Source organism: Melozone crissalis, unplaced genomic scaffold (genome assembly GCF_028551555.1).
Source record: "Melozone crissalis strain CALT ecotype California unplaced genomic scaffold, PUWL_Pcris_2 ptg000029l_1, whole genome shotgun sequence".
NCBI lineage: Eukaryota > Metazoa > Chordata > Aves > Passeriformes > Passerellidae > Melozone > Melozone crissalis.
The window spans coordinates 1,723,604-2,264,652 of NW_026535807.1; the positions used below are offsets into that span (position 1 = coordinate 1,723,604).

The following is a 541,049-nucleotide window of genomic DNA, read 5'->3' on the forward strand; positions in this document are numbered from 1 at the left end:
TTCTGATTTGATTCTTTACTGCCTTCCCCATTTCGCATCAGATGAAACCGGCTGTGAAATGGCAGCAAATGCAAGTGGCACATTTGTGTGCCGAGTGCCTGCAGCAAGCTGGGGATGAGGAATTGGCCTTTAATTGCCCCTCATTAGTCATTTGCTGTGTACAATATAGCTGGCAATTGCAGTGGGCAAGGGGGCTGAGAAATGCAGCCCCTGTCCTCATCCCAGGCTGGCTGAGGGGCTGGCAGTGGCTCTGACTGAGGCCCCAGAGTGCCCAGTTCCTTCCAGGTGTGAGGCCCTGCAAGCTCTGCCCCTTGGCTGGGCTCAGGGAGGGTGGGTGAGCATGACCACAGAGTCCCAGAATTGTCTGAGTTGAGAGGGAACTCAAAGCCCACCCAGTGCCGCCCCTGCCATGGCAGGGACACCTTCACTGTCCCAGGTTATGCCCAGCCTGGCCTTGGGCACGGCCAGGGATCCAGGGGCAGCCACAGCTGCTCTGGGCACCTGTGCCAGAGCTGCCCACCCTGCCAGAGAACAATTCCTCATTGCCAATTTCCCGTCCAGCCCTGCCCTCTGGCAGGGGGAGCCATTCCCTGGGTCCTGTCCCTCCATCCCTTGTCCCCACTCCCTCTGCAGCTCTCCTGGAGCCCCTTCAGGCCCTGGAAGGAACTCTAAGGTTTCTCTGGATCCTTCTCCAAGCTGAGATCCTTCTCTGATCCTTCTCCAACCTTGTTCTTGTGTTCTCTGTTCACATCCATGTGGAATCTGGTCTCTGTCCTGCTGGGCAGCTGATCCTGAGCAAAGCGCTCAGCCCAGACCATCTCCTTGCAAAACCACGGAATCAGGGAATGCTTTAGGTTGGAAAAGATCTTTAAGACCATCGAGTCCCACCATGAACCAGCACTGTTCCCACTGTGCTGCCACCCAGGGATGATCCCAGTGACCCTGCCATGATCCTCTCCAAGTGCCACTCAACAGGGGAGCCTGCCTTTCAAAGGAACAAGACTTTTAATCTGTGGATTTATCAAATTTAACCCTCTCCTTGCTGTGTCCCACCTGCATTCCTCGGCAGCGAGCAGCTCTGATCCCAGCTCTTCCCACCACTGCTCTCCCTGACCAGCCCTTTGGAAGGAGGGTGGAGATTTCTGTGCCTTAGCAGATGGCAGCAAATCTTGATACCTGCATTTCACAGCCTGGCCCGTGGGGCTGGAGTGATGTATTTACTCCAGCACCCAAAGTCAATGAATTACATCCAAGCCTGCAAATGGTCATAAATATGATATCTGTGTGAGCTGAGGTAATTGCCTGCTTTATATATGTGTTTATCTTCCCTGCATTGCATACACAATGTGCATTATGTCAGGGAGATGACAAAGAGCAGCCATAATGCTCCTCAACTGCATATTTCTTCTTAGTTTATGGCAGAGGCTCGGAGTTATCTTATGCAGAGTTGGCTGCAGTGGTTTAATATAAATTAACATACTTAGAAAATGTCAAGGAGCATTAATTGACAATTTCAGAAGCCTACCTTGCTAAATACCAGTTCAGTTCTGAAGCTTGTCTCTGCAAGCTTAATATATGGAAAATAATGCTTATTCATGAATGGCTTATGTAACTTGGCATTAATTATGTGGCTGTCACAGATGGTCTCTCTACAAAACCAGGTGCCAAAAATAAAGTTTCAAGCCCCACAAGGGAACTTCTGAGCTGGGTACTCAGCACTTTGGAAAAGCAGGGCACATCATCCTGTGTGGAAATACTGACTTACTAACCTAATTCTGGACCCACTTTTGGCAGAGGATTGGCCTATATAAAAATATTTCACATCAGCACCTTCTCCTGCACCTCAAACGAGGGGATCCATGGCAGGCGCCCCCAGCCCAGCACTCCCCTAGCACTCCCCACCTGGAAAACGGAGATGACACTGAATAATCCTCTTGATAAAAAGAGAAACAAGCTGAGATTTTTATCTGAACAATAAGGACAGTGTTGGTGGTTTCTCTGCGTGCCCTCCAGCCTGAGCTGTGGCACAGCTGGGAGCAGCTGGTTGGTGTGGAGGTGCTCAGCTGAATGCTAATTGCTGATTACTATAGCCCTGGGTTATAAAACCCCAGTTTCTCTCTTTAGGGTTTTTTCCCATGCACCAGGAAGGTGCTGCTGTCTCTCCAAGGTTTCCTGCTCCTCATTTCAGCTGGGAGCATAGCCAGCTCCTGGGAACTTCCCTGCCTCCCTAAACAAAGTTAAGCAAGGCTGAGAGATGAGATTTGAAGGCATTTATTGATTTTGCTTTAATATTCTGTTATTTCTTTCCCATCAATACCCTATTTGCTTTATGCAGTGCACTGTGCTGTAGGTATATTCCCAGAAAATGATGCACATAATGCTATCTCAAATGGGAGCATGTGGATATCAAATGAAAGCTGGGCTGTAAATCACTGAAAATCAGGAGTGGCAGCCCCATCCAGGCAGCTGCACTCTGAGCCATCCCTGCTCTGTTCCTGAGCTGGAGTGGGAAGGGCAGCCCTTCCTGAGGGCTGGCTTTGCTTGGCACCACTGGATGCTGCCGTGTTTGGGCCCCAGAGCTCTGCAGTGATGGGTTTCCATGGCAACTGGCTGGTAAACCAGGGGTGGGGGGACCTGCCCTGTGTCCCCAGCTTTACCTAGCTGGGTTGTTGGGTTATTTTGCCAAAGGGACCCTTCTTTCATGATTTCTCTCTTTCTTTGCGTTGTTGCTGTTGAAATACTTTCTGTGGTGCCTAAGTCCTCCCCTGAGCTCAGGGCAAAACTGAGCCTAGAAATGTTCTCCTGGCCTACAAGTGTTTATTGCCCTGACCCACCCCCGCCCTCCTCTTCCTGCTGCTTTTCCATCCCATTCTCCTCCCATCCTGGGGACCTGTGGGGATACAACCTCTCTCTCCAAACCCCAGACTGGTTTGGGTAGGAATGGACCCCAAATCCCACCCAGTGCCACCCCTGCCATGGCAGGGACACCTCCCACTGTCCCAGGCTGCTCCAGCCCCAATGTCCAGCTCTGCCAGGATCTGAGGCAGCCCCAGCTTCCCTGGACAGCCCATTCCAATTCCTGACCACCCTCGTGGGGATCTCCCAAGCCAGCCCAACAGGGACCGCTCTGAAATACAATCCTGGGGATCATTTCATCTTCTCTTGCTTAAAACCTAGAAAAGAGATTAAAAGTTGCTTAAACCCATCTGCAAAACGACTGCTTCAAATTAAACTCTAAACCCCAAGGAAGTGTCATTGAGAAGAGAACTGGAGGAGCTCGCCCTGGGAACAGGGAGATGAGGAATTCCCTGGGATGGTGCTGCCATTGTTCCTGTGTCACCTGTCATAGTTCCTGGGGCAGTTGTTGCTGTTCTTGTGAACCTTTCAAATGTGTCATTCCCCTTCTGGGTGAGACCCTTCCTCCAGATCTCACCCATGGCCATGGCAGAATTCAGCTGGGCCCTCAGGAATTGAGGAAATCTGTCCTGACCTGTGTTCCCAGAGGGGCTGCTCAGGGGAGCTGTCCCTGCTGGAGACACTCTGGACATTGCAGAGAGCACAGCCTGGCTCTGGTGGGCTGCTTGACCATGAAATTGCCCACGAAATGGGAATCTATTGTTCATCATGCTAATTAGTAACCCCACAAGTTTATTTAAAGGTCACTGGAAAGCCATGGGAAATGTCTTAGATGGGAAAAGTAGAAAAATCAAGAAGCCATAGGGGGTTTGGCTTATTTAGTCGAATGTTATTGCTGATATTTAAGATACTTTCTGAGATGTGCATTAAATTAATAAGGGAGATGAAGGAGTGTTTTAATATAACTTAGTGTGAAAGTAGCCCTCAGAATTTATTTTATTCATAGATTTTTGCATCAAAGGTCCTATAATGATTAATTTTCAAACTTACAGGTTTAAACAGCAAAATAAGAAATAATAGCTCCGAAGTTGCTTTGAAATACTTAATAAAATGGTGTTCTTTAAAGCACTAAATGGCTTCCTAATGCCACCAGCACTTCAAAGAACAGTGTTCTTTGCAATATTTCTATTCAGTTTTCTGCACTCTGCAAAGCTGACTCGCTTATAGGGACAGAAATATTTTCAAATGGGCAAAGTCAAGGCATTGTTACATCCCCACAAAAGCCTGGCCTGAAAACCTGCCCTGAGTGCTGGGGAGGGCAGGAGTTAATCTGGTGGTGCAGAAGGTTCCTCTGTCTGCCAGACTGCAGGACCAACTCAAAATCCAAGAGCTGGAAAGGATGGTGCTGTTCTGAGGGATGCCTGATGTGGGGCTGCTGCAGAGGCACAGAGGGACTGACACAGCCCCAAACACAAATTTTGTAGGAAATCCATGTCTTTTTGTAGGAAATCCATGTCTTTCCATGGACAAAAAACATCTTCATGTCAAACCCAAGGGGTGGAAAATCAGAGGTTGCAGTTCAGAGAGTGCCCAAGTGTCCCCTTAATGGGTATTGGAGGGAGAGAAATTCCTGTTGGGATGCTCCAGAGAAAAGAGAGAAATTCCTCCTTAAATCCCCTAAAATAAGAGCAGGATTTGGCCCCTTGCAGCTCCTGGGGAGGCAGAGGGCAGCTGGGATCTAGGCTTGAATCCTGTTCCAGGAGGGCTCCTAATTGTAAATTCAAGCATGCAGAGGATTAATTGCCAGCAGGTGTCAAAGATAAGAAATTCCTCTCTGATCTGGGCAGGGGGTAACTCTGAGTATTTCCCTGTATTGTTCTGTTCTTGCCATTGTTCAGGGGGACAGAAAATGAAAATACATGTGAGGAAATGGGAAAAACAATTTTGCTGCTGTCAGAAAAGGAGAAAACGCAGTGCAAGGCTTCAAAGGGGAGAAATTGTTAATTAGGAAATTACTGCTTGGAAAAAATATAAATGGGAAGGTCAGAGAGTTGTGAAAGGCCAGCCTGCAGATTCATGACCTGCCCTGAGCCAGGGGTTACACACAGCCCGCCCCAGCAATTTACTCGGGTTCCTTGCTCCATGTGCTGTGGGAAAATGAGTGAATGTGGCAATTAGTGGAGCTGCTGATTGACTCCTGGCCATGGCAGCTCCTGGCTCCCTGCAGCACAGGGCTCAGCCTGGGAGGTCCTGCCACCACCTCTGCTCCTCAGGAGGGTGCAGAGCCTCCCCGAGCCTTTAATGAGGGGCTGCTCCCTGTGGAGAGCACAAAACAGAAGGAGGACCTTCAAATGGTGATTTCCTGCAGCCCCCAAGGGCCAGGTTGTCTGGTTTTGTTGTCTTTGCAGGCGGCAGGGAAGGAGATTCCTGTTGAAAGGAGCAGGGCATGAACCTGAGGGAAGGACCTTGCTGTCCATGAGGTGTGCTGGGAGCATCCATGAAGGGAACTCCTGCTGAGGAGCAGCACTCTGCAAAGGCAGGCTTTGGTTTGCTCTCCATCCACACAAACAAAGGTCACTGATGAGTTAGCCCCTGGCACGGAGCTGGGATCAGGAGAAGGTCACGGAAAAGGAGGTGCTGGCAGTGCCCAGGCTCCCCAGGGAATGGGAACATTCCCAAGGCTGCCAGAGCTCCAGGATTGTTTGGACAGCACTGCCAGGGATGCCCAGGGTGGGATTTGGGGTGTCTGTGCAGGAGCTGGACCCTGATCCTTGTGGGTCCTCCCGGCTCTGATATTCCCTGACCCTCTGAAGGAACTCACCTGACCAGGCTGATACTGGGGTGGAGCATTGAACCAGCATCACAGCAAAACAGCCAGGCTAAAGGAAGGGATTAAAATCATGCAATGGTTTGGGGTAGAAGGGACCTTACAAATGATTACTGATCATTCCAGCCCCCTGCCATGGCTCCTGCAGATCCTTAGGATACACAAAACACATAATTTCAATCATCACATTTCATATGTGACAGAAAAGCCATGGCACCCCTGTAATGAGGCAAAGCAGGGCATGGAATAAATAACTGCAGCCAGAAATAATGAATTATAATGTATAATAATGAATTATAAGTGCCACAGCTGGCTGATGGGGCTGTTCCAGAGCCTTGGGATGTCTGAGGCAATGGTGCTGCCCTGAGATCTGGGCTGGTACATAAGTCACAAACCAACGTGGCTTTAGGAATTTTGCCATCACCCTAAGCTGGTCTGAGGCACAATCATTATTTGGGGTCCTCTCTGCAGTATTTACATGGATGGAAATGGCCAGTGGGCCTTTGGGGTTTATTTGAAAAGGAGAAAAGTGTTGCTGCAGCCTCGTGTGCCTCTGCCTGCACAAGGCTCCCAGCCCACACAGCCCAAGAAAAGCCAAGGCTGGGGTTTAAATTAGCACCCAGCTCTTTGGCACAGCAATCAGGAGCAGCAAAGCAGGCAGAGTGAGAGTTTGGGAGTGCCTGAGGGGCTGGCAGCAAGCAGGGAAGGACAGGACAGGAGCAGGAGACACAGCCCTGAATACCCAGGCAGGAAAGGAGAGACCCCTGTGCTTCCTGCACTCCTCCTGGGGGGATTTACAGCACACAAACAGCTCTGAAATGCCATTCATGGCATTCTCCAACCTCCCCTCTTCCTGGAAATATCATTGTCAGCTCAGGAAAAGTCATTAGCAATGAGGTATTGAGTCCCAAGATATGAAGAACAGTTTTTAATTCCTTTCATTGGACTAAACCAATTTCTTAGGGATATTGTGGAAATCTTTGCATTTGGATTTCAACCCTAAAGTAATTAAGGAAATATTCCAGATGGAGCAATGAGGTTTTTCTTTACTTCTCTAGAAGAAGGATGCTCTGAGGAGCCACTCTCTTGAACAAGTGGGATGAGTAATTCCTTTGCTCAATCTCTACATCCATTTTGGACCATGATGGTGAAATAAAAGCAGTGGGATTAAGTCTAGAGGAAGCTCCAATGGGCATTTTGGATTTGACAGCTGTCCTTGACATCATAGTGGGCACGGGGATGGCTTTAAACTGCCAGAGGGCAGGGTTTGATGGGATTTGGGAAGGAATTGTTCCCTGTGAGGGTGAGCAGACCCTGGCACAGGGTGCCAGGCTGGACAGGACTTGGAGCACCCTGGGATAATGGAAGGTGCCCCTTGGCAGGGGGTGGAACAAAATGAGCTTTAACAAAATGAACTTTAACAAAGTGAGCTTTAACAAAATGATCTTCTTCTTTTCCAGCCCAAACCATTCTGGGATTTTTATGATCATGCTTGCCCATCTTCCCTGAGCCCAACCAGGTAATTCTTGTAGTGCAAAGCTTGCAGAGTTCATTCTCCTCAGCAGCTTCCTACCTGGATAGGTTTCCTTTCCTGTCTTGCTGTAAGGGGAACGTGCACTCCAGCAGAATTTGAAGTCACTGGCACAGAATAAGGCAGTGAGAGCACACGAGGAAACTGGAGGGATGTGCAGGTGTGAGGAGTGGATGGAATTGTAATGAGGGAGCTCGAGAAAAGACTGGGAATATGTAACACTGAAGAGTAAAAGATAAGCAAAGCAGAGTGTCCAGGGCTGACAGTATCCCAGCAACAATAAATTCTGTGTGTGATAGGGCTGGATGAGAGAGCTGGGGACTGACAGCTCTCTAATTTCCTGCCAGAGTGCCTGGTCACCAGTTCCCTGCTCAATGTCAGCTGCAAGGTGTGAAGCACACACAGGTACACGGGGTTTGTGCAGCAGCTGCTCCAGGAACATCATTCCCAGGATGGAGGTGACACCCAGACCAGCATCAGGACTGAGAATTACCTTCACTCCCAGCTCAGGTGGAAGTGCTGACACTGCTGCTGGGCACCTTGGGGTTGTGTTTTCTGCCCTGAGGTGATGGTGGCCTCAGCACATCTGCTCCCAAGGAAAAGGAAGGGCTGCCTGCCACAGGGATCAGTTTATCAATGTAACAGGGCCTCTGTGGAGCCAAATAAATGAGAATTTCCTGTGGGTGAGCATCTGAGTGGCAGTAAATGGTATCAAAGAGAAGATCTGCACATTTTTTTGAGGAAGAGGAGACAGGAGGCTCACGCAGGTGGACTTAGGCAAGCAGCCAGTGCTGGGAGAGAAAGTGATAAATTGATGTCTTGGAAAAGCCTGAATGGAGGAATAATAACCATCAACAGCAGAAGGCAGTGAATGAGATGGATTCTCACCTCTAGAAGCTTCCTGTGTTTATTATTGATGGCACTGCAGGTTTTATTTCTCTGCTTTTTGTAGTTTTCAGTACAATCTGGTTAGGAATTCAACATGCCAAGGCAGGTGATGGAAGGATTCTGGAAGGAAAGTGAAAAATGACATAAATGAGCTGCAACAACAGCCCTGCTCTGGCAAGGAGTACAACTGGAGGTAGTCCTAAGTGACAAAGGCTTTGTTTTCCTAATTATCACTAAAACATTGTGGAAGAAGTCTGAGGACAGGATAAATGTCTGTTTCCGTGGGATTTCTGGTTAACTGACCCTTTTTTTCCCTTCTCTAATATCCTAGACCTGATTTTAAAGGTAACTGAACACCAAGAGGTTTGGATTAGCACATAAAAAATTCACCGCTGCCCTCTTCAAACTCTTCACTCTCTTCAAACTCTTTGTAAACTCTTGAACATCTTTTAAATGGGGAAATTCTGTCCTGTGTCCTCTGCTGAGGGCTGCTGAAGTGGGTGCAGTGGGATCTCACACGGAGAGGGAGGCAGTGTGCTGCTGAGTAATGGCGAATTTCTCAGGAAATGAATAATTTTGGGACTTTCTAAAGGTCACTTGAAGCTCCCCTGAACTTCTACAGTTGGTTATATAAAATGAAAAGAGAGAACTCTTAGTCCAGATAACTGTCAGTCGGGTGAGATAACCTCAGAAAGGCTCTGGCAGGTCAAGGCACTTCAGTGACAGTTTTTGGGAAGAGACCAGTCAGCAGAGCTGCCTCCCCTGACAGGTGTCTGAAATGGAAATTCCAGCTCTCCCTCTTGCAGCAGATTGCAGTGGAAGTTTCGCTGCCCCGGTGGGCACCTGGATTTCATAGCTGACCTCTGAGAAGTACCTGAGCCAACCTTTTGTCTGCACTGCTAAAAATTAAAGCCCAGACAGGGACAGGGGCAGGTGAGCTGAGGGCAGGAGCGGGAAAGACAGACTGACAGCTGCCCCTGCTTTTCCAGGATCTCCTTAGGGGTGTTAGGAAAATTAATCCGTAAACACCAGAGGTTTATGTCCAAAAAGGAGACAGAGGAGTCCTTTACTTTATTGGAATAAAGGGAAAGGCCATGGGGCATTCCCCTGAGATGTCTCAAATTTTTGGAGGACTCAGCCTCCTTTTTATCCCAATTTCCCACATTTCCCTTCTCTCTTTCCCCATTTCTGAGGTACTTGAGAGGTTCAGACTCCCCAATATGCCTGATACCAGAGATTCCCCTCTAATGTACAACCCTCCCTTTTCATTTTTAATTCATATGGAATTTAGGGTTTTTTTCTCCTTCATTGTTTCTTTAAACTTTCAATGTCTGATTTCATTTATCAGCAAACCTAAAGTTTATTTGTAAAAGCAAATCTCTTTTTCCATTCTCCAGGGCAGCTCTGGGTGACTCTGAAGTGGTTCAGGGGTTCAGTGGGGGGTGTTTGCTCAGGTTTAGCTTTTCTATTTTTCACATTCTGTGCTGCTTTAGTGTGTGGGTCTGGGATTCATATCAGGCATGGTGAGCTCTGTGCACAGAGCAGGGGGACAAAACAATTCCTGCTCCAGCTGGGCACCAAGGACAAATGATCCAAATCTCAGCCCAGGAGCACAAACACCGTGGGCTGGAGAGAGAAAAACAAGCAGGGTGGGACTGCCTGGGCTAAAGCTGGAATGGGACAATGAACTGCAAGGTGCAAATGGAGCAGAACTGATCCCAGGGACAGACCCCGTGCCCGGCCGTGCATTTTGAGGCCATTTGGGTTCATCTGGGGCTCATTTTGTGACCATTTGGGTCAATCTTGTGTTCATTTTTTGACCATTTTGGTTCATCTTGGGTGCAGCCCTGGCTGGGCTCTTGTGCTGCCCAAGGTGGATCCATGGAGGAGATCCTTTGTATAAATCCCTGCTTTGTTCTGTGACTCTGCCTCTACTCTAGGGCAGCCTGCACAGGGCATCACTGGCGGTGCCAGTCCAGGCTGGCAGAGCCCAATTCCTGCAGAGACCACAGACACTGCAGAGGGAACGTTGCACAAAGCATTCAATGGAAAACCATGGACACCTGGGGTCCTACACTCTCAAAGACTGGAATTCAAAGCAGCAGAATGATGTTTCCCTTTGTTACAATAATTCCAATTCCAGGTATGTAGATTTTTTAAATTTTCTTTTTTTTCTAATTCTGCTTCAAATTGGCACTCGGTGATTGCCAGGAATGAGGAATGGATTGGGTTTTCCACGGTGCTGTGCTCCAGGTCAGCCTGGAAACACGGGAAATGGCAGGTTAATGGCAGTTTAACACCAATTAACAGGCCACTTTATAATAGATTAGCATTCGGAGCCTGTTCAATGGGTAATTACAATAATTAACTCTCGGAGCTTGCCTGCACTTGTGAACAGAAATTTGGTGCCTCTGTTTACTGTGGAGAAGGCAGTGCAGGAGCAGACATGGATCATTTGGAGTGCTGGAGCCAGGCCGCATGGCAAGGGCACTAAATCTGGGCTTGCACTTGAAAAGTGCTCACAGGTGACATCCCCAGGTGGAGGGGACTCTGTCAGGGACTGTTCCAGCCCTGGCTGAGCACAGCTGAGATTTAATGTGGTGCACCTGTGCTGCAGAGCAGCCTCTGCCCCCCTGGCCTCACACTGATGGATTTCCCACCTCCTCGGGCCGGTTCTTCTCAGCATTCAGCACAATAAATCCCCTCCTGTTGGGAGCACTGATGGGGAGGAGTGTTTGAGCATCCATCCCGGTGCTCCAAAGAGCTCAGCATGCAGCAGGATGGTGTTCCAAAATCCTGGGGAAAGCTGAGAATCCTTCAGGAAATGCAGTGGTTGCCTGTGGGGCTGGAATGAAGGCAGGGATGGACCTGCTGGCTCTGGGAACAGGACTCTGCTCACCTTGTGCTGCTGGGTTAAAAGTTCTAAAATATTTGTAATTCTTGAGTTCCTGTTGAGTTGACGCATCTCATTTAATTTCACTGACCTTATCTCTTAAATACTGTGAAATCTGCTGAGAAATGCTATAGTGAGCTCCAGTTGTGGTTATTTTTTAAATATTCAGGCAGTGGACAGAGCTAACACAGCAAATGTAGCCTGTGTATGTGTACGGCTTCACTCCTGCATTGATTAAATAAATTCATAAAACCACTGGATCATGAGACACCTGTATTAATTAAATAAATTAATAAAACCACTGGATTGTGAGGCACCAACCCTGGGGAGCCACAGCCCAAATCCCAGTTTCCTCTGGGGGATGGATTCCAGTGTCATCCAGGAACCAGGATCTGTTCTGGCAATGGGGAAAAAGAGGTTCAAAATCAAAACTGGGATTTTTAGTAGGATTGTAGTGCTCAGATTGTGGGGCTGGATTTTTGTCATCCAGGTGCAGCAATGGGCCCGGCCAAAAGCCATGTGGGGAAAAAGAATTTGGCAGAGAAATGAGAATAATTGGTGAAGCTGAAGAGGGGCTCAGAACTCCTCAGTCCAGGGGGTGAGAAACCTCAGCCTTGTTCAGAAAATTGGAAATGTAGCTTCCTTCACCATTAATAAGAATGTTTTTTCCTTTTCCTGCCTGTTCAAGGGCCTTCCCTTGCTGCTCAGCAGAAGGGGAACCCTCTGCAGAGCCTCTTCAATCACAAACAGGTCCTGCAGGCACTCTGGGGGTGTGCAGCAGCTGTTGGGGAGCTCAGCTGCCTCCTTGTCACTCACTCCTGGCTCTTCAGAGCCAATCTCTCCCCGTGGGTGTGTCAGAGCACATCTCCCATCCCGAGGTGCCCTGGGTGAGCTGGAGATGTGTCCTGGCCTGGCATCACTGGTGCTGGGGAGGAGCTGCTGCTCTGGGGCTGGAAAAGGAGCCAATTTCAGCTGTTCTCAGCATGGATCTCTGGCGCTGGGGTGATAAAGCAGTTCATGAAACAGGGAGATCTTTGTGAGGCATCAGCACTTCCCAAAGGAGCAGGGCAGCTCCTGGATGCAGGTGAGCAAAGGCTGCAGAGGTGGCGCAGGTTATTAACCCTTAATAACCAATATTTTATATTCCATAGATCAAACATTGCAGTGGGTTTGGAGTGCTGTCCAGGGAGTGTAACACCTCAGACCTCTGAGCCCTTGCTGTGATGAAAAGCTGCAGACAAAACTCCCCAACAAATGTCTTCATAATACTTAACATTCAAGGGAGCAAAAGGAGAATAATGAGCACTGCAGCCATCCCAGGTCAGTAATTACCGCCGTCATTATTAATTTTCCAGAGCAATCTCGTCAAATGAGTCATTATTATCTCAATTCCTTAGCCAGGACTGATTGATTCTTTCTCCCTGTTGTGACTAATTCCATATAATGTCTGAGTACAATATAGAACTATAGAGGCAGTGTAATTCTGAGGCAGGATAATTCTAAATAACCAAATCCCTTGCCTTCAGCTCTGTTTAGATCCAATGCTTTATACTACTTAATTGAAATAAATACCCCAATCCTGTCACTCCCTGCTCTCCACAGGAATTCCACTGGAGACAGGGATCCCTGTCAGGCTGGGCTGTTCCCTGTGTGCTCCAGAGCTGGGTCTGTGCTGGCACCAGGCAGGAGCTTCCCAAGAGCAGCAGGTGTGGTCTGAAGGAAGTGCTGCTCATCCTCAGCTATTCCTGGTGGTGACTTTGACCATTTTTAAGGAAGGTTTTGTTGTGGTGTGTCTGTCTGTGAAGGGGTTTTTTTTGGAGGAGAGGCTATAAGTGATGGTTTTTTAGCTCTGTCCATTATTCTGTCTGCAGCTGAGTGTCAGCAGCCCTGAGCATGAAGTTCAGTGCAGGACAAGGGGAGGTTGGCTGTGGGGTGGGAATGTGGCTCCTGCCTCTCTGGAAAGGGTGAGCACAACAATTACCTTTCCTTCAGAGGAACTGGAAGCTCAGTCCTTGCATTCCCTTGAGCTGCAGGGAAGGGAAGGAGGAGGAGACCGCAGCTATTTTACAACTCTGACCTTTCTGTCTCCCAGACTTCAAACACGACCAGACTGGAGAGGGAAGGGAGGAGGCTGCAGAGCCAGGAGGAGCAGCTCAGGGGCTGTCAGGGTTACCCTCAGCACTGGAACTTTTATTAAAAAAAAACAAAACCCAGTGTTTTTCAGAAAAAGAACCAGAAGAAGTGATGGTTTCATCCTGAACCACGGGCAGGGGTGAGACACTCCCTGTCCCTGCCCTCAGCCTTGGCTTTGCTTCCCCAAAACCAGCCCTGCCCCAGCCTCCTCCTCCTGCCTGCAGGGCTTGTGCCTCTGCTGACATTTGGGGATATTGGTGTGGGTTGCTCTGGACTGCACTGGGAGAATTGAAGATATTGAATTGGACAGTAAATAAAGGAGGAGAGGTCACTGCCACCCAGCACTCCTTTATTTCTGGTTATTTATTGAGGCAGTTCCATATTGAGTCCATTAGTGCTGAGTTCAAAATTCACTTCTGAGCCCCTGGGAGCAGAACTTGGCTGTGCCCTGAGCCTCTGCCCTGGTGGGTGTCAGGATGGAAATCCAGCAGGGTTCTGGCTGCACCAGGGATTGATGCTGGCATTCAGGCAGGTCCAGCCAGCCCTGGGTCACCCTGTCCCCAATGGGAGTGTCCTGTCCTTTCCTCAAGGTGTTAAAACGTCATGATTTCCAGATTTTAACAGGAACACCCCATAATATTGTGCCACCTTCGTGGAGGTGTGTCTCTGCCATAAATTCCTGCTTTTTCTGATGTTCCTCCCTGCATTCAGCCAGCAAGAACAAATGGAGATGATAATTTTACGTATTATTTCTCTTATTTGAAGTAAAAACAACACCCTGTTTATCATTATTAATTAGATATTTCCTGGGCTTGAGATGCTGAAATTAAAGCAAACCTTGAGCTGATGGGAGGGTCCTTTTGGGCTCGTGGAGCCCCGTGCTGGATCAGAGGTGGCCCCTTCTGTGAGCCCCAGATGGGCCAGAGCTGGTGACACTCCTGGTGCCCCAGAGCAGGAGCTGACTGTGCCCAAACCCCTCCTGCACCCAGGCCTGAGCAGCTCAGCTGGAACCAATGGAAAACTGCCTGCTCAAGGATGGATTTGTAGGAAAAACAAGCTGAGGTTTGGCTTGGTACAACCTCCCCCCACCCCAGTTCTGGTATTATAATTTGAATATCAGTTAAAGTAAATGTAACTTCCTGCACCCAGCCAAGCTGGGAGATAAATCTCTGTGTTTTTATAATAAATGTACTTTATAGCAATCACCATATGCTACCTCTGGTCCTGTTTGGAGTGTAAATCATAACAAATGCGGATCCTAAAATGCTTTATTGTCTTTTTATGGCCACATACGGCTGCTGCTCCTTCCATTTGTGATTAATTTTTTTAATGGTTCCCCTTAGAACCTAAAAAATAATTAAAGCTAATGAATACTCTGTGGTGACAGTAAAGGAAGGAGCATATTGCATCTCTCCTCACTCCCCAGATCTGATCAAAAGCGGGCTGGAGCTGTGAAGTTGTGACACTGACATTTTGTACTGAGCTGCCGACCACCTCCTGAGACCAAATGATGACTTTGGGGAAGAGCAGGAATTAGAGTTTGCATTGTTTCACAGCAATAGTGCTGAGAGGGTGGAATCAAAAGCAGTTGAAGTCACAATGTTTATTTCTTAGCCAATCCTCTTTAAAGAATCAATCTAAGATGTAAAGGACTTTAAGACAGATTTTTTTTTCCCTTTGTCCTTGCCCCTGGCTGCATGAAATGAGATATTTTATGCACTGTGACTGGCCAAAATACTGATTTCAACCCGGAGCAGAGCCCCCTTTCCTTCGCAAGGCTGCAAGGCACAGGTCTGTGTGTCCTTCCAGGCTGGGCTCCCTGGCTCAGGGAGCTGCAGAGAACCAGAGGAAATGCCCAGGAAAGCCCTGGCAGAGCCTCCCCAGTGCCATTCATGCCCCACCTCACTGCAGACCCAGAGCTGGGGCTCTGCTGCCTCCCAGGCAGGGCTTATCTGCCCTCCAGAAACTCTGGAGTTTGATTCCCTTGAGTTTGAGTTTGATTCCCTTGTTTTTCCCCTCCAGTGCACTTGGGTTTTAAACTTCTGCATGTTCTGCATGGGAGCGCAGCCAGTGTTGAGCACTGCTCAAAAACCTTTAAAAAATTCACTTCTCAAAACTAATATTTATCTGCAAAGGCTGTAATTAGAGTGTGGGGGAGTGTTGCTGTGCATGTCCCTCTCTCTGGGCTTCCTGCAGCTCCCAGCAGCTTTGACCTGAAACTTGAGGGGAATAATTGACAGCCGAGTGCTGGCCTGGGGTTGAAGTGTCAGTGCTGCAGGAGGAACCTCAAAGGTCCCATCCCGTGGGGGAATGGCCAGGGCTGCAGCTGTGGGGACAGATGGAAAACAAACTCCCCAGGTGGCTCCTGGCATGGTGTCCCCTGCTCCCTCACTGCTGGGTGTGAGCACATGGGGCTTGGAACTCACTGGGAATTTTCCATCGCTGCTTTTCAGGCCCTGAGTGACACTGGCTCCCTTCTCCTCCCTTCTCCTCCCTTCTCCTTCCTTCCCCTTCCCCTTCCCCTTCCCCTTCCCCTTCCCCTTCCCCTTCCCCTTCCTTCCCCTTCCTTCCCCTTCCTTCCCCTTCCCCTTCCCCTTCCCCTTCCTTCTCCTTCCTTCCCCTTCCTTCTCCATTGCAGCTTCAGCCTTTCTGCCCTACCAAATTCATGGCCACTTCCCAATTACATCAATTAATAATTTTCTTCTAGAACAGCTTCAATTACAAAACCAAGCAAATAAAGAATAATTAGGAATTACCATTATCTGCAAAACTGGTGGGAGAAGGAGGTGGTTTGCAGTTAAGTCACTGGTAGAGCCCTAAAATTGAATCCCACCTTATGAATTCCAATTTGACATCTTAAGCTGGATATTCCTGCTTCCTTTTAATGCTTTATGTTGATTCATTTCTGCTTATATGAGTTTTAATTGATTAAGTCAATTTGTTTTGCAAGATAAAACCAGAGCTTCAAGAAAGAACTTTTTGATTTGCAAATGTTCATTCCAAAGGGAGAACCATTTATAGTTAAAACCTGAAATGTATAAGGAAAAGGGTCATTGAAGTCAATGTCAAAGTGGTCAAACTTTACTGTCCTGGCTGCCTTTTAAAAAAAACAACTTTGAGGACCATAAAGTTGCCATTTTGTGTAGTAGGTTCCCTGTGAGCTTCTCTTTACAGTTGTACAGTATCATGAGTTAAAGTGAACCAAATTAAACTGTTGTGGCATATAAAAACAGCCAACAAAGGCAGGCAGCTTTTTTTCCTGAACCCCCTGAGATTTATTCTGACAGTTTGCAACTCGATGAAATGGATAATGGAAGTCCCTTGTCACAATAACTCAGCTTTAAATGTATTGTTGGATTAATAGACTCAGTTATCCACTCTTCCAAGGAGAAAAATGACTTGTGGTTTCAAATCAGGCCCTCACTCGTGGCATCCCATCAAATTAGCCAAACAGGCCAAATTTACACTCCTGGCAGAAGCCAGGCACTCTATGAGTTGTGTCATAAAAATGGGTTTATTTATTTTTAATGATTTCCAGTTGCCATGGGAACAGCTGTGGGTGACACGGGGTGGTGGCCGTGCATCCCCAGAGTCAGGAGGGGCACCTGGTGATGGATGTCCCTGTCCCCTGCTGCCACCCCCTCTGCAGCAGCCCATTGAGGGAGGGAGCTCACTGGGGATGGGGCACACCTGGGAAGGGCTCAGGGCTGATGTCCTCTGCTGGAAACAGCTCTCTGCCTTTCCCTGCGGCCTGTGGAGCATTCCTGGGATTTGCTCTCACACACCTGGGAAGGCTCTCCAGGCAGAAACCACCTTGGCCATGTCACTCCTCCCTCTCTTGTCCTTGCCCTAAATAACCTCTCGAGAGGATTTCACTCTTTGCAAGGTCTTGGCTCAGCCCTACAGAGCCAGACACAAACCCCTCACTGGCACAGGGTGCCCACAGCAGCTGGGGCTGTCCCCAGGTCCCTCAAGTGTCCCAGGCCAGGTTGGACATTGGGGACACCTGGGATGGTGGGAGGTGTCCCTGCCCATGGTCTGCCTAGGTCTGGAAGGGATCTCCATGTGGCTGTGTGGAAATTGGTGATGGGAGCATTCAGAGGACCCTCCTAGGAGCAGCAAAACTGCTGAGCTCAGCACATCCCTGAAGTGCAGGGAAGGGCTTTTATTTTAAACGGTGGCCATGAAACAGGAAAAAGCTTCTGCCTTTTGATTTTTGCCTTTAACATGTTAAAGCAGAAGCACCTGCTGCCTGCTGGGCTCATTAAATATGTCTCTTTATTTTCATAAATCACCAGGGTAGAATGTGAATTATTTACTCGGTAAACTCGAGGCTACATTCATTTACATTCTCCAAGGTTTTTGTGCGTTAGCTTTGGAACCTTTTTCTTGCCACCTTTTGTTCAGTGCCCACCTCAGCTCCCCAGGCAGGATCCCTCCCCTTGGTGACTGCAGGGGTTTCGTGAACTTCAAAAGCAGAAATGTCAGGCACACGCAGCCGTTGTGCCGCCGCTGAATTATGGATCAGAATACAGCACATCAAACATTCAGGATTATTCACTTGTGGGTCTTTGCTTGGTAAAGCAATAAAAATCCCTGCATTTCTCCTTTGCTAAGATGTGGGGTGGTTGTTTTACATGCTCCAGAGTAATGTTAGCAGGGGTGTGTGGGGGGATGTGGAATATTTTTTTTTTTAAGCGAGGCACTTCAATCAAAGCTTCACTCTACTGTAAACCCAATTAGCTCCAGTCTGCCAAGTCAGCTAGAATGTGTGTGAGGCTATGAATAATTGCTAAACTCGGGCTTCATTCTATCTAGGAAGTGCCACGAGGCTTTTGTTAGCCCCAGATAAACGCCCTGCACTTGGCTCTGAGGTTCCAGTTGAAAACACACGTTCAGAGCCCATAAATGTGTTTGAGCACATCTCTGTGTGTGGAGAGGCTCTGCTGCCTTTGCTCTGGAGCAGATCCTGGGCTCTCCAAACACTCAGGGATGGTGCCAGGAGCTGAAGTGGGGACAGAGGGAGAGGCTCCATGGCTCTGCTCAGGTGGCTGCAGACCAAGCCCATTTCTGCAGGAAAAGTCGCTGTGCCCTTCAGGAGGAAGGGCTGGAAAATGAAATTATCCAACAAAACGTGTGGGAAATGGGTCACCTGCTTTGGGAGAGGGAGTGCACAGGGTGTTCAGGTGAATTTTTGGTGCCACGTGCTGCTTTGTGTCAGTCTGGATGTGGTTCCACAGCTGGGATGGGAATTCAGGCCCTGGCGTGGGGCAGTCAGGGCTCTGGGCTCTTGGAGAAAATCCTGGGCAAAGAGGATCTTTCAGAAAATATCACAGTGACAGGGGTGGCTCTGAGGAGCAGCTGACACCTGAGAACAGAACAGCATCCACAGGGACAGGGTTCTCTTTAAATAGAAGAAATGTCTGGAGAGCTGTGAGACTCCCAGACGCCGAAATCCAGAGGGAGATTTTAATCTTAGCTCGTGCTGTGGGATAACCTAAAAAACACATGCACGGCCCAGTTCCTGTGGAAAATGTATTACACTGTCACTGCTGCTCCTAAACCTGGCTGTGAGCAGCCCCACAGAGCCCAGGCAGGGTGGGTGGGTGGCTCTGGGGGCTCCTCCAGCACCACACAGTGTGGGAATGCAGGGCAGCCCCCAGAAACACCAGGAGCTTCCAGAAGTACTGCTATTAATAATTAAGGGCAGGAGAAGTTTTATTTTCATTTATTTGAATTGCTGGCTGATTCTGGAGTCTGTGTGTGTGTGAGCTCCACAGGTCTCAAATGGGATGTTCAGGACACATCCAGGGGAGCCCATCCAGGGCTGCCTGTTCAGAGCTGTGCAGGAGGTCCTGCTCCTCTGCAGAGCTCCTGCAGCAGCTTCCTGGAGCTGTTTATATATTTATACATTTATATATAAAAATATATTTATATATATTTATATATTTATATACTTATATATCTATATATTTATATATTTAATATATTTATAAATATATATTTATGTCTTTATATATTTACAGATATATTTATATATAGATATTTTAAATATATTTATATACTTTATATATAAATATATATTTTTCTATTTTTACATTTATAGATTTTAATGTAAATTTTATCTATTTACATATATTTATATGCTATATAAATATATGTTTATATATTTTCTGTTTATATGGCACTGCTCAGGGTGAGTTTTTACAATGCTTTGAAATTGAAAGGACACGCAGAGCCCAACTCAGATTGGGTTTTGTGGTGGGGACTGGATTGAATGCTCTTAGCTCGGTGCTCTCTGGCTGAAGACAACTCTGGGATGGGAGAACATATGCAAGCTATTTCAGAAGATTTACATGTACACAAATATGGGGTGCTTTAGGTGCAACTACAGGGATTCAGCTCCAGTTCTGCATTGGGCATTGCAGGGTGGAATGATCCTGGAATTCCAGCTGGAAGTGATCCTGCTGCAAGGGGGGTCAGTGGAGAAACCCCTGCCCTGTCCCTGTCCTGGAGCATCCCTGGAGCAGACAGGCTCCTGCCAGGAATCCCAGAGATGGATTTTGCAGCATTTTGTTGGATTGTAGCATTTAGGATCAGTGCATGGATCCAGCCCAGTTTGCTGGGCTGGAAGGAGCAGGGCGGGCAGGCACAGGCAGCCCTGGGTCTGTGCACAGAATTCCTGCACTGGGCTGGCACTGGTGGCCAGGTAAAGAGTGGATGGCACTTTATGTGCCTGCTGAGGCAGAGCTGAGGTTTTGGGGTCCCTCAGGAGCCATGGGGGGGTCCCTGCAGGGTGCAGAAGCTCCAGGCTCTGGGGCAGCATCCCTGCCCCTTTTGGGAGGCAGAGCTGCTCTGGGGCAGCATTAAGGGGACAAGGTGGAACCTGGGGAGGTGGCAGTGGTGGCAGTGGTGCCAGGGCTCTGCAGGAGCCAAACCCTGAGTGCTCCAGCCTGGCCCTGCTGTCCCAGGGGAAGGACACGCTGTGGCCACTCGTCACCTTTAGTGGCTCCACACCACTGCAGCTCACAGCCAATTAATTTTATGAATCCTATTTGTAGCTCCTGCTCCTCTTTATGTAATCCTCATTTGTTTCAAATGAGCAGAGAGTGTGCCCCTGAGATTCTAAACATACCTCTTTATTAGTTCAAACAGAAACTGTTACCTACAGAAGCTAAACTTGGCACTAATGTACGAAATGAGATGAAGAGTTCCTTTGAAATCCCCTCCCAGGTGTTAGATAACAGGGACTGTGCTGGGAGGGGAGCAGGGGACTGCAGAGGGCTGGGAACAGCACTTCAGTGATCTCTTGGATTTATTTCTCCAATAAGAAACAGATTAAACCCCAAAATGCAGCACTGTGGGGGTGTGTGCATGGCAATCAGTCCTGCTCCCCGAAATGTCTCACTCACCAAGGCTGGCCTCCCTCTGCCCTCGGGATCTCAGGAACAGTTTTACAGCTGATAACCCCATTGGAATGGTCTTTATTTCTATATATATTAATGTTTATATATTTTCTGTTTATATGGCACTGCTCAGGGTGAGTTTTTGCAATGCTTTGCAATTGAAAGGACACTCAGAGCCCAACTCAGGTTGGGTTTTGTGGTGAGGACTGGATTGAATGCTCTTAGCTCGGTGCTCTCTGGCTGAAGACAACTCTGGGATGGGAGAACATGTGGAAGCTATTCCAGAAGATTTACACGTACAGAAATATGGGGTGCTTTAGGTCACACCAGTGTCTCACACTGCTGAGCTTGCTGGGTGCCCTGGCTGGGTTATGGGTCTCCCATCTCCAAAATTCCCTTCCCAGCCTGGGGGTTCCTCTCCCAAGGACATTCCTGTACAACCCAAAGTGTGAGAGAACCCACATTGTTGGAGGTATTGAAGATTTTAACGAGCCAAGCTGGAAAATGTTCATCTTTCCTAAAAGCAGAGTTAGAGAGCACAAGGAGGAGGGAGAGGGAGTAGCAATGGCACAGCCCAGGGAATTCTGGCTGGGCTGAGCTGTGGCTGGGGCACCTCCAAAATCCACATCCACAACTCCTGCACAGGGTGGGTGACACATTGCTTGGACGTCCCAGGAGGATTTTTCTCCAGACTGCAGCTCCTGGAGGGCCTGGGTTCAGCCCCCCCTGGGCTCATTTTCTGTGCCATAGCCAGAAATGAGGAAGAGCAGAGGTGATCTCTGGGATTTCTGCACTGGGAGAAGTGGGGCTGGGAAAACTGGGGGTGAGGGAGAGCTGGGACTGCCTCAGGTTTGGAGGAAGGGGCTTCTTTAGAGATTTTTGGGGATGTTTTAGCAAGATGGCTTTTGCCTACCTCCAGCCCAGCTTACAGCTGGCTCTGTGTGTGTGTCAAAGGCAAATTCCTGACTTCCCCAAGCAGCTCCTCCTCCAAAAGCTGCTACTTGAATTAAGTTGCAGGAGTGTAGATGAAAAAAGAATTGCTTTTCCTCTAAGGAATATGAGGATGTTTGTCAATTCCTCTCCATTAGGAGCCCGGTGCACTCGGAGGCAGAGATGAAAAGTGAGGATCAGATGAAAGGATGGCAGTGATCACTCAGGTAGCTCAGGGATGTGACACACGCTGTCACCATGGAGACCCCAGCACTGGGGGCACATTTGGCATCTCACTGCTCTGGGAATGCTAAACCTGCCTGTGCAGAGGTGCCCACCAGGCCTGGAATGGTTCTGGATCACTGGCAGCCATAAATTGGTCAGATGGATATTATGGTGTTGAATTCAGGGATTATCCCAGGTGTTTCCACGTGCAGGGGGTGGAGTTCAGGTGTTCTGGGGTGTGTGGCTGCTCAGGAAACGCGCTTTGATTGCTGCACAAAGCAGGATAACGTTTGCTGTGGCTTACCCTACATTCCTTGTATTTTCAGGTGTCTGTACACTCATTTTCCTGGATTTCTCACTTGGAAAGCCTCTCTGTGCGGCAGTACCTGCTCCCAAGGTGGGTGGGCCCAGCCTTAACAAAGCTTTAAGCCAAGGAATACAATCAGATGTAGCTTTTTAGCTTGTCTTTACAACCCCCCAAGTGTCTGGATATGGCTGGAATTTTGAAGGAGTTGGATGGATCCAATCTCTGATGGATTCAGGTGCATCTCCTCCTTCAGGGCTGGCAGCAGAAAGGTGGCTGTGGCTTTAAATGACATTAAAACGTGGCTCCCATCCTCCTGTGTCCCTAAAACAATTTAGTGCCACTGTAATTATTAGCATTCTCATTAAGAAGAGTTTAGCTGAAAACCAAGACACAAAGATGCAGTGACTTCATCAGAGCGAGCAAATCCAGATAAAGCAGGTTCCTAATTCACTTCCATGCTTTCAAATAAATCCTCAGAGCATCAATTACTGTATCTCTTGTAAAGCAATTACTATCAGCCCCCATTGCTCCCCTTTACACATTTTAATTTCATCATTATTTTTGCTTTAAAATACAGGGTAAGGAATTTCACAGCTCCTCAGGAAGAACTAAAGCAGACAACAACAACAGAAACCCTGTAAAAGCAGAAATGACTTTCTTTTGTAATCAGGTTGATTAGACTCGTGTATAATCATACACAGCAGGTGGGAAGATTAACATTTCACTAATTCCTAGTGGTCATTACTGCAAGGAAATTTAATCTGCAGAGTTCACAAGGATTGCAGTTGCATGCTGGTAAAGCTCATTTAAAAGACAGAGGAAAAACAACACAACTTTGTGTTCTGGAATCCAGTTTTGCTCTGAACTCTTTTGGCCTGCAGGCAATACACATACACCAGGATCTTCTACTTAATTGAGAAATAGATTTGTATTGATCAGGCCCACTTAACAAGCACATTCAGAGCTGTTCCTGCTCTCAGTTACTGGGGTGGGGAATGCAGGCAGACCCCAGAGGCTCGAGCTACCTGATAAAATTGATATTTTTACAGCAATTGCATTTTTCTCTGTGGGGGCTGCGCTATACACAACACTGTACACAACACTGAGAGTCACTTCTCATATTTGGATCAATTCAGAGTAGTTCTGCTGAAGTCGAACAACTTATTAATTTCTTCCTATGGAAACAAAAAGTGACATAATTATTAGGATCAGGTTCTGCTTCACTAACCTGGACGTGGGTTACTCCAAAATGAAATGCCCAGCTGCTCACAGTGAGCAGGCTCTGGTCATCTGCCATCCCCGTCCCTCTGATCTTTGCCCTCCTTATTCCCAGCAGGAGCCTCCCCAGCCCCTCAGTGCTGCGGCCCGGGGTGGTCTGGCACTGAGCTGGCAATGCTTGGAGGGAGATTGGATGGGCAAATCGGGGTGACTGCTCCGCTTTCCCCTCGTGTGGGGTCTCTGGAATGAGCTGGGAGATGAAAGGGCAGAGGGAAGGCAGAGCTGAGCCCGAACTGGGCAGGGTTTCTGGGTGGGAGGTGGATGCAGACCCCAGGGAAGCAGGAATTGGGAATTGCAGGGGCTTATGGAATTCAGGGCAACCCCAATGTCTGGGAATGATTGTGTGATAGATGAGTAATGTGATGATTGACTCTCACAATTAACACACAAATATCATGGATATAGGTTAAGTTTATAGATTTATAGAGAAGTGTATAGATTTATAGTGATGTTTTACCCCCTTGTGTGGTTATCAAGGGACATCTGGGAGGGTTGGCTTGTCACTATGGAACATCTGACCTTTAATCAGGATTTGAGGAAGAGATCTCCACCACTGGACAGTGAAGAAGGGCTTGATGGACAGACCTTTGGGGGGGGGGGTTAAAGGGTTAAAAAGGGTAAAACCTCCATTGTGAGGGGGCTGAGCACATGGCAGGGAAAACCTTTTGCTCCCAGTGCCGTAACCTTTTTTCTTTATTCAGTCTTCTGTTGTATTTTTGATAAGGTTTAATAAACTTTCCTAAACTATGACAAGTGAGTAGCAATTTCTCACAATTGGCATCTGACTCCATTATTCAGAAGGCTGAACAACTGCTTTATTAAAACTATACTATGTCACATTAATACTATGTCATAACTCTACTAAAGAGAACTATAATATACAAACGATACTAAAGAATACTAAAGAAAAACCTGTGACTATCTGAGACAGCCAGGACTCAGCTTTGAGCCACTGGGCCAAGGGAACAAAACAACCTCAGCAGAATCCAACTGACAAATCCCTTCAGGTAAAAACAATCTCCATAACACATTCCACACGTGCAAAAATGACAGGAGCAGAGAACAGAGATAAGAATGGTTTTCTCTTCTTCTCTCTGTGCTTCTCCAGGAGCAATTCCTGAGAGAGAATTGTCTCTCTCTCTGTTCAGGAAATGTGAATGCCACAGGGCCTGATTCCTTGTGCTGCCCCTCCTGCAGATCCCAAGGCATGAACCCATCAGGAAGCTGGAGAGGGATGGGGAGGAGGAATTCAAACTGGATTTGTTGGATTTGGCTGGAATTGAGTGCTATTCCCACAGGTAACAACATCTCCCTCCAAACAGAGCCAGAGGCCACTGAGCTTGGTTTGACTGAACATCACTGAATTTCCTTCCCACAGAAAAGCAGGGAGTGGGAACGAGGGGGCCCTGAAGCTGGGAATGTTCCACCTTTGGGTTAAAGAGATGCCCAGGAGCCTCGTGGGGAGCCCAGAGCCAACAGGATAATGTCAAGGAGCTGACACTAACGAGGATAACACAGTTAATGAGCAAACAATGAGGCAAGTTAGGCCATCAAATGCACAGTTTAACAGCCCCCCTGAATCACCAGGATGTGCTGCTCTAACGATGCTGTTGTGGAAGAGATGGCCCTGAGCTATTTCAGACCACGTACACTGAATTTTGGCTGACGCTTATCAGTTTATATGCAAGGAAATTTATGGCACGGAACTGAAATGAAACAGTGCTTTGGACAGGGAAAAATGGATTGCAGGTGCAAACAAGCATGAAATGAAAATCTACTAATGAGTTTCCATTAGCAGCTAAATACATAATCGAATAATTTTTAGCCAACATAGAGCAATGAGAAAATCAATTTATTCCTCCTAAGTACTTCTCTATGGATTGATGCTCTAGCACAGCTCAGGCTGGTTTTGTTAAGTGAGAGCAGAGCTTGGGATTCAAAGCAGAGAATAGGTTTGCTTCTGCTGAGTATCAATGGAATGTATTTTCCTTGGAAACCCTAAATAATATACGGTAAGAAGTATATAATGATATATCTTAGTAAAAATAGAGCATTTCTATCTGAAAGCTTCAGAATAAAACATTCCAGGAAAATGGACCAGCACTGGCATGTAATTGAGTCAGAAATGTCCATTAGTGCAGCAAGGCTTGTTCTCCACTGCTCTTGAAGCAACAGGGTCCTCAATTTCCTTCCTTTCTGCCTTGAACAGCCTCTGACCTGGGTTCTCTTTGCCTGGTGTTTCATTCCTGATTCAATGATGGGAAATATTTTCCTTGAGGCCCTGGCACAGGTGCCCAGAGCAGCTGTGGCTGCCCCTGGATCCCTGGCAGTGCCCAAGGCCAGGCTGGACACTGGGGCTGGAGCACCTGGGACAGTGGGAGGTGTCCCTGCCGTGGCAGGGGTGGGATGGGAAGAGTTTTAAAATCTCTTCCAATCCAAAGCATTCTGGGGTTCTGGGATCTGTGTACAAATTCAGTAGAAAGCACATCCCAAAATACTTTGTTTTCCTAAGAACCTGTTTCTATCTGGGAACTAGAAACCAAAATGAGCTGTAAATTGTCTGGGTATGGCTGGAATTTCAAAAGCTCGTTTAACTCATTTTGTCTAAGAAAATGCCCACATTTTGGACCCATCTAAAGGCAGTTTCTCGTTTCCAGCTGGCTTTGTATCAGACCTTAGCGTGCTGCACAGCAGGCAAATGAGAAAATCAGTATTTCCACATCTTTCTGCAGAGCTGGGAGTGCTGGAGGAGCCTGGAGGTGCCCAGGAGCTGTCCCTGAGTGCACCCACCTGGATGCCCTGTGCAGGTGAGCGGTGACAGGTGAGAATCCAGGACACAAGAAAGCCAAATATTCATTAGGATACACCCTCTCCACAGCCTCTTCAGCTGAAGGAGTTTATCTTCCTTCCCATCTCCCTCTAAAACTCTAAATGAGAAACAAATAAAAATTTTATCCCCTTCCATAGCCCCTGCCATAACCCATGTGTCAGGCAGCATCCTTTATCTGCCGCTGCCTGGAAAATCTCACATTTTCATTGCCTGGATCACCAGATGCATTCATCAGGCCTGACAAATGCCTCCAAAGCACTAAATCACACCACTCCATCTCAATGGGCTACATAATCATTGTCAGGCTCACCATAAATCTGGGAATATCTCTGTTCCACACTCCAGTATCTCCAGCTTCTAACAGGGCTGAGAAACTGCCACAGGAAAACTGGATCCTAAGTTAAGCTTAGGAGTTTGTCAGTCCCTTAAAAATTTGATAAACTCATGAATTTCTGTCAGGCTGGTTTATTTTTATTAATTTTTTTCCTACCCACAGGAATAACTCATGGACTAAGAGATTTTTTTTTTTTTCCCAGAGTAAGGTAATGTCTTAATAAATACAAAAATATAGAGGGGGGAAACTATTCCCTACTCTCCTGGGGAGCTGCCAGCTCTGTGGCCTGGCATTCCAGAGGAATCACAGCTGCCCGAGGGTGGCACTGGATGGCAATATCCAGCTATTCTATGTAGCCAATAGAATATAAATTATATATCTTATCGTTTAGACAAATGATTTTAAACAAAATTTAGGGTAATTTATATTAAACCACACTTAAACTTGGAATGAATGAACTCTGATGGCAAGGAATAATAAACTCAATTTGAACAGAATATCAAAGTGATAAAATGTAACTTAAAGGTACTTAGACCTAAACGTAGTGAAACTTAACTTTGTTTGATGTTATCATCACTCAACTTATTGAAGGTTATTATCTATAAATGTTTTAACTTATTTCAATATTATTAACACAAAAGGTATTGAAAATTTGAACAACCTATGCTTAAAATGAAACCAGAGTGATTTTGCTGGAGGAATTCCAAGTGGGGTTTGATAAAGCCATAAGGTTTGATGATTTTATGAGCTATAGATGTGGTGCAGGAATGCAGCAGAGCATCCCCCTCTGGCTCTGGCTGCAGGACCTGCACACCAGGGCAGTGCCAGGACAAAGCTGAGGCCACAACAGGTCAGGCTTTGGGATTGCTTAAGAAAAGGAGAAGCTGGGCTCTGGACACATGAGGAGAATGCCCTGAGGATGCCATAAATCAGCTGAGCTGGGAGAGCTCCTGTCCTGTGCACTGAAAGCCATGCAAGGGGACTTGGTAACCTTAATTAACTAACGAGCTCCTCGTTCTGTCTGCAGAGCTGGGGAGGGGCTGCTGCCTCAGATAACCTGGGTTTATCCAGGGGCACACAGATCCTGCCCACTGTGCCATGGACTGCTTTCACTTCCATGGTCAGGGTTTAAACAGACATTTAAATCACAGAATCATGGAATGGTTTGGGTAGGAAGGGACCCTAAATCCCACCCAGTGCCACCCCTGCCATGGCAGGGACCCCTCCCACTGCCCCAGGTGCTCCAGCCCCAGTGTCCAGCCTGGCCTTGGGCACTGCCAGGGATCCAGGGGCAGCCCCAGCTGCTCTGGGCACCTGTGCCAGGGAACAATTCCTAATTCCCAATATCCCATCTCCTGCTGCACTCTGGCAGTTTAAACCCATTCTCCTTTTCCTGTCTCTCTATCCCTTGGAAAAACACCCTCTCCACCCTTCTTGTTTCATTTTAAAACAAGTTTCACAGAAGAAACAGGAATGTAAACATTTCCTATTCAATGCTTCTAACCCAAATCCAGAAGCCTCGTGTCTGTGTGTGGGATTGCTGTGTGGGCATGTAGGAAGTCTTTGTTTTCAGTTCATACATGAATCTTGATGTTTTAGAAGTGTATTTATATGCACCTATTTTCCTACACATTGTGCACAAAGCAAGGATCCCACTCACTGCTCTTGCAGCATTTCCTCAGCTCTCTTCTGAGTGCTATTTATTACATTTTTTAATTTTGGGTCTGGTCACAAAGGAGACTTGCCTGGGATTTTCACTGGGGTTTTGCCACCCAGTTCCCCCTGAAGCTGAGTGTGCGATTTTGCTGTAAAAAAAAAAAAACCCAAAGGAGATGCTGATTTTGCAGAAATGCAAAAGCTGTGCTGCTATCAGTGGGAGCTGTGTCTCTGGAGTGATTAAAGACCAAAGGCACAGGTATGGAACCATCCTGGGCTCTGGGCTGAGCTCCCAGAGAGATTCCCTGGTATTTTGGGAAGAAGGCTCTCTCAAACTGCCATGCCTGTGGATAACTTCCACTCCTCTTTTTCCCCACCATCACTGATTTACTCCAGTGATAAATCCAACGTGCTGCATAAACATTTATTTCTTTGACAACCCCGTTTGCTGTTAGAAAAATGCTCAAAGCTGGGACCTGTTGTGGGAAGTGGCTGCTCCAGACCTGCTCCAGACCTGCTGGAACACAAACTCCTCGCTGCTGCTTCCTCAGCACTTTCCACATAAAGAGCATTTTGGAAGGAGCAGAAAAATGCTTTGTGCAATTAAAAATCCCCAAAAGGACTTGGGCTGGTAGGATGGAAATAAGGAAATGCCCAAATCAGCTTTGTCTCCTTGGAAGAGAAGCAGAACACAGATGCTGGTGGGTGTTTTGTGCTTTGGGTGGCTCTGTCCTGTCCTTCCTCTGCTCCTCGGCCCTCCTGCTCTGCCCTGACTGCAGTGCCACGCTTGATTTACCCAAATAATGGCCTTTGGAGGAAAATGCTGCTTTGCTCAGGGCTGAGGGATGGCTGAGTCAGGAAAAGCAGCACCTGGGAGGTTTCCTGGGAGGAAAGGAGGTTGTTGTGTCCAGCGCTGCTCAGGCCTGGTCCAGCTCAGGCCTGGTCCAGCTCAGGCCTGGTCCAGCTCAGCCCTGGTCCAGCTCAGGCCTGGTCCACCTCAGGCCTGGTCCAGCTCAGCCCTGGGAGCTGCTGATGCTGCACAGCTCCAGGGAGGGCTCACTGCAGCTCTTCCTCTTAAAAACCCCCAAACAACCTCTCTCCCTGCAGGGTGGAACAGGAACCTGCATTTTCCCTGATTTCCACAAAGTACCATCAACCCCAGGATGCACAGCAGCTTTTCCATGTGGGCAGCCGTCCAACCCAGGTGTGATCCAAGTGAGATTTGAATTAATGGGATGGAGTGTGGCACTGGCAGGTTTGGGAAGCTGAGGAGAAGGAGATTGTGGCCACCTCAATGGGCCCAGAGCACCCCAGGTGTTTTCTGTGAGTCTTTGGGCCAGATTGGATGGGCTTTGGTTCCTGTCACGGGCTGCAAGTGCAAACCTTCACTTCTGTTCTCATCTAAATCAAATCCAGATCATTAGGAGGCAGCTCTGTTCTTGGCACCTGGTTTGTTCTGTTAAAATACAGCTATCTTTTAAAAATTAATAATTATAATAGTCATTTAACTATGTGGAACGCTCACAGTTACTGCTTTGACTTTTCTCATGGAAATAATTGTAATTAAAAGGAAAGGAAGTGACTATTACTGGCCAAATGGAGCCACCATTGATGAGATAACAGCTTTTCAACTGGGCAAAACATTCTGCCTTGCAGGAGCTCCAACAACAGTTTTATTCCTTTAAATCCAATGATTTTTGAATGAAGAGGATTAATCAGCCCCTGCTGAAGAACATTCAGCTCTTCTTTCTGCTGCTGCCACAAGGAACCTCCTCCTTTTACTCTACAAAGAGTTTTTACTGATTTCCCTGTTTGCTCAAAGGCTTGTGCTGAGAAATTTGTGAGAGGTTGAGGAATTGTGTGTGAAGTGGAGGGTACTGCATCCAGCCAGGACAAGCTGAGTCCACCTGGGGGTTTTGTGCTCAAAAAACAACTCCAGAATTGCCTTCTCTGGGGGCTGGGGCTGTGTAAGATCAAACTACAGCAGAAATAAATGATGAGGTGGGAGGTCTGAGGTGGGCTGGGAAGAGGCAGGAGTGGGAGTGGGGAAAAAATTGCAATTTTTCTACGGCAGCTGAGCAGTCCCCTGTGTGCAGCCTAATTTCAGAAATAATTGGTGCAGGATTCCCTGCACAGGATCCATTGTTATCTGTGCCCTGCAAAGCCAACCGAGCCCTGGCTAATTCTGGATAACCAGGGGGTGATTCCATGGTTACACTGCAGTGAGGGTGGGGACTGGTTAATGATCTGTAGAGATCCCATCAGTTAATTGGGAGCTGCTGGTGCTTAAAGCAGACTGGTCACCCAGGGGGCTGTGAGCAGCAGCCCTGCTGCGTTCCAGAGCCTGGCAGAAAGGAATTGCTGCTGGTCCCACCTTGGCGTGCCAGGATCAGCCACTGCTGGGGTAATTAATTCACTGTTTTGTGTGTGGAGCTGCTCCTCAACCCTCTGAAGGGCTCAGGGAGCTCCTGCCTGAACGGGGAACGTGTGGCAGGCTTGGAGCAGGTGGGAATCCCCATCCAGAACAGGCTCATCTCCAACAGAACATCTGGGAATGGTGGAAGCTGCTGGGCACTCGATGGGCTGGAGGTAAAAAAAAAACCCACAACAGAAAAATACCAACCCTCAGGAGATGCTGCTGCTGTTTTCCCTGTTTCCCAGGGTTTTCCTGGCTCCAGGTGGGATTCTCCACTTTAATGAAGCCTTTGGCTGATGGAAGGAGAAGGATGGAGCCACATTTCTCTGCGGTTTCCAGGAGAAAAGGAGGGAACAATTCCAAACTCCTCTCCACAACTCAGAGAGCTCAGACCTGATGAAAACCCCACAGCTCACCCAACCAAAGCAGGTAAATGATTTTCAGCTTACTCAAAATCATTCACAGGTTTAGACAAAATTTGTTGAAAAAGACTCAACAAAAAGGAAAGAAAATGATCAGAAAAACCAACAGCTTTGAGGTGTTTCTGGTTTTGGTTTGAAAATGGTGCTTCCATTTCAGAGGCATGGAATTGACTCCCAATTTAACCAGTCCTGTGGTGTTTAAATTCAATAAAAAGGTAAAACTCGCTTAGAAGCAGTTTTTTTAAAATCCTGCTCCCTCTTTTTTGGAAGCCTGGAAGGAACATAAAATGCAGTTCTCAGCAGAAGGATGTAATTGGGAGGAACTGTAATGGATGGGCTGTGTTTCTCTTTGAAGTTCCCATTGATCAGTGCTGCTGAGCTGATTTTTCTAATCCATAACTCAGGAACATGAAGGAATTGTCACTTAATTCTCTGGGTGTTTGTGTTTCACTTCCTATGAAAGCAGACTCTGGCCTTGATTCAACTTGTTCTGTGTAAAGTGGGGAAGAATCACCCAGTTCTAGTGGGGTTTTTTAATATAAATTTTCCTCCTGTTAGCCAAAACAGTTCTGTGATTTCTTTTTTACGTCTGACTTTGGTGTAAGAAAACTCCATCTAATACCTTCTGCTCCAAGAATGTGCTTTGAGCCAGTGGAGCAGTAATTAGGAGATGATTCCCCCCCTCCTCTCCACTGGAGAGGCAGCTTGTGTTGAAAAACCAACCCTTCACAAGGAGGGAGAACCATCTGTCCTCTCTCTGAGGAGAGAGATCATTTTTGTATGCTCACATTAGCTGAACCTCCGTGCAAAAACTCGTTTCCATAAGGAAGGACCCACTGGGATGGATTTCCATGCCCCTCGTTGACACATCTCATGGCAAAGCTGTTCTTCAACAGCTGCTGTGGAGATCAGGGAGTTCAGTCAGATCCTTGACCAGCCCTGGGAGAACAGAATCCCTCTGGAATTGTGGATGTGCAGAAAAAAAGTGGTGGTTAAAATGCCATTTGTCCTGACCAAACACCTTCTCTGCATGGCCAGCCACTGCCAGGTCATGATCTCTGAATTTCATTATCTCAGCTGAAACCAAACGCCCTTGGCAGGAATTTCTAAAGAGAAAACATGGAAGACTCTGAGGGTCTCAGATAAATTCCTGCTGGATCCCTGTAAGTTCTGGATATGAGGGCTCCTGGCTTGGGGAAAAGGGGGAACACTCAAACCCTGGGGCAGGTGCTCGAGTTCCTGACTCTGTTTTGGTAAGAGAAGGAAAAATGATGCTCCTGCTTGAGGAAATGATGGTGATCCAGAATTCAGAACAACAGTCATTAATAAATAATGAGGAGAGTTGTGAAGAAAATGAATTTTTCAAGGACTCTGAAGAACATCTTTGGAGCTGGGCTCTGGAACCTGCAGGAGGTACAACCTTCATCCCACTGCACATCGATCACAGGGTTGGTAATTAGCTGCTTCTGAAATACCTTTTGCAGCTGATCTGATATTAGTGAAGTGCTTTGGAGCAATACTTTCCACTGGTTTGTCCTGGTTTGAAGAAAAAGAAGGAAAATTATGATTTGTTTTACCAGCAGTTTTTTTATGTATTTGTAATGTGGGTTTGTCCTGCTACTTACCCCTGCTTTTGCATCTCTTTATCAAGGACTGACTAATAATTCTTCATAGCAGCCTTTTGGGTGGTTTTGGCATCTATTTTTGCCCAGAAATCTCCTCATGCTTCTCCCTTTCCGAATCCTCTCAAATCCCTCTCAGTGCTCAGACACTTGAGGACAAGCTGTGGCCATTGTGTAAGTGCAGAGCACAATCCAAATGGAAATGAAAACAATTAAATATACATGACAAGCAGGTATTTAGACGAGCCTGGATTTCTTAATGGTTCATTTCCACCTTTCAACTAAATTAAATGTTGCTTTCATCTATTTTTAAAGGAATTTTTTGTCAGGAGCTGCCCTGCTCCATCTGCTCCTCAGATGGTTTTGCCTCATCCCAAGGACAGTCCCACTGGCTGAGTCAAAACCAGGAGGTTTTTATGGCACCATGGATGGGGATTCACACAAACCAGGGCTCTGTTACCTCCAGGTAAGAAAAGTTCTCTGTAATTAACGACGGTTCCTATTAATGACGTGGTCCTGGAACTTATGGCATGGATTTTGGGACCTGCTTCTCCCAGTGCCCCTCAGCAGCTGGAACCTTTGGGGGCTTTGAGTGCTGCTTGTATCAAGCCAGCCTGTGCTGAAATTGCCACATCTACAATTGGAATTCCACTTCCATATCTATGGCTGGAATTCTGCTTCCATTCCCATATCTACAGCTGGAATTCCCACATAAATGGATGGATATATGGAATGCTTCCATTCCCATAGAAATGGCTGAGCAGGATGATAGGAACTGGTCGAGGGGCTCTTGGCAGTCGCTGTGCTCCCATCTTGGGAATCTCATTCTCACTGTCTGAAAATCAGGAACAGGGAAAACAAAAATGTAAGGTTTTTTTGCCTCTTAATGACAGGTAAAATGAGGGAAATAACAAGAGGAAAAGTGACAGTAAAATGCAGCGTGTGAAGAAGATATTTGCATATCCCTCTCTCTTTTGGGTGGCTCAAGTGGACGTGGATCACGGATCTGTCTCCTTTGATGGAACAGGTACTGGGATTGGAATTCTGAGCGAGATTTCATGGATTCAATCCCCCACATGGGTTTGAATGGGTGCAGGTGTGGGTGCCCTGCTGCCCCTGGGCATCCCTGGCTCCACAGCCTCTCCAGAGGCAGAACTCTGCTGTAACTCCCAGGCTGGGAGATGAATGTCCCTTGGCAGCTTCCCACGAGTCCGTATTGATCAGGGCAGCGCTGCCCTTTTGTTTTGTGCTGAACAACCCAGTGTTTGCAACTGAGACCTGTCAGGGGCTGAGGGACTGAACAGGGCTCGTTGGAAGGAGCAGGGCCATAAATTCCCCAGGAATTCACGCCGTGGTGAACGCTGGGGAGGAACAGGCTGCACACAAACGCCCTGCCATGCAAATCCCGATCGATGCGCTGACAAATACCCTGCTGCATCCTGCTGCCTCACTCAATATTTCTGCAAATAAACGGAGTTCAGGAGGCGGGGAAAGGCAGAACATTGCACCTGAAGTGGTGCAGGGATGGGAGGTGTTGTGGAACTAATCAGGAGTGGATAGATGAGCTTTGTGGCTGCCTCGTTGTTTATTTCATATCTCTGCTGCTAAACTGGATTCCAAGGGCTCTAATTGAAAAGGGGTCTGCTTGACATGTAAAGCACCTTTTCTCCAGTGTGTGTGTGCTGAAAAGGCAGTACAATATCTCTTCCTGGGGATAAATCCAGGAATTGACAGGAATCTAGGTCAACACATTGATGGAGGGAACAAGGAATCCTCTTCCAGCAGTTTCCCCCCAAGCCCCAGGACTCCACCAGGCATTGCCCAGCACCTCCATCCTTCCACCAGGCATTGCCCAGCATCTCCACCCTCCCAAGGGCTCTTGTGGAGCACCCAGCTCTCTGTGCCCTGCATCTCCCTCAGCTCCACAGGTCTGTCCAGCTCTCTGTCCTCTGCCACTGTCACCCAGCTCAGCCTCAACACCCCCTCTCCTCTATGCTGAAGCAGAACATGGTGTCTGCAGAGGGGCAGAGCCTGCCAAAGGTGATGGCCAAAGTGTTTTAATGTTGTGTGGGTTTGCTGGTTGGTGTTGGACAGCGAGGAAAATCAGGAAAAAGGAGATATTTGATGTGCAAAAGGAACTCTAAAGGAGGGTGCCCACAGAAGCTGGGCTGCCCCATCCCTGGAGGGTCTAGGCTGGATGAGACCTGGAACAGCCTGGGATGGTGGAAGGTGCCAGGGGTGGGACTGGATGAGCTTTAGCTGGAGGGACGTCCCCACTTTGGACACTCCAGGAGGGAGCTGGCTCTGCTGGAGAGGGATTCTCACTGAGCTCCCACTGCTGTGTGAGCTTGGGGGAGTTTTGGGGGGGTGACAAACATGCACTGTAAGGAGAAACTTGGACTGACACTTGACAACTCCTCTGGTTTGTAAATTCCACAGGAATTTGAATTGCATGGCATTTTTTTCACTTGCAAATGTTGCAGACTTGTTATTTTTCCCTTTTCCACATACTTTAAGCTTATGGCATTGCATAATTTTTTATAACTCTGTCCTTGTGAAGGAGCAAGCAGAGAGCAGTATCTCAGGAATAATTCCCTTGCAACAGCAATCTGCTTTTGCCTGCAGACAAAATAATCCAAACCATGCTAATAGTTTTAATTTCCAGTGATGTCAGAGCTGGTGCTTCTGCAAAGGTGATCTTTAAACCTGTGGTGAACTCAGATGCCTCCAGAAGAGCTCTGTGGGAGCTCCAGGTTTGTTAGTGGAGCAAAATATTGGGGCTACAAGCTTGTTTGGGAATAATTGATGGAAGAGCCACTGGAGTAACCAAAGCAGGTGTTAAACTGAAAGGACTGCAGGGGATTTGGTCCTGGGCTGGTTGAAGCTAAGGAAGGGCAGGAAAAGCTGAATGTTTGAGGAGGGATGGAAGGGAGTATCAGGCAATGGCAGGAGAAGTTTAGATAAACAATAAACAACTGCTGAGATGTTTAGATAAACAATAAACAACTGCAGGAATTGAGAGATGTAAAAATAAATTAATGAGGGGAAAAAAGGTTGTAATGAAACACTGAGAGGACGTGGTCAGCCTGTGCCAGTGGGATTGATTTCTGTGCCATCAGGGGTCAGTGGCTCATGGGACTGTCCCCAGCCTCTGGGGCAGTGACACGCTCAGGGCGAGCCAGGAGCTGCTCCAAACTGGTGCTGGAAAACACAAGTGAAGCTGAAACTCATGAATGTTTTGGTGGGGAGGAGGAGAGAAGAAAGTGTGGGTTTTTTTCTCAATGCCAGCTGGTGCCTTGTCTTTCATGGAAGAGGAGGAGGAGGAGGCACAAGAGGAGGGAGGGAGGAGTTTGATTCTCCCATGGGAGAGGAGGAGGATGGAAAGTTGCTGAGGAAACCATTGGGTTTCCTGGCATGATGTGATGGGGGAATTTGACCATCCCTCGATAGCAACAAAGATGTCTTTGCACAAAGTTCTGTTTAATCCTGGTTCAGGGTAAGTCTGAGGGAGTTCTGTGCCCTCAGAGGGCAATGGGAGTAGCACAGGTGTGGCCTTTGGAGGCAGGACAAGGTGAGTGGAGCATCCCTGCATCCGCCCTGCTGAGGTGGGGCAGGGACAGCACAGGAGCAGCTCCCTGGGACTGCTTTCCTTCCCCTGTCATTGCCCTCCATCTGCACTGCAGGAAACGCTCCTAGGGCACTGAAAATCAACAGCATCTCTTCTCCTACCATTTCCCAACAGCACTCCCAATTCTGGGAGCCTCTGCCCTGGCAGGAGCCCAGGCCCTGGAGGTGCCCCACACATCTGGTGCCTGGCCTGGGCATCCCAGGCTCTTGGCAATGCCCCCAAATGGGGATTTTCCCCCATTTCCTCTCCCTCCCCTGGCTGCAGCTCTCCTGTTAATGGCCCCATTCCCATTCTGTGCAGTGTAAATCCCACTTTAGCCCTGGGAAATCTTCTCTGGGCTCTGTGGGCTGCTGTGTAGTCATTCCACTGCTGCTGGGAGCATTTGGAGCCCTTCCTATTATTTGTCTTTATTCTGGGGAATAAATGCTCAGTGTTTGCTGCAGATGTGGCTCCTCTACCCAAAGAATCCCCCTCAGCAGCAGAAATCAGCACAGGCACAACAGGCAGAGGTGGAAACACTCTGGAAATGCCACCCTGGCTTTTCCCAAGTGACAGTGGTGACATTTTGGATTGACAGGATCCAAACCATTGTGGGAGTGCTTCAGGCAGCACAGAGAGGGGTGGGTGTCCCTGCTCCTCAGCTTCCCTGCACTTGTTTTTCTGGATTTTCTGTGTCCAGGAGATTCCCCCTTGCCACTTTGGCTCCTCTCTGGTGTTTTATTTAGAAAATTAAATTGCTGTACTTAATTTTAAGTGTCCAGTGATGGTGTTTAATCCTGGGCTAACATTTAAATGGGGAACAGCAAAGCAAGCTGGGAGGAACCTCTCACAGTGAGGCGAGAGCACACTCATTTACAAAAGTACTTCAGTAGGAATTAAAATAAAATTTCCATTTTCCACACCCTCATTCTGATCCTCATTGTCATTAACTTACTCCAAACCCCACTTGGTATTTCAAACTGGAGTAAATCATTCTGTCTTCCAATTAACTTCCATCCTCCAGACAACATAATGAGACTGATTTCATTCAGCTCTGTTGTTTAATAAACATCTGAGCAGTTCTTTATCTCCGAGCCACGCAGAAATGTGCGCTTCTGGTGTACTGAGCACGGGGTAATGGGCAAGAGGAAAATTACTGCAGAGAATTCATCCTGGGTTGGGTTTCTCAGCTCAGCCTGGGAGCCATGGCAAGGCCAGGGAATGAGCTGCTCTCCCTCAGTATTTCCATGGATAAAGTATTGCACTCCTGTTCCAAACCCTGGCGTTTTTGGCTGCCTGAGCAAAGGCACCACAGGGGTCAGCTGGAGGCTCAGCAGCCCCCAGGAGGCAGGGATGTAGCAGTGGCTATGAAATGGGATTATTTCCATCACAGAGACAGGGCTGGGATGCTGGGACAGGCTGGAGCACTCTGTGTTCTGGGATCAGCCATGGCCATGAGCAGAGGGCCCAGCTCAGTTTAAGGAATGAGAACCATCAGAGTGATGTGAGCTGAGCAATACTGCAGTCGCAAACACTGCTGGTAAATTATTCAGTGTTTAAAAGCTGGGAACGTGGCTGAAGGGCAGAGTTGTGCTGCTGGTGTCCAGCCCAGGGCAGCAGCAGCACAGAGACCCCACTGAGGGCTCTGCTGAAGGGGCAGGTTTGTACACCTGGCCCCGGGTGCAAGGCTGGCAGCACCCTGTACAAAGGGAATTGTTCTGCTGCTGTCACTGCAGAGGCTCTGTGTGCTCACAGGGTCTGAGTGCTGCTGGGTGACCTGGAATGGGAATGTTAACAGTGAGGAAATGGCATTGTGCCTGGTTGTTCCTTTTGGATTTTGTCTCCAGGAGAGCTTGAGCAGGTGTGTGGTCAGGGAGCAGAAAGAGTGTGGTGTCACAGAATCAGAGAGTGGTTTGAGTTGGGAGGGACATCAGAACTCATCCCATCCCATCCCAGTGGCAGGGACACCTTCCCCTGTCCCAGGCTGCTCCCAGTCCCATCCAGCCTGGCCTTGGACACTTCCAGGGATCCAGGGACAGAACCTGTTCCAAACCAGTTACTGAACTGATGGCTCTTGAGTCTGGAATTTCAGCTTCTGTGGCCTTTCCCAGTCCAGCCTGTGAAATGAGATGGGCTAAATCCATTCCAATGATGAGTGTCTTTGAGGAGGACAGTCTCCTCAAAGGATTCCTGGAGCAGGGAAGAAGAAAGACAGGATTCCTTGAGCTCTTTGCTAATTGCTGGCCTGGAGCTGGGCTGTGTTGTGTGCCCCAAGCTCTGAGGTGGAAGGCTCTGGTTGGCATCACCCACCATCAGGAGCCTTGGGCTGAGCACTGTGGAAATCCTTCTGCTCCATTTTGTGCCTGCCAGCAGAAATGAGCATTTATTCCTGAAGGAAGGAATCCAGCCCTGCCTGAGCTGAGGGAAGGCATCTGCAGAGGCCAGGCTGCAGTGGAATGCAAACAGGGCCATATTGGCAAAAATGAGGAGTTAATTTAGTGGTGAATGCTCTGCTGTTTTCTCCCAGATGTGTTTGCAGAGCCATTAAGAGCTGTGTTTAATCTCAGCTCCATTTGCAATCTGATGCACATTATGCTGCCTCCACACGGAGCAGGAGCAGGGAATGGCACTGGATGGGCTGGATGAGCTCTCCTGTCCAGGCTGCTCCTCCAGGGCACTCTGGGGACAGCTCTGACCCGGGCCCAGGGCTGTTCCCTGGCTCTGTGTGCCACTCTTGCACGCCAGCATTTGGGACTGAATGAAAACTTCCCTGAATTAGTAATGGCGTTTTTATTTTTAAGTGACTCAAGCTCAGGCAGCGCTTTAAAAAATGAATTTTAGGTGATTTCTTTGTGCTTGGATGCTCAGAGCTGCCTGAATATTGTCTGTTAGAGCTGCTGCAACCCCTGTCTCTAATGGAGGTGCTCACGCTCACTAAACTGTTTGGCAAACACTGGCTGGCGTGGCTCATCCTCCTGATTAAATCCCAGATTTGCATTTCCTTGGGTATACAAAGAAAAAGCAAATCAGCAATGAGCAGCGCAGTTAGAGCAGGAATAAGCAAACAGGGATAGAGGAGTAACTGCTGATGTGGAGATGCCACACTGCAGAGCCAGCCATGCATGCAGGGCCTGTGCAGCAGAGCATCCTGCATCCCTCAGAGCATCCCTCAGAGCATCCCTGCATCCCTGAGAGCATCCTGCATCCCTCAGTGCATCCCTGAGAGCATCCCTGTATCCCTCAGTGCATCCCTGAGAGCATCCTGCATCCCTCAGAGCATCCTGCATCCCTCAGAGCATCCCTCAGAGCATCCTGCATCCCAGAGAGCATCCCTGCATCCCTCAGAGCATCCCTGAGAGATTCTGCATCCCTCAGAGCATCCCTGAGAGCATCCCTGCATCCCTCAGAGCATCCCTGAGAGCATCCCTGCATCCCTCAGAGCATCCCTCAGAGCATCCCTGCATTCCTGAGAGCATCCTGAGCCCACTGAGGGATCCCAGTGCCAGGTGGGTGCTGCCCATGCCCTGCCAGGTGTCCCTGGGGACGCCCTGATGGACACAAGCTCCAGCTGAGCAGGGCTCAAGTGGAAGGTGCCGCGTGGGGTTTCTTTCTTTGTCCTTTTCCTTTATTTCATCAGAAGGACGGGAGGCAAAGTTTGATGTTTTAACACTTGGCCTACTATTAGCTGGGGAAATCTAGCAGATGTGCTTCATCATCTCAAAGATATGAGCAATCTCCAGCACTCTGCTGTTAATGTGGGGAGATTGACTCAAAGTGTTTTGCTTCAATGGCTCTTAAGAAATTCATAGTTCATTTCCAATCATTAAAATAATTAGTGCTGTGCTCTGCCTCCTCTGAGGACAGAGCTGCCCTGGGTGGGAGTGAGGGCTGAAAAAGCTGCCTGGGGGACCCAGGGGAGGGCCCAGCTTCAAGGAGGACTTGGGGGCTTGAGTGGCTTTGAGGGGCCCTGGCCCTGGAGGAGCACATGAAAAACTGCCCCGTTTGTTCTAATGAGGCTGCTCCTCTGATAGACTGAGTGCCATAAATAAGTGATTACAGGGCTGAGCCAAAACCAATCACAAGGATTAGATCTGACTCATGGGATCAGGAGAAGTCCTTGGTTTTACTGGAGGCAAGGGAAAAAGCCTGTTCTTTGATGGATCCCATTTCACTCTATAAAGAGATCTTGGAAAATAGGAGTTAAGCCAGTGCTGCTGCTCAGGGGAGGGGAAGGATGGCAGGCACGGGGAGCTCCAGAACTGCACTTCTCTTTTAATATTGTTTCTGTAACCAGTTCTTATCTGAAAGCCTTTAATCTTTTTGGGAAAAGCAGAGATATTCTTGCTGTTCTGGTGTTTGGTAGCAAGATCTGGGAGATATTTCTGTAAATAGGCTTGAAATGGATAGAATTGGCTCAGGAGAAATGCTGAGCCAAAGCTTTTCTGTGCATCGGCAGTTTGGGGAGGTGAGGCTTGTAGGGTGGAGATCTGCACAGTTTGGGATGGGCAGGAATGGGGTATTAGAGCCAGGGCAGCAGAACCACAATGCAGAGGGGCTTCAGGAGCATCCATGGGGCTGGAAACCTGTCAGCTGTTGGGTCTGAATCAAACCAAACGTGAATCAAAGTGAAAACCTCTGTTTGCCCCATGGCAGTGCAGGATCTGAGGGGCCCGGAGCCAGACAGGACCAGGGGAATGGCTCAAAGCTGAGGAGTTCATTTGATAAATGGAGGAAATCCTTCCCTGGAGGGTGGGCAGCCCTGGCACAGGTGCCCAGAGCAGCTGTGGCTGCCCCTGGATCCCTGGCAGTGCCCAAGGCCAGGCTGGACACTGGGGCTGGAGCACCTGGGGCAGTGGGAGGTGTCCCTGCCATGGCACGGGTGGGAATTCTTCAATTCTCACTTTGAGGATTGAGGAATTCAGGTGTTTGGGAAGTTTCCATTCACTAGTCCCTTATTTAACTTGGATAAGTGTCACCCATTGGAGCTTTAGGAAGCCAGGCTGACAGAGTGCCAGGAAAATAGGAAGCAATAAAAAGGCTGTTGAGACACTTAGCCAGTGCTGAGGGAATTTTCAGAACAGCTGCAGTTGAGTAATTATGAGCAGAACCCTTGTTTCCACTGAAAATAATGTATATTAGATTATTCCCTAATGATGAAGATTATTTCAAAGACAAAAGCTATAGAATAATAGACATTAGCAGATGTATCTATTTCCAAAATCCCTGAAACCAGACTTAAATCTTGGGAGTTATTGCTCACCTTTAGCAGAGCTCTCCTCAGCTGCTGTAAGCCCCAGGGCTGACACTCCAGATAAGTGCATGATATAGCTGAGCCCTAAAACTCTTAACAGAAAATACATCAGGACTTACTGTAAAATTTCATGGAGGATTAGAGAAAATATTAAGTCAATAGTTCTTTAGTTATGAGGGGCTTTTAAGGTAATCAATACTTTCCAGCCATGTTAGTGTCTCTGATGATAAAAGATGACATTAATATCCAACTTTTCTCTTTTTTTGGTATATTTATGTATATCCTTCCTTTAGTCACTCCTGATAGAATCAATAGCTATACAAGGAATATGGTTATTTTTAAATGGCATCAATATTGATTCACCTGGAACTGCCAGTTTCAGCTGGAACTTGATTTCAGGTAAAAAACCCTCACTTTTTCATACAAAGGGATTACCAACCTCCCTAAATCTCTGGAGCACCCCTGCCTTTGCTTCCAGTGAATTCCACATTTAGCAGTGTGCTAATGCAACAGAAACTATTTTAGGATTAATAAATCCTAAAAATAGGATTAATAGGATTAATTCGAAAATTTCTTTGGAGTTACATGACATTTTATGTCCTCAAAGCATTGTGCAGATGTTAATTGAATTTAATTGATATCATTCAGTCCCCAAAGTTATATGCATGCAGTTATTAATGGTTTAATTATTTTGTCAGTGGAATAGATTCTTTGCTTTTGATTCTGCTTCAGGAGATCCAGGCAGTCCTTAGGCTGAATCCTTTTTATTCAGGTGACTCAGTTGGCCCAAGGATGAAATTTTGCCCGTGCTCAGACCAGCTGCCCCAGTGGCTCTTTGGGCACAGAGCAGTGGGTAAATAGAAAAGGCTGTTGAGTTTGGATTTGGGTTTGGGGTGAATCAGCCTCAGCACACTCAGGGATTTCCAGCAGGGAAGCCTGTGGGTTGTGCCCAGCTTTCTGGAGCAGCATTCCTGGGTGGCAGGGTTAAACCCCACTGTGGCACCTTCACTGCTGCAGTGCCTTTTCCTTGGGGCTGTGAAGGTCTCTGGGATGGGGCAGGGTCAGGAGTGAACCCTGCTCCCTGTGCCTGCACTCGGGGACACCAGGCTCCTTCTCCAGCTCCCTGTAAACAGGGCATCAAAAGGGAAATACTGAATTTTGCATTTGAGAAAATGTTGGTCCTCTTCCAGTGGAGTGTCAGGCGCTAATGATGGAGGCAGTGCAAACGTGCCTGCTCAGGCCTCTTCTCATTGCAATCCCAGCTTATCTGGGGGAAGAACAACCCATAAAGGAACCACAGAAAACACTGAGCTGCCCTCCCACAATACATCATTTGTAAAGCTTTCACTCCAGCTTTCCAAAAGGCCATTTAGCTTAATAGTCTGTCCCATTTTTCATTTCCTCATGCTACAGGTGCTGGGGGGATGATTTACAAAAGAACAATGGGATGACATTTTACCTGACTTTGGAAATGAATTCCCAGCAGCCTCACGCCTTTGTGCCTCAGATTTGCCTCCCCTAACACGGAATGGGTGGTGAGATTCTGTAACAAAACAATAGGAGATTTAAAATGAGAGAATACATCCAATTTTCCATCCAGCCCCGATCTCCTAGAGCCATTAGTAAATTGTTTGTATGTCCATATTAGTAATAAAGGATTAATCGACTGATTGGATTTTCAGAAATTTAGGCAAAGACCAAATGAATTGGCCTCCATTCTACTGTGACTAAATGCCAAAAAAAATTACATGTACAATATACATTATTTTAAAAACACTCTGAAGAAAACATGTCTAGCTGTATAATACATATTTAGACAATCTATATATTTAAACCCTGTAAGAACCTACAATATTAGGATGATATGAGATAGAATGAATGAAAAAGGGGGAGAATCAATCTCAGTTTGGGTGTTACTGTTCTTATTTCCAGTGATCGTGGCAGGTCATTAAATGAAGGTCAGCTCCTTGTGGAATAGTTTGTTGGCTTCTTCAGGATCTTAAAACTTGTGAGCTGTGAAATCAATGACAAATTTTCAGGCAGTATTAAGTGTTGTAGAATGGAGAGCTTGCAGTGATTCAGAACATTGTAGGAAATCACCTGTTGGGGGAATGGCCCACAAAATATGATCTATTGCTGAAAATCTCCTTAAACACTCAGCCATTGGAGGAAATGAACTTTAAGTGGGACTTCTGTAGTAGAACTTGTGCTTTGATGAATTTGTCATGCTTGGTGGGTAGTGATATTCAAGAAATAGCTTAATAACCTCACTATTTACAGGCAATTACCCCACTGAAGGAGCTCAGATGGGGTGAAAACATCTGTTTCCTTCTGGAACCCGTGCACATCTGCCCTTAAACAAGGTGAAAATTTGGTGTGAGAACTCTTAAGGACTGAATTGCTGAGGTTCTTCTGCAGTGCTACCTTCTCTGCAATTAGATAACAGCTTAAAATCTGATTACTGAGTTATTTTTCACCTCTCAGAATGCACAGGCACAAGCAAACTCTCCGCTGAGAGCTGATTTGATGCCAGTTAAATATTCAGGTAGTCCTCTGAAGGCGCTGGAAATCAAATAGCTGCAACATCTTGTGCAGAGTGAGAATTTCCATGTTTCTGAACGTGCATTTCCCTGCCATTCCCAGCGGAGCTTCTCACTGTTGCTTTTTCCAAAGCCCTTCAAGCTGTTAGTGAGCTCAGAGTTTCACTGGGACATTCTCTCAGGTAGGGGAATCCTCTTGATGTGCGGGTTATGGTGGTAAAGGGAAAATACACCTCTGTGAGTAGTTCTGTACCTGAGAGAGGCGATCTGACAGAGGTTCCCTCACAGCAAGATCCCTTTTTCCATCCAGCAGACACAAAACTGGCAGCTGGAAGGGTCTGAAATGTGGGGAGCTGAGGAATCTGAGCCCTTGCAAGGCTTTCTTCAGCTCCCAAAGGGATTGGGCTGTTCCAAGGGCGTGGAGTGTCCTGGGTTAGGGCAAATTTGGGAGAAAACCTCCAAAGGGGATCCTCTAGAAGGCAGGACTTGGAGATTCAGGGTCTGCCTCAGAGAGGGCTGGGAAGGTCATGGACCTGCAGGGCTGGAATGTGTGTGACATCAGGGCCAGGCTGGACAGGGCTTGGAGAAACCAGGCCTGGTGGAAAGTGTCCCTGCCCATGGCAGGGGGTGGAATGGGAGGATTTTTAACATTCCTTCCAACCAAACCATTTTATGCTTCTCTGAAAATGAGAACTGAAAAAGCTTAAGAGCACACGTAGAGAGTGAATTCCTCTGCTGCCTGAGGCAGAAATCCAGCAGGCTTGGCTGTTTATGACCATTACATGCAGTTTATGTCCATTACATTTTAGCATGTGGTTTTTTCCCCTCATCCTTGCAGTGCACCCACCTTTGGAGTGCAGTGATGCAATACTCGGTGCCACTATTAAAAAGAGTTAGGGAATGATGTTAACAATGGTTATTTTTCAGCCCAAGAAATGGAGAAACCCTAACTGAGCAGCCTGCAAACACAGTGCGCTCAGTCTCTAGTAAATTTTAGTAAGTTATCATGTGAAAAAAACCAAAAGGTCTTGATTTCCAAGGCTTTTTGTGTTCTTTCCCTCCCTGAGCTTTTCACTGCCATCTTCTGCAGAGGTTACTGAACTTCCTCCCCATGACAAACTGCAGACAAACTTCCAAGATAAATTCCCAAATTAAGTCCAATACTGTTGTAAATGTGGCTCTATTAACTTTTCTCAAGCTCCCCGAGTTCAGAATGGTTTTCCTGCATGGATAATGGAAGGAGCCTGCTCTAAATCCACAGTGAAAGAAAAATAGTTTTTCTAACTCATACTTAGTGCTCTGTATTTTAAACTGAAGTGAGATTTATGAGCAAGCTCCCTCTACCTAAATGTATATACAGCCATTTACATGATTTTACATAATAGATGGGAACAGTTTGTTGGGTAAAAAACAACACAGGGATAAAACCAACACTGTTTGCACTGAGTAGGGATCACTGCAGTGAGCTCTGCATAAACTCCTATTCAGACAGGGCTACTTGGATCTTCCTGGGAAACAATGCCCAGAATTATATATACATTGAGCTATAAATACATTGAACTTGCTGACAGACCCAGCAGGAGCAAAGGAGAAGGAAAAAGCAGTGTTACACTTGTAAGGCTCACTGGAATCATTCTTGTTTATGCTGGTTAAAATTGTTACCCCATTAACACGAAAATGACCAAAAATTTTGTGATAGAAAAATTAAAGGAAATACCAAAGCCTTATTGCTGACAAATCTTCTTTGCAATGGATACAGGAGGCCTGTGCTGACCTGCACCTCAAAGCCACAGACACATCTCAGGTGATCTGGGAGTGGGGTCTGGCAGCCCTGGATTTACAGAAATATTCCTCAAGGCTCCCTTTGCCTTGGTGTCCCCTTCCAGAAAGTGTTAGAGAGTTTTCCCCTCACTTTTCATTCCCTTTATTGAACCAAATTTGTGTTTATAGCCCCATTTGCTTTCCCTGCCATGCTGTCTGTCACTTGTGTGGAATATGGGTTTTGCACACTTGCCAAATAGTTTCCTTGCTTGGCAAGGGCTCTCTGGCAGGAGAATTTGCCTCTCTGCATAGTAATGGCCATGTCTGGCTGATGGACCCTTTGTCTGGGGCTCCTGCATACTCAGAGCTGCTCCTTTGTCACCAGCCTGACCCAGGCAGCAAATATGAACAGGAATTGTAAATATGCCCCATTCTCACTGGGATATCAATCAGCTTCTTGGGATAAACTGATCCTCTGCTGCTCTGAATCTGCCCTGCACTTGCCCAGGCTCTCCTATTCTAGAATAATTCTGCCCATCTCTGATTTCTGTGCTTTTGGAGTCACCTTTCTCTGTGGTTTGTGTCCTCTTAGAGTACATTTGACATTGACACGGGCAGCTCTGGTGGGTTTGGGGTGGCACAGCTGATAACTGGGACTGGCAGTAACACCTCTCCCTAATTTGTGCAACAAAGTGGTGACAAAGGGAGCAGCAAGTCCAGCTGGTCACTTGAAAAGCCATGAATTTCCAAGGCCATGTGAACATGACAAGTGTCCTCAGTATTGGGACTGCCTGGCTATTGGTAAGAAAGTGGCTTCATGTATTTTTTGTAACTGGTTTTTTTTCATGTCTGAAGTACAAATTTCCTTTTTGTCCTATAGCTGCTTTCTACTGTCAGTGTTTAATAAATTGTCTAAAGGTGAGGGAGTCACTTTTTATTTTGGAATACTTGGAGAGATTGCTTGGTTCTGCCTGGAATAGCAGGTTTGGGTGGATAATGAGCCAGTTTATTGGCAGGGCAGAAATCAATGGCACAAGGGCACAGAACTTTTTCCAGTTTAAAATTAGACTATCCAGAGTCCTTTTTAAACAGCCTGGTCAAACCAGCACGTGTCAGAACCACAAACTTCCTATTTTAAAATAGTTATGTTGTAGATCAATAGATAATGTTGTAGATCAATAGACAATGTTGTAAATCAAGCTTTTCCATTGTTTGCAGTGAATCCCCTAAAAACAGAAGCCCCAAAGCTCGCAGAGCAGCCCAGCTGAATAATTCTGCCAGAGCAGAGCTGCAAAAGGGGATGTTACAGCACCATCTAGTGCCTCTGCTCCTGAAATATTGGGAATTTTTGAATTTTCCACTTCATTCAAGGATGTAGGTGGGGACGAGGGAGTGCAGTGGCTGCTGAGGCATTGACAACTTCTTTTCTCAAGCAGTGTGGAGAGAGAAGGGAGCTGAGCGGTGGAAAGGAGCTTTGGAATCTCACACGGGAACATTTTGTCAGCAGAGCTGCTCTTAGTTCCTCTTATTTCATCTTCTCGCCAGTCACGGAGCTTTCCTCCAGGGGACGGTCAGGAAGCGGATGCAGGAGCAGGAAGATGGGAAGAAAAGTTAAATAAGAAACTGGACAAATTTTGGGGAGGTAGAGTTGTTTTGTTGGTAGACCAATGATCTGTTCAGTAAGTGACTGACCAGGAGAAGGCTGGGGGTGATTTCCAAACTCCTTTGACTTTCCTTTCCTATTGAGAACTGCACCTGTAATCAGGTAACAAGCACTGCATCCTCTGCTTTCCTCAGCGAGTGTGACCCAGGATGAAAACTAAATTAACTCTAAATTAAATTCTAAATAGAGCTACATTTTCATATGCTTTACATTCCTGTCCCTTTGTTCCTTTTTTTTTCTGGAAAGGTGGTTTAACATCTCTGACTCCAAACTACTCAATGGTTAACCAAGAACAACTTTGCAATTATTCCCAACCAGCCACTGGAGATGAATTTGGGGATGAAGCCCGTCTAGGAAACAACTTCCATTCTCCCAGTCTCAATTTGGGAACACACCTTGTGCTGGGAGTGAGATTAATGACTCTTCAAACTGAGCTATTTGTGATAAGAAATATCAATATTTATATGTTAAATGGTTTTCTAGCAGGTTGAACTTAAAACCCTCAAAATTATTATACATTAAAGCATTTAGTAAATGTCCTAATGGTGATATGGAACTTAACAAAAGTCACTTATCTCAAAAAAAATCTTCACCCAAAATCCTCACTGTCTTCAGTACAGCCCTGCAGAAAAAGCTGGTAAATAGTGATGTCTGTAAATTATAGAGTTGAAATTAGAGTTAGTGCCAAATCTAGGGGTCAAATTTTGATTTAAAGCCCTTGCTGGAGTTACAGTGCTCACAGACAGAGCTGTTAGCAGGGTTAGGGTGACAAAGAGCTGCAACAGCATCCAAAATACTCCCAGAGTCCTCACTGCTTATAATTTTATTATGATTATTATTGAATTTAGGGTTTCCTAAAAGAAACCCCAAATCCTTGGGTTATGTGAATTTTTGGAGAATCCCAGGAGCCACTAAAAAATAAGATCTATCCCTCAAGAGTGCAGAAACAAGCTCAAAAGTGTGACTCAAAGATATCGCCAGCAACTTAGTAAAAAACCAAGAGAAATAAAAATATTTTAGCATATCAAAATAATTACAAAATATTTAGCATAATATTTCTTAATAAAATCCTAGGGTTTGGAGAAGGGGCTCATAGTATTTTAATTCTTCAGTTGGTCAGCTTGACAAGAAAAATATCTTTTTTATGATGGTTAATTAACAGATACAATACTCTGCAATTATGAGTATTACACTGAGACAATGCAGAAAAAGTTATGGAATCATAACTTAATCATTTAAGCGGTTATTGTATTTTATAAATGTTTAATGTATTATCACAGGCATGTTTGTGCTCATTTGGCAAATGTGGTATTGATTGCTGCTCTAAAGGCCCATTCAGGTCAGCACAGATAATGATTGCTTGGGAATCTTCCACCCACAATGGTAAGGAAATTATAGGGTTTATTTGTCCTTTAAATGTAGTTCTCGAAACCACTTTAATTCTGATTTAAAAAAATACAAAAATGAGTGTTTTGCTTGCTGGCTAATCATTGGTTTGCTCTGCCACTGATGCAGGGAGAATATTATTGCTGAAGTGAGATGGGAGATACTGAAGAAAAAAGCAGAAAGTGCAGAATTTTTCCCTGAATAACAACAAAAAAGCCTTTTTAGGAAGAAAACAACAAACAGGCTGAGATGAGATAGAGGAATTGTGAAGTGCTCAAGAGCACCGTATGGGTTTAGTGATTTGTAACAAAGAGTGGAATAAGATTTCTGCAAGAAAAATATAACATTTTATTATAGAGAAATCCCAGGGCCATGATAGAGCTTTTTTGAGGGTTTTTTAAAGGGAAGGAAATTATAACGAATGTTGAGACAGAGGGTTTGTGTGAGAGTTGGGCAGTGCAGTGAACTTTTCAGAGTCTTATCAGCCAGGTTTGCATCCCGTTTCTGGTGATGCCACCAACCTGACACAGGACAGGACCCTGCTGGCAAGTTTCAGGAGTACAGGGCACAGGATTGGGTCCAGGCAGGTCTGAGTATGCCCAGGGGGAGATTTCACATCATCTTTGAGCATCTGTTCCCCTGCACAGGGAGGAAGCTTTTCCTCATGTCCAGGTGGAACCTCTGGGCATCAGTTTCTGCCCTCTCCTCTTGTGCCATTGCTGGGCAGCATCAAGAGGAGCCTAGCTCTCCTAATAAATTTAATAAATTTATTAACTAAATTACTAAAATGTGTGTGCACGGATAAAATCCCATTCCAGCCATCTCCTCTCGGGGTTGAAGAACTCCAGCTCAGCCTTCCTCACAGCAGAGATGCTCCAGCGCCCTCGGCACCACCCTGGCCTTTCGCTGCACCCTCTCCAAGTCTTATGCGGATAAATTTTTATCTTATGTTGTTTAGTTTCTTGTCAAGCCATTTCCCCATGAGGTTTAACCCACGGCGGGTTTTATTCACACCCAGCCCCTCTCCCATGCCCACAGCCCGGCCATGCAGCGCCTGCTCTGGGGACTCGCCGGAGGTGCCACCGGGGGCGGCTCTGCCCTGGTCACCTTGGCCGTGCCCTGTGAGCAGAGGAGGAACCGCTGTCCCCTGGCACCCCCGAGCCCTCAGGCGGGAAGGGCAGTCCTTGATCGAGGGGAACGCGGTCGGTGTGAGCCCGGCGCTGAGCACGGAGCCCCGGGTCCCGCAGAGGCCGCGGCTCCCGGCCCTGCTCCGGCGGGCTCGGGCTCCTCCTCCGCCCGCCTCCTGCCCCCGCCCCGCCGCCTTCCCAGCCTGCTCTCCGGGTAAACAGCGATGGCCGCCGAGGACCGAGGCGGAGAGCCCCGAGATAACATGGGGAACCACCTCCAGCTGGTGCCCGGTGAGGGCCGGGCCGGGCCGGGGGCAGCCGCGGGGGAGGCACCGGGCCGGGGCTCGGCGGGCGGGAGGGGAGAGGAGAGGGAAAAGGAGAAGGGAAGGAACGGAACAGAACGGAAAGGAAGGAAGCGGAGGCGGAGAGAAGAGGAAGGGGAAAGGAAAGCGAAGCAAAGCAAAGCAAAGCGAGGGGGAGGCGGGCAGAGCCCCGGGCGGTGTGCGGAGCGCTGGGGGCCGGCGGTGCCTCGGGGCTGTGGGCGCTGCCGGCCGGTGCGAGCCTTGGCCCGGGGCCGCGGGCTCCTGCGGCCTCTGCTGCTGGGCCCCTGTAAATCCTTAGAGGCCGTAAATGTTCCGTCGAGGCCGCAAATTTCCATTGAGGCCGTAGATGTTCTTTCGAGGCTGAAAATAAATGTTCCTTGGAGGCCGTGGGTGTGCGGTGCAGGAAGGGACACGGGTGCTCCCGATGGGGTGAAAGGCCCGTGGGGTTCCCGGCAGAGCAGGCGCTGCTCTGTGCATCGAGACCGCTGTGAAACCCAGAGCCCAGCAGAATCTGAGTTCTTTTAGGGAGTCTCTGCTCTGTTTTGCAGTGAAAATAAGCAGGGAAGCAGAGGTGCTGGATGGAGAACAGTGCTGGATTCCATGTGCTGCCTGGCTTATCTGTCACACACAGCAGAGCAATTCCTCACCCAGGGAATTATTGCATAATTATTGCATAATAATGTGTTTTTCTGCCTATGGTGCCTCCACAATGACAGGAGATCAAATGGGTTGGGAAGCAGCTTGTGCTTAACTGGAAAGCATTATTTCAGAATAAGCATGCAGGGGAGAAGGGAGCAGGAAATCCTGCCAGGAGCCAGTGGCATTTCCCATGGCAGGAAATTCCGTGAGCTCTTTAGCTCTGTATGTTTTAAATAATAAATAAAAAACTCTTGAATATTTTAGGAAATACAGCCTTAATATCACCATAATATAAGCAATTTTCCTTGAATATTGTAGGAAATACAGCTTTAATATCACCTTAATAAGTTATTTCCTGAATATTGTAGGAAATACAGCTGTAATCTGACCTTAATACGACCTATATATAACCTTGTCCCTTTTCCTTAAATGAGGGTCATATTTCCTCATTTCTGCACAAAGGCATTGAGAGTGGGTTGTGCTGGTGAACCAACGTGAGGAAAATGTGATTTTTATTATGCAGGGCAGCCTTCAGCGCTCGCTTTTCCCTCCTTCCTGTGTGCTGGAGGTGCTGCTAATCCTGGAATTGAAGGATAAACAAAACCCAGTATTTGGGGGTGTGAAAGCTTCAGCTTGCTTTGCCAGCTGGGAGGGAGGAGGAGCGGGAAGGCGCCGGGGTTTGCTGTGTTTTGGGCTGGCTGGTGCTGCTGCAGTGGAATGAGTCATCACGGTCCCTCAGCCAGCACCACACAGCAGCCACTGTGCGCTCTTGGCAGCAGCCAGCAAAAGTTTGCAGGGCACAATTCTCTCCAATCAACTGCTGCTAATTCCTTCTGCGTTCACAAAAACAAGTGGGGCAGCCTCTCCCTGTTAAAACTGCTCATGATGGATGCAGCCGGATGGGAGCACATGGAAAAATCAGAATATTTTCTTTTTTTCCCCCTCCTCCATCATGCAGTGATGCCCCAGAACCAAATAAAAACTTCCTGATCCTCCCCTCTATCAAACTAAGTAAAATAATTGCTGTTTTATACATTTGAACGTTCTGTAATTGTTCATGGTTAGGGCTGCTAATTGAATATAAGAAATTTCATATAGATGTGGAGTATTTTTAACAGTCATTAGGCAGATGGTGTCTCATTGCTGAAAGGACTGGAATTAGGTACAATACCAGAGAGAGTCTGTAACCTCCTTTCCTGTGGTGCTGGATCATTTCTTGCTGAGATAAATTCAGTATAGGATGGATCTGTAAGAGCAGGTTCTGTAAACTGTGAACTGTTTAAAAAAACATAAGTGAGGTGAAGCAAAAATAAGACCAGTGACTAAACATTTTGTGGGAGCATTTAACAAATGTGTCTAGAGGGCAAAGAGGGGAAAAAAGGTTCTCTAAAATCAGCTTTTAATGTCTCCTTCACTGTTCTCTTGTACTCCCACTCTCAGAAATAGTGAAATTGGTGGTGTTCCCATTTCTGAAGGAAAATTCTTTGCTTCTGCAGCATCTTTTTTTTTGAGATTTCCCTGCAGAATCCTTCAGGATGAGTGAACCCCTCCACCTTTTATATTTTCAACTCTGGACTATTTTTAAAGAAGATATTAATTGCAAAAGCAGCAACTAGACTGGCTATTGTAATTTTATTTTGTATCTTGTAATAGCTTTCAAGGTCTAAATGATGTTTTTCAGCACCCCTGGGATTATCCATTACCCAGCAGCTCTTGGTGTAAGAATCCTGGAGACTGGTTTATGCTAGCAGGAGGTTTAGGCATAACATGCTGTATAAATAATGTTTGTGTTCAGAGAAATAGGGTCAATTAATGCAGTGACTGATAATTTAATTGTCCTCTTGCCTGCAAATGACTTTAGGCTTGGCTGAGGAGTGGGAAGGAATATGTAGTTTTTAAATGCTGTTAGGTATCTGAAATCCCTTGGAGTCTTGTGTTTGGCTTCCTCAGGAGCTGCCTTTGCTGGGTTGGTGTTTGGTGTGCACACACAGAGGCTGGCAGCAATTAAATTGTCTAAAATACCAGCAAGAGTCTCTGCATGAACACAGAGCTTCCCATTGCGTGGTACTCACTGCAGCTGATTGTTGAGGTTTGTGCAGCTTCAGACACTTTGCTCATATCCTGCAAGGAGTGAGGTGATCTGGCATCCTGGGGAGCAGACAGAAAACCTTTAGAGCTGAGATGAGGAAACACCACTGTAGTGAAAACCTGAGCTGGCAGCCTTTGTTTATTGTTTTCTTCCAAAGAAAGTTGTTCTTTGGGCCTTCAGAAAAAAATTACCAGCTTTTGACCCTTGCTACAGAATGGTGATTTTGCTGTAACAACAAGAAAATTATTTCCCTCTGGTTTATTTCCCTGTGCAAAGCTGCAGCCTGGGAATATTGAATGCATTTCCCTGATTGTCAGGTTTTTCTCAGTATCTCAGTCTTTGCTGATTGTTTCCTATACAATATTCTGTATGTCCTTCTTAGTAGAGAGCGAGGAAGAGGATGACAATGAAATGGAAGTGGAGGACCAAGATAGTAAAGAAGCTGAGAAGCCAAACATCATTAATTTTGATACCAGTTTGCCCACATCACATGTGGTATGTTTTTATATATTGTCCATTAAATGTATACTGAAAATATTTAAATGGGGTTTGTATAGTTTTATTGTAATGTTCTTATGCCACAAGCTTGGTTTTATTTTCACAGAATCATCATAAGATGGTTTGGGTTGGAAGGACTGTAGAGGGCACACAGTTGGATCTCCTGGGCAGGGACAGCTCAGCTTCTGCTGTCCCAGGTTGTTCCAAGCCCTGTCCAGCCTGACCATGATCCTTGGGCAGTGCCAGGGATCCAGGGGCAGCCTGTGCCAGGGTGTGCCCACCCTGACAAGGATGAATTCCTTCCCAGTATCCCATCCAGCTCTGCACACAGAGTGGGCACACAGTTGCACTCCCTGGGCAGGGACAGCTTCTGCTGTCCCAGGTTGTTCCAAGCTCTGTCCAGCCTGGCCTTGGGCAGTGCCAGGGATCCAGGGGCACCCTGTGCCAGGGCCTGCCCACCCTGACAGGGATGAATTCCTTCCCGGTATCCCATCCATCCCTGCCCTCTGGCAGTGAGAAACCATTCCCTGTGCCCTGGCACTTCGTGCCTTGGGAAGAATCTCTGTCCTCCTTCCCTGTAGCTCCTTCAGATCCTGCAATGCACATGAGATCCTTGTGGAGGCTGAGTGAGCCCAGAGCAGCCCAGACTCCCCGCGCTCCCCAGGCCCTCCCTGACCCCCGTTCCCTCCCTCCCGCAGTACCTGGGCTCGGACATGGAGGAGTTCCACGGCAGGACGGTGCACGATGACGACAGCTGCCAGGTGATCCCCGTGCTGCCCCGGGTGATGGTGATGCTGATCCCCGGCCAGACGCTGCCGCTGCAGCTCTTCCGCCCCCAAGAGGTTAGCATGGTGCGGAATTTAATTCAGAAAGACAGAACCTTTGCTGTCCTTGCATACAGGTAAAAGCCACGGGCGGGTTGCTGGTGTGTGCAGCATGTTTGTAGCACAGTTTCTGTGGGTACTAAAGCAAAAGCAGATGGTTGCGTCGGTTCTGTGCTCGATAACAAGCTGAAATTGTTTAACAGAATTTGGCTTCCAATGTGTAATGGCAGTGTAGGTGCTTGACAGCATTTCATATTTGTGTGGAGAAACAGCAAGTGCTGATCTGTGTCCTTGGCTGAGCATCCTCCTCTTTCAGTAACTGTTTGTTCCATCTTGCTGAAGAATAAGCCTTGACCTGAAATGTGAAAGTCACATTCTTGTTTTGAGAGCTGTATTGTTGCTTGTTTTGTGTGTGAACTAACAAGCACTGGCAAATGTTTCACAGTGGAGTTGAGAGACAGGAGGTGATAGAAAAGTGGAGAAGAGAAAAGCTGATTAATGCCAGAAGAAGTTGGGAATGTTCCTCCCTCTTCCCCCTGCAATTTACTATGGATTGATTGTGTGGGAGGTGGGAACAGTTCCTGTTACAAAGTCAATCCAAGGAATGTTTGCTTTCAGTGCTTTCAGTGCCTGCATTTGAAATGCTGACACACTGGTGATCCCTGTGCTCCCAGAATGTCACATCTAGACCCTAAAATAAAATCAAGTTACCTGGCAAAAAAACCCAAGCAACCAAAACAATAGAAATTGCTTTATAATGGAAAAAATTGTTATTGTGATTAATTAAAGGTATATTTCACCAAAAATTGCTTTTTTGATAGACCAATTGTACAGTCAGTGCAGGCAGAGTGGAGTCTGAATGAGCAGTGCTGTTTGGAGGGGGTTAATTAATTTAATTCTTCTTTAATTCTGTTACTCTTAGCAATGCACATGAGAGGGAAGCACATTTTGGAACGACAGCAGAAATCTATGCCTACAGAGAAGAGCAGGAATATGGAGTTGAAACTGTCAAGGTGAAAGCAATAGGAAGACAGAGGTTCAAGGTGCTTGAAATACGAACACAGTCAGATGGGTAAGAAATTATGCAGTTAATTCTGTACTCAAGTCAACTTTCATAGGAATATTCTCATATTTTCTGTATTCCCATTTGATAGCTGTGATATTTAAAGGCTCTTCTGTCTAGTTTTAACATATTATGTAATTAATGCCTTTTTCCATTTCTGAAAGGGATCAAGATCCTGAACATGCAGTAAGAATATGCTGAGTCTTCCCTCATTTTCAGCTCCTTGGCATCATGCCCTGCACCATGGCCAGAGGTCCAGGCCCCAGCATTGATCTGGGAGCATGTGGCAGTTCTTAGCACAATTGCTAGAGCTTCTGTCATATTTTCTGCAAGGCTTGTGAAGTATTACTTCAAATCTGTAAATCTAGAGCTCCTCACCCGTATCCTGCAATTCAGCATAGAGGCATTGCCAATTCAGCATAGAGGCATTGCTTTAGAAGGAGGTCTGGGAGCATTTCTGTGGTTTTGTGACCTGCAGCTGAAGAAATGAAGAATATTTGTGCTGTTTGCTCTCTAACATTTGGTTCCAATAACAGACTCTGAATGTTAGAGCTTAGGAGAAGCCCTGCTTGGACACAGGGTGGCAGTGCTTGGACAGCTGCAGCAGCAGCACCTTTGTTACTGGGAATTCACTGTCCAGAATTCCTTAGCAAGAAGAACATTTCCATAATTCTTGGTGTTTCTGGTTCCTGAGTGCTTTTGGCACAACATAATCTTGTAATTTATTGTAAGTTACCAGTTCAGTGCTGTCCCTGTGAGAAAATTAGAATTTTTTACACACTGCTCAGTATTTCAGGATTTCTGCTGCATAATCCTAATAAGACATGAAGTCTTTCCTGCTGGACAGCATTCTTAGTAGCCTCAGCCATATGCTGAGGTCTTTGTGGAAGAGGTGACCTTTGATACTGGGATATTAAAATCTGATCAGATTTTCCTGGATCCTATTTCTGCTGATTCTGACCTCGAGCTGAGCACAGCAGCTTTTGTGGTTTGAAGATAGCAAAGTGCATTTCAGCTGAACTGAGCCATTGAGATGGAAGAGCTGATTATTTATACCAAAAGTAACTTGAGGAGACAGAAATCTAAGTCTATGGTGCTGAGATGGTGGAACATTCAGCTGTGTTACCACTGCCAATCTGTCTGTATTTCTGTCCACCACAATCCCAACAGATCTGTAGTGCTCTAAAACAAAAGAAGTTCTGATGGAATGGGTTGTAGGTTAAATTCTGTAGTACTGTGGAATGATAGCTGTGTTCCCAAAAGCAGTAAAATCCATTTTATTGAATGCATGTATTAGAAGAAGCATTTAAAATGTGTACACCTCATGTTTTTGTTGCCTTTCTCAGAATCCAGCAGGCCAAGGTACAAATCCTGCCCGAGCGGGTGCTGCCTCCCACCATGGCAGCAGTGCAGCTGCAGTCTCTCAGCAGGTGCCACGTGCTCCCCTCTTCCAAACCCACCTCCTGGCAGGACAGGGCCATCAGGCAGTGGTGGCAGAAGTACCAGAAGGTGAGGAGTTATTTCACAGCTTTGGTTATTCTGCTTTTGTATTTTTGTCTGGATTTATGATGGCGTTTTGAGAATCAGCATCCAGCTCCATCTGTAGAGGAGGAGGAGGCACAGCAGGGAAGGCAGATTCCAGCCTCCTGCTTTTCATGGAATCCCACACTGGTTTGCGTTGGAAAGGTCCTTAAAGCCCATCCATGGGCAGGGACACCTTCCACTGGCCCAGGTTGTTCCAAACCCCTCCATTCTGGCCTTGGACACTCCAGGGATGGGGAGTGCACAGCCTCTTTGGGCACCCTGTGCCAGTTTATATCTGTATTTATTATTTATTCCATTGTTTTGGTCATTGACACAGAGAAGTTACCCTGAAATCTTTTGTCTCTGTAGAGATCTTTGGAGCTACCTCCAGAAATTAATACAGAGTCTTGGTAACTCAGCTCATGTTTGGATTTGCTTTTTTCTTCAATGGTTTTGAACTCTTATACCCTCAAAATCAAATTAAAAACTCCACTGATAACAAAGAACTCTTGATTCTCAGAGTTCCTGACCAAGTTCATGTGAGTGAATGAGCTCAGAAACTCTGGGCTGTGGGGTGGAAATCCCTTCCCAAGGCTGATTCTGTCAGGTGGAGCTGAAATGAAGGGAACCCACTGCAGGAAAACCTGGGGTGCAGATGCACAGCAGGGTAATTGTCCCGTTACCTGCATCTCTCTGCTGGTGTCATTTGTAAATGAGGAGAGTTGCCCTCAAGGGGGAGATGAGAATTGAATTTGTGCATATCTGCAGTGCAATATGAGCCCCTCCTTTGAAAAGCAACGTAGTTGTGGGCTGCTTTTTAGACTTTTATTAACTAAAGCTCTCCATTTCTGTGTTCAGAAATCACTGGAGAAAATTGGTTAATTAAACAAATGACATTACACTGGTGGAAATTTGGTGGTTCCAGGGACAGCTGGTGGAGACTTAGGAACAGATGCACTGTTAATAGCACTTAAATTTTCAACTGTCTTCATTTCAGACAGACACACTTTTGAAAGACATAAATTTTTATTGCTAAACATCAGAAATACCTCTAATGCAGAGACAGGTTTTGTGATAAAATCCATGTAATGTCCTGCTCAGAAGGCTTAGCCCTCAGTGCCTCTGAAAATGGGTTTGGAAGCTTCACAGTGAAGTGCTGGTCCTGATGGAGGTAATTTCTTGTATCTTTAAATAATCAGATCTGCCTTCCCTGTTTGATTTGTTTCAAAAAAAGCTGTCCCTAAAATCTGCTTTTGTTAAAAAATAAATATTTGTGGGTTTGGTTTCAGAGGAAGTTCCACTGTGCAAGTTTGACATCTTGGCCCCCCTGGCTCTACTCTCTCTATGATGCTGTAAGTTCACCCTTAAATCAAATAACCTGCAGAGAGCTTTATGGTTGTAATATCTAAATATGGGATAATAGAAAAGCTTTAATTTTATTGGCTCATAATTTCCATTTTAAAGCCTTTTATATTCAGTGTAGTGTGAAAAGATCAGGAAGGGCTTCCCCCACTGTGGTTGTTCCCTCCTTCCCAGAACAAATGTCTGGGAGGGATAGAGAGATTCTGGTTCCTTCTGTGTTGTCTCAGAGCAAAACCAGTTAAAATATGCAGGTACAAAGTGATTCTTTAATTATTCTTTAATTAAAAACTACTGTCCACTCAGGGAAAAGAGCTTACTCTACATTTTGCTTCCCTTTTGTTTTTTTCCTGAGAAGAAAGCAGCAATACCTGTGTATTTAAATTAGGCTTTTCTTCTAACAAAAGGAAACCTTGATGGAGAGAGTCAAGAGGCAGCTCCACGAGTGGGATGAAAACCTCAAGGATGAATCTCTGCCATCAAACCCAGTAGGTACGAGCTTTTCTGAACCCACAGTTTCAATTTTAATTTCTTAAGACACCACAGCTTAGATAATTACCTGTGGTAGAGTAAATAGAAACACTTGGATTTATTTCTCTGTTAATTCTAACAGACCTGCTGCTTTCTCATTTCTAGATTTTTCTTACAGAGTTGCTGCCTGCCTGCCCATTGATGATGCTTTACGTATCCAGCTGCTCAAAATAGGCAGTGCTGTGCAGAGGCTGCGCTGTGAGCTGGATATCATGAACAAAGTGAGTCATTCTGCTTTGTTTGCCATCACATTGTCAAAAACCAGGAGTGACTGTCACAATCCCTTCCAGAAATGATGGAAATCCCAACTAATCCTTCCTGAGGATGAGTTTGGGTGTTCTGTTATTTCTTCAAAAGTTTGCTCGAAAGGAAAATCGTGTCTCAGTGCTGGGTTATGTTTGGCAGCAAGAAAAAACATATATAATATATATACAATATATATTCTATATTCTATATGATATATGATGTATCATATATCATATAGTGATAATATAATATATAATATAATCAAACATTATTCTATTCTATTCTATTCTATTCTGTTCTGTTCCGTTCCGTTCCATTCCATTCCATTCACATAATTATATTTGCTTTTGTTAGAAGTATTTCAGTGTGGCACAGCCCTTTTTTAGCCAAGAGGTGGTGCTAGAAGTCCAGTGTTGTTAACAACCATCACAGCTCCACACTGACACCACTATCCAGCATTATTTTGCCATGGAAACTTGTGGATTTTGTAGCAAAATCTTTGTAGTATTGAGCATAAATCGAAAGATTGGACTAAACAGATTATTTTTACAAAAGACATATTTATTTCTTAGGCAATTCCTTGTTAAGATGTTCAGAAACTTGTTTCCTTTCCATTCTTTCCATTGCCATGGCCTTGTAGTGTTCTAACTGTTCTATTTTTGTGTAGTACAGTTCTTTGTAATAATTTATATTTTTTAAATGACAGTACTGTGTTTGTCTAATGGATACATAGCAGTGGGAGTTTTGCCTGTTTGCCTAAAAAGTAGTATCATTAAATTCTTGCCTGTTTCTGGGGAAAAGTGAACTTGAGGGTCATTTTAATAGTGATCCTCTTCCCAAATTCATGCAGCAGAAATTTAAAGAAAGGAGACAGAAAACATCTCTTCCAGATTCTGAGACAAAATGGGCAGGTGTTTGCCTGAGGCTGTAGTCAGACTAAATTTCACTTGTCTTTTCTGAGTGGAAACTCTGAAAACACCCTGATACTCAAGTTCTGCTGAGAACTGTTCCTGTTCAGCAATTATGTGTGTTCCATAAATTCCAAAGAGATAGGAAAACTTAAACTAGCCTCATAAATTCAAGTTAAAGTTGCTTTTTAGCCTATACCCAAAAGGTGTTTTCCTCATCATTCTCTTGCATTTTGGCCTGTAAATGTGTTTAGCTGTTCTGTGTTAGTGTCAGAATGGGGAGGGCATTATGGCTGTTTACAGTTTATTTAGCAGCATTTTTATCCAGAGTTCTTCAGGATGCCCTGGCTTGTTCAGAATGCCATTTCCAATAATAAAACTGATCCTGATCCATTTTCCTTTGATACCAGTGAATGATATTGTACTTTTCTCACCTGCCCTGTTGTTAACACAGTTCCCAGAGCTCATTTTAAGGAGTGTGCCTGACTGCCAGGTGTAGCACTGGGACTTCCCCTCGGGAGTGCTAATTGCATTCATTAGAGGGGTGTGGGAGTGGACATGGAGTGGAAGGGGGGCTGAATTGGACCCTGAATGCTGCGTGAGCCCTGGGGTGAGGTGGGGAAGGTCCCTGGCAGCAGAGAGGGGCCAGGGCAGCTTCAGGGGGGCTGGAGAGGAGCTGAGCAGCGGAGCTCTTGTCCTGCCTCATCTCCAGTGAGCAGAGTGGGACAGAACCCAGGGGCACCTCCAGGAGAGGGGCTGGAGCGGCTGAAATCCAACAGAACCCTCTGAAGGGAGCAGAGGAGAGAGCAGGGAGTGGTTGGAGTGTGTGGTGTCGCAGCTCAGGGGGCTCAGGAGCACAAACTCCAGGTTTTAGGAGCACTGTCCCTGTGTGCAGCATTTAATTCCAAAACCCTGTGGCTCATTTTGGGGGAATTTCACAGGCATTACCCTTAAGAAGAAGTACAGGTAATGCATGTCCTGAAAATGAATGGGAGTGTTCTGCTGAGCTGATTTAAATGCTGCTTTCCTGGGCAGTGTCAGTGATGAATTGTTTAGTTCTGCTTTGTAGAAAATGCAGAAGATGGATTAATCTGTTATAATCTCCAGGGGAGAGATCAATATGTTTTACCTATTTTTGTGAGGAAATTAAACCCATTGATCTGCAGTACCCTCAAATTTAAGAAAGACTTAATGATTGCATTTGTCTCATCTGCCTTTTCTGTGCTGTACTGCAGAAGAGCAAAGGTTGTTTTTCTAAATTAGCCTTTAGAGACCTTAAAAGGTTGGCTCATTTATTATATTTGTGGAGTCAGATCCAATTCTCTGTGTGTGAATCTTTTTGTGAGGAGATGATATGAAAACTATTATGTCTTTTAGATAATAATTAATGTTTAAATAAGTGAAATGCATAGAAAAAATATCCACATCAGTAACTGCTGAACAAAACAATTGGTCCAAAGTCTGTTCTGATGGAAAGGGAGAGACATTTTTTCCCACTGCTGATAAGCATCTGGAAATTAATGAAATTACCCTCTTTGTTTCTCTTCCCCAGTGCACATCTCTGTGCTGTAAGCAATGCCAAGACACAGAAATAACTACCAAGAATGAAATATTCAGGTGAGTTTATTACTCTTCATTTTGGATAACTCCTAGGTCAGAAACATGGGCCCAGCAAAGCAGATTAAGCTGGGATAAGTCTTAAAACTGCTGGGTTTGCCACAGCTCCAATAAAATTTAAGTAAATATTTATAGAGAGTTTATATTTGAGCTTTTTTAATAAAAAGTTGGGGAATCTCAGCATTTCCAGGTATATTGGAAGAGAAATTGGTGTTGTGCCACACCCCCAGCACCTTACTCTGAACAATTTGAAATATAAATGTGTCACATAGAAACTTTTTCATCCTGGTATTTCTGAATAAAGATTTAGATAAATTTTATTTTGCAGCACTTCATTTATGTGTCAATTAAAATGCACTAATGAGGGGATATAAACAGGCTCTCAGTATGTTGGCATGCAGGGAAGTTTCCTATTGAAGCCAATAAATGTTGTGATCCCTTTTTTCTCTGAAGAACTGAAGGTTATTCCTGATAACTGGCCCCATTCTTTTTTTGCCCTGTACAATATCTCCCATGTTTAACAACGATTACATTTCCCAAATAATTGCTGCCTCTGTCAGCCTTGTCACTGCTTTTAATCTTGATGAACCGCCAGCAGCCCATCCCCTCTGATAATGGCAAGGTTAAAAGATGCTTTGGCTTTACAAAGACTCCCCACAGTTTTTCTTTATCAGTGTGATAAGGAGCTGATGGGGTAATTAAAAGCCATTTCTTATCTTTTAATCAAATAATGGATTGCAGACCCCACAATTCCTGCTGTGTCAATATGATGAACTTTTTACAGAAGGTGTTGAGAAGTTGGTGCAATAAATGAACATTTGTGCTTACTTTTAAAGTTACATTTTCCTTGCTTTTCTTGGAACTTGCTGTTTAAAGGAACACACAGGATGAGTCTGTCGTGGACTTTCCTGCAATTCGAAGCAAATTTGAGTAATGATATTTTAAATCAGCATCTATTTTCTTTCAGTTTTTAATGCTGTAATTCAATACATGTTTTTTTTTTCCCCTACAAAAAGTGGGGATTTTTTTTGCTCTGTTGAAATATTTTAAGCTTAGTTGGAATTTTTTCTCTCTTTACATTTGTCACCGTTTGTTTTTTTTTTTTTTTTTTTGGGTTTTTTTGTGGGTTTTTTTATTTTTCCTTGCATTCTGACAAAATTCCCTGTGTGTTGCAGCTTGTCCCTGTGTGGGCCCATGGCAGCCTATGTGAATCCCCATGGGTACATCCATGAAACGCTCACTGTTTATAAAGCCTCCAACCTGAGCCTCAGTGGACGCCCCTCCACAGAGCACAGCTGGTTCCCTGGGTAAGAGCAGCGACATTTTAATAGAAAATTACCCAAATTGCCTATTTCTGGGAGGGTGGAATAGTAAATACCGAGTTTTTTAGGCACATGTCATCATTTGCTCATTTCATCATTTATGAAAAATAAATAAGTAAATTTAGACTTACTCAAGATACAGAATAAAATGGAAAAATCACATAAAATAGTGCAGAATTTAATATTTTTAAAATGGGGAAATACTAAGATTTTAAAACATAGTCTAGAATCTAAACTGTTTAAACCAAGTTGTCTGGAAATTTCTTTGTGTGTAGTTTTGTTTAAAGTTCAACTATTTTCAGAATTGTTTTCACACAGCTTTAGTGCAAGTGAAAACCAGAATATATAAGTACATTTCATCTACTGAAATACATTTTTATATCTAAAACTTGAATAAATGTTACAAATTAATAACATTTGTATTGATCTGATTATCTTTGATTTTATTTTAATAATAAATAATTAATAATGAGTCTGCCTCTCTGAGGCAATAACAGAATTAAGTGTTAAGATGTAAAAGTTTGCCTAATAAATAACAGGTCTTGCATCCAGGATTTTTTTCCTGGAATATCACAGAGAGCTGAGCAATGACTTGGAGGATGTCTGGCATTTCTATCACGTTTTAACATTCCCTAAAAAAAATTTGAGACTTTTAATATCTGGACTTAATATTGCTCATCCTTTTGTGTTCTTTCAGCTCTTTTATGATGGCTTTGAAATATTTATGTTCTACCTCATAAAACTGTTGGAAAAAATCTCTGCTGCTGTGGGAGGTGCAGCAGTCCCCGTTCTTTGAAAAGCAGGGCAAAAATCACTTTCATTGCCATTAAATAATTTACTCTGAGAAGTTTTGTGACCCCTCTTCAGGGCTCTCAGCATTTCTGGGACAATAAAAAGCTTTGGTCGCTTCCTCTCTTTGAAGAGGCAAGAGAGGGCTTTGGGGTGGGATGTTTGTGGGATTTTTTTCTTTTATTTTTTGGAGCTCTGTAGGGTTTTAAATGGGAACTGGGCACTGGATTCCTGAGGATTCTTTGCAAATGCAGCTGGGGATTGGTATCCAAATGCATTTTGGGGTTGTTACAAAAATTCAGCTGGAGATTGATATCCAAACCCAGTTTGGGGATTGGTACCCAAATCCAGCTGGGCTTTGGTACCCAAATCCAGCTGGGATTGGTATCCAAATGCAGTTTGGGGTTGTTTAACAAATTCAGGTAGGGATCAGTACCCAAATCCAGCTGGAGATTGGTTCCCAAATGCAGTTTGGGGTTGTTTAACAAATTCAGGTAGGGATCAGTACCCAAATCCAGCTGGAGATTGGTTCCCAAATGCAGTTTGGGGTTGTTAGAAAAGTTTAGCTGGGGATTGGTACCCAAATCCAGCTGGGGATTGGTATCCAAATGCATTTTGGGGTTGTTACAAAAATTCAGCTGGGGATTTTGGTATCCAAACCCAGTTTGGGGATTGGTACCCAAATCCAGCTGGGATTGGTATCCAAATGCGTTTTGGGGTTGTTACCCAAATTTAGCTGGGGATTGTCACCCAAACCGAGTTGGGGGTTGTTACCAAATCCAGCTGGGAATTGTCACCCAAATTCAGTTTGGGGATTGGTACCCAAATGGAGCTGGGGATTGCTATCCAAATGCAATTTGGGGTTGTCACCCAAGCCCAGCTGGGGATTGTCACCAGACCCACTCTGGGATTGTCACCAGACCCACTCTGGGATTGTCACCCAAGCCCACTGTGGGGTTGTCCCCACGGCCAGCCGGGGATTGTCACCAGACCCACTCTGGGATTGTCACCAGACCCACTGTGGGGTTGTCCCCCACGCCCAGCCGGGGATTGTCACCAGACCCACTCTGGGATTGTCACCCAAGCCCACTGTGGGGTTGTCCCCACGGCCAGCCGGGCCATTCCTGCTGGAGGCCTCTCCCTGCCCGTTTCCCTGACCCTGTGCCCCGCAGGTACGCCTGGACCATCGCGCAGTGCCGGCTCTGCGGCAGCCACATGGGCTGGAAGTTCACGGCCACCAGGAAGGAGCTGAGCCCCCCCCGGTTCTGGGGGCTGACGCGCTCGGCGCTGCTGCCCCGCATGCCCGAGGACGCCGAGGACGCGGAGCGCGGCCGCTCGCCGCTGCTGTGCCTGTGACGGCCCGGGCCCTGCCGGGGCTGCTCCTCCTCCTCTGCCCCCACCATCCCCAGGAACCAGCTCAGCCCTTCCCCGTGCTGCTCCTGCACAGGGACACACCGGGAGCGGGACACCGGGAAATCTCTGAGCCACCTGGACGCGGCTGAGACCGGACTCGTGGAATTCCCACCTGCAGTGAAGGAAGGAAGGGGATGGAAACTAAAACCAAACTGAAATCCCAACGAGCAGAGTCTGATTGCTGCAGTATTCCCGGGATGGTAGATGGCAGTTACCTGCTGTGGAGTGTTGGCCATAACTCACTTACACGTGGTTTGCCGAGAATCCCTGTTGCTAACTCTCTGAAGTCCTTCAGGTTTACTGCTTGTGCTGTTTCTCAGCTTTTTGCTGAATAACCGTGGAAGAGAGAAGCAGCCTGAGCGTTTCTGAGTGCTGGAATGTGCAAAGCTGGGATTGCAGCTCCTCCCAGGATGGACCCCGTGGGGAAGTGTCTGTTCCTTACAAGTTGTCTCATCTGTTTAGTCCATTTGACTTTAGAAGTCTTAAATTTTAAACTGTTGATAAGAAGTGCACAGGTCAGTCCCAGAGGGTAAAACAGCATTGTCATGTTCTGTTCAGTGTGCTTCAGTCACTTCCCCAACTTATTCCTGGTTAATTTACCAGTGGAGGTGGCCAGGGGATTGGGAAGGACTCTAAACCACCCCACTGAGGTGGATTTTTCAGTAGTACTTGTTGTGACAAAGGGAAGGAAAAAATCTCTTTTAATTATTTCATTGTAACTTTAAGATCATAAAGTAAAATTTCACGTTATCAACTTATAAAGAGCAAAAGTTTCCAAATAAAATAGGAATACAGGCAATGCTTTTTTGTGGAGAGGTTTCTTGGGTTTTGGTTTGCTTTTTGTTTTGTCTGTGCTCCACAAATTGGGTGCCAATCTGGGGCAGCTTTTGCCAGTGATTTATTTTTTTTTTCCCCTCATAGAAAGCACTTTGGTGATGGCAATGGAGATTTTTTTAGTGCTTGTGCACATAAACACTTGTTTTTCTTGTGAAGTTTTTATCATTCACTCTTCATTTCTTCACAGTGATGTTAAACTAGTCAAGTCTGAGACATGAGCCAGTGGCTGCTTGTTCTCTGTCAGGCTCCAGGCAGGTGTAGCAAGGACAGATCATTCAGCTGAGGGCCAAGGCCAGGCCTGGCACACCAGGAGTGATTCCCCTGGCAGTGTGGAAAAGCACCCCAAACCATGGACTTGCTGCTGGGTATTTGTCTTGCCAGGTATGTAGAGATTAATTGTGTAACTCAGGTTTAGTTCTTTGGAACTTTCTACCTCTGTGCTGCTTCTGTTCTTCTTAGACTCCTTTAATTCCGTGCTCAGTTCCTTGTGCAGTGCCCTGACTTGGCAGTGAACTGTGGAAAGCAGAATTTGGGATGTGGCTCTGAGCAAACAGAGGGTGATGGGGGCTCATTTTCACCCAGAAAACATCCTGGATGTTGATAATGATTCGTGATAAGCTTGGAAAGGCAGGCACTGGTGTGAGAGGGAGACTGGATGCTCTGTGTGGATCCACTGGAACCAGGCCTGGCTTTCCCTCACCCAGCACATCTGGGCTGTGTATTTGGGATATTTTGTTCCTTTCCCCTCAGAGTCCCTCCTGTCTGTTGTTCCTGTGGCCCTCAGTGGGCCTTGGTGGTGACAAGAAGTTGGAAGGTGCTGCCAGCACCTTCTGCTGCCTTGGTGTGAGCAGTCACTGGGGGCTGGGAAGGGAATTTCAAAAGGATTTTCTCAGCTCTCACTGAATTTTAAAGGTTCAGTTCTTTTGGCCGAGTCTTTTTAGATTTTCAATTAAAAATGGCAATGTTTGAATCCAGAACAAGCATTTTATGGTGTTTTGTGTATATAGTCAAATGTAAACTAACATAATCGAGGTAAGTCAGGAGTAAATTAATGCTAATTAGATGTCATTGTTGATGATGCTGTTCCCTGTGCTGAACCTGTGCAGTGTTTGCTGTACTGAGTCCATGACACTCCCCAGGTTAAATCCTGTGCTGGTGAATCTGGGAGCTGTCAGAGCATCCAGCACTCCAGGTGTGAGCTGGGGATGGTTCCTTACACTGGGTCATATTTTCCATCCTTTTCTCTGTTTTGAAGAGAAAACTGTTGGTGGGAATTAGGGGAAAATTTGGAGCATCATTATGGAAAATTAGAGACAACTGCTCAGAGAGCTAATCAGAGGAAAGCAGGTTTGGTGAATATTTACATTTATCCCATTGATTGGCTGAGTAGCTTCCAGCAGGAATTCATTAATTAATTAATCCAATGGGCACGACTGAGGGGTCACAGGATTTACAGCACAGACTCATTTCCAAGCCATCACTGCAGCATCACCAACACCCCCAGTCAGAGCTGTAACTTTGCAACTTTTCATTTATTTTAGGTTCATTTGGACAAATAGGTAGAACCACTCGCACACTGGGTCTGAAATATTTCAGATACTCATTTGTCTTTTATTAATTCTCTTTTTGGATGTGCTGCAGTTCATTTGTTCCTCTCTTTGTCACCTTTCATTGCTCTGTGCACTGCTCCAGGGGTAGCCCAGTCTCTGCTTTAACTCTTCCTTCTCTCTGCCTTTTGGGACAACTTTTCTGACAAATCTTGTGGCTTGCAAATATTTGCAAAGAATAAAATTCAATTTGTTTCAAAACTCACCTGGTTTTGCTGATTGTCAGGGTGGGAAAAGGAAACATTTGGGTTTGTGATGAGTTTTTGGCTGCAAAAAGTAAAAGTTTCACTTCTAAGTCTGTGCTGGCTCGACTGGCCCAGGGCAGAGAAGGTAAGGAATGGCAGGGGAGGGTGTCAGGTAATTAAAACCCATTGTGAATATCATTTAATTAGTCAAGTCATCTGTTGGAGAACTTTACTTGATCACATGTGTATCAAGCAATTTAAACAACCATACTCTAAAGAGGAGAGTTTATTGAAACCCAATATTTTTCCAGATTCCAAGCTGGCACTGCTTGCCTAAAATACGTGAATATTTTTTATTTCATGCCTTTATTTTCCTAGGGGTTATTTTTAGTGGAAGATGAACAGAAAAGCTCAATAGACCAATGGGAAACCTCAGGCAGGGGCTGATGTTTAGAGGTGCTGGAACACAGGTGCTCCCTGCACTGAATTCCAGTCCATGAAGGTGCTTGTGGGACAATCTGGTTTTGCTGTTTTCTAACAGGATCCTCTGTGTTATCAGTGAGGGATGGAGGAAATGGTTCTCCCTCTGCTTTTAGTGGCCAGCGTGGCCAAAGAATCTCCAATTAAACCCATCAGTTTCTATTTACTAACAATTAAACTGGCTTTGAAGTGATTGATTTAACAGTGCACTATGAACAGCATCTATACTGTGCAGTAAATAATTCTGATAAAACCTTTTCAGGCTCATCATTACCAGCATCCATTTAAATAAATCATTCCTTGCTGTTCATATGCATGATTGGGGTTGTCATCCTTCATCCTGGGGGTCAAAGTTGTGCAAAGGCTCCCTGAGAGCTGAACAAATCCTTCAGACAGAAACCAGAGATGAAATCTGGGAGCAGGACTGGATCCAGGCACATCCAGGCAGGATTGCATTCCAGCAAACAGCTGCAAATTGAAGCTCAGCACTCATGGGAAAATCTGCTAAACTTTGTCCAAACTATCCATTTGGTCCATGCCAAGACCATAAATTTCAAGCTTTTCTCCTTAAAAATTCTCTCTCCAAGGGGAGTTGGACCCTGGCAGCACTGTTGGGTAAAAGTTGTGTTCATAATTTCCACCTCCACAGCCTTTGCCCTAAAGCTGCACTTTGGTGGAATCTTGACAGGACTCTACAGCCCTGAGTTTGTCACTCTCCCTCCCAAGATCTCAGTAGTTCCAGAAATGACACAAAGGAGGCTTCAATTTAATCACCTCATTAAATTAAGCACCATCCTGTTCCTGTGAGATTTGCCTTCCTAACAAACAGCCTTTCCCTCTCCCCTTGCTGGCTCCCACAAATTCCCAGGCACCTTCAGGATAATTTATTTAAAGGACCAGACATCCCAGGAAAATCAGTAGTGTGAAAGCCCCAAATGCTGATTTTTCCCAGCATTGCTCCAGTGTTGCCATCTAGTGTTGCAAAATGATATCCAAGGAAAATGAAATCCAAAGGATTTTATTTGTTACCATGGTTCTGTAGGAAAACTTTAACTTGCAACAAGATTTGTGCACACAGAGCTGCTCCCAGAGATTTTAACAGCACACCAAAAACCCCAGGGCCAGGAAGACACTCACAGAAACCAGGAATAGCTCAGCTCCAAGTCCCCAAAGTCCCAAGACAAGGAGCTGGAGCTCATGTTAATTAACATTAACAGTTTGTCTCACACCTGGAGTTGAAAATACAATGTAGAACCTTCACCAGCTTGCTGTGGATTTAGTTACTCACTGATAAGTTACTGAAAAACTACTGAAAATTCATGATACTCAGCCAAGCCATCCTTTTAACCTAAAACTAATTCTGAAATTCTGGAAAATAAAAATAGTCCTAGAAAACAGCCTGGTTGTCCATGGCAAGGCTGTTGGGAACTGCTGGAGTATTTCCATCTGTTATCCAGCTTTAAGTACAAAAAGAGTTAAAGTAGAGCCCATTATTTCCTCACTTTCTCCTAGGCACATAAAAACCCCTCCATGATTTTATCTAGAGGATGCAAACAACATTTTGGGGTTTTTTTTTTGGATATAGAAAGTCAAAAGGAGAAAAATCTTGCTGTCACCTCTCATGCCCTAAGTCATGATAAAATAGTAAATATTCATCACTAAGAACAGCAAAGAGAGGTTGAGAAGGTGGGATTTGGCAAACCATGTTTTGCATTTTTACAAAATGCAACCTCTCCTTGCAGAAGTTAGGCATCAGTAATGAAAATGTTAAATGTGGCAGATGCTGTGAGAGGCTCAGTTTCCTGGGAGCTCAGTTCCACTCAGCTCAGGGCACAAACAGTTCTGTCATCATTCACTTCACAGCTTCTTGAGGCAGCTCAGCAGTTCCTCTTTATCCATGTGGTAGCCACTCTTTTTCCACTCGTCCCTCAGCTGCTGCAGGGCTGTCCCAATCTCCTTCCCCGAGGACACCCCCATCTTCCTGAGGTCGTGGCCACTGACAGGGAACGAGGGCACAGTCCATTCCTGCATCTCCTTCAGGAGCTGCTCCTCTCCTTGGTACTTCAGCAGCTCAAAGATCTTGGAGTTGGTGTTGGCTTCCCTAGACTGGGAGAAAAAAGGAACAAAGAAAGGCTTAAAAAGAAACAGCTCAGCATTGTGCTATTCCCATTATCCTTGTTAAGCAAGACCTTGGCCAAGCTGGGACTATGGGAGCAAGGCTCTCTCCTGCCTCACAGGAATTAAAACTGAGTTTTGCAGGCTCTGGGGGAGATCCTTGGAGACTCCTGAATCCAGGTAATAGCTGTGATCCCTATCCATCACCTTTCCTGGTGACACAGGCCTGGCCCTGGGGACTGCTCCTTGCCCTCAGGATCAGAATTCAGCTGGAAGTGACCTCACTGTGGAAGGACATCCCAGGTTGCCTAAGGAACAGCACTCAAAATCACCCCAAAAAAAAATCACCATAAAAATCCCCAAAATCGCCCCAAAAATCATCCCAAAAATTGCCAAAAAGTCCTCTGAAAATTCGCCTCAAAATCACCTCAAAATGGCTGTAAAAATCCCAAAAATCGCTTCAAAAGTCACCCCAAAAATCACTTAAACATTGCCTCAAAACTCACACAAAAGAATTGCCCAAAAATCACCTAAAAATTCACCTCAAAATTACCTAAAAAATCGCCTCAAAATCACCATAAAAATCCCCAAAATCACTCCAAAAATCACCCATAAAAGCACCCCAAAATCACCCCAAAAATCACATAAAAGAATTGTTGAAAAATCCCCAAAAATCACCTAAAAATTCACCTCAAAATCACCCAAAATTGCCTTGGGAAGAACACCAGGAATTGCACTGATTTTCCATTCACCATTTGACAGAAAAAAGCCAAATTCTCCTTGAGGGGCAGCTCCTGTTTGATATTCCAGCAGGAGAGCACAGCAAAGGGAAGGTCACAAGGAAATAAACGTGACATTTTCCAGCCTGGCTGACTTTTAAATCATCCCAAAAACTGCTCCAGAGCACAGGGTGCTCAGAACTGCTACAACACAGCAGGTCTGGGTTTTAGGAATGGCTTGGAATGAATTCAGCTCCTGAGAAGCCCCAATGGAGCAATGTGAACTGCACTCACATCCATCAGGAAGTCCTGGTATGGTCTGAGTGGTTCTGGCCCCGAGCCTTTGGTTAACTCCTGCCTGTGCTTCACCAAGAAAAGGCCAAGGTTCTTCTCTTCCTTGGAGATTTTCAGCCTCAGGTCCAGGTTTGTGACATCATCCTTCCCCTTGAACAAGGATGTCAGGACAGTCATGGGTTTTGGAGACAGGTTGTGGATGTTTTTACTGACTCTGGCAAATTCCTCTAAATTCCCACCCAGTGGTAGCCCTAAAAACACACAAAAAGTGCAAAGTGTTAGTAAGAAAAGTGGGTTTGATGGCAATTTGCCACAAAATTCTTTCTATATAAGGTACAGGAGTAGGAAATCAAACTTCATTTCACTTTACCTATGTACTGGGCAATATCCAGCTCATACATAAGCTGAACCAAATGATTGACATGGTTTCCAAGCAGAATTTTTTTCAGTTCCACCCAAATCCTTTCTCCTGATATTCCAGCCAAGCCTTTGGCATTTTCTTTAATTGCTTCCAGTGTAACAGGTTCATGATCTCCAGGTTTCTCTGCAATTCTTCCATAAAATCTGCCAAAAAAAAAAACCTGGATGTTAGATTGGAAAACTTACAATTACTCTTATAATTAAAACAATTAAAAAGAATTCTTACAATTATACAACTTATTCCACTTACAATCATAAAATCATTTAGGTTGAAAAGAAAATATGACAACTACAACTCTTTTTACATGACTGGTATCTTTTTGCATGCTTTTGAAGCTTTATACAGTTTATTTATCAAGGAAAGGCAAAACCTCTTACCTGAAGTATCTCAGGATTCTTAAATAATCTTCTTGTATTCTCTCAGCTGCCTTGCCCACAAATCTGATTTTCTTGTTTTTCAAGTCTTCATAGCCATTAAAAAAATCATAGAGTGTCCCATCCAAACCTAGAAAAAAAAGAAAAATGAAATATCAATTTACCAATGTGGCTGACACAGCGATCCACTCTCATTTGGAAATGAGAACTTGGGTGATTTGAGCTGCTCTGTCAGATCATCTCAGTATTTATACAAATCTTTGACAGAGACAGAATTCACTGGCAAAACTCAAATCCACTGTTTCATCTACCTAAGTGCTTCTCAGATTTACCTAAGAACATGGAGTTGACAGTGAGGTCCCTCCTCTCAGCATCCTTGTGCCAGTCCGTGGTGAACTCCACCTCCGCGTGCCGCCCGTCGGTGACCACGTCTATGCGCAGAGTGGTGATTTCAAAATTCTGTTCGTGGAGCTGCAAATCCCACAGACACCGTTACTTCAACACAACCACGACATGAAATGAACTGAAATTAAACAAAATTAAATGCAAAAGCTGCTCCTTTTTCAGCCCTGTGTTTGTGTACAGTAGGTGGACACATTCACCAACATGTGCAAGGTTTCCATACAGAGTGAGAAATAGGAACTTCTGAAAATAATCCTGACATTATTTATTTTCTACAGAGCCTGCAGAAATCTTCCTGCAGGACATGGACTGAGAGCAAGGCAGAGGAAATCAGGACCAGGAAACATCAGGATCATGTGTGGGCAGCAGAGATTATTTCTTTCTGGTGGTGACACAGCAGCATGAATGGGTTACTTGCATTAAAACATGGTAATTACTTGAATTCCACAATGAATAATCAAAAAAATCACTCCAGGCTTTAAAGCAGGGTCCTATTTAAACTCTTGCTGTGATACTTTAACAAATAAGGAGCAAATTTTCTACTGCACATCCACAGACAGGTAAAAAAGATCCAAACAAATCCCAAACCAACCCTGGCAGTGATGGTGCCGTGTTTTTCTCCTTTGTTATTGATCAGACGAACCCCAGCTGCTGTGAACATCTCCTTCATCTCTGCTGGGGTGGCTGTGGTGGCAAAATCGATGTCCTGTGGTGTCACTCCGCTCAGCAAATCCCTCACAGCCCCTCCTGCTATTCTCAGCTCATAGTTCTTCTTCTCAAACAGTTCTGGGAAGGGAAGGAAACCAAACAGCAATAAACCTACGGCACAATCAGCCATAACCTGCCTTCTCACAAAATCGAGATCATAGATGTAGGAATAAACACTCAAATGTGCAGGGAGCAGCAAATAACTCACAGCTTCATGCAAAATGCACTAATTCATGGCACAGCTCAGCACCCACAGGTATTTCCCCTGTCATTCTGATTTATTTTTCTGAAGCTTTTTTTAAAACTTAACTATGGCAGGTCTCTAATTGGTCCTGGGGACTCTGGGCTGGGGATCATTTTGAACAGTCAGGGGCTGACAAGGGAAAATAATTCAGATTATTTACAGCAGAGAACAGCGTGCCATGAGCCCTGATTTCTCCAGGAACAACAGAGCATCATGGAATCGGCCTATACAAAGGGGAAAACGAGCTCTGACATGTCCCTGGAGACTGGCTGGGGCTGTTCGGCCTGGAGAAGGCTCTGGGAGCAGAAAAATTCTCGGGGACACTTTTATCAGGGCAAGGGGGAAGGGCAATAAGGTGGGTGAGGGTGGGTTCAGGAATGAGGTTTTCTTCTTAGGGTGGGGAGGGACTGGGATGGAGTTCCCAGAGCAGCTGGGGCTGCCCTGGATCCCCGGCAGTGCCCAAGGCCAGGCTGGACACTGGGGCTCATTGGGAGCAGCCTGGATAGTGGGAGGTGTCCCTGCCATGGCAGGGATGGGCTTTGAGGTCCCTCCCAACCCGAACCACCCCGGGGCTGCGCTCAGGGACATTTCGGGGCTCGCCCCGCACTCACCGGCCACGCTGCGCAGCCCCGGCGTGAAGAGCGCCTGGAACTGCGGCGCCTGCAGCCTCATGGTGCCCGTGCCCGTGCCGGAGCCGCTCCCGCCGTGCCGCCGCCGCAGCAGCCGCAGCCCGGCCCTGCGGGGCACAACCCAGAGCTCAGCCCACATCCGCGGCACGGCCGCACCGGCCCGCCGCCCCGCTCACTCACCGGGGCCCAGCTCCCGGATCGCCGGCGCCGCCCGATGAGCTCAGAGCGGCGCCGGGCTCGGGGATCGGCACCGCCCCGGGGCCGGGCTCGGGCAGCGGCACCGCCCTGGAGCTGGGCCGGGCTCGGGGATCGGCACCGCCCCGGGGCCGGGCTCGGGGATCGGCACCGCCCTGGAGCTGGGCCGGGCTCGGTGAGGCGGCACCACCGCGGATCGGCACCGCCCCGGGGCCGGGCCGGACCCCGCTCCGCCCCCGCTCCCTCAGCGGGACCGACCCGACTGTGCTCAGCCGGGAGAGATTCATAAAAAACCTTACAGAATCACTGAGCTGGAAGAGACCTTCAAGACCATCGAGTCTTGAGCCCCAACAGCTCAACTCAACCCTGTCCCCAAGTGCCACATCCACAGAGCTTTAAATCGCCCCAGGGATGGGGATTCCTCCTGACCCAAAACCCCATCCTGTTCTGTGGAGCAGACATCAGTGATATGAGTGATAATTGATTATTTACAGCTATTAATGTGCACTTGATAATGTCTAAATGCAGTTGAGATCTTGCCCACATTGAATTACACCCATTTTCACCAATCTGACAGGAGCTTTAATTGTGTCTTGAACCCCAAACACTCGCCCCTCCAAGCTTGTGTCACCTACATGTTAATAACTTGGATGCCAGGTCGTTAATGAGGGTGAGTCATTGGCCTTCATCTCATCCTTCTATAACTCCATCACATACAGCGACACTTTCTGCAGGGTTGGATTCTGTTCCCTCTCCCGTCTGTGAGCCTGCAATACCATCACAGAGTCATGGAATGGGTTGGGCTGGAAGGAACCTTAAAGCTCACCTTGTTTCAGCCACCTGCCATGGGCAGGGACACCTTCCACGAGCCCCCTCCAACCCTGAACACTTCCAGGGATGGGGCACCCACAGCTCCTCTGGGCCATGCAGAAGTCACCCAACCCTATGGATGTCGGCTCAAAGCTCTCAGCACAGTATTAGAAAGCTGGGTTTGCTCTGGCACTGGTAACTTCTCAAAATGCTGCAAGGCTGTGTGGCCAGAGCTTTGGACAAGATGGCATGAAAAAACCTGGACAAACATGCGCAGTTTTCCAGCAATGCCTGGGTTTGATTTTCTAGGGGAAGAACACATTGGGATATCAGCAATGTGGCTGTAGGTTATTTCTTTGCAGTCAGCCATCACATTCCTCCTCCTCTTGAAAAGTCGTCAGAGCACTCTCAGACCATTGTATATAAATAAAATAACCCCATTTCTGGGCTCAGCCTTCCACCCTGTGGTTAAATCCACAGTTCCCTTTTTCAAGGCGTGCTTATCTCACTTGTCCTCTGCCATCTCTTGTGAGGCACCAGCCCTGCTGGCACTTGGAGGGCAGCAGTTATAAAAGAACCCAGAGGGAGAGCACCCAGGGCACGGGGAACTCACAGCCCCAGCTCCTGGCAGGACTCTGAGATGCCCAGGTAACCTCTGGGGTGTCTGCTGTGCTTGGGGTCTGCCTTGTGCTTGCTCTGCACACTGCCAGGGTCCTGCTTTGCAAAAGTTTGCACTGGGAAAGGCACCTGGAATCTGCTGCTGCTTTGTTGCTTGGGAGGTACTGGGACACATCAGCTGTAAGGGAGGAAATCATTACTTTTGGGAGGCTGGTTTTTGTGCTTTGGATTTCTACTGTCCTTCTAAAAGGAATACATTCATTGCACAAAGGAATAGTCCCCTTTACCTTCTGCTTATTCAAAACATAATCAAAACTTTGTCCTGAAAACTTACCATATCCATTTTTGTGAGGAGCACAATCCTCTTGTAGCCTTCTAGTTACCATCTTTACTTGCATACACTTATTTTGAGTCTCTTTCAGCAATTTCTCCCATGAAATAAGGTATCACAGACTGCAGTTTGTTCTCAGGGGCTGTGGTCTTACACAGCTGCAGAAATTGAGCTTCCAAAAGCTGTGCTGTCAGTCTTAGTCTGGCAGCAAGAAAAAGACAAGTAGCATTTTGGAAAATAAAGCAAGAAAAAATAAACTGAAAAGAATAGGATAATAAATTAGGACTCATCTGAGTTACAGTAACATTTTATAATCAGTTTCAGTTCAGTAACATGCTGCACAGAAAATAAAAGATGTAATACATGCAAGATTTTAGGCAGAAGAAAAAATATCTTTAGGATCTTTATGAAAGTATAAGGGAAAGAAAAATCAGAACCCTTAACTTTTTGTGGACAAATTAAGAAAAAAAATCCACAGGTAGCCAAACCCACTTTAAATAAACCCAAGGGAGAGTCAGCTGTTGTAGTTATAATAATGCCTGAAACCAACACACTGACATTATTCAAGTAGATGTGAATGCTAAGCACTTGCAAAACATGAGGCTTTTAAAAGATTTTTAAAAAATAATGTACTGAAGTAATTGCCTTTTTTAGGAAAAAGAGTGAATGCTCTCAGCAGTGAAACTAATGAAGCTTCTTTCCCAAAGTTGTTTTTTATTTTCAAGGATGTGAGCATAATGAATTTTTACTTCTAAACATAGAGAAAAGTTAATATTAGAGTATTTGCTGGTCTCTTTAGGTAAATGAAAGGATGTTTCCTGAAGCGCTAAAGAAAGCCTGATGTCAGTAATTTGTGCAGGCAGAAATGTGTGCTGTAAAGAATATTTGTCCCATTGTCTGTGGCTTGCTACATTTTGGGAGAATCAAAACGCCTGGCCAGGATGTCATTCCATAATCCAACACACACAAAATCAAACTCTGGCTCCCCAGGAACAATCCATTAGCAAACTCCTGAGTTTCAGCTGGCCTTGTGCGCATTTGGGCTGTCAGGAAAGCAGAGAGGCACAAAATGTGAATATAGATAATGAGAGGAGTTGGACATTAAAAACACACTGCACTGTAGATGATGTGTCATTTTAATGAACTCAGCACTCAGACTGCATTTTGAAAAATAGTTACTGTACAGCAGAATTATTCCAACTGTGATCAGTGGGAGTGCTTCCAGTCCCTGGGTTATTCCTGCTCATTACCAATGGAAAATATTATATTTTCCATGTGAGCAATTGCTGTAGTGCCCCAGGGAGGTGGTGAGATTGGCTGGGGGGGTGCATTTCTCTTCAGTAAGAACATTTTGGAAAGCTGCTGTTCTGAATGCCCATTTTTATATTAGGTTATACATGAATGATTACACTGAGATTTTTTTTTTCTCCCAGTAATTCATGAAACCATCCATAAGAAAATGCTGGGTTTAAGCATTAAAAATTGTTGTTCATTGAAATTAGGAACAAACAAAGCAGTTTCTCTTACACTCAATAATTAATGGTGGAGAATTAGCCTTGAGGTGAGCAGTGGCTGTGTCTTTAGAGAGCTTTATTGGAGGAGTAACTAGACAGTAAATCCCAGTAATCAGCTATTTTATATAGAGTGGGAGCTAAAATATGGTTATTTCTGTTCTTGGAGGAAATGGGACTCTCCCAAAGCCAGTCTACACGAACCTGACTCACCTTCATGGAGAAATGCTTAAATCCACGGATGCCCTGAACATCCCCACATGAAGGCTTGAAAGCAGCAGCTTTTCAGAGAGGGCTGGCAAAGGGAGCAACATGAAACGTGCTCTGTGTACCTATATTAAATTTAGCTCCCACAAGAAACATTTTCCTGCAAGAAAAGAGTCTATCCCTGCAAGGCAGCGTTTCACCCCTTTGATCATGGGGATAGGTTGTGATCCGTGGGTTGGGTGTTTAACCCTTGGCTTGGCTTTAACCTTTGTTCATTTTTAGCTCCTGTGAAACGGTGCCAGGGCTGGTGGGCTGATGCCTGGCTGTGCCCACCCGCCACCCAAAGATGATGGCCAGTGGGATGCCAGCTTTCCTGCTCCTCCTCTGGACAACAAACACACCTCAGGGTGCAGGAGGTGAGGAGTTCCAGCTGCCAGGGCAGTGCCCTGTCCCAGACTGTTCCCAGTTGGTGCCTGGTTTGCTCTGGGAGAAAAGAATCTCCAGTCATGGGGACGCAACTTGTGTTGGGGTTTTCTGAGCCTTTTTGGGGCAGTTTTCCTACTGCAATGTGAACTCCTGGGCATCCAAGTTTGGAATCACAGGAGAAGAGAAATCTTCTGATCACGGAATCCCAGAATGGTTTGGGTTGGAAGGGACCTTAAAGCCCATCCAGTTCCATCCCCTGACATGGTCAGGGACACCTTCCCCTGTGCCAGGCTGCTCAGAGTCACATCCAGCCTGGCCTTGGGCACTCCCAGGGGTGCTGATGGCCCTCAGCAGCCTGGGGTTTGGCAAATAAGGGAGAGCAGGCTCTGAAGAGCTGGAGGGGAGCAGATTGATTATTCCACTGCCCTGCTATTTATATGCTAACATTTCCCCCAGCATGAGCTCCTCCTCATTTCCAAGGGAGCTCCAGGAATCCTTCTTGCCCTGTCATTTTAAATTATCCTTCCCATCCTTCTGTGTTTCCTTCCATTTGTGCTTAATTCCTCTGTTCATCATTTTGGTTCTACTCTCACATGCAACTTCTTGTGGCTGTCAACCTTCTCTTTGAAAGCCCCCCACGCTGCCCTCTCCTGCAAGCTGATGGGAGTGAGAATTGCTCATGCAGTTGATCACTCCATCAGCCCTGTGTGACAGTGAGGACCAAGATGGAAACTCTGAACCTAATTAACAAGCCAAATGTAATATATCACACTAATGTTCAAGTTGAAACTGTTGTAAAAATTTCATTTTTCAAGCTAAGTTTTAATAAACTCTTATTTGATGGGGTGTTGGTTATTTAAAGTTTTTTTTTTGGTCAAATATTAGAAATATTTTATAAGGTCAAATATTAGAACATATTTTATTATGTTCTGTTGAGAGAACATAATATTAAAATGAAATTATTTGCTTGTATTGCTCACTGCTTGCAAACAGGTATTGCTCTAAACAATTCACTGGATTGGACACTGATGGATATTTCTGTTTTCTCCCTTCCAGTCCAGGTTTTGCCACCTGTTAACTTCACCCTCACAGTCTCTGCATTAGCACAAGTGCTGTTACAGTGGGAGCCAAACCCTGCTCAGGAACAAAACAACTCCACCATTAGGTACGATGTGAAAATCCTGAGCCCTGAGCCAGAAGAGGTAAGAGAAAAAAACTAAATCAAGGATCCTGAGAAGGCTAAATCCCTGCTGTTCTCTTTTATCTAAACCCATGCTTTGGGAGCTGCAGAGATTCCATCTCAGCCATCCTTGTGGACACAGCTCTGCTGGGATGAGCCTTGGGAATTGCAGTTTTCCTTTTGAGGGGAGGATGGATCCTGGTTTTGAGCACTGGCTCCCCATTCAGCTCACTGAGCTCACCCCAATGTGTGGCTGAGTCTCTGCAGGTCCCTCATTTTGCCTCCCATCCCCTGTGGTTATTTGCTATTTTCTGTTTCAGTATGACACCAGCAGGACCCACAGCGTGCGAACAGCGGCGCTTCACAACGGCTTCTCCGCCCGCGTGCGCACCTTGCTGCTCCAGGAGGGCCTCCAGAGGGGCAGTGACTGGGTGCAGGGACACCTCCCACCTCTGCCAGGTAAGAAAACCCACAGAGGGCCTGGGGTGTGTGTTCTGCCCCAATCTGTGGGCTGAACATTGAAAGGTGACAGGTTTAGCTCTTCAAAATAAAAATACGGCGCTTTCCGCTCTACCTGCTACAAAAGGATTTCGTCCAGACCTTTCCCTGCTGCAGTGGAGCCTGGAGTGCAATCTGGAGGGGCAAAATGTCAACAACACCTATAAAATTTTCTAACAATGCCTTGCTAAGGCTGAGTTAACCTAGCGTGGTGCACCTAGGATATTGCTGCCTTGTTGCACATGAAATACACAGAGCTGTGTGGCACGGCTTTACTCACTGCTTGGGAACTGCATCCTTCCCAAGGCACTGAGCTGTGTGATGGGCAGGGGAATTGGGTGCACAGACACAGCTAAAATGGCCCAAACTGGAATGAAAAAGGAAGAAAACAGATGCGACAGACACAGTTATAATGGCCCAAACTGGAATCAGAAGGGAAGAAAATTAGATGTAACAGACACAGCTACAATGGCCCAAACTAGAATAAAAAAGGAAGAAAATAGATGCAACAGACACAGTTATAATGGTCCAAAATGGAATAAAAAAAGGAAGAAAATTAGATGTAACATACAGAGCTACAATGGCCCAAACAGGAATCAAAAAGGAGAATTGGATGCAACAGACACAGCTACAATGGCCCAAACTGGAATAAAAAAGGAAGAAAATTAGATGTAACAGACACAGCTATAATGGCCCAAACTGGAATCAAAAAGGAAGAGAGACACAGTTATAATGGTCCAAAATTGAATAAATAAGGAAGAAAATTAGATGTAACATACAGAGCTAGAAAGGCCCAAACTGGAATAAAAAAGGAGAATTGGATGCAACAGACACAGCTACAATGGCCCAAACTGGAATCAAAGTGTTTTAGCAACAAGAACCTGTTATGATTTCTGCAGTGAGGTTTTCTTTCTGCTCTGTAATTCCTTGCCTCTCCAGGTGCTGCAGAGACCTCTGTCACCAACCTGTCCTGTGTCACCCACGTCACCATCCTTGGCAATGTCTCTCTCCACTGCAGCTGGCTCCCTGGCCAAGGGGCTCCAGAGGACACCAAATATTTCCTGTTTTACAGGTTGGTGTTTGCTGCTTCTCCAGCCAGCAGTGAATTTCTTTAAGAGCACCTTGTCTCACCAGCATTTTAATTTTAATTTAGGTATGAGACACACACAGAGGAATGTCCCACTTACAGCAAAGACAAGTGGAGCAGGAACATTGAGTGCAGATTTTCAAGTACTCAGATTCAGCCTGGTGAGATTGACAACCTCATTGTCATTCACATTAATGGCTCCAGCAAACGCGCTGCAATCAAGCCTTTCCAGCAGTTATTTAACCAAAATGCCATCGGTGAGTAGGAATACATTAAAAAGTATCAAAAATGTCTGGCAGGATTGTCAAAATGTGAGGAAGCTCGGTTGGATTGAGTGGTTCTTGATGCAGGTGAAAGGATGTGTTGATTTTGTGTAGTCATCTTAAGGGAATTGAAAGAAATAACTGGATTGTTTTAGCTAAATTTGATTTTAACCATCTATTTTAAATTATAGAATTGCAAAGCTAAAAGCTAGTAAAGGCAATTAGTTTGCTGTTTGTTAGCTAAAGCATTATTTCCAATATTAATTTGCAGTTGATTTAGTCAATATACTTTAAAACACTGTTTTTATTACCCTTAATTTTGCAGCCTTTTTTAAAAAGTAGTAAGACATGTGGTGTTCAAGTTAACCCTGTCCTGTAAAGGAAGACATTACAGTCTGGAATAAAAGGGAATATCAGCCATGATTGTCTATCATCTTTCATCCACACAAATAATTTACTTTCCTGCATTAGTTCCATACCTTTTTCTTTTTTTAAACAGATAAGAGTTCTCATTTTCATGACTTCACTAAGAGAAAAAAATCACAAATTTTCTTTTTAGAAATCATCCCCATAACAGCAGCTGAATTCCTTTGAATTTTTTTTCATTTTTCAATAACTTTCCTGGCTACATCTGCATTTTCTTCTTCCTGGAAATGAAATTTTTCTAACTATTCTATCATTAGTTTAATACTTCTGTGGAAATTAATTTAATAAATTCCTCTTTCCCCAGTAATCTAAATTTCCAAAAATTAAAGTGGATTTTCCAAACTGTTTTCCTATAACTATTACCAGCAATGTAGTTATTCCTCTTAAATCCTTATCTTTTCAGTCCAAAAAGGGAAATAAATGCAATAATTATAGGTCCTACTTGGAAACACTATCAGGTTATTAAATGCTCCAGTTTTTTAGTATTTAAACTTGTCTCTATAAATAACTCACCTGTATGGTTTTCTTTTTGCAGAGAAAGTGAATATTCCCAGAAATATCAGCATTTCCCTGGAGCAGAACGATCTCCTGGCCACGTGGGAGAAGCCAATTTCTCCTTTCCACGAGGAATGTTTTGAATATGAATTTTATCTCCTCAACCTGAAGTCAGGTAACAAGCAGGTAATTGCTCCTCCAGCATCCAAAATTATCCAACATTCCTGTCCTCTCCAGCTGGAATTTGCCTTCCTCTTTTCCTCAGTTCCTTCTCAATCTGCCACAAACCATCCCCAAGGAACTGGGGAAAGCAGGACAAAATTGGATTTATTCAGCTTATGCATTTGGGTTCAGAAGTGTTTTTCCCATTTCGAAAATGCTGCATTGAGAATCTGGAAGAAGAATGGAGAAATGAGGAATTTCCCAGGAATTTTCCCTGGAATACTGGTGTGTTAGGAGAAGTTACACCTATAAAAATGGGATTCTGACCTCCAAAGCAAGGCCAGCAGCTTGCAGTTAATAATGATAAAAAAAAGATAAACACAGTTTGAATTTGTTTTCTGAATGGTTGAGTCTTCATTAATCTCTGATAGCTCAACTTGTGTTCCTGACAGATCCTGAGCCTCTCCTCCAGCAGTTTCCAGCTGAGGGTGGATGCCAGCAGCAGATATTCCATCAGGATCAGAGCCAACCTCAACCACATCTGCCGTGCCCCAGGAGTCTGGAGTGACTGGAGTGCCATCGTTTACGTCGGTGAGAATTCCCAATATTCCACTGCTAACTGGGGAAACAATGCTGCCTCATCAGGAGCCTGCCCAGAATTCTCACAGGAAACAGGAAAACAGAGATTTGGAGGAAAAACCTGACTTGTTAATGCCAAGGGGATTTAAATCTGTTCCATTAAAAACAAACTAATTGCAAGAGGATTGGTTTTAAGCAATGCTTTGTGAAATTTCCAGAGATTGCTTTAAACTCAAGGCCTTTTCTTGCATCACTGCAGTTTTTTCAGGTTTTTCCCTGTCCTCATTGCGATGTTCATGCTGGAAATAAATATGAGAGGCCATGTCAGCCATTGATTCACTGAAATTATCTCACCCCTTCAATGCTGAGGGAAAAAAGAACATTCTTTTAGCATCTTTTAGCATCCCCATTGCTGGGGAGCAATGCTGCCTAATCAGGAGCGTGCCCAACATCACAAAATTCTAATAGGAAACAGGAAAACAGGGCTTTGAATTTAATTTACTGAAATTATCTCACTCCTTAAATGCTGGGAGAAAAAAGAACATGGTTTTAGCATCTTTGACACCTGATCATTGGCCCCATGCTGTTTTGTACTTCCTGCTTGCTGACCAAGTTGTTGTGGAAATACCAGTTCCTTTATCACTGCACGTTATCAACTGTGTGTTCTTAGACATCCTCCTTTGCTCTTATCTCTGGAGTTTCTCAACTTCCTTGTTTTCACTTAGAAAATACTCTGTTACACTCCTGTTTACTACATTTCCCCTCCTTGTACCACGAATTCACATTTTCAGTGTTTTGCCTCCTTTCTCCAACACATCCCCTTGGCCTGGCTCACACAGCAAACATGGAAAATTCATTCTGATGGCAAAACAAAATTTGTCTTCCCTAAAAATTTACTTAAATCTCAACAACATCCAAGGACATGACCACTTAACCCAGTTTTTCTCATGGAAAGGAATTTTTAGGGGTTTGTTGCAGTTCATTGGCACAATACAGGTTCATGCCACTTTCTCAGCCCATTGTTCTCTCCTTTATACCAAAATAAAATTATTGCTGAAATCAGAAATTCAGTGCCATGGAAACTCTTCTTGAAGCTCTATATTTAATTTCTTATTCTAGGATCAAGTCCTCAAGATCTGCATGTTAATTTGTGATCTGAATACAACCACATTAAACATCTAATGAAATATCCAAATTCTAAACACATTTCAAATAATCTGTAATAAAATAATACATTTAACTTCTTTTTTTTTCCCTTGAAATTCAGGGCAAAATAAACTGGAGAATTCCATAGCCTGGATTCTCACTCTGCTCTGTGTGTCCACGTCCTGCATGTTGCTGCTTGTTGCTATATTATGCCAAATGTAAGTATTAGCATTTTTTTTTATTACAGTATAACCAAGGACCAGTGTGGGGGGATGTCACAAGCTTTGCTTAATTCTGAGTAAAAGCTGAGTTTGCCTAAATATACAAAGCAAAAATAATCAGCCTCATTAATTATCAATAATAACATTCATCAAAACTGGTGGGGTAAGAGAGTTATTCAATTTAATCTTATACAACAAACCCATATATTGAGTGAGGTGAATTGTTTAAAATTTGTTAAAATCTGTTTGTCCTTATCTCATTTCTTCATTAAATGCACCTGATTGGGTCAGTGATTTCCCCAGCAATCTTCATTTATCCCTGGTGAAAGCTGCTCAGAACATCCCTCATGGCAAAATACCCAGACCTCTAACGTTTGCTTTGGGTATTTGAAATATTGAATTTATTTTTAATTACATTCTGGCTTTGGATGCTGTATAGCAAAGGCCAAAACTCCCCAAATGCACAGTGAGGAAGCCCAGCTACACTTCGGATTTGTGTCTGTGACAGCCAAATCATAAGTGATGGATTAAAGGCTCCATGTAATGAGAAGTTTCTCCCTGAAACACGCAGCAAGCAGCAGTTACCAGTGCACAATAACCACATCTCTCCTTCATGGAAGTGCTAATTCCCTATTCATTTCTTTAGTGCCTTTTTATTTGTTGCTCATCCTGATGCATCCTTGGCTGTTTTCCTGTCCCTGCTGTGTTTCCTGTATCCAATGAAGGTGCTGGGGACAGGATGCTCCAAGAGGATAACTGAGATGAACTCTGCCTGTGGGACTGTTCTCAGGGCTCTGCTCAGGAGGGCTCTGGCAGGAGCAGCACAGGGAATTCATCCCTGTGGAATTTGTAGGGAAGAGATGAGAATCCTGGCTCCATGTTTCAGAAGGCTGATTTATTATTTTATGATATATATTATATTAAAAGGAAATTATATACTAAAACTACACAAAAGAAAGAGAAAGGAGACATCAGAAGGCTGGCAAAGAATGAATAATAAATCTTGTGACTGCTCACAGCCTCCACACAGCTGCACCTGTGATTGGTCATTAATTAAAAACAATTTCACACGCTGGGTAAACAATTCTCCAGATCACATCCAAAGTAGCAAAACAGGGAGAAGCTGAAGCTTCCCAGCTTCCCAGGAGAAAAGGTTCTGGCAAAGGATTTTTTATAAAATTTGTCAGTGACAATCCCCATGTCACACACTTGTCCTCAGCTACACAGCCTTGATGTCTTGCTGAAAATCCCAAATTTCTCTTACTTACATGATTATTTTATGGATTGAGCTGGAGCTGGAGATCTCCCCTGCTCCAGCACCTTCTCCAGCTCTCTCCTCTCTCTTTGGGACAGCAGAACCAACACCAGCCAGCAGCAGTTTGCTCCATGTTTCCTGTGGAGTTCTGACAGCATTTGAATATTACATTTACCCCCTTTGGAGATCCTGGAACACACACAAGGGGAGAAATTAATCCAGGGTACAATTCTACTCAACCTGGAGATGCTGTACTAATGCATTGTATGTTTTAATCCAAATTTCAGAGGGCTTTTCCAGGTTCAGCCGCTTGCTGCTACCTTGGTTGCTCCCAGGAGTTTCCCTCCAGTATAAAATCCCCCAACACCCAAAGGCTCATTACTTTCTCTCTTTGCCAACATGATGAAAATTTTACCTCCCTGCTTCTCTGAATTTCATGGAGCTGCTCACCTTATTCCACCCTTCCCTGCTGCTCCTTCTCCTTCTGTAATCCCCAGCCTGCCCTGGGAGGATGGGCCAGTGTAAGAAGATGAAACACAGCGTTGTACCTGCAGATATTAAAAAAAGAAAAATCGAGCAGGTTTCCTAGATCACAGTTTCATTAGTACTCTCTGTTTTTACTGCTCTTGAAAATTCATGAAGTGCACTCTGCGATTCAATCCGCGGAATAGTTTCAAATTTCGTGTGATTCCAGCCATTATAAGGAATTTCATTACACCAAAGAGCTCCATAAATTTTTCTGTGTACTTGCAGGCATCAGGGTTAAAGCCCAGCGTTTGGGAGGAGTGCTGCCAGGCAAAGGGGCCCTGTGGGACAGTTTGGGCAGGCTCTTCCCTTCACTCACTTGCAGAGGCTGATAGAGTCTTGATAAAAACCACAATTGAATGCTCTCCTGGTTTGCTCTCTGCCTTTAGCAGTGAGCACTGTACTTCCCTAGAAATAACATTTTCTCCTGTGAGCCCCCAGGAGGATGGGGTCAGTTATTGCTCTGGCATGAGGGCACTCAGTGCCCTCCACACCCCAAAATCAGTGTGGTCACCCAGGTATCCCCCACTTCTGCACCCCTCAGCAGCCCACGAGCAGCATCACCAGCCAGCTTTGGAAAAACTCCATGGGGAATCTCAGGGGAGGCACTCTGACCTGGAGTTACACCAAAAACCTCCTCAATCCCATCACAGAGCAAGGAGAGCTTGTTCTCCTGCCTGTTTCTCATGTTTATCTCCAGCCTTTCCATGTCACAGCCTGTGGGAAGAGGGGAGATTTCGGAAAAGCAGACACAGCACAAACCCCAGACCCTGAAATGCTGATTTAAGGCACCAGGGTCCCGTGGGGTGTGACCAAGGCCTGAAGGTCCCAGCAGTGACCATGGACAAAGGCTGTGCCTTAACCTGTGCAGACAGAGATGCCTGGGATGCTTTTTGTGAAGAGATCTTTAACCACAGAACTCTGACTTTTCAGTAACCTCCAAAAAAGAACAGCACCATTCTGAGGGCACCACCCCAGCAACGACCTGAGGGGCAAAGCAGCCCCCATGGACACACTTCTGCCTCATTTCTCTGGCCATTTGTGCACCTTCCTTAAGTGCTCCCCTTCCAGAAGCGATGTGTAATTTATGCTTTTTGCTGCCTCAATAAATAATTTTGATATGGCTCCATCAAAATCTTTTTTTGGCAAACAGCACGACGAGGAACACACCAATCAACAAAAAAAAGCAAATGTTTCTCCCAAAACACCTCCCACCCTGTTTTCCTGCCCATATTCCCATTTGTGGCTGTACAATTCCCTCCCAAGGCCTCATCCTGTGCAGCAGAGGGGAGAATCCCACAGCTCGTGTCTGTGGGGTGTGTGGCCCTTCCCTTCACCTATAATTAGTGAACATCAATGTCACCTTCAAGGCAGCAGCAGCTCAGCCAGCAAGGTTTAGCTCCAAGCTGACAGAAGATATTATTCCTCCTCCCCAGGAGAATAGTAATAGGATGAAGGCAAACTTGACAGAACTCAGAAAGCTTCTGTTAGAAGAATAGTCCTGAGAACATAAGCACTGAACTAAAGAGACATCAGCCAGGGGGACTGCCACAAAATAAAGGGGGCAGAGGAGCAGATCTGGCAGATTCCCCCAGAACAGAGCCTGGGTACCCACTCGGGGCTGAGCACTCCTCACTCAGGCCAGGCTCCCACTGGAACCTGCCCCTGTTGGACACGGTGCTGTCCAGGGCTGGAGGCAGCGAGGGCGTTCAGCAGCAGGAATGAGGGATCTGGGCTCTGGCATGCAGCAAAGACAGGAACAGTCCCCTCTGCTGTCACAGAAATCGCTGTGCTGTGAGCCCAGGGTGTGAGCAGGGTGAGCTCTCACAGCACTGAGCAGATCCATTTGCTCTCAGCTGTCCCTGCCGCCTTCCCTGCCCGCTCCCAGCTCCCCTGGCACACAGTTATTTGTGGGTGCTCTCCTGCCACGGGGCACTGCCAGTTCATGGCCACACACCAAAGCCTGAGCACGAGGCAGCTTCAAGAGCTTGTGCAGCTTGTCCTGGCTGTCCACATGGGGCACCTGACAGCAGAGCCCTTGGGAGGAGCAGCAGTGTGAACAGATCAGAGCAGTTCCGCTCTCCCCAGACAGCCCCAAAAGCCCTGGCACAGGATGGGCACAGCCTCACCCACCCCCTCCTGTCCCCTGCCTGTCCCCAGGGCCCAGAGGTGACCTGTGAGGAGTGGCACAGCTGCCCAGCCCCGGGGGGGACCATCGCCTGTTGGAACCCTGACTGCCAAGAATTTTCAACTTTATGTGCTAACAAACACTAACCCCAAAAAAACCACTACGTTCAACCTAAAACCATAGGAAAAACTTCCAAAAATAAATAATAAAACTAAAATTATAAGTATATAATTTAAATAAAAGTGTATAATATCACACATTAAAAACTTAAACTCAGCAGTTAGGGTTCCAACAACCATCCTTGACAGGAGGTGCCGCAGGCCGAGCTGGCTGCTCCTGGGGCTCAGCACCTGCTGCTGCTTGGGTCCCTCATCCCCCAGGAACATCAATTCTCTCTCATCCCTCCACTGCTGTTTCTTACAGAAACCACGTTTGGAGAAAACTGTTCCCACCAATCCCAACGCCCAGCAACAAATTCCGAGACCCTTTCCCAATTGACTATGAGGTAAATAATTTTTTTCCTTTTTTTAAACTAAAATAAATCCTTTTGTCTGTGTGCTGCTTTTCCCCTGTAAGGCTGATAGCAAAGAGGGTCACAGAATCATTAAATCTCAAAAAGATCTCCAAGACCATCAAGTCCAACCCCATGAGCACTAACCCCATTGAATTTAGCAACTCCTGAGGCTGATTTTGCCATCCTCTCTGCTGTGGGAGATTCTCACCTCGCTGTGTGGCTCCTTCCTTTGCCCAGGTCCCAGTCTGCTGCAGTTCTGGCTTTGCTTGCAGGTGTTATGGTTTGGGAAGGGTTAAAAAGGAACAGAAGGGTTAAAAATGAAGAGAAGGGTTAATTGATATTGTCTGGGTTTCCCCTTTGCTGGCTCCATTCCACATTCCAGCAGAAATCCTCTCCTGGTTTTCCCTTTGCCGGCTCCATTCCTGACTCCGGGCCGGTTCTTTGTTCCCCACACTGAATTTCTGAATTTGGGGCTCACCCGCGGCTCTGCCCCCTGCAGGAATTGCAGTTTCTCCCCAGCCGGACAGAGACTGCAGGGTGGCTCCTGCAGAGCTGCCCTTGCTCAGCCTCACAATTCAAAATGTTCTGCTCCTGCTGTTGAGCTGGGCTTAAGCCTTTCTGGGTTTGCTGTCACTTCTGATAAATACATTTATCTTACAGATGAGATAAACCCCTCGTTGTCTGCTCAGGGGAAGGGCTGCTCAGCACCTTGATTTCCATTTGTCCCCTCGGAACAGGGGCTTGATTTTTGCGTGTTGTTCTTCCTCCATGGTCTGGTCGAGGAAACAGGCTTAGATGATTACCCTATAATGTTTGTTTTTAATTAAAGGGTGCAAACCACCACAACTTGGGGCATCACACCTAAGAGCGTGAGAAATAGTAAATATCAATGCTGCAGCTGGAAATGTGAGCTTGCAAAGGCAGGTTCAGGTTCTCACAGCAGCTCTGCCTTGTTTTCACTCCTCACTCCAGGCGAGCTGTCCCTGCTGGGTGGCACTGGCCAGAGGCACCACGGCCACAGGGCTGGTGGCACTGCCAGGAGGGCTGTGACATGACCCAGGTCCTGCTGAGGCCACCAGGGACAGGGAAGTTGTTTGCTGGGGACACTCAGTTCCTAAATTCGGTGTAAACAGGGCTGAGGTGACGAAAGCCCTGCAGGTGGTGCCGTGGGAACCTGCTGGTCCCTGCAGTGTCACCTGCTGTCCTTGCAGTGTCACCTGCTGGTCCCTGCAGTGTCACCTGCTGTCCCTGCAGTGTCACCTGCCACCCTGCAGTGTCACCTGCTGGTCCCTGCAGTGTCACCTGCTGTCCTTGCAGTGTCACCTGCTGTCCCTGCAGTGTCACCTGCCACCCTGCAGGGCTTCCCAGCAGCTCAGCCACTGCTGCTGCCTCCTGCAGCCCTGCACCCCTGTTTGTGCAGCTCTGCCAGGACGTGGCCCCATAAATGGGCTCTGTAAGGATGAGATCCCATAAATGGGTTCACTGCCATATATTCAGAAAAATTCCTGTTCCTCAAACCACGATCCCTCACTGCCAGAGTGCCAGGCCCTGGAGAAGGCTCCCCAGGGCAGCGGTGGAGGCACCAGCCCTGGGAGAGCTCAAAAACCACTTTTGGTTTTTAGATGTGGCCCTTTGGGATAGGATTTGGTGGGTTTGGTGGGATCTGACTGAAGGTTGGACTTGATGATCTTGGGAGATCTTTTCCAGCATTAATGATTTAATGATTCTGTGCCCTCCAGCTCCTCCTGGGCTCCTTGCTCTTGGCTACAGAGGGGTGGCCACTGTGGGAGGATTTGGCAAGTGGGGAGTTTGGGGGTGCAGGGCTGGAGGGACAGAGGATGAGCAGCTCAGTGAGAGCTTCAGCCAGAGGGTGAAAACCCTCCTGTTGAACCCAATGCTTCTGAGCTCCTCAGCCATGAAACATTTTGGGTTAATCCCTCTCTGAATGCACCAATTTGAGCTCTCAGCTCTCCCCCAGCCCACACCATCCCCCCAGCTCCCAGCTCCAAGGGTGTTTGCTTTGCAGAGAGCACGGACCTGCCCCAGCTCCACGGAGACCGAGGTGGGCAGCCTGGCTGAAGGCTTCTCCTGCAGCGTCCTCGACGACTCCGTGTTCTGAGATGCTCCACGAGGTCACCCACCAGCGCTGGAGAGGGCTCTGTGTCACCTCTCTGTGTCCCTGCTCCCAGTGGGGACGAGCAGTTGCCTGCACCAGGTGCCTTGTTACCAAACAGAAAGTGCCAACTCAAACAGGATGGAAGCTCATGGCACAAGGGCTGTGTAGGGAAAACAAACCTTGGGAAAGAGCCAATGGATTCATTTTTTCTGGTTGGCACCATAATCTTCTGGATGTTTGTTTTACCTTGCTCTGACAGCTGGAGATGCAAACTGGGTTTGGCACAGCCCTGTGGATGCAGCAAGGTGGTCCTGGCAGTGACCAAGAGGGGTCAAACACTGGGAAAAGAAGGAAAAACGTGTGAAACACCCAGTGCTGTCACCCCAGTGCTGTCACCCCAGTGCTGTCACCCCCAGTGCTGCACAGCAAGGCCACCATGAGAGCAGGGACACTCACCTGGCCTTTGCTGCTACGCTTTGTAACAAAACTGTGAATTTCCACCTGAATTTCCACCCTGGGCTCTGACCTCCCTGGCTGTGGCCCATGAAGTTCTCCTGGTCTTGCAGAATTCCTTCCAGTTCCAAGAGACCTCCTGTCCATGGAGCTGGGTCAAACACGCTAACAAAGAATAAAAATAAAGATTTGATCCAGCCAATAAGTTCTTTGGAAGGTGCCTAAAGAAATGGAGTTTCCAGGTACTATAGACTAAAAATAATTATAATAAATGAGCCAGTTCTCATCTAAGTGAAGTAGCATTGCTCCATCAAAGTTAATGTAGCTCATTAATATAACATTGATACCTCCAATGTCTCTCCTGCATGTGCTTTTAATGGATTTGAGGGCCCCAACTTTAACACTCTAAAATCAGAATTTCATTAGCAAAATCCTAAAAATGAGACTTCACTTATTGGGATGTATTTTATGTCATGCATTCAAGTAGCCTAATAAATAAAGTTTCTGCACATAACTCCATTCCCATTAATGCCAAGCTATTGCACTGGTGAATGCAATATATTTAAATATATTTTGCATGTCAGGTCCTTGGTATTTCCAGGATGAGTCCTCATGGGGACATGAGGGCTGGATGGCTTGGAGAGCCAGCAGCCACACTTCTACTCACCCTGGTAAATAAATCCAACGTGGTGTAAAGCAGGAGCAGCAGCATTTCCCCAGCCAGGCTGCAGGTCCAGCCCACTCACCTGTAGTGATGTCAATGCTGGAGAACCAAGGGTGCAGGATGAGGACAATTCCTGGCCGAGCTCCTCCTCATGGTCATGATTCCTGGAGGAAAATCTTCACTCCAGGCAGCACAGGGGAAAAGGAATTTGCCCAGGATCCCAGGCCACTCCCAGGGCTGTGTCAGTTTTGGCACCACCACAGCAGATCTCCATCCCTTAACACCCACAGCACAGAATCATTAATTTCTCATTTTTTTCCCTTCAAGCCCAGCTCCCAACCCCCTGATTGCTCCTGCCCTGCTGCCTCCAGGACAGCACCCCCAGGAACTGCACTTTGCCTTCCTCTGGAAAGGACAATTTCACTTTTCTTTTTAAAAACAGAATTGTGCTGCAGGGCTGGTTTATTTTTCTGCTCTGTTGTGAGGTGTGCTGCAGCGTGGGCAGGTGGCAGGGAGCTGCAGCCCTCCTGACACATCCCCACGAGGACAGAGCCCCACCATTGTCACGGCAAACACCACGGCCAGCAGCAGCTCCTCTCCAGGACAGATGGTTATCTAAATCTAGCACTGCATGGATTTACAGGGGGAGTTTATGTCATCCACACACTGAAAGGGTCCAAGGACAAAGACAAGGAGAGGTGGAGGGCCCAGGATTATATACTGCTACAAAGGGGCGGAGCCAAGAGCAACAGCCAATCACCTGAAAGTGTGGGCGGGAAAAGGATTACAATGACCAATAGGAAAACAGAAAGGTAAACAGACAGATGTGGGGACCAATGAGAGTACAAGTAACAAAGAAACTGCTAGAACTGTGACCATATATGGTTCATGGGGTTGGACAGCCAATGGGGGCGTGGCTCTGGGGTTGATTGACAGCCTGTCACAGGGTCCATGGCAGAGACTGAGGTCCCCGAGCAGGCCCTCAGTGCAGCATTGCTCCTCTGGAATGCACAGCCCCGTTCAGCTCCTGCCTGAAAGGACTGGAAACGTGCCTTAGCGGATTGAGTGGTTTCAATCCGTGCTCCCCAAATCCTCAGGAATCCCCAGGATGAGCAGAGGCAGGGCCTGGAAGGGCTTTGCTCCAGCCACAGTATCAGAGATGCTCCATCCCCATGAGCTTGGACAGCTCACAGCTCTACAAAACAAACCCAAAATTCACCTACTCATGTTTTTGGGAGCAGAATTAGACCAGAGGTGTATACTTTTTTTTTTTTTCTGCCTTCACAAAGTTTTGATTTAAACCAACTCTTGTATCTTCAGATCAGTGACAGTCTCAGCAGGCTCTGAGGGGAAATTTCTCACTGGGCAGAACAAAAAGCAGAGGAAAAATGCTCCTGGAAGACAGGTATCTTTACAAATGACAGAATATTTATTACCAATACCTTTAAAAAAAGATTACATCTGCTAGATCACTGATAAATATCATTTACACCAGGGAGAAAACTACAGATTTTTTTTTATTATTTAATTTTTCTTGGTTTTGTGGATTTTTTTTAAGGTTTTTCTTGTTTTATTTTTTTTTTTACATAGAAGTAACCATATCAAACTAAGAAAGGAACACAGCTTGAAATACTGACAATATTTCTCTGGTCAACAACCCTGACTTTTACACAAGTGGAATCCTGATTATGAGTTACTGAATAAATATATTTAGAAGGTCTAAAAGTTAACTGTATTATTTTGTAAGCAAAAGAGACAAGTTACAGGCAAATTCAAGCTATCAGGAGAAAAAAAAAATACCACTGCAGCGCATTGAAAGTTGAAAATTGTATAGAAAATTCCATTGCCTTTTCCAGCGTTATCCCGTCTGAACTTACAAAATTCCCCGTAGTAACAAACAGTCCTTCTCTTGAGAAGAATTATTCCAGTGTGGATATTTTCATTTTCTGGTGTGACTCTGTTCTGCCTCCAGGCGTCTGGGAAGAGTTTCTAAGGAAAGGCAAAATTCCAGCAGAGATCTCTGGGAGATTCCCACTTTTCCATGGATAACTGGAGCTGGGGCAGCCCCGCTCCTGCTCCAGGTCAGGTTCCCAAGCGTAGTCTGGAGAGTGGAGTTACCAAGGATGAGCAGTTGTGTCCCCAAGAATGGACCTAGAGCAGCTTTTTGATTTCCTTGGAATTAATCCCCAAACAGGAGGAATTTCCTTGGAATTAATCTCCAAAGGGTTGAGCTGGGCGTGCACCCAGCACAAGGCCGGTGGCCATCCCGTTGTGTCACCACAGATGTCACAGCTCTGCAGGATCTTCTTTTCCCCACCCAATTTGATGCTAATTATGATCAAGACAAAGCAATTTCACAGCCCCTCCTTGCTGCACGATGCTGCAATATTGGCTACGTGTCCTGTAGTCCACAACCAACCAAAAAACCCAGGTGGTTTTCCAAAATTCTGCTCTTCTGAGTGTTTTGAGTTTGTCCTGCTCAGAGCTCTGGATGAAACGTGTGAGAGAAGCCCTGGGTTCAACACAGGAGTCGCTGGAACTGCCAGTGAAGCTCAGCCTGTTACAATCCGGGTCTGGAGCAGTTGTGCCCTGTAAAACTGTACAGTCAACTCCAGCCAATTTGCCAGGAACAACTTGGAACTCTCCGTAAAAGGAAAAAATCCCAAACAATATTTTCGTGATAATGTCGTCCGTAGCATTTTATAGCAGAGGAAAAAAATTAATATCTACATCATATGTTAACTTTAAAAAATTCTATAAAACACTAAATATATAATAAAAAATATGCATATAAGGACATATGTAAACTGCTTTGGTAACATCGTATTACAGATGTTTTCAGTGCATTGCAGAGTTTCCAAGGAAACTTCAGACAAAGCTATATTTGCTTTGAGGAAGTACTGTATAATGCCATTCCTAAAGAAGCATAAACATTTTTTTTTTTCCAGTAGTAAGATGTACTCAAACCACAATATTACTTAGTACTGGGTGTCTCCAAAACAACTAGCTAAATGTTGCTTATATTATAAAGAAGAAGTCCTCGATGTCATTGTTGTCATAAACTGGAGCGGGCTGTGAGGGAGATCATGATTGTGCTGAGGGCTGACAGGGTGCACGCGCTGGAGGTCGACGAGCCCGAGCCTCTGGCGTAGGCATCTGAGAGGGGAGAGGGGAAAAGGAGCCAGAGGTGAGCACAGAACAACCCCTGAGCTCATCCTTAACCCACCTCCCCCAAGGTTTGAATTCCCCTTCCTGGGATAAAGCACAGCCCCCTCCTCCTCTTCGTGGTCACCTCTCCAACTGAATATTTGGTTTCTTTTCAATTCCTGCCCCTGTTGTGTTGAGGCTGCTCTCACAGTTCTATTATTTCACACGCTGCCTGTTTATCATTATTTGGTAATTTTTCACAATTCCACCATATTCCAGCTGCTCCTTGTGCCTCCCATCCTGGAGGAGCCGTGTACCTGCTTTGTGACCCCTTGTCTGGAGCCAAATGGGAGCTGGCATGTTCCAGCTCCCCTTCCCTCTCCTGTGCTGCTGATTAAATTCCTCTGCATGGTTTACACAGCCACGCTGGGGAGAACTCTGCTCTCACCCAGGTTTTTTTACATTGCTGTTATTTTAATGCCATATTCCTGCATTGCAGAGGCTCCTGATTTAATGCAGCTTATAAAGCGGGACATTATTAATGGAAGATGGGACATGGAGATTTTGCAAAAGCCATGTTGTGTAATAAAATACTCCTTGTGTTTGTTCTTCTACACCACCTCATTTCCCTAAATAAATATTTATGCATCCAGCACACAATGGGATATGGCTGTACAGCAGCCTTATAGATTTAGAAGCCTTTGCATGCTGTATTTGGTTATTAGTGAATTACAGTGAAACAAAACATTTAACACACAGAACTGAGAGGGGAAAGCGTCTGGAAACCTAAATACAAACAGAACTACTTAGGATGGCGTTTCTTGTGGCTGAATCTTGCTTTTGGGATGCAATCAGAATTAGGGAGTGGCATAGCTGCTGGTGGGGCCCTGTGGCCCAGAGCCCATTCCCCCATCCTTACTGGATATCTTTGGGATTCGGATCTGCTCGCTGCTGCTGCCGTCGCCGCCGTCGCTGAAGGGTTTGATCTCGATGATGTAATCCTCATCAAAGGGCAAGGACAGCTCCACTGAGGTTTTATTTGTTTCTATCACAGACGTGCTGCTCTCCCTGTTCCACCTGTACAGAACCTGCGGCCGAGGGAGAGACAACAGGAGGCAGAAAGGGCAGAGCTGCTCACTGTGCTCAGAGCTGCCCACCTCGGGGTGTCCAGAGGTGCTGCTGCTCTTTTCCTGCCCCTGATGCTCAGGAGGGGTCTGGTGACACAGGGGACATGTGGGATTTGCTGGGGACACCAGCACAGAGGTGGCAGGGGGTGACACTGGCAGGAGGATAATGCTGATCCGCAACACTCAACACAGCACTGATACCTAGTGGAGCCCCTCAGAGAAACCTTTGCCTTGGTCAGGCTAAAATAAACTCTTATAGAAGTAAAAACTTCTTTATAGAGGTCAGAAACTCCTTATTATGCTGCTTCTGGAAACTGAGTTGGTGCCACCGATGGTTTCCCAGAATAAATGACTTTTGTGAACGACCTTCTGAGCTGTGGGAGTTGTACTAATTTATATCATAAATTGTGTCGTAAAATACAAGATTTCTAGGCAAAAAGAAGAAAAATAGGCGATGTTTTGCTATGATTCAGGAAATAAATCCATGTGGTTGGGCTACCCTTACAGTAAGTTAAAGGAGAATGTTTTAGAAACTCTCTAGATGCTTTTCCAGGGTGATGAGTCTCTCTCTCCCTCTTTCAACCAACTCCTTAATTTGCATTTCAAACCTAAAATATGTAGTGAAAATCTGGTCCAGATTGCTGAGGTTCATCTGAGGTTTGGACTAAAAACCCTGAGGAATTACTTATTTTTGATGAGCTCATGCAGAGCACCAAAGACACTTAAGAGTTGGTGCAGGAATTGAGGGAGCTGGCACAGGCTCACCAAGCTGCTGGCATTCCAGGCTGGGAATAAAACATGGAGCATGGCCAGGTCCTTCACTGGCTCAGGCTCTGGTGGGAAATGTTTGCACAACTCCAACCCCAGGGCAATGTCTTTTTGGGCTAAATGAAACCCTTGTGGAAGGCGGCGGAGCTGAATTCTTCCCAAGGTTTCTCTCTAGTTAAATTATGTCCTATTAAAACTGCCTCTAATGAGGATTCTCTTTCTTTTCCTCTTGGCTTGGCTTTTTGAAGGAAATGGGAGCTATTAAAAAAGCATTTTATTTATCTGCAATTAAGGAGCCAACTACAGCTGTGGGGAAGCTTCCATAGAAGGCAGGAGAGAAGTTCTGCAGGTGGGAGCTGCAGGAAAAATGTGCTCACATAGACTGGCATGGCTCTGACTATAGAGGAATGCCCCAGATCTGACCTGGGAAATCATGAATGCACCATGGGAATACTCACTTTGTAGCCTCTCACTTCTGACTCGTTGTCCAGGGCTTTCACCTGGTCCCAGTTCAGGATGATCTTGGAGTCGGATGAATTCCACACGATGTTCCCGGGGGGCTGACTCGGCGCTGCACCAAAAACCAGACAGCTCCACGTTACTGAGGAGAATCCATTCCCAGCTGGATCCCCTCCAGTGCCAGTGGGGCTTCAGCAGCACAGCTGAGCCTGCCAGAGCCCTGTCCCTGTGGAGAGCTAACGAGATGCTCCACTGATCCGTGTCCTCAAGGTCACGCGAGGTGTGACACGACACGGGGCTTTAAATGAGAAAGGGATTCAGTCAGTTGCTCAACATGCCTGAGACCAGAGGAAAAAAGCCCTCTTGAACACTGAGATAAATATTTAATTTGCCTGCACAGCTGTGATTTCGGTTTTGCACGCTCTGCTTACTTAACACCGGGAAGAACCTCACGAAAAAAAATGAAATAAAAAGGCTGAGCCTGGTAAATCTGCACAAAAGCCTGGCAAGGAGAAGTCTGACAGCTCCTTCAGGCTCAAGAGAGCTGGGAAATGAGAGAGGGGAGCAGTGGCTGGACCCCGCCAGGGCATCCATCCCTGCCAGCACTCACGCGGCTTTTTGGTGGTGACGTTGACGGCGGCGCTGGAGGGGCCGGTGCCAGCCGTGTTGTAGGCCCTGACTGCCAGGTGGTAGAGGGCATTGCCCCTCAGGTTGCTGACTTTGGTGGATGTTTGGTTCCCCACCGTGCGGATCCTTTTGGCGTTTTCCTCCTTCTCGTCGTGCCGCCAGCAGCGCACCTGGGGGCAGAGCAGGGCTGAGGCACAGCAGGGCTGTGGCTGTGGCAGTGCCCGGCCCCAGAGGGGCTGGCAGCACCCCCTTGTCCCTGTCACCAGCCCAGGTGAGCTCCTGCTCCCTGCCACCATCCCTGGCCCTGCTGGGCACCAGCCTGGCTGCAGAGCTCCCTCCCCGAGCCTGGCCATGGCAGCACCTGCACGGAGGGCTGCACGTCCAGCCAGATCCCACTCAGAAAGGTGGAACTTCTAACCTTGTGAGAGAATGGTGGAATTTTTAACCTTGTGAGAGAATGGTGGAACTTCTAAACCATGTCAGAGAACGGTGGAGTTTTAAACCATGTGAAAGAATGATGGAAATTTTAACCTTGAGAGAGAATGGTGGAGTTTTAAACCATGTCAGAGAACGGTGGAGTTTTTAACCTCGTGAGAGAAATCTCTGTGCACCAGAGGCAAAGAGAAACAAATCCACTTCAGGAACAGACCCATGGCAGGAGGAGCAGCACGAGGACATGGCTGTGTCCCCTCAAGGCTGGCTGCTGAAAGGATCCTGCATTGTTTCCCATACCTCATATCCCTGAATTCTTCCTTTGTGCTGGCTCTCCCACGGGGGAGCCCAGGAGACTTCGACATCTGAGGCAGAAATGCTTCTGGCCAAAACAGTGGTTGGGGCTCTCGTTGGCTCTGGGCAGATAAAAATAGAAGTGAGACTTTTCAATTCTATGTTCAATTAGTCCCAAACATCAGGGGATTTATTTTCCTCATTGCACAAGGAGGGAAGCAAACAAATGTCCACGTTTCAAACCGATGGCCTGTCAGGCTGTGCTCCCTCAGAAATAATAAGATGTCATTACCAAACTCAACCCAGAATACCGTGTACTGTAATTAGGACAAGTGGGAAAATTTTCTAATCAGTGGACATTAATTCATACTAAATCTCCACAGAATTCTTCCCAGATTACATATTACTTTTCCATTAATATCAAAAGATTTCATTATGATTAATGTTATTTTAATGACTATTGAAAAGAATTAATCACGGTTCGCCATTTATTTTAAATCAGAGCAAGGCTGAGGTATCAAAGGATGTGTCAAGGTGGAAACCAAAGCCTTTCAGACCCTGTTACATACAAGTAACGATATTATTAAAGAAAGGCTTCATAAAATCGTGGTTTAGGCCTGGTTTAGGGAGAGAAGGTGAGGAGGGCTCATCTCTACCTTCCTCTGCCGAGTAGACGACGGTGACGGGGCTGAAGGAGCCTTCGCCCTTGTTGTTGTAGACGCCCACCTTGACCTCGTAGGGCGAGAAGGGCGGCAGGCTCTCGTTGCGGAACACGTAGCGCGCGGCGTCGGGCGAGGCCACCACCGTCTGCATCCAGCTGACCGTGCCCAGCGGCCGGAACGCCACCACGTAGCCAAAGCCACCCCCGTTCTGCAGCTCCTCGGGCACCGTCTGTGGGTAGGGATGGGTTTCAGCACACACTGACCTGCCCTGGGGCACCCGCGGATCCCTCTGGGTCATCTTCGTTCCTAGGCTGGGCTTGGGGATCTCAGAGGTCTTTTCCAAACTAGTTAGTTCTGGGATTCTGGGATTTGTGGGATTCTGGGATTTGTGGGATTCAGTGATTCTGGGATTCTGGGATTCAGTAATTCTAGGATTGTGCAATTCTGTGAATTTAGGATTCTGTAATTCTGGGATTGTGCGGTTCTATAATGCTGGGATTCTGTTATTCTGGGATTCAGTAATTCTGGGATTCTGGGATTTGATCATTCTGTGATTGTGTGATTCTGTGAATCTGGAATTCTGTAATTCTGGGATTCTGTAATTCTGGGACTCTGTAATTCAGTAATTCTGTGATTCTGGGGTTTAGTAATTCTGTGATTCTGTAATTCTGGCATTCTGTAATTCAGTAATTCTGTGATTCTGGGGTTTAGTAATTCTGTGATTCTGGGATTTAGTAATTCTGTACACAGCACGGGAGATGGAGGTGCAGGAGGTCCTACGTCACATCCAACCTGAACTCACCCCATCCTGCCTGCACCAGAGCCTTTCTGCTCCATGAAACAGGAAGCAGCACCTCCAGAAGACACTTTTCCTAAAGATAATTTTCCTTCCCTCCCTGCCTAGATGGGGCCTCCATTGCTGATGTAATTTTAGGCTTTCTGGAGAGACTGAGGTTTGCTGGGGTGAAGCAAGGACACAGTTCCTGCTCTCTCAACACACATGCAGCTGCTCTCATGCCTTTGGGATCACACCTGAAGCCCCAAAGAACACACCCTGGACACACTGACACTTCCTACTCTGAGGCTTGCAGCCCCCATAAAGCTGCACTAAACCCAAAGGTTCCAGTATTAAAACAATCCATAATTATGGGCCACCCTCCCTGCATGTCCATGGAGTTTCAGCAGGGGTTACTGCTGGTGACTGCATCCTACTCTGTGTTGGAAGGCTCATGTAAAGAAAAGGCCTCTGGACATTTAAAAGAGTAAAACCACTCTTCTATCAAAACACAAATGATATTTTGTGCAAATTACAACTCAAACCAACGGCTGATGTTCTGGCCATGTGTGTTTTTGAAACATATTGCAGTATCTTGAGGAAACACGGCGTAACTAATTAGTCCAACAGAGGAGGAAATTTAGCACATTGAGCTGTGTGGTGAGGACAAAAACCCATTTATAGGTTTTTAATAACCTCAGAAATATCTCTGGTGATTCATTCTGCCAGCTTGGTCAGAAATAGTGCTAAATGGAAGCGTTAGCATGTCTAGTGGAGTTCATTTTTAGGAGAAATATGCCAGCTGCATCGCATCACAACACGAAAATATGAGCAGACAAATGACTAAAGTTCTAACCCTGTCTGCCTTTAGGAATATTAAACATTTCTCTTCTCTGCATCTCCCCTCACTGGCTGCCATCAGCAGCAATGAAAGCCAGCATGCCTTGTGCTGGCTCTGAGCTGTTTGCTGCCTTATATCCCAGAGAGGAGGAGGAGGAGGGAGGAAGCTGGGAGCCAGCACAGCAATTCCCCAAATTCCCCACCAGATCAGGATGTTCCAAGCCTGTTTAATCTCTGTTTTACCTCCTGGCCATCCACATTTTGCCTTGTGGATGTGCTGGGAGTCAGGGGGAGCTGAGCTGGTGGCAAATCGTGCTCCCCACGTCCCTGCTCCCCATTTCCCTGGGGTCAGCCTGTCCTTTAGCTCCCTCTGACCAGCTGGGCTGTTTTTATCACACAGTCTGGGCTTTTTTGCTGCCAACCCTTTGAAATCCCCAGAAGGCTCAGGGGGGCTGGGGTGAGACTCACCTCCCAGGTAATGACCAGCTCAGACTTGCTGCCTCCACCTCCACTGACATTGGCTGGGGTCACCTCAGGGACTGCAGAAACATAAATGCAGAAGATGGGTGTGACAGCTTTGGAACCCAAAACCCACATGGAGATGGAGCAGAGCTGTGCAGCAGCAGGACACTGCTGGGGCCAGGAACTGTTAAAATGACTAATTTGCCATGGCAAACAGCACATTAAAAGTATGTCAACAATAGTGCATTAAAAGTATGTCAATTAACTTGTGTAGTCAGTCTCTAATTGTTCAGTTTAAACATTTGTCCTCCATTAAAAAAGGTCTTTTATTTATTTTCCTGTTTCATATTCAGTTCTTATGTGGAACAGAGGAGCCACCTGCCAGGGCTTCCCCACTGTTGGGGAAGATGAAACAGGAAAGCCTTATAAATGTGATTGCCTGGCAAAAGATTTTGAGAATGTAGAAACTATAAGTGAGATTAAAATGAAAGCAAGCTTTGAGATACCTCAGTTACTGAATGACTGGAAAAATGGTGTAGGTGGCTGAAGGTAATCCCTTTTTGGTGAAATAACACCCTCTGCTTGCAGGCAGATCCAAGGGTCAGAGCAGACCCTACAGCTTGGCAGAAGGAGCCCAAAGAGGAGTTTTTAGGGTTTAAAATGTAAAACAGTGTGGTAATGTAGTGATTCTTATAGGCTGTATGTAAATGCTATAGGATTTGTGTATTGTACTAGATTGGTTAGTGAGAATCAGAATATTCAACACAGAAAATTTATTATATTGTAACAGGAAACTTGACCTCTTACTCTCTTACCCTCCCTCTCTTTCTCATCCTCTGTACCACTCTCTGTACTTCTCTGAGCTGTGGCTGCAGCTCCCAGCAGGGCCCTGCACTTGGCCCTTTGCAATAAACCCCAAATTCCACGACCTGGCTGCAGAGATCTCTCATCTCCGTCCATCCCCACCATCCCACCCCCGACGCTCCTACACCCACAGCCGGGGGATCTCTTGGCATTTATTGCACAAAGATTTCACCCTCAGCCCCCGTGCCCAGCCCCACTTACGAGCCTCCTCTGTCCTCCTCTTCTCCGAGGGGCTGCTGGGCTCCCCGATGCCGATGAGGTTGGCAGCCACCACCCTGAACTCGTACTCCACCCAGGGGTTCAGCCCCACCACCGTGGCCGTGAACGTCCTGCCGTCGATCACCTCTGGAACTGGGGTGCAAGGACATTAAACATTAAAGTATTGCTGGGAGAAAGCACAGGAGAATCTCATTTCCCTACAGGTCTTAACGTAAGTAGTACTTGGTAAATTTTCTCTCATCTTTCTAGCGTTTTGCCAACTGCAAAGAAGCGAACTTGTGCTCAACCCAGGGGTTCAGCGTCACCACTGTGGCCGTGAATGTCCTGCCACCCATGATCTTTGGAACTGGGCTGCAAGAAATTAAATATCAATAGTAAAATACTGCTGAGAAAAAGCACAGGGGAATCTCATTTCCTTACAGGTGAGGGCTTAACATAAGTACAAAGAAGGATTGATAAAGTTTCTCTCATCTTTCTAACATTTTGCCAACTGCAAAGAAGTGAACTCGTGCTCCACCCAGAGGTTCAGCCCCACCACCGCGGCTGTGAATGTCCTGCCATCAATGATCTCTGGAACTGGGGTGTAAGGAAATCAAATATCAATATTAAAATAATGCTGGGAGAAAGGCATGGGGAATCTCATTTCCTTAGAGGTGAGGGCTTAATGTAAGTATCAAGAAATACTTGGTAAATTTTCTCTCATCTTTCTAGCATTTTGCCAACTGCAAAGAAGTGAAAGAGGCAGCATTAAGCCCCTCTGCTTTTAGCCCAGAAATTCCTGCAATTAAAAAGTTTCTCCAAAATTGCCACAGTTTAAAAACAAAGTGTCATGACAACAGGTTTGGAGGGTCTGTATTTTTCTCTTTTTGAAACACACTGTTGTCTCTGTTTAATGGTTACTGGAACAAAATTAACCTGTGACGGAATGAGCAATCACATCATGGGATTTTTCCCTCTATCAGGAAAATAATTCTCCTTAAAGACAAGCTGGATGACACTGTCTGTCCCTGAGGGATGTCTTTATAGGCCACAATTACTGTTGTATATCTCCAGCATGGCAACAGGAGATAGGAATTCATTCTGTTTTCCCTTAAACATTCATGAGAAAAATGGGTGAGTAATGGCACTGACTGCACCCTAAATCTTTGGGTTGCCAAACCTGAAACTACTTAATAAGAGCAGTGCTCTGCAGCCAGGAAAACTGCTTTTCACAGCAGGGGCCAGAGCTGGCCAAAGCAGCCCTGGCTGGGTGCTGAGGAGTTACATACAGGTAAAAATCTTATAAAAGAAAGGGCTTGTAAATCAGGCCTTATTACTTCTGCTGAGCTAATAGCTGGCCTGATAGGTTCCCGTGAGAAACCTGGCAGCTTTCATAAAAATAGAATCCTTTAACACTGAAAATCTACTTATTCCCTTATGAAAAAAATTATAAAAATGAAAATCAATTTGCATAACAATCTGTTCTTATGAAAGAATAGAAAGAAACAATAGAAATAGAAAGAAACAAAAAAATAGAAAAAAAAATGGAAATGGAAAGAATCCATTCTTATGAAATTTACACCTGTGAAAATTAAAAGCTGATCCTGTGAGAATTGTGAAAAAGAAAAAGATAAAGTATCTAAAAAGAGAAAAGTTTGACAAACATGCACCCTAACCATTACCAACCAATAAATGGAGTTTGGAGAGATTATTAGCCAATCGGATTCAAACACAACACCTAATATGAACTTAATAAATAAAAATCCAGCTATCCTCTGTTGTGTTGTTGGGAGGGTCCCCAGGATGAGGTGAGAGATGAGAATCTGACTCCAAGTTCTCAGATTTGGAGAATCTCAGATCTCAGAAGGCTGATACAATATTATATTATATTACATTATATTATATTATATTATATTATATTATATTATATCATATCATAACTAAAACTATACTAAAGAAATAGAAAGGATACATCATAAGGCTAGACAAGAAGAATAATACAAACCTGTGGCAGAGTCCAACACAGCTGGACTGGGATTGATCATTAAATTAAAACAATTCACATGGAATCAATCAAAAATGCACCTGTTGGTCAGCAACCTCCAGACCACATTACCAAGCAATCAGATAATTATGGTATTGTTTATAATTATTGTTATAATGATTGTTTATATTAATATCGCTATAATTATTGCTTATAATTATTTTTATAATTAATAACTATTGTTTACATTTATTTTCTGAGGCTTCTCAGGAGAAAAATCCTGGCGAAGGGATCTTTGAGGAAATACCATGGTGACAATCCTGCTCCCTCAAGCAGCAGCGTGCTGTCCCTCCCTGCCGTCCCTGGGGTGGTTGTGTCCCCCAGGTGTGTCCCCCCAGGTGTGTCCCCCCCCCAGGTGTGTCCCCCCAGGTGTGTCTCCCCCAGGTGTGTGTCCCCCCAGGTGTGTCCCCCCAGGTGTGTCCCCCCCAGGTGTGTCCCCCCAGGTGTGTCCCCCCCATGTGTGTCTCCCCCAGGTGTGTCCCCCCCAGGTGTGTCCCCCCCCAGGTGTCTCCCCCCAGGTGTGTCCCCCATGTGTGTCCCCCAGGTGTGTCCCCCCAGGTGTGTCCTCCAGGTGTGTCCCCCCAGGTGTGTCCCCCCCCAGGTGTGTCCCCCCAGGTGTGTCCCCCAGGTGTCTCCCCCCCCCCGGTGTGTCCCCCCAGGTGTGTCCCCCCAGGTGTGTCCCCCCCCAGGTGGGTCCCCCATGTGTGTCCCCCCAGGTGTGTCCCCCAGGTGTGTCCCCCAGGCTGCCTTACCTGTGCTCACTGCCTGCCAGCCCACCGAGAAGGGCGTGCGCGCCTGCACCACGTACATGGTGATGGGGCTGTGGTTGTCTGCCCCCGGCCTCCAGGACAGCTGGGCCGTGCTGTCTGTCACCTCCTCGATGGTCACGGCCTCGGGGGGGCCCGGGGGACCTGGGGGTGCAGGAGAATCCGTGACTGGGGGAGGAAGAGCCGGCTTCACCTTCCCGAGGGACTGGGGGAGCGAGCGCTGGGTTCACCGTCCCCTCCAGTCTCAGAGTCTCTGCTGGTCACAGTGACCCTGAGATATGTACAAGCTTTTTTTTTTTTCCCAGCCTGGCAGTCAAAGAAGGAGTCAGGATTTTTCTGTTCTCATTCTCAAGGTTGTTTATTGTTTTTTATCTATCACATTCTTTCCTTGACACTCTGAGGTCTGTCTGGCAGGTCAGGTTCAGGCACACTGCCTGCCCTCAGGGTGGTGGGTTTTTTTTATACTCAAAACTACATTATTTACCATAACTTCCCAATACCTATCATCTATGTTAGACAGTGAGCTTCTACTCTAAACCAATCCAAAAGTGCCAGCATCACCCAGAACATGGAGGCTAGGAAGAAGAAAGAAGGACAAGGCACGCCCAAATCCCTCCATCCCATGCCCCCATTCTAAAAACCTCAAAAATCTCTTTTTCACCCTGCGACAAACTAACTATTATTCTACTTAAATCCTACAACACCACCAGCAACAGCAGCAAAATTCAAATACCTCTTACAATCAGGTCTGCAGCAGCTGAGAGCTTGTCCACACTTGTTTGCACCATGCAGACGTATTTCCCTGCGTGCTTCAGCTGGATGCTCCTGATCATCAAATCACCAGCTGAGTCCTGCTGATAAAGGAGGGAAAAGTGGTTACAATCACTTTTTAATGAGCCGTAAACATCATTATCACATGAAGGACACTGTGACTAATGGGTTTACTTTATGCTGGCTGATGAAAACATCAGCAGTACGAGCCATGGCTGTTGAAAGGATGGGAGCCTGCCTGGAAGGTAGGAGAGGGAAAATCCCTAAAATCCTGGCTCCTCCCAGGAGCAGGGCTGGGGGCTGTTAAGCACTTTCCCCATCAAAACAACGTGACAGTGCAGGACAGGTTCACTCTGATTGCTCCTTTTTCTCTCTGGATCTCCAATTTTTACCCTCTCTGCCATCCAGAGGCCCAGATTGTGTCTCCATCCCTCCTGCAAGGGAAGCCCGGCCCAAATTTGGAGATAGCAGCAGTAGTTTCATGGCTTTGTGTCCCAGCCAGCAATTTGATTGCCCAGGACTTTTGTGCTGAAGATCACGAGAGCAGCGCTCTCTGAGGAAATCTTGCATCACACACCAGCGGTAATTTGTTTTCCAAACGCCAAGTGCAGGTCTGATTAACTGTTGAATACAACTAATTAGGTTTCTGGAAGCAGTGGATGCTGAGAGCCTCTCTGTTTCTCTCCAGACACAAAGCATTTGATACATTGGAAATCTCAGGGAAACCTCATGATTGTGGCCTTTAGACTGAGGAACATTAATCAAGTTTGTAATTTTAGCTCTGTGGGCACAACAGGAGCAGTCACCCCAAAAAGCCATGGCTGCTGCTGTGAGCCCTGTGTATCAATCTGAGTTCATCTTTTAATGATTTTTTTTTAAGGGATAAGAGCAAGGCTTGGAAATTGTATCTCCTTTTCCTTTCAGCATTAAATTTCACTCCTGACCATGCAAACATGAACTGTCACCATGCCTGAGACCTGTTGCTCTCAAAACCTTCCTCAGAGCAACATGCAAAACCCTTCCCAGTTTTCTTCCTCTGCTGAAAATTTTCCATTTCTTCCCTCCTTTTTCTTGCTGCCTTCATCCAGTTCCTTCTGTTAGCACCTTTTCTGCATGACCCACCTTGTCAGATTTGATACTTACCCCTCCAACCTTTTCAAAGTGGTCCCCATCTTTGTCAAAGTCTATCAGGTGCCCATTGAAGGACCAGGTGAACTCAATGTCCAGGGAGTGGTCGTGGGACACCTGGCAGGGCAGGACAATGCTTTCTCCAACTGTGACATCCATGCTGAAAGGGGACACCATGACCCGCGTTGGATCTGCAAGCAACAAAGAAAGGGGGGAAAAAAGGGATTATTTTCGTTCTCCTGAGGAGCAGAGGCATTGCAGGGCTGAGAGAGATCCTAAGCAGTGACCCCTTAGGAAGGGCCTTAAATCAACAAGTGAATTATTCCAACTTTGGGTTTATCCTTCCTCTAGTTGTTGGGTTAAAAATAATAAACTTAATAAACCTTACAGAATCCCCTCCCAGCCACCATCCTGATGAAGAAGGAGGAAAGAAAAGAGTGCAGCAGATCCGAAAGGCTCCATTAAAACTTTTTATCACAGATTCTCTTACTTGAATCTTCTCACTTCAAAGAGTTGTTTCACACATACACTGCTCACAATGGTTATCAAAAAGCTGTTCTGTTGTTCCTAATTTAAATGTAAAATCACCAAAACTGAAACAAAAAGGTTGCATTAAAACCAGGAGTTTTTAACCTGGGAAGGCAAAGATCAGGCAGAGATTATTGTTGTTATATTTACTGAGAACTGGCCACGCTCTGAGGGATGGCTCCACATCTCACATCCTCTCCTTGGGCCCCCACAAAGAAAAAAGGAAAATACTGAGTGTTACCAACAGAACCTTGCCCAGCATGGAGCCCAAACTTTGATGTGTGTCAGGCAGGGGCAGTTCAGGAGCTGAAGCAGAAGGGAAGGCCCAAACCAGGACATTTCCAAAGGGAAGCCCCAGAGCTGGATGTGTGACATAGCAGGGTCCGTGTCACACACAGGCAGCAGCTCCACCCTGTTCAGGACTAATCCTAATCCCCTCCTCACAGCTGGGGCTCCACAGCTCCTCCAGCACTGCTTCAATTGTCTGTTTTTCAGCCCAGTGTGAGCAGGGGTGGCACAGGAAGATGAGCCATGGCACATTATGCAGACTGCAGCTCCTCGTCTGTGCCCGTGAATTCCCTCTGCCTCTAAAGTTAACATTTCTCTTCCATTTCTGTTGACAAAAATGCAGCAGTTTTTTCCACAGGGCCTCAGAGGAAAGGAAAAGGAGAAAAAATATTGCTTAACAATGAGACCAAAAGTCTGAAAATCATACAGAGATAGATATTTTTGCTTATTCCAAAAATCTACTCTGCACAGCTGTCATGCTAAAATAATACCAGCATTATTCAATCTCTGCTACATGACACCAAAATCTCAACAACTTCTTCCTGAGCCTATTGCCCAACTGCTTAATTCTCTGCTAAAATAATAAAGATACAGCAGCACAGATATGGACTGGGCAGAGCTGCTCACAGAAATCAGGGGATGCAAAGCTGTTCCTGCATTTTCAGCCTTATCAAAAGTCTGCAGGAGGTGGTGAGAAAGATTTTGTTGCTGTCTAGAGAGATTTCAGATCGAGTCCTCAGGGACTTGGCTGTGTTATCTTGGACAAGTTTAATTTGTCTGTATTTTGTGTTCACTTCTGACCAAGCAGAGGAGCTCTTAGAACAACTGGTAAGACAACTAATTTATCAATGAATTAATACACGAAATATTTCTCAGATGTTTATAAACGTGAAAAGAATGAAGAATATATAGGCTATAAATACATAATATATAGAATATAAAATTTTTATATTTATATATATTATATAAATATATAATATATAGAATAGGAGATATAATTGTAAAGAATTTTAGAATATAAAATAGATTCTATAATATAGAATTCTGGTATGTAATTTGTATTCCAGAATTCTATACAATTACATTTGTAGAATATATTAGATATAAATATCAATTAAATATTAATTAAATGTAATTAAATATTCTTTATGGAATATTTATATTGTAGAATATAATTAGAATATTATAGTTTTATATAGAATATTAGAATATTATAGGTTTATATAGTTAGAACATTATAGGTTTATATAAACCTGCAATAGAGAGAACAGAATAGAAATATAGAAATATAGAAATATAATTCTAAGATTTATATAAATGATATCAAGAAATGTGTTTGCTGGAGGCCAGGGCAGCTCAGCACAGCTCCTGTAGGAACTGTGAGTGCCTGGTGCTTCCAAAAACACCTGCAGGTTCCAGGGAATCCTGGAATCATTCAGGTTGGAAAAGATCATTTAAGGTCACCAAGTCCAACCACTCCTCACCACTGTCCCCCGTCCCACACGCACACCTCAGTTAAATCCCTCTGGGCAGCTGCAGGAACCTTTCCCTGGGGAATTCCTGCTGCCATCCACCCTGAGCCCGGCCTGGAGCACCCCTGGGGTGGCACAGCTGGATGTGACACTGGCAGGGACAGGCTGTAGGTGTCACTGAAGGCTCGGGAACAGCAGAGCTCCTTCCCTGCCTGCCTTCCCCACCAGCGCTCTCAGAGGATGCTCTCTGTGGGACAGAAGTCACACTTCCCTGTTTTCTGTGGTTTGTCCAGAGGCTCTGAGCAGCCCAGGAGCTCCTGGGGGCTGGAGCAAACCCTGCTGGCCCCAGCACAGCTCTGGGTGCCCAGCCCTCCCTGCTGCGTGCACCAAGGTCACCCCAGCTCGTGTCACCTCCTTCAGTCCCACCTGAAATCCCAATTTTCCTGCCTCACCTCCCTCGGCTCCCCCAGCGCAGTGCCAGAACTCGAGGTCTGTCTGGCTGATTCGTGGATTTGGTTTATCCTACAAGAGATTTTAAACAAGTTTTTTTCTTCTTTAGAAGAAAGGGAGCTGAGCATCACCTCCCATCTGTGGGAAGGCTGTGATTGCTTCCCTTCTCCCCTTTATCAGCTGCCCATCATCAGCCATGAGTGCATCTCCCGACACTTTTGGGATGCTGGGATGCATTTTGGGATGCATTTCCAGCTGCACTTCCCAAGCTACATCACCAAGGTTAAGGCCTGGTGGTCACAATCTGAAATGGAACCCACTCCAAGGGATCAGGTGTCCATGGGGAGGAAAGATTTGTTTAGGGAAGGCAGCTCTGCTTGTCACATCCATCCGCAGATCTGCAGGATGTGACACGGGCTGCAGTGGCAGCACACGAGTGACACAAACCTCAGCAGGGGCTGACACTCACAGAGAATGCTTTTTTTTCCTTAAAAAAATAGGTCAGAGCAGCTTTGGAATGAGGCCAGACACGGCGTCAGGAATTGTGTGCCAGAACTGTCACAGCAGAATCCCCTCTGACCAGGGGGGGTTCCCAGACCAGGTGGACTCAGAATCCCATTCCCAGTTTGGCTCAGCCCTGGGGATGGGTGAGGCACTCCAGGGGATGGATCCAGCCAGCCCTGCAGGTGAGAATATCCAATAACAGGAGAGAATATCCAATAACAGGAGAGAATATCCAATAACAGGTGAGGATATCCAATAACAGGTGAGGATATCCAAGTGCAGGTAAGGATACCTGAGTGCAGCTGAGGATATCCAGTTGCAAATAAGGATATCCAATGGCAAGTGAGGATTAGATAAGCAAAAGAGGAAGAAGAGTGCCAGATGATGAGGAAGGTTGCTCCAGTGTGGGCACAGACTTGGAATAATTGGGAATAAAATGAGTTTTCCTCCTCACTTTCCGTCTGACCTTGAGCAAGTCATAAAAGTCTCTGCTGCCTCATTTGTCCAGCTTATAAAATAAAATGGATCAGGCCTTCATTAGAAACAGTTGCAGGTGAGAATATCCAAGTGCAGGTGAGGATATCAAATTGCAGGTGAGGATATCCAGTTTCAGATAAGGATATCCAATAACAGGTAAGGATATCCAGTTTCAGGTGAGGGTATCCAGTTTTGGGTAAGGATATCCAGTTTCAGGTGAGGATATCCAATAACAGGTGAGGATATCCAATTTCAGGTGAGGATATCACTCCAATAAAGGCTGAACTGGAACATGGTCAGGAGATGCAGCTCCTGTTGTTAAATTGGTGCAATTGAGCATTCAGAGGCAGATTAAACACAGAAGGGATAATGTCAGCATTTCCAAGGCTGGCTGCAGCTAATACCTAAATGCTTATTTAGACATCTAGCCCAGCACACAGGAGGAGGTCAAAGGAGAAGGAACAGAAGGGAATACTCAGATTTTCACATATTTACCCAGAACAAAAACCCTAAAGAAACAGAAAAAACCCCTCCCCTCCACAGCCCCCAAATTAGCAGTTCTCTCAGACCATCTTACTTCTAAAGGAAATTTTCCAAAGACTTTTTCCTTATTTCTTCTTCCAGCCTTGCCTTCATTCCGGTTTGCACTTGAATGTTGTACAAGATCCTACAGAATCATGGCATAATTAAGTTGTAAAAGGCTCCAAGATCATTAAACTGATCATATTCCAAACTTCAGCCTGCTCTGAGGTCTGCAGCCTCTGTCCCTCTCCCATTCCCTCTTTTGCCTGAGCAGGGAAGGTCTGCTGGAAATACTCCTGACTGCTGATATTCCTTATTATTCCTCGTGAGGACCTGGGCTGATAAGCAACAAATTCCAGTTTGATTAACCAGCTAATTACCTAATTCTCTCAAATTAGTGTTACTGTGTTAAATATTCAGATATATTTGTCTATTTGTCTTTATCTACATAAACCACTTCCTGTACAAGATTTTAAGATGTGTTTTTCTTGCAGATGAACTCTAACTCGAGCATTTGGGACACATTTTCCTTTTTTTTTTTTTTTTTTTTTTTGAACACCAGCACATGTTCACCAATTCCATTTTGGCTTTTATCAGCAGGAGTTAATAAATGCATCTCAGATCAATGTCCTCTATTTGCAATGACATTTTACATTATTGTATTGATTCCAAGGCACATCATGTCTGGAGATAATAAAAATCAATCCTGGAGGATTTGGTTTCTATGAGCAACCAAAGAATCAAAGTCCAATACATGAAAATACTCAAATTTGCTCTATTTTTTTTCTTTTCTGTTTGTGAATGAACTACTTATCCAGGACCATAAAGTCAAAAGCCTCTGAGACCTGACTGGTGAAACTTCTGGGAGCTTTGAGTGCTCTGTCATCAGTGAGAGGAAAGAGGGAAAGAGTGCAGGAGAGAGGGAAATACACCTCTGAATTAAAGAGATTAAAACCCAGTGAGTGACTGAACACAGAGAGGAATTAGCAGAGCAAATTACAGCTGAATGGGCTGAGTACTTCATGGGGCATGGCCAAAATTGGGATGAAAAAGCAATGGGGAAAAGGTTAAGTATTTACAGTATTTGGCCTTTACAATATCCCACCTGTGAGCTGTGCTGAGTCACACAGATGCTTTCAGGAGCAGGCACTTGGCTTTTATGCCAATTTATCCCTTTTTTCCCTGCAATCAGCTATTACACACATCCTTAACAGAAGATTCTGCAGCATTTCCACCCTCTGGTGTGTACTGTGGCAGTTCAGCCTAATAAAATATAATCCTATTAAAAGCAGACACTATCAGTTTTGAAAAGGGACTTTAGGGCTGGGACTGAAGTCACTTAGCTCTGATTTTAGAACTATTTGTGATTAGTGATTAGAGCTTTCCACGCCATCAGGCAGCACAGATCTCTGCAGTGAGCCATGGCCCTGTGTTCAGCAGGGATTAGGGGAGGCAGGGAGGGAACATCTGGAACATCTGGAACATCTGACCTTTCCTGGGAGAGCACAGCCCCAATCCAGCAGCACACTGGCTGAGCTGGGCCTTGAGGATGGGCTCAAATTGCTCTGCTGAAGGAGGATCCTTATCTTGTTTGGCTGAAATCCCCTCAGCAGTGTGGGGACATGGGATTATTACAGTGGGAGCCTGAGCCCCTTTGTCTGGAATTTTCTGTGAGGATGGGAAAGCTGTTGTAAGAGACTTTGGCTGTTTCTCCCTGTGATCTGTCCCTTCCTAGAGCAGCAGTTCCCTCCTCAGCTCCACTGAAGGGCTTCCCACAGATGGGAAACTCTCCAGGGCTGATGGCAGAGTCTCCCTGGCAGGATTGGATGCCCCCAGTGCCCAGAAGGGATGGGCAGCACTCAGGGGATTGCATTCTGCACACCCCACCTGCATTTCTGGGTTAAATAAAGGTTATTTAAATATGAAAACACATTGAGAATAGAACTGCACAGGGGGGGATGCTGGCGAGGGGTGTGCCATTAGGGCAAATTCAAAGCCAAAACATCTGAAAATGCATCCACTCCAGTGAGAGTGCAGGGAGGGAGGAGAGCCCCCAGCACTCCACTTTAACCTCCATTTTACCCAGTGCAATGCAATCTGATCAAATCAAGCTCTCTCCACACAATTGTCGCCAAGCAAATCACACGTAATGGGCTCTGGAGATGACAATCAAATCTGTCACTCAGGGAAATTTGTTCTTGCTCTTTGCAGCAGGACGCAACGGAGCCTGATTGCAGCAGGAACCTCAAACATCCTCCCCCAGCTCTGCAGACTGAAATAAACCCCACTCCACCCCAGAGCTGCCTCCAGTGAGAGCTCTGTGTCTGACAAATGACCCAGGTGCTGGTGACAACCCTTGTGGATAACCTGGGGAATTCCAGGTGTCACCTTCTGTGGGCCATCGATTGGGACGAGCTGATATCTGTCCCTTCAAGTGGGGAATAATCTGCTGTCATTGCAGAAATGATGAACACCTCCCCGAGAAGGTTAATCAGATACAGCAGAAATCACAGCTAATGTGAGATAAATTGCAGCTCACTCAGGGATCAGTCACTGCTCTGCTGGTACCACAAACCAGGGGAATTGTGTAGATGTGATTCCATGGAGCCCATGGACATCGTGCCCAACAATATTCTGCCCCTTGGAACAGCTCACCCTCTGGGGTTGGCTCTTTTGTGGTGTTTTACAGGTTTTTATAGTGATGATCATGAATCAAAAATTTCAGGAGGCAGCAGAGCAGCAGAAATACAACATCCAAGCTCTCAAACTGCAGAATCACAGAGTGGCTGCCACAGTTTTGTATTTCTAACTCACAAGTGTGAATTTTAGGCCTTTCCCACAGGAATTCTGTGCCTGTTACCCGCCCTCCTCATCAGCATCAAGATGTTTGGAATTATCTGCTGTGCCAGAATAAATCCCAAATTAAGACTCATTAGGAGCAGATGCCTCTTGAGCTGTCAAACTTAGGGAGCAGCCAGAAAATCCCTGGCTGGACTTTGCAGTGAGTGATCCCCAGCTTAACCATCCTTAATGTCACCCAGATCAAGGCTTGGCTGTGTCATCCCTGCCTGGGGATAAGCCAGGCTTGGTGTCCAGGACACTTAACAAGCCCAGGACATTCATCCTCCCACCTGCCATTGTGCAAAGGGAGCTGGGGGGAGCACCTAAAAACAGGACAAGATTTGCTATTTTTCTATTTTGTTTTCTTTTTACTATTCCCTTTTAACTCGTGGCAAATGCACAATATCAGAAAGTACCTACAAGGTAAAGTCAAACACTGCACAACAGCTGCAAACCTCAGGATGTTCCAAGGAGCTGGGCCAGGCACAGAGAGCAGAAGCAGGGGGTGATTTTAGCTGTGATCCCACAGGGGGTGATTTTAGCTGTGATCCCACAGGGAATGTGTCCCAGCTCCCATGGTGGGCACAGCACAACACAGTTCAAACACCACCCTGAACACTGGGACCTGGAGTCACAGCCAGATGGGAACAATTGAGCTCAACAATTCCATCAAAAAGAGGGTTAGATAAGCCAAAGAGGAGGAGGAGTGCCAGATGAAGAGGAAGGTTGCTCCAGTGTGGGCACAGCCTTGGCGTAATTTGGAATAAAATGAGTTTTCCTCCTCACTTTCTGTCTGACCTTGAGCAAGTCATTAAAAGTCTCTGCTGCCTTCTTTGCCCAGCCTATAAAATGGATCAGGCCTTCATTAGGAACTGTTTTGTCTCCCTGCACCACGGTGCACAGCAGATATTTTTATTTAAGATGAACTTTCCCTTGCTCACAGCAGCGTGAGCGAGCCTGGCGCCCCAACACCTATTAGAGAACAAACCCCATGGCAGGGAGAGCAGAGCCAACCAAACAAACACTGGGACAGAACTCCCTGGGCCAAGCAGGTCTCACTTGTTTCCTGTGCAGATGAGGTTGGCTCAGGATGCCCTGTGCTCCCTCCTGAGGAAGTGACTCATTCTCATTAGTGGCACAGAGAGAAGACAAACCTCCCTTTTCTGGGGGCTGTGCTCCTGCTTTGCTGCCTGCTGCTGATGGCAGGGGCAGGGGGAGGCAGGATCACAGGTGAGATGAAAATAACAACCCCCAAGACCATTCCTCATTAGAACCGGCTCAGGATCCTCAGCGCCTCCTCTGCTGAATAAATCTTCCCCACAGAGCATCATTAAAAAGCGTCCCTGACATTTCTGCTGTTCTGTGGCATTTTGCCTCAAATTAGCCAGGAGTTTTTCTTATGTAAATAATTCCAGGGCCAGGGCCAAGGGCCAGCCTGCAAAGGCACACATGGGGAGGTGGAGGAGCAGCAGCTCCACCTCTGCTCTCAGCCTGGCTCCCGTGCTGGGCTCAGCCATGGGCTGGGGTGTCCTCCCAGACACTTCCACTCGTAGCTCTCTGTCACATCTTTTATACAAAATCCTCTCCTTAGGATTTTTCCTCCTAAGAAGCTGAGAGACCTCAGGAACAAAATGTAAACAATGGTTATCTGCTGCTGTGGAATGCAACAGGTGCATCTGGGATTGGTTTCATGTGGTTGTTTCTAATTAATGGCCAATCACAGTCAGCTGGCTCGGACTCTCTGGTCAGTCACTGTCGCCAGCAGAGAGCTATTTACAAATCCCAAACAGGATGGGACTGCTGGGAACTGCCTTGAGCTGTTGGATTTCCCAGCATCAGCCTCATTCCATGGCTATGACAATGGGAAGATGCCAGCAGCTCACATCCCAGGCAGCAGACACAGAACTCAATGTCACAACTCACTTTATAAGTTTTTTGACCAATCCCACAAAGTAAAAGCACAGTGACAGTAGTTCTATCCAAGCACTATAAGCACAGGTACCTTTGGTTAAACAATGCTTGATTATTTCAAATACAATACCTGCTTGTAAGCCTTAAACACAATGCACAGAGCTCCATTATTAAGCTGAGAACTTCCTAATATCTTACTAGATAAACTTTTCTGCAGCTCAGGGAGTTATTCTAGGCGAGTGTTAATACACAGACCATTGTTCTATTTGTCCTTGCTTTTCTACAGTTTAAATAATTTTTCTGCTGACCAATCTCATGGCTGCTGCTTAGCTCTAATCACAGTTCTGCTGTCTGTGAAGCCTGCCTTTTGCAGCTTTCCCAAAACCCTCTGATTTTGTGGATTCCCACAAGTCACAAGATTTTATTATCATTATTTTCTATTCCTTTCAAGCCTTCTGAAATTTCTTCTATTCTTTTAGTATAGATTTAGTATATAATTTTCCTTTAATATAATATATATCATAAAATAATAACTCAGCCTTCTGAAACATGGAGTCAGATTCTCATCTCTTCCCTGGTCCTGGGATCCCTGTGAACACCACCCCAGCTCTCTCCTGCAGGGAAGGATTTCATTGTCAGCTGCTCAGTTTAGCTCCCAGGACTAATGGATTTTTACAGAGACTTTTTGCTGTGCCCCTAGGATGGGAACTGAAATTTTCACTGCTGAAATACTGCTGATTTCCTAAATAAACTCTGTATTCACACATATTCACAACAAACCTGGAAGAAAACACAGTGCTAAACCCTACAAATTGGATTGGTTCTTCGTGGCCCACTTAAAAACTTCAGATGAAGGCAAAATTCATCTTCCAAATGTGTGTGTGACACACAGAGACAGCCAACCCAAGCCATGGCAGGTCAGTTCAGTGATGAAATCCCATGAGTTTCAGAGCCCACCTGCTTCTGAGTCAGGAACATTGGTACTTTGGGATAAAGACAAGAGTCTAATGTCTCCATGTGATCTGAGGGGATTGCTTATTATCTTGCGCTAAAAAAAAGGAAAATCAGGTGGCAGGAATCCCTGATATTGAAGCATCTCCTCCCTTTCATTCAGCAGTGCTGCAGAGACCCCCTGACCTGTCCCAGGTTTGTCTGGGTGCCACCTGGATTTATTATCTGACAATAACTCTGATAATAAATAACCTGTTGGGAATCCAGGCTCAGGGACAACACCCCCATCAGCTCAAATCCTCGGTGTTTGGCTCTGCTGAGCTGCTCCAAAGTGCTCCTGAGCAGGGCTGGGATTTCCCCAAACACTGTCCCACATTCCTGCCTGCAGCGCTCTCACTCCTCCTCCTCCTCTAATGTGCTCTCTGAACCTTCCTCTGCCTCTTTGATGTTAAACACACACCCTGGGGCCAGGTTGCTGTGAGTCAGTGATTTCAGGGACGGGAAGTTCATTTTCTTCATTCTCCCTCGCTGCTGCCTTCATCCCCACCTGAAGCAGAGATCTGCAGTGGTGTTTAGATCATCATCATCATCATCATCATCATCATCATCATCATCATCATCTCCCCCATCCCATCATACGGAATTCCTGACAGCTGGGGAGAGATGGGACACCCTCCCCAGTGCCACAGCAGCTACAACAACCTCAGCTTTCTGTTTTACTGATATAACAACCTCAGCTTTCTGTTTTACTGCTACAACAACCTCAGTTTTCTGTTTCACAGCTACAACAACCTCAGTTTTCTGTTTCACTGCTACAACAATCTCAGCTTTCTCTTTTACTGCTACAACAACCTCAAGTTTTCTGTTTTACAACTACAACAATCTCAGCTTTCTGTTTTACTGCTACAACAACCTCAAGTTTTCTGTTTTATTGCTTCCCCTTTGAGCATCACCCTGATTCAGCCAGGCTCTGTGGAATTCCCATGGAACTCCTGCCTGGAAATTCCTCCCACTGCATGCCTGGAGAGAAGGACAAGCTCTCTGTGCCCTCCTCTGGCACAAAAACCAAATTAATTCCTTAGCACAGGCTCAGAAGGCAGGATCTCATTCAGCAAGGAGGAGAACGTTAAGCACAGCTTAAAATGTCCAGTGCAAATGTCATGTTCCATTTTCTACAAGCCAGAGCAGCTCCACAGAGCTAAAATCTCAAGGAAACAGAGCTGAAATTCCTGGTGAGTCCCCTGCAGAGGCACACAGAGCTGCAGAACTGAGAGATGGCCCCTGATCTCTCAAATACCAGGGCTGGGCATAAAGAGAATATCCTGAGTTGGAAGGGATCACCTTCCACTATCCCACTTTGCTCCCAGCTCTGCCCAACCTGGCCTTGGTCTTGATTTTGTCCAGCCTAGTGATTCAAATTATTTTAAATTTTATATTTCAAATATAAAATAGCACATTTTTAATTCCCAGTCTATTCCTCTGTGTCAATGTTGAGGTGCTGCATTGCAGTTAAAATTGATTAAATACTGTAAATTCTGGCAAAAAAAAAAAAAAATTGTAAAATGTAAATTCTGGCAAAATCAATCCAGTTCCAGGGATGGAGCATCCACAGCTTCTCTGGGCACCTTGTGCCAGGGCCTGACTGCAGAATAATTTGCTAATTATGATTTATGTCCAATCACACCACTCATTTACTCACACACACTGCATTTACTCAGATTTAGATGTGATCTATGGCTTTGTTTTAGCCACTCTGGGCTTTCATCTGTATTCAAAAACTGACAAATATTTTAACCTTTCTGAAATGCAGCGTGTTAAAATAAATTGAAGCGAGTTGATGAAAACTGTTAATTAACCTGCTTTTGTCTCATTAGGAGTCTGTGTTTAACCCACAGGTCATCCCTCTCAGCTGATGTGTGGATCTGATCTCCAGTGATGAGCCAAACCACCCAGTATTGTGCTGGCCATGGAGAACTCCTGAACCTCCTGCTTTTTTGGGAGAGCTCAGAAAAATTCCTAAATCAAAAGTGCTGTGCTTTTAAAGGCATTATTCTTAACTTTTTAAAAAATTTTTCCTGTGGTGGGAGAGCCTGCAATAATGCTGGCCCTGCAATACATTGTGGGTTTGAGGTAAAAATACAGAACAAAAATACTGGGGGTTTTTTCCCCTCTACAGGTTATTCAGACATAATGGTTGAACTTTTCTAAAAAATATATTTTTTCCCCACTTTATGTGCTGAATCAGGTGTATCTACAAGCATCAGCACTTGCTGTAGTGTTGATTCCATTATTTACCTGAGCAATTTTCAGTTTTAAGAGCCTCGATGTGCCTGAAGGTTGGCTGGGGTTGGAAGGAGAAGAAGTGAGGAGAAAGGAGAAGGTGGTGAGAGGGAAGAATCTGACATTTCCCAGACCCAGAGGAAACATTTCACAGAGCTGCACCCCCTCCATCCCAGGCACACCGTACCTGCAGAAGCTGCTCCGTGGGAATTGATCCATTTGAATTCCTGCTTTGGAAAATATCACTCCAATAAGGCTGGAGATTAGTCCAAAAGTGGCACTAGAGCAAGGCAGGAGATCTATGCTTTTTAATATCAAGCTCCTCACCAAGATGACTTTTATCATGTTAATGGCTAAATCACACTGATTGTGAAGGAGCCAAAATGAGACAATTAGTAAGGGCTGTGACAGCCCCAGCAAACGAGCACGAGGTTTGCACTGGGAGCCAGATGGATCTCTTCAATATATTTCTTATTGTCTGCTTGTGGTAATATGTTCAATTAAACTAAATCAGTACTACAGAAGAACCTCTGAATTGCCTGGAAAAAAAAATTAATTGTCTGCTGCAAATTTAATGAAGCTTAACACTTGTGCGCTATGTTTACAAGTTTTATTTGTTGTGAGCAGTAAGTGCTTACAAGAGAAAAAGAAACTCTGAGCTGACTTCATTCAGGCAGCCCTAAGAGCAGCCCAGTGGTGTTTGATTTTATTGCTGGATTTGGTTTCATTTACATCTCTCTCTCTCTCTGCCATTCACTGGTTTTGTCCTCAGCAGCTGACTGGGATTTTTCTTACCCTAGGAAAAACCTGAGAGCTCTCTCTGTGCTGTTCATTCACAGTTCAATGCTTGGCCACAAACCTGTGACAGGACATGTCCCCAAAGGGGCCATGGCTGCTCACTCTGACCCTCAGCATCAGCATCATCATCCTCAGGGTGTCACTGACCCTCGCCTGCTCACAGATCACAGCAGGTGTGGAATCACAGAACCCTGGGACAGCCTGATGGGAAGAGACCCACAGGGATCATCCAGGGCAGCCCCTGACCTGCACAGACACCTCAAATCCCACCTGGGCAGGGGTTACCCCAAATCCCACCTGGGCATCCCTGGGAGGGTTATCCCCAAATCCCACCCTGGGCATCCCTGGGAGGGTTATCCCCAAATCCCACCTGGGCATCCCTGGGAGGGTTATCCCCAAATCCCACCTGGGCATCCCTGGGAGCGTTATCCCCAAATCCCGCCCTCTGCATCTCTGGGGGTGTTACCCCCAAATCCAGGGGCATCCCTGGGAGCGTTATCCCCAAATCCCGCCCTCTGCATCTCTGGGGGTGTTATCCCCAAATCCCACCCTGGGCATCCCTGGGAGGGTTTTCCAAACCCTCCTGGAGCTCTGGGGCTGTGCCCATTCCCTGGGCAGCCTGGGCAGTGCCAGCACCCTCTGGGGATGAACCTTTCCCTGAAATCCATCCTAATCCCCCTGCCCCAGCTCCAGCCCCTCCCTGGGTGCTGTCCCAGTCCCAGAGCAGGATCAGTTGTGTTGCACAAGCTCACATTCAGAAAATCAGAAGCCAAACTTGCCTCTGAGCAGCCCAGGGAGGGGAGGCTTTGGGGAAAGCTCCACAGCACAGGAGGCACCTGCTTCTCATTTTGCCACTTCTGTCACCTCAGAATAATCACAACCTTTTGCTTCAGCTAGCTGTCAGAAAAACAGGGATGCTGACAGGATTCACAACAATTCCATCTTCCTTGGGGTGCTCTGGGGCTGCCCTGATTGTTCTGATGACCTCAGGTCCTCACCTGCACAGGGCTGGGATGAAAATCAGACTTTACCTGCCCAAGGTGTAACAAACTGAGGGGGGGGATTCACCTGCCAGTGCTGAAACTCAGCCTGAGCCCCTCACACCTGCACAGGGTGACGTGGGTCAGCACCACACAGCAACCTGGGCTGCCTGGCAGCTGGCATGAGCAGGGAAATTGCCTCAAAGTCTGAAATCCTTGACTAAACCTTGTGTTCCAGATGGAGAAGAGCTCTTGCAGGCTGCAAGGACCCTGAGGGAGCTGCAGGATTGCAGCAGCTCAGATTGCAGCAGCTCAGATTGCAGCCCCAGCCTCTGCTGCAGGATTTCCCAGCCAGGGAAGAAGAATTTAAGAAGAAGAAGAAGAAGGGAAGGAGATGCAGCAAAGTGCAGCTCAGCGCTGGGGCTGCCAGGGCTGAGGGAGGGGCAGGCCCAGCTCTCTCATTTATAATCCTGCCTTCCACGCAGTGCTCTGGGTCATAATTTTACTTAAACCCAGCAAAAGAGCCTTAATTGTGTCCTGGAAATAATTGGTGTCAGTGGAAATAGTCCAATTAGAGAGGAATATTTTCCTTTGCAAAGATTACGGCTTTCCTTGTCAGCTGTGGAAATCAAACCTTCGCTGCTGGTTGTGACTCAGAAGTCAAGAAAGGTTCCTCCTAACTCAGAAAAAAGTTTTATTTCTTAAACATGAGAATACATAACATGTTCTCATGAATAAATCAGAGCCTGCATAACTCCATGGCACTGCCTGAGCTTTTTTTGCCTGCAAATCCCTGATTTAGAGATTCTGGAGTAAAAGTTCATGCTCTAAATTGACTTTTCCTCCATGAAATTTTTTTAAAAAACCTATTAGACCTGATAAGAAATATTCATTCATGGCTGAACTATATATAAAAATTGTGTTCAGCAAATGCTAAAACAAAATTTAAGAATAAGGAAACTTTTGATGGTTTCAGAGTTGAGTCTTTATCTTGGTTTTGACACCAGCTGAACACAAACCTCGTGGGCTACCCAGGAAAATTACAGAAAGCCCAGAAAATACAGACAGAGATTATTCCTTCAAACTCTGCCTCTCTTTTTTTAAATTATATTTTGTGCTTTCAACAGCAGGTGTCACTTAACCAGGTCCCTTTTTTAAAGCCTGAGGCATAACCAATGTGAATTTAGGATTATGTTGAACGATGAGGAGAGAAAAATAAAGAATTTGCATGACCTTAAACACTGCAGGCAGAAGGCAGAGCCCAGTGACAGAGGAGCCACTTGTGCTGTAAAATGAGCAAAGCACTAAACCCAGACCATGGATGGGAGGGATGGAAAATAAAAAAATGCCTGCAGCAGCTTCCTGGGACAGCTTTTCCATGGGAGCCAAGGGGGAAAATCAGGGAGGGCTGGAGAGGGCTCCTGGGAATGGGGACAGTGCTGAAACAGGTCAGTAGATTTCAGTGGCTGCTGTAATTTCCCTTGGTTCATGTTACAAAAACCCCTCAACATCCTAAGATGGGGTTCATTGTTCCTCTTGGGGGAAAAAGTTAAAGCCCCACTCCAAGGAATTGATATCTCAGTCACTCCAAAGTCACTTCAAACTCAACAGAGCTGAGAACAGAAGGTAAAATTCACATTTACTGGAATTCACTGATTTAAAAAACCCCAAAACCAAACCCCACGGACATGAGGCAAGCACGACACAAATTCCAAACAATGGATTTTCAATTCTGATCAAGTGATGATGGAACAGAGACAGCCATGGGTGGCCAGAGGGGACCATCACATCCCTCTGCCACTTTCTGCAGAAGGCAAGTGCTGTGTCCTAAAGGACTGCAACAAACACAGCAAGAATTCCAGGTTTAAAGCCAGGAACATCTGAAGTCTCTGAAAAGTTACTTGATAATGGGCCCAGAATTTACAGTATTTAATCAATTTTAACTGCAATGCAGCACTTCAGCGTTCACACAGAGGAATAGGCTGGCAATGAAAAATGTGCTATTTTATATGAAATAATTTGAATCACTGTGCTGGACAAAATCAAGACTATCAGTCTATTCAAGCGTGAGGAAAAAATAACCTCCTGACATTATCTTTGTGTTCTTTTCCTGCTGAAGTGCTGCAGATTCCAGGCAGCAAAAGTTCTCCTGCTTTTACTGCCTTGAGCCCTCCCATGACAGCCCAAATGAGAGGAGCTCACAGCAACAGGAAAATGTTAAAGGTGCATGATAATTAAAGAGGCAAATGAAGCCATGGGAGGCTGCCCCTGTCAGGGATGCACCAACGGGACTGGAATTGCTGCAGTCCCCAAGGGGAGCAGGCAGGCACCAACCCCAGCAAGCATTCAGAGGTCAGCTTCAACTGAAATGTATTTAAATCTATGTCTTTATATATATATATATATATAATTTTTTATATATATCTATGTCTTTATATATATATATATATATATATATATATATATATATATATATATTTATATATATTTGTATTTATATTTATATATAAAATCTGTCTTTAGATATAGATTTATATTTACATATATAATTTATATACAGATCTATGTATTATATATTTATATTTACATATATATTTATATACTTAAACTGTATTCTGATATATATTTACATATAACGATTATTTATATTTATATACAAAAATGTGTATTTATATATTTATATTTAAATATGTGTTTATATATTATAACTGTATTCGGATAATTTATATTTACATGTAATAATTATTTATATTTATATAGATCTATGTATTTATATATTTATATTTATTTATAATTTTTTTATATTTATATATAAAAATATATGTCTTTAGATGGATTTCCAGCTAAGCCCACAGAAAACAGATGTTTGGGAAGGGGTGCCAGCACCGGGACCATGAGCTACTCACCTCCAGTCTCCAAAGCAAGAAGTTTTTTTTTTATTTTGCTGAAATAAAAGCCATTTATTTCAGCAAAATTAAAAAAAAATTAAAATAAAAAATTAAAAAAAATTAAAAAAAAAAAAAAAAGAAAAATAAAGTGTCTGCTGGGAGCACATCCTGCGTGCCAGGGACCCATGAGTGGAGCACACAGGGCTCAGCTGAGCCCCTGATTTTTATAAACCCCATCTGGGTTGGGATGGGGCTCCCTCCCAGCCCTGCTGCAGCTGGGACAGCACAGGAGCCTCTCCTGCTGCTTCCACATCCCCTTTTTGCAACCCTTTTTTGCTTTTATTGCAACCCTTCCCCGGTCCTCCCAGCCTGCTGATCCCCTGCATTAAACACAAATGAACTCATATCGTACAGGCTCTGCCTGTTTACTCTGTTTGTCATTTAATCCCCCTGGTGCTCAGACAGCCTCTAATCTTTCTGTGTGTTGCAAGAATTGAACATTTAGCCTCGAGTACGGGAAAAATTGAGGGAACAAGATGGAAAATTAATATTTCTATAATACATGGAAACACACACGGTGTTTTACAGCGCTCTGAACGCTGCCTGGGAAGGAGCTGCTTCTCCAGCCTTACAAACTCAATCCTGCTTTTTAATTTAAAGGTCAAACTGTACAAGCAAGTTTCTTAGATTTCAGGTCTTGGAGGGCAAGAGGTTCTCATTTAGCACCAGCCAACAGAACAAACCCAAAACACAGGAGCACTGGTTCAGAAAACCACTGGGGTTCACCCAGCCTGACAACAGAATGTTAATGCCCAGCCCTATGGGCACCTGTCAGGATTTGATATTTTTTAAACTGTCTACTCATGCATAAAATGAATATTTATTCATCCCTCTCTGGTTGTTTGCCAGGGAGTTATTTTAAGCTCCTTGCTTCTGGTGTAACATATTCCTCTCCCACTCCCATCCTTGCCTGCACTGTCTCTGACACTGTAGGCATCTCTCCCTGAGAAAGGAAATTAAAAAAATTTTAAAAAAAAGGATAGCCTGCAATATTAATGGAAGAACACAGGAAGCTTAGGAAAAAATGTCTTGACCTTCACAATGTTTTACTCAATGACATAAGAGGAGTTAGAAAAGATTGCAAGCATATCTTCAGGTCAAAACCCACATCAGCTGTTAAATCAGTCTTTTTGTACACCACAAAACTGAGTTAAAATAAGGAGTTCACTCATATTTCTGTCCAAATTCACACGTGTTTTACTTAGGGCAGAGAAACTCAAGCATTTCACTCTATAATACAATATCTTACACAGTTCATTTGGAGTTCAGAATAGTTTCTGCTCTTTTATACTTTTTATGGGCCAGACTTTGAAATTGCATTTCTCAGTTTGGTGTTAATATCCCCATCTCAGGCTGGAGAGTTTATTCTGTGCTCTGTGCACATGTGTCACTGCCATTAATGCAAATGGAATGGAGTCAAAACAGAGCACTGAGGGGGAAAAAGCCCTCACTAATCCTTTATCACCTCAGTGGGAAGGAAAGTGATTTGTGGAGCACAGACAGGCAGAAATCAGGTACAACAATGCTGAGTTTTCCTGGGAGCTGCAGGATATTCCTTGGGCACTGGGAGGGAGGGAGGATAAGCCACAAAACCATGGAATAACAGAACCCAGTCAGTCCTGCCTCCAACAATTGGCTTTTTTATGGTGGGAGAAGCAATCCCTGAATTGCAGCTCCTGATTCTCCCCCTGGGGTCTTGCAGCACTGGGGAGGGGGATTGGGGCTGGAACCCCACCCTGGGGAAGGGATTTGCGCTGGATTTACCATTTTTCTCCCCAGTTTTGCTCTGGGACTGACAGAGGTGATCACAGGCTGCCCAGGGAATGCCCCTGGATCCCTGGAAGTGCCCAAGGACAGGTTGGATGGGTTTGGAGCAGCCTGGGATAGTGGAAGGTGTCCCTGCCATGGCAGGGGGTGGGACAGGATGGATTTTAAGGTCCCTTCCATAATTTTGGTAATGGATAAAGTCCTTTATGCTCATTTTCCCTGAGCAGCCCTTTCCTGGCTGTTTGCTGCAGGTGCCTCTTAGGACAACCCAGATGAGGAAAAAAGAGAATCAGCTCCTACAGAGACCTAACTCTCGTCCTCATTGTCTCTGTTCTTGTTTTCAGAACGTGGGCAAATGCCTCACAGAGGACTCAGAACAACCCCAAACTTGAAGAATTGTTGGAGTCCCCATACTTCCCTACAAGGCTCAGAAAATCCCAGACTGGTTGGGGTTAGAAGGCACCTCTGGATATGTTCCAGCTATAAAAAACATGGATAAAACCCACATTGAAACATTTAAAGTATTTTCTGTATCCCACAGACACAGCTGACAAGGACAGCCTCTGACTATGCTCCGTCACTGCAAATGTGTGGGAGAATTAAAACTGACAGCATTAGAGCTTTTTGATTGATTTATCACTTTGTAATCAATGTTTCTTGATTTGCTATCCAATATAGACTTTTTCCCCAAAGAAGAAGGAGATAGAGGGTAAGGGTAATAATCTTTATGTTCACGGCCTATAATAATTAATCAGACACTGGACTACTCATCAGCATGGCAAGAATTAATTCAACACATTTGTCAGCTCCTCTCATTGTTTACAAAATTATTCCTTTAAATAACTTTGTCAGATTATTCCTTTAAATATCTTGGTCAAACCACAGCTTTTCCTTTTGCAAACAACATTTGACAGAACACGAATAAATGAAGAGCACGAATAAACACCCGGCATTGCTGAAACGCTGAAATTCGGCCCTGGAGGAGGAATCATGAAAACAAAGAGGATTTTGTGCCCCAGGCTGCCCCAATAGGAATGGTTTCAGTCACCTTTCACCACCAGGCTGCCCGTGCTGCTGGCTGTCCCAAAGTGGTTGGTGGCCGTGCAGGTGTAGCTCCCCGCGTCTGCTTTGGTGACGTTGACGATGCGCAGGCTCCCGTCATCCAGGACTGTGATTCTGCAAAGACACCAGCACAGCAGCTTTAGTTCCCTTTTAGTTTTTTATTTTAAGCCTCCACAAACCCAAAGCTTCAGCCTGTGTTTGTTTTGGCTAAGGCTGGTTTAAAAGGTACAAAATGCAAGTGGAGATCTGTACATCTCAGTGGGTCTCAAACCAAAGGCACCACTCAGGCTCCACGTTCTGCAGCAAGGACAATCCCTGAGCATTTCTTTCCAAACTGCTTATTTTTGTTTTATTTATTAATTGCTTCACTGGAATTCCCTTTATAATCAGATTTTAGGGGGAATAATAGTATCATATGTGGGAAATAATAGCATAATACTAGTAGTGAGAAAAAAACCAAAATAAGCAAATGTCCTTTACAAATAAAAATTTAAAATTTAAAAAAAGATAATAAAAAAAAATGGAGGGGAAGGGAGCAGTGGAGGGAGGTTTCTCCCATCTCCAGCCCTCCCTGGGCACAGATCGGAGCTGCTGATGCTGCATCAAACCCACGCTGGCCCCAGCAGGGCTGGGCAGCACCAGCAGCTCCCCAGGAATGATCTCCTGCTCTTATCAATTCCAGGTCCTCAGGAACAACGGGGCCTTTCTGAAAGCTCAAGGTGCCCTTGGCAGGCATCACAATTCCAATCAATGCAAAGCAGGACGAGCTCAGCATTGTGCTCCAGCACTGCCCCACCAGGCCCCGCCCTCCTTCCCTCCCTCCACACTTCTGCCACCCCAGGAAACCCAGAAAAAGTGGAGTTTTGGATTATTTCTGTACAGTTAGGGTTTTATTTTTGGTTATTTGTGCTTTATTTTCAGCCATATGGCTGCAAGCTATTTACTGGCTAATCTCTTCCATGGATCATTTTAATTGTGTCTGTTGATGAGGCCGGATTTAATTTCAAATTCTAATGCCTATTCTGTCTTTCTCCTGCCATTGCTTTCCTTCTCAGCTGTCTTTATTCCCAGTGTCAGGCTGGTTTTGAGGTGGTGAGGACTGGAAAGCCCTGGGGACCCTTTGGATCAGGACAATCCAGCTCTGGCACATCTCAGGCTGTGCTTCTCTATTTCCTTCCCTTCCAAAGCTGAGACTGCGCTCCCAGGCTTTACCCTGAGCCCACAGACATCCTTTAACCCAGGCAGGTTTGCAAAGAGCTCAGGAGGGACCTGAGTTCTCCAAACCCTTTCCCCAGAGAGCCCCAGGGATGTTGAATTCCCATCTGGTCTCTCAGCACCTCCCTCCACACTCCTGGAAAGGAGCAGCATTAAAAGTGACAGATAACTGTACAAGTTAACTGATTTTTTCCAAATAAATCAGAACATTAAAGCCTCTCTGTGACTCATTGATTAGGAGGCCTTATGGTTATGTGGCTCTTTTTGCTGAAGCTGCTTTTCTACAGCGAATGTTTTGTCCTCTAATCTGAATCCAATGTGCTAAAAGTGAACAAATAATTATTTGAACACTTGGAAATTTGTTACAGTTAGTTGAGAAGGGAGGAAGGCCTCTCACTGATGTTGCTAATTCCCAAATTTTCTTTGCAGACCTATCTGCGTTAAATGAGATGAGAGGCTCATTTCAGACCACTGAGTTCTCAAACTGCTAATTGGCACAAAAGCAAACAACCCTTCAGCCACAGCTTCCAGCAGTTTGGGTGGAAAAGTTCTTGCAAGACACAAAGTTCCAAGTGACTGGAGCACTGCTCAGTGTGCTCTCTGCTCTGAAATGCACCCTCAAAATGTTTTAACCAGGGAGGCATAACAACAAACCACATTTCCCATAAACACACACATCAAACAAAGTGCTGGCTGCTGAGTGTGCACCTCTTTAAACCACTGCAAACTCAACAAAGGAGCTACTGACTTGCTATTAAATGATCTGAGTTCTCTGCTAACAGCAGTGGTGACAATAAATAAAAATATAAATCTCTTCTTGCACAGGTTAATGAACTGTTCTGCTGCTAATGTCACTGCTAATCAGAGAAAAATCAAAGATAAAAAATATCCATTTGGGAAAAAAGAAAAAAGACAATTTAAGATAGTTTAGAGCTCATGATGTTCTTGTAGCTGTTTATCACCCATTAAACAACGCTTGCCATGCCGTGGGGGTTACTGGAATGATTTCATGGATGTGGTACTGACAATTAGGCAGAGCTGGAGAGTGTCAGGAGGAAGAGCAGGGCAGAATCCCTGGGCTCTGAGCTCATCATCCCTTGCCAGGTGTGTGAATCCCCAGCAGCAGCTGTGTCACCTGCAGGATGGATGGAGCAGGGCAGGTGGGATTCATGGAGCCCACTGCAGCACTCCCAGTGATAAATATTCCTCAGATAAATATTCCTCAGGCAGTAACATGTGCATTTAGAGACAGAAATTGTCCTGGTGAGCCCAGGAAGAGTTTTATCACCGACTTTGTGAAAATGAGATCAAGCTCTTGCTCGGAATAGAAAGGAAAGAGGAAATCAGGAAATCTGCCCAAGTCCCAGAGCTCATCACAAACCCGAGTGTCAGTCAGCACCTCCATGGAAATCTCACCTCTGAAGGCTTGGCTGCATCACCTGTATCTCCCAAACTGTGCCTGCTGCTCAGCTTGGCCTCCTGCTCTGACAGAATATTCCCTTAAAACCCCAGGCTTACCAGAACATCCTGCTCTGGGGTTTAACTGAGAAATCCTCTGTGGCTCCAGGAGCAAACAGGTCCTGGAGGATATGAATTCCATTCAGATCCACATGTTTCCACCCTGCAGAGCCGGCGTGGCTGGAGCTCACCTGACCTTGCAGGGGGAAGCCCTTGAAGGGTGAGGAACAGGGCCAGGCCCTGGCCTTCCCAGCAGGAATGATGGTTCCCAATCCCGGCAGGAATGGTTCCCAATCCCGGCAGGAATGGTTCCCAATCCCACCTGACCTTCCCAGCAGGAATGATTTATTCCCAATCCCTCCTGACCTTCCCAGCAGGAATGGTTCCCAATCCCGGCAGGAATGGTTCCCAATCCCACCTGACCTTCCCAGCAGGAATGATTTATTCCCAATCCCTCCTGACCTTCCCAGCAGGAATGATTTATTCCCAATAGCACCTGACCTTCCCAGCAGGAATGGTTCCCAATCCCTCCTGACCTTGCCCCCAGGAATGGTTCCCAGTCCCACAGCGCTGCTCAGCCAGGTGGCACGGCAGGGATCCCTCAGTGCATTCCTCACAGCTTGCCCTCTATTTTTCTGTTCAGCAGGTGGAAACCCGTGGATATGAATGGAATATGAATGGAATATGAATGGAACATGAATGGAGTACAAATGCAGAGCATGTGGCAGCCTGGGTGTGCCTCCCCTTCCCGAGGGACCCAGCTCAGCCCCAGCACTGCAATCATAGCTCTGTGCTCCTTCACAGCAAAAGTGCTCAGAATCACAAAGTGACTTTTTCCTTTTTTTTTTCCCCCTCTCAAGTGGTTTCATTAGCACTGCTGCAATGGAGTAAGGTATTTTGTTTTCTTATCTAATCATTTTAGCATTTTAATTTATGAAATACAAGCATAACTACCCTTGCTTTCACTCCTGATTAAACACACGCAGCTGAAATATTTCATGCTTAGCCGAGTGAATATTTTAAACATTTTTTTTTCCTCCACGAAACAATGCTTAGGATGTCCGATCCTTTTTCTATTACAGGGAGAAAAGATGTCTTAGAGCAAGCATTTAAATGAATGTCAGCTGGAAGAAACACACACTGAGTGCAATTTGAGATAAAACTACCATTGATCCCTTCATGTACAGCCTTTGTGGCAGTGGTGACGTGGCTATTGAAAAGAGACACTGGTGCCAGAGTTCTTCTAAGAGATAATCCGTCTTCTGAGAGAGGATTTGGGTTAAATGTACCTGTGAAAAACAGTGTATTTCAGCTGGCATGATGAATGGCCTATTGTACGCTGTGCCTGGGCTGGGGGCTGGAAGCAGAGAAGAAAGCAGAGGCACCAGGCAGCCCTGACTGCAGTCTCAGCAGTGTATTTGTTCCCTCTTTTCCCAGAGTTCCTTGGCAGGGATATCTGGAGCAATTTTTAGCCTAACAGCAACTTTGCCTCATGCCACAACTCCGGGCAATTGCCTTATTTATCAAATTATTTCTATTTCTATCAGACATCTCTGTAGCTGTTTATCACCTTTTAAATAATGCTTGCCATGCAGTGGGGGTTATTAAAATGATCTCATGGCTGTGGCACTGGCCATTAGGCTATTTTGGGTAAGCAGCGAAGTTTATAAATCCTCACAGGTTTTATTGCTCAGAGCACCCAAAACCAGGGACACAGCTCACGAGTGCCTGCTCATCCCTTGGAGAATGGGCTGGTTTTATCCCACAGGTAATAAATAACTCCGGTGGCCCTGGGATGCTGTCCCCAGGTGTGACAGGGGATGTTGTGCCCTTTGTGTAGCATAAATAACTCACAGCCAGGTCAGAGCATTCTGCTTCCTTCATCTCCAATAAAACACCCCGAGGTCAAAGCCAGGCTCCTGGGGCTCCCAGCTCTGATGGTGCACAGGGGAAAAGCCCTGAGCCTAAACCCCACCCAGCCCCTGCCATGCCGCAGGAGAGCTCCCCCTGCTCTCTCAATGAGCTTTGCTTCCTGTTACGGCTTTTATTTTTTCTGCTCCAAGTCAGTGAGCACAGAAAACCTGATTTCGCCCAGTAAATCCCATTGGAACGTGAATGACTCGTGCCCTGTGGAGGCATCACCTAAGGTGACTCCAGAAAAACCTTTCTCCCACATTAAAATCACCTCTTTTTTTCACAACATTTTTGACCCCTCAGAATCACATCCTGCAGCACAATCTGCTTTCTCACCATTCACCAACACCAGCCCAAACCCTCAGCATCCCCCTAAATTTCCCCCCAGACCCTCAGCATCCCCCTGAACTTCAAAGCAGGCAGGGCTTTCCAGGCTGGGCATCATCCTCTCCTGCCACTCCAGATGTTTCTGAACAGGGGGGACAAAGGGACACCACCACCACCACCAGGGTGGGACATCAGCACAGCCTGAGGGCTCACAGCACCAACCTGGGAAAGGAGGGCACGAGCTGGGTCAGCTCCACAGCTGTCAGGTAAATCCAAGGGAAGGCAGGACGATCCCTGTGCTGGAGTTTTCCATTTGATTTCCATCCAAACTCCCAATGATTTGAGATGATTTCCATCTCAGCCTGCACCTGCAGGTGCACCTTCCTGCCCTGCTGGCTGTGCCTCACCCAGAGCTGCTGCAGGGTTTATTTGTCTCTGAGGACCTGTCTTTTCATGGTTCACAGAGGAGCCTGAGATAATTTAGAGCCTCTGTCCAAGCCCATTTAATTTAGTGCACGTCTCTCTCTCAGTGAAGGCAGCAGTAGATAACGCCTGCCTTATCCATGACAACTGACAGGCCTCTTAACAGCAACCACCCTATAATTAATTTTCAGGTAAGAAATGTATTTGCTCTAAATAAACTGAGGGAAAATCCTGTTGCATTGAGTTCAGTAGAACATCTCCCACTTCTCTATGTGGGAAGCCATTCCCCCTTGTCCTGGCAGTTTCTGTCCATGGAAAAAGTCACTCTCCCTCTTTTAGTACTGACTTATCATAAAAACCTGCCAATAATATTCTAAATAGAAAGAAAAAATAACATCTTTTGCTCAGATAACAAGTTTTGACATTATAGCAGTGGCCCCTTTGGAAACATCCAACAGCACACTGCCACTGAATTCAGCACAGCTCAAACCAGCCATGGATCTGGCATCCCACATTTGCCCACAATTTTCTTTTCCCACCAATTGCGTATCTGCAGTGACAGAGCAGTCCAAGGCAATAATGCTGCATCCAGCCATTATTAATGTCTATAAACACAAAAGCTGTGGTTTGTCATCGTCTTCCCTTCGGTCTGTACATTTTTAAGACAAGTCTGGAGTGACAGAACCTCATCCTGATGGAGCAGGGAGGCAGGAGGGAAGGAAGGGAGCATTTACAGCTATTAGAGGCTTCATGTAGATTGTTCAGAGATGCCTGGAGTAATAATTCACATACAAAAATATCCCCAGGTTATCTAAGAAGAACAGTTCTCTGGAAAATATCTTTCTTTAGAGATGCTGATAACGGGAGGAAACAAATGAAAACCAAACACAAGAACTGTGAGGGACCCTGAAGGAGTGAGGGGGCTGTGGAGAATTTCAAATAATAGAAACCTTTTTGCCTTCTCTCTCCAAGCACTCTTTTTTTTTACTACGCACAAAATTAAAATAAATACAGTCAGAAAGCCCATGCCATCAAAACAAATATTTGAGCAAGCAGATTTGAGTAGAGCAAAGCTTTGTTTTTACAACAGCTTTCATTCCCGAGATGCGAGGCAGTGACAATTTGATACGGGAAGACTCTGTAAGTCCAGAAGGGTCTGATGGTGCAAAGAGCCAATTTTCCATTGATTTTGGTGGGAAATGAAGACCATCCCCCAGGGAAATGGCCCTTTTGACACAGCCCCTCCAGCTGGCAGATTATTTACAGACAAAGCTGACTGATAAACCATGAACGCTGCGATGGCACCGCGAGGGACAGGCGTGCTCCACTCTCCAAACAAAAGGCTCAGGACCTGGACCAGCTCTTCTGGTGGCAGTGGAGGAGCAAAACACCCTGAAAAGCACTTCATGAAAAGCTGGGCCCTCCCTTTCTGCACAATTAGCCAGCAGAGACACAGCTCTCCACACGCGTCCTCCTGTGCTCGCAAGCGAGGAAAATCCTGTCTGGGCAGCAGCAAAGCCACTCCTGCTTTCACTCCATCTAATGCTCACTGAAATATTTGCTGTGCTCATTCTTCCAGGGCACTGGCTACAGCCCAAGGCATGGGAATTAAATGGCTTCTAGTCCATGGAGAGGGACAGTGGAAATCCAAGGGATCGTGTTTGGAGTGTGCATCCAGCCACCCACGCCAACAACGCCTTCCTGAAAAGGACAAGCCACCACCCTCCACCTACAGCACCCACTGTGGAGGTTTGTAGAGCATGACAATCAAAGGGAACTCATAAAAATTATTCTCTTATGAGAAAAAAAACATCCATGCAAGATTTTCATTGCCTCAGCTGCTGACACAAAGCATTTCTGGGAGCGTTCGTGAGATGGGAGCAGAGGCAGCAAATGCATTCTCAGCTTATTTGTTCCAGCTGATACCACCCGAATTCAAGCCCAAAGGCACAGCCTTTCAAAGATAACACATCCTCCCCTCTGGTTCCAACAAAAAATGCCCAAAGTACAATGAGAAATTATGCACTTGGCTTGTAATGGACATTAACAGGTTTGTGGGGTCCAGGGACACATTTACATCACTTCAAAATGATGCCTGAATAGCCATCAAAAATATCACCAAGTCTTAAATGTTCATTAGGAATCCTTCTTCCCCTTTAGACATGTAATGATTTCCTTGGATTCTAAAAGTGCATCTCAAAGTATGGCCCTAACTGTAAAATCATTGCCTGCTTGCTCTTCACCATAAAAACACCCACGAGAAGAAACATCTGATAATATTTTTTTCCCTGAAAATGCTACAGACATACTAAAATCATTATCAGCTGGAGTACAAGCAGGAAGCTGCACATCAGCTTTAAAGTGCATTCAGGAGGCTGATGCCAGGCATTTCTTTGGGAAGCAGTGGATGCGGGGTGTGCTCACCACAGAGCAAACCCATCCTGCTCCCTCCCATCCTCCTGTGGGGAGGGACCAGCTCCTTCCTGGAGCAGCTTTAACAGAGGGAGCAACAACTTGTAGCTGTGTGTTCAGCACCCAGGGATGAATTTAATAATCATAAAACCTTGAAAGACCTCAAGCAGGAACAGCAGCAAGTGACACGTTTAAGAATGTCAGCACGGGACACATCTGGCTGCAATCCAGAGGTTGGATCCCTCAGGGACAGAGCTCTGGATCCTTCACCCCTTCCACCACTACAAGCAGAATTCTGCTTTTAAAATTAATCCACAAGCAGCAAGGTGAAAGCCTGATGATTTCTCTTGACCCCTTGTGACAGGTTTCTCTTAGGGATATCTTCATCCTGCTTTTAGGGATGTCAGCACAGGACACGTCTGGCTGCACTCCACAGGTCAGGTGCCTCTGGGACAGAGCTCTGGATCCTTCACCCTTTCCACCTCTGCAAGCAGAGCTCTGCTTTTAAAATTAATACACAGGCACTGAGGTGAAAGCCTGCTGATTTCTCTTGGCCCCCTGTGACACGTTTCTCCTAAGGATATCTTCATCCTCTTTTAACAGAACACAGCTGGGTGTGCTCTGGAGCTTGGATGCCTCTGGGACAGAGCTCTGCACCCTTCACCCTCTCCACCTCCGCAAGCAGAGCTCTTAAAATTTTAAAGAGCTTTTAGAATTAACACAGAAGCACCAGGCACACAAGCACCAAAATTAATCCAAGCAAGCACCAAAATTAATCCACAAGCACCAAGGTAAAAAAGCTTTTAAAGTTAACACACAAGCACCAGGCACACAAGCACCAAAATGAATCGACACAAGCACCAAAATTAATCCACAAGCACCAAGGTAAAAGCCTGATGAGTTCTCTTGACCCCTTCTCTTGTTAATTTTAACTTGGCAAGGTAAAATCACCCCACGAGCACCAGGTGGAAGCCCTTTGACTTCCCCATAGCCCCTGGGGCACAGCAGCCCTGGGGTTTGTTCCCAGCCCTGTTCTGGCCAGCTCCAGCAGCAGCACAGGCAGCAGTGATGTCCTACACGTGTCACACGGAGCCCTGCAGCAACACCACGCTGCAGATGATCTGCTGGGACCCAGGAGCAGATTGCTGATGCTGCAGGAGCTGTGGCACGGCGTGAGGGACGGGCTCACCCCAGCTGGAGCTTGGCACAGGCTGGGGCTGCGCTCGTCAGCTCGTGGCTGCAAACTGAAATCAGCTCCTGCTTCTGCAGCAGCAGATGGGAGAAATGGAAATTCTAGGGATCAGCCTAATTAGTGATGCACACAAAACTAACCAGCACCAAACCTGGATTCTACACAAGTCCCTAATCCTTCTCGTCTAACCAAACCTGGATTCTACACAAGTCCCTAATCCTCCTCGTCTAACCAAACCTGGATTCTACACAAGTCCCTAATCCTTCTCGTCTAACCTTTAGCTGGAAACACTTATAGAATCATAAAATCACTTTTAGGTAAAGCCCTTGAAGAACACTGAGTCCAACTGTTAACCCAGCACTGCCAAGGCCACCACTGACCCCTGTCCCCAAGTGCCACATCCTTTTAATCCTCCAGGGACGGGGACTCCATCACTTTCAGTGCTAAAACATGGTGTGATCGTAGAATCAGGATGGGTTGGATTGGGAGGGACCCTAAAGCTCAGGGACACCTTCCACAGACCAGGCTGCTCCAAATCCCAATCCAGCCTGGCCTTGGGCCCTTCCAGATCAGCACAGAGCTAAAACCAGCTCCTGCTGGCAAACAGCCGATGAACAGGAGGCCATCAGGGACAACAGCTTTCCAAGGCTCCTGACCACCAAACCCAGCGGCTTCCTGGTTCATTTTATTCTCTTTCTGCAGCAAATTGGTTAAAATAAGTGGACAAGTCAGTTGTTTCAGATGTTGCAATGAAGTAGAGCCATCTCTGCCACGGTCTGTGCAAAGTGAGATGAATGATGGACAAACTTCAGAAAGCCATTTGCAGGGTGTCATTTTTCATCCTGCCTGGGCAGGGTGTAATGAAAACCCGACAAGTTATTGATGCTTTGGTTACCTGTCTGCCTTCAAGAAATTGCACAGGTGCTTTATGTAAAAGAATAAAAAAATACAAAGAGTCAACACAATTAATGGGAAGTAATGATGGGAAACATCCTTTGAGGTTTTCTTTTCTGCTGAAGTGTCACTAGGCTGTGTGTCCAAAAGACACTGCTGGCAATTCATCTCTCAAGCAATCAGGATAAAAATATCACCACGGTTTGTACCCTGGCAGCAGCCAGGGAAAGATGTGCTGTCTGTCCTCTTGCCATTTTCTTTCTGGCTGTTTAAAGTAATTAGGCACTAATTAGGAAGTTTGAGGCAGCAAATATAAAACTGGAATTTATACAACTTTTTGTACTCACGACATGCTGGAAGAATGGGAGAGAAGCTTTGCTTGTTCAATTATCCTCCTAGACTGACCTGACTCCAGGCTGTGGTCTGGACACTAATTACCGAAATCTTGGAGCAGAGCAGCCAGTTTGGGTAACAAATCACAGGATCTGTCTGGGGGTGCTGTTCTCTGTGGTGGTGTTTCACAGGGGTCCCAGGATGAGGGAAGAGATGAGAATCTTGACTCTGTTTAATGAAGAATCTTGACTCCATGTTTAATAACAAATCAGAAGGCTGATTTATTATTTTATGATATAAATTATATTAAAATAAAAGAAAATTGATATATTATAACTATACTAAAAGAAGAAAGGATTTCATCAGAAGGTTTGAAAGGAATGGAATGATAATAAAATCTTGTGACTGACCAGAGAGTCTGAGCCAGCTGACTGTGATTGGCCATTAATTAGAAACAACCACACGAGACCAATCCCAGATGCACCTGTTGCATTCCACAGCAGCAGATAACCATTGTTTACATTTTGTTCCTGAGGCCTCTCAGCTTCTCAGGAGGAAAAATCCTAAGGAAAGGATTTTCCATAAAAGATTACTGTGACAATTCTCTCTGTTCCCACTGTGAGTTATCCAAGCACTCCCTACACTCCAAACACTTCCATGGCTGAGCTCACTGAGATAAATGGCACCATGTGCTGTTTCCTGTGCTTTTGTTGGCTTTCAGCTCCCAAAAAGCACAATGTTCCTGCTGTAAGCACTGTGGCTGTGCAAGGTGACACATCCCAGAGCTTGTCAGCCCTGCCAGACAACGGGAGCAGCACTGGGAGCATTTCCATGAGGATCCTGAGTGTGCCTCGGGTATCTGGGTCAGATCCTGCTCCAACAAAGTGCACCAGGAGGGTCCCTCTGCACAGAAACTTGTTTAATTAAGATAACAGATGTTGCTACTACACAACTCACAGGGAATGGTTGTTTAATTGGACACTTTCATATTCTTTGCTACCAGCACAGAACATAATTTGTTTTTTTATGCATTTCTTTCCTTACAATTAAGCTGCATAAACAATGCAGGCACTGTACACTCCTGGAAAAGAAACAGCTCTAATGATGTAGGGGCTTTGCATGAAGAAGAATGAGAGAAGAGCAATTTGTTTTGGGACTTAAAAGTACAATTATTTTTCTGTCCCAGCCTGAGCACGTGTCTGGTGGCAGGGTAAATGTGACTTCCAACAGCTCTAGGAGAACATGAGGAATTAAGACTGTTGTGTACATATTTTAAATAAAACTTTTCTTGCTTTTCCTGCACTCTTTTTGCTCTTGGGGAGCCAAGGAGAAGGGGAAAAGTGGGAAGCTGTGGGGGAACAAGAGAAATGTGAATCTGCTCTTGAGCCACACAATGCTACAGCTTCACCTCTGGGAAATGTCTCACTCTGGGAGGAATAATAAATAGAATTATTGCCACTATGGCATGAAAAATGAAAACCCCTTTTTCTAGGCCCAAAACAAGACCTGAGAGAAGAGGGAAGACTTGCAGGGGAAGCAATGCAGACCCTGTGCATGTATATCTGTGCTGTTCCTATATAAAATTTACCTTCTGGAGCCAGGCCCCCAACATCATTTTGGCTCAGTTAGGCCTCCAAGGCAGGATTTCCATTATTATGGAGATGAAGTGCCTTTAATGACTGCAATAATGTAATTGTACCCCAGGGCAGAATCCCTAATAACACAATTGCACAGCTCTCAAGCACCAGTAAGAGATGCCCCGCGGCCATGGCATTCATTAGAGGTGCAGCACACACCACCTCAGCCTCCAGAGAAGAAAGTGAAACCTAAACCCATAAAACTCCTTTTTTTTTTCTTTTTTTCCAGTGTGGTAGTCTCTGCTCTGGGGCAAACATTGAAGAACACTCTTTGTTTTGCCTCCTGGACAGCAGGAGCCTCCAGAGCCGGAGTCGCAGCAGCAAAAACCACACAGAGTGTCTCCAGCAAGGAACTGAACACAACACAGCAGCTGAAAAGCCACAGAAAACCCAGGGGAAGCTGTGAAGGGATTGCCATGGCAGCCAGCAGGCTGAGCATCAGCATCCAGAGCTGGCACTGACACTGTGCTGCTTTTAACTCCACCTGGAATTGGGAGGATCACCTGTATTGATTAACCTGCACGTGATCAACCCGCAGCTGGGGAAGGATCCAGATGTTCAGGGGTTACTCTGGTTTTAAAAGATTTTCTAAGCTTTCTGATGTTGACATTCTTGTAGTGAACTTTCTCACACACTTTCTGTAAATAACTCATTGTTCTGCATTCCTTTGTGGAGGAGGAGAAATTTGATGGACTGTTGGTCTGTCCAGTGTCACTGGAGAGGTGGTTCTGTCACCCTCCAATCCACTGTCACTTTTGGAAAACTATAAATGTTAGTCAGAAAATAAACTTCCCTTTTCCTTCACCTTGAGAACAGCAGTGTGTGCTTGTGTTCTCTCGTGTCCTATAGCGACATCCAGGTGCCTCTCTGGCACTCACAGGACCCTTTAATGTCACTTTTAGCAGAGATTTCATTGAATTTTCTTCTCCCACGCCTGTCTAAAAGTTCTGTGCCCTGTCCTAGAGATGAAGGGATTGCAGCAGCAGCCTTTCCTGGCACCTTGCCTCCTGGATTTCAACAGATTCTTTTCAAAACAGCCAAGAAAGTTCTTGTTTGAAATCCACACACAACTGGGGGTGTAGGGAGATCCTGGGGCTGGACTCCAGGCACGGGCACAGCGGGGAGGAGATGGCATTTCAGCAAGCACGGGAAGCAGAAATGCAGCAGGATTCAGCAAGCAGAAATGCAGCAGGATTCAGCAAGCAGAAATGCAGCAGGATTCAGAAAACAGAAATGCAGCAGGATTCAGCAAGCAGAAATGCAGCAGGATTCAGGAAGTAGAAATGCAGCAGGATTCAGAAAACAGAAATGCAGCAGGATTCAGGAAGTAGAAATGCAGCAGGATTCAGGAAGTAGAAATGCAGCAGGATTCAGCAGAGCTCAGGCACTTGGCCCCTCCTGCCCATGAAGGCAGACAACAATGACAACAATGCCAACAAATGACAATGTCACTCCCTAATTGTGCATTTCACACAGTCTCCAGGCCCAGGCTGCAGGTGAATAACTTTTACACTTTCTGTAAAAGTGGTGAGGATTCAGCACCACAGGAGACACAGCCCAGTGAGAGTCAGAGCAGAGCATCTGGGAATCTACTTTTTTTTTTTTTTTAAACAATAGTTATTTAGAGGCAAAATATTTGGGGTTTTTTTGAGTGCATTTTTATCAGCTTCTTGGCAGGGATGATTTAATAGCAGACAGAGATGGGATGGGCACCATGGGAATAGGAATCTCACCCCCAGCTCCTTGGGATTGCACACAGGCTTTTTCCTCGTGTATTTGCAAGTCAATTTTGCAAAGCTATTAATGACAAATTTAGCTCTGATTGCTGCAAGTCCCTGGGTTAGTTAATGAAAGAAATGGTTACTTTAAGACATTACCTCTCATTTTCTCTCAGGATGTCTTTTCCTTTCTTCCAAGAATAAGTAGGTCTGGGGGAGGCTTTGGGCTTGCACTCAATGATGACTTCACCCCCCACTTTAACCAGAGTCAGCTTCTTCAGCAGCGTTTTGGAAAAGTCTGGACCGATGGCTGAAAGCAAAACCAACACAAACCACATCAGAATTCCCTCGGGGAAAACCAACACCAGGCTTTGAACTTCACAAAATTCCAGGGTTGTTTCTCGCTTGCAATTCCTAAATGATTGGACTTTATGAGCTACTGAAGTCTGGATGGGGTAAAAAGACACCTGAGTGCTGCTTTAACTGCAAAAAATACTTGATTTGTTTAAAAATGTGTGTTCAGCTAAAAACCTGAGAAACCAGTAACCCCACCGTACACATCTTACTGGGACAGCACCCCAGGAACTTTGTGCATGAGGAGTATAAAATATTTCTTTTTTCTGTGTCAGGATCGTCCTTTTGTCAGGCAGGGAAGCTCTCGCAAACACAGAACCCATCTAATTCATCAGAAATGCTAATATTTCCAGAAAGGCTGACACTTTTATGCTTCCTATTCATAATTATTGCATAAGCTGGGTTATTTATATAAAGGTGGGAGACACTGACACAGCCAGGTCCTGAACCAAGCAACACAAGGCAAAAGTTGTTTGCTCCAGGGCACAAAGAATCAGCTTTTCCTGCCCCCAGGGCACAAAGAATTATCTTTTCCTGCCCCCAGGGCACACTCCTGTGGTTTGTGGCAAACACTCAGATACCCACTGAGCTGACCCCAAAGCCCTGCAGCCTCTCTGCAGCCTGGGGAACAAGGAGATGCTTTGGCTTCCTGTGAATAAAGCACAATCCCACACTGGAAATAGGATGGGCTCTATGATCCAACAGTGCTCCAAGTTCCCGCATCAGAGATTTTTGCTTTCCATGTCTAATCACAGGCAGGGACTTAATTTTGGCACTCAGAAACACAGGTATGATATTAATTAAATGCTATAAAAGAGCCCTGAAACCAGTACTGGCTTTGGAAAACACTCCAGAATTAAAGGAGACATCCTGAGGACACTTCCCACCAATGCACTCAGAACCAAACACATTATTATTTATATCATTATTAACATATCATCACTTCTGAAATGAATTTCTCAGATGATTGTCCCAAATTTATAAGCAAAAGGATTTTTTGAATAATCCTGTCGCTCCCATCTCTGTAATAAACAGTTTGGACTGGTTTTTTGTGAGCCATTTGCTGCATTTTCTTGCTCCTGTGTGAGACACAGGAGTTGCTCATAGTGGTTTTATTCTGTGACGTTCAAAACATCATCATTTGACATTTAGAAACTCTGGGCTCATTTCTCAGCACTGCCACAACTTTCTGTGCCACTTCAGGAGTAATGAATTGAATTTATTCACACCTTTTGTTTGTCAAGCAGGGATTTTAATGACCTTTCTTTCCCCACTCTAGGCCCACATTTCATTTTTCCAATTTGTTTTTTAAACACTTAGCCTGAAAATTCTGTAAGACAAGACTGCATCTCAGTCTTGTACAATGTCCAGCACCACTGGATTCTGCTTTTATTTAAAGACTCCAGGCAAGATAATTGGCAACAATAATTGAGAAGAATCACTCTGAGAAAAGCTGGGTCTGTAATTTTCCATTTCTCTCTTTCACTTAATTTTGGTGCAAGTCTCACTTGAGATGATTAAACACCACCAGTAGCAAGTGCTTAACTTCAGGACCTTTTAAAACAACCATTTTAACCCTCAGATCTGGTTAAAAGCTAAAATTTCCCAGGGAGGGCTCAGAACGTTGCCCTGCTTTGAAACTCTGGTGAAAAGGCAAACCTGCTGCTTTCCTTTCAACATGTGCCAAGTTCAATCACAGATGCACAGGGATTTATCTGCAGGACACCATGTGGGTGCTTTTCCTGTGACAGACAGAAGCAGAGCTGCAAATTCCAAGTGAGAAGTTGGCCAAATAAATATTCCTTGCCAGGTTTCTCACACCAGACCCTCCAAAATTTGGGTTTTTTGTGTAGACACAAGGAGCTGCTGGGCACAGGGACACCCTGGGAGTCCCCAGCAAAAAGGATTAAACCTCTTTCCTCTGAAAACATCTTCCTCCTTCCCAAAGGTCCATTTTTACCAGGTTTTAAATAGACAAGAAAAGCATCAGTGGGTTTGTTTCGATTTCTTTCATGTCCAATAAATCTCAGCATTGTGAAGTCTAATTTATTGAGCATTATCGTACCTTCCTCCAACAGCAACACACACAATCCTTCAAATGAATTTTTTTTTTCTATGCAGGCATCTATCACTGATGATAAAAAAATGACCAATAATTGAAAATCCCATAGCTGTAAAAAAACCTGATGCATTGTTCCTCAGGATAAATCAGAGAATGCTGCTACTGAACGTTTCGTTTGAGAGCAACTAAACTGTTATTTTGTGATCAGGAATTGTGTTTAACCCTTTGAAAATACATCCCTGTGCTGAGCAGGGCTGCCTTTTGTTCAAGAGCATGGTTTGGGATTGAATTGCAGGGACCCCTGGGATGGTCCCACCCCACCCCTGCCCACCCAGGAGCAGCACAGGAGGTTTCTCAGGGCTGTGCCCAGTTGGATGTTGAGCATCTCCAAGGACAGGGATGCCACAATATCCCTGGACAATTTGTTCTAGTGTCCAACCAACCTCAAAATAAACTTTTTCTTATTTTAAGTGGCATTTCCAGGTTTTTGTGGCCACTGCCTCCTGCCCTGGCATGGGCACCTCAGAGAAGATCCTGGCTCTGCAATCTCTGCTCCCTCCCGTCAGGTATTTCCCCATGCAGATTCACATGAGCTTCTCCTGGCTTTATCTGGGAGGAGCAGAGCAGCTGTGCCCAGAACTGTGGGGTGGAAGATGCTTCTCTTTGGGATGGAGGAACTTTGTTTGCTGAAAGGTCTCCTCAGACAGGAGTTCTGTCACCGTGTCCTGAGCAGAGTCACCTCTGCAGCCAGGACTGGGCACCTGGATGTTCTGAATGGCAACGCTCAGGTTTCTCCTGAAATAGCTTTAACCAGCAGGAGAGGGAATGCACCTGCCAGCTCCTGGAGGAATGTGGGATGAAGTAAAAAGCATCTGTTCTCTGCTGTCCACTGCCTCAAGTCTGCATTTCACACCTTCCTTAGGAACAAATCGCCACAGATCTCCTGTTACAGACATATTTTCATTAAAAATCCTTTCCTTAGGATTTTTTCCTTCTGAGAAGCTGAGAGGCCTCAGAAACAAAATGTAAATAATGGTTATCTGCTGCTGTGGAATGCAACAGGCACATCTGTGATTGGTCTCAAGTGGTTGTTTCTAATTAATGGCCAATCATGGCAGAGCTGGCTCTCTCTCTGTCTGAGCCACAGACCTTTGTTATTCTTTCTTTTCTATTCTTAGCTAGCCTCCTGATGAGAACTTTTTCTTCTATTCTTTAGTATAGTTTTAATGTAATATATATCATAAAATAATAAATCAAGCCTTCTGAAACATGGAGTCAGATCTACGTCTCTTCCCTCATCCTAAGACCCCAGTGAACATGGTCAGAATCCCCTTCTGCTTCAGAAACAAATTGCCAAAGATCCCCTTCTGCTGCAGCAGCTTGTCAGGAGCCCCTGGGCAGGGCTGGCTGTGGTTTTGGAGGCTGGCTGTGGTTTTGAGGGGCTGGCTGGGGTTTTGGGAGGCTAGCAGTGGTTTTGGGGGGCTGGCTGTGGGTTTGGGGGGCTGGCTGCGGGTTTGGGAGGCTAGCTGTGGTTTTGGGAGGCTGGCAGTGGTTTTGGGGGGCTGGCTGTGGTTTGGGAGGCTGGCTGTGGGTTTGGGAGGCTGGCAGTGGTTTTGGGGGGCTGGCTGGGGTTTTGGGGGGCTAGCAGTGGTTTTGGGGGGCTGGCAGTGTTTTTGGGGGGCTGGCTGTGGTTTTGGGGGGCTGGCAGTGGTTTGGGAGGCTGGCAGTGGTTTTGGAGGCTGGCTGTGGGTTTGGGGGGCTGGCTGGGGTTTTGGGAGGCTAGCTGTGGTTTTTGGGGGGCTGGCTGTGGTTTTGGGGGGCCGGCTGTGGTTTGGGAGGCTGGCTGTGGTTTTTGGGGGGCTGGCTGTGGTTTTGGAGGCTGGCAGTGCTCGGGGATGTGCACTCACCGATGACACTGAGCTCCGCGCTGGCGAAGATGACGCCGTGCCTGTTCTCCGCCACGCACTGGTACATCCCCGCGTCCGACAGGCTCACGTTGGCAATGGTCAGAGAGCCCTGCTCCAGCTGCACCCTGCCCTGGGGACAGCAAAACAAACTCCAAAATCAACGAGAACACCAGCAAAGCCTCCCCAGAACGGGCACCCAGAGGTTGTCCTGCTGTGTTCTGTAGCAAGGTGGACCAAAGGAAGCAGCGGGAACGGGAGGAATTTGCATGCTGCGAGTTATTTGTCTGCCAGCCAAATTTATGTCAGGCCAGAGACTAAATGGTGAAACCCATACAGGAGTTGGTAAATGCAATTTCAATTGGAGGACCCTGCCTTGACCCCTCATTGATTTAATACCCAAAGCATTTAGATTAATATCCCTTTCAAGGAGATAAGCTTGAGGCAAGAAATGCACTTCTGTTCCACAGTGGCACATCACAGCCAAGCCCATCCTCAGAAACATTGAAAACAATATTTTTCCATGGAATCACAGAGTCATTGGGGTTGGAAAAGACCTCCAGGATCACTATGTCCAACCTTTGACCAAAAACCACCATAGTAACTGAACTATAGCACATACAGGTGTTTCTTGGGCACCTCCAGGGATGGGGACTCCACACCTCCCTAGGTAAATCCAATGGAGAAATTCACCCTTTCCATGGAGAAATTCCTCCTGATTTCCAACCTGACCCTTGAGGCCATTTTCAGTGTATATGGCAATGCAGGCTGCTAAGACTGGTTGCCATCTCAGCCAGCACAGACAGAAACATTTAAAATCTTCTGCAGTTTACCGAAAACAATGTAAATGCTAATAATTTAATGATCCTTTACTTCATATCAGCCACTAACGTGATTTAAGAACAAGCCCATCTGCCAGTGACCAGCGTGAAGCAACCAGAATTAGTGTGTGGAGTGAAAGACCAGGCTGTCATTTGTCAGCCTGAGGATATGGAGCTCGAGTTATCAATTCTAATAAGTACAGCAAAGTGTTCCCTCCCTCCCCAGGAGTTTGACATTTACCAAAAAAAAAATCTAAAATAAAGAGCTATTGGTTTTCTACTCGGCCTTAGGGCAGAAATTTAATGTTTGTGCAATTTTTATCAGGGTTTGATCAAATTGGGGCTGCCATGTTCTTTCACGGTAAGTGAAGGGGAAAAAGTGCTGGCTGCTGTGAACCCAAAGCTTTGGTGACTTGGCTGAGTTTGTGGTGACAAGGTGGGGCCATGGACTGGGTGATGACCCTCCAGGAGAGGCTGGGCACACGTGGGAGGGTGTAATTCCACAGCTCCTGCACAGGGACTCAGCCCAGCAGGAGGAGTGGGAACACCACTAAACACCAGCAGGAACCCCGAGGTTTCATCATCACTTGAAGTTCACCTAAATATCATAGATTAAAAGAATTATTTTGGAGTGATCACTCTTTGGTGACACATTCCAAAACCCCATTCAGCCATTCCTCCTTCTGTCCAGCCTTAGGTTTGCATCATGGATCCTTCATTTTGGGGAGGAACTCTGAATGGAGAGCTGTGCTTGTCCCTGGCAGGAGTAGGGAGGTGCCACCAGGCATGGGAAGGAACAGGGGATTTTCTGTGAGGGCGGGCAGGCCCTGGGTGCCCAGAGCAGCTGTGGCTGCCCCTGGATCCCTGGAACCGTCCAAGGCCAGGCTGGACAAGGCTTGGAGCAGGGGGTGGAACGAGATGATCTTGAAGGTCCCTTCCAACCCAAACCATCCCGCGATTCCAGAGCATCCCATCCCAACTCAACCACCCAGAGACCAGCGAGCTGGCAGAGCACCCCAGCACCCCCATTTCCCATCCCCAGGGGTTCCAGCTGTGCCTACCTGTGGCAGCAGGGGCTCCCCGTCCTTGAGCCAGCGGTAGGAGGGCTTGGGGCGGCCGCTGGCACGGCACTCCCAGGACACGCGCTCCTCGATGGCCGCGCGCACGTCGCGGATCTGCTGCGTCCAGCTGGGCTGGGCTGCAGGGAAAGCAGAGAGGGGAGCATGGAGCCTGGAGCAGCACCTCTGTGCTGCCCAACAAACCTTCCTTCCCTCATCAGGGCATTGGACTGGATAACGTTGGGATTTCAGCTTTTCTATTTTCATATATTTGTGTAGAACTCCAAACCCCACACTCAGTGTGAGCTGCTGCTTCCCCATTTGGGGCAGACACAACAATTCCTCTCCAGACCTGGCAATCAAGGACACCTCACTGCCTCAGGGCCCAGAGATGGGAACAAAAGTGAGTTGGGGCAGCAAACTTGGGGTCAATGACTTCATTACCTGGAGCTGGAATTGGCAGATTCACCCCCAATATGCAAATGGACCAAACTTATAAAAGTGTGAAAACCCTGACCCATCATCCATTTTTGGGTGTAGCCCCTGGTGGGTTTTGTCTGCCCAAAATGTATCTGAAGCCCTTCAATAAATAGAACAGCTTTTTATCCCCTTAATTCTTTTTATTCTCTTAATTCTGTCTGGCCTCTGTTTTTAAATAGCCCCACAAAAGCACGATAAGAATTGCTAAAGATTACTGTTCTTCCTTGAGTCCAGTGCTGCTTTCTGAAGGCGCCAAAGGCCAAGATCAGAAGCTACTTTTATTTTTTTTTGTTGTAAAAACCCTTAAAGAGAAAGAGTAGCCTCAGAAACCCTGCTCATCCTGCACAAACAAAGCAGCAGTTACACACCTGGTCTTTCAAACAGAGACATTTCCCTCCTCAGGGTCTCTATAACCTGGGCTTCAAAGCTCTAAAATTCAGACTTCAAAACATGTAATTTAGAACTAGTTCTGCATTGAAATTGAGGTTATTCCAGTAACTCTGCATGGTTACAGGCACTACTTCGGGTCCAGGCTCTCAGTCCTGTATTGATTATGGCCAGATTTCCATACATTGCCACAGGAAGGAAAAATCTTTGGACCCAATTATTGCATTAATGACTCTGAATAAACCTAGAAAGGCCACAAGCAGATATTGGAGACACATTTTGGTAGAATTTGGTGAAAACTAGCACTGGCAGTTTTCAGCCACTTGTGAGATTGTATTTTTAATGGTGTTTCACATAATTTCATCAGTTTGTTGGCTTTTTTTTTTTTTTAGAGAGTTTGAGTTTGGCCAGATTCCACTAAATTCCACTAAAATTGCCACATGGTTTTTTAGACCACCCAAAACCTCAGACTTTAAGAGTTACCTCTTGTCCAGATATATCTACAATATACATTACGACCTATTTAAGATCTTATTAGTAATAGTATAATAATATATCTACAATACTATTCAGAAAATACCAATAAACCATAAAGTTTTGATTTTTTTAATGGGCATTTGCCCTGTTTTGACATAAGAGCATCTGACTTAGCAGGATGGTATTACCAGCAGAGGTCTCCAAGAACCTGATTAATACTTTTCCCTGTGTAATCAGATAAAAGAAAAAAAAAAAAATCAAGATTTCTCAAAGCCAGGTACGAACTTTACATATCTCCTTAGGATAGGGACAGGGGCCCAGAGACGGGCTTGAAAGGATAAATTTAAAAATATCACATCAAAATGGCAAATGGGTGCGATTATACCCAAAACTGGGGTATGTCTGTGATGATGGGATGCTGGAAATCTAAATTCAGGGAGCTCAGGTTGTGTTTAATCCCATCCCTGGCATCCTGAACAAACAAATGAGGTGGAGAATTTCCCACAGCCCCTCAGCTCCAAGGGAATTCCAAAAAACAACAAAGTGAACTGAGCATGCTGGCAATGCAGAAAGGAAAGGAGAAGCGAGTGGTGTTTATTTCTCTGGCTGCCCCTCCTGCCCCTGTAATATTTTAAGCTGTATCTAAAGGAAAGGGAAAGCCTTTAAATGCAGGAAGATGAAAGTCAGTTCTGTCATCTGGAGTAAGAACTTGAACAATTCCATCGAGCTGAGCAATTGCAGCGGGTTCAGTGGCTCAAGGACATTTGCAAATTACTCATGAATTTACATATTTACTATTCTAACAGCATCTAACTCATCATTTTGAAGGGAATTTTATGATCCCATGAAAGGAGCTCTATAAAACCCACACACATCCATTTGCCTTTTTTATTTTTGCTGCGCTGTTTTACAGATTTCCCACATGAAAACAAAACTAAAAAAAACCACCCAGACAAAACAACTGGAATTAATTTGCAAATCAAGAAAAGCCATGAATGGTAAGCTGTGCTCTATAACCTGAGCGTGTGCTATGGAAAAACAAAGATAACTCCTGTGGAGAGGAGGAGAGAAAATTCAGAATTCATCTTCATTTCATACAGACTCCCCAAATAAGGGAAATAATAATTTTCCCCAAAAAAGGGACATAATAATTTTCACCAAATAAGGGAAATTCTCTCCAAAAGGAATTTTTTGGGGTTGTTTGTGGGTTGTTCATTCCAAATCCTGCTCTGAGTGCTGAGACTAAAACATGCAGTGCTGGAAGGTGCCACCCCAAATTCACCCACAAGCCACAACCTCCATCCCACACCACCCTGAGCCCCTCCAGTGATTTGAACTGGTTAAAATTCCAAATTCCAAAGCCATTTATGGTACAGACAGCTTCAGAGTGAGCAGCACAGGTCAGAAAATCATCTCGGCGAAAAGCTCTGAGAAAATTCAGAATTCATTCTCATTTCATACTGACTCCCCAAATAAGGGAAATAATAATTTTCCCCAAAAAGAGAAATAATAATTTTCCCCAAATAAGGGAAATCCTCTCCAAAAGGCATTTTTGGGGTGGTTTGTGGGTTGTTCATCCCAACTCCTGCCCTGAGTGCTGAGACTGAAACGTGCAGTGCTGGAAGCTGCCACCCCAAATTCACATCACCCTTGGGTGCAGCACCCACGAGCCACAGCCTGCATCCCACACCAGTGATTTGAACTGGTTAAAATTCCAAATTCCAAAGCCCTTCCTGGTGCAGACAGCTCCAGAGCGAGCAGCACAGGTCAGAAGATGATCTCAGTGAGGAGCTCTGAGCCGTTTGTTCGGCAGGAGTTCGTTCTCTGCTGCTCTTTGGGAGTTTTTCTAATTAGGTCAAGCTCTCCTCTCACCAGTTCAGTGCAGAGAGAAGCTCTTGGCTTCATCTTGGGGAATGCTCAGGGGTTGGCTCAGGCTGCAAATGTGTGTGAGCCACCAAAGGAGAGTGGCCACAAGCTAATGGAATTTGACAGGAGCCCACTGGGGATCAGGGCGAGGTAAAACAACTCGAGATTTCAGGCATGATAATTAAAATAATTCAGATAAGGGGGTGAAACCACCTCCTCTCCACAACGTTTTCTGGTACAGCAATGTTCTCAGAGAAAATGACAAGGCTGAATTTGTGACTGGTCTAGAAAAGAGTCCTTTGGATCTTTTCAGCAGCGCTGACCAAAGAGAAATTATTTTACAGGAGATATTTTGGTCCTGCTTGGAGTACTTAAGATAGTACTGGCCTTGGAAACATCCTGGAGGAAAAATCTGGAAGCTGATTAAGAATTCATCTGAGTTGGAAGCAAAATTCATATGCTAAATCTATAAAGTGAAAGAAAAAACTTAGAGATATAAGCATGACTCTTACATAAGGTTTGCTTTAAAGAAAAATCTCCCCCTCCTAGGAGATTTCTGGAGTTTGTACTCAGGGGGATTGAAGAAAGGTGATGGAAACAGTGAGAAAAAAAACCCTGTTTACCTTTGATCACCTTTCAGTCTTCCCCAACACAAAGTGGGACAGTTAAAACCAGGTGAATAGGAAAATATGCCCAAATATATTCTTACTTCTCTAAGACAAAAAAGTCCAGGGGCAGTCTGTCCTTCACTGTAATAAATTAAAAGGCAAAATAGGAACTGGGAATCATGTCCTGAAAGATATTTGCAAATGAAATGATGTAGCAGGTGATGATGCATCACCTCAGAAATGAGAAACAAACCCTCAGAAGTAAAGGAGAAATACAAGAAATAAACCAGAAAAAAACCTGTAGGACTCTGCAATCATCTGTGAGTTCAAAACAACCCAAAAGACTCAAGCAAATGAGGTGCTAATACATATCCAGAATCCAATTCTCAGCTGGTGTGTATTGATTTCAGTGTTCCTAAGCCAATTTCTAGCAGCTGATGACCTGGTGCAGGCTGTGTAATTCATCATTAATGGCAGATGAAAGGCTGAATGACTTGTCCATTACCATCTCTATTCTAAGGAGATTGAGACTGAGCCCAGGATCAGAGCAGTCTAAAGACCAGAAAGCAAAGTGTAAGAAGTAAAAAAAATACCAAAACAACCAGATGGGAAAAGCAGATGAGTAATTGGAAATAAAGAGTGCAGCCAGTGTGTGAGGTCCTGCTCCTAATGGGGACACAGCTCCTGTGCACAAACCCCTCAATCCTCATTTGTTTCCTTCCCAAAGATCACAGAAACCAGACCCCAAGTTACCACTGCTCCTCTCTCTTCCTCTCCTCCCTCCTGACCCCAAGGACTGTTGGAAATCTCTACAACTGCAAGGCGTGCAGATCCTGCACCAAACCAATCTGCTGCAATGCTGTGCCTAGAAAAAAAATAAATCTCCATTTCGCTGAGTCTTTGGAAACTCTACAACTTTGGAAATTCTACTGACCCTACCAACCCATCCTGGAGTTGTGCCTGTCACTAAATATCAAACACCAGAGGAAAATCTGAAGGAGTTAACCCAGATGATAAAAGCCTTTCAGTCATCCCTTCCTCTCGTTTTCCTCCCATTCTGCACCATTAGAGGGTTTTCTCCCCAGTTTTGGTGGGCTGTGGGTGTTACAGGCACACCACAGGGACCCTGCTCATGGGTTTGGTTATTTTCCATCCTGACACCAAACTGCAGCTGCTCAGAGGTGCAAGGGAGGTGTGGGGTGATCCATGAGGAGCCTTCACATTTCATTTCTATTTATTTGTGTTCCATCCTATTTGTATTTTTGCGTCTCCTGCTGGAGAGATGTTTCTCCAACCAACAATGATAATAACATGAGACTTTTCCTGAATCTCCAAAAATTGGATTTCTCTGGAAGCAGGGTTCCAGCAATCCCTGGGAAAAGGAAAAGCTGATGAGAAACAATTCTGTGCAGGAATGTGTTCTGTGTTCTGGATCCAAGACCTCCCTTGGGCAGCAAAGAATTCAAAACTCAGAGTTACTCCTCCCTGTACTAACTCTTACCTGAGTAAAAGGTGACAACAGGGTTTTCTAGTGAGTGATGTGAAAGATAGTTAATAATATAGTAATAATACAATAATGCACTTGCCCTATGTACAGGAATTTTCTTGTCTTTTTATCAGTCCAGAAACTCACTTTTTCAAACTTTCAGCAAATTATTTGTGATTTAGGACTTAAACTGAGCAGACATGAAACTGCCTGATGTTCACTTGTGCAAATTTCCTTTTTAGACTCTGACCATAATGAAGAGCATAATCTGATTTACATCTGAGGCTGTTTTACAGAGTGGCACAAAGTGGCTTTTGCCCAAAACACAGGCCCACTGATGCAAGGAGGTCTCTTTTCACTGCAGAATTAAGGAGCCTCACAAATTCCTAGTGAGAAGGATTTAATCTGCAAAGGGGCCCAGCCAATTGAATGGGTTTTGCTGAATATCTCAGAAAACGCTGCACAGAACTGTAATTAGTGACAGACAAGTCTGTCTGTCTGCTAATGCAGATGCTGCTGTGCTGACACTTTTGGAAAGCATTTGAGCTGCAATTTTCCCCTCGTTTCCTTTCCTTGCCAGAGCAGGAGAGGACGGGAGATGCTGGAGCAACACAGGTGATGCTGAGGCAGCACCTCCATCTGTGCTGGCTCCAGCTGAGCTGCTTTGGAGCTTGGATCTGACTGGAAAGTCAGGGGAAAATCCCCTGTTTTTTGTCCAAATCCCAGCAAACAAACATTCTCAGTGGTGGTGCAGCTCCTCAGCCCTCCCCTATGCTGTCACTCCCAGCCCCACATTCACATCACCTCAACCAGCAGCTATTTTCATATTTTCTGTTATTCAGCTGAAATGTTTTGTTGGGCAGGGGGATCTCAATATGTTGCATTGACTCATCAGAGTCAACATAGGGAAGCAAAGCCCAGGGAGCTCAAACCCAAGGTTGAGCAGCCTTGGGGTCACAGATATCAACAAAAGAAGATCGGGCTGAAACAGCATCTAAACTCAGCATGAATTAAACATCAATAATAAATAAGCATCTCCTTGATGCTGGCTTTATGAACAAAAAAGGCAATTTCTTTTTAAATTAGCTGGTTAAGGTAATCTGTTTACTGTACTTCTGCCAGCAAAAAAAAAAAAAAAAATTGTTGGCATTGCTGTTTGCTCAGGATATAAATCTTCGCCCTGCGCAGGGTTAGCAAATGTAAAATTTATGAGCAGCCAGATTAAAAATACAATCAGGTCAATGGGAGTGCATCCCAAAACACACAGCTAAAGGGTGAGGAGGGCCCTGGGAGAAACTGGAAAAACTGGGAGAATCTGGGAGAGGAGAACCCTGGGCGCCACTGGGGAGCTCACCTGCCTCAGCCACGGGATGCAGCTGGCACAGGGAACAAGGTGCCAGGTCAGGAAGGCAGCACCAGCACTCAGAGCTGCCAAAAGGTGGAAAAGAAGAGGCTGTGCAGTGTAATTTGATAGTTTAGGATCAGGGAATATTCTGAGTTGGTAGAAACCCGCAAGGATCAAATTGGCCCTGCATGGGACAGCACCAAGAATCCCAGCAGGAGCTTTTGCCAGGAATTAACCTGAGGCTGGGGCGCAGGGAGAACAGGAGAGCCAGCAGGAAGACGTGTCATTCAGAGCTCCATCAGTCAGGGAAGCAGAAGGGAGCTCTGTAATTGCATTAACAGGACCATGTTTGCATGGGAAGGTCGATCCATCAAGGGGGACTCAGCCCTGGCAGAAGTGTTTGTGGAGCACAGCCTGGTGCAGGGGCTCAGAGCACAGAAAATGCAGCAAGAATGGCTCTTGCACGTTTAATTAACCTTTTCTGCTGCAACAAAAGTGTCAAACAACTTCAGTGGCACTGATATGCAAAGGGAGGAGAAAATAAACTCTGATACAAGAGTGAAACACAGAAGTCAACCCTCCCTGACAACTTCCAGCAGCACACAGAGAAGCTGACAATGCTGGGTTATCTACAGTGAGTGGGCAAATTTGAATTTCCTTTTCTTCTCTTTTCTTATTTTATGCCATGCACAGAGGCTGCTTTAAATGGGGTTTAAAGAGTGGAGCTGTTGGAGCCTCAGTGTGACCTGCAGAGAACATCAGTGCAGGTGGGCAGCACCTCTGATAACCCAGAGCACCCTGAGCCCCAGTGATTGGGGCTGCAAGGACCCGAAATCCCATCCATCCATCCATCCATCCATCCATCCATCCATCCATTATCCATCCATCCATCCATCCATCCATTATCCATCCATTATCCATCCATCCATCCATCCATCCATCCATCCATCCATCCATTATCCATCCATCCATCCATCCATTATCCATCCATCCATCCATCCATCCATTATCCATCCATTATCCATCCATCCATCCATCCATCCATCCATCCATCCATTATCCATCCATCCATCCATCCATTATCCATCCATCCATCCATCCATCCATCCATCCATTATCCATCCATTATCCATCCATCATCCATCCATTATCCATCCATCCATCCATCCATCCATTATCCATCCATTATCCATCCATCCATCCATCCATCCATCCATTATCCATCCATCCATCCATCCATTATCCATCCATTATCCATCCATCCATCCATTATCCATCCATCCATTATCCATCCATCCATCCATCCATCCATCCATCCATCCATCCATTATCCATCCGTCCATCCATCCATCCATTATCCATCCATTATCCATCCATCCATCCATCCATCCATCCATTATCCATCCATCCATCCATCCATCCATCCATCCATCCATCCATCCATTATCCATCCATCCATCCATCCATCCATCCCACTCCTGCCATGGCAGGGACACCTCCCACTGTCCCAGGTGCTCCAGCCCCAGTGTCCAGCCTGGCCTTGGGCACTGCCAGGGATCCAGGGGCAGCCACAGCTGCTCTGGGCACCTGTGCCAGGGCTGCCCACCCTGATGATAAAGAATTTCTTCCTCAAATCCATTCAAACCTGCACCCTTCTGCACCTCCAGAGCGCTTCCCTCTCCAGGCACCAGGCTTACCTTCCAAAAGCAGCTTGAAATCTCTGCCAGCATTGCAGTTGTATTTCAATTATGAAATAACATTTCTCAACTTAAAAAAAACCCCAATTATTAAAGAAAAATATGTTATTTTTCCCAACTATTTGTATAAAATTTTACAATAAGTTACTTTCCCCTAAGAAATTTTTCTGCTGTGCAAAACTCCAGAGCCCAGAGTACAGAATGCAAGTTGATTTTTTTTTTTAAAGATCTATTTTCAGTACTGGCTGCAAAACACAAGTTACCCTAAAAAACCCAACTCGTTCCCTGGAAAGTCACCATCCTCAAGACAAGGATGATATTTTAGTGAATTCTCTGTAAAACCTGCAGCAGGGGAGGTGCCTGTCTGACAACTCTCCTGGGGAATTCCTCCTCTTCCAGGAAGAGATGGATGGAAAGAGTTCCCAGCATGACAGACTGACAGCAGGACACTCCTCTACCCAAAAAATCCTCGAGATTCTCTGCAGAAATGCCACAATGAGGGTGAAAAGCAGCAGGAGCCACAGTGGCAGCTTTTGTGTAGGATCCAGATTGGTAAATTCATTACAATAATGAGATTATAACTCGATGTGTGCTATGGTGGGAGTGCTCCAAAGGCTCCATTTACTGCTCTCCAAGAAAAGCAGCTTTGGCTGTGGGTACAGCAAGACTCTACAAATGATGAGTCTTTTAATTTAATCCCCACATGGGGAAAATCAGGAGAAAAACACAGCACAGAAAAAGGAATCTTTAAATCATCTAATTAAAAAAATTAAAACCTGTTCAAATCAACCCCAGATTCTTTCCTTAACATGAAAGATTTCATTTTGTTCCTGCTCTTTCACTCCTTTTTGATGTTTTCCCATTTTATATTTCCCTCAGTTTTAAAAGGAGAAATATTAATTTGAAATGCAAGCCCCAAAAGTTGTGATTTCTAAATGAAATGTCTTTCAGAAATCTTTCCAATTTGAAAACTTCCCTACTTTTTAAAAAAAACTTACCCACCAAATCCAATTCAGTTTTGCCAGAAGGGTTGGTTCCCACACTCTTTTTCTGTGGCAAAATTATTATAAATCAAAAACCATTCTCCTCATCATCTCTGGAGTTCAACTCAATCTTCCCTGCTGACAGGAGCTCAGGAACATTTGGGGGAGAAAATCTGAATATTTCCTCTGAACAACATGGGATGGGACCAGGGGAGCAACAAAACCAGGATTTTTTGGATGCTGTGGGGGTCTCTGCACATCTGTTGGGTGTGGAACCTGCAGCTTCTCCTCTCCAAAACATCTCCAACAGAACCTTGGTACCAAACCCAGCCCCCTGTGCCCCTAAATCCCCTCCCTGCAGCTCCCACTCACCTCTACACAAGTAAAGCCACACTTTCAGTTTGCTTTGTGGGCTGTTCCCAGCAGAAATTTGGGGGTGAGCACCAGGATCAAAGGGATAAATGCATCTTCTATTTAACAGAGCAGGCCTAGGAGGCTGGAATTTGGCATTTCCCAGTGCCTGGCTCTGGGATTGCAGCGAGGGAAGAGCAGGTGCAGGAAGCCTTTGAGGGGAGAGGGCTCTGCCCTGGCACTGTTAAATCCCAACTCCCCCTGTTCTTCAATCACTGATCCTCCTGAAAGCTGTTCTTAATTGGTTATCAGCAATCAACATTTATCCACAAAAGCTGGGGCAACCCATACACCACAAATCCCAAGCTGTAACACGAGGATGCTCCCCCAGATTTCCTGCCTTGCCCTACCAGCCACGAGAAGGAAAAAGAGACTTTTCCAAGCACTTCCAGCACGTTTCCATGCCAATGTCCTCCTGGGGATGTGTTTTTGTTCCAGCTGCTCTGATTCTCAATTAATATGCACCATCCAGCCAGGTTTTATTTCAAATTACACCCTTCTTGAGACGCGCCATTCGAAGAGAAAGTCATTTCAAAAAATATCCCCGCAAAATTACGTCCTCACAAAATATTTACTGCAGATTGCGCCGACTGCAGCAAAGCAGGCAGCTTGCTCACCATAAAATGTCAGCTGTCCTCGTGCCACGTTCCTGCCCCTGACATTTTCAGCCACGCACTCGTAGAGCCCGGCGTCCTCCTGCTGGAAGTTGGGGATCTCCAGGAGCCCGCTGGAGCGGTGCCTGCGCGCCTTCCTGGGCAGCTGCTTCCCATCCGCCCTCCTCCAGCTGATGGTGGGCACGGGGCTGAGGGAGGGAAAGAGATAACACTGCCACAGGAAGCCACGGTCACAGTGGGGTGTTGGGGATTTTTTGCAGGTTTGATAGTAAAAGGTTTTAAAATCATAACATTTGGGAAATTAGAAAGAAGCTGGAATTAGCGGTGCCTTTGCGCCTTCCTGGGCAGCTGCTTCCCATCCGCCCTCCTCCAGCTGACGGTGGGCACGGGGCTGAGGGAGGGAAAGAGATAACACTGCCACAGGAAGCCACGGTCACAGTGGGGTGTTGGGGATTTTTTGCAGGTTTGATAGTAAAAGGTTTTAAAATCATAACATTTGGGAAATTAGAAAGAAGCTGGAATTAGCGGTGCCTTTGCGCCTTCCTGGGCAGCTGCTTCCCATCCGCCCTCCTCCAGCTGATGGTGGGCACGGGGCTGAGGGAGGGAAACACAGCAAGATAACACTGCCAGAGGAAGCCATGGTAATTGTGAGGTGTTGGGGATTTTTTGCAGGTTTGATAGTAAAAGGTTTTAAAATCATAAAATTCGGGGAATTAGAAAGAAGCTGAAATTAGTGGGGCCCTGGAGTGGTGCCTGCGCGCCTTTCGTGGCAGCTGCTTCCCATCCGCGCTCCTCCAGCTGATGGTGGGCACGGGGCTGAGGGAGGGAAACAGAGCAAGGCAACACTGCCAGAGTGCCATGGTCACACTGAGGTGTTGGGGAGTTTTTACAGGTTTGATAGTAAAAGGTTTTAAAATCATAAAATTCGGGAAATAAGAAAGAAGCTGGAATTAGCGGTGCCTTTGCGCCTTCCTGGGCAGCTGCTTCCCATCCGCGCTCCTCCAGCTGATGGTGGGCACGGGGCTGAGGGAGGGAAAGAAGGCAAGGTAACACTGCCAGAGGAAGCCATGGTCACACTGAGGTGTTGGGGATTTTTTGCAGGTTTGATAGTAAAATGTTTTAAAATCATAAAATTCAAGGAATTAGAAAGAAGCTGGACTTAGTGGGGCCCTGGAAAAATGTTAAAAATAGACTCTGAAAATGTCAGGCTTATTGTTTGCCAGATTGTGTGAAATTGCACCTGTGTAAGCGGTATATGATAAATGGTATAATTGTTTGATGTGATGATTGTTTAGTAATTAAATATAATTATTGTTTAATCGTAAGAAGAATCATGAGAAACTCTGTTAGAAGTTTGAGGGGGACCACGAGGAGCCTGTGCTTGGATGAAATCTATGTATACAATAGAACAATATAAGTTTAATAATTAACATGAAAGTTATATAACAATAGAATATAAAAACATGTTCATCCTGAACCCATGTTGGGGTCAGACTTGGGTTTGTACCCTTGTGTCCTGGCATCAGAGAATAAAGAGAAGATAAAAAGGTAGTGAGTGGCCTGGCACAGGGTCCACAGGGGATTTTGTTATGGGTGGGTTATGTGGAACATAAGTGTAAATGTGAATTGATAATTGATTTTATGCTAATCTGATACATATATTCTTTCCATTAAAGGGGAGGTGGGGCTACACAGTGCAATAGTTTAAATTATTATGGCTGTCACTCACAATTATTCAATCTGTTGTATATGAATAGATTTTATAAAGAGGTTTCATTATGGGTGGGTTATGTGGAACATAAATGTAAATATGTTTATCACAGTGTATAAGCAGGAGACATTTTATAACTAAAATGCTGTTTTGACCCAGTTGAATCTGGGGTAAAAACCCATCCATTTTAAGGTGGGCAGGCCCTGGAAGGGGTTGCCCAGAGAAGCTGTGGCTGCTCTAAAAGTGTCCAAAAGACAAGGCCTGGAGCAGCCTGGGATGGTGGGAGGTGTCCCTGCCCATGGCACTGGATGGGATTCAAGGTCCCTTCCAACCCAAACCATCCATTTTGTGGTGATTTTCCTGCCATTTCCCTACATTTTGGAAGTTTTGCCAGTGTTTACTCCAGAAACAGGAGTCCCCAAGCCCTGTGGCTGCTCTGGAAACTGGCCACAGGTAACTCCTGCTGAGGGAAGTGGGTCATTAGGAACTGCTGCAAACCCCGCAAACGTGAGAAGCTGCAGGAATAATAATTAATAACAATAATGGATCCAAACTTACTTGCCCAAGGCAAAGCACTCCAGTTTCACCGTGGTTCCCTTCGCAGATGGAACAGTTTCTGGGAACTGCACTTCGATTTTGGGCTCATACTCTCCCATCACCCCTGGGAACATAAAGGAGATGCTAAGGCTTGGTTGAATTTCAGCAGTAAATTCACAAGTGTTCCCGTGCTAGCACAGAGCTGTTCTATACATCATTACTTGCCCAATTAATCCATTCATTTTAAACATGGCTTGTTCCTAACAGCCGTGGAGTGTGGGCTCTTTTCCCATTTACTGCCAGAGGAGAAGCTGAACCAACTCTCCACACCATCTGCCAAAGATTAAAATCTCTTCGTGGCTCTGTTACTTTTTGCTTTTGAATATGCAGGATTTTTGCAGGTAACTCGTGAAATAAGGGGAGCAGTAATCAGGGAGGTTCAGCATCTTCTAGAAACGGAATGTGGAACTAGCAGCCATTAGGAAAAAAGTTTGAAAATCCCTGGAGTTAACAGAGATATTTCTATTAACTTCCAGGACTTCAATGCACAGAGATCTTCTACTCCTCGGGTAATTTCTTTATTTTTTACTGCCCCAGTAAATCACGGAGCGTGGCAGCCTCTTTATGAAATTGTGTTTAAAAATTTGTGCACATAAAAAGGCCATTATACCCCTGACAAATGGCTCCATTTCCAGCCACTGCACTGTCTTAAACCCAGCACATATAATTCCACCAATAGTGATTATCAGCTAATTGATGATTGCAGTTCCAATCTCAACAGTGCAGCACTTGCTGGACGGTGGCCAAGGCAGGAGAGGAGCTGGGTCAGCCCTGGAGAATCCCAAAAATACAGAAATGAGCCTGCAGTGACACTGGGGCACGTCAGAGCTGCTGAGGTAGGCCTGTGATTGCTGACTGCTCTTGCTTTTCACACTGGATGCAAGAAAACGCTGGTTTTTTTCCTTTAGTTTTCCAGTGATGAAGCTGGAAATGCTGAGTGTGAGCTGACACCACTCCACCTCTGCTTGCTGACCTGTGCTGATGCAAGAGCAGGTTGTGTCATCTTCCAACACAGTAATTGCAAATAAATGTTCAACAAAGTAGCTCCTGCACAGCCTCAGTTGTCAAAATTAAACGCATTTATTAAAAATATGGATACTCTCCCCATATTCCTACCCTGCCTGGTACACAAAACAGGAAATCTGGGATTCCCTGGTGACATTCCAGCATTTGCAAACCATACAAACAAGAATTATGTGGCATGTCGCTCATTAGCCCTCTGCATGTTAACACTGCACCCTCCAAAAGCTCAAAATCCTCTTTTCCCAATTGGGACCTGCCAAATCTTTGCAATATTGCCTAAATGTCTCCAAAATCTCTGCTGAATATTTGCTGAGTGAGCTTCAATCAAGCCAAAAACTGCCCCGTGGTCTCCGAAGCAGCAGCTGATAGAACTTGTGGAGATATTTTCCTCCTCCTCTTCACTCACTTTTTATTTATTTTCATTTCTTTGCCTTGGGCTGGGCTTGGAGGGCTGAAATTCCAGGTGGATAAAACCCCAGTGGGGTGGGAATGTTTCCCTGGGGCTGTGGGACACCAACTGCAGCCACCACCCCATTGAGCCCTGCAGCTCTGGCCTCTCCCAGCCTCAATGAGAACTCCAACCACTGAAAAATCAGGATTTGCACCTGGAAAAATCAGGATTTGTACCTGGAAAAATCAGGATTTGCACCTGGAAAAACCACAAGGCTCCTGCTGCAATAACACCCTGCCTATCTCCATGGATTTCTACAGGGTATGAAGTGAGTCCTGCTGTCTGCTCTTTATAGCAGCAACATCAGAGCAGTTGAAACATCTCCATCCTGAATCCAAGACCATTTCCATGCAGAAAATCCTCATTTTCCCTGCTGTTCCTGGGTGATTGAACATCTGACTTAGCTGTGCAGGTGGCAGGGATGGAGGAGGAAATAAAGCACCAAAGCAGAGCCTGGTTTGTGGCTTGGAGAGCACTCCCAGTGTCAGGGCACATCAGATGCTCCATGTGTTGGCATTTCAGAGGCTTTTGTGTCTTTCTTCCAATTTCAAAGCTTAAAAACATTTTTTTTTTTTGAGCTGAAAGTCCCAGGAATTCAGGAGGAGGCTAATTTGTCTGAGGATTTGCTATGCATTTCCTGACAACACCTGTGAAATGTTGCAGTTTAATTGGCCCATACAGCTGCTGCTGATGGCAATTTTATTCCAGGACTATTTTGGTCCTTTCCCACTGTTTCTGTTTCAATCCTGGTATGGCAAATCCCACATTTTAAAGAGAAATAGGGAAGCAGCAGCTCTCAACCTGGATGGTCCCAGCAACAATTCCCTCCCCATCAGCTTAAAGCCATTTCCCCTTGTTCTACCACTGCACACCCTTGTACCAAGTTCCTCTCCACGTCTTCCAGTAGGGATTGCAAAAAAATTCCTATTATTGGAATATTAGAAAATATTATCTCAGCACTGCAATCGTCAGCATGAGGCATATTTAACCATTGCTCTTTGCCATCCATGCCAGGCTCACTGTGGACTCAGAGGGACAGATTTGCTGTGCTGTGTTTATGGGAACACAGAATTCCCTGAAAGGGAGGGCAGGTATGGAGCACAGCTGGAGAAGCAGCATCTCCATCCCTCCCAGTCCAGCTGGGACAATTCCTCATCACCAGCAGCATTTCCCACTCCATCCACAGGGATTGTGGATCTCAGCCTGACAGGCAGGAGGCTGCAGCAAGGAGACTGCGTTTTCCAAGCAAGGAATTTTTGTCAAATCCCACAAGGTGACAGTGGATCTTCTTGCAGGAGAAGTTGCTAACATTGCATTTCTATTCCTGGAACAAATGTCCCAACTGTTAGCCTTTAAACAGAGACATTTTAATTAATTTTAATTGGAAATTAACATGCAAATGTATTTTTCTTATCTGCTCCAAAATGATGACGATACAGATCAATTGTCTGTATAAATTTAGAAATCCTCTTTTGCTTTCTTCTCCCCTTTTTTGTATTATTCCACAGACCACTAATAATAGCACTAATTCTGCTGGGAAACACAGGCTGAACTAACAGTTACCGAAAAAACAAAGTGCCTTTGTTCACTTTGGGGCTGCATAAAATGAGAAAAACTGCTATGTCCAGACTCTAAAATCTATTTTGTTTCCTGTCTTTGGCCAACTCCCACTGGGTTTTTCTTTTGTAATTACTGCCTGACTCTCAGAGTCTCTCCAGCAGTGTGTCTAGCTGACTCTACCTCACTGAAAAACTGTGAGAGGGGAAAAACTCCATGTCCTGGATTGCCAAGCAAATTGTATTCTGTCTGCCATCTGCATGGCAGCTGTCTTCTGTTCAGTGGGCAGTTTTCCTTATCTCTCCCACACCCACTCCTCCCTCTGGGGAGACACCTGCTGATAACAGCTATGCAATGTCCCTGCATGGCTGATAAGAACTACAGCATCCCATTGGGAGATGTGAGCCCAGAGGGAGGAGCCAAGCATTCCTACCTGGATATAATCTGGAGACTCTGGAACACCAGCCAAGCATTCCTACCTGGATATAATCTGGAGATTCTGGAACACCAGCCAAGCATTCCCACCCGGATATAATCTGGAGATTCTGGAACACCAGCCAAGCATTCCTACCTGGATATAATCTGGAGATTCTGGAGCACCAGCATGGTTTCTGCACTGGATTTCCAGAGGAGCAGCAGCTGCCTCTTCTTCCCCTGATCTTCAGAGGCAGAGACTGCACCTTTCTCCAGGATCCCTGCTCCAGCAGAGCCACCCCTGGCACTGCAGGAGGGCTGAGCCACAATTCCAATGGGACTGCTGCCAACACCCTGACCCACAGGATGTCAGGTTGGGTTCTGACTCTGGCAGTGTTGTTCTAGTGTACTGCATTGTTTATTTTATCTTTTTATTTTCTTCCCTAGTAAAGAACTGTTATTCCTGCTTCCATATTTTTTGCCTGAGGGCCCCTTAATTTAAATTTTATACCAATTCAGAAGGAGGGGGTTTACATTCTCCATTGCAGGGGCGGCTCCTGCCTTCCTTAGCATCCACCTGGCTTTCAAACAGAAACATTTCAGCCAATTTTTACTTTCTGGGTCAAACACCTGTCTTTCCAAAACCCAAGACACTCCAACAGAAACATTTCAGCCAATTTTACTTTCTGGGTGACATCCACCCATGAAAACCCAACAAAGCCCCCCCAGAGCAGCTGGGGAGGGTCCTACCGTCGTTCCTGAGCACGAGGGGCGTGGGTGGCCCCAGGACCTTGCTGTTGGTCACGGTGTTGGTCACCACGCAGGTGTAGTTGCCCACGTCCGAGGTCTCCACCTTGGCGATGTAGAGGTTCCCGGTCTCCTGCGACACGAAGCGTCGGTTGTCCTGGTGCACAAAGGTGGGGTACTCGTTGAAGATCCAGGCGTAGGTCAGCTCTGCAAGCACATGGGACACACTGTGAGCAGGGAAAAATGAGATAGCACAGCCCAAGGAATGAGCCCCACGGCTGCTGATGCCCTGGTGGTTTTTACCATTTTATCTCTCTATGTTCACTGAGGCCAGTTTGGTTTTTGTCTTTTCTTCTTCTCTATATTCTCTGATGCCATCTTGGTTTTTACCCTTGTATCTTCTCTATACTCTCTGATGCTATTTTGGTTTACCTTCTTTTACTGTTTTACCTTATTTTCTTTTATCTATTCTCTGATATATATGTTTGGTTTTTGGTTTGGTTTTTTTATAGGCTCTGTTTTGGATTTTACCTTTTTTTACTTCATATATTCTCTGATGCTGTTTTGGTTTTTACCATTTTTCTTTCATATATTCTCTGAAGCTGTTTTGGTTTTTACCTTTTATCTTTTATATATTCCCTGATATATATATATTTGGGGTTTGTTATGGTTTTTTTTAAAATAAATTGTTTTAGTTTCTATCTTCTTCTCTTCTCTACATTCCCGGAGGCCATTTTGGTTTTTACCTTTTTTCTTTCATATATTCTCTGATGCTGTTTTGGTTTTTACCTTTTTTCTTTCATATATTCTCTGATGCCATTTTGGTTTTTACCTTTTCTTCTTTCACATATTCTCTGTATTCTCTACACATATATTTGTAGCTTTTTATCATAGCTTTGCTTCAACGCTTTCCTAGGCAGAAAGACAAAACAAATTCCAGGATCCCTGTGCTGTCCTGGCTCTCCTTAGAAACCAAGGCTGAAAATGGCTTTTTGAGACAAATTTTTGCGAACAGGGCCTGGATCTCATCTGAGGGGGGAGAATTTAGAAGGTACCAGAACTGGGGGGATTAATTCACCAGGCAGGTTCCTAATTGGGGCGTTCTTGTTAGATATGCTAATTTGCAGGATCTATAAAAATTGTACAGAAATCCTGAGCATCCTCTGCCTTTTCCACCTGCAGAATTTGTGCACTCAAGGTGCCCCTTTTATCACCCTAACTGTGTCTGGCTCATATTTTTAGGACAAGAGAAAAAGGCATCACTCCAAATGCAAATTTCCAGCTGTGGCATTTCCATTTCAGCACATGGCTCTGATATTCCTGCTACTCCTTCCACTTCATCCAGAATAAAATGCATTTCACAGGAATCTCACCTGTTTGTTGTGAACACTCCAGCCTGCCCATGCCTTTGCTTTCATCCTCCCTAATTAATTTTTTTCCCCCTTAAAGCCAGTTGTGAGGAGGATCTGCCAAGTTGTGTTATCACCCACTGGATGCTTTATTCCTCAGGAATTTCTGAATCAGCAGAAAACTGAACACTAAATTAAGCAGCTGTAATCTTCTCTGTGACTAATTAGACAGGGCTCTGTGTTTTATAAGATGTCTTTGGAAGTTATTTGAGCCATAAAGAAGAAGTGAGAGATGTTGCAGAGGCTGTGAGTGAGGTTAATGCAGTCTCACCCTGTTATATCTGCCAGAGCCAAATGCCCAAACACACTCAAAGAGCCTGAAGTGGATACAAGACTGCTGCAGTTTTCTAAGGGAACACTAATTATACTAAAAATCACATTCTTGTTTTAATACTCTAATGAGTCGTGGCTGTAATTGACCTCAGCTACCATTAGGTACTTTGGAAAATACATTCTGCCCTCATGTCCCACTGTTCCCAGCCAGGAGCAGTGCAGAGGCTGAGTGCAGCCTTTTGGCCTTTATTTATTTATTTGCAACAACAGGACTGGAAAATGCCTGCTTAGACTGTTAGAAAGGTATGATAATTCTGTTTATGAGGGAACATCTAATCATCATATTTACACATGTGCATCTCATTAGAAGGAACCTCATGCTGATGTCAAGAGGATACTCAGAACAAACAAGGTGCCACTTCCCAGCCAGCTTATTATTTTCTGCAAGTAGTTAAGTTTGTTGGTTATTTTTTTTTTAAATTTACTCTTGGTGAACAATTATCTTGCTCCTCCAGAAGCAGCAGCACCAGGCAAATAAACATCCCTGCCCTGGGATGCACAGAGGTGGTGAAATTGGAGTGACTCTTCAGTCCAAGGTTTCCACCAGAGCCCCCTGAGCTCTGCAATTCACAGAAAGTGGAAATTGTGACATTTCCTGACATGGTGTTTTCCTGAGCACAGGAAAACAATGGGGAGGGAATTTCTGGATCAATCTCTGTCCCTCCCATCCTCTCCCAGGAGGTCTCATAGGTATAATTACACCCCAGAAGGGACTCCTGCTTTCCTCCATGAGCCAATATCATTTTATTGCTAAAACCCTTCTAATTTCCAGGTTAAATATTTTCATTGTAGTCTGTGGTTCTGTGCTTGTGGGCTAATGACGCCTTTGGCTGAAGGAGTTCTCATCTCCTTGCTGGTGAGAGCCACTGAGAGCCCTTGTGCTGGCATTTTCAAGGCTTTCCTCCCCTGTAATCAATACAGGAGCTTTTCCTGGGCTCTGGTTCAGTTAAAAAGTCTGGGATAATTCTGTCACTGGAGCTGAGGGCCAGGCTGGGAGCCCTGGGCAAGCAGGGCACAGCAGGCTGGGCAAGGGGAGCAGGTCTGAGCAAAGACAGAACAAATGATGAGCTGGGATCCCTCCAAACAGAGAAACCCAGTGCAGGAGGGTCTAAAGAAGACCCATTTCTAGAGGGAAAAACATTGAAATCCTCCCAAAGCCACCTTGAAACTCTGTTAATTTGGCTGCATAAAAGTGAGGAACACAGTTAAGGTCTGAAGGTGCAGCTCTGCCTTCTTATCAACGCCAGAGAAATCCAACTGCCCAAATGACACAGAATTGCATGTTAGGAGCAGTCTGTTATTACTATATAAATTTAAAGATATTTAAAATAGATTATAATATAATATTTAAGAGTTGGAAGCCCTGGGTAAGCAGGCACAGGAGGCTGGGCAAGAGGAGCAGGTCTGATCAAAGACAGGAACAAATGATGAGCTGGGATCCCTCCAAAATGAGGAACCCAGTGCAGGGGAGACTAAAGGAGACCCATTTCTAGAGGGAAAAACATTGGAATCCCCCCAAAGCCACCTTCAAACTTTCAATTTGGAACACAGTAAAGGTCTGAAGGTGCAGCTCTGCCTTCCTATCAGTGCCAGAGAGATCCAGCTGGCCAAACGACACAGAACTGACATTAGGAGCAGTCCATTATTGCTATATAAAATTTAAAACTGGCTTTTTCTTTCTCTCTCCCTGTCCCAAACCCCATGGGACTGATGGAGCATGGAGCCCAGGGAGCAGCACAGGCTGGAGCATCTCAGAGTGCTCGTGCTTTTGCAGCAACATGTAAATAAACACTCCCTCCCAGAGCCTTTCATTTCCTGAGAGATCCTGGTGCAATATTTATGGCTCCTCCAAGCTGAGGGCTCCTTTTGATAAGGTCTGCCTCTCTAATTGCTCTGCAGGTGACAGGCAGCTCACACCCCACAGGCAATTTGTACCTCCTGAGCAAACAGACACTGCAAACACAGCTGGGCTGGCTCCTGCTGGTGGGAAGGGTTCCCAAAGTCACCAACACGGAGCCTTGGAGCTCAAGGAACCAGCAAAAGGGCAATCCATGGTTCTCTAATCACACATGTGCCTCTGGTTCCTTAAAGAATACATTACAAACTTCTCCTGTCTAATTTGGGGCCCTTTCCATGTGATTTTTGCCTATTTTCCCACGTTTTCATTTCCCCTTTAAAGCAGATCTGTCATTAATCTCCATAATCTACAGTTTACAAATTTTCTGTAATTTTTAAAGTGTTGGGATTTGTTACCTTCAACTCACTTCTCCTGTCTAGAGTTTCAGGATACATTACAGTCATGAGAAAAAGTTCTGACTACTGGGACCTGCCATTTGCCTTTCACAACCCTCTCACAAACCTCTCATAACCCTCTCACAAACCTCTCAAATCTTTCCCCACACTTCACATTTTGTTTTCATGCAAAGGATTTTCACACCTGTAATGCTTCTCTCTCTACTTCTGGGTTATGTTCTCTACTTTCCTCCCCCAGATTCTTTTTGCTGCAGGTACCTGTTTCTGAGTTCTTTCAACCTTGTTTTACTCAAATTCAGTTTTGGAGTTTTGGTTCAACTTCAGCTGTCTATTTACCCTTGAGCAGTTTATAGCTATGGTGTATTTGAGGTTTTAGTAAAGATCTAAAGATCTCTCAAACACAGAATATTACCCAATTTCTGAGCTGTATTTGCTGTTTTTAAGGGAAAGGAGAAACTCCACGAGCTGCAATCCCAGAGCAGACCCAGGACATGTTGTAACCTTATTTTTCTTCATTTCCATTATCTACTCTCTAATGAAAACTGCACAGAAATTCTGAGTAATTATTAACTTAGGTCTGTGCTTTGCCAAAATCACATTTCTCTGCTTGCCCCCCCATATTTTGCTTCTGCCTTTAAGGAGAAGAAACTCTTCTTGATTTTTAACATTTTTTTTAAAGTCTCTTCCATAAAGTCAGGGCTGCCACTTAAAAAGGTCTCTGTGGCTATTATGGGAAAAGCTATTAAAATATCAAGATTATGGCAGCCATAAAGGTGAGGAGAAGGATGAAATTTTGGGATCACCATTAGCCAAAAACTGGGGGTCATTTATCATTTTCAATAAGAACAGTGTGAGTACAATACACTATTATTTTTATAGGCTTTGTTGAAAGTTACAGAGTTTAATCCAATCTTCAGTGATTGCTGTAACTCCTACCTTATCACCCACTCTGCCACTCACAACCTGGACAGGTGGGAACTGATTTTCAGTGGAAAACAGAAGGTTTTCTGTCAATCATGATGCACTAAAATAATGTTTCATTACACATGGCAAAAGAAAAACATGAAATTAAGGAAATTATGAAATTCTCCCTTTAAACTGCCCCAAACTACCCAAACTATGACTGAAATATTAATTAGAGACATTTTGAAAGGAGAGGTGAGGCTCATCCCTTGCTATAAATAATTTAGATTCAGATGTAGTGAACACAGCTTGGAGTGTTTGGTTGACACGTCCCTTGATCATGCATTTTTGTAAAATTATGGCTGTTTAATTTTTTTTTTAATTAATTTTTTTTTTTTTTTTACAAAATGCACTTCTGTAAAATTATGTCCGCTTTAATTTTTTTTTTCGAAATTCATTTTTTTTTTTTCCAGGATGGGAAGTGCTGAAGTTTTCATGTCTGTTTTACTCCCTGCCATTCCCAGACAGAGCCAACAGCAGCAGTGGAGTTTTTCCTGGAGAGAAGCTGCTCCCTCAACCATTGCAGTGCAGGTGATCATAGGAGGATTCTGCACTTTGCTTTTAGGTGATTTGGCACCGACAAATCCCTTGGCTCTGGCTGTGTTCCTGTGCCAAACACTCCCACCTGTTGATTTTTTAATATATCCAAATGCTATAATATCATTTTGTTGTACAACCCCCATCCATACCCACTGTTGTTGTATAAACTTCATAGAAAAGTGATTTTTGGTGGATAATTTGCAAACTGCTGGGTTGTTTTTTTTTGTTTTTTTTTTGCTCTGATTGCTCCCATTCCTTGGTGTTCAAACTGCTCATAAGTGAAGTTACAGCAAATTTGGGCAAAGCTGAAGCTGAACTGATTATCTGCTGAGTGTCCTGTGAACCTGAGCTGTATTCTCAATTTGCTTATTAAAATCTGCCAACTGCTTGTAGGGGATACTCATCATTCAAATTCCATAATTGCCAATTCCATAATTGCAAAGTTCATAATTGCAAATTTCGCTGTGATTTGATTGAGCAATCAGCACCCATAGCCCCGTGAATCACAAAATCACAATTTTGAATCACAAAATGTGAGCAGGAGAGAAGGCTCCAAGTGCCTCCAGCCCCTGGCAAAGCACCCTGGAGAAAGGGAAAAAGGGAATTATCCAGGAAACACAAACCCCTGGCACAACTCTCTGCAATTCCTGGAGCTTGGAACATTTTTCTCTTTCACAGTTTTATTTTAATGTTAAAGCTACATGAATTATGCACCGCCTCTTTTTTTAATTTTTTTTTTTTTTTTACAGACACTTCCATTGCTCTGCCTGCACCACTGGATCAATTTTTTATCTTCCAGTCTTAAATAATTGCAGAACAATTTAAGGAAATCGGCCAGGACAAAAATATCACCTGGTAATTCTCCCTCTGAGTCTGAGCTCTGCTGCCCAGCTACACCACAGCTCTGGGCCTCCAACGCAGGTTTTAATAAAAAGAATGATAAATAATGAACAAGATTAATCTAAAGTTAATAAAACACGTTTGGATGAACCCTCAGCTATGCCAAATCTGAGGATACAGTTACTCAGCAGCCAGGCAACAGAGAAATGTGCTGTCAGAAGTTTATAAGAACAAGACAAATGCACAAAATCACCCAATTTTTCTCATTCTCACAGCAGTTTTCAGTGCTGTGTTTGCCTCCCAGCCCCTGGACTGCCCAGCTCTGGGTAATTAAAAGGACAGGAGGTGTTCATTACCTGAAGCCTAATCAATATCCCCGTATCTGCTGCATCTCCAGCCTGTGATGTCAAAGGCAGTGAAATATTTGGGTGCACACAGCTGGCCTGGCTTATCTCTCCCAATCTCAATCACGATTGCACTGAGCCAACCTGAACCCAAAGGGAGGGAAATCAACACAAATCTTTATCTGTGCTGAATAGAAAACATCACGAGATGAGGTCCTGCACTGGGATTTGCTCCAGTGAAACACCAAAATTATTCCAACAGCATCTGGGGGCACTGACACCCTCCCATCGACACAGCCTGGCTCAATGGGGAGAAACCTGACGGGTTTTGTCTGAAAAGCTTTTCAGGCTTGTCTTACAGGCATTTCCAGCCAGTCTGGCCTGGAAGGAAAAGCCACCCACAACACCAAGCTGTGTTTGTCCCATTCCCTGGTACCTCCTGGGAATGGGAGCCAGGACTGGATTTGATGCCACTCCCAAGCCCTTCTGGTTATAACTGAGGATTCTGGGGTCAGGCTCGCCCCAGCAGGGATCAGCTGGGTGATTCTCTCTCTCTCTAAGTTCATTTCAATGAGGAAATTCTGGTAATACAAAAGGAATAATGGCTTGATAAGGTCCAGAGAGTGGCATCAACATCCTTGCAGAGAAACACTCATTTCACCTGACAGGCAGAGAGAAATCACCCCTGTGCCACATGGAAACAGGAGAAACCAGACAGAGAAAAGGATAAAAAGGAGCCTGGGCTGAAGCTGCTAATTACTTGTAAACAATCACCAAAAGAGAATAAAAACATGGAAAGCTGGGCATGTGCACAAGGGGTGCCTACACTGAACTGAACTCCTGCTCTGCGTTTGTGCTGTGAGAGATTCAGTCACTGCTGATATTCTCCAGCTTGTGTTACATAAACTGCTCCCCACACCACCTGAAGGAATGACTCACAGATTTAATCCATCACTTTGCTTTCTGGTTAAAGTCACAGAGAGTTAGCCTAAAAATCCTTTTCTGTGTGTGCACTAGCTTCAGAAAAGCTAAAGGTCCCTGGGCTTGTTTTAAAACATATTTCAATGTGACCTAGCTAATCCTCTAATACCAGCTTTCACTACCTTTGATCTGTAGTTGTAAGAGATTAGATCAAACCTCTTAAAAAAAAAATAAAGCTGGTTGCAGAGGAATTTTCTTACTGCAATGAATTAAAATTATGACCCTCCCAAGGCTGAAATATCTGCCCAAACAGCCTGAGGGGGGCATGGCCTGCAGGGCCCTTGCCTGTAGCACACAGGAAAAAACCATTCTCCTCACTTATTTGATAGATAATCAGCGTTCAGTGTCATAATAAAGTCATATCTTTGATATCTAGCAGCTGAAAACATCATCATGGTTGCACATTTGTTATATTTAAACACATCATGAGGTAACAGAAAACGCCCGAACCAATTCTCCCATTGATTTTTTTCAACAATAAAATATCAGCCCCATGGGAATGGGGGCTCCCACAGCCAGGACTGAACAAAGCAGAATGTGCACCCAGGGGTGTGGAACCCCAAATCTGACACACCAGTGCTGTGTTTGTGCCACCGGGCCCATTCTGCAGCCCTGGCTGCCCCTGAGGGCTGTGCAGAGCTGGATGTGGAGGGAAAGGGTTGGCAGAGCCTGGGAGCAGCACTCTGATCTCTAATTTAGCTCATAAAGACATCACAAGATGTTACAGCTCCCAATAAATGCTATTGACTGGGTTCTGTCAGACACATTTCACTCATCTTTAGCCAAACCCTGCCAGCCCTACCCCCTCTCAGTCCCATTTCAATCTTCATTTAGTGCTGACTGCAGCCAAACAGGGAATAACCCACACCACTGGCTCGCAGATGATTTCTTTTTAAAGATGTCACGAGCTGTCACTGATAAATAAAAAAATCCATTAACGCCGTGTTCCTCATTATTTCCCTGCTCCCAAGGTCTTTGGTGGAGGGCTGAGCCTCTTCCCTTCCAGTTCCCCACCCCAGACCCCTCCTGTGTCCTTGCCACCCACCTGGGGCACATAAAGGGAATTCTGGGGGGGCTGACTCTGCAGGTGACAAGTGACAGCTGAAAATCTGCCTGGTTTTGACCCAGCCCCTATTTTTGCCCCTAAAAATTCAGCTGAAATGAGGCAGATCCCACTCACCACCTCAGGCGCCTCAATGAGTGTAAATCTGTGATGAGCTTGGCGTTTGTGCTGTAAGAAATATTTGTATTTTCATAAATCTCTCGATTAAGAGAGCTCTGTGTGTTCCCTGTGCTGTCAGAAATATCAAGCCAAAGCACTCCCAAATTAGAGGAGAATTTATCCTTATCCTTCATCCTCAAATATGTTGATAAACTTGTGCACAAACTGAATCAGCAGTTTTACAGAAAGGATTATGTCAGATTAATTTTAATCTAATCCATTTCTATCTCCAGAGAAGCTTTTTACTTCTTGCTTTTAATAATTTAAACGGTGACTGTGGCAGAGCATAAAAAATAAATGATAGGAGATGCACTTTAAATGGAAGTTACCATTCTCAATCACTTTTTATTTAAATGAGAGTTTCATATGCCTGATTTTAAGTTTAATGAACCCCATTCTTGCTGAACTGTAATAATCTCCATCACATGGAGCCAGACACAGATGAATTACAGAAACCCAGGGTGTGACCCACCTACTCCTTGTTATGGAAGGAGACACCTGGAGGGAAATTTGGGCTGAATTTTGAGGGATTTTTGGCAGAAATGGTGCCAGGATGCTCAGATGCAGCTTTCAGGAGAAAAACTGCAGGAATTGGAAGCTTTGGGAAGTTGTTTTCTTGATCTTGGCCTGAGATCAATCACTCAGAGGCCTTTTGAGCTCAGCTGTTCATGCTCTGCAAAACACTTTGAGGGTGCTGACACTTCAGACATGGGAATTTTCCTGCTTTTGGGGACATGGGAGTGGCAGTCACTGTTAAAGGGAAAACCGGTGACATTCAGGTATTTCTGCGTCTTTTGCCATCCTCATGGTCTCCTCCATCTCCCAGACATCTCCAGCACTAATCCTGCATTCCCTCCTGGAATTTCCTCATCCTCCTGCTGGAATTTCATTATTCCCATTCCAGGAAAGTCAGCTGTGAGCTGTGCAGACCCAGCTGATAGGACACCACCCTGCTGGGGCATTTTCCTGTTTTGGGGACATGGGAGTGGCAGTCACTGTTAAAGGGAAAACTGGTGACAGGTTCAGGTATTTTTCTGCCTCCTCTGCCCTCCTCCATCTCCCACACATCTCCAGCACTAATCCTGCATTCCCTCGTGGAATTTCCTCATCCTCCTGCTGGAATTTCATTGTTCCCATTCCAGGAAAGTCAACTGTGGGTTGTGGAGCCCCAGCTCATGGGACACCACCCTGCTGGGGCATTTTCCTGTTTGTTTGGGCACTGAGCCTCCCCTCTGTCCCTCCCTGCATCCTCCAAGCAGAATTATCCATGGAAAACAAGGTTTAACAAATGCCCCACAACCCAGGCAGGTTTGCAGCCCCTCCTGATGCTCCAACACCAACCCAACACCACAAATCCATCAAATCCATCACTGACCATCCCTATTATAAAAATATTTCCCTTTTTCTTTGCTTTTGCCAGCCCCAAGGGAGAGTTTACCTGCTCAGATTTTCCCTCCGGCTTTGGGAGTGATCCATGACAGGCTGCCCAGCAGCCCTGCAGCCTCCTGACAAATAGCTGAGCCCACTTCCAACCAGCTTAGCAGATTTTTTGCTTGGTTTCCTGGAGAAATGGAACTTTTACAGCCACGGTGCCCACCCATGTGTGCGAGGCTCCTCTCTAAATTAGCTTCTCACTAATTGGAACCAAATCTGACCAAGCAGCAAAGGCTTCCAAAGACATTAAGGCAGCAGAGAAAGAGGGGAAACTATCAATCCTCTAATAAGGAGTAACAGGGGCAGCTCAGCCCTTTGACATCCTGCCTGGCAAGGGGGAACTGGGAATAGAGATTCTGTAAAATTCACATTTCTCACAAGCTCTGGGCATCCCACACTGAAATAAACAGGAAAAAAAAGGCTGAATGTAAAGGTTGCTGTAGTGGAGTGAGGACATTAAATGCTGCCATGCTCCATTTGCTGACCATGGTATAAAAATGCCTGATAATTGCCTTTTTCCTCCTGCACTCCTGATTTTCCCAGGTTTGCTGCCCTTCCTCGTTGCACTGCCTGGTGGGGGCTGTACAAACATGGGACATGATTTGTGGGATGGATTATTTACAGGACAAGCCCCCCAAAACCATTCATCCCACTAGAGGCCATCAGCCACCCCAACAGCCCAAAGATCCTCACTGTCCCCAGAACATGAAGTGTCCATCATCCCTTTAAAACAATAATAATAATAATAAAAAGAGAGAAAAAGCAAGAGGACAATGAGCAGCCACTAATGATTGCTGTGCCCAGGGGTGGGTTTAGCAGCACTGGAATCTGTAAAATGCTTTTCTAAGGATTTCTGCAAACACCTTTGGTGTCCACACTTCACTCCTGCCCGTGCAGCATGAAAGGCTGGGATTGAGATGGGATCAGAATTGCCATCTCCTCTGACAAATGCTAAAATTTAGTTAGTTCTACTTGATTAAGCTGTGCAACGGAACTAAAAGTTTTCCTGGGTACCATCAGGGAAAGAAAGGCAGGAGAGAATGAGAAAACCTGAATGCATCCAATCTGTGAAAAGGTGTGGGAATAATTCTCTGTCAACAGCTCAGCTCAGACACAGATGTGTTCCCATCCATGGCTGGGTTTCCATCAGGAGCGATGGCATCAGATAGGAAAGAATTATGGGAACAACTGAGCTTTAATGAATCTCCTCCTCTTCGGGAAAATGGAATTTTCCAAGTGCATTGAGAACATGGGCACCGCAGAGACAGAAATCTGATTTTCCTTGAAATCCTGCCTTTGTTCACTCAAGGGGACAGAGCTCCCCAGGAAGGTCAGAAAGGAGCAGAGGGACAAAGAGTGTGAGGAACTGAGGCTCAGAGAGAGGAATTGTTGGGGGATTCAGTTCCAGGGTCAGAAGGAACCTTTGAGGATGTGTCTGCAGGAGAAGACAAATCCTACAGAGCACCAGCGAGTTCCCAGCTGAGCACTTTGCTATCTAAACACGCCATCAGCTGGCTGATTCCTTGCCCAGATTTCTGAGCTGGATTGGGAGTGAGAACAGATGTGCTCCAGCTGTGGTGAGTGGGGGAATGGGCAGAGCCCAGAGCAGGACACACCACCAGGGACAGCAGCGAGAACGCAGAATTCAAATAACCCAGTAATTGAGAGATCATTTCCAGCAGCCCTCAGTGTGCACTCAGCATTTCCCACAGCACTTGCAGAGCTCCATCTCCACAGGCTGCTCCCACGGGGGCTGCAAGGCAAATGTCATGAGAACATGGTTATAGATCTTTCCAAAGATGAACCACGAGAAACTCACAGGAGAGGGGGAGAGGAATCCTAAAGACAAGTTCATTTATCTTCCCAGAGAAGGGAGGGGAAGGGTTTCCAGCCCTGTTTGTTCTGCATGAGGAAGGGTGTGCTACCAGCCTGTCAAGTAGATAATCCTTTCCAAGGCTGTATTTTTTTAGCCTCTGGACTCACAACGAAATGCCAGGGATGCTAGGAGGAATTTGAAAACTGTTGTTGTTAAAATATTAACTAACCCTGCCCTGACTATCAAATAAATCTAATGAAAGTGGCAGCTAAATGACTCAGCTCCCACAAAGTTAAATGAAAAGAACTATTTGGCACAAAAGAATATTTTATCTTAAAATTTGGGGATAAAGTTAAAAGGACAGTGACCTCCAATACTTCCCAGGCATATCCCCTTTGGAACACAACTTAGATTCAGAGCCTGAGAAACACAAGTGTTTGCTTTGGATTTTGGAGCTTTTTGTTTGTTTGTTTCAATTAAGTTTATCTCAACAAGAAATGGATCTTGCCAAATTTGATTAACAACACCGACAAAAGCAAACAAGGAAAGGTGTTCCCCCCTGCAGAGCTCCTCAGAAGGAAAATATTTCCACAAAGAGCTTAGCTTGAACACTACTGCACACTTTGAAAAGGTTTATGGCTTCTAAATGCCTTAAAAATGCAACAGAAATAAACAGAGAAGAAGAAATAAAGTCATTTTTGGTGATATTTTCCCTGTTTTGGCTCAAAATTCTCCAGATGGTCAAGGAAGGGGATCCTTCCCCTCTGCTCTGCTCTTGTGACAGCTCAAGGGCAGGGTTAGGTGGGATGTTGGGATGGAATTGTTCCCTGGGAGGGAGGAATTGTCTCCTGGGAGCACCTGGGACAGTGGGAGGTGTCCCTGCCATGGCTCTGGATGGGCCGTTCCCACCCAAACCATTCTGTGAGACAATGGGTGATCTCACAGGGCTCTGAAAATACAAAGCAGGAGACATCTGACACCCAGATTCTGACTTCTGACACCCAGATTCTAGAATTCTGGTATCCAAATTCTAGAAGTCACCCTAAGACAGGCTGAGGGACCTAAATGAGACTCAACAAAGAAGTCGCAGCAACTCTCTGATGCCCCTCCAGTGTCCAAACCCATTTCTGTGACTCCATCACTGGCACTGCCCAGTTCATGCTGTGGCCATGATGGGCCCCTGGTGTTCTGCACAAAACCAAAGCCAAATTTGAGCTCCACACAGACTTTCAGGATTTTTGAGTTTCCTCTTGTCCACTCAAACCCCACCAGCAGCTCATCATGCTGTCACCCAGGCCCCAGTGCCATGTTCCCAGAGCAGTATTTACTCTTCAGTGATTTCTTCTGTGGGGTTTCAGGGCAGAATGCTTGACACAAGACCATTGTTGGGCTTTTGATTAAACAAGCTGCAGAAATAACGAGGGAACGCCCTTCACAGGCAGGGTAATTATCTCAGAAAAACCCTAACAACCAAGGCAGGCTTCTACCAGTCCTTTAGGAACAAATGCAGAAGGCAAAAAAAAATAGGAGAGGAAAAGAACTGGAACTTCTAAGGCAAAAAAAAAATAGGAGAGGAAAAGAACTGGAACTTCTAGCAGACAAAGGGGTCATCAGTACAGCAGGACTGGCCTCGGGGGGTGGGAATCCAGTGCTGCAAGCGCGGCAGAAGCAAATGTTTGATTTGCATTCATTGCGCTCTCCAGCCCCGCCGGTTCCCGAGCTGCAGATGAACATTTGTTTTCCAAACCTCCAGCACTCAGCGTGCACTCCATCAGAGGAGGCCATCACATCATTATGCTGCTTAACAGAATGCACCAGCACGAGGCAGCGACCTGACAAACAGCGGCTCCCGCCGCACGGAGCGCGAGTTCCGTCTCCGTCGGGGTCTGGGGGGAGCTCGCATCCATGGGCCTGAATTTCCAGCTCATTTCCAACCAAAAACTGGGACAGTGCACGGCAATGCCCGATTGTTCTGTGCGAGCTGTACACACACAGCCCATTTGTTGGGGCTGAAAGGACGTGTTCATCATTTGGACTCATTTTCGGGATGAATTTCCTGTAATGCTGGAACAGTAGGAAGCTCTTTATTGAGCATCATTAACAAGAAAAAAATAGAAAGAAAGCCTCAACAACTAATGTATGTAGGCCAACATAACTTCACTTTTAGCTGACAGCTCCTCAGAAATGGATATTTCCAAGTGGCAAAGTATTAGAGCCACAGATGAAAGGTTAATGGTCTGGATGCTGATCAGTGTTTTTTTAATAAAGTCACAATTTTTAAGCCGAAGACAACCAGTGACACAATGGCTGACAGAAAATAATTCCCTTCCCATTTACTGTTTTTCTTTTCCCAAATCTCAGCACCTGGCCAGGATGTTTTTTTTCAGGCTTCTACTATTCCAGTGAATACCCTCATCAGCAAAGCAATGGCAATTCTCAGATTGAACAGTTTTGATTTTTTAATTTTTTTTTCAGATTTCATTTTCAATGCACATATGAAACTAAGGTTAAAAAAAAAAAAGTGTATTTTTTCCCACAATTAGTCCTATGTTTCAGCAGTGGTCACTAATGCCATCAGGCACTTTGTGCAAGGATGATGAACCTGGGTTCGCTGCCCTAATCAGATTCTAAAATAAGTAATTGCATTTTCTCCCCTTATTACCACTCGTGGTTCCAATGAGCTGGGTTGTTTTTCACTTTGGAGCTGAGGAGGTTTGTCCTGTTTCACCACAGCATCAAACCCTGGCAGTGTTACCATCAGCCTAACAGCACATGGTCCAGGGGGCAATTTCCATCCAGCTGATGAGGCCAGACAGACCTCAAAGCAGGATTGCAAATCTCTTTAAAAGGGCCACAGATCTGTGGGAGATGTTGTGCTGTTCTGACAGAGTGAGCAGCCCCTGATGAAGGAGCCAGCTGCAGAGGCTGGTGTGGGTCCTGGTGGGGAGGGACACACATGGAGCTTGTCAGGCACACCAAGAATTCCAGCAGGAATTCTCACACTCCCTCTCCAACACATTTCAAACAGAGCAGTGAAACACACACGCTCAGGAAGCCACAAACTGGCACAATTAAAATAAGTTTGTGCTAAACTAAAAGAATTTTTTGGTATTTTCTAAACATTCATACTGCCCTCTTTGAAGCCAACAGCACCCTGTGAGATCTGGACACATCCTGAGTACCCAGGACACAAAAAATAGTGACAGCAGTGTTTGAAAAAGAGAAAATAATGAAAAGATGATGCACAAAAGTGGCTCTGCCAGGAAGTTCAACTTTTTAACAGGTGTCAACTTTTTAGCAGGTGTTTTAGTAGGTGTCTCACACCCAGGCCACAAAATAGAAAGGCTGAGCAAGAAGGTCTCGGTCACACATTCAGGATATGAAGACATTGCTTCAGTTTCCATCTCTGCAGTTTACACTCAGAAGTTTCTCTCTGAAGTTTACACTCAGGTCCATAAAATGCTCTTTCTCTGCATTTGTCCCCCACTGGAGCTTCCCCAGGCACCAGAACCCCCTCAGCCAGGGTGGCCCTGCCACCACCCTGTCCTTGCACGTGACTGCTCCAAACTCCCTGAAACCCCTGAGAATTCCCTTCTCTGAGAAAGAAAACCCCACGGTTCACTGAAACCAAGAGGAGGAGAGCTCCTTACCTCCAGAGTGGGGCGGGGGCCCACAGAGCAGCACCATGCCCTGGCCCTGGCGGACGGACACCGTGCTCCTCGTCCTGGTCTTGAAGTTCTCAAGGTCTGCCAGCAGAGAAAGGGCTCGGTTAGAGGCTGGTCACCAAAGGAAGATGGTGAAATAAAGCAAATATCAGCGTGGAGGGTGGGCTGGGGGGATCTGGGGGGAATGTGAGGCAGCAGGAGGCTGAGGAGCATCAACAGAAGGATCAGGAAATGCCTTGCCCAGGCTGGAAAGGAGAAGGTGCTGGTTCACCCACAGAAAGGAGAAAACCCAGCACCTGTAAGGCTGGTGGAGGTTTGCTGTATGAATTTAGGAGGAATTACTGCCTTGAATGAGCAATTCCATCCCCAGGCAGGCTGCTGCCCTCGCTGCTGCTGCCCTCCCATCCCACGTGTGCAGACCCTTCCCTCCTGCACCAGCTGCACGTGAGGCCACAGAAGTGCTTTAATTAAATTAAATTAAATTCCTCCTTCCACCTGTCTCTTTTCCCTCTCCTCAGGGCCCGTGCACTGCAAAAATACAACTCCCCCTGCTCTCCCTGCACACTGAATGCAGGAGTGAAGAGAGGAGGTGACTCTGAGCTCGGAGTGCCACCAGGATTGTCACCAGCAGCTGCTTCGTGGGAGAACCACGACATGGAATCACTCTGGCAGCCTCTGATCCTTTACACTTTCCTGCATTTCAATTCTCATTTTTTTCCCCCCCTTGTTTCCAGTGTAGCTGAGCCTTGGTTTGGTAATTACAAACCTGTTGTCAGTGCAGTTGGGAACCAGAGGAAACACTGAGGTGATAAATATTTATCAGCAGGAGCTGGTAGGAGCATCATTATGAGGTTACAAGGATGGAAAACTGAGCCTTGATTTTTATCCTCTCTCAAAAATGTTTTCTGCACACATACTTAAAAACATTTAAATAAATAAAATCCAAAGTTGTCACTGCTTCATTTCCCTTTTTAGGAAAGAAGCCTTTATGGGCCTTTCTCTGTTTCTTTTCTGGCTTAGGACAAAATAAGAACAGGAAAATAAATTATCAATTAGAGAGATATAATCCTTCATTCCTAAATTCTATAAAATTTGCAAGATTTTCGGGATTTTTAAAATTTTTAGGTTTTTTTACATGAAGCACTGTAACATTTCTCTGGCCACCTGCCAGTGCACAGATTTTGATGTATTTTGACTGCACACAGGCACAAGGCTGGATCCCATCCTCTCTGAGGACAGCTGCAGGAGGAGGAACAGCCTCAAGCCCAAAGAATGCCTGCAGGAATAAATGTGCTGTTTTCTACATCAATATTGACAAGGAAAGGATTGCTACCAGGAAAAGCAGACTCTGCTTGGATGAACATGTAGGAAATGCTGCAAGGATGGTCAAAATCAGCAGATAAAGCAGAGTATTCATCACTCCTGCACTGCACACCATCAGGCTTTGGGAGCCAGCCCTGCAAAGCCTCATGCAAGCACTTCAAATCTGCCTCTGAGTAAAATAACAAGATTAGGATAATTATAAGAAAGGCTAATGCCTCATCAAGGCCATCAGGCTGATTGTGCTTTCTGAAGGCCAAAGGTTTGTTTTTACAACACCTAAATTGGAATGAACAATGATATAATGAAGATTTTATTACTGAGGAAATCAAGGAAAGCTTCATTTGGGATCCACCTTGCAATCTTTGAGCTGCAGAGAGGAGGGCTCAGCCTCATGGTGGCAACACCATCGAGTTCCACCTCACTTTGTCCCCAAATCTACAAACCCTGGGTAGCAGAGGAGGACTTTTGTTCTAATTTGCCCATAAAACCAACTTCATGGTGACAACACCATTGAGTCCATCAACTTCATGGTGACAACACCATCCAGTTACATCTCACTGTGTCCCCAAACCTAAAAACCCTGGGTAACAGAGGAGGATTTCTGTTCTTATTTGCCCATAAAAAACCCAATCTCAACAAACAAACCCAGCAGATTAAAAGGAAAAACTGAGATACTAACACTTGCAATCCAGGAGATCAATGTGCTGCCAACAATTCTCACAACACCAACCAAGGGCTCCAGTGAGCACAGAAAAATATTGTGTGAGCTCCAGTAACCCCAGCATTAGAGAAGGATTAGTAATTAGCAATTAGTAATGATTTCAGGAGGAGAATACAACAGGGGGTGTAAGGGGAATGCAGACAGGTTATTGTGAGTAACAGCTACTCACACCTCATTTAATGAATGACTTAAGGTGCCTCTAAACACTTTCTGGACAGTATCAATTCTAAATCAAGCTGAACAGGCCCACAGAAGCAGAAAGATGCATGTATTATTTAATTTCAGCTGGATGTGTTCAAAAGCAGCTGCATGACTTTGGGAAAGTCACTTCGGCTCTCGGTGGCAAAGTTTGCACATCTCTGAGGACAAGTCCTTCAGCTGTGTCCCTCAGAAGAGGTTTAATTAGCTAATATTTGCACAGAGCCCTGACATCTGTCCCTGCAGTGCACTGGAGTGCAATGCACACAGCAACACCCAGCCTTGATGGGGCTCTGCTGCCATAATGAGGTTTTTCTGTGAAACTCTGCCACGACTTGGGCAGCGATGCCACAGATCCCCAAAAATGCTCCCAAGCCCAGGAGGAGCTGTCAGCCCACCAGCTCCTCCCTTTGGGCAGGGTGTCATTGTGTGCAATGAGCTGTTGTGGGGTTTAATGAAAGCTAAAGCAACCTGAAATGATCCACAGCCCCTCAAGGCTGGGTAGTTTGTCTCAGTAAATGGCATTTGGAAACTTTAATCAAACCCATATGGCTTTGCACAGCAACAATTACCCAAGTTGTCCAGAGTAATGAAAGACTTCCCCAAATTTTGCCTACAAAAATCAGTCTTTATAGCAAAGAAGATTCAATTATGAGCAAAACAAAAGGAGCTGCAGCCTTTTCTCCTTTTTTAGTACCTACTTGGGTTTGAGCTTTATGAAATGTGGTCATTCTTTTTCTAAGGCAAGCAAAGTTTTAAAGAAATATTCCCCAGATGGCATTGAAGGATGGGCAAACAAGCAAGGTCACATCAGCTCCTGCTGATGGGGTCAGTGTAAAATTTGATATCAGATTTCTGTATTTGCACCCCTCATCGTTTCCAGCTCCACTGATTGTCTCAGTGGTGAGAATTCCACCCCAGCAGAGCAGCTACAGAGCCCTCTCAGTTCCCATGGCTGGATGCAACAACATCAGAAATGATGGAAATAACAGAAATGATGGGAATAAAAGAAATAATAGGAATAAGAGAAAGAATGGGAATAGCAGAAAGAATGGGAATAGAAATAATGGGAATGACAGAAATAATGGAAATAACAGAAAGAATGGGAATAACAAAGAATGGGAACAACAGAAATCATGGGAATAAATAAGAGAAATTATGGGAATAACAGGAATAATGGGAATGACAGAAATAATGGGAATAACAGAAATAATGGGAATAACAAGAATAATGGGAATAACAGAAAATATGGAAATAACAAGAATTATGGGAATAACAGAAATTATGGGAATGAATAACAGAAATGATGGGAATAACAGATATAACGGGAATAACAGAAATGATGGGGATAACAGAAATTATGGAAATGACAGAATTAATGGGAATAACAGACTTAATGGGAATAAGAGAATTCCTGAACTCAGCACGCCCCAGGACCCCAACTGCAACACCACGAGTTCCCTCAGGAGCCTGCCAGTCTCAGGGCACTGGGGATGTGACAGAGATCCCTATTTTTTGTGAAAGCTGAGCTCTGTTTTGCTGCCTTTGTTTGCCCCAGGAGCCTTTCCACGCTTTGCTTTGATTTTTTCCCACACGTGCCTATTTTTAGAACACAAAATGCTTCGTAATTACAGCGGTGCTGCAATTAGGAGAGACCCCTCTGTGCAAGAGCTATTAAAAAGCACCCAAAAAATATTACAGAAAATGAGATGAAGAGTCAATGATGCAAATTGGTGGTGGCAGGTGTCTGCATGTCCTTTGGAAAGCCAATTTCTGTGAGTGTATCATGTGGGAGGCAGCTCTGCTGTGCAGAGCCTTGAGTGACACGCTGTCAAAAACTCACCATTAGTGAGCCCTTTGTCATTGCAGTTCAGGGTTTTTTTTCCTAATGATTAGAAAAGCAGTGTCAGTGCTATTTTCACCTATTATTCCTGTTTAACTGGTATGAAACGACTTCTGCTTTTGCTCTGTTCCAACAGAAACGTACACACATCAATCACTGCTTCATACATCAGTGGGTTTTAATTGCCAAAGAAAAGCAGGGCTAATAGGCTTAGAAAAATAAAAAATGTTAGTGGGTTTTACTTCAAAGTTTTGGTCTGGAGAGTTTTATAAAGCAAATTTGATCACACATCGTTGATATCACTCAGTTGATGGGAACAGCAAGGAGCCCCCAGAGCAGAGGAGCTGCAGCCCTGGGGATCATTATTCCTACAAAATGAGATACCCAATGCACCTGGGCAGGCAGAACACAGAGTTTGTGCCCAGGGAGGGAGGAGGGTGGGTGACACCCACACATCTCTGCATCCAGCTGGGAATTGCTGGGATTTAGCACTGCCTCAGTGCCATTCCCACTGTACTAAAAATAAAGCTTGGGTTAAGGAACTCCTACTTTCAGTTAGATGAGCAACAAATCCTTGGATCAGCACTTCAGGAGTTCTTTCAGCCTGTCTGTATTTTATGGGGGTTGGTATTTCACCCTTGAGACTTGGCTGTACTTTGAGCACAGGAAAATAGAATGGTTAAAAATGATTGATAATTTAGGAACTGATAAATTAGAAAGCTAACCCACACTCATTGGCAATTTTGAGTATTCTGGAGTGGACAAAACAACACCTTTAATAATATTAAATTAATTTTAAAGCACCCACAGAATAGGAAATAATGATATAGGTAAGGAGTGATTACCTTTCTTACATGTGAAATGCCCAATCCCCTTGGGTACCCAGCGACAGCCCAAACACCCAGAGCCAATTTTTAAGCATGACTTAAAGAGATTTGCAGATCATAATGGGCTTTGCCTTCTCAAACCCCTTCTATAATTTTAAAATAATCCCAGGAATCTAAAATTTAGGGTGATGTTTAAGGTCATATCCAGGAATAATTGAAGATTATTCCTTTTATTAAAGAGCACACCATCCCAAGGGAATCTGATTTGGCTGGCAGTGACATCTCCAACACAAAAAACTGATGGGAGGATTGGTCAAATCCCCCTGGTTCCGACTGAGCAAAGAAGCTCCATCCAGATATCCTCGGGGACATTTGGGTGCCCTTTCCTGAATTATTCTCATCATGTTTGCAAACTCTCTATGTGCAAGAGATCCCAGGTTCATGGAGAAAACTCACAGCCAGGTGGGCAGGGGAGGCATTGGCAACATCGTCCCACTCCACTGGCTGCAAACTGTGGGAATTTAAAATATTTAAGAAAAAAATTAAAATAAAAACCTATAAATATAAATGGAGGAAAGGAAAGGAAAGGAAAGGAAAGGAAAGGAAAGGAAAGGAAAGGAAAGGAAAGGAAAGGAAAGGAAAGGAAAGGAAAGGAAAAAGAAGAAAGGAAGGAAAGGGAACAGGAAAAAGGAAGGAAAGGGAACAGGAAAAAGGAAGGCAAGGAAAAAGGAAAAAGGAAAAAGAAAAAGGAAAAAGGAAAAAGGAAATAGGAAAAAGGAAAGGATTGATTTGCCTGCTGATATTTAGTGCCCCACCATCCCAAACTCTGTCTCTCTAACACTGCACCAGGTTTTCAGAGCTGGGTTTCTGCCGTCCCCCTCCCCAGCTCACAGAGATGAAGTTCCTCAGGCTGTGTCCTTGCTGGTGTGTCAGGACTACCCAGAGAGCTGTGTGGGCTGGAATAAAACCCCTTTGATACACAGCTTAATAGAATTTTAGTTTAAGAGCTGCTGTTCTAATGAGTAATTTCGAGAGTCACTGATTTGAGAAATAGTTTACAAGTCTGGGGATGAAAGCTTTCTAATTTGACCTTTAGAGCAGAAATTTCACTGGGATTTCTACTTTGCTGAGGAGAAAAGAAAGGGAAAAGAAGTTTTGGAGGTAAATATCTTGGCATTCTCCCCCCACTCCTAACCCTGTTGGAAAAGATTTTTCCTTGGACTTTATTACTGTGGCCATTAATAAGGCATTGAGTTTACAGAGATTTATCTCTGTCTGGGTTCTGTATTGAGACTATTTGGATTTTCCCAAGTTCTGTTAAATCTAGGCTGATTTCTGCACCTAAAAGGCTGCAATTCCACCTCCCTGGGGTTTGCTCCCTGTTCCCAGGGCTCTTTCCTTCCTTCACCCCACTGCTCTTACAGGGAAACAAATTCCTGAGAAATTTCCTGAGAAATTCCTGCAAGGCACCCATTTTTCTTTTCCAAAAATCAAACCACTCTTTTTCTATCATATTATGAAAAAAAATCCTCCTTGTCCTCATGTTCCACTTCGTAAAAACTGCCTGTTTGCCTTCTTTCGACAGGAAATATTTCAAACATTTATTTTGAAGCAGCTCCTCTGCTCGAGACAAAATGCTGAGGACTCTGAAAATTTTATTACTTTAATCTAGAAAATCTGGGCAGACATTTCCCCTTGGGTTGACTGGAATGGGGTTATTTCACTCTCAGAAGTTTTTTATCTTTTCCTAGTGAAAAAAAAAAGCAAAGAAAAGCAGAAAAAGCTCAGTTTGCACTTTCTTGCAGCAGAGATGATCTTCAGTGGGCAGAGAGCAGAGCTTGCAGGGGCACAGGGGGTGTTGTGGCCCTGCAAAGGGGCTCCTCTTCTGCCCCTTCCCACTCTGGGCAGTGGCAGGAATGCAAATTCAGACCCAAAATAATGCAAAATACAAACACTGAGCCACAGAATCCATTAAAGCCCATCCAGTGCCATGGCAGGGACACCTCCCACTGCCCCACGTGCTCCAGCCCCAATTCCAGCCTGGCCTTGGGCACTGCCAGGGACCCAGGGCAGCCCCAGATTTCCTGGATAACATGACTCAGACTCATTCAGCAGGATGTTTCAGAGGGAAATTTCCCTTTACTTGCTAAAACCCCACCCAAACCTCACCCCACAGAGATCCTGATCTGCTGCTGCTTCAGCCTCCCTGTGGAAATTCACATTTTGGTGCTCAGCAGCACCTCACAGTGCTGATATTGTTCCATTCTGTTCCTCTCTCAGCCCTAATGAATAATGCCATGCCAGTCATGCTTGCTGCAGACAGGCAAACCAAGGTGGCACAGCTGCCCACAAACACATTTAATGTTCCTCCATCCTCCACGTGCCAGTGCTGCCTCCTGGCTTTGCTTTCCAGAGGGAAACCAGGGGAAAAAAACAAAAATAAAAATAAATCAGCCACAGGGATAAAGCTGTTCTTCACTGCCCTTGCATCTCATCAACAGAAACAGAAATTCTCCTGCAGAAACAGAAATTCTCCTGCAGAATCCAGCTCTGGCCTTTGCCAGGTCTGTACGTGGGTCCTGGAAGTGCTATTTGCACACATTTATAGAAAATACTGATTTGCATTGATCCAGAACCCCTAGGGATCATCTAAGGAGCAGAATTATTTCTTCAGCTAGATCAAGAGCAGTATTTCATTCATTCATTTCATTATTTCATTCATTCACAGACCAGGAGGCTTAGAGGCAAATAGGAGGTGTCACAAGAAGTTTCCAATGACAGAGCAAATAACACAACCTCTGATTTCTCATCCTTTTCTCCAACCACACAAACCATGAAAACTGATCAGAATATGAAAACATAACCCAACAGCTCTGCAGATATTTACTCCTCTAAAATCAGTTTTACAAGTTTGGGGGATCATAAATAAAAAACAAACACCTACACTACAGTTTTGAAGAATAAAGATCCTAGGTATAAAAAAAATAAATATCTGCATTTGAAATATTTTTTCATATTAAAGGCAAAATTAATAAATATGAAGAGAGACGAGGAAAACCATCAAGCCTGTGTCCTGCTTTCCCCTGAATTCCTAAAGCAGAGGAGGACCTGGGTGTTGTGAGTGGCCCGTGATGCTCATCTGGCTCCAACACCTCCCCTGCCCTCTCTGGAGCTCTTTCCAGCCAAAAACCAAAATATCTTCCCAAAAACCTGCAGGATTAGGAGATTCCCAGCTTTAGGACAACAAGTGACAATTTCCAAGTGCCACTGCTTTAAGCAATAATGAATTCACTTTATTTATAACCCTGGGGGGGGAAACAAAGCAGGTAAAAATCCTCCATTTCTGCTCTGATTTAAGGGTCCTTCTATCCCAGATGAAAGTAAAGTAGGTTATAGATCCATCCTCTGCTGCAAACTCCCTGTTGGTCCCATTCATCAAAAATAAAAAATAATAAAAAAAAGGTAAAAGAAAGGGAAAAAAGAGGAGCTTACGTGAGGCTTAGCCTAGATTTCCACCCAGCAGGGACTGTGGGGAAGGAGCAGAGGCTGGGAGCTCATCTCTAGCACTGATCCTGCCCTGTGCCAGGATTTCAGCACAGAGAAACCCTGGTGTGTGGGGACATATGGGAAAATACAAATAAATGTGCTCCTTCCTCAGTTAAGGTCACAGCAGCCCCAGTCCTGGGGGCTGGGGGGTTTCCTTCAAAATAAAGGGTTTTCCTTCAAAAAAAAAGGGTTTTTTTTTTAAGGAAAAAACCTTTCTATAAAATGAATTCTTTTAATAAAGCGTGTGTGGGGCACAGGCAGGTGAGGGGCTGGTTCTGGGTGGGGCAGCAGGGCTGTGGTTGGTATAAATGGCATTTTTCCTTGAAAAGACACTGCAGGAGGAATCAAGGGTCTGACATTTGGTAGGAAATCACAAAATTGAAGAACTGGGGATGCCCCAGCCAGGCTGCACTCACAGCCCCAAGTGTCAAACCTCTGACTCTCCTCCAGTGCCTTTCCAAGGAAAAATGCCATTTATATCAACCACATCCCAGCGGGGCTGGGGAAACACCTGGGGTCTCTGCAGAGGGGCAGGGCTGGACATTCCAGCCCCAAAATGAAGATTATTCACACAGTTTCAGGTCACAACAAAACCCTTCAAATGCACGGAGGCTTCGGTGAGAGAAGGAGTGAGATGGGGAGTGCAGGGGAAATTGGGTCATGGTAAGGAAATCAATTTCTGAAGATGTAAGAAAAACTAAGGAAATGTAATGATTCAAAGCAGATTTGTGGGCCCTTGGTGTCTGCAAGCTGCAGTGGCTGGCTGGGAGTTCTATCTCCGAATTGTGTGGGAGGCAAGGCACTGATGAAAATGCCAGGAAAAAGGGAAGGAAAGGGGAAAGAAAAAAGAAAAAGGGAAAGAAAACAGGAAAAAAAAGGAAAAAAGGGAAAGAAAAGGGAAAAACGAAAAAGGGAAAGAAAAGGGAAAAAAGAAAAAGGGAAAGAAAGGGGATATTTTATAAAAAATTCCCTTTGGCAGGATTATTTCTCCTGGGAAACCTCAGCTTCTCCATCTTTTGCTGCTTTGGGATGTGATTTGGAGAACTGATTTAATTTAATGACCAATCCCAGTCCAGCTGTGTCAGACTCTGGTCAGTCACAGGTTTTTATTATTCATTCCTTGCTAGTGCTCTGATGTCTCCTTTCTCTTTCTTTAATATAGTAATATAATATAATATAATATAATATAAATCAGCCTTCTGAGAACTTGGAGTCAGATTCTCATCTCTCACCTCATCCTGGGGACCCTCCCAACACCAGAAGAATCATCTCTTATCAACCCCAAGATTTCAGTGATTCCTGTGGGAATTTTTCCATTTCTTGCTGAACACACGGATCAGTCCCTGGCACTGTGGGTTTGGTTGTTTGGAATTCAGTAGATCCCTCCAAAAAAATGTTTTCATTATTAATTGTTCTTGAAAGAGACTTCCTTGACAATTTAGTCTCCAAAAGATAAAATGAACGCTCTGGAGGGCAATGAGGGTTCACCAGTAAAGACTTTGAGCAGCCATTACAATGTGTTCCTTAGCAACTAACAGTGAAAATTATGGGATTTACTCGTGTAAAAGATATAACAGCAAACATTCTGGCAATGGGAATATTGAAAAAAGCCCTTTTCAGGAAGATTTTGGGAGTAATTTTCTCTTACTACCACCACAGTGAAATTATTTTGGGATGGTAGGTCAAAGCCCCCAAAGTGTTCTCATTGCAACCACGTTATTACAGGATTTTCTGCCACTCTTTGCCCTCTGCAATGCTGGGTCCTGGCTGCTAATTCATGTTTAACAATTATTTTTGAAGGAAAAAACCTTTCTATGAAATGAATTCTTTTAATAAAGCATGTGTGGGGAAGAGATTTAGAAACAACAGCGTGACTCCCTTCACTTCAGAGGAGATTCTGGTAACAAGGAAGAAAGAAAGGAGTTCCTGGGATGGAATCAGAATATCCAGAGCAGGAAGGGACCCCCAGGGATCACCCTCATGAACAATCCAATGGAAAAGGCACCAGAGGCAGGGTGGAGGCTGCTCCCCTGCCCAGAGGGGGAAAGCAGCCCAAACCCTGTTATTCAGGCACTGAGGACACAGTGAAACAGCTCAGCTCAGTTCCACCCAGAAAATCAGGCATTCCACCTGTCTGGGGACACCTGCAGGATGAGGAGGAGGAGGAAGAGAACAAGGAGACCTTTCCCCTTCCTTTTAACCTCCTGGGGCAGCACAGTGATGCTGCAGCATCCTCGGAGCACAGCTCCCTTCAGACTCATTATCCTCCACTCCCCTTGGTGTGAAATTGGTCCCTCAGCCCCGGGACATCTCAACATCACGTTCTCCAACTGCAGAGAACACCCACAGCATGAGCAGGATCTGCTAAGTTACAGATTCCAGAGAAACTCCTTCCTGGGAAATGGCCATGGGCTGGAAAGGGATTTCAGAGAGGCCTCTGGGCACAGAGCAGGGCAAGGACATCAGCCATCCTCCCCTCATGGGATTTCACAAATAAAACCCCCTGAAAATAGATCCCATTTCTCAAACAGCTCCTGCTCCACAGACATCACTTGCAGGCAGTTTTTGTAACAACAGGGGGCAAAGCAATGATATGGCTGAGAACCAGCTCTGATTCAAAGCTGATTTTCCTCTTTGGATACCCATTTCCAAACCAACAGCACGTGACAGCCACCAGTGAGCTGGGAAAGGCAGCAGCTCCTGCACAGCTCCCAGAGGGTTCATTTCCAAAGCAGCATCCTGCAGCTGCCAGCAGCTCTGTGAATTTCCAGGTCAAACTGCAAGCCCTGCTGAGGTGTTTAGGGCCAAATTGAGTCAGGTTATCACAGCAGGGAGGGAATGTTTCATCTGTGAGCACTGGGGATGGCTCCATGGGAGAAGAGAGGGGTCATCTCATGGGGGAGGCTTGGTTCTGTGCTTGGAGATGGAGCAGACACAGCCTGGAGACCCCTGGGGTGGGGGGCACTGGAGATGGGCAAAACTGTCTGGTTCCAAAGCTTGGGCAGTAAAACACAAACTGCAGCCTCGGCAAGCTAGAATAAATTCAAACTTATCTCTAATTAGAGATGCTGCCCTACAGGAGTTCATAAATCAGCAGGAATTGTCCTGTCTGGCTCATCCCACTGTGATCAGAGACAACCTGGACATCCCTTAGGAAGAATCAAAGCAGAAGGGAAGCCCTGAGCTGTCCCACTCCCTCTGAACCCTCCCAGCAGGGCTGCCCAGCTGGGACAGGCTGCAGGATCAGCAGAGGCCACCACACGGAATTAAATCTGAACACACAGATCTGCAAATGCACAGCCCTGAGAAGGGTCTGCGAGGAACAGGAGCTCCTCCAGGTGATTCTGAGAACTTCCCATGGTGATCTGATGACTGTGGAGATGTGGGTATAAATCAGACATTAAGGCTGGAACCACCCCCAATATCAAGCCCAGCCTTTGAGCAGACACCAGGGCCACTAAACCCCACCCCAAAGTGCTCCATCTGCCACTGTCTGAGCAATTCCAGGGATGGGGGCTCCAGCACTGCCCTGGGCAGCCTTTCCAGTGCTCAGCCACACTTTGGTAAGGAAACTTTTCCTGATATCCTCCCCTGGCACAACTTGGGGCCATTTCCTCTTGTCCTGTCCCTCGTTCCCTCAGAGAGGAGACCAACCCTCACCTTGCCACCACCTCCTTCCAGGGAATTTTTTCTTCCTCTGTCTTTTCCCTTTTCTCTTCCCCAAATTTTCCTTTTTTTTTTTTTTTTTGCACACTTGTTTTCTCTGAAATTGAACATATTTTCACCGAGTGAGGAATCTGCTGTGCCACAGTGACAGAATATGGATTAATGACAACCCAAGCCCTGTGCTTATAGCAACACAGAAAATTAAAAAGCTTTAAACTCTTGAGTACGGGCTCCAATAAGAGATCTCTAATTTAGAGAGCGACAGAACAACTTCCAGCCCCTGGGAGTTGTTCCATCCCATGCATTATTCCATGGGCAGCTTGAGCACATCCAGAGGCTGGAGAGGGTTTGGGAACACAAACCCTGTGAGGAGGAATGGTTGAGGGAGCTGGGGGTGCTCAGCCTGGAGAAAAGGAGACTCAGGGCTGCTCCCATCACTCTGCAGCTCCTGAAAGGGGCCTGTGCTCACCTGGGGCTGGGCTCTGTCTGCAGCAGCACTGACACAGCCAGAGCACACAGCCTCAAGGGAAATACAGGTTGGGTATCAGGAAAAAGTTTTTTCTAGAAAGGTGATAAAGGTCTGGAATGTTCTGCCTGGGGAGGGGGTGCAGTCCCCATCCCTGGGTGTGTTTAACAAAGCCTGGATGTGGCACTGGGGGCCAGGGTTCGGTTGAGGGGTTGGGGCTGGGCTGGACTCAATGGTTTTGAAGGTCTCTTCCAGCCTGGTCATTCTGTGATTCTGTGAATTCAGTGATTCTGTGATTTAATAACTGACAAGGACACACTGGAGCTCACCCTCCCTGCCCTGCCAAAGGGACGGGAGCTGAGCAGGCTGAACAAGCTGCAAATTCACCACTCTGGGAGGGCTGTGGGCCAGCTCTGGTGCCACCAGAAATCAATGGGAGCTTCATCTCCATCCCCAATGGAAGCACAAAACCAACTTTAATCACAGGTCAGGAGGGGTGGGCTCAGCCCCAAATTCTGCCTCAGAGCTGCCCCCCAGCCACAACCCCTGCTTGATTCCAGGGTTATTCCCAACAGAAACCACAGCACAGTGAATGAAATCATCAGGCTAAGCCCCAGCCCCTAAAACAAAAAGCACATCATTTAATCTAGTTCAGCTGTGTTTCCGTAGATCTTTGTGGAAAAGCCATTATTAGATCCATACTCAAGAGTTTAAAGCTTTTTTATTTTCTGAAAGCCTGTGTTGCTATAAGCACAGGGCTCGGGGTATCATTAATCCATATTCTGTTACTGTGGCACAGCAGATTCCTCACTCAGTGAAAATATGTTCAATTTCAGAGACAACTACCGTGGAGAAAAAAAAGAAATAAAAGTGAGAAGAGAAAGGGAAAAAGAGAGAGGAAGAAAAAAATCAAAAAGGACAAACCTGAAATGAAATGCCATATCAAAAAGCAAGTATTCAGGGGAAATATTAGCACTTTTATCATAATGAGTTTGTAACCTAAATACATATTTAAAGGATGAAATTGCTGACCCTGTCTGCCCTCCACAGGAGGCTGAATGGCTCAATCACAGCTTAATCTTCCCTGAAAAGGCTACAGAAGAATATCACAGCCCTTGAACATTACTGATGCCCCAAGAGTCACAATTTAACTCTTAAAAGGAGGGGGGAAAAACCCTCAAATCTCACCCATCATTCTCAAAATAAAACCCAACAGACATTTCCTCAGAAATAAAAATGAGATAAAACAAAACCCACACCACAGAAGATGAGGATGGAAAATAAGGGGCTGCCCAGATGAAGGGTGAAGCTTCACATGCCCATTTTTTTGTTTATCAGAGGCAGAGCTTTTGCAGTAAAATTAAATCACTCTGTAATTCAGCTAATTCTGGTTGCCATCCCCCTTTGGTTAGAGAAGACATTGTAAGTGTTTCTTGGCCTATCAACTGCTGTAAATGCCTTAAAGCAAATCATCTAAATTGCCCCTCATGGGTCTCACTACAATGCATCTTTCACAATTCTATTTCTCCAAAATATCCAGTCTTATTTGCAAGGCCACCCTTTGAAACTTGTTTCTAGTTCCATCTCTCTCCACAATGCCCATCCTATTCCATGGCATTTCTAAGCCAGCATTTCTTATCTCAGAGTTTGCACAGGGATGCACACTGTGTGAATGCTCTCACACTTGAGAACTTTCTACAAACCCATTCCCCGCAGAGAACACGCCATAACCCACCAGTAAAAATTGGAAAAACACACCCAGCTCCCAGGTTTTCCACACACCATGGAAACAGTGGCTTCCTTCTGACTTACAGGCAAACTGCAGCTTGGCCTCTCTGCTGACAATGGTCCCAAAGGGGTTTGTTGCCACGCACTGGTAGGTGCCAGCATCCTGGCTCTTGCTGGGGTTGTTGATCAGCAGGGCTCCTCCCAGCAGGCTGTAGTGGAAATCCATGCCCACGTCAATGCTGCTCCCATTTAACTTCCACCTGCAGCACACAATGCCAAGGTTAAACCCTGCTGGTGCTCCTGGCTGCTTGGAAACACAGCCTGGAGTAAGTAAAGGAAGATTTAGAATGGCTCTGACTACTTATTAAAAACAATAATAATAAAAAAAGACAGCAGAAAAATGCAAATTTCCTGAGTGGTATTGAAATATTCCAGTGTTTAACTGCAACAGCAATATCCTTGACATATATTTCAGTCTCTGAAATGAGTAATGCTCCTGTAGCTGCTGGTGCTGCTGCTTTTTGGAACTGATCACTTTGCAAGGGGGAGTCCCTGAGACAGGATCTCCAACCCATTCTGATCCACTGAGGATATTTTCCCCCCCTTCCCCACTTGCTGGTTGTTTGTTTATAAATTTAAGAAAATTCCCTCCTGGCAGATGTTGCCACAAAGAGGGGCACTGAGGAATTTCAGCTCCTGAGTGCCCAGGGAAGCTCTGGAGCTGTGTTTGCACCATGGATCCGTGGGGTTTATGGCATTAAACAGCACAGAGGCAGAGCCCTGGTGGCTCTCACTGGTTCCAGAGTGGCATTTAACTGGTGAGCACAGTGAGAGGCACCAGAGGGGAGAGGAGATTGATTTACAATGATTTACAGCAGCAGCAGCACAGCACCTTCCTCCAAGGATCCCAAAGCAGCTGCTGAAGCTGAAAAGAATGAGGAGTATTGTCCATTTTTGTAGGAAAGGATGGTTAATCTGAGAGCCAGGACTATTCATGATCCTTTTGTAGCATTTTACAACTCCTGTCCAAGGTTTGCCATTGAGTTGCAATACCTGGAGATTTCCTGGTGTCCATTCCCTCTGTTCCTAATGCCCTCAGGATCACAGAACATCCTGAGCTGGAAGGGACCCACAAGGACCAGCAAAGTCCAAATCCTGGTCAGGACACCCCAAATCCCATCCTGGGAGGGTTTTCTAAACACTTCTGGGGCTCTGGCAGCCTCGGGGCCGTGCCCATTCCCTGGGCAGTGCCAGCACTATCTGGGGGAAGAACCTTTCCATAAATCCACCCTAAACCCCCCTGGCCCAGCTCCAGCCCTCCCTGGACCCTGTCCCTGGTCACAGAGCAGGATCAGAGCTGCCCATGGGATTGTTTTGGGATCAGCATGTGGTAACCTCCAGGGTCATCACTGATTGTCACAGACATCTTTTACGGAAAATCCTTTCCTTAGGATTCTTCCTCCTGAGAAGCTGAGAGGCCTCAGGAACAAAATGCAAACAATGGTTATCTGCTGCTGTGGAATGCAACAGGTGCATCTGGGATTGGTCTCATGTGGTTGTTTCTAATTAATGGCCAATCACAGTCAGCTGGCTCGGACAAAGAGCCAAGCCACAAACCTTTGTTATCATTCTTTTCTATTCTATTCTTAGCCAGCCTTCTGATGAAATCCTTTCTTTTATTCTTTTAGCATATTTTTAATGTAATATATATAATAAAATAATAAATCAGCCTTCTGAAACATGGAGTCAGATCCTCATCTCTTCCCTCATACTTGGACCCCTGTGGACACGGTCACAGCTGATCACAGAAAGGCTCCAAGAACAGTCAAACACTGAACAAACCCAATGGTTGGCCTGGGGTTTCCCTTCACTTCACAGCTCAGCTTCACTTTCTTCTCCTCTGAGTCCAAGGGGAAGATGAGGCTGTCGGGCTCCTGGAGGAACACTGGCCCGTGCAGGGTGTTGTCATCTGCAGGGACAGGAAAGGGGACAGGTCACACAGGGAATCTCCATCTTCCAGCTTGAAATACAAAACAGAGTCTCAGCAGCAAGAGGCCATGTGCCATTCACCTTGGGAAAGATCTGGTGTCACTTCATTTAGTTGATAACGGCAGATTTTATTTTATTTTCCCACTGAACCTCACACGGAGTAATGAAAATGCCCTACGCTGACCAGAGCACAGAATGGAACCTCACCCAAAGTTCAAACAACGGGAACAGGCACTGCTGTCACAGCAGAGCTGAACTCAAATCCCAGTGCCCCTGGCACTGCCCCACACCTCCCAGGAATGGGCCCCCCGCCCGACAAGGACATCCCACTCCTGTGTCCTTCAGAGCATTAAAAACTCACACTGGATACGGGTAGGAGAGGGAAAATGTTTTGGCAAAGCGAGCTGACACGACCTTCCAGGAGCTCAGGAGTCATTTCCCAGCACTCTGAGGTTGGTGATCACTGATGGGAGCCTCCCTCGAGCTGACTTTCCTCCTTCACTTTATAAATACACTCTGAGTTTTTGAGCTGTTAAGTCCTCCCTTTCTCCTTTCCTCTCTCCTCAAGCACTTCACCTTATCAATTTATCCTCTCTCAGAGCTGGGAGCTGCTCACAGCCCCATCCCTGAGGTGCAGCCCTTCCCTGCCCACTGCTCTGCAGAATTTCAGGGAATTCACTGACACTGCTCCAAACACCCACAGAAAGCTCTGACTCAGCTCCCCGCTCTCCATCCTGTTTGTATCACCTTCATCTCCACAGAACACAAAAGAAACCAACTTTTCCTGCCTGAAAAGATCAGCCATCCTGATTTCACCGACACTTTTCCTCTCATCAGTGTCAATGTCTGGCGGCTCCTCCAAGTTCAGAGCAAGTGAGGACACGCTGGAAGTGCTCACAGTCAGAAAGGGACTGGAAGGAACCTTGATTTAACATTTTTAAGTCCTTTTCCAATCTTTTGCTGCCTTGCACACTTTGTTCTTTCAGTGTGCAGGGACTTGCAGGGATGTGAGCACAGAATTCACTTCACTCAGGCTGCTGGAAGCCCACCCAGCTGTGGATACAGGAAATTTGTGGGTATGGGAGGGTCAGGGGAAAATGAATAAATAACATTTAGAGATGATGGGATGTACAAAAAATATAGAGGGAAAAAAAACCAGTGAACAGAAGATGATGGATCTTCCAGATGGAAGGAAGGTGAGAATGAATGGGAATAACCCTGATATTGGCTGACCCTGGGAAATCAGCTGGATTTACCAAGGACAGAACAACAGCCCTTCACTCAGGGAGAGCAAATTCATCTCCAGAGTATTTCACAGAGACTCTGCCAGGAGGATTAGAAAGGAATCACCTCTCCCCCTGTCCCCACCACAAGCACAGTCACAGGCCTTGTATTTATCTTTATTTTTAATTATATGCTAACGATACCTGACTGAAACTCATCTATTATTCAAAACACATTTCACATCATCTCCAGCTTTAAATTACACCTGTGTGCAACTCGTGCTGCTGGTGGGAAAAGATAATAACAGCCATAAAGCATAAGGGACTGGATTATGGCATCCAGACTTGTTCCTGAGACCCTGCACTCCCTGAGCAGCCTCATTCACCCTAAGAAAGAATATTATAGCCTGGCCCATAAGGATTGTAGCTCTGAGAACTGTATGAATGGCTTTGAAAGCAAGAGATTTAAAATATATTTGAATGTATCCAGTTTTCTCAGTGGAAAATACAAAAGTGCTCATGCCCTGTGTAAGAGATGCCTCAAATCCCAGGAGCACAGAGCCTGGTGGTGGCACGAGCATCCCAGATAATCCAGTTAGGAAGTGCTGACTCAGGGATGTGTGTGATTGCCTCTGTCACCTGCCTCACACCCCTCTCTGCGCTGTCACCTGCTGTTATTTCAATTAGAGAATGTCAATTTATATCACATCACGCCCAAGGTCTGACTTTGGTCCTCCTCCCATCCCAGGAAAACACAGCCTGCATTAAAAGTGAACGGTTCAGGTACTTGAGGTGGGAAACAGGAACAAACCTGAGGGTCCAAAGGTGTCCCCACACCTGCAGGACATCACCTGGCTGCAGGAGCAGAGGTGAACCTGCAGCACCCTGCTCTTCAAGGGTTAATGAACTGAACCACCCGTCCTGTCTGTGCCATTAGTTACTGAGCAATTAACAACTTAAAAAACACAGAACCTGCAGCACCCTGCTCTTCAAGGGTTAATGAACTGAACCACCCTGTCCTGTCTGTGCCATTAGTTACTGAGCAATTAACAACTTAAAAAACACAGACTCGAGACAGAGAACTAAAGATAGAAATAGTCACAAAAACCGCTGATTTTTCCACTGAATAACTCAATTTACCCATGCTCAGGTGGAAGTTCATGAAAGATCAAATTAAAACCCTCCCAGATATTCCACCTGCTGCTGACACCGTTCAACATTCAGCTTTTATATGGCAAAAAAATGCCCGCCCTTCCTGTTGGGCAGCAAGAGGAAAAACCCTGGTGTGATTTTCAAGCAGAGGGAGAAGCTCTGAGAGCAGCTGCAGCCTGCCAGGGGAGCAGAGGAGCAGCAAAAACCTCACAACACCGGCTAGATAAAATTATTTTGAGTGCCTTTCTTCTTCCTCTTATTGCTGCCTGTGTATAACCAAGATAAGCGAGTCCAAACTATTTAATCTTCAGCCTGTGGAGCTGCTTTGCTGCAGCCTTAATGTGTGATTGAAATCTCTGCAGCCCAGATCCCACCACTGGGTGATAAGGGCTGAGCCACAGAACCGGCCACAGGAGGAGGATTTGCCTCACAGAGCACTAAAGAGTCACTAATAAATAAAACAAGCTGCCATCTAGATTCTTGCAGACAGGAAACTACAAGTGCCTGCCCTAGAAAAAGCCCATTTTTGACTCAGTTGTGTTGCTCAGATGTTCATTGTCAGCACAGCCAAAGGCTTTTGCTCCACTGAAGTGTCTGCTTTTGCGGGAGCAAAGTTTTGCTGTTTGGATAGCTCTGAAATGCAAATTCTACACTTTTTTAATAAATTCAAAGTGGTGACTTTCTTTCTGCCGCAGCAATGTCCAGGGACTTGCACTCCACCACTGATAACACATTTTTGGCTTATCAGGGGTGAGCACTGCGAGCAGCTCCATCCACAGAAAGCACCGAGGCCAGCAGGAGGCTCTTTGCTGTGCTCAGAGGCTTTTTCCCTCACCCTTCTCATCAGATTGTGTCTAATAGACTCTTTTTTGGTCATTTCATCACGAAAGAACAAGAAGCAGGGCATATCTGTGTGCACACACCTGAAGGTGCCCAGGTATTTTGGTCCATTTCCCTTTACACCATTCAGCAGCTGCTGCCATGCCTCACACATTTCCCACCATCCCAGGACAATAAAATAAAATAAATAACTTTCCCAGCCAAACTAACTGGTGGGACACTCCCAGGGGCAGATTTTATTTTTCTGAGTTACATTTCTTATATGAGTTAACCCAGAATGAACACGAGCCGCCCTCAGCTTAAGACAACCTGCAAACAAGATTGGCTTCCAAAAAAGCATTTTTCCCCCTCCTTGTCAGATAAAACAAATGTACTCCTGCTCTGGGTCTGCCTCCTCTGACAGAAGTGTGTTTCTTTCAGTCAGAGGCAGGATCTAGGAAATTTCAGTGGCTTTGACAATAAAAGAAGCATTTTAACCACAGAAGGAGGTGTGTGTCCATATGGTGCTGGATGGAAAGTGAGAGATCATTTCAAAGAACATTCTGCTCAATATATATTTTTCCCCCTCGTGAATTACAAAACCTATTTAAAAAAAAAAAAAAGCCGGATTAATTGGAATAAATTCCAAATGAAGGGTGTACTTGCTGTGTCCCTGCAGTACCCCAAAGCTGAGAGCCAGCACGGGCAGTTGGATGCTGAATGCTGTCAGCTTCCCCTGCTTTTGAGGAATTGAAACGTGAGCAATGTCAGCTGAGGTTAATTCACACCAAACAGGTGGAACCATTGCTATTCTCTCTGAACATTAAGCCTGGTGACAGATCCTGGTACCTAAATAGAACTGCTTTAATTTCCATTGAAAGTTATGGCCAATTTGAGAGAAAGTTTAATTGAATATTCCACACCGTAGGGAAAGATAATAACTAAACTGAACAGAGAATTCTTGGAGTATATCCAGGGTAAATGAGAGAAATGCTTTCCTTGTTTGCTGCTGAGGGAATTGCTCCCTGCTCTGTGTGCTGGGCTGTTTGCACACACTGCTACAAGCTGGTATTTCTTTGAGACAAAGCTGCACCTTGGGAAGAGCAGCTCTCCAGAGAAGTGGGAGTGGAACGGATGGGACAGCTCAAGGGCACGGCTGATTGCCACAGCAGCCTGCTCTCCAAGGTGAGCACTGCACTCCATCCTCCTGAGCAGCAAAGGGCTCCACTGGATGGCTCTCTCCTTCCTTCTTACCCATCACTCCTGTTAACAGCAACTGCACTGGGCTTTGGGATTCAAACAGAGGATATTTCACACCACACAGAACTGCTGTGAGTAATTCTGGAGAGTGCTCAATGAACAAGGCACACTAAAGGTGCTTCCTGTTCAAGGAAAAAGAAAGGCTAAAACCCAGATATTTTAAAAGTGAATGAAGTGGTGTTTTCCACTTGCAGCTGTGCATCTTTGGGGACAGCTCCTTGACACAAGGCTGGGCTTCTTTTGTGGCACCTACAGCTGTCCAACAGACAAATGTGGATATTTCTATGTGGGTATCCTACACACAAATGTGGATATTTCTATGTGGATATCCTACATACAAATGTGGATATTCACATATGGATACCATAGACACAAATGTGGATATCCTACACACAAATATGGATATTCACATGTGGATATCATACACACAAACGTGGATATTCACATGTGGATATCATAGACACAAATGTGGATATTTCTATGTGGATACCACAGACACAAATGTGGGTATTTGTATATGGATACCATAGACACAAATGTGGATATTTCTATGTGGATACCATAGACACAAATGTGGATATCCCTACACACAAATGTGGATATTCACATGTGGATACTATAGAAACAAATATGGATACCATAGGCACAAATGTGGATACCTTTCATGCAAATGTGGATATTTGTGTGGGGATATCCTACACACATGTGGATATTCACATGTGAATATCATACACACAAATGTGGATACCATAGACACAAATGTGGATATCCTAGACACAAATACGGATATTCACATGTGGATATCATACACACAAATGTGGATATTCCTATGTGGATACCATAGACACAAATGTGGATATTTGTATGTGGATATGCTACACACAAATGTGGATATTCCCTGGGCCTCCTCTCCTGGCTCCAGACTGCTGGGAGAGGCCATTCCCACCACACCACAAGGTGACCTGCCCTCCAACAAAACCCTAATTTACCAGGATGAAATTTGAGTTCTCTTAGCATGTCAACAACCTGATTAAAATCACACACATCCCCTTCAGTGTCCCACAAAAGCACATTGCTCCAGTACTGCAGAAAATCACAAATTTCTTCACCCCACAGCCTCTTCCCTGAATCACCACAGCCAAGAGCAGGAAAATAAAGAGCAGAAAAATAAACAGAGGAACTCACAGTGCCCTGTTGAGGACAATATCAGAGATGTGAGTATAAAACAATAGCAAAAATCAGATTAATTCAGTGCTAATGGTGCTACCACCAGTGCTGGACATTGTTGCATAGAACTACTTGGGAATAGAAATGTTTCCAAGGCCTGTGCTAATTATCTATTGATTTATTAGTAAAATGTAAGGTGCTGATATAATTGCAGTCTGCCAAGAACACACATCATTATTGTAAAACTTTCAGCTGTCTTGAGTATGCCAGGGACTGTGAAGTGGATATATTAAAAAAGCAGAAGTAGTTGGTTACATGCACATATTTTAAAGCCACATATTTCCTTTCCACAACACCTCCCTGGACTTGGATGGATTTGAATCTCTGCTGTAATCAGGAAGGTGTGTAAAAGCCAGGTTAACAAATGCCATCCTCCCCACCCCAGCAGCAGACAGGCAGAGTTATACAGTGAAAAAAAAACCTCTTTCCTTTAAAATCCCCAAGCCTTAGAAAAGACAAGTCCCTGGGGCAATAACCTATGATCTCTGTCTCATCTATTGCTGCAAAAACAAAGACAACTCTGGCAATGTGTCCGGGCTCTGCCTTGATTGAGGAGCCAAACCCTGCAGAAAGCTTCAAGGTGAAAGGAGCTCTCTGTGCTTGGCTTCAAGGTGAAGCCTCTTTTCTCCCTCCTGCTTTAAGTACATCAGCCTCTGTCAGAGGAGAGCTGATCCCTGCCAGCTTTTCATCCAGCTGTTTACAGAGCAGCTCAGGCCACGGATTCACCTCTCAAATATTTGTGAATAAGCAGATGGAATTACCAGGGCCTCAGGTGGGTTCCCCAGACAGGGAATTCACCCAATATTCTGAATATTCACCCAATATTTTCTAGGTTCCCCAGATGGAGGAGGAATTGAGAATCCGAGCCCTTCCTTGCCAGGCACTGCACACCCCAGTGCTGACCCTGGACAGGAAAACCTCCCTCACTTCTCACTGCTGCCAAAGCAAGAAAATGTTTAACAATCCTGTAAACAGGATCCAAGGCTGTAATCTTCAGGTGCTTCTGTGCCATAAATGGATTCAAGGCATTTGAAGTCTGCTGTTGGGCACTGGGCTGGCAGCTCAGCTGCTCTCACTCCTGTAACTCTGTTGGAGTGGCTGGAATTGCTCCAATTCAGGGCACATTTGAGGAGTTGCCCTTCAATTTTTTTCATTGTTGTTTTTCAAAACGTTTCTGCAACCCTCAGCAGAGCAGCAACAAAAGCCAGTCCCAGTACCCAGTGGGAAATTAGAGAACAGAGGGTTCCTGCTGTGGCTCTGGAAGCTGGGACACACCAGCACTGGCCACCCCACCATGGGCACTCCCCAGCCCTAAAATCACCATTTGTCCCCATTTTTATGGTCATTTATCCCCATTTGTCCCCATTTTTCTGGTAATTTATCCCCATTTTTATGGTCATTTATCCCCATTTTTCTGCTGGGTCATCCCTGCAGAGTGACCAGACCCTCCATGCAAACACAGACACACAAACACACAAATCCAGCCTTAAAATTAACATCAAAATGCCAAACTGAGGCAGGTTTAAATCAAGTTCTCAGAGTTCAATGAGCAAAGCATCAAAGGAGCAGCCAGGAGCACAGGTTGAACAGTCTGCCCACAGATAACATGCATTCCTTTAATTTCTTTAAATGTTATGAACTTTCAAGCAACACAGCAGGGAAAAGGTATCAGTAATAGCTGTCAAAACCCTGACTTATGACTTCTGGCACTGCAATTCAGCACTGCCCAAGCCTGCTCAGAGGGATGGCATTTGTCAGCAGAGCCTTTCTTCCCCCTGGTGTCACACGAGCAGGTGAAGCTTTCACACCCCCCTGGCTCACCCCTCCATGGGGATGCCCCAGAGACAGAATTCACCTCCAGGGAATAGTTTGGTCCATTTCAAACTGCTCTGCCCAGCTCAGATTTGGGATGAGAAGCTCCTTTTTGTGGTGTTTCAATACGAGGAGAAAGCTGCTCCTGGAAACAGGGTCTTGAATGCAATACAAGGAAATGGCCGTAAGTTTAAGGCAGGCTTGGATGGGATATTTGGGAAAATATCTTCACTGAAAGGGTGGTCAGGCACTGGAACAGGCTCTGCAGGGAGGCACCATCCCTGGAGTGCTCAGGAGGGTGAATGTGACATTTGGGGACAGGGCTGGAGGTGGGTTTGGCAGTGTTGGACTCCATGCTATCAGAGGGCTTTTCCAGCCTCAACAATTCCCTGATTCTGTGACATCCACGAGCCTCAGTTTCCCAACAGAGCCTTTCCCAAGGGTAAAATTTAATTTTTCTTTACTTTTCTTTACCAAGGGTAAAATTAATTTTTTCTTTACTTTTCTTTACTTAATTTTTCTTTACTTATGAAGACTTTGGTTCCTCACCTAGAAAGCATTGAGATGCAACATTATACAAAATGCAAATTCAATATTTATGAGGAGACCAAGGCAAGAGCTAAACTGAGGGGCATCACATGTACTTCCTTCATCTGATCAAGGCCTATTATAATTGGGTTTTATACTTAAAACCCAATTTTATTTCATTGTTCACTAAGAAATTATGGTTTACTGTGTTGATAGGATCAACATGAAATGAAATGAAGTGAAATAAATCACTCACTATGCAAAGTCCATTTATGCCAAGCCAATATAATGCTGGAGCCTTATGGAAGTCACAGATCAGAACTATGGTACAAACTAAATGTTACTCCTGTATAAAAAGTCCAAAATATCAGAAAGATGCCAAAATAGGAGCTGATTTTAGGAGCTGCCCTGGCCCAGAAGGAAGTGCCCAGCCAGGTGAGGGTGGTTTTACTCAGATGTGGTTTTGTGGCTCCAGCACATTTGTTACCCTCAGACCTTAATTAAACACACACATCCTTCATTCTTTGCTCATAATCTGTCTCATACAGAAAAAAAAAACCAAAACCAAAAATAAACAAACAAAAAAAAAAAACCACAAACCCCCCCCCCCCCCCAAAATGAACAAACAAAAAAGCCAAACAAAAAACCCCAAAAAACTTTGTAATTGTTGGAAATGCAGACATCACTTGAGCCTGGTTCATTCTGCAGCAGTGTAAGGCACATCCTTCCTGATTTGTTGTGGGGTTTGGGCGAGATTGGAACTTAAACCCACCCAGTGCCACCCCTGCCATGGCAGGGACACCTCCCACTGTCCCAGGCTGCTCCAGCCCCAATGTCCAACCTGGCCTTGGGCACTGCCAGGGATGGGGAACCCTAAAAATCCTGATAAAATTCTGAGTTAAAACCAACTTTGCTGTCACCTCAGCAAGCTTCTGGTCTGTCTGTCCAATTATCATCCTGTAATTAGGGATTATTTTCTCTATATTAAGAAAACCACCAATTAACCACTACATCCTCCATCAAATCTACTTGAACACTTGTGAGCTGTTCTTGGTTTTTGCTACGTTTTGAACTCCTTTTTGAGCTTCCCTGTGAACTTTCCCTCGACTCTTTACTCAGCACAAATGTCCCCTCGGCTTCTCCCAAGTAAGCAAAATCCTGCTGGGTTCCTGCTGCAGCAGCATTGCTTTGTTTACCTCTAGAAGAGAATTAACAGCATTTTCCCAGTAAAGAACAAATGTTTACAGTGCAGAGAGCGCCGTGCCCGTGTTTGCACTGTGCTGTAACGCTGGCAATGTATCCCTTAAATATTTCTCTAATCCCATGGATGATTTTTCATCTTGCTGGGCTTAGTCAATGAGCACACAGCAAGCTCCTGCTTAAACAAAGCGAGTTTTCCCTCCTGAAGGAGCTCTGAGCACACGACCCACAGCCCTTAATGGGCACATTCCCTGTGTCCCATACAGGGACCAGCAGTTTGCCTGGAAAAACTCATTTTCCCCCCAAAGCCCCCCTGCAGCTCCCACCTCCTCTCCTACAGCTGCTCCAGCCTCCAATTCACAAAAGCAGAACCTCTTTAGAACCAAAATAAATACTAATCTTAAATTCAATGTACCCTGACAGCAAATAAGTTTGCTGTGCTTACTTCAGCATGAATAAAAAGCCCGCAAGGAGACTCCTACATAAGAGTATATTTACAAGTTCCATTACCCACTGGAGAGATTGATGTAATAAACCCATAATAAAAAGCCTCGTGTTATGGATTTCTCTAATGTTTCTTATCAAACAGCCTGTATTATCTAGGCTTGTGTATTCAATTTAAAATAGGTTTGCAATAAGTGCCTGAGAGCTGGAGGTCATTTTCCCCGAGTTTTCTGACACGCTGCGACGTGCAGTGTCTTTTCCTGCCCTGGGAAGCCAAAAGCAGTTTGGAGCTCGGTGCAGAACAGTTTACAAAGCAGGCAGAGGATGAATCTGAGGGAAAAAGATTGGGAATGCATTACCTGAACACCTATTCCCACCTCAAACCACAGAGAGCTCCTCGGGACACGGGACACAGCACAGTTTATGTTTCTGACTCAACAGAAGAGCGCAGTTGTTCCTCAGGAGATAAAACCCATCCACAGAAATTGTTTTGTCACCAATTGTCAGCTCATTTGTGTTTCATCCTGGCTGGCAGCAACACAGCCCAGGTGTTCTCTGGAACCTGCACAGGATCTGCTGCAGTCACTTCAGCTTTTAGGTAAAAATAGCCCAAAATTGGGACAACAGCTGCAGTGGTTGCAGGTAGAAGCAATAGCTTCCTATTTATTTCACCTATTTATTTCTTCCCTGGCACCGGATTTAGCTAATAACCATTAGTTGCTAATTAGGATTCAAAGCAATTTTCCTTAGGACCTATTTCAAATCATTGCAACACAATTACGCAATGCATTTTCCTTGTTTATTAAATCTCTTAAAGACATTGCTGTTTTAATTTTCATTTTTTAACCTCTCACTCTGCAGTGTCCTCTGCTCACTTCTGAAGCAGCTCCATGGACCTACATGAGAACATCCATTTTCAGTCCATCTCCCTTTCCCTGGCACTGTTTTTGCTAAAGCCTCCTGAATTTATCATTGAGTCCCTGTAAAATCCAGCCTCAGAATCAGGGATGGATGGGAGATTGGGAAGGAATTCCTGGCTGTGAGACTGGGGAGGGGGTGGGATGGAATTCCTAGAGCAGAGTCACAGAATAAAGCAGGGATTTATTCAAAGCATCTCCTCCATGGATGCACCTTGGGCAGCACCAGAGCCCAGCCAGGGCTGCACCCAAGATGAACCCAAATGGCCCCAAAATGCACGAGCAGGCACGGGGTCTGTCCCTGGGATCAGTTCTGCTCCATTTGCACCTTGCAGTTCATTGTCCCATTCCAGCTTTAGCCCAGGCAGTCCCACCCTGCTTGTTTTTCTCTCTCCAGCCCACGGGGTTTGTGCTCCTGGGCTGAGATTTGGGTCATTTGTCCTTGGTGCCCAGCTGGAGCAGGAATTGTTTTGTCTCCCTGCTCTGTGCACAGAGCTCACCATGCCCTGATATGAATCCCAGACCCACACACTAAAGCAGCACAGAATCTGAAAATATAAAAGCTAAACCTGAGGCATCATTCTCACCCAAACAGAATACTGTGATTAAAAGATGCTTGAAAAGTCTAAATTCACACTGCATTCCCCCTGACCAGCTTAAAGAGACCTTTTGTGTTTTTACAGCACAAGTCATGTGGGTTGGGTTTTTTATGGCCTTTTTCCATGTTATTTAACAGCTTTGAAAAGGAAGATGATGCCCACAACCAAATTTTAATGGAAGACCTTGAACAAGTAACAGCAGAAGAAAATTTGAATGCTTGATAATTTAAGTGTTATTTTTTTACTACCAATGTGAATCCAACCCTAGCAAATTAAAACAGGAAGAATTAATTGGATATGCAAATAAGATTATTCACTATATAAATCTAATTACATACCAATTTGCTTTAACAGCATGAAAAAGACAAAAAAGCCTCTTTGTAAATTGTTTTCAAAACCACCTGTAGCACAACAAAGGGGCAGGGCTGGATCTGGTTTCAGCACTAATCAAACGAGGTGTTTTGAAGATCTCATCAAGATCCCTTTGCCACGGGCACCCTGCTCTGTTCCCTGATTTCCCAAGTTTCATTAGTAGTTTTCAAACACTGTCTTTGTTTTTATGCCAGGAACAAACCAAACAGGCTGGGTTTTGGGAATATGAGGTGATTCTGGTCACAAACCCTGAGTTATTTCCCTGCCTGAGCCCAGAGAATCAGGGATGTGCTGGGGCACACTGGGAGCTGCTGCCTGCACATCCTGAGCCCCTTAGAAAACAAAAAAGGGACAAAGGAATAATTAACAGAAGCCAAGAGTGGATGAGGGAGATCTCTCCAGGGGGAAAAAGCCTGTTAATCTGGGAGCCTTTTGTGTCCAAGCAGCAAATTACACTGATGGCCAATTTATTTCTTTGAGCAGCTCCTTGTCAGGAGTAAAAATTACAAACAAGATCACTGGGATTGATTAAGATACAGAATAGCTGAGACCATAATTAGTGTCCATGTGCCATCCCTGATAAAGGGTCCCAATCACTCATTTTCTCTGACTGTACATTGAATTTTGTCATCTAAATCTGGTTCCTGGGTTCACATTGGGAATCTAAAACAATCCAGAGCAAAAAGCATGAAAAATATGTTTCGAAGAAAAGGAATGTAATGGTTACACCTATACAGCAAGCAACTATTGAGGTCACCTTCTGGAAAGCAAGGTGTTGTTATTATAGAAAATTAAATCCAACTAGCATGAAAAAACCTGCAAAACATTGAAGAGTTGTTAAAAAATTATAATTGCACAGGAGGCAGATATTTGGTGAACACAGATGAGGTTTTTTGTCTCTTAAACTCTGTATATAGAGGAGTTTGCAGCCTTTACTGCCTATTTTAAATTATATTAATAAAGGGGTGCATTACCCTGGCACTTTATACATTGAAATAGATACTGAAAAGAAATGCAGAATTTTGCCCACAGAGGAGGGGTTTTTTGTCACTTAAACTCTGTACATGGGATTTGTTTGCAGCCTTTATTGTATATTTTAGATTGCATTAATAATGGAGGATAGCTCGAGATGAGAATTCCACATCTCAGAGCCGCTGGTGACAGATTTACAAGGTTCAGCAAAGCTGCTTTTTCTTAAAGGCTGCCAATACATTCGTGCACTCACACTGATCCATTTTTCTTTTTATTTTAAATGCTCTGTGGGCAGCTGCACAGTGACTCCTGAATTTACATGAGACCTGAAGTCTTCAGGAACAACTTAAAGAGTTTTTAAACTCCCGCTTGCTCAAAAAACAATGACTGGAAGGGACAAATACATCAGTGAGGGTTTGGGTTTTTTTGTGTCCTACAGCATCACTGAGCAACTGGTGGAAAATTTGGTGTTGTTTCCTCTAAATTTGGTGTTGTTTCCTCTAAAATTTCTCAAAATTTTGCCTCTTTTCCTCTGCCAGGGGAACTCCCAGGTACAAACCAGTGCATGGGAAAGGGTTTTTCTAGCTGGAATTTATCCTTCTGTCAACCCTCACCTCACTGATTGCGCTGACACATTCTGTCAACTGACACACCTCAAAAATGAGCTTTAAAAAATACACCAAAAGCTGTTATGACATCTCCTAAATGCCAAACCATTTCTAACTTCTGCATTTTCATGCATCCCCTAAATACTTTCAACAGACAGCCAGAGATTGCCTGCACTTAAAAATAAGAAGGGGCGGTGAAGTTTTCTCGGTAATTGGATGGCGCATTAGAGAAAGTCACAACAAAAGAGGCGTTTGGAGGTTCTGGAAGAGCACAGCACCTTGCAGGAGGCGTGAGTGGCAGTGCTGACTCCGAGGTGTGGGAGCTCACAGCTCGCACACATCCATCCTGCTCGGCTCTGACAGCCGCAATGCGCCGCACGCCCCAGAGAAACCCACGCCACAAGCACATCTCACACCCAGGCAGCGCTCTGCCAACCAGCACAGCCACACCTGAGCTTCAAACGCTGAGTTTGCGTGTAGGAACAAGCTGAAATTGTGGAAGGCTCTTGAAAAGTTTGAGTCGATATTGCTCCAAAATAAAAAAAAACACCAAAAAACCACACAACCACCTTCCCCAAAAACAACAACAAAAAAACCACAAAAAACCCCCCAAAAACCGCAAAACAACAACAACAAAAAAACAAACAAAAAAACCCAACCAAGCAAAAAAAAACCCCAAAAAGCCCAAATGAAACACACAAAAAAACCCCTACAAAAACAACAATAACAACAAAAAACAAACAAACAAACCCCCCAAAACAACCAAAACCAGACACCCCCCCAAAAAAAATACCCCCAAAACCCAAAACAAAACAAAAATAAAGGAGGAAAGGAGGAACACAGCATTCAGACCATTATTGCAGTGACATGGTGGTTCCAGGAACATTCTTATTATTCCAGGAATAACTCCCAGTATTCCCAAGGTTAAGGTGGAGATTTCTCCTGCTCAAGCCCCAGGTCAGATTCCCATCTCCTGCGCTTTTATTCAGGTTTGTTGGGCGGTTCCTGACCTTCCCAAAGTGCCCAAAATGCTGAACAATCTTTGCCCATGGGGAATGTGCGCCCAGGGATGGGAATTGCGTGGTGAGAATGATGCCTCAGGTTTAGCTTTTATATTTTCAGGTTCTCTGCTGCTTTAGAGTGCGAGTCTGGAATTGATATTATAGGATGGCGAGTTCTGCACAGAGCAGGGAGACAAAACAATTCCTGCCCCAGCTGGGCACCAAGGACAAATTCTTGGAGTGGTTTAAGCTGCGCTTTCCCCCTGCCCTGCCCTTCTGGTTGGGATTGCAGCATTCCCAGGAGCAGCTCCTGTCCCCAGGGCCCTGATGCAAGCCAGGCACGCTCTTACAGCTCCTCTCCTGCCCCTTCCCAAGGGGAGAGCCCCAGCAATTCCCCATCCCTCAGTAGCAGCCCCAGGGGAAGGTGTTTGCAAACAAACAAACACCCCCCACAGCTGCACCTCCTCCTGCTCCCTGTTTGGGATAAATGCAGCTCTGGGTGTGCAGCCATCACCCAGGGCCCTGCTGCAATTAGCACCCAGGGGCTGAGACCCAATTATGAGATTATTTAATGAGTCGTGAGCAGCAGTGGTGAAATAGAGAGACAACAGTGAGGCAGAGGAAAGCAGAAGCAGGGCAGGGGAAAGTGGGAATCTTAGTAAGGAAAAACTCATGGATCCAGCTCCTTTAAATGGCTGATTTAAATGGAGATTTTTGACAGAAAACAATAAAAATGCTCTAAAACAATAAATATGCTCTAAATATTGTTTTAGAGCAATAAATATGCTCTAAAATGCTGCCCCTGGATCCCTGGCAGTGCCCGGGCCCAGGTTGGACATTGGGCCTTGGAGCACCTGGGACAGTGGGAGGTGTCCCTGCCATGGCAGGGGTGGCACTGGGTGATTTTTAAAGTCCCTTCCAATCCAAACCATTCAGTGATTTTTGAGCTGCACTGGTGGAGGACTGGGATAATTTCTCAGGCAGCCCAGGGGATGCAGGATCCTGCAGGGAAAGGCTCTGCCAGGCCGCAGGGGTGATGAGGGACCATCCATGAGCTGCTTTCCAGACAAAGCATCTTCCCACAGCAAACCTGCCCAAAGCTGAACCCCCCAACCCCAATGCTGACCCCACAGCACTGCTGACCCCACCCCACAGGACAATCTCAGCACCCACTGCAGGAGTAGCTGCAGCTTTGATGAACCAAAACCATCCCAAAGCCACTTCCCAGTGCTGGGAGCTCGTGAGACATGCGGATTAAATGAGCAATAAAATGCAACTTAATGGGGTCGATGTTAAATTAGTTTCAATTATCAAACCCCATTTTAACAAAAAGAATGCCTGGCTCCCTTCCAGAGCTCACATAATTTACATGGGAAAGCGCTGGGTTCTCTCTCCTCCCACTGACTGATGGCATCTCTCCCTCGCCTTTCATTAGGGGATAAATTCCATATTCCATCCTAATACACCAACAAATCCCCAAAAAAAGAAAAGAGAGCATTCAAGTTTGCTCAGGAATGCAGCAGAGGTCAATAAATGTAACTGTGACACTTAATAAAACCAAGTCAGTGCGAATAAATCCTGGGAAATTCTATGCAGATTACTTAGCAATGAGTTGTTTGGAGAGTGTTATTTTATATCAAGTGGGAAAAGACTCAGGGAAGCTCTGCTTCCCATTATCCATATTTCACAAATAAAAACAATTATTATATTCAGAATTCTGTCAGGGGTCTATTTTGCAGATTCCAAATAAAGGAAATGGAAATGAACACGAAAACCACACCCTAAATAATCAGGAAAAAAACCCACCCAAAATATTAAGGGCGGGGCAGAATGTACAAATTAAAAAAGTACAAATTAAAAAGGCACAAATTATTGGGATAGGAGGAATTTCAGCCACATCTGAGTTCATGGTGTTCCCAACATGCACTGGACAAACTCAAAACTTTCCCACACAAACTGCTAATTTTCTTTTCAGCTGTGCCAGACAGCCCTGGGAATCTTTATAAATTACAATATCCCTTAAAACAGATGCAATCTTCAGCCATTTCAGCTCAGAAATTTGGAATTAAGACACATCAACCTATTAAGATAGCTGTATTTTTCATACTTTCCCCGACACCTGGAAAGTTTAATGAAGTTTAAAGTCACCAGCTTCAGCTGGAGATGCTGACTGCTGGCTGGCTAATTAGTTACCTGTCTCATTCATTAGCAGCTTCTCCAGTAGTTGATTATAAATGGTTGTAATGCTTGCCTTGCTTCACAGAGTAATTAATATGATACAGACTATTTAACAATGGTGCCTTAGCTTGATTTATGAAGCAGAATATGTGTATTTTACTGCCAAATAAAAAACACAAACACATCAGGAAAACCAGGCTGAAGCACTGAAGGGACAACAGGAAAATTTTGATTTTTCATTGCAACACACAGGAAATCTTTCCTAAAACTTGCAATAATGAGTCAGTGCAGTGCCTGGCAGCAGCATATTCTTAATTTCAGAGCACAGCATTTGACAAATGCTTCAATAAAGCAGCATCAAACACTGCCCAGCTGAACTGAGCATCCTGAGCTCTGTTCAGTACAGGAACTTACCAGGAGCAGCCACTGATTTACCATGGACTGACTTTGAACATGAAGTGCAAAAATTCAGCAGCGTCTGCTCTGTTTAATGGCCCCAACCCTGCAAAAACTGCAGCCCTTGGACAAGCAAGGAGGGAACAGGAATTTTTGAGAGATGGGATAAAATGTAATTATTAACATAATTATATTATAATAAATAATATAGTATTTATATATAATATTGATATATAATATAATCAATTTATATATAATTCTATATATAATAATGTTGCTATACAATAATATTATAATAAATAATATGGTGTTCTATATAACATAACATTTGTATATAGCATATTATTTATATATCATGTTTGTATATAAATTATGTTTATATATAATAAGAGTATAATAAATTAGTGTTTATATGGTGTTTACCAAACCAAGAGCTCCAGGACTAATTAATCTCTTAAAGCTCCTTTATTTATGTGGTGCTTGCAGCTGGAAGGGGCTGGTCAGGATTCAGGGCAGGATCTGCCATGGGTCAGGGGGTGTTGAACAATTTTATTGTGCATCACTCAGTTTTTTACTTTATATTATAATTTAGTATTATTATTATAAAGTAAATATTATTATTTACTTTATGTTATTATTTACTATATTATTATAATAATTTATAATTATATTTTACCCTACAAAATACCGAAAATTAGAATTATTTTACCCTATAATTATATTTTACCCTACCCTACGGGGTTGTGAGGAGCCTCACTTCTCTCCCAGGCAGGAAGGAAATCTCCACCCAGGCAGGTTTTGGACTAGCTAAGCCAGGCTTTGCCCAGCACCCAACAGGATTCCCCCTGCACCTCATCCCTCCCCTCTTGTTCTTTCTCCATGACCACCCAAGCTTTACAAAATTAAGCCCCTTTCCAATAATATTTAGATTTTCTAAGAATCACACAGTATTTTACCTATAAAACACCCCACTAATCACCTCCAATTTTGCCATAAAACCCGTTTTTAGTGGCAATAAATAATCAGTTTGGGTCCATATCCTCCCTAATTTGATGGATGAGTGGCAAAGCAGGTATTTCTGTAAGTCCCTAAATGAGATTTAATTTCAATACCTACACACTAATTCAAATGCAAAGGAGCTAAATTGAAAAGGGGCATCACATAAAACACACGGGGGATCAATACACAGCCAGAGAGTTGGAACATCTGCTTAGAAAAATGCCTGTCTACTCCCTGGTTTATTTAAAGTGCACCATCTCACCTTCTTAACTTTTGAGAAAGAGGCAATTAAATTTGCCCAGATGGACCTGAGAGTTAAACAGAGGAAAACATCATATAGCTAATCATCTGTATATAAAAATGAGGAGATGGCATTGATATGGCCTCTGGTTTCCTAATTTGGGAAATGATGGCCTGAATCAATCAGGTCACATCCAGCAAGGGCTTTGCTGCTGGCAGATCAGGGAGGGAAATGGGCACAGACTTCTCGTGAGGCTGACTCAAATCCTCTGCAATCACAGACAAACTTGCCACATAATCCCTAAACAAGCATAAATTACATTTTCTCAGCTCTCCTTTCCACCTGTGTACAGCTGAGAGACGCTGTAGAGCCACACCTGGGCAGCTGAAATCTGGCTTTGCTGCCCTGTGCAGGCTGCCCTAGAGCAGAGGCTGGATGGAGTTAAATAATAAAATAGGGATTTATTCAAAGGATCTCCTCCATGGATTCACCTTGGGCAGCACCAGAGCCCAGCCAGGGCTGCACCCAAGATGAACCAAAATGGCCCCAAAATGCACAAGGGGCACGGGGTCTGTCCCTGGGATCAGTTCTGCTCCATTTGCACCTTGCAATTCATTGTCCCATTCCAGCTTTAGCCCAGGCAGTCCCACCCTGCTTGTTTTTCTCTCTCAGCCCACGGTGTTTGTGCTCCTGGGCTGAGATTTGGCTCATTTGTCCTTGGTGCCCAGCTGGAGCAGGAATTGTTTTGTCTCCCTGCTCTGTGCACAGAGCTCACCATGCCCTGATATGAATCCCAGACTCACACACTAAAGCAGCACAGAATCTGAAACTAAAAACACTAAAACCTGAGGCATCAGCTTCAGGTTAAAGGAATTTTTGTCCAGCTGAGGTTGAACCATTCTCATCCCAGGATCCAGGACCTGCTCACCCAAAACCTGCCTGCAAGATGATGCTGCTGGGGAGCCACACTTCTCTGAGGGATTTCCAAATACAGGAATTGGAAATGAACATTGGAAATGAACATGAAAAGCCCCTAAATAACAATAAAACACCCCACTTATAGCATTAAGGCAAGGCAGATCTGATTTGCAAACCCTTCTCCAGTGGTGCCCAGGCCTGGTGGTGTTTGAGGAGTACCAGGAGTCACTCCCTGCCTCCTCTGCTGTGCAAGCATTAATTAAGCAGCTGGCTCCAGAAATGCAAAGTGCTGCAGAACTGACCAAAATATTAATTAATTAATTATGGGGCCGCAGAAGATGAATCATTTCCCAGCTTCCTGCTCACATCAAAGTGCAGAGGGAGCTGCTCAGCACGAGGAAAAGAAAAAAAACCACAGTGAACAAATTGAACTGCGGCCTCGTTTAGAGGAGACCATAATTTAATATGTACAACAGGGCTCCCAGCTTTAATTATTTATATTCAGACACGAAATTAGCTGAATTTCTCTGGTATGAAACCTGCAGCTGTGCTTGGAGAGCAGCATGAATTCAAATCCTCATCTCTCTGTGAATTTTGAGGTTTGATTTTTAACAGAGCTGGGTGCCCAATTTCATTGGAATGTATTGATATAAATTATGGGGGTTTTGCCTCACAGTGGAAAACACTTGACTTTATATTGCATCTTTTCCCTCCCCTGAGTTGCCCAGCTGTGCTCTAAACACTCTGCTCTGAACCACTGCTGGGGTATTGCTGTGCTGGGTCAGCATGAAATCAAAGGAGAGAGAATGCCTGGACAGGCACTTCTGAGAATATTCTCCTGTTAAAAAAAGTTTTGGGGGAAAACCCCAAACCACCACTAAAAAAAACCCAAAAAACCAACAACAACTACAACAACAAAAACAAAACAACCAAACCAAACCAAGATCTCCAGGTCAAGTTAATTTTTTAAAGCTCCTGTATTTTTATGGTGCTTGCAGCTGGAAGGGGCTGCTCAGGATTCAGGGCAGGATCTGCCATAGGTCAGTGGATGTTGAAGAATTTTATTAATTTTATTATTTTTGTTGTGCATCACTTGGTTTTTTTACTTTATATTATTATTTACTGTTCTTATTATAAAATAAATAATACTATTATTTACTTAATTTTATTATTTACTATAATATTTATTCTATTATTATTCTATTTATAACTTTATTTCAATTATTAAATTGTTCCTATCTCAGCCTATAAGTTTTAATTTTGATTCTCCTCCCCATTGCATGGGGTGGAGGGAGGTGGGGGGAGGCTGGGAGGGGCTAAACTGGATTTAACCCAGAGCACAGTCAGAAGAATGGTTAAATCCCACTATAAAATATGCATCTGCACACTCAGACATTAATGTGTCTGTGCCACTGCAGCTCATTAACATGCAAATACGACTTCAGCACAGAAACTCTCTGCTGCAGGAGGTTAATGAGGCAGAGGATGGCACAGAAGTCACAGAAACACAGAAAATTCCCTTTCAGACTCGTCCCGAGCATTGCAGGCCCACAATGTCACATCTCCCTTGCTCACCCATGCAATGCCTTTTGCTTCCACTCAAGTTTTAGATTGCACATTTCCCAGACTGTGCTGCATTGGTGTGTGACTCTGAACTCCAGATAAAGTGTCAGCAGCTCTCCTCACAGCTCAGTCCCACAGAACAATCCTTGTCCAGCCCAGAACCAAGGACAACAAAGTGGAAGGGTGGGACTGCACCACCTGGAGATGGAATTGGACACTGAACCCCAACATGGAAATTGTTAACTGTGCGCTTCTGGCAGATAGCCAAGCACCCCAGCACTGGATTTATTCCTTTTATCCCTTAATAAACCTTTAAACATTTTGAAGAGTGAGCTTTGTTTCCCACCGATCCAGCAAGGCCCAAGGAGCTGGCGGCAGCGCTGGAGCCCCCGAGAAGCTCTGGGGATGCTGCTCTTGGGGATGGTGCCACCACTCAGCTCCACAGGGCTTTGTTGGGGCAACACCCTGTTAAAGATACATATTATAATATTGGCTTTTTGCAAATATCAAAATGGATTCTGTATGTGTGGCGGTAAAGTAACTTTGTTATAAAGGTATGGGGTTTTATTTCTGTTAATTAAGCTCAGTGAAATAGCTGATATCAGTGTGCTTGTGTTAAACTGTCTGCTGGGATGGGATAACGCCCAATGCACACAGGATGAGCACACCTGGACATATCTGCCAACCAGCAGCACTCACCGACTGAAGGCAGTGTGGGCCAAAAACTGGAGGTGATGGTAAAAAAGGACTAAAACCACAACCAAGGAATCTGCATGCTCTAAAAAGATGGATCCAAGGAGGAACCATGCTAAACAATTCTTGGAACATGTAAACCAGTTTGGGGAAAAGTTTCCTATGCAGAAGGGTCTATGAATATGCAACAGTCTGATGTAATTAATATAATAATTAATAATTTATGTAATTAAAAGGTATTTAAGGGGTATCCCTGAAGATAACAGGGTGCTCTTGGCTGACCCAACAACCTTTGCTCCGTGTTGCTTGTCTCCCATTGTCCTCTACTGAACTTTTCACATTTTCACAGGAGAGTGAGTGTGTTTTTCACAGCCCCAAAACCTCACCTTTCACCAGCCCTGCTGCTCTCTGCAGCTGAGAGCAATGACCAGGATGACACCTGGGCTGTGCCTGACTCTGATTACAAGAACTAAACCCAAGTATTTCATTTCCAGGTTTAAGAATTGAGCTTAACTTTCCCAGTCATTTAAGGGTCCTCAAGGCACTGTGGAGGGTTGGTAGAAAACTTCCTGCAGAATATTTTTCTACTATTTTATAACTCAGTTATTAATATTATTTTTTCAGAAGGGTGGAAAATGGTTTGCTCAACATGAAAACACAAATCTCCCCCTTAACTTCAGAATATTTAACAGCCACCTGTGCCTGTGTTCATAACACCAGAGCACGACACAAAACACTCCCACGGCTCTGGGAAGCAATCCAAGTGCATCCCTTGAGAAGAGCCCAAATGAGGGAGCCCTGCTCATGGCAACACCACAATTCCCACAGCACCAGCACTTCCCTGCCTCCAGCCAGCTCAGACAACGCTGCAGGCAGCCACAGAAAATTCCAGATTTAAAACCTGCCCAAAGAAGGTGGCCCAGAGCACATCCTGCAGCAAAATGAAACCATCTTCTCACTCAGCACCTCCTCTAGAACTCACACAAAACTTCTGGCGCTCCTCTCCCCACACATCTCTTAAATCACCCTGAGCAGGACAGAGAAACTGAGGCCTGGGGAAATTCAGTGCACTGAAATGCTGCTGCAGAATAATGGGGGAAAGCCAGTGCTGGAGAGATGTATTTTCATTAAACACTGGTCTTTTGATAAAGGCAACCCCCCCCCAAACACATCCCCCTGAAACTTTATTTTGCTGCCACTAAGCAGTTTGCAATGGGTATTTCAAGTGGAGAAATTACAGTGAAAATATTTTCCATGCTTTTGTTTTCCCACTCTCTCATTTATTTGCTTGAAATAAAGGCTCACCCTCGCTGTGTTCCCCCAGCCCAGCTTCCCTGGGGTTGCAATTCCCAAAACACGTGGGGGCTCTGCATTGCAGAACCTCTCTGCATCCAATTTTCTGCCAGCTCAGAAACTGTCAAAGCACATTTAGAAAGACTTGGAACCAAATTTCAAAAATAGGTACCCCTAAGTACCGGAAGAAAAGTGCCTTTGTGTTCAGTAGAGCTAAGCAGAAAAAAATGAACACTGCTCTAAGTACTTTGTTATTATCTAAAATGCTGGGAAAAGTAACCTGACAGTGAGCACAAAGAAAAGGGGAGAAATCAAGCTAATAAATAAAGCACTGAAACAGTGTGAGCGAGCAGCAGGTAAATTAGAGCAATCCAGGCTAACACCAGGGTGACACAAACATTAATTAAAGCCTGACACCCTCCCTCAGAACAAAACACATGTGAGCGAATCATCATGGCACTGTAAGGAGGAATGAATCAAGGGTATGGCAGAGAGAGGAAGGCTCAGGACAGTCCTGGTGTACTCCAGGACAGGTGATCCTACAACAACCAATGACCAGATAAGGCTTTGGAACCAGCTTTGCTGAGCCTCTGCAAACCCAAAACCTTCTCAAGAGCTGGTTCAGCTCCAGGAAAAAGGCACATCCCTCAAAAATCTCTGGGAATTTCTCCAGGAATGCTCTGAACGTTGCAGCTTGGGCTGAAAAGGTTAAACAAGGGCACTTGCAGGAGATGGTTGTAGGGCTGGAATATGTTATTCTAATTATTTGTTAAATGGAGCGAGGGCTCAGCTGTAACACAACACCACTTTAATGGGATTTAAAGCTCCACTCCACCAAGGTTTAATTGAGCAGGGAAAGCTTAACACAGAGTGAGGGAAAACAACTTCCACCAGCAGCGGCTTTGAAGAGGAAAGGGGCAGAGCAGACCCCTGAGAAATTGTGCTTGGGCTGGGAGACACGGCCCAAGAGGAAAATGAATTTCACCTTGATGAACTCATTAACAATGGCCACAAACAGGGATTAATTTGGGTATTTAATGTCTGGCACATGAACCATGGGGCACTCTGGCATTGGAGGGAGAAGCAGGGGGGTTTGAGCTCCAATGCCCAATTAATTTGGGCATTTCATGCCTGGCACATTAGAGGGAAATCAGAGGTGTTTGAGCTCCAAGGTGTGACGAGGACACCTCACCTGCCAGGCACAGCATGACCGAGTACAGCACCAGCAGCTCCCATAGCAACCTCATCTTCAGCTCCAGGGGCAGGGACAGCCCAGGAACCTCAGAGCAGAGCAGGGGTCCTTGGCAACCTCAGGCCAGCTTCAGTCTGTAAAACAAAACACATTGCAAGGACGTTCAGGGGTGCTCCTGCTGACAGCTGGTTCTTCCTTTCCAGGAGAGATGGATCTAGGATCAACAAAGAAGCTTTGGTAAATGTCGTACTGCACTAAGACACGAATCTTACAGGTAAATGTTGACTTTCACATCATTCCCAGCAGTGGTTTGCGACCGTTTCAGGTGTCTGGGTGGCAGGTGAGGATTGGGAGCTGTAACCTGGAGCTGTGAAATTTCTGCTCTTACCCTCAGGAGAGTCACTCCCTGCCCCTCTGGGGTGTAATTAATGAACTCTGTAGATTAGGATGAAAATTGGAGTAATTTTCTACTCTGTAACTTTTCTATGCAAAAACCATCCAGCACACAAAGGACACCATCTCTGCAAGGCAACACTTTGCAGGAAAGCTTCCCACACTGCTCAAGGAAAGGGACATTTTCCATTCCACCTCCATCCTCACTGCTCTAAAACTCTGTTTAAAAATCCACCTTAAAACATCTCCAGGTAAAAATTAGTCTTCCCCTCACCCTCTATAGCAACCTGTAAATAATTAGAATTTGAGAGCAATTTGAGACTTTCTCAGCTGATCACTGCAAACTTCCACCATCCCCCTCTGAGCAAACCAAGAGGGAAAAAATGCCTTCATTTATGAAAGGAACCACTCCAGAGCAGGCATTTAAATATTAAAAATAAATAAATCAGGCCAGACACACATTCTTATAATTTATTCATCTCAGTGCAGACTGGAAGTTCAGGGGCCTTCGTGCTTACAAGACAAACTGCATGAGTAATAACAAGAGAGGGCTCTGCCTGCTTTTGTGAGCTAAAACTGGGAGAATTCTTTTAATAAAGTCAGGTTCAATGCTCTGGGAAGGTTGAGAATCTTTAGCCTCTGATCTGAGGATGCAGCTTTGAAGCAGGGAGAGATTAATTGCAGAAATTCATCTGTTCTCACACAGACTGATGGGGCGTGCTGGGGGCAGCACGAATGGCCAGTCAATGAATACTAAACTATTTAAGGCAATGATTAGAGTATTAATTATTAATTTTGGAAGGAAAATGTCTATATTGATTGACATGGTGAAGCAGTTACACTGCTTATAGTGAACTCCAGATATAATTATTTTTTTTACCCTAAAGTCTTGACCTGTGGAAAAATATTAATTTTCCTCCAAGAACCAAATTCTCTTGATTATAACAGCAGATGCACAAGAGATTTCTACCAATTTTACACCAATTTAACTGAAATTTGAGATAAATCCTGGATTTCAGCAGCTGCTGAAATTCTTCCCTGGTCTCTTTTTCCCGTGAATCATTCCCATCAATAAACCCCTACAAAGTTTCTCTTCCTTACCCTGCCTGGAGATGCTTTACAATGATTCTCCCCTCTCACTGCAATGAGCAGAGCAATCACTCACAGCATTTGATACCTCATTAAAAACACAAGGGGTTGATAAGCTTTTATAAATTTAACTTAGTGCCAGGAGCCTGTGGGAAGCACCCACAAAAAAATTCCCTACTTTTCCATAAATTCAAAAGAAATCCTGAATAGTCTTGAATTTATTACCCCTCCTCAGCTCTTGCCACAGCTGCCCTGACCCAGCATCCTTTTAGGGAAAGTTCTGGCTACTTAGGAGGGTTTGTAAACTCATTTTATGTGGCATTCACATTCTATCAAAAAATTCCTTTCCCCAGGATTTTTCTTCTGGGAAGATGAGAGGCCTCAGGAAAAAAAAAAACAAAAAAAAAACCCCAAAACAATTCTTATCTCATTTGCTTCTCCTGTGTTTTGCTCATGTAAAATGTGTTTAGAAATTGTTTACCCAAAAGTAATTGTTTAATTAGTCTGCAGTGTAAGTTATTTTAACTCATTGACCAATTGAGGCCAAGCTGTATCTAGACTCTAAAAAAAATCACAAATTTTCATTTTTATCTTTTTAGCATTCCGTAAATATCTTTTCTGTATTCTTTAATATAATATAGTATAATAAAGTAATAAATTTACCTTCTAAAAACAAAGACTCAACTACATCACTTTTGCCTTCGTCAGGGCTCCCTGCAAATACAATAATTTTATTTCTTTTTCTACTCAGGAAATAATGCTTCTCTCAGCATTTTAAACACTGGTACAAAGCATTTCAAAGTTACTAACTTTGAATTAGTTTCTAGCTTGCAAAGATATTAAAAGTAGCAGGCTCTGTCCTTCCTCTCATTGAGTTTTGACACAATCACTGGATCTCAATTTCAGCCAAAAATAAAAGTTATGCTGAAAACACAGAATTGTGGAATGGTTTGGGTTGGAAGGGACCTTAAATCCCACCCAGTGCCATGGACAGGGACACCTCCCACTGTCCCAGGGTGCTCCAAACCCAGTGCAGCCTGGCCTTGGACAGTTCCAGGGATCCAGGGGCAGCCACAGCTGCTCTGGGCAATAAATACATTTTAAGTCCAATGAAAAATCTTCAAGTTTTCCATTATTATGTTCCGTAATTCAGCAGCTGCCCCAGAGAACAAGCAGAGGGTCGTGCCCGTGCTCCAAAGCAAAGTTTGCACTCCCTGATGCCTGCACAGGGCAATGCAGGACAGAAAGCTCCCCCAAAGAGAAACGATGCCTGTCTGGGCACAAACAGCACTGAAGAGTAAATGAGATGATTACCACTGCAAATATTTTCCTAGGGTTAAATGATGGTGGTTCTCAAGGCAGGGCTGCAATTCCATTTCTCGTGCTAGTTCCCTATTTCACATGTGAATGAGTCCAATTCTCAGAATGTTTCCCTGTAAATATTTCTGCTGCTCACATCAGCAGGGCCTTTGTTCAGAGCTCTGCAAGAACTGTTCAAACACATTGACTTTTTATGGCAGCAGCTTTAGGAAAAGCAACATTTGTGCACAAGCAAAAGGTGGATAATTGAAAAGATCCTTCCCATTCCTAAATGTTTCCTGACTACCAAATCCCAGGGGAGCTTGTGCTGCTGCTGAAGGCCTGAAAACTCACAAAGTTTAATATTTCATTTCCAGAAGCAAGCAGAGGCAGTTCCAGCAGTACACAAGTTATTTTTTCGAGATGAAAATGAGATTGCTGAGCCTCAGTCTGGAAGTGCAGCCCATTAGAAACCCCAGTGCCACCACGCGTGTGCAGATGTCTTTTTAACTTCACTTCTGGCAAGGCAGCCATTGCAAATTCTTTTGAAAGGCACCTTTGCTCCTAATTGGATTCTGCCAAAGAAACTTGACTCTAAGAGCTCTGACTGCAGGCAGGTAGGAGGGGGAAAAGACAGTGTGGAGTAGAAATATTTGTGGTGAATTTTTCTGCATTTGTGGGCATGGCTGTGTGAGTAATTTTGCTTGGATGTTTCATGATTAGCACTTCTGTAAAAGCAAAATAGAAATTAAAATCCTGAGGCTGATATATCTATGGATGCATTTGGAATGTGAAAAATACTTTGTAAAATGAATTTGCACTACATGACATCTCAGTTTTGGGAATATTCTGAAGGAAAACCTGCAGGACACACCTAAGGTTGATGCCTCAGGATTTCAGAGTTTTTATTTTTCATCTATTTGCAATTCTGTAAATCTTTAGTGTGTAACTCCAAACCCCACACTCAGTGTGAGCTGCTGCTTCCCCATTTTGGGCAGACACAACAATTCCTCTGCAGGCCTGGCAATCAAGGACACCTCACTGCCTCAGGGCCCAGAGATGGGAACAAAAGTGAGTGGGGGCAGCAAATCTGTGGTGAATTACTTCATTAGCTGGAGCTGTAATTGGAAGATGAGCCCCCAGTACGTCCTGCAGAGCTTCCCCTGCACCTCCTTGGAACCGCGGCCTTGCCCGGCACTGCTGCCACCCCTGAGGCCTGCAGGGACAGGGGCAGCTCGGTGCCATTGTCCAGGTCATCCCTCACGCCTTAGGGTTCTGCTTTTTATATTTTTTCATCTATTTGTAATCCTGCAATTCTTTAGTGTAAAACTCTAGTACAGTGTGAGCTGCTGCTTCCCATTTGGGGCAGACACAACAATTCCTCTGCAGGCCTGGCAATCAAGGACACCTCACTGCCTCAGGCCCAGAGATGGGAACAAAAGTGAGTTGGGGGAGCAAACTTGGGGTCAATGACTTCATTACCTGAAGCTGGAATTGGCAGATTCACCCCCAAAATGGAAATGGACCAAACTCATAAAAGCGTGCAAACCCTGACCCATCATCCATTTTTGGGTGTAGCCCCTGTGGCTGCCCTAAATGTACCTGAAGGCATGTTCAATAAATGTTCAATAAATAGAACAGGTTTTTATTCCTTTAATTCTGCCTGGTCTCTGGTTTTAGGTAATCCCAAAAAGACACCAAGACCCCAAAGAGCAGCAGCAGGAGGAGCAGCCTCAGCATCAGCTCCCATTTAGCTGTGCCCACTGATGTGCTGCAGAGTGCCAGCTCTGCTCAGCTCGCAGATAAATCACTGCTAATGAAGCGTGCTGCACAGACAGACAGCAACAGGCGGCCTTTAATCACCTCGGCTCAGGAGGGGCTGGGGGGAGCACAAAGCCCTCAGCACTAATGGGGGGCTCGTTAGGCTGGAGGTGATGCAGCCCTGGGGCTGCCACAGGGGTGACCCCAGGGCAGGAGCAGGGAATTCACTGCTGACATTAATTCATGCTGCCAAAAGCTCCTCGGTGGCACCCAGCTTTTGGCATGGAGCAGGCAAAGGAGGCTGTTCCCAAAATGACAGAAAATTGCTTTATCTGTGGAAGGAACTGAGTTGTTCCAGAGGAGCACCACCTGGGCACAGGCATGGCCCAGCTCCAGCAAAACTCAGCCTTGTAACCCAGACCCAGCAAAACTCAGCCTTGTAACCCAGACCCAGCAAAACTCAGCCCTGTAACCCAGCTCCAGCAAAGCTCAGCCTTGTAACCCAGCTCCAACAAAGCTCAGCCTTGTAACTCAGACCCAGCAAAACTCAGCCTTGTAACCCAAATCCAGGAAAACTCAGCCTTGTAACCCAGACCCAGCAAAGCTCAGCCTTGTAACCCAGACCCAGCAAAGCTCAGCCCTGTAACCCAGACCCAGCTCAGAGCCCTGTGCTAAGCCAGGCCTGTGCGCCAGGAGAGCCCAGGCTCTCTCCAGCAGCTGTAATCAGTGACCTGCAAAGCTCAGCAGCCAAAAATAGAAGGTGCCTGAAAGAAATGTCCTCAAAAGTGCAAATTTCACAGCAGTACTTCTTTGACGTATACACATTGATTTTTTTTCAGCACTCAAAGAAAAAGTTGGTTTTTTTGGGTTTTTTGTGTTTTTTTTTTTTTTTCCTGTGGGAGTTGGTTTTTTTGGTCTTTGTAAGTTCTTAGATAAACAATAACGTTCCCTTTTGTGTAAGGAAAAACAAACCAAAGGGGGTTTTGAAAAGAAGGGTGGGGGAGATGGAGGGCAGTGGGCACACGCCTGTGGCAGCTCCCACTGAGCTCTCCTCACTCTCACAGCACCTCTGGCACACCCTGGTCTGGCTCAGACTTGAAATGATCCCTCCTGGAGATGGATTCACACACAGTTCCCACACAGTGCCTGATAAACAGTGACACACACAGAGCACACTGTGCCTGTAAATGGGAATCACAGAATATGCCAGGCCCCAACAATCCCACTCCGTCCCTCAGAGTGTTTTCCAAATGGCAAAATCCACTCTGGGCCTTCCCCCATTCTGAATTCCAGGCAAAATCCAGTCCCAAAAATGACTTGTGTGAGAAAACAATGTCAGATTTCACACTGTGCTCCCTCTGGGCTCTCCCTCCCATCCCCTGGATAGAGATCTCATTTCTCTGGGCCAGGGAAGCCACAGCAGCTGCACAGACAGAATTTCCCAGCCCAGCCATTTGTCCTTGTCAGGCCCTGGGTGAGCTGTGCCCCAGCCACGTCCTGGCTGTCACCTCCATCCCATCCAATGAACACAACTCCAGCAGCACCAGCAGAGATTCCTGATGGAATCACTCAGGAAGAGCCCACTGCCCCGAATTACAGCCTCTGCAGTTTAAATACTGTTTATTCCATGGAGTTTTTTTGTAAATTCTCCCTAATTCATGCTCATCCCACATATTCCCAGTAACCCAGCAGTGGGGCAGACAGGGAGGGGCTTCTGTTCTGCTGGAATTACAGAATTAAGGCTGGGGGTGCTAATTAGGGCTCACTGATTATTGTTCTGCCTTTCCCATGGAAATCCCTCTCTGCAGCACCATCCCTTTCTGGCTGGGTGTGGAAGCAACATTCCCAATTTATCTTTATGCAGAACATAAAGCCACAGGTTAAAACCTGATTTAGAGGGACTGGATTATACCTTTAACATTCACAGGTGACCCTGCACCACTGAAAACTCCTTGGAAGCAACAATCCGCCCTAAACACAGATATTCCCAGCTGAGCCACAAATTCCTTGAATCACAGCACAGTTTTCCACAGGAAAATAAAAAGTAATTAAATGTTTTTAATCACCAGCCACTAAGTGCACCACCACACCCCTCACTCTGTGTCTCACCCTCAGGAAACTCAGAATTGCCCTGGAAAACCTGGATAATGCAAGGATAAATCATCACCAGGGAGGGAGAGGGGGAGGCTGGAGACAAGTCTGAATTAAGGCTGGGGGTGTTAATTAGGGCTCACTGTTTATTGTTCTGCCTTTCCCATCAAGGATGGATTGGGAAATGCTCACCTGAGGCAGCAGCAGCTCTCAGAGAGCATCCACACACAAACAGCCACAAACTCTGAGGAGCTCAATTCCAACAAGGAGCAACATTATCATAATAAAAAGCTACAAGCAGTGAAACTTCCCAGCCTGGCATTTTGTACAAATTAGGATTTATCCTCTTTTAGAGAGACTTTTACTAAAGATTGTCTGGATCAGTTACCTTAAAAATCACCAATTTAAAGCCAATTTCCACCTTCACCAAGTGACATTTTCAGTGCAGTGTTTTGGGAGATTAAAGCGAGGGGCTATCCCATGCAGGCAAGCAATAAATTACAAACCTCAAAAGACGCCAGCTTTAGGGAGAGTAAAATAACTCAAAACAGCAACAAATATTTGAGTTGGGATTCCCTAAATCCAGTTCTTCTCTCCTAACTGCGTCACCAGCCCATCAGCAACAGAAGTGGTCTGCAAGGACCATTATAGATCCAATTTTGCTTTTTTCTGACAGCAAAACTCTCAGTGAGAGCCCTGGATGAGAGCCCTGCCACCCCAGCCCCTCCAAGCAGCCTCTGAGCAAACCCCTTAATGCAAAAAATAAATTGTCAGACTGGAATATCAAACTGCAGCTGACTTTGGAGCAGAAATTTCCTACAGAAATAAAATTTCCTGCAGAAATAAAATTTCCTACAGAAAGAAGGGTTAATTGAGGGCTGCCTCTGCACCAGGGGTATCAGGCTGCCAAGGGAGTTCCTGTTATCCCTAAATCACTGCTCTGAGATAAGGAATCAAGGCAGTTTCACTCTCCAAACAAACTGAGATAAGCAACATTCAAAGTTATCATTCCCTTTTGGATAGCTCCCAAAATCCAGATTATCAGACAGTGAAATCTTGTCCAGGAGACAAAAAAATGATGTGAAAATATTGGAGATATTTCTGTATCATCTCCAAAATCAGCATCTTAATGAACTTTTACTTTTCACTTACAGAAAAATCCCTTTGATTTCAAAGACAAAAGGAGAGTTTTCTCCACAGGGAGGTTCCAGTGGACACACACACACCAACCTGCTGAAAAATGCTTTGCCTTCCTTCGGAGGCACAAATTGGAGCTTTCTTAGGAGCGTAAAATAGAACTTGGAGAAGAAAAACAGCAAGGAAGTTTGTTAACTTTGAGAAGCTGGTGAGAAGGCAGCTCTCTGTGTATTCCTGGGAACAGAGGCTATCAAAACAACAATTCCCTCATCACCTGTTACTGGCAGAAGGCTTCCAACCCAGATCATTGAGATGCTTGGACCTCAAATGTTTTTTAACTGTTCTGTTAAATCCAAAAATCATCTAGGGAAGGGGAAAAAAAAAAATAAGCCTCACCAATCATTTTGATATCCCTGTTACGTGATTATTTAGTGTTTTGTTTCCCCTTCCAAGTTTATTTTAAAGATTGCCTGGAACTGAGGGAGCTGGGGATGCTGAGTGAGGAGAGGAGCAGGGGCTGGGGAGATCCGAGAGCAGAAGAAAGGAGAAACACCTCTACACTTTGCCCATTTTATACGGAATTTTTATTAATTCCATTAATTTTAATTTTATATGGAATTAATTTTTATTAATTCCATCAATTTTAATTTTATATGGAATTAGGAGCTCCAAGGCTGTCCTGGAGCTGGAATGTGTTTCCCAGAGGGGCCAAGCTGGAGCTGGGGCTCCTCTGCTCCATCCTCCAGGCTGGGCAGGAGATGGTGCCAGCCCATGCCCAGCCCAGAGGATGTTCCAGAGAACCACACCAGGGCTGCCATGTCACAGACATCTTTTCATGAAAATCCTTTCTTAGGATTTTTTCCTCCTGAGAAGCTGAGAAGATTCAAGAACAGCAGATTTTGGGGGTTTGGCGTGGAAAGAGAAGCAGCTCTGCTGCTCAGGCCCTGATGTGGTTTGGGTTATTCTGGGTTGGAATTCAGGGCACAAACAGGCTCCAGCAGAGAACAAAGTGGTGTCCCAGCACACAGCACCTTTGTTAGCAGCTCCAAACCCCAGAAGTGCAGCTGGGAACTGCCATGGGCACAGCAGAGCCTGCCTGCCTGCTGTGGGCGCAGATTGTGGCCATCATGGGGACATCGCACCTGGGAGCTCCTTGGAGGTGCTGGGCCAGGAAATCCCTGTGAGAAATGATTTTAAAGCTGTGGCTGAATGGGAGCAGGGCAGGAGCTCGTGGCTGTCCCAGGGGAGGTGACCCATCCCCGTGCTGTGACCTGGCAGCAGAGCAAAGTGACTCTGGTGCCACCTCCCTGCCATCCCTGCTGCTGCTTGGTACCCACAACACCATCCTCCCGCTCTGATTTAATTACTGAACATAAAAGGAAATAAAACTTCGGAGTGAAAACAAAGAAATTGCTCTGGGTGTAATTGATGGGAGCTGTTCTCCAGCAGAGCACCATAAAGCGCCTGTTTACAATCCCTATTAGAGGGCTGCACACACTCTGCCATTTCCCCACTCTGAACTATGCAGATTACATGAAATTACTGCCTCTTCCTGCCTCTGCCATATTTTATAGAACAGTGTGGATTTTTTTAAAGACATCCTTGCAATAAGTGTAGGCAAAATTAATAAATAATTAATTAAGGCTCCTGTGAGCTCCCTCATTGCCAGGGGCTCTCAGGCTGGGCTGTGCTGAGCATCTGGCAGAGGTAGCCAGGGAAGGGGTGCTGCACACAGCTTTGTTTTCAATCTGGAACATCAATTATTGAAGGAACCAAGCCCCTGGCCAGACACAACAAGGATCATCTCCACAGATGATAACGAGCCCAGCTCCAGCAGGCATCTCGGGAATGGCTGCACCAGGGTTTATTGGGATCACATGAAGGCCTTGGTTTGCTTGTCATGGGCAGCAGATGAAAGGAAACGAGGTTTGCAGGCATTGATTTGTGTGTGAGGGCTCCCAGAGGTGTGAGCAGCAATGTTTGCTGCTGCTTTCCTTGGCTGGGGGCTCTGCCTGTCCCTCCACACTGCAGTCTAGAGTGGGGTGGGATGAGCAGAACCCGCTCCTGCTCCTCTGGAAGGGGCTCTGCCTGCCCTGGGCCCTGCAGGAGCTCCAGCAGCTCCTCCAAAGGCTCAGGAGGAGAGGAAAGGAGCCAGGAGGGACCTGAGGCTCTGCATGCACAGCAGCACCGAAGCCACCAGGGGATTTTACAGCCTCTCCCTGCTTCAGGCCCTGCCCTGAGCAGCAGGTTCTGCTCCCACCTTGCGTGGATTGAGCCTGGATGAATAAAGAGGGGAGTTCACACCAAATCCAGCCTGTTCTCCAGGGCTGAGCAGGAATTCTTGACTCCAGGGGGGCACAGGGGGCCCAGAGAAGCTTTGGATGCTCCATCCCTGGAAGGGTCCAAGGCCAAGTTGGGCTTGGAGCAACCAAGCTGGAAGGAGCTGAGCTTTATGGTCCCTTCCAGCCCAAACCATTCTGTGATTTTGGGAATTCATCCCCATCCAGGCTGCAGAGAGGCACAGCTGGACCCTGTAAAAACCACACATCCCAGTGCTGTGTCAAACCACCCATTTTAATACCCTTAAAATGCTAGTTGCCAACATTTCAACCTCTGTCTGCTTCTTAACTTTAGGTGCCAACTTATTTCCAGCCATAGTTTGTATTTTCCACTCTTCCTTCGGCATAGATGGAGCTGTCAGCTCAAATTTAATACGGCCAATATTTGGCAAAGTTTCTTTGTGATGTCTGAGTGATTGTGGGACAATTTCTTAAAAAACAAACAAACAAACAAAAAATTGCAACATCTTGAATTGAAGATAAAATCAAAGTTCCAAACCAGGAAACAGAGTATGGAATTGGAACTTCAAGACTGAGAAAACGATGAGTAAAAAATGTCCAGATGAAATTTGGGGTGGGAGGGAGGAGTGTGAGCAGGCACTGGAGCAAAGCCACCCCAGAGCTGCCAGGAGACCCCAAAGGCACCAGAGACTGAGATTCCAGCTGGGAACAGGGGAACAGCCCCACACCCATCACAGTCATCCCCTGCCATGGAATTAAAGGGAATTTTTGTGGCTAGATAAGGATTTACTGCGTGCAGTAAAACTCCAGTTGTACAACTGAAGTTACAGCAGCAGAGTGTTAATTTATCTGCTGTTCACACAGTTAAAGCAATGACTGGGAGCTAAAACCAGGGAGCAGAAATCACCCAGTTTATGGCCCCTATTAGTTCCAAGGGGCTTTGGATAAGACCATACTGGAAATAACAGAAATATCACCAGATGGAAGAAAAAAAAGTTATCAATATCTGCATCATGTAATTTATCAGTTAAATCCCATTGATTTAACTGATACCCATTGAAAAAGAGCTACACACATTATAAGCCTTCACCAACACTTAACCAGAACCCCTTTTTAAATTTTATTTTAATTAAAGCACATTCATTACATTCCCCTGTATTTTATGACTGCCACTTTATCAACGGGAGCTCCATAAAATACCCAAAGTAAGCAAGAAGTTATAGATAAAAAAGGAAAAATAAGTATTTCAATTGCGAGAATTATTCCTTCCTCTTAATTTTCTTTTTAAATTTCACTGCACAAGAGAGAACATCCCAGTAAAGGCACAGCAGGCACTGAAAACGGAATTGTTTTGAGTCAGGAAATATAAAAATGTTTAATTTCAGCCTACAAAGTTGCTGGTTTTCAAATGTCCCTCAGTTTATCTGTCTGTTCCTTCTGCCTGCTCCCTTCTGCACAAGTTCTCAAGCCCAGCAGCCCTCAGACTTGGAGGCTGTAAAGATATTAAACTTTACACAAAGTTCAATTACTTTCAGAAAGCCCAATCTGCCTTTAAACCCAGATGTGAAACAATTCTGATGAAGACGTGGCCATTGGCTGTTTCCACATTTTCCTTCAGAGAAATGTTCCTCCAGCTGACCAGGAGGTTCAGAGAGACCATTAAAAAGCCACACGGGGGTTAATTTGAATGTAGTTAAAAATTCAGGCAACTTCCACCACTCCTGACCTCCATTTGGAATGCATTGGAGGAACTCCATCAGGAAGATCTCCTCCTGCCAGTGCCACCCCAGCCATGGGCAAGGACACTTTCCACTGTCCCAGGCTGCTCCAGCCTGGCCTTGGGCACTGCCAGGGATCCACAGCTGCTCTGGGAATTCCATTCCAGTCCATCACCACCCTCATTTCTTCCCAATCTCCCATCCATCTCTGCCCTCAGACAGTGGGAGCCATTCCCACTGTGTCCTGTCCCCCCATCCCTTGTCCCCAGTCCCTCTCCAGCTCTCCTGGAGCCCCTTCAGGCCCTGCAAGGGCTCTGAGCTCTCCCTGGAGCTTCTCCTCTCCAGGTGAGCACCCCCAGCTCTGCCCTTGGAGCATCTCCATGGTCTGCCCTGGACTCCTTCTCCATGGCTTTGATATTTTGGGGTCCCAGAGCTGGAGGTGCCTCCAGTGCCCAGCCCAGACTCCAAACACACCTTTCAAACAGAAAGGAACTGAACACAACCACCCTGAGAATCTGCCTTGATTCACTTCCCAAAAATATTCATTTCCAGAAGATGGCCCAAAGCAGCCCACCAAAGTTGTCCCAACACTCAGCTGTAATCACCAACCCCAGCCTGGGGACAGATCCAAGTAATTTGGTACAAAAGGGTAGGCAACACAAGGTTTTGGTTGTAGTGCCAGAGGAAGAAGGCTCTGAAGATGTTTCCTGACGCGCTGGCAGCTGCTCTGAGAGCGATGCTGCACAGCAGCTCCTGATGGAAACCCACAGTGACGGCGCTTACACAGCTTCACACGTGTAACACCCAGCAGTGCCTGGCAAAAACCAGCATTCAGGGCACTGACAGGCTCAGAGGAAACTCTAACAGCAAGCACAGAGGTCCCTCTGGAGATATCTTGTGGGAAAATCACACTAAACCCCAGTATTGACATAAGGTTAAAAGATATTCTAAATCAATTGACATTTAAGGCTGTGGCAGTGTTAGCATGTCTGGAAAATGCAAAAACCTTGTTAACCCCCTTGTATCGGTCTTTAGCTTGAAAATGCTGCCTCCATTTGATACTGGGAAGGAAATATTCAGTACAATCAGGAGGTTTTAACCTGCTAAGAACCAACCACACAGTGCGCTTTCATGTTAGCATAGGCTGCAATCCCCACTCTCATAAACCAGCTGGGGATTTCTCCCTGGCCTTCCTGCCTCTCTTGTTCATCCAGAGGAAGCTGGAAGGAGCTAATGAGAAATAACTGTTACAGTGTCACCCCCAATATTCCTCATTTCTGTGGGTCCCCAGCTGTTTCCCTCTGAGGCTGCAGCCCATCCCTGCATTAGGAGCTGTGGTGTTCAGCCCTCCCAGCCCTGCAGAGGGTTTGAATTGTTTCCTGTTCCTCCCATCTGGGATGTGGTCACCAAGCTGTCTCTGCTGCTTCCACCCACTAAAGCCCATTATGGTTTAATGCCCCTGCACCCTCCCCTCCTGGGAGCACACACACACACACACACACAGGCACACAGCTTCATCAAATCCATCATTTATAGCCAAGGAAGTTCATCAGCCACCTAACCTCACTAGCTTCTCATGCCCCACTTGCACAACTTCAGAGATCCTTCCAGAGTTATTTATGAAATCCCTGAGAGGGGAAATAAATTCTAAACAAGTTGTATTTTAAACTGGTGCCCAGGAGCTGACCCTGAACCCAACCCGTGCCAAACTCCAGCCCTTTGCTCTTTAATGGATTATTTTTTTCAAAGCTCATCTTTAAAAAATGTCAAATAATCCTTTTAGAAACCCTCAGGAAGACTGGACAAATTAACTTCACACTTGAAGGGCTATAGCAAATAAACTCAGCATCCAAAAGCATCGTAACAATTAGCATGTAACAAATAACAAACATCACAATTCCCTAAGCCACATCCCCCGAGTTTTTAGCTAAAAATAGAAGGTTCCTGCCCAAATCAGTGCACCTATCACATTAGGAAGATAAATGAAATTGTGTTTAAATAAACATGTGACACAACATAGTTTTAATTCCCACGCTGCCTTAATCCCACAGTTCTCTCATCTCAGCTTTTTAACTCATGAAGGATTTATCAGTGCAGCCTAATCCAGCCTGGTTTGGGGCTTGGGTTTTCTTTTCAGGGAGCCCTGCAGGATGTGCAGCTGCAGTGCAGGAGGTGCTGCTGCCCCTGCCAGCTCAGCTCTGTCCCCTCCTGCTCCCTGCAATGCCACCAAAGCTCAAAGTGGCACAAAATGCACAAAGTGCCACAGAGCTGTGGCCCAACCCAGAGCTCCCTGTGAGCTGCAGCTGCCTGGTTTGGCCAGGCAGAGAATTCGGGGATTTTACCTAGCAGGACACCAGCTCTGCTCTCTCACAAGTCCCAGGACGGCAATATCTGTACTCAGGTTCCTGAGGGAAATCTCAGCTGGGACTTGAGTTTTGTCACAGATCTCACACAGTAATCCATAAAGATGAAAGCTGCAGAGAGCCAGAGCAGTTTTATAACATCTCTTAGCACAAATGCAACATGACACGAGCTCTCAGGGCTGTTTGTTGAGATGTAGCTCGTGTGGGTTTTCATTACTTTAATACCACTTTGCTTTTCCCCTCGCTAGCACGGTTTCACCTGCTATATGTGTTTATTGTGAGGGGTTTGCTACTCCCTGAGCTTGGCACAGCAGGTGTTTTCTTTGGAAAAAGCCTGGAACAACAACAGGCTGTGTTTCCCTCAGGGCCCAGCAGGTTCCTGCCCAGCATCCCCTGAGCATCCCAGCTCCTGTGCCAGCAACAACCAGAGCTGGCACAAAATCCACTCCAGCACAGCTGCACCTCCAGCAGAGTGCCAGGGCAGCTGGGCAGGGACCTGGGGCAGGAGGAACCTGCATTACACACATTTTACGGCCTGCAGCTCACACAGAGGTGGTTTGGGCTCTGCTGAAGCACAGGGTCTCGTCACTAAAGGCATTTACCCCAATCTGTAAAGGTAAAATCTGTGAGAGCATCACCCACACACCACCAAGCTCTTGTGCCCTAAAAGTATTCTACACATCCCTGGCATCTGTTGGAACCTGAAATGCAAGGAATTCTCAGAACTTTGGGTTCCTAAAGCAAAGCTTAGAATTAAACACAGGATTTGATCTGAGACCTTAGAAAAGCCTTCCAAACTCAGCTGCTAGAAGTGAGAATGTGGATTTATAGTTTAAAGCAGAGACACGTTAAGTGGAGGAAAGTTTAGAGTTTTAGAGTTTAAGACACAGAAAAATAAAAGTAGTTACAGAGGTAAACAAGGAGTTTAGAATGCAGTACTGGAGGTTTGTGTGTCATAACAGGATTGGCTAAGAAATCTGACACTGTAGCACGGGTCCATAAGACAAAATATTTAAGAATCGGGTCAAAACCATAAATATCCTTGTTGTCACGGTTTTATTGGTCAGTAAGTCCTTAAAAGGTCTTGTAACTAGAAGTTTTGTGACCTTCTGAACCATGTTGTAAAGATGTGAGCTCAACTCCCCCTTCCTGTCCATGTAGAAGATAAGAGCAATAAATCACATCATCTGAAAAACTCAGAAGTCCCATCTAATTTATTCAAAATTCCTTCCAAAATCCCCATAACATTCACTGTGTACTTCATGTACATTTTTTCTCACTGATGTCCACCAAAGCTTGCCCAGAAAACAGCCAAGATCCTGCCTTTTCCTCAGGCAAATGGAATGGTAGCATTCCATTCCCACACCTCTGGAATGGTACCACTCACCACCAGCATCTGCTTTTTAATTTAGTTCTTAGCTTACAGAGATATTTTAAAACACATTTAAACACCAAAAAGCAGCTAAAGGCAATTAATTTCCTCTCAAACACCTCTTCTCACTGCAAACCACTGAGGTTTCATAATCCTTGGCACAGTCACTCAGCAGTGCCTGTGGCAGCTGTTCCCAGATTGCTCCCAGTGGCCTCACACTCAATATTTCCCCGCACAGGGCACATCCACACCTCAGCACGAGGCTGTTCCTGTGCACCCAGATTGCCTTGTTGACATTTCCTCTGCAGAGCACTTGAGTTCCATCCCCTGGCACAGGGTTTCCTTCTGGCAAGCCCCAAATTTGCTTTCTTCAGTCCCTTTGCCAACTGCCTGGGACACTCACCCTGCCCTCTCCTTAAAAACCTGCACTGCTGCATTTGGTACCTTGCCATGAGTCACTTTATTCCTTTGGTCTCCTCCTGAGGCTTCTCTCTGAGTTTAAATCACCATTTTTCCACGCTCAGATCCGGGCTGGTAATGGGGCAGCCCTTTGCTGTGTAAGGGAACTGCTTAATGGGTTCCTTGAGAACGCCCTGGGACATTTCCATGCTGTTCTCCCCAGTTAAATCCAAGGAGAACATTCCCTGCCCTCACCCTGGGATGTTCTCCCCAGTTAAATCCAAGGAGAACATTCCCTGCCCTCACCCTGGGACGTTTCCATGCTGAGCTTTTCTCTGCTTTCACCTGGTGCCTGTCCAGGACAAAAAGTGTCTGCACACAAAAATGCCCTGCAGGATTTCCTGCAGCTCCCCTGCTCCTCAAATCAAAGCAATTCCAGCTCTGAGGTTTGAGCTTTAGCCCAAAACCCAGGGACAGAGCATTAAACCCAGGTGTGACAGGCACAGGGAACTGCAGAGTGGCATTTCCTAAGGCCACACAATGGCCCCAAAATCCATCCCCCAAAGACACCCCGTTATCAATCCCCAATGTCACCGTGAGCTGCAAGGCCTTGCAAAAACCCAAAATGGGGCAAGACCCAAAATGTGAGGCTGGATTTAGAGCTACTGGCCGCTGCTCTTGGCCAGAGGGATCCAGGAGGCTGCAGGACATGGATCAAGGGAGAAAGGAGTGCTCCATCGATTTCTGAAGCATTTTTAAGAATAAAAGCAAATACTTGAAGGTTTCAGCCATTTATCCCACAACTCTGATTTCTGCTTCCATAACACTCCAAAGAACCAATGTGAAAAGTCTTCCTGGGCAAAGCACATCCTTCTCTGTGCTCACTCCTCAGCATTTAAATGCAAGAAATTAATATTAAAGCCACACAGCTCAGGAGTTTGAAAGCACAGGTGAAAGGCATCAGGCATTGCACTGTCCCACCCCTCTGTCTCATTAACTCCAATCAAAGCTGCTCTCTCCACAAATAATTTCTATACTCTACCAGAGAATGCAACAGCCAGAAAAATTCTACTTTTGCCAGATAGTTTTTCCTCTTTTTGTGCCTGCTGTACCTGGCTGAGCTGCTGCTGCTCCTCCTGAAGAGCTTTAGTGCTGCTGGGCTCTGGGGTGACGCAGTGCCATCCTGCTCAGGGACATCTCTGACTCCTGCACGAGCTCTCTGGTCCTGAGGAGGGGCAATTTCCTTAAAGAATCAATGCTGAGCCTCTAAAAGAGCCCAGAACTGCTGAGCTTCGAGCAGAGGATTCTGTCTCAGCAGCAAAGAGAGGAGTGCAGAAGCAGCCAGGGGAGAGAGTTGGGGTGTGCAGGGATGCTCTGTGAGGCAGCAGGGATGCAGGAGCTGCACATCCCTGCCTCATGCCTGCTGCTCTGCCCTCAGCTGGGCTGTGCAGGAGGCTTCTCCCTGCCCTGCATCCCTGGGGAGCAGCAGCAGCTGAGCCCTGCTGGAGGGAGGGAGCAGCACCTCGGGCCAAGGGGAGCATCCTCACAGGCAAAATGCAGAATATGAGTCCTGCTCACAGCCTCCATCCTGTCTGCACAGGAGGTGAGTGGAGAACTGTGGCCATGATATTTTCTGAAAAATCTTTTCCTTAGGATTTTTCCTCCTGAGAAGCTGGGAGGCCTCAGGAGCAAAATGTGAACAATGGTTATCTGCTGCCGTGGAATGCAACAGGTGCATCTGGGATTGGTCTCATGTGGTTGTTTCTAATTAATGGCCAATCACAGTCAGCTGGCTCAGACTCTCTGAGCCACAAGCTTTTGTTATCATTCTTTCTTTTTCTATTCTTAGCCAGCCTTCTGATGAAACCTTTTCTTCTATGCTTTTAGCATAGTTTTAATGTAATATATATCATAAAATAATAAATCAAGCCTTCTGAAACATGGAGTCAGATCCTCATCTCTCCCCTCATCCTCAGACCCCTGTGAACACGGTCACAGTGAACCCCTGTGTTTAACCAGGATGCTGCCTGTGCTGGAAGCAGGGATGGAGCTGAAGCCCCACCTTGCCTCCCTCTGCCTCAACCTTTACTTCATCTCTGTTTAAACTCTGTGGAGCAGACTCCTCTTGAAGTCTCCAAAGACCCCAACAGAAAACATTTGCTCAGGATTTTCTTGCAGTGAGGGCATCTGCACAGATGTTTCCTCCTCCCATCATCCTGCAGGTTTATTGCTTTACAGATATTTTATTTAAGTATCACATTCACCAGTTCCTAATGTCAACATAACAAATATTTGAATGACAATTTAAGCAAGCAGATTCTTCCCCTAGGGTCCTTGTGAAACCCCTGCACAGCCCCAGGAGTGACACAGGGACTGAATTTGCTCCCATGGATGTGTCCAAACATCAGACTGGAGAAATGGGGAAGGAAAGGTCTGGAAGGGGAATTGCTGCAGGAAATCCCTGCAGGACACCTGCAGAGTCCATCCCAATGCAGAGGATGCCCAAGGACACAGATCCCAGACTCAGCACAGGGGAAATGGGAGTTTCCTGTTTGAAGGAATTGCTTCCAGGCCTTCAGCAAAAGCTCTATTTACTTTAAGCAACATAAACTGGAATAAAGCAAAGCTCCAGGAAACGCTATGATGGACAAACAGACCAACATCCACCTCCATCCAACCCACACAGCCTCCACATGCACATGAACTTCTTTATCATATACAGCAAAATACATATTTCAATTTTGTTCCCATGCCATTTAGATATTTCTGCATTTAGCTATTACAAAATAAAAATTATATTATTCCATTTTTAATGTAAGATTCCGAAACTGCAGCTTTTACAAAGATAACCACGCTCTTATTATAACTTTATGCAAATTACCACGGATCCAGTGAATTCAATTAACTGAATTGAATTCCAATTTGCAGAGAAGCCTGGTCCAATAATACAAAAACTGCATTTCTTGAGCAGTTCTTAGTTGGCCAATGCTTACAAATCTGTCATTTCTATTTGGACTATTGTTCCAGAGCTGTCAGCACACACATTTCATAGAAACCACGAGATGCCCACAAAACCAGGTTAATTAAGGAGTTCTCATACATCCCAGTCACATTAACAAGCAGACCCCAGAGCAAACAAAAAGTGAAGCAAATCAAAATATCCTGGAGTATTTATTCCATAATAAAATGGAAATAAAGGCTTTAATTGCCTTCAAGTTCTATTCAGTCTTCATTTCCTCAGCAATTGCACACACTCAGATGTTATTGTTCCTTGGGCTGGGCTCACTGAGGTGCCCTGTGATTTGTTCCTAAATGCTGGCAGTAATTAGCAAACAGGATTCCTTCCAGCTCTGCCTGTCCCTGGTGGGATGGATCCCCTGGAAACAGCCCATCAAAGGCAGGGAAACGTGTAACTTTAAATGGTGTGATGTCTCAATGATTGCTTTAAGGTGGAATGGATGCAGTAAAGGAGGTGTTATTGCAAGGAGAGCAGAGATTCATCATTGAACCATTCCATATGTACAAGAACCATCCCCAAAGTGGGAACTGATGGATCCTGTGATAGAGAACACTGTGAGAGGAGGGAGAAATCAGGAAAAAAACCCAAAAACTGCATTAAGGGATGCAAAAGGAAGCGTTGAAGCCACTGAACACAAACTACAGCAATCTCATCTAACAACGTTTGGAACCCCTTATTTTGTAAGGCTGGGGAAAGCAATGGATTTGCCAATATTGGAGCAGTGTGGCAATGCCTGGGGAGGCTGAGAGGGAGACAGGAATTATTTATATTAACACAAACACCACGAAACTGGGGACGGAGCTGCTCCCTTCTCTGGGCAGCATCACCCTGGCTCTGCTCCCTCCCACACCCCTCCTGGACAAAGCAAAATAATTCCTTTCCTAAAAGTAAAACCCTCCCCTCAAAGCAACTTTACACCCAGCAAACTTTGCTAAAACTGCTGTGGTTTCCCAAATTCTGTGTTTTTCAGTTTCTGTCTCTGTGATCAAGGGTAGATTTTCCTGCTGGGAGCAAATCGGCTTTGCAGTGACATTTCTGTCCTTGCCTGAAGGAGCCTGTACTCCTGGAGAGTCTGAGAGTGAGGAAATTAAAACAAAAATAATTAAGGAATCCAGGTGAGTAAAAGCTGATCCTGTGATTAATAAATGACACCAATTTGGGACTTGGTGTACATCCAGTTGGAACTCAATGATCTTTAATGTCCCTTCCAACCCAAACCCTTCTGAGAGTCTGAAAAATAAGTGAGGAATGAGGTGAGGAAAAGAAAAACACCTCTGTGATTAACAAACTACAGAGCATCACAATCTGTGGTTGTGCTTTTTTAAAGTAACTTTTTTTTTTTTTTTTTTTTTTTTTTTTTGCAATAACAAGCTCCTTTATGTCTTGGACGCAAGCTAAGACACCTCAACCAAAATGAGGGGGACAATTTGGAGGGACCCTACTGCAGGACAAGAATTTATTTTTTTTAATTTAGTCACCCATATTTGTGAATTTCATTTCATTTCATTTCATCCATGCCACCCCAGGGAATGAGTGTGCTGCCTGTTAGGTGATGCTCTCGCACTGCACCTGATCCAGCCTGCAAAATGGGAAGGTGAAGCTGTGGAGTGCACAAAAAAAAAGAGGATGAGGTGGTTACAGAAGCCAAAACTCTATTTGGAAAATTTATTATTTAAATAATTAAATTTAAATTTAATTATTTAAATTTAATATTTAAATAATATTAGAAAATTTTAAAATATATTTTAAAAAATATATTTTAGATTTAAATAATATTTAGAAAGCCAAAACCATGGAAAAGGTTTGGCCAGCACCCTGGCAAAGCAGCCCTTCCTTGGTGTGCATCCACCAGGGATCACTCCAGGGAAGAAAGAGCACAAGTGTCAGATTCCATTCCAGAACATTTGTTGTTGTTGTTGTGGATATGCCATTAAGGAATTACTTGCTAGCAGCAAAGTATCCAGGAAACCATTCAAAGTACAATCCTCAGTCTTTTATGATTCAGCTCAGTCGTTTCCAGTAAATAAGAGAAGTCAAGAATAACTTTAATTACTCAGCTTCAGCAATTTCTGCCATAAAAGATGAGAGCTATCAGCTCCAAGTATGTACTGCAGGAGTGAAAAACTCAGGCTGGAGATCCACAAAAAAGCACTTAGCTTCAGAAAAAGAAGGAAAATTACCCTATGTGTTATTTTAGCCTGTATAAAGATGGCCATGGAAGGGCAGATTTATTCTCTCTTCCATCTCTGTTGACTTCCCAAATGGATCAGAGTCATCAAAGGCAGAGCAGGGATGCTCAGTGCAGCTCATCCTCTTAATGCTGCCTGTATTTCTCTGCCATTAAAACCCCAACAAAAAACATTCCTGAGATGATCACAAAATATTGAACTGCTGAGAGAACTGGCTCATCACTCCAGCAAACCAAACAGTGCAGTTTGTCAGCCTGCAAATATCTCAGAAGAGAGGATAAATAATCTGTGCAGAGCCAAGGCTGCACAAAGGAGCAGCCCCTGCAAGCCAGCAAAGCTCAGAATGTGAAGATTTGAATGATTTGTCCCTCTGTGAAATACAAAGCTGTGGTTGGTGTCAGGCACACGCAGGCAATGTGTGTATTTGTGATTGTGATGTGTGTGGAAACCATGGGACAGTTACAAAGACAAATTCTAATAATAACTGAGGAAAGCAAAGCATGGAAGAAGGCCTTTGAACCAATCCTTTGTTTGCAATTAACCTTTATAAGTCTTAAATTGGTTTAGGAGCATTTGAATTAAAGTTTTGAGATGTTGCTATTTGACAGGAACTTTCTGCTTGTAGCTTAGCCTTAAGGAGTTTTGCAATAATAACCTTTTGAAGTATAATTTTAAAAATGTTGCTTGTAGTAAGGACCTTTGGAACTATAGCTTTAGAAAATACATAAATGAAACATGCTTATCTCAGGCCTTAACAGAGAAAAGCAGCTTGAGAAAGGAAGATGAATGATGAACATCAACTCAAGGATTTATAGTTTCGACCAAGGGAAGCTGGACAGTCAGACTGGCAGATGGGAAACATGAATTCTCCTTTTACCCACAGAGAGGGAACTGAGCAGAAATCCCTCAGACTGGTTTGCACATTCCTCTCCTTTCTGAGCTTTCCTCTCAAAGGGAAAGGAAAAAAAAATTAATAAATATAACTCTGCTGATGAAATACATCACAGGACTTGCTGCAAAATAACCTTTAATCACCCAGAGCACAAACTGGCCTGGAAGGATCGCATGAAAAATTTTAGCATTAAGGAAAACATTTCAGCTCACAATTTCAATTTGTAAATATTTTTCCTTTTTTTTTTTGTTCCCTTTTTTTTTTTCCTTTTTGTTCCTTTTTTTTTTTTGTTTCTCTGTTTGCCAGACAAACGGTGTCACCTCTGTCACCTGCCTGGCCCTGGACAGGGAGCACAAAGCCAGGGAGCTGCCAGCCCTTGGAACATCTGGAATCCACATTTAAACCTGGATAAACTGAGGGACCAACACAAATGCCACCCAAACACAGCCCTGAGCTCACACAAAGCACAAAACTTCTCCTTGTCCCTGTTTGCTGAAGTGTTAAAGGTCTCTTAATTTGATGTTCTACACCTAAAAGAAGAACTCAAAGATGCAAAGTCACGGTTAATGAGAATTTTTCAGCAGCTGGCGAACACGACAATCTCAGGATAGCAATTTCTGTTCATCAACTACCACTGGTTTATCTGAAAATAATAAAAAACTAAGACCTCTGAACAGGTTACATACATAAGTAGATTACAGCTGATTTCCTCTTCATGATCCATTACATGAGGAAAATGCAGCCATTAATTTATGCCTGGCATGGAGAGAATTTGCAATGATTCAATATAACTTGATGGAATTGATAGTGTCATCTGTAGGAAGGGAAGAGGGGCATTACCAGAGTATCAAAGGCAAAGTACTCTGAAAAATAAAAACCATGGTTTGAGGGAAGAGATTTCACATAGGAAATAGTGGCTAACAGGTTGAAAAGGAATCTTAAAAAGAAGAGACAATGTTGTGTCTCAGCTTCCTTCTCTTCCTCGTGCACCAAAATCTGAATTCTCTGGCATTTGAGTTTCTCAGGAGCAATCAGTTCCTATTACCAGAGTGAAAGTGACCCCTCCTCTCACATGAATTCCAAGCACTTTCAAACTCTGGATTTGCAGCTGTCCACATCTTTATTTCCCTCTCCACTCCGAAAAATAGAAACAATGATTTGAGGGAAGAGATTTCACCCAGAAATAATGGCTAGCAGGTTAAAAATGAATCTCAGAGAGAAAAGACAACGCTGTGCCTTGGCTTCCCTCTCTTCCTCATGCACCAAAATCTGAATTCTCTGGCATTTGAGTTTCTCAGGAGCAATAATTTTCTATTAGAGAGAAAGTGACTCCTCCTCTCAAACCACAAGAATTCCAAGCACTTTCAAACTCTGGATTTGCAGCTGTCCATGTCTTTATTCCCCTCTCCAGTCTGAAAAATAGAAACCATGGTTTGAGGGAAGAGATTTCACATAGGAAATAGTGGCTAACAGGTTGAAAATGAATCTTAAAAAGAAGAGACAATGTTGTGTCTCAGCTTCCTTCTCTTCCTCGTGCACCAAAATCTGAATTCTCTGGCATTTGAGTTTCTCAGGAGCAATAATTTTCTATTATCAGAGGGAAAGTGACTCCTCCTCTCAAACCACATGAATTCCAAGCACTTTCAAACTCAGATTTACAGCTGTCCCTGTCTTTATTTCCCTCTCCCACCGACATGGTGAGAGCACAACTCCCCTGAACAAACCCTGACACATTCCAGGCAGCTTTGCTGGAACCATCCCCAGCTCCCAAGAACATCACTGACTATCAGAATAACTTTTTTTGAGATTTTTCCAAGCTGCCCTTCCCCTAGTGTAAAGCCAAATCTCTGAATGTCAAAATGTGGTTTATTAATAGGGAAAAAAGCCATTAATAACACTGAAGTTCATCAAGAGCCGAGTGTCCCCTGTGATAGGAGCAGGGCACACCTGCAATAATTCAATAATTACTGCAGAGAGATTAGCAACCTTTCCATGCTCCAGTGGCTCTGTGGAGTGTGGGTTTAGCTCAGCCAAGTGCAGGGAATGGATTGAATTCCCTGCTGTTTGCTGCAGACAGACAATCACAAATACCTGCACTCGTGATGCTCCTGACCTTGCCCACAACAATCCCGGGGCTCATGGACCGAGGTGCTCTCTCAAATGGTAAAAGTTTGCAGCAAAAAAAAGGCAGGAAACTCCTCCCTCCAAAGGGCATTAGGAAGTTTACAGTAGGATTATTGTAATTAGCTTCTTAAACCTATACTGTTTGCTTTAAATCCTTCTATCCCTCTCATTCTGGCTCTACTGGAAATGAGGGAAAGTATCACAAATCGTTTCTTTAAATGCACTCAAATTCTTCCCTTCCACCAAAAAACCCCAAAAAAACCAGAAAACAACAAAAAGCTCCAAAACAAAACAGCAACAACAACAAAAATAAACCACATCAAAATCAAACCAAAACAAACCAAACCCAAAAAATCCCACGCAAAGCAAAATTCACTTTCCACCAGCCAGAATTTTTAGCTTTTCCAAATACCCAAATCCACGCTCAGTGCCAAGTTAAGCCACAGTTTCAGCCTAAACTGGCCCAAAATATCCTCCCTTCTCCCCCCCAGCTAAATATTATTAATGTGCGATGCAGGCTGTGCTTCTGTTCCAAGCAGATGGGAGCTGTGTGGGCTGCAGGAATTTCTTTGAGCATATCATCCCCACAAGTCCTTCAGTAGCTTCAGGACTGAGGGTTTGAAGCCAGGCATTCAGAAAAAGCAGTCAAAGAAAGCGTTGCTATTTCTGCTTTACACAGTTGGTGTGTTTTGTTTATAAAAATGAGCTGGAATAACTTTCTGGGGAAAGATTCTCCCCTCGTTTTTCATTTCCCTCCTGTCAAAAGCCTTCTAAATGGAAGTTATTACAGCTTTTATAATTTGGAACTTCCAAAATCCCTCAAGGTGAACGCAGAAAATTTATTTTCTGTTTAACATTACGTGACACCGCCTTTTGTGAACAGCATTTTCTAAAGAAGGCTGCCTAAAATAAATAAAAACAACACCAAGAAGTCCTTCAGCAGAGGATCCAATTACACCTGCAGTTATTGCAGTCAGGTTTTATATAAAAATAGCTTTATGATCCCTTATGGGATTTCTTATATTCCTCAAAATCACACAGAGGAAGGAGGGGGATTATTTCCATATCTACATGTCCTGATTTTGGGGTCAATATTCCAAATTCTGGGCTCAAATTCTGCATTCTTTGTCCAGCAGAGGCAGGAGAGCAGGGCTGGGGCTCAGCAGAGGGCTCTGCTCTCTCCTCTGGGCAAAGACACCCCAAAATCCTGCATGGGGTGGCTGTGGGGACAGAGCCCAAGGTCTAAATTCTGAAGATTGTTAAATTAAAGCCAAATTAATATTCTCTCTACCTCTGCCACTGTGTAAAACCTTGGGAGAGCCAATATGAATAAATACAGATATAAACTGGCACAGGTGCCCAGAGCAGCTGGGGCTGCCCCTGGGTCCCTGGCAGTGCCCAAGGCCAGGCTGGACACTGGGGCTGGAGCACCTGGGACAGTGGGAGGTGTCCCTGATCTTCAAATTCCCTTCCAACCCAAAGCATTCTGTGATTCCATGATCCAAATTTCCAAATGAACTAATAGCGCTTGGCTCCATAATTTCTATAAATAAAAATATTCCTGAAATGCACACTACAAATTACCTAACACTGGGTTTTGAACTTCCATAAAGGCACTGAAGACAATTCCCTCCCCCCAGAGCTACAGAAAAGGTGTTACTCCCTTTTTTCCTCAAATAATATTTTAATCCCTTTTTTCCTCAAATGTTAATCCCTTTTTTCCTCCTGCTCCTGGTGGATTCTTTTGCTGATATTACATCTCCCTTGCCTGAGGTATTAAGCCAATATAATTTCCTTACCCACGGGGTGTCCATTGATCAGATTTGGTGCTGATACCTGTGAGTTGCTTCACTTGGAGACAAAAAGCTCCTTTTAGGAAAAATAATATTAAAATGTGACTACAAATAATCAGAAAAAAAAAGGCCACTTAAAGGTATCAATAGGTCTAATACAACAAAATTCAGTGTTATGTGGAAACAAAATTAGGGTAAATCAACAGCCTAAGCCCAAAATTGCTGTATCCAGTCATTCCTGCTTTCCCCCGTTCCTTTATTTCCTAAATTTCTGTATCCAGTAATCCTACTTTGCCCCATTCCTTTATTTCCTAAAATTTCTGTATCAGTAACTCCTGCTTTCCTCCATTTCTTTATTTCCTAAAATTGCTGTATCCAGCAATTCCTGCTTTGCCCCATTCCTTTATTTGCAATCATTTAGAAGAGCCCCTAATGAAAAAAGGCCAAAAGACAAGTGCTTTTAATTCCACAAGCTAAAGTCCAGTAAGTTGTTGTTATTATCTCTTTTATTTCTGGTCCACATAAAATAATTGCTCGTGTTTATCGAGGCTGTGGTAATGGAGAAAATTAATTTGTGGGAAATTCATTAACAAACTGCTTTGCTGGGCTGGCGTGGCCACCTCAAATGACACCACAGACTGCCAGGGAGAGGGGAAGAAAGATAACAGCCAAATAAAATCCTTAATTTTAATGAATCCAGCACATTAAGGTCTCTATTTGACTACTAAGGGGCTTTTTTATATTTTAAAAATAAAGAGCACATTGAAATAAAAGGGAAAAATCTAATGAGCCACAGGCAGTGCTGGGCAGCTCAGCCCTGGTGTAATTCCAATGTAATTCCTGAACTTTACTGAAATAAACAAATGCACTTAGCAATATATTATGCAAATCTACTTCTTGATATTAAGAGCTTTGCATCTGCTCGCACAGGTTAATTATCATTATACAATTTATAGAGTTAGATCATCACCTGGATAAAAAAAGCAAATTCCCAGGACAACTGGATTTCATCAGTTGTTTTTCTTAAATGAGCACTAGGCTCTTCCTCAGCTGGAGGAAGGTTTTTCCAAGGCAGCAAAGCTTTGGACAAAAGGAATTTTTAATCCATTTTTAGTATTTCTTCTTGCCAGAGGGTTTTTCTTTATTTATTTTTTTAACTGGATTTGTGATTACTCAATTAGCAGGGAAATAACGAACGATAGCCAATAGAAATTGTGCAGTGCTATGAGAAATTGAATCAGGAATAAGTGATCTAGAAAGAGAGGTCACCAAGTCATTCTGAATAAGTACATTTGAGATAATTGTTATGTGCTTTGAAGACATTCTGAGAAAAAGAGGCAAAATTAATCAGATACATTAAATTATGAATTATTAACTCAGCTCTATTAAACATCAAATAGAAAAGCTTTTAGGATTAACCATGTTATTGGAAATTCTACTAACTACAGAGAAGATTTCTTTGATTTTAAAATGATTTTTATTTACATTTGAAATGCAGGAAAGGCCCTCAGGGGCGAGGGATCCTTTCCAGAGGTGTTGGATCCATTTATGGACAGAGCTCACCCTGCAGCTACAGAAATCCCTTAATCCAATTACACCAAACCTCCTCAGGCTCAGCTGGGCTGGTCACAGAAAACAAAATCCTAAAAAATGAGTGCCTAAAGACACAGGTACCCAAGAAAATCCCCATTTTCCAAGCACTGGAAATTAGTTTTTAGGAATTATTCAGTGAATCTGTCAATCCTGAGTGAAGAGGAGCAGCTCACATGGCTGCACTCATAAGCACAACATTTCTGTGTCCCAACACCAAACCTCCTCAGGCTCAGCTGGGGCTGCTCATAGAAAACAAAATCCTTAAAAAGTGAGTGTCTAAAGACACAGGAAATTCCCCATTTTCCAAGCACTGGAGATTAGTTTTTTAGGAATTATTCAATGAATCTGTCAAATCCTGAGTGAGGAGGAGCAGCTCACATTGCTGCACTCACCTGGAAATAAACACAACATTTCTGTTCCCACCTCTCCCAATGCCCTGGGCATCTCAGGTGTTGATCCAACATTTTAAAGGACAAATTCCTGGGCAGAGTCACCCTTCACATGGAATGATGTGGGAACCAAGTGGCCTTCATTTAAATCAATGAATGAATGAATGAAGGCTGGGCTGGATGCTGATTTTTCCTGGCTAATGAATGTTTTCCTGTCATTTCCTGAGCCACCATCCCACCCTGGCACTCAGCAGGGTGAAAGGCAAGGATGCTGCTGCTCTGGGGGGATTGCAGCACCCAGGGGAGGCTCTGCTGCACATCCTGCTCCTGCTGCACATCCTGCTCCTGACCCTGCTCCTGACCCTGCTCCTCCTGCACATCCTGCTCCTGGTCCTGCTGCACATCCTGCTCCTGACCCTGCTCCTGCTGCACATCCTGCTCCTGACCCTGCTCCTGCTGCACATCCTGCTCCTGCTGCACATCCTGCTCCTGCTCCTGCTGCACATCCTGCTCCTGACCCTGCTGCACATCCTGCTCCTGACCCTGCTCCTGCTGCACATCCTGCTCCTGACCCTGCTCCTGCTGCACATCCTGCTCCTGCTGCACATCCTGCTCCTGCTGCACATCCTGCTCCTGACCCTGCTCCTGACCCTGCTCCTCCTGCACATCCTGCTCCTGCTCCTGCTGCACATCCTGCTCCTGACCCTGCTCCTGCTGCACATCCTGCTCCTCCTGCACATCCTGCTCCTGACCCTGCTCCTGCTGCACATCCTGCTCCTGATCCTGCTCCTGCTGCACATCCTGCTCCTGCTGCACATCCTGCTCCTGACCCTGCTCCTGCTGCACATCCTGCTCCTGCTGCACATCCTGCTCCTGACCCTGCTCCTGCTGCACATCCTGCTCCTGATCCTGCTCCTGCTGCACATCCTGCTCCTGCTGCACATCCTGCTCCTGACCCTGCTCCTGCTGCACATCCTGCTCCGGACCCTGCTCCTGCTGCACATCCTGCTCCTGCTCCTGCTGCACATCCTGCTCCTGACCCTGCTCCCGCTGCACATCCTGCTCCTGGTCCTGCTCCTGCTCCTGCTGCACATCCTGCTCCTGCTGCACATCCTGCTCCTGATCCTGCTCCTGCTGCACATCCTGCTCCTGCTGCACATCCTGCTCCTGGTCCTGCTCCTGCTGCACATCCTGCTCCTGATCCTGCTCCTGCTGCACATCCTGCTCCTGGTCCTGCTCCTGCTCCTGCTGCACATCCTGCTCCTGACCCTGCTCCTGCTGCACATCCTGCTCCTGCCCCTGCTCCCGCTGCACATCCTGCTCCTGGTCCTGCTCCTGCTCCTGCTGCACATCCTTCTCCTGCTGCACATCCTGCTCCTGCTCCTGCTGCACATCCTGCTCCTGACCCTGCTCCCGCTGCACATCCTGCTCCTGATCCTGCTCCTGCTGCACATCCTGCTCCTGCTCCTGCTCCTGCTGCACATCCTGCTCCTGCTCCTGCTCCTGCTGCACATCCTGCTCCTGACCCTGCTCCTGCTGCACATCCTGCTCCTGACCCTGCTCCTGCTGCACATCCTGCTCCTGATCCTGCTCCTGCTGCACATCCTGCTCCTGCTGCACATCCTGCTCCTGACCCTGCTCCTGCTGCACATCCTGCTCCGGACCCTGCTCCTGCTGCACATCCTGCTCCTGCTGCACATCCTGCTCCTGCTCCTGCTGCACATCCTGCTCCTGACCCTGCTCCCGCTGCACATCCTGCTCCTGATCCTGCTCCTGCTGCACATCCTGCTCCTGCTCCTGCTCCTGCTGCACATCCTGCTCCTGCTCCTGCTCCTGCTGCACATCCTGCTCCTGACCCTGCTCCTGCTGCACATCCTGCTCCTGACCCTGCTCCTGCTGCACATCCTGCTCCTGATCCTGCTCCTGCTGCACATCCTGCTCCTGCTGCACATCCTGCTCCTGACCCTGCTCCTGCTGCACATCCTGCTCCGGACCCTGCTCCTGCTGCACATCCTGCTCCTGCTGCACATCCTGCTCCTGATCCTGCTCCTGCTGCACATCCTGCTCCTGACCCTGCTCCCGCTGCACATCCTGCTCCTGGTCCTGCTCCTGCTCCTGCTGCACATCCTGCTCCTGACCCTGCTCCTGCTGCACATCCTGCTCCTGCTGCACATCCTGCTCCTGCTGCACATCCTGCTCCTGGTCCTGCTCCTGCTTCACATCCTGCTCCTGATCCTGCTCCTGCTGCACATCCTGCTCCTGCTGCACATCCTGCTCCTGGTCCTGCTCCTGCTTCACATCCTGCTCCTGACCCTGCTCCTGCTGCACATCCTGCTCCTGCCCCTGCTCCTGCTGCACATCCTGCTCCTGACCCTGCTCCTGCTGCACATCCTGCTCCTGATCCTGCTCCTGCTGCACATCCTGCTCCTGCTGCACATCCTGCTCCTGACCCTGCTCCTGCTGCACATCCTGCTCCGGACCCTGCTCCTGCTGCACATCCTGCTCCTGCTGCACATCCTGCTCCTGATCCTGCTCCTGCTGCACATCCTGCTCCTGACCCTGCTCCCGCTGCACATCCTGCTCCTGGTCCTGCTCCTGCTCCTGCTGCACATCCTGCTCCTGACCCTGCTCCTGCTGCACATCCTGCTCCTGCTGCACATCCTGCTCCTGCTGCACATCCTGCTCCTGGTCCTGCTCCTGCTTCACATCCTGCTCCTGATCCTGCTCCTGCTGCACATCCTGCTCCTGACCCTGCTCCTGCTGCACATCCTGCTCCTGCCCCTGCTCCTGCTGCACATCCTGCTCCTGACCCTGCTCCTGCTGCACATCCTGCTCCTGACCCTGCTCCCGCTGCACATCCTGCTCCTGGTCCTGCTCCTGCTCCTGCTGCACATCCTTCTCCTGCTGCACATCCTGCTCCTGCTCCTGCTGCACATCCTGCTCCTGACCCTGCTCCCGCTGCACATCCTGCTCCTGATCCTGCTCCTGCTGCACATCCTGCTCCTGGTCCTGACCCTGCTGCACATCCTGCTCCTGATCCTGCTCCTGCTGCACATCCTGCTCCTGCTCCTGCTCCTGCTGCACATCCTGCTCCTGCTCCTGCTCCTGCTGCACATCCTGCTCCTGACCCTGCTCCTGCTGCACATCCTGCTCCTGACCCTGCTCCTGCTGCACATCCTGCTCCTGATCCTGCTCCTGCTGCACATCCTGCTCCTGCTGCACATCCTGCTCCTGACCCTGCTCCTGCTGCACATCCTGCTCCTGACCCTGCTCCTGCTGCACATCCTGCTCCTGCTGCACATCCTGCTCCTGATCCTGCTCCTGCTGCACATCCTGCTCCTGACCCTGCTCCCGCTGCACATCCTGCTCCTGGTCCTGCTCCTGCTCCTGCTGCACATCCTGCTCCTGACCCTGCTCCTGCTGCACATCCTGCTCCTGCTGCACATCCTGCTCCTGCTGCACATCCTGCTCCTGACCCTGCTCCTGCTGCACATCCTGCTCCTGATCCTGCTCCTGCTGCACATCCTGCTCCTGCTGCACATCCTGCTCCTGACCCTGCTCCTGCTGCACATCCTGCTCCTGCTCCTGCTGCACATCCTGCTCCTGCTCCTGCTGCACATCCTGCTCCTGACCCTGCTCCCGCTGCACATCCTGCTCCTGGTCCTGCTCCTGCTCCTGCTGCACATCCTGCTCCTGCTGCACATCCTGCTCCTGATCCTGCTCCTGCTGCACATCCTGCTCCTGCTGCACATCCTGCTCCTGGTCCTGCTCCTGCTGCACATCCTGCTCCTGATCCTGCTCCTGCTGCACATCCTGCTCCTGATCCTGCTCCTGCTGCACATCCTGCTCCTGGTCCTGCTCCTGCTCCTGCTGCACATCCTGCTCCTGACCCTGCTCCTGCTGCACATCCTGCTCCTGCCCCTGCTCCTGCTGCACATCCTGCTCCTGACCCTGCTCCCGCTGCACATCCTGCTCCTGGTCCTGCTCCTGCTCCTGCTGCACATCCTTCTCCTGCTGCACATCCTGCTCCTGCTCCTGCTGCACATCCTGCTCCTGACCCTGCTCCCGCTGCACATCCTGCTCCTGATCCTGCTCCTGCTGCACATCCTGCTCCTGCTCCTGCTCCTGCTGCACATCCTGCTCCTGCTCCTGCTCCTGCTGCACATCCTGCTCCTGACCCTGCTCCTGCTGCACATCCTGCTCCTGACCCTGCTCCTGCTGCACATCCTGCTCCTGATCCTGCTCCTGCTGCACATCCTGCTCCTGCTGCACATCCTGCTCCTGACCCTGCTCCTGCTGCACATCCTGCTCCGGACCCTGCTCCTGCTGCACATCCTGCTCCTGCTGCACATCCTGCTCCTGATCCTGCTCCTGCTGCACATCCTGCTCCTGCTCCTGCTGCACATCCTGCTCCTGACCCTGCTCCCGCTGCACATCCTGCTCCTGATCCTGCTCCTGCTGCACATCCTGCTCCTGCTCCTGCTCCTGCTGCACATCCTGCTCCTGCTCCTGCTCCTGCTGCACATCCTGCTCCTGACCCTGCTCCTGCTGCACATCCTGCTCCTGACCCTGCTCCTGCTGCACATCCTGCTCCTGATCCTGCTCCTGCTGCACATCCTGCTCCTGCTGCACATCCTGCTCCTGACCCTGCTCCTGCTGCACATCCTGCTCCGGACCCTGCTCCTGCTGCACATCCTGCTCCTGCTGCACATCCTGCTCCTGACCCTGCTCCCGCTGCACATCCTGCTCCTGGTCCTGCTCCTGCTCCTGCTGCACATCCTGCTCCTGACCCTGCTCCTGCTGCACATCCTGCTCCTGCTGCACATCCTGCTCCTGCTGCACATCCTGCTCCTGGTCCTGCTCCTGCTTCACATCCTGCTCCTGATCCTGCTCCTGCTGCACATCCTGCTCCTGACCCTGCTCCTGCTGCACATCCTGCTCCTGCCCCTGCTCCTGCTGCACATCCTGCTCCTGACCCTGCTCCTGCTGCACATCCTGCTCCGGACCCTGCTCCTGCTGCACATCCTGCTCCTGCTGCACATCCTGCTCCTGATCCTGCTCCTGCTGCACATCCTGCTCCTGACCCTGCTCCCGCTGCACATCCTGCTCCTGGTCCTGCTCCTGCTCCTGCTGCACATCCTGCTCCTGACCCTGCTCCTGCTGCACATCCTGCTCCTGCTGCACATCCTGCTCCTGCTGCACATCCTGCTCCTGGTCCTGCTCCTGCTTCACATCCTGCTCCTGATCCTGCTCCTGCTGCACATCCTGCTCCTGACCCTGCTCCTGCTGCACATCCTGCTCCTGCCCCTGCTCCTGCTGCACATCCTGCTCCTGACCCTGCTCCTGCTGCACATCCTGCTCCTGACCCTGCTCCCGCTGCACATCCTGCTCCTGGTCCTGCTCCTGCTCCTGCTGCACATCCTTCTCCTGCTGCACATCCTGCTCCTGCTCCTGCTGCACATCCTGCTCCTGACCCTGCTCCCGCTGCACATCCTGCTCCTGATCCTGCTCCTGCTGCACATCCTGCTCCTGGTCCTGACCCTGCTGCACATCCTGCTCCTGATCCTGCTCCTGCTGCACATCCTGCTCCTGCTCCTGCTCCTGCTGCACATCCTGCTCCTGCTCCTGCTCCTGCTGCACATCCTGCTCCTGACCCTGCTCCTGCTGCACATCCTGCTCCTGACCCTGCTCCTGCTGCACATCCTGCTCCTGATCCTGCTCCTGCTGCACATCCTGCTCCTGACCCTGCTCCTGCTGCACATCCTGCTCCTGACCCTGCTCCTGCTGCACATCCTGCTCCTGCTGCACATCCTGCTCCTGATCCTGCTCCTGCTGCACATCCTGCTCCTGACCCTGCTCCTGCTGCACATCCTGCTCCTGACCCTGCTCCTGCTGCACATCCTGCTCCTGCTGCACATCCTGCTCCTGATCCTGCTCCTGCTGCACATCCTGCTCCTGACCCTGCTCCCGCTGCACATCCTGCTCCTGGTCCTGCTCCTGCTCCTGCTGCACATCCTGCTCCTGACCCTGCTCCTGCTGCACATCCTGCTCCTGCTGCACATCCTGCTCCTGCTCCTGCTGCACATCCTGCTCCTGACCCTGCTCCTGCTGCACATCCTGCTCCTGCTCCTGCTGCACATCCTGCTCCTGACCCTGCTCCTGCTGCACATCCTGCTCCTGATCCTGCTCCTGCTGCACATCCTTCTCCTTGCAACCAGCCCATGCCTCAGGGGCTGCCCCTGATGCTCCCACTGCTCCTCAGGATCCACAAAAACCACCTAAAACTATCCAAAACCACCAAAAAACACCCCAAACCACCAAAAACCATCCAAAACCATCCAAACCCACCAAAAAACATCAAACCCCATCTGCCTTCCATCTCCAGCTGCCTCACAGGACTCCAGCAACACCAGATTAGCCCAGAGTTACTCACTGCAGGTTTTGCGAGTTCCCTAAGACCTGCATTTCACCCAGAATAAAGTTTCTAATCATTAAAATGACCATTTTTCCCTATTTATTTTCATTTCTATGGGTCTGTGGCACAGAGAGCAGACCAAGGAGCAGCACCAGTGCCTGCCCAGGGGCTCTCAGGTCCCTCCAAACCCCATCCCTGCTCCACAGGCAGCTTTCCTCACTGCAGCCCTTCAGCAAACATGCCTGGAAATTTTTTCCTTCAGGCTTTGGAGAGAATTCCTGACAGGCCAGAAAATCTCCCCTCACCTCTCTTCTGGTTAACTCTGTCATTAAGGAGTGGAACTGGGTTCGGATCCTCATTTCCAGCTCTGCATTCCCGTGTGGAGCACTGGGAGGAGCAGCACAGCACCAGGGCTGCTCAAACCTGCAGCAATTCCTGGAGCCTTTTGATTTCTGACAGGAATCCCTGATGACTTTTGAGGAGTCTGACAGGATTGGTTTTGTTCCTGGCCAGTTCATCGCATAATTACAAATTAGTGAATTGCTTGATACCAGAGGATTGTTTCATAAATTAGGTCACTGCCATTCATCATTATAATTTCTTTTCCCAGCACATCTCATCCTTTGATCCATTCACGTCTCCACCCTGCACCATTAGCACTCAATCTCATCACCTCATGGTGAGGACATTTACTCCTGCCTTCACTTAAAAATGGGCTTCTTCCAAGTTATTATCACTGACTGAATCTGGGGTCTGCCAAAGCAATAAAAAAACCTCCAAATCCTTAAACTTTTGTATAATATCACCCAGCCAGCCTTTTTCTCCCTGTGTTTTAGTGTGTTATCCATCCCCTGCAGTGCAAGGATAAAATAAATGCAATTTCAATGGCTTGTTATGAGAAAGACTCAGGAATTCAGGGTAGTTCTGTGGACAAAATACCTCATTTCAGTTTCTCCTGAGTCTAATGAAATGGCTGAAGTTTTCTGACACTGCCCCTGAATGATATAATCCTGGAGAAGACATTAACAGCTGCTCTAAAAATCTAATTAAATTTTAGAGCACTGGTAATGCAGCCATAAGGCCCATGTAAGCCATTATCTACATTAATAAAAATTAAAGTCAAACAGTGTCTATACAGTAATAATGTACCTGCATTCAAGGTCACTTTAATTCCCTTACTCTCAGCTTTCTCTTTATTGTTGCTGTAACTATTATTAATATTTATTCAAAATTTCAAATCTATGTCCATTTGTTCCCCTGAACTGTTTTCCTAATACACAGTATTGAGACAGGAGTTAACTCATTTGTCTTAATTGTTTATTTTCTCCCCTCCTATTATTAGCATAGAAAAGGGCAAGAAACTGCAACAACCTACAGGGATTTTATGAGCTGCCTAAATGAAAATCCAGAATGGAACAACACAGGCACAACTCATCTCAAATCCCAATTATTGTCTTGCATGGAAGACCAGAAAAAAAATAAAATGAATGCTAGGGAAGGGGAAAAGGAAAAATCAGAAAAAATATCTGAGGATAATGTTTTATTTCTATCCAATTATTTTTCTCCACAAATTCCAACAAATTCATTTTGTTTTCCTGTGTTGGCAAGGCTTACTGTGCATTTATATAACACCTACCAAGGTGTGTTGGGAGTGGCAGAACAAATGATGAAGAGAATTTTGGAGCAGCTCCTTGGAAACTGGGGATTTACTTCGCTGAAACTTGGATTTCTTCGGAAAGACTGAAAACTGTTGGAAAAGCAGCAAGTGGACAATCTCAGGCAGGATGATCTGCATTGCTTCTAAAACCTTCTGGAAAAGCTTTAAAAATCCTTTAATATTTGGAAATTCATTTGAAGAATCAATGTCAAAAACCCTGTTAAGATTGTGCCATGTACAAATACACAGCATCTCAATATTGATTTAAATGAAATTTAAAATATCCAATCCAAGCTTGCCATGAAGAAAAAGGGATCAGGCAGGGGGGATCCCCACTTTCCTTTGCAACAGCTGTGCAGGTGCCCAAAGAGTGGAAATAGCTCCTAAATGTGAATAAAATATTCCAAATTGCCCAGATTTCCATTAAACTTCTCAGCACTGGGATACAGAAATTGTTTATGGAGTACCTGATTAAAACTTCAAATGTTTCCCATAAAAATATTTGTAAATCAGGTGAATAAATGATCCAGTGGTCATTCCTGAGATTAAACATTCTCCCAGAACATTCTCTCAGCAGAACACTGCTAATTCTGCTCACTGATTATTTCAGTGCTGCCACAGCACCCCAACCTCCCAAATTCTGTTTGGTTCATGGAGCTCCAGCCTTCACCTCCTCAATATTCCTTGGGAATACACAATCCTCATGGTAAATACCTATAAAGACCACCAGACCTTAAATTCCTTTTTGTCTTGTCCAAGACCATTCACCAGCAGCTCAAGAAAAAAGATCAAGGTGGGTTCTGAGGTGGTGCCGCTTCTCTTAATGACCTCCAAATACCCAGACCTTATGCCTGAAGTGATAAAAGAGATTTCAGAGGGATGGGAATGCTCTGCTCTTCCCCGATCCAGCTCAGATTGCAGGATGTTACCCAGGCAGATGTTGCAGCCAAAAATTAATAATTCCCATTTATTTTTTAATCAGGATCACACTCCTGGATGTAAGTTCAATATCAGCCACTCTCCATTCAAACAGAGCAAGGATGAATAGGGCAACTCTTGGGATAGATATCCCAAATATAAGATCCCAAATATCTTGGGATATTTGGGTTTTTACTGGGTGAGAGGATGGAGAATGGTTTTACCCAGGATAAACTTCGTGAGAGTCTGGTCTCTCATTCCAATTTCTGATTTCCAGTTCTAATCCCTGCAGGCAGCTGGGGAAATCAAAATCCCTCCCTCACTTTTCACCACAAGAACCTCACCTGGTGCTGCTGCAGAGAGGAGGGAAAAAACACTCCAGGGATGGAGCAAAGAGCAGGAACCAGAAAGATTCAGGATGGCATTTTTGTTCTGGGATAGCTCATTCATCCCTAGCAAAATGCCACTTCCCACACTGCCTTACCAGTGTTTTTAGGCCCTGCACAAAATGCAGTTTCCACACCCAGCCCATCTCTGCCCCCCTGCATATCCTCCCCTCCTGTTTTGCTTTCCTGAAGTGACAATTTGCAGGAGCTCATAAACAACCCCAAATATCAGCTCACCAGGGAAAATACATCCTCTGCTTTGCTGTTCCTGTCAGTTTAAAGGAAATTAGTTAAACCACACAACAGCTTTTACAGCCTCAAGTCTTTCTGCACTTGGAGAGAAAAAATCTGCCAGCTTTATTTCCTCCAGGCAGTCATTTCACCTCTGGGCATGTTAGGGAAGCAATTTTTATGCCGTCAGTGAAAAACTGTTTGTTTTAAGCAGCACTTCACAGGAAAGATGCCATGAACTGCATTTAACAATGTTAAAACTGGTTTATTCACTCAAAACTTTCGACAGCCAGGCATAAGGAAGTTTAATTTTTTTTTTTTTTGCTTTGATTTATTGTTTCTCTTGAAGCCAACTCCTCGCTGCACCATTTCATTTTTAAACACAGGAAGCACCACTTAAGCATCACACAGGGAGTTTGTAAAATCATCATTTAGCTCTGAATTTTGTCTTTTCAAATTCCTTTCCCTGCTTCAAAAACTCAGTGGAGGGGAGAGGAGGATGGATGGTTGGGAGCAGGGGATCACAGAAACCTCAGGCTCCTGTTACAAATTCACCCATTTCTTGCACCATTTCCTCCTGTCTTTAGGATGGGCCACCCCAGCAGCCAGAAAGGAGCCCATAAATCAACTCTAGGAAGTGGAGAGGACTCCAAAATAACATTTGCTCTTTGCTGTACCAGTAGTTTGTCATTTCTATTTCCACTGCTTTATAACTTAGGCAAAGAAATTGCTTCAGCAGCTCATTGGAGGAAGACATGTAAATAAAAATTGTGTTTCACGTGGTGCCTGCACTGGTGACTCCCCGTTCAGCTTAACTGCGGGGTAGCTTTTAATTCCTTTAGGATTTAGGAAGAAAAACAGAAAATAAACCCTGTGTTGTGAACTTCAGGGGTGCAGCCATGAAGATCTGAGGACTTGGGAGGACACCCCAAAATCTTATTTACATTTCAGGGCTCTCTTGAGACTCCTGGAATTCCCAGCGAGGCACAGAAAACATTAATTTCTATTTTTTAAGACCCAGGCCAGCTGAGCACACCTGCACTCTGCCAACCCCAGCCACAACAGCTGAGCAGAATTTCGGGAGGAAAACGTGACTCCAATACTCCTGAATCCAATATTAAATATTTGAGTGTGCTTTGCTGTACACTTTATTGAAAATTTCATTTACCTGCTGCTAGAGGATGTTCCTAAAAGCACTTTCCCCTCTGGCAACAGACACAGAAAGTCAAGGAAGAAGAAAGGGAAGGTTCTTCCTCTTCACAGACCCTTTTCCCAACCTGTTTTCTGCAAAAAACTACCAGGCATTAAAAAATACACTCAGGGTCTGAGACCTCTCCGGGCTACAGAAGAACTGGGAGCCTGAGGGTGCAGAAATCAAAGATTTTTAAGCAGAAACCTGTAAGAATGACAATATTTTAGCAGTTTTGTGTGTTTTATTGCTTTGACAGTCTCATCTACCCACTGCCACAGGCCATCTTTATCAATGATTGATCTCTGCCTCCCTTCCAACCTTCTGGGGAAACCTGGAGAGCTGGACAGAGTATTTACTTTTATTTTATGTAACAACAAAGCTTTCTCTCAATATCTGTGTGTGTTGAACACCACACACGTGACCCAGCTCGTTTATTGGTGTTTAATATTCTCCTCTCTCACTGAACACAACCAGGGGAGGAACACACAAGTGCAGAGCAGCAGAACACAGCACAACCCAGCCCTGTCAGTCTGAGCCCCAGGGGTCTCCGGGGATGACAAAACCCCAAATCAGCTCCACCACTGCAGGAGACAGAGCCCATCCAGCCTCCTCCTGTGCTGGCTGCCCATCGGGGACACCCTGCCTTGAGCAGTGCCAAATTCCATGTTCAATAACAGCTCTGAAAGAGCATTTCCACCTGGACACGCCATGATGAGAGAGGCTGCAGTGATTGCTGTGGTTATTATGATTTGTAGGGAATCTCAGGGGAGTTGTGGGCACAGCTTCTTGTCCCCAAAGACACAAAAAATCCATCGTGGCATTAACAGATCTCATGGGTGGGGGCAGAGGAGTAAAGAGAATAAGGAACAGAAAATAAAAGAGGAAAAGAGCAGTAAAAACCTCACATTCCTGAGCAAGCACTGTTCTCTGCCTGCATCAGGGGTTTTGCCCCACACACAGCCCAGCACAAGCCCGATGTTCTCAGTCCTCACCTGTGCCACTGTGGGACCAACCCACGGAGTGATAACCTGCAATTCTCTGCCTCCCTGAGCAACCATTCCCTTCTCAGAGGTCATTTCAGATCCTGCCCCATCCCACACAAACAGCTCCACGTGGATTGCTAACACCAAACATTCCAGGGGTAGAATTCTCCTTTACAACATTGGTTCTATGTGGATCACCAAAAAGATCTTTTCATAAATCTGTCCCCAAAGGGATAAAATTCTCCTTTACAACATTGGTTCTATGTGGATCACCAAAAAGATCTTTTCATAAATCTGCCCCCAAAGGGACAAAATTTTCCTTTACAACATTAGTCCTACATGGGTCACCAAAAAGATCTTTTCGTAAATCTGCCCCCCAAAGGGGAAGGGCAGCTCGTTCTCATGGCACCAAAGCAAATAAGCACAAAAATGAAGTGGTTTTTGTTTGTCAGAATTGAAAGCTGTAGATTTTGTTGGTCATCCTCAGTGGACAATCAGTTCTGGAAGGGACTTCCAGGGGCCTTTTCCCCTCACTGTTGTGTGGGGTGGTGCTGAAGGCATTCAGGAATTATCATGAAACAAAGGGAAATCAGGACAAGAAACTGCTGTGCTGAGTCCCCAGGTGGAAACCAAAGGCACTGGAGCAGGACACAAATTTCCACACATCCCACAACATTCCATGAGAGGACATGTCCAGCCCCACTGGGGAGATTCCCCACTCCAGTGATCTCTGCCATGCCCAACACCAGGGCAGCTTTATCCATCAGCAATGAAAGCCCAAAAAAACCACACAACAACACTTCAAAACTAAGGAAGAGCTGAACTTCAATTCGATGAACTTTCTTTAAGGATTCTTTGGAAAAATCCCAAGGATCCGGCTATCACATCTCAAACTGACACCACTGCACAACAGTGAAAAGAGGAGAAGATCTGTGGGCAAACCATCAAGTTTTATAACCAAGAGCATCTCAGAAATATTTATTCTCACTTAAAAACTGGCAAGGATTTGCACTGCATAAATTACTTGCTGGTTTACTCTCGAGGGAGCAGGTGTGCTGATAAAAAAAAAAAAAAATTAAAATAAGTTCTTCAAAGGAAAATGACAACACTTATCAAATTACTGGGAATGATAATTCTGCTCCTATCAGGCTAAAAATACAACAGATGCTGCAAGTTAAAGGTTGGTTAAGTAGGATTAGCACCTGATTGCTCTTCTTTGATATTCCCTGTCTTCCACACATTCCAGAGTCAAAGGGTTATGGTTAAAATAATTTGAAAAGGAAAATAAGGAGGAAAAAAAAAAACCAAGCTTAGATTCTCTTACATTGTATTCTCAGTCCCTAAAGGAATGAAACCATCTATTTTGTAAGGATTCTACTTTCAAATACACAATTAAATTGTAAAGCTCAGCACCTTCCCAGATCATTATGTAAACAGCATTTAAGAGCGACTCCTGGGCTAATATTAGCTTTATTCTTGCAGGAATGACCTATGGATTTCTTTCTTTTTACTCTGCTCACCACAAATGCAGAGCCTGCAGATCAATTTATTTGCTTGCAGACTTCACCGGAGTCTTTGTTTTAAGCTCAACGCTGTGAAGTTTTTATTACAATAAAAATATTCAATATTTTCCTCCTGCAATAAGTTGTTTCTTTCAATTAGGAAACTTGCACTGAATTCGGTTAGAAAGATTTTATTTATGGGGGTTTTTTTTCTCTCTAGAGCTGCAATAAAATCAGGCTTTTAAGCAACCACTGTAACCACTTCTATTTCAGGTACTTTCACCCAAGAAATGGACATTTAATGAAACGAGACTCAAAATGAACATGGCAGTTTTACACCACACAATGGTTTTCTTCTCCCTGGGATTCCAAAAATTCAGTTTTTGGCTGTGGGCTTCCCAAAAGCTCTGCTGTGGTCACAGCCTGGGGTCACTCTGTCCTTCCCAAGGGACACCTGGAGCCAGGTGTGCCCTACAAAGGAGGGAGCAGCTCCTGGGGGGTGGCACCGTGCTGGGCATTAAATGGGTCCCATCTGTCTGCCCCCAGTGCTCCAGGGCACAGCTCTCCAGATCCATCCCTCTCAGCAGGAATCTGGCAGCCCAGCACTCCGGCATTTCACATTTCCCATCACCTACAACAGCAGAAGGAGTCTGGTGGACCAGGCTGCTCAGCCAAGCAGAGAGATAAAGGTTATTTCCCCAAATTATGTAACCCAGTTCTGCATAAACAACCAGAGCTGTTTTCCCAAAAGGAATATTTAAAGGCAATTTTAAACTACTGGGTTTTAAAACTAATTAAAAGTCTTGGTCTTGATCTTGGAGGTCTTTTCCAACCTTAATAATTCTCTCTGTAAAAGTAAATATAAATACACACTGTGCTGAAAAATTAAATTATAAATGAACCTTCTGAGATGACCAAACTGAATGTGCAGATCCTCTCTCACCCAACAAGAACTTTTCCAAGCTGGGATGATTTTTGTTTTCAGGTTCATCCTAAACACTCTACAGCACTACAAAACAAAAACTTCACAGTGTGCTTTTAAAAATGACTTTCCATCCACTTGATTCAAATCAAGGTCTGGCTGAACATGATCAATGTTCATTAAAAGCTCTGCAGTGACAGGTACACGAGCAGCACTCAGCGTTTGCACAGCCAAGCTCCCACAGCTGGAATGAGTAAATGGAGCGTGGGCTTCCACACGCAGCTGACACCATCCATAACTCTGCCTTTGACACTCGGCTGCCCTTAGGAAGGAGTTGTTTTTCAAAAATAATTTTGTTTGCAGAAAAAAAGAAATAAAAAATTATCAGAATAACCTTCTCAGTAAAGCAGCTTTGGACCAGAGTTATGAAAGAAATGCCAGGCAGGAAATTCTTATAAGTGGGAATGCTTGTGTGAGCTGGAACCACTGCTTAACCACACAGATTCATCAGAAATAGGATCTAAAATCACATTTGTGTCTTTCCTTCAGTAAGAAGATGAAGCGACAGGCACTGCTTTGGTGGGACAGCATCCCATGGGGAGCACACCTGAATCCAGCCCCCAGTTCTGGAGCAGGAGAGAGAACCCAGGTTCTGCTAAAATCCCATCAGATTCCAGAAAATCCCAGCATTCAGGACAGAATATACTTTCTAGGACATGATTTCCTGAATTCTTACAGAAGTGTGGGTGTGGTGCCCTTCTCCATGGAAGAAGAACCTAAGCAAGCTTTAGGATTGGTCTCAGAGAGACAAATCCTTCTGGAAGGCTTCTCCAAAGGCATTTCAGGTTATCCCACAACCTCCTTCCCTGGCCCTGAATTCCTCTAAAATAACACTTGAAAGTTTTCATGTATTTTTATATTTACCACTGAGGTAGATTTTGGGGTGAAAAGTTTTCTCAGGGAACATTTTCCTCTATTATGACATCAAAAGCATGAGGGAATCCTGGTAGGAAATCCCTCACAGTTTGCACAATGGATTAGAAGAACCAGAAGGAATTTCTTTCCCACCAGCTCCAAATATCACATTGCCAAGTTTCATTTTAGGGAGGAAGCAAAGCAGATCAAAACATGAACCAACAAGTTTCCTCTCACTACTCCTACATGAAAAACCAACTCAAACTGCCGTGACATCCCAAAACATCTTCTAATTGCAAAAAAAACCCAATCAAACACACAGAAAATGACCAATGTTTGGGATTTGGGAAGGAATCCTCAAAGCAGAGGGAAAGCAACTGTAATTTAACAGGTGGGGTTTGCCAGGGGGTGTTGTGGACACAGCAGAGGGAAATATCTCCTCCTCCCTGCAACAGCTGAAGGGAGAAGGTTTGATTTGTTCTTTTCGGCCTTTCTGAAGTCTGACTGTCCATTGCATTAATCAAATTTCCTTTGAGGCAGGGCTTGAAGGCCTTGCCTTCCATCCCAGCTGAGCCTGGGATGCCCTGGGTGGTCTCCAGCTCATTACCTTGATCAGCAGCAGCAGATGGTGATGGCTGGTGATGGACAAACCCCGAGGGCTCTGCTTGGGCTCAGGTCAGGCTGCTCAAACCCTGCTGGCCTTGAATCTTGGGAATGAAACTCCTTGGGGATGTTTGGGAGTGCGTGAGACAGAAAAACATCTGTCCATCCCTGTGCTGCACAGGGCTGGGATGAGCCTGGGGAGGAACCTGGCCTGGGAGGAAAGGATGGATCCTGAACAGGATTATCTTCAGTCCTAATGAAACTGATTTCCTTAGGTTTCATTTCATATCTTCATCTGATTGATATATGACAAGTGCTGGCAACAATAAAGAAATAAGAAAAAATAATCAGCTGTGAACTGTGGTATTTCTTTTTTTCCCCTTTCTGGAAATACTTTAAGGTGGATACACAATGATTTTGATAAACTCCAGAATATCTGAAGTGTTGATATCTGTGCAGAAAGGGATTAAACTGTGGAATTACCACATGCTCAACTATAAACTGTAAGCACATGTAAGGACCAAGTTGGAAAAAGTCTTTTGCTGACTTTTAATAATTTTTGCTTAATTTTGAGCTGAATACGAAGGGATTGTCATAACCCAACCTCAGCAAGGACAGGGAGCATGTTCTCACTCACATCAAGGAGATACCCACACACAGATACACCCACAAATAGGGGCAAATTCATTCTTAATTCACGTCAATAAATACATAATTCATGCTATGCAACTTTTTGTTGTATTTACAAGACCACGGTGGCGGGGGGTGAGCTAAACTGATTCCCCAAGGTGGATAAAGCCAATCTTCCCCAGGCTGAAGATAAAAGGTGGTGCAGTAGCTGCTATAAATACCACCAGGCATTATTTTAAATCTTAAAGCAAGAACACCCTGAAATATTTCACATCACAGAGTAAATGGTTTGAAGATTGCAGACAAAGTAGTCAGGCTATGAATAACTGACAAGAAAGTCTCCAGATAAGCACAGGGAGTTAATTATGCCGTAGCCAGAAATAAATAAAACCACCAGCTCCAATGTTCGTGAAGCAGCTGGTAATAAATAACAACTTGTAAACATTTTAATGCACTTATTCTGGTAAAATTAAAATCAATGTTCATACAGCAATAGCTATTAAATAATACTTACTGGGGAAAAATCTGAGAAGCTTAAAATCCAGTACCTTGTGTGTCAGAAAATAAACCACACAATGAGAAACAGCTGGAGCTCATCATTTATACCATTTTGAGGTCTTAAGGAAAAAGGCTGCCAAAAAAATACCATGTACAGATATTTGGGGCAAATTGATCTCATAAAAAAAGGATTAGTGCATGCGAGGAGTAATCAAATGCTTCATGTTGGATTACAATTCCACTTAATAAATCAAGCTACTTCTGCTCCTGAAAAGGTTCATTCTGCACTCATTTGATTAGTTACACTAAAAATAAATCCCACCAGCAGAAGCAAAAGATAAATGCCTCATCAAATAAACTCTCCCACGAGTCCCTGTGAGCAGCTGACTGATGTCAGCCCCACATCTCTGAGAGTTTGGGAAGATCCCAGCTCAGCCAAGGTGTTCCTTGTTACAGACTGGACTTTTTACAGAGGCATCCACTTTACCAGCCCAGTCCCTGCTTTAACTTCACCAAACACCAGTTCAGCACCTTGGACAGGGGTCCGGAAAATCACAGAATATTTAGATCAGACGGGACCTTAAAGAACACCAAGTTCCAATCTCCTGCTCCAAGCCGGGCCACCACATCCATCATCATCATAATCATCATCATCATCAGGGATCAGAGAAGATACAACAGAAGATCTTCCAAATGTGGCTCAAGAGGGTCACTATGAAGAGAACAAACCATCCAGCAAGGATTAATTTGCTTCATTACCTGTTTTCGCTGCCTGAGGTGGTGAGCTCAGATGGATGTGGCACCACACTCTCCTCACAGGATGAAATCTGAAGACAGTTTGCATTCTGGCCAGGCTGTTGCCAGCCTTGCCTGGAGAATGGAAAACTGCTCTGGAGCATGTTCCCCTTGCAGCTTTACTTCAGTATCATTAGGGACCTCTCTGTTCTCAGGGTGATTTTTCCTCACAAGAAAGAGCAGCTACTCACTCTTCTTATTTTTCTCTGGACACATCCCTGGGTAAGAACATGACTGCACAGCAAAAAAGGACAGGAAAAAGAAGGAACCAAGGTTTTTTTTTGAAAAATAGAGAAGAGTTTGTGCTCTGACAACGGTCTGCTGTGCTCTGCGAGCTGAATCCATCCTTTGCTGTGAATCATGGTAGCTCCCCATTTCATTTTGACCTTTTCATCATTATGCAGCCTGATTAGCTCTCCAAGCCAACTGCCTTCATGTGAAAATGAAATCAGCTACTTAAAAGATAGAAGATGAAAGCCATCAAAGTTCTGTTTCATATTCTCAGAACGTTTCTTTTAGATAAGTGCCACCAGCCTGACATCCTTGGTAAGTAAACACCTTCCAGGGCAGCAGGAAAGGACAAGTGAGCCTCTGCTCCAATGGAGGAAAAAGCCTGGAAAGGCTTTTTGGAGGGATGATGCAGCTGAGAGACAGCAAATTCACAGCTGAATTCCCTGGGTGCCTCCAGGGATGTGCCAGGGCTCAGGGAGGGAGCGCCAGCTCACACCCACACACGATTCAGCAGACACTCCAAGGGAGGAACAGGAGGAGGGAGCTGCATTTGCAGCACACAGAAGTGGCTGCAATCACAGATGCAAATTCAAGAAATGCAGAAAAAAAATCTGTTGATGAGACATCAAGGAACACGCCGAGTAAGCACCTTATGCACCCCTGTCCTTGGAGTACCACCCACAACCAACTTCCAGACCCAGAGGAATCAAAAGCAGGATTGAAATGACTCCTTGAAGAGCTGCCTCTCCATGCTCACCTTCCAACATTGCTCTGAGGGCCAAGACCCCTCCAATATTTCCACCCCAATGCAGCCAACAAAGAGAAATGGTGAGAGACCTGCCCCAAACACAAACCTGCCAGAAATGCATCAGTTACTACAACGAATTTTGGATTGATCAACATATCCACACACACACGGACACAGAGGAGCTTTACCTATGGACTCATCTATTTCCCCCACAAAAACTACCAGAGATGTGAAAGATGTGAAAGGAGGACAGGTGAGATGAGGTGAGATGCAGCCCCTGGCTATCATCAAATATCACACACAGCAGCCCACCTGGAGAAGAGAAAATGCCAGGAGTTCTGCCAAAAACCCCCAATACATCCCCCACCCCTCAAAAAAACCCCAAACCAAAGCCAGATTTGCATCTGCTCACCCCAAACTTCGCTGCCAATCTGGCACCAGAGCATGGAAGAGCAGGACAGGTTCTCCAAACCCCGGTGAAAGCAGCCTTGTCTCCCAGCAAGGATTTAAAGTCAGGATTTAAAGCAAGCAGCCTTTGCCAAGATAGGACCTAAGTAGCCAGCAGCCAGCTAAAATTCAGAGATTCAACATCTTTAAGCAATTATGGAATTTGAACTTGACTTGGGTGTTTCTAAGGCAGCAATATTGCAGCAGGCAGAGTCCCCACAGAGCGTTCAGCATGCTGCAGACTCCACACAGGGCTCTGTCACTCACAATAATTTGGTTATTAAGCTTGATTAGCTGGTGTTGGTGATTAGAGAATATTTTGAATCTGGAGGATCCAGTGGCTGAAGAGGTGAAGCAGCAGAGGGAGGTGCAGGGCAGGAGCTGGTGCTGGCAGGAGCGAGCCGAGGGGATGCTGTGGGCACCAGGATGTGGCAGGGCTCGAGCAGAGCAGAACAGCCTTTTAAAATTTTTTTTCCATCCTTCAGATTCTCTCACACCAACCCACAAGCCCAGAGATGAGCACTGAGAGCTCCATGCATCTATCAGCTCTATTTATTACCTAAAACCACAAGGATGTTTTAACAGTCCCTTTCACTCTGCTTCCATTAGCAAAATATTGGCACGACTTCCTCTCCCACTCCTCCAATCCCCCCCAAGCTATCCCCCCCAAGTACTTCTGTTTTTTAAAAGTACATTTTCCTAATATTTAATTTATACATCATTTCCCACATGTATTAGTAATAAATGTTTCGAGGCGGCAGACAGGAATCCAACAGGAAAGCATAATGCTTGCTGTTTACTAGGAGGCCTCATTAAAAAGACATCAAGAGCAAGGAAAATGAAAACAACCTTGTGAACCTTTGTAATTGGTCTCCAGAGAAACCTAACACTGAGGACATCGATGCAGAAACGCCCCAGTGACTGGAAAAAATAAAAAATCCAGTTCACTCAGCCTCTTGCACCCCTCAGTTCTTACATTTATTTTTTTTAATTATTGTAACACACACATTTTCTATTTTCTTATGGCTGTAACAACTGTCTCAGGTATTTGATGTGGTGATATCAAATACTTAAATAATTATTAATGCCTCCCACCCTTAATGATTTTTAAGGGCAGAATAACAAGAGGCATTTTCATGGAGTTTAACTTTTTGCAAGGTCTCTTGTGGGGGAACTCTCCAGTATTGGAGGCAGCTGCGTGTTTTTATCATCTCTCCTGTACTAAAATAAAGAGAACGAGTGCAATTACAGTGGATAAATTTGTTATTATTTGTAGAACAGAGCTGTTACATCAGACACATTTTTTAGCAAAATAATGGCCTAATCCCCCTTTGAAATGAAAGTTAATTTGACTGGCTTTGCCCCCAGTTAGGCCCAGCTGTCACTGGCAAAGTTTAATTTTTAAGCCAAGCCCAGCATAACCCCCCTATTACCGAGCAGCCTTCAAAATTCATATTTAAAGCCAACAGGTCCCAGAGGCTCCTTTCAGATCCTTCTGGGCTTCCCAGAAGACTCATGAAAGTTGATTAAACTAAAAATTGCATTTCATTTTCCTGTTTTGTTTGCATTTAAATGGAGAAACTTGCAGCTGGATAATGGCCATATATTTCCTGTTGTACTTCCACTCCCAGCAATAAGTGTTCTGTCATGTTTTGTGCCGCTTGAAATATGAACTTCTTGCTCCAAATGCAGAATTAAGACTGTGCAGACCTGAGACTACAGCAAGACTTGCCCAAAATGTTTGATTGGTGGGGTTTAACATCCATCTAGGCACAATTATTTGGCATGTTTTCGCTTGCAGGTGCACTTGGGGACCCCCCAAGCACCCATTCCTCCCTCCTCGCTGCCCTGCTCTGCCCGCAGCTCCCAGAATTGGTTATAAACCCCCTCAGATGCCAGATTTTACCAGAAAGCTTCAAAACTCAGCCAAGCACTGGATGTGATAAAGCTCATGAGAAGCTGCCACCTTTCACCCAACCCATGCTCATCAAAGGAGCCTTTGCTCCATCACTGCTGAGCTCCATGTGCAGAATCCGACTCAATAAGGTTGGAAAGGACCTCCAAGATGATGAGATCCATCCTCTGAGTCCCCCATGAACTGAACCACATTGGGCAGTGCCACATCCACTCGTTTTCCACGGATGGTGATGCCACCACTTCCCCGGCCAGCCCATCCCAATGTCTGACCACTCTTTCTATGATGAAATTCTTCCCAACATCCATCCTGAACCTCCCCTGGCACAACTTGAGGCTGTTTCCCCTTGCTGAGTCTGTCCAGCCCACCCCAGAAAAGCCTTGGGAGAGCAGCACCTCCAAGCCCAGCCCTCAGCAGTGCCCTCTCCTCTCCTCCACAGCCAGGCAGCTCCCATGGGATGTGAGGAGTGTGTGACATCCCTTAAATTCACAGCTTTTCAAGGGGAAAAAACTGCACCCCTAAAAGAACTGATAACAAAAATCCACCTAAATTTGCTTTCATCCTTTTAAGAGTCCCTAAACCTTGGTGTTATTTATTGGCAGGTCTGGCTCTGCAGAAGGCTCAGGGACACAGAGTTGGCACAAGGAGCAGCTTCCATTGCATTTTGGCACATTTTGGGCTAGTTTTGCCACACCATATTTTACAACTTCCCTATAAAGAACTGCATCTTTAATCCTTGCCTTAAAAGGGCTTTTCCAGGTTTTGGAGGCTTCAGCCCTGGTGATGCCCAGGCCAGGGTGGCTGTTCCAGGTGCTGCCAGGGCCAGCTCTTACCCAACCCCACCACTCCAAACCCAGCTCTCATCCCATTTAGCACAGCCCAGCCAAAACAGGAGTAAAGAAATGAGTTTAAGTTCATCAGAAATAGAATTTTTAGTTGTTTTTGTGACAACTTGGGTAAGGTGCGGTGTATGCGCGTGGGTCCTGGGAAGGGCTGGGGGATTCATGCTCTTCCTCTCTCCTCAGGGCAGAGATGAGGGAAGGGCCATGATTATTTTCACATGTTAAGCATCACCAGAGCATGATTATGCAGTTAGCAAGGAAGGAAAAGCTACTTCCCATTCCAAATGAAACAAACTGGGCAGCCTCTCCTCCAGCTCTGCTCCTTCCTGTTTTACACCTGGCGCTGAGGTGACAGCACAAACAGCACAATTCCCACCACAGCCCCCTGTCCAGACCTTCCCATGAGTCTTCTTTAAAAAAATCACTCTAAAAATTCCCTAACTATCCCAAATAATAGGGAATAGGGAGAGGAAAGCTGGGACAGCTCCCCACACCAGCCCTGGCCTCACAAGCACATCTCCAAACCAAGTTGTTAAATCTGTCAAGGCACAAATGCATTTATGGCTTCATGCAAACACACAGAGATAAGATAATATAATTAATAACTTCCCTCTGGAAATTGGTGATTGGCATTCATATTGTGCCAAAAATTAAGGTTAAAAAACAGCAAAAAGGAATAAGAAAATTAAGGGAAGGTTTCCAACTTTGTTTTGCAGCATCACCAACCAAATTTCTCGCCTTGGGCACCAAAAAAGAACCAGGGTGGAAATTGCCACATTTAATCTGACTTTTTTTTAGACTAATTACTTTCCTGCAAGCAGAGTCACTGAACTGCTCGTTCCTAACCCTGCCTTGTCTGGCACATCAACAGATGGGAGCAAAATGACTTCTGTAAATCAGAGCCCAGTGACAGCAGCGAGATTATCTCGGTTCTGGGAAACAATCTCAGGTACAGCTCACATTAGAATCTCGTTAGGACTTCTCCCTGAAATATTGCTTTACATCAATTTTGCAGTGTAATGGTTCCTAAAAACTTCTGTACAAAACAAGATCTAATCACTTCCTTCACACCCTCTCCTCATTTGTTTAGAAGTCTAAAAATACCTTTAAAAATAGATGATATATTACAAGAGAGACTCCCTATTTTAATAAAAACTTATCTTCAGAGATGGAGAACAGCTTTGCCAAAATACTAAAATCATTCCAGTGAATTTCAGAATTAGCAAAGTCCTGAAATATTTCAACTTTCCGTTACACACCCTTAAATTCTGCAAGATGGGATTCAATTAAATCAGCTGCCGCCCTCGACTCTGCAATTGCCAAAGGCAGATTAAATCAGAGAAGGGCAAAGTTGTGAAAAGAACCTTTAGGACTACGTCAAACATGAAATCATTTAAGACAAGGGACAAAAATATCCGGTTTTGTTTGGAGTGAGAAGCTAAATTAGGGCACAAGACGAGGGTCGTCAAATAAATGAAAACCTGGTTGAAGTGGTGCTGCAATCATGACCTGGAGAGCTCTGTTATTTAGGAAATAAATTTTACTTACAATCCCAGCTTCCTTTGTATTTGGCCAAGGCTACCTTGCATCCATTTGAGTTCAATTTCAAGATTCCTCCTCTTCTTCTACCCCGAGCAGTTAAACCCCTTCCCTTTCAAGCTCTTTGAGCTGCTGGTCTCCCTCGCAGTGATTCAGCTTCAACATCTCCAGCAGCCCAAGCCCCTGAGAAATCCACGTGTATTCATTGCTTTGAAATTGTCACAGGGGAAAAGAAAGAAAAAAAAACAGAAAAAAGGAGAAAAAACCAATCCACTTCCTTGCTTTGTGTTGTATTTCAGAGAGTTTAAATGATCTAATATCCAATTCCTTCTCAACGTACCACAAAGTGCTAAATGGGAAGAATTGCATTACTGCCACTGCTTAGATCTTGGCTGATAAGGTGAGCCTTGTACATTTAAAGTGACTTCTGAAAAAGCTGGTGCTATCCTGGTCTGGTAATTAATAATTCATGGAGCCAAATTACAGCTCGAGAAGGATCCAGCCATTTTTACCAGTTCTTTCAAATTCCTCTGATTTATGTATGACTAAGTAGGAGACTGAGCAAAGGGAAAAAAATTAAAACTTAACACTTCAGGTTGCAAATTAAACTGTTCTGTACTCAGAAAGGATGGATGGAGCAGGATATAAAAATGCTTCTTGGGAGACAAGCACATGGAGAACATTTCTGAACATACATTCATTTTATGATATAAAAATAGCTTCCGCAGCTACTAAAATTGGAGATATTTAAAACTGGAAATATTTATCACTAATGGGACTTGAGTGCCCTGGGAGTGCAACACAACACATTAATATTTGTAACATCTTTACAACAGCCCTCCTTCCATGCTGTCCTTGATGAATGGACTCATTTTTCTGCCCCTTGTAGCTTTATCCTCTCATTGTTAAAGACATTTTTATTGATCCATGTACGAGCAAGATCCACCTAAAGACAAGGATCAGTAAAGGAATCCAATTTTGTTATTTTATTTCTTCCAGGGGACAAAAAAAATCCCCAGAAGATGATTCAGAAAACGATTTCTTTCTCAATGTACCAAGCACACCCTAAGCTGACGTTTTCAAAAGGGCCTGAAAATGTTCTACAGGGTAAGGACAAAGCCCAAAAAAACCCAAACAGAGGGTAATCTACAGATACAGGAATACCCAGGGGCTTTCAGAAGTTTTTTAGTCCATTGTGGCCTTTAATCAACTTTTTATTTAGAACATTTCATCCTGAGACAACAGCTGAGGAGATGCCCATACTCAGAGGGGCTGTGGAATTCCTGGCTATTGCATAACCCAAATAAAAACCTCAGAAAACCTTACTTAATGCAGCTAGACTGTTTAATCTTTTAAAAAATAAAACAATTTTATTTTTTTAAATAGTGCCAAGAAGAAAAACTTATTTGCTTTGGTTTTCAGGAAAATGTCTAAGGGCAAAATTTTCATAACTGTGGAAATAATTAGGTCTTAAATTGAAGTTGAGCTTCCTAAAAGCCTAAGTTACTTTGAAAATTGTTCATTCCATATCACAAATGATAATCTAGCAGTTTTTCATTACCACTATCTAATTACATCTTACTTGAGCTCCAACATCTCGTGATAGGAAGTTGTTTAGGCAGATAATACAAGATTTTTGGAGCTGCCCATGGTTGGCCACGTTACACAGAAATATTTACACCCACAAGTTTCCTTCAATGCAAACAGCAGCTAAAAGGTCCCACAGCAGATTGTTCTGCTGCAAAACAGAATGATCCAAAATACCCCAAAATGATCTTTTGGAAAACAACTCTGAGGATCGACCAGAGGAATCTGCTCCACGTGTTAACCCTGATATTAATTTACTCCACTTTACACTGAAGATAAGAGTTTGAGAACATTACTGGGAGTGTCATGGAATGAGTTGGGATCTTTAAATGCCACCCAGTGCCACCCCCTGCCATGGCAGAGACACCTTCAACTACCCCAAGGTGCTCCATGCTCCATCCAGCCTGGCCTTGGGCACTGCCAGGGATCCAGGAGCAGCCACAGCTGCTCTGGGAATTCCATCCCAGCCCTTCACCCCCCTCACAGGAAGAATTTCTTCCCAATATCCCATCTAACTCTGCCATTCTCCCTTGTCCTGGCACTCCAGGCCCTTGTGAAGTCTCCCTCCATGTTTCCACCTCCCTTAAAGTCCTGGGAAAGCTGCATTCATTGACTCCTTAATTGAAGCCTCTCTTCTCCAGCCTGAACAATCCCAATCTCTGAATCCTCTCCAAGGCTGACTACTGCACTAGACTGGCTAATATTTTTACTTTTGTTTTTTTTATTTCCACAGTGGATGGTAAAATCCTGCAGTGGGTTGTCCATAGAGGTTGTGGAGCCCTTGAAGATGCTCAAAACTCAAAATGGAAAAGTGTCTGAGCAACCTGTCCTCCTTGGAACAGGAAAATGGAGCAGATGACATCCAGATTCCCTCCAGCAACATTATTTTATGAGTTTAACAGCAAAACAGGCGTGAAAACTCCAAATGTTAGAGTCTGGAAGTGAGAATGAGCAGAAGAAGAAGTGGACATACACAGACGCTGCTCTGTGTTAAAAACAAACCAGTGAGACTTACTGTGAGCAGTTCATTCAAAGAACTTGAGTCCTCTCTTGGAGCTATTATTTTGATAGCAAACCATTTGATTTGTCACTAAAAGGTACATTTCAAATGGAAATTGTTTGTTGACACTAAGAGGAGTCAACAACTTTCAGCTCATGGAAATATCCAGCACCCTGGGGCACTTCAGTGAGCTCAAATTAAGCTGTTGAATGAAATCCCCACATGGTGTTTGGCCAGTGAGGGACAGCTCTGCTCACCCCAGAGAGCTGCTGGCTGAGTGTTCACTGGCCACAAAGCAGCTTGAAAATCAGCCCTGTTTATGTTTATTCCTGAAGAATCTGAGACGTCATTGGTGTCTCCTGGAAAGGCTCAAAGCACAGTTTAATTGAGAGAGAGCTCTGATAGGAACGGCAGCGGGGAACGGCTGTGCTCCTTAGCACTGAGACATCACAGAAACCCCTCCTTCACTGAGCTCCAGCCAGCTGAGCCTCAAACACTCTAATGTGAGGTGAATTTCTGTGCAGAATTGTATCAAAGGCTGTTTCTTTTCACGGACAGTTTTGTTTGTGCCCTGTTTTTCCTGCAGGTTCCTCCACAGCACCCAGCGCTCCCCACGCACGCGAGCACGGCCGCGCTCTCGCTTCTCACGCAGCCCTGATTAGGAGCTTTGCAACTGCTCTTAGCCCCACTCCCTGGGGTGAAAGATGCAGAAAAGATCACTGCAAAGACGCAGGTGTGTGGTCTAAGAGCCTCTCTAAGCCTTCAGTTTGATCAGCCTGTGCAAACACCCTGCCCTTTGGACAGTGCACAATTTCTTAACCCACCAGTCACCTAAAAGAATCCTTTCCTCAAGCTGAGCCAGACATACGGTCTAGGTGTTCAAAAAAACCTTTTAAATAACAAGATCACTTTTTCCAAAGCTGTTAGGCTCTCAGCGAGCTCCCAAGAAGCCCTGAGCAGCCCAAAAATATCTTGGCAGCACCCTCCCCTGTGCTGAAGCACCTCTGAACATTTCTGGTGTCATCCAGTTATTTCAATTTATCCCAAAGTCCTAAAAGCCAGCACTAAAAACAAGCAAGGCTCTCAGCATGAAAAAGTACATCCTAAATAACAAATATAACACATGTAAATACCAGTCCCCTAAAACAAGTTCAGTAGCTTTAAAGGTATTGCCATCAATCACACCATTACAACTGCAGTTTAAAATACCATCAGAAACTTCTGGAAAGAGAGTTTTGTACTTTCAGCAACTGTTGTGACAAATTTCTGATCATTTTCAAATGAATTATTACTTAAGCTTAATAAAAATCTTGCTCTAACACAATTGTTTGTATTGGCTAAATAAATCAGCACAGCAAAGCAGGGCAATAATATGAATTTTGAGTAAGAAGGTGAAAGCAAAGTCAGAAAAGGGAATGCAAAAAAACAAACAAAGATGTAAATTTCAAAACATGGCTGACATTCCCCAAACCATTTAAATGTAGTTTTTGTCTTTTCCCCAAGAAAACAGAATTGTGCAGAAAAATTAAGAAGACAGGAGGAAACCCATAAGATCCATTAACATCTGCACACCTTCCATGAGGCCAGCTTGCTCAAAACTCCCTCAAATCTTCAGCTGAAATAAGATTTAACTCTTTTAGAGTAAGGACATGATAAGGGGCATGTCTTTTCCAGCTACAGGCTCTGCACTGCTGTAACTTTTCTTCCTGAACCCAGATATTTTTGCACGTGTAACAATTGTTCAAAATTGCTGCTAACTTCCAGTTTTTCCTTTGCTCCAAGTCTAAGAAGCCTCCAGTAACATCTTGAGTATAAACTCTAAAAATCCAGGTGGAGCTGTCCGTCAGTTGACCCTGCTATTGCTCAGAGAGCATTAGGCAGACTGGCAAAGAGCCACATCCAGTTTGAAATGTGCACTGAAAATTTCCTCTGTCAGATGAACCTTTAATCTATTTATAATCTCCAATGTTTCCTCTAAACAGCACTCCATGTCTTACCTTGTATCATTTTCCACATAAATGCCATGCCACAGAGCTGAAACGTATGTCCAAAGAGAAAAGTGGATTTCATTTTGATTTTTTTAAAGTGAAATGGTTGAGAGATTGACCTTATTATAATTTGATCTCCAGTCATTATTACCAGAACAACTCAAAAGCAATTCCTGTCATCGTCCCTGCTGCAGAGTGTTTTGGAAACCAGGGCCCTGCTACAGGAAAACAATTCCTTCCCTTCTGTGCACTTGATCAGAAAATCAGGATGCTGACAGAAATTAGCCCAGATCTTCTGACGCTTCTTTTGAACATTAAGGGTTTCCAACTCATATTCTTGTTTGGGTAATTAACATCATTATGTGGAAATGCTTCAGACAGGAAAGGTTTATCTGAACCAGAATCACAGAATGTTGGAAGGGACCTTAAAGTTCATCTCATTCCACTTTCCACTGTCCCAGGCTGCTTCAAGATACATCCAACCTGGCCTTGGACACTACCAAGGATCCAGAGATAGCCACAGCTTCTCTGGGAATTCCATCCCAATCTCCCATCCATCCCCGCCCTCTGGCAGTGGAAGCCATCCGCTGTGTTCTGTCCCTCCATCCCTTGTCCCCAGTCCCTCCAGGCACTGGAAAATACTCTCAAGGTCTTCCCAGAGTCTTCTCAAGCCTCTTCCTCCTCTCCAGAGCCATTGCAGGGAGCACTATTCTGCTCCCAGAATTCACTGCAGGAGACAGAATTTGGGATGTCAGGAAGAGATTTTGGGTTGTGTGCCATGGTCAGTCTCTCTAAACAAGAGGAAGCTTGGTAGCAGGGGTACAAAACCTGCTGCTGCAAATGCCAGCACTGGGGCTATTCCCACTCCCACCCCTGCCCAAGAGCCCCCCAGGACAGCAGGCACACAGAAATTGGATTTCCTTGCACAAAACTCCCTCATGTCTGGCTGTGTTGAAATGAAGTAAATTAACAACAAACAAGTTACAAACGACAAAGAGCCTTTCAACAGCCCCTTTACTCTGGTGCTACAATCCACCGAGCACTTATATTCTTTCAGAAGCCACAGAAACTAACAAAGGCAATAGTGCTGAGCTCCCCTATGATTATTTATGACCTATTTTATGCATCTGATGATTCACAGGAGCCAGATTTACCTGCAGCTCCTTACACTGCGTGTTCATTCATTCAGGAAGGTGCTGTGGGTTTAATTCCCCCTTCTCTGAACTCCACGGGATCCCAGCTGGTCCTGGAGTGGAATTTTGAGCAAAACCCTCACTCAGACACCTCTGCAAACACAGCAGGACAGCTTTGAACAGACACTCAGCATCCCATTAGTGTCCTTTGTGTTCCTCTCAACTGCTGGTGTCCCCGATGCTCTGATAAGGGCAGCAGCCCCATTTGGTGCCTATCAGATAACGCAGCTATCAGGGGGATCTTTATCTGCTCTGTGTAATCTTTATCTGCTCTGTAACGCCGTGGGATGGAGCAGATCTGGAATCTGAGAGTTCTGCTGCTGCCTGGGCGATTTGAGTCACTTCGGCTCTGCCCGCAGCGCACAGGCATGAAACACTGACAGGAAAATATCTGACATCTCCTCCAAATTTTAGGGTACTTTAAAGGAGAATTTTTTTATATTGTTGTTTTAAAAATATGAAATCACTGAATATGGGCTATCAAATAGCAATAAACTTATAGAGTCCATACATCAAAGTTATTAGAGCAGAGCATGTAACAAAAATGAGCAGCTAGGCGTTGGAACTGGAGGACCTTGGATGTCCCTTCCAACCCTGGGCCATTCCATGATTATTTTATGCTGTATGAGGAGGCAGCAGCTCCTCCTCTATAGGACAGAGCGAGGCATTTCCCCACGCTGGAAACATGACAATTCTGGCAACAGCAGTCAGCTGCAGAGGGTTGGGTTTGGTTTTTTAACTGTGAATATTTTGCCCCAATTTCCCCCTTGCCCACTAAACCAGAGCACAAAATCAACTCATGTTTTGAGCACTTGGCTCTGAGCTTTTGGACTACAAGACAACCACTAAAAAGGAAGCAGTCCATGGAATAATACTGATTATCTCCTCCCTGGCCCCTTCCCTCATTTCACATCTTCTAAAAATGATGAAGTTTAGCCTGCTAAGAACTGAAAGGTCTAAGTTTCCCTCACTTGGACAAAGTATGGGACATCAGGGTTGTCTGAAGGAGACACAAGGGCAGAACTACTCAAATATGAAAAGAAACTCAAAGAAAAACTGATTTACTTCTCACTTTGATATTCTTATGGAGACACACAAATAGATCTCAGTTTTTATAGCCTTTAAGGGCAACACATCATGAAATCCAGTCTTTCAAACTGAATTTAAATGCATCCTTAAATTATAGAAGAAAGGCTTTTGTTCCCATAAGATGGCAATCAAAACCAGACCCACTAAATAATGCGGCTGCTATGAGTCTGGGCAATTTTATTTCCAATACAAAAGAATCCTACTTATGCAAAAACTTTGATTAATTATTTTGCATCAGGAAGAAAGAATCTCTTTTTAATTGTAGCAAAAAAAATCATTATAGATTAAAATGTCATTTTAAGTAAGACATTATGGAACCAAAAGATCATTTCTGCTCTTTCCAAATTAAGAATGGAAAACTAAAACTTAAACTGTAAGTAAAATGTCATATATTGCCTTGAAATGAATTTCCAATAATAGTATCTACTTTATATTGGTACAAACAAACTTTGTCTTAATTAGATTGACCTTTAAAAAGCTTCTCAGGCATTTGAGAATTGTAAATACTTAAAGTCTGATTCATTCACATTCCTGTTTGCTGAAAGCTTCCAAACACAGAGCTGGGGCCAACTCCACCGGTCCTGCAGCTCTGCTGGGACAAGGCCAGCCAGGCCTTGGAGGAATTTCATCCTTCTGCCTCCACGGAGCCCTGGGGGGATTTGGAGCTTGGCTGCACTTTGGAAGGGCTTCGAAATCCAGCAGGAGCTGCAGCGAGGGCTAATGGGGAGATGAGCAAATGGGAAATGGGGCTGGAGTGGCATCGCTGCACCAGCAGAGGGGAATTCACACAATGACAAAATAGTTTGGGATGGAAAGGACCTCAAAGCTCATCCAGGGCCACCCTGCCATGGGCAGGGACCTTCCATTTACCCAGGGTGCCCCAAGCCCTGTCCAACCTGTCCTTGGGCACTGCCAGGGATCCAGGGCAGCCACAGCTTCTCTGGGAAATCCATCCCAGCCCCGCGCCTCCCTCACAGGGAAGAATTTCACCCTAACATCCAATCTCACCCTGCAGAACACTAACACATCCACACAGATAACTTGCAGATTGTCTCTCGGAGCAATTTCCTTTTATTGATGTTGAGCTTGTCCTTGCTGGAGCAAGGAAGTGAATTTGATCTGAGGGAATTTATTTCAGCAGTTTATGATGCTGTTTCACAGAGTGCGGACCTCCCACGTCAGAGGATAACAGAGCTCATGTTTCAATGCTCAGAGCTGCCATCTCTGCCTCCACCTCTTCTTCCAAGTGACCACTGCACAATCCCTGTGACCAGCCAGACAATAAATAATTGATGAACTTCAGCGAGTGACTGTGTCCAGAAGGGCTGTAGAACTTGGAATAAAATGAACAACTCACACTAACAAACACCAGACTTTTTCTGCAATGAAGAACAAGAAAACAAGCGGCTGAGCCTTAGAAATATTCCTTGTGCACACAGCTGCAGCATTATAAACCCAACATAGCCCTGCCCAGGCTGACAGCTACATGCAGGTACATGCAACCTTCCCTTCCAAAGGTCACTCTCATCCCAAGGAATCCTCCAGCTGTGCCAGCTGTGCTCACTAGCATGGGGAGCAGCTCCTCACTGGCTTTCACCACAGAAAACCTCCTCCAGCTCCCGACTGTTCATTTGAAACTGTCAATTTAAAACCTCTCTCTTACCAACTTTAGCTCTAACTGGACTACAGAGAATGTGAGTGTTCCTGGCAATAAAGGAAGATTAAGGCTGGGAAGGACGAGCAAGTATCATAAAAATAACAGTGTGTAATTGGACAGCCTCCCATGGTTGGGGAAGAGAAATGAGCGGGTCAAGCAATTGAGAACCAGGAGAAATGACCTTAAAAAGTTCTGTCTGGGGACAGGCTGCCGATGGTCTCATCAGCATTCAGCTCCACTGCCACAGTCTGGAGGAGGAAACATAATGCAGAAAATGGAAAGGAGGGAGATAGAGGAGCAGTGGGGAGAAAAACATCTTTCTTCATTCAGCCAGGGAGGAGATGGAAACCAGCCGGCCGCAGCCTTTTCCCCTTTTCCTTCTTTTTTTACGAGTCCTCTGGTCTGTGACCCACCCACTAATATGTTTTCAGTATCACATATAATCTTTAAGAAGGCAGATTAGTGACTTATAAAGAAAACAGTTGGGAAAAGGGAGCTGTCAGATCTTTTACTGCACGTTTCAGTTGTTTCACACGAAGCGAGAGGGGCTTTGGGTGGGATTTTCGACAATCGAGGCGCTCAGTGATTTTCAGCAAGAGCAGAACACCAATTTACCTTTTATGTCTTTGAAAAAAATCCCCTTTTACTTGTAAGCTGTTCAAGACAGATTGTGCTTTCTGAGGTGTTTATACAGCTCCTTTGGCGTCTGGGTGTTACAGCAACATAAAGTGATATTGAGAATTGGTTATTTGCTGTCATCCGGCTTTTCCATCAGCTCTTTACAGCTTTTTATAATGGAAAAAGATGTGGGGGGGAAAGGCCAATTTTGGAAATGTATACACAGACACAGTTTTCATACGTGTTTACAGGTTATCACTGAGAAAGTAAAAGCCTCCAGAATTTATGTCTTCTTCAGCCGTGATATTTTTGCCAGGAGCCAGAATCCTCGTGATCCCCCTTCCACACACAGAGCAGCACACAGTCCTCAACAGAGACTCAGGTGTAATTAGGATCTCTAAGGTACCACCTCCAGTTTCCAATTTCCCTTACTTCATTAAAATGAGTTCATAATTAGATAATGATATTAATACTGGAGGTTGGGCTAGCTGAACTTTAAAGGTTCCATCCCTGGAAGTGCTCAAGGCCAGGTTGGACAGGGTTGGAGCAGCCTGGGATGGTGGAAGGTGTCCCTGCCCATGGCAAGGGGGTTGGAACAGGATGGGAATTAAGGTCCTTTCCAACCCAAACCAATCTGGGATTCTCTGATTCTTTCCAATTGAAACCTTTCTGGGATTCTGTGATTCTATATATGAATAAATATATCAGATTAAATTTCCTCATAGCTTCCATTTTTTTATTGTATAAAGGGTAAATATCAACAGAAACACTGGCAGTGCTTCTTGCCTTCAAATCCACCCATGTTCTGGGCAGAGTTTGGATTCAAACCTCCAGATAAGGTCTGGTGCTGAGCCTCTCACACACTGAGTTATTCACACCCCAAGGTTTATTCCCTACACTGTTGCTCCAATGACATTTAAAAAAAAAGATTAATTTTCAGCAGGGATCAGCACTCTAAGAAAACACTATCCCCAGATGAAATAAAAATGCAAAAAGCCAGACTCAAATATTCCTCCCAGGCAGACTCCCTTCTCCTCTGCTCAGGTCAAAGACGAAGACAAGCTGTGGGAGGTAAACCCATATCTGCTGTGCCATATGTCACCCCATCGTGTCCTCAGACCACTTATCTCTTTCAAATGTCATTAGAAGTGACTATATTGGAACATATCTGAACATCACAGCATCTGCTGTGCTCCTGACCCGTGATATTCAGGGCTGCAAGACTTTCACTAATCTGCTTGAAAAGAGCTCACTCATGGGTACACAGGACTGGGTCCTGAGAGGTGACAACAGCCCTCAGCTCTCATCACTGAGGAAGATGCTCAGGAATTTATAAAAATCTAAATAAAAAGTTACATATTTCTCTCCAGATGCTGCACGAGTCTCTCCCACGTCACTGATCCAACACCTCCCTGCAGCTAACTCAGGTGTATGACTTGTTAGTATCATTACTGCACTGGTTTCATATTAATAAACAACAATGATGAGGCAATCACCCCCAGCACACTGACCGTTCCTGGGTTTAATTTTTCAGAAGGATTTCAACCAAGTTTATGGCTGAAATCTGTGCAAAATCTAAAGAGAAACAGCTGGGCTATTTTTGCTGTGGAAAGCAGCATGAAATTGATGTTGGATTTGTTACATCCTAAACCATCTGGACTTCACCTATCTCTGCCCTACATGACAGTCCTGCCATGGTGGGCACTTAGTTCTTACGTCCCAGATTTTCCTGGCATTTTCACTACAAACTCTTATCTTTTTTCTCTCCTTACACCCACAAGACAATTTTTTTCTGGAAGTCTGGCCAGAATATAAGCGGCATGAGATCTCCAGGTCTTAAAAGAAATGCAAGGAATATGATCATTCTCATATTGATTCATTGACCCTTCAGTGCTCTTTTTACATGGGGATGTTGTTTCAGAAAGGACCAACAACCACATTACCAGATCAGCTCTGGCACTTAGACACACCAGCACCTCAGGTTTTCACCAAGTATTTAACAAAAAAGATTGATTGTAAAATGTTAGATTTAAGAGGTCTGAACAAAACTCCAAAGAAGGAATGCCAGGCAGATATTCTCACTTCCCAGCAGGCTTGGGTCTCATCTAAGCACAGAAATTTGTGTACAGGGGCTGGAATTTTCATCTCCACGAGGACAGAGCTGCACTAAAAGTGGTTTTACTGCTTACATTAGAGATGTGCACATCTCAATTATGTGTCTGCTCCAGAGACTTTTCGAGGGAGAAGCAAAGGCTGGCTGAACATCCTGTCCTGAGGGATGCACAGCTCATTCCGGTACCACATGCGGCCTCTGCCACGCAAGCTGAACAACCCATGAACACCCAGCTCCACACAGAGAAACGCCCTTCCTTAAACACACATCCTGCTGGATTATCACTGCTCCAGTAAATAATCCTTCCTGCACCTAATGGTCACTTCAAAAAACCCAAATATGAGGAATTGTCTGAGGAGAACAAAGCGCGGCCTTGTCCCCCGCGGTGCCTTGCTGGCCCCAAGGCCTCGCACACAGCTCTGAGCTCTGCTCTCCCACCTCCCTTGGGCAGGGATAATGCCATTCTCCTCATTCTCCTCTTCCTCAAACAGCCTCTCCCCAAGGCTTCCCCTTGGGAGCTGCTGTGGAATGGATGCTTCTGGAAGCAATCCAGCTGCTTCACTCCCGGCCTTCTCCCAGAGGCTGCGGCCACCAAAGGCCCTGCGAGTGATTTTCTGGAAGCACATGGAGAGTGCTCTCACTGGCAGATGGGACTCCTCAGAGACCTACTCGTGTTTTACCGTAAGATGGCGGAGGGCAAAGCCATTTTATTCTAAGTTATCCAGTTGCTTTTGGTTGGAAACACTACAACGCCACAGAATTGGAGTTTTTCCTGATTTTTTATGTTTTACCCACAAAAACAACTTTACAAATCAAGAACAATACTTTGCTTTTAGTATGTAAATGTTTTCAGCTCTACAGGTGATGGAGTAAGTAGGTATTTCTAAGGTCTCTCCATTTGCTCCTGAAAACCTCAAAACACCTCATTAGATTTTGGAAGACCTTAAGATCAAATGGTTGGGGAAGCACAACTGATTACATTTTTAAAATGATCAGGTTGCCAAGTATGAAAAAAAAATTGCTGGAGTTCAAATATGAAAACATTATGGTGTGAAAGGAGGTTTCTTACTACTGATCTCTGCCTCAGTTACATCAAAACATTAATTCAGGATGAATTTTCAGCCAGTGCAAACAAGTAGTAAAAAAAAAACCCTACAAGGCCAGATTCAGTTCTTCATTGCCATGAAATCTGCAGCCAGGATTCATCCAAGCTCATTTCATCACAACATGATTCAAAACATTCTGCATCTATACAGAAGGGTTTGTCCAGAGGCTTTGTAAGCAATATATGAAGTACAACCTACATTAGTTTGAACTTCAGACCAGACTAATAAAAAGTCCATGCTAAGTTTATTAGCATCATCTTATCCCCGCCAAAAACACAGAGTAGGCACTTGATAGCAAAACTCTCAGCAGTGACCTTCCTAAATTCAGCCAGAAGAGCCTCCATTTCATTAGGATTCCTATTAAGGCAATAGAGCCCAGCTGTAAATTACTGGTTATTACCAAATTAAATGGTACAGAACGGATTGTTTCTGGGAGCTCTACTCCACTGCTCAAACTCCCTCCCCTCCTTGTCAGGCCAGGCTGGAAGGGATTGATCACCCAGCACTGCAAATAATTAATCTGTTGTGGTGTTACCCAGCTTGAGAGCTCAAACACAGAATTAAGAACAAATATATTTGCTGTTTGCAGGAGAGGCTGATGATCAGGATCCACCTCGCTATGCTGATATTTATTGGTGCCAATTGTTCTGGGCATCTTCCCATCAGAGGAGCTTGGATAGGTTTGGAAAAATAAAACTCTGAGATCAAGGCATTGCTGCTGTCTGCTGAGGATGCTGAAACTCATCTGGGATATGGGAATTTCCACACCAAAACAGGGACCATCAGACCAGGAGGCTGTGATGGCACATAATGGCACCAGGATGGACATTTCTAGGCAGAAAGCCAGAAAGATCAGAAGTCAGCTGGGGGGTTTGGATCTAGAAAAGAAGGGAAAAGACCCCCACAAATGACTATAAAAGCACTCAGGGTGGCTTGGTGATAGTTGAGAGAGCACCAAGCCCGGGGAACATCACTGTGAGGTGCCTGATGTTACTCAATGTTTTATTTGGGCTCTGGGCCTTCCATTTGCACTCTGAAATCATCCCCAATGACTTCATTATTGTCAGTATGATACCCCCAAATCACACTGCATGACTTTTGAGGTTTGCAAACTCTCTGCTGTGGGTCAAGGCCACACGCAAAGAAAAAAAGGGGAACCATCATTAAGGATTTCAAAATTTTCCCATTCATCAAATAAAAATCATAAACCCCCTCCCAGTCCTGGTAAGTAAAACATTGCTTTACAGAGAGAGCAGATTTCAGGAGAGGCCATGGATATGTGAATATTTCTATATGACAGCATTATTTCCCTGGCTGACTTTTCCCTTCAGATACATCCCTTCCTTTATCTTCCCTTGGTCCTTTATCATACTATAAAGATTAATTTTGAATTTCTGCTGATTGTATGATCTTGGACTTGACGAACAAAAACCTCTTTTATGGGAGACATTAATATTCACTGTGACAGCCCCGAACTTCCACTTGCAGAAAGGTTTAATAATTTTCTAAAACCTCTTGATTTTGTCACAATGACTTGTATTCAGCCTAACTTTTCTCCTTGTCTTGGGCTACGTCATTTACCTTGAACCCTGGGTAATAAGCACGAGGCAAATCCCTCATTCATCTTGTCACTAATTGCAATTCCTTTCCCTATTTTTCATAACAGATAACTTCTGTGCAGAGCAGAAACTCAGCAGAGAAGTGGATGAAAGCACTGTCCATGCAATCCCATGCCTTTCTTTCAAAGAAAGCATTTTTAAAAGAGGGAAAGGTGAGCTAGGAGTGTGTCATTCCAGGTTTTCCCAATTTGGGATTTCACTCCCCTTCTAGGGATGGCCAGGAACTCCTCTGGGTCATCAACAAGGGAAAAGCTCAGCTCTGAACATAAATCAAGCAGCAGCTGCCTTTGAAGTCTGACTCCTTTTGCCAGAGCAGGCAGGGTTTCCAACTGAAGCTTCTTTCCCCAAACACCTGGGGGCAGGTAACCCCCCTTCCAGAGAGGGCTCCTCACAGCAGGAACCCAAGGTTCAAAAAAACCCAGTGAGGAGTTACTCCCATTAAAATGTCCCACTTAAACAGGCCGTGAGCGTTTGAAGGGAGATGAAAAGCAGATGGGAATAAGTGTCATTGACAGCTCTCCTCCAGTGGAGTCAGAAAATGTATTTCTTTCTGGAGGTGAAGTAATTTGTTAGCAAAGATTAGGGAAAAAAATTATTTGGGCTTGGAGGGAAGAAACTGGCAGAAGCCCAGCAGTGTTCTATATTTAGGGACATCAGCTTAAAAATGGATTTGTTTGACTGGGCTGGCCCTGCAGTGCCAGATCCAGAGTGGGATGAGGATGTGCAGCCTGCAGAGATGCAGGGGTGCATCCAGCCAGGACAGGGCCTGGGATGAGAGCCCAGATCCCCAGGGTGCTGTGCACCATCCAGCTGCTCTCCCACACTGCCCCAAAGGGTCCTTCTGATGAGGACACGCTGCTCCACCAGGGACTAAATCCAGTTTCTTTCCAAGCCATGTTTTAACTGGGTGTCTATCCCAGGCACTGAGCAGGGACAGAATTCCACTCAGCCCCTCCTGGATGACAAATCACACTCTGAACTTCCAGTCCCTGCTGATTTAGCAATGATAAAAGAGCTTTGAACCACAGTCTAAACGTTTTGTCCCTCAAAATATTGAATAATCCGCTCATTTCTTATTCTGCCCTGATCAAGAGATTCCAGTGAATCTTTTAGTAAATTCTGGGAGCAGAGCTGCTCACACTGGGCACAGCCAACTTCCAACTTCCAGCTCCAGTGGCTTTGATCTCCTTTTGTTCCATTGCCATTGGCAACACTGGCTTTTCTCCCCCCAGCCCTCATTTGTGCCCAGGGTGAGTACTGATGAGGTTAAGAGGATTATTCCCCAGCTGCATCCCCCCACCTGCTCCTCTAACACTTGGTTTTCAGGGCTTTGAATGCTTTGTGCACATACCTTGGGCTCAGTTATTACAAACACTGATAATCTGCTTCCTCAAGGCTTGTTTCTGTCTTATTTGAAGACAGCTGTAATTAATAATCTCCTTTTAAGGGCCTAATTTCTTTTTAGTTAAAGCCAACTTTCATCTCATTACTAATCTTCCTTTTATTTTAAAGTCAACTTTCATCTCATTACTAATCTCTCTTTTATTTCAAAGGAGGCTCTAAAGTTAGAGAGTGAGCAGACATCTGTAGAAAATAATGACATCTGTGAAAATATTTAATTGCAATTTTTATACGAAAAGTTTTAGTCTGACTTCCAAATAACTCCAGATCTATGATGATTTTAATGTTCAGCACAATCTTCACACTCCTCCTCACCATTTCTCTGTGCTTGCTGACAAAAAGCCTCTATCGTGGAGTTGAAAGATTTTTTCAGATTTTTTTGCCATTTTATTTCACTCTGATTTTTTTTTTTTATCACTTCCCCATACTGACACAAGTATTTCTTTCATCCTGCACTATTTGTAGTGTTGGAACAGAAACTTAGGTTGGGAAAGATCTCCAAGACCATCGAGTTCAAGCTGTGCTTGATCCCCACCTTGTCCCCAACCCAGAGCACTGAGTGCCACCTCCAGGAATTCCTTGGACACTCCAGGACCCCTTTTGGCAGACTAAAATACAATATTCTAGATCTATCCAATATTAAATCCTAGACAGGAATTCAACTCCCCCTGTTCCACCATCTTGGTGAAGTTGTAGGGTACTTTATCATGAGGAGACACAACAACCCCCTCTCCTTCCCCCAAAAATTTGCTCCTGTAATTTCTTACATTTCAATCTTCCATAAGATTAAATGTGTCACATCAAAAATTGTCATTGACCTGAAGCTGACTGGTTATCTGCTACGAAGGTGGTATTTTAATTACCAAAGTTAATTACCATCTCCATGGAATGCAATTTCCTAACTTCATGCAGTTGTAAAATAGGAAATGGAAAGTACAAGCGATGCAAAATCCACAGAAGGTCTACACAAAGGCGTCTGTATGACTAATTGGTCTGAAATTTAATCAGTTAAATTTCTGTTTCATGTTCCTTTGATAAGATTATCTTAATTACTTTTTACAGTATCTAAGTAGGAAAGATAAAGAAAAAACAATCTGCTGAAGGGGAAAACTAATTCATAAGCCTAAAGGGAGAGAGGAAAATAAGGGGAGGGGGAATACACAGCTGTTGATTAGGCCACAAAAGCTCCAATCTTGTACTTCTAACACTTGATGTTTCAGAGTAGTCAGGAATATATGAAAGCCTCAAAAAGCTGAACTTCTACTCAATCAACTTGCACAATGTTTTTGGTCCTCATCGCCTTTCAAAGGCTCCATATGTAAACTGGTTGCAGACAAACACGAGAAAATCAGGGCAGGGATCATATGGTCTATCGAGGCTGCCCCTGAGGGGTGCTAGTACTGCTCTGATATTTTATGTACTTTACATGGCAGTTTTACAGTCCTTATCATCCAGAGGGGAAAAAAATCCCATAGAATTAGAGACTCAAAAGACTTAAGAGAAATTTTCTTTGCAATGTCAAAGGTGCAGACGTACATAACCTCACCAGTGGAGAACTCCAGGGCATTTTGATTTTTACTTTCTCTGAAACTTAACGATTCCTCACTGGTTTGGGAGGACCTTAAAGCCCATCCCATTTCCTCCACCATGGGCAGGGACACCTTCCACTACCCCAGGGTGCTTCAAGCCCCATCCAACCTGGCCTTGGACACTTCTAAGGGCAAACCCAGATTCTCTGGGAATTCCAACCCCTCATCACCCTCACAGGGAACAATTCCTTCCAAAATCCCATCCGTGCCTGCCCTGTGTCAGTGGGAAGCCATTCCCTGTGTCCTGTCACTGCAGCCCTTGTCAAACATCCCTCCCTGCCCTTCCACACGAGTCACGCTAAGCCCAGCACGACACGAGTCATGCTGGGGACATCTTCTGTGCCAAGAGCCAAAGCCAGCCCCAGAGCAGGCTCAGGAAAATTGTCTTTGGATGTGTCTCAAGAACTCTTTATGCATTCAAGATGCCACATCAATTCTCACGCTGCTGTAACATCCCCAAAGAGCAGCAGGGAGAAGGCAGCAGCACGGACCCAGGGCAGGGCACTGGGGGGCTGCGTGCCAGGAGAGCCTGGCTGTGCCTTGGCAGAGCAGAATGACAAATGGGGACAACTGGGAACAACTGGGAACCACTGGCAACCGCTCCATGTCCCTGCCCCACAGGAGCAGCCAGGTTCATCTTCATTTTCACCTTTCATTGCTCATTGCTCTCCTCTTTGTCATTTCCCTGCTGGAGACAGGGGTGATGGATTTGGGCTCCCCAGAGAGAGGGGGAGCTCTCTGAGCACCCATCTCTCAATCCCGCCAATTTCCAGCTGGGAATGAGCAGGTGTGGAACAGGGAATGGAGCTGCCCTCATGCCTGGCAGACCAGCACCATCCTCCCTGGCTGTGGAACAAACACCAGGGATGATCCCATTACCTGGTCTGGTTTAGGTGTCCTCACCCATGGGGGTGGAACAAGATGGTCTTTCAGGTCCCTTCCAACCCAAACTATTCCATGGTTCAATGATTACATAATTCCAGTGTTATTTTAGAGGAGATTTGGGATCATTTTCCCCCCAGCTCACCTCAAACTGTTCCTTGGACATGGGCTAAGCCAGCAGGCACTGTGCTCACAGGGTGCCTTAACAGATCTCTATAGATTCATTCCCTTCTCCATAAAAACCCAACTATGGATTCATTTCCCTCTCCACAAAAATCCCTACAAGCTTCTGATTTTAAAAATACATTGTTTTCTCCTCTCTTCAGCTATGAACTCTTGCCTTGGAGCCAAATCAAGTGCCTTAGTGCTATGTAAAAGCTGTTCATTTTTAATTTGATAGAAGAGGTTCATTGTTTCAAAATGTATGGTTTTGATAAGTGTGATTTCTGTGAAATTAAAACAGAGTAAAATTAATGTCTGTAGTTATTTCACTTCAATTATGTCAGCTTTACATTTGCATAAAATATTGTTTTCATTCCTCTTTAGTGCAACACATAATAAGGCTTTGTATTTTTAATTTATCTGGAAGAAAAAATATGAAGGTTCTGCAGCCATGTGGAGAACTCTAAGAGTAATTTCAGATTTGGTTTCATTTAGCTTAAAAACCAGAATTTGGACTGCCAGAATTTCTCTTACAATGGAAGTTTGCTTCCTTTTCAAATAATACTTAATTTACACCATTTTAAACCTACACTCTTTGGGCAAACAGTCACCTGAAGACTGTTCACTATTTCTGTAGACCTCATCCTGTTACTCCTTTTCTTCTGTGGTGGAAATAAGAGTGGGATATGTTTTAAATTAAAAAGATCAGACAAAAACAAACCCCAAAAAGGACTTATCCAAACCCTCTGAACTCCAAGGGTTGTTTTCACCCAATCAGGGATATGGAGCAAGGTCCTCTCTCTAAAATTAAATGAAGATCCTGAATGAACTCAGGTTTAATTATACCACAGACCTCAAGTGCTAACTGGAAGTGACAAGAGACACACTGTGATCCCAAACTTTTGCTCTGCCAGTACTAGAAATTACAGAGAGCAGAGGTTGTTGAAGTGTTGCATTATAATATTTATTTAAGAAATAAATTGAATCCTGGAGACGTTTGAGCCGCCTCAGCCTCCTGGGATTTCTGGTCCCTGTGATAATTAACAGAGATGGACTCAACCAACGAGCACCTCTCCTGCTGCTGTCCACAGGCAATTTAGGAGTGGGATAAATTGCTAAAAGCTCCATGTGAGCTGGCAGTGCCAGCGATTCCCCGCGCTGCTCTCAGCTGCTTTGATTCTCCAGACACGTAAAAGACAGGAGTTATGCATTAATTACCATCCAATATTCTTAATCAACATCAACTATCAAATTCTTCGTCAAGCTCTCGATCACAAACTTAATCATGCCTAGCCCAAACTGCTTCACCCCGTTAAGTGGCATTCATTAAAAAGGCTCTGCTATCACATCATCAGGCACTTCCCAAGCGTGAGACTCTCTCAGTGACAAACAAGGTGCAGTTGGAGCAATCACTGTGGGGCAAAGATGGCATTAATTAAAGAGGATGGACGTTTAACTTCACATGAGCCAAGCAGCTCCACAAGAAAAGGGAAACTAGAGCTCCAGTTCCACTGTTTATCCATTTGGAAGACCCTTGTGATACCTCCTGGTCCAGCAAAGAGAGGATAAAACCGATGAAGAAGAAAAGCAGCAGTGAAAAATTAAAATATCTCTTTTCTATGTTATGAAAGGTAACAAGTCCTTCTCAGAGTAAGGAATAATTGGAAGAGCAATTAGAGATCCCCTAGGATGTTTAGGCACATCTCATTTTAAACACTGAGCTTTGTTCCCAACGTGTTCCCACTTCACCACACAACAGCTCTGAGCAGGAGTGAGGGTGGCTGGGAGCTCCTTTCCAACCCTCACAGCTGGAATTGTGTCCTCTGCCACTGGAACAGTCCCTGGTCCCTCTGCACACACGGCTGAACCCCCTGGATCTGAACACCAGGTTATCCATCCCACAGAGTCCATGGCATGGCTGCGTCCTGCAAGAATTCACTACCTAGGAAATTATTTTATTTCTCCCCAGAGTTTTATGGGAAGAGGACAGGGGGACACATTGCTTTTGATCACTTGGTTTCTCCAGTCAAAATGCACCAATGGATGCAATTCCAATCCATCAAAATGCACAATGAGAAAGAAGAAAAAATTCCTGATTTTCTATCAAATGCAAGTAGAGAAGTCTTCTCAACCAGACAGTTTGGAAATCCAGCCTGACTGTTCTGTAAATCTCCCCAGTCCATAAAACAACACCAGGATAAGATGTCCATTATGACAAATAAGCACTTAATAAAACTTTGAATCAGTTTTTCTACATCTTGGTTAAAAAAAAAACAGAAATCCATGTGGAAAAAAAATGTTGACAACTGAGAAATTTCCATTAATTCAACACATGATACGTTCTAAACACAAGTGAATTCCTTGGACAATTATGAATGAGTGGTTACTACCCAAGAAATAATTCTTTTAACATTCATTAAAAGATTTCTGTCACTCAGAAGTTGTAGAACAAACAGAATCTGCAGGCTTTGAAAATTAAATGCAAACTTGTACCTGATTTATTACAGAGATGTTGTAATCAATAATAGAATTGAAGCTTGAAAGCACAAGGTGTCCTTTGACAGCAGAGCATCTTCTTCATCCCCTCCCTGCCCCAGCTGACGTCTGATCCACGGCATCTCTGGTAATAAGAACCCCTGTCTGCCAAAGGAGAGACATCTCCAACTATTGATTTCTTTTTTATTATTTTTTTTACACACACCGAGTACCTGGGTAGATTTAATGGAGCTCTCTCCCCCTGTTTTGTATGTGTACAGAGTCTGATCTCACTTTCAAAGCTGGGTCTTTTGTCAGAAGGAAAAGGTTTGAGCTGATCCTGGGGAGGTGTTATCTCCAAAGATCATCCATCCCTGATCACCCTGGTTCATTAACTAATCCTTTCAGTGATGACCAAGCCTGGTGACTTTGATCTTTCTGGCCAGTAGCTATTTTTGTCATTAAGGCTTCCAGTGGGGAAGATCTTCAAGCTAAAATTCACTTTTTCTGGCTGTGTTTTACTTCCATCCCTCCCAATACCAGCACAGGGGCTCCTCCCCAAACAGCACAAGGATGGGTTTGCCTGCTACATCCCATAAACCTGCTTCCCCCTCTGCAGCTCAGTAACATCATTTGGGATCCAGGGTCTTCCAAGCAACAATTCCCACCCCTGGGGAAGGTCCCAGAGGGAGCAGGTGACTTTTCCAACCCCACAACCAAGCAGATTCCACACACAACAAATTCCACATGTGGGCTGACCTTCAAGGAAGCCCCGAGGACCAGGTGTTTATCAGAGATCTCAACAACTCAGCAGGGAATGTGCTGCCTCAGCAAAAAGGTCTGAGAAGCCAAAAAGAAAATATTGGAGAGAAGAGTTAACCTCTGTTTTCCAAAAGTGTGCCTAGGCCTTTATGTCCCCAGATCTGGACATCAAACCTCACGTTGGGAACAATAAAATAAACAATTAAGAAGCGATATTTTGAGGGAAATAGGCACAGAATGCTTCTTACAGAATGAATAAAAATTCTGTTTAGTGTAATAAGGAAAATGAAATGACTGTTGCACTTTTCTCCTTCAAAGAAAGTTCTTTAAGTGATTGAAATGTCATCACTTCAGTGCTTGTATTGTATTAAAATACATCTCACACATGCTGAAGGTTAAACTTCTCATTGCCTCTTCCCACTTTACATTGATACAGTGCACAAAACAGATGTAAGAGTGCTCCAAACCTAAACTTCCTGCACTAAAACCTCTCTAACCCTACTAAAAATGAACCTATTGACCCTCCACGCACTCCTCTGCAGCATTAGCACACTTATGGCTATTTAAAAGTATTAATAATTTATTGCATCAACACATCAGTGCTACTCTATTCCTATATACATGTATATGCTTGAATATACATTGAACTTCATTTACTGTCACCACCAATTGCTGCACAAATTTCACAACTTTTCCCTGTCTTTTTCTCTAAAAAATAACTTGGGCTTTCTCCAGCATATCCCCAAATTTCCATACTGCTGACCACTGTACTTTTGTGCTTTGCCAAGCACTGTGCATTCACCCTTAAACTGAGCTTAATCCTTGAATCTTAAAAAAAAATATGTTCATCATAGAGTAATTAACACACTGTCATTAGCCACAGCCAGCTTAGCGAGACCCAAATTTTCTCAAACGTAATCTGGAAATGCAATTAATTACTCAAGTACACAACTTTTCATGTTGTTGAATCTCTATTGTCACCTTAAATTCCAGGCACCTTCAGGAAATCCAGCGGTGTCATAAAGGTTTAAAAGAACCAATCTAAGTTTCAATGAGAAGGAGAGATTATTTGGATACAAAAAAAAGCCTTTTTGCTTCCAGAATTCCTGCTAGCTTTGCCTCACTCCACCTGCACCCTGGGAGCCATTGAAATACAAGCTGGAGGAGAAGGCTTTTAAATCCACTCACTTTTCTCCAATACCTGCTTCCAGGTGTTCAGGGTTTAATGCAGCTGCCTGATACCAACAAGTAAATGGTCACTTTTATTCCTTCAGTGCCCCGATAAAATCAACCTCAGGGACTGCAAACTGTGAGGAAACAACAAAGCTGAGCAGGCTGGAGAGGTATCAGGAGATAATCACATCCTCAGGACATTTATTATCGCGCGAGATAAGAACCACCGCCAGAATATGATTATCTGCTGATAACAAGAAACCCTGGAGTTTGCACTGTGCTGCAGGAAGCTCATTATGGGGATGAAAAGCTGTGTTTGTTGTTCCTGAATGTGGGGCTGGCAGCTGAGAGCTGCGTGTGGCAGCTGCAGGGGTTCAGCTCACGACACGAGTTCTTGAGGTGACCACCTGGACTCTGAAGTGAGCCCCTCTAAGCTGAAACGGCCCTGGCACAGCATTTAATCTCCTCCTCCCAGGAGCTCCACTGGTTGATTGAGATGGATCCACTTGCAGGGAGAATGAAGTTGTATCAGATCATCAAAAAGAAAAAATCCAGCAAAAAAGGAATGACAGGAATAAAGGATGGCCTTGTGGATAAGGAAAATAAAGTCCTCACAAATTCTATCACCATATTTGACTCAGAGGTCTTTGCAAGGGTGTCATTTCCCTCCTATATAAGGATATAAATAAGTTTAGATGTGGAATGGTTTTACTGTCCTGTCGATGCCTCAGTTCCAAAAGGAACCCAACCCTACCAACACATCCCAGGCTCCAAAAATAAACCCAGCCTTGGGACAACCTTCTCCTCCAGGAAACTTCTGCCAGGGAATAAAGGTCATCTGCTCCAGAATGGTCATTCATTACTTCAGGAGCTCCAAACCACATTCATGCACTTTTTGCTCTTGATTGACCCAAAGAACTCTGCATGGAGGGCGGAAACAGCGGATCAAGGCCAGCAAAGAGCCTGACCAGGGCTGGCACAGCACTGGAACAGGCTGCCCAGAGAGATGGTGGCTCTGCATCCTTGGAGAGGCTCAAACCCCAGCTGGGACCCTGCTCTGGCTGCCCCAGCTCTGACTGGGGGGCACTGGAAGGTCTCTGGGGTCTTCACCAGCTCCAGCCATTCTTTAATACCCTCCAAAGATATCTTTCCCCATGAAAACCAAAACGTGTGGTGAGGGAGGGCAAGAAGTAATTTCACATTGATTAATTTATTTTTCTAAATGAAAAACACTTCCAAAGAGCTCCCAAGCCCAGACATTCATCCCAAAATTCATCCAAAAATTCAAGCACAACTTGAGGTGTTCAGGTGTCTCAATACAAACAGATGGGACTTTTGATTCCTGATGCAGAAAAGCTAATTTTTTATTTACATAGCTCATATTTTATAGGATTATTAGAAGGCACTGCGTTAGATCTAATTGGCTAATAATATATGGACACTTAGTTCATTGGTTGGTAAATGGCATTTTGCTTATTTATTAAATATCTCTGTTTCTAGATGGTTGATATTTTTTCTACTGATTCTCATGGGATAGTTTTCTTGGTTTTGTATGTGTGAACAGTTCTGTTACTAGAATAATTTGTTGTGCTGTTTTTTATTCTTGTAATTTTTTTACATGTGAACTTACAAGCTGACTGCTAGTTTAGCTAGAGTAGTAGGGCTTGAACTATATTTTATAAGGCTTTTCTTTTGTAATATCTTAACTTGCATGCAACATTCAGTCAGGTTTTTCTCTCTGTTCCTGATTCCAGGCTCACCACAGACAGAAAACTACCTAATTCAGTGCCTTCAGTTCCTTGCCAGACTCAAAATCAAATTTAAGGATTGGATAACTCCGACACAGTGGGTGCTATTTTGTCCTACCAGCTCTATTTCACTCAGCAAAATGTCAAGTGTGTCTATCTGGACAAGAGGCTTCTGCTTCATAATCTCCTCTCCTCGGCTCTCAAAAGCTCTTGGAGAGCCTCTGGAGAGGCAGGAATTCCCTGCAGAGCTCTGCCCCCTCTCCTCCCTCCCGGAGGGGATCATTCCCTTCCCTTTACTCAACTGGTGGGACTCAAGTGGCTTTGCTTTGCTTTTAGTTCCAAGTGCTTTATTTTATTTGTGTTTACTTCCTCTGATAGTAAACCCGCCACCCAGACATCTGTAGCTGCAGGGAAACATTTTTTTTCCCTAAAAATACAGAAGGAAAGTAGAACCAGAATATCTCTAAATAAGAGACCTTAAATTCATATCCTATTCTCTCCCACTTTGTTTTGTCACATCACTGCGGTTAAGGCATCACTTCACATAATTATGGAGATGTTTTAATTGGGAACATGATAATCAAGCAACAATAGCCATGTAACGAAAAACAGCTTGATTTTTTCCAACAGGTAACAAACAAATTTAAGGAAAACCCAAATTTCTCCTAAGGATCATTTGCCAGATTACCATTCAATGCTCCATGATTATAGATTTCTTTTCTTTCTTCAAATTTAGGCTTGCAAAGATGAAGTCTTAAAAAGAAATATGTAAAAAACAGGAGATTTGGTAAAACAAAAAATAAATAGATTTTTTATAGCCTTCCTAAAATAATCTTTTTCTAACCCTACACCTTTACTTTCAGCACTTCTTTCCCCCCTTCAAAACATGTAAACAGCTTAATGTTTTAGGATTGGAACATCATTTATACTTCAGGCATGACTAGACATTTCCATAATTTCATCAATACCGTCCCAAAGCGCCCTGATGCTGGCTGTGCTGAAGGTACATCATCTACCACAGCTTCCTGATGGATAAAAGAATAAACAGCCTTATTTTTATCATCCTAGATTAGTGCAAATGTTGCAGCCCAGTGCATGTGGAAAACATGCCCACCATCTGAAATCCTCAACAGCCCAATTAGGAGAACATAAAATACTCCTCAGGAAAAGAAAACTGTGCAAAGGTCTGGTTTGATGTCAAAGATTTGAGATACAGCCACGCAGGACAGTGATTTCAGAAATGGAAATGGAAGAAGTTGGCTTGTTCCCTGCTCCTGTAAAGTGTTTTTCTGATTCCAAGTGAATTATTGCTAATTACTGCCATGAAGAACACAGAGAGGCAGAGCTCTCTGCCTGTGTTTAGGGAAAGCTCTCTGCACTAATCCAAATGACAAATGGAAGTTTTCCACAATATTTTAGGAGGATAATTGTGCCATCTGGGAAGCCATGTCACAGCTGTAACAGAGTGAGCAGGCCCAGGGTGTGCAGCAACTCCTTCTGTGCTGAATTCATTTCACTTAATAGATTCATCTTGGAGTTTATTTATTTATTTATTTCGAACATCCTGGGACTTGGAGCATTGTAACAGGGCTGCCTGGATATGCATCAAATGAGCTCTTTCTTGGAGCTTTTATTATAGATATTAACCAGAAGTGTATCAGTAGCTCTTCTCGAGATCATTATCAGGAAACTACAAATTAAAATTCATTTCATCAGGACCAATTCCTTTATATTGCAGCCCTGTGCTATCACTTCTCTCCTTTAGAAAAAAGGGTTTAGGAGAAGAAGAACAGACAATATTTCCCAAATATATAGACCTTAATATTGTGTTAGAAGTGAGAATGCACAAAAGCTCCCATGGTGGGAGGAGATGATGAGCAGCATTCCATGGAGGAATCTGTGAGGATCTGGGGACATTATGGCATGAACAGCACAAAGAATTCCATGTAAATGCCAAGATTAAACCCCCAGCAGCTGGGATCAATCCGTGCCTGATGACAATTTAATACGTGTGAGAGTAGGAGGATTACATGTCACACTGGGACCACCAAATTTCCATATGGGGACCTTTCCGCTTGCCTATCAACAGCTGCAGCTCACATCCCAATGTTCCTTTTAATCCCTTTAATCCACGCTGTGCAAAGCCAGGGACCAGAGCTCCACTTGCAGCAGAGGTCCTCAGAAACCTGGAGCTGCTCAGGTGGTCCCTGGGGACAGCTTCATTCCATACTCCTATGACCATCCATGGAAAAACCCTCACGGATGTGGAGGGGAGTGCTGAAAGCAGCAGTGGACAGCAGCAGAGCCCTTTGCCCCTCCTCAGCCACGCTGAATAACTCCCCAGGGCAAGGAGGCATCACAGCAGCCTCATTCAGACACTCTGCATTTGCTTCTGTGCTCACTCTGCCCCTTCCTCCCGGAGCTGGGGCTCAGCCAACGCTCCTGGGGCTGCTCTCACCAGGGCTCCCCCAGCTCCAGACCCTCAGCTGCAATAACCACAGCTTGATGTGAGATCAGAACAGAAAGTCTGATTTCCCTGCACACGGCTGCTGCTCCTGACAGCCACTGGAGCTGCCCAGAACAGCATCCAGCCCCAGGAGCAGCCACTGGAGCTGCCCAGAACAGCATCCAGCCCCAGGAGCAGCCACTCCTGACCCTCACAGGGGATGGGAGGTGAGCTGTGCTGGGATCTGATTCCTGCCTTCAGCCTCACCTGAGCTCAGGGCATTTCTTCCCTTCTCTGCTCTCCCCACTCCAGACCAGGTACAAATAAAACATTTTGGAACCTGGCATTGCTTTATTCTGCTGTGCAAGGTCCCAAACCCCACACCCAGCTGCAGTGACCCTTGCAAGAACATGAACACAGCAGAGCTTGCACAGCAGGAATATCCAAAGTGAGAAATCCATAGAAAATATCTCATTACAGACTGGTTTACCTGGCACAAATATACTGCACCTTAAGCAGGCAAAAGCTCTCATCTATCTGGTTTTGTAAAGCTTTCCAAACCTTTCTTTGTGTCCATGTAACCCTTTAATGGAGGGAACCTCCCTTTCATGCAGGACAAGTCAGTAAACCATGTTGTTGTCTAGTCAGTGAGAATGTTTAATGCCTTTTTAATATAAACAACACCCAGAATATCCTGCAAAAAGGGCAAATTAAGTGCCAATTCCTGCACTGACAATTTGAGAAGACTGTGGTGTGAGCAGAGCTGAATTCCTACTGCTAATTGCTTCAGTGTGATTTCTGCCAGCAGGTGCTACAAGAGGAGTAGGATCCTAGCAGATAACAATACTGCAAATTAAAAATAGAATTTGCATCAAATAAACATACCACTAAACTTGGGACATCAACAGAAATGCACTGGGAAAGTCAGCAGCTAGACCCAAAAATGCCTGGATTCACACCAGTTTCAGACACAAAGTCACCTGAAAACAGCAGTGGGCAAGTTTTGGAGCAAAGGCAAGCAAGGGGTCACAGAGAGAGAGCAGGAGTGAGATCCTGACCTGGGTAATTCCATTAACTTCAGGGAAATTGCATCAGGCTCCACCAGAGATGCTGAATTTGGCACCAGTTCTCTGGAATGTACACTGAATAAATGCACAGGATTTTCTGTTTGCTGCTGCCTTGGTTTTACTGCATTTTTATGAGTTGTTGCAAAAGTCACTTTTATTTGGATTTAGAAGCACAAGAAAAACTAAATATGTTTAAGGTAAAATAGTTTTATTAATTATTCTAAAAAGCAACCAAGTGTTTCCTAAAATATAAACCACTATCTATATTATATACACCTATTCCTCTATTTTTCCATCACAGAATTTTCTTAAAAATATAAACAAGTCCCACAAAAGACCATCTGAAAATCCTATTTCTCCTTGAAATCCCATGGCCATGAGTGGCCATCACCCTTCCCTAATGAAGTCACTTCATTTTTGGTTCACTGAGTTGTTTTTTGGATAAAGAGACCAGGAAATAAATATTCTGTGAAGAGATATTCTCATCTGTGGGATGAAATCCCTTCAGGTTCATGGAACGAGGCAGCTCCTTGCCACAGAGAATTTTCTGATACTCAGGAATATTTTAAGGGCTCGATCCAGACATCAGGAATATTTCCAAGATCAATGAGAGCAGCTGGATTTGAGGCTGTGAGGAGGAGTTTGATTTGTGGTTTCATCCAAGCCAGAAAGGTTTGGGATGGAGACCTTAAAGCCCACCCAGTTCCACCCCACCACGGACAGGGACACCTTCCACACACTCAGGATGCTCAAAACCAGGACGTGGGGATCACAAAGAATCATTAAAAACAGAGAGCAGAGAATCATTAAAGCCAACAACAAAAAAAAAAAAAAAAAAAAAAAAAAAAAAAAAAAAAACAACCTGGGGTAAAGCTCCAAGCCCTGCAGAGTATATTTAATAGGCAGCACCACAACAAATTAAAAAGAAGGATCCAAACAATGGCATCTCCTGCAGGAGGAGCAGTGGCAGCTCCCCAGGACGGGAAATGGCCGTGCTGGAACAGCAGCGATTTTCAGGGAATTACTGGCGTGCTGTGTTTGGTTTGCTGTCTCCCACCTTGCGTTTCCCAGACTGTATCAAAGCACAGACTATAACAGCTCCAATTTCTCTCACAGCAGCTACACCATGTGAGAAAAATTGACAGATTAAATAGAATGTAGCTGCCAAAGCAACTGTGAACTATGGCTGCCCGAGAGAAGAAAATGATGTTCCTGAGTATCATGTTAAGAAGAGCTTTTGTGATCAAATGCAACAAGAGTCCATTTCATTATAAGGCACTTTAAAAAAAAGCAGAAAAAGCAATTTTTCCCCTCAGCCCAGAGAGCTCCTGCAGCTCACACAACCATCCTGCCTCCCCACCCGAGGTACAAGTGCCACACACGGAACAAACACACACCTTGAATTTCTCTGGGCTGTGGGCACTTCTATTTTGATGAATTCTCAAGCCCAACCAGCTTCAAGAAAGGAGGGAAAAAACCCCATATGTGTCCCTAACAAAAATTGATGATGCCGTGGTAAATGAGCCCCTCTCTGGGCTGACGAGGCGGGCGCTAATCCAGCCCCAGCCCTGCGAGTTCAGTGCTTTATCAACGCTGACATGCACATGCCTAAGTGCCACTGACATCTGCATACATGCCTTATTTATCTTGCTCTGCCTTCATTAAAAGGACAAATTGATGTCTCAAACATTTTAAGCTCGTCACAGAAATCTCCCAGGCTCAGCAGAACGTGCCCCACCGCAGCTTCAGAGGCCACGTGCGCTCTGGCGGGTGGGCAGGGGATGGGGAGATAAAGGGGTTTTATGGTTTGTTTATGAAAAAATAAATGCTTGTCATACCCCACACTGAGAATCCACAATCCCAGAATGGGATACCACAGAATTCCAGAATGATTTGGGTTGGAAATGACTCTAAAGCCCATCCAGTGCCACCCCTGCCATGGGTAAGGACACCTTCCACTGTCCCAGGCTGCTCCAAGCCCCAGTGTCCAACCTGGACACTTCCAGGGATGATGTTCCTCACTATCATGTTAAGAAAAGCTTTTGTGATCAAATGCAACAAGAGTCCTTTTCATTATAAGGCACTTTAAAAAAAAAGGCAAAAAAAGCAATTTTTGGGGCCTGCCCACCCTCCTAGAGAAGGATTTCACCCCAATATTCCATCTAACCCTGCTCTCTGGCAGTGGGAAGCCATTCCCACCTGTCCTGTCTCTACATGCCTTTGTAAACAGCTCTCTCCATCGAGATTTGCAACTTCAGCCTGCATTAAACTAAAGATAACATGAAAAAAGGGTTTTTTAACAGCTCATAATTTTGCCATTGGGATAAAAATTGTAATAATCCATTTGTAGGCTCCATTCCTGTGAAACTGCCAATAAGTGTGATTTCATCAGCCCTTTGTAAAAAAGCAGTGAATAAAGCAGTGATTTTGGGAGGTCTGACAGAGGCAGGTGGAGAAAGCTCTGATGTTCTCTGGAGATGGGTGGGACAAGAGCTCCAGAGCCTGGCTGGGCAGCACAGCTCTTCCAAGCACAGGTGAAATGGGTGTTTTAATGAACCAGCTAAATTTCTACAGCTTCAAACTCAGCACAACTCCTGGTGACTGGTTTCTGGGTGGACTCTGGTCCTTCATTAGCAAAGTAAACACCAGAGTCAAACCACAGCATCTTTGGAGGGAAGAGATGCTCCAAACCCTTCAGGAATTTGCCATTTAGGTGACTTTTACAAGGCAGCAGAAAGAGGAGAAACCATCAAAACTTCAGCCATCCAAGCCAGCACTGAGACTCCTCTTGAGCTCAGCCCTCCCCACAGAGCCTCCCGAGCTACTCAGTGTGACAGGATCCCAATTCCAAACTGAAACACAAATATTAATCCAACAACTGACTCTCAAGGTTCTCTCTTTTGCCTGGATTTTTCAGATTTTTTCCTAACTAATGCAGTTTCTTAATCGTAAAGATTAATTTCTGCATTGCAAATAGGGGACAGGTGAGGGAGCAGAACAGCAGAACTTGCACCTCACAAAGGCTCAGCAACTTGTAGAATGTTCAAATACTTCAATTATACCTCAGATAGAGCACCCTGGTCTGTACAAACTGAATGCTCAAAGTAATGTTAAGCAGCTGATTTTAGATAAGAAAGGCAAGAGTGGTTCAAATCAAACAGAGAATTTATAATTAACAAAACCCTGAGTAATCTCTGGCTTCAAGCACTGCTTGTGGCTCCTTCAAGCTGCAAGAGGGAACAGAGGGGAAGGCAGGAAAAATCCCTGTTTTTCCTAAATTTCAGTCAGACTTTAATTTTGGAAGCAAGGCTGCTTCTTGGTTTCGTTCTCAGAATTCTTCTGCCATTTCCAGTTATCCCACATCAGTGCTATGCACCCCTCTGCCAGGAGTGATCACAGGGAGGTAATTCAGCATCTCCCATGGTCTGGATGGGTTTCATGGAGCCCTTTGGGTGCTGATAACAATTACACAACATTTTTGTGGATATATTCCGCTCCACCTGCAACCACCTTATTTCTAGCTTGTTATCTTAGAATCTCAGAATGGTTTGGGTTGGAAAGGAGCTTAAAGCTCATTTCATTCCATGCCTTGCCATGGGCAGGGACACCTTCCACTATCCCAGATTGCCCCAAAACCTGTCCAACCTGCCCTGGGACACTTCCAGAGCAGCCACAGCTTCTCTGGGCAACTCCTTACCCACCAAAGTGATTTCACCAAGTGATTTTAAGGAGGGACATAAGCACTGCACGTGAATGAAACCAAGCCAAGTCAGCTGCAAACATTCACAGATCTCCCGTGCTTCAGTCAATGATTTCTGCAAACCTTGAGTGGCTGCTGGAATCTGTCACCATTTCCTGCTGCTTTCACTGCTCCAAAGAAACCAAAGAGATGGAGCTGAACCAGTCTGCACTGGGCCCAGCACTCACACCAGCAGCTCTGCTAATGAGGGTGCAGCTCAATAAATGGTGTTCCACACAGATTCAAGGACTAAAGGAACAGCTGTACACTTGTACTCGTCTTGGTACAAATTTTCTGTTTCAAAACATAATTATAGGCCGGGGGAGTAAGGAAGATAGAATAAGAGCATGATGAACGTTACAAAAACTACCAGGAAAGCAATTATTTCCAATCAAAGTGTGCTGGATTAGCCCAGAAGCATTTTTCTTTTGAAGCCTTACAAGTTATCTGATGGGAGCTGAAGTGTTTGATGAGCTCAGCTGGTGAGCACAGGGGGACAGGGCAGGGGGGACACCTGGCACAGGTAGGGAGGGATCTCTGCCCTCAGACAGGGCTGGGGATGCTCCTCTGAGCCTCTCTCTGCTCTCTCCCTGCCAGGATCAGCTCTCCAGACAGGCAGCACATTTAATAGAAGGGAAATGATTTCGGATTACAGTGATCAATGCTGGAAAACAGTGACCCGGGGATACGAAGCTACAGTTCATAAAATACCAGCAGAGATTATCACACTCAAAGTACTTCCATTTCAGTTGTTCTGACCTTCAATTGGAGCTGATTTCTTTTTTTTTTTTTTCCCTCCTTAAGCCCTTTAAATCTTCTGTTGAAAATACCACGGTGTTGAAGACTGGCCTGCAGCAGCATTTAGAGGATTTCCCTCTTGCACGGCTCCATCCAAGGCAGGTGCTGGGATTCCTCCCACAAGGGGTGGCTGGTTCAAAGCCAAAAGGACTCTTTGAAAACCCCCAGAGCAATCTCATTTCAAGACTAGCACGTGCATCCATAAAGCAAGCTTCACTCACACTGCCTCTGCTCCGTTCTCCCTCTGAATAAATCCTGGAACATGAAGATGCTCTGCAGAGATGCTGCTGCTCAGCAGAACGAGCCTGCTGAGTGTTGCCAACACCAGAGGCAGCAGAAAGACAGGAGGAATGGGAAATGTAAGGGAGGTCCTGTCAGTCATTTCTCTAAAAAAAAAAAAATAAACCAATAAAACAGAGTCTGACAAGAACATTCAGCTGTTGTTTGGTTTCTGGGGCAATGCAGTATGCAAGTGGTCAATGGCTGCTCTTTCCTGGAGATAAATGTGCCCATAAAAGCATTTTAAATCATGGAGGACATTACTCACAGCAATGCTGAATGATGGACGTGCCAGCTACGGAGGTGATTCCTTTGCTGAGCTGCTCTGCAGAGCAGCACAAGTGCTCAAACCAAAATAAGCTCCTCACACCTACAACACTTCTGAGAAGACTCATAAAATAAGACAAGATAAACCACGTTTTAGGCTAAGGAGTTCATGTGTGCTCACCAGAACCGAGATGACAGATGTGTCTGTCTGCAGCCAGCCTCCTCCTCAGCCAGAAATAAAACACACAGCAAACACAGCCGGGCTGCTTGCTGTCATCCCTCATTGTTCACATCTTTGAGGAGATAACCCAGGCCCTGCAAACAAGCAAAACGCTCCTAAAACCACCCTGGAGCTGCCTTTATGAAATGGCTTTTCATTCTCTGCTTTTCCATGCAAATACTCTAAATAAGTGGGGAAGATTCCCTGGAGAAAGGCACCAATATTAAAAGCTCTGGGCATTCTAAGGAGGGTCTTTATTCCAAGCTGATCTCCACACCCAACCCCTCTCCAGCAGATTTCTCTGCAGACACATCCAAATGTCACACAAGACAATTTTATGGTCAAATCATGCCTGGCTTCACCAGCTCCTATTTCCCCAACTGCCAGGGCCACCCCTGCAAGAGTTAAATTCTGTTGTAATAAAAAGCAAAAAACTTATTTCCAACCCTTGGCCCACCTTCCAGCTCAGTAAATAGCAGGGGAATTATTTAATGCAAATAAACTCCATTTGCACTATTCCTAACCAGCAAAACATCCAGTGGAGCCTTGAAGAGCTCCCTCTCCCAGGATGTTCACTGATCCTGCTGTTAAATGCATTATTTCTGCCCCACCCATGGGAAATAACAGATAAGGAAGGATTTAGAAATGAATGAGGTGGTCAGGGCCTCCTCAGATGAGACCTTTAAGTCAACACAAACAAATGGTGTGGCCTTTCTGTACTTCAGAGACAAAGATAAATATATAAATAAATGAATACAGATATTTTCATTCTGAGCCTCTCCCACCCTCCTGCCTGCCGTCTGTATTTTGAACCCTTGCAGATCAATGGGGCTGTTCTGGTTTACTGGAGCTGCTGCTCGTGGTGCCCCAGTCCCTGCAGAGCCTCCTGGTGTGCTCTGGATCTGGGCAAAAAAGAAAAATTAAAAAAAAAAAAAAAAATCACCTGGATTTGTTACTAATAATCTCTTAAAGTGTTTTCCACTCTGCATTTTGGGCCCCACATGATGAATTCACCTGAACACTCTTTATTCATCTTCCTCTTGAGCTGATGCCTGGGGCTGATCTGGTCTCTGAGTGGGACCCAGAGCCTGAGCATCCTCCAGCTGCACCTGGAAGCAGCAGGAACACCAGAAAAGCACCCCTGAACCACCCTGAGAACACAAAATTACGATTCTGCTCTCAGCTTCACACAGCTCCTCATCTCCACCAGCCTAACCCAGAGGAAAAAGGAGTTTTAGCCACGTAATTAAGCCCAAGGAGTGATCATGGAACCAAAGTCAGTCCAGAATTAGTTACATCAGTAACTAATGAAGAGCTTTCACAAAGAAAGATGCTCCACCAATTTTAATCATAACTCAGGCACTGTTTTGCTACCCTAAAAATGAAGTGGCTTTCTGAAATAATGAGGTTATTGTACTTCATTAAGTGAGAAAAAATTAATTGGGTTCACAAGAAAAGCAACACTGTGGTTAAACCCGGCTTTGCCTTTCTGATAAGCAAATATTGGGGGGAAAAAAATACACTCAAGGAAGGGAACACCATCCCTGGCAGCCAAGAGCAGTGGGGTTATGTAAACAGAGTACAAGCTGAGCAGGAGATGTAGAAAAGGAGGATAAATAGGAGAGAATGAACTTCTGGAGCAGCATCTTCAGCAAGCACAGAGCAAACCAGAAGAACTGTACTCAGAAAAATTTGGTTTTGTGCATCCACTGCAAATTGTTCAAATGACCAACTTTAGTTTGCAAACGAAGGGGAGGAAATTCAGCTTTTGGGATCAGATATTGTCTGCTCCTCACATTTAAGGGACAATTAGTGCCTGTTTTGAGACTGTGATTGAAAGAACAGGACAAACACAAGGGAAAATCTGTGTTTTGCAAGGTGTCTGTGGGATCATGGTGGTCCCAGCTCTGTCCAACACCCTCCAAGCACCCTGAGATATTCTGTACCATCACCTGAAGGGTTCCACATCTGCTGGGACACTGCTCGAGGCAGATAATCAAATTATCCAGAATCAGAGCGAATGAGACAGAGGTGAAGCTGTTAAAAACCACCCATCAACCTAAAGGTCAGGGCCCCTGGCAACGAAGAGAAAGAATTATTCCTGCAGTCCTCAAACAGATTTATCCTGGATATAAAGCAGGACCATTTACAGCTCAGCAAAATTTGAAAACTGGGAGTAAAGCACATTACAAGCTTTCTTAATTCAATTTTCCCTGGCATTTATTGTGGTTAATAAAATACCCAAATGTCATCGAGATTTATAAAAATGTATTTATAGGTTAATAAAGGCGTAAAATGGATTATTCAGAAAAAAACAGCTTACAGAAAGCCTAAATGGATACAGATTTGGGGGTTGCTGCCTGTCAGGGGGGTAATTAGTGCTTATTTACACAGATTTTCCTTCCCTGTGAAAATACAGCCCTGAATTCAGAGTTCAGGCTCAGTGTTCTCTCCTCTGTGAACTTTTATGCACCAAAATAAAGAATAAAGGTTCCTCCAAAGATCCTTTGTAGATTCTTTTGGGAATCCAACCCTATTGCTTGGTAAAACAAAGACCATAAATACCAAAATTCAGGATGAAGATTTGCCTGGGCTGGAATGGTGACAAATAGAGAAAAGAGGTTCTGTTTTGAGTTCAAGGAAATAACTTTGAATAAGAAAAATACACATTAAAGCATGCTGGAACAAGGCTGGAAGCACTGATGGGAGTGACAGTCTCCATTTCAACATTTTGATGAAGTATTTCCAGAGAGTGACTCAGATTTTTTGCTAAATAGGCACAAAATTTAAAGTATTTATTGGCTTTTTCCAGCTGTGCCAATAAACTACTTTGGATGGTTCAGTGTTTGGTCTGTGTGCACACACATACACAAAAAAATGGATTATTTCCTTTCCTCACTTCCTCACATGCTGGATTACAAACATGCTCTGCTCTCCAAGCAAAATTCTAAGTATAGAGAGGGAAAAAAAAAAAATATTATAAAATAATATAAAAATAGTAAAAATAATAGAATATACAAAAATAATAAAAATATGAATAACAATTTAAAAATTAAAATAGATAACAGTTTAAAATTAAAATGATGGCATAATTAAAATTATGATAAAATCATATCAAAAATATAAAATACACACATATATGTATATATAAAAAAAACCTACAAACCCATACTGATCCCAAGAAAATTTTGTCCTTTTTGCCCCACTTTTAACAAACCCTCCTGGAAAAATCCTGTCAAATATTAGGTTTTCTCTCTCTGCTCTTCATCCTGAATAATTCAAGTTCAACTTTTTCATTTCTGATTCCAGATCTCAGTCTCACCCCGAGCCAGAACTTCCTTGAAATAAACTTTAATGTGCTTTAATAATCTCCCTGCTAATGCTGGTGATTGGCAACGCTCTGGTTTTAACAACTGCTGCAACACTGAGTGTAACCAAAGCTTTTATTTGTAATTACTGCTCTGAGCTGAATTCTGGTACAATCCCATTTATATCCAAATTATTTCTAATGAACGTTGGGCCGCACCAGACTAGAGGGCTACATGTTTAAAAGAAAATGGATTAATATTTTATTTTCAAGCCATTTCAAATGCATTTCTGTAACTAATAAAGAAACAAAAAAAAGCCCACATCAAGGTCTTGCTATGATAATTGACTGAAAAGGGGATTTTCTAACTCACGGAGCACTGCATGAAGTTTTTTGCTCATTAGAGCACAAGTACAGCAGAGATTTATGGACACAAATAGACACAATTTCAGGAAAAGCAGAGAGAGGGATGCACACACACAAATAACATAAAACACAGCAACTTATGGGATGTGCTGAGCCTTTTAAGCAATGGGAGGACAAACATTTCGAGGCACTCATCCCTTCTAAAAGGTATTTAATAGAATGGAAAAGCCTCACGTTTCCCAGAAAGCTTTCATGTACAGCTCATCGTTTTTAGACAAATGCTTTCTGAGCCCTCACTAATACAGTAAGTTATAAAAATTCTTGGCAATGTCGTTCTCATTCCAGAAGCTGCCATTTTTTAATTGACACTTCTGCATTATACAAGTAAAGGACACTGCTTTTTCCTATTTTTTTAATACCTTCATTTCCCTTAAAACTTATCAGGGAATTACAGACATTTCCAGGCATTAGTCTTAAAAGACATTAGCAAAGAAACATTTCAGGCCCTTAATGCCATGAGTTTTAGCAGTTGCTGAGCTTTTCCAAAGCCAAAATAAAACTCAAAATGTCCTATTTTAACTTGCAAACAAAATATTACAGTGAGGCCAGCTGGAAATTTTGCTTCTTTCAGCAAGGCTCCAGTCCATGAACAAACACAGCCCCAGATTATCAGTCAGGGGAAATATCCAGTCCTGGGGAGCCCAGCATTATTCCCAGCAGGTAAAACACATCTCACATGTAAGAATTTTGTTATTCCAGAAATTTCATTATTTCTGTTCAGCACTGAACACTTCCACTTCATTTCAAAACCTTGTAAGACACAGAAACATCCTGGCAATGCCAAATGTCTTTGTTCCAAGCTAAAATTGAGATTTCTGAGATGGACAATGACCACCATTCCCACACTTTTTATCACAACCAGCACAATTGTTTAATTATAATTATTTTTAGAAACATTTCCCCACATTGCCACTGAGATGTGGGGGTGGGAACCCCAGGGGTCACTCCTACCTTTTCCAGATCTTTAACTTTTTGGGATTTTAAGCTACACACAACCCCCAAATTTTTAGCTTCCCTTCTTTCCTCCATCTGCAGTCCCATTCTCTAATTAGCTCTAATTAAGATTTGCATCATTAGCCTTTGGTCTTGTCCCTGGGTGCTCACCCATCCCTTGGGGCTGACACAGCAGGGAAGGGGAGATTCACTCCAGAAGAACTCCCAGGAAATGTCACAGTCACAAAAATTCCACTGTCAGAAAAAGTTAAGGTTTATTCAAAGCCCTTTTTGAGACAAAAAACTGAGACTGGAGATTCCACAAACTTTTCTTGGCAGCTTCTGGGCCTTTCAAGTGACAGCTTTTCTAAGGCAGTCAAACAAGAAAGTGCTCACTGCATCCTCCCTCTCTCTGTGCAGCGTTTTGCCTCCAGACTGAATTACATATTCTGCAAACTCTACTTTTTCAGAATGGCTTTCAAGAAAAAGGGGTAAATTTTTAGATGATCCAATTAATTTAGTCAGGACATGGCTGTCCTAATTAATCCTGCATGATTCAAAGGCTATTTATGCAGTACAGCTGCAAGCACACAAAAAACGTATTTATCATAAAAAAACACCCTTAGAAAATAAAGTTTCCTGTCTTGGTCCAAAGTCCATTTGACCCACTGGAAAAATACCACCAATTTGGAAGGAGGCTTTTAGAGCAATTTGCATTATTTTTAGGAAAGATTATCTTAAAGCCAAGATTCTGAAAGACTCTTCAGAAGTCTAAAGCACCACTCGAGACCAAGTCACAAAAGCTTTCTGCAGACAAAATTCTCATTACAATCAGCAGGGGTTTGCTCTCCTAATGAATATTTGAGTGAACTGATTGGAGTGCTCAGCTTTGGAGGTGGTTGGAGCACAAGATCTTCTTGACTCGATGATTTCCCTGCAATACACAGCACTGATCTCTTGGAAAACAGCAATTGTGGCAGGGCTGAAAAGGCTGGAAATGGGTGAAGTTCTACCCAGAGGAGCTCTCTGAAGTACAAATTGTTCTTACTTCAATGACACCGCTCAAAGTTCCCATCAAATAAATGATCCGACTGTTCTAACTCCTTCAAATAATACAGGCAGGCTGGAATTCTTTCCCTCTTGTGCAAATAAACTCGGAGAAAAAGAGAAATTAAGGAGTTCTTGTACTCTTAAATCTGCCTTGATTCACAGCAGGGTAAAGCCGCGAGCCCAGCGACATCCGGAGCGGCGTTAACGGGAGCTGAGTTACGGTTTGCAATAACCAGATCCCACAATGGAAGATGTCAGAGCTCCTGTCACTCAGTGGATCACAGCCTCCATCCCTGGGTTTTAATGACCAAAGGGCAAACTGGATCTGTCCAACAAAAGCGTTCGTGTTCCTGCACCACCCAAAATCATCGGTACGGAAAGTGACGGCACCGAACTCAGAGTTGTTATTGGTTCCACAAAGCACTGAACCAATTTAGGGACGTTTTGGGGGCTTTCAGACACGTGCACTTCAGCAGTGGGACTTTGTGTCAGTCCACCCACTCCCAGTGTGAAAAATTGGGATCAGACTCCAGAGGTTCCCAACAGGTTCCTTTTAACCCCACACAGACCCTGGGGGATGCTCCGTAGGCATCATCCCCCTCGCCCCAATTCCTGCCGAGTGGTTTCAGCCCTGCACTCTGGAATTGGCCACCTCAACACAAAATGCCAGGGGAACTTCTCCATGGGATATTCCAAGTGGCACAGGGAGGTTCCCGAGTCCTTCCCAGCCCACCCTTGTACACCCCAGAGTTCCACAATCAGCCAGTTTTGCCACCAAATCCAATACAAAATCCTCCTGTCTCCTCTCCCCCTCTTCATTCTTCTTCCCCATATTCCAATCTATACCCTGTTCTCCTACAGCAGTTTTTCTTGGGCTGTTTCATCAAGTGGATCATTAAAAACAACATTTCTCTGATTACATTTATTTAGTTTTACTTATTTAAATAGGTTGCTTCTCCAGAAAGGTCACCTACTCTTATTTCTCCTTTTTTCCCCCCAAGAAACAGAAAATATTTTAGTACATTCTTCTATTTAAACAAGCACAGTAGATTAATTAATGTATTTAGTCTCTGGAAAGCTTCTAAGTTCTGTCTAGCAGAAAGTGGCCATGAAATTTTCTAGTTTTTTCCCTGTAATTAGGCATAATAATTAGCACAATAATGCCCTTGTTAACATCCCTAATTATATGCAACTAGTGCATCAATAGCTTCTAGAAGGAAGCTGGTTACCTTTCCCATCTCCTGTGGGCACAGCAAACCAGGATCCTGTGCTGAGCAAGGACAGTCTGCGGAGCCACAAATCAAACAGCAAAAACTCCTCAGTCTAAAACAGTCCCAACATCAAAACCACTCCTTGGAAAAGCCGTAAAACAGCTCCCAGCCAGGCAAAAAAAAGTTCAATAAACCCTCCACATCAAAAGCAGCACCAGGTTCTCTCCCAGCACCCAAGTTTTGCCATTTGTTCTTTTGGACTCGTTAATCAGCTCCGGCCCCGGGTTCTGCCTCGGCTCTGACAGAATCAACGCAGGCACCTCTTACATTTTTACATTTTCAGTGCGTCCTGCCCTATCACCAAGCTGCTCAGGTTAGCTCTGCTGGGAGGCTGGCTCCTTCCAGGAATAGAAATTAATTAATCAGTGTATTTTCCACCCCCGTGCCAGGAAAAACATCCCTGATTAAAACGCCGCGCTCGAGTTTTCGCAATCACGGCCGACACCGCTATTGATTAAATGGAAGCCTTGTGAGCACTTACTCATTTTAGAGGTGGATTTATTTCATTCTTCTCAAGCTGCTTTGTTTTAATTAAAGGGTGTATGCTAGACACTCTATTATTATATATTGAGAACACCTCTGTAAGCCTAAACTATCTTTGTGGGAAAAAAGTGCTCGTGGATGATGGAAGCATTAATTCCCCAGTTCAGATCAGTCTAGAGAACAGCATGCCTTGGAGGCAGTCACTGAAACTTGGTGTGGAAGCTTCAAATCCATCTACAACTCTGCTTCCAGACAGAAAAAAACGCTTCAAACACGAGCAGTTGGAGCACCCCAAATAAATCCCACCCAGACTGCAAAGCTGGCAGTCTTGGCATTTTATTTGGCTGATCTCAATTAAATGGAAATAAAGAAAGGAACAACCTTTTGGTCCCAGCCTCCATCAGCAGTCATCCTCACACACTTGGTACACTCAAATTCCGTGTTATCCTTTCCATATTCCACAGGATAGGACATCACACTTGCCCTGGCACCTTTTCACATCTCACTGCTTTCTTTTGTATCTTTATGGAGACAAATGTTCACCAATTTCTTTTGAAAATACCAGATATTAATCCTCACACATTCCATTATAAGGAAATCATGCTAAATTAGCCCAATAATTACAAATTGTGAATTATCTGGTCAGGTCTGATAGATGAGAGCTTGAAGAACTCTTGACCTTAAATACTTCACACATTTCTCAGCATTTTACTTGCAGTGAAATTGCATGGAATCCTCTGGGAAGAACATTCTGATAAATGCACATTCTTTAGTTATTTTGCCATTTTTTTAACTTACCAAAACCACACAAATCTTCTCAAGATGTCTAGAACACTTTCAAACCTCTGTGTGCATAAATTAGTGGTGCTGCATAAGGCAGCCTTTAATTTATGCACTCGCTATGGACCCAATTAGTTCCCCTGTACCAGAATGCCAAACACATTTCCTTAATAAAGCAGAACAGATCACATCTAATATTTATATAGAAGGCCAAGCTTTGACTGTTGTGTCACCAACTCCAGACTTTGAGAAAGGGACTCTGAATCAGCAGGGACACTTTGCACCATCCCAGGCTGCTCCAAGCTCTGTCCACCCTGGCTTTGGACACTTCCAGGGATCCAGGGGCAGCCGCAGCTGCTGTGGGCACCCTGTGCCAGGGCCTGCTCACCCTCGCAGGGCAGAATTCCTTCCCAAAATCCAATTTAAATCTCCCCACATGATGAGGCTGTGTGATCTCACCCTCCTCCTGCCCAGAGCAGCCCCTTCCCCTCTGGGGGCAGGAGGTGATAACCTGCTACCAGACAGCTGTCAGGGACTCCATATCTTGATTATTCTCCTGTTAATGTTTTGCTCTCTCCCAGCCCAGCTGGTTTGGTTAAGGCTGAGCCATGCCTGAGTGCTCACAAGCTGCGGCTCCACCAAGGGAGCCGAGAGTGACGTGGTGAACTGAGAGAAAACAGCCCAAAACTGCTGATGACGTTTGTGCTGTGCATGTTTCTCACTCACGTTGGGAAGCAGAAACCCTGCCAGACATCTCTGTGCTTTGGTGGTTCTGTTTCAAGCCCACTCTTTGCATTCATAACCTACTTGAGGCATCTCCCATGCATTTATTTGGTCAAGTTTTGGCTGCCCCAGGTGCCCAGAGCGTCACAGAAAGCACCAGGGACCACATCAAGGTGGTGAAATCCTGGGAAGGTTTAACTGTGCTGAGGTTTGCACAGTTAAATCTCAACCAAAATATTGACTTAAAGCAGGGCTGTGTGGATAGCCAAGATCAGTGTAAAGCAGGCTGTGAAGTGGACCATAAACTGATATAGAAATCAAGTGAAATGGGGAACTGCTTGCCTGCATCCTCTGTGAGGAGAGTAATTTCAGATACTGCTGTCCCACAGGAAATGTGCTTACAGGGGCTCTGAGCAAAGCTATGGCTGATGTACAGTGCCAGGATGAAGTGCACTAACTCACTTCACATGGCAAGCAAACCATTTTTCACCTTTCAGACGTTTATTTCAAGCAGATTAATCAAAATGAGCCATGGGTACCTAAATTAGTTTAACTCTTTTATCAAACAACCTCTATTCAAGACGCTGATAATAAATTAAATTAATATAAACATTTTACAGCAGAATAACAAAAAAATCACATTATTTTTATAGCTCTAATGAGATTCTTATACCAGCAGAAATTATGTAAAATGATACACCTGCAATTGAGTTGCTCCAGTGAGTGCTCACATTTTGCATCCCCAAAATCCCTTCCAGCCCCAAATAACACAAAACCCTGGATAAAAACCATGCATATTTTTGCTCAGGTATGTTTAGGTTTAAGTGAACAACTCTGCAATGAAGTTTGGCATTCTTTAAGCAGAGGGCAGTATTACATCAGGAAATGGTTATTAAAGTTACCTGCTCCACAGCATGGGAGATTACAGCACTGCCATTGAGCAGACATATTCCAGGTAACTGATTTTATGGATATATAAAGTTTCTGAAACTACAGCTATATTCAATTACGACAGAAAATTATGGACAGGAGAGCACTGCAGCCTCCTCCTACACTTTGCTAAGAGTAAAAAACCTTGTCAAGGCATTGTTTTACTTTGACCAAGGCCCTTTAATCCCAGAGGGTTTACCGTTCTCTCCTCAAATTAGCAGCTCATGAAATATAAATGTACCAGCAACTCTGCCCATCCATCCTTTAAATCCACACTTTCTGCCATCCCTCCTGGACCTGGCTCTGCAATTCTCTAACAGGAGTAACTCCTCTGAGCATCCTTTGATGCTCTGCTCCTTTTGGCTCCTGCCATCCCCAACCCTGCTGCTGCCCCTCGTAATGGCAAAGTGGGAGCTGCAAACCCAGCCAGGAGACGAAATTCTCCTCAGCCTCAGAACTTTCCCTCCCGCTTTGACATTTCTGTAACATTCAGAGGCCTCTTGCTCACACAGAGATGTTCCTCATCTCCAGCCAAGCACTTCAGATGGGAAGAATTATCTATTCCTCGCTGACATCTTCCACTAAATGGAACATTTAATTAATTTGGTCCTAGGCCAGTCTGATCTCTTCTGCTCGCACGGAGACGAGCACGACTTGCAACTCTCTGGCACAGCTTCTTCTCCGCCTCCTCCCCCTCAAAAGGAACTTTAGTTGTTTACAGAATAGATACAAGAAAAGCCAAGCTGGTACAGTGACACATCATTAGTTAAAAATACACCACAGCATAAAGAACTTTAGTGCCGAGAGCGTGTCGGAATGCAGAATTACACAAAAATGGCTTAGGAAGGAAAATGAAAGTCATCTGGAAAGTGGTGATTTTTCCTGCTACAGGCTGCAACAGAACAAAAAAGACTGCAAGCACTTTGTGTTATTGCAGAAAGCCAACTTTAGTGCAATTAACCAAGTTGGAAAAACGGTATAAAGGGTTGTAAAAATACTTGGAATGTATTAGCATCTCTAAAATGCAGATGGTAAACAGAGGAGTGAGGAGAGGGGAGGGAAGGTCTCAAAAGACAACTCCAAGTGCAGGACCCTGGCCAGAGGCAGCACAACCAGCAGAGACAATTGTGATTTGCAGCGAGTTGCAGGAAGCTCTGAAGACAGAGGTGGAACTGCAGCAGAGATGAGAGAGCTCCTGGGCAGATAGCCGAGCAAAGCCCAGAGCCAGTGAGCCCCACAATGAGCTGGGACTGCAGAGCACAGCACAGGGAGGCGGAGCTCAGCCCAAAACCACAGCAAAGCCCAGAGCTGGCAGCCCTCTGTGAGAGACAGAGCTCAGCTCCTGCCTGAGGTTGGTAGTGATGCTGCCTCATGGCCCCGAGCTGCTCAGAGAGAGCCCAGGTTCACAACTCAGAACACAAACATGGCCAGAGACCCTCTGAAATAAACCACTGACACCTTGGCTTGAAATGGAGCTGAGACTAAAATAAAACCAGCAGGTGAAATGTCATCAGGTACCAGCATCTGTACAACACCTGCAGAAAGGTTTGGGTTGGAAGGGACCTTAAATCCCATCCAGTCCCACCCCTGCCATGGGCAGGGACACCTTCCACTGTCCCAGGCTGCTCCAACCTGGCCTTGGACATTTCCAGGGATCCAGGGGCAGCCACATTTCCTCTGTGCCAGGGCCTCACCATCCTCACAGAGAATTTCCCCCTAATTGACCAATCTTCCACCACTGACATCAGAGTGAGCAGCCCCAAGCACACCCAAGGCATTGGGAATGCTGGAAAGCTGTAGATCAGACAGTTTATGGTCTTGATACATAAAAATAAATTATGAGAAGAATATTCCTGTAGCTGTGCCAAAAGGAATTACCAATATGAGATTGTCAATAGTGGGGGCTCGAGTTCCAGGGTGTAACACAGCACAGCCCACTGTAGCTTCAGGGCTGCCAAAGAAGTCACCAAGAAAAAGTGAAAAAGATACTCTAGTGACATTTTAAAGGGGGGAAAAAACAGAGGTAGCTCTAATCATCATCCTCTGATGAGGTGTTTTAATTCTAGGATAACAGACTGTGGCAAAACCTAAATAAAAACAAAGAGAATCAGGACACATCTGTTCAGCATGAAACATTATTTTTCCTCCGTCTGCTTCCTATGGAAGAAAAAAGACTTCAAGGACTGAGGATAAGATCTCCTGTATCAAAGCAGGTGATACAGTAGAGTTGTGATAATTCTTGTGGAATGAGAGGAACGAAGATTAAGAGGAAAATCAGGAAATAAGAGATCTTTGAACTGCTTTGAAGTAGGGCACCAAAAAGCTGCTCCAAATTCCCATTAACTTCAGCAGTGCATGAAATGCAGTTTACTGCCTGCATGGCTCCATGTTCTGGAAATTCCAATAGTGGGCAGTTAAACCCTGGAAATACATGAATTATTAGGGACAGCAGCACAGCTCTGCACACTCAGAGCTGGCAGTGAGTCAGCAGCACAAAGGGAAGCACAGATCTCACGGGAACAGGCACACAGGGAAGAGCTGATGGCCAGGAGGTTTTGGTGTGAGGAGGGATGAAAATAGTGGCTGTGAGACTGAGGTGATAACCCCTGAAAGATTTACAAGTGTGAGGGAGCTGAAGTGGTGGGAAAAGAGCAGAAGGAATTACAGACTGGAGACAAAAAGTGAGTCAGGTTCCAGCTCCTTCTTTGTGCCACGTGGTGTATTGAGGACAGCTGCCACTCAATAAAGCCTAAAATAACTTTTTACTAGAAAACTTTGAGCCAGGGCAGTTGCACTACTTCACCGCCACAGATCCCTTCCAAATCAAACAAAAACCACCAGAATTTGCAACAGGGTACAGGCAGATCAATCATTTAAAAAGAGCATTAAAAGAAATCAAAATATGTATTTGCAAGTAAGGAGATTAAGATGCTGTTCTTGAAATGGTATAAACAGGAACAGTGACAAATTTGAATGAATCAAACAAACCGAAACCATCTTGTTTTCCTTCTCAATAGGGACAACTGTGAAACTTGAGAAAGACAACTTTAGAAACTAAGATCCAAATTCAAAGAAAAGTTCAAAACTGACCCTAAGGAATATTTCTTTCTCCTCCCTTCAGTTAGCAGATGGATCCTTTGAAACAATAAATCCATTTGCCAAATACTTCTAGGGGATCAAGGAATGCAAATTTCCACCAACATAGACAGAGAAAGCAGGGAAACATTTCTTGAGTGACGCACACTCCAACACCTTCATGCACAATCACATGCATAATATTTTTATTATAACTAAAAGGGTGACAAAATCAGTTCTAGCAAAGATTAGACTGAATATTTTAATCCACAAAGATTAATCTGAATTATACATTTCCTCAAGAACCTTTGTTTCTGTTTGAGTCGTTGATTTTGAGGAATTAAATATTTTAAAAATGAGGAGTAAAATCAAAGCGTGCCACGGTGAGCCATGAGGGGTTGGCAGCATCAGGTGTTTCATGCAGACTTTGCTTTAGTTTGGGGTTTCCTAATTTTTAGCCCCATTTTTCAGTCTCACAGAATCCCGGAGTGCTTTGGGTTGGGAGGGACCTTAAAGCTCATCCAGTTCCACCCCTGGCACCTTGCACTATCCCAGATTGCTCCAAGCCCTGTCCAGCCTGGCCTGGAACCTGAGCCAGGTTTAAAACCTGGTTTTAAATTAAAAGACTTTAAAGTAAAAGACTTAAAAGCCACTGGTGGAGTATCAAACCTGGCAGCAATAATTCCATGTACCACAATTCCAGCACTAAACCAAACCTTTGTGTTTGCCAATTTAACTTTTTTTTCTTTGCCTTATGAGGCTGTGGGTTAAAAGGGGCACGGGAGATGCACATTCAGTACACCTCATTTCCATCTGTAAAGTAAATGTTTAATATTCCAGGAGTCGGAAATTAATTTCCTAAATGTTAATTGATGCTATTTCAAATCGCTGAGGGCACATTGAAGGCATTTCAAATGATTAACACAAGATTTGATGGCAAAGGAGCCATTTCAGTAATGGGCAGAGCCACAGCCATCCCTCCTGTCCCACCTGCAGCAAGAAAGACTCACTGAAAACCCAGTGAAATGGGTGAATTTCATCTGAATAAAATCCAACCACCTCCAGCCTGATTCTGTGTCCTTCACTTGGGGACAGAGCAGCTTTTAGGGCTGTTTTGGGGTTTTTTTTGGATTTGCACTGTGGACATCACTGATGACACAAGTGGAGCCTTGTGCTGGTGTTCACAGGGGTTCTTGGATTGGGGAAGAGATGAGGATCTGACTCCATGTTTCAGAAGGCTGGTTTATTATTTTATTATATATATTACATTCAAACTATACTAAAAGAATAGAAGAAAAGGTTCTCATCAGAAGGCTGGCTAAGCTAAGAATAGAAAAGAACGATAACAAAGGTTTGTGTCTCAGACAGAGTCCAAGCCAGCTGACTGTGATTGGCCATTAATTACAAACAAACCAACATGAGCCAATCCCAGATACATCTGTTGCATTCCACAGCAGCAGATAACCATTGTTTACATTTTGTTCCTGAGGCCTCTCAGCTTCTCTGGAGAAAAAAATCCTAAGGAAAGGATTTTTCACAAAAGTTGTCTGCGACAGAGGCTGTTCAAGCCACTCAGCCCTTCACAAGCACATCCTTAAATAACCAAAATCATTAAATAATCCAAATAATTGAAAGAAAAAACCACCATAACCCCCCCAAGCTGATCTGCAGCCCCACAGCCCGAGCAGCATCCCCACAGGGTGCAGGACAAACTCCAGCTCTGGCCTGGGATAATCATGGAGAAGCGTCAGGGGCTGAGGAGTGAGCAGCAATCCAGGTGTGCTGGGGGAACACATCACTCTGGGAGGAGATGGGCGCCCTCCTGCTGCAGCACTGCCTCTCCAGCACTTGTCAGCAGCTCTACGCTCACTCAAGCACCCCCGGAGGCACAGCCACCACCAGCTCGGGGATGACTGATGCTCCATCTCCAGCAGCAAATCCCACTGTGATTTTAATTGAATTCCAGCAGCCATTTTATTTTTATTTTTTTCCCCCACACACAGCCTCTCCACTCTCTATTTCCTCCTTGCTCCCAGTGATTCAGCAGTTTATTCCTCACTACACTAATCCCTCCATGAGACAGCTTCTCATCCCTTTCAAGCAGTGCTCATGACAGCAGTTGCCCATATCACTGGTGTTTGGGGGTCTTTTTTCCCCTATTAAATAGGAATTTATCTCAGACATGCTTTGGCTTTCAGGCTCCACCACTTTTCCAGCCATGAGGAGCATCATGAGTCGTCACACTGTGCTCATCCAATCTCAGCTGAGCTGATGACAGCCTTGCAGGAATTAAAAAAGGAGACAGAAAAATGGAAATCTGGAGCTCAGAGGATCACAAACAAGCAGTGACACCTGGAACCTAAACCAGCTGTGAAATGTTCTTCAGAATACCTAGAAAATACATGTTTGCCATTTACAGGGGACTCCACTGACCTGCCAGCTGCCTGTTTGAGTGACTCACCTAACAGGGGCAGAAATTCAGTCAATAGGAGGAAAAAAAAATAGGGAAAACAAACCTAAAAGGTGCAGAAATTCAGTTAATAGGAGAAAAAAAATAAAAAATAAGGAAAACAAACTGGCAGGAGCCAGCTGTGGCAGAACTCCCAGCAGCTCCTATCATTCAATAACACCTTGGAATCCAGGCTGACCCATCCTGACCCAGCTATTTAGGCAGAGGCTCAAAACTCAGCCCAGTGACTCTTTGTTGTAGTAATGAGCAGTTTAAAACCACCATAATTGCTTCTGACCATAATCATCCAACAGCCATGAGCTGTTTATCTGAGAAAAATTAATCCTCAAAGGGTGACCCTCATGTCCACAACGTGTTCTCAGCCATGGAGTGATTGATAAGTTATTCCAAGCCAGTCCACAGAACCACTGGTAGTGGCATTTTATCATCAAAGCTCCTTTGCCCTTAATCAAAGGCTAATTCAACATGAAATCCTTAAATATGGGCTGCACCACAAGATAAAGTTAGCAACCTTGAAAAGGCTGGGAAATGGCAATTTGCACACACAAACACAAGATTGAGAGCTCCCATCATAACCTGCCTCATCAATCACCAGCTGCAGTGGCTTTAGCAGGACTATTTCCAGAGTATATTAAACTTCACCACATCTTAACCTTCTTGTAAGGCCACAATAATCTCTTTTATAATATCAAACAAGTGCAGAAGGGCAGGCTTGCTTTGTGCCAAAGTATGCCTTGTGTCAGATTTCAGATTTAACAGCCCTGTTGCCTTCCCAGACGTTCCTTTGTGTCATTTCAGCCCCATACTCGCACTCAGGGAGCACAGATAACACTTCTCACACCTATTCTGAAAGGAAATGCTCTGAAATGCTGGAATGAGGCACATCCCATGAGCTATCACCTGGTAATTACCTGTGCTTCCAAAACCTCTTTGCAAGGGAAAGATCTGGCCAGGCACTTAACTGAACTCAAATTTATCCTATTGTCCAAGTATTTATCATGATCTTAGGGTAAAAAGTCAAGTCATGAGGACTCCATCTTAAATATTACTCAAGTTTAAAAAAAATAAAAATACTCCAAATCTCAAGCAAAATGCAGACTCTGCAATAAGAAATTACAATCAGGCATGTATCAAAAAGCTGCCATTGCACCCTGCTGCAAAGTCAGGATGCTCTCTCCCAGCCCATCCTCTAAAAACACAACTTAAATCACCCTAAAATGGCAGTTTTGGTGATTCAATTTATTAAATTACTTCAAAACAGCTCACTTTGTTTTAATTTTGGGGGTTTTTGGGTGGCACGAGGAACCCGAGTGATAAGGGCAGAAGGAAGCAGCCAAGGAAAGGGATGGCAGAGAGGCACAGAAGGTGAAGAGCAGGAGAAGGGAATCAGGCTGGAAGCAGGAGATAATGAAGAAAAGAAAGGACACAGCAGATTTTCAGGGGATTAGGAAGAGTAGGAGGATGTGGTGGCAGACACATCTGACAGTGAGGAGCCAGGGAAGGAGGACAATTCAGGATCCTGGGAAGCAGAAGGATGCCTGGAGATCACAAACAACCCTGGTCTTTGAAGGAGGGATCTAAAAATTGCATGTTGGAGGCAGTTCAGTGTCCATCCAAGCAATCCTCTCCCACACTGACCCCCAGCCCTTCCAGCTGAGCCAAGAGCTGCCAGACACAAAATCACACAAACAGTCACACACCAGGCAAAGGGGGAGCTGCCAGTGGACAAAACCAGTCCCAGTCTTGTCAAACCATGCCCTAAATCCAGACTCTGCCCACCAGAATATCCTTTTTCAGAGCATTCAGTTTTAGGCCATTTCTCCAGCACAACTGTGCATTGTCTGCTGGTAATAATTCTAATTAAATTTACACTCTGAGCCTGGTTGTGGGATACAAAGCACAGATGCTGCAAACTCTAAGAGGACTGCTGGCCTGTCACTATTTTAATTAGCTTGACAGGTAATCAAGTAGAATTTTATAATTATACCACTGCAAAGCACAAATGTTTCCTTTCAAATCCCTTCTCCTGGAGCCACTTTGGTCAAGCACAGGCAGTTTTGAGCCACAAGACCAGAAGCAAAACTCCAACTTGGCTTCCTCAGGGCCTGGCTTTGACTCAGCAAGGCTCATGTGCTGCTGAGGAGCGTGGGAGAGAAACTCCCGCCCTCCCCCAGAGATGAAATATGTATAAAAGCTGAATCTGCAGTCCCCAAATGTGTCATTTTGCCAAGTACAGCAGAGTGCGTGACCACTTTTCCCTAAAAATCGTGCTGTGCTTGCTCCTTGAGAGCACAGGCCTGGATCCCAAGGCCGCTGGGGCAGGGGCAGGCCTTGGGCACACGAAATTCACTTTTTGGGGTATCTCAGCAGCTTGGGTGACACTGCTATTCCCACTCCCCACACAAGAACCAAATTCTTCCTTGTGGGGCCATTTCCAGATCCAAACACCCCACAGGGCACTGCTGACCTTCTAATGGGACATTCACCAAGGGCTTCCCCACATCAGCTTTTATTTCAAACACCCCTTCACTCCCAGTGCCACTGATGCCTTTTGGGCTACCTAAAAACAGAGGCCAGACAGAATTAAGGGATTAAAAAGCTGTTCTATTTATTGAGGGGCCTTCAGGTACATTTAGGGCAGACAAAGCCCCCCAGGGGCTTCACCCAAAAATGGATGATGGGTCAGGGTTTGCACACTTTTATCAGTTTGCTCCATTTGCATATTGGGGGTGAATCTGCCCATTCCAGCTTCAGGTAATGAAGTCATTGACCCCAAGTTTGCTCCCCCAACTCACTTTTGTTCCCATCTCTGGCCCTGAGGCAGTGAGGTGTCCTTGATTGCCAGGCCTGGAGAGGAATTGTTGTGTCTGCCCCAAATGGGGAAGCAGCAGCTCACACTGAGTGTGGGGTTTGGAGTTACACACTACAGAACTGCAGGGTTACAAATAGATGGAAAAATAGAAGGCATCCCCAGAATGGAAGCACTGAACCCAAATTCCAGTCACATCCTACTAATGAGGAGTGTTTACCCAAGAGTTAAAGGCTCTGTAAACAGAAAGCAATTTCCATCCTCCTGGCTGGGCTGGTGTCAGCATTTGCAAACCATTACCAGCGTGCCCAGAACTGTCTGCTCCAGTCCTCCACACTCCCTATCAAACTGGCATTTAAGGATTTGGAATGCAGAACACAAGGCTGCAGCCTAAAAATAATATCCTGAGATTTGATCCTGCACTTCTTATTCAGGCTCAATTAATCAAGGTTGCCTAACTCTTCAGAAGTACTTTTCATCAGCAGATTGAAAACACTTCCCACATGAAATGGGGATCAGCATCTCCTTTTTACTGTGGGGAACCTGAAAATGAGATTTCACCTGGGAAGGAGCTCTGAGGCTAATTTAGGAGTACTGTCCAAAGGGATGAGGAGTCCATTATTCAAAGTTATCTTTTATATTAAGAAATAAGCTTTTCCTTTCAGACCACTAGAAAGACTAGAAAGTGATCTATCACAGGATTTATCATGCTGTCTCTGAAAACCTCACACCAAGATAGCCCATTCCAAAAGAGCCAGGCTGAATGAGAGTATTTACTTGATCTCCATCTTCAGTTTTCACTGTGAACACCCCCCAGAACTAAGGAGAAACTCCCAAGAATTAAGAAATTAAATATTTTTGTCAGGAAACATCTGCAGTATCTCTGAACAGACACAGCAATAACATCTAAAACTAAGACAACATTCATTTTTCAAATAATTGTAAGCTCTGAAAACATCTTGTTCTCCTTTGGAAACATTCAAAGGAGAAGCATTCAGACTTAAAAGCATGTTGGAAAAAACCCCTCCAGATAATTTCAGGGTCTGTAGAACAAAACTCACCTCTCCACTAACAAGATTGATTCCCTTTGACATTCAAACTGAGAGGCCATTAAGAAAATTTCAGTTTCAGAAACACCACAGGTTTTTTTGACTAATTCAATTGCAGAGTCAATCATTCAATGATTAATTAAACACCAATTTTGAAAATCTCTTGACAAGAACAATAGGAGCCTAACCAGAAAAAAGTCCCTGAAACATTATTGATAACAAGATATCAATATCCCTTTGAAAAGGAGTCACTCTATAGCTTCCATACATACTGTTAAATATATATAATTTATAATTTACCATTTACAATAATAGCTGAAAGCAAATTGTTCCACATTTTCCATAAGCCTTCCAATGTAGAATTACATAAACACAACATATACACTTAAATGCAGATTTATAAATTCTTTTAAAAAAAGGGCAATCAAAACCCCCTGCAAGGACACAGAGAAACTCCAGGACAAATTCTTTAAAACACAAACAACACAAAGGAGATTCTGACATTCAATGCAATGATGTTAAGAATAAAGAGAAATTAACACCAACACATCAGAATTAGGATTAAACAATTCTTACCTTCTCCAGGGCATGATATGTAGCCTTCAGTCAGATTTCCAATACCTGAAAGAAGAAAATCAAATGGAATGTTGGTTATGCTGATATTTTAAGACACCAAATTAATTCTTGCTATTGTCAATTTGTTTTGCACTCAGAGAGGCTGTCTCGGATGAGTTTTATTTATTTGCTGTTTTCAAAGTGCCACGAGACAACAGCAGGAACCTGCTCAGGTCCTTTTGCACTGCTTGATTCCACAGCTCCCCTCAATTCATGAGGTTTCTTCTCCAAAACCCCCAGGCCCTGCCCTAGGGTTCAACCTGTCCATGTGGGACTCAAACCTTCATTTTTCCACCCCTGACTTCACTAAAGGCTGAAACTCTTCCACTGATATCTCAGCTGACAACAAACCACCCTAAATCCCACAGAAAGAGGCTGAAGCAGAACCATTTCCCATTAGATCATCCAAAACACATGCTAATAAAATTTGAAAAAAATAAGGAAAACCAGAGGAAACTTATTCAACACATTATTTAAACCTAAAGCTTCACATGTTTGGTAGCTAGGTATGGTCACACAGAGAAACAGATGGCAAATGGAGATGATGTTTATGAAACCAGAATTCAGTGGGCACCAGAAATGCAGCAAAAATCATATATTGTAAGGAAATATGAGCTTTTTTTACACTATCAACACATCCCAGATAGGAGAGGCAGAAAAAGAAGACTGACATTTTGCCTGAAGATAAGCACCCATTTCCTGGGTTGTAGCTTAAATCCCAATTTGATATGAGGAAGTCAGAGCCAGAGGACAGCCCTGCTCCTGTAATGGGGTTGCTACTGAAGTCCCCGAGAATTAGATATTGAGAAGAAATTCCTCCCTGTGAGTGTGGGCAGGGGCTGGGATGGAATTCCCAGAGCAGCTGGGGCTGCCCCTGGATCCCTGGAGGTGCCCAAGGCCAGGTTGGACACTGGGGCAGGGAGCCCATGGTGTCCCTGCCATGGCAGGGGTGGCACTGGATGGGATTTAAAATCCCTTCCAACCCAAACCCTTCTGGGATTCTATGGATCTAAAAGCTGCTACACCCCATTCTGTACTGGGGAATTGCATCCCTGGCAGCCTAAAGGGATGTTTTGCCTTCATTCACCATGGATGCACCACTCCCACCTACCAGCAGCTTTCAGTAGGGACCTGGCCTGACCCAGCTTGAGAGCTCCACTCATGGACCAGCAGCTGGCACAGCTCCATTTTCCACCTGGATTTTCAGAATTCAGGACATCCCTGTGGCAGTCCTGGACTGCCAGGACCCCTGCCAGGGGGCTCAGAGACCCTGGCACAGAGGCCAAGATGCCTGTGACTGTGATTATGACCCATGGAGCAAATTACTATCCTTAGATGAAGATCTGCAACCCACAAAAGTTTAAGTAGAATAATAATCAGTTTTTCATGAGGTGAATAATAGATTTTTGGGGCTTTTAGAATAGGGGTTCAGGGGGCAAGAGGCAGAAGGAGAAAGGCTGGACACACCCAGATTCCTCCATCTTCTGTTGTGATGTTGGCACTTTTACATTGGTTTAGAGTAGAAGCTCACTGTCTAACACAGGTGATAGGTATTGGGAAGTGATTGTAAATATTGTACACATAGGTTTTAGTATAAAAGGATAACGCTGCCCTGGGGGAGGCAGAATGCCTCTGACTGTCCTGCTGAGTGGACCTTGACTGGACAGGAGTAGGAATTTTATAGATAAGATACAATAAAGAACCTTGAGACCGAGAAATGAAGAGCTCTGACTCCTTCAACCACTGGGCTGGGAAAAGAGACTTTCTAACACATCTCAAAGTCACTGTGAGCACCTAAAGCCCCAAGACTGGATTTCCTGGAGGGAAGAGCTCCTGAGCTCGGAGAACAGGTGGGATGCAGCTCCAGCCCCGGGTCTGGGAAAGCTTTTCCACGAGGAGCAGGCTGGAGGCAGGCAGAGCCAGATGGAGCCCACCGAAGTGAGCACAGCGCCGCGGAGAGCGGGGAAATATTTGACATTCAGAGCTTTGCTAATTAGACGTGGAGAAGAAACGAAAGGTTTCGTACCAATCAAAATATTACTCTGTTTACTCTAACTGTTCAACTTATCACTTCACTCAGGCAAAGTTTGGGAGAACAACTCGCACAAGTTAAGCAACGCTCCACCACCAACGTCGCTGTGTATTTTTAGATGCTACAAAGCCCTGGCTGCTGAAAACAAAGCAAAAACAACCCCAAAACTCTGCAGTTTTGGCTCAGCCAAGCCTGGTCTGCTCAGTACAGCGAGATCTGGAGCCCACCAGGCTCCCAGACACCCCTGAACCCCGTGGGCATGCACAAGAGGTGTCTCACAGAACACCTGCACAGCAACCCCCAGAGCTGCACCTCACCACGCTTTGGGCTTTTGTTTCTCCATCCCTGTCATGCCTGTGTGCAGAACCGAGCTCGGGTGGCTTTTTTTGGAGCTGACGTGGGAGACTGGATGAAATCTTGGTTTTTCTCTTCCCCCACACCCCAGCCAGTGCAGTTACTACAAAGCTCATGATGCTTTCTCCTGCTGGAGCTGCTCGCCTTGGGTGGAGCACAAAGCTCATTGTCCATCCAGCACTTTGGATACTTCATCATTTTGGGCTGGAAGGAGCAGGAAACTGGTTAAAAAACCCCTAAATTCTGATTCTGTTTGCTTAGCAGCTCAAGGCAGCACCACACAACCACTCAAACCCCTCAGAAACTGCAGGTTCCAACAACAGGAACACTTCTATGGACAATTTCTTGAAACACTCTGCCTTGGCAGAGCGATGCTGACTCAAACCAGGGAGGAGGCACATTGAGAATATTCTGTTTTCAGCACAGGATTTCATCCTGCAGGAATTGCAGATACTCCTGACAAAACCTGCAGATCTGGTGCTCAGGTGGTGACCTGGCAGTGCTGGGCTGATGCTTGAGCTCCTCTCAGAGGGCTTTTCCCACCTTTAAAATTCTGTGTTGGAGATGGTGATTAAATTAATGGTACATTATCCTCAGCAGCAGCACTGGTTGGAAAACCTACAGCTTTTCAATTATATTCCCCTCAAACATCAGCAGTGCCCAAGCAATTTTGCTAAATAATAAAGAAACCTCCCCTAGCCTGGAGGGTTTGGCCAGGAATTCAAACCCACACCTTCATCCCAGGTGAAAAACAACCTGGAACAGGAACTGGGGGGCACAGACTGTGCTCCCTCCCTCGGGTGACACTATGGAAGACAGCACACTAAAAATCTGAATTTAGCACGTTCAGTATTTTCTGCATCCCTTGTCAACAGAAGGCTTTGAAAAAAAAAACCCTCAGAACATGGAGAGGAAGTTTTCTCCAAAGGAAAAGGCAACAACACTTTTAGTGCAGCTCCCCAGCCACCACTGCAGTCGTTCTTGAAGCTGTAACTTCCAAAAAAACCCAAGAACAAACTCAGTTTTGTGCAAGCCTCATTTCGTGTAAAGGAACAGCACATCCTTCAAGAGGGGGAAAAAAAACGACTTAAGGAGAGAAAATAAAAATAGAGAGGATTCATTTCACAGTAATACTGTGTATTTGCACAGAAAAATTCCACTTTTTTTGTGGAGGCAGTTCTTTGGGAGCTGGCAAGAGGGAGCACTGATGAGTGCTGCAGAAGTGCTGATCTCTCAGCTGCTGCCAGCAGAAATCCATGCATTACCCTGAGTTTCTATTGACACAAACTCGTGCGCAGGGGGCTGAAAGCGGCACTCCCAGAGAAACCTGAGGGGCATTTCCCACCTGGAGGATTTCTAGCATCATCTGAAGATCCTGCCATTCCTAAAGCATCCTTCCTCAGAGCACCTGGAGCCCAGGGTGCAGGGAAGGAAGGGATGATGGGGTTTCCCTGGGGGAGGAAACCAAGCCTGGCCCAGGACTGGGACATTACTGAGCACCAGGCTGGGATTCCTCACCCCAAAATTCTCCCTTCCTCACTGCAAGCACACAACAACTCATTTTATTTTAATTTTTTTCCTATCCCTGGCTCTGTTGTGGGATTAGGTTTATGGAATCAGCCTCCTCTGGCACTGTTTTGCATCACCTGCCAAACCATGACTTTTCCTATCTTCAAATTCTGTTTTTAACCGGTTAAATAAAACTATGAGATTTTGCATCTCTGCTTCCCTCCAGTCTCAAACTAGACACTCCAGGAGCCCTCAGACTGCAGATTTGTCTTTATCTCAAGCCCCTGTACACTGTAGAGATCTTTTCCTGCTCCTGTTTTCTAACATGAACTTCCAAACCTTCCACACAATATTCCTCAAAGGAACACAAGAACCACAATCCTGTGGACAATGGGCTCATTAATAAATGCTAATAAACAATCCAGTGCACCTGAAGCTGCTCTTGCTTCTCTTCATTTCCACCAGCCCCAGGAGGACAGCTGCTCTGTTCCACCCCTATTCCTGCTCCAAGAGGACATTCCCAGCACAAAATCCGTGCCCAGCCAGCTCTGCCCCGATCCTGCCTGCGCTGCTTCTCCAAACAAAGCCAGAGGATGTGAACTCTGAATTTCCACCACCTGGATCAGCATCACCCCCTGCCCTTCCTCCTGCTCGCCCATTTCAGCGCTGGATTGATTGTGGGAGCTCAAAGGAGCAGACAGAGTTTTCTGGAGCTGAAATATAAATCCCATGTGCAGAGGCATTTCCTGTGCATTAAACACTGTTTAGTGAGTCAGCCAAAATCATTCTGCAAGTGTCATCCATCTCCTGGAGGAAAAGCTCCAGCAGCCTAACCCAGCACAGCTCTCCCAGGGACTGAGGGCTTCCACTCCCCACCAAAATGCTGTCAGAATACAGAGCTTGTGTGATTTATTCTAACTAAAAGCAGTGCAAAAAATTATATTTCAAACTCTTATTTGGTCTCATCAAGTGGAATTGAGAGTTACAAATTTTTATTGGGTTTTCAGGCTTTACAATTCCATTTGTTGGCTGTCATTTGCTTCACAAATGAACAGAACACTGAGATTTCTCTGATAATCTCTCCAAAGAATTGTAGTGCCTATATTTATTATCAATCTGCAGCCATGCAGGTCAAAGGGATTCACCAGCTGATTCCTCAATTGAACTTGTAAGGTGCATAACCCTTAAAAATGGCTCTACTGCTTCAAATGGGTTTTCCTGCTCCATCAAAAAAACCTTTTGTGACTGTAAAAAAACATTCAGTGACTGCACAGGGCAGAAGCTCCTGTTTGAAGGATGCCCTCCCAAAGCTCTTTTCCCTCAGGGATTCATGTGGAGAGCCCACAGATCAGGAAAAAGCCCAGGAGAACTCCAGGAGCCGCACTCAGGAGGGGATGATGTGTTCATCACCTTCCTACTTGAAATGCAAAGTAATGACACAAATTAAATTGGTTTTCCTTGTCTGAGTGATGCCTCTGTCGCCCCAAAGTGCTGATTAAGAGATCCTCCTCTCATCTGCATGGAGCCCATCACCTCCCCAGAGGTTACTGCAGCTGAACCTGCCGGGCTTTGGTGGCACAAAGGGACAATCCTGACACACCTGGACCTGCCGGGCTTTGGTGACACAAAGGGACAATCCTGACACACCTGGACCTGCCAGGCTTTGGTGACACAAAGGGACAATCCTGACACACCTGGACCTGCCAGGACAATCCTGACACACCTGGACCTGCCAGGCTTTGGTGGCACAAAGGGACAATCCTGACACACCTGAACCTGTCGGGCTTTGGTGGCACAAAGGGACAATCCTGACACAGGCACAGTTTGGGCTTGTGTCTTTTCCCTACCCACATGAAACATCTTCATTTCATTCTCCAAGCAGCACAAGGGGATGGGGTGTACCAGCTCTCTTAAGGAAATAACCACATTTCAGTCACCATCACCATAAAGTGCAGGTAATAGCATTAGGTAATAATCAATACCAAAATTAGGTAACAATCAATACCAAAATTAGGTAACAATCCTAATTTTAATGAGGTGTCAGTGGAGCTGCTCTAAAGCTGTACAAGCCCCAACTTGACTCCCTGTCCTCAGGAGCTGAGGCTGTGTGAGCTCCCCAAGCTCATGCTCTGAGACAATCCCACCACAGCTCAACAAAAACTGATGGGATCTTGTAAAACTTCTGGATTTCTGCACTTTCTACTGGGCCAAAGTCTGTCTTCAGAGCAGCAGAGCCCAATGTCACATCCTGGCATGAGAGTTCAGCACAACTCAACCAGCTACACCTGCCAGGGCACCACCAGCTCCCCTTCATTCCTCATTCCCATCACTCCATTATTAAATGTTTTCTTGCTGGGATTGCACTGCCAGAAGCAAAAATTGGGAGTGGTCAGAAACCTCTCTCATCACCTGCAACCAATTACAAAGCACCAAACAGCAAAGGTCACTGATAAAAAAACCAAATCAGGCACTGAGTAATGAATGTCTACACCACACAGCATAATCAGCAGCCCTGAGAGTTCATTTCCCAGGTTTGACCATTGGTTTTTTATCCAAGGTGACAACTCAGTGCTTATTTACCCAGGTAAGGGGTGCACTCACAGCCCCCTGATTGCTGCAAACAGAGGCATTAAATATTTCCTGCTGCTCCAGCATTTCCAACTTGGAGCAGAACCATCTCCCAGCACTCAGCAGTGAGGTTTTTATGACCTTCTGTGGTGAGGAATCATCTTGTGCAGGGAGATGAGATGGATGCACGCCCACAGCCTCTCCTCGCTGGCGCTACAGCTCCACCACCATTAAATTGTTTGTTTTGCTCCTTCTTAATTTGTTCCTTGTCCTTGCAAACCCCAAGACATTTCAGATCGCCCACACCCTCCCTCAGCACCGTGTTCTCCAGAAAAACAAGGGCTCCTGCCTTCCAAGCTGCTGCCTTTGAAGAATTGCTGAGAAGCTGCACAAGTAGGTCAGGCAGTGCAGAGGCACAGGGGAGGCTACAGAGGGGTTTGGGGTTTTTTGTGGACACATCAGCCCCAAAAATGACATTTCCAGGTGCTCACCCCCGTTCTTTCATGTGGAAAAAGCAACAGGGTGAGTAAGAGATGTAAGAGATGTAAGTTTGTGTTGCTCTGTTCCACCAGCGTGGATCAAAGCTGGATGAGCAGAGGTGTCGCAGACATCTTTTATGGAAAATCCTTTCCTTGGGATTTTTTTTTCCTGAGAAGCTGAGAGGCCTCAGGAGCAAAATGCAAACAATGGTTATCTGCTGCTGTGGAACGCAACAGGTGCATCTGGGATTGGCCCTTGTTGGTTTTTCTAATTAATGGCCAATCACAGTCAGCTGGCTCAAACTGTCTGAGAGTTCAGGAGCTTTTGTCATCATTCCATTCCTTCCTTTCTGTTCAAGCCTTCTGATGAAATCCTTTATTTTAGTATAGTTTTATATGATATATAGCACAAAATAATAAATCAGCCTTCTGAAACATGGAGTCAGATCCTCATCTCTTCCCTCATCCTTGGACCCCTGTGAACACCACCACACAGAAGTATGACAACAAAAACACCAAAAAATGAAAAATCAAAGCTTGAAATGCTGGGGAGAAAGTCCCAAAGGTTTCCAGGTTCTCAGAATAACCTGGGAGTGTTTGGGGTGGGAGGCATGGGGCCAGCTGAGCCTGCTCACCCCAACAGTGCCTCAACACAAGCAGCATTTTCCTTTATTTAAATTTTATTTTTTTAACTCACCATCTTGAGGAACAAAGGGGTGGACCTGAATTTTCACTGTTGTATTCCTATTTATTAATGACCTGAAAACCAGCAGAGCCACATGAACTCTGCTCCTGCTCGTGGGGTCTCACCAAGAGCCCTGGACACAGCCAGGAGAGGAAATGTCCCACTGGAAAGGCAGTGGAGAGCCAAGAAAACCTCTACTCCAACTTGAGAAAAACTCTTATTTCTAAAAATTCTGAATTGCAACCAAACAGAACTGTAGCATTACCAATTTTTAACACAATTATTTAGCAAGTCCTGGATGCCACTAAGGAAAGCTGGAAAAAAGCCACTTTGGCATCAAGAGCCAGCTGGAAAAGGTGATAAAATCCAGGATTTTGAGAGCAGGAAAATCATACATGAACTACCAAAAATATCAATATTTTTCCCTTATTCAGCTGCTGGAAACAGTGAGCACAAAGGAAAGCAAGTAAGAGTAATAAAATTGACATGGCATCAGCAAAAGCCTCCCAAAAACCTTCCCAAAGCAGGAGAATGTCAATAGTGACTGGGGTACAATAAACCTCCCTTCCCTGCAAAAAGCATCCAGGATTTCTTGGGCACAGCAATTCCATCACTAATCAGCAATCCATGCTAGGAAATTGTGTCTCAGTCAAATAATTTTTCCAGAGGACTCATAAAACACCCCAAAATATTGAAAAAGTGGCAATAAAATACAACCTTTCCTAAGGTAAGTTTCTTCTGAATTATGGATTATAAATGAAGTCATTGAGACATCCAAAAATCTCATTATTTAGGAGCAACAGACAGCAACTAAAGGTGAGTTCAAGCCCTACAGGAGGAACAAACCCAGAAAAGAAGATTTTTTTTCTCTGTTCTTTCCACCAACCCATCTGAAATAAACCATAAAGGTGGAAGATGGGACTGTCCCCCGTGTGTGACAAGTGCAAGCAGCACATCAAGACAAAAAAAACCAATTTATTTCGTTTAGCACCATCTATTTAATGCACAAATCACATAATTTTACAAAAAAAAAAAAAAAAAAGACAAATCCTGAACAATGAGTCTAAAATACTTTCAAAACACTCACTGAAGCCAAGAGATTTTAGTGAAGGCCATGTGTATTTATCACCCACTGCCAACATACAGTTAATAATGATTAACAGTAAATATTTAGAGCATTAAATATTATAAACTTTAAATCAGATGAGCTTCAATTGCTCCCTTCAGATTTTTTCCTAATTTAACCCATATTGTCCTCCTGAATTTCCACAGAAACACTGAAATTCCACAAGGATTTTTCTGTCCTGAAGGAAGTTCCCTCCCTTCAATTCCCACCCCTGCAAAAGAACCAGGGACTATTTTCTCTATTTATTCCCTCAGTCAGTAGGTTATGAGTGGGGAAAGGAAAAAAATCAAGAAAAATCTGTGTTGGGATGTCATCTGTGCACACTGTGAGAGGCACAGCCTGCACCCCAGTGATGCTGAGCCCTTCCCAGACCAAGTTCAGCTCCCAGCCCTGACATCTGTCAAAACAGACCAGGTCCCCAGCAGTCATTTACATGGGGAGCCTTTCCCACCTCCTCTCCCTCCAGGAGTATAATTATTGCATCATGAATAAGCAGGATTATTTTCAGGGAAAATTAGAGAAAAAGAAAGGGGACTATAATAACCACAGGATTTGCCAAAATCCTTTTTTTTTTGGTTTAATATATGTATAAATTACTCCTTTTCCCCCCTTCATTGTGTTCCACAGCTGCAGAGAGATCAGATCAACAATTTACCCTGGGTTTGGCCGTGGGGACAGAGATGATTTGGGATCTGAAGGGGCCCAGGTGTGTTTTAAAGCTGCTGCAGAGGGACCAGCCTGGGACATTCCTGGGGCTCTCCAGGCCCAGGAGTTGGATTTGAGGATCCTCATGGTCCCTTCCACCTCAGCATTTCCATAATTCCAACTTCTCAGACTGTTTGAGTACCAACACCATTTAAAGCCATTTTAGAAGCTCAGGATTTTTGGGGTTTTTGCTGCTCAGCTGTTTTCTGCTCCCAGTGCTGGCACTCCTGCCTTGATCCTTGGGTACCCAGTGCTGAAACTCCCTAATTCCAGCAGGAAGAGCACAATGAGGGTGCCAGGCTCTGCCAGGGCTCTCAGCAGCTTCCTTTGCTGGGGTGATGCTCTCTGCAGCTTCCCTGAGATCACAGGGCTGGGAATCACACACAGACTTGTTTGAGGATCACAGAAAACCCCTCAGGAGCAGCCAAAATCCTGCTCAGGAGGGTCAGAATGGGAACCTGGCAACTGAGATCCAAACATGAGGATGAAAGGCTCAGGCAAAGCCAATTGTGTGGGCAGCAGCTCCTGCAGGAGAAACCTGAGCACAAAATGGGCTGGGAGGGACCTGCAGGATCAGCTCACCCCAACCCTGCCAGGGATCAGGGGTCCCAGAGCCCCATCCTGACCCCACTGATATCCTTACAGAGCTGGCAATACTGGCAAAACATCAGGGGGCTCAAAATAAAGGAAACCAATTTAAAAAAATAAATAAGTTCCAAATTCAAACAACCAAACTTCACAGCTACGTCTATTTTAGCACAAAGTTGTAATTTATTTCCTAGTAAAAAAATAGGAATTTTGCTGTTCAAGGGGTCTACAGAAAGTAGAACCTTATCCAAGAATGCATTTAAGGAAGTAAGTTGTTTCATAAAGCAATGAGAGCTCTGTGAGACGGTAGAAATCTATTTTTTACATTTCACAAGTATAAATATACTGTGTGTATCTTTGTATAAATATATAAATAAATACATAATATAATATCCCACTTGAAACAAGCTGAGGCATTCAGCTCCATCAAGACAAACACTCAGACACTGGAAACTTCCAAAAATTGAAGGGTTTTTTTCCCCTTTTGTGCCTTTTGTCTTTTAAATAACATACTTAACTAAAGCCTGGGGTCAAGTGAAGCTTGTAGGTAAAGCAGAAAGTCATCCAACAGTTTTGTTACATCTAAATAAACTATACTGGCTTTAGGTCTGAAGTCTCTATTACTGTAACCAAGCCGGCTAAAAAGTGTTCAAGAGAAAAAAAAAAAACAAGGCAGCTCAATCTATTTCTACAAATGTCTTAAGGAGAATGAAGATTGATAAAAGTTTTGATTTTTACAAGTGTTCTTGCTTTTCCAGAAAAGTTGGTTTTGGTTTTTCCTTTTCAAAACTAGAAAGTTAGAGGATTTGGCAAGCAAACCTTTTTTTTTTTTTTTTTTTTTTTTTTTTTGCCCCTAGGGTTTTGGGATCTTTAAGCCAGTCCTACTAAAAAATACATTAAATTTAAAATTCCCATCAGTGTCAAATCTGTTTTATCCCTTTTAGTTCTACTTGAAGCTCCTGCTCAGAGGTACCTTGAACAGCAGAGCTCCTGCCAGGACCCAGCAGATCCCTGCCCCTCCTGAAAGGGCTAAACCCAACATCCCCATCTCCACAGGCATCATCCTATCAGTGTGCTGAATTATTCAGCAGGCAGCTGTTTGACTTGAGGATTTTCTCCAGGTCATAAAGTCCTGTACAGCAAGGAGCCAGCACAACCTGGGATGAGGCTGCCCAGGGATCCAGCCACACCAAGTTCCATTTGTGACCATTTTGTGCCTGTTCTGATGAGCAAACCCCAAGTTTTCCCCCACAGAGCATTTACACATCTGTGGAAAAGCACTGAAAACTCGAATTTGATCACTTCTGCACCAAGTTAAGGATGTTGCTCATGGTTTAGGTTGGGCGACCTCCAAGTAGAAGAGTGAGGGAATTCTTTGGGAAAAGCTCCTGGCTCATCATGCCCAGAGCTCTGAGCAATGCATCAAGTCACAGGGAAATGGCCCCACTATCTAAAAGAAATTGTTACTTAAGAAAGATAAACTGCTCCTTTTTCTTTTCAGTGTTCTTTCCATGGGCTTAATAAAATGCAGATAAATATAAATACATAAATATATGGAATAGAATGGAAGGAATTCACCAGTAAATGCAACAGAAGGGAGATACAGGAACAACACACAGAGCAAAAGCTCCAGTGAAAAACACTAAAACTGCATAGTACAGGGTAAATCTTCTTTATGTACAGCTTCTACAGCCCAGCAATGGAAAACTCCTCATTGTGCTTCTGTACTTTGATCAGGGGTTCACTAAAACATCCTCCAAGGTCCTGACCAGCTTTAAAACTCAGCTGACCACCACGGGCTGCTCATGGTTTGCACATAAATCCTAGAGCAGCTCCCACTTAGCCAGACCCAGCTCCAAGATGTTTCTCAATACAAAATAATCCTTTTTATTTCCAACCACAAGAAAACCAGTAGATATTAGAGACACCTTTCTAGGGGGGCAGCAGCACACAAAGATGTTCCACAGGAGCCTCACTTTCAAGAGGCCAGAGTATTTTCTAAATAATAACATCAGTTTTAGCAAGGGAGGTAAAGCGCAAGTGGTATCAGGATAAGGAAAATAAAGAGCTCACCAGAGGCACAAATAAAAACACAGAGCCTGATCCTCTGAACAATTACCAGCCCTAATCCTCAAAAAGATGCTCCCTTCGAGCAAAACTCTCCCTCCACCACTTTCCTCAATGCCCCAAAGCCCCCCAGCCCCTCCTGAGAGCTCCCCCTGACTCACCAAGGTTGGGACAGACCCTGGGAATTCTTTCTGCTCCATCCCAGAGCTCAGCCCAACGGAGTTTGGGGTTTTCCACCAGCACCCCCTATAAGGAGCTCCTGCAGCCCCTCCCCTGCCCAGGTGGGTGTCAGCCCCCCCAGCCCTGCCCACTGCACCATCCACACCCCACAGCACCTGGCTGGGAGTGCTGGCACAGGGAAAAGCTCCCCCAGGAGGAAAACGAGTGGAAATGTGGCTTTGATTCCCACTGCTGGCTGGGGTGGGACAGGAGAGCTGCCAGAGCTGCCCCCTCAGCTCCAAGGAGATGATGCCGCGGCATCACAGACTGCACAAACCTGGCAGTGCCTGGGGGCACACAGTGCAGCAATGAGCAGTGAAAATCTCTTGTTAGATCAGAGAGAAAATCCTCTTAAACTCAGGGTCTCAGCTGAAGCAAAGCAAAGCCCCTCCTAACCCAGCCCCCCGGAGACAGGGATATCCCAGGAGAGCTCCTTGGTGCCACTCAGAATCCCAAAGATCCTCCCAGATCTTCACATCACAGAGCCCCAAATGCCAATGAAGTGGCCTTGAGCAGGCAGGACATGGGGCATCTCCCTTCTCTGATGCCTTTTTGGGATTACCTAAAAACAGAGGCCAGACACAAAGGAAAAAAAAACCCAATTTATTTATTGAAGGGCCTCAGGTACATTTAGGGCACACAAAGCCCCCCAGGGGCTGCACCCAAAATGGACGATGGGTCAGGGTTTGCACACTTCTATCAGTTTGCTCCATTTGCATATTGGGGGTTAATCTGCCAATTCCAGCTCCAGCTAATGAAGTCATTGACCCCAAGTTTGCTCCCCCAACTCACTTTTGTTCCCATCTCAGGCCCTGAGGCAGTGAGGTGTCCTTGATTGCCAGGCCTGCAGAGGAATTGTTGTGTCTGCCCCAAATGGGAAAGCAGCAGCTCACACTGAGTGTGGAGTTTGGAGTTACACACTAAAGAACTGCAGGATTATGAATATATGAAAAATAGAAAAGCTGAAATCCTAAGGCATCACCTCCATCCCAGCCCTTCCCAGAGAGGACAGAACGCCTCAGCTGGAAACCAGAGCTCCTCTGCTATGCTAACACAGAAAACACTGAATTTCTTTACCAGGACAAGCAGCTGTGGCTGTGGAGCCTAAGAAGGTGATGGAGGATGGCAGCAAGGGGAATAAAAACATCATCACTAGCACTGGACATGAAAGCCCCCATTGCCCTTGATGGCATTCATAAAGCACACCCTGAGCAGGAATTACTCTAACAGGGTCACGTTTTGTGCTACACAGGGAGCATCCATCCATGCCAGGCATGGAGGTCACCAGCTCACAGGGATTTATCCTCCACACACCCAGCCCTGAGACAAATCCCCTTTTTGAAGAAGGGTACGGCTGGGAGGCAGAGGAAATGTTTTAAAATGGAAAAGGAAAGTTGAGCAAACCCAGCCCAAGCAGCCCCAGCTTTGCCCAGACAACAATTCTGGCCAGACAAAATGTGTTTGTTAGACGCATCCAAAAGGAGGAAAAGTCAAAAGATTCGCTCTCAAAAGACTGCAATTATTTTAACTGCACTTAAATGTACCCCTTTCTTGGCTATAAATAACCCTCTGCAATTACGTGCTAATTACTCAATCAAACCCCAGCGTAAATACAGCGCCACAAAGATAATCAGATCGTTCTTTGTACAAGGGAAATTAATTGATAACGGGAGCTTTACAATTGCAAATTAGAGTGATTACACTTGGACTGCTCTGTTGGCCAGAGTTAATCCTGAGTTTTCCTCCATCGATGGGTAAAAGGATGTGTTACAGGTGGCACTGGGTGACTGTGGCATTCACGTTCCCTAAACATGATTCTTCACCCAGGATTCTTCTGGGAAGCTGAGAGGCCTCAGAGAAAAGGAAAACAATTCTTATCTCATTTGCTTCTCCTGTGTTGTGCCCCTGTGGAATGTGTTTGGGGATTGTTTATCCAAGGTGATTGTTTGATTGGATTCTGGTTTGAGTTGTTTTCACTTACTGGCTAATCACAGAATCCCAGAATAATGAGGTTGGAAGAGACCTCTAAGATCATCGAGTCCAATCTATGCCCTGACACCTCAACCAGACTATAGCACCAACTACCATGGCCAGTGTTTTTATAAACACATCCAGAGATGGTGATTCTACCATCTCCCTGGGAAGAGCATTCCAGTGCTTTATTATTATTTCAGTGAATTTTTTTTTTTCCTAATATCCAACCTATCCCTTCCCTGACGTAGCTTGAGACTGTGTCCTCTTGTTTTGAAATCAGGGCCAAGCTGTGTCAGGACTCTGGAAGGAGCCAGGAGTTTTCATTATTATCTTTTTAGCATTCACTAAGTATCTTCTCTGTATTCTTTAGTATAGTATAGTATAGTATAGTATAGTATAGTATAGTATAGTATTCTTTAAGATAATTAGTATCATAAAGTAATAAATTAGCCTTCTGAGAACATGGAGTCAGCTGCATCATTCTCTCCCCTCATCGGGGTTGCCTGAATTTACAACAGGTGACAGAGGCGGGCAGGAGGTGACAGTGCTCTGAGTCAGCATCACTTTGCTGTGATTCCCAACATAATTACCCCCCAATTCCCATCCCGGAGCGCTCTCCCTGCTGCTGGCAATAGGACCCGGAGTTGTGATTAGCTGTGGAGAGGGGAATTTCCTCACCCTTCTGTCCCCTGTCATCCCTGATTCCCTCTCTTGGCACTCCATCCGCCGCCCCATTTACCAGCACTGGTAAATAAACTCAGCTGTAAACAGAAATTGTTGGCAATTTTACCTCCCAAATCCCAGGATTTTTTTCATTATTTCGCCGACACACAAATCTGCCATCCATTCATACCACACCAGCAGTGGGTGCTTGGCTGATTGCCGGGACGTGTTTGTCCTTTCCTCTGAGGTCGTGCGTGCCCAGGGGGGTTTGTGTTATCCCCGAGCTCATCCCTGGCTGCCCTGGAACAAAAGGATGTCTGCAGTGGCTGCTTGCTGATTTCCTATTGACTCCTCTTGCAGGCTGAAGGTGTTTCTCATTACTTTCTGATAATGCAGCCAGGACAGCAATTTAGCAGCGCTGACCTTGTAATGATGTTTATTTATTTCTTCTCGCATTGAGGATGGGTTTTGTTACCCATTCTGGGGCTCCTGGGCTCATTTGGGATGATGATGTGGAGCAGTTCCTAGGCTCAGCTTTGTGGTCACTGATCCTGACTCAAGGCTTGGTTTTAGCACTTGGTTTTAGCCCTGCTGTCACCACTGATTATTTTCAGGGAAAATTAGAGAAAAAGAATGGGAAATATAATAAGCATAGGATTTGCCAAAATCCCTTCCTTTTTTTTTTTTTTTGTTTAATATATGTATAAATTACTCTTTTTTCAGCTTAAATGCACCTGAACCTAAAAGCCAAACTCCTGCAGATTAATTAACACTTAATTAATGCCAAATTAGGCAGTTATGGGGCACTACAATGCAGGAAGAAAGCAGCAACCTGTCATTTCATATAATCCCTCACAACATCATGGCCTACCTCAAGAATTTATAACATAAATCTGCAAGACTTGAGTGTTTTTTTTTCTTTCTGCTTTAAGACCCCTTTTTTTTTCATTTTATAATTAAACTTTTCAAACTTTATCCTGCAAATAGCAAGAAATGTAGTGTAAGTGGAAGGAGAAAGGACACCATGCTGTGCCTACAGAAATAATGAATTCCTCCTAGGGTTGTAAAGACATGTACTGATTAAAACTACGACTGCACCGTGCAAAAAGAGGCCAATTTGGTAGCCTAAATGGCTAATTTTTTATTATTTCCTTGATAAAGGTATAAATGGTGCCAGAAGGGTTATTAGGAAATGAAGACTTAATTGTTTCTGAAGTTTTTTTACACCCCATAATGACGCACGAATAGATTCAATGGAAAGTGCTCAAAGACTGGACAACCTTGAGGAATCTCTCTCATGCAGAGCTGGATGCATCCCTACATGAGATCCGGAGGATTTTCAGGGTGTTCAGAGAGTGAATTTCAAGCAAAATGGTAATTTTATGGATATTTTTTTCCTGCTGGGAGCCACAATGATGTAGGATTATCGTGGCTCACATAACGTGCCATTTTGGCAGGAGAAAAGTTGTTATTTCAAACTTATAACCGTATTACTCTTTTTTTTTTTTTGTCAGTAATTTATAAATCCAAACCAAATGCTCCAATAGCTTTAAAAATCTTTACTTGCACGTGAATTTTTTTCCCTGTGTATTTCTGTGCCATTTATGTGCCATTTATGTGTTTTTCCCTGTGCTTTCCCACCACACTCCTCCCAGCCAAAGCCTGGGGGATCTTCACAGAATATCCTGAGCTGGAAGGGTCATCAAAGGTGCACAGCTCAGGCTGGGTATGGATGCTGCAGAGAACTGAACTGAGATTAAATTCAAAGTCTAAACTAACCCAGACCGAACCCAGCAGAGAGAGAGGGGTCACAGACACAGCAGTGAGATCCCCAGCCCACGTTCATCACCACAGGGAGGGAGGGAGCTGAGGAACCCCCCAGTGAGCAGCACATCAGCTCACCTGGAGCTTCAGATCTGCTCCATGAGGGAAGGGAAGGATCACAAGAAAAGGTTTCATTTCCTTGAGGTGCAGGCTGCCCTGGAGCAGAGGCTGGACAGAGTCACAGAATAAAGCAGGGATTTATTCAAAGTATCTCCTCCATGGATCCACCTTGGGCAGCACAAGAGCCCAGCCAGGGCTGCACCCAAGATGAACCAAAATGAACCCAAAATGAACCAAAATGGCCCCAAAATGCACGGCCGGGCACGGGGTCTGTCCCTGGGATCAGTTCTGCTCCATTTGCACCTTGCAATTCATTGTCCCATTCCAGCTTTAGCCCAGGCAGTCCCACCCTGCTTGTTTTTCTCTCTCCAGCCCACGGGGTTTGTGCTCCTGGGCTGAGATTTGGGTCATTTGTCCTTGGTGCCCAGCTGGAGCAGGAATTGTTTTGTCTCCCTGCTCTGTGCACAGAGCTCACCATGCCCTGATATGAATCCCAGACCCACACACTAAAGCAGCACAGAATGTGAAAAACAGAAATGTGAAAATCCGAGGAGTCGGAGGGATCAGCTGGAAGATGATGGCCAGGGCTTGGAGCACCCTGGGGCAGTGGAAGTGTCCCTGCCCATGGCAGGGGTGGCACTGGAGTGGCTTTAAGGTCCCCTGCAATGCAGACATTGCAGACCCATGTGCTGTCCTTGTGCAGTCTGTTAAATCCAGGGAGGATCCCGAGTGCAGAAGACAGGGCCACTCAACTGGAAACCTCTATTAATATTACATTTTTTTTTGCTTACAAAATACAACAGGATCGTGTCTGGGACCTGCAGGTCACGCAGCTCGCTGGGCTGTGTCACCTGGGGGTTAACCACGTGTGATTAGCTGTGCCTCGTTAGAGGCATGACTGCGCTAATTGATGGAGAGCTCCCGCTGCCCCCGGTGACATAATTATTGCTGGGATTAAGCAAAGGTCCCTGCAGAGCAGCCAGAGCAGCGCTTCAGGAGCCTCTCAGATCCTTCCCCAGCGCACTGAGGTGTCCCACACTGCAGCCACCACCCTGTAGGCCCTGCCAGTGACACAGGGGACCCTGCCACCCATCCTGGGGACACGGCACAGGGACTGGGAGAGCTGAGGGCTGGCAGGGACCAGGGCTGCTGGCACAGCATGGCAGCACCCTCTGGGACAGGGGACAGGAACTCTGGAACAGGGGACACCAGTTTTGGGACAGCTCTGGGATAGGGGACACCAGCTCTGGGACAGGAGACACGATCTCTGGGACGGGGAGCACACTGGCTCCCAGCTCCCTGCTCATTTGGGACACCCTGATGTCACCCAGGGGAGTGAGCTGCGTGTCCAGGTGTCCCTGTGCTGGCAGTGGTACAAGGACAGGGGACACAGAGAACAGTGGCACAAGGACAGGGGACACAGGGACAGTGACACAAGGACAGGGGACACAGGGAGCAGTGGCACAGGGACAGGGGACACAGGGACAGTGGCACAGGGACAGGGGACACAGGGACAGTGGCACGAGGACAGGGGACACAGGGACAGTGGCACAGGGACAGGGGACACAGGGACAGTGGCACGAGGACAGGGGACACAGGGACAAGTGACACAGGGACAGGGGACACAGGGACAGGGGACACAGGGACAGTGACACGAGGACAGGGGACACAGGGAGCAGTGGCACAGGGACAGGGGACACAGGGACAATGTCATGAGGACAGGGGACACAGGGACAGTGGCACGAGGACAGGGGACACAGGGAGCAGTGGCACAGGGACAGGGGCACAGGGACAGGGGACACAGGGACAGTGACACGAGGACAGGGGACACAGGGACAGCCCCACGGGACAGGGGACACAGGGACAGTGGCACAAGGACAGGGGACACAGGGAGCAGTGGCACGAGGACAGGGGACACAGGGAGCAGTGGCACAGGGACAGTGGCACAGGGACAGGGGACACAGGGAGCAGTGGCACAGGGACAGGGGACACAGGGACAATGTCATGAGGACAGGGGACACAGGGAGCAGTGGCACAGGGACAGGGGACACAGGGAGCATTCAAACATCTCCTTCCAGCAAGGCCAGCTGGGAACCAGGCGCTGATTTTCAGTTTGCAAATTATGAGCGTGAGAATATAAAGGCTCCCTTACAAAAGGGAGAGAGAGGGAGAAACAGAGCACATTTTCCTCATTCTTCAGCTCTATTATATCTCTCTGTAGGAGGTGAAAACTGGCAATTACTCTGGGAGATGCACAGGTAGGAAGATAGAAGATAAATCAAAATAAAAAGAATCTGAATGCATTCTGCAGTTGTTCAATGGATATTTATTCAGCCAGGCTGCTTGGGAAGGCCTGGAACAGCACATGAGGAGAAGTTTCTGGGATCTGCCTGGCAATCAGAAGAAAAGGAGATGAAGGGAAGCGATGATCCTACAGGCAGCACACGATCCAAACAAAGCATTTGGAGAGGAAAAGGCTGGCACAGGTCATGTCAGCACAAATATTATTTCTGCAAGGTGCAAGTGGTTCGTAACGAACACACGGATGAATTTGGGAGCACTGAAAGCAGTTTTATCCCTGCACTCCACGGGGATTTCATGGGAACAGAAGACAGCATTCATGTGAGGAACACACAATTTTAAAGACTATTCTTGCTTCAGAGCCCCCAGACCTTTGGGTATCTGAAGGTCAGAATTCAGATGAACTCGCTGGAATTCATATTCATCAGGAAGAAACAAAGTAAGTCCTGGGAAGGCCATTAAAAAAATATAATGTGCTTTTTTCCTCAGAAATGACTGTGAAATTGGGTGTCATGTATCTGACTTAATGCTCTAATGGGAGGACTGGAACACAGGGGCAGGATTTACAGGAAATATCTGCTCCTTATCTGATCAGAGAAGGAAACCAAAGTCTCAGCCTGACACTCCAAGGTGGCTTTGCTGTCAACTTAAACCTCCAAAATTAACTATTTATCATTGGATTTGAACACAGATCAGTCACATTGTTCAAGCTCAAAGACTCTCAGGCCCCAAAGGAATAGACAAAAAAAATCCCCCACAAAGGCAGGCAGGAAAATACAGAGGCACACAAAAAATGAGGTGACCTGAGCACGAAACCCAACACCAGCCCTCAGGCTGGAAATGGTGACAAACCTGCTCCAGGGCTGCTGCTACCAGAGCAAAACACCTCCAAGAACAATTTCTGTGTAAGAAATGATTCAGGAGATTGCCAGCTATCAAGAAATCGTTTGGGGAAAAAAAAAATAAGAAAGAAAAAGTCTTTTTGGAAGGTTTCTCCTAATGGAAAATGCAGGAGCTCATCACCAGGGCCTCGCTTTTCAGGAGGAGCTGCAGGGGTTTGGCTGGGGCAGCTTTGCAGAGGGATTTTAGCTTAAAAGCAGCTCCTGGAAAACAACTGGGAGCACGTCAAGGAGGCACAGGGGCACTGCAGGCACCTCCAAATGAGGAGGCAGAGGGTGAGAGCTGGGGGTGCAGGACTTGCAGCTCCTCCTTGCAGTTGCCAGTGTGGTGCAGAGCTGGGCTGGGCTGATCCAGCCTCTGCTCCGTGCTGGAGCTGCAGGACATCCCCAGCCTCTGCTGAGGGTCACCCCCAGGATTTGTACCCCTACATTTGTTTGGATCATGTTCCATGAAATTAATGATACTGTTATATCATTATAACATTATTATAGTGATGTTATTCAAGATACAAAAACATCAACACCATCCCTTCATCGCTTCCCTTCATGTCCTTTTCTTCTGATTGCCAGGCAGATCCCAGAAACTTCTCCTCATGTGCTGTTCCAGGCCTTCCCAAGCAGCCTGGCTGAATAAATATAATAATGTTATATCATTATAACATTATTATAGTGATGTTATTCAAGACACGAAAACATCAACACCAGCAAAGCATGTACTCCTACTTTACCCAAACAATACACCTTTACTTTACACAAACTATTCACCCCTGCTTCACCAAATCTGCTGGTAGTAACTCAAAAGAATTATGCTAAAATACCAATTTTCCAATACCAGGGAAATCAAAAAATCACAAGGGCAGCGGCGCCTTGTGATGAAAACCTTCAGCACACTTGGGGTAGAGCGGAAAAGGAGGAAGGGTAAAGTTTCAAAAGCTGGTTTTAAATAATAGAAAATGTGTAAATATCCACCCAAGTGTCTGGTGAGGAGATCAGTGCTGTCTCCATGCAGAGCCTGGGGCTGGGGCACAGCTGGGAGCGATGCCTGCAGGGATGGAGCCACAGGCACAGGCTGCAGACAGGAACCCAGGGGAGAGGGGGGAACCATGGATGTTTGCAGCTCCTCTGGTGGGATATTTCTAATGTAAATATCTGACAGACTGGGGACTGCAGCTTTTTACAAATTTTTTTTTAGCATCCGGATAACTAAAATGAGATTGTTTATGCATGAATGAGATATCACAGCCCCAAAAAAGCTAAGAGTGAATGAATTCCCCTGCCTGCTGAGTTGGAGGATGAGGTCCCAGCTGAGGGCTGCTCATTGGGGTTTGTGCCTTAAGACAGCTCAGACAAACCCCTAATTCCTCCTTCCTGCCCTAATTCCTCCTCAGCCCCACTGGTCCAGCCTGAAGGATGCAGATCCCCCTGGACCAGGGTAGTTACAGCCACTGAATAATCTGATCCTTCCTCAGCTGCACTGAGGAACTCAGAATCTGCTGCTCAAAGCTTTTCTCTGCTTCCAGCAGCACAAGAGTCCAGGATGCCCTGTTAAATACCCTACAACCATTAAATAACCCAGAAAGTGCTACTTGCACGTGGTGAAAATCAAATATCACAATGCATCAGCATCTGGCAGCTTCTCTATCACCTTAAAAAAGGCCAAGCTGCCAGCCCAGAGAGGGTTTTTAAAAATAATCTTAATTATTGGGCTTTTCCAGCTTTGTTTCAAGAGCACAAGGCTCTCCATCTCGGATGGAGGAGGAATGTGCCTTTGCCCAAAACAATATGCAGCGTGAAGGAAATTCAAACTGACACCATTTCAAGACAGCAAAGACAAACTGATTTAGCAACTCTGACAGGCATTTATAAGCAAAATAAAATGTGAATCTAATTTTGGCCTCCTGCACCGAAATAATGTGCAGCATGGTTTGATGTCATAACATGAATATTTCATCCATGAACAGCATCTTGTTTGGGAGGGAGATTTCTCCAGACACCTGGGGGAGATGGAGGAGGCTTCACTGCTCTGAGTAACCTGGGAGTAACTTTTAGACCCTTATTGACTTTTTAACTGTTTTGCCAGATGTCAATATGCAAAAGTAAAAATCATGGCTGAGCCTTTAATTGTAATTAATGGCTGTATTGATCAGCTAAGCCCTGCCTTGCCTCACGTCACAAAACCTGCTGGATTTCAGAAGGTTCCCTGCCAAAAAGTGCTTTATCCCCATGGCTGGGAGTAAAATGAACTCTGCAGCCCATTCTTTTTCAAGGCACATTGATGAGGAGCAGAGCAGTGAACTGGGGCAAAGTTGGGCATTTTCAGTCTCCAGAGCATTTTGTTTTGATTTGCATCGAGTTTCAAGGTTCAGCAGTTTAACAGCCAGCACGGCCACGTTCTCATTTCCTTCATTTTGAGTTTCGAGCAAAAAGCATCACAAAGTTCCATCTCCAGGAGGAAATCAATCCCAAATTCCACCTGGCAGTTCACCAGGGTATGGAGAGAACCAGCCCAGCTACTGCTGGAGTTTATGCTGAGTTTTGGCACCAAACATTTGCACAGCCCTTGGAGTTGCTCAGTTTGCGGCCTGAAAAACAAGCAGCGAAAAAGATGCACATAATTTAAATGACACTGAATATTCAATAATGGAAATGACTCAAATATTAGAAGCTCTTTGATGGGTGTTTCTGGGGGAGCTGCGTTTGTCCTTGACCTTTGCTTACTCGTTAGCATAATTAACACATCCATAATATCACATAAATGCCACTTATTGATACTGTCCCAAGGGCAGCTGGTTATCTGGGAAGAACATGGCCACATTAACATTTCCTAACTCATTTAGCTCCTCTTGCACATTAAACTGAGGAGAGCCATTTGTCACACCACCCCGAGATGTGTTTTAAGCAGGCAATATTTAACGAGGTAATGGTGTGAGTGTTGTCAGGGCACGGTGACAATCATTTTTAGGGACAGCCCTAACGAGGGCAGCCTGGAAGGACTCGGGGTGGAACCACCTGGAGATTAAACACAGAGCTTGGGAATGTCATTTCCCCCCTGATTTTTCACACTTCTTCCTTATTTAGCCACAGCAAGTGGTGATGGAGCTGGATAAACCCATGGCCACTGACCTGTGCCCTCTCCAGAGGTGACATCCCCCGAGGTGCCAGCTCAGCAAAGGTGTGAGGTCACCAGGAGCTGAGGTGTTTGATGGCATTCCACAAAATCTCACCTCCAGACCTCACTGCAGCAAGGCCAAGCCCAAGAGGTTTAAGGAAAATTAGTAGTAGTAGTAGTAGTAGTAGTAGTAGTAGTAGTAGTAATAATAATCATCATCATCATCATCATATATAATTATAGATATATACTATACATTATTTAATACTAATACTAATAATACTAATACTACTATTACTACTACTACTACCAATAATAATAATAATATTGCATCCTGTTTCCCTCCAGAACACATTCTCCATTATTCACTGACACACAAATAAAATATTCAGGGCCACTTCAGATTTTTTCGAGCATTTCGTTCACTGCACTTGACTTTTATCTGGGAATTATTTTTAAAGACTTTCCTAAGAAATCTCTGATAAAACACATGTCAGCACTTTGGCAGGGCTGGCAATTTTTTTTTTTTTTCCCGAGCTGGAGTTAAATTTAAAAATGGAAATTGGACTAATTAATTACTTCAGATGGAAGAAGGGAGGAGGATTTCAGCACGGGGCTGAAATGAAACAATGCAAGAAGGAATTGGGCACTTCCAGGGATGGAGCATCCTCTGGACCAAGCTCAGCTACAAGTATGGCCCCATATATTATTAAATTATTAAATAATCCCTACTAAAAGCTCAGTGTTTCCAAGTCAGAATCTTCCTGTTCAAGAAGAAAGGCAGAGAAAAAGTGCTTGGTAAACAGACAAGGAATGTACTCCATGAGGCTCCATCAGGGAAAAGGAAAATGAATAAAGCCAGAAGCTGCTACCAGGTTTTCATTTTGTACTTCTACAAAAGAAGAAGGAACAGAAGTGAAATATAATCAGTGGATAAGGAGCAGGTGATGTAAGGAATCAATACCCAAGTTATCAAATAACACAGTTGACTGCTAGAATAGAGCAGATCCTGCAGCATAACCTGCATTTCAGTATTAAAAAATCAAAAAAAATCAAAAACAGCCCTGGGCAAATACTGGATTTTTCCCTGCTGATGTTGATTTAAAAGATGCAAATTCATTCAGAAGCTGCAAGGCTGGGGAGCGACTGTTAAACCTGCACAGCAGTGACCATTAAACACAATAGCAGCAATTACACAAAGGGAAACAGTTTTCCTTGGGAAAAGGAAACTGTGCACCATGGAAACCTCTCCCTGAGCTCAATCACCAAGTTTAACTGAGGAAATAAAGTGGGAAAAGTTTTACCTTCCTTTTATTGGATAATGGGGACAGAGCTGTCCCTGATGTGTTTTTTTTAAAGTGTGAGACAAGAGTTGTCAATCCATAGGAATAAACCCACAAACTCCTCACAGATCCAAAACCACCCATTACAAATTCCCAGCTTCTCTTTGGGGGGGAAAGTGCTGAAACAGGCTAACCTGAAAATGAAGTACAGCACAAACAGAGCAAGCGTGTGACTTGCCCAACCCTCCCTGCTTAATATTCCTCTCCTCTGGCAGGACCTGCACAGAAAATGCATCTGGAAGTGTCCAGGGTGTGTGACAGGTTCCTGACAGATGATGGATGGATCAAACCCAACAGAATGATAAGGTTCAGCAATGAGGGGATGAGTGACAGTGGCTAAGGAGATGAACACAGGGGGGACCTTGCAGCAGAAGCTGCATCACCTGCTCCTCCATGGCGAGGATAATGGATGAGGTGACAACAGCAGCAACTCATTGCCAGCCAGGAATATGGGCTTGAAAAAACCCTCTCAGTGCTTCTGTGTTTGTGTTAGCAGCCTTGGGAACTCGTGGAGGGGTTCTGAGGATTCTGAGGGGCTGTGCTGATTTGCCATCGGTTTGGGAGCTGGAAATGCTGCCCTGGACCCAGCCCAGCATCACCCTGGAACAGGCTGCTTCAGGTTAGCCCTTTTCAGCACTTTTCCTCCCATAGAGAAGCTGGGAATTTGTAATGGATGATTTTGGATTCCAAAGCCATCAGAGCCACCTCAAAGGCAGTTCCATGATTTCTAAAGAAGCTCAGCTTCAGAAAAGGATAAGGGAGTGTTTAAATGTGTAATATGACCCAAAGAGCAAAAGGATTATAAAAAATAGAGAGAAGGGGGAAAAGGCATTTGGGATCAAAGCATATTTGCTGCTCTGACCACTTCTGGAGCTCTGAGAATTCTGAAGAATTTGGTATCTTGTGTCATTAGTGAAAACAAACAGTCCCATAAGTGATTTCTCAGGAGTGTCCTGTTTCACTGATATCCCACAGCCAAAGGAACAGCTCCACGGGAAGTTTCCAGAAGGCAGAAAGTTCCTGTGAACCCCAGCACATCCCTGGCTCTCCTCAGGCTGCTCCCTGCTAAGCCCAGCCTAACCCTGCCTGCTATTTCCAGCTAATAGATGGAGCCATTTGCAGCAGTGGAATATGAGGAGCCTCCAGCTCAGACACATTTCCTGATTTCCTGCCCCTCCTGCAGCACTAATTCCACTTCCCTGCACATCCTGCCTGTCCCAGGGACATCCTTCCTCCACCCAGCCTCAGACCACAGCCCCATTAAGCAATCAAACCATGGATGCTCATTAGCTGCTGCTCCTGCTGCTCTTTGGTCTCTCTTTGCCTTTTCTTCTCAACTCACACAATATTTGGGTGGGGAACTTGGGATTCTTTGCCTCTTGCACTGTCTCACACACCCTGGCAGGTGTTCTGGGAAGTGCAGCTATTCCAGTTGTGTTATTTATTTATAAAAACTTAGGAAAATTGCTCAAAAGTCAAAACAGCCTTGGGACACTCGGCCACCTTCAGCTCACAAATGGCAACAACTTTCCTGCTCTCTCCTTTTCAGATAATGAATTTCATTTAAAAGGGATTCCTCTTTTTTTTTTTTGCCTACAAAAGAATCCAAAGAGGCTGAACAGAATAAAAAGGGTTTGGATTGGCAGGACAAGGGGGAAGGGTTTCCCACTGCCAGAGGGCAGCAGGAGATGGGATATTGGGATATTGAGATGTTGGGATGTTGGGATATTGAGATATTGGGATAGAATCCTTCCCTGTGAGGGTGAGGAGGGGCTGGGATGGAATTCCCAGAGCAGCTGCACCCTTAACAGTGCCCAAGGCCAGGCTGGACATTGGGGCTGGCAGCACCTGGGACAGTGGGAGGTGTCCCTGCCATGGCCCTGTCCCTAAAATCAGATGATCTTCAAGGTCCATTTCAGCACAAACCATTCTGAGATCCTCTCAAGTTATTTTTTCTAGTGCTGAGTAAATCCTGTGGGAAATCAGTGGAATTCAAAGGCCTTTTTTCCCCCCAACTAAACACCTACTCAGCTCCTGTTCATCTGAAACTCGGTTTACTTGAGCAAGGCTAAAGAAATCAAGCTGTCTATCAATTATTTAAAGTGTTTGGCCCCGATCGTGGCTCCACACTTAATTTTACCACAGCCTTAAAGCTGGAATCTTCCAGAGCCAGAGGCTGGGACAGGGAGATGGCTGGGAAAGAAAAGGCCTGGGTTGACTTTTGGGGTGAAATGAGTTGTTTTGGATGCTCTGAGCAGATGGATCCAGAGCTGGGCAGGGAATTTTCCCTTCCACTCCCTGAGCTCCACCACCTCCACCAGCAGCTCTGAGCTGGACTTTGGGGCCCTCTCAGCAGAGATCCTGAAATCCAGATGTAGAAATTTCCAATAAAACCCCAGGTATATAGTTATATCTATATAAAAGTCTACTCAAGAATATAAAAATAGAAGTATAGCTAACACTCCAAATCCTTGTCCTTACAAGAAGGGGAGAAATGCATTCTTCTGTTCCATGGAATTTAATTAGTTCCTAAATTTAGGTTCTGTCAGTAAAGTTACAGAGGATTCACTGCAGTTGGATTTAAATATTGGGTGATATTTTATATTTCACACAATGCTAATGGATGACATTACCTTCATATAGATATTGTCAAGTATTTCTCTGCGAATTCTTGGGTCTATTCACAATGTTTTAGTCAGCTAAATCATATTTGATTGCATTTTAAAAAAACCACTTTCAGTCCCAGATATTTGTTATTTGAAGGAAAGAGTTCAGTGAGACCCTGAATCCCATGAGCTGGGAGAGACTGATCTAAAGCAAAACCACAGGTGCAAAAATAATTAAATCTTTTAAGCATCAGAGTTATGATGCAATCCACAGGGGAGAAGAAGTCAGTGCTGAAATTCCTCCTCTGATATAAACTTATTTCTTCCAATTGCTCAGTACCTTAAAATTCAAAGAATTTGGTAGAACTTTCTAGAAATTCCAGCACTTCAATATCTCAGTATCTCTGAGCATCTTGTGCACCTCAGTTCTTCATCTGCAGGAGAACAGCACAGAACCAGCTCAGGAGAGCTGCCCAAGGGTGATCAAACACCTGGAATTCAAAGTCCATTCAGTCAGAAGGGTCAAACCATTCTCCAGTTTGGCTCCAGCTGCTGCTGCCTCAAACTGCAGAATTCCCAAGGTATTTTCTTGGTATATATTCCAAGGTATTTTCTCCTGGAGATGCTGGATTTGAACAAAATTCAGGCCAAACTTTCTCAAAATTCACTCAGGTACAGGATCTGCCACCTCAGGCTGCTGCAGCTTGGGAAGGGTTTTATAAATCCTCCAAGAGCATCCCCCCACCTTCTTTTTAAATTATTTTGTTTGTTTTTATGGAACAGATTCACCCAGCTTAAACTCCTTTGCAAGCTCTGTGCCACACAGGGAGAGCAGCTGGATGGTGCAGGACTAGAAATGCCATTTTCAAATGTGACCCCAAAGTTCATTTTTGGCAGATGGGATTTTCCAGGTACAGAGCTGAGCTCCCTCCATAATATCTGAACTCAATTTAAGTTTGATCTATAAGATTATTTTCATTCCAACCCCTTTGGACACTTGCAACAACAACATTTCCCTTCTCCCTACACGGATTTAATTTGGTCACGCACTGCAACTCTGCTTAGAAAGCTGCTTAGTGGCAATGTTTCAGAAATCTGAATCAAATTTTCCTGAGTGAAATAAAATTAGTTATCGAGGAAAGGATAATCCACTTTTCCAGGGGCAGTGGTTCCATATTTTAGTAATGGTTCAAAAATACAATAAAAATCCTAATAATGAAATGGCTCTGAGATAGAGTGAGTGCTGATGGCAGGCTGGATGTGGGAGCAGTCTGGGATAAACTGGGAGTGACTGGGAGAACTGGGCCACAAAACCACAGATTTACACCAGAAACCTCTAACTTTCTGAATTCTCTGGGCCTGGAGAGCTGCAGAGCCATTTTAACCCTCTAGAAGTGTGAATTCAGAGCTCACAGAGATGTTGATGTGGCCAAACCCTGCAGGGTTTGATGGTGCTGAGCAGATCCCCAGCTCTGCTCATTTTCTGAGCCCTTTTGGTGCCTCTCCCACAGCTCCAACCCCACCCCTTCATCTTCCAAACCCTGCAGGGTGATTAAACCAATTACCAATGTACTAATTACACAATGAAGGGCTTGGTAATTCCCAAAATCCAAGTTCCAGGAGCTGCTGGCAAACAAGGTCACCCTGGCACTGCCCAGAGGTCAGAGCATCATCTCTCCCCATCCCAAATTCCTCAGCTACGCCCTGCCCACCACCAGGCCAAGGAATTTGGAAACCCAGAGAGGACTGGGACCTTCTCAGGAGCTGGGATCATCCTCTAGCAAGAGAGGCAGAATCAGGAAAAAAGGGTGAGAGCAGAATCATGGCCAGGGAGATGACCTGACATGGAATTCCAGTTGGAAAAATCCCCAAAAACCACAAAATCCAACCATTTCCCAGCACTGCCAAGGCCACCAGTGCCATGTCCCCAAATGCCACATCCACACAGCCTTTAAATCCCTGCAGGGATGTTCCAGCACTCCCTGCTAATTGGGAAGTGATCAAGCATCTGCTCACAGTGCACCTTCCTTGCCAGTGGCAGAAATGACCAGTGGTGGTTGGTGACCTGTGAGTGTCCCTCACAGTGTGACAGCATCAAATCTGGTGAAACTTTCTCAATCAAACAGTCAAACCCTTTTCTTGTGGACCCCCACTAAAAAAAAATCCAAATAACTGGAACAATTGCATGATGTTCCCAGGAGAGCCCACAGGGTTTTTATCCCCACTTCCAGCAGGAATGGAAAGCAGCAGTCCCAGCCAGCTGGGCTCTCTCCATCCCTCTGGGAATGCCCACTCCAAACCCACACAATTTCTGTGGAAAGCCCTTGGCCGGGGAGACCACACAGGCTCCATTCAGCTGAGCAAGCAAGGCTGGGAACCCATTAATTTGCTGGGTGAGTTATGGTTCCCTGCAGCACCTTTTGTTCACTGTCAAGGTTCTGCAACAATGACAGATGCAGCTACAGCCAGCCCAGAACTCCAGAATTTGATCTCCTAAATCATTCCAGATATTAAATGTCTCAGCAATGAGCCTGGCAAATGAATTCCTCCGGAGCTCCCACTTGGTGCTGAGCACGAGGGACTCCCCACACAGCTCCCCATTGTTCCCTGGGAAATTATGCCATGGAAATCATCCCTGGAAAGGAACCAGAATGCCAGGAAAGCTCACACCACTTCCAGTGGCTGCTAAAAGGAGCTGCAAATCCACCTGGATCAGTGAGGCAGCGCTGTGGGGCATTAGGAGCTCACCGATCCCAGTGTTAATAGCAGGAGCTGGACTTGCATGTAAAACTCCCACTTACCCTAGTAAATAAACAGCAAAGACTGCAGCAAAATAAAGAACCAGGGGAGCACAGGCAGAATGCTTAAGCAGCAAGACACAGGCTGGGTTTCAGTCTGGCTCTTCTCAACCTCAGTATTAATCTTTTCTTTTTTCCTTCTTTTTTTTTCTTCTTTTTTTTTTTTTTTGTTTAAAACCATCTCCTTCCTTCAGCCACAGCAGTCAAGAGAAGTGAGCAAATTCCACCTCAACTCATTTATAAAGAGCACAGAGCTGTTCAAAGGAATCCTCGCCCAAAGCAGATTAAGGCACGCAGAGGGCGGAACAATTGCTACTTCATTTTTAATTTCTCCCAATCACCATCAGATAGATGACAGTGCTCAGCACAGGAAGGATTCTGCAGGCTCCATAAACAATAGAGGTATTACCCATTATCACACATGTACAAATTAGTTTGACCTTTCCAGCTTTTTCATATGAGGCTTCCTTTTTTCCACTTGACTAGAGAAAATATTGAGTCAAGCCATGCTCTGCACTCTCCCTGCTCAGATGTGTTTGACCAGTGTTTCTTCCCTAAATCTGCAATTAGAAAAGACCCATTAAACACTGAATTCACCGGTGCTGGAATTCTCTGGCACACCCAGCACATTCCTGGCGCTCTCCCAGCCTCACTGCTGGTGCTGCTTTTCCCATGGGGGATAAATGTGGGATCTGAGAATTTCATTTTCCATGGGAAGGGTTGGGAACGACATGGAAATGTTGTTGTGGCAGCAGAGATCATTATGGAAGTGTTTGGGTTGAAAGGGGCATTAAATCTCATCCCATCCCACCCCCTGCCCTGGCAGGGACACCTTCCACTGTCCCAGCTTGCTCCAAACCTGGCCTGGGACATTTCCAGGGGCAGCCACAGCTTCTCTGGGAATTCCAGCCCCTCCCCACCCTCACAGGAATGAATTTATTCTCAATATCCCATCCATCCCTGCCCTCTGGCAGTGGGAGCCATTCCCTGTATCCTGTCCCTCCATCCCTTGACCCCAGTCCCTCTCCAGCTCTGAGCTCTCCCTGAAACAGCTCCATGAGCTCCTCTGGATTTGCTCCCTGGCTTTTCTGTGCTGAGGAACCCAGGGCAGAAAGAAGAGGATGCTCATAGAAGTTCCTTCCATCCTCCCTGCCCACAGCCCCTGCCTGATCCCATGGAAACTCAGTGGATTTAAGAACTGGACCAACACCAAGCTCTCCCTGTAAGACACATGCACATCCCTAGGAAGCTTTGTGTGTCCCCAAGCAGGAGAGTGGCACAGAGCTGTGATCCCCTGTGCCAGGAACTGCCAGAGCAGCTTCCCTGGACAGGCTGTGCACACACTGCTCACGGACACCCAGCCCTGCAAGGGTTAAAGTCATTCCTCAGCACCTCCTGCCAGTGACCTGGAATGTGCTGGGTGCAGCACAGGAATCCTCTGGGTCTCCTGATCATTTGGTGAGGAAACCAGAGGAGCTGGGGAGGAGCAGGCAGAGGGTGGTGCTGAGCCAGCCAAACCCTGCACCTGGCAGGCAAAGCTGGGAGGAGCTGCTGGGCAGGGAAAGGGGGCAAACAGCAGCAGGGAGAGCAAGGGGGACACTGAGCACAGAGCCCTGGCAATGGCAGGATAGTACAAAGAGAAACTTCATGCCTTTTTGTGCCAACTCCTCAGATTTAGGGATGCTGAGAAAATTATAGCGTGGTGATTGAGGTTAGAGGGGTTAAATTCCCATCCCAGCTAAAGTCTTATCCCAGCCCATGGAGCAGAGTGTTCCCTAGGCACTGCCTTAGCCCAGGGATGGAGCAGGGTGTTCTTTATGTCATGCCTTACCCCAGCCCATGGAGCAGGGTGTTCTATACGTCCTGCTTTACCCCAGGGGATGGAGCAGGGTGTTCTTATGCCCTCTCTTACCCCAGCCCATGGAGCAGGGTGTTCCCTGGGTGCTGCCTTACCCCAGATCATGGAGCAGGGCATTCTCTATGCCCTGCCTTACCCCAGGGGATGGAGCCCAGGGTGCTCCCTGGGCACTGCCTTACCCCAGCCCATGGAGCAGGGCATTCCCTATGTCCTGCCTTACCCCAGGGACGGAGCAGTGTGTTCCCTATGCCCTGTCTTACCCCAGACCATGGAGCAGGGTGTTCCCTATGCCCTGCCTTACCCCAGCCCATGGAGCAGGGTGTTCTGTATGTCCTGCCTCACCCCAGGGATGGAGCAGGGTGTTCCCTATGCCCTGCCTTACCTCAGGGGATGGAGCAGGGTGTTCTGTATGCCCTGCCTTACCCCAGGGATGGAGCAGGGTGTTCCCTATGCCCTGCCTTACCTCAGGGGATGGAGCAGGGTGTTCTCTATGCCCTGCCTCACCCCAGGGATGGAGCAGGGTGTTCTGTATGTCCTGCCTCACCCCAGCCCATGGAGCAGGGTGTTCCCTATGCCCTGCCTTACCCCAGGGATGGAGCAGGGTGTTCCCTATGCCCTGCCTCACCCCAGGGATGGAGCAGGGTGTTCCCTATGCCCTGCCTTACCTCAGGGGATGGAGCAGGGTGTTCTGTATGCCCTGCCTTACCCCAGCCCATGGAGCAGGGTGTTCCCTATGCCCTGCCTTACCTCAGGGGATGGAGCAGGGTGTTCTGTATGCCCTGCCTTACCCCAGCCCATGGAGCAGGGTGTTCCCTATGCCCTGCCTTACCTCAGGGGATGGAGCAGGGTGTTCTCTATGTCCTGCCTCACCCCAGCCCATGAAGCAGCTCCCAGTGCCCGGGTGCTCCGTGGTTCCAGCTCCGAGGGCTGAGTGCTGCCACCCTGTGGGACCCGTGTCGCTCCTGTGCCAGCCTGGCGCTGCCGGGATGCTCAGCACACACCTGAGCTTGGGATGCAGCAGGGCTCAGAGGAGCAATCCAGCTGCTCCCAGACGAGCACAGCACTCTGGGATAATCCTGGCAGCTGATTCGGGAGCTGGGGATGTTTATAAATAGGATTTAGAACAAAGAGGTTACTGAGTTCTGAGCAGAATAAGAACAGATGTTACAATCCAGGCTCATTTGTAAGGCAGAGGTAACTGATGAATTTACACAATCCCTGTTTACTCACACAGATCCAGGCCTGGGTGGAAATCCTGCTCTGTGCATCACCCACAGCACAGAAATTCAGCCTGGAATCTCTCCTGTGCTCTGCTTCATATTTCATTCATTTCTGCTTCCAGCTATACATGCACAACAGAGGGCATGATACATCTCCCTAATTGAACAATACAGATCAATTAAATATGAAAAGTCGTTCTTGGACTGAAACCCTCTCAGGCAAATGTTCTGCTCTTATGCTAAGTAACTCTTTTAAAAAGCTGGGAGATGAGTGCTGTTCAGAGGGGGATTTATTTTATTTATTTTTTTTTAAAGACTGGGAGAAGAAGCCCAGAAAGATTCATCCATCCATTCATGACAAGAGGAGGGAGTTTTGACCACTGAGCAAGGTAAAACATCTTATTTGATGAAAGCTCCTCAGTGCTGTTTGTGTGAGGTGCAGAACCCCCTGTGCTCTGCAGAGATCACCCAAACCACGGCCATGGATCAAACTGGACAAAGATCTCTCTGCTCCAGCTATAGAAAGGTGTAAAAATGAGCAAAAATGAGCGATGGGGATCATTAACAGGAGCTGTTAATAGGGAAAGCTGTGCCCTGAGCAGCCCCAGCAGCCCTGGGGCTCTCCTGATGGTTTTTTGGGTCTCCACACTCCCATCACAGGCAGCACAGAGATGCAAATGCGTTTTGTTGTGTGGAAGTGTTCCCAAATAACGCCCTGTGATCTGAATAAAAGGAGTTTAATGGTTCAAATCTCACAGGTAGGTCACTGCTGTGCACCACTGGCACTAAATCACCCTCACAGGAGAGGTTTGTCCACTACAATCACCCAGACTGTCCTCTGTTCCCTTCCCCAGCTCTAATCAAATGCAGTGACCTGCTGAGCCTTATGCAAATTGCCCTTAAACACCACATCTCTTCCTCGGCTAAACATTTATCTCAATAAATTATAAACACAGATTTCGCCCGAGGCCAGCAAAGATACAGCACTGTCAGAACTCCTGGCAAAGCAAATCAGTCTGGAGCCAGGGGCTGCTCAGCTCACTTCTCCTGGAAATGTGGAGAAAACCAAGATTTACTGGTGGGTCTTTCAAAAACATCCTGCTCTCAATAGAAATTGGGGAAATAACGCATGGGAGGGTTGAATCCAAAACCCAAAGAGGAGAAAAGGTGGGGAGGAACCATCCTGGGCCTTTGCTTTTATCTTTATTATAACTTATCTCAGCAGGACTGGGTACTGGATAGATCAAACATGAGTGAGGGTGTCTGGCCAGATCTGAGACATCTCCAGCAAGTCCCCAAGGAATGCAGCATCAGCAGCTGAACCACTGGGAGCTTCAAGAACTAATAGAAAAAACAAACGTGGCAGGACCTCGTTTTTGAAACCTTAAACACAATTTTTAAAATAAATCCCTGCCATATTTTGAAAATTTAACAGTTATATTTTGAAAGTATGACGGCAGATGATTTTTTTGAGTCCTTCTGAAGTGCAGTGAGTGCATCACTTACCTCACTGGAGGCCACATGCTGATACATCTGTGCTGTGATTACGACCCCAAGCAAAAATCCCAATTTATGTCACAGAGGCAAAACTTCCCCCTTCTGCTGCACCTTCCTGAAGCTGAACTCTGCACCTGCCAGCCACCAGATTGTTTAAAAACGCTCTGACCCTGATGGTTCTGAGCCTTGACCCTCACTGACTTAACCAGCAATTAAAAACACCCCAACAACTCATTCTTTTTCTCAGTGTTGTGTTGGGATAGATTCTTACCCTGCAGATTGAGATAAAATGACTGCACCCAGGGAACAGCAAAGCAGGGAGTTATTTCCCAACATCCCCACCTTCAGAACCCTGTTTAGCAGCAAACACTGCTCCCTTGGTTCACAGGGAGTGAGAAGCTCGTGTGTGAGAGGATGAGAAGCAGATTTGACACAGATTTGACACAGATTTGACACATTTCCTTTGAATACCCCCAGATTTGGTGGCTGCTGGGAGGAGGGGGAGGCAGGCAAGAGCTGTGCACTGGCGTGAAACAGTAAATCAGCAGGGTGTCATCATTATGGATTTGCTTTGCTAATAATAAAAAAGAATGAATCACTGCTGTCATGATACCCATGTCTGCACTGGAGAAACCACGGCGCTGAGGATGTGAGCAGGGCTCAGCCCCAGCTGACATTGTGGATTTGGGGTGATTTGGGAGGTGATCACCAACACTTGGCTGTGTTTGTGATCACCTCCCTGCCAGGGGCTGCACATCACTCACCCAGCCAGCAGCACAGGCTCCCAGTGGGAAGGAAAATTCCCAACTGTTGCACCAAAGGCTCTTCAAAGAGAGCTGGATCCCCTTTGTGACAGCGGGGCTGAGCACAGGGCAGCCCCACATCAAAGCAGAGAGACAGAAATGCACACACTGCTCCAGGTCATCCCAGGCCACACAGGGCAGGTGTGGGAAGAAACCCCAGACTTGCTCTATTCTAACAGGGCTAAAAATAGACCTGTGATGATTTATGAACTTTCAAAGGCAGCAGAGGATTTTAAGCAGCAGCAGCAGCAGCTTCTGCTCCGTCTGCATCCCTCGGCGCCAGGGCTCCGTCCACCCTGCCCTGATGGGATCCAGCCCCTCCAGAATGCTCACCAAGCACAATTAAGCAAGACCACAAGAGCAAATAAAAAGGCACTGATGTGTCTGTCTCGTGGGTATTATCCTTCCCTCACTCTGCCTCGTCTTTACCCCCCAGTTTCAAATATTCTGTTTTTAAATCAAGTTAACTCCACAGAACTGCCATACAAAGCCAAGGTAAGTAAATCACGTGGCACCTGAATATTTACAAAATCACTCCGAAGTTCTGCATCTCTGGGAGAAATTTTATGTGAGCTCACCCCTGATTTCCATCTGTCCCTAATGGGGTAATACACAGGTGAATTTGAAACCAAGGAAATGTTAATTGCAGTAAAGACAGACCTGGATAGCAACAAGAAAGGCTTTCCTGCATGTCCAAGTTTGGGCACCAAGGTGGGCTCCCAGCAGCTGTCATTGCTGCTGTCCTTCCCTCTGGAATAAAAGCTCCCCAGCCACGGGCTGGCAATCAGCACCAGGAATCAAACACTGCAGGGATTAACCGGAAAATCAACTCAAGACCCCCTGGAGGAGGATGGCTGAGTCTCGGGGACCCCCACTCCATGGGCAGAGGTGTCCTTGTGGCCAGGGCAGAGGACACCTCACCCTCAGCATCCCAGGTGAGCCCAGGTGAGGGCTGGCAGCCCCACACACCCCAGTTACCCCATGCAGAGCCGGGCTCTGCAGGCTGCAGCACCCCAGTGTTCAGGGACGCTGCCTGCACAGGTGAGCTGCTCCTCTGCTGTCATTCACATTCCCAACACACAGTTTTGTCACTGTGGAGAGCAGGAACAGCTTAAAATTCCAGGAGCGCCAGACGGGCTGAGAGAGAGCTCAGCTCCACTGCAGAAGGATGGGGAAAATCCTTCCAATGGCAGAGTTTTGCCAGGATCATTGAACTCCAGCTACCTGCAGGCACACCCTGCTTCCCTGCCCTCCCACCACCCAACAGCGGCGGGGTTTTGGGGCAGGAGACCCTCAGAGCCTCCCAAAGGTGTTTAGAAACACAGCCAGAGTTTGGGGTGCAAAGGGACGAATCCTGAAATCCCCTAAATTCTTGTCAGAGGGTTCAGCTGTGCCCGGAGTTCAGCACGGGAGGGAGAGGTTGCTGCTCGCCAGTGGAAGCCATTGTCTCCAGCAGGCTGCCAAGGGGAAATTAGCAGTGTGCACACCTCTAAATGAGGCTGTACAGCACGGAAAAGAGGGATTAGCCATGTAAAGTAAGTCCTTTTGGTATTAGATTAAAGAGGGGAGGTGACTTTGAAGGATTATTCAAGAGCCATTTAAGCAGTTTGCAGGGACTTACAAACTGCGGGGTAAAAATGCAGCTCCCTCAAGTCCAGAAAAGAAGAAAAATTCAGTTTCCCGGCCAGGAAAGCAGCAGGAAAAGCTGCTGGGAGAAGTGCAGGCCCCCAGCACGCTGCTGCCAGGCTCGGGGCTGGCTGTGGAGCCCGGCTGCAGCATCACCCGCACACCTGGGCTGGAGCGGCTGCGGGAGAGGAGCGGGGAAGGGGCTCCCACAGCACGGGGATGGGTCACGGCATCCCCCGGGCAGCACGGGCACAGCCAGACACCCACCCACTGCGGGCACGGGGTGCTGGGTGCGGGAAAGGAGCTCCGGACTATCGCGACCATCACGAGAGGAGCGCCGCCAGTTCCCGCTCCCACCCCGGTGATTTATCCGCTGGGATGCGGGTCCTGAACCGAGCCATGGAAACCGGAGGATCAGCCACAAAACCCGATTTCTGCCTCCAGCCAAACGTGCCCTGCTTCCCCGCACCTCCGGGTGCCTCATCAACGTGCCGGCTCTTAATCCTCTGCCCACATTAATCCAGCCAGGGGAGAGCAGTACGTGGCTCCAAGACATCAGACTGCTCTATGGAACGAGCCCTCCTCGGGGGAAAAAAACCTCCTTTGGCTTGGTCTAAATTAAGGTGACGGGTAATTAGTATGTAAGATACAAACTATTGCCACTTGTTATGCAAGCAGCATCCTTCAATTTGTAGTTTCGAGAGCAAGCCGCTCCTGTCTGGGATAAATAAAACAACACGCTGCGGTATGTTGCTCACGACACGGGAGCAGCAGCAGCCTGGGGAAAGCAAAAGGAGCCTCAACTCCAGCCGGGAACGCGGCTGGAGCCGGCAAAAAGTTCTGCGTGCGCCTGGAGCAGCCTGAGGGGAGCATCCCCGCGTCCGCATCCCGGGATGCTGCTGCTCTCACTGAGGGACCATCCCCGCGTCCGCATCCCGGGATGTGCCCGCTCTCACTCAGGGATGCTTCTGCTCTTATTCAGGGATCATCCCCGCTCTCACTCGGGGATGCTCCTTCTCCTGTCCGGGGATGCTGCTGCTCTCACTCAGGGATCATCCCCGCTCTCACTCAGGGATGCTCCGCACGCAGTTCCGCTCCGCGGCAGTTCCGCGCTCCGGTGGCACCGGGGGTCCCTGCGGTCCCCTCGCCCCTCCGGCCGCGCCTCCGCTCCGCAGCGCGCCCGCGCTCTCTTCCCCCGCGCCGCAGCCTTGCTTGAAAATCCCTTATTTACCCTCTATTTATTTTTTTCCTTAAATCCCGTTTTAAATCCGCCTCCCTCCCTCCTCTCCTCGCCGTACCGATCCGTGCCGTGCCGAGCCGCGCTTACCTGCCCGGGGCGGGGGGCTCATGCCCGGCGCGGCTCCGCGGTGCGGGCGCTCCCGCGCGGTGCCGCGGCCGCAGCATTGAGCGGCAGCGGCGGGGCCGGGCGGGCTCCGCGCTGAGCCCACCCACCCCCGAACCGCCGTGCGCGGGGGGCGGGCGGGGCCGCCTTAACCCTTCCAGCCCCGCCGCTGCCCGCCCGGAGCCCGCCCGGAGCCGGCCCCGCATCCCCTGCCCTGCCCCGGCCGGCTGTGCTGCAGCCCAGGTGCGGCTCTGTCCGCGGCTCCCAGCCCGCTCCCGTCCCGCTCCCCGCTTTCCCCATCCCCGACCAGCCCCGAGCCCGTTCCCGTCCCGCTCCCCGCTTTTCCCCATCCCCGACCAGCCCCGAGCCCGTTCCCGTCCCGCTCCCCGCTTTTCCCCATCCCCGATCAGCCCCGGTCCCACTAGGGGAGAGCACAGAAGCCCAAATTGCCGCTCGCGGCTTTTTTCTTTCTTTCTTTTTTTTTTTATTTATTTATTCTATTTTATTTTTTATTTCCCCCTCGGCTCGTTGCCCTCCGGTTTTAATCCCAGATTTGCCGTAATTATCTCGCTCTTTAAAGCGAGCCTCTCCTCACCCGCCAGCCTCTCGCTCAGCCCTTTGCATCCACCGTCTCCTTTCATCCCCTTCCCGTTCCTCCTCCTCGCCCAAGAGCTGCGTGTGTCGTGCAGGGAGATGAGGAGCCCGAGAGCACAGCGCACCTGGTGCCAGCCCGGCTGCTCCCAAGCTCTTGCTGGCCGTCCCTGTGCCCAGGGATGCTCCCAAAGCTCCCCAGGATCCCTCATCAGGGTCTCTGCTTGCTGCTGCAATGCCCGTGATGAGCCACAAACTGCTTTGAAAGTCAGGAGTTCAGGATTAATAAGCAGCATACTGCAAAGACACAAAGAAAAGGAAAATAAAAGTGTTCAGAAGTGAATGTGGGACCTACCTGTCCCTCTGTCCCAAAATCCTGTCCTGGGAAGTGCTCTTCAGTACTTGTGCAAAAAAAAAAAAAAAAAGCCTTGCAGTGCAAAGAGGGTATTCAGCCTTAACTGTGCCTCCCCTGGGTTTTGAGGGATTAAGTGAAACCCTTATTATGTTTAATTATCTCTGGAGTTGCTCTCTGTGCTTGCTGCCTTGCTTTATGGTTTAATAAACTGCACGTCGATAGAACTGGAATGACAATTAACAGTGGTGCTGGCTGGGCTGGCGTTTGCTGCTGCTCACAGGTTCCTCCTCGACATGTCTGCTCTCAGGTGCTTCATCCCCACCTACCAGAGCCTCTTTGGGCAGCTCAGGAGTGTGGCTGAGCCCCACACAGGGGTCAGCTCTGCAGGTCCAGGGTGTTGTGAGCTCTTCATGGAGTGGTCACAGCACCCTGGAGCATCTCCAGGCTGTGGTTGGCCCAGTCCTGAGCTGTCCTTAGGTACATCTAGTGTCCTGGGGATGCTCAGCTCCTTTATCATGGAATCATGGTGGAAATGACCTCCAAGATCATCGGGTCCAACCTTGCTGATGGAGCATGGCCCTACAGAGAGCTTTCTGCTCATGGAGAGAGCAGCAGGGGCTGGTGCTGCTTTGCTGGGTCCTACTGAGAGTTTATGGCTGAGCCCAAGAGTGAATCAGAGTCTAGAGGAGGCAGGAGTGCTGCACTCCAGCCATGCATGCAAGAATCCCCCTGTGCTTTGAAATGTTGTATAAATGTTGTGTATTATTTGTGTAATCTCGCCCTGATTTATACAGGAGGGGAGCCTGCTCAGCAATGCCAAATCAAGTTGAACACCAAGTGTTTTCAATTTGGGAGCGCCTGTGTCCCCAAGGTCACCTCATAAATCCTGGCACCGTGGCAGGGCTCTGCCAATCTGTGAGGGGTGTAATGACTCTGGAGGGAAATCAGCGCTGCAAACGCTGCTGAATTTTTCAGAGGGAGCATGCATTGAATGCATCATCATCATCATCATCATCATCATCATAACCCAGCTGAGCGTGCAGCATCCTCGGAGAAACATCTCCCACCCTCGCCTGGGTGGCAACCGCAGCAAATGAGAGCTGAAAGGTGAAGGCAGGGAGCTGGGGGGAGCAGACAGATGGCTTCCCTGGAAAGCCTTTTGGTCGTGCCACCTTCCCTGCACACCTTTACCTCACCCTTGAATGAACAAGCAAACCAGGTCACTGCCTTTTTGATTTTTTTTATCCCCAAACAAATCCACAAATAAGGCCAAAGGTGGAAGAGTCAGCAATCAACGCCTCCCGTTGAAAATTCAGACATATTCTCTTGCACAAATAGTCTCAAATACTTCATAAACGTGGCAAGGAAAAGCGCCTGGCGGGGTTTCGAGCTGGGTTGTAGCAGCAGAGCTGACACTTTGAATCAAGCCTTACAGCTCGACCTTGAGAAACTCCTGCGCTTTGAGTGACAGCGGGAGATCCCCGCCAGAGCAGCACCAGGACATGGAGCACGCTGCTGTTAATGAGCACAAACAAACCACAAATAAACCACGAATAAACCCCTCTGAACTGCCCACGTGTGTGTGTGTGTATATGTGTGTGTGTGTGTGTGTGTGTGTGTGTGTGTGTGTGCGCACAGAGCCACACAGGAGGCAGAGCTGGCCCCAAGTCCTACCCTGGGACACCATCAAGGAGGGTCCCCATGATGCCTCAGGATTTTAGCTTTGATATTTTCCATCTATCTGTAACCCTGCAGTTCTTCAGTGTGTAACTCCAAACTCCACACTCAGTGTGAGCTGCTGCTTCCCCATTTGGGGCAGACACAACAATTCCTCTCCAGGCCTGGCAATCAAGGACACCTCTCTGCCTCAGGGCCCAGAGATGGGAACAAAAGTGAGTTGGGGGCAGAAAATCTGGGGTGAATGACTTCATTAGCTGGAGCTGTAATTGGAAGATGAGCCCCCAGTATGTCCTGCAGAGCTTCCCCTGCACCTCCTTGGAACCGCGGCCTTGCCCGGCACTGCTGCCACCCCTGAGGCCTGCAGGGACAGGGGCAGCTCGGTGCCATTGTCCAGGTCATCCCTCACGCCTTAGGGTTCTGCTTTTTATATTTTTTCATCTATTTGTAATCTCGCAATTCTTTAGTGTAAAACTCTAGTACAGTGTGAGCTGCTGCTTTCCCATTTGGGGCAGACACAACAGTTCCTCTCCAGGCCTGGCAATCAAGGACACCTCACTGCCTCAGGCCCAGAGATGGGAACAAAAGTGAGTTGGGGGCAGCAAACTTGGGGTCAATGACTTCATTACCTGAAGATGGAATTGGCAGATTAACCCTAATATGCAAATGGACCAAACTTATAAAAGTGTGAAAACCCTGCCCTAGATGTACCTGAAGGCCCTTCAAGAAATATAACAGCTTTTTATTCCCTTAATTCTGTCTGGCCTCTGTTTTTAGGGAGCCCCAAAAGGCTGATCCCCGTGTGTGCCTGCACAGAGGAGTAAACACAGCCCTGCACAGCCCTGCAGAGCTGCTACAACCAGGAGCAGAGGTGGAGCAGGCACAGGCTGTGATTTATGGGTGCTGAACTCACAGCCTGAACTTGGCAGAGGCTCCTGTGTTTAGGCTGCAGTTTGTGTAAATCTCAGGAAAGGTTTGGGCACGTTTTTACTGATACAGTGAGAGTTTGGTAAGCGATTCTGCTTTAAATGACTGCTGCAAAACATCCCCAAGCTTTACCCTGGGGTTTTGTCTGACCTTTAATTAAAATACCAAAGCTCCCTTTACATGGTGATGGCTATTTGTAGAGTCCTCTGAGGTTTTGTCCAAGTCCTGCTTGTATCTCAGGGAGCAATGCAGCTCACAAGGAATTTTGGATAAATCTGCCCTTCTTTATCATCCCCAACCTTGCATTGCATGAGTTTCATTATAGGACAATGCATCAAATTGATAATTTTTAATGTGATGCAGTAAGAAAAGTGTAATCAGCAACTGGTGAGAATTATTTGTGGGTGGGATCTGTAAATATTCCTGAGTCCACAGCTCTGTGGCACCACAGGTGGGGATTTGTAGGGGAATAAATCCTTTCCACAAGGTTGGAGTGGAAAGGTGGTGGATAAATGGCCCTGGAGGATGATGTCCTGCTTGGGAGCAGGGAAGAAACAGAAGCAAACCCTCTGTGTTGTGCCAGCATAACTCAGTGACTCTTTCACAGACCCACATTCCATGGTTGCTCCTCAATCTTTGGCCACATATTTCAGCTATTGCCAATTTCAACGGGACATTTTGAAAATATGGATATTTAGCGCTGACAAATAGTTGAGAACCAAAATCTAAACCTACAAACTTCATGCCTTCAGGAGTAGCTTCAACAACTTCGCTGTCCAAGCACAAAAAACAGCTTTCAAGGCACAGATTCCTAAAGGAATCTGAATTTCTTTGGTTTAATTCCAAATTCTTCTGGTCTATAAAGGCTCTGGAAGACAACAGCAGCTCTGTCTGAAACAAGGAGCACAGCAAAGGACCTAAACATCAGAGCTGGGAGAATCTTTCATAGTTTAAAAAGCTCAGCTTTAGTAGAGACTGAGTCCAGAATCTTTCCATGTTTTTCATTGGACTTTCTGTACCCAAACTCTCCCTGAACTTTTATAGAATTTCCTTAAGGCTCAAACTTCCTAATAACAGTTGATAATAATGCACATTTTTTATGACCAAATTGTGGAATTTGGAATTTTTTAAATGAAAATTATGCAATTCTCCAATGGTAAAGCAGTAATTTATAACTCTAAATTAAGGCCTTAGGTTGCAAAGCAAAGAAAAAGCAGAATGGGAGAACCCTGAAGCTTCTCAGTCTAATAATTGTAAATTATTTTTTTAGTTATTAAAATTCCAAGGTGACAGGCACTGCTACATTTTAGTAGTTAAAGAAACACAAGATAAGCTTCATTATCTGCAGTGAATGTTTTTGAGAGTAGCTTTAAAATGTAATAATTCAATTACCTCCGAAATCCAAATAAAATCTCCCCATATTCCTCAAGCACGGCCAAAGGGACATTTCCAATGACACAACCTTAATAATGACCACATTAAAAATTGTAAGAATAAATAGTTTGAAAGCCCCCAGAATCCTGAGTGTGTCTCCACGATAAGGTGGTGACATTTATAAATGCCATGTGATTAGCATGTGAAGGGAGATACACATTCATTGTGTGCTCAGACCTATTAATCATCCATCACCTGATAAACATGGAATAAAATGCCCTCTCTGTTCCCTTTTGGAGTCCTTCAAAAGGTGGCACTTGGTGCTGATAACTCCAGCATTCCCTCAGATCCCTTAGGTAGGACTTGATAACAATAATTTTGGTTGTGTTCAGGCAGGATCTTCCTAAAGACCACGATGGGTTTTGGATGGAGGAGCCTCAACCAACTCAAATCAGCTGTGGGGCTGAATCCTCTTCCAAAAGTACCCAGGATTCCCAAACACTCTCAGGTGTTCTCTGTTGTGAACATTCCACTGAAAACTTTGTTTTTTTGGGGAAGGAATCTGCACTTTAGGCTTCAAGAGTGGGAGTAGGTTTGGATGGGATATTGGGATGGAATATCCCTGTGAGGGTTCTGAGGCCCTGGCACAGGGGCCCAGAGAAGCTGGGTGCCCCTGGATCCCTGGAAATGGTGAAGGCCAGGCTGGACATCAGCCTGGGACAGTGGGAGGTGGAATGGGACAACCTTTAGGGTCTCTTCCCATCCAAACCATCCCAGGGTTGTGTGATTTTATAATGAAGCCTCTCTAGTTTCAATCAGCCCCACAGATTCCAAGGAACATCTGCATGATCCCCCATGAGATGTGATCTGGGGAAAAGTGACAGCTCTCCCTGCCAGGGGAGCCTGTGGAGGGAGACAGGCTCTCCAAGCCAGATAAAATCCTGAGGATCCAGAGAAAATCAATTTGAGGCACTCAGGAGTTAATGTCACGAGACAAGAGCTATCAAATCAACCCCTGGCCTGTCTTATCCAACATCTTGCCTGAAATCATGGTTGTCAGGACTTATCCCAGGGAAAGGAGTGAGAAATGTCTCCTTCCTCTGGGACACGGTGGAAACCCAAAAGTGTGAGATTTGGCCCTTTGGTGTCAGCGATGAATCCAACTGCCGGCAGCACCGCGATGGCACCGAGGAACGGGAGAACTTTGGGAACAACTGCCCAGAGGAAACTTTGTGCAATATCTGTTCTGTTAATGCTCCCAAACTCAGGAACTGCAGTGGCACTTTGGTGCTTTCATCTGCCACAAACACTCACAGAGCTGCCCCTGCCACAGCAGAGCTCCCATTCCTGTGGGCTCGGTGTGATCCCTGCACACACCACCCGTGGGACTGCATAAAAGCCACTGAAACCCCATCCCAAACAGGAACTGCTCTTCCCAGTAATGAGAACAGGAGCGGCTTTAAGGTTTCCACCAGAATGGGAGCCACGGAGACAATTCTGAGCAAGACACGGCCCATTGTTAATGTACAGATAAGGGAGGCCAAAAATAGAACTGGATTAATTTCAGCACAGAAAATATATTTGTGCCGAGGAAGGGGAAAGTCATACAAATTTCTATTTGAAAGATTTCTATAGAAATCCATTAAAAACAGCAGAGTGGGAAAAAAAAGAGAGAGAGTGAGGGAAAACATCTCTCTGCAGCTTATGAATAACAGATAAAGTTTATTCCAGTAATGATAGGGTATGTTTGGATTTGAAGAATAGTAGCCTGCCAATAATAAAGATAAAGACAAATACTTTCATGGCTGTTAGAAGAATAAAACAAAGCTGACTCTTTTTTTTTTTCTTTTTTTTTTAATTGAAACAATTATTTTTTTCCTGAGGACAGTTGGGTACATTGGACAGATAAGTTATTAACTGTCACTTTTGGAGTTTTAGCTTTACACAGCAGTCACCAAGGCACAGATTGTGCATACATAATTTCTGAAAGGGATCAAGTTATTATGGAAGTCATGTTACAGGGGAGGAACACGAATATTTCCGTTTGAGTCATTATCTGAGAATAATATCCTGAATTGGATCTGTCCTGGGGGAGAAAACAAACCCAAACAGCTTGGGCCCAAATGTATTTATGATATTTATATAAACACAGGAGAGGTTTTAGATATGTGATGAGGCCAGAAGAACTCAGATCAGTGTAAACAGCTTGTAGAGGGTTCAAAGTGCTGGACCACTGAGCCCATGAGACATTCCATGGGTCCTAAAGTTTATTTTACTGATTTACATCTGCACACCTCCCAAACTTGCGAAGGACACTGCAAAATTTCCCTCCACTTGTGGGAAATCACCATCACTTGTGGGGCTGCATGTAAAGGAGGAGTTGTGGAGCTGCTGTATCAGCCCAAATTAGAGCAGAGCATTCATGTCTTCTGCTGCCTGGTGGTGGAGAGATACCACCTGAAATGTTGCCATTTATTTTAATTTATATAATTAATTTATTTTAATTTATACAATATTTATTTTAATTTGCTGGAATTCTAGTAGCTTATAAATATTTTTTTGTTGCAAAAATAAGTAGTTCTGTAATCACATATCTTCCCAAAATTAACCCCTGTGCTGTCCAGAGAATTCTTGAATATTTCTGGTGAAGCAAAACCTCTTGGCATAGGGACCAGGCCATGCATTAGTGTTAACTGATGAGCACAAATGCTCCTGAATTTGTTTTTTTGTGTATTCTGCAAGTTTCATGGACCTTCCTGCAGTGACAGAGGGGCTGATCGTTCATTACAGGAAGAAGAAGAGAATATTTGAAATAATTCAAAAGCTCAGAGTTGTTTTCTCTCTAGGGAAGGGATTTTTCTCTGCCACAGGGGAGGAGAGGGAACCATTGGAAGCCCTGAGGAAAATCTCTCTCCTCCCTTTGCAGGGCTGGGAGGTTCCACTAAGGCTTACATTATTAAGAGTCTTCCAATGGATTTATGAACAGAAGATTACATTCTTAATGCCTGCTTCTGAGAAATAGGAGTGAATAATTCAAGCACACCAATATGAGTGTGGAAAACAGAAAAGCACCTCGGTGCTGAACCAGGAGAGTGAGCCCCACTGCAGCCATAGAAATGTGATTTATGGAGCACCAAACCCACTGAGGAGGAGGCAGCAGCACCAAGGGAGAGGCTCCAAAGCCCCAAGTGGGAGCTCCAGCCCTGGAAATGATAGCCAGGGGTGAGGGGGGATGGACAGCACTGCCCAGGACAAACTGAGGGGTTGCACCATTGGTAAAGCCCTTTTGTGCTGGATCTGGACAGATTTAGAGCAGCTGCTCACAGGAGGCAGAGAAATTGCAGTGGTAGCTCCGGGCAGGGAGCCAGGGCCAGGGGAAGCTCCTGAGAGGATGAGGAGCTGCAGGAGCTGCCCTGTAAATTCCTGCCCTGCTCCTTGAACCTGGTGGCGTTGGGCTCTGAGGATGCTCCTGGCAGAGGAGAAGAGGATTTTGTCTGATCTGCAGGGCACAGAGCAGCTGGCACAGACTGCCCAGAGCTGCTGGGGCTGCCCTGGATCCCTGCAAGTGCCCAAGGCCAGGGGAAGGGGCTTGGAGCAGCCTGGGACAGTGGGAATGAGGATGAAATAGGATTGGAAGATGAACTTTTGTCGCTATAGGGCACGAAAGAACACAAGCACACACTGCTGTTCTTAAGGTGAAGGAAAAAAGAGAATTTTCAATTTCTGACTCCTACATTTATAGATTTCCAAGAGTGGCAGTGGATTGGAGGGTGACAGTGCCACCTCTCCAATGACACTGGACAAACCACAGTCCATCAAATTTCTCCTCCTCCATAAAGGAATGCCAAACAATGAGTTATTTACAGAGAGTGTGTGAGAAAGTTCATCACAAGAATGTCAACATCAGAAGGCTTAGAAAATCTTAAAAAAACAGGGTGACAAACTTTGAGGCCCTTTCTGGCCCAAACCATTCTATAATTCCATGACTCTGATATCAGAGGTGTGGCAGCATCCTGCTGGATTGGATACAGGGGTGGAAACTCCAAATGGGGATGGTTCCATTGATGGTTGCTGTGCACAACCCCAGTTCTTCTGAAGCAAGCAGGAAATCTGTCATCCCAACACACCAATTCCTGCTGAGGTGTGGGAGGAAGCCTGGACCTGGTGATCAAACAGCATTGTGGAAGCTCAGACAATCAGAACAATCGAGCACTCCATGGAGTGCAAGGAGTCCAGAAAGCTGGGACACAGAGGGCTCATGGCATCGTTCCATGGCTTTCAACCTCCTCTTGGTGCTTCTGGTTGTTCTTCATAGAATCATGGAATGGTTTGGGTTGGGAGGGACCTTAAAGCCATCCAGTGCCATGGCAGGGACAGCTGCCCCAGGGTGCTTCCAGCCTGGCCAACCCCTCCTTAGACACTTCCTAGCTAAAGCTGAACAGTATTTATTTTGAGATATGGGCAGCCATCAAATTAAATCCTATAAGCCTTCCAATTGATTTGTTTGGTGCATCCCAAGAGAGGGAAGGGCAGGATCATCAAACCTCGGTGTTGAGGCACTGAGGGAAACTCCTCTGCCACCCCTTCCCTGTCAGGGCTGGTGCCACTGATCCTCTCAGTGCGCTCTGTGCAGGGATGTGATAATCCTGGGCTCTCTGGGGAAACATCTCCTCCAAGGCTGGCTGTTTAATTGTGGAATGGGGGCTGGGGTTGATTTGCACTTGTTCCTCCCCAAGGAGAAGGAGTCCCTGAGTGCCACCCCCAGGGTCCTCCCTCAGAGCAATTATCTGCCAAAAGTGTCCTCAGGGTGTGTCACAGACGTATTTTATGGAAAATCCTTTCTTAGGATTTTTCCTCCTGAGAAGCTGGGAGGCCTCAGGAACAAAATGCAAACAATGGTTATCTGCTGCTGTGGAATGCAACAGGGGCATCTGGGATTGGTCTCATGGGGTTGTTTCTAATTAATGGCCAATCACAGTCAGCTGGCTCGGGCTCCCCCTCCAAGACAGAAGCTTTTGTTATCATTCTTTCTGTTCTTAGCGAGCCTTCTAATGAAACCTTTTCTTCTATTCTTTTAGTATAGTCTTTATGTAATATATATCATAAAATAATAAATCAAGCCCTCTGAAACACGGAGTCAGATCCTCGTCTCTTCCCCAATCCAAAATCCCTTTTAACACCATCACAAGGGTTCTGCTCTGCCTGCTCACAACCCCTTGGGAAGGACACAAGGGACATGCCAAGTGTTCCTGGAGGGATTCCAGAGGGGCCAGGGTGTGCCAGGTTTCAGGCTGTGCCACCCCGGCTCAGCCCAGCCCAGGGGACACAAAGGACATTGCCAAGGGGATGATCAGGAACTTTTTTCAGTGCTTGTGGGACTCAGAGCTCAAAAACTCCCAGGAGAAAGGTCCTGGCTGGGTTTTACACCAGTGAAATCCTGCCTGAACAAAGCAGGGTTTCCTGTTCTCTGCACCTTCAGCAGAGCCCCTGCAGGGAGACAAAAGATGGCACAAAAGAGCTGATCCAAGGCATCCTTATCAGAGAGGAGCTTTCCCTGCTGAAACATCCCTGTCCTGACATGTGCCTCAGTGTGACACAGAGCTGATCCCTGTGCTGTGGCCAGAAGGCAAAAAGGGTGAAGAATTTACTCCTTTTGGCATACCTGCTCCTTGTCTGGGTTTACAATTACAGATGATAAATAGAGAGAAAGAAGAGGGAAGGAAGGCTGCAAGAACAAAGGATCCCAGGCTTTCCTCTCCTGCAGAGCCACCCAGCTGATCCAGCCTTGTAGGAATGTTTGATGCCTGCTGCAGGCTCCTTTGCTGTGCCTTCTGTGCAGCTCACTGTGGTTTGTCTCTCTGGCATCTTCCTCCCTGCATTATTTTTAGATCTGAGGAATGCTCAGCAATTAGCTGTGCCTAACTGGGGTTGTTCTTTACCAGGCACTCTCAGGTTGTCTTTCTGTCTTGCTGCAGGGCTTGGCTTGTGCTACAGACCCAGCCCTGATCTGGTGCTCCATCCTTTGTTTGGGTAACCTGAGCAGGCTCCATTTTTATTTTCACACACAGGCACTGTGCTGCCTGTGTGTGGAAATAAAAATGCTGCTATTAATGTTAATAAATATTATTAATTTAATAATTATTTGCTGCTCTGTGGTATCCATGTGGATAAATTCAGTGATATTTCATTTGATGCCATAGAATCACACACTGGTTTGGGTTGGGAGGGCAAAATCCATCCAATGCCACCCCTGCCATGGCAGGGACACCTCCCACTGTCCCAGGCTGCTCCAAGCCCTGTCCAGCCTGGCATTGGGCACTGCCAGGGATCCAGGGGCAGGCACCAAGTAAAATAAAATAATGTAAAAGTAAAATTATACACGAATAAGAGTCCAGTGCTATTTGACACAGGGATCATTTTTCTCATGTTGAACAATCCCATCCTCCTGAGCTTCCCACGAGTCTCCCAAGTTCTGGATGTTCCCATGGAGCATCCACCTGAGAGCCACCACCTGAGCAGGGTCAGGCTACAGACAAGGCCACAGCTGGGTATTTGTTTAATGCTTTGGTAATATTCATGACATTCGTCTTGAAACTCAACTCCCTCCTGATTTTCCAGGCAATTATGGCTCAGTCACGGCTGCCACATCAGCCTGACTCTCCTTCCTCCCTCTGTCCCTTCCCTTTTTATTGCTGCATGTTAATCTGTTGGAAATCAGTGTCAAAACCTGTTTACACTCTTCCCCAACTACCACTTACATGGGCTTTAATAATGTACCTGTGCTGTAAGCACATCACAGAGGCTTTGTTTCACATGGAGAGAGGCAGAGACCATAAATGAGCAAAAACCACGCATTGCATTCCATGGAAATCATTCATTCCCAGTCAAAAAGCTAAAGAAGAACCATGTCCTATTTTTGCCCTGCTTTGAGCTTTAGGCTGGGGAGCTGGATCAGTGAAATGTCTCCAAGCTGGCTTTAAATGGCTAGAGGGCAGCTTTAGGTGGGGTTTTGGGAAGGAATTCCTCCTTATGAGGGTGGGCAGCCCTGGCACAGGTGCCCAGAGCAGCTGGGGCTGCCCCTGGATCCCTGGCAGTGCCCAAGGCCAGGATGGACACTGGGGCTGGAGCACCTGGGACAGTGGGAGGTGTCCCTGCCATGGCTTGGATGAACTTTTAATAGACCTTAAGCTTTAATGTCTCTTCCAACTCAAACTCAACTATTTTCTCATTTATGATTCTGTAGAAATACAACACTTATGAACAACTGAGCACTTATGAGTGGTAAACAGTAGATAAAAATGATGTTAAATCAAATAAAATAACCCAAACCAGCCATGTTTAAATAGAATTGAAGTGAGTCAGTGCAGCCCCAGCTCAGCTCTGCTCCACTTAACCCAGGCCAGCTCTGTGTGCGCAGACACTGGCACTCACCCTGGTATTTTTAAGCACTGTGGATTTTTAAAGCAGAGCAGGACAGGAGGGGCTGGGAGAAAAAAATAACACCACTCCCTGACAACATATTGTACATCTTCACTTCCACCCCCTCATCCCAAGCTGCAGAGATTTCCCTGCTCTGGGAGAGCATCCTTTCCTGGGAGAGCATCCTTTCCTGGGCTGGAGATTCTCCTGCCCTGGGAGTGTGACCGTGTTCACAGGGGTTCTTGGATTGGGGAAGAGATGACGATCTGACTCCATGTTTCAGAAGGCTGATTTATTATTTTATGATATATATTGCATTAAAACTATACTAAAAGAATAGAAGAAAAGGTTTCATCAAAATGCCAGCTAAGAATAGAATAGCAAAGAATGATAACAAAGGTTTGTGGCTTGGACAGAGAGTCCGAGCCAGCTGACTGTGATTGGCCATTAATTAGAAACAACCACATGAACCAATCCCAGATGCACCTGTTGCATTCCACAGCAGCAGATAACCATTGTTTACATTTTGTTCCTGAGGCCTCACAGCTTCTCAGGAAGAAAAATCCTAAGGATAGGATTTTTCATAAAAGATGTCATGGGACATCATTCTTTCCTGCCCTGGGATGTTCTCCTGCCCAGGTGGGCAGGGAGGGCTGTCCCAGGCTGGGCCAGATGTGATGGCACAGCCCATGCCCTGCAGGGAGGACAGAGCTGCAGGGGTTAAACGGGCACAGAGGGAGCTGTGACACACCTGGCAGGGACAGCAGGGACAGCAGGGACACTGCTCACAGCCTGGAGGGGATCCAGCAGAGGGGACAGGAAATTAAGGGGGACAGGGAATGAGAGGGAACAGGGAATGAGAGGGGACAGGGATGTGAAAGGGGACAAGGATGTGAGAGGGGACAGGGATGGAAGAGGGGACAGGGATGGGAGAGGTGACAATGTCCCCACAGCTGCTGTTCCATCCTGCCAGCAGCACACAGAGGTGCCTGGGCTGGGCTGGGCTCACAGCTGGGCTGGGCTCACAGCTGGGCTGGGCTCACAGCTGGGTGCACAGAGCAGACTCTGCTCTCAGCTCACAGAGAGAGGTCAACAAAGCTGCTCTGGGCCATCTCCCCTCTTCCTCCCCTGGATTCCCCAGGAATTCATAAGCAGCAATAATCCTCAGGAAAGTCTGGTTTTCCCCCACTTGGAATGTGCTGTTGTGCCTCAACAATAACCTCCCACAAGTGAAAGTGAAGCTGTCTCAGTGAAGGCAAAATAAAATAAGAAAACCATGTCACTCTCTCATATCTCCCGACTTTTACAGCCTGATATTCACAATCAGATCAGAACAGCTTGGATCTCTCCTGTCATTTTGCCCGGCACACACTCCAAATAGCAGTGGAATTTAAACTACTATCTGTAATATTTTTATTGAGAGCCGTATTTGAAGAAGGATCTCTTGCTGAAATAAGCACCTCAGCCAGGGCTGCATTTCAGGGCTTTCATTTCTGATGACACACATGCACGGTGGTGACACTGCCTGTGAACCCTCCTGCCACGCTGGTGAGGCAGCAGGAGGTGTGCAGCCAAAGGTGAGCTCCAGCTCTGCTGATATTTGTAATTGGAGTGAAGAAAGCAGATGAAGGGAACTTTTCATCTCTAACCTCGCTGACACGTCAGCTCAGCCTGGGGTGACCTCCGCCAATGAGAGTTTTGCTCAAGCTGCTCTGAATCTCTAGGCTGGCTTAAAGTGTCCCCAGCAATGTGCATGGACACTGCTCACTTTGTTTTATTAAAGACTTATTTCAAGTCTAAACGAGATTTTCTGGAAAGGTGCTAATGCCTTTTCTGTTCTCCAGTGATGTGTTGTTTGTCAGTTCAGGCACCAACACTGCCTGGTCCCCTCCCAAGATGTGTCTGGAGAACAATTATACAGAGATATTTGAAATGTGGGGAGCAATTGAATCATGGACTCAGAATGGTTTGGGATGGAAGGGACCTGAAAGCCCACCCAGTGCCACCCCTGCCATGGAAGGGACACCTCCCACTGTCCCAGGTGCTCCAGCCCCAGTGTCCAACCTGGCCCTGGGCACTGCCAGAGATCCAGAGGCAGCCACAGCTGCTCTGGGCACCCTCTCAGCCAACAATTCCTTCCCAATATCCCATCTAAACCCACCCTCTGTAAGTTTGAAGCCATTCCCTGTGTCCTGTCCCTCCATCCCTTGTAAATACTCTCTCTCCATCTTTATTTCAGGCCCTGCAGGCCCACCCTGAGCTCAGCCCAAAGCTTCTCCTGTGCAGGTGAGCAATGCCAGCTGTGCCAGCCTTTCCTCCCAGCAGAGCTGCTCCATCCCTGGGCTCATCCTGGAGCCTCCTCTGGGCTCTGCAGCAGCTCCAGGGCTGGGGCAGCTCTGCAGGTGAGGTCTCACCTGTGGGGACACAGGGACAGGATCCCCTTCCCACGCCTCAGCTGGACCTTTAAAAACTTTGTGCTGTTGTATTATTCACCACTCTCTCAACTAAGACAACTTGATTAGTGTGCAAAACATGTTCTTCATTTATCTTTTGTTTTCTGCTTGTTGTCAGTGTTTATTTTATAAATAGGCAGCATCTCTCAACATATGTTTGCTCTGCTTTCTGCTTTGAGCAGAACGTACAGCACTAAAGGGAAGAGATAGAAGGGAAACAGGAAGGCTGCATTGCTTTGGGAATTATTTTCTGTAGATTTTACATTTTCTAGGACACCTTTTAGGGTCCTGAATTGGTACCTTCCCAGCTTTTCCACTTCAGCTCACTGGACCCACTTCCCACTGTCACAGCATCAGCCAGAAACAAGAAATTGTGAGGGTCAGTGAGCACAGCAAACCCTACCATTACTGCAGGGGAGTTTTGGATTATCTGTACCACAGATAATCCAAACAACCACAACACTCTGGGAACAACACTTCCAAAATTCTTTCCCTGGATTGGCACGGGAATTGTGAGGAAGTCAGAGCTCAAAATTTGGGTGAGGATATTTCTCCTTTCAGCTGCTGCTGTTTTTATTGGTAACATCTATTGGTTTTGGGGTTTTTTTACCTTATTAAAAGGCAACAACCCAGAGATAGCACAAAACCAGAACTGAAAGGCCAGCAGGCATTGTTGCCATGCTCACCTGCCCATCACCTGTAGCTGGGTTTGTATGGCCAAGCCTCACAAAGTCCCTGCAGTTGAAACAAAACCTCTTTAGGTGCTCAGCTGGCAACACTTCTGCCTGGCAAACCTTTCAGTACCTGCTTTTGCTCTGCACTGGAACAAAAATCCCCCTGCCTCCTGAAATCCAAGAAACCAATCTGTCTTTGTCAGAAGCCGATTGTGTCCAGAGTACCTGGGAGCAGTTTATTGTACTGAGAGCATGCACAGGCTCCTTGGTCTGCCTGCAAAACGCCTCCTAAAAATATGTGTGAGGCTCTGGCTGCAAAAATGAACCAGCTAAAAATCAGGACAATCAAGCACTCCATGGAGAGCAAAGAGTCCAGAAAGCTGGGACACAGAAGGCTCATGGCATTGTTCCACAGCCTTCAATCTCCTCTTGGTTCTGGTTGTTCTTTATGGAATCATGGAGTGGTTTGGGTTGGGAGGGACCTTAAAGCCATCCAGTGCCATGGCAGGGACAGCTTCCACTGTCCCAGGGTGCTTCCAGCCTGGCCAACCCCTCCTTGGACACTGCCTAGCTAAAGCTGAACAGTATTTATTTTGAGATATGGGCAGCCATATCTCAATATCCAAATATCAATATTAATATCAAAACTCCAATAGAATATAAAATTAAACCCTCTAGGCCTTCCAGCTGATTTGTTTGGTGCATCCAGAATGGGTTAGCATGGACATTTTGGGGTGTAAAATACACATTTGGTGTTCAGGCCAAGCAATGGGAATCTAAAGACTAAAATACCAAAATGGCAGCCCAAATAACTGCAGGGAAACCTTGACAATACAACTGCTGGGAAAGAGCAGATCCCTCCCTGCCCATCTCCCACCTTGGAATGCCAGCCTGAGTAACCCAGGCAGGGCTCCAGTGCCACTGTCACCTTCCCTGGGTGTCCATCCTGATGGGGGGATCTGCTTTTTGCTGCTTGTCCTCCCCCAGCTCATTATATTCCTTCCTTTCTTTTGCTCTTTGTGTTTTTGCTCACCAAAAAAGGCACTTGAAGCATAAAACTGGTCTTGTATTAAAAAAGACAGTAATAAAGGGAAACCCTGGAGTGTTGCAGAGAAAGGTTACCTTGAGCTGTGGGAATTGTCAACATATCAAAGACACATAGCCAAGCTTTTGTTTTGATTCTCCCTTGCATTTTATGCAGAATTTCTCGCTCCTCTCCCCACTGTCTCCTTAAAATTCCATCAAATTAGTGAATTCTACCCAATTTCTTTATAAAACCCAAAGACCCACACAATGACAATTTAATTCAGCCTGAGTGGAAACTTGATTGACGTGAATACTGCAACAATACTCTAATGAAATTTGCCCAATTCAGATTTTAAAGAAAAACATATGCTATGAGTAACAAATAACTCTCGTCCTCCTCAAAAACCTTACCCCCCAAACCCGAGTAAAGAAAACAAATGGCTCCAGTAATTAAATCCCACAGAAGTTTGGTTTATTGGTGGTGATTAATAAAATAATGCAGCTCTGGAGGGCTGACACATCAGTTAAACAGGCAGAGTTACAGCCTGGGATCATCATCCAAACAATGCCCCTAAAATTAGCTGCCATTAACAGGGAACTGCCAGCACTTTGTTTCAGACCTCATTATCCTTTTTTCCTTGGGGTGTTCTCCCCGGGCAGCCCCGAGGGCTGAAATTGTTGCCTGCACTGTCCTGGGCAGGCTGGGTGTGGTGCAGGTGTTTTAAAATGATTTAAAATGCTTTCAATTTAAAATTTAAAATTAAATGATGAAGAATGATCGGTTGATTTGGAGACAGACTGACCTCACCTGAAGAATCCCCTTCCCCATATCTATTTTTAATGTCCCTATGAATATCTAGTAATGGAATTAGGGAGAGCTTTCTGAAAAATGGACAGACAAGTTTAGAATGGCCTGGGTGGTCCAAGCCTCTCTGAGGGCACTTTGAGAGGGAATTTTGCCCTTTTTTTACCCTACAGGGACTCCCTGCAGCCTGTACAACAGCTCCAGCTACCAAGAAGGAAAGTGGACAATTGAATTTCCCTGAATTTTCCACATCAGCCTTTGCTTTTTCCTCCCCACCATCAAAATCCTGTTCCCTTCTGTCACCAAATCCTCAAATTCTGTTTCACACTTGTAGGGAAAGCCACTGCCTTGGCTTCTGGTTAACTTCCCCACGTGGCTCTGATTTTCTGTGGTTCCCTTTGAGCTCTGGGGCAGGAAGGAGCCTTGGGAGCTGCCCCTGCTCTTCCTCATCTCTGGCACCCCCAGGAACCACCTCACACCATGGTTTTCCTCAGGGCACACAAACCCCACCTGGAAACCGGCTGGATCTCATCCCTGGCTGCCCCAGAACCTCATTCCTACAAAGCTTGGGTGCCTTCGAATTCCAGCCTGATTCCCTTGCTGGCAAATGCAGACCCAGATAATTCCCTGTCTCAAGAACCTCCACACTCTGGGTATTTTAGGGAAAGCAGCCCCATCCCTCCCAGCTGTGTGTTTCCAGGGTTTTTTTAGTTCTCCAAACACAGTTTTCTCTCTGAGTTTCTCTTCCTCCCCCTAAGCATCCCTCCCTTGCACCTGCCCAGCTGGGAATTCCTCCTGCCCCAAGGTGCCCCAGAAGTGCAGTGCTCGGGGAGGGAAGGTGCATTTATCCAAGATAAATGGGGTGCATCTGGTGAATCTGCTCCAGACTCCTCCTGTTTGCTTGTCCAGCACTTCCTCAGCACAAACCAAAGGGCTGAGTGACCTTGGATGCCCAGAGGGGTTGGAGCATCCACAGACCCTGCAATGGTTCCATGAGAGCAGCACCCCTGGCACTGACAGCAGCCTGGAGAACTCATTTCCCTCTCTCCAGGCACTGCAAGAAGTGTTACAGCACTGCCTTTATTTTATTTTATTTTATTTTATTTTATTTTATTTTATTTTATATTATTTTATTTTTATTTTATTTTTATATTATTTTATTTTTATTTTTATTTTATTTATTTTATTTTATTTATTATTTTTAATTTTTATTTTACTTTATTTTTTATTTTACTTTATTGTATTTTTCATTATTTTATTTTTTATTTTTAATTTTTTAATTTTTTTTACTTTATTTTACTTTCCATTTATTTTATTTTACTTATTTTTATTTTATTTATTTTATTTTTTATTTTATTTTATTTATTTTATTTAATTTTTAAAAATTTTTGTTTTACTTAATTTTTTACTTTATTTTATTTTTTATCTTATTTTTTATTGTTATTTTTATTGTTATTTATTTTGTTTTATTTATTATTTTTTAATTTTTATTCTACTTTATTTTTTATTTTACTTTTATTTTATTTTATTTTATTCTATTTTATTTTATTTTATTTTTATTTCAGCAGCAGCTCCCTGCTCTTAGAGGGCAGGCTGTTCCCCCAGCACATCTCTGCTTTTAGGCTCCTCCTGAAATTTTGATTTCCTGCACCTCAGGAGGGGGTGCTGCTCATCTGGAAGGCTCAAACAACAGCCCTTTCTATTGTTCTTTCAAATTTCCACAATGGATTGAAGGGGATCTTTTCACTGCCTGCCCTGATTAAGCCCATAAAATATTTCTGGGGAAAAAAAGTGATTATTGAAAGTCTGTTCAACAGTATCCTGGCTGTAAGCAAGACCTGTCATTATATTAATTTGTGTTTTATAATTACACAGATACTTTTATATCATGTATTGAATATTTTTATATAGTAGAAATATTAATTTATGTTTTATAATTACACAGATATTTTTATATTATAGAAGTGACAGCTCTGTGCAAGATGAAGCAGCTCATGTTTGGATTGTGTGGATTTCACCTTCCAGCGCTGGATTCATCACACGTTAATTACAGGAAATTACTGATACACAGGACTGAAACAGCTGAAAATAATTCAGAAACTACTAAACCAAGGGTGTGTCACTCTGGTACAGAAATCTGGAGCAGATTTTCAAGGGTGACAGTGAGTTTTCCTGTGTCCATCCACGCTGGGCTGGCCCTGGGAGCTCCTGCGGGCAGGGGCTGGGATTTCACATCCAGAATTCACAAAATCAATTTAGAAGGGAATACATCTTCCACCAGGCCATTCCTGCTGCCATGAACGTGTCCAAATACACCCCAGTCATGAATAAACTCTTTTCTTTTCATCCATCCCTGCAAGGAGTGTTTCTGCCCGGTTTGCAGATGGGGAATTGAATGCAAGCCTTTGGAATAATTTGCAAAGATTCAGCGGGCAGATGGGGCAGGGAGGGAGGGAGGCAGGAGGGGCTCCCACAGCTCCATTCCCTGCTCTGGGGTGGGATCTGAGCTCAGGGATGGCAAAGGGGGATCTGGGCCAGCCCAGGGTGACAGGGCTGCTCTGTGGGATGGGCACAGAGAAAAGAAGGAACGTCACAAGTGTCCCTTTAACTCAACAGCCCTGGGGATGAGACCATCCAAAGCAAATCTTGATTTATATTTCAATTTCACTGAACCTCTTCCTCCTATCCCTCCTCTTCCAGTCCTCCAAGCCTGCTAATTTAGGGTTATTTATTGAATTTCATGCCTCAGGACTGCTTTTGGAGGCAAACCCAGACGGGCTGGGACTGAATGATCTTTAAAGTCCCTTCCAACCCAAACCATTCAAGGATTCAGTGAGAAATCTGCTTTCAGATTTCAAGGAGAAGGATGGAAAACCTTCTTCTCTGAGCTGTTCAGGCAGAAATAGAGATGTAGGGCTTGAACCCCAATTACATTTGGATATTTACATATCTTTGGACTCAATCTTTTTCAGATTTCTTCATGGAGCAATTTACATTTTAATGAAGCCTACAAATAATTCCCAAATCAAAACACATTTCCTATCAAAAATACAGCTGGACCTTGAGCAGAGCTGTGTGGCAGCTTCTGATTCAAATGCTTTAAAGTTGAAAGGGATCAACATCATTTGTCACTTTTAGCTTTCACTCATTTTCCTGGGGTCTATTTCCAACAAACTCATTCATGAAGTCAGGGGGTTACAATAGAAAGCAACAACAAAAAAATTCAGCTATGAAGATCTCAAATAAAAGGAAATATTTGGCATATTTTGAAATTAATGGGATTTTGGGAACTGTGGCTCATAAGACTGAGACCCTTTTGCATTCATCTGTACTGAATCTCTGGTCACACACAGTGGTCAGACACCCTCATAACCAGTTTTCTCTCACTGAAATTTGATATTTTATGGAAAATATAAAGCCACAAGAGTTATGAGCAAGTGCAGGAAGCAGAATTTTAAAACAAAGTCCACGAGTGTCTCTATCAAGGATTTTTTGTGGTTTATGCTGAATTATATTTATGAATGTGGTTTGTATTAAATTATATGTGTGAATGTGGTTTGTATATATTAAATTATATGTATATATGTGGTTTGAATTAAATTATATTTATGAAAAATAGCACACATGAACATTGGAACAAACTGAACTGAAAAATTCAGCTGCCTTATATCTGGAATGTTTGGGTCAGCACAAGGGGTGGAATGTGTGACAGTAAATGCAAAGCAGCAGCAGGCACAGAGACAGGGCTGGGCTCCACCCAATTCACCCAATTCCCAGGAAATTTGGGATTTTTAAAATCTGGTTTTTTTCTCTCTGGGCAGATCTGCATCTGGAATTTTGTAATTTTGTCAGCAGCGCTGATTGCTGCTGAATATTCAGCTGAACCTCCAGGTGAGCATCCCCCTGATTTGTGAGCTCCACTTTCCCAGCACAGGTGTCTGTTTGTGATGACAATTTGGGGACGATCAGGGGGAATTTGGGGGTTTTTGTACATTGAGGTTTCTTCAGGCTCAGCTTGGGAGCAGATGGAGCCAAACCTCTCCACGTGAGCACAACTTCCACCCCCAGGGTGCTGTAAAAACCTCACTCAGTGAAAATCACACATTCAGAGGATGGGCTGGCTTGGGAAGGACCTCAAGGACCTCCAGGACCATCCAGTGCCACCTTCCATGTCCCAGACAATTCCCTGGCTTCTCCCAGCCCTGTCCCTTTGCCCTCAGGGGCTCTCCCAACACCAACACAAGGATTTTGTGCCTCATCCTCCACAGCATCTCTGGGATTTCCTCCCTGAGGGGCAAAACTTCACCTCTCTGCCCACCCCTCCTTGACATCCTCATGCTGGGACACCTTTCCATGCTTGGGGTGACCCAGATTTTGTTGCCCAAGACTTTGGCAATCCTAAAGTCAATGATGTGGGCTCTGCTGGCACCCAAGTCCACAAAAAAAAAAAAAAAAATCAAAATATTCAATTTCTCTGCTCAAATTGCTGCTGATGAGCTGCATATCTCTGGCAGTGATGGTGCTTTTTTGAGATAGCCATGTAATTATATCATAAATAAATCCTTCATTTTTCTGTATTCTCTTTCCTGACATTGACAAGAAATTATTAGAATAAGCGCTAATAAGATGATCTAAAATAACTGAAAAGGCTAAAAAAATGAATTCAAGGGCATTCTTTTTCTTGATATTGCTTGCTTTTATTCATATCTTGCTTTTGGGGGGATTACATTCACTGGAAAATCGTGATTTTTTTTCCTCTGCTTTTTTTTTGCCTAATTTCACTCTGTAAACTAATCTACAAATGAAAAAAAAAAAAAAAAGGATTGACAAGAAAAGAGTAATTTCCAAAGGACAAAAGTAAGGTCACCTCTGATGGAGGGGATGGAGTGCTGAGGAACGGGAAGAACTTTAGAGAGGACACAGATGTGGCATGGGGTGGGAGGAGGAGGAGAAAAGATGTTTATTCAGGCTTTCCTTCCCCGAGCACAGAAAGGGCAAGTGCAGGCAGCAAAATATAAGCTTATCCTGGGCATAATTTATCTTATTCCTGTATCCATGGAACTGGCCTTTATTTCAAAAGCAGCCTAATTACCGAAATTACTGCTGCTGGAGTCCTGCAGCACAGCAAAAGGAGCCATGCATCCCCAGCGTGGAGAAACTTCCCCACATTTTCATATGAGTTTCAAATAACGATATTGATCAGGCAATTAGCAGATTAAAAACAGCAGCAAAGCCCATGGAAGGGAGCTGAGCCCCTGCCCAAAAGCAGCTGAAGCATATTTGTGTTTTCCTGGAGCTGGGAATGAAACCTGCTCACAGCTCGTGTTCCAGCAGGTTTATTTTTCAAATGGGGGAAAAAGGAAAATCCTTGAAAAGAAAAACGCTGCCCTGATGCTGCTCAAAAAGGCTGCAGGCTCTTTCTACCCCATTTATTGCTCTGGATTTTCCTCAGCCCCATCTGTTTCTTTTCTGTGGAGCAATCAGGGAGAGAGGATGGCTGGGCTGGGGAGATCTGAGAGCAGGTGGGACTGGGAGATCATCTGGGAGGCACAATGCCCTGGAAACCAGCGCTGCTGGTTTGGTCACTGACTGCTAATGGAATTTGCCTGCTTTTCTTTATTTCTTCATTTCAAAATAGCCAAGCTTTGGGGTCAGGCAAACAGTGTTTGTGGTTAAACACCGTGTCCCTCATCTGGATGCTGTCCCTCAGCTTTAGATCTTTTATTGGGGTGCCCAGAGCTGCTCCCAGGCCTCGAGGTGAATCCAGCACAATTCAGGACAACTCCTCATTTTATTATCTTTATTTATCTGTAACTGCCCTGCTCTGGCTTGTTCCCATCCTTTGCAGAATCAGTCCCAGTGACACAGATGTGACAAGCACAGGACACTGATGTCCCCACTTTAGCCACATTCTGGTTCAGATCTGTCCCTTCACTCAAGAGTGGGGTCTTCAGTCCTATTAAATTCTATTTCTCAAACAGTTTCTTTGCCACATTTTTGAAGCGAAAACCGACTTAACAGTCCTCATCTTCTGTTCAGATTCTAACAAAATTGGCACCTTAATTACACTGACCTGATCAATTTACTCATGGAGCAGCTCTGGTGCTTTTGCCTTTCCTAGAGCTATTGGGCTGATGGTGTGATATAAAAATTTAATGCTCTTGTTTCTTCGGTCTTAATTATGCCTAATGAGCTACTTGCTTTAATAAACAAGCAGATCCCAATATCCTGCCTATATTTTTCCCAGGAAGACAATATAGAGTTAGATGGAATTGTCTTTCTCAATAATGGAAGGAGTTTAGGAATAATCAGTAATGTGATCTATAAGAGTGCCTGTATGGGATGAGCTGGTTCCCTCCACGGGTACTGATGGAGAGGGTTGGTTTATTCATTTATTTATTAACAATTGTTTCTCCCTTAGGCAAAGCTGGTGCCAATTAAGAGCCATATTTTCAAATGATAAAAGTAAGTATTCTAATAAAGACACTAATTGGCAAGTATGTTCTTTAAAGAGAGTCATAAATTAGAATATCTCGTGGCAAGCGATGCCATTTCCATTAGCAGCTCTACAACTCAAGACACAATTTTCCTATTAACCAGGGCTGAGTTTTACAACGTGGAAAATGCTGAATGCAAACACCCTCCAGGACAACGGGGAAGCAGCTGATGAACTCACCATGGGTAGTTCAGAGGAAGCACCTCATTATTGCTCTCTCTGAATCCACAATTAAAAGCCAACAGATGAGCAAAGAAAACTCTCATAACCCAAGAAGTTATTGAGGGATCAGGCAAAAATCAAAAATCCAGAGTGGGGACTGGCAGGAAGGCTTACACAAAATGAATTTTAAAGATGAGTAAAGCAGAGTAAGGATGAGACAAAAATGAGAAATTGGGGGGAAGAGGTTTTAGAGAGGGAGAGATATAACAGAGTGGAAAAATAAGCCTTCAGTCACACTCCTTCAGAAGCCAGAACAGACCCAGTGGGCTTTTTATGAGCAGATGTTGAAAAGCTCCTTTTAATTTTACATCACAAGAAACCCAGGGAACTGAAACCCCTGCAAAGGGAAAGGTGATCAGTGGCATTATTGCAGGCACTGGGCTTCCTCCAGAGCCTGAGGGCTGAGTCTGCAGGGCAGAGGGAGAGTTTGGGTCTGATCAGCATCACTGAGAGGGGTTTGGGAGCAGCCAAATCCGCTCCGAACGATGGGATTTGTTCCAGTTCACAATGCCATCACCCCCTGGCATTTCCAGGCAGGGATCCCTGGGCAGAGCCAAGCACCAGCTCTGCAGGGCTGGGGCAGCTGCACAAACTGTGAGAAAGCACCCAGAAAAGTGGGGATTTCCTTCATTCAGGAGCAAACCCCTGCTCTTCCTGCTCCACTTCAATATTCAAAAGGCAAATAATGACCGACATCCATTCCTCTTCATCCCTCACAGCTGCCTAAGGAAGGAGGAATTCCAGGGACTCTGGCTGTGCACAGTGGGGTTTTTCCTAAGAAAACCCTTTATTTCAGTACCTCATATCCTGCCTGACTACTTTGTGCTTTCATTGCTCACTTAAGATACAAGACATACAAAGATGAAAATAAAATCAAATTTAAATGAAGGAGATGGGGGAAATTTAGTGATGGGGGAAAAGGGAAAAGAAGATCTTCCATTGCCAAAGAGCTGCAATGCTTCTGTCACATTTGGTGTGAGGCATAAATGTCCCCTCTGAGTGTCCTGCACTGTGTCCCATCCATCCATCCATCCATCCATCCATCCATCCATCCATCCATCCATCCGTCCATCCATCCATCCTTTTGTGAGAGGTTGTGCATGAGCAGGGGAGGATGAGGAGAGTGGGATCCCAGCACAATCCAGGGGGAGAGGAAAGGTTAGACCCCTGCTCGATCCCTCCCTCCATCCCTCCATCCCTCCATCCATCCCTCCCTCCCTCCATCCATCTATCTATCTATCTATCTATCTATCTATCTATCTATCCATCCATCCATCCATCCATCCATCCATCCATCCCTAAACCTTTTGTCCCAGGGCCTTTCTTGCCCAGCAGTGATTTAAGGAAAGCTGCAGGTAAGAAAATAGAAAGGAATGAGCTACAAGGAGCTGCAAGCACTTTGATGTGCTTCTTTACTGGGGTACAGCTGCTTTAGGAAACACTCCAGCCTTTACAGCAAGCCCACTTCAGGCAAGCTTTTATGGAGGTAAATAAAATAAGAATGGTTTCAATCCTGGATTTTGATGGAGATGTCGTGGAGGAAGCAGATTTGCTCACCTGAGATAAAAAGCTCCTGGTTTGTGAGGTCATGGTGTGCTGGGAGTGTGCCCAGGGCATGCAGGGGATGCCCTGATTGGTGCCCCTTGGCACCCCAGGTGAGCTGGGCACCTCTGGAATGTGCAGCTGTCTGTGGGAACACCTGACACAGCCCATTAAGGGCTGGCTTCAGCAAGAGACACTTGGATAATCCATCAGACTGCTGGGATCTCTCTTTGGAATTCACAGCCTCATAAGGCAGGCAAAAATTAGCATTTATATACCAGAGGTCTTTGGAAATGAAAACACAACTCCGTGTTTATCTACTCAGCTGTCACATTTTCTACTCTCCTGCCTCATTTCCATATTGTCTAAGTATATATCCATATTAAAATATGTATTATTTAGCTTTATTTAATATTTCCCATTCACAAACCTCAAAGCTCTTCACAAGGCACCGTGAGTGACAAATTGCTTTGAATTTGTGGCCATATTTGATTCAAAAAATAACCCAGAAATGGAAGTTGCTGCATTTCCCTTGGCTTTCCCCATCCCTTGGCCAGCCCAGCTCTCCCCCTTGGTTCTCTGACCTTTGGGGTGTTTTGCCACCCACCTGGGGGATCCCAAAAATCTCCAAATTTTGGTTACTTGGCCATCTCACCGTTCTTATTTTCCCCCCAGCACCACAGAAACACTTCCTATATCTCCATCTACATATATAGACATATTTACAAAGAATTATCTGTAAAATGTTTGATAAATCTGGTGTTTAATGGCAGATTTGGTGGCTGCAGAGTTCCCAGCCCAGGGATCTCTCCCAGGCAGTGGAGCAGGCAGTTTTATGTCATCCCTGTCAGGGAGATTTTGCGGAATTTCCGTTCCACTTTGGTACAGATGAATGACCTGCAGTGCTACAGGATTTGTGATGTTCTGGCTTTAATTAACCTCCCTCACGAGTGAAGCTGAACAAGGAGGAGCTCAGCCCTTTCCAGACAGGGATATTTTCACAGCCATTAAATGCACACTAATGCTCTCCATAATCTATAATTTTGTGGGTGACATGGGCACTATTCCTACAGCTGTTCTTTGGAGAAAGGATGTTTCTTGTCATTAAAGACTAATAAGTGACATTACATTTAAGTGCTTGCATTAGATCTGCTTCTTTGAATTTAATGATGGGGCAATGAGGCCTTTAATTAAACAGCCCAAAGTTTCTACTGGGAGAAACAAAAGCAAATTCATCCTCAGGTTTTCTTCCCAATGTAAAACCAAACCAGTGCCCATCTGGTGGGCGATCAATGCTTTTATCCCTAAAACTCAACCTCACACTTGGAAATGTTTCCCTTATTTCTGAAATCCCTGTAATGGGATGAAGAAACTCCTGCAGCTGGTGGATGAAAAGCTCTGATTTGTGTCTCCATAGAGCTCCTGGCAGGAATTTGTGGCACAAATTGAGGAGTTTGAAATAAACACAAAAGTTCTCTGCCATAGATCAGTGGCTTATGAGAAACAGTGTTCTGGTGTGTTTTATGGCATCCTATGAATATTTTTTATTTTAATTTCATGTGTTCAAACCCAGTAGGTACCATAGGAATTACCAGACTTACAAAAGAGGCTAAAAATTGCCCAGGTCATCCCTTTAAGGTAACCACAGCCATTGTTATTTCAAATAAAAATCAAGTTAATTGAACTCAACTGTCTTTTCTTAATAAAAATTTCCTGATTTAATACAAAATTAGCACAACTCTCTATACTCACCAACAAGAAAAATAGGATGAAATGGAAAATCTACTTTTGTAGGTGACACTAAATTTCAAACCCATTGCTCATGTCAGATGTTATTCCTTAAAACAGCACTGCAGAATAATCCCAGATTGTCAATAATTCCTCTACACCTGTCCCTGAATAGTGCTTAGTCTGCCTCAGAGCCTGAAATTCTTGGAAAATTGTAAAGTTCTTGTTTTTGCAGCCTGAGGTTTATTTAATGAGATAACAAAGAAACCAAGCACCAGCACCAGCCAGAACCAAAGTGTATTATTGTGAAGCAAAGTGTTCACAGCTCCATCTGCTCCACCACTGAACATTAAATATTTTTCTAAAATTCAAAAGCAATTAGAAAAAAAATTATGAACTTAGATGGTGGCTAAGGCATAATTGCAGTTTTTAACATCATATTTTAAATGCATCCCTATTACTACAACAACACCCAGGGAGCTAAAAAAAGCAGAGGAATGGTAAAGACATGCTGAAAATCAGATCTAATTTGGGACAGAATTTATGCACAAACAGATCTGCATACAAGCTTATGGCTTCCACCCTGCAAATGTACAGAACCAGACTGAATTTTAATTTCTTGTGTGATGATTATTTTCATGCATCACCTTGTGGTAGTGATCTCCAGCAGAAATGTATTTATTAGGCAAGTGGTTGTGGCTCTTCCTGAATTAAATCCCAAAAAGTCCAAGTATCCCAAAGCTTGAGGATGGGATGAAAAGTGATTTTCTGTAAGATCCAAGTGTGTCCTGACAGCTCTGGGGTGTTGGAGGAGCATGGTGGCCTGTGCAGCTCAGCCACAAGCCCTGGCAGCTCTGAGAGGAGAAGGGGCCACAAATAAAACCAAAATTCAAATCTCATCTATTGGGAGTAAATAGAATAAAAAATACCCAGAGGCTGGAGATGTTTGGTATTGGTTCTAAAGATGTGAATGTATAAAAGAAGGAATGACAAAATGTAATAAAGGAAGGAACGGCAGCAGTCCAACATTTGAAAGGGATCTCCAAGGGAGCTGGAGAAGAGTCTTCATCAAATCTGGAGTGATAGGAAGAGGGGAAGGGGTTCAAACTGACAGAGAGTGGGTTCAGATGGGATTTTGGGAAGAAATTGTTCCCTGGCAGGGCGGGCAGTGCTTTGCACTGAAGCTTGATCCAGCTCTTGGCTTTAGGGGAATAAATAAGGCCAGGGCATGCAGGCAGATGCGTGAGCCACAAAATCCATAAAACACATTTTGGGTGAAAGCAGATTGAAGGTGTGGAATGGCAAAACATCCAGGATCCAATAGCCATAAAAGAGTCGACCTTCCTGTAACTCTGCCCACCTTCCCAGGCTGGATTTCTGCGCTGGTGTCTAATTATGGCTTTGCATTCACCTCTGCACCCTTCCATCACCCAGGAGTCAATTGAGAGGCTGCCGTTAAATGCAAAGCCTGGCTCTCATTATCTGTACAGGTGCAGACACACATCCATCTCTCCCCAGCCTCATTCTCTGCTGCTTGTTTATCTCCTGTATCGCTTTCTTTCTGCTCTTGTTTCCCTGTTTCGTTTAAAAAGTGAAATGCAAAGAGCAGCCACTCTGTTATCCCGAGCCTTTGTCTGGGATCTCGATCAATGGAGCGCTGCTGCGCTGCTGCCTCTGCCACCCCAGCACCCAGGACACAAACAACAACCACCCTGATCCCGTCTCCTCACCCCTGCCTCCACGAGAGGACACTTAGGAGGCAGCTGCACCACCACAGCAATAAACACGAGGGATCAGATAGCAAACCTTCAAAGGTACATCAATAACAAATTTCAGACCGCTGCTGCCCGAGCAGGCTTACAGCAGCAGGAACTGCAGGGGAAGAGGGATGCTCTGAAAATATCCATCATCTTTTAGTGTCTGTGTAAATGTTTTGAAGATGGGCTGTAAAGCAGCATTAAGTTTACAATAAATTTCCAGCCTCCCAACCCATTACAAAGTGCCAAATGCCAGTGCTGATCCGCTGAGGCCCGGGGCTGCAGGGTTGGGAAGGCTTTTAGGCTTCCTTCCCCGAGCACCAGCACTGCATCTCACTTTATTTCACTTTATTTCACTTTATCCCATGATTTTCACTGGCTGCCCAGTTGGGAGGAGCAGGAAAGTCACAAAAACAAAACTGCAGGAGAAATGTCAGACGTGGAGTGGAGAGAGTGAAGCAATAAATATTTGTAGTTCTAAGCAGTATTAAAGAAAGTGACTGAAAAATTATATTTTAAAATACTTTTGTGCGAATATCTCCTCATGGAGAGTGGCAGATAGGTGACAGAGTGGATAATTTGGCTTTCCTGAGTGATTTAGAAGTGAGGGAAATGCAGATATCCATCCCCTTAGAGAAGCTGAGCCCTCTCTTATGCTGTTCTCTTGGCAAGGTTCACAAGGCTGAGCTGAAGGAAGCCCAGAAAGATCAAGGAGCTCATCCAGGTAATTCTGTCTCAGGTTTTCTCCTCTGGAGGACAAGATTTGGGGGATAAACTTCAGACCAGCTTTATGCTCACCCACCCCTCGATTCCCCAGGTGTTTTACAAGGGAGAGAGCTCTGCGCACTCCAGCTGTGGCTCCTTTGCTGTTATTTATTAATGTTCCTTTGGTGTCCCCCACCTTCTGCTGAGGAGCAATTCCTCTGTCTTTGGGAAGGATGAGCTTGTTCCTTCTGCTGGCAATTCCCTGGAAATCCTCACTTTCAGGGCACATCCCTTCCCCACACAGCCTGGGAGAGCTCGGGGAGGAGCTGGGGGTAGAGATCCATCTTTAGTGGGACTAATTGTGTCTTTTACTCTTCATTTTCATGCCATTTCTCAAACCCTCAGCAGACACTGCCCTCTGTGTCTTTGCAAATGTGGGCAGGCACGCAGAGAGCTAATTAAAAGCAAACAGCTCTGTATTTAAGGAAGTTAAAGCTGATGGGTGTTTAAATCAGGTTTCCCAACGTTGTCCCTGTGAGGTTTTGCTGTTTAGAATGGAGTGGGACTGAATCCTGTAACTGTGGGATCACGGAATCAGAGAAAGGTTTGGGCTGGAAGGAACCTTAAAGATCACCTCATTCCAACCTCCCTGGGGCTTCCAAACTCAACCACCAGCTTAATGGGGAATTATATTTACAGTAAACCCAGGGAAAGTGATTCCAGGGCTTGTGTGGACACCAAACTCGTGAGTCACAGCTGGATAATTGACAATTCTGTGCATTTGGGTGCACTGGGTGCACCCAGTGACCTCCTGCTCTCCTTTGTGGCTTTGGCCTGCAGAGAGCAGATATCCCAGGTTCTGAGGTGAGCTTAGGAAATGCAAATGAGACATTTGCCCGTGAAAGGTTTGGCTGCCCTCTAAACCCTCATTGAAATCTCAGCTCGTTTAGAAAGTCCAAATTCTCATTATCTTGGCCATGCAAGGAGGAGGAGTGGATGGAAGAGGGGATGGGGTGGATTGCAGCAGGAATAGCTGATCTGGGGCACAAGTGGGGCAGAAATCACTGAAAACCCCCAATTTCTCTTTCTATTGCTGCTCTTGGCCAGTGGAGAGGACTCAACCTGCCCTGTCCAGTTTGGTGCTAACCAAGAGGCAGAGATATTCCATGAGCTCTCTCCCTGAGAATGAACACCTTTACCAGTGAAAAATACTGGAAGAATTCATCTTTCCTGCACTTTTCCCCCTTTCTAAAAGCTTTCCTATAAATCTATGATTTCTTAGACTGGGCTTTTCTGGAGCAACATTTACATGCTTACCATGAAAAATGTGAATAACTGAGCCCAGACACAGACTCTCCAGCTCTCCCTAAATCAGCCTGGGATGCACCTGCCCAGGACATTGCAGGAAAATCTCCCATCCTGTTTTCACACAGCTGACCCCAAATCCTTTGAGGAAAATCCATTGCAGGAAAATCTCCTATCTGTTCTCAGACGTCTGACTCCAAATCCATGAGCTGGGGTGCCCCTCCAACCCTGCATCTCCTGCCCTTGGCAGCTTCCCACCAACCCTTCTCTGCTCCCTGTCTGGGAATTCAGGATCACAATCTCCACCTTGGTGTAAGCCCTGCTGGGTCCTGCTGCCACCATCACCATCCAAAATTTCTTCTGCCCTCTCTGGTGGCTGCTTCCAGACAGTGGAACAAGCTCAGCTGTGCCTAAACTTCACTTTCTGTTGTTCTTCCTACAGTTATTCACTCCAGCATGGAGGGTTGGGAATTCCCATTTTTTAGGGTATCACACATTTCCCATTTTCCCTGAAGGTGAAAGGGCCCAGCACTGGTCAGAGAACACCCTCAATATTTCAGACTGAACACAAGACCTTCCCAAAATCAACAGAAAAATTCCCAGAAGATTTACTGTAATTTAAACTATCCTCATAATGAAGTGATTGATCCTAGAAGGTGTGAATTTCTCTTTTGTGTTCCATAAAACTTTTTTGTTTGATTCGGGGAGCAAGTTTTGCACTTGGAGCTTGACTCAAAAGTCTGCTGAAATTAATAAGCAGCTTTCTGTTGACCTTAGCAAGCTTTGGATTAGGCTTTGTGTGAAAAGCAGTCCACTGACTTAACCAAGAAATATTTATAAAGCGAAAGCCAAAGGAAACTTACAAAAGAAAAATCTCCCATTTCATGTAGCGGCAGTTTTAGTGCCAAAAATATAATAAAAAATCCTGCAACATTTTTCTCTTTATCATCATCTTTACAGGCTTCATGAACCTCATCTAAAAGGTGCTCTAGGTAAAAAGTATTATCATTTTGATGAATGCCAGCCCTTTGACACGAGGAAGAAGCCTTTTATTCTCTGACAATGTCCCTGCCAAGCTAAGTAGAAGATGTAGGCAGAGAGCTGAGGGGAAACCCTGGTGCTGATGAATCAGAGCTCCCTGCTGAGCAGCAGCCTGATGATCCCCACCATCCAAACAGTTTGGGACTTTTTTCAGCAGGTTCAAGGATCGAGTTTGCCCTTTTTTGTCGGGTTCTGAAAGGCTCCAGGCTGGACCTGAAGGAATGGAATCTGTTTGCCACGTGTGGCTCTCCCTGCATCCCCAGCCCTTGGAGCACAAATCCCTTTGCTGCCTTGTCCCTGGATCCTGCAGCAAGCTGTCACCACCCCGAGTGCTGCGGGTGGGTGGGGAGCGAGGATGGAGCTCTCGGGAGCCGGGAACTCGCAAGGCTCCTCCAGACCTCCAAAAATCACTCAGAAAAGTCACTTTTGATTAAGCTCTCACGCTCGCAGTGCTTCATGCTCCCCATGAACTGGAAACGCAGCAAGGATGATCCCTGCTTTAATTTTGGTTGACCTTTCTGCATTATCTGGACAATGGTGACATCCAGAGAAGTGACAATAGTGAGAAATATTAATCTATGAGTTAACACAGCCACAATAGCCACACACACCGCTTAGGTTTGATTTTTCACTTTGATTCTTTTGGTTAGCTACATTTTTTTGTTTGCATTCAGTTCTATCCCTATAGCAAATAAATTGTTCAGTTGTTTGTGACAGATTATTTGTAGCAATGTAGAGCCTGAGAGCTTTTACATCAAACTGGGGATTCGCTATGCCAGGCACTGAATAAACTAATTTTTCTATGAGGTAAACCTTAAATGTAGAGTCAAGTCAGAGAGAAAATCAGTTTCCATCCTATGTCTGCCTTGTCTTTACACAATACAAAATTCCAGAATGGTTTGGGTTGGAAGAGACCTTAAAACTCATTCAATTCTACCCCTGCCACTATCCCTGGTTATTCCAGCCTGATTTTGGACACTTCCAGGGATCCAGGGGCAGCCACAGCTGCTCTGGGCACCCTCACAGGGAAGAATTTCTTTAAAATCTACTCTAAACCCACATATTGCTACCAAATAACATAAATCCCAATGTATTCTTAATTTGTCCCATGAAAAGTAGACGCTGTCCCTGAGAATTTTCCACTTTAAATAGGAATTAAAATGTTTACGCTGTACACTCCAAATGTGTCATTTGGACACATTTTCACATGTTCCCTGTGAGATGGGAAGCAAAGATCCTAAACATTGAATTTTCTAAAATAACAAACATCCCTGCAACTTAGAACAGGTTTCCTGTTAAAAATATGTGGAAAGTTACTTTTCTGTGCAGTGATAATTGCCAATAACCAAACTTCTGGTCAACCAGAGGTAAATATGAAAAGAAAAGTCACAAAACCAGATCCCTGTGCTTGGTATTGGTAAATTGGTAATGGTAAATTGATAATTGCCAATTACCAATTCTGGGTGCCAAACTTTTGGTCACCCATAAATAATTATGAAAAGTCACAGAATCAGATCCCTGTGCTTGGTAATTGGTAAATTGGTAATTGACAGTAACCAAACTTCTGATCAACCAGAAATGGTTATGAAAAGTCACAAAACCAGATCCTTGTGCTTGGTATTGGTAAATTGGTAATTGGTAAATTGGAACCAAACTTCTGGTCAACCAGAAATAATTAGGAAAACAAAAGTCACAAAACCAGATCTCTGTGCTTGATAATTGGTAAATTGGTAATTGGTAAATTGATAATTGCCAATAACCAAACTTTCGGTGAACCAGAAATAATTATGAAAAGCCAGAAAACCAGACCCCTGTGTGTGGTAATTGGTAAATTGGTAATTGACAGTAACCAAACTCCTGGTCAATCAGAAATAATCATGAAAAGCCACAAAACCAGACCCACCCTGTGTTTGGTTGCACATCCTGGGGCCTGAGTGCCCCTTGGCAGAGCTGGATGCTGTTCCCAGCTCTGTGGATTCCCCTGGGCTGCCAGGCACAGTGCATATTACAGTTTGTTATTAAATATTTTGGCTGCTCTCTCCGTGTTCCCCGTTTCATCCCCAGCTCAGTAACATGTCACACGCACTATATTATTACTGACTTTAAAGCACACAACAAGATCAAGCCTTGAGAGGAGAGGAAAGTGGAAAATTGGCAGGAGAAATCACTTCTGCCTTCAGAGGCTGTGGCAGAAGCAGCTGCTGAGTGGATATTGTGCACGGAGAGGGAGGGAGAAGCAATTGGAAGAGAAACTAATACAGAGATCACACAAAACCTGCAGAATTTAAGGAGCAGGATGCATCCAGTGGCCAGCTGCTGCTGAAAGCACAAAGTGGAGCAGACAAGGTGAGAGGAAAGAGAGAGAGCTGAACACTCAATCACTTCGTGTGAGGGAAGCTTTCAATGCCAAAAGTGGGGATATTTGGGAAGCAGGAAATTGATTATGGAGAGATAAAAGTGAAAAAGAGCTTTAAAAAGGAAAAAGAGCTTTAAAAAGGCACTGTGGGTACAAACAGGAATCACTGGCATGGGATTGTGGTGCAAAAGAGAATTTGCTCCAAACTTCATAGTCAAGGAAGGATGGGACCAATTACAGCCATCAAGAAAAACTTGACTGAATATTTTGAAGCAGAATATTTAAATTCGAGGGTTTTGGCTTAGAGAACACTTGGTGGTTGAAATTAAAAGAGTTACCGGGTCTTCTGAGAGGTTTGGGTGCAGTCACTGTGCATCTCCCCTTCTCCTCATCACCATGGAGCACAAACAATTCCATCCATGACAAAAGAGAACTTTATCGTGGATGATGAAATTCTCCAAGAATTTTGGATATTTTATCCCCAAGATTTGGGGATATCTCTACAAATATCTGCTCTGAAGGGGCCCATTCCACCTTTTGCAGCCTCCCAGTGGGAATCCCAGAAATCCAGCCATGGGATGGGCCCCTAACCCAAGCAGGTGTCCTGAAGGGCTGCTCAGCATCCCCAAAATTGCCAAATGTGGGATTGATTGGAAACCTGTGTGTCAGCCTGAGGCAAAACATCAGGATATTGATGATATTGGGTTATTTCACAGGGAAGCACAAGCACGACATGGGAGGATCAGTCCAGACCCAAAGCTGGTCATATTCCCACTAAAACAAGTGGGAAAAGTGTGGGCAAAATATCTGCCCCCACAAAATCAATGTTTGTCCACATTGCTCACACTAATTTCTTGCAAAAATGCTTTAAAGAGCTTATATCTGCACCCTCCAAATCCCGAAAGTCTAATAGAAGGCAGCAGTATTTAAATATCATATAAAAACCAAATACAACGTGTCTTGCCATGATTAAGTTACAGGTGTAGAAAATAATAACCTTGCAAATGTAGCAGGGAGAAAAAGTCAGCCAAATATTGTAAAGTATTTTCTTCATGGTTTATAATAATCCTTCCAGAAGCTCAAAATGTTTGCTTACCAAATATTCGTTAGCTAATATTAGTACAGTGCCTTGGAAATGAAAAGCACTAAATATGTGCTAATTATAATGATAATTACTTATTATTATCGAGCTCTGCCTTCTCTTTGTTCTGTGTGGCTGTGTCTAGGAGGAGGCACAGAGGTTGCTCCCACGGAAGCATCTTGGCCTCTTCCAGGATGGAATTCAAAGCATTTTTGTTCTGGGGAAAAAGGCAAGAAAAACAACCAGGACAGGCTTGGAGAGGGATGGGAAAGGGAGCAAAGATTTGGAAGGTTTCAGCTTCACTGGGGCTTTTTTGCTATATTTATGTCTTCAAACCTTATCCAATATCATATAAATATAAATATAAATATAAATATAAATATAAATATAAATATAAATATAAATATATGAAATGTACAGTTATATAACTATATATACTATAGACATAACCATATATATATAACTATATATTATATATAGTTACATGTCTATATATACACTATAGATATAGTATATCTATTTTATTTTATATATTATAAATTATTTTTTATATTATAAATATAATATATAAAAATACATACACTATATCTATAAAATATAATATAATATATAGTATAATATATAACACTATATATAATACTATATACAATACTATATACATTACTATATATGATATGATATATGATATGATATAAATTTCATCATATATGAAATATAGTTTTATATCTATCTATATATTATATATCTATATATACTATATATAGTATTATATAACTATAGTTATAACTGTAGTTATAACTATAATTATATAATTTTTATATAACTATATATTAATATATATATTGTATATATTTATATAAAATATATACATATTAGATATATATAAATAAATATATACACAAATATACATATATATCCATATCTTAGCCTCTGTCTAGAAAACAGAAATTAGGATTAATGCCTGGCTTTCCCAGGGATAACTGATGGCCTTTTAAAGGCTGTTAAGGAGCCTGACCCCACCAGGGATTTGATAATCTGAGGTGTTTTATCCTGGCTCTCCAACCAATGCAGAATTTCCAAATGAGGCAGTGGGAATTGGCTTTGTGCCCTCTGTACTTGAAAGGTTTAAACACTCTATTTGCAAGACACTTGTTATTACTTTATTTGCTGTAGGTGGATGAATACTGAATGTTTTGCAGGAAAAAAGGTCCCTGCTGGTTGCTGGGTTTTGTCAGGTTGAGAGAGACGAAATTTCTATTTTCTGCTGTTCTTGGGAGACCTCGGTGAGTGGAAAAAAAAGCTCTCACCCCTTACAAAGTGATTTCTCTTATTAATATTTCACAAGGCAGGTCAGAGGATTATGAACCTCCTCTCGCCGTGGCATTGAACAAATATTTTAAGAAGTGTGGTGGTTTTGCCAAACAGAACATCAACTGATGGATGGCTTAATCTGAGCCCAGCTGGGGCAAGGGAGGAAAGCAGAACCACACTGGGGTGGGGAAATGATGAAACAGAGAGAAAATGGATGGAGAAACCTGGAAAACCCAGAGGGAATCCTTGCCTTCAGATAAATACTGTGAGAAGGAAGGAGAAAACCTGTAAATATTAGCCCTGAAACCTGGAAATCTTTCTTGGCAGCGACTGAGGAGTCTTATTCAGAATAAATGAGGCATTAAAGTATGTAGTGAATGACAACTCTCCTGTTTGTTTTCTTAAGAACTCAGATGTTTCTCTTTTTTTATCATCTTTAGCTGCTGGATGTGACTAGGGGAGTCCAAATTAGCAAATCCAAGGGCTTCTGTCATTTCCAAGGCAGTTTTTGTTGGCAAAGAAGGTGCCAACCTTCTGTCTGAGGCTTCACCCTGTACTTTTTGACCCATAAGTGGCAATAATTAAAGGAAAAAGGCCTTGGGAGAAAAAATCTTAAAGGGAGACTTAGCACAGGTAAGAGACACACAAGGAAAAGAAAAAGTAAAACCAAAAAATGAGTTTTGTTTTTTTTTTTTTTCCTGTCTTGCAATGCATAAAAGAGAAGCAGCAAGGACATAGAGCAGAGATATTGCCAGAGGAATTGAATATAAATTAAAAAAAAAAGAAGCTTTGTTACGGGTGCAGCTTTACCTGGGGTGGGTTTTGAATTGGTCATCCCAGAATTTCTCGTGGATAATACAATGGCCTTTGAAAAAGAGCAGTTTTAGCAGAGAAATGATAAGTCAGAGATCCTGGCTACACAGGAAAGGCTAAGAAAATTAATTTCAACCTCGCTGCCAGCGAGAGAAAAGAAGAGTCCATAATAACTTAATTAAGTGGTTATAAATAAATGATGAGGAAAGTGTACACGATCAGTCATTTTGGTGCCAATGTTCTTATCACATTGGCACCAAAACTCCAGTGGGAAAAGTGCCTTCCATCCAGGCACCTGAAGCAGCGAAAGGAGAATATAAAAAATTCAGAGCAACTGAATTGAAAGCATCTGTCTCTCTGCATGGACCTTTTACAGTTGTCACAACTCCCTGCATTTCCTTCCAAAACTAAAACTGCAGAAGAGCTTTTCCCTGATCCTTATGGTGAGGGCCAAATTTGTCTTGTATGAAAATCAGAATTATCCAATCCAAGGGAAGTGAGAAGATTCAGAGATCTCTGAAAGGCAGGTTGAAATATTACTGATTTTTTTTCCCTTGAAATCCTGGGGTATTTTGGTGCAATGTCACACCTGAGCTAGGTGAGTAGACCATAAATTGTTACGGTTAGGGGGAAAACCCTCATGAAACTTTATAGAAAGTTTTGCAGGTAGGAATGACAGTCACAACTGATGCCTGGAGAGGCTGCCTGGAACAGAGAATTGAGAGAGTTAAAGGAATAAAGCAGGGATTTATTAAAAGGCCTTCACAGGATACACCTTGGGCAGTGCAAGAGCCCGGCTGTGGCTCCACCCAAGATGGACCTTGGGTCGCAAGTTTTCATGATTTTATGATTTTTGTCCATTTCTACATTGGGGTTCATTGTCCAATCCCAGCTCCATGTAATGCAGTCCCACCCTCCCAGTTTGCTCCTGTAAATTCACTGTACTTTACTTTTTGGGCTGAAGATGCAGCGGTGTCCTTGGTTCTGGGCTGGGAAAGGATTGTTGTGTGGGACTGAGCTGTGGGGTGCTTTCTGTCCCTCTCACATCCCATTTGTGGGGTGCTTTCTGTCCCTCTCACACCCCAGTTTTGGGGCATTTTCTGTCCCTCTCACACCCCAGTTCTGGAGCACTTTCTGTCCCTCTCACACCCCAATTTTGGGGCAATTTCTGTCCCTCTCACACCCCAGTTCAAAGGCTTACCTCTAAAACCGGGAGCCAGCCCCAAAGTGGAGCAGATTAGAGAGGGGGAGCTGTGCAGGAATGGTTCCATCTGTGCTCGAAATGGCAAATTAAGGATTCCCAGCCACCAGCTCCACTCAAAAATCAATTATTGGAACTGCACTGCCTCCCCTGGCTGCTCTGAGCTGACCAGCCCAAGGATGCTGAGCCTTAGGATAAGGAATTACATTCTGGCTTTGGAGAGATGAAATACCTCCCATGCAGCCACTTCTGTGCCTTTAAAAGTGTTAGTTAACAATTAAAAGAAGCCTGTGTCTCCTGGTTTTCTCTATTTCTACAGGATTAAAAAGGTAGCTTGGGGACTGCTGGAAAATTCCGCTCAGTTGGTGCTTGGCAAAAATAAGGGAAAAAAAAAGAAATGCCATTAATTGATAAAATTTAATCTAAAATTCATGCAGGAAGTTGATTTGTTCTCTAGATGAGGTCCTATTTCTGAAGCCTCCAGTAAAAATGAATAACTGCAGCTCAGCTCATCTTTATTTCATTGAGTTCTGCCTGGACTGTCTCACTGCACTTCTTTCAGTTGTATGGACTTGTCCTTCTCACTGCACAGCAGTACCCAACAAAATTTTGATTTTCTAAGGTAAATTGTGCATTCCTGACCTGGCAGCTGACCTCCCTGAGCTCCCAGCCACACCTCTAGAAACCATTTAGTGGTGGTTTCACCCTTAGGGGAAAAGTCAGCAGCAATGAGGTCACTTGTCTTTTGATTTGAGAATCAGAAAATCATAGACTGGTTTTAAATTTTAAAGTGGCACCTTTGTCACTGTCTCTCAGAGGACTTTTTGGATGTGGGTGTATTTGAGGTCACAGAAACCTGGGTTTTGGTGACTTCTCAGTTGCTATACCAGTGATTATTTGGACTTCTTGTTGTGGTTCCCTATATGGGAAACCCACATGTGCTACAGCTGAGTTTAGTTGGCCTTTTAAGAAAATTGAAAAATGTCCTATAAAAATTATTGGGAATCTGGTCCATCCATTCAGAAATTTGCTGTTTGGAGTGGGGAATTTTGCTGGGTTTTGGGGATTGCTTTTTGGGTTGGTTTTTAATTTCTTTTTACAGTTTAAGAGTCAAAACCATTAATACAAGTCTGAGTGTTTATGCAATGTGCTAAACTGAGCTGCCAGACCAGGACAGGATGGTTTCTAATCAAAAAGAAAAAGGCAGAGCTTGCAGGACTCCACTGTTTCTCACCCAGCCCATTCCTCTCCGTTTGGATCAATTGTTTTTCCTTTGTGATTTCCCAACACGAGTTGAGAGCAAATCCATCGACCTCAGCACCCTGGGCTGCACTGGGTGAGGATCCCAGCAGCTGGGCCAGAATCCCATTTCACACACAGCTCTTCCTCCCCAAACCCCAGCCTGGCATCCCCAGGAGCTGCCACCCTCTCCATCTCAGCTCTAAATCTCCTGCCAGGGCAGAGCACAACACCCAGGGCTGAGCTGGGAGCAGGGGATTTCGTCCTGAGCAGAACAAAACACATTGAGATGGCTTTTCCTTTTGGCTGCCCATTAATTTTGCTTTTGGAGAGGTGCTCTGTAAAGACTGGGAATGCAATTTAAGGCTCCTGAGACTCCTTTTGTGTGCTCTTGGAAAGGGAAAGAATTGACTTGTGCAAACAAAGAGGGAATGAGCTACGTGATGCTCCCCTCACACCCCTGCCCCTCTTTCCTGCTCTCCTTTCCTCCCTGTTATCTTTGTCTCAATTTCACCTGTTTGGGTGCTCTCATGTTTAATCTCCAAAATGAAAAATAAATGGCAAACGGGGGTCAGTTCCGGGGGGATTGGTGCTGCTGCCAGGGAGGTTCCGTCTCCTTCTTTTCAGGTGTTATTGACTGACTTACCCACAGCTCTGTTTGCATTGGAGTGCCAGGGGAGGTTTGCTATGACCCAGGTGCCCTTGGCTCCATCTTTGTGATGGGCAACTCCTAAAAACATTCCATAAATATATATTGGTATTATATTGGTTATGTATAATATATATTAATATATATAACCATAATAATTATAACCATATATATATATATATGGAATGTTATATAATGTTATTATATTGTATTCCATATATATGTATATATGGTTATTAGATTGGTCATATATAATATATACATTAATATACATAACCATAATAATAACAATAACCATATAACCATATATGTATGGAATATTATATAATGTTATTATATAATATTCCCTATATATATGGTTATTATATTGGTTATATATATATTATATATTATACATATCACCATAATAACAACAATCATGTAACCATATATGTGTGGAATGTCATATAACGTTATTATATAATATTCCATATATATATATATATGGTTATATGGTTATTATATTTGTTATATAATATATATATATATATTAATATACATAACCATAATAATAACAACAACCATATAACCATATATGTATGGAATATTATATAATGTTATTATATAATATTCCCTATATATATGGTTATATGGTTATTATATTGGTTATATATAAAATGTATATTAATATATATAACCATAATAATAAAAACAATCATAAAATCATATATATATGGAATGTTATATAATGTTATTATATAATCTTCCCTATATATATGGTTATATGGTTATTATATTGGTCATATATATTATATATTATATAGGTTACATATAATATATATATTAATATATATAACCATAATAATAACAACCATATAACCATATATATATATATATATATATGGAATGTTATATAATGTTATTATACAATATTCCATATATATATATATATGGTTATTATTATGGTTCTATATATCAATATATGGTTATTTCCTGCTTTTCCACTGGAAGGACTACACAGCAAGTTTGGAGCTGAGAGAACAAGGAAAAACAAAAAGAATCACAGATGTGTGTGGATTTCCTTCCATGGGGTTCCATTGGCTGGCAAGCAGAGCTGGTATTATTCCTTCCCTGCGAGCCCTAAATACCGCTGTAAATAGGAATATTTGTGAGGATTCTCAGTCAGCACAAAGGGCAAATGAATTAAAAATGGGCTGCTGCCAAGAAATCCAAATTGGAGCCCAACCCAGGGACTGTACACATGGACACGATTGGGATTCAGTTCACTAAAGCTCACAGATCTTGGATAGAAAATTCACTGATGATCACTTCACCCTGTGCTCAACAAGATATCCAAAGTATTTTTTGAAAGGGAAGCTGAATCCTGAATTTGATACAAATATTAGGGCACAGATTATGTCTCTCTTTCAGAGATTTTTCACTGAGCCATTGCTGTAATTCCTGATCTAGTAATATATAAATAAAATACATAAATAAAACATATAAATAAAAATATAAATATACATATATAAATAAAATATACAGAGACCTTGCCAAAATGCTAAGTTATCAACCCCTATTTATTATTTCTGACAATGATAACATGAACTGAAATTATATATTTGTCCAGCAGGTTGTGACATAAAGGAACAAATTATATGTGAGGACAGCAATCACATTAACCCTTGATAAACACAGATCTAACAATTTTCTTATCTATTTTCTCCCTGAGGTTTAACAGGAAAATGAGGGTGGTTTTGGATGCCTTGCCCTTATCTGAGATGTTGTGTCAGGTAGGGATGAAGACAAAAAATGATTTTCCACCACATTTCCACCCCTTTGGGGGCTGCACTTCAGGGATGGCCAAGATTGCTAGAAAAAAATAAATAATAACTCACAATTCCGTGGCTCTCCTCCAATGCTCATTACAATTAGCACAAAAGAATTATTATCCCCATTTAATCCATGTGGGAACTCAGACCAAAAAGCTCAGATCTTTCTGTGTGAACTAATTAGCCTGAATGGATCATTATGTGCAGGGATTTATAGACATCCACATGCATCTATATAATTATTATAAATATTTTGGTTTAAATGTTTCATATTGGTTTTGCACAGTGCTGAATCCAGTTTGCGGTGGTTTCCCTGGGAAACCCTGACTACTTTTAAATTTGCTTTTCTTTGGATTCTCCTGGATCAAAGACAACTAATGATGAACTGAAGAAGTCCCTCCTCAACCTCAAGGCCCTCCAATATAATTTCCAAGGTGATTTTTCCTTTCCACTTCCTCCACAGGTGAACTGGATTATCAGAGACGCCCCAAATCCTTAATTTCAGGATGCAGGTGTTTCTCTTTAGGAGTTCACTTATCAATATCAGCACTCTGAAGATGAAAGTGAGACATTTAATATTTTCCTTTTCTGTTTTTTATTTTTTGTCTCATTTCCCAAGAGTTCATCCCACTTGGGAGGTGCCTGATTCCCAATAATTCACAATAATTCACAGCCCCCTGCCTGAAAGGAACAAACTCAGGTAGGAGGAAGAAAGGATTAAGAATAAAGAAGGTGTATAAAACACATTTCTTTTTCTTTTAATTAATTGGCATAAAATTTATGTAGAGTTTAAAGACTGAAGCAATGTAATGTGCCAGAATAATAGATGCAATCAGGTAATTACTGCCTCTTAATGAATATTAGGATATCAAATATTCAGGCCTTGAAGTTCACTTTGTTTCTTTCATCCTCTTGTAACATTTTCATTTTGGCTGTGTGTAAACTCAGTGAAATGCAGTGAGGCAGATTTGTGATATCACCCTGAAATCTGAGCAAGCTTAGGGGAGAATTCAGGAATTTGTTTTCCTGTCTGCAGAGATTCCAGCCCCACTTTTTATGACAGAGCAAATGCCTGCCTGGGATGCTCAACCACCAAGGTATTGCAAATCCAGGCCTCCAAGTCACCTGGAAAAATTATATATATATATATATATATATATACACATGTGTGTGTATTTATATTAATATATTTATAGATTTATATATCTCTATAAATATTTATTTATATATATTATATATTTTATATAGTGTATATGAATATATAAAAATATATTTATAAATACATAAAATATATAAAGATATATAATACATATATGAATATATTAGGCATATATGAACATTTAACTATATATTTTAAAAATATCTGTGTCTTGAGCCTGCTTTAGCCTCTGCCCCAGGGCACAGTACAATTTTTCTGGTAATTTGTCAAAATTCTCACTCTGTGCCTTATTAAGGCTCTAATTAATCCTCCTTGCCAGTCCAAAAAAATCTTTACATAACTGGTTTTCAATTCTACATACAAAAGGCCCTGTAATGATTTTTAGCTCAATATTGGATTTTCTTAAAATTAGGGAACTAAAAATTGTTTGCAGGAAAAATGTAACATTTATTCTCTGGGTGGAAGTGCACCATCATTTCCTCCACTGTGAATTTGCATTAGTAATTAACAGTTTTATGTATTTAAACTGCTTAAACAGAGCAGATCTATGGTTACTGACTTCTGGGTAAGCAGCGTGGAGGTTTTATTAACTTATAATTATCAAATTTGTTTTACCCATTTTTTTCAGTCAATTTACCACCGAAGAATTCATGAATAATAGAAGAAGAACAGGAATAATCTCAGGTTCTCCTTGAATTTCGTTCTTCAGCTGGGTTTGAACCACTGGATTGCAGATTACAATGGGTGTAAATAGGAAACAAAGTCACAGAGTATCTGAATATTCTGGGATAAGTCTCCTTTTCCTTCTTCTGATATATCTTTTATTCCTCCTCTTGGACTCAATAAAGAAGAGGAGGAAAAGGAGTAAAACACAGCAGAAGCTGGGATGAGAGGAAGAAAGCCAAAATTTAGTGTTTTCCTGGCTAAAGTGAGGATGGCAATAAGAAAATATTGATGTCTCCATTTCTTGGCCTGTTACACTACAGAAGTCAGACTGGGAGGGCTGAAATATCCAGGGGGTCACATTCAGATAATTTCTCCTCTGCCTCAAAGTCTAGCACCAAATTTTAGCCACCACTCCTCCCTGCTGGATGAGCCTGGACATTGGGATTCCAGTAAAAAATCAGAAATGTAGGAATAATTACAACCATTTCTTGGTTACTTGGGATAAAAAATAACTGCCCAAGGAATCACAGCATTTATATTCCAACTGCTCAGTGCAAGGGATGGGATCTGAGGGGTGTCCAAAGCCACCTGCAGGTTTTTTAATCCCTATTTTCCTGTCACCTGGTTGACCCTGCAGGCCAAGTAAATGCAATTGGTAAATTTGATCCTGGAGAATTTGCCAGGAATCTCCATCACATGCAGAGAAATGAGGATTTCCAGCACACAGGACATTTGCTGTCTGGCCTTTTGGATGTTTTTTGCCTGTAACCCCCAGTGGATGAAATCCCTATCACACAAACCCTCTTTCCTTCAGCCCTTCTGAACTCTTGAGCTTTTCTTCCAAGGTATCCTGGGACCAATCCCAAAAAATGGCACCCGGGATAATCCAGTTAATCATTAAGAGGGAAATGCTAAAGAACCTTGATTACCATCAGTCACCACAATCCCTCATCCCATCTTTGACAGACACCATGACATCCACATTTCACTGATTCCCCTCAAACCCCAAGGGAATGTGAGTGTTGGTGTTTGATGAATTCCTAATTGCCCGTGGGTGGGATTTGGCAAGAGTGGCAGCTCAATTCTGGGACAGAAGAACAACTTTGTCATCCTGCCCTTTTTTAGGGTGTGAAACATTCAGAATTATGCTGATTCTTTCTCTAAATGATTACAATGATTGTCTCCCGTGACAGCAAGGCATGATTGATCTGGGAGAATGACTGTGTAGATGAAGAAAGGTGCAGAAGGGAAAAAAAATTGAAATTACTAACATTGTGTTCTGTGGGTGCTAAATAATTGGAGATAAACCCACCAGGCATTAAAACCATGGGGTAATTTTGGTTGAAAGGGACCTTGGGGTCATCTGGTCCATCCCCAGAGAAGGTCCAGCTTGATTTGGGCTGAATTCTGATCATTTTCAGCTGCAGAATGTTCACATCCCCTCAAGGCAGCCTGTCCTAGTGCACAACACCTCATTGCAAAGGTTGCTATCCCCCTAATATTTAACAAGCATTTCCCTGGGGATTTATTTTTGCTTCCTTTTGGGTCTGTGCCTCCAAGAAAGAAACCTGCCCTTGTTCTCTCTGGTGTCACTCAGCATCACTTTGGGCCCAGCATCCCTTTTCTTCTGCAAGAAATTCAAATTGGGGCACCCAGGAGTTGCCACCGAGGACAGGTGCAAAAAATTCCCACTCTAAAATCACCACTGGCTGCTTCTGCAGAGCCTGAACCTGCCAGGTTTTCTCCTCAAAGGGATGGAAAAGAGGAACAGTCCGTGAAAAAGAGATTTCCCCAAATATTGGGTGTTTGGGAAAAGAGAATACTGTAAGGAAAAAGGGGGAAAAGAGGAATGAAATAAAAGAAACACACTTCCAGAAACTTCTAATTCTCACTGACATTTTTGATTGCTATCTCAACTTTTCTTATCTGAACTTTGTACCCTTGGAACATTCGATAAACCGAGTTTAGCAATTTCCCTTCAGCGAGAGGGAGGCTGTGTCATAACACAATGTTATATAACCATTAAAACCTTGGGAAAAAAAAAAATACACGGGAACTGGAAAGAGCCCAGCTTTCAGCTGCATCCTTGGAGCTTATCTGTAACAAACACAGAGCTGTAATAAAAATGAACTGGATGGGGATGCATGAGTAAGCTCTTCAGATGTAACAAACTGACTGGTGAAAAGAGGAAAATACAGTGGTGCTCAGGAAAAAGCAGGGCTTTCTTCCCCTCCTAACTTCAGTGCTTGGTGCAGGAGATGGAAAGCTACTGACACAAATGTATTCCCAGCATTGTAATTTAAATAACACATCTGCACTGCAAGGCTGTATCTCCATAGACATAACCAGCACCAGTGCTCTGCTGATATCAGTCACAGGCGATGAAAAGGACTGGGCTGAAAGCATCATTTATTTCCTTTAAAGCTGAACAATGAGGGGCTATTTATGCTGTAAGAACTATGGAAGAGATGTCTTGGGAGCAAATGTTGCCTGTGAGCAAAATTCCCATTGAAGTTGAGAGGGGATTGTTTGGATTGGAGGAACATTTGTGCTTTGGTGCTCCTGGCAGGGCTGGGCACTGCTGCCCTGAGCAAAGTGTGTCCTCCCTGCCCCATCCTGCTCCCACAGCTCAGCTCCTGTGCCAACACACCAATTTGGTGACTTCTGCAGTTTTTGTAAATAGACATTGTGATTTTCCTATTTGCTGTTGTGATTTTCCTATTTTCCCATCTATTTCTGAAGCTTTTCAAGTCTTGTTTTGTTTCCCTTAATTGCATGGCACGCTGAGTTTGCAATTAATAGCCAGGAGTGCCCAGAGCATCTGACTGGGGAGTCTTACCAAACAAATAAATACAAAATTAGATGCAGAAACAATGACCTTTAGTAATTTTTATTTTTTTTTTAATTCTTTATGTGTGTGGCTTTGGAGGCAGAAGGATCAGAGCTGTTTGCACACCTGAGCTTAATTTAAAAATGCTGCCACTTTCCTTTGACACTCCTAAAGGATGGATACTAAAGGATCTGAGAGGGAAATGGAGAGAACCAGGCAGAATCTTAAACCTGATGCATTTCTGCAGCAACAATTTGTTCTCAAAAGTTCTGTTTTCAGATGTAACCTTTGAGCCATTTTTTTATGGACTTCAATCCCAAATCACTCTCAAGAATGCTTTGATCAGCTAATTTGGATTATAGCAGCTCCTACTAGAGCAGAAGTGTTGCTATATTTGCTTTACTTTTTCCCTGATTGTTTTTATCCAGATTTCCCTCTGCTGCACTGAGCAGGCAGGAGAAAGAAAAGGACTCACTGCCCCTGCTGGGGTAACAAAATTATCCCCAGGGAGTTCAGGGTGGACGGCACAAGCAGAATGCGAGCTGCTTTAGAAACTTTTAGCCAAAAAAATTCTAAAAAATAATTTCTAAAAAATTTCCTAACCCCCCTTGTGGTGCATGTCCCATCCAACAGACAGCAGCGGGGTTCCAGAATGAGGAGAGGTGATTTTATCTGAACACCCTGTGTCAGGGCAGGGCTGAACAACCCAGAGCACACCCAGCCCTGACCAGGGCTGTGGGGAGGCTGGAGAGCTCCTGCTGGCCAAAAGGGAGATGCAGAAGCAAAGGGAGCCTGGCAGCCAGCCCAGAGCACGCCAGGCTGGGCTCTCAGGGAGCTCCTCATCCTCTTCCTCAGGCTGAGCCCCTCAGTCCCAGCCCTCCCCGCACGGTGCAGACGCTCAGGTGTGTCCCAGGCTCCCTATCCCCGGGTTTGTGAACAAGAATGATGTTCTTCCCAGGACTTCCCTCTCTTGCAGAAGTAAAAATAAGGGAATAAATGCCTGTGAGGAGCAGCCTGAGGAACAGAGGGTTTTCTGAACCCTTGTGCTGGTGAGTGAAGCCTGTGCTGACTCCTGGGGCATTTGCTTTCATTGCGGAGAAAAGGGCTGCCTAAAAACATTATTATAAAAAAAAAATAATATAGGTATGCAGGGCCAAAAGTGAAAGGCACAAGGTCATCAAAGAGGTCTAAGGAACAGAAGAATCCAGCAAATGTCTGTCCTTCATTTCTTGTCAGGAAAATGAACCCAAAGAACTTCACCAGAACATGAACACCTCAGATTCCAATGTGGCTTCAATACCAGAAAATAGCTGCAGTTTAAAATTCAATAATCATTTCAATTAATGGGTAGAAATCAAACTGACCAACATTTACAACATCAACAGGTCCTAAAATCCCCTGTGATTGCCTTCCATATAGTCCCTCTTTCTTTGAAGGCATCTCCCAATTCCTTTCTTCATCCCTCCACACTCCACCCTGTTTCTCAAGAGGAAAAACACTCCAGGAAAAGAGAAAGGGGTTAAATTATTCCAGTTCCTGCCCTCTGATATTGCCAGGGAGGAGCAGAGGCAGTGCCACTGCTGGGTGGCATCAGGAGATCAGCCTGGCCCTGATACCATGGGGACCATCACAGACTGAGGGGTCACCAGCACTGAGGAGCTGCTGGGACAGGGGGGAGAAGGGAGACAAAACAAAGATCAGGAATGATGAGCAGAGCTGAGGGGAAATGTTGGGAAGGATGAAAATTTGACTAGAAAGTCTCACAAATATGTGTGTGCCTAGCAGAAAGAATTTTGAATGCAGAGTCTGATGAAGGAATAGAGATGGAAGCAAGTTTTGATATAAAAGAAAAGAATTGCTGAGCCAGTCTCACTGGATAACCAAGGAGGCAAAGGGTGTGTTGGTTAGAAGGGGTTTTTATGGCTTAGAGCAAAGGATGAACCCACCCCAAACAGAAGATGTTTTTACCAAGCAGAAAGAGAGCACAGGCAAACAAGGCAGCAAATGTGGCAAGTAGGAAAAAGGTCTCAGAATTTTCCACTGCAAGAAAACTGAAAAACAACTTCTAGCTCAAACTTAATGTACTGACTTTTAGTGATTGGAGAACAGTAACATGAATATGGTAATTATAGTAGTTACGATAAGCTATAGATAATAGTTAAGGTATAGATTGATGCTACTGTATGAAGATGCTCGGCAAAGTATATAATGCATTTATAACCAAAATAAAAGTATATAATGCATTGTAACCAAAACCAAAGGGTCTCCACCCACAACCCTGGTTTGCTGTGGCATTTTGGATACAATAAACTGCATTTTGGATGCAATAAACTGCATTTTAAGAGCTCCCTGGAGTCCCACATCCCTCATTTAGGCTCTTACAGGGAAAGGGGAATTAAAGCCCTGCAGCAGGGGAGGAAGGGACCCTGAGTTTCAGACTGAGTGTGAAGAAGGGGTTGGAGCCATGCAGGAGCACGAGGTGGGGATGGAAACTGCAGGAGAGGAAGTCATTAAGCAGCCAGCTTCCTCCAGCATTTGTTTATCTATCTCTATTACTGTTTTCCTTGTTTATTAGGATTATAAACTCAAGAGGCCAGGCCAGCTCTGGAGTGACTGCACTGTATTTCTCCCAACACAAGCTCAGCTCCTGATTACAATGCTCCTCTGGGGTGCTACTCTAGGCAAATAATATAATAAATAATGGAAATGGACCCAGGAGGAAACTTAGATGTTAACTGTGTAGAAACAGGAAACCTGAGGCTTCATTGCTGTATAAATTTAATGTTGGGTTTAAAGCTCCTGCTGTTTGATGGGTGGGGTTTGAGGAACCTGAGCAGGAATTCACTTTGCAAAATGAAAGGCACTGAGATTCCATCCTGGCTGCTGCTGCATTAGCACCAGCCCTTGTCTCTTCAAATGCTTCCTGCTGGTTCTCCTAGAGCACAGGAAGCAATGTTCTGGTGATTAAGCAGCAGTATCATTCTAAAAGCCAAATGAATAATCATTGTGTTAATGAACTTTATCTTAGAAAAGATTAGGGTTTTTTTTTAATGTTAAGCCTCTTTCCGTATGACAGAGGAAATGCACTCTCATTTCATTTAATCAACCCTGAGATGCTCATGATCTATACAATTTAATTTTCTGTCTGCACGTATCCTTCCACATCTGCATCTCCAGTTGCTTAAATGATGGCATCAAATCACATTAATACATCAGAGATGATGCAGTTCCCTGCGTGCACAGAGAGGTTTGGCTCCGGCTCCCAGCTTACTATTGCAGAATAATCCCCCCTGAAGGGATTTCCAGAGGTCAGAGATTCCCAGAGCGCTGCTTTGTGGAAAGCTGGCAAGCAATTATGGTGAAAATCAACTCTATTTGGGGTATAAAACAATATAAAGTGAAAAGCACTTTATAAGGGGAAAGATTGAGAAAGCTAAAGGTTGGAACCACAAAAACACAGAGGGAAAATGATGACTTGGTGAGATCCTGTCCTCACTATGAGAGTCACCATCAATTCTTTCTTTTGCCTGGGAAGAGCTAACCTGCTCCACAAGGAGTTCTGGAGTTTTGAGGAATTTTGATTTTTGAGGAATTCAGCTTTTGGCTCTGTCTGTGCACATCTGGCACCTTTTTTAAGGAGGAAAATAAAATTGTGAGTGACAGAGGAGAGGTGCTGCAGCAGTAAGAAGGGATGGGTTGTGTTCAGAACCTGCCAACCACAGTTTTCAGCTCATTTCTGTGGAATTCCTACTGAATCATGTCCTCCTCTCTTAGGAAAACCCTGATCCATGAGAGACCCAAGGAGAAAAGTCCTTCCCTGGTGGATGCTGTGGGCTGGATGTGTGTGGTTGCCTGGGAAGCCGAGCCTGACCACACCTTATGAATAAAATAGAATAAAAAGTACTAAGAGAATCACAGGGTGTGGAAAGAAGAGGAAAAAAAGACATTTTATCGATATTGCTGTGCCTGGGGTAATTTCCAAAAATGAAAAGCACAAGGTCATCAAAGTGGTCTAAAGAGAAGAGGAATCCACCAAACGTCCGTCCTTCGTTTCTTGCCAGGAAAAAAGAACCCTAAACTTCACCAGAACATCAAAACCTCAGGTTCTTTCAATGCCATAAAATAGCTGCAGCTGGAAATTCTATATTCATTTGAATTAATGGGTGGAAATCAAAGCAGCACCCACAGCCACCAGAAAGCACCTTGTGCCAACTGGTGAGTGAATAAAATCCCTCTCTGGTCATAATGGTGCCTTCATTAGATGCACACAGGTCCATGAGGTTCCTGAGGTCGAGGGGAGCACTGGGGCCTCATTTTGGGCTCTCAGCAGGGTGAGTTCATGGGGATGGCTCTGACAATGGGCAAGGAGCAGCAGGAGCACACAGAGTGTTCCCTGCCGCCCCTCAGCGCCAAACCCATCCCGCTGCCTCTCGCCCTTGTGCCGCGAACGCAGCGAGAGCTGAGCGCTGAGCGGCCTTTAATTAGCAAATGTTGTTGGGTAATCAGTGCGTGCACAGCCTCCTGTTGCCACGGCACTGTCACCCCAGACCTCAAGGAGCACCAGGCTGGGCAGGGTCACCCTGCAGGGCCACAGTGGCCGCATGGCCCCGACCCCATGGACGCGCTCCGGGATGGGCTCGGGAGAGGGAGAACATATGCTACAAAGAGACAGCCAGACACCAACACATGCTGAGGAGTCCAGAGGGAAACACTGGGATAATTAGAAGCTTTCTGTGGATTAATCAGCCTGCAGAAATGCTGGAGTGGTGTTAAACACCCACCCAGCTCCCGCTGAGCCCCACCGCGAGCCCTCGCAGCCCAAACCTCCCTTGGCAAAGCTCTGATTGCCTTTTGGACCAACAGAGGGGCGACCAAGGATGCTTTAGGAGGAGCCCAGATCCATTTGTCCATGTCCACAGCACCAGGAGCTGCTCCACAGTGTTATTTTTGGCATGCCCTCCACAAAAAGAGGCGGCATATGGAGCTGCCACCTTGGCACCGTGGCAAATATTGATCCCTGCTGTGACAAAATGTGACAAAGAGTTTGCAAATGACAGCACAGGCTGGCAGGAACCTTCCTTTGTGTTCTTGGGACAGGGAAGCATCACAATTGCAGCTGGAGAATTGGATTTTTTTTCCTGTAGTTGTGGTAAAGCCATCAAGGAGATGATTATTAGGGAGAGTGAAGTGTTCAAAATAGAGTGTGGCTTAAAGAATGCCTTCAGAACAAGAAAGTGAAATAAGTTGGTTTGAAAGGCTTAGATGATTTCTTTTGGAGCACTTCCAAAATGAAGGATGATGTGTGGAAGGAGACAGAAGAGTTTCACTCCTGTTTTCAAAGTGCTACGTTCGAACTTTTACACTGCGAACAATATTTGCTTCTTCAAATGCTTGTGGGGTTTTTAATAAAATACTGTCAGGAAAAGAATTTAAGGGAAAAATTTCTATTAAAGTTCAATCTGACACCCCCACTCCCCACACATTTTCATTGTAGAAACTTGCTTTGAATTTCACTAAACTGATTTTTTTCCTGCCAATTTTTAGTTCATGCATGAATCTCCAAATTCAATACCTTCCATTGTACTGGAGAAAAATGGACCCAGTGTCATCCTTTTAGGCAGAAACCCAAACTAAAATACAGATTTTATTTTTCCCCCACCCTCCTGTTTTTGTCTCCCTTTACTCCTTGCTTCTGTGCTGTTTGTAAATCATAAGGAATAAAATGTACTTAGAGAAAATGAATTGGGTTGAAAGGCATGAAAGTTGTTCTTTAAGCAGGGCTTACTCTGAGTTCTAGGAAAAGTTATGTAGAAGAATCTGACAAACAAACAAAAAAAGCTTTCTATGTAGGCAGATGAGGTGAGCCAAAGGTAACAAAGTCAAAACATAAATGTGAAGAAACAGAGAGGAAAAGCAGAGAGAAATCTGCCATTTTATTTTTAAACACTACATTGAAATAGAAGAGCAGAGTGGGAGAAGGTATTAACCCAGAAAAGAGAACAGATTGGGAGGAGACAAGGCAAGGGTAAATGCCATCTGTATTTGCGGTATTACCTACCCAAATAATAAAACTGGATGGAAGTTTTCAAGAGGAGAAAGAGATGTCTTTAACTTCTTAAAAATCTTTTCTAGGTCTACAGCAGGTGGTTTGAGGAAGAAAAGCTTTCTCTCCTAAAAAAAACCTCAAGCCAAACACAAAAACTAACTTGGACTTTGGCAACTTTTTATTATTTATGTGTCAGAATTAACCAACAATTTCCAGTTCCTTTCTAACCACAGTGGTTGATTTCCCTCTGTCTCTGTCCTTCGAGATCTACCCAAAGTTCCCCTCTGAGCATCTGATGCTGATGTAATTTATGGGCTGTTTAACTCTCCCCTTCCCTGGCATTAATAAAGGAGGGCCACCACTTTTACTGTTACAGTTCAAATAAATCATAATCATTGGAATTCAGGAAGGGGTGGAAAGGAGGAGCTCTCTTACACCTGGAGCAGGACTTGATAGCTGAGAGAGCAAAATCAGGGGGAGAACAATGGTCTGGAGATTTGTCACACTAAAACACACCCAACCACCTCAGGTGGATGCAGCTCCCTGCATCCAGGCATCAAGGACTTGAAAGCAGGAAGGAATTGATCCCTGTGAGGGTGGGCAGCCCTGGCACAGGTGCCCAGAGCAGCTGGGGCTGCCCCTGGATCCCTGGCAGTGCCCAAGGCCAGGCTGGACACTGGGGCTGGTGGCACTGAGTGGGATTTAAGGTGTCTTCCAACCCAAAGCATTCTGGGATTCTCCCCAGTGCCAGAAAGTCAGAATTTAGACCCCAGCCATGAAATTTTACACAGTCAGTTTAGGGATTCTGGGAGATTTTTATACACCAACAAAGTCTTTACATTCTTATTAAGCTCCAGAAAGTTCCCTTGGGCTGTGCCAAGCTTTGTCTTTCTAAGTTGCATTTTCAATTCAGAGCCTGCCCTGGTCCCAGTTCCATCACCACCACCCCAGCTGGGACAGGGACACTGGGATGAGCTTTATTGGGACTGGGGGGCACAGGGGGGATTGGGGAGTGCTGCCCTCACACACTGACTCATTCTCACCTCATTATTCAGTGATTCCCTCCTCCTCCCCACCTCCCCTTTGACAGCTGCATTCCTGAATCACTCCACATAAAAGGCATATTTGGAAAAAGAAGTAATTATTATATTAAACTAATTTCAACAAGCAGCTGTTAAAATGTGTGGAAGCTGCAGCCTCTGTTGGGTTGTTCTTTTCCAGAAATTTTTGTCATGAAGATAAGAGAACAAATAAGCAAAACCAAAAGAAAAATCTAGATATGGAAAAGTACCCCAAATTCATGCTACTAAGTTCAAACGAAGCTGATATTTCAGTCAAACAGAGCCAAAGAAATGTTTCACCCCACAGTTATAAAACATTTGAACCTCATTGCTCTTCCCCAAATTCTGCTCTAAAAAAGTGATCTAAGAAGCTTCTTAACAAACCAACAAAAATATTAATCTCTTACATTGGCTTCATCCTTTTTGTCAAAATCTAAGTTAATGCACTGCATCAGAGAAGAACAATCACCAAGAAGAAGCAATGCCAACTGCCAAAGCTGCCATTTCCACTGCCCAGCACAAGCACGGGGTTCAGAGATTTAGGGAGCAAAAAAAAATACTTGAAACTTGAAAAGCAAAGCCCTCCTCTCACATTGCTGCCCAGGAGTCTGTGTACAGAACACAAACGGGACAGGACTGCTGGGGACACCCCTTGAGCTGTTGGATTTTCCAGCATCAGCCTCATTCCATGGGTATGGCAATGGGAAGATGCCAGCAGCTCACATCCCAGGCAGCAGACACAGAACTCAATGTTACAACTCAATTTAAAAGTTTTTTGACCAATCACACAAAGTAAAAGCACATTGACAGTAGCTCTATCCAACCACTATAAGCATATGAACCTTCAGTTAAAACAATTCTTGCTTATTTGGAATACAATATTTGCTTGTAAGCCTTCAAACACAATGCACAGAGCTTCATTATTAAGCTTAGAACTTCCTAATATCTTTCTAGATAAACTTTTCTGTAGCTTAGGGAGTTATTCTGGACAAGTATTAATACACAGACCATTGTTCTCTTTGTCGTTGCTTTCTAATACTCATACGACTTCTGCTGACAAATCTCATGGTTGCTGCTTAGCTCTAATCGCAGTTCTGCTGTCTCTGAGCCCTGCCTTTTGCAGCTTTCCCAAAATCCTCTGATTTTCAGGATTCCCACACTCTCCCACATAATAAAACATCCAGGGAAAATCACTGCTAAAGGGTTTCAGCTCAAAGTCTGCACTGGGTGTGTCCCCCTCCATCGGGACCTACCTGTCCACAGGTGGGTGACCTCAGTGGCATCAACAGCACAGCACCTGCAAAGAGAGGGTTTATTGGGACCAAATTATAGATTCAGCCTGGAATTAGGGAGTGGGTTGGGTGGGAAAGGACCTTAAAGCTCATCTTTCCCCCCTTCCACTGTCCCAGGTGCTCCAAGCCCTGTCCAGCCTGGCCTTGGGCACTGCCAGAGATCCAGGGGCTGCCACAGCTGCTCTGGGCACCCTGTGCCAATGCTCAGGATAACTTGAAATAGGATTTCACCCCATTACAGATAAATATTGCATGTGAAAATCAAGTTCCCATCGCAATTTTATGCGGAAAACGCCAATTCCTTTGCTGGAAAAAAGATCCATCATTTTCCCTAGACCCTTGCTCTGGATAAGCATCTCTGCTTTATTTCCTTGGATTGCTGAGCAACTGCATGAAAGAAATCAAACCCTTCCATACAGCCTACAAGGTTATTTGCCTAAGGACTGAAAAATAGAGGCAGGAAGGATTTTTATTTTTTTTTAGGAGTTTGTCTGATTTTATTCTCTCTAGCAGACTTCCTCCACTATTTTCAGGGCAGCTTAGTGTCAGATAAAGCATACCAAAAACATATTATTTAAAACCTGTCAAAGAGAACTCGGCTGTGTCTGTAGTGAGAATCTGGCACACTGCTGAATCCTAAAGTTTGCTGCTGCTTCTTGAAGGGAACACAATAGGCTGTGCTCAATGACACCAGACATCTTTCCCTTTTGTATGCTGAGAAAGGCTCGGCAGCAGATTAATAATTCAATGCTCATTAGAAAGTACAACATGCAGTAAGCAATCAGATATAATTAGGCAAAAATATATACATGATTACAGAATGAGCACGATGCACAAATCCATTGCAGGGGAAATAACGTCACATTTGCAGTGGAAGGGTCAGGAATAAAAAAGGGTCTTGTAAAACACTCGGCTTTAATTGTAGTTTTGTTTCCCTTACCATCAACTATGTGCTAGAATAATTTTACTCTAGGAGAATTCTGTAACTCCATCCATGTTCAGACTCACTCCAGGTTTCTTTCCCTGCATTAAAACCATGGAGAGAGCTTGTTTCTCCTCCGGATCCTTATATCACATCTCTATAACTCGAGGCAAGTGTATGACCACATAATTGAGGCAGTAAATTGATGACAATTAGCACATTAGCAGTGAATAGCGGCAAGTGATAGTCTTAATTGACAATGCAGTGGTTAGTAATTGATGTTAATGACTCAGAAGAAGGGGAGAATAGTGACTAATAACTGTAATTTTTAGCTGTTTTCCCTGCTGGAGAAACATCGGGGCAGGTGGAGGTGTGGGCTGGTCAGGGAGCGCACAGAATTGCCACCTCAGAAAGAAGAGGCTGAGGCTTTAAACAAGCGGTTTGAGCATCCCTCGGGAGCAAACACCGCTTTGGAGGGCTCAATAAAATGAGTTAGAGGTTGCTCGTGTGCTCACATACTTTAGGAAAACCGGGAATTCTTTCCACATCTCCCCAATCCCGAATTCTCAGGTGTTCCTGGTTGAGCTGCGCCAGTTGTGTGCCAGGCTCCGAGTGCGGTCCTTACAGCAATTAGGGGCTGCTCTCCCTCTCCAAAAGGTATTAATGCACCAGGGAAAACCCAGGCTTTAAGCACAATGCCAGTTTAAAACTCCCCAAGCCCCGGGCTCTGCTGCCTGGCCAGATGGCAGATCCTGAGCATTATCTGGGGTGCTCCTCTCACTCGCTACAAACAACTCCTGAGAATTAAGACCTCGATGCCGTTTGCCAGGCTGGATTTTGCCCCGGGGGAATGGCAGGATTAGGAGCTTTATTTTCCTGTTACACAGGAATTCTCCAGCTCGTAAAGATGCGTTCCCTGCATAAACCACACATTGTATTGAAGGGGAGGAGAATTAGTCATCCTCCACAGAAAAACATATGGACAGGCATGTGGGCTGCAACAATTATCCAAAGATACCCAACACGATGGCACTGGGAGAGCCCTAATTATTGCTTTGGTCTTGCCTTCAGCAGGTGATGTACAACCACAGCCATGGGATAATCCCTTCCCTCAAGCCTGCTGCCAAGAGCCAGCACTGGAGACTTTTCTGACACATGAAATATCTTCCTTACATCAAAGCCGAAAATGCTTAAGAATGAGCTTCTCATGAAGCTTTTTATTTTTAATATTGTAGCTCCTGCTCTGTATTTTATATCAATTTGGAGAGCGATTAAGAGCCGGGCCGTGCCTGGCTTCTCTCTGAGCGTTATACTTTTCAAGGAGATCATTTCCATCGGAGTTTGGATGATAAAGGACTCCCACAAATCTGAAAATGAACTCAGTTCTCTTTCAATTCCTCCCCAAGTGCTCATTACTGCTCTCCAAAGCATGGAGAGAGCATCTCCACAGCCTGAGGAGCCTTCCCAAGGCCAGGCTGGCCCACTGAGCCACAGGGACTCAAATCTGGGCATTCAAACTGATTTACACCAGCCAAAGCTTTATCCAAGTCCTTGGATTCTCCTCAAGGCGAGGGGTGACCCCAAAAACCCACAGAGGGTTTCCCCAGCACTGCACCTTGGGGTGAACCCAGGACTTCCACAAGTGCTGTGCTGGTGGCATTTTCTCCCCACTGGTACAAAAAGGGAATTTTTTCCCCCTTTTTACTTCAGCAACAGAAGAAGCAATAGAAATATGATAAATATTCAAATTTTGTGGTGGGTTTTTGTTGTCATTTTATCACAGAGGTTCCTTACTGTTGTCTCCTTATCACAAGTTTCATACCTGCTTGGTGTTTCTTGTGGGCACCTCCTCAGAGCACTGACTCTTTCTTCTTCACAAAGCACCCAACTGACTCCAGTTCCCTTCTCCACTCTTTTATAGCACTCCTTTTCTCATTGGGTACAGCTGTGGCCTGTTAAAGCCAGGCCTGTTCCTAATCTTTGATTATTGGCACAGCTGCAGCTCCTTAGGGGTCAGATTACTTTCTACACCATCTTCATTTTCTTATGTTCTATCCCCCTACAGGTTTTTCCTCCTTTCTGCAGAGGGGATGGTCCCTGGGGGATGCTGTGTGTCTGTGGTCTGGTGGAGCAGCTTGGACTGCTTCTGCTTAGATTGGAAGGCAGATGAATAATCTATTGAGAAAGAAGAGAACAAGAACAGCCAAGGGGCCACTCAGAGCCACTGAGGCATCCAGAAAAGCCGAACTGTGGAAATTATTCAGGTGCACTGGAAGTCAAAACATTTTTCCTGGTCCCAGGCAGTTTCTGTAGGTAACTTGTGACCATGCAGACCCACAGATTGTTGCATTAATAAAAGAAAATCTTTCATTCCCAGAGGGTGAAAAAGAAGCTGAAGTTTTGGGAAGTCTCTTCACCACCAAAAAGCCCAGGACTGTTTGCATGCAGCTGCTGCTTCCAGTGGCACAAACATCTGAAAGAACATTCCTGACAATGCTCTGTTCTCATCCTCTTGTGTAGCTTTTTCAGCTTCGGTGCTGAAGATCATGACAGCGTTTGCCTCCAATAAATGCATGCATTAATGATTTATTTAGCAAGGAGAGTTCCTCATTAGGCAGCATTCAAACACACCCTGATGACTGTGACCTCTGCTTGTGGCACTTGTTTCCCAGGGCTGCTACACGGTTCCCTTGTACCTCCAGAGCATATCAATGTGATATCCAACTCATCTCTGAGAAATCCCACACTGCCAGGTGAGGAGGGCTGAAAACATCAGTGAATAAAGCCAACCCAGCTCTTTTGAGGGAGTGGAAGGCTCCAAAGTGAGTGCCGGAATTCTCATTGATGCTGAAGTGAATTCTGAGGGTGCTCAGAGCTTTTCTCCCACTCAATCAGTGCTCGAGTGTAGGAAGAGCTGCACAAGGATTTCTCCAACAGGAATCCCAGGGATGTCCCAACAAGAGAGGCACCAGGAGAGCAGGAGGGGTTTGCGCCACACATCTGGGAACAGCTGCAGGACAGGGAACCTCCCTTGTCTGGTCACAGCTTGAACACAGGGACATCCCAGTGCCTCGAGCCCACCCAGTCACAGAGGGGCTGGAGCCTCTCAGAGAGGTGTCATGTCAGGCTTTTAGGAAAATGATCAGAGAAATGTGGAATCTTCAGCTGCTTCTCTGATTTGGTTGTGAAATGTCACTCTCAGCACTGGAATGCTGCTGTGGAGCAGAGAACGGACTTTGTCCCAGCTGCTTGTTCCAGCCACCAGGAATTTTCTCAGCCTACCTGAGGCAGATCTGTGCGAGGAAGGAAGACAATGCAGTCCCCATTTCAAACATTTTGCAGGCTGAAGCACAGAGCCTCACCAGCAGGGATTGCTCCATGTCCATGCCCAGCTGGCTCAGGTGTAGCTGGTCCCTGGAGTGTCACAGCATCCCAAAATTGGAGTATCCTGCCAGGATCAGCCCTCTCTTTGTGCAGCAGCATTCCTGCAGGCCCTGAGCCACCAGCTCCAGCCAGGAGCTGCTCCAGGACGTCCCTCAGGTGCAATTCTTGTGCAAACCTCTTGCTCAGGAGCTCTGTTTTCAGTCAGGGTCGTTTTCTGTGGGTCCATCAGTCCCAAAAGGCTCTGTGGGTTCAGGCGCTGTGCCCCCAAATCCTGTAAATCTGCAGGTGATGTCAGGCAGCTCCCCCCAAACCCAGACCCTTCCTCTGCCTTTTGCAGCCAGGAATTGCTCTCCTCAGTGCCCATGACAAATTTTTATTGGTGTCCATGGAAGCCCAGGAGCTGCAGCAAGTCTGGCTGCTGCTGCTGATTAAATGGAAAAGAATGAAGGCAGGAGAGAGAGAAAAACCTTAAAAGTTCAGTATCATGTTAAATATAATTTTTACACTGATTTTATTTGCTATATATTAAAAATACACATGACATAAACAAAACATGGCTCAGTGACACCTCAGTGTCCAGCTCTGCCTGTTTCATTTGATTGGAATGATTCACCCACTCTGGTCACAAACCCATTGTGAGCAACTTGCAGAAAGTTAAATAAATACCAGCAACGTGGATTTGCATTTAACCAGAATTTACGAGCTTTTATAAATCTATTTTGTGCAAAACAAATTATTATAATGATGGCTGAGTAAGAAGCAGCACCACACAAGACTTAATTCAAAAGCCTTTCTTGTTCTATTCTCTTGTTTTAATTTTCTAGCTCCGCTGAATAACTCGAAATCTTCGCAGCTGTAGCAAAGTGCCTCATATATAATGTATAGATCACATCCTCTTGCCATTTTTCACAGGTGCCTGGCTATTATACGGTTCAGAACTCATTCATAGTGCCTATTAGAGGTCTTTATATGTAACTGACTTCCTTTCTTGAATATTTATAGCTTTTATGAGACATTTATGGCTAGACCCAACAAGAGTTTCTGAGGAAATACTGGGAAATGGTTGTGTAGAACATCATTAATATACTGTTCTTTGATGGTAATGGCCACAAATGTCATCTAATTGCTACATCCCTGCTTTGTCTGAGCGTGGTATTGATGGGGAGACTGCTCCAGAGAGCCTCTCCAGCCTAAAAAACCTTCTGGGAAGACATTTGGCTCCCAAGGAATGCACCACATTCAGGCTGGAAATGAAGCATTCCAGGCAGGAGATCTGCCTTCCAGCAGGGACAGGGGATGGCAGGGAGGACGGAGAGGGACTTTGCACAAAGGTGAGGAGTGATGGAACACGGGGAGATGGCTGTAAGATGGAAAAGGGGAGATTTAGATGGGATCTTGGGCAGGAATTGTTCCCTGGGAGGGTGGAGGGTGCCCAGAGCAGCTGTGGCTGCCCCTGGATCCCTGGCAGTGCCCAAGGCCAGGCTGGACAGAACTGGAACAACCTGGGACAGTGGGAGGTGTCCCTGCCATGGATGGGGTTGGATGGGATTTAGGGTCCCTCCAACCCAACCCATTCCCTGTTTCCACCTCGTGCTGCAAAGTCTTGAAGGAGAAACCAACCCCAGAAAGGTTTGTGGGTCTGGTGAGGCTGAGGTGGCTCTGCTGTGCCAAGGACAGAGCTGAGATCACAAACACTCACGGTCTGAGATCAGAGCTCCAGGCTGGTGCTGAGGCTGGAATATTGGATAATGTTTGTCAGCAAATTCAGGGAGGCAGCGCTCCTTATCAGAGACAGCTCCAGGGTGCACCACAGCATCTGCTCCCCTAATAAAGCTGTGCTCATCAGTGTCACCAGCCAGCTCAGAGCAGAATGGCACATCCTGCTGTCCCACCCTTATTAACCACTTGGGTTAGAGAGGATTGGAAATTTGGATAAAAACTATAATGTAATTAATATTTGTATCAAGGCACAGAGCTTTATTTTTCCATCCAGAAGTTCTGCAGGAATCACACTATTTAATCCCAGAGTTGCCCAAATAAATGGATTCTGAGATAAATTCAGGTGTGTGCTAAGACCTTTAACAAATGAAGCAAATTTAAAGAGTTTCTGTGGCTGCAGAATAAAGTATGTACACTTTTTGCTTGCTGGCTTTAAATGACAAATATCTTTCTATATTTTCCAGGTAAAATATTAATAAATAAGGTGTGAAATTTAGTCTAACTGCTGATATTGAGGGTGAGCATTGTTGCTTCTTTCAAGTTCATGAGATAATTTGCAAGACAGGAGAATTCAAAGTGGTATTTGGCAGTTTTTTGAGGCAAAAGTGAAAGGACTTTTGCATATCCTTCCCTTTATCAGTGTTTTCCCTGCCACTCCTGTCTCAGATGAGACCTCTCTGGAGCAGCTCCTGGCATCTGGAACAGCTTTTCTGCAACTTCCATGCTTCACCAGTTCCATCTATTTTTATATCTCATCTCTTCTCCCCTGACTATCTCCTTTAATTTCTCTCCATCTGCTTTTTATATTAACTTTATAACTCCATGTAACATTTGCGGTGCCGTTTGCAATCAAAGCACCAGAGCAATGCTGGGGCTGGAGTTACCCCCGTGCCACGGCCCTGCTGCTCCTGCTCTGCCAGAGGTGGGAGCAGCTCCTGGGCACTGGGCAGAGCAGAAAACTTCGGCATTTTCATGTTTCAGCACCAGCCCTCGGGATGGAGAATAACACAGAAACCAAGAGAGTGGAGCTGGCAGACAAAAAAAGTGAAATATTTATAAGCCAAGTGATGGGGGAGAAACATGGAGAAACCCCTCTTTTATTTGTCCAGAAAATCTGGAACTCAGCTGACTTTCCAGCTGATAGAGAGTGCTCCAATATCCAATTTTTACCTTTAATTTTGTCCACAGGTCCTGTAGATTTTCACAGTCCATAATAAACCTCTCCCTATGGAGGAAATCTTCCCCTCTGTCAATTCCCTGTCGATAGACCATGTTTACAACAGGTTCTTGGAGGTTCTTCCCCATCTCCAATATCGAGAGGGATTTCAGACCCTTAAAAATCAAACTGAGTGACTCAGCTGGTGGCTTTAACTTCCCAATCAGCTACAACAATACCCGAGCCTAGAAAACGGGAGATTTAGAATTAATTTTATTAAATGCTGGAGACAGAATGAATGTTTTAAGGTTTTAAGGTGCTTTGGAAGCCCCGCAGTGTTTCAGCTGCACATAAACCTGCACTTCTTGGTGTCTGCTCCTCTAAACAATCCTTTCCCACAGCTAACAAATCTTGTTGGCTGTGTAAGCTGTGTTTCACCCACCCCGACCCTCACACCACTTCCCAGCACAGTGTAAAACACACCAGTGTATTTCCCTGTGCATTGTGCAAAGTCGATTTTTCTTTTTGATGTCGCTGAGGTTCATTTTATCTTGTGCCAGTATATTAAAAATCTATTAATGTTTCACACATAAAACGAACACAAATCGAGCTCCTGGAAGATTTATGCTGCAACCTGAGAGGGCCCCGAAGTAACTCCAGTGTTATTATGCCCCTGCCTGTGCCAAATTGAACTCCTAACACTGCTGACAAATGCTCCAAAATTCACATGGATTTCTCCCTGACCGCTCTCCCAGTCCCCACTGCAAGTCAAGCCAGTGAATTACACTGCCCAGAGCTGCTTCCAGCCCTGCCAAGCCACCCCCGCACCTGCAGAAAGAGAATTTCAGCAGGAAATCCAGGTGTGTGCACTGAAATGGATGTGAGCTATCCTTGAAAATCAAGCAACATCAGTGTCTCCTTTATTATTCACTGTCTGCCTCTGGAATACCAACACAGAGCCTAAATACCAATTCTTTGCTCAGGCACTCAGGGCTCTTCCCATGATTTCTTCCTCTGTGTGCTCATGGCTTTAAAACTTATTTATGCCTCTTCTTTTCAAAAGGCTGTGGATTGCAGTTATTTTCTTTGCTTGCCCTTTTTTTGGCAGTCCTTCAAGATGTCCAGCTTAGCCTGTTGTGACATGGTTTATGAACTTAAGCCAGAGCTACGAGCAAGCTGCTGGAGCTGAAATCAGGGGCTGAGCAACTGAGGGGGTTTCAGAGCTCATGGGATGAATATGGCAGAAAACCAGGCTTGGAGAGATTTGGGAAATCCATGGAATCCTCCCCATCCCCAGGGAGGAGCAGCTCTCCCTGGACAGGGTCTGAAATGCTTCTCTAATCTGTTCTTCTCTGTTGTTATGGAGAGTCCACAGATTCCCTTTGCACCTTTCTTTCCCCAACAATCATCTTTCCAAAATACAGAGATATCTTTTCCTTAGAAACATAAATATCTCTCATTGAAATTGGATTCATGGCTGCTTTGTCCAGCCCACAGCAGGCAAGGAAAGCAGCCTAACCTCTTCCCAAAAATTACCTTTTAGCCTTTTGAAACTCATCCTGACAAAACAGCTCCTGGTTCTTTCCATCTCTCCTGTTTTTCATAAGAGGAAGAAGGAAAACTTTTGGTGGTTGGCACATGGGCACCATCCTCCCCTTCCTGCAGGAAGGACCCAGACCTGCTCAGTAAAGGCCACAAATTGATCCTTTTCCTCCAAAATCTGCTCCAGCTGCCTTTCCCTAATGAGTACAGGATATTCCTTTATCCTATAATGCTTGGATAGCAGAAAGGAGATAGAAAAATACATTTACTTTGTAAAGGAGATAGAAAAATACATGTCTTCCATAAAAGAAATACCTTTGTTGTGTCTTTCCTTCCCTCCCCCTTTGCTGCTGTTGTTCACATTGATTAAATCTTCATTTAGCTTCATCATTTTCCTCAGGTTTCGTCTCGCATGCTCACTACACCTGGTTTCATAATCTGTTGTCATGGAAATCAGACAGATGTCAAAAACATGCCTTTGTCACTTAATTGTGGAATCCACACAAGAGAAAGGAGAATGGAGAGAAGTTTTGCAGGTTAAAGCAAAACACGAAGACAATAGTGAGCTAAACCCTCCCCAAATTCCCTTTTACACGGATCACTGTTCCCACTGCAGCCCCTGGGGATGGAAAACTCGCTGAGATTGTTTCACTTGTGCCTGTCATTTTGGGACTGAAGGCTCCTGCCCCTGTCCTTGGCAGGATTTGGTGGCACAGGAGCAGATGTGGCCATGCAGGGAGAATCCCTGGCTGAGCTGGGTTTGAGGTGCTCAGGGAGCTCCAGCCCTGGCAGCAGCATCAGGGGGGTCACACGAGTCAATCCCCCATCGACAGCACAAAGAACAGCCCCAAAACTCAATCCCTAATTGTAAGAGCTGAAATGAGGGATGTGGGACTCCAGGGGCTCTCCAAAATGCAGTTTATTGTATCCAAAATGCAGTTTATTGTGTACAAAATGCAGTGTATTGTGCACAAAATGCAGTTTATTGTGTACAAAATGCAGTTTATTGTATCCAAGATGTCACAGCAGTCCAGGGTCATGGGTGACAGAGCTGTGCCCACAGCTGTCAGCTCCAGCTGCAGGCAGGCCTGGAGACCCTTTGGTTTAGGTTACAATGCATTCTATACTTTTCTTTTGGTAACATTGCATTCTATACTTTTCTTTGCTGAGCATCTTAGTACAGTAGAGCCAATCTATACCTTAACTTTTATCATAACTACTATCATAACTACTATATAATTACCGTATTCATGTTACTGTTCTCCAGTCACTAAAAGTCAGTACATTACAGTTTAAGCCAGAAATTGTTTTTCAGTTTTCTTGCAGTGGAAAATTCTGAGACCTTTTTTCTACTTGCACCATTTGCTGCCTTGTTTGCCTGTGCTCTCTTTCTGCGTGGTAAAAACATCTTCTTGTTTGGGGGTTCATCCTTTGCTCTAAGCCATAAAACCCCTTCTAACCAACACACCCTTTGCCTCCTTGGTTATCCAGTGAGACTGACTCAGCAATTCTTCTATATCGAAACTTGCTTCCATCTCTATTCCTTCATCAGACTCCACATTTTTGAATTTTCTGCTAAGCATCCATATCAAAATTAATGGAATTTGTGCTTTTGTGCTCACCATGTTTTTTTATGCTCACCAGCTCCGTTGAGGATGTCACCTTCCATGTGTGTTCACACAGCAGTTCTCTAGTCACCTGGTTCTATTCCCTTCTGTTTTTTATCAAGTTCCTACTAAGTACAGAATAGATTTTTTTATGCTTGTTACAAGAGTAGCCCATGATATCTGCTTATACATCTATTTTAAAATGTCAGCCAGACAAATGAACCTTGCTAAAATAATGCTGGATCTACAGAAATTCCCCGCACACAGGAAATTTGCAGTGATTCCTTGCAGCTGGATCCTGCTTTGCAAATTAAACAGAGAAAGCCTTGTTGGAAATACAGAGATTTTTTTTTTAAGGTATAAAAATACATCTGAGTGTGTGTTAATTTAGGTAAAGCAATGAAATGCAGGACTGAAACGAGGATGGAAGGAACGAGCCTGAAGCGCCGATTTGAGGCTGAATTTGCTGAGTGTGGCTGTGGAGGGAACAACCTTGAATTGCAAATTGAGCACATCTGTCCAGGCTCACACAAACCTCCGTGCCCACCACTTCCCACAGCCCCTCTCCAGGTGAGAGCAGCATTTCCCAGAGCTCAGGAGCTGCAAAACCTGCAGGGAGCCCCATTCCTGCATGGGATGTGCTCAGAGCTGCTGGGTCAGAGCTGCCCCAGAAGCTCCCAAAGTGCCCCGAGCACCTCACAGCATCCAGCAGGCTCTGAATATTTCATCCAGCACAATGAATTGTGGCTTTTCAGGATTAATTCGCATTGCTGCAGCCACGCTGGCGTTGGGGAAGGGTGAAATTAACGTGTTATTTATGCTGAAATGACGTTGGGGCGCGAGCGGTGTTCCTGGAAGGCTGGAGAAAGGAATAATTTTGAATAAATTATTGATGGTTCTAAAAGCCTTGCTTATTGATTACAGGTTATGCTCTCAGATTAAAAGAGTGCAGCTAAGTCCTGTCAGAATCTTTCGAAGTCAGAGTTCATCAGAGTAAACAAGTGCCACTGTGCTGTAACCCACAGCAGCCAAAGAGGAGTAAAAGTTAAAAAATTCCTTTATGGCATAACGCCCTTCTGTTTATCATGATTTTTTCTGTCAAAAAACGACTCTAGAAGCAAATTAATTCAGTATTCCAGGAAATGAAATAAAACCACAAGAGGAGCAGTGAGTTCTCCATGACTGCACATGTTTTCATTGCCCTGCTCTGGCTGAGGAGGTGCTGATGGGCCAAAGGTTGGACTCGATGGTTTTGGGGGAGTCTTCCCACCTTAAGGACTCTGGGATTCCATTCTGTGGCTGGGTCAGTGTTGGTGTTGGGTGATCTCTCCCTCAGAAAACCACATTGGCTGTTCCAGCTGTGTGTGAGGGGCAGAGCGACCCTGACTTACTTAAAATACCAAGTTAAATTTATGTTGCTGCTGTTTATTGTCTATCTATTGTCCAGCAATAACTCAGCTCCTGGATTTTCCCCCAGATCTCACCCCCAGGTTCTCTGAAATCCTCTTTGTTGTCCCAAACCCAGAGGCAGCATCACCATGGGCTATTCCCAATTTCCTCCTGAATAACTGAAGAATCCCATTTCTGTGTTTGGTTTTTGTTCTGTTCCTTCACACAGCGTGCTGTGGCCATGTGCATCTCACCCTAGAGGTCTTCAGCAAATTCCTGTAATTACTTCTCCCCATCTCTTGTTCATTTATTCCAACTGAAATTATCTCTGAACATTAGTTCCATTTGCTAAATCTCTTCTTGCTTTATTAACTTTAATCAAACTGATATATTCAGCTAAATGAAAGGTGGTCTGGATGCCCATACCTGGCTCAGCCCTCCTCCCAGGGGGAAACACCCTCTTGAAACAGTGACACAAGTTAATTTTGCAATTATCAGAATGGAATGTGGCCGTTGTAATTTGGGTTATTGAGCAGTTGCCACTGGTGCCATTTAAAAGCTGCCTCGCTGCTGCAAAAGAGATCTGAAAAAAAAAAAAAAAAATCCTGTGTGCAGTCACTTGAATTTCAAAGTGAGTTCTGTGTGCCATGGAGATGCATCTCCACCACTGTTTGCTTTTCATGGGGCTTGGAGGGAAGGGAAATTCAGCTGGGCAAAGTGCACTCCCTGCTCATGGAGGGATGTGATTAAAGGAAGGGAAAGAGAAAGGGTTTGGCTTTCATTCGTATTTATTTTTAGAATTGGTGAGCTGCACAGATTCTGTGGTATTGGGGAAACACAAAAGGCTGGTTAAACACTTTATCACTCATATTGCTGCTGAGGAAAAAAACTCCCAGAATGAAAAAAAAAAAAAACCAAAAAAACCCACATGAGAAGGATGACAGCTTTAAAAATCCTCATTAAAATCAACCCAAGCAGACCTCTCCAACCATTTTGAGTTCAATTAGTGTTCTTTGCTGTGTCAAACTCACATCCACTGCCCAGTCCTGTTCCCATGGCAGGCACAGAAATCTTGGCTCTTGTCTGAGCAGAAGGGAGCAGGAGTTCAAGAGTCAAGCCAGAAGAACAGATAAAAGCTCAGCCTCCAGCTCCTGTTTTCAGTGTGTTTAAAGTAAGATGATAACTGGAAAAGTTGATTTTTTATATATACACATAGCAGTATTTAAAATACCAAGTTAAATTTATGTTGCTGCTGTTTATTGTCTATCTGAATTCCTACATGGAAAGATGAAGGGAAGGAATGTCATCCTTTGTGCCAGCATAACTAACAGAAGCTTTGGTTTTTGGGGTGTTTTTTGGCAGTATAAAAGCATTGCTAAAGCTCAGAGATTGAAAAGATAGATGTATATATGCATACATACATGTATATCTATATATTTAGATTTAGTTTTTAAATTATACTTATATCTATATTGATATATTGATATATTGATATATTGATATATTGATATATTGATATATTTATACTTATAATTGTAATATATCTTTATATTTTACACTTTATATATCTATATTTATTTATATACATAAATTAGATTTATATTTACATTTTATAATTCTATTAATATTTACAATATTTATATTTATATTTATATTTATATTTATATTTATATTTATATTTATATTTACTTTGGGCTATTTCCCAGTAATGCACAAAAGGTACTTTGTCACAATGAACTGAATTCCTCTTGAAGCTCACCTCTGCTGTGTGTCAGATTTTGGGGCTGAATAATGAATTTACTGGGAAAAACACCCTGAGTTACATGGAGACAATCACCCTGGCACGGGCAGGATGAGAAGCCTGTCACAACACACAATTAATTAATTAATTAATGAACTTTCTGTGCCAACAAAGAGCAGAGGAAAGTGCAGAGCAGACATTCCACGCGTGATTTCTGACTCTGCCTCAGCTGCTGCTCAGCTCTGGGTTCTGAGCTCTCTCTGAAAGGTGCATAGGGCTGGTTCTGCTTTTTAATTGAGACCAAAAGTCATCAAGCTCATGCAGCAGCACCTAAACCCCAATTGGAATAGAAATGGTGTGGAAATCACTGACCTGGCAGCTCCGGGTCCAACAGCAGCAAATCCATCCTTAGCCAATTGATGGAATCATTCTTACTGCACTCAGAGGATTCCCTGGTTCTGGGCTAGCAGGGATATTTACTGGTGTGTTTGGAAATTGCTGCAGTTCCTGGCTCAGTCCCAGGGGGATTTGTAACCCCACAAATAAACGGGGCCAGAAGCAGCCATGGAGTGCCAGGGCAGGATCCCAGCTGCAGAATTTGATCCCTGATGCGTTCACAGATGTGGGGTCCAGCTTCTCAATGGCACAAAGAAATTCCCGCCCAATCCCAGGAGTGGATTCAGGCAATGTGAGCTCAGGATCCATCCCACTTTTTTCTCTGCTCTCATTGTGAATTCCTACATTCCCTGCAGGATTTACCTCCCCTCCTTCCTCCTATCTGGACCAGAAAGTTTTAGAAGGATTAAGAAAAAAAAATCTTCAATTCTTTTGCACAAGAACCTGAGCTTATCAATAAATAAGGAAAAGCAACAGGAAAAAAGAATAGCAAGGGGGAAATAATAAAAATAAAATTATGTTTCCAAGCCTTCGGAGCCTTCAGCTCTTTGTATTTTTTTCCAGCCACATTTCTAATCCTCCCACTGCCTCCCAAAGAGAGCTATGCTAACCTGTGGAAGTTTGATAGCTGGCCTCCTTTGTCCTGAATTTATCGTTGTACAAGTCCCATTGCAGGTCTGAAAATTAATAACAGCACAATCCCTGTACCTCACCTGAGCGAATTTGACGTATTTTCATGCTGTTCGTCTTCAAATATCTGGACTGGTACTTTCCACTCTCCCTCAAGAGAAGATTTAAATCTCAGTCACATACTGGGAAGCAAGTTATCATTTTTAAGGCTTTGTTGTAAGGCTCAGACCCTTGCTGGTCTAATTATATGTTAGGTAAAGACACAGGAGATGTTTATCTCTTACATCAGTTGTCTTGTAAAATCAGAAATCTAAAACAACCCTGTGGAAGCTGATAAGCCAAAGGGAAAAAGAAATGCCCTGATAGCACAGACAAATAGGACAGACCCACATTAACGTGTGGGTTTGGAAGGGATTGCTGCAAATCCTTTCCAAACAAGGATTTCTGAGAACAAGGAGCCACTTTCAGGTTTCTCTGCACTTGTTCCCTTTAAATTGAGTCACACTCACAGTGCTTGTAATGGATGGATCATTCCTGAAGTTTCTTAAATGTGACAAAAATATAAATCACCTGGAATCCACATTCCAGGCACTGCATTATTTAATATGTGTTAGCTGATCCTTTTACCCTCTGTAAGCCATCTAAATGAAAGGTTGAAAATATCAAGGTCTGATAATTAACATCTTAATGTGATTGATGTCTTATTTTGATTACTTCAATTTTACAGCATTTAATTTGAGCCTGTGCACAGGTCTCTCATGTCAGCAGCTGTATCATTTGTACAAAGAGTGAAGCCCTTTTTTTACAGCAATTTTTAGCAAAGGAAGTTACTCTAACCCAGTAAAAAACACCCAGTTTTCTGCCACTGGTTGCTTAAAGCATTTTGTTTTCAAGATGACTTTAAAATAAGAAATCCTAATGAATGGAGGAGCCAGGGTCTTCACAGATGTCATTCATCTTCCTAGTAAACAATCTTTACAATCAGAGAAGAATTGCCACAAGAAAAAATAAGAAAATTCAAAATGTGAAGAAAATAAGAAAAATAAAAATATTCAAATATGTAGTGTTCCTAATGAAGAAAATTGCAGAGGTGCACATTAACATTTAAAAAACCTCTCTCTGTGTAAAGAATATGTGTTTTCTTGATAGTGGAACTGGGCTGTGTTAAATCATGCAATTTTAGCATTTAGGAGTCCATGAATTTCAAGATTTAGGAGATGGGCAGAGCAGACTCCTCATGGCCATTCACACAGAGCAGCAGGGCAGGGGTGGGGAATTTTTGGCCAGGACATGAGGGACCTTGTAAAGGTCTCATGAAAATACAGCTTGGAACTGAAGTAAATTCAGTGTATCCTGAGTGAGTGCCTTTGATGGGTTGTGTGTCAGGAAAAGGCTTAAAATCAAATCAAATAACATCAATTCTGGCCAGGGACAGGGCTCAGGTTCTGATCTCTAAAGATTTTGTGGAAAATTTTTCCAGGTATTGGGCAGTGTTAAGGCATTATCTCTTTTCAGGGCTGTATTTGTATCAGGATCAGAAGGAAGATAAAGGAGGCATCTTGAGCTAAAAATAGTGAAAAGAAAAAAAAATCAGAGTTTTAGTGAAAAAAATGCAAACCTCAATTAATTTCCATATTTTTTAGTAAAGAGTTTTTCCTTAAGGCAAGGCCCACAAATATCTGTAAATCTTAAATCGTATCTTGGCTCAAAATATGTTTTGGAAGTCAAACTCTACAAATGAGCAATTAAAATGTGGCTCCATCTTTAGGAATTTCTTTCTTACTTTACAATTAAACATTTCTAAAGCACTGGGCTCCACTCTGCACTTCCAAACAATCCACAGCAAAGGCAGAAAGGGATAAATCACATTTTTAGCTGCAAGAAGCATCTGATGAGCAGTAAAGTTGTCAAAGTAAGACAGTATTACACATGGTGTAGACCTGTAGTAGGAGAAAAGTTGGAAAATTCCTCAAACTGGAGTTTTTTGTCACTGCCTTCATGGCATTGCTCTGAAACCCCCAGGGACACTGAGGACATTTGGGGACAGTGCTGTCCATGCCCTGGGGCATCCCAAGCTCTGGCAGCTCTGGGGAAAATCCAGCACTGCAGCTCTTCCCTCTGCCTGGGTTTCTTCTTTAATCCCATAAAACCTTGGGAATAAAGGGAAACCTCATTACCCTTAAAAACCTTGACAAAAAACCCCCCTCAGCCAGGCCCAGTTTCCATAGGATCATCAAATATCCTGAGCTGGAAGGGACCCATGAGGATCCCCAAAGTTCAGCTCCTGGAATTCCTCTCTGGTGAAAGGTTGGCCAGCACAATTCACACCTTCAGAGCTTCTGCCACGTGCCCAGGCTGTGCCAGAATTTCCACAGGGGTGTCGAGAACACCAAAATCCCCCATGCCCAGGCTGTGCCAAAAATTCCATGGAAAATGTTGGGAATACCAAAATTCCACAGGGGGTGTTGAGAATACCGAAATTCCCCATGCCCAAGTTGTGCGAAAAATTCCATGGAAAATGTTGGGAATATCCAAAATCCCCATGCTCAGGCTGTGTCAAAAATTCCACAGGGGGTGTTGAGAATACCAGAATTCCACATGCCCAGGTTGTGCCAAAAATTCCAGAGATGGGTTGGGAAGGCCAAAAATCCCCATGTCCAGGCTGTGCCAAAAATTCCGTGGCAAATGTTCAGAATACCAAAATTCCCTGTGCCCAGGCTGTGCCAAAATTTCTAGAGATGGTGTTTGGAAGACAAAAATTTCCCATGCCCAGGCTGTGCCAAAAATTTCATGGGGAATGTGGGGAAGGTCTGGGCTGCCCTTCGGCTGGATGTGGACACCAGTGCCACCAGCAGCAAGTCCCAGCTGGGTGACAGGACCTGTGGAGCTGCTAAAACCAGAAATTCCAGCTTGCTTTGATGGGAATATGTGAACTGAAAGCTGTCAGAATCCCCATGTCCAGACACAACACCTCCAAAACCACACACGAGCAACGGGATTAAGGAGGAATAATGAATGCAGCAGTACAATTGGGGCACAGCTAACTCCAGAGCAGCAGAGCAGCACAAATGCAGTGCAGAGAGGTGAGGGCAGCAGCTGCTTTGGTGGTGCTGCAGGTTTGCAGGGGCAGGTGGAGCAGTTTGTCACCCTGGAGCGGGCGCGGAGCGCGCATTTCCAATAAACGGAGACCTTCTGCTGCAGCTTATGTCGCTTTCTTCCTGCTGCTGCTCTGGGATTTATCTGGAGTTCACAGGCTGGGTAAAGTGGCCACTAATCTTCCAGCAGCACACTGAGAGCGTTTTCAGCAGTGCAGCTGCTGAAGTTGTTCCCAACCAGGCACAGGAGCCAGCCGGGAGGATTTGGGGGGATTTTTCTGGTCCAACAGGTGAAAGAAGATTTCTTCCCACCTGAAAATGTTGGGGAATAAATGTTGGCCTCGCTTCAAGTGTTTCTCCTCACAGGAATTGAGCACAAACTCGAGTTTCCAGTTTGCTCCTGCTGATGCTCCCACGCTGTCAGGAAAGGGATTTTGTGTGTGAATGGAATTGCTGTGAGGAATCACACACCTGAGAAAATAAACATATAGAATAAAAATATGAGAGAAAGGCACCAAACAGAGGGAGAAAAGCTCTCTCAGCACCCCCTGGGGAGGGCAGGATTAACTGAGAGCTTTGCTGTGTGTTGGGGTGCTTTATTTAGTGCTGCTGGGGATCTCCAGGTTGGTTTGTGGGTTGCACTCCAGAAAAGCAGAGAAAACGCTCCAGACCAGGCAGCCCATGTGCTGTGCTGCTGCTCAGCTTACCTGTACCCTTCCCTGTGCTCCCAGTCAGGATCTGCCTGCTGGCTGGGTCTAGAAAGATTTTTGGTTAAAGATGCATTTTCCTGCAGCTGGGTGCTTTTTGCACAGCTCCCAGCATGGGGAATTCTTCATCTGCCACTGCCTCTGGGAAAGAAAAGCAATAATTAGTGACTGAACCACGTGGGGGGTTAATGGGCCATTAATTCCCATCAAGGGATTATTAATAAATTATTAATTAAACAGGGGGTTTTGCCCCAAATCTGTGAGTGCAGAAGGGGAGAAAGTCTGTGAGAGGAATTTTCAGATCTGGAGCTGCTGAGCTGCTCCTGAAGGCTTACGGAGCCCTGGAACCAACAAGGGTGGAAAAGAGCTCTGAGATTGAGCCCAGCCTTTAATGTTCATCCCCAACCCACACCCCAGTGCCAAATCCAATCCCTCTGGACACTTCCAGGGACGGGGATCCCCTGTGCCGGGGCCTGACCCTCTTTTCCATGAGGAAATTTTCCCCAATAGTCACAAAACTGTGACAGGGTTCACAGGGGTCTTATGTTGAAGGAAGAGACGAGGATCTGACTCCATGTTACAGAAGGCTAATTTATTATTTTATTATATATATTGCATTAAAACTGTACTAAAAAATAGAAGAAAAGCTTTCATCTCAGAAGGCTGACTAAGCTAAGAATAGAAAGAGCAAGAATGATAACAAAGGCAGCTGTTCTAGACTCTCTGACTCTCTGGCCATTAATTAGAAACACCCACATGAGACCAATCCCAGATGCACCTGTTGCATTCCACAGCAGCAGATAACCATTGTTTACATTTTATTCCTGAGGCCTCTCAGCTTCTCAGGAGGAAAAATGCTAAGGAAAGGATTTTCATAAAAGATGTCTGCGACACAAAACACCAAATCACAGCCACAGTCCAGCACAGAGAAACCCAGGAGGTGTCAGGGGAGTGATGGGCAGAGGAAAGTTTATTTTCAACTTCTGGTTATAAACCTAAAGACAAGGTGTGTGCAGCCACCCAGGGTCCTCCACATGGTGCCAAAAGCAGCACAAATCAGATGTGCTGAAAGAATTCTCCTTTCTTCATCTCAGCTTCCCACAGCCCAGCATTCACCGCAGGCCAGCCTGTATTTAGCAACAGAAAATTAGACAAAACATAATTAACCCAGAATATTCTTTATTTTTCTATTGCAAATGGAAATAACAGCAAATTATGGTAAATAATTATGGGCTGCTTACAGAATTTCTGTAGATAAGAAAATGGACTTTTTCTTTTGATAAAATTTTAGAACTGTACAGACTTTATAGCTGGAGAGGTAAATTACTTTTCCCGTGGTTTCAACATAATGGGCTGTGCAGATAAAGGATTTTTGTGGGAATGTGAATGCTTCCAGATGTTTCACGTATTTTCCTCATTGATTTAAACATAATCTTCCCATGGTTGTGCACAGAGAGTTCATGCAAGTTATGCATAAAAGGCGCTAATGCACAGAGGCAGGGATTTGGAAGAAGAAAATGTGGAATTTTATACCAGTTTTAAATGCAAATGATGATTTGATTGACTCTATCTAGGCAGAAATGCTGCTAGGTGTGAAACTTTATGGTATTTCTGATATTGTACCTGGAGAATTCAAACCTATAAAACTAATAAGCTGATTGGAATTGTGCCAGTTCCAAAGGATGCACTCCAAAGTGGGGCGGGGGGTACTTGATGCCCAATTTTCAGATTGTAAAGTTTACTGAATGATTTGCCAGGGTTTCAAGGTTTACTAAAGGGTTGTAAAGATATTTTTGGGGGAAATAATAAAGAAATTTAATCTAAACCCATGTACCAAGGAATTTGGTCTGACTCACAGACCAAATGTGTTTGGTCTGTGAGTGTGCTAATGGATAAATTAACTTTTATGACACAAAGTTTCTTTAGTCCACGGATATTTGAGTTGAGGGATTGAAAAAAAGCAAAGGACCACCACTCCATTAAACTAGTGATTTACCAGCTCAAAGAAAGCACTGCAATGTGATCTGAAAGTTCATAATAAACTTTGCAAGTGGCTTGAAACAAGATGTGAATTAGCTTGTGGCAGAAAAGCAGCCTTTATTAACCTTTACTTGAAATATTCTAGGTTTAACTGAAGGGGATGTTGTGGAGAGCAGAGGAATCCTGAGGCTGGCCCCAGGGTTTATGGTGCCCAAATCCAGCTCTTCTTACAACCCAATTTTCCTTCCTGAGGGGTTTGGTTGGGTCTGACCCCATTCCCACCCACACCCTCACATGGCACCACAAATTCCAGCAGTTTTCAGACATGACAGTAAAATCTTCATAGAGATATTCTGGTTCTAAATCAGTTTTTAGAAGGATTTGAGAGAATCCTGGCAATTATTTGCAATTATAGGGGTTAAGGCTTGGACTCAGCAATCCTACAGCTCTTTTCCAACCTTAATGATTTTATGATTTTATATCCACCAGAATGTTTTAACAACTCCTTGTGACTATCTCTGTTGATGTGAGGACAACAGAGTGATATTTGTGCTTTAAAATGACCAAAACTCTGAATTTTGGGGGTTCACTGAGCACAACCAGAGCTGCAAGCAGAACAAGAAGAAATGCTGGGGTTTGACCCACTGATCTCCTGGTGGGCTCCAGCCACGAGCCAAGGGGATCTTGGCAAACAAAAATCATTTGCTGAGCACAAAACAAAGCCAAAATCTTTGTAAGAACATCCACACCCTCCCCTAAACCTGTAGGGCCTGGGAAACCACAAAATGATTGTGAGTGCAGAGTTGCAGGTTAATAGCTGGAAACCAAATGCATCAGGAAGTGCAGGAGGAAGAGGCTGATAAAAAACTTCTTTGTTCCTTTGGAAACTGCAATGCTTCAGATAAAAGGGGAGCACATCTCACACTGGAGATGACTCTAACTTCCAAATCAAACATGAAGTGAATATTGAAGAGATCAGCAGGGAGAGCAGTTTTGATTTTCTTCCTGAGTTCAATACCTGAACTTTTAGACATAATTTGTTCCTTTTGTTTGTGTTGATGGCTCCCTAGTAAAATAACACCTCAGGTTTTCTAGGCTTTTTATAGTCTGCATCATATTTTTTTCTTATTTTCTCTTGTGGGGTTGGATTTTTTTTTTCCCCCTTAAGGCAATGCTCTCTGTTTCAACATTATTGACATAAAGCAGAGTTTATCTGACATAAACCTGCACAAGAATTACAGAATTAGTCCTGGGGTGTCCTTCAGCCTCATCCCCAGGTGAAGAAGGAGCAAGGCAGGACAGCAGTGATGTCCCAGGTGTGTCACAAAGGGACACAGGCAGGGACAGCCCAGCCCCTGCTTGTCCTGCCTGGCTTTGACACCTCCCTGCCATGGTCTGTGCTCCTCTTTTACCCTCCCAACCACCCCATCCAGGTTTTAGCAGCTTCTCCTTACACAAATAAACCCCCACAAATAACCCCCACAGCAACATCCACACAGGAATCTCCTTTCCCTCATTCTGCTTCACAGGCAAAATATGATTTGTGGGGTTGATGCAAAATGGGCATCAATCATGTCCAAAGTATTGCAGAGGAATAGGAAACAAACTCCTGAATTCTTTGTCTTGATCATGGATAACTTTATGTAGCAGAAACAAGACATCCTTCATGTCACTCATCCAGACCTTACAAAAGCCAGGAAAATATTTAAACTCAAATGTCTTCAGCATTTTCCTCTTGAAATCACCTTTAAGGGGAAAATCTATCAGTACCTTCAGCTGAAACAGAATTCCGTGGTATCAATGAAATAATTTAGAGGATGTGTCTGTGATTTCTCTGATTTATTGTTTTTCCTCCTGTGGTGGCACCGGGACATTATTCCTGTGGAAACAGGATTGAAGAAGACACTTTTTGTTTGTCCATAGTGCAGATTGTTTTCTCTCTTCATTATTAGCTGGTTAATAATTTTTGTCTCTCAATCTGAACAAAATGTTCTCTCATAAATGGTGTAAAAAACCAAGGCTAGCACAGAGTGAAGTGAGGGTGGTTTGCTCAGGTGAGGAGATTTTACAGCTCCTTTTTCTGAACTTCAGGGAAGGTGGAGAGCAGCCCTCCTTCAAGCTTGGCTGGATTTGGAATTATCTATTGTCATGCTTCCTGTGGCTCAGCATCCTCACGGGCTCTTCTTGTGACATCTTCATTTTAGGGAGGATTATGGAGGCAGCTTCATGCAAATGCTGCAGATTCTAATTGCCTTTGGTGCAGCAACCCTCAGCCAGCAATTCCCCTCTCAAAGCTGGCAAACACTCCTGGAAAAATGTGCAGGGGGAAGGGAGCAGGGAAGGAATGCTGGAGCATCTCTGGTGGATGGGAGAGCAAAACCTAATCTCTGGAAAAATGTAATAATTTATATTATAATAATACTTATAATATTATATCATAACATAGTAAATATATATTACATAATATTATATAATAATAGAATAATTTATTTACATTATTATCTAATATAATAATTATATATAGTAAATACAATTATAATATATATAATTATATATATTATATAAATATATATAATTATATATATTAAATATATTATATTATATTATATTATATTATATTATATTATACCAAAATAAAATAATTTATATTGTAGTTATGTATATTATAATACAATAATTTTATTATATAATAAATATATTAAATTATTCTACAATACTTTCTACAACAATAGTTCATTATAATTATAATTATTGTTTATAATAATATTATAATTTACAATATAAATTGTAGTACCCAGAAAAATTATCATCAGGAGCAAACCAGGAGGTGTTGGCCAGAGCTGAGGTGGTGCAGGCAGAAGCACCTCAGACATGAGGAGGGCTGTAATTTAAGGGATTTATAACTTAAAAATTCTTTTGGAGTAAAATAACCAAGTTCAGGGAGTGTCTTGGCTGAGATGAACTTTCTTTCCTTCCCTGATGCCTCATTTCTGATGGAATCAAGGTGAAATTGTAGAAGGCCTTGGAAAGCTCAGCTGTTTGCAAGGCCCCCATTTCATTTCCAATTGTTGACCATCAAATTAAAGTGGGATTAGATGGGCTCTGACTGGGATGAAATGGTTTTCCTTGCAATCCCTTCTCACATTTCCTTCACTCAAAGCTTGGCTGCACTGGCCATGCACACATTCTGTCTCTAGATCTCCATCCCCTGGCTTTTAGAGCTGACTTTATCTATTTTTCATATTCATTTCTCGGTAACACTGGTGAGTCCATTAGGGTATCTAATTCTCCTTAGCCAGGAAAAACAAGCTGTGCTCCCATTTCCATCCCACCCGCACTGACAGCATCACTCAGCTCACACCAGCCCCACAGCCTGACCTGGAGAAGTTTGATTTGATTACAGTAAAAGCAGTTGTGGAGGACCAGAGCAGCATTCCAATGCTGGAAAAGCAGCACAGCCTTGTTTTGGAGCTGGCAAAAGCAAAGCAAACATGAGATTTCTCTAATGAGAATATCAGATAATGTCTTATTAAAAGACATGTGGCCATCAGTCTGCCCATAACTTAATTTAGTTCTGTCTGATGACTATTTAAGATTCATTTATTGCTTCTGTCAATTTTTTTTTTTGCGAAGGAAAACGCCTCAAGATCGAGATGTGCTGTCAGATTGGGCTGTTGAGGCAATGCATGAAAATGGAATGTTGGAAGAATCTGGACAGTAAGGTACTTGAAGGTAGACTCATTTGAAGGTACTTGGCCACTGTTAGGAAGGCAAAAATTAATTGGTCAGGAAGGCAAAAATTAATTCATCACAACAATGAATTAATTAAGGGGACAGCAAGCCCAGGGGTGGTGACCTGCAGCCTCTGCAGCAGCTCTGGCTGTGTCACAGCACTGCAGGACCTGCAGGGTGGCTCCTTACCCTGGTGCCCCTCCCTGGAGAAGAGGAAGGTGTCAGTGATCCCTGGGGGTGGCAGCAGGGCAGGATAATGGGATAATGTCCTTTTCCCAGGGATAGCCTCAAACAGGGCTCTGCCATCCCCCTTCCCCCGGGAGCTGCTCCCAGCCCTTGCCACACCGCATCAATCAGCAAACATGCGCAGCACAGCATTTCCCAGCCTCCCTCCACCATCCCCAGGAATGTCTCCAGACAGACAGAATTCCTCCTTCTCCTCAGCAGCAGCTCCACCAAAGCCTCACTTTCCAGCAGCATCTCCTAAGACAGAGCTAAAAAATCATTTTCCCAGAGTCAGATTCCTGATCAGCCGTGGCTGCTGCGATAAGGGACATCCACGCAGTTGTTATCATATAGATTTTCGTTAATATTGTGCATATTTTTAGCTTGTGACCTATATTTCCCCAACATATGCAATGTGACACATGCCATCAGAAATTAGCCATGTCCTCATGAACAGATGAAAAGGGTGACACACACCATTAACATGTGTCAAAAACCATCACGCTCCTCCTCCATTAAAGCTGCCCAAAATGAGGACACCCACACTCTAAACTCCACGTTTTTAGCTGGCACACCTTAAATTTTGCCTTCTGAAGGCTCCTGGCTAAATCCTGTGTCATTATTCCATGTTCCTGCTCTGCTGCCATAGCTGGGAGTCTTTCCTGTAATCCATGGTCAGAGAAGTGGCAGCAGAGGAGCACGTTCCTCGCAGCACTTGGCACATGCCGCTGGGATTTATGGAGATTAAAATGCAAAAATGAGCTGATAATGTGATGCAAAGGATCTTCCAGCCTTAAATCAGAAGCAGAAAATGTAGCAGTCTTGTTTTCCCTTTCACTAAGTCTTTCGAGAAGCCTCGAACTTTGCTTTTCTTCCCCAGCAAAGCAGGTGATCTGTTTCTCACTTTTCTCCCTTCTCACTACAAAGTAATTAATTAAAATTAAATTCCTGGAAGTGTTAAAGGGGTTGAGGCAACAACATGTGTTAATATCTCCGGTGCTATCAGAGTCATCTCCACTTTAAAGAGGCTCTTTGTTAGCAGGAAAAAGTGGATAAAAAAGCACTTTCAAGCCAAAACAGCTTGTTTGGAAAAGCTTTGTTATCTGGGTGTTAGAGAAACCACCTTAATGATCACTCAGACAGGGTTTATCAAGGAATAATGGTGTATATATAGCTGGATATTGTTATTAGGGGAATAATAATGCTTTGAAAGGCTCCCTGAGCGTGCACAGCCAGGCAGGGGACATGGGGACACACTCATAGGCAGGGGACAAGTCAATGTGGCACTTGGACCTGCTGAGGATGTGTTTTGACATCCTTGTTTGGCCCTATCCCTATCCTCATCCCTGTCCCTATCCATGTCCCTATCCCATTTTTCACCTTTAAAAATCCATTTTTGGTCTTGGGAGCTGAAGTCAGTTTTGCTTTTTCCAAATTCCAGGGAAGGAAACAGGAGGTTGCAAAGCTCCTTGAGGTGGCTTTGGGTTTGGGAATGCTGTGACAATCAGTGCCATCCTGGCAGGGGAGTTCCTGGTGATGCCTCAAGATTTAGCTTTCATATTTCCCAGACTCTGCACAGCGTTCTGTGACTCTGAGCTCCATATAAAGTGTCAGCAGCTCTCCTCACAGCTCAGTCCCACACAACAATCCTTTTCCAGCCCAGAACCAAGGACGCCGCTGCAGCTTCAGCCCAAAAGTGCAAACAACGGAATGCAGGGGAGCAAACTGGGAAGGTGGGACTGCATCACCTGGAGCTGGAATTGGACAATTAACCAATTGGAAATGGACCAAATGGTTAATTGGACAATTAACCAAAATGGAAATTGACCAAAACGTATCAAAGTGTGAGAACTTGTGACTTGGGGTTCATCTTGGGTCCATCTTGGGTGTAGCCATGGCCGGGCTCTTGCACTGGCCAAGGTGAATCCTTTGAAGGCCTTTAATAAATCCCTGCATTATCCTTTAACTCTGCCCATTCTCTGCTCCAGGCAGCCTCTCCAGGCACTCCTGGGATGCTCTGGGGTCCCCTGGGATGCAGAGGCAGGGGTCACAGCCAGGCTCTCTGTGCACAAGGTGGCAGAACCGATGAGCATCTGTCGTGTCGAGCTACCAGCCCTGGGGGAGAGGAATCTTAAAAGCTTTGTCAACGTCAATTTGCTTCCAGCCTTGCCCGTTGGAGAGGCAGGGGTGTCTCCAGAGCCGTCCTGCACCGCTCCCCATGCCCAGATCTCATGCTCTATTTACCCCTGGTGACTGCCAGGCTTTGATTCATTAGCACAGACAAACTGATTTCCTTTGCAGCCCGACCTGAGGACCCACATTTGCTGCACACACACACAGGGCTAAAAACATATCCTTGAAAACCCTGCCATGAAAAATGCTTGCTGGAAAAGTCTTTTTCTCTCCTGGCACGCTGATCTTTTGAAGGCATAAAATCAGCAGGATGGCTTCTGTTGCAGGGTTGGAAACAAAAAGGTTTAATAAAAAGCAAAATAACTAAGAGAGAAAAACCGAGCCAGGTGCAGGAGGTCCTTGCTTTTGGTAAAACACCTCACAAAAGCCATTAGTTTCTTTGTTCTCTTATTTTTGCAGTGAACTTCTTAGGTGGGACTTTTGGCTTTTGTCCACTTGGCCATCCTTAAGTTTGAGTGAAGTCCCCAAGAAGTTTGAGGTGAAGTCCCCAAGGTCCTACGAGGCAGCTTTTTACCCCATTGAGGAGAGAAATTTGTGGGTTTCTTTCCTTTTTGAAGGGACAAAGGAGAGTTTTGTCATCCCTCAACAAGGGGCACACTCCTGTAATTTTTCTCCCAGTGCTTTTTGTTCCCTGTTTTTTGTCACTCCATCAGCAAGGGGCACATTCCTGTAATCTCCCTCCCAGTGTTTTTGTTCCCTGGTTGGCATCCCCAGCCTGTGCTGTGCCACAGAGAGTGGAGCACGGGCAGGACGTGCCTGTCAGCGTGGCAGGCTGGAAAAGCTGTGATTAAAAATAATGCTGCTCATTAGTCGTTACAAATCAAGCTGAGAACAATGCTCTCTCTCTGGCCAATTTGTAAACAAACATCCTGCTCAACCTGGGCTCTCTTTGAGGGAGAGAGCAGGAGAGCAGCTCATAAATAAATAACTCCCTATTTCTGCAGGAGACACGGGCTCAGGGCAGCTTACTGGGTGAATAAATATTCCATAATTTCATTTTCTACAAAATTGCCTCCTACAAATTTGGGTTTCAGATATCCCTAATGCCAATAATGATGCATAAATATTTGATGCAGGCGAGTGCAGTGCATGTGCGTGGCTGGGTGTGATCTATGCCTGTTCTCATGTGGACAGAGAATTATCATTAAAAATAACAAATTATTGCCCTGAGAATACTGTCAGGACCATCACATGAATGAAAAAAACCCTTCAACCTCAAGACAGATGAACATTCCTCTTCCATTTGTGAGTTCCCAAAGTGAAAAAGTGTCAGCGTTAGAAAAAGAGGCATTTCCAGCATAATTCCTGCATATTTTCTCCTCCACAAACATCACTTCAGTTCTCCTGGGCACACCTGCAGGTTTAGGAAAGGCTTTGAATCAGTCACAGAAGTCCCTCACATGTGAATTAACATTCCCAGCCACGGAGCAGGCTGAGCTCAGCCACCAGCAGTGTGTGTGAGAACAGAACATTTCCTCAGACTTCCAGCAGAGTTCAAACGAGTGCCTGGTGGCACAGCACCATGGACACTCTGCCCTGAGCTCCTGGAAACAGCTGATCCCAGGGGACAGAGAGCACAGGTCCCATTTGGTGCTGTGTTTATGGTGCTGCACAAATCCAGTGCCAGGCAGGCAGGGCTGGGTCCCCATGCTGTCCCCTTTGAGTGTTGGGTTAAGCTGTTTTCTGATCCAGAGATGGGGCAACTGAGAGGTGCATTAAAAACTCTTATTCCATTTTCAGTCTCATGTGAAGGGTGAGACAATGCAGATGTTATAATTCACACCATCACAATCAGAAGACAACTATTTCCTAATTACAACACACTATAAATGTTTCGTGGCCTATCAGCTTTAGTCACACCATGCTGTAAAGGCCTTAAAGCCAATCATCTAAAATCACCCCTCATGGATCCCACTACAATGCATCTTTCACAGTTCTATTCCTCCAGAGTTATTTGTGAGGCCATTCTCTGAAACTTATTTCCAGTTCTGTTTCTTTCTCAGTAACGTCCATCCTATCCCATGGCATTTCTAAGCCAGCATTTCTTGTCTCAAGGTTTGCATGCAGATTCTCACTGTGTGAACCCTCTGTCAGGCTTTCAGAATTCTCTACAAACCCATTTCCCACACCTGGGTGCTGCCAGGGATCCTGACCCCACAGTGCAGCCATTTCCAGCTGGAGAAAGGGCTCTGGGTCTGGATCAGAGCACAGGATCTGCCAAATGCTGATCTCCCCTTGTCCTGTTGTTGCAATAGGACATGAAATGAAAGCCATGCAGAAGCTGGGATCTCTAAGGTAAAAAGAGCATAGTTTCTTTTTGACTCTAATATTTATAGACTTTCAAAAGTGACCATGGATTGGAGGATGAAATTTCTAATTTTTAGCTACACTGGTCAAACCAGCCTTTCATCAAATTTCTCTTCCTCCAGAGAGGAATGCAAAACAATCATTATTTACATGAAAAGTGAGTGAGAAACTCCATTACAAAACTGTAAACATCAGAAGGCTTAGAAGAGCTCAGAAGAACAGGGCAGCATCCCTTCCTCTCTGTGGCAGAGACCTGACCAAAACCTGACAAAATGCACTGCCAGGGCCTCCAGCTGACAGGAGAACGTGCTCCCAAGAGAATATCCCTAATTTCTGCTGGGATTAGAGGCAGGAAATGTCACACTCCAGGAATTATCCCATTTCAGCCCCACTGACAGAACCCTGACTGAGTGTTCAGGGTGCATTTAGTGACAGAGATCCCTCTGAAAAAGTGGGCACAGCTCCAGCCTGAGCACTAGGAGAAGGTTGATTTCCTTTCCTGTTTCCTGATCTTTTAGGAGCAATCAGTGCTCTGTGATCTGTAAATTATAAGTGCTGTGTGATAAAGGTGGAAGGGACCTTAAAGGCCATCAAATTCCAACTTCCAGGAGACTTTTCAAACTCTTTACAAACAAAAATTCACCCATTTTCTACCAAATTCAGTTCTTTAAATCCTCTGCAAACCTGAAGTAACTCTAATTACAGAACTGAGAACTTACCCAGCTCCTTGAAAACATCTCTTGGGCTGATTAGGAATGTTTCTGCCATTTGCATTATTTGCATAACACAAATGGTTAATGTAATCTGCAAAAAGAAATATGAAAATTTCTTTTAATTTTATTTTTATTTTATTTCTTTTTTATAACCTTTTTATTAAATACATACAAGCCATAATACAGTTTCAGAAAATTAAGGCTGCAATGGCGAGTACGAAATCAAGATAATCTGAAATTCAACTTTTATCCTTCAAAGTAATCGGAGTTCTTCCAAATTCACAAATTTGGAAGTTTTGTATTCAACCATTTAGATAATTAATAAAAACATTGAATAATATTCCTACAACATCCCACTTGATGCATCCTTTTTCTCTTTATAAGGAAATGTGGATTCTTTGTTTGCCTAATGAGTTGTGCAGCCAATTCTTGCTTCACCAGATAATTCTTTCTAAAAACTTAATAAATACCAAATTACCAAATTATATAACAGAAAGGGGAAAATTGTAGCAAATAGAAGCCTGCAATATTATTCTTTGTCCTGATTCCTCAAAGGGCCATTCCTTTGCTGAATTACAGTTCCAAAATGATTGCTTGGGTGCTTAAAGTCCATACCAAAATAATTTTAGAGATTAACCAGCATTAAGACTTGAATATTTTGTGACTATTGCTTAAAATCCACAGCAAAATACTCTGTGAAAATATTATAAATAGTAAGGGCTGTAAACCAGTGATTTCAGTAATGATAAGTGATGTTAATTACAGCAGCAAATCTTTCTTCATCAGCTGTATTCTGCTGGTGTTGAAGTGAGAAATGTTTTATTTTGAGGCTAAAACTCCACTGCTTCCCTAAATAGCAGTGGCTGAGAGATGAGCTGGGGGTGCTGATAAGCTCCTCATTAAAGCAAATGTATTGATGATAGTATTGTCTGTAAAGACAGCCTAATGTATAGACAGCTGGATGATATATAATTTAAACACTTCTCACTTTACAAACCTGACAACTGAACAAATATAATTGATTCGTGCACTGCAATATTCATTCCATTAGTCAGGATATACATCCAGAATTGAAGGTGCCAATCAAATGAAATGAATGCATGTTTTCATGGAGCACCACCATGCCTTTTATTAAACCCAGGGAAAAAAAAATAAAAAAATCAATCACTATTTTTGGCTTCAGACTCGACGAGAGTGTGACTCCTGCAAGTTATGTGGCAATAAATATACATGTTTGTTTTACTCGTGCTAGAAAATTACTCTGGCTACCTTTGATCTTTTTAATGTGTAAGAAAATAAGCTATTTATGCTAGCAGGGTCTATAAACACTTTAAACAAATAGATTCCCTGACGTATAGGTACAGGAGATAGTACTGATTCTCACTTACACCAATTTTATGCTCCATTGGTTTTGCTGAGAGTTACTCTTGATTTACACCAGTGCAGAAGAGGCTGGAGCAGCCCCATATTTTAGCTGCTGTCTCTCACACACTGATGTGCAGCTCCCAGATTGCTGGGATGAATAATGCCGAGCCAAACATTGCAGGTTCTGTCTGCATTTTTGTAGTAATTTACTCCTGAACCTTGGGAATAAAAACAGAAATCTGTCATAAACAAAGCACTCATTTCCTTCGTCTGGAGCTGTGTCTGTGCCCGGCTCTGCTCGCTGTGTAAAACATGCTCTGAGGCGTTTTCCCCTTCAAAAGGATGCACAGACTGCGCTGGAATCAGCTCAGGGCTCCCAAAGGCTGCTCTGGGGGGAAGGTGTGGTGGGGCAGCCCCAGGCAGGGCTTGGCCATGCTGTGTCCCACCCTGGGGCCAAGGGCAAGGAGGAAGGGAAGGAGGGACCTTCACCCTGGAGCCAAGGTCTGGGGTTTGTGAGGATCCTGCTGGGGTTGGTCTCATCTCTCCTGGGTACACAGAACCACCTTTTCCACACTAAAACAAAGTGTTGGGTGAAGTGAGCAGGTTATGGAGTGATGTTTCTTCTTTGGAAAAGCTTGGGAGGTGGAAAAGCCTGCCTGTGGTGTGTCTGAGGGCACTTGGTGTGTCCAGCTGGAGAAAAGGAGACTGGAGGGGAGATTCACTGCCGTTCCAGCTTCTCCTGAGGGCAAGAGGAGGCACTGACACTGATTTCTGCCCTGTGGTGACCAGGGACAGGACAGAGGGAGCAGCTGGAGCTGTGCCAGGGCAGGTTTGGTTGGATTTTAGGGAAGGGTTCATCCCCAGAGAGTGCTGGGCACTGCCCAGGCTCCCCAGGGAATGGGCACAGCCCCAAGGCTGCCAGAGCATTGGACAGCACTTTGGGGACAGGGTGGGATTGTTGGGGTGTCTGTGCAGGGCCAGGAGCTGGGATGATCCCTGTGGGTCCCTCCCAACTCAGGATATTCTGTTGATTCTGTGATTTAACCATGAAATCTTACACAATGATACAGAATCACAAAAGTTACAGAATCTTTAGGTTTATGTGAAATGCTGTCTTTGAAAAGAAAGACAAAAAACCCCTTCTTTATCACAACAAATGAACAGAGCTCTTGATATGGGCAGGGCAGCTGGGAGGAAAGGAGATGCTGCACAACCCCACACCCTAAATTCTCCCTGAGATCTTTCTTGCTGCTCCATTTTTCAAAGCCAAAGGATTGTCCCCTTTATGTCCCTCCTGTGACTGCCATCTCAGGGATGAGCAAACAGTTCAGAGGACACAGCAGGCAGCATTTCCCTCCCAGCTCCCATCCATCACCCCCCAGTAATTTGGGAGATGCTGGATTAGGGTTTTCTTTGCATCTGCTCACCCCAATCCCTCATCCTGAGCTGCTGAGCCCCAGGGTGAGCAGGGCCAGGCCTTGGGCTGGCTCATGGCACCGTGATTTGTGGGGGCACAGGGAGGGGACACGAGGTGATAATGGTGGCATTTATCAGTGTTCAGGGGGGAACAGCCCCGGAGAGACTCCTGATGAATGCTCAGGGTGCTGAGGGGCATAGAAATTCTGCATGGGTTATTTTAGAGAGCAGCGAGGAGTTCTAGAGCTGAGGATGATGCCCTGAGCAGGCTGCCCTAGAGCAGAGGCTGGGCAGAGTCACAGAATAAAGCAGGGATTTATTCAAAGGATCTCCTCCATGGATCCACCTTGGGCAGCACCAGAGCCCAGCCAGGGCTGCACCCAAGATGAACCAAAATGGCCCCAAAATGAACCAAAATGGCCCCAAAATGCACGAGCAGGCACGGGGTCTGTCCCTGGGATCAGTTCTGCTCCATTTGCACCTTGCAGTTCATTGTCCCATTCCAGCTTTAGCCCAGGCAGTCCCACCCTGCTTGTTTTTCTCTCTCCAGCCCACGGTGTTTGTGCTCCTGGGCTGAGATTTGGGTCATTTGTCCTTGGTGCCCAGCTGGAGCAGGAATTGTTTTGTCTCCCTGCTCTGTGCACAGAGCTCACCATGCCCTGATATGGAGCTCAGAACTGCACAGTAAAGCAGCACAGAATGTGAAAATACAAAAGCTAAAACCTGAGATATCAGCACAGAATCTGAAATATAGAAAAGCTCAAACCTGAGGCATCGAGGCAAACCCAGAGCGCTGAGTGAGGCCCTGCTGGTTCCCTGCATCCCTGCCTTGCCCTCCAGCAGTTTCACGGCTTCTGGCTCCAGCCAGCCCCAGAACCCATCCCAGGCCCTGCAAACCCCACCCTGCTTCTGTCACATCTGCGCCAGCCTCCTCCCTCCTGCCAGCACACCCCAAGCCCTTCCCAGGGGTTTCCCCCTCTGTCTCCTCCATCCATGCTTTCCTCCCCTCTGTGTCCTGCATCCAGGAGGGCACCATATCCAGCAGCTTTTCCCTGCCTCCACACAGAGGGATCTTTTTTTCCCTTATAAAATCCAGAATCTGCAGCACTTACACGGTAAACTGTGAACAAGGCAGCCAGCTCAGCCATCCCTCACAGCTCCATATGGCTGAGGTAAAAAATAGCTCCTGAAAATGACATTATAATGAACAGAATTAGGTGTCTTCACCATTATAAATAATTAAACCTTTGTGTAGATACGTTGCTATAAATATATGTGTATGTCCCCTGCATATTTTTTTTTTGGTTTATATATAAAAGCACCTATAAGAAAACAGGAAAAAATGCGATCCACAATGGTGGATTGTACCAATTTTATCAATCTAAAATGGCATTTCTAATTAGAAACCTGGTCTTGTTGGGTTGTAAATAAGGAAGAACAGACTTAAGGCACTGGCAGACTTAAAAGACAAATTCTTCGTCACTCTGCCACAGAAATATCTGGGAGAAAGATTAAGGATGAACAAAAGGAAAAGAAAAAAAAAAGATATTTTAACAGGGAAACCCATTAAGCAATACAACATTTCCATTCTCAAGCTGTGATCTCTCTACCAGTGGAATTTTCTAAGGACAGGAATTGTGGTTAATCCTATCTCTGGGATATGAATTAAATGGCTTTTTGAGACCCCTCTGCCTGCATTTCCTGCAGTTGCAGTGATCTTGATGAAGTATCTCAGCCATAATTCCGTGACTCTTTTGGGGGAACCCTTTTCCCTTCTTTTTTCAGGGCACTCCATCCCCAGCAGGGACGATAAACCTGTTGACATCTCAGTACATAAAGAATTGCTGAGGGATAGGTTTGGGTTTTTTTCTTATCCATCTGTATCTCAATTGCTGGGTTTTCATCTCCAAAACGTCAGTTTGGACTGAAATGGCTTAAGTGATAAAAATAGCTAATATGTTCTTTTCTTTATGTCTCCATTTTTCAGTATTTCTGAGAACAAACAGGAAAACTCTTTGAGAAGTTGCCTGGGTGAGATCAGGAAAAGTTTTGGCCACACAGAACTCCTGGGATGTTATTTTGTGGATTGGGAGGAAAGGAGCTCAGGTCTGGAACAGATTTCTAACAATAATCCCACATTTTGGGGGGAAAACCCCAACAAAAGAGAACAGCAGAGATGAGCTCATCCCGGCTGAGCATGGCTTTTATTCCATCTGCAAAGAGGAACAGTTTTCCTCTTGGCACCTTTTCCATGGTATCTATAGCATGGAATGCTGCAGGAGGAGCCGCCTGCAAAGGGCCAGTACAGCAGAACAGAGCTGTGATTCTTCATCCTGCAGCAGCTTTACAGGGGTGTAAAAATGAGTTAGGAACCACACTGAAAGCTGGATGTCTCCTTGCCTCGTGCACAACAGGAAAGCAGGGGGGTGGCAGAGGGCCACAGGAAGGGTTCATGCACAATTAATGCATTTTCAGGCTCATTTACCCAGGGAATGTGCACAGGCAGGGAAGCAGTGAATCCGGAGGCACAAGAGGGATCAAAAGTCATGAAATGCAAACTAAATAAGCAGAAATGCTGCAGAATCTCAGAAGTTGTGTGGGGTGGATCCTAAAGATCATCCCCTGCCATGGCAAGGACACCTTCCATTGTCCCAGAGTGGTCCAAGCCCCAGCGTCCAACCTTGGGCACTGCCAGGGATCCAGGGAAAGCTGCTCTGGGAATTCCATCCTCCCAAGGAACAATTCCTTCCTAACACCCAGCCTAAATCTCCCCTCTTTCTGTGGGAATCCGCAAAATCAGAGGGTTTTGGGAAAGCTGCAAAAGGCAGCCTCAGATACAGCAGAACTGTGATTAGAGCTAAGCAGCAGCCATGAGATTGGTCAGCAGAAAAATGATTTAAACTGTAGAAAAGCAAGGACAAATAGAACAATGATCTGTGTATTAACACTTGTCTAGAATAATGCTCTAAGCTACAGAAAAGTTTATCTAGTAAGATATTAGGAAGTTTGAAGCTTAATAATGGAGCTCTGTGTGTTGTGTTTTAAGGCTCACAAGCAGGTATTGTATTCTAAATAAGCAAGCATTGTTTAACCAAACATTCATGTGCTTATAGTGTTTGGATGGAACTACTGTCAATGTGCTTTTGCTTTGTGTGATTGGGCAAAAAACTTATAAAGTGAGTTGTGACATTGAGTTCTGTGTCTGCTGCCTGGGATGTGAGCTGCTGGCATCTTCCCATTGTCATAGCCATGGAATGAGGCTGATGCTGGAAAATCAAACAGCTCAGGGCACGTTCCCAGCAGTCCTGTCCTGTTTGGGATCTGTGCACAGACCCTGGACAGCGACACTTTCAGTCCAATATTTAATTAAAAACATTCTTACATCAACCTCTCCTAACACAGGCCTCTCAAAATCTCCCTTTTCTCCTGCTGAAAGGCACGAAATGAGCAGTCAGGTTTATCCCACGGCAGCAGTGTTTAGTGCAGGATTTTTCCAGCTTTACCTCTGGGATAAACAGGTTGCTAGCACTGAAATATCTGTCCTCTCTTTGTGAGCTAAACACTCCATGTAGCTTTTTATTTTAGTCTTTATCACAGGGATGCATTTCTTCCTATCAAACTCGTGCTGAAAGCTCAGCAGGAGGCCTTATTGCCAACAATGCTATCTGGGCTAATAGCATATTTCATAACAGCTCATAAGGAGAAATGTGTTTTTCCACAGGAAAGAAAAAGTAGAATATTTGAAAATATCTGGGAAACTTCTAAAACTCAGCTACCACGGGGACAGAGTTGGTTGCAGACAGACAAGTGGTGAATTCACAATTTGCACACAAGTAAAAGGTGCATCAGTAATCACTTCCAAGACTCAATTTTGCACCACAAAGGGAACACAAAAGATCAGGAATCTTCAAAGATCAGGAATCCCAAAAGATCAGGAATCAATCCCTTGGAGGGGAATGGGCTCATCAGTGATGGGGTTTGTTTGCACTCTTGTAATTGTTTCATGGAGCCTCTGTGATAATTTCTTAAAAGGATGGTGTGAAGAGGATGGCTGTGGTATTGCAGGCCAGGGAAAACTCATTTGTTTTCATTTCTGTAACCCAACATTGTGGAATTCCGTTCACGGCCTTGACCTTCCCTTCATCTGAGCAGGGCCTGGCATGGAGCAATGTGATGAGAGTGGCTGGAAAACCAGAGAAAATCACTTTGCTTCATCCCTGTTGGATTTGATTTTCAGACAGGAGCCCCTCTGCTCTGGAGCTAGGGCGGGAGAGTTGGGAATGTTCATCTGGAGAGGAGAAGCTCCAGGCAGAGCTCAGAGCCCCTTGCAGGGCCTGAAGGGGCTCCAGGAGAGCTGGAGAGGGACTGGGGACAAGGCCTGGAGGGACAGCACACAGGGAATGGCTCCCTCTGGGAAAAAGTAGGTTTGTATGGGATATTGGGAAGGAATTGTTCCCTGTGAAGGTGAGGAGGCCCTGGCACAAGTGCCCAGAGCAGCTGTGGCTGCCCCTGGATCCCTGGCAGTGCCCAAGGCCAGGTTGGAGCACTCTGGGACAGTGGAAGGTGCTCCTGCCATGGCAGGGGTGGAATGAGCTTTAAGGTCCCTTTCAGCCCAAACCAGCCTGGAAATCTATTATATTCCATTCAAATACAAATCCACAGTAACTCCATCCTCATTGCATGGACCATCACTGGTTTTCTGTGGAAGTTTTCTGCCATCCTCATCCTCACAATCCATGGATGCTACCTCAGCAATTCTGCCCCACTGACTCCCTTTCCTTTCCCCTTTTCCCTTCTCTTTTTCATTTTTCCTTTCCTTTCCCCTTTTCTTTTTCCCTTTCCTTTTTGCTTTCATTTTTCCTTTTCTGTTTCCTTTTCCTTTCTCCTTTCCCTTCCACCTGCTCCTGCTGATCAGCCCCTGCTGCAGTGCTTTATTTTAGAAGAACCCATGACCACTGTAAGAAAGCCCAGCCACAACAGCTGGCTGATCAAATATACATAAGGAGGGATCTGCTGCCTGCTCTTTGCTAGCTCTGTTTTTCCTGGAGTCATCAGCCAAGGCTGCTTTGCTGTGGTACAACATTACAGCACATTACAGGGCTTGTCTGTCAAAGGCCTGGCCTCAAACACTCCCAGCACTCCAAGCCTGGCTCAGGATCAGGCAGCAGCTTAAATCTCTGTTAGTCAGGACTTCTCCGAGCTATGACACAAAATAGAAACGGGGGAAAGAGAAATAACAACAAAATCGAGCTAAAAGTGAGTTTTGCCTCAAGCCACGGGCTGCATCGTCCTCTGAGTAGGGTACGGGGTAATTTTTTTAGTGATTCTGCTGCTTCTTTCACAGATTTAAGTCTGATTTCTCTGAAGAAAATCTCCAGTGGTGAAGTGGGGTGTCACTATACGACACAAAATAACACAATGGGCACACACATCTCTTCCAGGATAAAAAGAGCACTTTTAATTTCTGACTCCAGCATTTATTTCTAAGATTTCTAAAAGTGACTGTATATTGGGGGGTGACAGTGCCACCTCTCCAATGACACTGGACAAACCAACAGTCGATTAAATTTTTCTTCTTCCATAAAAGAATGCAACATAATAAGTTATTTACATAAAGTGTGTGAGAAAGTTTGCTACAATAACGTAAACATCAAAAGGCTTAGAAAAACTTAAAAAAATCAGGGTGACAATGGGGGATAAAACAAAATTGAGTGTACTGCTAGGTCCTTTATCCCACCTCTGAATGCCCTGTTTGTCATGCAAGGACATAGCTTAGAACAAAAGTGGCTGTTCCACATCCTCATCCAAAAGGCAATCAGGAGAATTTAGAAACACCACGAACGTTCCTTCCACACACAACTCTGCAATATTTCTAAAAATTACTCTAATGCACGATGACACAACAGAAATGATCTTGCAGACTATTGCTGTGCTAACAAAGATAAAAGAGAGGCTCAAAGACATCCCTCATTTCAGGCTGGCTGGGTTCTGCACCTCTCAAATCAATTTACATTATCCCAAATTTCATGTACTGAGCTTGCATTAATTTAGGCAACCAACACATCCCTGTGTGGAGTAACTGCTGCTTTACAGGGCAACCAAGGAAGCTGAAAATCAGAATTATTTCATATTTCCCAATAAAAATAATCTGCACATTTATGCCTCATAATTACTCGATCATGTGGAAGAAACTGAACGTGTATCCATCAGGGATTGCACGCACAGTTAATTAAGGATGAAATAATAAATGCCTGATTTCTACAGGATAGGGTAAACATCCAATTAAAATGAGATGCTGTGTACACTTTTCACTCTCATTAGTCAAAGCATAAAGCATTTTAACATTTCCTAAATAATTTACTCGTATTAAAATAAAGTGAAATGCTTAAAACATTAATAGGGTACTTTACAATGCTGTAGTCAATAAGTTGCTATATGAAGGCAACGTCAATAATTTATGGCTCTGCTCAGCAGGAACAGGCTGCAGTTCTCAGCAGAGCAGGGCCCAGCAAGGCTGAGGCAGCAGGACCTGGCCAAGCTCTGCTAAAAATCACAATTCAACCCTACAGCCAGTGGTAAAAAGCCACTGGTGACAGGAAATTTGAGATCTGGGGGCGTGGAAAGTACCGGGTGTCACCCTGGTTTTTTAAGATTTTCTAAACCTTCTGATGTTGACATTCTTGTAGTGAACTCTCACACACTTTCTGTAAATAACTCATTGTTTTGCATTCCTTTATAGAGGAGGAGAGAGTTGATGGACTGTTGGTTTGTCCAGTGTCATTGGGGAGGTGGCACTGTCACCCTCCAATCCACTGCCACTTTTGGAAATCTATAAATGTTGGAGTCAGAAAACAAACTTCCCTTTTCCTTCACCTTGAGAACAGCAGTGTGCGCTTGTGTTTTTCGTGTCCTACAGTGACACCTGGGCAGGATGTGGTGCTCAGGAGCAGCTGCTTGGTGGCTCTGGGGTCACCAGTCAAGCTCATGGATAAAAAAACCAGGAGTGGTTCTTTTTAAACATGAAAAAAAAGAGTATTTCACCCCAAAGACAGTCCCAAATGTGGGGACCTCCACAGCACCAGCCAGGGCTGTGCACAGCCCCCAGGAGCATCCCCAGCCTGAGTGTGCCAGACCAGAGTCCTCAAATTTCCAAAGCCAGATGGACACTGGTGGTTGCAGAGCTGGGAGTTGGAATAATCTGGGTTACTGATATGCAAAACACAGCAGGCATTGCAGCTGCAATTTTCTGCTCAGAGTCAAGGTATGGCTGGTAAAGCCAGGCTCTCTAATGAGAAAACACATGTCCTGACTACCCAAGCAGATTGCTGGATCCACTGAATTAAGACTGCAGTGCATTAGCAGGGAGTGCACGATAGGTTTGTGCAAAGAAACTGAATTAAGATCTTTTCCCATGGATCATTTTGCTACACAGAAGAGATTTCCCTAAAATGTTTTATTGTGTAGCTGTGGCTATAATAAATAAGAATTAATTTTGTAGTGAGAAGTTATTAAATGCTGTTTTTATCAATTGATGTAAGGAATATCCTACTCAATTTCAGATGTATAGCTCAGAATATATAGAAACATGGCATTTGGCTGGGACAGCTTTTGAGGTTTTTCAAATGCTGAAATCACTTTTCATTAAAACTGTGACAGAAACTGAGAATCTGGCACCGTGCCTTTTCTTATATATACATTAAATCATGCATTTTGTGGCAGGATTTGCACTTTTTTTTTCCCCTCTCTTTATAGAAATCTTGTACAAGATCTTGCTTGAGTCACACCAAGATCCATCTGGATCGAGACAGATTTGCCTTGGGAAGAGGAGAGTGGGAAACGTGCTGCCCCCAAACCCTGTGCCATCCCACAGGCCTGGCTGCTTTGCATGACTGAGAAATGAAATTAGGGAAATGGGACTGTGGGCAGGGTTATACCAACCTGGTGATGATGAACAGGTGAGAAAATATCTTGGTGCAAGAGGAATGGGTTGGATGGGGCTTGGAGCAACCTGGGATAGTGGAAAGTGGCAGGGGGGGATGAAAGGAGATTTAAGTTCCCTTCCTGCACAAACCATTCCATGATCCTATAAAAAAAACCACTTTGCTCCTCAGAGCCTTCTTTTTTCCTCATGATCCTCACAGGAAAGAAATACAGACCCCATCATCTCTAAGTTTCCAAACCATTCTGTGTAACCCTCTCACTGTCTGTGACTTCTCCAGGAGTCTCATTTCTATGACAAGGTTGGAGGAAGCCTAAATTAAATTTGGGACCTAATTTTAAACAGAATCTCAACCTCCTGAGTAAACAATAGATGGAGCCTGCCTATTAAATCATCATGTTTTAATTAAATTCTTTGCAGCTCGTGAGTTCTTTGAACTGAGCAAGGTGATAAATGCATTGTAATTTTAATAGGGTTATATTTTGTGCTAAACTCACTGAGAGCAGTGACACGAGATAGGCACTGTGTTCCCACCAAATCCTGCATGGGATTCTGCTGATAACTGCACACTTGGAACACGACAGGGCAACCTCAGCAAAGGAACAAAGCTGATGTAAAGTGGGTTCTTTTCAATTATAGACAAAGATGGAGGAGCACGCGGATGTTTGTGGTACTTGCAAACAAAAATAAATAAAAAACATTTTTTCTTTGTGTTAATGATTCAGGCTTCTCTGAAAGCAAAGGGGAATCCATGTATTGCTTTGAAAGGATTTTGGATCTGGTCTTAGGTGTGTTATTGAAGTCATAAAGTAAAATAAAGAAACTCACAAAAATCAGCAGGCATTGTTGTGACAGGACATGGGAAAATGGCTTCAAACTGAATGAAAGTAGGTTTAGCTGGGATATTGGGAGGGAATTGTTCTCTGGGAGGGAGGTGAGGTCCTGGCATAGATTCCCAGAGCAGCTGTGACTGCCTCTGGATCCCTGCAAGTATCCAAGGCCAGGCTGGACATTGGGGCTTAGAGCAACCTGGGATAGGTGTTTCAGCCCATGGCAAAAGGGTAAAACACGAGTAGAACAAGATCTTTCATTCCATTTCCAACCCAAACAATTCTGGAACTCCATGAAAATGAAAAAGCCAAGTACAGCTTCTCTCAGCACCAAATCTGACTGAAAGAGGCCCAAAGTTAAACACCAACAATTTTTTTTTTTTTTTTGTACTCTACCACCACAGTGAGGTTTAGGAAGTTGGTTTAAAAAAAAATGCTGTAACTTTAAAATGACCTCCAGCAGCATCACAGAATATCTCAGCTGCTTTATCACAGCCCCTGTGCAGGTATCTCCCAACAAAGCGATGGGATCGTAAAGCCTCCTGCTAGGAAATATGACACACTCCTAAAACATATGTCAGACATTTCCAGAATTGCAAACATGCTATTTCAGATGGCGAGATTCCTTTCCTCGTAAAAGCATCTTTAAATTGTCTGACAGAGAAAATTCATATCAGGAATAAAATCCCGGCCCCGCTGGAGCCGATGAGAGTTTTACGCCTGATGCGAGGGGAGCCAAGGTTCCATCTCTGCTTTTTTACAGCTCCTGCTGTGCCCGAGCTCAGGCTGAGGGCACCAGCACCTCCCCACTGCAAGGACCCTGCTCTGCCTCCTCAGAGCCCACCCTGTGTGCTGATCCTTTGCTTTTTTCTTCCAAGGTGGGGGTTAAATGTGTGAGACGGAATTTCTTGTTGGGACTCAGATGTTTATTAATTCTCATCTATATTACAGTCTCACAAACCCTGAGTTCTGCAGCACTTCACCCTAACAAACTAAAAATGGAGCCCCATCTCTCTCTACAATGAGATAAGGATAAACAGTCCAATTACGAAATGACACCTAAATTATTTTCACTTTTAACCCAATAACCAACCACCTGTGCCCTTGATGGGGGACTTTTTTATCCAGTTACACAAAACCACCCAAACCCATGGAGAAGGCAGTGAAGAGGAAGGAGAAAGAGAAGGAAGGAGAAAGAGAAGGAGAAGGTGAAGATAAAGGAGAAAAAGAAAGTGAAGAAGGACCAGCCTCCACCCTAAAACCTCCATCTTTCTTTATATCTATTACTGTATTCTAAACCCTTAAACTCTTAAGTTTTCCACCCTATGATACCACACACTTCTGATCAAACTCCACACCCACAATCCCAGTTCTATCATTTCATTTTGGATGCTTCTCCACAGCCTCAGGTCAATGCAGTGTTGTCTTGGAGGTCAGTGCCTGGCAGCACAGAAAGTCCAAAATTCACTCCAAAGCAGCTCCCAGATGGGCACCTGAGAACCTGAAAATAAAGCAGCCCCTGGGCTGACACCAGTGACTGATGTTTGGAACCATGATCTATAAAGCCAGAGCTGATAGGTTCCTGCTTGCACAGACCTGATTATTCCACCTGGATAGTGGCTTAAACAAAAGAACAAGCAGACAAAAGAAATATATGTGCAAAGTCCAAGAAGCAGGCCATTATTTTCAATAGAGGTGTTGTATGTATTTTTTTTTTTCCCTGGCATTAGCTGCAGTAAAATGAATCATGCAGAGCAACATTTTTCACAAACCCCAAACATCCTGCATTCACATAAAACTGATGTACACCAGGAATGTTCACTGGGCTGGAGAATAGGAACAAAGAGGGCTGTAGACACACAATTTGTCATCTGGATTTTATATAATAACAGGATATAAGCATATAAATGGGTAGGTTTGGCAGGTGAAAAGGAAAATTACAGGGAGAGAGGAATATTGTAGCTAGCTCAACAGTGGCCATATTGCCAATAGATCCTTTTGCCATTTGACAGCTGTCTTAGGTAAGGGCTGAAAAATCATGTTTACTCAGATCAGCCCCATCTCCCTTTTGGTTATTTAGGACTCTGCATATTCCACATAAAAACAACACTTTCAGCTCCTAACTTCAATTGAATCACCATGAAATGTCCATTTTGAGGATGTGCTTCCTGATTCTGCCACAGAAGATGTAAGCAACGAGGTGCTCAGGTGAGCCAGACTGCACATCCAAGCCTGCAAAGCCAGCTCAGAAAAGCAGCTTTTTGTACACAGAAACAGAAATAAACACAGTTTAGTGTTTTGTTTTTTCCTCCAGCTTGATCTCAATATTTCTTTTGGAGATCAGGGGGTGCTCAGCATGCAAAGGAAGCCTGGGAGCTGAGAAAAATCTCTTTCTACAGGATAGAAAAGGAGGGAAGCCCTGTGAGTGGGCACAGCAGAGCCCAAACCCATATTCCACAGACAGATGCTAGGGACAGCAGCAAGGGAGGGAATTAGGGAAAGGCTCAGTAAATAGCTGACAGATTGCTGCTGCCACTGCCTTTCTGCAGGGCTCGTTCTGCGCTGTACTGAGAAACTCGCAGCACTGGACTGAGCTGGAGTGGTGACATTAAACTGGGTCCTGCAGCTCGGGGCTGGGGCCTCCCCCCAAATCAGATCAGCAGTGCTGCTAACTTGGCTGCTGACAGAGCTTTCCTCCACTGGCAGCAGGTGCTGGGGGCACTTTGCTGCTGCTGACCTATCCCTGGCATTTGGGGTGAGGAACTCGGAGAGCAGAGCATCATTTACCCTCACTCTGATGAGATGGCATTTCTGTGAGCAATCTGCTGCTGCTGCCTGAGCACTGGGGGACTGAAGGACACTACAAACTGTGAGAGCATCTCATTCTCTGCAATTGTTAATTTTTTCCCCCTGTGTTTTCCACAGTTCGACCTCGTGTCAAGGGAGTTTTTTAAAGGCTGTCGTCCAAATTGCTGATTTTGAATCTCAGCAGTTCATTCTGGATTTTTAGACGTGCACCTACTTGACAAGCAGATGCAGTCAGGTAGATTTGATGTTTATTCGACTTGAACTGGCTTCAAATGGAAGAACAAAACTGTGGCTTCCACCCCTTGGTTCTGTGTCTGATTTAGCCATTAGGCCAGCTGAAAGCAGAGCTGGCAAATCAGCCAAATACACACACAGAGACATCAGGGCAGGGGAGAGAGAGCAGGAGAGAGTTTCACAGAGGGAACTGCTGTTTATAAAGCACAAAGGATAATGGATGAACTCAACAAAAGCCATTAAAGCATCAGCAGAAGCTCAGAAATAGTTTAGACAGCTTATCCTAATGAACTCGGAGTGGTTCACCTCGCAATAAATGGATAATGAGGGTATAAAAATGGCAGGCATTAATATATTTACAGGTTAAAGAAACTGGTAAATGGTTCCTTGGTTCCTGCAAGTCTCAGACTCTGAGCAGTGGGACAGGATAGGTAGAAAAGAAGCCAACACCATCCCTTATTGATGCACAGCAGGAGACTTCCTGAATTTTTGTGGTAAATGAGATGAGAGTTTGATTCTCCATCCTTGGAGGGGATGCTGCTCCCTCTCAAAATGCAGATTTGAGGGGGGTTTTTACAGTCTGTGTGTGGTTTATTCTAGGTTTGCCTCGACCCTCCTGCAAATGCTCCTCCCAGCTGCAGGTGAAGGAACTTTCACCTCCCTTTCACATCCAGAAAATCCCAGATCTGATGCGAGAGGAACACAAAGGGAGGTTTGCCAGGGGGAAACTTGCAGCTGAGGAAAGAGTTCACAGATGTGAAATTGAATGCTCAGGTCAGCCTGCAAGACTGGAGTGGGGAGTTCCAAAACCAGTTGGAACCAATCCCACCGGGGCTGCATTCCTTGTGCCTCTTTTGGGTAACAGTTAAAAACTAGAAATATTATGTAAAATCTTATTCAAAGGGGATTTTTCCACTCTGCAATCTTTTGTAATTCTGGAAGGATGCAGTGCTCCTCAAGTCTTCATTGTGGCCAGTGAAACCTTCCATGAAATGCACTTATTTAAGGAATATTAGGAACTAGAGACCTCAGTTAATCCCTCACAAACTCCTGACAATAAATTACATGAAATTAGCATTTTCAGTAGTTATCAGTTCCTAGAGTAAATTAAGGTTCAATACCTTTGCTGAGTGTAGGGAAATACTCAAAGAAATCACCAAGAAATCTTTTGGCCCTGGGTGCAAGGTGAAATCGCCTCTTAATTCTTACAAAAATACTGTTTTGCCCATTTAGAGCTATCAGAGACAGATATAAAGAAATGAAATCAGCTTTGTGAGTGTTTGGAGCAATGGGTGGAGATTTTTGGAAAGTTTTTGGAAGGTTTTTTTCTGAAAAGGTCTTGGGGGAGTCTTGCAAAATCCACTGCTAGCAACCTCAAAAGGTGGAATTTCAGATTCTCCCTTAACCTAATGCAGCTTCCAGAGGGCTGGAACACAAATCTGAGAACTCCTGAGCTTCCAGGAAATTCCTGCAATATCTGTGATTTTATTTTCTCTATTCTCTATGAAAAGCCACCAAAATATAGGCAAGCTTCTAAAACACACACACACACAAAAATCACCCAGGGAGTTTTCTGAAACAAATATTGTGGAAGAGTTCATTTTAACAGAGTTAATCCACCCAGAAATGGATAGCAGCAAGATATTTAATCATGGCATATCCTGTTTAATCACATTTAGAATCCTCTGGAAATTAAGCTTATACAGCTTCCTTAATTTAGAGGACAGTATAATGCTTAAGTATTTAATCTCCTTAGGATTGATATTGGACTCGAGTCTCTTGCAGAGTTTCCTGTATAGATGGAAATTCAGAAGGGCTCAAATTAACAAATCATTCCTTTGTTTTCCAAATTATTTTAAAATTATTTTTTAACCTCAAATTTGGTTTTCTTCTTGATTATTGACAATTCTGAGTCCACAGAGCTTTTTTGGAGTAGTTTAGGAAATGGATTCCCCACCACTGTAGTTCTCATCACGATTAAATGAATAAATTTATTTTTTTTGGAAAACCTTTTCCATTACATTATTTTAGACTGTGCCTAAAATTCAGCTGCATTTTAAGCCACAGGTTTATCTTGGGGAGCTTTAGGATGGATCTGACAGACCACAGGTTCCAAACCAAAGCAAAGGATGATTGTTGAGCCTACCCTGGATTTCCACCCTGCTGTTCATTTTATCATACAGAGATTATAAGATTTTATCTAAAATGCCTCAATTTTGGTCATTTCAGAGTGACTCCACATTTAAACATGAAAATAACACAAGCAGCATCAAATTGTTCTAGTAAAAATATTCAGCAGTACTTACTCTTGTCCCTTCTCAATATTTTAAATAAAAATAATCACTCCAAGTGTCTCAGAGAAGCTCTAACGCCAGTCTAGCATTGAACAACTCCTCATAAACCAAGATGATGCCTTGTCTCAAAATGTACTTTAATAATATAGTATTTGGGGGTTTTATGCCTAACAATAATTTGATTTTTCTGAATTTACTGATGAAGGAAGGGCTGTAAATTCACCATGAGCTCTTTCACTAAAGAACACCAAATATTTCCTACAAAAAAAAAAGTGGAGGGAATAAAATTGAAATCATAAATTCCAAACTCATCCAGGCGGGCGAGTGAGGTGCTAAAGTAAATTCATTGGCAGATTTACAATTAAGATCCATATGGAATGGAAATAATAATAATTACAAGCTTCTAGAAATGCTGTAGCAGGTTGTATCCTGGATTCAGCAGGGACAAATCACTCATATTTACTTTCAATAAAGGCATAATTCCTGATGCCTTCAAATACCTTCTAAGAGCGGCTTAGTTTATCACGCTCTCAGAGAGGATGGATCTGTTTAAAACCCAAAATGCAAAATGGAAGTGGGAACGATTCCATTCCACAGGAGAGGAAATCCTGCAGGGGCAGAGCCATCCCAGGGCCTGGTGCTGGGACCCCACTCCTGAAATATTGGTTTTGCCCTTTATCAGGGAAAACAGGTCCAAAGAGAAGATCTGATGATGGCTACACAAATTAATGTGGTTTTCCCCCTCCAGCAGGGTTATGGGATAACAAAGAACCCTCAGCAGTTGCTGTTTTATAAAGGGCTGTTTATTTTACTGCCTTAAACACCTCAGAACCTGTGTTAGAATGTAAATAATCTACAGGGCCTATACTTATTTCCTAATTCTTACTCCATTTCTGCCAAACTTCAGCTGGACATTTGTCACAGGCATCTTTTCATGAAAATCTTTTCCTTAGGATTTTTTCCTCCTGAGAAGCTGAGAGGCCTCAGGAACAAAATGTAAACAATGGTTATCTGCTGCTGTGGGATGCAACAGGTGCATCTGGGATTGGTCTCATGTGGTTGTTGCTAATTAATGGCCAATCACAGTCAGCTGGATCAGACTCTCTGTCCAAGCCACAAACCTTGGTTATTCATTCCTTCCTGTTCTATTCTTAGCCAGCCTTCTGAGATGAAACCATTTCTTCTATTCTTTTAGTATAGTTTTAATGTAACATATATCATAAAATAATAAATCAGCCTTCTGAAACATGGAGTCAGATCCTCATCTCTTCCCTCATCCTCAGACCCCTGTGAACACCACCACAGACATTCCCAACCCTTCAGGGTTTGCTGGGAGCTGATTTTTCCGAGCATCTACACAAAAACTGATGCCAATTGCCCGACATGCTGCTGGCCTGGACTCTGAGGTGGGTCAGGTTGGGTTTCCTCCTCTAGCAGTGTTTTATCAGCGAGGCTGAGTCACTAAAATGTGGAAATCTGTGCCTGCACCCTTGGCTTTGCAGCAGGTCCTGAAATGCAAACCCAGCCCTTGATCACTCCAGGAGCTGCAGGGGCTTGTGACCTCTTCCACAGCCCAGTAAAAACCAGTGCAGCTCCATTAACTCCCAGAATTTAACACGGGTTTGCTGACAGCTCCATCATTCATTGTTTGCCTTCTCAAAGAACCCAGGAGCCCAACTCACACCCATCCACTGACCCATCCAACACTTGCACAGTGATTAAAAAATGTCAATTCTGGGATAAAAAAACCAAACTCCCTCAGATAAAAAAACCCAAACAACATTTCTGCAGAGATTGTTGTTGTGACTTGTTTATAGCTAAAATATCCTTACCAAGTTGGCTGATATGGACCTAAGGGAATGGTTCTCCTATTTTTTCATTTCTGTGTTTTCACTCGGCCTGGAGAATACGAACAGAGTTTTAATATCAGCTTTGAAAATACAAGTTGTGCTATGAAAACTGAGTGTTGCACGCATGAATATGCTTTTAGTTTTATAAATGAGGAGCTGAATGGCTCATAAACATGTTGAGCACAATTTCAGCTCAGGTTCAGGAGGATGCTGAGAAGATTTGCCCTTTCTGTGTCAAGGAAACCTTCACCAGAGTAAGGAGAGCATGGATTTCACCTTGTGTCTCTCTGAATGCCTGGTTAACCTTAAAAAGTGACTTTCTCCAAATGTATTTAATCATAGAGATTGATCATAAAGGTGTTTCTGTGGGTTTTTCTGGAGTATTTTGGGTGAAACATTTTTATCCAAAGCGAAACACCAGAAAACAAAAGTCACTTGTACCTTGGCTGCCCTGACATTTATATCAAAATTACTCTGCTCTGCCAAAACATCATCATTTTTTCATCCTGGATAATCCCTTATCAGCATTGTCACTACTTATTTTGCCCAGTCTCCTGGCAAATTTTACGTTCTAGGATTTTAAATCCTCAATTCTCTTTCTGGGTCAGCCCTGTGGCTACTATTCTAAGAACATTGCACTTGTCCTTGAGAAGGCATCCCTCCAGCTCAGCACTCAGCTAGCTGGAGAGAGCACAGCACACACAGCACTTGTGCCAAGGACAGGTTTTTTAAGTATTTTTTCCCCTCCCAGCCCTTTTTTGTTATGGATCTCATGGTTGAACACCTCGGGAATGCCAGGTTACCTTGGACACACTCGTCACACAGAAAGGGACTGGGGATGATCATTTCCCCTATTAACAGCATTTCTCCCTCTCTGCCTAAACGTGGAGAGTTCAAGGATGTGGAGAGTTCAAGGATGGGACAAACAAGTGCAGAAATTCTGAGCTGTTCAGGTACAAACTCATAAAACACAAACCAGGTCAGCTCTGAGGCCAATTCTGACACAACCCTTGATGTTTAATGAAGTTCTGTCAGCTTCAGAGAATATGAATTCTTATCTTCAGTGTAAGAAATAACAACCACAACCCTCCACAATTAAGGTTTTAAAGGGAAAAGTGCCCTTGCAGGAGGGATTTCACTCCACCCCACAGCTCTGGGACTCCTCACTCTGCTCTTGGTCACCTTGACTGACATTCTGAGCTCTGAGTGGGGTTTCTGGTGACAACAAAAGGAATTATTTTCACTTAATGCATGAATAAAGCTGTTGTGCACGCTTTGGGTGATGGTGAAATGGAACTGTTTCAGGTTAAGCACTTAAACGTCTGATCACATCTTGTGTATACACTATTTAAATCTCATTAGTACAGAAAGATTCACTCAGAAAATGGGACCATTTGCTTTCCCCAGCAATTTCAGGTCATAGCCTGAAACAAAACAAGGAGAGTTTTAAGAAGTCTTTCCAATTCTTGTTTGGCCTAACAAGAATAAGGGAATGTATTTTCAAGATATAGAAGGAAAAACAGCTAATCCATAGGATTACAAGGAACTGGAAGAGATAAAAAAAAAAGCTCTCTTGGGATTTCATATTCTATGCTGCAACATTAGTGGAAGGGACAAAAATCTTGAGGAAAAATAGCAGAAACAAATGCACACTGAAGGAGAAAGATTCAATTCTAAAGAAAAAGCCACATCAGAAGTGAGGCCACAATTAGTATTCCTGCCATAAAAACAAACAAACCCATTCCTGCTAACGGCTCCAGGCATCCCCCGTGGGCTGAATGCCCAAAAAAAAGCAAGACATCCCCACTTCCACCTCAGGAGAGAACACAGCTGCTTGGGGTGGATGGAAAACAGGCTGAGCTAAATATTAACATTTCAAGAAAACAAAAACCACGGGAGAGCAGTGATGGTCCCCTTACCCTACTGAGTGTTTTAATGGAGAGGTTTAGATCGTCTGGATGAATCACTGTTATTTATTGCCTCGGAGCTCCGTGGTTTAATCTGATAGCGAAGGGCTGAACGCTCGGTATTTCCCTTTCTGGCATCTCTAACAGCTGTAAAAATTAATACAGGTGGAATGGTGGCATTAAAGACTCATCAGCAAGCTGGAGCAGGCAAGAGAGGGGCAGCCAGGAGTGGGCATTTAAAGGTGAAGGATGGGACGTCCGAGCCACTTAGGAATGCAAATGTCAGCGCCGGAAAAGTCAAGGCAGCTGCTGGGAAAGAAAAAGCTTTTCTTAAGAGCTCATCCTTTCATCAGCACACAGAGCATTAGCCACGCATCCCACAGCCTTCGTATGGATGTGAAAATCTGTCTGCACCCAGGCACGGACTGGGAAGTTTTGAATAAAAGAGGAATTTTTGACCTCAGTGGCACCTCCATTTCCTCCAAAATGTATCTGTGGGTAAAACCTACTATGACCTTGGAATACAGGTGTTTTTAGGGACAGCACAAAGCCTGTTCTGTCAGGGAAAGTTGGGTAGCCAAGAGTCAGAGAATGGTTTGGGATGGAAGAGACCTTAAAGCTCATTTAATGCCTTGTGCAGGCTGCCCTAGAGCAGAGGCTGGACAGAATAAAGCAGGGATTTATTCAAAGCATCTCCTCCATGGATCCACCTTGGGCAGCCCAAGAGCCCAGCCAGGGCTGCACCCAAGATGAACCAAAATGGCCCCAAAATGCACGGCCGGGCACGGGGTCTGTCCCTGGGATCAGTTCTGCTCCATTTGCACCTTGCAGTTCATTGTCCCATTCCAGCTTTAGCCCAGGCAGTCCCACCCTGCTTGTTTTTCTCTCTCCAGCCCACGGTGTTTGTGCTCTTGGGCTGAGATTTGGGTCATTTGTCCTTGGTGCCCAGCTGGAGCAGGAATTTTGTCTCCCTGCTCTGCGCACAGAGCTCACCATGCCCTGATATGAAACTCAGAACTGCACATTAAAGCAGCACAGAATCTGAAAAATAGAAAAGCCAAAACCTGAAGCATCAATCCAGTCCCACACCCATCCATGGGTAGGGTCACCTTCCACTGTCCCAGGCTGCTCCAAGCCCCAATGTCCAACCTGTCCCTGGACACTTCCAGGGATCCAGGGGCAGCCCCAGCTCCTCTATCCCATCCCATCCCAAAATGAGAATCTCCAATGTGAGTATGGACAGGATGGGCCAGCACAGCCTCTCCAGGACAAATCCTTGGGACATTTGTCACCTAAAATCCACCATTTCACCCCAGCCCTGTGGAGCAGGGCAGCCCTGGTCCCTTTAAGCATTTTGCTTGCCTGGAGCTGTGCATTGAGACACCAGTTGAGTAGACTTTAATTAGCCCAGAGGAAATCACAGTAGGGATTAAATGAGCTGGGCTGTTATTCTCCTGTTTTTACTAGCAGCAAATAAAAGCATGTAATTAGCTTTTATAAAGGCGTTTTCAGGATCTTAAGGTTATCATAACTGTAAACAATAGTATATTTATCTAATCTGAGAGTGGTACTCTAAAATATTTTCATTCTGAATAGGAAATAGTAAAATTGCAATTGGTTCACGGGTTTTTGAGGAATTTTTAGTTGAAACTCAGCTTAGCAGCAGTGGCAGAAGAGAATTTTAAAGAAGGTTTTCAAGCAAGAATTGCACAATTTCCTAATGTGGTTTAGCATTGTCCAAATATACCCTTAGCATAAGTTTTTTTGTTGTGATTTATTGTAATCAATTTATATTAAAATATTGCTTTAGATAATGTATTAGTATGTAAAATATTAGATAAATCAAACCCAGAAAGACTAAGATTGATCAAAATAACACTCAATTCCAGTTTCAGTATAACTGAAATAAAATAATTGGCTGAATTCTTTTTGAGGGATTTCCCCACATATTTTCCACATCAATTGTCTGTGCAAGTTTCCAACCACTTTATTCCACTCTGCTCCCATCAGATACATTTCAGATGAACCCTTCCAGCCTGGCTTTCATTTCAGTGATGCTGATACGTCAGGAATTGTTCCATGAAGTTACATCAGCATGATTAAAAGTCTTGGATCAAATGTACCTCACAGAAATATAATTTATTAGCTGCAATAAAGTCCTCTCACAAGATTTATCTGAAGGAAAAATCCCAGGGCTGTTTTTCTCGTGAAGAGTCTTGTGGGTAGATTTGAAACCAAAAATCAGGGAAGTGCTTTGGAACAGGAATTACAGGATGAAAGTGAAAAGCTGTAGGAAACAACTACAAATTGGCTTTATCAAACAAATATTGGATATATGTCCCATTCTCAGCATAACTGACCCCACCCTGCAGCCACAGCAAAGGTTCCTCGGCAGGAGGATTAAATAAAGGCCCACAATAATCTTGGTTTGGTTTTTTCTAGGGAAATCATGGTGCAAATGCAGTCTCTGGTGGAAAATCGTCACCAATAGATTCCTTAGAAAAGAATATTGTTCCTTTAATGGCAGAACAGTCAGAACTAAAAGTTTCCATCTTCCAAACCTAATGGGACAGGAATGAGGCACTGCCTTCCTGCTGGCCTCGCTTTTGGTCTTTATTCATCCAGATCCTGCCCTGGATCACTCTGGTGCCTGTGTGGGACACAACAGCCCTGGTACTGGGGCTTCACTGTGGAAAGACTCCCAAATTTTACAATATTTAAAATCTTACTCCTAATCCCAAAATGGTTTGGGACATTAAACCCACCCAGTGCCACCCCTGCCATGGCAGGGACACCTCCCACTGTCCCAGGCTGCTCCCAGCCCCAATGTCCAACCTGGCCTTGGGCATTTCCAATGTTAATCACCTGCTGTAAAATGAAAAAAATATCAAAAAAAAAAACCCTTTCCCCCCAAATGATAAAAAAAAAATCATATATGAATATATGAACTGATATATGAATACATATGAATTAATATATGAATATATGCAAGTATATTAACATTACTGACTACCTTTAGGAAAGGCTTTATTGCTGGCTTAAGGATACACAGATGTAGAGATTTCACACCTCACCTCAGAAAAATCCCTGTATTTTGCAGACAGAATTAACTGACAGATACATTCACCATCAATAGTGCAGATACCAGCCCGGGGGGAACTGAGCTTGTGATAGTTCCTGATCAAAGGAATTATCCCTGAGTGCTCTGGACAGGGATCCTGCAGTTCCCACCCAGTGCAGGCGTATCTTGTACCTGTCAGGTATTGTGCCTCGGTGACACTGCAGTGACTCCTGATGGTGCCACTCCCCAGAACCAGCACATCCAGAGCTGAGTGAAACGTTCCTGAGACAGTTTTGATCATCCCAAATTTTAGGGGATGAATTCCTACCATGATCCTATTCTCCATTGAAGCTGGTTGGTGTCAGACATGTTAAAGTGTTTTTGGGGGGTCAGGGATCATTGCTGCAGCCCAGCCAAGGATCAGTGGATGGAGAATTTGCAGCTCCCCAGTTTGTAGGGCAGGAACTTCCCAGCACCAATGATTTGGGTTGTCACAGACATCTTTTATGAAAAATCCTTTCCTTAGGATTTTTCCTCCTGAGAAGCTGAAAGGCCTCAGGAACAAAATGCAAACATTGGTTATCTGCTGCTGTGGAATGCAACAGGTGCATCTGTGATTGGTCTCATGTGGTTTCTAATTAATGGCCAATCACAGTCAGCTGGCTCAGATTCTCTGTCCAAGACAGAAGGTTTTGTTATGATTCTTTCTTTTTCTATTCTTAGCTAGCCTTCTGATGAAATCCTTTCTTTTAGTATAGTTTTAATATAATATGTATCATAAAATAATAAATCAGCCCTCTGAAACATGGAGTCAGATCTTCATCTCTTCCCTCATCCTCAACCCCCTGTGAACACCGTCACATTGGGTCACCATTAGGACATGGAAAGTTCCCACAAGAAAGGGAAAAATCCTCCAGTAACTCATGGACTTTGCAGACTAAAGCATTACAAGGCAATGGGCTCTGAAGGGCATTGCTGGCTGGGTGATCAGTGGCACTGAATCCCATAAAAGCTCCTTCCCCAAGACAAATTTCCCACTGAGTGGCTCTACTCCTCCCAGTGCACCCCTTAACCCCATTCCATACACCCCAGCAGTAAATCACACACACCTGCTGGCTGCTAAACATCACATTCTGAACATCCTTGTGAACTTTCCTCCACATCACTCTGACCTTTCCCAAATAAACACAGTAAAAACTGAATTCTTTTTTTCCCCTGGGTGAAAAACACTTCTTCACCTTGCAGTACCTCCGTGATAGATGACAGCATAAACCCTCACAGGATTGAGTTATCTGCAATCATTTCCTTGCAAAACATCACTAAATTCCTGTCCCATCAGCATATATTGATAACACCGAGGCTGATAACATCTGCAGCCCTGCAGAGCTTGTGTTGCCGTACCAGCCTGATACTCGACTCCAATTTCCTTTCTGTGCCCTGAAAGGAGCTGCAAATATCAGCTTTTGTTTTTCGGGTTATAGAAAGAAGGAGGAAAAGAGGGTACTGCTGTTATTCCATGTCATGAATGGTCCTCGGAGCTCCTGGAAACCCTCACACCCTGCAGAGGGTGAGATAAAGCCTCAAGGGTATTTCCGAGTCAGCAGCTGAGAATCCAAGTGCTCCCAAAGCCAAAGGAGCTGCAGGATGCTGTGAGCTCGTGTAGGGCACAGATATCGCCCAGTGCTGATGATATCTGCAAGGTTTGATTTTTATACCTGGTGCAGCTTCCAGGGAAACATCCTGGGACGGGAAATTTGCTGTTTGCACAAACCCAGCCAAAAAGTTAAACGGACACCAAATATCCCTCCCTGCCAGCCCCGATGGCTCTTTGAAGCCAGAGTAACGAGAACATTTAGCTCTTAAGTTCTGGTTTTACTTCCACAAAAGCAGCTACTCGTCAACCTAATGTCTTCCTTTGTTCGGTGACACAGAGGTCACTGCTGTGAGATTTATTTGATTTCGCAGTTTGCCTAATTAATTTGCTCATTCTGAGCATACTCCATCAGCACCAGCAAAGCCACGGATTCATTTACATGGTACAGTGCATCTGGAATAATTATTACCCCCAGAATTGTTATTGCTCCAAATCTGAGGGGAAAGGGAAGTCTCCTACTGTGATAAAAGGGCTCTGTTGTGGTTTTATCAGCTGAAAACAACAGCGTGGACTAAATTACAAAAGGGGCTTTTTGCAAGTGTTAAACAGCACAAAACACAAATGTCCATAAAGCTGCTACAAGGCCAAATTTGTTTCTCTGATTTACTTCTTATCAAGTTTTATTAACAGGCTGAAGAGTCTGAAGCCACTCCCATCCCTGCAGCAGTATTGGCAGGCAAGCCTCAACACTGATTAAAGCAGCAGCACTCCTTCACTGCTGGAGGGTGCTATTGACCCCCAGGTCTGGAAAAATCAGATTTTTGTAAGTAAATTATGGAAAATTGGTGGGATCACAAGTAGAGAAAGCAGAAGATTTTAAGAGGACAGTGAAGTAAGACAGAAAGTATTTTAGATCAAGAGAGTTAAGTAGTTTGAGCTCTGGACACCTGATTGACCAAGGAGGGAGCAGCTTTGTTTTTCCATTGAGAGTTGATAGAAATTCACTGGTTCCAGTTCTTGGGTCTTTGATTTGCTGGAGGCCCTTTGCTTTGATCAACTGATTAGTTCTTTTCACTGCCCTGGGAGAAGAAATCATTCTTGACTTCTCCTTGGACATCTAATTTCTGCACATCTTCCCTGCTCCTGTAACTGAAGCTTAAAACTGTGGGCCACAGTGAAAGGTGAAATACTCGATTAATCAGAGTTTATCCCTTGGTAGGTTTGGGTTTAGAAAGAAGAGAGGAAATGTGTGGAGCTCTCTGGTCAAGCCTCTTCCATCAGCCATTCACAGTCACAGCAGAAAAACCACAAAACACAACATCACCTCCACTACCGCCTGCCTCTTCCACATGATATTTGGATTTTAAACATTATTCCCAAATCTTCGCTCTCCAACAAGGCTGGATCTGCCACAGACTCCATTTCCCAGTCTCTAATAATTATAGCACATAAAAAATTCATAAAACTCCGGCCTACCTTGCATCCAAGTGTTCCCCAGCTCAGACACAGCCCAGTGCTGCTCTTCCTTAGGTGGCCAACACCACCTGCACTTGCCTTAAATAAATCCACGAGGTTCCAGCCCACAGGGTCAGTGAGGTGTGCCAGCATTGAGGGGGCTCCAAATCACCTGTGCTCACTCTGGATCCCTCCCAAAGCAAAGGGCATCATGTGCTAATTGAGATAATCACAGCCACAGTGAGGGCCAGGGGCAGCTGTTGCCTGAAGGGATGGAAATAAAATAGATGCAGATATAATTATCTATATATTTATCTATTTAGCTATATAATGGGTGTGTATTGCATTATACGTTTGCAGTACACACAGATATGTAACAATGACAGGAAAATGTATTTATCTGATCTCTTTCCAGCAGCCCAGCCTTCCAAAGGAGGCAAAATGAGCAGTTGTTCCTGTGATCTCTTGATTAACTCATGGTTTACAAACACCTCCCACCCACTGCACCAAGGGCCAGCATTAGGCTCAGCACTGACTCTGAGGCTCCCAAGCAATGTGTTAACAATGGATATTTAAAATCCCTGAGTGTTAAATGTAAATATCATCTTACAGCTGCATGAAGCTGGCTGGGAATGCATTGTCTGCTCATGGTGCACAGGGCCTATTTTGCATTTCCTGCTCTCTCAGTCTCTCATTCCAGCCCAGATCAGCCCAAAAGCTGTGGCTGCTGAAGGTACAATTAATAACTGTGTGGAATGAGTCCCACAGCCACAAATGGAACGTGCAGTGCTGCTACCTGGGATTCCTTGAGGATGTACACCAGACCCCAGACTCGTGTCACTAGAGGGAATTACTGGGACATAGTTGCTTAAAGCAGAACTTTCTTGCTCAAAATAAAGGTTTTTACCCAAAACAAAACTTTAGTTTACCTCCTGTGTAATTGCCCCCAAGGATTTTTCTTTTGTCCCCCCACACATCTGGTTTTGACTGCACATGAAGCTTTTAAAGCCACCTCAGTGAGTGTGAGATGTGGTGGTGTCACCAGAGAATCACAGAAAGGTGGGATGGTTTGGGCTGGATTAAATTAAGCTTGTCCAGTTCCAGCCTCCTGCCATGGACAAGGACATTTCCAAGGAGAAGGTGTCTGGAAAAGCAGCATAAATTCACTTTTCAGAGGAGTCTGCAGTGACAGAGCCCTTTGGAGCAGGAAGGACAGGAAAGGCCTTGAGGGCTGTGGGGTAGGACAGCAACCAAAAGGGCAGTAAGGTAGAAAAATTATTAAAAAAGGCCTCATAAAATCGAGCCTGCTCTCCTAAATCAGTGGCTGGCCTTGTCAGGGTAGCACTTTGCAAATTCCCATGTGAAAACAATTCTGGTATGAACAGTTCATTAACATAACAATCTATTCCTGGGTGAAAAACAACTTGCACCTGTATAAAAATTAAATCTATCTGATGAGAACCAGTGAAGAAAATATGTAAACAATAGAAGAGTAGAGAGATTTGACGGACAAGTAAAATACCTTTTACTAACCAATAAAACAATTAGCAAGAAAGCTGCTAACCAATTGGAGCCCCACATGAGGTCTGTAAAAAAACTATATAAAAAGGAGTTATGTAAATAAAGAATGCGCTTTTTCACCAGGAAGAAAATGGAGTTTCAAGTGATTTATTTTGATATCCCCCCAAAAACCCATGGTGTGTGAGGGCACAGATCCATGGGTTCCTTCCCTTGTGTGAGCTCCCAGCCATCACCCCCATTGCCACAGCTCTTCCTAGTGAGCAACAACTTTTAAATTCTCCCTTCCAAGTGACAATCAATATAAATATCCTGTGGTTTTCAGGCTGCTTATTCACTTCCCATAAAAATCCACGGGGGCTGAGCTGTGTGCTGAGCACTGCCTGAACTGCATGCAAAGCACTCTGCCATGCTTTTATTTGTTGGGTCTCTCCAAAGTGCAGGGGAATATGAGCTGAGTGCCTGATGAAAATGAAGTGTAACTCCTAATGGTTTATTTGCACTGCAGTGCATTTGCCATATCATTCATTACATTGCACTCAGTGCCTTCCCCCTGTTAGCCATACATAGCTGCACTTAAATAAAAATGGAACATCTTCACTCTAATATTTGTGTCCTGAGTCTCAAGCATCTGCTTTATGGGGCTTCATCACTTTGTACATCATGCTACAAACTGCAGTGAAATCCCATTTCAACATGTGATTGAGCTGGTGAAATGGAGCCATGGTTTTTAGCAGTGGGCAAAACTTCAGAGATTTATTTCTGCTAACTCTTCTGTATGTAAAGTTGTGTTGGGCTTACTTTTTAATGAGTCAAAAAATCAGGGCAGTGTAAATTTTGCTCAGGCTGGAATTGGTCTTGCAGAGCTTTAGATGGGAGTGATTTTAACTGGAGATGGGATTGCAGACTCACGGGATGTCTGAGTGTGTATATATCACAGTTTCAGTATTCAAACCATCCCCTCACTGGAGAAGATTTGGTTTTAGCTAAGAAAATTCCCATTCATCACCTCATGCATGCCTAGGGAAGTGATATCTAAGTGCAGACAGAATGATTCTGCTCCCTGGGAGGACAAATTTCAAATTTCCTCTGGGTCTTTCCTGGAGGTGTGAGGTTCACACTCAGCAGTTGACCCAAGGAATCAAAGCTAATACAGCATTTCCAAGGCACCTAATTTTTGTCATTATTAGAAGGTAATGCCTCAAGCCTGTGCCTAAAGAAGTCAGGGAGCAAATATACATCAATAAAATCAATGTTTTACCATAAAAAGGGACGTTCCCTTGCAAAAATTACACAGAGTCATATTTACCTGTGAATTCCTGACTGGATGAAAATCAGTGTGCAACTTGAGCTAATCATTTTACTATGCAGATTCCTAATGATGCAGGATGGCAAAAGACTGGGGATAAACTCTCATTTTAATGCTGTTTCTTGAATGACTGATTATTAACGTCACCCTTTAATTTGTAGTACAAACCAGCGGCAAATGTCACCCATCCTCTGCAATCAGCTCCTTAACTCTGTCACCTTCCCCAGGCTGAAGGATTTATTCTAATTGCAGCTGGTTATGACAAACTGCTGCATCTGAAATTGAAACCAGGAACCAGCACAATCCAAACCCAACGTGGAAAGTCAGGAGATCTGCACAATCTTTAAAGAAATGTCTTTAAAAAAGAGAAAAAAAAGACCAAAAAAAAGAGACAAAAAGAGAAAAAATAGTAGAAGGGTGCACAAAGAGTTGCTGAAGGTGTTCTAGGGAGGTTGTGGGTTACAGATACTGGAACCAGGCATTAATTTATAAAAATACATCACTTATTAACGCAAATACAAGGTGGCATTAAGAGTGGCTCTGCTATGTAATTACTTATTGGATTTTTACAGCAGCATGGAAAATAAGGGGAATTTTCCTCCAATTAAATGCACTTAGTAAAGAAGAGGATGTGCTACCTCATTCACCAAACATCAAACACGGGGATTTTAATTCAACAGCAGAGGTTGCATAAGCAGAGTGCAAAAACTGGGTCAAAATGTTTGTTTAAATACATTGCATCTCTAAATAGGAAGGGGAATTGTTAATCCATGGGCACAGAAGATCACTCTGTTGCAGCTGATTATTTTTTCCTAATTGTTTTATCATTGTTTCCACTGGTCCTAAGCTTAACTTTGGTTTTAAAGAGTTTTGCTCTTTCAGTTCTGGTTGGGAAGTTCAGGATATCTGGTTATGTTTGGCAAAGCCTTTTCAAAGTATTTGGAAATTCAAATATTCAAAGCAGTGCAGGTGAGTTTGGGGTTCTCTATTTCTTTAACCAAGGCCACTCCATGCACTTTGCAGCTCCAAGGAAAACTTGCAAAGGAAATTTATACTCCTCAGCTTTTTTTTTGGTATTTTAATCCATTTTTTAAACATATTTCTTTCCTAAAACTCTCAAATCTACAGAGAGAAAATGCTGTTGTAAACATGACCCAGATATCCACTTCAAGTCTGATAGTGATCAAAATTATCATACAGTTTTTGCAATCTGGTTTCCAAAGTTCTGCTTGTAGCAGCTTCCTTTGCATTTGTTTCCTTTAAATATCTCTTTTTTAGAATATTTATGGATACTGTTCTCCTTTTGCAGAGTCCTTGCCCTTGAAAAGTAAGCAGCCAGTGTAGCTTAGGATATACCTCGGTATAAATTATTTATTGAAAGCATAAAGTATTGAAGAATATTGTCTTAAACTTTATTCTCTGACAATATAAAAAGAAAACAACATCTAATTAAAATGTAGGCTTTATAGGAAATGGAAGGAATTTGGTTTCTCTGAGTTATGGTATTGCAACCTTTGACAGGATGGGTTTTTTAATAAAAGAGAAGTATGTTTTCTGTAAAAAAAACAAAACAGGGATGACTTATCCCTGAAGTAAATATCCAGCCTGTGAAACATAAATAACAAGGCTAAAGGAAGAGGAATACAGATAAAGCAGATTAACAGAAAAGATGAAAGCATAAAAAAGCATGAGTGTGCTGGGGAAACTCTCCTGGGCTAACGAGAAGAACTTGTCAGAGTGTGCACAGGGAGAAAAGAAATAAAACATTAAAGATCAAACAAAAGCATCCTGAGATGAGGTAATAATTCCAGGTATTTACGTGCACTAATTAGGTACTACACATGTAGGAACGACTGGCACTAAAGGAAATGCTGCTGCTGAGTGAGGCAGGGGGATCAAAACTGAGAAACAAAATGGCATTTCACAGGAGGAGACTGGTACCAGGTGCTCCTGGGAAATTCAGGTGCCCTGATCCAGTCTTGCAGCACACCTTGCTGCATCATTTCCATCCCCTGGGCTTTCCCTGGGTTTGTGGGAGCCAGCACAGGGACCTGGCACTGCTGGGGCTCCCCTGGAGCAGGGACATCCCTGGGCAAAATGAAATTTGTGGTTTCAAAGCTCCCCAGTGCTGGAGAGGGACATTTGACAAGGGTCTGTGGAGATGGGAGAGCAGGGAATGGCTTTGGGCTGGCAGAGGGCAGGGTTTGAGGGGAGCCTGGGGAGAAAGGTGATAGGACAAGAGAAAATGGCTTCAAACTGAATGGAAGTAGGTTTAGATGGGATATTGGGGAGGAATTGTTCCCTGGGAAGGTGGTGAGGTCCTGGCAAAGATTCCCAGAGCAGCTGTGGCTGCCCCTGGATCCCTGGCAGTGCCCAAAGCCAGGTTGGATGGAGCTTGGAGCACCCTGGGACAGTGGAAGGTGTCCCTGCCATTGAGTGATTCTGTGATGATTCCATGCTCTACAACTCCATCCATTCCACTGCAAAAATTAAATTAACACGGAGCTAAGTGGGGCAGCTCTGCAGCAGAAAGTTTCCAACAGCAAATACCACCTGCAATCACAAACCTTTAGGACTTTTGATAGTGCAAAACAAAGCAGAATGCCTCCATATGAAAACCTGTTTGAAATGATCTCATTTGTGATTGCTCAGTGTCTGTGCCCAGGCTCTGCTTTCTGCAGCTCTGCAGATAGGACCTGAACTCAGCTGGACTCTGGGCTCACAGAAGCTCATTCCCGTTTTGCTGATAAATAAAAAGAAAGCACTCAGTAAATGTCAATTCCAAATTAAGCTGCACTCCAAACCTTTTGTAAAAGCTACATTTAAAATGACTTTATTGCCAGATGAATATCTGAGAAATAGCAGACTTTTCTTCAACTCCCTGATAGGAGCTTGGGGCCAGGTGAAGTGGGAGCCTTCTCCCTGGTAATAAGGAATGGGACAAGGGGAAACAGCCTCAAATTGCAGAAGGGGAAGTTTTGGTTGAAGATTAGGACCAATTTCTTCACTGAAAATGTGAAGAAATTGGAAGAGACTCCTTGGGAAGTGATGGAATCACCATTTCTGGAAATGCGTAAAATTAAGATGCGATGTTTGGGGCCTTGGGTTAATGTTGGAGCTAGGTTCATGCTTGGGCTCGATGATCTGAGAGGGTTTTTCCAGCCTAAATGATTTGGGGCCATGGATTATTGTTGGACCTGGGTTAATTATGGAATCTGATGATCTCAGAGGGTTTTTCCAGCCTAAATGATTCCACAATTCCATGCGCAGCCTTTAAAAACCTGCACAGGGAGGATGAGACCCTGGAATTCTCTATGACCTCTCGTTTTAAGACAACACAGTGATTAATACTTGATCTGAAGCTGTTAAGGAATGTTGGGGTTTTGTTGAGGTTTCCTTTTTTTTGCTGTTATTTGCTTAATTAGCTCATTGGCCACACTGCGTCTGCTGCCTGGGAGGGAGTGAGGTGGGCTGTGGGCTTTTACTATTATTAATTGCTGTGAGTTCTGCCAAAAAGCGTTATAAAAAACACCCAAAGAAGCCATTTCAGCACTTTGAGGGTTTTTAGTCATGACTTACCCAGATTTCCTCATGGACTGCATCTCGTGGAGTTCCTGACTCTTAAATCCTGCACTGAGTTGTGGCTGGAGAGATCTGCCCTGCACCAGAACAGCTCTGATTCCCTGCAGGGATCTCTGACTCCCCTTTGGATCCCCTGCTGGGGGTCAGAGCACAATAATAATCTTATTTTTGTCATTTTTGCCATGGCCAGAGGCAAAGCTGAGTCCTGCTGGAGGTGCCTGGCTGTCACTGTCACTGCCTCAGGTTCTGCCCTGTGGGTAAGGATGGGCACAGTGGCTGCTGCTTGTTCCTGCTCTGCTGCTCCTTTCATGATTATTTTCATCTTCTTAGATAATCTCCTTTAGTCTCATTTATCAAAATGGTGCTCCAGCTTCTGCCCTCCACCTGTGGCTGTTTTGTTGTGCTGCTGGTTACAGTCACAGAATTTACTCCATCAGCTTGTCCATCTGTGCCAGGGAGTTCGGGTTGGATTTTTGGGAAAGGTTCATCCCCCAGAGGGTGCTGGCACTGCCCAGGGAATGGGCACAGCCCCAGAGCTCCAGGAGTGTTTGGAAAACTCTCCCAGGGATGCCCAGGGTGGGATTTGGGGTGTCTGTGCAGGGACAAGAGCTGGGCTGGCTGATCCTTGTGGATTCCTTCCAGCTCAGGATGTTCTGGGGTTCTGTGATCTGAATAAGGACTTTCCACAGAGACCTTTAGCAAACAGCTTCTCCACAAAAGACACTGAGATATATTTAAATATTTTCTGCTTATTTTGTGAGGGAGAAAAATAAAAAAAAAAAACAAAAAACAAAACAAGCAAAAAAAAAAACCCCAAAAAACAAACAAACCAAAACCAAAAAAAACCCCAGATAAAACCAAAAAAAACCATAACCAAAAAAAACCCAAAACCAAAAATTAAATTAAATTTAAGAAAAATACAATACAATACAATACAATACAATACAATAAAATAAAATAAAATAAAATAAAATAAAGAGAATCCTCAGTATGGTGTCATACTTGAAGCCTGGAAGCATTCCCATTTCCACAGCCATCCCAGGCAGTGTTTTGCTCAGCTCACAGATTCCACGGGCTCCAGCACTGCTGGCAGTGCCACCTGTGAGCAGCAAAGAGCTCAGAGCTGGCATTTCTGCCCTGCCCATCCTCGTTCCCAGCCCAGATTGGTCACTCCCTGCTGTCACCCAGCAGAGCAGGGTCCTTGAGCAGTGCCACCTCCCTGGCAGGGGTGCTGGGGACAGGGACCCTGCCAGGGCTGCTGGCTGTGCCCGTGCTGGTGTCACCAGAGCCATCTGCCCGTGGAGCTGCTCCCACAGGGGCTCCCCATGGCAGCCAAAATGTGGATTTGTGGATTTTGGCCGGCTCCAGGCACCCCCAGGGCGAGCTGGCAGCTGTCTGCAAAGTGCCAGGACACACCTGAGGTTGGGCACTGGGCTGGGTTTAACTGGGAGGGAGTGAATTCTGCTGCCAGGGACTGGGAAGGGTGCTTGGCCTTGTGCTGGGCACAGGGTGGGTGATGCAGAGATGTTCTGTCATCAGAGCCAGGGCTGTTCCTGCTCCTCGTGCTGGGGAGGAAGCTGGGAATGCCTGGGCTGGGGAGGACACACAGCCAGGACAGTGACCCCAGGTGACCCAAGGGATATTTATACCTGTGACATCATGCTCAGGATGGAAACTGCTGGGAGGAAGGAAGGAGGACATTTGGAGGGATGGTTTTTGCCTTCCCTCCATTCCATGGGATGAGGCCCTGCTCTCCTGGAGGTGCTGAACACCTGCCCATGGCAAGCAGGGAATTAATTCCTGGCTTGGCTTTGCTCGTGTGCGCAGCTTTTGCTTTCCCTGTTAAACTCTCTTCAACTCAATCCATGAGTTTTCCAGCTTTTACCCTTCCCTTTTTCTCCCTGATCCCACTGATGGGGAATGAATGAGTGAGGAGCTGGGGAATTGCTGGGGTTAAACAACCACAAATCCCTAAAACTGGCACCAAATTCCCATATACTCTCCAGAGCAATGCTGATAGCAAGGGCAGAGATAAGTCTGAATTATACATGGAATTAAAAGTTTTCCTTCTACTCCAGCAAGTCCAGACCCTATGGTTTTCTAAAGAGAACATTTTGGTGTTTAATAGTTACGGTAAAATATTATCACAATAATCATAATAAAAAATTCAATAAGTAATACACTGAGTAGGTTTTTTCTTTTTAATTATCCATGCATATACATCTAAATATGTAAAGTGGGATGTGATCTTATCCTCTTCTCTTGTGGGTGAAAAGCACACAAAAAATGCTGAATAAATTGATATAAACAGCCAGGCTGGCTACACGAATAGAAAAAAAATACAGGTTTATGCATTGGGATGTTCAACAGAGTTATTTAAAATTCATACCTAGTTAATAATGAATACATTTTGCAATTAGTATTGGAGACCAGAACTAAATCCGAGGACAAAATCCTCGTGTGTGAGCTGGAACCAGCCCCAAGGAGTGACTCAGGTGGGAGAGGCTGGCAGGAGCCAGGGGCACGGATCTGCCATGTGGAGCTTGGGCAGAGGAGCAGGAGATGAATCACAGTGATACCTTTCCCTGAATTACCTTTCCTGCTGGAATCTCGAGTGCCCTTGGAGCCAGAGCAAACCCAATGTGCTCCTGGTTTGCTTGGGTTTCACCAGGAAAGTACAAAAAGGGTCTCATTCTGCTCTCTCTTTGTTCTTCTGTGGTTTATTCCTGAGGACACCAGGAGGGCTTCCTCAGATTTATATCAACAGGAAATCAAATTCCATCCTGGGCTAATCGCAGCATCCAATTAGGCATTTCAGTGTCTTGGCTTTTAAATAGTTCCAATGGAAATGGGGGTAAAATTATCCTGCACAATCTCAGAGCACTAAAATCTCTCCAGTGTCCATAATCCCCACACCAGAGTGTGCCACAGCGGCATGGAAAAGTCAGCATAAATCATAAACCACCTTAATATTACCCAATTATATCAAACCACTCTTTTCCTAATGTCTGCTATTTCACAGAATCTAATGATCATTTTCTCCACACCTTGAGAGAGCTGGGTATTAACATGGCAATATAATCATTAAAACAGCTTGTCCAAAACTTAGAACAGATCCTCAGGTATAATTGTTGCCTCTGTTGACCCTTACTGAGGAAGGGGATTTAAACATACTGCCAAACATAATCCTCTATTTTAAAAGGATGTCAGAAAAACAGGGGGAAAAATAGAAAAAGAAAGGAAGAAAGGAAATATTCCTGCAGATATTGCCTTAGGAACTGGGATCCAAGGCCATGGGAAAAACCCAAAGGGGCAATGAGCCAGTCCAGGCTCTGTGCTGGGTTCTGGTTCATGGAGAGGAGCACTGGGAATGTTTATAGTGCATTATTTCATCTGCTTATCAGTGTCAGTGTTCTCCACACCAATCTCTGCCATCCTTGGTTCTCCTTGCTCTCCTGGAGGAGGGAATTATCCGTGCCTGGCATTGAAGGCAGGACAGACACTCCATGCAAACTGAAATCCATGCTTTCATTTGCTTTCAACATGGGCAATAAAGGAAAAATGAATGGTGGAGGGGTCAGGTAAATATGTCAGGATGGAATTCACCTGATTTCCTGCTTTGGTTGTGCTTGTTTGGAAATCTAAAGCTTTTTATTGTGTGACCTTTCATGACAGCATATACAGGGAAAGGAGCTGGCAGTGCTTGGACACACTCTTGGGCTCTTTGCTTTAAAATACCCTCACACTTAAATGTTTACTCAGTGCCACAGCTGCCCAGAGTTGATTGGGAATTCCATGCAGCTCTTTGTGTGGAGGGCAGGGAGGGGAAAACACAATGACAATGGTGGCAAGGCCCTGATGCCACCCCCTCCCACCCTATAGCTCCAACTCTCTGGGGTTGCCTAGTGGAAGGAAAGGACTGTGCACAGCTCACAGTTTTTAGGGGTAGCTTTCAAATTTTTTTTCCTATTGGCCTTTTCTCTGTGAAAGCAGCCAATTTTTTCACTTGGGAGAAGCTGGATGGAGATGGCTGATGCGTCCTTTTGATTCCTTGCCATCACCAGCGTTTACACAGGATGTGTATCCATGGCCTTTCCCAATATCCTGATATCTATACTCATGTACCATGTACCATTCCTGAATATGCAACACAGGTAATTGCTTTGTCTGCAGCAGCTCTGGATGGAGGTGTATTGCAAAGTGTTCTTGCAAAAAGAGGAGAGGAAAAGGAAAAGGCACCTTGAAATGCTGTGAAAAGAGACAATTTAAGGACATCAAAATGGTGTGAAAGGAATTAGCAGGAGCCGGGGTGAGAAAGCTCATGACAAACTGTTCCCCCAGTTCCTCTCCCTGACTGTGGTGTGACAGCAGTGCCAACAATTAGAGCTCACTCACCTTCTACCTGCTGAAAATCACTGTGCCTTACTCAACTCCTGTACCTGAAAAAAATCCTCTGAAATACAGAAACCACCGCTGGGTATTTCACCTTCGGTATTCCTGCAAGTGCCTTTAATCGTCCTTGCTCTTGCTTGAGGACACAGGCCCTGTTCAAAAGTACACAGGAAGGGCTCTGAAATGAGATGCTTTGACTCTCTCTTTTCTGAGGAGCCTCTGTGGGGTGCAGACCTGAGGAGAGGCAGGGTTGGCACCAACAGCCCAAATGAGTTCAGTGCCACCCTGTCCCCAGCTGCAGCTGCCCCTCCGTGTCCTCCAGCAGCATTTCCTCATTGTCACACCCCATATTTCCTTTTCTGACATCACCTAGATGTGTAATTTCTCTTTCCTTCCGCAGATCTTGAGCAGAGGAACTGCCAGCAGAACAGAGCAGAGGTGGCTTTGGGACGGTGGTCACAGAGGTTTTCAGGTGAGGGAAGAGACGAGAAGGTTGACCCCATGTTCAGAGGGCTTGATTTATTATTTTATTATATATATATTACATTAAGACTATACTAAAAAGAATAGAAGGGAAAGTTTCATCTCAGAAGGCTGGCTAAGCTAAGAATAGAAAGGAATGAAAACAAAGGTCTGTGAGAGCCAGCTCTGCCGTGACTGGTCACTAATTCCAAACATCCACATGAGACCAATCCCAGATGCACCTGTTGCATTCCACAGCAGCAGATAACCATTGTTTACATTTTGTTTCTGAGGCGTCTCAGCTTCTCAGGAGGAAAAATCCTAAGAAAGGATTTTTAATGAAAAGGTGTCTGCTCCCTGTCCCTGTGTCCCCCCTGTCTCAGGGGACACCAGTCCTGCCAGCACCAGCTGCTTTCAGCTGGTTAGAGCTGAGTCAGCAGCTCGGAATTCCCAATTTTGAGGCTAAACTCCACTCCAGAAATGCCATTTACAATCCTGTACTTTTTATCTCAAGCACTGTAGCAAAGTGCACTGTTGTCCGGGCATGAGGTAAATTTTAATGGCAGTATTAACGCCAAACCACTCAATACATCTTTAAAATTAACTCATTATCATAACGCTGGAAAATAGAACATTGATCCACTCACACAGCAATCCAAAGGGCCCAATTTTATTGTCTTCTCCAGACAATTTACTGGAAGTTGTCACTATAAACTTGAAAACCAAAGCACTGCAGAATGCTTGAATGTTCAGAACTGAGGGAGAAAATGAATTACAGTAAAAACACATGAAGTTGAGGACTGCAAAATATTATGAAAGTCTTCTCAAATATAGAGTTCTACAACTTGCTTTGATTATATTTGCACATTGATGCTTTTGATGGGGAGAAATGGCTTTGACTGTAAATATGCACCCATTAAAAATCCATATTTAATCTTCCTCCTAGCTTTTGGGGAGGCAGGATGTGCACTTTGAGATATAGATATATATTTCTGTATATGCACAACACAGATCTAGAAGCAGGGATAAATTTCTCTGTAATTTTGATCATTTTGAGAGGAGTATTATTTTCTCCATCCATTTTCTCCCATTGAGTCTGCTCTGTTTTCACTTGCAGTTTGCTAAACATCCCCATCCAGCAACACAATATGAGGGATTCATAAATCATCATATTTCAGAGAACTAATTGACAGAAATCAGCCCCCAGAGGAGTCTTGGACTTTCAACAGCTCTTTACAATGAAGGACTCTCTAACTGGGAGCTAGAATCTGCTTGAGCTTTGAACCAAGGTCAACACTCAGGTCAACAAATGTAAGTTTAATCAGCCCAATATGGAGACAGATTTCATGGTAAAAGCTGCTTTATTCAATAATGTGCTGCTCAGATCTGTGTGCTGGAGAAAGGCATTGCACGTGGGGAGAGAGGGGCCTAAATCACCCAAACCCAAACAGAATTATCACAGAATCATCACAGAATCATCACAGAATCATCAAAATCAGACCTTAAACCCACCCAGTGCCACCCCTGCCATGGCAGGGACACCTCCCACTGCCCCAGGTGCTCCAGCCCCAGTGTCCAGCCTGGCCTTGGGCACTGCCAGGGATCCAGGGGCAGCCCCAGCTGCTCTGGGCACCTGTGCCAGGGCCTGCCCACCCTGCCAGGAGAATTCCTTCCCAACACCCCACCTAACCCTGTTTTATTTGAGTTCAAAGCCATCAAATCGTTCCAAACCAACCAAACTCTGGAAGGAGAGAGGGTCTGTGTGGATCAAATGAGAGCTGCAAATCAATAACGAGTGAAAATGTTGCCTTCCCTGCCAGCTCTCCCCACAGCTCCCCGTGCTCTGAGCACAGGTAAATCCCTGGAGAAGCCTGGAAAACATCCCACTGGATTTGCTGGAGCAGCTGTTTGAGCTGGATGTGTGCTGGAGGAGACACCTGTAATGCAGATGGCAGGAAACCTGCAAAATATGTTCACTTCCATATTAATTGTTGTTTTTGCATCCCCAGGTGGGGTTAAAAAAAATTAAATTGTTCTGTAATTACATTGAACAAATTCCAATCCATTAATTTGCATTCATAATTTTGACACACGGCGAATTTTGTAATTTATTTTCTTTGTTGCCTTCTGTACACAACATATTCCAAAATGAAGTAAGACTTTTGGAGGGAAAAACTCTTTGTCAGGCGTTATTACTGAGATCTGACATATCTCAACTTCTAGGGATGGAGAACCTACTGCAGTCCCTTGAAAATTGTCATAAAAATTAATTGTAAATCCTGAATATTTAGCTTGAACTTCTAGCTATTTTGCCTGGTTGCACTCTGGGCTACACTGGCAGTGTGTTATTTAGACTTTCCCTTCTCCAGACTGAGTTTAGCCCTTGATCTTTGCTTTACCAAGAAAAAAACACAACAGCTCAATTAGCTCCCTGTCTCTGCCCTCGAGGGCATGTTTCCAATCCTTTCATCGTTCACTGGTACATATCTGATCCCATTCCAATTTATCAGCATCTTCCTTGGGCAGTGGCCAACACAGAGGGACAGAGCACTGAAATAGCAGAATAGCCTGTCAGTAATTAAAATTCCTCCTTTTGCTTTATCTGAGGAACCCAGAATCTGCTCTGCCTGTGGTGTCTCCAAGGCACCACGTGTTCAGCCCTTATCTCTTGTGATCACAACAGGGTTTTTTTGGTTTTTTTTCCGGTGACTGCTCCTCCAGGTGACTTATACTGAATTTAACTGAGCTTCAGCATTAATTTAAGTACTGTGAGTTAATGAGTTCATTTAAACTGGAGGGAGAAGGAGGACGAGCAAGTGAAGGAGGAGGATGAGCAAATGAAGAACCAGCACGGCCAAGAGGGTGTGAGGCTCAAACCTGGGAAATTCCTGGAGCAGGGATGGGATGATGGGGATGATGGGGCTGTATCTGTCCTTGCAGCCTCCAGAATGATGGGGATGAATGGTCTGGAGGGCAGTTTGGGCTGGAGTTTTGGGAAGATTCTTCTCCCAGAGGATGTTGGGCACTGCCCAGGCTCCCCAGGGAATGGGAAGGCTCCAGGAGCCTTTGGAAAACCCTTCAGGGATTGTTGGGGTGTCTGTGCAGGGCCAGGGGTTGGGATGATCCTTGTGGGCCTTTTCCAGTTCAAGATATCCCAAGATTCCATGTGGATTCAGCTCCCTACTTCCCAAGTTGTGACGTTGAACAAGTCCCTTCAGCTGCTTGTTTCCCCCTTCCCTCCCCGTGCCATGCACAGGATAATATTCCTCGTAGCACTGGGGGAGTTGGGAGGATAAATAGATTAGAAAGATGAGCCAGATCATAGCTTTATTTCCATTTACAATGTATAAATGTATATGAACACACTTCCTCTCTTCTGCCCAAGCATAAAATGAAACATTTAGAAGGTAAGATCCAAAGAATTTCATTAAGAATCCATCGCAAATTGCAAATGACACCTCATGGATTGGAATGTGAATTGTGAGTTGGGTGTTGCAGAAGTGTAAAATTATTCCATAAATTATCTATGACAAAGTCAAAAAATGTATCAGTCAAAGAATGTATCAGTAAAGCCATCGTTTATTTTTAGTTCCTCAAACTGTGCACAGCCACATGTATAATACAGCAATAATTATGCCACTGCAACTTGGTGAAGTAAAACCAGAAAGGCACCATGAAAAGTAAAAAATAATACGAAATTCATTTGTGAAATTGTGAGATTTCTGCCTGATGACATCTTTGAAAGCACATTAATGTTACATTAATCAGTCTCCTCTGTCATGCAGAGAGATTATGTGTTCTAGCTCACATATTTTCACATTTTAATACTTAGCTGAAGATTCTCCTCATATGTCAAGGGATGGGATGGATGCATGGATGGTGCCTCATCTATCCTTCATAACAATGGGGACAGAGTTGATTCTGCTGAATTTTATGCTGAGCTGAAGTTCAGTTTAAGAGTCCAGGAAATGGGTTAGAGAGAAAGGTGGATGAGCAGAAAGCAGTGTTGGTTTCTTTCTCTCTTCTCCAGGCCTTTGTGAGCTGCAGAATGGATCTGGATGTCTGCAGACACATTCCATTATCTTTAGATTGCCTCGTTAAGTAATTATCCAAAAATCACAAAATTCATGATTTGAAATCCTTGGAAGGTCCATTTAAACAGTCCAGTGCTGTGCCATTATCAGACAAACAAATGAGACAATTAATGGGTTTAGAAGTGATTAATTTTATTTAAAAATATGGACCCATCTGGAAAGACTCCCTTGGGATGTGAGTGAGGAGTGTGATCTTCTAAAACCTGGTGTGGTGGGATGGGTCACTCTTATTCCAAATAATCCAAGTTGTCCAGACTTGGTGCTGGCAAGGTGATGATCATTTAAAGGATGGACTTCATGATCTCAGAGTTCTTCCCAACCTAAATGATTCCGATTTATACCATATCACAAAGAAGTTGATGACATCAATATCAAAGGCCAAGTAAATATTTACACACTTGGAAATCTCCCCCCATAAACAAAATATTAACTTAATTAATGGCACCAGGAATTGTCTGAACATCATCCTACATTGAAAATTCTGTATTCAGCTGGTTCTGAACAACTACACTGATGTTACTTAGAAGTATTTGCAATTATTCAGCTCCAATTTTCTTCAATCCCAAGGAACAAGGCATGACATTTTTCCACATTAAGATAAACTGAGCACGTTAGTCAAGTCCTACAATTTTTTGCATTGCACTGTTTATAATATTAATAGCTGTGCTTTAAGAAGTTCAGTATTGAACTGTCAGGAATGATTTGTTACCAGGTGTTAGCATAATTTGCCAGCTGTCATATTTTAATCATTTTTATTTGCCTAAAATCTGACACTTAACTTTAGTTGGTAAATCAAGACATATAGCAGCACTTATTTGATGCTACAGTAGCTAAGGGGGGAAAAAATGTGTGTCCTACAAGTGATATTTGTATTTTCAGGCAGAGAACAGATTCTGAAGTCCACTGTCATTCATAATTCACACTGAATCGCTCCTGCTCTCCACAAAAGCTGTTTTTATTTAAGTAGTTCAAGCAGCTGCTGCAGGCTCTTGTTCAAGTGTATTTTCACTCGTGTGAGGAGTTCCAGCAAAGCTTTTCAGCTGGATTTGGTGAGGAAAAGCTCCTCATATTAATGAGAGTGGAGACTGAGATCTCGCGCTCTGTTATCGTTGTTCTTAAAGCCACAAATGAATTCAAGGCTGCTCTGCTGTTGTAAGTTCATGTCAAGTGTTCTTAAAAGTCTGCATGAACATGAGATGAGGCTGTAGCTAATTAATTATCAATACCTGAACAATGAGAAGGAGACAGATGAATACAGATGCTTGTCAGATGAGCTTGAATTTTTTTATTAGTATTCATATTTACCTGCACATCAGATAAAAGATAAGTGTGTGAAAGACACATTTTGGTATTAGAAAAACACTTGATTTTTTCCATGAAAAATCGTATTTTGGGCATTTACTCCACTTGTTTTGGATAGAAATATTATCTCCTCCACCATGGACTACAAGGTGATTGATTACATGCAATGATGAAAAAAAATGTATTAAGTTGCAAAGAGTTTTATGAGTTGCACCAGCAACTCATTGAATCTGACTTTATTACCTGATATTTTCAACCTAAAAAACTTCAGAATCAATTACATGGGAATGCAGAAATGTGCTTTTGTAGTAAAAAATGGCTGTAGAATTTAAGGCTGAAAATAGAGAAGCATCACAGAAGTGATAGCAAGAATTTCTTTCTGGCATGGTTTGTAAGTATTACATATATATATATATATATATATATATATATATATATATATATATATATATATATATATATATAGACTCATTCATTAAAATGCACTGATTCAGGAAAAAAGTGGAAATGCAGATACAGAAATGCAGACAAACATGTGGATAGTTACATAATAGGGAACAGAAAGGAGACATCATCATTTGAGAGTCATAAATTGAATAATAAGAAGCAGAAAATTAGAAAAAAGCCATGGGAAAACTTCTTCACAGTGGAAGCAATTGGTAGGGCTGCACCTTTTGAGACTTTTAAACCCAAACTCCATTGCTTTTGGATCATTGTCCCAGTTTTCCATATCTGTTTGCATGTGTGTCAACACAATGAGCCTTTAAATATCATTGGAATTGTTGGCTGCAACTGTTTACAGTGATACCACAACTGGAGTTTTTTTATGTCAGAAAGTTTTGGCATCTTTCTAGATATTAATATAGTTCCCCTGAAATAATCCTTGTGGTTCATCTTGCTGGTTAAAGAGTCATTTCCAAAAGGCCTCTGAAAGCCTCAGCAGATGGTGAAGGACAAGCTTTCCAGATTTTCCTATAAAAGAAAGAACTTCCATTCTTAAAAATATTTATCTTGTCACTTTTTGAATATATCTTGGTTCAACTTCCACTTTGATGCCTTTTCCATTCAGGATCTTCCCAGTATCCAGTACAATTCTCCCCTGTGAGGTGGCCTGGTGCAGGAGCCTGCCCTGAAAATGGGGAGCAGCTCCTGGTGGGTTCAGTGCCCTTTTAATGGAGCCCCCTTTTAATAGGAACCAAACCAAACCCTTGATTTCTCACTGAGAATCATTTTCCTCCCTGGAATAATTTGTTGGTTTTTTCCCCAGATTTTCCACCAGTTCTCCAGAGAAACCAGCATGGATTTACATCCCCTCTGCTGTCAGGAACATGGATCCTTTCTGCTGGTGCATCCTCTCAGCCCTGTTGTTCCTTTGCTGTGTGGAAAGCTCAATCATTTTCCTTGGGATACTTTGCCAGGTACCAACCTAAATTTAGCAGATATGGCCTCATTCTTGTCTTCTAAGTACATCTTTGAACCTGAGCATATTAAACATTCTCCTTCTGAGGAAGAGGTGAGTGAGGGATCCAGAATGCTCTTTATTATTTCTCTGCTTTCATGATTATTTACCTGCACATCAATCTTTGTGTCATCTGAAACTTTTACCAGCCAATCATTACTGAAAATGATTAATAGCAGTAAGCAGATACCAGCAGAATCCCAGCTCTGCACTTAATTATTATTCCCCTCTGATGACTCCGTTTCAGATCCATTAGCTTGCCCATTTTTAATAGATTTAACCTCTGTTTTATTGCTATTGAGTAATTCTCATTTTAATCAGAATATTCCCAAGGCTGAGTCAGATATCCTACAAAAGTCAGAGTGGCACAGAAGCCATGCTGGTGATGTTATCACTGAAATAAAATTGGGGTTGTTTGTTTGACAGGACCCTTTTGTGGGATCATGTGGCATGACAATCATGTTCCCATCTTCACTTCCTCCTCTTGAATCTTGTATCAGCTTTAATCCCATTATTTCCCCAGGACTGAGGTCAGGGGAAGTCATGTAGAGGTGCCAAGGTTGTCCTGGCTGTGCATCTGGAGCACTGCCACAGCATTAATGCTCCAACAATCTGTTGGAATTTCTCTAGGATCAATCATGGATTGAAAACCAACATTCTCCTAGGATAACCTCACCTGGCTACAAGGATCACCCTCTGTAGATGATATCAGGGCTGTCAGTTTTAAAATGTTTGTATTTATATGCATTTTTAAACATCCTCAGTAGTTAATAGCTGACTCCTAAATACTCCATCCTCGTATTTCTTTGGAAAGTAGGAGATGTGAATATTTAAGGAGCAGTTCTCCTTTCCCTGCATTGTTATAACAACCTTATCACTACTATTGTGAAGTGATAAACCCAGAGCTCTGCTGGGATTGCTTTTGTACAAAAACCCTTTATAATTGTGTCTGATTTTCCTCAACAGTTATGAGTGGACTTTTCCTGAGAATTAAGCTTTCTTTTCAGCTTACTGTATTTCTAAAGTCCTTCCACTTATTCGTGTTTATATACAAGGGGTTTTTTTTCACATTTAGTATCTGATTTCATTTTATACCTTCCACAGAAGGCACGTTTTGCCCCTGGTTAACAAATCAGCTTAGCAACTTCTTCAAAAATGCTACTTCTCACTTCAATTTTTCACTAGGCAATCTGAAATTTTTCTCTTCCCACATCCCTGTGCAAATTTTTGTGTATCTCTGGGACCTATGATCATCAAGTGTTGATTCACTCAAAAAACCATTTGGACCATCTAATATGATCATCGTGCACTGCACACCATCAGGATTATCCTACAAAAATGGCATTAAACCTATAGGGCAGAAAAAGAAAATATCAAAGAATGTGTTCAAAAAAAAAATTCTTTATTTCTTTAGATATTGGGAAGAAATTCCTCCCTATGAGGCCCTGGCACAGGTGCCCAGAGCATCTGTGGCTGTCCCTGATCCCTGGGGGTGTCCAAGGCCAGGACACCTGGGGCTTGGAGCAGCCTGGGACAGTGGGAGATGTCCCTGCCATGCTAGGGATGATCTTGAAGGTCCCTTCCAACCCAAGCCACTCCATGATTTTAGTAAAGTATTGCTTAAAGAACCCAAATTTTTGGATGTAATTCATCAGTTAAATATTCTTGTAAATGTCCAAGCCCTGAGTGCAGCTCTGCTCTCAACTTCTCAGGGCTGTGTGGCTCTCCGTGGGTTACGGTGACGCTCACACCTTCACCAGCTTATTTGTAGGATCTGGCTTCCTTTGGCTCAGATACCCAGTGAGGGTGTTAGAAACCTGACTAATGAGGACTTGGGAACAGTGCCTGGAAGTGAGGTAGAAGCCAGGAGATATTAACTAAAAGTTTTCAGTCAATAACATTAAGCAGAAAACCCAGCCGTGAAAACCGTCACGTTTTTGGGCAGTTCATGAGGAGAATGAAAGACAAGATTTCAGCTGACAAACTCCTTGTTGTGACTGTTCTTCCAGTTCTCCTTGTAACTGACAACAGGGAAAAAAAAATTGATTCCTTCCACATTTTCTAAGTTGTGACAATGGCTCAGTTATAAAATCACAGAATAGTTAAGGCTGGGAAAGAGCTCTGAGATGATCAAGCATTAACCCAACACTGCTGATACGTTGAAATAATTTTGTGGTTTATTACTCCTGCCAGAGTTATGATTTCCTGTGCTAATGATATTTCCACTTGAAAATTATTGCATTTTGAAGAAGCTGCAAAACCCGACACATCTCACCTTGAGAGGAAGAGCTGAAAAATGGAACAGAGTTTGGAGGGGACCAAAAGGAGACACAGAAACAGGGTCGGTGTTAGGGAGGGATGGATGTCTTCTCCAGATCTGCCACATGGAATCATTAACCTCCTCTGGAAAGAATATTTGGGTAAGACAAGGGAAGTTTTTCTCAGTGTGAAATGAGTGAACCAATGGAGGAACCCATTGAAACCTTGGGAGCTGGAGGATCTTAGAACCAATTCTACACCAAACACCACCAGCAATGGGGAGGAAGGAAAAGGGATAAATCAGGGGACCTCTGAGGATGAACCCAAAGTCCCTTCAAACAATTTTCTGTGATTTCATATTCAGGTTGTTTTTCTAGAACAAAAGCCCTGGCAAACCAAACAAGGAAAAATTATTTCAAGGCTCAGGGACATTTATTGCCAGCTACAAAAAATGACACGTCATAAAAAGTTAGTTAATATATTATATATGTCATTATATTTATTATAACAATTAAAATAGCAAAAGCTTAATAACTAATGAACATTGAGAGAACTTTGCATTCAAATAAATTTGGTGATAAAGAATTGTTTTTGACAACAGCATTTATCATGGCCTACCTAGAACTGTTGTATCTGTTTGTTGTACTTAATAAACAATGATAAATATATCTTTGTGCAGGAGAGTAGCTTAAATGTGTGTTGTGCAATCTTCTTGAGAAACTGTAGCCAAGACTAATTAAATGATTCTAATTAAAATTGTGTGGATAGAAAGGAAATTAATGGCTTCATTTGTACTATTTGTTTATTTCATTGTCAAGAGTACTGGATATAATTGCAGTGCAAAGAAGAAATCATCGAAATTATTTTTTCTTCTGTTGGTTCCCTGTTCCATCAATTTATTGTAGAGGCTTCATTTTCTCTATCTTTAGAGGGAAACAATGCTGACAAAATGTGAAACCTCAACAAAGTTATTTTCTTGTTTGAAGCTGTTAGATGGAGAATACATTTATTGAACAAAGTAAAGGTTAAGCTTCAATTAAGCATTCTAAATATATTTTGTGAGCTATTGAAAAGCCATAATGTCTCAGCCCACATGGTTCACTGGAAGCTTGGAACAAAATAAATGAGAATAGAAGCAGAAGGAGTGCTCAGATGGTGAATCTCTAACACGTGGCTTACAAAAGAATGTGGTGTTACTCCTACCATCTTTTATGGACAGTTTGTATCAGATAAAGTGGGCAAAAAAAAATCCTTATTAGTGATATTTTCTTTTTTTAACTGCAAACAGAGTCTCAGACACAAAAGCAGAAGAACACCTGATTTTTTCCCCAGGGTGAGGTTTACATTTCACCACTTCTGTGGGAACTCCTCAGATCTAGGGAACAATAAATCAGATTATTGATCCAGCTCCTACAAGCAGCTCCACATTCTTTTATGTGTGTCTGGAAAACTGCAGATTGGACCAACCTTCTCCTTCTCCTTCTCCTTCTCCTTCTCCTTCTCCTTCTCCTCCTTCCCTGCCCACTGCTGGGAGCTGGGGAGGGACCAACAGGATCCTGCAAGAGGAACTCCACAAGTTCTTTCAGGACACTCAGCACTGCTCAGGTAATTCCTAATTTCCTTTAATGAACTTGAACAGAGGCAGAATTGTTTTGAGAATTTAATTCCAACTAAAAATGCAAAACTGAAAGATTCTGAAATTCAGGAGCTTAAAATATGTTTATGTTTGGGCTGGACTGTGCTCCTGGAATTTTTTTTTTCTTTGCCATGTTAACATTTCCTACAGAAAGCAGATGTTCTCTGTGGAAATCTCTGATTAATCAAAAATACAGTTTCCCTTTTTAAATTTGTTTCAGCCGAGCAATTTTGACAACTGAACCGTAGCTAAATCCTTTATGCTGAAAATAAAATCCGTCTTTATGTTTTTTGTCTAAATGTGCTTCAGCAATGCCATACACAAACTAACTTTTATAGCCCTGATAAGTGGAAAAATGTGGGAAACGAGAGTATATTTGAAAATGCTTCCATTAGAGACGTTTGTTAAAGCTGGCTAAACTAATGGCTTATTTTCTGCCTAAATCAGAGAGATTAATCTATAACTTTAAAACCAGAACAAAAAGAGCTCTGCTGAAACATAAAGTCTCGAGTAAAACAATTCTCCTCAAGGGCAGGAGACTCATCATCCTTCTCAGGGAGTGCTTTTTCTTTGCCTCCACTTCTCTGTGACCCAGGAACGCCCATGCTGGATGGGAGCCCGGCATGGCCTGGTGCTGCTGGTCTGGCTCTGGGAGCTCACCTGGGCCTGGAGAGCTCTCCTGAGGCACTCCAGACAAGGAGGGGAGTGCTGAGGGAGCAGCTGCAGCCCTGACTCGGTGTCACAGCGAGATATGAAGTCAGGTAATGAACGGAGTTGTGGGCCTTGGCCTTGCTTTGAGTGCACAAACCATGGGGCACTCCTGCTGGACTGGTTTGGACTGGAACTCCAGAGCTCTCACCTGCCTGTGCCACTGTGAAACGTGAAGGGGAGAGCCTGATGTCTGCCCTGAACAAGCCTTGCAGGTTTGGGTTTGTGCCTTCTCTGGTTTGCCCCATGAGCTGAAGGCTCCTGTGTGGTGGGAATGGCTGTCACCGGCTCCTGGTGGCCATTTTCCCATCCAGCACTGCCCACAGGGGTCATTCCTCATGGACAGCCATGCCTGGAGCTGGGGATGAGCAATGAGGAGACTGGGAAGGAGCTCAGCCTGGAGAAAAGGAGGCTCAGGGGTGACATTGTGGCTTTGCAGAGCTCCTGACAGGAGGGGACAGCTGGGAGCAGGGACAGGAGCAGAGGGAACGGCCTCAGGCTGGGCCAGGGCAGGCTCAGGTTGGACACAGCAGGAATTTCCCCATGGAAAGGGTGCTCAGGCCTTGGAACTGCCCAGGGAGGTTTGCAGTGCCCATCCCTGGAGTGTCCAAGGAATTCCTGGAGGTGGCACTCAGTGCTCTGGGCTGGGCACAAAGTGGGCATTGGGCACACCTTGGACTTGACCCTGCAGGTCCTTTCCAAGCTCAGTGATTCTGTGGTCAGGAATGGCCAGGGGATGTGCCTAGGTCTCACAGCCCTGACCCCACAGATGTGAGGCCCACACGAGGCCCTGCACAGTGTGCAGCTGCAGCGTGGGTTAGCCTGGCTGCTTCATTATCAGTGTCATGTTTTATTGGGGCAATCACTGTGCTATCAGCAGCTGGAATGCTCTGAGGACAGAAGCACAGCAAGTTCAGCAAAGACACTACGTTTTATTAGATCAGCTGATGTAGCTGAAAGAAGAGCAGACAAGATCTTTATTTCCCACGGGAAACTGGCTTTGGATGTGAAATAGAGGTCTTCTGCTTCCCATCAATACACTTCCACAAGTTCAGGGTCCTGGATTGGGGTGGGCAGGCAAAAAAACCCAGAAAATTAAATAAATTGCATGACAGATGACTGTGGAGGTGTGGAATAGCACCTTTACAAAGCCAGATTCACCTTCTCTTTCATTGTGATGTGATGCTCACATGGTTTTACCTCCTACATGTGCCAGGCAGGAAATTGCCAGATGCAAAGTGAGCCACAAACTTTCTTTGAGTCATTTGTGAAGGTGCCAACCAACAAAAAAAATCATCTGCAACTCTGAAGAGAAAGGCTGTGATTTTGTTTTACCAGCTCCTGCTCACAGGGGTAAAAAGGTGAAGCTGAGTTATCCAATCTGGGGATGTTTTCCTGTTAATTAAAGTTATTGCACTAAATAGATTTTAATGGCAGAAGGGTGTAAGCTACACCATAAACAGCCAGGAGCTGTTTTCCACCAGCTGTGAGGAATCATTGCTCAATAACAGTGAGAAGATCTCACTCTTTGCTCCTTGAGAGTAGCTGGTGAGCTGCAGCAGTAGGAGCACACAAGTGTTGTAAAGTTTCTTGAAATGGAATATAAAAACATTACTACAGGACCTCCCTGCTTTGGCTGGAGAGCCTGAGAAAACCACTTTCCTTCATTAAATTTTTCCCTTTTAATTGCCTGAAAAGTGTCCAAAAATAAAACAAATTCATTTTTTAAAATTCTTTTTGGCTTGGTTTATTAATCTGCTTGCTACTCATTGTTCTTCAATGAATATTTCATTCAAGCCAGCTTCAGCTTGGGTATTGCTTTTTCCTCTCCACTGTGAGGATTCCTTTGAGCATTTATTATTCACTTTCAATAGTGCAAGGGGTTGATTTGACACCAGGGTCAAACGGAGGCTTCAAGAAGCCACAGACAGCTCTTTCCTTGAGGCCAGGCATGACAAACATCCCCAGTTTGAGCTGGGGCTGTGAGGGGTCAGCAGGAGCTCTCAGGCTGGTACACTTCACAATATTCTGCTCTGAGTGTGAACCCAAAGCTATTTTGGGGCAAAAAACCCCCCATTTTTTATGGATACCCCTGCATGAGGGCATCCTACAAGACAATAAATCCCCTGGTGTTTAGGATACAAATCCTGATGCCACAGAATTGAAGGGCCAGCACAACTTGCTGTGGGATCACCTTCCCCTGACCCCACCAGGAACTTCTGCCCCCTTCCCTGCCTTGTTTTGAGCACGGAACAAAGAGGACTCAAAGGAAAAACTGGATTTCCTTAAGAGCCAACATTACTTTTCCTGGCTTCTTTAAAAGCATCAGAGGTAGCTTTGCTGGCTGTTTGGCTCTAAAAAGAACAGCAGGGATCAGATAAAAGGAGGACACTTGCTTTTAATTGTCTCTTTCCTTTCTCCCCACCCTTATTTCAGGGCGAGATTGCCCAGCAGAGTGGGTTTTTTTCTTTACATTATTTTTTTCTCTCTGATTCTGGATGACAGTATATTATAAATCCAGCAATCTTGCCACTTTCCTATGGAGCAAGTGAAAAATGGAAGGAAGCAAAATGTGCAGAATTAGTGGGCTTGCTGTTAGGCCTGAAGTGCAGGTGTGTGTGTGCCACATCTCCAGTTTGTGCCTCTGTGGGGAAGGGGCACTGGAATAACCAGGGAATACTGCTGTGCAGAAAAGTAGGAAGCTGCCTGAGTATTAAATGAGAGGAAAATCAATGCAGTCCAAAGGTTGCCTCCAAGGAAACAAAACAGCATTTGTAGCTACGTCTGTCTTGCTTCTTTTCTGCCTGAAATTGCTGCTTGTTTGGCAAAACTCCTCCAGGATGGAGGCTGAGCTCCAGCATGCACGGGAGTATTTTGGCCAGAGGGCTTTGTTTCTTCATGTCCTGGCCAAAATACTTCCATGCGCTCTCCAAAATGAATTTTGGCCAATCTGGGCTGATTTGGCTCAAAGAGCAGGTAGGAAATGGTTTGTTGGATCAGGGCGAGGAGGTGGAGCAGGGAAGGAGTGACCACGGAGGAGACCCCACTGTCCCATGCATGGAATTCCTCCATCACACCCAACAGGACTGGCAGGGTGGGTGGTTATCAGGGATAAAAGGTTCCCCACATCCCTCAGTTCCTCCCTCTGTCATCCCTTTCCCCTTCAGCCCCCTTGCCCCCAGTTTTGGGGTAACTGGATGTTGTGAACTGGTTTTAGGTTTCCTGGTTGCCAGTCTGGGCCACCCACCTGCCAAAGTTCATGGTCATGGTTTCCTTCCCTACAGATTTCCCAGGGGGAATGAAATGTGCTGGAAACCGAGAAACCCAATATCAATTTCCTTCTATCCTTTTATTTTATTTGATTCAAGATTCAAGGACTGTGAAACATTTCTCCATTGTTTGGCCTCAGAGCAAATTTACATTTTATTACATAGATCATATTTTTTCCCTCTGTGTTTATGACCATGGACAGCGAAAGTGAGAGAATGAAGAGAGAAATAAATATGTATACATGAGTAAAAGAAATTACATCGCTCACTAAAGCAGCCTCAATGTCACAGCTGAAAACAGGGCCCTGTTCATATGCAGCTCACAGGTAACACAAATTTTCAGAAGCATTTTTAATACAGATGATGTAGCACCTAATTACATAATCACAGGATGCTTTGTAATGGCTCAGTGATTTGGGGGAGATAAAAACTTCTCTGGCAAGCTCCGTGTGATCATAAGCTTTAAAACTCCAGAGGGGATTGCCAGGTTCTATATATGTTTTTGTCAGCTTTTTAATTTGATATTTCCCTGAAATCATTAGACTATAATGGGCTATAAAGGAGGAAATGTGCTTTGTTTTTTTTTTGGATTGGTTTGGGTTGTTTTTTTTTTTTTTTTAATGCAAACATCTAAAATAGATTACCAAAATAAAAGTTAGTTAAATTCGATCTAAAAGGCCGAATTAATCTTTTTCTCTCTGGATAAATAGTTCCAAGATAGTAAAAGTGTTAGGGGAAAATGGAGAAAATATAGTAAATGGAACAAAGTCCATCGGGGGCAGGAATGAATGAATGATGCTGTGGTACAAATAGGCACTCCGTGATCTCAGCTCAGGACAAGAGCAACGCAGAATGAGGTGGTTTTGTAAAGGTCAGGTCCTACCTTGTGACCTTCTTGCTCAGCTGTGAATAACCCCCACAGTGCCATGGGCTGGGTGAGCCCCCAGTGCCAAATCTGTGTCATTCAGCAGTGGCCAGGACCCTTGTGCAACTTTAAATTGAATGCTGCTTTTGCCGCGTCACACTGTGCTGCAGCTCCTCTTTGCTGCTGGGTCACAGCCCCGAAGCTGCCTGGAGAGAAGTTTCCTGTGTCCTGGGAGTGACTGACTTTAAACAATGCCTTGGAATTGGGATTTTTTATAGGAACACAGAATGGCAGAGTGGCTTGGGGTGGAAGGCACCTCAAATCCCACCCTGTGCCACCCCTGCCATGGCAGGGACACCTCCCACTGTTCCAGGCGGCTCCAAACCCAATGTCCAACCTGTGCCAGGGCTGCCTACCCTGCCAGGGAACAATTCCTGCCCCAGATTTAATCTAACCCTACCCTCTGCTACCTGAACAGACACTTTTGTGTATCATGAGCCTGCAAACATGAATCATTCTCATCAATATGACAGCACACAGGAACAGGGGGATGAACACCTCCAGAAATTAAACTCCTTGATCCTGCTAAGGACTCAGATCCCTGGGGCTCCCCAAGACCCCAGGGGCTGCAGCCAGAATTGCCAGAGGTGTCCCAGCACGTTTCCTGCAGCAAGATAAATAAATAAATAGGGAGGTAGACGTTGAGCAATCTCTGTGGAAGACAGTTGTTATCTGCTTTGACTGATAGTTTAATTAACACTGAAATTAGTGGGTTAATTTGGGTAGGGAGAAGAGGAGGGTTCCAATTAATGGATTGATAGCATTGAGGTACAGACTTTGCTAGGCACTTGCTTCCATGAAACCCTGAAATGACCCAGTAAATCAGGCCTGATGATGAGTGATTGAAAGTCCCTCCTCCTTTTGAGAGAAGCCAAAATCAAGCTGGCAGACACCAGGCCAAATTCTTGTCCCCTTCTGTCCCCTCCATGGTGGGAATGACACTGTTCATTGTGCAGGAGCGCAGAGCTCCAGGGCTCAGCTTCCTCACTGCTGTCACACATCTGCCACTTCAGCAGAGCTCTGGGAGAGTTTGGATGGGTTGTTTTGCTGAAAACAGAAAAAAAAGTTGGTATGCAACTGGGAAATTCACTTCCAATGAGTCTGCCATGAGAGGATCCAAAGGCCTGGCTCCTCAGCAGATATTAAAATGCTGCCATTTCATCATGGCAAATAGGAGAACCTGTTCAGTGGAGCAGGCACGGGCTCGTTAGTGCATGGGAGCTTAATTTGCTGCAGAGCCCTTTGTGCCCTGCTCTCATCCTTCCCCAGCTGGGCATGGCATGGAGGGAGGGGATGGATGGTGGGACAGCCCTGGACACCAGGGACACCACAGCACACACTGAGCCTGCCTCTGAGCCTTGCCAGCAGTGAACATTGAGAGAATTAAAAGTGAGATGTTGGAGGAGCTGGATGCTACTTCATCACCCAGATGCATTTCTGCACATAACTGTGAAACACAAGGCAGCAGGCACGATTATTTCTCCAGTTCCTGATATTAAAGGATTTCTGGGTTCATTAACCAGTCAGGTCTGTAACAGTGTCTGATAAATTGAGTTGCCTTTTGTACAGCTGCATTATCTTCATGTCTTTTCCAGAAAGCAGAATTTTACTGACAAGTGCGTGTCACACTTCCATATCTCACATTGATTTTCCATTAATCTGCATTTCCTCTCGCACTTGGAGGGAGGTAACACACAGCTACACGCTGTCCTGATTAACACCTGAGTGCAGCAGCATTTGTGCTGTGCTTGATTATTAATAGAACAAGTGCAGTTAATTGCATTGGTCGAATCGTCCCTGTCACTGATTAATGACTAAGTGCACTCCTTGTGTTTTCAAGATCTGAGGTGGAAAAGGAAAAGCACAGAGATTCGTGTGCTGTCTGAAAGGATTTTTTTTTTTTTTGTGATAAAGACAACTGTTTGGAGAGAGAACATTTGATATCTTATTATAGACTGTAAACATATACCATCTAAAATTAAACAATTTGAGTCTTGGCTTTTGTTGCAGTCATAGGGAAATGTTACTGATGCAACTCAGTGTGATACAAAGTGCTTTCTGAAAGATTTAATATCGTGCTTCTCCTCTGACTGAATTTAATCAAACTGCATTTTAAACAATGCCTTGCCAGTCATGAAAAATCTCTGTAAAATGTAGGAATAAAAGTGTTCCATGTGATGCATTTGTGCTACAGCAGCCTCCCTCCTCAGCAGTTCAGTATATGTTAATACCATCATCTTTCTTTGAATTTTAAATCTCAGGGGGAAAAAAGAAATAGGTGGGTAAGTTGCCCACAGCACTGCTGCTATTTTAAGTTGTCTTCTTTTGCATTCTCAACAATTGCCCTCACTCTTCAGAGGTCTTTGTACAGCAGAGTTAAGTACTTGCATTTTTGAAGGTGAAAAGAAATCAAAATAGCAATAGCAAAAAACCTGAGTCAGAGCACATAATCCTGTGATACAGGGCACCAGGTCCATGGAAAAACACTGTCAAATAACTGGATTCATGATGGGAAATGCTCTGAATGAAGGAAAATGCAGCTAAGGCAATTGCCACAGAACACCCGGAATGGAAGGTGCCATTGACACAGAGCACGGAATTCAGGAGTTGGTGTGAGCTGAGAGGAGCAAACACAACCTCAGGGGTATTCTGAGCCTGATGGACAATGAGCAGAGCCATGGAGCAGCAGGATCTCTGCTTTCAGTCTATCCTGAGTCTGCTGAGGAGCCATTTTTGGGGATGCTTTAGCATTTTCCCCACTCCATCCTCTCCAGGTGATGATATCCCTGCAGCACGGGCTATCTTGGCTGATTGTAATGCCTGGGAGTCATTCCATGGATGATTGGTCTCCATGTGCACAGGTCTCTTCCCAGAATATTCCATAATCTCTTAAAGCCAAGCTGCATTGGGAACGTACCTGATTTCCCACTGCTTATCCAGTGATGGATCCTCACAGCCACCAATCCTTTTTTTGGCACCATGCTCAGCAAGAGAGCAGAGAGAAAGGTCCCATTTTTAGGACACCCAATGCCTCATCACCCGGACAAAGGTCATGGCAGAGGTTTTCTCCTGGTTTACACACAGCAAATCCTACTCCTGGTGGCACAGGGTCGGAATGTTGGGACGTCTGCACAGGGCAACAATTTGGGCTTAATGACCCTCAGGGATCCTTTCCAGCTCAGGATATTCCATGATTCTATAGTCCTCATTTTCTTCTTTCTGCCCATTATGTTTCCAGGTAAATTTGGAGAATAAATCTGTCTTTTTGGCCAGCTCCTGGTCACCTCTGTGGACATTCTTAAGTGACAATCTCACTCCCAGAAGCTGTCAAAGTTCCTATACCAAAACCACCTCTCAGGCCCATTTGGTCCTAAAAAGGAATGTACAGACACAGCAATGCACAGAAATTTTTACTTTTCAGGCTGAAATCTAAACCTGCCTCCCCTCTCCCAAGGGATGCCCTTTCTCCACTTCATAAAATGGTTTGGGTTGGAAGAAACCTTAAAACTCATCCAGTTCCATCCCCCGTGTGGTACCTGGGTGATTCTGGTGCCTCAGCACTGTGTGGTGTTATGGGAGCCACACGACAATGAAGAAACTCAAAATAAATGTCAAAAGCTCAGCAGAGAATGACTCAGAGCAGGAGAGTTGGAGGAAGTGGGTGGAGAATTACGAAGTTTCCACACATTTATCAGGCTTAGTCATAACCTCACTGCTGAGAAGCAAAACCATGACAAAAACTGGGGGGGAAGGTGGGGGTGGGAAGTGGCACTCCAGGTGCTTCAGCAAATTGAATAAAACCAGCCCTGGTGGCACCTCTGGAGTGCAGGTGAGGCAGGAATGGAAAATCTCGGTTGGTTTAAGGTCAGTGTCATCATGGATCTTCCCAACGGAAGGAGGAGAAGAGCTTCACCCACCTCACCTGGGGACAGGGATGGTCTGGCTTGGGATCACACAAAGCAATGTTCTGGTTTGGTTTCAGCAGCTGCAGGAGGAGTGCTGCCATCCCAAACACCTCCATGGAAAATCAACTTCTCACAGAAACCACATTTCACATTGAAAAAAAGTTCTGTTCAGCCAAAAAAACCCAAAAGACATTTGTGATACATTCCTCAGAGTATGGGTTGGTCCTCATTGTTGTGTTTTTTTTTATATCCCTTGATAACTTTTTCACTGGAAAAAAGATCTACAGATGTCTGAAGGATTCAGACCTATAGCCACAGCTCCCATCTTCCTGCATAATTCATTGAATCATGGAATGGTTTGGGTTGGAAGGGACTTCAAAGATCATTTAGTTCCAGTCCCCTGCCGTGGGCAGTGCTACCTTCTACTAGAAAATTCAATTAAAACCAAAACTAGAATTCAATAATTTGTCTCATTTGCTCCTGACCGATCACAAATACAATGAAAACGCTTTTTATTCCCTTTAAAATCTAAGAGCCATCAAGATGCCACAAAAAGACAGCGAGCCACAGTTTGCCTTTTATTGGCAATGGGATGGCAGTTCAATAACGAGCTGTCAAACAATTAACACAGCTAATAAAGACTCACCAAGGAACCTACCAGCCACTGGCAGCCACCAGTTGGAAAAGAAGGTTCTGGAGCAGTTGGGTCCCACACCTGGCACCCAAGCAGATGGAAAAGGCACAGGGAGTGGGAGATGATGATTAATGAAGAAAACGTGCAGCGATGATAAGAATTGAGGCAGGAGCCCTGGTTTTGTCAGGTGTGGGCTGTGACCATGCCCTGCAGGTGACACAGGACCTGCCAGAGCTGCTGAGGTGCCACATAAACCAAAGCTCTCCCTGCTGAAATCCAGGGATGTTCTGGCTTCTCTGCTGGCATGGGAATTTTCATCCTTCCAACAAAAAGGAAGAGGGTGAGGAATAGTGATGATCTTGAGAAGTTCGGGATCAGGACATCTCAAACCCTGCAGGATTCCCCTCTGATGGATTTTGGCCTGTTTTTCTTACCTGGTTGGGCTTTGTGGGAAGCACAAGTTGCAGAACTGCACCAGCAATTTTTCCATCAAGCCAATAAATCCTACTTGAGCTCCAGCATGACAGGACAATTTGGGAAATCAGGCCATGCATCACGGAGCAATTCCAGATTGATTTTTGAAGTCTGGGTTACAATGACCTGAATATTTACATGCCCAACCTCACACTGCCTTTGGAGTCCAGCTGGGACAGCACCCACATGTCTACCTGGGAATAACTCAGGTTTTGGGGAGAATAGACTTAATTTGGGGACAACAAAAGTGTAAGGGAATTGTGGATATTGCTGCTTTTGTCTGAGCCCTCTGCAGGGGTCTGAGAGCAGAGAGAGCTGAATTTCATCATAGCTATGCAAAGATATCAGTGATTACTGTCCTGCCTTAAATTCAGGGAGCCTGGAGAGATGCTCAGAAAGAAAGGAAAAATAAAGCTGAAAAGGAAACTGGTGGGTTCTGGTTTTCTGAGGAAGACATCCTCTTTAACTCTGGGATCAGACAAAACAGAGAAGTTTTTGGAGCACTGAGAAAAGGAGTATTTGCATCTTTTCTGTTTATGAACCTTTTAGGCTTCTCCCCAATTACCCAAATATATTAGTGAGTGCAGACAAAAAGAAATCAGCCCCAAATTCAATCTCCATGAAGCGCTTTTGAATTCCTGACTCTCCTTTCCTGCATTCAAACCCAGACAGCTGCTGCTCCGGGCTGAAAGGATTCAATGCTTTTGAAATTCATGGAAATTGTGGAGAAATCCATGGGAACTGCTCCCTCCTGTGGAGCAGCTGCTGAGCAGGAGCTGTTCCCCAGGGGCTGGGGTGGCAGCTGTGGCTGCTGCCATCCCCTGCATGGTGGCCACCGTGTCCTTCACCTCTGATGGCCAAGGCTGCCATGGGGGACTCTGAAATTCCAGCTGCCATTCCAGGAAGGGCCACCAGGTCCAGGTGGAGAGCTCCCCACAGCACCACCCAACAGCAGGCAGGTGGGAGAGGGAAAAAGGAAAATGCTCATCCCTCATGGCAGCAAAATTATTTATTCCTCTGCAAAATCTTCATGTTTGCCAAATCCAGATGGGAAGGGATGGGGCAAATTAGAGCTGTCTGATGTGGTCATCACAGTGTGGGGCTGTTCTGAGTTTTAAGGTGGGTTTTGCCTTGTGAAAAGCTGGATATAAATATCTGTAAAATGAAAATATCAGGTTTCACAGCACAGTTTTCTGTCATTATTCCTGTCCTGTGGAAGAGGGAGGGCTTAAACTTCAGGAGCAGGTGAATTGAATGTGTCCAAGGGCACAGTCCCCACTGGCAGAGCTCTCTTGCCCTCCTGTTTTGTCCAGTCATACCCTGTGCCAGCTCTGCTTTGTTCATGACAATACACAGTGCTTTAAGGAGCAAACTAAAAATACCCTGATTCAGGGGAAAAAATATTCAAACCACAAATGCAGAGCATTTCCAGGGCCTTCCCACACTCCCTTAAGGAGGGGCTGCTCAGTGGGATGGGACTGATCCTGTGGGAGCTGCAGCATCACAGCATCCTCCCCTGCTGGAATCCCAGTTTATTGCTGAACACCCAGTGCTCCCACACTGCTGAGGGTGCTGGGACAGCCTCATCCTCCAGGGGCTGGACTGGCTCATCTCCTCCCCACCTTCTGCTGTGTCAGCCTCCCACTCCTGCTCCTCTCTCCACAGTGAGCATCTCCTGAGCACTCTGTCCTGCTCCTCTCTCCACAGTGAGCATCTCCTGAGCACTCTGTCCTGCTCTTCTCCATTATTTGTTCCTGTCGTCCTCCTTTCCTCCCTTATTTGTTCCTGTGCCTGGGAGAACTGGGAATGTGCCACTCTCAGAGCAGCCTGGCAGGGAAAGCCATGAAATACAGGTGTGCAAAGGTCACCTTCTCCCTCAGCAGCCCATCCTCTCTTACCATGTTTGATCTCACTCCAGGTGAGGCCATTTGTGGTGTGAATATGTTTGAGGGAGGCTGACAAACACCTCTGGACACGTGGAAGTTGTCTGATCACATTAAATACATCATTATTAGAGTTAACTTGGATTTCATAGGTGCTGTGGAGTCTCATCTAAATCAGTTTTCTCCAGTTTTCATCCGGTTTTCTCCACCCTAAATCAGCAGCAGGTCCTGCCTGGGCAGGTCCAGGTGTAAACTGAGCGAGTCAAAAGGAAGGACAGGGGGAAAACTCAGTGAGTGGAAGCAAGGCACTGTGATTTTTCATTCATTTTTCAATTATTCTTTCCAATTTCCCTCCTCTTTCTCTTTCCTCCCTAGGCAGAAGTTAATCAGCACCTTTGAGTATTCGTTCTCTCTATTCCAGAAACTCTGTGGAAAGGTAGAAGTATAGAGGCAGAAAAATAATAAAAAGTAAAATATATGCTATTGGCATGCCTGTGCCCAGCAGCACAGTTTCTGATGTATTTCTGCTCTCGTCAAACACAAAATGCAAATTTAGAAGGATGTGCAAGAGGCAGAAGAGATGAGAACTTAATAAAAATATCTTCTCAGAAGCAATGAAGAGCCCATCATATCAATGTCCCCCAACCCAGTAAAATAGTCTAGACAGAGTTAAAAGGAAGCAAAGCAATTTTATATTCAGGATATGGGGGCAAAAGAAGGAAAGGTGGGAAACAAATCAGTGTAAACTCCTGGATTTGGAGTGGGAGCTCTGACAGACCTTTGGGACAAGCTGAGGAAGCAGATGCAGCATTGGAAAAAAATCTGAAATGCTGGGGAGGATTTCAATGATTTTGACACTTACAAAATATAATGGAATGATTTCAGAAAAGGTGTTTGTTCCTGGGAAAAATTTCAGTACTCAAAATGTCTAAAAAGACAGAAACAGGTGGGGTTTTAAGTGCTGAAAAGAACCAAGGCTCAGTTCCCAGACCATCTGAATGAAGGGCTGGATTATTCTTGTACCAGCCATGAAGTGTTGAGAAGCAAAAGAACAGGTGGATGGGGAGATTTCTGTGATTTGAAATGGAATATAATGGAATTTTTTAAAAATATATTTTAATATCTTTTCCCCTAGTCCTGGAAGATTCACATTATTGGCACTAATTTATCAGAGTTTAAAAAATTTGTTTCCCATTGTGGTTTGGCTTTTTTGTTTGGTTGGGATTTTTTTGGAGTCCCTTTTTTTTTTTTGTTTTGTTTTAATGAAATGATAAAAAACCACAAGCAGAGAACAGTGAGATACTTCTCATAAGGGTGTTTAAAGCCATGGAATCACAGAATCCCAAAATTATTGAGGTTGGGAAAGCCTTCCAAGGTCATCAATTCCAAGCTGTGCCAATCCTCACTCCTGAGTGCCACATTCAGTCCTTCCTTGGACACCTCCAGGGATGGGGAAATGCTCAAAGCTCAGGTTCTGGTCAGAAACTTCTGTAAAAACAAATAACCTAAAAGGGAAAACTAAAAAACCCCACTAAATAATAACAAAATGTAGGTTGACAAATATATAAATTCACAAAATAAATAACTCCCTGCAGACTGGAAAGGAGCTGCCTGACCCCATTATTTAAAAAAGATAAATAAAAATCCATCTTAGGTGTGTGCTAAAAAAAGATCAAAAAATTTTGCATCATTTTAGAGAGAAAGTCACCAAAAGTTATTTGAAGATCACACAGGGAAGGGGAAAAAAAAAAGCAAGGGAAAGTCTACAGAATTAAATACAGTCAACAAGATTTCAGAAAAGAAAGGTCAGGCTTCAGTAGGTTTTGCAAATTCTTCAAAAGCATGAATTGCCCTGGGGGCTGCAAGGACCAAATGTTCAGGTTTTCATAAAGACATTAGGAAAGGCTTATCCTGGGAGCTTGGGCAAGTGTGAAAGCAAAGTCAGGAACATTTGGAGCAGCTGCCATTTTCCAGAGCTCAGAGGCTGCCTTCGGACCAGGGATGTGGAGAGAGAGAGGAATCCTCTAAAAACCAAGATACAGCCAAAAACTTCTAAAAACATCAATGAATTTCCTCTTTAATTGCATTTGTAGGATTTGCCATAAATTTGGAGCACCAAATTCCAATTTTTTTGGAATTTTTTGGATAGTAAATTCCAAATTTATTGGATTCTGATGGAATCGGCACTGTGATCAGGATTTGTCCTACACATCCTCAAAGCTGCATGGAAACACAGCGATTTAATTATGTTTTAATGTATTGTGGAAAAAACAGATTTTCATTAAATAATGACCTGGAATAAAATTGGATCATGTCAAGCATGTGACAGTCTTTAATTTGAAATTTTCTTTACTCATCTGGTCTTCTCAAATTTCAACAGAAAAGCCAATTTAAAATTCAAATAAATATTAAAAATTGAAACATTTTACTCAGAGTGTGAAGTGGGATGAAGTAACAAATTCAAACCCATTTTTTTATGGAACAGGGAGACTTTTTTCTCTGGTTGTTTTTTTTTTTTGTGTCCTACAGAGATTTTTTTTTTTTGATGAATTGGCACTTCTATTATTTTTTTTTTAAACAGTGTTGGCGAGCTCTCAATCTGTTCCATACCAAAATTCCCGAGAGCCTCACACTGCGGCTGGCAGTCAGGGATCCTTTATTAGATCCCAGCCTTCAGCAGAGATTTCCAGACATATGGGGGAAATATTTGGTGGGGAGGAGAAGATTTTCTCAGGAATAAACACAGCACAAAGCAGGCAGGTGAATGCTGGGTGGAAACGGGGAATTCAGGGAAAGATTATTTCCATAATTTCTCATGGCACTGCTGGACAGCAGTGGGATAAGGACTCCTAAAGGCCAGGGATTGAAGCAGCTTTGTGGAAATGTCCCTGCCCATAGCAAAAGTTGGGGGTGACATGGGCTTTAAACCTCCCAAACCTTTCTGGGATTCAAGGATTCCATGGAGCAGCACGGATGTGGCTCAGCTGGGCCACAAGGCTGGTGGGAAAGGGGAGGATAGCCAGAGGGAAATGGAATTCCAGCCATTAAATCACCACCCAGAGGAGGTCAGCACAATGCAAGGACTAGAAATGTGCCTTCTGCATGCTAAAAAGTGCCTTGAAATGCTGGAATTCACAGATGGGAACAGAGAAAACTTCAGATGATGATGTACTCCTTGAACAAGGGCTAAAGAATATTTATCATAATACAGCAGACCCCCGAAAAAAGCAGAAATTTGTCTGTATCTAAAAAAAATTTTCTTATTTATGTTTCAAATATTTCCAGCGTTAATATTTTTTCTTGGTATAAAGAACTGCAGAAAATATTTGGAGAATCATTTTCAAGGCACTCACAGTTGGAGAAGCAGCAGTTCAAAAGATCCTAGTGGGTGACCTCTTAGCCTGGCTTTTTCTTAAGAGAAATAAAATAAAGCCAAGCTTGCAAAATAAAACTTGCCAGAAAAGTCCTTGGGAAGCAGGAACTGGGAGGAAATGCATGTGGATAAATGAAATGGAGCATTCCAAGAAGATTGCTGCCTCCTTCTTGACCTGAGCTGCTTTGTGCCTGCTCTGCCCAGCTCAGACTCTGTGCCTTTCCCTCTTTGATGGATACACAAACACCAGAAAATAAAGGGGAATTTATTTTGGGACTTAAATTGAAGTAAATGAGTGATCATGTCCCGTGTATTTCCAGGGAAAATGAGAATCACTGGATGGACAGAGGCAGATTTTTCTGCTGGATGCTCTGCTCCTTGGCTTCACCCATGGCATGGACACGTGGCCAGCATGGGAGGCAACCTCAGGAATGGGAGGAGGAGGAATGAGCCCACAGCCCGTGGTCTGAGCTACTGAACAACCTGCATGGCAAAACAACTCTGGCAGCTTATCCCAGGCTCATCCCAGAGCACAGCCAAGGTAGGATTTCATGGTGAGTTTATCCCAGACTGCCCCAATCTCATCCCAAAACACAACCAGGGCAGGATTTCATGGTGAGTTTATCCCAGACTGCTTCAAGCTCATCCCAGAGCACAGCCACGGCAGGATTTCATGGTGAGTTTATCCCAGACTGCTTCAAGCTCATCCCAGAGCAAAGCCAGGGCAGGATTTCATGGTCCAGACTGCCCAAGCTCATCCCAGAGTACAGCCACGGCAGGATTTCATGGAGAGTTTATCCCAGACTGCCCCAATCTCATCCCAAAACACAACCAGGGCAGGATTTCATGCTGAGTTTATCCCAGACTGCTCCAAGCTCATCCCAGAGCAAAGCCAGGGCAGGATTTCATGGTCCAGACTGCCCAAGCTCATCCAAGAGCACAGCCAGGGCAGGATTTCATGGAGCCATTGGCCCCAGAGCAGCTCTTCACATCCAGGCCTTTAGAGCTCCATCCAGATCCTTTTGTTTTCCTCTTGTTCTGGCCCTGGTCCTTGGAGCTCTTTCCTTTGTGGCTGAAAGCTGCTTTTGTGTAAAATCTGCTGGGAGTGAAGCCAAACATCTCCTCTGGCTGGGCTGGGGGGCTCAGGGAGAGACACAGCCCTGACCTCTGTGGATCCTTCCTTGTGCAGGAGGATTCCAACCACATCCCTGAGGGATTCACAAATTCTGGGGAGCTCAGTGAGTGACACAGCCCTGACCCCTGCAGATTCTTCTTGCCCAGGAGAATTCCAACCTCACAGCCCGTCCCCAAGGGATTCACAAAGTCTGGAGGGCTCAGGGAATGCCACAACATTGACTCCTGTGGATCCTTCCTTGCCCAGGAGAATTCCAGCCCAATCCCTGAGGGCTGTGACCTTGGTAGGACAGCTGTGAGCAGCTGTTTGCCGTCTCTTGATGTCACAAGCATTTCTGGGATGCCACCAAGGTACGGCTCTACCTGGGACTTCATTCCCAGCTGGACACAGCCCAACCCAATAAATTCCACACAGTTCTGCCTCCATCCTTCGTTCAGACCCCAGGTTTTGCTCTCCAGAGCAGCTTTACAAGGTTCCTTTCCCCATCCATCCTCTCCCGTGCCGCCAGCAGCCGGCGGTGTCACCGCGTTGTCCCGGGGATGACTGGAAGCAGATGGAGCAGGGCACGGACTCGCCCTCATTCTCCATCTGCCACCTGCTACTTTTAGCTCCTCAGCTCCTTGGCAGGGCTGGAAGTCTCCTGGTTCTTGCTTGTTGTATTTTCTAGGACCCCTGTCATTGGGAGGGATGATGAATCTGACTCCATGTCTTCCTGAGCAGAAGGATAATTCATTATTTAATGATACTAGAATCTATTAAGGAATACTAAACTAAACTACACTAAAAAATACAGAAAGGATACTTACAGAAGGCTAGAAAGATACCCATGAAAACTCGTGGCTCTCTCCTCAGAGTCCAACACAGCCTGGCCCCAATTGGCCATTAAGTCAAAACAACTCATGTGAAACCGATGAAACAATGACCAGTTGGTAACAATCTCCAACCACATTCCAAAGCAGCAAAACACAGGAGAAGCAAACCAGATTATTATTGTTTTCATTTTTCTCTGAGGCTTCTCAGCTTCCCAGGAGAAGAATCCTGGGCAAAGAGATTTTTCAGAAAATGTGATGGTGACACTTCCCTCAGCTTCCCTGCTTGTTTTCCTGCTCACACACAAAACCAGGTTATGGACTGGAGATGCTGCTCATGCTGGATTTATGCAGAACATAAAACTTACAGGAATTCTCACTAGTTTTATAAAATATATTTAAATACACGTGGTTGTGGTGTAGTGAAAGACAATAAAACCCCAAATCTTCTCCAGGGAGGATTCCTGCAGAAAGGCCTCTTTTATTTTGGCTGCCATAAATGCAGCCCTACTGTGCTGGAGCACCCTAAAGCAAAGAGTTCAGCCAATATGTACATATGGATTTCTAGTTTGATATTTACAAATATCAAGTACAAATTGATAAGAGCACAGTGGGACAGAGATCCTGCATTCACCAAACCAGTGTTGAAATGCTGAGTTTTATTTTGCCATTGTAACCCAGTGAAACATTTATTTGTGCTGGTGGGAGTGCATTCATTTCAGCAGATTTCAGTGACAAAAGCATTGCAAACACACACAAAATTATTATTTACTTCTTTATTATTTATTTACGTATTTATAAACTTAATTGGAAAAAACCTCTAATATATTTCTTGTGGTTTCTGCGGGCTAAAGGCTGACCCTTATTAAGGACAAATAATGATAAACACAAATAAGGTTATTTTTTCAAATGGAAATAAAGACCATGAGAATAGAGAATGTAACAGAAAATAAAATAGAGAAAAAAACATCCCTGGAAGTGGCGTTGCTTCAGGAGCAATCCCAGTGATGCCTAATTCTAAAATTATCTACAATTCAGGACCTTGGAACTGGGGGAAATGCAGTCTGGTAGGCACTAAACATATAAAACCCAATACACTTTTACCATCTAATAAACAGAATATTTATGAACCCTGGATCCAAAGTTTGATTTGAGCTTAAACATCCTCCTCCAACCCCAATTTTCTTAGAGATTTTCAGTTCAGGATCAATTTCCAGGTAGAGCTGTTAATATTCGTTTGTTTGTTTGTTGTTTCTTTGTTTGTTTTTGGTATTTCCATCTCCAAATATCAAAATAATTTGAAGCCTGGTTATCATCTCACTGATTCAATTGTCTTTAAGATTGAGTGTAGCTTAGATTGTGTTGATTGTTTTCACAGTTCTCATTAAAAAATGAATAAAAGAGAAGAATAAAAAATGTATAAAAAGGGAAAAAAAGCCAATTTCTCATGATCCCTCCTGCCATGAACATGGACATTTGCAGCCTTTCAGTGCAGCCCATTTCCAATGATTTAATAAAGACAATTTCTCCTTCCCTGTCCCTGATCCACGCAGAGCTGAATGTGGGGAGCTGAATGTCCTCGAGCTGGGAATAACCTGGGCACAGATCCATGAACTCTGCTCCTCTCCTCCTCCCAGGGTGACCCTGGGCAGTTTGTCACCTCCACAATATCAGGAATTTCCTAAAAAACCTCAGATTCTCCAGCTCACGGTCACCTTTTGTGAGCTCTCAATAAAGCTCTTTTCCCCCAGCTTGTGTTTAATTTAGAAACAATGTGTTGGGCTGAAGGCAGAAGAAGAAATAAAAAGGAAAGCAGGTTTTGACTTAGACAAGTTCAATGTGTGAAATTGGGCTCTGGGCTACAATACGATATACATTTAAAATTTTCAAAAAGATGCATTTCAGTCACGCTCATCCAAAGAGAGCCACCAGAGGCTCGGACAGGAAATATTGCTCCTGGCTGGATAAAACCAAAAGATAACAGCTGTTTTTCAGAAGGGCTTTTTTTCCCCATTAAAGTATTATTTCATTTTTAGTGCCATGAATTCCAAAATGCTGTTTCTTTATCCTAATGAACATATGACTGCTGAAATTACAGAGCTCAGTTACACTTCAAGAGCAATTCAGATTTTTAATCTAATGTATTTTCTTAGTCTGAGTTCAAGAGAGCAATGAAAATTTGTAAAAAGCAACAGACTGAATATTTAAAACTGATGATGCTGGATCTTGTTAACCACACATCTGTTTATAATACCTCTCCAAAACACTTTGGTTAAATGAAAAGTTTGATTTGAAAATAACTGTTCATTCTTGGGGTTTAAATCTGAGAATTCAGAAATGCTTTCAATTTGGTTTCTTATCTTAAAAAATCCTTTCTGCAGATTAAATATTTTTGTTTTCTCATGGTATGTGGGAAAGAAAATTTTCCTGCTTATAATTATGAGCTACCTGGTTAAAAGGCTACTTTTCTTATATTATTTCATAAAACTGTGGACATAAAACCCATTATGAAACACATACAGAAGAATTTGAAATTACTCTTTTGAGTTTGGGAAGGTTTACACCCATTTCCTTTCTCTTCTGTTCAAGCTATGTGAGAAACACAACAAAGATCCAAAGTCTCCCCAAGACTTTTCTCAGATACTCCACAGAGCTGTTGGAGAATGATGGTTACCAGTTGAATTAATTTAATTTTGTAGCAGTCTGATTCCTTATTCCACATGTAGGGTTTTTTAACAGGAACAATTCCCCCCCCCTAACAGATTTAGGCCTGCAGGTTTCACAACAGAAAATTCAGGAGAGCTGGGATTGCCCAGCAGGAATTTCCCCAGTGTGGTGGGACAGCCATGCATGAACATCTATGGAATGGTCCAGGATAAAAACAAACAATCCTGAAGCCTGGAGCCAGTGGTGCTGACTGCTGGGTGTCCTGGGAAGTGCAAAGGAATTGAGCTCTGTTGGGTGATGGTTTCTAATGGACGTAAGTGCAGGTGGCTCTTGGGGGTGGCAAATGAAGAAGGACAAGTGCAGGGAATGCTGCTGATTCTGAGGGAGGAGATCCAGGCTGAGCAATGTCAGGCAGCTGCTGCTTAGGGGATATTCAGGGAATGAAGATGAACAATGTCACAGGAAAACTCCTAAGGAAATTTAAGTCAAACAAAGATATATAATAGCAGAGGATTATTGCAGAGACTATAGAGGGGAATGAAGACAAATAAAGTCAGGCACTTGCTGAGCAGATATTAGACAAACAAAACTGAGTAGAGTGAGATAAGAAAGATCTACAGCACAAACAGTGTCTACAAAAGATTCCTTTAAGTTAGGTCAAGAGAAGAAAAACAAATCCTCTTTCCCTACAAAACAGATCTTTCTTTCCTCCCCCTATTTCCTGCACAGATTTCCATTTCCCTCCTAAATCCACTAGCTTTTGTAATTTTCTTTCTCCTCACTTGCTCCATTGCCCTCAGATATTTACATATTGTCATATTTGGCCAGGAAAAGACCCATAATTTGGGATGGGGTTATTTTCTTCCATAGTAGCACCACTCAATTCAAGCCATGATGGAACAAAACCAGAAGGATGTGACTGAGGATGAAATTTGGCACAACTTGCTTTGGACGAAAGTAACGAACAACAGGAGACACATGAAGGACAAGAAATGCCAAGCAATGATATCTGCTGAGAGGAAAATGAGGGAAGCTAATTACTGTAATTACAGAAGACTCCAAAACTGGAACTGAGTGACCCAGCACTGAGACTGGATTCACAATCCCTTCTGATTACTGATCTGCTTGTGTGGAAAATTGTGGGGTTTCAGGGAAAAAAGGAATTCTGATGTTCTTGAGGAGAAAAAAAAAAAAAAAGAAATTAGTCATTAGCTGTTGTCAGGTCCTCTCCACTGCCATTTTTTTAAGATTACTCTAAAAGCTGGAACAACCACACCTCCAAAGAGAGTGAGAAGCAAAGCTTCAATTATGGCTCAATTAAAAGGAACCATCCCCTAGACAAGGCTGACTGAATTTCTTATTGTTACACCACTTATCTCTTGAGGACTTTTCCCTTTCTTCCTCACCAGGGCTGAAGCCTATGCAAGATGAACTTGTGAACTTCTGTTTCATAAAAAATAAAAAGCTTAAGATATTCTCAGCTTCACTACAGGGAAGACAAGATATTTGTCTCTGTGCAACATGACCTACCCCGAGTGAGATTTCACAATGTTTCTGCTGTGAACAAAGGACAGAAAGTAAAAAAAAAGTGAGACAGCTTCAGGACTCAGTGAGGTTGAAATAAGATGGATGAAAATTGATTAAAAACAAAATGTATTTTTCAGTTGCTTTCAATATAAACATCAATAAGAAAGAGTTTGCAGTTGGAGCCCCAAAGATTATTCTGTCCATTTTCTCATCTTCCTGTCCGGCTGAATTGTATAAAACAAAATAAAACTCAATTCCCCCAACACAGTGGCATAAAAATTTGACCTTCAGAGAGATTGGAGATGCAGTTAATGTTTAGGAAAATGGTTAACTGTGCATAGATAAGAAATACTTCATTGTGTGAAAGCGAACACCGAGGGATCTGCTGCCACCAAACTCCAACCACCAACCCCAGGAGAGAACCCTCCCCAGGAGAAAACACTTCCAGTGCCAGAAAAAGCTGCTCCACCCCCTCAGTGCAGCTGCTATCACCTCTGCACAAGTTCATCATGAGACTAAGATCCACATAATCGTAGTTGTTATCAGGGAGAGAAGGAAAGCATTGGTGGCACAAAGATGGGAAGAGAATGGATGCATTCAGGCAGAGCTGAGCATCAGTTTGAGGCAGACAAGCCTTTATTCTTGGGTTTTAAAGCAAGCTCTCCAGCTAAGTGGTAAATTGTAAGTCACCACATCAAGAAACTGCAAGGAAACATAATTATATTTATTCAGGCAAATATGACGTGTCCACATTAGTTTTTCTCTGCTGTTGCTGCTAAAAAGGCATCTTGATGTGAGGGCCCAGTGGTTACTGAGCAGCACTCAAAGACACATTTAATAAAATACATAAAAATAGATAGGAGCACACAAGAGCTTTGCAGAGTTTTAGGTGCAGGGATTCTTGATGAAATACTGGTGCTCACTGCTCCTCAAGAGTGATTTTCATGTGGGATCAGATAAAAGCTGCTCACTACCAATAAAGCTTTGGATACACATGGTGTTGCAGTGTGTGAAAAAAATGTTTGGGTTTCCAATTTTTTAAATAAACATTGTCGCTTCTTAAAGAGAAACCATGAACCCAGCTCTCTCACTGGTGATTTTCTTAGAGATATATTGCTTTTAATGCTTGTAAACCCTCCCTTCTCTGCCCATCAAACTCCAATGCTTTGTTCACAGTTTGTTTGATTTTCTCACTCAGGATGAGCTTCCATGCCCACTCAGAAAAGGAAGGAATGATTTGCTGGTGTTAATTGAAGTGGACTGAAGGTAGAAACATCTACCTGGCGAGGAAGACTGCAGGCACACACCTTCTGTAGCAGATGCAAGAGCATGGTCTAATTAACTCATCAATAGGGTCTTTTCAAATGTCCTTTAAAGAGTGAATTTTACCTGGGAGAAGGTAAAGTTTACAGACAGAAGGTAAAGTTTACAAACAGAAGTTTACAGACAAGTCTCCAATCAATGTCTCCAATCAATGTACCAAATGCTTCTCTGAGGGACTTGAGGGGTCTGCAGATCTCTGTTCAATTCCATTTCAAGTTCAGTTGGGAATATCCTGGTCCATCTGCTGTCCATAAAGAATAACTCTCTGATCCATTACCATGGACTTCCCTGCACCTGGGGAAGAGGGAGCACTTTTATTTCTTTGTATTGCATCCCCCCTAAAAGGATTACATTAATATGTCCCAAAGGAAAGAGAGGATAAAGAGTATTTGTAGCCACTTTTCCTCACCTCTTGTTAACAGTGGCACCTGATTAATAGATGATGAGACAGCATCATTTCAATATTTTTATTCAAACTAGTTGAATTTGGGAGTGATTTATTTTCTCCTACTCTACACAAGGTTTTGTACCCAACAGATGTGTCTATCACTGAAAGATATTTGATAAAAATCTCCCACTGTCTTGTCCATGCTCTAATCCCTCTTCCCAGGCTGTGCTATGCTGGCAGCTCCGTCTTCCCACTTCATTATTTGCCTTGTGTTTCATTGTTTACTCCTTGTTATCTTCAGGTTTATATTTCTTAGCAAGTCCTTTAGAGATTTCCTCAAGTAGAGGATAAGACCTTGAGAATTTTCTTTTGTCTGTTTAGATGCAGTTCTGAGTTATTGTTAAACTCCTCCATAGGTTCTGTACATTTATTGTGCAGGTAGAGCAAACAGAGCTGTCCTTGTCTCCCTCCCTTTATGTGACATTTAACTGCTGCTAAGTCAACTGGCATTAAAATGACTCCGTGCACTGTGCAGAGGTTTGAATGAACCAATGAACACATCATGCACTTGATTATCTGAAAACAAGCAAGGAAGTTTGAAATGATTTTATTTGGAAAGGTATCTAGAGGTCAAGGATATTCTGAGATGTGAAGGGCTGAATATGGGAGGGCATTATTTTTTATTTAATTTCATGGAGAAATTAAATTAAAACAAAGAGGTCTTTGTCATTTTAAGTGCTTCATTGCCTCGGTGCAATATGGAAATGAGTGGAGTGGAACTGCTCCTGTTCTTTGTCCAGGGTGTGAAGGAGCTCAGTTCAGCAGATCCAACCCTCTGTGAAGAGTGAGCAATCCTTGTGACAGCGCTGCTCCTCCCTGCTGAGCTGGAAATCAAAAACTGCTGGCCAAGAAACCCTGGGAGTGCTTCTTGCTCCGCTCCTCGGGGTCTCCAGGCAATTTTGAGGGAAGCATCCTTGGCTGTGCCTGGAGGTGGAAGGGCAGAGGGTGACAGGAGCTGTTGGCAGCTCCTGTGCCAAGCCTGGATGCTCCACACCTTGCTGGGCAGGGCAGGGATCACTGGAAAAAGATGGATGCTCCCAGGCACTGCATTTTACTCAACTTTTCTGAAATTAAGGATTTCCAAATGGTTCAGAAAGAAAATTTTTGGCTTATTTCAAATCGCTGTGCAACAGCAACAAGGGAACCAAAAGCTGGCGATATTGTTTGCGGTTTTGGGAAACGCTCAACGAAACAGGCTCTGAAACTTGACTTCAGGCCCTCAAAAAGAAGAAAAGCAACTTATTACTCAGGCAGATGGTGATAGGAGAAGAGGAAAGTGTTTTTAACTAAAACAGGAGACATTTAGAGAAAAAATTCCTCCCCATGAGGGTGGGCAGGCCCTGGCACAGGTGCCCAGAGCATCTGGGAATGCCCCTGCATCCCTGGAAATGCCCAAGGCCAGGCTGGACATTGGGGCTTGGAGCAGCCTGGGACAGTGGAAGATGTGAATTTAGCATAATTTGGCATTTGCCACCAAAACAAAATTATTCTACAACACAGACCTCGTTGGAAGATGTTTCGACAACACCAGGAGTTCTTCAGAAGGTGAATTTAGACTTTACAGTATTGAGCTCCTAATGGGTTTGATTTTACAATGTGCAAGTGGTAATGAAAAACAAATGTCTCAGCCCTTTTCACTGAGAAACAAAATTTCAATGCTTTAAAACATCCTTCTTCAAGGGAGACAAAAACTATGAAATTAAGACAGTATTATCAGTAAGTTCAAGTCGTGAATTGTGAAAATGAGGTAAAAAATTATCTGTACTGAATCATTTACAACGCACAGACTATGTGGGTGTTATTTTTTTGGTAAGATCCATTAATTAAAATGTTGCAATTAATGAAACAATTGAAAAACCCACTTCTTTGACACATGGGTCATAAAGAAAAGCAGTATTAATAACACATTATTTATTGCTAATTGTTCTTTGGGGTTAGATTTTCATATTCAAAGGTTTCCTTGGAGGCAGCTCCATCTTGAAGCATTTCTTGTTTGCTGCCTTCTCAGAAATGAACATCATTTCTGGTTAAAAACCAAACTTCAGTGTCCATCAATATTTGTTTGAAGGCAGTGGCTTCATTCTGAATTATCTCCTTAAAGTGTAAAACCACCTATCCATTAATTAATTAATTAAATTTACTCAAAGTTCTCCACTTTTCCACACTCTACTTAATTACCTGCACATGCATTGAAAGAGGAATATTTTGCAGTTTGGAGCTCAAAGAATTTTGGATATGAATTGAAAGCCTTTAGCCACAGCTGAATGTCACTAACCAAGAAACTTGCAATTTAATAAACGACTAATACAGTGAAAACATTTTATTTCTTTTTCCCCCCATTTATTAAAAAAAATCCTATAACATATTTGATATAGATCACTTTTGCTTCCATGTTTATTTCAGGCCATATCAGTGTTTGCTTTCTTTGCTTTCCTGAAATACCTTTAGCCCAATTTGATTAGAACCAGTCCAACATTTTATTTTTTTCCTTCAAACAGACATTTATTAAATGCCAAAAATTGGATGATTGATGAAGAAATAATAGTGAGATTCAAAGCAAACCCTCCTAACCTTTGCAGCCCTTTACAACGGGATATTGAAATTAGTTTTTTAAAAAGACCTTGATAAAAACCTTTCATGAACAAACAATTCAGATAATATTTGTTGGCAGAAGAATTTGAGAGAAGCAGAAAACTGAATGGGTTATCTCTGATCCCTCACCCAGTTTTCATTAAATGGTCAATTCACTCAAATAACCAAAGAAAAATTCTGTTCTCGTGTTGATTGCATTAAAACCTGCAAGATCTTTTCCTTTTCAGTTCATTAGAGCTGCAAATCTTCTGAATTCCAACATTCTACCTTTTCTCTTTACAAGCCCTCAGCCATCCAGATTCTGACTTCCAATAGCCATTAGAATGTGAGCCAACAGCTTTTATGCAGATCAGCTCTGTAGCTCAAAAATAAAACTGAAAAATCTCACCAAGGAGGGGAAAAGTAATACCGAGGGAAAAATAAAAGGACCAAAGAGCAACAAGAACTCAGTGGCAGAGTGATTGCCCTGCAAAGCTTAGTTTTAGTGGTGCTGAACCTCCAAGATCTCCACGGAGGATGGGTGGGATTTGGTCCTTCTGGAGATCAGCTCATCATCATCTGACCAAGCTTTAAAAACTTCCATCAGGAGTCAAAACTGCAGCTTGGGGAAATGAGCAGCTCAGTGAGGGCAATTAGACACTCAGTGAGCCAATTTGGTAATGGCAGCTTCACTAATTTTGGGAGGAGATTGGTCCATGGCAGAGGCTGGGAGGAGATAATCCTCAAGGTCCCTTCCAAACCAACCCAACCCAACCCAACCCAACCCAGACCATTCTGGGGTGTGGTGATAACACCCAGAATCTTGATGTTATCAAATAAATCCCTGCTTAGGGAGACAAAGAGGTGCTGAATGTGGCAGTGACGCCTCCAGAAGGGCCCTTTGGTGGTGCCTGGGTCCCCATGACACTTTAGGATTTCAGCTTTTCTATTTTCCATCTATCTGTAACCCTGCAGTGCTTTAGTGTGTAACTCCAAACTCCACACTCAGTGTGAGCTGCTGCTTTCCCATTTGGGGCAGACACAACAATTCCTCTGCAGGCCTGGCAATCAAGGACACCTCACTGCCTCAGGGCCCAGAGATGGGAACAAAAGTGAGTTGGGGGAGCAAACTTGGGGTCAATGACTTCATTGCCTGAAGCTGGAATTGGCAGATTAACCTCCAATATGCAAATGGAGCAAACTGATAAAAGTGTGAAAACCCTGACCCATCATCCATTTTTGGGTGTTGCCCCTGGGGGGCTTTGTCTGCCCTAAATGCCCCTGAAGCCCCTCAATAAATAGAACAGCTTTTTTTCCCTTTAATTCCGTCTGGCCTCTGTTTTTAGGTAGCCCCAAAAGGCATCAGGAACAGTGGAATTAACTGAAGAGAATACAAATTAGCCCACAGATTTATTCCTCACACTGACACAATAAACAAATATTGATGGTTTCCCGTGGTGTAATACATCCTTATTCACTGCTTCACAACTCACTTGGAGCTTCATCATTTTCTCTTCGCTGCTTCTAAATGGCTGATTTATCCCATACTTTGGGAAATATTAGTCTGTTTACAGTGCTCAGATAGCAAACAGATTGTGCATCATTGAAGTTACAACGTGGAGACTTGCCATGGTTGATTGTTGTGCTCTTCACCTTGCTTTTCTTTTTTTTCTTTTTTTTTTTTTATTTTCATGCATCGTGGTTTTAGAGAAATGAGGCAAACTGTATCCACTCTGTAGTGAAGGGAAACGTGATTACAGATTTTTGTAAAGACTTTTGGATCCCTTCAGCGCCTCAGGATGGCTCTTGCGTTTGGAAAAATGTGATTTGGTTGGTGCAGGACTCAGGAGAAGAGCACAGGCCTGCAAAGCAGAGGAAAAATGATGAGCCCCAAGGTGTAAACTGAACTGAAATCGTGTGGCAAAGGGTAAAACTGAGCTGCAGGTTCGAATGAATGGAATAAAAAAGGTTTGGGCTGGAAGGAAACCTAAAAATGATGCATCCCCATGGGCAGGGACACCTCCCACTGTCCCAGGTGCTCCCAGCCCCAATGTCCAGCCTGGCCTGGGGCCCTGCCAGGGATCCAGGGGCAGCCCCAGCTGCTCTGGGCACCTGTGCCAGGGCTGCCCACCGTCCCAGGGAGGAATTCCCTCCCAAATCCCATCTCCTGCTGCCCTCTGTCAGTGGCAGCCATTCCCTGTGTCCTGTCCCTCCAATTCAAGCACAGTGAATCCCAAACTCCTTGATTGTGATGCATTCACAATTCAGAGGAGAATAAAAACTTTCTCCTACCCTGGGGACACCCAAACCCTCCCTTCACTCTTCTCAAAGGCAAATACAGACAGGAACCACTGTGGGAACACTGAAACAGTCCTGTAGGATAAACATTATTCCCAGCTCTTTTCTCTGCTCTCAGAATGAGAAATAGTCTCATGCATTAAGCATGCAAGACTTATTTTTGATAATGAAATGCCCCAAATATTGAAAAATTCTCAGTAGAATTCCTGTAGATTGAATCTTTATGTATAGGTAAATTGACAAATTTTCATTATGAACTTTCTTAAAGCCAGGATCTTATTTATGGAAATTAAGTGCCAGAGGGGTTCTAGTCCACCTCTGGACTTGCACAATCCCACAGAAGTTAAAACATTCCTAGTTAAGACCCACAACCACAAAATTAAATTAAAGGTCTTGTATTAATTCTGAGGTTTAAAAAACTCTCATGAGATCTGGTATTATAAAAATTTAAATAAATAAAATGCAAGACTGCTGTAAGTTCTCTGTGCAGAGAGAACAGTGCTCAGATAGCACCAGTGCTATGGATTTTGATTGAAATTACCTGACAGACTTTATTCCATTGTTTCCACTTTATTATGCATAATTGCTTCTAGATTTCAGATTTAGTTTCTTGACATTAACACAGAATATAAATTAGAAGTCACTTTATACAGTGAGCTCTACTGAGAGCTGAGAGTTTGGAATCAAACTCCATATAGATCAAAATACTCACAATTTACTCTGTAGCACTTGAGTTTTACTAAATGAGTTAACTGCTTAAAAAGTTTCTTCCACACTCTTCAAACTCTAGGCATGAAACTGTGCCTAATTATGTTATTTTGTGCTGTATTCTAATATGTCTGTTAAGTTATTCTATGTAATATATAAAATGAATCAAAGCCTTCCAGAAGGTTTAATTTGCTTTTGGAGCATTTTTGCAAGCAATATGTTAGAAAGTGTATTTCACAGTTTGTTTCAAATGAGGGAAAAAGCAGATATATCAATGGGAAGTGAAACTATTTTGCCTCGATTATTGATCTTAGAGAGGGGAACACTTTAATGAAATCTCCCATTTGCAGTTTAGGGCTCTGGTTTTGCATCTCATTGGGATGAGATGAGGGATGTCTGTGAGAGGTGTGCAAATCACAACTCTGGGGCCTTGGAGGCAGGAAAGGGCCACACGTGGCAAGGGCTGGAGGAAAACTGCTTCCCAAAATCCTGCTTGGAGCTCCTCTGAGATTTCTGCCTCCCTCCAAGGGCTGAATGATTTAGTCCACGGAGAAAATTGGAATTGGAGGTGGATTCTTTCTCCCCATTCCACCCTTCTCCAGACAGCAAGGACATTCTCACCGTTCTCTGAGGAGGTGAGAATGGCAAGGAGCCCCAAGTGCAATAATTTTCCTTATTTTTTTAATTCCAGGCTCCAGTAGCTGGCATTTCTGGATGAGTTTGTGTCAGGAAATCCCTACATGCATCCATTTTGTGTTGCACCCTGGGGAACGAGGGCTGAGCTAAGGGAAAGCAGCTCTGCTGCCCTGGCCAACACCTCCCACCATCCATCCATCGGCGCCTTCACATCCCCCGTGTTCAGCAGGGCAGAACTTCTCTCCTGGGTGCCTTTTGGAGTTCTCTGATCATGGAAATTTTCCAGTTTTAATCCATCTGTGTCTCTGCCCTGAGCCCTGCTGATTCCTCTGGTCTCCATGGGTTTTGTGTTGGAGCAATCCCACATTTCCACATTCAGAAATCTGTCCCGAGGACTTGGAGTCCTGCACATCACCCTACAAATCCCAGAGAATGGCTTTTTGGCCACTCCCAGGGGCATCCCCTTTGCAGTTGGGTTTGATGGCCCCTTCCAGCAGCCAGACTCCCCTCAAGGAGATCAAACATTGATACGGCATTGATTGTCATGGGGACAATGGGATGGGATCTGTCTTCTGGAGATCTGTCACCTCTCTCTCTTAGACAAACAATTTTACCTTCATCGTTGTTACAGGCAGGGAAATCTGTCCCTAAAACATTCAAACCAAGCCTCTCAGGATTGTTTTGGGGGATGTACAAAAGCTCCAGGAGTTAAGAGAGGGCCAGGGTCATTAGCACTGACATTAGCAGGAATCCTTCAGCTTGGAAAAGACCTTTAAGATCATTAAGTCCTTTAATCATTTCAACACCTGCAGGGCTGGTGGCTCCAGCGTTTCCTTGGAAAACCTTTTCCAACACTTTTGGTGAAGAAATTTTTCCTGATATCCAACCTCATCTTCCCTTGGTGCAGCTTGAGGCTGGTTCCTCTTGTCCTGGTGCCTGTTCCCTTTTTAAAGGCTGTACTAACTACACCAAGTCTTATCTAGCTGGATTTTATTTTTTTAGAGAAGAACTTAATAGAAGTTGATTTTTTTTTTTATTTTCTCCCATCATAGCAAGACTACATTGATAATGGGATTTTCAGGAGCCCCAATAACATACCTCAGCACTTCTCCATGCTCACTGTTTGGAGGTGAAACTTTCCCCTTCCACTATTTCTTGTTGAATCTTCATTACAGCCCTGCTGTCTGACACTGCTGCTGCTGCTGCAGCAGATAGAATTCCACAGGTGCCACCAGAGGAGCAGAGTCCATCAGCTCACCCTGGAACCCAGGGACACTTTGGTGTCTCTGCTTCCACCCAAACCACCCAGGACATTCATTCGTGGAGGGACATCTGGAATTAGGGACATCTGGAAATCTCAAAAATACCCAGCCCAAGCCTTTCCCAACTCCCTGTGCAGGTACACCAACCCTTCCCACAACAAAAAACCTCAGGATTTCAGATTTTCTATTTCCATCTATCTGTAACCTTGCAGTTCTTTAGTGTGTAACTCCAAACTCCACACTCAGTGTGAGCTGCTGCTTTCCCATTTGGGGCAGACACAACAATTCCTCTCCAGGCCTGGCAATCCAGGACACCTCACTGCCTCAGGCCCAGAGATGGGAACAAAAGTGAGTGGGGGCAGCAAATCTGGGGTGAATGACTTCATTAGCTGGAGCTGTAATTGGAAGATGAGCCCCCAGTATGTCCTGCAGAGCTTCCCCTGCACCTCCTCAGAACCGCGGCCTTGCCCGGCACTGCTGCCACCCCTGAGGCCTGCAGGGACAGGGGCAGCTCGGTGCCATTGTCCAGGTCATCCCTCACGCCTTAGGGTTCTGCTTTTTATATTTTTTCATCTATTTGTAATCCTGCAATTCTTTAGTGTAAAACTCTAGTCCAGTGTGAGCTGCTGCTTTCCCGTTTGGGGCAGACACAACAATTCCTCTCCAGGCCTGGCAATCAAGGACACCTCACTGCCTCAGGCTCCAGAGCAGTCCAGCCCTTCCCCACCCCATTGAATTATTTCAGGTGGTGATTCCCCCCTGTGCTTTTCCATTTCTGCATAGCTGTAGATTTCCAGCTCTCCTGAACAGTACTGCAAAAAATAATAATGCTGCTGCGCTCCATCCAGCTTAATAACACCAAGAGATTGGCTAATAAATCTCATTTTTGAGAAAGAATACATTTGTGATTATTTTGATTTGCTTTCTGCTTTTCCAGATTCGATTTCTCCTGCTTTACACAGCAATTTTTCTTTTCCATATCAGGGGGATAGGAAAACAGTTGTTTTTCTTTAGTTCAAAACGGAGACTTAATGTTAAAAATCAGTAGTTCCAACAGCAAAGGTAAAATCACTTGAAATCATTAAAGCTATGGTAACATTAAAGTAATTTCACATTCACAGAAATCTTTTAATAAAATGGTGTTTCAACCCATTTGCAAGATCCATTTGAACCCCAAATATCTTTTCCCCCCCTCCTCTTATCTAAATAATAAACAGTGAGCTGAACTCATGGATCGAATCTTTGGAAATAAATTATTGAAGCAACTGCGGGATTTTTCCGCTTCTGATTTCTGTGATCTGCTCAGGATTGCTGCAGGTGTATTTATTATTAATAGTTGTTAATAAGATGTTAATTACCAGGCAGGACCTCTCCCTGCACACAGCTGTTTGTGGCAGTCTCCTGAAATTATTGAATATTTTCTATTTACAGTGAGCAATTGGTCATCTGAGTGACATGGGTTATTTTTGTTTCATGACAGGCAATATAGAAAATAAAAAATAGGAAATATCTTTGCTTGCATGGAAGTTGAGACAGATGAAGGAAGAACACCCATATCTCAGTGATGTACAAAAAATTATTCATGAATATAATAATGAATATTGAAAGATTAAAGGACTGGAAGAGAACCAAACCCAAATTGGTCTCTGGAATTCAAAGGAGCATATTCAGAATTGCTTTGCAGCAATCCAAGAGCTACTTGAGGCTTCTCCAGTGTGTAACACCCCTTGTAAAATTAGTTACTGCATATGTGAGCTCATGTGCATCCAGAGGAGAGCCTGAGTCCCAAGTGAGTTCCTCTCATTCTGAGATTTGCTGTTCCGTGACTTTTCCTAGGGAATGGCATTTTATCAGCAGGCAGCACACCAGGATGAGAGGGGGAACTCCCACCAGCAGCCCCAGAGCTTCCCCACCACCCCCAAATCCCATTCCTGAGCTGCTCTGGATCTCTGTCACTGCCCCTGCCCCAGCCTCTGGAGTTTCATATTCCAGCTCATCCCTGCATTGATTTGGAGCTGAGCACACAGAGCACACCTCTATTTTTCATCTGAAGTGAACAGCCTGGGAAGGAGCAAATCTGACCTCAGGACTCCTGATATTCCCTCCTGGGCTTGCTCTGGGATTTCAACACAGTTACACTGCATTAACACTTGAAAAAACCAGATTTGGCTGGGCATTGTTGGGGAGGGCTGGGGAAGCAGGTGAGTGATTGTTTTAGTAATGTCTGAAAAGGGCTAGAAATTAAAAATCAAGTAACTCCCACTGAAATTGAGGGCTTGGATTTTTCTGAGGGTTTTATTGGAAGATCTCATTGACAGCAGTGGGTCAGAGGCTGGCCCTGGAAATGTGTTTTATACCCCAGTGGGTAACCCTGGTGTCTGGCTCTGAGTGGGATGAAACCCTGGCAACAGGAGCTGTCAGATCCAGCTAATGGAAAAGCAGGAAAAGCAGTAAACAGCCCTCAGGACCTCTGGGAACAATTCCTGCCCCTGAACTGCAGGCAGGGGGGAGATCTTCACCTGAGCTGCATTGCAGAGCAGGTTTCCTATGGAAACCAGGTCCAGGTGAACACCAGGACCCCATCCTGGAATAGCTGAGCCCAGAGCAGAGGGCACCTGGAGCCAGGGGCCAGCACAGGGTCATGGAGACTCTCACTGGGCTGTGAGATAAGCCTGGCTTAAATCTACCTCAGCACTCACCTCAGCAGTGTTCCTCTGCTATCAAAACTATCAAAATGCTCCTTTTCGTACGAAAGTCTCCCTTTTTTACATTTCCTGCAGTGCTTGTCAGGGCAGAACAGGAGGAAAGGGCAGGGAGAGGATATTGGGTAAAACTGGGTGGTGGCAGAGCCCTCCTGATTAGGTCTTCACAGGTTTGGGCACAGGAGAGATGGAGGGACTCCCTCAAGGGAATTAGGACAGCAGGGAATGGCTTTGAACTGGAAAAATGTCATTTTAGATGGGATTTTGGGCAGGAATTGTTCCCTAGCAAGGTGTAAGGCCCTGGCACAGGTGCCCAGAGCAGCTGGGGCTGCCCCTGGACCCCTGGCAGTGCCCAAGGCCAGGCTGGACATTGGGGCTGGAGCACCTGGGACAGTGGGAGGTGTCCCTGCCGTGGCAGGGGTGGCACTGGATGATCTTTAAAGTCCTTTTCAACCCAACCCATCCTGCAATACTGTGATCCAGACTTGTTTGGCCTCTAAGTAATGTGTAATTAGAAAACTTGTATTTTTCCAAGCTACCACCTCTGTGCAACCCCTAATTGGACTTCAAACTCCGCTGATTAGACTTCTCTCTGTTCAAAAAACACAAACCTAAATGTTTCTGGGTCATTTACTCGTGTTCATCGACAGCACCAAGCATGACCTCTATTCCTGAATGTATTTCAATGGGCTAAAATCAATATATCCACAATCAATCCTTCCATTCAACTCCAAGCTTAAGAAATGTACCTCAAGGTTGTATCAGACCAAAAATTTGTCTGGTTCATTCCTTAAATGAGCTCCACTCTGCTGTTATTTAATCTGGGCTCTGCACAAAAGGCAGGTGAATGTCCCAGAGCCCACATCCCCCATGGCCTCCTAAAGGATAACAAACCCAGCTTGGAAGAGGTTGTATGCAAAAAGTTAAAGGAGACAAATTAATAAAGATTTTTTTTCCCCTCATTCTGAATTACATACAGTAGAAATAGGAGCCATTTATTATTTTGTGGCTGAAATAGAGCTGCCAGCATTATCAAGGCAATACTTAGATAACCCCCAGGAGAGATAAGCAATAAAAAGTGCCCTGCAAGCAATATTGCCTCCTAAAGCACCATGGCCAGATGGATCTACAGCTGAATTTCATAGAGCATCAGTGATAAATTACTTCCAATTTCATCTGTGATTTACAAATATTCTTTGGAGACTAAAGAAATGTTTTCTTACTTTAATTAACCACCATTGCTGTCTTCTCAAAACAGGGTGAAAATCTCAAGTGCAGCTGATTCCAAGCCCTTCACCAAAATCTGAGCTATTAGCTCAGAGAAAGTCAGAGTTATGCCTCCTTATCTTGCACAAACTGGATTTATTCTGGGCAAATTTCTAGCAGATGGTTCCCAGTATCTAATGAATACAGCAGACCATTACAAATGGGACACGAGATACACTCAGATCAAGGAATTTGAAAGAGAGTTTAAAAATACTTCAGAACTCCATAAAAATGGAGCTAATTTAGACTCAGGTACAGCTAATGACTTGAATTAAAACAACAAGACAGAAAATGTTTTCAATTTGAAATGAAACTCATTTAGCATCTAATAAGCCTCCCTCTTGTTTGAGAGCTTTGCCAGAACTCCTGGAGTAGCTGAATAGGAGCTCACTTCACTCTTCCATTAAATACTTTGTGTGAAAATGGAAGAGTAATTTTTTTTTAAAAAAAAGAATATAAATAGGAGTGAAAAAAAAAAAAAAAAGAAAAGGAAACTTGAGTCATACAATGTATTCTTTACAGAAATAAAGGTTTGGGGTTAAAAAAAAAAGGTAGGAAAGTTGAGAAGAACTTCCCAGCTGCAGGAATAAAAGAGGTTTCTGAGCAGATGTTTCCAAAATGTCTCTTCCAGGACTCAGGTGCTGAAGGTCAAATGGAATGGGGCATAAAAATAAAGGGCCATAAAGGGCAATAAAGGGTAATAAAGGGTGTGCTGGGACAGGGTGAAGGGTCGCTCTGTGGTGGCTGCTGCTCTGGGATATCATGGAATATCATGGAATATCATGGGATTTTCCCCAATTCACCCCAAACTCCTTCAGTCTCAGCTCATTCCTCAGTTGTGAGTGCAGCACAGGATGAGTGAAAGGATAAAACTGTGTGAGGCATCTCCTCTTTAGGCATCCCCAGAATATTCTGGGCTCGCTGTGGCAAGGTGACAACAGCATTGCTTGGAAGCTCTCTCTTTTTCCAGCCCGTGCTAAAACACCATCAGAGGCTTGCTGCTCCTTTCCTGCCTGCTGGAAAGCAGAGAATGGGGAGGAAACTGAGGTTCCTACCTGCCCCAAGCAGCCCCAGCTGTCTCTGCCCCATTTCAGGGCAGAAAACATTTCTAAGACAATGAAATGAAAATATTTCAGCGCTTTTCCATGAAGAATTTCCCCTGATATCCAATGTAAACCTTCCCTGGCACAACTCCCTCCCCATGCCAGTGTTTGTGCCAGTGGCAGTGTAAAACTGATAAAAACCTGCTCAGAAAAGTGACTGACAGATCTGTGTTGCATTTTTAACAACAAGAAGTGTAATTTCCTAAAGAGATGGAAACAAAACCTGAGCCAGGGAGAAAGCCAGTAGTGTCCCATTTGTCATTAAACACTCTGAAATGTCTTCAGATGAAAGCAAAATCCCAGGGTGGTGTGTGGGATGGGAATCTCTCATGAAAGTGTATTGACAGTGCAAGTGGTTTAATCAGTTAAATTATCATTTTGTACAGAAAAAAGGCAGATTTGCTTAATGACCTCACGACTCCAGGGAAGGCAGAAGAAATTGTCAATAAAAGCAATTACAAGTTAAATGAGAGAGGCAAGCACAGAACAGGATGGGTCTCGCCTTTTTATTTTTTTAAAATATTTTTCTTTCATTTGTAATTGCAAATAATTGCCCTGACACAAAGCAAGGGTGCATTACAACAGGTCAATAGTGGAGGATCACCCTGAAGATAAACACAGTTAGGTGGAAAAGAAAATTCCAGTGATGATTCCTGAACAGGCTCTTCCTGTGTGATAACAGGAGAGCTTTTATTTGGCTGGATTGGCATGAAAAGTGATCTTGATGGTCTCAGATTTAACCTACAGGGGAGGCAGAATTCTTGCAAGATTTCAGGCCCTCCTATCAGCATGAACCCTAAAAATCCATTTTCATGTGGTTTGGAGCTATTTTTACCCTGTGAATTTCTTACCCTGCTTCCTCAGCAGGTCCATCCCTCCAGTGCCACGTGGGAATTCCCAGCAGTGGCCAAAGGCTCAGAGCAGAGATGATTTTGGGCTGATATAAAGAGAGAAAAGGGGCAATGCCATCTGTGACCTGAGATTCCACAGTGTAGAGCAGGAGGACAGCAATAATTTTATTACCTCTGGTTTTGTGTGACAATCTTCTGTGGGGAAGGATGACTTCTGTTGATATCCTTATGTATGGATGAAAACTGGGCTGCAGCATCCTGGGAGACTTTTGCCTTTTCCAGAAGTCTTAATCAGAGTTTATTTCACTGATGAAACAGCATGGAGTGTTAAGGAATATTATTTTTCATTCCTGTATGCATTCAGAGCATCTCAGGACAGGTTGGGTTGAAAAGGACCTTAAAGATCACCTGGTGATCCCATGGCAGGGATGTCGCAGACATCTTTTCATTAAAAATCCTTTCTTAGATCCTTTCTCAGGATTTTTCTTCCTGAGAAGCTGAGAGGCTTCAGGAACAAAATGTAACCAATGGTTATCTGCTGCTGTGGAATGCAACAGGTGCATCTGTGATTGGCTCATCTTGGATGTTTAGCATTAATGGCCAACCACAGCCCAGTTAGCTTGGACTTTCTGTCTGAGACACCAACCTTTATTATTCATTCCTTTCTATTCTTAGCTCAGCCAGCCTTCTGAGATGAAACTTTTCCTTCTATTCTTTTTAGTATAGTTTTAATGTAATATATATAATAAAATAATAAATCAGCCTTCTGAACATGGAGTCAACATTCTTGTCTCTTCCCTCACCTGAAAACCCCTGTGACCACTGTCACACCTTCCACTGTCCCAGGCTGCTCCAAGCCCAGTCCAGCCTGGCCTTGGACACTGCCAGGGATGGAAATAAAGCAAAGCTCCCCCAAACTGACCCCTGTAAGCAGCCAAAATCCAACTTACAGGAACCCCCAAGGCAGCAGCAGCTGATTTCCTCAGGAGGAGACTCAATCTTGCTCACAAATCACTGGGTTCAGTGTGAGCCAGCTCCAGTGTCACAAATCCCCAATTTCCAAGTGAGCAGATGACAGGAGCATCTCAAGTGCTGATGAGTTTATCTGCATAAAGCACTGAAGTGCAAATAATTAAGGATTGCATTGATCAGGGGGCTTTAATGGCTCTGCAAGATGCAGGGGGAGGCTGCACAAACATTTCTGCCACCAGCAGAGCTGCCCCGAGCCTTCCCCTGGGCTCCTGCTGCAGCCCCCAGGGGCAGATCCCAGTGTCTGGGGCTTTGCTGAGAGCAGGACAGAGGGAATTATCCGGATTAAGGAACTCAGAGCACAACAAACCTTCAGGTTCTGTTTTTTTAAACTGGGATCATTCGCTGATCCAATTTACGGCGCAGCCCTGGAGTTACAGCGAGAGTGAGGGAGGAGGAGGAAGGAGCAGGAATTAATTTTGATGGTTGAGCCTGAGAAAATGCCCTGCTGCCCACAGCTCTGTGTGTGCCCAGTGAGATTCCACCCAAACCCCATCTGAAACTCAGTCAGTAGGACATAGATATTAAGGATGGGAGGCTTTATTTCCTGTGGGTGGGTTTAGATAAAATCAAACAGCAAAACTTCTCAATGTCCACTCTGAATCTTTCTCTTCAAAATCTGAGCAATTGGATAGTGGAAATTGTCCATGGTAGGGCGTTGGAAATAAATGAATTTTAAGTTCCTTTCCGAGCCAAACCTTTCTGCAATTCCTGAATGAATTGTGGGCTTTTTGTTTTCAGCTGAACCTTCCAGCACAGCCACAGGCAATGATTTTTGGGGGCAAAATTCCACCCCTGTGGGAGCAGAAACCCCTGGGAATTTGGGGGAGCAAGGGATGAGTGAGGTGGGGAACCTTTGCCAGCACTGCAGCAGTGAAGGAGCTGCAAGCACTGAGCACAGAATTTGTCCTAGGAAAAAGGACAAATTCCAGGGTAATCCTGCCATGTGGCTCTCAGGAAATGGAAAACAGCTTCGGCTGTCAGAATCCTCTGCTTCCAGTCTATTCAAACCCACTGGAGGATTGTTTCAAAGAGCTCCGAATGAATAAGTTTCCATTCCAGGTGTCTCTTGGTTTTTTGATTATAAATGAGTTTTCAGTCCACCTGAAACAGATCAAACATCACCACTGGGAGCTGCCAGTGGGGCTTGGGCACTTCTGGAATTCCTGCTGCTGGGTGTATTATGAGAGCAAGGGAGCAGAACAGCAAAACCTGATTGACATTGTTGAACAGAAAATGGAAAAATAAATTATTTTTTAATAAAATTGGAAATGAAAGCTGAAAGAAAGCTGTATGTCCCTAGTAAGGCAAAAAAAAAAAAAAAAAAAAACCACATGAAGAGAATACGTATTATAACAGAAAGTATTGAAAGTCCTGAATATTTGTTCTCAAAAATAGAAAAATGAGCTGGCTCAAAGCTCTGATCTGGGCTCCCTGTTGATGCATCTGCCTGTTTCCTTGCTTTGTTTTCCTCTTAACAGTTATTATCCCTTCAAATATTGTGGGGAGGAAACTTTTTAAAAATGTTTTATCTTTTTTGACTTGAAGCCTCAAAGTAAGAATGCTTGGACAATTTTCCATCTGCATCCAGAATCCTGAATGTTCTCTTTTTTTACCCTATGGAGACACATGAAAATGGAAGGATTGGGCAAAGAGAGTTTTCACCATCGTAGATCTTAACCAAGGGAATGTTCTCATCCCAGATCCCAGGAATATTGGAGTGGTGTTCTAAAAGCAGGGAAGAGCCTTCCCTGTCTCCAGACCATCCCGAGTGTCCATCCCTGCTGCCACAGCAGGAATTTCTGCCCCTCCAGACCTTCCCAGTGCAGCCATTCCTCAACCCAATTCTGTCAAGGAGATCCAGTTAATTCAGGCACTTTTAATAGTGGAGGTTTCTGGTTGTTTTTTTTCCCCCAAGCTGGGTGTTTTTGACAGACTGTGGAGCTGAGTGGGCAGGGAATGAGTTACACTTGGACAGATGGTCCCTGAATTCCCAGCACTGTTACTACAGCCATGGAGGGGCTGGGATAACGGGATAAAAGAGGATGGAGCTCCAGTGAGGAGAGGTGGAAACAGAGAGATGGAAACACAGCCTGGCCTGGAAAAACTCACCTCCCTGAAGGACCAAATATCCAAGAGAGGCGAGAAGCTGAAGTGGAATAAAGCACCACAAGAAAGAACAGAGATCCTACAGGAAAACCCCAATAGACAGCAGGAGCTCCCAGATTTTTGGGCAAATTCAAGGGGTTTATCTCTACTCTGGGTTGTCCCAAAAGACAGTTATAAATTAGGGTATTTTGGGTAATTCTCCTGGTGGCAGGAGGGAGGCAGGAGCTGCTGACAGGGTCCACCCAGCAGAAATCAGCCCAGGCTCACAAATACACCCTCGAACACGACCGAGAATTGAACTTCTTTCTACATCTGTTGACTTAATTACAAAGCCAACACTTCCTGCAGCCAGCAGAGCTCTCCTAAACCTAAATCCAGCCATTTCATTGTATTTATGGGATGCAAAGATATGAATACCATGGATAATATCCTAATTGTCTTCATTATGCCACAGCTGGTGTGGGGTTTTCTTTTACATTTTCATGTCACCCACTGCCAGAATGAATATTCCTGCCCTAATTGCTCTTTGATCACTTTTCTTTAATTCACAATTTGGCCAAAGGAAAGAGCTCTGAGTTATCAGGGAAGGGGTGAAAATGTAGTTGGGTAAGGTCAGGGATTTCTCTGACAGGTATTTGCACCTGGAATCCCCAATAAAAGGGGAATGGGAATAATCACAATAAATGCCATATCCCAGCTGCTTTCTCTGTGGTTTCAGCTGGGTTTTTCTCTGTGCATTTCTGTTTAATTAATCCACTGCTAGGTGATGCTGTTAGCAGGGGTTCCTGTTCTTCCTTTGATATCTCAAAGCCAACAAAGTGTGTTGTGGTGGTTGAACAATTATGCCATTAATGGCTCAATGTGGTTGGCAAGCGTTGCTAAGGAGATAAAATGATATTTTTTAATAGTTGTACAGTTCAAGGTGGGTCGTGAAGTGAAATTTCTGCCTTGTTTGCTGTCACCCTGCTCTAGAAATTTCTGCCTTGTTTCTCTCACCCTGACAGTGAGAGAACTTTGTTCCTGTTGTTTGGGAGCATGAAGGAAGTGGAACAGAGGACATCTCAGTGTATTGATTTTTCACTTGTTTTTCCCATCTTCCTAAAGCATTTTCTGGCCTTTTAAATTTTCTCTATCACCAAGTTCTTACTGTTGGAGTTCTGAGATGTGCTCTATAAATGTCTTTCCCTCATTATATAATGCCCTTAGTCAGGCTGTCGTCTATAATTAAGTTCTGCTCTTTAGTCTGTAAACACCAACAGGAGATTTTCTCTGAACTCCTCCACGTTAGCAGGACTTTAGTTTGATTTCCAAGGGGGATCAAGCTGGGAAGATCAAACACTCCTGCTCAAGATGGGACTGTCCATGGCTCTTGGAATTCTTTAGGAATTCCTTAGGAATCTCACACCATACCTACAGGTGGTTCAGGAATGGGGAACAGAGGTGATGCCACATCTCCAAACACCTTCCTACAGCCCTGCCCAGCCCCTTCTGGGCTGCAATTTACTGAGGAACACACAGGATGCAAAAAGCTTGACCCTGCAATTGGTGCCTTGGTCTTCTGGCTGCTCTGAGAACTTTGGAGGAACCTGAGGAGGAATCCAAGGAATCTCCCAGCCTTCCCTTGACCCTCCCTGCATTTGCAATTCCTCTCTCTCCATTAGCAGGGAGCTTTCAGCTCAGAGAGAATTCCTTGCCAGACTCTGAGGCTCCTGAGCAAGCTGTCCTGGGATTCCCTGCTTTAATGGCATCCCACAGCCCTGGGCAGCAGAAAGCCCCTGCAGGAGGATTCTGTGCATTTCATTGTTTTCTAAAGGTTTAGGATTTAACATTCACCAAGATTCCCTGAAAAATGTGCCAGGTTTTCCAGAGTGTAAAATTCTGGCTTTTGGGAAATGAAATTTCTGTGCTGTTCTGTTTCTCTGGGGAGAAAGTGAAAATGGATGTGTTTGGGATCTATGTGTTGGCAGGATTGAAAAAAAAAAGGGGTTATTTCCTCAGGACTAATACTAATACTAATACTAATACTAATACTAGTACTAGTACTAATACTGATAATAATATTCAAGCCAACATAAATACTGTGGGTGTGACCCTGTAGTTTCTGTTCCATGGGTGTGGAGGACATCAAGGAATGTCCTTGACATTCCAAGGTCAAATCTGTGCCTATGCTGCCCCACATCCCAACAAATGAATTTATTTAATTTCAGTTTGTTCACCCACCTGACCAGGCTCCTGATCCTGCTCTTTTCCTGACTCATTAATATGTTTTAAGCTTATTTTTTGGCAAAACCTGCTTGGATGTTGCTGGCTGAAGCACCTGGAATCCCAGATTTGCAGGTATCAGGAAAACAACCCAAAGGGAGATTTTGCTGATTGCCATGGTTTAATCAGACCAACCTGTGATGGGTCCTGAAGGTGAGGATGCACTTTAGTGCTTCACCCACCACTTCCAGGTTTTCATTTTATTGCTTTTCCTTTTCTAGAGGTGCCAGAGAGATCAGAGAGAGGAGAATTGCTGAGGGATGATTTGGAATTTCTCTCAGGGACGTGGACAATGTGGGGATGAGTAATGCAGCTATTTCTGATGAAGGAAAATACATCCCATAGACAGCCAGCAGCCAAACCCTTGATTCTTTCTATCAGGGCTCTGTGGGTGCACAGATCATTGAGTTTTTGATTTTAAACGTCTTTTTTCAAGAGCTGTGAGCAGAACAAGGCCAAATCCTTGGATGACAAGCACGATCCTCGTGTGGCAGAGCTCGTCTGTAAATGACAAATGAGTCACATCATTTTGACTAATTGATCTTGTCTTGTGTGTTTGTTTATTAACAGGAAACCACTGACTGCTGCTCCCAGTTTGCTTTTGTATGGAAATGAAGCTTGCAAGTAGTTACCAGCCAGGTTCCCCTGGAGCTGGGATGCTGAGGGATCACCGGGAATTTTCAGGTGGATTTGTGCTCATGCTATGGAAACAAACCACCCCACCCAAAAAAAACCCCCAAAAACAACAAAAAAAATCTCAAATAAAAAACTCCAAAAAACCCAGAAAAAAAACCCAAAAAAAACCCCAACAAACAAAGAAAAAGAAAAGAAAAACCCAAAAAAAACCCCAAAAAACCCACAGGAAAAAAATATATTATATATCTATGTAATTTTCTTATATATTATAGATATTATCTATCTATATATCTTTTCTTATATAAAATATATCTATATATTATATATATTTTCTCTCTCTCTCTCTCTCCATATATACATATATATACATATATGTATATATATATAAATATATATATAAATATAAAAAATATTTTTTAAATTTTTTTTTAATGGCAGGTTAAATCATGGCTTGTTCCTAGCAGTCACTGCTTGGGGTTAGCAGAGAAAATGAAACTGTGGACATGGTAATATTTCCAAGGTTTTGGACTATGTTTAGTGCCTCCACCTTTAGCCACCTGCAGCACTGTTCCTGATTTAGGAGCTCGGTGTTAGAAACTCCTTTTTCAATGTCTATCAGCATTTTTCCAACTTTTTACACCTAGGAGCAATTTATTTTTTTTCTTCCTGAATTAAAACTAGTGGATCTCCATCCTAATGGATGTCCAGAGAAGAGCAATGGAGCTGGGGAAGGTTCTGGAGAACCAGAAGAGGCTGAGGGAGATGGGAAGGGGAGAAAAGGAGGCTCAGGGGGGCCCTAAACCACTCCTGACAGGATGGGGTCAGGATCTGCTGCCAGGGAACCAGGAGGGGCTGGGAATAAATGGCCCCAGGTCATGCCAGAGTCACCATCCCTGGGGGTGTTCAAAAATCATGGCACTTCAAAATATACCCAATGGGGTATTGGCCAAATCTTGGATTTCATGATCTTGGGGTCCTATCCAACCCTGATGACCCTGTGATTCTGTAGTTGCAGTGCTGGCACAGCACAGAAATGACCCCCAGCTTCATTTTCCCACTGAGCTGCAGCAGTTCTGCTCCTCTTGGTGTCAAGCCCATGCTCAGAAATGGGAGAAGAAAGCAAATATTCAGCTCCACTTGTCTGTATTTCTGAGGGGGAAGTGACATTTCATAAATACTCAACTATGCTGCGCTCAACATCCAATTTTCTATATTGGATTCATTTCTACTCAAATCTACTTACTTTAGAGGGCTGAAATGTTAATCCAACAAGTCCTGCAGTTTTACAAGCAGCCCTGTGGCTTTTCTTTTCATCTGCCAGTTGCATTTCGATGACCCCACAGCTTCAGGGCACTGAGACAACCATTATTCCATTAGAACACTTCCATACAGCAATAAATAATTCCATGCATGGTAACTCTTGAAAGGAAACCAACCTGCCCATGGCGTGGCTGGGATCAGCTGTGGGATGTGCTGGTGGGGAAATGCGGCACTGCAGGAAATGTGAAACCAGCTGTGCAGCAGAACAGAGCAGCTCCTTGCTGCTCCCCTCTTTGACCTCTGCATTGGGACTGCCAGGGAGAAATTCCAGCTGGTGACAGCTCTGCTGGATTTGAGCATTTGCAATTCCGAGCTCTGCTCAGTGCACCACTGAGCACTTGTCAGTTGTTAATCAGCCAAAGTCAATTAGCGCTCTCACTCTGGATTTGCTCAGGGTATGACAGCCCTGAGTGGCTCTGTGGGACTAAAAAAACAGCTGAGAAAGGGGAAGGAGGTTTTTCTAGAAATTCCTTGGTTCTGCACGACAAACTCAGGACACCTCTGTGCAAATTTTGGCTGAAGTTTTAAAAAAGTTTTAAGTTTGAGCCAATCCCAATGAGCCATTTTATTTAGAACTCTAAAGCTTCTGGCCAGCAGGACCAGAATGAGAATTCTAAATAAATTGGCTAATTCTACATAAATTGGCTAATTCTAAATAAATTGTTTGTCTTAGGAATGGTCACCTGGAGATTTTCCCCCAGAGGAATCCCCTGGATGAAGAATTGCCCAGCAGGTGAGGGTGGGGTGCCGCCCCTTTGCCTCAACAGGATTTTTGTGTGGCCAGCAGTTGCACCCAGGATTGTTTGTGTTCAGTGGGGAACATGAAGGGACTCCAAAATTATGGATAATGTGTAATAAGGGCAAGAAATTTCTCATTTTTGTAAGAAAAAAGTGCTGTGCAGACAAGTGCAGGATAAAGCAGAACTCTTGGCTGAGCTTCTTCTAGCTCAAGGTTGCATTTGAGACCTCCTGAAGCTTCATCCAGTCTCACTTATTCTCCCAGGAAAATGGCAAAAGAAGGACAATTCATGATTTTTAAAACTCTAAAAAGCTCTGAGAATAAACACTGTGTTGACTCTTCAAGAAAATGTAAATTGTTGTGATTCATCTCCAGTCTCCCCTTCCAGAGCAGCACACAGCTCAAACCAATTAACTTCGTTCTTTCAGAATTTTAAGAAATGAACTTTCATGTTAAAAAAAAAAAAAAAAAGAAATTTTGGGTTAAAAGTTTTAATTTAGTTCACCTTTTTTCTCTCAGGAGATGCATTCCACGGAGCACTGAATTATGCATGCCCATGGACAGGGGGGATTCATTAGCTGGGTGAAGTGTGGGGACTTTCCTCTCTTTTGTTGACACTTCCTTTCATATGGAAAATCCAAGCGCCGAGTTCTCATCTATTCATGTTGTGGCACCCCTTGTAAAAGTCGATATGTCACTATTTTCTGTGTGTCAGCCCAGACTGATGGCACTGCTGACTTTCAAGACAGGTCAGGAAGGCACTGGAAAAAAAAGCAACAACCTTTGCTGAAGCAGAGTGATGCTAAATGTCACAGAACAGAGATTTAGCAGCAAATTTTGAGAGCTGACATGCAAAACGTGCCCACTGTGGAGTGCAGGGGCTTGTTTAAATCCCAACAAAATCTGCAATATTACACCCAGATA

At 44.7% G+C, this 541,049-nt stretch overlaps 4 protein-coding genes across 7 annotated transcripts; 2 read left to right on the forward strand and 2 right to left on the reverse strand.

The window, feature by feature from the left end:
- Positions 1–33,527: 33,527 nt before the first annotated feature.
- On the forward strand, positions 33,528–304,132 carry CRBN (cereblon). 4 transcript variants are annotated; one of them, XM_054281110.1, is made up of 12 exons: positions 33,528–33,581; positions 53,323–53,435; positions 54,137–54,339; positions 55,185–55,334; positions 56,672–56,834; positions 58,139–58,201; positions 58,616–58,700; positions 58,845–58,960; positions 61,446–61,510; positions 62,686–62,817; positions 64,794–65,413; positions 304,114–304,132. In XM_054281110.1, the coding sequence occupies exons 2-11, from the start codon at positions 53,352–53,354 to the stop codon at positions 64,975–64,977; spliced, it is 1,245 nt and encodes a 414-aa protein (XP_054137085.1). In that variant the 5' UTR covers positions 33,528–33,581; positions 53,323–53,351; the 3' UTR covers positions 64,978–65,413; positions 304,114–304,132. The 4 variants fall into 4 exon arrangements, with proteins under 4 accessions (XP_054137085.1, XP_054137081.1, XP_054137083.1 ...); XM_054281106.1 differs by lacking the exon at positions 33,528–33,581 and adding an exon at positions 50,091–50,180; XM_054281108.1 differs by lacking the exon at positions 33,528–33,581 and adding an exon at positions 50,091–50,180 and having other exon boundaries at positions 53,326–53,435.
- TRNT1 (tRNA nucleotidyl transferase 1) lies at positions 69,492–74,196 on the reverse strand. Its single transcript, XM_054281111.1, has 7 exons — positions 74,032–74,196; positions 73,061–73,254; positions 72,399–72,537; positions 72,070–72,196; positions 71,642–71,835; positions 71,272–71,522; positions 69,492–70,249 (listed from the first exon to the last, which is right to left on the reverse strand). The coding sequence occupies exons 1-7, from the start codon at positions 74,186–74,188 to the stop codon at positions 70,001–70,003; spliced, it is 1,311 nt and encodes a 436-aa protein (XP_054137086.1). The 5' UTR covers positions 74,189–74,196; the 3' UTR covers positions 69,492–70,000.
- IL5RA (interleukin 5 receptor subunit alpha) lies at positions 78,071–90,745 on the forward strand. The gene is made up of 10 exons (XM_054281112.1): positions 78,071–78,137; positions 79,204–79,349; positions 79,648–79,786; positions 80,765–80,897; positions 80,979–81,169; positions 82,137–82,282; positions 82,711–82,849; positions 84,105–84,201; positions 88,536–88,617; positions 90,653–90,745. The coding sequence occupies exons 1-10, from the start codon at positions 78,071–78,073 to the stop codon at positions 90,743–90,745; spliced, it is 1,233 nt and encodes a 410-aa protein (XP_054137087.1).
- Positions 93,268–361,816, reverse strand: LOC128939891 (contactin-4). Its single transcript, XM_054281113.1, has 24 exons — positions 361,723–361,816; positions 323,444–323,488; positions 219,294–219,427; positions 195,540–195,666; positions 193,782–193,957; positions 179,365–179,460; positions 163,583–163,786; positions 159,349–159,451; positions 157,083–157,267; positions 146,729–146,865; positions 144,850–144,979; positions 140,686–140,836; positions 126,990–127,117; positions 107,240–107,415; positions 106,059–106,179; positions 105,311–105,469; positions 102,518–102,667; positions 101,459–101,529; positions 99,370–99,604; positions 98,720–98,835; positions 97,971–98,157; positions 97,360–97,472; positions 95,926–96,094; positions 93,268–95,015 (listed from the first exon to the last, which is right to left on the reverse strand). Exons 3-24 carry the CDS (start codon positions 219,346–219,348, stop codon positions 94,915–94,917), a joined length of 3,090 nt encoding a protein of 1,029 aa, XP_054137088.1. The 5' UTR covers positions 219,349–219,427; positions 323,444–323,488; positions 361,723–361,816; the 3' UTR covers positions 93,268–94,914.
- Between the last annotated feature and the right edge of the window lie 179,233 nt (positions 361,817–541,049).

Excerpts from the sequence above, each read along its gene's own strand:
- TRNT1 (XM_054281111.1), bottom strand. The coding sequence starts at position 74,188 with ATGTGGGCTGAGCTCTGGGTTGTGCCCCGCAGGGCCGGGCTGCGGCTG. Across the intron at positions 72,538-73,060 it reads ACGGCACCATCACTGCCAGG|CTCCACGAACAGAATTTTGA; the intron begins GTTGGTTTGGGA and ends TGGGATTTGCAG. Across the intron at positions 71,523-71,641 it reads GGATATTGCCCAGTACATAG|GGCTACCACTGGGTGGGAAT; the intron begins GTAAAGTGAAAT and ends GTGTGTTTTTAG.
- IL5RA (XM_054281112.1), top strand. The coding sequence starts at position 78,071 with ATGGCCAGTGGGATGCCAGCTTTCCTGCTCCTCCTCTGGACAACAAAC. Across the intron at positions 79,787-80,764 it reads ACACCTCCCACCTCTGCCAG|GTGCTGCAGAGACCTCTGTC; the intron begins GTAAGAAAACCC and ends TTGCCTCTCCAG. Across the intron at positions 88,618-90,652 it reads CTTTCCCAATTGACTATGAG|AGAGCACGGACCTGCCCCAG; the intron begins GTAAATAATTTT and ends TTTGCTTTGCAG.
- LOC128939891 (XM_054281113.1), bottom strand. The coding sequence starts at position 219,348 with ATGAGGTTGCTATGGGAGCTGCTGGTGCTGTACTCGGTCATGCTGTGC. Across the intron at positions 146,866-157,082 it reads AGGACAGCTGACATTTTATG|CCCAGCCCAGCTGGACGCAG; the intron begins GTGAGCAAGCTG and ends CTTTCCCTGCAG. Across the intron at positions 144,980-146,728 it reads GGGAGCCCCTGCTGCCACAG|GGCAGGGTGCAGCTGGAGCA; the intron begins GTAGGCACAGCT and ends TGCTGTCCCCAG.
- CRBN (XM_054281106.1), top strand. The coding sequence starts at position 50,114 with ATGGCCGCCGAGGACCGAGGCGGAGAGCCCCGAGATAACATGGGGAAC. Across the intron at positions 50,181-53,322 it reads CCACCTCCAGCTGGTGCCCG|TAGAGAGCGAGGAAGAGGAT; the intron begins GTGAGGGCCGGG and ends TGTCCTTCTTAG. Across the intron at positions 62,818-64,793 it reads GAGCACAGCTGGTTCCCTGG|GTACGCCTGGACCATCGCGC; the intron begins GTAAGAGCAGCG and ends TGTGCCCCGCAG.